General features: G+C 45.5%; 16 protein-coding genes, 1 long non-coding RNA gene and 9 pseudogenes across 116 annotated transcripts; 17 read left to right on the forward strand and 9 right to left on the reverse strand.

Annotated features, from left to right (window-relative positions):
* Positions 1-42,101: 42,101 nt before the first annotated feature.
* LOC129525601 (uncharacterized) lies at positions 42,102-107,604 on the reverse strand. Of its 7 annotated transcripts, none has more exons than XR_010129158.1 (8): positions 107,055-107,600; positions 105,595-105,657; positions 101,193-101,366; positions 77,157-77,218; positions 76,844-76,911; positions 50,687-51,776; positions 44,909-45,055; positions 42,102-44,420 (listed from the first exon to the last, which is right to left on the reverse strand). It is a non-coding gene; the product is annotated as an uncharacterized lncRNA (long non-coding RNA). The 7 variants fall into 7 exon arrangements; XR_010129159.1 differs by having other exon boundaries at positions 76,844-76,927; XR_010129157.1 differs by lacking the exon at positions 105,595-105,657 and having other exon boundaries at positions 76,844-76,982; positions 107,055-107,604.
* On the forward strand, positions 84,496-86,259 carry LOC101130037 (ubiquitin carboxyl-terminal hydrolase 17-like; annotated as a pseudogene).
* Positions 89,343-90,935, forward strand: LOC129525597 (ubiquitin carboxyl-terminal hydrolase 17-like protein 22; annotated as a pseudogene).
* Positions 93,922-95,263, forward strand: LOC101127524 (ubiquitin carboxyl-terminal hydrolase 17-like protein 6). The gene is given in 2 exon segments (XM_004046667.4): positions 93,922-95,082; positions 95,085-95,263. Coding segments are annotated over 2 exon segments (1,197 nt in total). The 5' UTR covers positions 93,922-94,064.
* A 2,613-nt stretch (positions 107,605-110,217) lies between the features above and the next one.
* ZNF705EP (Putative zinc finger protein 705EP) lies at positions 110,218-118,903 on the reverse strand. Its single transcript, XM_031016389.3, is given in 7 exon segments — positions 110,218-110,757; positions 110,759-110,803; positions 111,862-111,944; positions 112,480-112,575; positions 113,347-113,473; positions 115,167-115,249; positions 118,876-118,903. Coding segments are annotated over 6 exon segments (903 nt in total). The 5' UTR covers positions 115,179-115,249; positions 118,876-118,903.
* Positions 118,904-120,198: 1,295 nt separating this feature from the next.
* XNDC1N (XRCC1 N-terminal domain containing 1, N-terminal like) lies at positions 120,199-224,322 on the reverse strand. 29 transcript variants are annotated; one of them, XM_063693332.1, is made up of 9 exons: positions 224,026-224,120; positions 223,040-223,155; positions 222,061-222,153; positions 221,574-221,745; positions 218,943-219,109; positions 214,475-214,616; positions 213,211-213,366; positions 211,673-211,851; positions 168,936-174,916 (listed from the first exon to the last, which is right to left on the reverse strand). In XM_063693332.1, the coding sequence occupies exons 5-9, from the start codon at positions 218,985-218,987 to the stop codon at positions 174,911-174,913; spliced, it is 528 nt and encodes a 175-aa protein (XP_063549402.1). In that variant the 5' UTR covers positions 218,988-219,109; positions 221,574-221,745; positions 222,061-222,153; positions 223,040-223,155; positions 224,026-224,120; the 3' UTR covers positions 168,936-174,910. The 29 variants fall into 29 exon arrangements, with proteins under 29 accessions (XP_063549392.1, XP_063549402.1, XP_063549386.1 ...); XM_063693316.1 differs by having other exon boundaries at positions 168,936-177,910; XM_055356704.2 differs by having other exon boundaries at positions 222,916-223,155; positions 224,026-224,109.
* Positions 126,880-131,268, forward strand: DEFB108B (defensin beta 108B). The gene is given in 2 exon segments (XM_031016493.2): positions 126,880-126,937; positions 131,105-131,268. Coding segments are annotated over 2 exon segments (222 nt in total).
* LOC115936302 (putative gustatory receptor clone PTE01) lies at positions 184,757-187,520 on the forward strand (annotated as a pseudogene).
* Positions 224,323-224,361: 39 nt separating the features above from the next.
* Positions 224,362-295,426, forward strand: RNF121 (ring finger protein 121). Of its 2 annotated transcripts, XM_004051721.5 has the most exons (9): positions 224,362-224,785; positions 255,383-255,420; positions 258,905-259,046; positions 280,594-280,748; positions 284,825-284,932; positions 288,407-288,527; positions 292,537-292,670; positions 293,268-293,369; positions 294,013-295,426. In XM_004051721.5, exons 1-9 carry the CDS (start codon positions 224,723-224,725, stop codon positions 294,131-294,133), a joined length of 984 nt encoding a protein of 327 aa, XP_004051769.4. In that variant the 5' UTR covers positions 224,362-224,722; the 3' UTR covers positions 294,134-295,426. The 2 variants fall into 2 exon arrangements, with proteins under 2 accessions (XP_004051769.4, XP_004051770.1); XM_004051722.5 differs by lacking the exon at positions 255,383-255,420 and having other exon boundaries at positions 224,723-224,785.
* A 142-nt stretch (positions 295,427-295,568) lies between these two features.
* On the forward strand, positions 295,569-300,338 carry IL18BP (interleukin 18 binding protein). Of its 7 annotated transcripts, XM_055356712.2 has the most exons (7): positions 295,569-296,849; positions 297,056-297,492; positions 297,739-297,824; positions 298,163-298,354; positions 299,001-299,124; positions 299,205-299,352; positions 299,584-300,338. In XM_055356712.2, exons 3-7 carry the CDS (start codon positions 297,797-297,799, stop codon positions 299,659-299,661), a joined length of 570 nt encoding a protein of 189 aa, XP_055212687.1. In that variant the 5' UTR covers positions 295,569-296,849; positions 297,056-297,492; positions 297,739-297,796; the 3' UTR covers positions 299,662-300,338. The 7 variants fall into 7 exon arrangements, with proteins under 7 accessions (XP_055212687.1, XP_063549407.1, XP_004051781.1 ...); XM_063693337.1 differs by having other exon boundaries at positions 295,569-297,198; XM_004051733.4 differs by lacking the exon at positions 297,056-297,492.
* A 335-nt stretch (positions 300,339-300,673) lies between these two features.
* Positions 300,674-378,365, reverse strand: NUMA1 (nuclear mitotic apparatus protein 1). 27 transcript variants are annotated; one of them, XM_019036335.3, is made up of 28 exons: positions 378,198-378,285; positions 367,550-367,619; positions 333,703-333,776; positions 327,021-327,106; positions 322,091-322,170; positions 320,877-320,959; positions 320,154-320,234; positions 319,021-319,108; positions 317,311-317,434; positions 316,637-316,794; positions 316,211-316,328; positions 315,998-316,115; positions 315,502-315,642; positions 314,228-314,350; positions 310,715-314,080; positions 310,220-310,261; positions 308,601-308,669; positions 307,084-307,203; positions 306,779-306,997; positions 306,502-306,659; positions 305,905-305,958; positions 305,002-305,248; positions 303,845-304,073; positions 303,043-303,179; positions 302,450-302,626; positions 302,035-302,151; positions 301,697-301,909; positions 300,674-301,348 (listed from the first exon to the last, which is right to left on the reverse strand). In XM_019036335.3, exons 3-28 carry the CDS (start codon positions 333,742-333,744, stop codon positions 301,337-301,339), a joined length of 6,402 nt encoding a protein of 2,133 aa, XP_018891880.1. In that variant the 5' UTR covers positions 333,745-333,776; positions 367,550-367,619; positions 378,198-378,285; the 3' UTR covers positions 300,674-301,336. The 27 variants fall into 27 exon arrangements, with proteins under 27 accessions (XP_018891880.1, XP_063549380.1, XP_055212640.1 ...); XM_063693310.1 differs by lacking the exon at positions 378,198-378,285 and adding an exon at positions 378,060-378,165; XM_055356665.2 differs by lacking the exon at positions 310,220-310,261.
* Positions 345,636-345,732, reverse strand: LOC115936324 (uncharacterized; annotated as a pseudogene).
* LRRC51 (leucine rich repeat containing 51) lies at positions 378,356-394,752 on the forward strand. 10 transcript variants are annotated; one of them, XM_063693338.1, is made up of 7 exons: positions 378,494-378,625; positions 383,164-383,326; positions 386,048-386,131; positions 386,780-386,916; positions 391,345-391,550; positions 392,813-392,961; positions 393,244-394,752. In XM_063693338.1, exons 4-7 carry the CDS (start codon positions 386,835-386,837, stop codon positions 393,383-393,385), a joined length of 579 nt encoding a protein of 192 aa, XP_063549408.1. In that variant the 5' UTR covers positions 378,494-378,625; positions 383,164-383,326; positions 386,048-386,131; positions 386,780-386,834; the 3' UTR covers positions 393,386-394,752. The 10 variants fall into 10 exon arrangements, with proteins under 10 accessions (XP_063549412.1, XP_063549413.1, XP_063549411.1 ...); XM_063693342.1 differs by lacking the exon at positions 386,780-386,916 and having other exon boundaries at positions 378,356-378,502; XM_063693341.1 differs by lacking the exon at positions 383,164-383,326 and having other exon boundaries at positions 378,368-378,502; positions 386,091-386,131.
* LAMTOR1 (late endosomal/lysosomal adaptor, MAPK and MTOR activator 1) lies at positions 383,450-401,269 on the reverse strand. 2 transcript variants are annotated; one of them, XM_019036361.4, is made up of 5 exons: positions 401,043-401,221; positions 396,967-397,112; positions 396,637-396,714; positions 396,145-396,271; positions 383,450-384,197 (listed from the first exon to the last, which is right to left on the reverse strand). In XM_019036361.4, the coding sequence occupies exons 1-5, from the start codon at positions 401,082-401,084 to the stop codon at positions 384,162-384,164; spliced, it is 429 nt and encodes a 142-aa protein (XP_018891906.2). In that variant the 5' UTR covers positions 401,085-401,221; the 3' UTR covers positions 383,450-384,161. The 2 variants fall into 2 exon arrangements, with proteins under 2 accessions (XP_018891906.2, XP_004051778.1); XM_004051730.5 differs by lacking the exon at positions 383,450-384,197 and adding an exon at positions 395,148-395,770 and having other exon boundaries at positions 401,043-401,269.
* A 109-nt stretch (positions 401,270-401,378) lies between these two features.
* On the forward strand, positions 401,379-407,368 carry TOMT (transmembrane O-methyltransferase). Its single transcript, XM_055356706.2, has 3 exons — positions 401,379-404,070; positions 405,781-405,977; positions 406,464-407,368. The coding sequence occupies exons 1-3, from the start codon at positions 403,812-403,814 to the stop codon at positions 406,782-406,784; spliced, it is 777 nt and encodes a 258-aa protein (XP_055212681.1). The 5' UTR covers positions 401,379-403,811; the 3' UTR covers positions 406,785-407,368.
* Positions 401,935-402,031, forward strand: LOC115936408 (uncharacterized; annotated as a pseudogene).
* An 83-nt stretch (positions 407,369-407,451) lies between the features above and the next one.
* On the reverse strand, positions 407,452-410,684 carry ANAPC15 (anaphase promoting complex subunit 15). 11 transcript variants are annotated; one of them, XM_055356719.2, is made up of 6 exons: positions 410,543-410,684; positions 409,335-409,389; positions 409,050-409,179; positions 408,417-408,476; positions 407,959-408,096; positions 407,452-407,811 (listed from the first exon to the last, which is right to left on the reverse strand). In XM_055356719.2, the coding sequence occupies exons 2-6, from the start codon at positions 409,358-409,360 to the stop codon at positions 407,752-407,754; spliced, it is 414 nt and encodes a 137-aa protein (XP_055212694.1). In that variant the 5' UTR covers positions 409,361-409,389; positions 410,543-410,684; the 3' UTR covers positions 407,452-407,751. The 11 variants fall into 11 exon arrangements, with proteins under 11 accessions (XP_055212694.1, XP_018891904.1, XP_063549414.1 ...); XM_019036359.3 differs by having other exon boundaries at positions 409,050-409,174; positions 409,305-409,389; XM_063693344.1 differs by having other exon boundaries at positions 409,305-409,389.
* A 1,949-nt stretch (positions 410,685-412,633) lies between these two features.
* On the forward strand, positions 412,634-437,687 carry LOC101152334 (folate receptor gamma). Of its 3 annotated transcripts, none has more exons than XM_055356728.2 (6): positions 412,634-412,811; positions 412,920-413,073; positions 433,750-433,923; positions 436,628-436,855; positions 437,142-437,277; positions 437,382-437,687. In XM_055356728.2, exons 3-6 carry the CDS (start codon positions 433,756-433,758, stop codon positions 437,624-437,626), a joined length of 777 nt encoding a protein of 258 aa, XP_055212703.1. In that variant the 5' UTR covers positions 412,634-412,811; positions 412,920-413,073; positions 433,750-433,755; the 3' UTR covers positions 437,627-437,687. The 3 variants fall into 3 exon arrangements, with proteins under 3 accessions (XP_055212703.1, XP_055212704.1, XP_055212705.1); XM_055356729.2 differs by having other exon boundaries at positions 412,640-412,811; positions 436,756-436,944; XM_055356730.2 differs by having other exon boundaries at positions 412,640-412,811; positions 412,923-413,073; positions 436,756-436,944.
* A 2,102-nt stretch (positions 437,688-439,789) lies between these two features.
* LOC129525545 (uncharacterized) lies at positions 439,790-447,496 on the forward strand (annotated as a pseudogene).
* Positions 447,497-453,594: 6,098 nt separating this feature from the next.
* On the forward strand, positions 453,595-457,411 carry LOC101154263 (folate receptor alpha-like; annotated as a pseudogene).
* An 11,676-nt stretch (positions 457,412-469,087) lies between these two features.
* Positions 469,088-474,561, forward strand: LOC101127193 (folate receptor gamma-like; annotated as a pseudogene).
* An 11,747-nt stretch (positions 474,562-486,308) lies between these two features.
* Positions 486,309-492,924, forward strand: LOC101152944 (folate receptor alpha). Of its 2 annotated transcripts, XM_004051746.4 has the most exons (6): positions 486,309-486,382; positions 487,198-487,263; positions 488,791-488,966; positions 491,899-492,087; positions 492,240-492,375; positions 492,525-492,924. In XM_004051746.4, exons 3-6 carry the CDS (start codon positions 488,799-488,801, stop codon positions 492,803-492,805), a joined length of 774 nt encoding a protein of 257 aa, XP_004051794.1. In that variant the 5' UTR covers positions 486,309-486,382; positions 487,198-487,263; positions 488,791-488,798; the 3' UTR covers positions 492,806-492,924. The 2 variants fall into 2 exon arrangements, with proteins under 2 accessions (XP_004051794.1, XP_004051795.1); XM_004051747.5 differs by lacking the exon at positions 487,198-487,263 and having other exon boundaries at positions 486,315-486,382.
* A 23,100-nt stretch (positions 492,925-516,024) lies between these two features.
* On the forward strand, positions 516,025-521,200 carry FOLR2 (folate receptor beta). Its single transcript, XM_019037541.3, has 5 exons — positions 516,025-516,175; positions 517,807-517,980; positions 520,124-520,312; positions 520,437-520,572; positions 520,731-521,200. The coding sequence occupies exons 1-5, from the start codon at positions 516,149-516,151 to the stop codon at positions 521,021-521,023; spliced, it is 819 nt and encodes a 272-aa protein (XP_018893086.2). The 5' UTR covers positions 516,025-516,148; the 3' UTR covers positions 521,024-521,200.
* A 1,495-nt stretch (positions 521,201-522,695) lies between these two features.
* INPPL1 (inositol polyphosphate phosphatase like 1) lies at positions 522,696-538,390 on the forward strand. Of its 9 annotated transcripts, none has more exons than XM_055356736.2 (29): positions 522,696-523,056; positions 524,033-524,419; positions 527,470-527,533; positions 527,628-527,778; positions 528,005-528,125; positions 528,302-528,508; positions 528,743-528,836; positions 528,942-529,031; positions 529,203-529,298; positions 529,400-529,550; positions 529,641-529,747; positions 530,075-530,177; positions 530,272-530,468; positions 530,777-530,894; positions 531,519-531,615; positions 531,905-532,043; positions 532,154-532,253; positions 532,354-532,442; positions 532,720-532,801; positions 532,934-533,023; positions 533,560-533,673; positions 533,806-533,894; positions 534,400-534,487; positions 534,580-534,735; positions 534,959-535,037; positions 535,130-535,270; positions 536,408-537,080; positions 537,326-537,459; positions 537,547-538,390. In XM_055356736.2, exons 2-29 carry the CDS (start codon positions 524,238-524,240, stop codon positions 537,635-537,637), a joined length of 3,843 nt encoding a protein of 1,280 aa, XP_055212711.1. In that variant the 5' UTR covers positions 522,696-523,056; positions 524,033-524,237; the 3' UTR covers positions 537,638-538,390. The 9 variants fall into 9 exon arrangements, with proteins under 9 accessions (XP_055212711.1, XP_055212708.1, XP_055212714.1 ...); XM_055356733.2 differs by lacking the exon at positions 522,696-523,056 and adding an exon at positions 523,109-523,213; XM_055356739.2 differs by lacking the exon at positions 522,696-523,056 and adding an exon at positions 523,109-523,213 and having other exon boundaries at positions 535,181-535,270.
* A 29-nt stretch (positions 538,391-538,419) lies between these two features.
* On the reverse strand, positions 538,420-543,442 carry PHOX2A (paired like homeobox 2A). 2 transcript variants are annotated; one of them, XM_063693350.1, is made up of 3 exons: positions 543,054-543,442; positions 540,393-540,580; positions 538,420-539,566 (listed from the first exon to the last, which is right to left on the reverse strand). In XM_063693350.1, exons 1-3 carry the CDS (start codon positions 543,268-543,270, stop codon positions 539,033-539,035), a joined length of 939 nt encoding a protein of 312 aa, XP_063549420.1. In that variant the 5' UTR covers positions 543,271-543,442; the 3' UTR covers positions 538,420-539,032. The 2 variants fall into 2 exon arrangements, with proteins under 2 accessions (XP_063549420.1, XP_063549421.1); XM_063693351.1 differs by lacking the exon at positions 538,420-539,566 and adding an exon at positions 539,722-539,913.
* Positions 543,443-549,098: 5,656 nt separating this feature from the next.
* Positions 549,099-550,568, reverse strand: LOC101124283 (docking protein 1-like; annotated as a pseudogene).
* Positions 550,569-574,292: the final 23,724 nt, after the last annotated feature.

Genomic DNA, 574,292 nt, shown 5'->3' on the forward strand with positions numbered 1-574,292 from the left:
TTGAGTAATAAAATAGTTGTTTGTCCACAACATCAATCAACGATGCTGTCACTTGTTCCAAACGCATATCATTTAAGAGGTTTGGATAAACAACAACCTAAAATAAATAAGCACAAAGTAAACTCAGCGCTACATAATCCCTGTGGTGAGGTAACTGACAATGGGTACAACTGGGACACTTTACTGTTAAATCACCTCTATCTACATGTGCCCAAGCAGTGAGATACTTGGTTTTAATCCTAAAAAATCATGGTGCACATTTACTCCTGCCTTCCAACTGGGCTCCAACGTCACCTCCTCAGAGAAGCCCGCTTTTCAGTGCTTCCACTCTGCATTTTTTCAGCATTTAATAGAGCATCAGTCACCATCCATATCTGGGAACAATGATTGTAAGAAACAGAAACCCATTTGTATGAGCTGGAGGGAAAGGAGCACACCTTATCTCTAACAGGCAAACTCATGGGCACCAGAAAAAAATGAGATGCCATGAGAGAATGGAAACTGCAGTTATAGAAACCAAAATGCATCTTTCTGGCTCTCAGAAGCCCATGGTCACTTTTTTTTTTTTTTTTTTTTTTTGCGATGCAGTCTTGCTCTGTCGCCTAGGCTGGAGTGCAGTTGTGCGATCTCAGCTCACTGCAAGCTCCACCTCCCGGTGTTCATGCCATTCTCCCACCTCAGCCTCCCAATTAGCTGGGACTACAGGCACCCACCACCACACCTGGCTAATTTTTTGTATTTTTAGTAGAGATGGGGTTTCACCGTGTGAGCCAGGATGGTCTCGATCTCCTGACCTTGTGATCCGCCCGTCTTGGCCTCCAAAAGTGCTGGGATTACAGGTGTCAGCCACCACACCCGGCAGCCCATGGTCTTTCTTATCAGCCCTGTGGACTTTCTTATCTCGGCTTCTCTCACTGACAACCAATTTTCCCTTTTTTGCTGGTGGCCCATCATGGCAGCCAGCAGAGCCCACCACCAGCTGATCAGTCAGTTACTGGATATCTTGGAGAGGGTGGGAGAGAGGGAGAGGGGGAGGGAGAGAGAGAGAGAGAGAGAGAGAGAATGACAATTGGGCTTCTGGCCAACCAATTGAGTATAGGGAGGGGAAGTACCATGGTACAAATATAGCACCAAGACCTGCTTTCCAGCATGGCCAGTGAGTAGGGAAATTGAGGGAAGGTACCTGCAAACACAGCAGACATCTCAGAACATGCTCTCTGTTCTTAGTTCTCTCTCCTGCCTTCTCCTATATTGTAAATATCACAAGACAATCTAGAATAGTACCTGGCTCAAAATATTTGAGAAAGAGAAAAAGGAAGGGATTGGATCAAACTCTGGACTTCATGGTTTCCTAAATTCACTCTACAAGTTTTTGGGTTTTTTGTTTTTTGAGAGAGAGTCTCACTCTGCTGCCCAGGCTGGAGTGCAATGGCATAATCTTGGCTCACTGCAACCTCCACCTCCTAGGTTCAAGCAAATCCCCTGCCTCAGCCTCCTGAGTAGCTGGGATTACAGGCATGCACTGCTACACCAGTTAATTTTTGTATTTTTAGTAGAGATGGGGGTTTCACCATGTTGGCCAGGCTGGTCTCGAACTCTTGACTTCGTGATCCACCCACCTCGGCCTCCCAAAGTGCTGGGATTACAGGTATGAGCCACCACGCCTGGCTGACTCTGCAAGTATTTAAGTGAATGAATGTCAGTCCCTGAGAATCAGAAGAAAGGCATTAAATCTCTGTTAGGTTTAATCATGGTCAGCAGCTGTGGGGTGTCCTGGGTTTGGGATCAGTGGGATGAGGAACAAGCAGGTTCTCCAAACCACCACACAGGGAGGGGAGGTGTTAACTAGGCCAAAGATGATGGGCAGGGTACGTGCCTGGGTTTCAAACAGCTTATGCCAGGCCTAAAAACAGACGCTGAAGCAGAAACTGTATTAAGCAGATTGATGACACAATGGAGGGGGTCCAAAAGTTTAATATTGCTAAGAAGAATACAAATATTGATCATGCAATATGATATTGTTATCACACCATCTCCTGCTACACGCCAGGTTTCCTTTACCATGAGATAGAGGAGAATTGTGGATCTGACCTAACCCTCCAAATTGTAAGTTCCCTGAGAGTGGGCTCATGACATTCATGTTTTATAAATGTGGCATAAAGGCTCATGCTGGCTGCCATGTGGCCCAATCCCAGTTCGATGGGGCATTCAAAGAACCATCATTCCAGCATGCAAGCATACTTAAAGGCAATTGAAATGTTTACCACCGTCTCTCAAGACAAACACCAAAGAAAAATTATTTTCAAAATGCATAGCAACACTTCTTAAAATCTTATTTTCCCATCTCTTTCTCTCTCTCTACCACATTCCCAGGAGTTTCCCAGGAGCAAAACTGTCATAAAAACCCAGGAGCAAAATGATTAATGACTTCACTATATCTGATTCTGATTTAGTTGGTTTAGAGTGGTGTCCGGGCATACTTATTTTTTAATAACTTGCCGGGCAAAGTGGCAACACCTGTAGTCTCAGCTACTCGGGAGACTGAGGCAGAAGAATCACTTGAGCCCAGGAGTTTGAGTCCAGCCTGGGCAACATAGCAAGACCCTGTCTCTGAAAAAAAAAAAAAAAAGCAAAAACAAATCTCTCTCAGCTGCAGTCACGGTTGATAACTAGTTGATCAAATAATTGTGGTAGCCAACCTTTGCAATGGACCTTAATATTCCCACCTCCTGGTGTTATTCATTGTGGAATCTGTCTTAGCTAGTCCTCAATTGGGTCTGGTATCCAGGCCCCACCTTGAGAGGCTAGTCCCACCTCCTACCTCACACATGGTTTTACACTTACTTTCAAGACTGGCCTAAAAATGTAAAATGTACTTGTTTTGACCTTGTTTCCAATGAAACAACTATTCTAAACACTCATTTAGAATGGTTGGGGAAATTTGAACACCGGCTAAATATTGAAGATATTTGCTTCCAAATAACCCAGCTTGGTAATGAGATGATGGCGGCTGAGGCTGGTGATAGGCACAGGGGGCTTCATTATCAAATAGAAACAAGTGGAAAAAACAGAATCTTTTCCATAATAAAAATGTAAGGTAAACACAAAAATGTATTGAGTGCATAAAAAGAATCTATGGTCTCACAGACATTAGCTTATAATTTGAACATCAAAAATAAAAGTGACAGGCAGGTGCAGTAGCTGGTGCCTGTAATCCCAGCACTTTGGGAGAGCGAGGTAGGTGGATCACTTGAGCCCAGGAATTTGAGACCAGCCTGAGCAACATAGTGAGACCCCCATCTCTAAAATAAATAAATACAAATAAAAGTGACTAGAATTGATTATAGAACATCAACTCTATTTGAGTCTATAAAGATTACTGATGGAGGGGTCAATGGGGAGAAGGAGAAAGAGAATATATTTGTGACCTAGATTATTTTCCTCCATTTTTAGAGAATCTTCGGGTCTCCTGGGTCTTCCAGCCCAGTATTTCTTTTTATTTATTTATTTATTTATTTATTTTTTTAGATGGAGTCTCACTCTGTCACCAGACTGGAGTGCAGCGGTGCGATCTCGGGCCACTGCAACTTCCGCCTCCCAGGTTCAATCGATTCTCCTGTCTCAGCTCCCCATGTAGCTGGGACTACAGGTACCTGCCACTGCACCTGGCTAATTTTTATATCTTTTGTAGAGATGGTGTTTCACCATGTTGGTCCAGGCTGGTCTCGAACTCCTGACCTCAAGTGATCCACCCACCTTGGCCTCCCAAAATACAAGGATTACAGGCATGAGCCACCACACCCTGCCTATTTTCCTTAGTTTTCAAGGAATCTTTAGGTCCCCTGGGTGTTCTAGCCCAGTATATCTCAAACTTTGCTGCACTGAGGACTTTGTCAAAATGCAGGTTCTCAGCTGGGAGGCTCAGTGGGCCAGCAAATCTGCATTGGTTTAGGAAGCTCACCCTGAGTAGCAAGTTTCAGTGAGGACCAGGCAGACCCCTATCTGCCAACCCCCTCTCAGCTGGGCTTAACTCTGGCTCTCTCCCGCCAGGGTTCCTCCCCTCAAAATAGGAGCTATTTTCAAAAAGTCTCTTGGAAAAAAAGCCCTGTTTTAAAATCGGGGTGTTTACCACGGTGTTTTAAGGCCTTTGCCCAGACCCCCGCAACCAACTTAGAACTGACGTTTTTACTTTTGAAGGCCCCACTCCACACCATATTAAATTCATTAAAATCAACCCCCATGACAGGCATCTCTCAGGCATCATGCCCTCAGAACGGAGTTGCAGCTGACCACTTGACAATGTTGCAAAGCATTAAACATGCATTCATTTCAGCCTTGCAGTTTTCACATTTAGGAGCCAATTGTCTTAGGTCTAAAGCATTCATGTCCAAGCATTGTTATGGGCCCCAGACACTATGCTTCCCAGCCTTCATGGCCTCTGCAATGCTGGTTCCTACCGCCCCACCCCTGGGTTCTGGCCGGCTAGCCCACACCACCTCACTGCTCCCCCATTCAAGTGTGCCTTAAGTGTGTGGTTTCCAAACTCATCTACACTTTAGGATCACCTGGGATTTTTTAAGTGTTCCAAAACCCAGGCCACACCCCACCCCAGAATAATTAAACCTCAACCTCTGGAATGGGACATAGCATCTGTTTTTTGTTTTTTGTTTTCTTTGGTTTTTGAGACAGAGCCTCACTCTCTTACCCAGGCTGGAGTGCAGTGGCACAATCATAGCTCACTACAGCCTCCAACTCCTGGGCTCAAGCAACCCTCCCACTTCAACCTCCAGCGTAGCTGGGATCACAGGCGGGCACCACTATGCCTGGCTAATTTTTTAACTTTTTATAGAGACAGTATCTCCCTATGTTCTCCAGGCTGGTCTCAAACTCCTGGGCTCTAGTGATCCTCCCGCCTCAGCCTCCCAAATTGCTGGGATCACAGGCGTGAGCCACCATGCCTGGCCATCAGCGTCTGTATCTTTTGAAGCACAGACGAGTTTGGGAACTACTGCCCTAGACTGAGCTCTGTTTCCTAGCCCTGTCTGACGTTAGGATTCTGCTGGGCTGCTTCTGAAAACAGAGCTCCCCAGGCTCCTTCCCAGGTAATTCTGATTCATTAGGTCTGGGGTGGGCCCTGGAATGTGTATTTTTTACCAGGTCCCTCTGGGTGAATCAGGCTAAAGCCAGTTTGGGATCTGAGACCTTGGCGCTCATTCCCCAGCTTTCCTCCTAACCCAGTTCCCAGCTTGGCCCACCTCACCCAGGCTGCATCACATCTGACTTCGCAGATTACACCTGAGAGGGAAGCCCCAGCCATCATGATGTGAGAACATTTTACAATGACGAGGAAATTCCAAATACATTTTAAAACTCATTCAGGATTAGCGTTCACCTTAAACTTGACAGACTCTGAGAACGGGCTGGCCACGTGCTGTGCACAACCCTTAGTGCTCTTCTGTGACTAATATTTGGATAATTGATTGTTGGAAGCTCAGGAAGCCTCTCTCTCTCTCCGAGGGGTTGAAGTTAACTTCCATATTTCTGAAGTAGAGAAGAAAATGAGGATGCCCTTCCTTTTGCTAGACTGAATACTGTCCTCCAAAAATTCACATTCACCAGGAATCCCAAAATGTGACCTTATTAGAAAATAGGGGCGGGGCATGGTGGCTCATGCCTGTAATCTTAGCACTTTGGGAGGCTGAGGCAGAAGGATCACTTGAGGTCAGGAATTCGAGACCAGCCTGGCTAGCATGGCAAAACCCTGTCTCTACTAAAAACACAAAAATTAGCTAGGAATGGTGGCATGCACCTGTAATCCTAGCTACTTCGGAGGCTGAGGCTGAAGAATCACTTGAACCAGGAGGCAGAGTTGCAGCAAGCTGAGATTGTGCAACTGAACTCCAGCCTGGGCAACAGAGCAAGACTCCATCTCGAAAAAACAAAAGAAAATAGGGTCACTGCAGATCTAATTACAAAGAGGTCATATTGGAATAGCATGGACCTTAAATGGAGTAATAACGGCATCCTCATGGGAAGAGAAGAAGAGACAGAGACACACAGGGGAGAAGGCTACATGAGAATGAAGGAAGAGAATGGAATGATGTGGCCACAAGCCAAGGATTGCCAGCACCCACCAGAAGCCAGAAGAGGCAAGGAAGGATTCATCCCTAGAGCCTTCAGAGGGAGCATGGCCCTGCCCGTTTCAGACATCAAGCTTCCAGAACTGGAGAGAATGACTTTCTGTTGTCCTGAGCCACCCATTTGGGGAACTTAGAACAGCCACAGCCAGCTCATGTACTCCTGAATGCATTTCAGGCATTAATAAGCACTGTCTTGGCCAGGCAGGGTGGCTCACCCCTGTAATCCCAGCACTTTGGGAGGCTGAGGTGGGTAGATCACCTGAGGTCAGGAGCTCGAGATCAGCCTGACCAACATGGAGAGACCCCATCTCTACTAAAAATACAAAAATTAGCTGGGCGTGGTGTTGCGCACCTGTAATCCCAGCTACTTGGGAGGCTGAGGCAAGAGAATCACTTGAACCCTGGAGGCAGAGGTTGCAGTGAGCTGAGACTGCGCCATTGCACTCCAGCCTGGGCAACAAGAGCGAAACTCCATCTCAAAAAAAAATAATAAGTACTGTCTTGACTGTGGTCATCAAAAATATTTGATTAAGGGTTAGCCAGAAAGCCTGACCCTTTCACAGATGGACAAAAGGGCCAAAAGAAAATAGATTGTTTGCACTGGGGCAAGAAGGATAAGAATCCTATGGAAAAAAAAAAAAAAGAGGGATTGGTTTAGTGAGTGCTGGGGAGAGGTATTTGTTTTCTTGCTTAAAAAAGAAACACATGTTGGGTGCAGTGGCTCAAGCCTTAATCCCAGCACTCTGGGAGGCCAAGGTGGGTGGATCACCTAAAGTCAGGAGTTCGAGACCAGCCTGGCCAACACTGTGAAGCCCCATCTCTACTAAAAAGACAAAAAAGAAAAGAAAGAAAGCAATTAACCAGGCATGGTGGTGGGTGCCTATAATCCCAGCTACTCGGGAGGCTGAGGCAGAGAATTACTTGAACCTGGGAGGCAGAGGTTGCAGTGAGCCAAGATGGCATCATTGCACTCCAGCCTAGGCAACAAGAGTGAAACTCTGTCTCAACCAAAAAAAAGAAAGTAAAAAAACATAGTTTTAAGTCCACTCAGTGGAGTTTAAAAATACATTCCTATTGTGCAGTGCTTTTGGAATCTTTTCTAAACTTCTGTTGCACATGATCTAATTTGATCTTCATAGCAACTCCCTGAGGTGGATGGGGCAGGCCTTTCTGAACACCTATTTTCTAGTTTGCGTTAAAAGAACGGAATTGGCTGGGACCAGTGGCTCATGCCTATAATCCCAGCTCTTTGTGATACAGAAGGGAAGTGCTCGGAAGGGAAGAATGTGGTCCCTTTAAATGATATGGAAGTAAGGAAGGGAAGTACAGGGTAGAGGAGGGTGTGGTCGCTGGCTAGTGCTCCACCCCAGGGCCTGTGATCACGGACGTAGATGAGGACAGGGATTTTTGTTTTCCTGCCCAAATGTTGCATTTCCCAAGACCACCCTGGCTGCCACACCCCCATTCTGTGCCTATAAAAACCCTGAGACCCTAGCAGGCAGACACACAGGCAGCTGGACTTCGAGAGAAGCACATCAGTGGAGGAACACATGGGCGCTGCAGGTCAAGAGGAACGCACCAATGGACACTGGCACACCGCAGGCCACTGACTGGCACAACAAGCAGAGTTTGGCTGGGACAGTCAGAGAAGAGTCGGGCCACTCGCCTGACTCCAGGGGAAAACCATCTTCCTTCTGGCTCCCCCATCTGCTGAGAGCTACTTCCACTCAATAAAACCTTGCACTCTCACGCCTGTAACCCCAGCACTTTGGGAGGCCAAGGCAGGCAGATCACGAGGTCAGGAGATTGAGACAATCCTGGCTAACACGGTGAAACCCCATCTCTACTAAAAATACAAACAAATTAGCTGGGCGTGGTGGTGGGCACCTGTAGTCCCAGCCACTCGGGAGGCTGAGGCAGGAGAATGGCGTGAACCCTGGAGGTGGAGCTTGCTGTGAGCTGAGATCGCACCACTTCCGGTACACCAAGGCAAGAACCCCGGGACAAACAGAGCCCTCTGTCTTTGCAATAGGGCGGGGGTCTAATTGAGCCGACTAACACAAGCTACTTACGGACGGCTAAACTAAAAGAGCACCCTGTAACACACGCCCACTGGGGCTTCAACTATAAACATTCACCCCTAGACACTGCCACGGGGCTCCCTGCCTGTCTGTATGCTCCCCTAGAGGTTTGAGCAGTGGGGCACTGATGAAATGAACCACACCCCCATCGCATGCCCTTCGAGGGGGACAAGGGAACTTTTCCCATTTTATCTGAGGGGCCAAGGCAGGAGGTTCACTTGAGCCCACGAGTTTGAGACCAGCCTGCTCAACATAGCAAGACCGCATCTCTACAAAAACAAATAAGTAAACCAAAAAAAAAAATAAACATTAAAAATTAGCCAGATGTGGTGGCACACACCTGTAGTCCCAGCTACTCAGGAGGCTGATGTGGAAGGACTGCTTGAGCCCAGGAGTTTGAGGCTGCAGTGAGCCAAGATTGAAGCACTGCACTCCAGCCTGGGCGACAGAATGACACCCTGTTTCTACAACAACAAAAAGAATGGAACAAAATAACTTCTCAAATAGCTAGTAGAGGCAGATCTGGTACTCATATGCAGGTTTTCCAGGTTTCAATTCTTGTTTCTAGCAGTATTATGGAGAAACATGATCACTAATATATGAAGGAGAAGAGATTTCAAGTTCTGATGAAAAGATGGTAGAGAGGAGTTAGTTGACTAGGAGTGACTAGGAATGGGAAGAAAACGCATGACACTACTTACAGGAAAGAAGAAAAATAAGCATAGAGGTGACTGAGCGGACAGAAAGGACTTGGAAGAAGCATGTTTGGCCCTGTCTCTGCATTTCTTCCCTTGCATTAGTAACTTCCCTGATGACTTGGATGAATCTTCTCTTCCAGGGCATCCAGTGTTCCCTTTCTGTCCACTTCTCCTTTCCCAGGGCCCATACAGTCTGGGAAAGCATGCTCTGCAGGCTTCTCATCTCTTTCCTTCCTTAATCAGTCCCTAGCATCTCTATGTAACCCATACACACCTGGAGTTCCACATGTCCCAGTCTTTGCACTGCAGTGAATTCAAAGAAAGGTAGACTCTAGCCAGGCACAGGGACTCACATCTGTAATCCCAGCACTTTGGGAGGCCGAAGCAGGTGGATCACTTGAGCCCAGCAGTTCAAGACCAGGCCTGGCCAACATGGTGAAACCACATCTCCACTAAAAACACAAAAATTAGCTGGGCTTGGTGGTACATGCCCAGTAGTCCCAGCTACTGGGGAGGCTGATGCAGAAGAATTGCTGGAACCCAGGAGGCAGAGGTTGCAGTGAGCTGAGATCGCGCCACCGCACTCCAGCAGCCTAGGCAACAGAACAAGGCCCAGTCTCAAAAAAACACAAAGACAAAACTAAACCAAAAAAAAACAAACAAACAAACAAAAAAAAAACACACACACACACAAACAAAGGTAGACTCCAATAAGAAAAATTCAGTCAAAAGCAATTCATATAATTACTGAGTCAACCCAGTTCTATCTCAGTTCTTTATTATATATATAAACTTATTCTGTCTAGAGTCCCTAGTTTACTTTCTCTTATCCTTTTTGTTTTCTTTTGAGACAGGGCCTCACTCTGCCACCCAGCTGGAGTATAGTGGCACGATCATGGCTCACTGCAGCCTCAACCTCCTGGGATGAAGTAGTTCTTCCACCTCAGCCTCCCAAGTAACTGGGACTACAGGTGCATGCCACCATGCTCAGCAACTTTTTGTATTTTTTGTAGAAACGGGGTCTCACTATGTTGGCCAGGCTGGTTTGAACTCCTGGACTCAAGAAGTCCACCTGCCTCAGCTTCCCAAAGTGCCAAGATTACAAGCATGAGCCACTGCACCTGACTGATTCCTTAGTTTTCTTTTTCTCTTTGCCCATTGCCTGGATTCCATAAGCAGAAGGAAAACCCGTGGGCTGACTTTGTAGGCAAGACTCTTTCCTCTTCAAAACGTAAATTGCTTCAACTGGTACCAAAACGGAAACGCGTTTATAACTTAGCATCTTTTCTTCCTACCCCTTCAATCTCTTGAGCAATGAGAAAAGGCACTGGGCTCTTTCTTTGGTGACACATAGTCTGTGCCCTCAAAGAACACTGACACCCCAGCAACATCCATTCGAAGAGCTTATCCGTACCTCCCCTCCTTTATCCCCAAGGTCACTGGGTCAGAGCTCACGGAGTCATTCACAACATGATGTTTAACACCGAGAGGCTCTGGAAGTGCCCCTTCAAGACGCAGAAGAAAGACCCATTGCTGAGACAATCGTGTTCTCTCTCTCTCTGGGTCACCGCCCAGAGACAAGGACTTCTGGAGACCCTGGCTTCCCCGGCTGCTGCCTCTCATTCCTGCGCCTGTGGGATGAGAGTTCGAAGCTGTGCGACCTTGACCAAGTTACTTACGCTCTCTAAGCATATGTTTCCCTAAATGTGAAATAGGGATGATGGTGATGTGTTTATTTCACAGATTTGATAGAAGGATTAAATGAGAGATGCATCAAAAGCAGTGGGCACAGGGTCAATGCTCAGTGAGCTTTCTCTTTTCTTATCAATAGACAGGTCTCCATGAGGACAGAGACTGGCTTCATCTCAGGGCTGGCCACAGTGTCTGCACCCAGCAGGACTTCAGTAAATATCTGTTTATACACTAACCACAGACTTAGGCATAAAAGCCCTTTGGAAGAAAGTTGACCATTTCATGCACCTTCAGACTATGAAGAGCAGTGATGACAACTTTAGCTTGAGAGGGTCTCAGTGCCCATCCATCACCACTGTGAAAAGGCAGAAACCAGAACTGTGTGCTTAACTCTCAGCCCCAAAACCTGTCGGCTTTGCTTTATCACTATGAGCTTCCAATGGCATCCCTTTAGAATGGGGCCTCTCTCTTCCTCCCCAAGGGACCAGCCTTCACCCCAGACCTATCCTTATTACCTGGTTCCTCCTCTCTGTACTCTGAGCCCATGCTGTGCTTATCAGATAGCAACATGGGAGAATACAACAGCCCAGAATGCAGGCTGCAGAGTTAGATCCCCAGAACACGATCTCAGCCGATCTCAGCAGGCTCCATCCTTCCTCAGCTGGGCGACCATGGCCAATGACTTGCTCTCTGTGCCTGAGTTGCTCCATCTGGGAAATGAAGATTGTCATAGTCCCTGCTTCAAAGAGTCACTGGGAGGATTAACTGAGAAAGTGCAGGGAAGGCGCTTGGAACTAAATGCTCAAAAAAAGTCCATCTGGCCAGGTGCGGTGTCTCACGCCTGTAATCCCAGCACTTCGGGAGACCAAGGCAGGCGATCACTTGAGGTCAGGAATTCAAGACCAGCCTGTTTAACATGGCAAAACCCCGACTCTACTAAAAATACAAAAATTAGCCAGGCATGGTAGCAGGCACCTGTAATTCCAGCTACTTGGGAGGCTGAGGCAGGAGAATCACTTGAACCTGGGAGGCAGAGGTTGCAGTGAGCCGAGATGGTGCCACTGCACTCCAGCCTGGGCAACAAGAGTGAAACTCTGTCTCAAAAAAAAAAAAACAAAAAAAGTCCATCATTCTTACTAATGGAGGCCAAATAATCTCAGTGCTTCTTTGGCTGATCAGTATGCTCCAAGCCAGTGTTATCCAATAGACCAGAGGTCCCCAGCCCCCAGACCACGGACCAGTAGTGATCTGTGGCCTGTTAGGAACTGGGTTGCACAGAAGGAGGTGAGCAGCAGACTAGCGAGTGAAGCTTCATCTGTATTTACAGCTGATCCCCCTGGCTGAGCTCTGTCTCCTGTCAGATCAGCAGTGGCATTAGATTCTCATAGGAGCACCAACCCTATTGTGAACTGCATGTGGAAGGGATCTAGGCTGTGTGCTGCTTATGAGAATCTAATGCCTGATGATCTGTCACTGTCTCCCACCACCCTGAGATGGGATTATCTAGTTGCAGGAAGACAAGCTCAGGGCTCCCACTGATTCTACATTATGGTGAGTTGTATAATGATTTCATTATATATTATAATGTTCATAACAATAGAAATAAAGTACACAGTAAATGTAATGCACTTGAATCATCCCGAAACTTCCCCCCACAAATCCATGGAAACTGGTCCTTGGTGCTAAAAAAAAATTGGGGACCACTGCAATAGACTATTCAGTCATGGTCCAATCAAACATTCTGCAATGGTGGACTTGCTCTACTCTGCACTGTCCAACATGGGAGCTGCTAGCCACCCACATGGGCTGTTGAGCCCTTGAAATGTGGCTGGTGAGAATGAAGAGCTGAATTTTCAATTTTCTCTTATTTTAACTATTTTTTTTTTCTGAGACAGTCTCACTCTATTCCCCAGGCTGGAGTGCAGTGGCACAATCTCGTCTCACTGCAACCTCCATCTCCCAGATTCAAGCAATTCTCTTTCCTCAGCCTCCTGAGTACCTGGGATTACAGGAAAGTGCCTTCATGCCCGGCTAATTTTTGTATTTTTGTAGAGACAGGATTTCACCATGTTGGCCAGGCTGATCTTGAACTCCCGACCTCAGGTGATCTGCCCACCTTGGCCTCCCAAAGTGCTGGGATTACAGGCGTGAGCCACCACGCCCGGCCTTAATTCATTTCTAAATCACGAAATCTAAACAACAAGTGGCTAGGAGCTACCATAGTGTACAAGGCAGCTGTAGAATCACAGGAAATTGTCAATGACCCTGTCCTGCTTCAAGTTGACTTTTCCCCCTCATGGTGACACTCTAGATTCTTTCCTCTTCTCTCACATTTTTTAGATTTTCAGGCTTAGACCATGAAAATAAGTTCTGTCCTTCCAAGGAAATAACGTTCATAACACTTACTGTATACCAGGCTGATTTCAGTGCTTTACATGTATTAATTTACAACAACTCTGAGGCAGGAGCTGTGGTTATGCCCGTTTAACAGATGAGAAAACTGAGGCACAAAGTGGTGCTGGAACTTCTCAAAGTCACACAGGTTTCAGGAGGCAGAACTCGGATTTGAACTCACTTTGGGTTCAGCAACTCACAGCTCTCACCTATGACATAATATTACTTCTGTGGTCAGAACACTTAGACCTGGATTTCACAGGAATCTTGTGCTTGCCTGGCTGCTAGGGAGGTTTTCAGCATCTTCTTTATCTCACAGTTCAAAACCCAGGGCCTCTCCATGCTCTCGCTCTGGTGGCCGTTCACTGGCAGGAGGCTTCTGGGAAGGTTCTCCTTTTCTGCCATTTTTCTTATTCGTGGTTTTTTGTCTCATTGGTGTTTATCTGCAGAACTTTGTTTCCTTCTGCTCAATTCTTAATCAGAGTGCTTTTCCTCTGGGCTGAATTCATAAGTGTTTATGCAAAAAGAGGTTGGGCACAGAGCCAGGCGACTGACGACACCAGGCTCGTCTGGCAAGTGGATATCAAATTGTTGTATCTCGTTCTGCCATTCGCGGCTCCTGCTGTGGGGCTGGGTCATCTGCCAGCTCTCCAAGGAGCTGGCGGGAAACCGCTGCAATCAGAGCGAACCCACGGCCCGGGTAAGCCCGCCTCGGCACAGCACTCCAGCTGGCCCCCAGTGCCTTATGGGGACACATCTGCATTGCCAGGCAGGGCTGTGGGAGGGCCGCCTGCCTCCTGTCCATCACAAGGAAAACCTACCCTTGTCCTGCGTCCCTTCCAGGCAGCCTGTGTGGAGATTGCTGCATTCACCTTTAATATGGCTAAAATGTTTTCCTTCAATGACAGTAATGCTGCTAGAACCCATCCAGATACCCAGGAACTAATGTGCCTTGGCAGATGATGCTGGAAAGATGGGATTTCCGGCAGCCTTTGCATCCCTTGCTCACAGCCTACGAGCATCTCCGCCGTCCATCAGGGCTTCTTTCACGGTCAGGGCAGAAAGAGAGTCTATCTGGAACAGGCTCGGATTTTAAATGAGTGTACCCGATAATTCAACATGATCGATGGCTGAGGTATTTCACCAAGTTCAGGAGTCCCAGTTCTCAGACAGAGGCAGCGAGCCATGACTGTAAGACCTGGGCAAAGCATACAAACCAGACGGCAGGTCTCACCCCTCCCCAGAGAGGTCCAGAGAATATCAAAGAGTGAAACAGCAGAGGGATGGTCTGAGTGGGGTCATCGTGGCCGGCAAGGGTCTGTGACAGCACCTTGTTAGGCTACCCCCAAGAGGAAATTTGGAGAGAGGGTGGGAGAGCAGCTCTCAGTGCAAGCCAAGTCTTCTGGAAAATCACTTTCAAACTTTGGAGGATTGTGAGCAAGATGGGACCAGCAACTTCTACCTAAAAGAATGTTAATAGCAAGATAACTCATCCTAATATTGGTCCAAGCTGGGTCTTTATTATGCATCATAAAGGCTCTGAGAATAACAATGTAACCTCCAAAAGGGCTGCGGGCTTTGAGGAATCTCAGGCAACTCGCTTCCTTCTGCTCAGTGACTCCCCTGGAGCACAGCAAAGCAAGGAAACACTTAGAGCCAAGCTTGAGTTCTGAATTTCAAACACAGGGAGTCCATCTCTTTCTACCCAGTTGTTCCCTAGAATCAGTAACTAACTCCTTCCCCTTATCGGCACGTACTTCCTACCAAAGCACAAGCGCGATGGGCTGTCCATGAGCCTCCCCCAAACATGTGCACCTTGTGACATAAATTCTGTCAGCCAAAGAGACCAGACAAAATGTAAAACCAAAGTGAAGCCTTTCCTCGAATTATAGGTTCTAAAGAGTTTTGGACCCTCTACAAAACCCAAGAGTTAGGAATTGCCTGTAAGAAGTACCAGCTCTTGTTTTGAAGAGGCAATTTAAGAATAATAGCCATGCTGATGTCACACTACGCTAAGGGAGAATAATGAACCTAATAAAACTAGCAATTTTCCAATTGCTTTTGCTGCTGGAAACACTGATTATGCTAACTAAAGGGTAGAATAGTAAATAGCCACTCTTTTGCATCCAATTAAGTGTTCAGATTATTTCTCAGAAGTTTTTGTTGAAAATAGCACTTCTGATAATCATGGGTCCCAAATAAACAGAGTCAAGTGTGGTGTGGTACATGTGTGAGTGTGTGTGTGCGCGCACGTGTCTTTCTGGAGCTCATTTTATGGAGATCCCTCATAGCTCCCCAAATTCCTATGAGACCAAATAAGAAAAATCACAATTTCCTAAGACTACAGCTTGGGATATCTTTGGAAAAGTTGTGTATTGAGAACACAGCATATGGAAACTATTTCACGTTGGCAATATCTGTGATTTAACATTGCAAACATTAGAAATACAACTGGTTCTTCAGAGCCACCTAAGTCTCTCATAATGGCAATATTAGTTTCTTCTAAATAATAAATTAGCCAGTCAAACTATGTTCTACAGCATGTTAGAAGTTTCATCTTTCTAGTCAATGTCACATTTCAAGGCAAAGTCGATTTACATGTAAGTTAAACGAAGTGCTGTCACTAAAAATTGAGAATTATGTCTAATGCCAATCAGAAATGGAATAAATAAGTATTAGAGGATTTGCAAGTGAAAGCAACCATAGAAATGCTATCATCAGGAAGGAAAATGTATTACCTGCAGAGGTTACAGATAAGACACTAGAACCCAGAAGAGAAAGAATCTCTGTAAATATTTCCATTAAGTTAATCAAGAGTGGCTGAGTAAGGTGGCTCATGCCTGTAATCCCAGGACTCTGGGAGGCCAAAGCGGGTAGATCACGAGGTCAGGAGTTCGAGACCAGCCTGGCCAACATGATGAAGCCCTGTCTCTATTAAAAATACAAAAAATTAGTCAGGCGTGGTGGTATACACCTATAATACCAGCTACATAAGAGGCTGAGGCAGGAGAATTACTTTAATCCAGAAGGCAGAGGTTGCAGCTAGCTGAGATCACACCATTGCACTCCAGCCTGGGTAACAGATCACGACTCCAATTTGAAAAGAAAGAAAGAAAGTTAATCAGGATGAGAATAGGATGAGTTTTTCACCCACAAAAGGAGATGAGATTCATGCATTCTTTGAACATGCATTCCATCAATAGTGAGCACGTGCTCTGAGCTAGGCCCGTTCTAGGTCCCAGGAAATGGGTAACCAGCCAGACATGGCCCCTGATTTGGAGCTCACATTTTAGAGCAGCTAAATGGACAATAAACAAGTAAGCAAATTAAGATCATCTTAAATTTGGGGAAGTTCTTTAGAGAAGCACTTCCATAAAGCTGATTCACATCATAGACTATGACTGCCAGGTGGTAGGGAAGGTAATATCTCACTTGCTTGTGGATAGCAGAGCTTCTGAGGCCTTGCAAAGTATTTAGTACTAAGATTTCTGTCTTAGGTCAAGTTCCCTAAAAGCAGAGCCTGAGGCAGGGATTGAGTGCATGTAATTCATTCAGGAAGAACTCTCAGGAGATAGGAGTAAGGAAAACAGGATATGGCAGGGAAGGAGCTGAGTGAGATGTGGTCTCAGCTGGACACCAGCTCCAGTCTGATGTCACAGGGAGCTCCAGAGGATGAACTGCACTACCATATTATCCCAGCCTAAGGTCTTTTGTTCTCCTGTGTCAGCCGGTCCCTGGCCAAGGGCTGCAGACTCTCTTGGGGCCCCAGCAGACTGGAGGAGAAGGAGCATGGTCTGTGGTCTACCCTTTTGTGCACACCCACCCACCTCTTCCCCAGCTGACACTGCTGGAGGAGGAGAGGGAGAGATGTCATCTCCTCCTATGGCAACCTGTGGGATGGCAATGGCGCTTTTCCTGTTGGGTGTAATCTGCTGCCATCTCTTGCTGTCTGCAGCCTGACACAGAAGGGTGAAGGTCACCAGGTTCCACTGACAAGGGTCTTTGTCTCAAGCAGCAACCCTAGGACCGAGGGTCCCTTGCAAGATTCAGCCACATTTCATGACTGTCTGCAACACGCCCCATGCCTCTGATGAAAGGAACGCAATGCCCCATACTGCACTCATTTCTGCCAGACTAGGGTCCCTGATCTCAATTTCCCTCTGCAGTCCCCAACTCTGGGGCCTGCAGACACATTTCAGATCCCTCCTTAGTACCTCCCAGGAGACAGAAGTCAGAGGAAATAATCCTTGTCCCAATGCCCCTGACCATGCCACCTCACTGCAAGTTCTTTCTCCCTCTCCAGGAAAAATCAAGCTTGTTGAATACTTACCAATATGTCCACATGCATTTAGTCCCCATAACCACTTCTTGGGGCAGCATTACCATCCCCAAGTTACAGACGAGGAAACTGAGGAGAGCATTTATATAACATGCATCTAAGTGGTGGACAAAGGGTCTAATCAGGCAGTGCGGCACCAGAGCACACATTTTTGTTATTCAGAGAGATGGGGTCTCTCTCTGTCCCTCAAACTGGAGTGCAGTGGCCTGATCATAGCTCACAGCAGCCTTGAACTCCCAAGCTCCAGCAATCTTCCTGCCTCAGCCTCCAGAGTAGCTGGGACTAGAGGCATTCACCACCAACACAGCTAATTTTTAAAAAACATTTTTCTAGATATGGGGTCTGATCCCAAACTCCTGACTTCAAGCGATCCTCCTGCCTCAGCCTCCCAAAGTGCTGGGATTACAGTCATAAGCCTCCGCACCCAGCCCAGAGCACACTTTTTTTTTTTTTTTGAGATGGAGTCTCACTCTGTCACCCAGGCTGGAGTACAGTGGCAAAATCTCGGCCCAGAGCACACTTTTAACCACCATATCATTCTGCCTCTGGGTAGGTTATTCAAGCTCTGTAGCTGATCAGATGTCTGTAGAGAGAAAGAGACATCAGTCTCCCCTTCTTCCGAATACCCCCAAATTTTACAAGTGATTTTCTCAGATCCCTCAGCATCAGGAATGGGGATGAGCAGGGCAGCCTGTCCCCTTCCCAACAGCCCAGCAGATATCCCAAGATTACATCTCATTGGCTCTGACTAGGACATGAGCCCAAAGCTGAACCAGTTGCTGTAGTCATGGCATGCAGCATCCTCGGTCCTCTGGCCAGGCCAGAGCTACATCCCACCTCTGGATCCTCAGGTTGAGTCAATGCATCTTGAACCAGGCGCGGACTGAAGCTCAAGGGGGAGTCAGAGTAATGTGACCCAGCCCACCAGGAAGTGGGTGCTGAGCAGGCAAGCATTCATCACCCACTACACACACCAGGGAAGGCTTGTGGTGGCTTAGTCCCACCTGGAGGCAAAGAAAAGAGTGCCTGCTCCGTGCCAAAATGTGATGCCCAACACTGTATCTTAAAGCTAGCTGGCTTTGTAATCCCAGCTACTTGGGAGGCTGAGGCAGGAGAACCACTTGAATCCAGGAGGTGGAGGTTGCAGTGAGCCAAGATCACGACATTGCATGCCAGCCTGGGTGACAAGAGAGAAATTCTGTCTCAAAAATAAAAATAAAAATAAAAAAATTAAAAGCTAGCCTGCTTAATCCTCACAAAGATGCCATCTACTTTTTGGCATTCTACAGGTAGAAACACTGAGACACTGAGACACTGGGACACTGGGAGATTTTAAAACTCACCACCAGCCGGGCACGGTGTCTCATGCCTGTAATCCCAGCACTTTGAGAGGCTGACGCAGGAGAATTACTTGAACCCAGGAGTTCAGGACCAGACTAGGCAAATTAGTGAGACCTCATGTCCACAAGTATTAAAAAAAAAAAATTAGGGCTAGGCGCGGTGGCTCACACATGTAATCCCAGCAGTTTGGGAGGCCAAGGCAAGTGGATCACTTCAGCCCAGGGATTCAAAACCAGCCTGGCCAACACGACAAAACTCTATCTCAACTAAAAATACAAAACTTAGCTGGGCATAGTGGCACATGTCTATAATCCCAGCTACTTGGGAGGCTGAGGCACGAGAATTGCTTGAACCCAGGAGTCAGAGGTTGCAGTGAGCTGAGATTGTGCCATGGCACTCCAACCTAGGTGACAGAGTGAGACCGTGTCTCAAAAAAAAAAAAAAAAGGTATGGTGGCACATGCCTGTGGCCCCAGCTACTCAAGAGGCTGAGGTGGCAGGATCACTTAAGCCCAGGAGTTCAAGGGTGCAATGAGCTATGATTGTACCACTGCACCACTATATATACAGACATATATATATATATATGTCTGTATATATATACACATACATATACATGTATATGTGTATATGTGTGTGTATATATATATATGTGTGTATATATATAAAAAACACACATGCACAAATTCACCACCACCAACTCAGAAATTACTGTCTCCCTCTATCCTAAGGAATTATTTTTCATTTTGCCATCTCTGAAGTTGGAATACACCTTACAATCACTGGAATATCACAGTCTCACTGGCAGCATTTTTCTGCTTAGTAGCCCATAAAATAATAACACATCTTGTAACTAACAGTGTTGTAGATGCTATGAGATCCTGAGGAAGCCCAGAATCTAACTCCACCCTGGCTGACTTCAAAGACCACATATTTTCTATGCCTTTGGACTGGGGCACAGATGTAGACAACTCGAGCTTTGCTGATTGTGAGAAAGGTATGAGAAATGGCCCTGATGGAATTTTCTTTTGTACTTGCAGGGGAACAAAGCGGCATCATTCCACTATTCCAGGGGAGGTTCTAAATACGAGGGTGAGGCTGTCAAGCGGTCCCTGGTGGAGTCCTACACTCACCCAAACAGCAGCAAGACAGAGCGGAGGGAGAACATCGATACCGTCATGAACTGGTTCACCAAGGAAGACTTTGACTTTGTGACTCTCTGCTACAGAGAGCCAGATACCGTGGGACATCCATTCGGGCCAGAGGCAGAGAACAGGAAGTTGATGATTCAGCAACTCGACAGGACCATTGGGTATCTGGTGGGAGCCACTGAGAAGCACAGCCTGCAGAGCACCTCAGCGTCATCATCACATGAGACCATGGGGTGACCACCGTGAAGAAGAGACCCAATGTCAACAAGATCCCTTGTCCAACTACATCAAGTTCAGGAACTTGGTCAAGTTTGATATTGTGGGCTACGGTGGCTTTGGGATGCCCCTGCCCAAATTGGGGCAAGAGGAAACCCTTTACCAGGCACTGAAAAATGCGTACCCTCACCTCCACGTCTACAGGAAGGAGGAGTTTCCAGAACACTTCCATCTCGCTAAACATGACCGGGTTCTGCCAATCGTGATGTATGCCAACTCTGGTTACAGTATCAATGGGGTAAGTTCATTCTAAAATGAACAAAGTCACCTTGGATCTAGGAGACAACCATTAGGGAAGGGTGGTTCTGCAAAAATCAAACATAAGTGCGCAGCCAGGTACAGTGGCTCACGCCTAAAATCCCAGCACTTTGGGAGGCTGAGGCAGGTGTATCACCTGAGGTCAGGAGTTTGAGACCAGCCTGGACAACATGGTGAAACCCGAGCTCTACTAAAAATACAAAAATTAGCCGGGCGTGGTGGTGCACATCTGTAGTTCCAGCTACTCTGGAGGCTGAGGCAGGAGAATCGCTTGAAGCTGGGAGGCAGAGGTTGCAGTGAGCCAAGATCATGCTACTGCACTCCAGTCTGGGCAACAGAGTGAGACCCTGTCTCAAAAAAATAATATAATATAATATAATATAATATAATATAATATAATATAATATAATAAAACAAAACAAAACAAAACAAAATAAAATAAAAAAAGTGCACACACTACGAGTTGTAGCCCACAGGGTCCTAAATGTTCCCCAACCCCGCCCAACCAATGCTGCCCCAAATTACCATTATACAAGATTAATGACCAATTCAACTTGACAAGGCTGATTTAAAAACAAAAATAAGGCTGGCCACGATGGTTCACACCTGTAATCTCAGTGTTTTGGGAGGCCAAGACAGGAGCATTGCTTAAGGCCAGGAGTTCAAGACCAGCCCGGGCAACATAGGGAGACGCCATCTCTACAAAAAACAAACAAGTAAATAAATAGCCAGACATGGCGATGCATGCCTGTAGTCCCAGCTACTCAAGAGGCTGAGGTGGCAGGATTTCTTGAGCCCAGGAGGTCAAAGCTGCACTAAGCTGTGATTGCACTACTGCACTCCAGCTTGAGCAACAGAGCAAGACCCCGTCTCTAAAAAATAAATGAACAAATAATAAAAAGTAAACACCAACTTCATTATTCAAAATTGTGCAGAGCGCTTCACTAAACATTGAATAGCAGTTCTTTCATTTTTGTCTTCCCAACAACCCTATAAAATAGACGCTCTTAGTTCCGCCATTTTAAAGAAGAAATCAAAACCTAGAGAGAAGTGACTTGAGATTAAAAATGTAAGGTTGGGCTGGGTGCAGCGGCTCACACCTGTAATCCCAGCACTTTAGAAGGCTAACGTAGGTATATTGCTTGAGCTCAGGAGTTTGAGACCAGCCTAGGCAACACAGTGAAACACCATCTCTACAAAAAATGCAAAAAATATAGCTGGGCGTAGTGACATGTGCCTGTGGTCCCAGCAACTCAGGAGGCTGAGGTGGGAGAACTGCTTGAGCCCGGGGGTGTTGAGTCTGCAGTGAGCCATGATCACGCCACTGTGAGATAGGAGGCAGGACTTGACTCCACAGGCAGGGCTTGGACGCCAGACCTAATTGAGGACTAGCTAAAACAGGGCTGGGGCAGAAGCAGCTTTCCATCAGACATGCCCACCAGTGTGCCATGTGAGTTTACTATTGCCAAGGTAACACCCGGGAGTTACTGCCCCTTTCCATGGCAATGACCCAATGACTCAAAAGTTACTACCCATTTTCTAGAAATTCCTGCATAAACTGCCCTTTAATCTGCATGCAATTAAAAGTGAGTATAAATGTGATTGCAGACTCTCTGCCGCTACTCTCTGCCTCCAGGGTAACCCTGCCCTACAGGAGCAGTCACAGGGCTGTAACCCTGCCTCTTCAATAAAGCTGTTTTCTTCTAAACCTCCAGCTTGCCCTTGAATTCTTTCCTGGGTAAAGACAAGAACCCTCACATGCTATTGAGAGGTGACAGCATGCTAGCAGCCCTCGAGTTCACTCTCGGTGCCTCCTCTGCCTGGGCTCTCACTTTGGTGGCACTTGAGGAGCCCTTCAGCCCACCGCTGCACTGTGGGAGCCCCTTCCTGGGCTGGCCAAGGTTGGAGCCGGCTCCCTCAGCTTGCAGGGAGGTGTAGAGGGAGAGGAACAGGCAGGAACAGGGGCTGCGCACGGCGCTTGCGGGCCAGTGCGAGTTCCGGGTGGGCATGGGCTCACTGAACCCCGCACTCGGAGTGGCCCGCTGGCCCCGCTGGGCCCGGGCAGTGAGGGGCTTAGCACCTGGGCCAGCAGCTGCTTTGCTCAATTTCTCACTGGGCCTTAGCTGCTTCTCTGCAGGGCAGGGCTCGGGACATGCAGCCCGCCATGTCTGAGCCTTCCTCCAACCCGCCGTGGGCTCCTGCGTGACCTGAGCCTCCCCGATGAGTACCGAGCCTCCCCGATGAGCACCGCCCCCTGCTCCAGGGCACCCAGACCCATCGACCACCCAAGGGCTGAGGAGTGCCAGCACAGGGCACAGGACTGGCAGGCAGCTCCACCTGCGGCCCCCGTGTGGGATCCACTTGGCAAAGCCAGCTGGGCTCCTGAGTCTGGTGGGGACTTTGAGAACCTTTATGTCTAGCTAAGGGATTGTAAATACACCAATCGGCACTCTATATCTAGCTCAAGGTTTGTAAACACACCAATCAGCACCCTGTGTCTAGCTCAGGGTTTGTGAATGCACCAATCGACACACTGTATCTAGCTAATCTAGTAGGGGCTTGGAGAACTTTTGTGTCTAGCTCAGGGATTGTAAACGCACCAATCAGCACTCTGTCAAAACAGACCAATCAGCTCTCTGTAAAACAGACCAATCGGCTCTCTGTAAAATGGACAAATCAGCAGGATGTGGGTGGGGCCAGATAAGGGAGTAAAAGCAGCCTGCCCCAGCCAGCAGTGGCAACCCACTGGGGTCCATTTCCACACTGCGGAAGCTTTGTTCTTTTGCTCTTTGCAATAAATCTTGCTGCTGCTCACTCTTTGGGCCCACACTGCCTTTATGAGCTGCAATACTCACCTCGAAGGTCTGCAGCTTCACTCCTGAAGCCAGGGAGACTATGAACCCACTGGGAGGAGAAAACAACTCCAGACGCGCCACCTTAAGAGCTGTAACACTCACCTTGAAGGTCTGCAGCTTCACTCCTGAAGCCAGCGAGACCACAAACCCACCAGAAGGAAGAAACTCTGAACACATCCGAGCATCAGAAGGAAAAAACTCTGGACACGCCGCCTTTAAGAACTGTGACGCTCACCGCAGGGTCCGCGGCTTCATTCTTGAAGTCAGTGAGACCAAGAACCCACCAGTTCCGGACACGCTATGCTCCACTTCGGGGCTCCCCTGCCCTGCATCAACTGCACTCTGGCCTGGGTGGCAGAGAGAGAAACACTATCTTAAAAAAAAGAAAGAAATGTAAGGTTAAATGCTGCCCCCAAGCCTGAGTGGCTGATCATTATACAGAGTACACGAAGATCACCAAAAACGTCACCACAGAGGCCCCCCGCAGCTGGTTCTCATTTGCCCATATCAAAAAATATGCAAGCCTGTTCATACAAAGACACACACAGATGTTCGTAGCAAAATTATTCGTAATTGTCAAAAGGTGTCAACAACGCAAATGCCTATCAATAACAGAAGGATGGACAAACAAGTACAGTCCACCCGTGCGATGGAACATTAATCAGCCAAAATATGGAATGAAGGGCTGATTCATGCTACAACCTGGATACACCTTGAAACCATTAGGCTAAGTGAGAGAAGCCAGACAAATATTAGATGATTCTGAATATATATATATATATGCCCAGAATATGAAAAGCCAAAGAAACAGAAAGTAGATTAATGGTTGCCAGGAGCCAGGGGTGGGGACAGTCAGGGGGAAATAAGGGGTGACTGCTAATGGATACAGGGTTTCTTCTGGGGTAAAATTTCTAAAATTGATGGTGATGATGGCTGCACAACTCTGTGAATATATTAAAAGCCACTGAATTATGCACTTTATTTAGAGACAGGGTCTGGCTCTGTTGCCCAGGCTGGAGTGCAGTGGTGCAATCTCCACTCACTGCACTCTCCACCTCCCAGGCTCAAACCATCCTCCCACTTCAGCCTCCTGAGTAGCTGGGACTACAGACACACACCACCATGCCCAGCTACATTTTTTGTATTTTTGGTCGAGACAGGGTTTTGCCATGTTGCTCGGGCTCGTCTCAAACTCTTGGGTTCAAGCGATCCTCCCACCTCAGCCTCCCAAAGTGCTGGGATTACAAGTGTGAGCCACCATGCCTGGCCAAATGATACACTTTAAATGGGCAAATTGTATGGTATGTGAATTATCTTTCAATAAAGCTGTTATTAAAAAGCAGCTTTAAGGGCCAGACATAAGGGCCATGTCTGTAATCCCAGAATTTTGAGACGCCAAGGCAGGAGGATCACTTGAGCCCAGGAGTTCAAGACCAGCCTAGACAACATGGGAAAACCTGGTCTCTAAAAAAATTTAAAAATTAGGCTTGGCGTGGTGGCTCACGCCTGTAATCCCAGCACTTTGGAAGGCTGAGGTAGGTGGATCACTTGAGGTCAGGAGTTCAAGACCAGACTGGCCAACATGGTGAAACCCTGTCGCTACTAAAAGTATTTTTTAAAAATTAGCCAGGCATGGTGGTGGGTGCCGAGGCTGAGGCAGAAGAATGGTTTGAACCCGAGAGGTGGAGGTTGCAGTAAGCTGAGATTACCCCACTGCACTCCAACCTGCTGGGCGACAGAGCAAAACTCCATTTCAAAAAAAAAAAAAAATTAAGAATTAAAAATTAGCCAGCGGTGGTGGCTCCTGTTTGCAGTCCCAGCTACTCAGGAGGCTAAAGTGGGAGGATTGCTTGAGCCCAGGAGGTTGAGGCTGCAGTGAGCCAAAATTGTGTCACTGCACTCTGGCCTCAGCAACAGAACAAGACCCTGTTGCACAATTTTAAGAACAATTAAAAAACAAGCCTAAAGAAAACACAAAAACCAATGCTAACTGTGAGACATAAATTAAGTGGTCTATTTTTTGTTAACTACCAACTAACAATTCATGGCAGAAACAAAGTTTAAATGATGCTATAGCCGGGCGCTGTGGCTCACACCAGTAATCCCAACACTTTGGGAGGCTGAGGCGGGTGGATCACCTGAAGTCAGGAGTTTGAGACCAGCCCAGTCAACATGGTGAAACTCCGTCTCTACTAAAAATACAAAAATTAGCTGGGCGTGGTGGCGGATGCCTATAAGCCCAGCTACTCGGGAGGCTGAGGCAGGAGAATCTCTTGAACCCCGGGGGGGCAGAGGTTGCAGTGAGCCAAGATCGCACCATTGCACTCCAGCCTGGGCGACAGAGCGAAACTCCATCTCAAAAAATAAATAAATAATTAAATAAATGATGCTATAAACCTCATGTGAGGGAAGACTGCCCCAGGTACAGCTTGAAGAACCCTTGCTGTGAATAGGAGCCAAATGCGATAATTATGTTTGCAACTTGCTTCATGTCAGCTTGTTGCAACTCCAGAGTGTAACAGGTATGAGAAAACTCATGGGGTTACTGTTTAATGTTGGTGGAAATATTCACATTAAAATACAACAGTTTATCACCTAAGGTATATTTTATCCCTCAAGTGGCCCAGAACACTGTGATTATTGCACACCAATCGCACGCCCGTAGCTAAGGCCTTGCCAAGGAGAAATTCCACAGTCACCTGGCCTATTTGTAAACCTGGTTTATGACGTTATGTAACAGGACATCTTGACAGTAGCATGAGGACATTTAACGAGACAAGAACATTCCCCACTGACCAACCAGATAGTTTGAGGGAACAGGATGCTGTGCTCAGTTTAATCTTCTGCTGAACTGACCATTAGGCAGAAAATCCTTTGGGTCAATGCCTCTCACTGAATCCACTTCTCATCCTGTCCACCTGCCTGCTTTGCAGTGCAGAGTAAAGTGGGCCTTCATTGACTCTCTTCAGGGACCAATGTGCTTGAGGCCATCATGAGGACATTCATTCTTTTTTTTTTTTTCTTGAGAGAGTCTCGCTCTGTCGCCCAGGCTGGAATGCAGTGGTGTGATCTCAGCTCCCCACTGCAACCTCTGCCTCCCAAGTTCAAGTGATTCTCCTGCCTCAGCCTCCTGAGTAGCTGGGATTACAGGCACACTACACCAGGCCCAGCTAATTTTTCTATTTTTTGTAGAAACAGGGTTTCACCATGTTGGCCATGCTGGTGTCGAACTCCTGACTTCAAGTGATCCACCTGCCTCAGCCTCCCAAAGTCCTGGTATTACAGGTGTGAGCCAACGTGCCTGGCCGAGGGCTTTCATTCTTGATGGACTGCTCCATAGCCTCAGAGACAGTCGGACTGGTTTCTTCAACCAGAGCGGAGCAGACAGGCAATTTCTGTATCCACCAGGACAAATATTAGACCAACTCTTCAATGTACAGAAAGCATCACATTTCTTATATGCTAGAACATCTGTTGGTCTAAAATATAAATAAATAGTATTGTAGCCAGCCACAGTGGCTCACACCTATAATTCCAGAGCTTTGTGGGGCTGAGGCAGGAGGTTCACTTGAGGTCAAAAGTTCGAGACCAGCCTGGGCAACATAGCAAGACACCCCGCCACCACCACCTGCCACCTCTGCAAAAATTAAAATAATTAGCTGGGCACAGTAGTGTGGGCCTGTAATCCCAACTACTTGGGAAGCTGATGTGGGTGGATCGCTTGAGCCCAGGAATTTGAGGCTGCAGTGGGCTATGACTGCATCACTGTACTCCAGCTAGACCTTGTCTCAAAAAAAAAAAAAAAAGTGTTGCAATTGACATTACTTTATCATTTGAAAAGAGGGACAGACAAGAAAGGTATCTGGCATTTACCAAGCAATTATCCAGAATCCTCATCCCATCCTACCCCCACCCTTCCCCTAAAAATATATGTATATGTTTTTATATCATAAAAAATACATCTATTTGGCTCTGGAACCAGATTGCTTGGGTTCAGTTACCTGATCTAGCATTTGCTCCTGATGACTCAGTGCAGAAAATCTCTGTAACTCAGTTTTCCCAGCTGTAAAATGGGGAATGGCGCCTTTACTGGGCTGCCATGAGGGTAAAGGAGGTAACATATATTTATAAAGCATTCAGAACAATTCATGATACATAGTAAGCTCTATATATTTGAGCTTATTACTGTCAGTACGATTATCATCATCTTGCTGTTTCCAATGGGTACGCTTTCTACATTCTCTTTCTTAAAGACCTTTAAATCCTTGGTATTCTCTCCACCACCACAGAGAGCAGTGTCCTTGTAGTTTAAATTTTCAAAGACTTCATGGATCCAATAAGCATGACATTAACTAAGGGACAGTTTTCTTTCAGTGGATTGGAATCTAAAATGGCTTTTTTATTGTTATTATTTTTCAGAGAATTATAATGTGTTTCAACAAAGGCAGCCATGGCTTTGATAATGTCCTCATGGATATGAAGACCATATTCAGAGATTTCGGGCCAGATTTCAAGAGGAATCGCCTGGCCGAGCCTTTTAACAGCATCCACATCTACCCATTCCTGTGTAAGCTCCTGGGAGTCACCCCCAAACCCACAACGGCTCCCTGGCAGTCACCCAGGAAATGCTCGTGAACTCTTACGACTAGCAGCCAGGTGAGGCACAAAAGCAGCTGCCAGAAAACTGTCAGCAGAGTCTGCTCTGTCCTGAGATAGAAAAGAAACAAAAAGTGGTCTAATGGTGGGGAGGAGGGAATTCAAGCAGAACAATCCTGTTTCCCAGCAGCTTTGGAGCCCTGGGAACAAAAAGCTCTTCATAGGGGAGGAGCAAAACCCTGCTGTTCCCTCGATGCTGAAAAAAGGAGAGGGGAGAGTCTGAAACGAGACTGCAGATTCTCAAGACTTCAAACCCCTTCAATCTGGGTAATACAAAGGAAGAATAAAATCATCTCAGAATTTGCTGTTGCCTTCTTTTGTGAGTTGTTTACAAACACTGGCTATCTTTCCTTTTGCCAGGAGAGACTTGGATACTGTCCAGTGATCTAACGAGCACTTAAAACAATTACATGCAAAAAGGAGTAATGGGCTGGGCACAGTGGCTCATACTTCGGACTTTGGGAGGACGAGGTAGGAGGATCACTTGGGGCCAGGAGCTTGAGACCAGCCTGGGCAACATAGTGAGACTGTCTCTACAATAAATTAGCTGGATGTAGTGTCACATGCCTGTAGTCCCAGCTACTGGGGAGGCTGAGGCGGGAGGATTGCTGGAACCCAGGAGTTTGAGGCTGCAGTGAGCTGTGATTGTACTACGGCACTCTGATTCCTGCCTTAAAAAAAAAAAAAAAGGAAAAGAGGGGAGGGCAGGGGTGATACACATCCTTTCTCTTCTTGTAAGCCACTACCCATGATCTCCTTGTGAACATACAGAAAGCAGTCCCTTTTGTAGAAAACTAATTAAATGAATGACCAATTCACCAAATTATGGAGGATTTTTCTTCTTTTTATGTTTTGGAGTTTTGCTACAACTATTTTGTAGCCCCTCCCCTGTCCCACATCCCACTGGGAGCCTGGGATAAGCTGCGTCTGACTGTCAGTTACTGATAAGCAGGACATCCCACAAACAGATTTTCAGCGAATTGGCTTTCAGCAAATTGATCATTTGGCAAAGTGGTCATTAGGCAAATGGGTCATTTGGCGAAGAGGTCATTTAGTAAATCGGCTTTCAGCGACTTGCCCTATGAGATTTCTCTAGAGTGAGCATTTTCTTGGGTTAAATGTACACTTCATTTCCATAATGAATACTCACTAGCGGCTAGATGGGAAACTTTTTAGGGAACCAGGAGCAGCCAGAACAGCCTCTTAATAATCAGGCAATTACAAACCCTCTGGTTTCTTAACAGGAGCGGAGGTACACAGGGCATCTGCTCTGCAAGGCACAGTGATCGGGCTCAGCATTGTCGCTGGAGCTCTTGCGGTTCTGTTTGTTGCTAGTGTGACATACATAGCCATTCGTTGGAAAAAGGACTGAGTGGTCTTTGGGTCTCCCGTAGTTGATCATCATAAGTCGTGATAACCCATGACAACTCCTTGCCCCATGCCACAGGAGGTCCAGCGCTCCAAGAACCCAGCAGCCAGGGCCGGCTTCATGGGCTTGCAACCTGGACAGTCCCACAGGGACACAGAAGAGTCCCCACTGTGGTTTAATAATCTGCCATCACCATCTTGAAATTATTTTTTAGCAAGGGTGGCCAGGGATAGTGGCTCATGCCTGTAATCCTAGCACTTTGGGAGGCCAAGGCAGGCAGATGGCTTGAGCCCAAGGAGTTTGAGACCAGCCTGGGCCACATAGCAAGACCCCATCTCTACAGGAAATACAAAAATTAGCCAAGCGTGTAGTCCCAGCTACTTGGAGGCTGAGATGGGAAAATTACCTGACCCCAGGGAGGTCGAGGCTGCAGGAGCTGAGATTGTACCACTGCACTCCAGCCAGGATGACACAGCGGGATCTTGTCTTAAAAAATAACCACAAGACCAGGCACGGTGGCTCATGCCTGTAATCCCAGCACTTTGGGGGGTTTAGGCAGGTGGATCACTTGAGGTCAGGATTTTGAGACCAGCACAGCCAACATGGTGAAACCCCATCTCTACTAAAAATATAAAAATTAGCGGGACAAGGTGGTGCATGCCTGTAATCCCAGCTACTCAGGAGGCTGAGGCAGGAGAATAGCTTGAACCTGGGAGGAGGAGGTTGCAGAGAGCCGAGGTCGCGCCATTGTACTCTGGCCTGGGGCACAAGAGTGAAACTCCATCTCCAAAAAAAAAAAAAAAAAAAAAAACACAACAACAACGAGGGCCCCAAATGTGGCTGAAAACAACAGAAATGTATTGTCTCGCAGGCCTGGATGCTAGAAGCCCAAAATCAAGGTGTCGGCCGGGCTTCGCTTCCTCTGAAACATGTAAGAGAGAAACTTCCTTGCCTCTTCTGGCTTCCGGTGGCCGCTGGCAATGCTTGGTGTTCCTTGTAGATGCATCGCACCAATCTCTCCTCCCTCATCACATGGCTGCCTTCTCCCTGTGTCTCTGTCTTCACCTGACATTCTCCTCTATTATTTTTTTGAGATGGAGTTTCCCTCTGTCACCCAGGCTGAAGTGCAGTGGCACAATCTTGGCTCACTGCAACCTCCACCTCCTAGGTTCCGGTGATTCTTCCACCTCAGACTCCTGGGTAGCTGGGATTACAGGCGCCTGCCACCACGCAGTGCTAATTTTGTGTTGTTAGTAGAGATGGAGTTTCACCATGTTGGCCAGGCTGGTCGCGAACTCCTGACCTCAAGTGATCCGCCCACCTCACCCTCCCAAAGTGTGCTGAGATTACAGGCATGAGCCACCACGCCTGGCCCTCATTCTCTCCTTTTATAAGGACACCAGTCGTTGCATCTGCCTCCTCACCAGCAGCCCCCAATCCAGTATGACTCATCATTACTTGATTACATCTACAAATACCCTATTTCCAAATAGGGTCACATTCCTGGGTACGGAGGATTAAGATTTCCAATTTTTTCCCTGACTCAATTTTTTTTGAGTCAGGGCCTCATCCTATCACCCAGGCTGGAGTACAGTTATGTGATTGTAACTCACTGCAGCCTCAAACTCCTGGGCTCAAGGGATCCCCTGACCTCAGCCTTCCAAGTGGCTGAGACTACAGGGGCACACCACCATGCCCAACTAATTTTTTTTTTTTTGTACAGATTAGGTCTCACTCTGTTGACCAGGCTGGTCTCCTGACCTCAAGTGGTCTCCTGACCTCTTGCCTTGGCCTCCCAAAGCACTGAGATTACAGGCGTTATCCCATGCCTGGCCCTCTTTCTACAGCTCAATCATTGTATCATTAGCCTGAGCTGCCCATTTTCCTTATTCTGCCCATCCGTGACCAATCTCCTCCTTTAACATAACTTCCATCTCAATATCATGGGGCCTGCTGGGCACTGCAAATAGCCTAAGGAAAGTGGAAATTTTACTTAACCTTAAATTCTATTACAAAGTCCACATTGAACGTAATTTATATTTGAACTATAAAATTTTCTGTAAGTTGAAACATGACCCATAAATGTCTCTACACCCTGAAGCAACGTTTTAGAAAGAAATCAATTGGTCCTTTTCTGCAGAAACCATTAACCATAGGAGAGATAAAGGAAAAACTTCAATGTACTGATTGAACTTCCATGCCCATAGCTTAATTTCTAAAAGGTAACCATTCCATACTGTTAAACTGCCTTAGGTTGTTATTACTGTTGTTAAAGAGACCCTCAAAGCCAGAAGTTGAACCTTGACTGCAGTTCTTGCACGTACACGCACACTCTTGCAACTGAAACCACTCAGATTGTCCTAAGGCTGTTCCCCATAGCAACACCACCTGGAATTTTACGTTTGGTTTTAAGCATCAGTCCTAATCTTCACTTGCACTCGAACACACCTCACCTGTGAGGGCCACGTGACATTAAAAAAAATCCCTTCAGTGAGGCCGGGCATGGTGGCTCACGCCTGTAATCCCAGCCCTTTGGGAGGCCAAGGCAGGTGGATCATGAGGTCAAGAGATCGAGACCATCCTGGCCAACATGGTGAAACCCTGTCTCTACTAAAAATACAAAAATTATCTGGGCGTGGTGACGCGTGCCTGTAGTCCCAGCTACTCGGGAGTTTGAGGCAGGAGAATCGCTTGAGCCCGGGAGGCACAAGTTGCAGGAGCCGAGATCATGCCACTGCACTCCAGCCTGGCAACAGAGAGAGACTCTCTGAAACAAAAAAATCCCTTCAGTGCCTTGATCCTTCCAGATTCAGATCCAAGATAGAAGACATTTGTCCCTCATTGGAGCCCGCACACCAAGATAAAGATTTCTTCTGGCCGGGTGCGGTGGTTCACGCCTGTAATCCCAGCACTTTGGGAGGCAAAGGCGGGCGGATCACCTGAGGTCAGGAATTTGAGACCAGCCTGGCCAACGTGTTCAAACCTTGTCTCCACTAAAAATACAAAAATGGCCCGGCATGGTGGCTCACGCCTGTAATCCCAGCTACTCGGGAGGCTGAGGCAGGAGAATCGCTTGAACCCGGGAGGTGGAGGTTGCAGTGAGCCGAGATCGCGCCATTGCACTCCAGCCTGGGCAAAAAGAGAACGAAACTCCGTCTCAAAAAAATACAAAAGAAGAAAAGATTTCTTCTGTGTGCATGGCTCAGCTCTGTGGTCCGGTAGGGTCCTTCCTCAATCCGCTTCCAATCTATAGAATCAGGAAACACTCAACCAACCTAGATTTATTAATATTTTAGTATAACATAATACAGTGTTACTTTTTATAGCATTGACCGTATATGTCCTTTTGCTCCTTGGAGGAAAGGCAATTAATAGCTATTATGTGAGTTAATGAAATAAGCCCAGGATTTATGAGCGTAACTAACCTGTTCCCATTGGTTTTCCTTGTCTCCTGCAGGCAGAGAGCTGATCAAAACAGCAAAAGCAAAGCAGTGCCTCTGGCCCAGTTCTGAAGCCAACCTTCCTTAACCACCCAGACCCATCCCCGGTTAGGACTTGCTGTGGATTCTCAGGTGACTCCATCTCAGGATACAGGGACTGAGAGGGTGTATGCAATATCTCAGACCCAGAAACTGTTGATTCTGTCTAAAAACACAGCAATAACCACATCCCACCCCCTTGATTTAAATGAAAGTGTTTGGGGGAATAAAAGATGAACCTTTTTTTTTTCTTTGTCAGATCTTGCGCTCATTTGGTTCTGGTGGGGAGCAACAGCTGTGAGAGAACAAGTGTTTTCAATTAGAATTAATTCCCCTCTCTTATTCTCACAGCTGAGCAGGGCTCAAGTGCTTCTCATCTGAAAGAGGTAATAAGATTTAATCTGTCTCCTCATCTACTTTCTGCAAGTATACTTAACAAATTAGCTCTCGGACTCTTCCAAATGGAGTTTTATGAGGGATTTGCTAAGGTAAACGTTTTAGACTTTGAACACAGTTCAGATTTCAGGGGCAGTACTGAAATCTGAACTGTGTTGCTAACTGCCCTGCCTTTCAACTCAAGACACAATAACTTTGAACTAAAATAATTATATTTTTGTTGTTTTCCACTCTGACCCCACGTCTATATCACCACCACCCCCAATCCCGCCCCCCAGGAGCTAACTCCTCCTTCCTGTCCCTGCAAGATCAAAACTCCTCCTGGAAGCCCCGCTAGCTCTGTCTGCTCGCCTTCGTGGCAGATATCACTATTGTACTTTTATACTCATTTGTGTGATAAGTACTTCAATGTCCACTTCTTCCACGAGCCCCTGAGCCCCTGGAGGGCCTGGACCACACCTAGTTTTTCTCACTGTTACATATCCCTTGCCAGACACATGGTCGGCGCTTAATAGGTATTTGGTGAACGAATGGCTTGTTTGGTGACAGTCCAAAGGCTGGGGGACAGAGGGAAAGCTCCGTCCTATCAGGCCCCAGACGGGTGGCGCTGATGGAGAGGAGGTGAGGATAACGTCTCCAGGACCGAAGCGCGCACTCGTAAGGCCCCTGCCAAAAAGACCTTCCTGAAGGCGGAGGAACTGTGAGAGTGCCTACGTTGGCCCAAGGCCTGACCCGACGATCCCGGGGACCCTAGCCCTAACGGCCCCGCCTCCTGGGCCCCAAACCCGGACTCGGCCCCGCCCGAAGCTCCGGATCCTGGGGCCCGACCATGGCCCCGAGTCGGCAGACCGTGGGCTCGCTCCTGGGCCTGCCTCAAACCCTCCGCAGGTAACGCCTCCCGAACTTGAGCCACACTCCAATCCCCTCCTCAAACCCCTCCCCGTTTCTCACACCTTGAACCCCTCGCTCGGTCTCGGCCCAGCCCCAAGCCCAGCTCCCTCTCGGCCCCTGAGCCCAGCCCCCACCCGCCTCCCAGTCTCTTGGTCCCTCCCGACACCGGCCCCTCCCTAAGCTCCGCCTCCCAGGGCCCGCCTCCTGAGCGCAGCCCGCAGCCCGGACTCGGCCCCGCCTCCCGGACCCTGGGCCCCTCCCCACGTCGGCCCGTCCTAAGCTCCGCCTCCCAGTGTCCGAGCAGCGCCTGGCCACGTGCTACGACATAGTCAACGCCCCGCCCTGGCCTCGCCTCCTGAGCACTTCTCCGGGTCTGGTCTTAGCCCCGCCCCAAGACCTGTCTCCTGGACTCTGCTCCAAGTCTCGCCTCCTGAACCCAATCATCGTTTACCCCCACCCTAACGCCAGCCTCCGGGACTCTTATCCTGCCCCCACGCAAGGCCCCGCCTCCAGGACGCCTCCAACCTGGACGCTTCCGAAGCCCCACTTCCAGGATCGCCCTATCCTGGCCCCGTCCCAGGACCCACCAACCTGAACTCTCCCGAGGACCTGCCCCAACGACGCTTATCCTGGCCCTACCCCAGGCCTCGTACTCATGATGCTCATCCTGGCCCCACCCCAGGCCCCGGCCTCATAACTCTCATCCTGGCCCCGCCCTAGAGCCACCCCCACGACTCTCCTCCTGACCCTACCCCCAGGCCCCGCCCCCCTCTGCCCCGGCACACTGCCCTGGGCCTGCCCCCTCTTCAGTCCAGGCCCGGCTTCCGCCCGGTCTCCCGGCAATGCTGCGGCACCGCCCCCGTCATGGCGCCCGAGGAGAACGCGGGGAGCGAACTCTTGCTGTAGAGTTTCAAGCGCCGCTTCCTGGCGGCGCGCGCCCTGCGCTCCTTCCCCTGGCAGGTGGGCGGCGGGGCTAGCGGAGAGGTCCGCGGGGCTCCCGGAGAGGTCCGCGGGGCTCGCGGGAGTCCAGGGGCAGACGGGATGGTTCTCCGTGCTGAAGCCCCTGGTGCTCCCGCCACGTGAGTGCCTGGGCTCTCGCCGGTCAGGTCCGCGCGACCCGGTCCCCGTCCCTGGGGCCTGGCCAGAGTCACTCGCACCCTTCTTGCCCCGCGGGCTGGCCGCGTAAGCTGGGGGCCTCTCCACCGTCTTGGGAGGCAGATGCGCACTCGTTGTGGGGTACAGTTCACGATCATTTTCACCACTTTTTAAAGGCAGTAATCCTTCTGGTCACTGGGACACAGCTGCCCTCGCCCATTCTAAAAAGTCAGCGCCCTCAGGACCGCGGGTAACCACGTCCTACTGAGCACGGTGACCAGGTCACAGGCTGTCCCTCGTGCCTCAGTGTTCTCATCTGTATGTCGAGCACTGCACAGAATTAGCTCATGCGCTGAGGCTTTCACACCTGTGCTGGAAGAGACAGAGAAGGGGGTGGCCTCTCCTCTCCCTGGGGACCTGCCATTCTCAGCACAGGCGCATGGCAGGCAGCAGCCTCCCTTCTGCCAGTAGAGGGGCTTAATGCACCCGGCCCCATTTGTAATTCATGTGCGGTGAGCTCACTGGGATGAGTCAGTTTTGATATATATTCCTCCCTGGGTCTGCCCCATTTTATGGGGTGTTGCTTAATCATTTGCGTTATTCCATTGACATAAGATGTTTAGCGCTCAGAGATCATTTCTGGTCAGGAGAAATTTGTGCATTTTTAACCCAAAATAGAAACCTTCATAAAAGCATCATAGGTCTCCATTCAATATTGATGATAATTGTTCACATGCCCATGCTGCATGCTAACTTGGGCTCACCCTCAACACCCACGAGGTGGGTACTATTATTGAAAGGAGCCGGGCACATTCCTCAGCCCCGGGCTCAAAACAAACAAGCCCAGTACAAACACATCCCATCCTCCCATCCCACCACATATCACCATATATCTCTCAAACTTCCTGAGCCCAGTACAAACACCACCAGGAAAGTCTCCGATAAGGAGACAGCCGTTCAAAGTTTTACTGATAGAGCAGGAACCAAAAGAATTCCTTTGTTACCCTGTAACTTTCAGGCTATAAAAAGCAAACACTTGCATTGTTCAGGGCCCTCTTGTATGCTGTGGAATGGAGGGACCAGGTTCGAACTTGTAGTAAAGATCCTTGCCGCTTGGCTTTGACTCTGGACTCTGCTGGTCTTCTTTGGGGAACTAATGGTCTGGGCATAACATTATTATCACTCACATTTAACCAGAGGGATTGTTTGATTACGGTGCAGTAGTTGAGAGTTCAGACCCAGGAGACAGCCTACCTGCTTCGAATCCTGGCCCAAGCCCTGGCCCTGTGTGACCTTGGGCAAGTGACTGCATCTCTCTGTGCTGTTGTTTTCTTATTAATAAAATGGGGGATATAATGATACCTACCTCTTAGGGTTGTCGTCAGGGTTGAGTACAAAAGCCTGTGGATCAGTGCCTGGCTCATGGTAAATGCATGTCGGTGTTAGCTAGTGTTTTTATTCAGTCTCAAAATGTTTAATAAATGCCTTCCATGAGCCAGCCACCATGGATCAGCAGTACCCATGACAGATGAGGCTCTGCTTGCATGGGAGAGCCAGAGAATTAACAAATAAATGAATAAACAAGAAAAGACCAGATGAGAGTGGCTTTAAAGCCAATAAAACAGGGAAATGGTGAATGGAGCAACTGGGGAGAAGAGTCACCAAAGTCGGGGAATCAGGGAAGCCTTCCCCAAAGAGGTGGCATTTGAACTGGGGCCTGAGTGGTGAAGCAGCCAGCCATGGGAAGGGCTTGGGGAACAGGATATGCAAAGGCCTTCTGGTAGAAACAAGCCAGCTGTGGTTGAGGAACAACAGCAAGGCAGCCAGTGTGGCTGGAGTGGAGTGAGCAGGGTGGGCCAGGGGCGAGGGAGAACAGGCCAGAGAGAGGGATTAGGACCAGGTCTTGTAGGGCCTTTTATGGCATGGAAGGAGCTCTGAAGCAATGAATTGCCTTGCCCTGTGTCACATACCAGCCGAGACAGTCTGGCTAACTCTGGAGCCAAAGTTCACTGCTGGGCTTGAGGCCCCTGTAAGAGGACAATGTAACCCAGGCTGGTATGGGCACATTCTGCATTTCCACTTAAACTCAGATGGCAAGCCCATCAAACTTTGGTGCCATGGCTGCCCTGGTAATTCCTGGCTGACCAGTGCAACCAGGGAGCTGGCCCATGACCCGGGTGGCCGCTAAGTAGCCAGGACTAATGCGGCCAAGAGTCAGTCTTCTAGCCTTCTTCCTGTGACTCATCCAGGTGCACCCTGCGACATCTGAAGGTCAGGCTTTCAGCTGCTGTGGCTTCCACTTCCAACTGGCTCCACATTCCCAGGGAGAGATCACACAGCCCTTTGCCAACACATTCTATTGCGTGTTTTAATGTTCCTGTGAATGCGCCCTTGAGATTTCTCTCTCTCCCGTCCACACAGAGCTTAGAAGCAAAGAGACTCATCAGATTCTGAGCTTCTGCGGGATATTTTGCAGAAGGTAAGAATCCCAGAGTCCCTGGGACTCATGACCCTGCCTCCTGAATCTCTCCGGAACACCTGAGAGAAGAACCACAGGTGTGCTTGTACCCTTTAAAAACACCCCTGTTCAAGGAACAAAACCATTGAGTCAGCACTGCAGGTGGGTGTCGGCACCTCCGACAGCTCCAGCTCTTTCATTTTCTATCTAAGACTTAGACAAAGATATCAGAATATACAAAAATCTGCATGAGAGGGGGGAATCTAGGGAAAGTTTTTTAACCCCCCCACAGCAAAAACAGAGATGACAGGTGCAAAACAGCTTCTAGCATTTGGTAGATGCTCAGAGACTTTCTTTTTTGCATTCGTGAGGCCTGTCCTGCCCACTCCTGTCTCTTCTAGACCTAAATGGGCCCTTACTTTGCCCAGGTTGGGGTTTGGACTCAAGAGCATCTGCATGCAGGTGAGAGGCAGGATCACCACCTGGCCCAGCCACAGCCTGACCTTGGCCTTGAGGGCCAAGTGCAGATCACCCTGCATCCTGGGTCTTCACCTTCGAAGGGCCATGAGCCCTTCTGAAAAGACAAAGCAATAGACTCCCTCCCAGAAAGAAGTGCACCAGAAGAACACATTTTCCATACAAACTCTGGAGGCAGACATCGTCCACCCCCACTCACCCAGCCCATCCTAGGAGCCCCAGTGAAGAATTCCTGTGCTAGAGGTGAACCAAGATTATCCACGTGGAAAAGATGCAGCCACAGCAGGGAAGACTTTCGGGGCAATACAGTAGGTCAGGGCTTCGAGCATGGAGATACCTGAAGTTATCTCGCACCCTGCTCTGAGTTTCACCCTGAGCCTCACTCTCATAGGTGGTGAAGCATGAAATGTAGGAATAGCTGCTTTAAAACCCAGCACAAGGCTGGGTGCACTGGCTCACACCTGTAATCCCAGGACTTTGGGAAGCTGAGGTGGACCGATCACCTAAGGTCAGGAGTTCAAGACCGGCCTGGCCAACATGGCAAAAACCCATCTCTACTAAAAAAACAAAAATTAGCTGGGCGTGATGGTGCACGCCTATAGTCCCAGCTACTAGGCGGCTGAGGCAGGAGAATCGCTTGAACCCAGGAGGCAGAGGCTGCGGTGAGCCAAGATTGGGCCACTGCACTCCAGCCTGGGCAACAGAGTGAGACTCTGTGTCAGAAAAAGTGAAAAACCAGCACCAGCCTGAAGAGCCTGTGTATTGCGTGGGGTACTTTGCTGCCCTTGGGCAGAATCTGCATCACTCCCAGCCAGCAGGCACTGCAGACTATCTCCTCCCTCTCCCTCCAGGCTCCTGTTTTCCCACCGTCCCCTGTCCTGCTGCACCAGTCCCTCTGCCCTCCTTTCCAAGTGCCAGGCTGTGGCAACCTCAGAGCTTGCACCAGCTGTTGCCACTGCCTGGAACTTGCTCGTCCTGCACTTGACTTCTCTCGGCTTTAGCTGGAGTGTCACCCTGGGCCTCCCCTCCCCTCCATCCTGTCCCCAGGGACACACGCTCCAAGAGAGCAGTTGCTGAGTGGGCCTTCCCTCCTCTTCCATAGAGCCAGACAGTTGGCGACTGTCTTTACTGCAAACCCTGGTTCACACTGGCTCCCCTGGGAGGGAGGTGGTTTGGGCCCACGTGCCCTGTGTTCCTGCTCAGAATGGGCATTACAAATGCTGCCATAGCCTGTGCCACTGCAGTGGAAGCATTTTTAGGAAACGGCTTATAGCTTAAGACAACCTTCAGATGCATGGGGCCAGAACGCTGTGTCCATCTGCATCTTTGCTGAGGGATCCGGTAGCCTGGAGTTTGCCCTCTGCCATGTTGGCTTGAAGCTCATAGGGGACTTAAGACGGGCTCTCGAGCAACCAACGTTCTGTCCCTTGCAGTAGACTGTGAAGCATCCTGTGTGTGTGAAGCACCCGCCGTCAGTCAAGTATGCCCGGTGCTTTCTCTCAGAACTCATCAAAAAGTTCAGTTATGGGCAGTGTCCGCCCAGTAGCCGGACAGCGTAGCCACCTGCGTGCTGCAGACCTCGTCCTTCCCAGGCCCTGGGCCTGCTTTGCAAACCCCAGCATGGCAGGGGCCTCCCCAGGCAACTGGCTGCAGCCGCGTGTGACCCATGGGAGACAGTGCAGGGCGGGAAGAATGGGAGGCCAGCGTCTCTCCCTCACTCTGCCTCCTGGGGTTTCTGCGGCAGCTGCTTCTCTGGGGCCCCAACTCCTAGCATATGGATTCTCATTCCTACCAGGCTGGCCCAGCCCACAGCACTGGAACCCTCACCCACACCCTCTGTCCTGCCCGCCGAAGGGTTTGGAGTTTCCTGCTCTTGTCTGTCTCTGGGTTGCCCCACGGGCCCCTGTTGGAAGGTTTAGCTCTTGCCATACCTTTGGAACTAGTTCCTCTGTGAATTCTCTGCATTGATCCTGCTGGAATGAGCTCTTTCCTCACTGATACAGGATGGATTTTATTTTTTACTTTTTTTTTTTTTTTTGAGACAGAGTCTCACTGTGTTGCCCAGGCTGGATTACCGTGGCACAGTCTCGGCTCCCTGAAACCTCTACCTCCTGGGTCCCAGCAAGTCTCGTGCCTAGCCTCCTAAGAAGCTGGGACTACAGGCACATGCCACCAGGCCTGGCTAATTTTTGTATTTTTAGTAGAGACAGAGTTTCACCATGTTGGCCAGGCTGGTCTCGAACTCCTGACCTCAGGTGATCCGCCTGCCTCGGCCTCCCAATATGCTGGGATTACAGGCATGAGCCACCGCGCCTGGCCTAGGATGGATATTAAAGATGGGCCCGAACATACAGGGTTTGACATAAGGATGTCGAGAGGCCGTTCCTCAGTAGGCAGTAGCAGATCTTCTGTGTGAAAAGGCCACACTTTTAGCAAATAAACAATCCCCTGCTTCTCCAATACCTTCTTTCTCCCTAGTCCTCCCCAAAAGGGTGCATCTGTGGTCACCAGTAGGTCTGCCCTGTGCCACCAGGAGAGGGCAGCAGTCACCCAGTGTACCCTGCTGCTGCCCTGTGAATCTTAGGATGGGGCCAGCCATGGAGAAGCAGCCTGCTGACAGCCACAGCCTGCAGCATGGGCAGCCCTCACAGTTCTGCCTGGGCTCACTTAAAAGCACCTTTTTGTTTTCCTCCTCTCTGTCATGGTCATGTGGCAGCTCTCACGGAATCCTTGTCTCCTGCCCTAGACTACACCTAACCCTACACTTTCAACACCTCTCTTTGAAGGCCCTCCCATCCAGGTTTCCCTACCAAGTGAATTTTTTTTTAGAGACAAGGTCTCTTGCCCAGGCTGTCCTCGAACTCCTGGGCTCAAGCAGTCCTCCCATGTCAGCCTCTAGAGTAGCTGGGACTATTCGGCACACACCACCACGCCCAACGAAGTGAATATTTTATATGGCAGCTGGCCGGTATTACACCATTCTATCCCATATCTCACCTCCAAACTTGGTGAAAATCATCTGGCCATTTTTACAGATTAGAACGAAAGCAAACAAGCTCTCACTCTTTCTGCCCCCAGCACGAGGCTGTCCACACAGAGCCTTTGGACGAGCTGTACGAGGCGCTGGCGGAGACCCTGATGGCCAAGGAGTCCACCCAGGGCCACCGGAGCTATTTGCTGGTATGAGAAGGACACCCTCCTCTCCCTCACAGCCCAGATACCCTTCCTGCACAGACAAAGTGAAAACGTGGGTGTGGGTTCAAATCCTGACTCACCCATTCTGCAGTCTTAGACATGAGGTTCGTCAACCTTCTTTAGCCTCAGTTTCCCTGTCTGTAAATCAAGCACTTCAACAACAACAGCATGTCTCATGGGGTTGTGAGGCATTTGTCCAATAGGTGACACACTCTACCTGCTTCACAAGGACCTGGTGCCCAGTCCTCAAAGAATAGTTGACAGGTCCGGGTGTGGTGGCTCACACCTGTAATCCCAGCACTTTGGGAGGCTGAGGCGGGTGGATCCGAGGTCAGGAGTTCAAGACCAGCCTGGCCAATATGGTGAAACCATGTCTCTACTAAAAATACAAAAATTAGGCCGGGCGTGGTGGCTCATGCCTGTAATCCCAGCATTTTGGGAGGCTGAGGCAGGTGGATCACCTGAGGTCAGGAGTTTGAGACCAGCCCGGCCAACATGGTGAAACTCTGCCTTTACTAAAAATACAAAAATTAGTGGTGTGTGGTAGTGGGCGCCTGTAATCCCAGCTACTCGGGAGGATGAGGCAGGAGAATCTCTTGAACCTGGGAGGTGGAGGTTGTAGTGAGCCAAGATCACTCTATTGCACTCCCGCCTGGGCAATGAGAGTGAAACTCTGTCTCAAAAAAAAGTAGAAAAATTAGCCAGACATGGTGACACATGCCTGTAGTCGCACCTACTTGGGCAGCTGAGGCAGGAGAATTGCTTGAACCCAGGAGGCAGAGGTGGTTGCAGTGAGCCAAGATTGTGCCACTGACTCCAGCCTGGGGAACAGAGCTCAAAAAAAATAAGATAAAACATAGATACAGAAAACCACAAAGGAAAAACATAGCATATTGAATCATCACAAGGCAGCCACCCCTTCATAGCCACACCCGGCCCCTGGCCACAATTGACCTGTGCTCTATCGCCAGAATTCCATTGTCTCAGGAATGTTCAATGAATGGAATCCTGTGTGGCCTGAGATGAGTGTCTTTCATGCCACGTGACACCCTTGAGGCCTGTGCAAGCTGTTGGCATGTCAACAGTTAGCTGCTTCTCATTGCTGAGTGGCGATTGGTCCTGTCATGGTTTATTCAGCCATGTGGTGGATGGCTGCTTGTCTTCTAAGCCACTTGCCTTCTGATCGCTGGAATGACTCTCTCGCCTTCTCTTGGTGCTGCCCTCGGGAGGCTCAGTCACACTCTCCAAGAGCACAGCCATCATCTTCCACGACATCACAGTCCTGGTCACATGGGATGCCACCCTCTACCTTGCAGAATGGGCCATCGAGAACCCAGCAGCCTTCACTGATAGGTGACCTCGGGGCACAGGGCAGGGCACCGAGGCAGGCTTACCCTGGTGCAGTCACAGACATGATCCCCTTTCCTCCCACCAGGACTGTCCTAGAGCTTGGCAGTGGTGCCAGCCTCACAGGCCTGGCCATCTGCAAGATGTGCCACCCCCGGGCATACATCTTCAGTAACTGTCACAGCCGGGTCCTCGAGCAGCTCTGAGGGAATGTCCTTCTCAATGGCCTCTCATTAGGGGCAGATATCACTGCCAACTTATACAGCCCCAGGGTGACAGTGGCCCAGCTGGACTGGGACGCCGCGACGGTCCATCAGCTCTCTGCCATCCAGCCAGATGTTGTCATTGCAGCAGGTAATACCCAGCCCCGGGCATCCTGTGCAGGCGGTGTCCTTGCAGCTCTAACCAGCTCTTGGCTCTGGGAAAAGGGAACAATGGACGCTGTCGGGCATGGACATGATGGGACTTCCAGAAGAGTTACTCTGGGCCTCCAGGGTGACATCAAAGGACAGGGGTGCCTCTTAAGCTGACCTTCAAGCCACAGCCCTCTTGTTGGAGACAGGCATACTCCCGTTACAGTCGTCACCACATGGCTCTGTCCCAGAGCCATGCCTGTGTCTTTCAGAGACCACAGGAGGAAAACAACCACTTCTGGGATGAGGACAGGGCCCTTGAGAGAAGGTGGTGTTTGGCAGGGCCACCGAAAACCCCTCGCCCCTGCCAGCACACTCAGTCTCCTCTCTGGTGGAACAGAGCTCTGCCTGTGGTCCTGGGTCCCAGCCCTGAAAACCACAGGTCCAGCAGTGGCCAGGGACACAGGCCCACCACTGCAAGCCAGCAGACAAATCCGCAGACGCCTGAAACACGAAGTTCATCGCAGGGTCAGGCTTTGTGTCATTCACAACCCTCTAGATAGGCCGAGAACCAGAGCTCGTTTTTTAAGGAACACCAGTGAGTCTGGAGATTTTTTTCTTTTGCTTCCGTCTTTTGCAGCTTTCTCTACTAAGGGTTCTCTTTTTTCACCCAAGTAATTGCCTTTCCACCTAATGGCCCAAATGATCAAATGGCATCTACTAGTCTCATATGACCGCTGCCTCTCTGGCCTCGCCCTTCTGCTGAGGTCAGCATGACCTGGAACTGTCCGCTGGTCCCTTTCAGTAACCTGAAGCTTTCACCGTAGACGTGCTGTATTGCCCAGAAGCCATCGTGTCGCTGGTCAGGGTCCTGCGGAGGCTGGCTGCCTGCCGTGAGCACCAGCGGGCTCCTCAAGTCTACATGGCCCTTACCATCCGCAACCCAGAGACGTGCCAGCTGTTCACCACCGAGCTTTGTGAGCCCCCACGCCCACCCGGGCTTGCATGTTCCCCGAGCTGTCCCTGCGGGACTCCAGTGGAAGTGAAAGAACTGGGGGCCGGGGAAAAGCTAGGATGCCCCACACTCCCACACCATGCGGGGAACTAGGGCAGAGGCCAGTGAGCAGGGTGGGCTCGGGGCGTGGGGGGCTTGCGGCAGGAGGAGGGCAGCTCAGCACAGGGAGGGAGGATCTGAGCCCAGCAGCCCTACTGTGAGCTTCAGAGCAGGGTTCCCTAAGCCCTTGGGCCTCGGTTTCCTCATCTATAAAATGGAGGTGGCGGGAGGGGCAGTCGGGGTCAGGGCTGGACACAGCTGTGGCCTGCAGGACGCTGGAGCACAGGCTGTACAGGCGGATCCACCACGCCACTGTCCTGAGCACCCAGTCAATGGAAGACGAGCAGGGTGACTATAGAGAAGGGGAACTGGCCCCATAGTGGGTCAGCCACTGTCCTCAGACCTGACATTTGTCAGCCCCCGCACCTGTGAGAGTGTGATATCATTGTCCCATCTCACCGACAAAGACACTAGGACACACAGAGGCCAAGCAACCCCCGAGCTCCCACAGACTGCAGCCCGGCCACCTGGCTCTCGTGCCTCCACTCTACACCCAAGCTCCCCATTGCCACCAGCCTTTGCCCCAGCTCCCCCTGAGCACAGCCCCTCCTGGCAGCCATGTGCACAGATGCACCCGCAGCAGCCTCTGCCTGCACACAGAGACACGGACAACCCAGTGCCTGTCCACGTGGGGCAGCCCGTTAACTACAGAGCCAACAAACAAGCCAGCACACGAAGACATACTGGGTTCCACGACAGAGTCCCGCACAACCTGGCACAGGAGGCTGGCCGGGTGTGGGGCTCAGGCCTGTCATCCCAGCACTTTAGGAGGCTAAGGCAGGAGGACTACTTGACCCCAAGTGTTCAAGACCAACCTGGGCCACATAGTGGGACCCCATCTTCACAAAACTTACAGAAACTAGCCAGATGTGGTTGCACACGCCTGTAGTCCCAGCTACTCGGGAAGCTGAGGTGGGAGGATGGCTTGAGCCCACGAGGTGGAGGCTGCAGTGAGCCCTGATCTCACCACTGCACTCCAGCGTGGGCAACAGAGTAAGACCCTGTCTCAAAAAAGCAAAAAAGAAAAAAAAAAAAAAAAGGAAGTCTTTCTTCAGATACTTACGTGAAAAAAAACCTGCAATATCTTTTAAGTGAAAAAAACAGTGCCAAGCAGCACACATAGTATAAGCCCCCACCAACATTTTTTTTTTTTTTTTGAGACAGAGTCTGGCTTTGTATTGCCCAGGCTGGAGTGCAGTGGTGCCATCTCAGCCCACTGCAACCTCCCACCTCCCAGGTTCAAGCTATCCTCTCATCTCAGCCTCCTGAGTAGCTGGGACTACAGGTGCGTGCTACCACGCCTGGCTAATTTTTGTATTGTTTGTAGAGTTGAGGTTTCGCCATATTGGCCAGGCTGATCTTGAACTCCTGACCTCAAGTGATCTGCTGCCTCAGCCTCCCAAAGTGTTAGGAATATGGGCGTGAGCTACTGCGCCCAGCCCCATTTTTGTTTAAAAACTAATAATAATCACCCACACGTGGTTATGAGTACCTATATTCCCACTACTGTGGAGGCTGAGGCGGGAGGATGGCTTAAGCCCAGGAGTTTGTGGCCACCTTGAGCAACATAGCAAGACTTCATCTCAAAAAAAAATTATCACAATAATCATTTTCACGTAAGTATACCTATAGGGGAAAACCTAGAATATATATATAGCAGGCTTGTCCAACCTGTGGCCCAACACAAATCTGTAAACTTTCTTAAAACAATATGAGATTTTTTTGTGAAATTTTTTCTTTTAGCTCATCAGCTATTGCTAGCATTAGTGTATTTCATGTGTGGCCCAAGGCGATTCTTCTTCTTCCAATGTGGCGCATGTAGGCCAAAAGATTGGACATCGTTGATATACACGTTAACAGGTGCCATCCTTGGATGGCAGGATTATAGAGATTGCTACACGTTCATGTCTATACTACTTCATTTTTATAAATATGCATTTTCCACTCGTAACAAAAATCCGTGATTGAAAATCATCCCGGGTCACAGTGTCTCATGCCTGTAATCCCAACACTGTAAGAGGCTGAGGCTTTGGGAAGCTGAGGTGAGCAGATCACCTGAGGTCGAGAGTTCAAGACCAGCCTGGCCAACACGGTGAAACCCCATCTCTACTAAAAACCCAAAAATTAGCCAGGCGTGGTGGTGCACGCCTATAATCCCAGCTACTCGGGAGGCTGAGGCAGGAGAATCACTTGAACCTGGGAGGCGTTGCAGTGAGCTGAGATTGCGCCACCACACTCCAGCTGGGGAACAGAGTAAAACTCCATCTAAAAAATAATAATAAAAGAGGCTAAGGCAGGAGCATCACTTGAGGCCATGCGTTCAGGACCCCATCTCTACAAAATAAAAAAATTACTGGCATGGTGGCATGCACCTGTCATCCCAGCTACTCAGGAAGTGGGAGGATTGCTAGAGCCCAGGAGTCGAGGCTGTGATGAGCAATGACTGTGCCACTGCACTCCAGCCTGGGTGAAAGAACAAGATGGTATCTCAAAAAAAAAAAAAAAAAGAATCATTCTGGATAATGGCTCTTCAGACAACTGTGCTTATGAGAACACCAGCCCCTTCTAAGCTGTGTGTGTGTGTGTGTGTGTGTGTGTGTGTGTCTTTTGAGATAGAGTCTCACTCTGTCACTCAGGCTGGAGTGCAGTGGCACAATCTCGGCTCACTGCAACCTCCGCCTCCTGGGTTCAAGCAATTATCCCGCCTCAGCCTCCCAAGTAGCTGGGATTACAGGCACCCGCCATCGTGCCTGGCTAATTTTTATATTTTTGTAGAGATGGAGTTCCACCACGTTGGCCAGGCTGGTCTCGAACACCTGACCTCAAGTGATCCGCCGGCGTTGGCCTCCCAAAGTGTTGGGATTACAAGCATGAGCCACTGTGCCAGGCCACTTTCTAAGCTTTGTGAAGAGTGGATTGACTAAGCAGCCAGGTAGATGGGGGTTCAGATCTTTGCTTCTGTCCTGCTGTGCCAAGTGCTGGGGCAGACGCAGGCAGAGAGTGGACAGCAGCATGGTGCCTGCTGCTAGCCATTTCTATGCAAAACCAGATTTCTGGTCCCATCCTGGAGGCCAATTCTAGGTACCTGGGTGGGCCTGGGAACCTGTGAACAAAGTATACTGACTTAGACACCCCCCACCCCGCCAGGCCTGTCCTAGCAGCCCCACACAATACGCTCATGTCCTGTCCCCAAACACCGCCATCCTCAAACACGTGCTCTGTTTCCAGGCTGGACTGGGATCAGATGGGAAGCGGAAGCTCATCATGACCAGAAACTGTTTCCCTACAGAGAGCACTTGGAGATAGCAATGCTGAACCTCACACTGTAGGACTCACACACGACTCCAAAGGGATTCTGAGAATTAAGTCACTCTCGTGGGAAGAATTTTTATATGGGAAAGCGGATAAACTTTCATTGGACTGGACTGTTTGGAGAATGTTAAATTCCAAATCAGGAACCACAAACTGCCCTCTAATAAGACATCGGCTATCTAAGCATGTGGGTGCCCCCTTTCTGCCAGCAGGTCTGGTTCTTAAGAAAATCACCATAAATCAGACATGAAAATTCTGTCTCCAAAAATAGCATTTTCTTTGTGCAAATAAAAACATGTGTATCAAGTATGACATTCCCCCAACGTGGACACACTTGGTTCCTCACAAAGCCAAGCCCGCTGCAGCTGCCACATCCCTGGACACACTCGTTTCCTCACAAAGCCAAGCCCGCTGCAGCTGCCACATCCCTGGACACACTCAGTTCCTCACAAAGCCAAGCCCGCTGCAGCTGCCACATCCCTGGACACACTCGTTTCATCATAAAGCCAAGCCCGCTGCAGCTGCCACATCCCAGGACACACTCGTTTCCTCACAAAGCCAAGCCCGCTGGAGCTGCCACATCCATGGACACACTCGGTTCCTCACAAAGCCAAGCCCGCTGCAGCTGCCACATCCCTGGACACACTCAGTTCCTCACAAAGCCAAGCCCGCTGCAGCTGCCACATCCCTGGACACACTTGGTTCCTCACAAAGCCAAGCCCGCTGCAGCTGCCACATCCCTGGGCTTATGGTGCAGCAGGTGTTTTTTTCAAGACAGGAATCAAAGTGTTAGGAACATGGCAGAAAGGTGACACCTGGAGACCAAATGCAGGATGAGGAGTACTGCAGAGGTCACAGGGAAGTCACAGAACAGTAATACGCTAGCAGGGGCATGGGGCGTGAAGAACAGAAGAAGACAGGAAGCGTTTCAGAGACTCCAAAGAAGAAATCAGGGCCAACCACAGCTTCCCAGGTCATTCACCAGGTGGCACCACTGCCTTCATTTCAGCTTCCGGCCACTGGGAGGCGCTGCTCAAAAGGGTTTGCCCTGAGACACCAAGAAGAAGCTGCGGGAAGGACAGCAGGGGCCCTGGGGTTTTAGCCTCTGGCCCAGGAGTTATGTGTCCATAACCCAAGGGAGCACAGTCTGCACCCAGCTCTCATCCCATCAGAGCTGCTGCGACTCCCGCAGGTTCTTCCGGAACTGGTTTAGCTTGCCTGCAGGATCAGGAAAGTTTGAGAAAAGCATCTGCAAAATACTAAAGAGCAAAGCTTACTTCATTGCCTGTCCCCACCCCATCTCAGGTCACCACCTGGCTGACCCCAGGTCCCCGACCCAACAACAACCCCTCCCAAGTCCCTAACTCCCTCACTTGGACTTGAGACCCTTCACACCCCAGCAGTGCTCCGCCTCCAACTTGACATCATGCTTTCTGGAAACTTCCCCGTGTGTCTCACTTTCCCACACTTGGTGCGCTGGAGCACCTTCCGGCCTCTACATGCTGTACGTTCCCCTGTGAGCACCCTCCTCTCAGCCTCTGGCCAACACAGTCCCACCCATCTGTGGGTAACAAGGGGGTGTGGGTGTTCTTTTCAGCCTTGCTAAACTGTCTGAATCAAGGATCACAAACTACAGCCTGCAGGCCAAATCCAGCCTACAGCCTGTGTTTTTAAATAAATCTTTATTGGAACAAAGCCACACCCCTTAATCTACAGATGATCTGTGGCTACTTTCACACCACAACAGAGTACCATGGTTCTGACAGAGACTGGGGGACCCAGTCTAAATGACTTCTGACCTGGACCTTTACTGAAAATCCTCCCAATCATTCTGTTGACAAGAATGATGTATTACTTTTTGCAATAAGAAACAAATAACCTTTGCAGAATTCCACCCATCTTTCAAGGCTGGTCCCAGAAGTTCCCTTTGCCCACGCACCTACCTGATCCTGATCACTTCCTAAACTGCAGCCCTGCCCACCCGGCTCCAGCATCATTTGTGGAGTGTCAGCTCCATAAATCCAGAGGGCAGGTGGGGTTGTGTCCTAACTTTCCCAAGCCTACTATACCGAAACGGGACAGCAGAGTAGGCCAGCCTCTGTGACTTCTGCTCCCTCATTAGCTTTTCCACCAGACCCCCATGGTACCACCCTGGCTGTGGGAAGCAGGGATCAGGGAGTGTGGCTCGGTGCCAGTCTCCAGAACCCAGCCCACACTGGCGTGGTGGCAGACATGGCTATCTGCAGCTTAGCTGCCAGTTCCTCTGAGTCCTCAAAGACCAGGCCGTTTTCTTCATGTTTCACCACCTCATGTAAACTGCAGAGAGAACCAAGGGAGCCTGAGAGCTGCCTGGAGAAGACACCAGACCCCTGGGGTGTCCAGCTTGGCTCCCACCCACCCCACGCTCGAGCCAGTCTGGGGGTTGGAACAGGATGTGTGGTTTCTGGGAGCTGGTTCTTAGATTTGGCATCTGAAGGGTATAAAGACCTGGGGGTGCACATCAAAATGGCCAAACCGATTTGAGGAGGGAGCCTTAAGGAAGGTTTGTACCTTCTGTGCTGGATGCTCTTCAAGTACTGAAGAATTATTTTTGCATGTTTTTCTTAATTCCATGGCCATGGAACAAGTAAACGCAACCCCCTGGGGACTGGTTCAGCACATGAAAGATGACTTTTCTAGGACACCAGATTTGATCCCGACATTCCCTGAGCTCAGCTCACACGAGGGGCTCGCACCCCTGAATCCCATCCAGGAGCCGGCTCCTGAGCAGGGGCCAAGGGCTCAACTTGTGCTGGGGCTACTGCTTCTAGAATCTCCTCTAACGCCACCCTTCCAAACACCCGTCTATGCTGGGTGGAGTGAGGCCACAGCATGACACTCATTTAACTGATTCAAACCCACCACGTGAGCTTGGCCAATAGCGACATGGTGGGAGAGAAAAACAAAGAAAACCATGTAAGCCTGCAGGCAATTCCCCCCAATTCTACTCTAGGAGCAAAAGCCCCAAGTGGAGTTCTAGTATTTAAGGTGCTTTCTTTTTTCATATTAGGTTGGTGCAAAAGTTATTGCCATTTTTAATGGCAAAAACCGTGATTACTTTTGTACCAACCTATATATAACATGAGCTCTAAATGGAAGCAACTACTTCAGTGAGGCTCAGCCCAGCCACAGTAAACACAGGGCTCCTCCTCATGGCCTCCAGTGTGTGCTGGACTGACCGAGGGGCAGGGCCTCACTGTGGGCAGCTCACTCTACACTGCTTCCCCCTCAGCGGTGGATCTGTGAAGCTATCCCCAGAAAGATTCAGGTTCTGCTCCTACCACTTGAAGTTCACGGCACACGCAGGCAAACAGCTCCTGAACATGTCCACCACCTTCATGGGCAGGTCCAGGTCACTGGAGGATGTGTCCAGACAGACACCCAGGTCCACCGACCCTATTAGGCAAGAGGGGTGGGTTAGAGCGCTGGTCTCTGCCCTGGGAACAAAAATCCTCCCAGCAGAGTAAGACAACATCCCCCAAGGGGAGTGAAAATTGGATAAGGCCCCCGACATCCCCAAGCACAAGTGGCTTAAGCTGGCCAAGCAGCCACACGGCCTGGCTGGGACATCTGAAAATGTAAGTTGACACTTTTTCTACGTAACCACAATTTGTTTTTTGTTGTTGTTGTTTTGTTTTGTTTTGTTTTGTTTTGTTTTGAGACAGAGTCTCACTCTGTCACCCAGGCTGGAGTGCAGTGGCACAATCTCAGCTCCCTGCAACCTCCACCTCCCAGGTTTACCTCCCGCCTGTAATCCCAGCATTTTGGGAGGCCAAGGCGGGTGGATCACCTGAGGTCAGGAGTTCAAGACCAGCCTGGCCAACATGGTGAAACCCTGTTTCTACTAAAAATACAAAAATAAGCTGGGTGTGGTGGGCACCTGTAGTCCCAGCTACTCGGGAGGCTGAGGCATGAGAATTGCTTGAATGTGAGACGCAGAGGTTGCAGTGAGCTGAGATCGCACCACTGCACCGCAGCCTCGGCGACAGAGACTTTGTCTCAAAAAAAAAAAAAAAGACACCAATGACGAAACAAGAAAAAAAAAGATGCTTGGAAACTACTGAAAAAGTAGAAAGCTTGGTATCTACAGATTCACATCTGGGCTCCCTGCCCTGCTGTGAAACTCTCTGAGCCTCAGTTACCCACATGTAAAGCAGTATAAGACCCTATGGCAGAGAGCTGCAGTGAGGATTAAGGAGACAAGATCGTGGGAAGCACACGGTACATGCGGCTTGCCCCTCCCTGGACTCCAATGCCTGGAGTCGCAAGACAAGCTGAAAAAGGAGCCAGGCACTGAAGGACAAAGCGGTGTTGACTTTCTTCATCTGTGTTTCCAGTGCAGTCCAATTCACGGTGGTTTCCAAGCGCCTCCTGGAGGAAAAAACACATGAGGGTGTGGTTAGGGATCTCTGCTGACAGACTTACCATGGGGAAGAAAGAGAAGCTCTGAAGATGGATCATGGCCGTGACTCCATGTCAAGGAGAATCTCCTTGATGACGCTGAGGCCCACGTCGAGATAGAGTAAATATGGTCCAATTAAAAGGTGTCTATTTTACCACATTTTTTAAAACAAAACAAAACACAAAAACAAAAAAGATGGAAAAGAAGACGGGTACAGGCACCAGTGTTACATGTCTGAAGGGGAACATCTATTCTTCAAAGCTTACAGCTGTCCATGTAGGTTTTAGAATGTCTGTCAGCAGTGGACATGATCTTAGAGTGGGCTGTGCAGATAGACCTTTCCAGGTCATTTAATTGGATTAAGTTAATTGTAATAAAAGTACATGTAACTGATTAGGTTGGGGTACTTTCCACGTCAGGTGACCAGAGGCAGTATAAAAGGCAGCCTGGAAAACAGAGGTCCCTCTCCGCCCCTTCCTCCGTCTTCCTGGATGCTGTATCGCTTCCAGCAGGGCTGCTCCAGCACCTGCCCATCTCAGCGCCAGCCGGGGAAAGAAAGTAGACGTATAATTTCAGGTTAGTTTCACTGAACAGTCGTTTGTTTCACGCAATCCCTGAGGGTTGGGGGGGAAAAGAGACAAAGGAGGCCGAAAGAAACCGATCATACTGGGGCTTGCTGATGGGGTAGGATGTGTTCTCGTTACTAGTAATTCCTGGAACAGAAAATGAGAAAGCATTTCCGTCTCCATGTGTGGGATAAGACCAAGATGGGAATGCGAAAAGAAATGTACTGCAGCATGCTGAATTGGTGGGTAAATGGAAAAAGGACTTTGGAAAAAAGGGTGGTTTGCCCTTCAGCTGTTTAAGACATCGATACGACATGGCACTTGTTCACCGTTTGTTTAGATGAATTCGTGTGGCAAGTGTAAAATACCAGAAAAATAAACAAAGAGGGGCTGGAGCTAAAGCCAAAAAGATAGAACAGGAAAGACCATCACCTGCTAGTGTGGTAGAGAGGAAGATAACTTCTCTCTATGAATTTGTGTTTGGAAGTTGCCTAATGAAATGGCAAGAGTAGCGATTCAAGTTGTCACGGGAAGCATCCCATATCCCTGATTTCGAACAGACCTGCCAAAGGGTGACACACGCCATGCCCTGTGGCTTCGATCATTCTGTCCATCAAGGGAGATAGAATCATCATCTCTTCTACCGGAGTGAATCGTGATAGACCTAAGTCCGGTCTCCAGAATCAGTTGTTTGTTTGGGGTTGAAAACTCAACTCCCCATACCTAGGCCACGGGCCCTGTGGCAGGCGAAGTTTACTCTCGGACTAGGTAATCATGGCAGAGGAACACACAATATCTGAGGATGCACACAGCACATTGTGTTCCACAGATTTGACCGACTGGTGGTGAGGTCTCCTCATGACCACACCGGCAAGGAGTTAGCGGGGGGCTTCCTGTGGGTGTGTGAATATCCAATGTGCTTAACCATCGACATGTGTGTGTTTGTGTGTGTTTCAGGTGACCCAACAATCAACCCCTGAAAAAGGCGGTCATAAAACCCCCAGGAGACGAAGATGATGGCATGTTGTGACCCCAAACCTGGGGCAAAGAGACTGGTGAGAGCCCAGACCCTCCAGAAGCAGCAGAGGGCCCCAGTTGGGCCAAGGGCTCCCCCGCACGATGAGGAAGATCCCAGGGTAAGTCTAGCCCTGGATTTCTTGGGTATCGGGGTGGGGGTGGGGCCAGGGAGAGGGGGTGTCACACGGTCCTCAGAGACTGGGTTGGATTCCAACGAGTTCTGTCACCACCACCCAGTTTGCTTTTCCCATCCAAGGTGGGCGTGGCTTGGGACCTCCTCCCCGGCCCGATAGGTCCCTTGAGAGACTCTTGGGGGCAACCTCCCTTTCTACTTAGAGTCCTGCGTAGCCATGTTTGGCTGTGTTGTTGACATTGGGTTCACCATCGTGCCCCTTAGAACCTTGAGTCCTTCCTTTTAGAATTCCTCCGTCACATGGGCTTTGGGAGGGAACATCATATCCGAACTCTCCCAGCACTTAATGGCCCCCATGCCGGTGTCCCCTCTTTGGAATCCTTATTCAGCTCTGAATTCACAATCCGTCTCAATGTTGACGTGGGATCGCTGCCTGTGGCTTCAGCTAACTCACTGACATCACTTCCTTTCCACCCACAGCTCAAGTGCAAAAACTGTGGGGCCTTTGGCCACACGGCCAGAAGTACCAGGTTCCCCAGGAAGTGCTCGAAGGCAGCCCTGGTTCCACACACCTTGGGGAAAAAGGAAGGTAAGGAAAACCTGAAACCATGGAAGCCCCAGGTTGAAGGGAACCCGGGGCCCTTGAACAAGGATAAGGGAGAGAAGGAAGAGAGACCAAGGTGAGCAGTGGGAGGGGTTTTCACCACTCTTAGGGTACTGCCTCCTAAGGACATGGTGTCTCTGCACCTGCACACCGTGTGCCTTTCCGTCTCCGGGCCAGGGAAGGAACGCTGCAGAGAAATAGACCGGAGCTCCGTGTCCTCCGGTGTTCCACACCCAGGAGCTCCTTTGGCTCTGGGAGATTCAGGGACGGGGAGAGGCGGGGGCGCTTCGTGCAGGTTCCCCACGACAGGGGTAAAAGCGATGGAATCCAAATCACAGTCCTTAGTTGGGAAGCCTAGAGGGCCACCTGGAGGATGGGAAGGTTGGCACGTGAGGGAAAGTGCAGAGACAGAAAGGGCACCAGATGTCCATTTCTGTATCACAAAACACGGAATGGGTCTGGGCCCCAGACAGGGTTCTCCCTGTCTCCTGGGGAAAACCAGGAGGCACGGCCTGACCTTTTTCTGTTCTGCAGGCAACAAGACCCGCAGAGGAAGGCTCTCCTCCACATATTTTCCGGGAAACCTCCAGAGAAGCCGCTGCCAAATCGAAAAGGATCCACGGAATCTTCTGATTATCTGAGAGTGAGTGTCACCCTGGGCCCCTGGTCTTTTTCTCCTCTAGGTCACCCTGGTTGATTTCCTTTCATCTTCCCGTCTGCTGGAGGGAATCGGGGAACCCCTCTTTCTTGCCTTCTTGGGGTCAGGGACTCCACGATCCTTCCAGGTCAATTTGATTCCAGGTGAAGGCATCTGAAGATGCCGTATTTCCTGTGGCTTTCTTTCTGTCCAATTATGGCAAGCCTGCCAACAACACGTTCCTAGCGGTATGAGGAAATTAGTCCCTCAGAGGCCCCAAACATGGAGAAGGCTAAACCTAGGAACATGCATGTGTTCAGAGAAGACGTCCTGAGTACCCTTGAGCCACCAACCTGCCTTCGGAAGGGCATTAGTCCGTTCCACTTCATGGAAGGCTGAATGGAGGCACTTTGATCCAGTTAATGCCCAAGACGCAATCTTTTGAACAATGGTGTGCTTAGATCAGCTACACATAGCTCGAGAGTGCATCTTTCATGTGTCTTGTCCTGATCAGCACTCAGGTGGAGGGTCTGTCCCTACTTCCAAGCACCGTCTGTCGATACTGTACTAAGAATTTCATGGCGTGTGCACCTTGTCTTTGGATGTGGTTGATTTTCATGTTGGCTCCATGCTGAGGAACTTCTAACCTGTGTTGTTTCCTCTCTTTCAGGTTGCAAGCGGGACAATGCCGGTCCACACAACCAGTAAGAGGCCGCGCGTGGACCCTGTCCTCTCTGATCGCTCAGCTACCGGAATGTCTGACAGGGGCTCCGTCTTGGCTTCACTGTCTCCCCTCAGAAAAGCCAGTCTGAGCTCCTCCTCAAGTCTTGGACCAAAGGAAAGACAGACAGGGGCTGCGGCCAACATCCCTCAGCCTGCAGTCAGGCACCAGGGCCGCGAGCCTCTCCTCGTAGTGAAGCCGACACACAGCAGCCCTGAGGGTGGCTGCCGAGAAGTTCCCCAGGCTGCCTCCAAAACCCACGGCCTGCTCCAGGCCATCAGCCCCCAGGCACAAGACAAACATCCTGCGGTGACCTCACAGCCCTGCCCACCAGCCGCCACACACAGCTTGGGCCTAGGCTCCAATCTCAGCTTCGGGCCAGGAGCCAAGAGACCTGCCCAGGCTCCGATTCAGGCTTTCCTGAACTTCCCCAAGAAACCGAGACTGGGTCCCTTCCAGATCCCCGAAAGCGCCATCCAGGGAGGTGAGCTGTGGGCCCCGGAGAATCTCCAACCTCCGCCAGCCGCAACCGAACTTGGACCAAGTACGTCGCCCCAGATGGGCAGGAGGACACCCGCCCAGGTGCCCAGCGTTGATCGGCAGCCTCCACACAGCAGACCTTGCCTGCCTACTGCCCAGGCCTGCACCATGTCCCGTCACCCAGCGGCCAGTCATGATGGGGCCCAGCCTCTCAGAGTGCTCTTCCGGAGACTGGAAAACGGACGCTGGAGCTCCAGCCTCCTGGCGGCCCCCTCATTTCACTCTCCTGAGAAGCCGGAAGCCTTCCTCGCTCAGAGCCCTCATGTGTCAGAGAAGTCTGAGGGTCCCTGTGTTCGTGTCCCACCGAGCGTCTTCTCTGAGGACCTTCAGGTTTCCTCCTCCTCAGAGGACAGCGATTCTGACGTGGAGTGAGACTGCAGGTGACGGGCTCCTTGGCCTCCAGCTCCCGTGACTTGGAGGGGACTGTGGGACTGAGGAGCGCAGAGCAGAGAGCACTCTGTGCGGTGACTCCGAAGCTCCCTGGCTGTGGTGCTTCTGTGGATGTGGGAGCCCAAGCCAGGCAGGGAGCAGATGCAGGGACTCTGCCTCATTGAATTCTGGTGAGGGACATTGTAGCTCGCATGGTTCTCCGGAAACGCGCCAGGAAAAGTTTCCATGCCAGAGATTCTTTGCCTCAGAAACTGCGTGACACACAGGAGTCAGACTTCCGCTGGGACGTCAATAGGAAATGGGGGAATTACTGTGTATTTTCTCTCTAGATGACTGAATAAGGGAAAACTTAGGGAACCCTGAGAGGTGCAGCCCTTCCGCTGTGCCCCGCCCTGAGAGCAGTGTTTCGGACGCTGGGAATCGTGCTGTGCAAAGCGCTCTCGGGGTCTTTCCTCAGCCTCGAAAACTGGGCTCTGGAATGCCTTTGTAAATAGGTGTGTTGAATTTGTTTTGAAGTGAATAAAATTCTCAAAAAGATGACGTATTGTCTTTTGACTCACATTCCGTGTGTGTGTTTAACTGATTTTCCAAGTGAAGGGGTGGCCTGCCCCTCCACACCCGTGGGTGTTTCTAGTCAGGTGGGATGAGAGACGGAGAAAAGAAATAAGACACAGAGACAAAGTATAGGGAAACAACAGTGGGTCCAGGGGACCGGCACTCAGCACACCAAGGACCTACACCAGCACCTGCCTCTGAGTTCCCTCAGTTTTAATTGATTATGATTTTCATTATTTCAGCAATAAGGAATGTAGTAGGAGAGCAGGGTGATAATAAGGAGAAGGTCAACAAAAAAAACATGTGAGCAAAAGAATCTATATCATAATTAAGTTCAAGGGAAGGTACTATGTCTGGACGTGCACGTAGGCCAGATTTATGTTTCTCTCCACCCAAACATCTCAGCGGAGTAAAGAATAACAAGGCAGCATTACTGCCAACATGTCTCGCCTCCCGCCACAGGGCAGCTTTTCTCCTAGCTCAGAGTGGAACAAATGTACGATCGGGTTTTACACCGAGACATTCAGTTCCCAGGGGCGAGCAGGAGACAGTGGCCTTCCTCCATCTCAACTGCAAGAGGCTTTCCTCTTTTACTAATCCACCTCAGCACAGACGCTTTATGGGTGTCAGACTAGGGGACAGTCAGGTCTTTTTCATCCCACGAGGCCATATTTCAGACTATCGCACGGGGAGAAACCTTGGACAATACCCTGCTTTCAAGGGCAGAGTTCCCTGTGGCTTTCCATGGTGCATTGTGCCCCTGGTTTATTGAGACTAGAGAATGGCAATGACTTTTGCCAAGTATACTGCTTGTAAACATTTGGTTAGCAAGGCACGTCCTGCACAGCCCTAGGTCCCTTAAATCTTGATTTTATACAACACAGGTTTTTGTGAGCTCCAAGTTGGGTCAAAGCGGCTGGGGCAAAGTGGCTGGGGCAAAGCTACAAATGAACAACATCTCAGCAAAGCAATTGTTTAAAGTACAGGTCTTTTTCAAAATGGAGTCTCTTATGGCTTCCCTTTCTACATAGACACAGTGACAGTCTGATCTCTCTTTCTTTACCCTACATCCAAGGGCTTGAATATTTCTTGACTTGTTAGCAATCCAAATCGTTATGTCTCCGAAACAGACTTGACTGAGGGGACCGCTGGGCTGGGCAAGACCTTTGACTTCGTATACATCCACAGGAGCAAGAAAACCTCAGCTCCGCTCTACCAACACGCACCTAGTAAAATTCCGCCAACTGAATCTCACGCATGCTAACACGTAGGGAGCGTTGCTTGCACCACGAGTCCCCATTTGGCTCAACCGCCGATGCCAAGTGTGTGGTTCCGGTTGCGACGGCCGCCCGTGAAGTGGCTTCCGGATGTGCTAATGAACCAGGCAGAGTTTCACTGGCCAGATAGACCCCAGCAAAGCTGAAGTTAACTCCCAGATTTGGGATGTACTTCAGAGGTAAAACATTCATCCCGTCTTCTTTCCAGATGTCTGACACCGGGCCTTTCCATGGATCTCCCCCTGATCCTAAGAGTAGCTGAGGTAGAGACTCACTGAAAGATCTAGGCAGGGATATCCCATCATGCACAGGCTCTCTCCATTCTCTGACCTGGGAACAACTCTGAGCAGGATTCCACCTCTAGGAGGCCTCGGAATTGAGCGGGATTTTCTGAGACACACCAAATGGCTGCTCCCTTTCCGCCGCTGTTGAGGGTCGTTATCTTGATTATCCAGATCACCTAGAAAGTATCCTTATCCAGAATCAATAAGATCAACTCTCTGCTCCTCTGACAGCAGAAGGAGCAGGACCACAATGAACCAAAGAGAGTGGAAGGAAACGATGTAACCGGAATGCTCAGAGAATGGCCACAGGGGGTCGTCAGCAGGCCTTCCAACCTGAATCATGAATAATTAATGAAGCGCAAATCAAAGGGAAATCGAGTTTCAGCAGGTGCAATTCATCCAATGGGAGATCGCCGGAGGGCCAACAAGATTGAGAAACTGGGAGTCGGGTGCAGTGTCAAGGGGAACGCGACTGGTTCCAAAGCTCAAGAAGACCATGGGGTCACTTGGGCTACATGAGAAAACGCCCCAGTGTGCTGGTTCATCATTCCTACTCCTGCCTGTCTCTTCCCGTCCAAGGAACACGGACCCTAACTCGTGCAGGTACAGATGACCATGGGCAGAGTTAGGGGACATGGCCCAAAAGTTCACCGACATGAGGGTTCCACAGAAGGTCCGGTGGATCTTCGCAAATCCAAAAAAATGGCAATGGGACCCAGGGAATTAGAGCCTCACAGGCCTCCGGGAGACTTTTCAGGCATAATGCCTGGAGTCGCAAGACGAGCTGAAAAGGGAGCCAGGCACTGAAGGACAAAGCGGTGTTGACTTTCTTCATCTGTGTTTCCCAGTGCGGTCCAATTCACTGTGGTAGAATTCATGTATTTATTTTCCATTGGCTTGTAGTTGCAAACTTTTGATGTTATTGATTTTTGGTTGGAGAGTTTCGGTTTGAAAAAGTAGATATTCTGAAGATGGAGGTTGTCCAAGATTGTATCTCAAGGTGAGTCTACTTGATGCCAGCGAAGCATACTTTGACATATAATACATATGTTTGAATTATATTTTGTCTTTTTTTACCACATTTTAAAAAATCACTTCGTGAAAAATGTCAGAGTTAGATACACCAATGTTAAATTTCTCATCACATGTCCAGAGGTACTGTAAAATGCAGTCTAGAATGCAAAATTCCCAGGCACTTCTATGTGGAACTTTCTGCAGAGTGGGATTGTATCCAGCGTTTTCAGGGGGCGCAGGTGTGGTACAAGCTGGTCCTTGGCTTCCTGCTGAAGTTGGAATCCTGCAGATTGCTTAGGGGTGGTTTCAGCCTGTCCCTTCTTTCCAGGTCATCACTAACCTTTCCTGAGCCCCCATGGGGACTCAGAACTTATCTAGAGTCACAGGCCGGCCTGGGATGCTGCCCTTGAGCCTCTGTGCTGTCCATGATGGTTCCTTGCCACTCATCTGCTGGGACACAATCTGCAGAGGGATGGGCTGGCAGGAGCTGTCCCTGCCTTTCTGAAAATCACAGAGATTTCTGGTGTCTGAAGCCACATAGAAATATCTGTGGAGTCTCAGGAAGGCCAGGGATGCCATTCACAGGTGCCTGTTCTTCCTCTTAATGGCAGCAAGAGTGATTTCTGAGTTTCCCAATTGACTTCAAAATAATTTTGTTGATTTTTTTATGTCAAAGACCACTCCTCTTTCTGTGGCATCCAGTTCACCTGTAGGGTTTTTTGGGATTATGTGGAAACTCTTGCATTTTTCCAGAGCCTCACTTCATCCTGGATGTTCTCAGGAATGCATGAGCTGATCCCTGCCTTGGTGGATCTTGAAACATTGAGGGAGGCCCCTTAGGTCCAGGAGGCACTAGGAGGTCCATCAGGAATTGAGAGGGCATGCGTCTGCCCATCTGTAGCTGGAACTTCTATTTGCCTTCAGAATGCAGATTCTTCCTGAACTAATAAATTATCTTCATCTTGGTGTAAGTAGCCACAATATAATAATTCATAGTAACTCTATTAATAAAAATAACTGAACATCAACAATGAAGATAATAATGACAATGTTAATTATTATCCAAACTTCCTCTGTGAAACTGACTCAATGCTTTATCTCAATATAGAAGTTCCAGGATTAACGAACTGGAATTTCTGATGGTCCAAACAGAGACATTCCACTGGTGCTAGAGAGCCACAGACGGAAGTTTTCTCTGCCTACTGGAAATAAAGCCAAGCTTTCTTCTTTCCTCAGCCGTGAGGATTGCTGTCCTCCACTTTATCATTCTCTCTCTCTTTTTTTTTAAATGAGCCAAGCTCCACCAAATAACAAGATAAACTTTGTGTAAGACTTGGTAAGAGTAGAGTGTCTGACACCTTATGGTGCTATAATACTCAAAGCAAAAGCAAAATCGCCTAGGACCAGGAAAGGGAGTCACATAGGAAATCTAGAAGACCTATTGGCTGAGAGACCTGCAGCCTCATAGTTCATTAGCTCTCCATAGCAACTCTCACATGAAATGAAGTCAGTGGTGTTTCAAGTGCTTGAAACCCTCTTTACTCTACTTCTAAATGTGAATTAATTATGCAAGTTTACTAGCAGTTGCTAGACCTCAAAAGCAAAATAATCAGGCATTATTCTACTAAATATTGGTCTCCATAACTCCTCTATTTTCTTTAGGAAAAGTTAGTTAGTCTAAGACATTTGGCATAAAGGCTATGCCAAAGCTTTGGTGGGGTCAGCCAGGAAGGATTCGTGGGGGTCTCCTTGAAAATATTGCAATAATCTAAGAAATCTTCAACCTATTGCCCCTCAGTACTGTTGGTCCCCTGTACTTGACTTTTCCCCTTAAGTTTGATTCCATTTCCTAATATTATCCTTCCCTCTTCCTCCTCAGCAACTAGTCTTCTAAATTAGAACTTAAACACAATGAGCAGATATGACCCTGCAACAGAGCATGCCCTTCTGCATTGAGCATGCAACCATGAATCACAGGTATAAGACCCCTTGAACAGACATGGTTTTGATGATTCTGTGTAGGACTTATTGCTTTTACCCAAGAAGATGATCAGGCATCCTAAGTAGATCAGAAAATTTTCTGGAGCTCTTGAATGTGTATAGGCAAGAATGATTAAGCAACCTGTTGCCTTATATGAGGCTAACTATCTTCTCATATTTTCTTTTGAATTCAGGATTTCAAGGTTGGGGAAGGAGTGGGAAAGTAGCCATGGACATGTGAGAATGTGGATGGTCCTTTTACATTGTCAGGGATGGTCAAATTCTATGCTTTATGTTGTTTGCTAAAAGACACTTTCCAAAGTTTTCAACAGAAAATATGACGGCACACATGCCTATTCTTGGTGAACCCAGACTTTTCTACCTAGTCTGTGATAGCAAATTTAAAAGGACTGCTTAGGGTAAATGAATCCTTCAAGTTATAAAGATGAAGGGCAGTTTTTGGACAATTCCCATTTTGCTGTAGGAAAACTAATCTGGAAGAAGTAAAAGGGAAAGATCGAAGTGGAGAGAACGGAGATGGAAAATGAGTTCAGTTGATCAAATTTTTGTTAAGCGCCCACTGTATGTGGGGCCCTTACAAGGAAACAAGCAGACAAAGAACAAAAGCATGTGATGACCTTGCTCCTAAGGAGCCAGAGGCCAGTCACCTGGATTGCTACATACCAGGAAGACGTCAACAAGCCCCTACAATACAGCACTGGCATAGGATGAAGAAGAGGTTTCTTTCTATGAGATAAATAGCACACAACCAAAAAAGAAAGCCAAAAGATACACAAGGCTCAAAAACCTAAGCCACCAACCCTGAAGAGATCTGATTGTTGGTGGTGACTTTGGAAGGAAAATTATTATTAGGATTATTTTAGTACTAAGAGTTTTGAGCTGTCTATCCAAGATTGTCATCTGCACCTCTGCCTTAGGTAATACTGTGTGTGTGTGTGTTTGTGTGTGTGTGTGTGTGCCTTTGCATGTGTTTGAAATATATTCTGTATCCCACACTCCACATAGGTTTGGGGCTGATCTGAAATTATACTCTTAGGGATGGGGTTAAGCTACTCTATCACATTGTGAAGAGTTGACATGTAAGAGACTCTTAACATTTTATAAATTACCTTTAAAATGTTTCCTTTTCTGTGAAGGGAAGAATAAGAATTTGTAAACAAATGCAAAAATATATTTAACTAAACAAAAGAACAGTTCATTAGCCTTGTTATGATTAGCAGAGAGGATAGCTGCAGACACTGTAAAATCACTCAGCAACAAGATTTGACAAAACCTTAAATATGGCTCTATTTTTCCCGTTTTATAGAGGAAAATATTAAGGCTCTGGGAACTGAAGTGCTTTTCCCAACAGTGGAGTAAATGTCAGAGTCAAGGCTGGGTTTCACATCCCAGCTTTCCCTATATATTCCACCCTATGGTTCTGTTGTGCTGTTCCTTTGTGTGACTCCATAAAGCCTGGTTAAAGGTGATACCATATCAAATTGTATTAACTCAGTAGCACATAACACCAGGGAATTGATTTACAAGATTTTTATCCTTGTGGCATTGCTGAAGACCCATCTGATTAGTAGTTATCAAGTAGTCATCCTGGCTAAATATATGGGTTTGATTTTTAATTTTGAAAACGAAAAATATTTTAAAATATATGTCTTACATCCATATCCCAGGAAATTCTAATCAAGTTTTAAAACTTCCAAATTTAGATAAACTAGTGGTTTTTTTGTTTTAATTTTCTCTCAATGAAAATAGAAGAAACTAACTGGATAGAACAGCACAGCAGAAGCATTACTTATAGCCAAAAATGGGATACAACAAGACTGAAGAAGAAAATGCAAGACAGTGCTTAAAAAAGCAGTCTAATGAAAAGTGAGGTCTCCTCTGGATGTCCTTAGGTAGACATTGCAGCAGAACTGTAAAGTTTTTCTGGAAGGCTGGGGAAGAGAGGAGGAAACAGAGAAGGGGCAAGAGGAGAAAATAGAATGAGGCTCAGAATACCAAGCCTTAGTGCTGTCCCTATCGCCTTCCTCGCTAGATCACTGGGTGATCCTGGGCAAGTTTCTTCCTTTCCCTCAGCTCATTTCCTCATCTGTAATGTGAGTGACTAGACAAGATAGCCTACGATGTTCATTGTAACTCTAACTTTTCTTCCCAAAGCAAATAGCTGGAAAAGACACTGTGCTTACAATATGCAATAAATAAAAACAAAAGATTTTTAGAAACCCCTAGTATAACTTGAATTCTTACAAATAAGCAATGGTACATCATAATTTTACAAAGCCCTTTTGTGATTTCATTTTTAAAATCACGTAAAGTTTTATTTTACTTCATAATAAGATAATGGGAGATAAGTGTTAAATGGGTTCATGAAGGAATGTTTGTAAAAGACACAATAATCCAAAATAGGTAATTGTTATATTAGTAGTTCCCTTTACTGGGGGGGAACAGATAAAAGAGTGTTAGGAAAAGCTTCATAAAGTGGATTATATAGAATGTGCTTTAAAAGAGTTGGGTGTTTTTTTGAGTGGGGAAAGAGCAATATGGGGAGTTATTGTTCAAGGGTTAAAGCTATACAAAATGAGTCAATTACAGAGATAGGCTCCAAAACATAGTACCTATAGTTAACAATGAGGTATTTTGTATTTAACAATTTGTTAAGAAGGTCGATCTTAGGGGTTCTGACAACAACAACAACAACAAAGGGATGTAGGAAACATTTGGAGGTGATGGATATATTATTACCTGGATATTGGTGTGGTAACAAGATAATATATATGTGCAAACTTGCCAAAATATATCCATTATTATGTACTGTTTGTGTATAACAATTTTACTTCAGTTCCTACTATATTGCCTGGCAAACAATAGATGTATAAAGTGAGATCAATGATTATTGCATGTGCATGTCAAAAATAATAAAGAAAGCAGGTGACAATAAAGACATCCTGAATCTTTGGGAAATAAATAGCATTCACCTGCTTTCTCATCCATTGAGATATCACCACATTTATGTACTTGTGTGTCCCTGGAAGTTTCCTGTGGGAGATTTAGTTATTCTCTTTTCGTTAGGCTCTACTGACCAAGAACAAATCACAGACTCAGAGAGCATCATAAAAAGGCCTAGACCCACGATGCCGAGACTCCAGGCTCAACCCACATTGATGCTGGCCCTTCAGCCATGAGACTCCATTTGCTTCTCCTTATTCTCCTTCTTTTTTCAATTCTCTTATACCCAGGTAAGTTGGTAGCTGATGACTATAAGGTTCTGCAGATGAGAAGGCTATATCCCTGGCCAGAGAAGATCCTAGAATCAGTCCTGTGGGTTCAAGAACCTAATATTTACAGCTTCACTAGGATTATAATAGGGAAAAATAGAAAAGAGACTCATTTAGCAGTAGCTCCTGTTGATAAGATTCCATCCATGTCTTTTGACCTAGTGAGTGGATATAATAATGGATGCTGCTGAAATCCAATCCTGTCAGATGAAACTGCCTACATGTAAATTTCCATGCCCCACCAAGCACCTCAAGATTCAAAGTAAGGATACAACAGAAAGTGACCTCAATGAGAAGCCTTTGCAGGACATGGAAATTTATATGCAGGCAGTTAGATCTGACAGGGTTGAATTTCTGTGTCATCTATTATTATATTCACTTACTAGGTCAAAAGAGATGGATGGAATCCTATCAATAGGAGCTACAGCTAAATGAGTGTTGACAAATCTGAAGGTTTTATTCAAAGAGACAAACAGAAAAATTATAATCCTAGAATAAGTGAAAATTATATGAGAGACTTTTCAAAATAAATTATGTTTTATGTGGTTATGAATAAAAAATGATTTGCAAAGTGAAACTGAAGAGTAGAAAGGAGAGTTAAAGGAGCTTCAGACAAGTGAATTAATAAGGAGCAAAGACACCAAGAAGTGCTGCTCATGGTATATTACAGGTAACCACACAGAAATGGGTAACATAACTTTCGATACAAAAATGGCTGAAATTTAATGGGCTAAGCATGCATTTTTGGGGCTTTTGGGAAAAAAACAGCATAATACCCTAAAGAAGATAAAGAGAAAATTATAAATACAAAATATAAATTAATGAAACAAATGAGAAAAAAACTAGTATTTTAAAAAATGTTTTTCAAAAAGTCTAATACACTTTATAATAACCTGGCAACACTGAAAAAGAGAAAATGAGAACATGCTTAAAGTAACTATTGCAGGAATGAAAGGTTAATATCAAAACAGATGTTTCAGAGATCCAAATAATTTTTAAATTTGTGTATTATATTCCCTCTTCGCTGTGTACTTGGGGATTTTCCTGTTGCAGTTCACTATATCATGACTGTGTCATCAATTTTGATGCTAGTAAATTATTACCATTAGCATACAAATATGCTGTTTTTTTCTGATCTAAGATAAAGAATGTCCTTGCATTTCTTCTGATGCCAGCTGTCATCCCATTTTTTGCTCTACTTTTCAGCAAAACATCTTAAAATAGTTGTCCATACTCTGTGTCTTCAATTCCTCTCCTCTCATTGTTTCTTAAATATATCCCAATCAGGCTCTCTCCCCCTTTTTCGATCATGCTATTGACACCACTTTTGTCAAAGTTACGAATAATCCCCATATTGCTAGATCCAATGATCATTTCCCACTACAACTTTAATTGGTCTATTAGCAGCATTTGACACAAATAATCACTTCCTTCTTCACAGTATACTTTCTTCACTTGGCTTCCAGGACAGCACATTCACTTGATTCTCAGCCTGTCTCACTGGAGTTACCACTTCGGCTTCCTTTGTTTCTTCCTCATCTTTTTGCATCACACCTCCTATAGGAGAGCTCCAGAGCTCAGTTCCTGGTCCTCTTCTCTTCTCCCTCACCACACACTCTTTGGAGGGGCTCAGCAAGTCTTATCCCTTTAAATTCTCCTTTTGGACCTCCTTTTGAACTCCAGGCTTATAATAAATTATCCAACTGCATAATGGTGTATCTACTTGGACACTTGATTTCAAAAGTAATATATATCCAAAACTGAACTCACGATTTTCCCTCATAAACCTCTACATACAGATTTTTCTCTTCTTGCAGAGTGCCATGGTCAGCACTGGAGCCTCTCTTAGCTTTCCTGTCCACTTTCATCCTCAGCAAGCCTCTATCTCTGCACCTCAAGAATCTCTCAGGGCTTCCATCCCTTGCCCAACCTCGGGCAGTAGCTGCCTCACACTCAGTGAAAGACCAGAGAATCTACTTCTCTCAGCTACCTGCCCTCGCCTGCCTTCAGACCTCATCAGGCCTCTCTTCTTATGCACCTGTGAGAACAGAGAGTGAAGGGGGTTTCTCTCAGCTCCCCAACCTACTCCCCAGTAACAGAGGGTTTACCCCGATTCTCACAGTGAGACCTTTACCTTGCTCTGACCTCAAATTGCAGCAGTTCCTACATGCTTGTCCCTCAAAATTGTCTCAGGTAGTTCTCCTGCTCTCCATCTGATCTTACCTAGGAGCACTCAAGATAGGTCATGAAAAAACCATTAGTGGGGCCGGGCGCGGTGGCTCACGCGGGTAATCCCAGCACTTTGGGAGAACGAAGCACTGTAATCCCAGCACTTTGGGATCACGAGGTCAGTGGCTAACACGGTGAAACCCTGTCTCTACTAATACAAAAAAATTAGCAGGGTGTGGTGGCACTTGCCTGTAGTTCCAGCTACTCGGGAGGCTGAGGCAGGACAATCGCTTGAATCCTGGAGGCGGAGGTTGCAGTGAGCAGAGATCACGCCATTGCACTCTAGCCTGGGTGACAGAGTGAGACTCCGTCAAAAAAAAAAAAAGGAAGAAAGAAAAGAGAGAAAGAAAGAAAGAAAGAGAGAAAGAAAGAAAGAAAGAGAGAAAGAAAGAAAGAGAGAGAGTGAGAAAGAAAGAAGAAAGAAAGAAAGAAAGAAAGAAAGAAAGAAAGAAAGAAAGAAAGAAAGAAAGAAAGAAAGAAAGAAAAAGAAAGAGAAAGAGAAAGAAAGAAAGAAAAGAAAAGCATTAAAGCATTAATGAGTGAGTGAGCGTGTTTGGGCCCCTACTGCTGCTAAACTATCACAAGCCCACATTCAGCCTTTCAACATTTGCTTGAGGTTCACTTGTTTCCTTCTTATTTCCATCAAGGGCAGCTTCCTCCTGCTTCTGCTGCTGCAACTCAGGTACACACAAATCATCTGCGGATCCGTTCTTTTTTCAGTAGGGCTTCATTACTCTGAATTTAAGTTAATTAGCTTTTTTAGAGACCTCAGCTCTGTCTTTTAAAATGAAATCTATGATCTATAGATTATCCAGCTTATTCTCTTTGTCAGGGCAAGAGAATTTTTCTGTAACTTTCTAAATTCTAAACAAAAGTAAAAGTTCACTTCTTTTCAGGATCCCCCCCATGTCAGAAAGTATTACTATTATCATCAGTTTAGTGATATTTATGGAATTCCAAGTTGACTCTGAGATCAGCTTTTGGGATAAATTCTTTCTTCCTGATATATAGCCTTTGAAATTTTATTTGCTGCAGATCTCTTGGTAGTGAACAATTTTAGTTTTTATCTGTCAATTTCATATTGTTATTTTTGTTCCTGAAAGACAGCATTACTGAGTACCCAATTCTATACTAAGTTATTTTCTCTCAACATTTGTTGATACTAGTTTACTCATTTTTAGTTTTTGCTTTACTATAATAATCAGATAAATATTATTTCATTATAAATTGTCCTTTTTTCAATGTTTGTATGGTCTGGTGTTTGGTTTTAATGTTTTATAATTTATAATTTAACTAATGTGAATTTATTTTTATATCATCTGTTAGAAATACGTTCTTTGAATCAATGGATTTATACTTTTTCCTAATTTCTTTTTGAGAATCTCTTGAAACGGTGAATCCTCTTACACTTCTCTCCCCCCATATTTGAATTAAATAAATGTTAGACCTTGTGTTTCCATGCTACATTCTGGGTATATCATTTAAGCATTTTTTTCTTTACTTATTATCCTGTTACCTATATCTAATATATCATTAATAACTTGCATTTATTTTTAAATTTTTTATATTCAGACCTGCCTTTTTGTTTTGTTTTGTTTTTTTGGAGACAGAGTCTCACTCTGTTGCCCAGGCTGGAATGCAGTGGTACAATCTTGGCTCACTGCAACCTCCACCTCCCGGGTTCAAGTGATTCTCCTGCCTCAGCCTCCTGAGTAGCTGGGACTACAGGTGCCCACCACCATGTTCAGCTAATTTATGAATATATATACTTTTTTTTTTAGTAGAGACAAGTTTTCACCATCTTGGGCATGCTGCTCTTGAACTCCTGACCTCGTGATCCACCCGCCTCGGCCTCCCAAAGTGCTGCAATTACAGGCATGAGCCACCACGCCCAGCCAGACCTGCCCATTTTTTCTATCATCTATATTGTTTTACTATTGTTTTTACATCTTTGTAATAGTAGATCGTTTCTTTAAACAATCGATACACAGGTGCTTAATTATTTCTCCACATTGACAATTTCAATACATTTAGTTTTCAAGGATTTAAATGTGCTATTCATTTCATTAACTTTTATTCATGGTGTCTTGCTTACCTGATCATTTTTAATACTGAACTCATTGCTCATCCTTAATCTGCCATCATCCTACGGTCTGAAATGAGAATGCTATTATCCAAACTTCCTCTGTGAAACTGACTCAATGCTTTATCTCAATATAGAAGTTCCAGGATTAACGAACTGGAATTTCTGATGGCCCAAGAGTCAGTAGTACCACCATTAGCATTGCTGATAATGGCAGATCTTCCCAGAAGATCTGGGAAACCCTCACCCCCCTCCATCAGCTAGCCAATTCAAAGTGCCCAGGGCTCAAGCTCCAGTTCACAGACTATTTTTGTGTTTGAAAGAGGAGGTATTTTAAGAACATCCCTAATCATTTTCAAGGATAGAAATGTTTCAAAGAGATCCTCTAAAATGTATTTTTTCTATAGCAGCAGTCATTTGAGAGCAGCTAACTTGCAGTCATGGCCAAAAGCCTAAATCTTTCTTTCATTCTAATCACACCTATTTTGTATCTTTTGGAGATATCTCAGATTCAGATGTATTCATACTATTCTATGATTTGGGACACTGCTATAGATTCTTCAAAATGTTACAACATTCCAATGGTATTTTGGGAGGTATAGAAGGAGAGGAAAAACAATGGGCTCAAGTCTCCCCTGACTTCTCTTCTTACAACATATTTCATTGTCCAAAACTTTTAGAACTATATTAATACAACATTGACAGTGGGTATTCTTCTTTTCCTTCTGATTTTAATAGGATTGAAGGAAGTGTTTTGCTATGAAATTGCTATATGGGTTGTATTCAGAAAAATTTTGACTTTGTAAAGGCAATATTCTTCTCATTATTTTAAAATGTTTACCAGGATTCACAGTATTATTTTCAATTCTCCCCGTTCAAAGGCATATTTAAATAACTTGATGAAAGGGGAATATTATATATGTTACTCTGCTATGGAAACAGAAAAAACCACCACCAAATTGTATTCTAGATACTTTGTAGACCAATTGCACCATCTTTTTTCATCTAAGACATTCAATTCTTCCACAGGTGGGAGCACATGAATTAGCATCATTTACAACTTGTAGTTTTCACTACAGACTTTCAGACTTATGGTGCCTAAAGGAAATAGAATGCTTCTAGCTGGGTTTAAAAGCTACAAATAAACAGAGGAAATATACACCATTTTGAAAGTAACACTTGAGTGTTATGTATGTATTTCAATATTATGTTGCTAATTTTAATTGTTCAAGGTTAAAGAGCTTAAACCTCCTCCTCATGCATTCCTGAATCATCCATTACTCCCACACATACATTGTTTGATACAGCATAAACCTAAGTAAGTAAAGATGTGGCAAAATGAAAAAAAATAAAATAATGTTATACCATTCTCATCTAGGAATGGCATCAGTAGACAGATGTGAATAAAAGTAATGTGATTATAATTTTAAAAATCATATTTAATAGGATCCATTTATTATTAAATGAACATTAAATTACTTAATGTATAATCAATCCTTAACACAATGAAAACTCTTAATGCAGAGTGAGAACAAAATGAAGCTATTAACTGTTTTCTTCCTAATCCTTGCTTTAGTTGTTCTTTCCACCAGACCATCACTTTATTTGAAGGATATTGTAATAGCACAAAGCCATCAGCTTTACCATTAGAGAGATCTTCATTAAATTATCTTTGTTGTAATAAAGGTCATCTGGAGGAAATACTGGTCTGAATACAATAATAAATGTTAAGCTTTCTAGTATTTTCCACTTTTAGACACAAATTGAAAGAATCATTTATAATGTCAAAAACACTTTTTTCTAACTAATCTATTCTATGACTAAGACACTATTAGCAATTAAAGTAGATAGATCAAATCTAAATGTGGAGAGAAAAAGTAATTTCCACTTATGTTTAAACAGATGAAAGCATGAATAAATTGAAAGCGTGAAATATTGGCTTGAGGGAATAACGTCACTTTTGGGGAGCAGGAGAAGGATATACCAGCCTTCAGCAGGAGAAGGATATACCAGCCTTTAGTGCTACACCCTCCCCCCAAGAAAAAAATATATAGATAGTTATGTACAAACCAAAATAGCCCTGGGAGGGTTCAAGGGACCATTTAAGAAACTATGGCAACACAGTGAAGCCAAAAAAAAAAAGAGAGAGCGAGAAAGAGAGAGTGAAAGAAAAAAAATAGCCATATAGAAAAAACAGCTGCTGAAATCAGCATACCTGAGATGCCAGAAACATCTTTTTTGGCTAGAAACAAAAGCAGAAAGGGACTATCTGTATCAGCCACAAGGTGGAACCACCATGGCCCTCAGTAACCCATCCTGGCAGAAGACACTGGCATTTTTTGCCACTGGAGTAAGCAACATCCCTTTCTGACAGAAAACCCAGAGAAAAAGATAAAGATGCACCATCTCCTCCCACATCCCTTTTCCCCACCAAAAATGCAGTGACTGTTGGGCCAAACCAGGATTGGAACTGCTACCTTTCTTAAACTGCATGTGTCTTTGACATATGAGCAGCAACCATTTCAAGAGCTCCCACATAAAAATGTTCATACTAAATTTATTCTGTTACTTAAGAGTGTTTATGTATTTACATTCCATTTGTGGACTAACTATCTCACTGGATCTTCTTTCCTGCAGTAAGAGGTGGTTTGGGTCCTGCGGAAGGTCATTGTCTCAATTTGTCTGGTGTTTGCAGAAGAGATGTCTGCAAAGTAGTAGAAGATCAAATTGGTGCCTGCCGAAGAAGGATGAAGTGCTGTAGGGCATGGTGGATTTTAATGCCAATTCCAACACCACTTATCGTGTCAGATTATCAAGAACCCCTTAAACCTAAGTTGAAATGAAACTGAGGCAAAATAAAAATACATCAAAAGTGAAGTTATTTGCATCTAAGAATATTAAAATATACATATTAAGTACTTCCATCTTGATAACCATCTTGCATTTTCACTTATCAACATAAATAAATAAATCCTAATTTCAAATATACCCAAGTACTATTTCTTTATGAGTCATTAACAGATCTTAACAAAACTTTTAAAAATGAGAAAACTGTTACTTTTGTTTTCCAAGATGGTGGATTGAAGGCATTGTTAGTCTGCCTCTTGTAATTGAAAAGACAAAATGGTGTGTAGAGACTCACACTGTGAACTTTCTTTCAAGAAGCAACACAGGAATTTAACAGGAAAATTGAAATAAGCCACAGACCATTTGAAAGAAACCGCAGGATGCAGCTTACACCATAAGCTAGGCAGAAAATTGTAAGTTTCCAGGGTGTGACAGGAGGGTAAACTGACTCTAAGTTATACACTTCCACTGGGAAACCTATCAATCCAGGCCGTGAGGGAAGGGAAGGCCTTAACCCTACTCAGCGCTGGAGCTGATTTAGGGAAGAGTGGTGAGTATACGAGGAGTGGCATTGAGATATGCTTTGAATCTCCAGCACATTCCCAGTTTCTCGTAGAATGGAGGGAAGCCATTTCTGATTCTACCTCAAACAGGACCTCCTAGAAGTCTGCCAGCTAACTCAGATGGTGGTCACAGGTTGAGACAACCTCCCAACTGAAATGTGTGATATAATCTTGACTGGGGACAAACTCCCCAGGCCAGAACTGAGAGGTGAGTGGGAAGTGTGCTGCAGCAGCAAGCACAGGAGCTGGGGGCCCCTGCTCTGCAGGTGGATCAGGAAGGGTATGGCCTGAAGGTTGCAGTTGCTGTCTCCATAGGAGAGGCTTATGGTATGGGTCAGTTTTGAGTTCTGAGCTCAGACTTCTTGAAACTTAGCTAGCTACTCCCAGTGGAACACTGTGGGTGTGAGACCTGCCTTGCCAAGTGTGTGGGAGCTGGATGGGGCTTACTACCAAGCTGCTACTCCCCATTCTTCATATGGACTCTCCTTGTACAGAGGCAGAGACAGCTTCACTTCTCTCTGGAAAATTACTCCAGTGGCCCAAGAACTGCCTTCCAATTCCCACTGGAGCCACTGCTTGTCCCACACATAGAGAGCCAGAGCATCACCTTACATGACCTAGTCCCCACCTGGCTTTGCTCAACCACCTACCCTGGTAGATTAACACAAATAACAGAAGAAACTTTTAGAAGCTCTATGGCTCCACCTATTTCCTGAGACACCAGAGTGCCTCCCATGGGTAACATAAGGCAAGTCCAAATCTCACCACTACCACCACAGCTGGCAGTTTTTGGAAGCACCACCTCCTGGTTGAAGGCCTACTGACAGTCCTTTACAGCATCTGCAGGTAGAATAACATAGCACCCAGGAAGGAGAAAAGTTGTGAGTGACCACAACTGTTACCATTGCCTGCATCACTCTGGCTAAGCAGGAGGCCCTGAGTCTGTCCATGTGATGAGTTCATTACTACTACAACTGGCATTTGAGAAATCCAATACACAACACACTAGGACTATTTATAACGAAGGAATCTTTCAGAGTCTAAATCACTCCCCTGCCATCCCCATCTGATCAGCTGCTGATACACACTGCTGTGAGACTTGAAGACAGATTATATCACTGGATCCATTGCAGACATTCTTGAGCACCAGCCTGGTGTGTGGCAGCCCCACTGGGTAGCTAGACCCAGAGAAGCAGCAACAGCATATGCAGTAATCTGAATTTCAGGGACTCCTACTCTGAGGAAAGAGGAAGCACACCACATCAAGGGAGCACCCTGGGGACAAAATAATCTAGATGGCCTTGAGTCCCAGAATATTCCACTTGTGGGAAGTTGTTTGGTGGTTTGTTTGTTTTTGTTTTCTTTTCCAGCAGAGGAACATGTGCATGCTAGGCTCAGCGAGGAAAGTATGTAGCTATATCTCAACAATCAGGCAGACTTGATGCTCAAAAAAGTCTTCGAGAATAGAGACTTATTTTCCATCTCATACACTACTGCAGACACAATAGTACTGTACTCAGAGCCAGTGTACTGAGGTGAGTAGCCATAAAACCTACTGAGACACCAGCCAGGACAGCTAAAGGAGTACTTGCATTACCACTCCCCCAACCCCAGGCAGCACAGCTTGCAGCTCCAAAAAAGACCGCTTCCTTCTGCTAGAGGAGATTAGAGGAAAGAGTAAAAAGGACTTTGTCTTGCATCTTGGATATCAGTTGAGCCACAGTAGGATAGGGCATTGGTCAGTGTCATGAGGTCCCCATTGTGGATGTAACTAACTTTTTTTTTTTTTTAATTTCATAGGCTGATAGGCAGAAGGGACTTGTCTCAAATAAGACTTTGGACTTGGAGTTGTGAGTGATGCTGGAATCAGTTAAGACTTTGGGGGACTGTTGGAAAAGCATGATTGGTTTTGAAATATATATAAAAGACATGAGATTTAGGAGGTGCCAGGAGCAGAATAATATGGTTTGGCTCTGTGTCTGCACCCAAACCTCATCTCAAATTATTATCCCCACACATCGACAGAGGGACCTGTAATCGCCATATGTCGAAGAAGTTTACTTCATGCTATCCTCATGATAGTGAGTGAATTCTTAGGAGATCTGATGGTTTTAAAAGTAGGAGGTTTTTTTTTCTGTGCACTTACTTCTCTCTCCTGCCACCTTGTGAAAAAATGTGCCTGCTTCTGTCTTGCCTTCCACCATGACTGTAAGTTTCCTGAGGCCTCTCCAGCGATGCAGAACTGTGAATTAATTAAACATCTTCCCTCTGTAAATTACCCAGTGTGGGGTAGTGTCTTTACAACAGTGTAAAAATGGACTAATACAGGTTCCCTGAAGTATTCTGAGTCCCTTTGGAGGCAAGAATCTCTTCACACCAGCATGGTATACTGATGAAGTACATCCTGATCTCATGGGCTGAGAAAGAATTTATACATACCCTTTATGTGCCAGCAACTCTATGTGCAGGCTTTTGAGCCCCAGAATGGGCTTTCTTGCCCCATCTAGTCTATCTAACATTTTTCTAAGCCAACTCAATATCTCTCATCCACACTGGGATAGGTCCTAAATTGCTGTCTGTTGCCCACCTGAGATGAGATGTTGTTAAATCAGGTGTGTGTGACCCAGATACGTCTATCTGGAGTGGCAGGAGAGTGTCTATCTGTTCAAAAGAGTCTCTGCAACATTTTCTAAGTCAGTTCAGAAGCTTATTGATTCACCTTTGCAGGCAACATAGCCATGAGAAAGGACTCCAAAAATTCCTGACCTTCTGGAAATTTTCAAAGTCTCCGCAGGTGTCCAGAGGTGACTGTAGCTGTACTGAATGTCACTGCCTGAATAACTGGCCTGTTAAAGCAAATGCAAAATACGCTAAGCCCACTAAGGATACCCAGAAGCCATGGTATTCAGTTAATTTTTGTCTTTCTTGCAGGTGGGAGAATACTGAGGATTATGCCTTCCTATAGCCAGTGAAGGTTATTCCAGTTCCTAGATGTACCTGTCAAGAGAGGCCATGGGAGAGCAGATGGCAGAAGGGTAGCCAGGTCCTTTTGCTGGGGTTTACTGCTTGTCATGAGCTCTGCTGCTGGGCAGCATGTGTGATTTCTGACTCCCGCCATGTCCTCAAGAAGCCTTGCCCCATCAGCCAGCTGTCCTACCTCCTGAAAGCTGGTGCGTGTTTGTTAGCATGGAGACCCAGAACAACAGCCACTTTAGTATTTATCCATAGAGTCCCCATGTGTGCACATGCCTGCCTGCAGGTTGTTTTTCCTATTTTTCTGAATGTTAATCTTTGTCTTCTGGAACTCAATATTACCCCATGTGGCCAAATATGGGATAATTGTCAGGGGAAACTGCTCTTTAGGTCCCAAGTCCGCAGGGTTAGTATTATTATCAATATTAAAATTATTAATTATGGATATTAGCATAATAATCATCATCATTCCTGTTAATACTCATCAATATGTTTATTATTACTATCATTAAGATGGTTTATTAATGTTATTATTCAGAAATAAATGTTTAGTTTCTCCATTCACTCAGTCAAACTGGATTCTGACTCCCGATATGACTATGGATATGACTGTATATGACTATGAGGGTTACCCTGCAGATATAGACATGAACAGCTGTCCCAGAGACAGCTCTTGCAGCCACCAATTGCTCTTTCATAGGATGAGTTCCTTACAGGAGAGAAGGGCTGATCTCCATGATGTGGTTTCCTAAGGGTCTCATTAAGGGCTGGTGATACAGGAGCACTGCCTACCCCTCTTCCTCACGTGAGAGTGGTACATTCTCTGTTGTCATGGCTGAGATGGCTCCATCTTGAACATGTAAATTCCAGGTTGTAGAAGCAAAAAAGCAAAAGATGCATTGGATCTGCATAGGGAACTGGAAGCCATCCAGCAACCTCAGGACACACTCAGAAACAACCACGTGGACTACATCAGCCAAGCTCAGCTTCATGGCTCTCCATTGGGCTAGGATGAGGACCTCTTCCGGCAGGCTCAGCTGGAGTCCTATCCCTGGTCCCAGGACCACAAGGAGCATCTCTTTTTTTGGAATCACACTGCTCCATTCGAAGGACAGCCCTCAGTTCTCTGTCTTCAAAAGAGGCTGCAAATGGTGCTGATTGGGAGGGAGCCACCAGCAGCATCACCCTCTACAACTTTAAAATAAAAATGTCTCCCAGGGTGGGATATTATGCTGACCTTACCTAAAAGCACATTCCCTAGATGTTGCTTGTTGTCTGGAGTTTGAACAGCATTGTCCAAACTTTGCCATTGAAGAACAAGGAAGCTTACCTGAGGTAGTTGCAGGAGTAGGCCTAAATCCAGGTGTGAAGATCCTTGAACTGGGAGTGTTTCTGTACCTGTAGAGATTGCAGACTGGGAAAGGTAAGGCTCTGGTCCTGCCAGACTCTCTAGAGGTTAAGAATGTGATCTGCAGAAAGACATGAACTAGCACAGGCAACTGTAGAACATCTGCCCCCAAGAATCATAAATGCCTTTTCACTCATCCTGCAGAATGCACTCTACTTTAATGATTGTGTGGGATGTGACTTTAATTTCTAGGCATGGGGATTGATCTTAAGAAAAAGCAGGGAAAGTGCCTTACCTGTCCTGGGACTCTGCTCCACTTGCCAACATTTGAGTGGATTCATCTGTGTGGTAGTCAAGCTACAGGAAATAAAGGGACCAGTCAGTCTTCCACACAATGACACAGAGGCCAATTATCACAAGTCCAAATCTCCATTTGTCATCCAGCTCACATTCCCGCTGTGGCACAAGGTCACATGCACTCGAGTCCAACTCCAAATAGTAGCTTCACATAGTATGTCAGCACTTTCCCACCCATCACCTCTTCTAGAAGGTCTTCCTCTGGATTGAAAATGGCCTGTGATAAAAGATAATGACCACAGGAAGCAGTTGTTTTTTTAAGATCTGATCCACATGAGAAAGTAGGACATATAATTTGTTCTGAGGACTTTACCTATGCTAATATTTCAGGTAACTGACCCCTGTGTCTATAGATTTACAATGGGAATGGAGTGAGAGATGACAAAAACTGTTTTCTTTCCTAGTGAGTATGAGGTAGAACCCTTACATCATGCTCTCAGTTGCCTGTTCTCCATACAGAGCCATCTCCCATTTAGAGAGAAGACATGGATTGTCAGTGGGAGCAAACCTGAGACATGCCCACTGGCAGCTCCCAGAAACCCCTGAAACCTGGCCACATCATGAAGTTTCAACTGTGGGTCTCATGCCTCTCTTGGTATCTTGAATTCAGAACATTTAATGTCATGGCAGGCCAGGGAACCTCCTCTGCTCTAGTTTGGCTCTCTATCGCACATTCACACACACACACACACACACACACACACACAGACACAAAGTCACACACACTTACACATCAACCTGCTGGCAAACCAAGGTAGAAACACACACACACACACACACATACCTGCTCAATCCAGGCCAATATCCCTGACAACATCAATGCAAAAATTCTTAATAAAATACTAGCAAACAGAATCCAGCAGCACATCAAAAAGCTTATCCACCACAATCAAGTAGGCTGCATCTTTGGGATGAAAGGCTGGTTCAACATACACAAATGAATAAATGTAATTGATCACATAAACAGAACCAAAGACAAAAACCGGACAATTATTTCAATGGATGCAAAAATGCCTTTGATAAAATTCAGCAACCCTTCATGTTAAAAACTCTCAGTAAACTAGGTACTGATGGAACATATTGCAAAATAATAAGAGCTATTTATAACAAACCCACAGCCAACATCATATTGAATAGACAAAAGCTGGAAGCATTCCCTTTGAAAACTGGTACAAGACAAGGATGTCCTCTGTAACCACTTCTATTCAACATAGTATTGGAAGTTCTCACCAGGGCTATCAGGCAAGAGAAAGAAATAAAGGGTATTCAAACAGGAAGAGAGAAAGTGAAGTTGTCTCTGTTTGCAGATGACATGACTTTATATTTAGAAAACCCCATCATCTCAATTCAAAAACTTCTTGAACTGATAAGCAACTTCACCAAGGTCTCAAGATATTAAATCATTGTGCAAAAATCACAAGAATTCCTTTACATCAACAATAGTCAACCAGAGAGCCAAATCAAGAATGAACTCCCATTCACAATTGCTACAAAGAGAATAAAATACCTAGGGATACAGCTAGGAGTACAAGGGATGTGAAGGACTTCTTCAAGGACAACTGCAAACCACTGCTCAAGGAAATAAGAGAGGACACAAACGAATGGAAAAACATTTCATCCTCATGAATAGGAAGAATCAATATTGTGAAAATGGCCATACTGCCCAAACTAATTTATAGATTCAATGCTATACCCGTCAAGCTACCATTGACATTTTTCACAGAATTAGAAATAACTATTTTAAATTTCATATGAAATCAAAGAATACCCCGTATAGCCAAGACAATTGTAAGCAAAAATAACAAAGCTGGAGGCATTACGCTACCTAACTTCAAACCATACTAGAAGGCTACAGTAACCAAAACAGCATGCTACTGCTGCCAAAACAGGCATATAGACCAATGGAGCAGAACAAAGACCTCAGAAATAACACCACACATCTACGACCATCTGATCTTTGACAAATCTGACAAAAAACAAGCAAGGGAGAAAGGATCTCCTATTCACTAAATGCTGCTGGGAAAACTGGCTTGCCATAGGCAGAAAACCAAAACTGGACCCCTTCCTTACACCCTATACAAAAATTAACTCAAGATGGATTAAAGACTTAAATGTAAAATCCAAAACCATAAAAACCCTAGAAGAAAACTTAAGCAATACCATTCAGGACATAGGCATGGGCAAAGACTTCATGACAGAAATGCCAAAAGCAATTGCAACAAAAGCCAAAATTGACAAATTGGATCTAATTAAACTAAAGACCTTCTGCACAGCAAAGAAACTATCATCAGTATGAAAAAGCAACCTACAGAATGGGAGAAAATTGTTGCAATCTGCCCATCTGACAAAGGTCTAATAACCAAAGTTGACAAGGAACTTAAACATATTTACAAGCAAAAAAACAACCCCATCAAAAGTGAGCAAAAGATATGAACAGAAACTTATCAAAAGAAGACATTTATGCAACCAACAGATATATTTTTAAAAAGCTCATCAACACTGATGATCAGAGAAATGAAAATCAAAATTACAGTGAGATACCATCTCACACCCGTCAGAATGGTGATTATTAAAAAATTAAGAAACAATAGATGCTGGTGAGGCTGAGAAGAAAGAGGAACGCTTTTACACTGTTGGTGAAACTGTAAATTAGTTCAACCATTGTGGAAGACAGTATGTCGATTCCTCAAGGATCTAGAACCAGAAATACCATATGACCCAGCAATCCCATTACTGCTATGTACCCAAAGGAATATAAATCATTCCACTATAAAGACACACGTACACGTATGTTTATTGCAGCACTATATACAATAGGAAAGACATGAAACCAACCCAAATGCCCTTCAGTGCTAGACTGGATAAAGAAAATGTGGTACATATACACCAAAAAATACTATGCAGTCATAAAAAGGAATGAGATCATGTCTTTTGCAGGCACATGGATGAAGCTGAAAGCCATCATACTGAGCAAACTAACACAGGAACAACAACAACAAAAAAACAAATATCGCATGTTCTCACTAATAAGTGAAAGTTGAACATTGAGGAAACAAGGACACAGTGAGAGGAACAACACACAACACAGCCCGTGGGGGGCTGGGGGTGAGGGAAGGAAACTTACAGGGTAAGTCAATAGGTGCAACGAACCACCATAGCAAAGGATACCTATAGAACAAACCTGCTCATTCTGCACATGTATCCTGTATTTTTTAAATTTAAAAAGAGGAAATACATACATACATACATACATGCATACATACATACGTATGTACATACTTTTGAAAAACATCAATACAGCTTGGATCTTCATTCCTGGTAAGCCAAGGAAGCTGGAGAAACACCAGAATTCTGTCCCTCTGAGAATGCAGGACAGGTTTACCTTCATCAGCATAAAATTTTGGAACAAATGTGGTAACTGCAGGTTCTCCCCACAATGAGTAACTGAAAATTGAGGCAGTATTTCAGATCCTAAAAAACTGATGAAGTAATTCGCCACACATTTGGGTTGTTTTTGCCTTTTCCTGCTATGAAGAGTGCTAGTAGGAAGAATGGTGTACAAGTATCTGTTTGATTCCCTGCTTTTAGAATCCTTTGTTTGTTTGTGTGTTTGTGTGTTCCTTCTTGAGACAGGATGTCACTCCAGTCAGCCAGGCTTTTCCAGTGTGTAATTTTTGTTGTTTCCTTTTGTCAAGTTTTAGAAGTTGTTATTTTATTTCTATTGAATTTTAAGGCATTTTTAGATATGTATTAAAACATTATCTTACATGCCGTGTGTTACACTGCAATTATTTTCATCATTCCTTTAAGAATCAAAAGGTTTTAGCTTAGATATCTTCCAATTTGTGAAGCTTTTCTGATTTTGACTTTTTTAAAAATGCTGTCATATACAAGAAACCCTTGGGTTAAAAATGCCATGAATATTTCTCTTTTCTTGCAGTCATAACTTCGGCATATGTCATCAATTAGTCTCTGGGTTATAGCATGTTTTCTTGAAAGTGTTTCACAATCTATTTTGGGCATTGAGAATTTCATCAAACTTAAGTGAATATTTCTACATTCACTATTGAAGAGAATAGTCCAATTTGATGCTTTAGTATTTGCATATCTTGCTTCCACAAGACCATTTTATGCAAAGACTTGTCTTCTCCCCAATGTCAGATCATTACAACATGATATGGAATCAACTGGCCAAAAGTGGGAAGGTTATCTCTGGAATGTCTATTTGACTCTATTGATCTCTCCATCTTAATTAAGACAAAGAATATGCTGTGTTAATTACATAACATTGCCGCAAATTCTCAAGTCAGAAAGTGTAGTTATAACTTCTTGTCATTTAGGCACTGAAAGAATGATCTTATCTCACAGATGCACATGCTTGGAAGTACTTCTCAATGCATACACACACATCCAGAAACAAACACACAAATACACACATACACACAAACTGTTTAATATGTACACAATTGTTGACTAGCATTGTTTTACATGAAATAAGGCAAATGTTTAGCCACTATCCTAACCCGGTTCCATTCCTATCATATTTGCCCATAATACTGACAAGTAAATCTGCTTCAACTCTTCCATAATCACAATGTAAGCTGTGTCCATTAAATTCTCTGAGGAATGCAGGAGGATACAACCTAAGACAGAAAACTTAATTGAATCCTGATATTTCATTAGTAAATAGGGTAATTGATGGATAAATGTAATGGTCTCGGTGGGTGGACAGTAGTTATATAAGGGCTGATGCAGCAAGATACTTAATTATTTAAAGGTGTTTGAAAGAAATTGAAACACAAGAGTGGGTGTATTCAACTAAAATAAAATCAGAAAGCCCAGAAATAAATCTCATTTTGGGTGTAAAAAAATGGCATTAGAGGAGATTCTGGGTCAGTCATCCAGCTGTGAAAGCTGCATCTTGGAAGCAGGATCCCTGTAATGCAATGATACTTGCTTATCAGTGGTGGTCTTTCAGTGGAAAAGATTTTGAAGAATGGCCCCTTCTTTTGTGTATTTGATGATTAGATTTCATGCCAAATCTCGGGTTTTAAACTCTATTTAAACGTTAACAGAATTAATTAAAATGGCAAAAAACCAAGAGATTCTTTGATTTGGAATCATCACATATTCATTTCTTGTTAGGTACAGTTATCAAAGATGACCTACTGGAGAGACACAATTGTGGAGAATGGCCCCTTACTTTTGAATATTTGCTGATTATATTTCATAGTCCATTTCTCATTAGGTACAGAGATCAAAGTTGACCTACCCAAGAGTAGAGATGTTCAGGACAAAACTCAGGGCTCCGTAGAACAGAATCTTGGGTGCAACATTGCTCAAGAACAAAAATGTGCTTATTCAGAGTGTTTCTGAGTGACATGTGTGTGAACTACAGTGCAATGAGCATGACACGCAGGCAGGCTATCAATTCGGCTCACCTCAAAAGCAGTTATGAGTATTAAAGGACACCAATGCCTAGGTCCAGGTTAAAGAGATAAGACCCTCCAACACCCTGTATAAAGACACGGCATCTGGATTGCTCATGCTTCTGGGGATCATTCTGCTGAAAATGGTGGCTCCTTTCTCCCTGTGGAGCATCTTTCTAAGCAGTGCTCCTTTATTCCCCCAGGACACTTTACATCAGGCACAGGAAGCTTTCTGATGGAGCACACCTGGCCCATGAAAAGACAAGGGAAAGAAACGGGACCAAAGGTCACTGTCCTCTCATTCCATCATCTTCCTTAAAATCTTCCTAATTTCATGGGCCCTGAAGCCAGGGCTGTTTCTTTACACCTAGCGGCCTTGGCGCCGGGTCTCAATTCTGCCCTGTTCCTTACTGTCTAAGACATTTTGGGAAAATCTCTAGAGCCAGGATCTTCATTCCTGGTAAGCCAGAGAGCCTGAAGACACACCCAAATTCTGTCCCTCTTAGTTCAGGGAACATGTCCACTTTCGTCAGCATTAAAATTTTGGCACCAAAAGTGCTAACTGCAATTCCAACATACAATGAATAACTGGAAATGGAGGGAACATCTCAGATCATGAACAATCGATGCAAGAATCCAGGAGATACACGGCTTATTTTTGCCTTTTCCCACTGAAACAAGTGCCAGTATTAACAATGTTATGCTATCCTCTGTTTCACTCCCTGCTTTTAAACGTCTCCGATGTTTTCTTCTTGAGACAGGGCCTCACTCGTGTCACCCAGGCTTTTCTACGGTGTAATTTTCATTGTTTGCTTTTGTCAAACTTAGAACTTTTTATTTCATCTCTATGAAATGTTGATCCATCATCACATACGTATGGAAATATTATCACCCATGCTGTCAGATACGTTGTTTTCATTTTCATCAATTCTTTAATAAACCAAAGGTTATAGTTGGGATGCCTTCTGATTTCTCAAGTTTTTTGTTTCGTGTTTCCTTAAACTGCCGTCGCACGTCCGAAACCACTCACTATACAAGGTCATGACCATCTCTCTTTTCTGGCAAACATAAATTTGGGGAATGTCATCAATTAGTCTCTCGGTGATTGCATGATTTCCCCAAAGTCTTTCACGGTCTACTTTGTGCACTGAGTATCCCTTCAAACTTCAGTGCACGTTTCTACCATTTGATGCTTTATTATTTGGCAATCTAACTTCCACAAGAGCATTTCATGCAAAGACTTGTCTTGTTCTCCACTGGCAGGTAATTTCACTCGGATAGAGAATCAATAGTCTGAACGTGGAAAGGTTATCGCTGGAAGGTGTGTTTGATTCCACGGATCTCTCCTTTCTTATTAAGGAAAAAAATACGCTGTGCTAAATACTATACTTCATTGACTATTCTCAGGTCAGAAAACTCACTTCCGACTTCTTGTCCTTCCGTCACTGAGAGGATGATGGTAGCTGCCAAAAGTACATACTTGGAAGTTCACCCCAGCACAAACACACAGACACACAAACACACAAACACACACACACACACACACACACACACACACACACATACGGTTTCATAGGTAAAGAGTTCTTCCCTGACATTGTTTTACCTGAAATAAGGCAACTGTGTGGCCATTGTCCCAACCCCGTTACACTCATAGTATATGTGCCTATCATTCTGAGGAGTAATTTGATTCAGGTGTTCTAGAAGTCATGATGTGGGCTGTGTCTGTTGAATTCCCAACGATGCAAGGGGACACACCCTGTGACTCATTCCTTAATTGAGTGCTGATATTTGATTGGTTTATCGCGCACCTGATGGGTGAGTGGGGTGTTCGCGGTTGGTGGGGTGAGTTATATAAGGGCTGATGCGGCCAGAGAGCTCGTCATTTGAAGACTCTCTCGGAAGGGATAGCGTCTTTCTGCAACCTGCGGTCCCAGCAGAAAAACCTTGTGATCCTTCTTCCAGTCGCCATGGAGGACGACTCACTCTACTTGGGAGGTGAGTGGCAGTTCAACCACTTTTCAAAACTCACATCTTCTCGGCCAGATGCAGCTTTTGCTGAAATCCAGCGGACTTCTCTCCCTGAGAAGTCACCACTCTCATCTGAGACCCGTGTCGACCTCTGTGATGATTTGGCTCTTGTGGCAAGACAGCTTGCTCCCAGGGAGAAGCTTCCTCTGAGTAGCAGAAGACCTGCTGTGGTGGGGGCTGGGCTCCAGAATATGGAAAATACCTGCTACGTGAATGCTTCCCTGCAGTGTCTGACATACACACCACCCCTTGACAACTGCATGCTGTCCCGGGAGCACTCTCAAACATGTCAACGTCACAAGTGCTGCATGATCTGTACTATGCAAGCTCACATCACATGGGCCCTCCACAGTCTTGGCCATGTCATCCAGCCCTCACAGGCATTGGCTGCTGGCTTCCGTAGAGGCAACCAGGAAAATGCCCGTGAATTTCTCATGTTCACTGTGGATGCCATGAAAAAGGCATTCCTTCCCGGGCACAAGCAGGTAGATCATCACTCTAAGGACACCACCCTCATCCACCAAATATTTGGAGGCTACTGGAGATCTCAAATCAAGTGTCTCCACTGCCACGGGATTTCAGAAACTTTTGATCCTTACCTGGACATCGCCCTGGATATCCAGGCAGCTCAGAGTGTCAAGCAAGCTTTGGGACAGTTGGTGAAGCCCGAAGAACTCAATGGAGAGAATGACTATCATTGTGGTCTTTGTCTCCAGAGGGCGCCGGCCTCCAAGATGTTAACTTTACACACTTCTGCCAAGGTCCTCATCCTTGTATTGAAGAGATTCTCCGATGTCACAGGCAACAAACTTGCCAAGAATGTGCAATATCCTGAGTGCGTTGACATGCAGCCATACGTGTATCAGCAGAACACAGGACCTCTTGTCTATGTCCTCTATGCTGTGCTGGTCCACGCTGGGTGGAGTTGTCACTACGGACATTACTTCTCTTATGTCAAAGCTCAAGAAGGCCAGTGGTATAAAATGGATGATGCCGAGGTCACTGCCTCTAGCATCACTTCTGTCCTGAGTCAACAGGCCTGTCCTCTTTTACATCCAGAAGAGTGAATGGGAAAGACACAGTGAGAGTGTGTCAAGAGGCAGGGAACCAAGAGCCCTTGGTGCTGAAGACACAGACAGGCGAGCAACGCAAGGAGAGCTCAAGAGAGACCACCGCTGCCTCCAGGCACCCGAGTTGGACGAGCACTTGGTGGAAAGAGCCACTCAGGAAAGCATCTTAGACCACTGGAAATTCCTTCAAGAGCAAAACAAAACGAAGCCTGAGTTCAACTTCAGAAAAGTCGAAGGTACCCTGCCTCCCAACGTACTTGTGATTCATCAATCAAAATAAAAGTGTGGGATGAAAAGCCATCATTCTGAACTGCAAAGCTCCCTGCTAAACCTCTCTTCAACGACCCAGACAGATCAGGAGTCCATGAACACTGGCACGCTCGCTTCCCTGCAAGGGAGGAACAGAAGATCCAAAGGGAAGAACAAACACAGCAAGAGGGCTCTGCTTGTGTGCCAGTGATCTCAGTGGAAATACCGACCCACACGTACGGGTGCACACACACACACACACACACACACACAAATACACCCACAAGCGTGCACGCAAACACACACACACACACAAACACGAACGCCGTCAATCCTACATAAATTAATGAAGAGCACAAGTTTCTGTCTCTACAACAGGGACAACTGGATAGTGATGGCAGCATCTCAGGATGAGCCCATACACGGGAAACATCAAGTTTTGGGGTCGGGAGTCTTCCGAACCTCTGGAGGGACTGTCTGTGTGTTTGTGTTCATGATAGATGACATTCAGTGTGCATTTCTGAATATGACCTACTGACGTGTAGGTTTGCGTGTGAGGTTATTGCAGGGGACTCAGTTTACAATTTTCTCTTGGGGTGTGTTTCATTCGTCAGTTGTTGATCGGCATGAGAAGATGAAATTTTGCTCATGTGGGACATCCGTGGATCATTCTCACCACCTTGAATAGTGGAAACTGGAATGCATTTGGAAGATAGGAACAGTGCTCTTCTTTATTACCCTGGCTCACCGTTTTTACATTGTTTCTGAATGGACCTCAGGCGCCCTGGGACTTGTGCTCTTGATGGAACCCACATAACGCCGGAAAGAGACAGACTGGCTTGCCTGTTTCACGGTGTCCACTTCCAATGAGTCGAAACGGAAAATTTTCCCACTGGCATGGAAGTCATTTGGAACTAAGTCGTATTGATAATAAAGGAAATCAAACACAGGAGTGTGTGTATTCAACTAAAATACATTCAGAAAGCCCTGAAATAAATCTCATTTGGTGTGTTTACAAATGACATTTGGGGAGATTCCGGGTCATTCGTCCAGCTGCGAAAGCTGCATCTCTGAAGCACAGTCCCTGTCCTGCAATCAGACTTATTTATCCAATGTGGTGTTTCCGTGGAAATGATTGTGGGAAATGGCCCCTTCCTTTTCTGTATTTGCTGATTAGATTTCATGGTCCCCTTCTCCTTAGGTGCAGTGATCAAAGTTGACCAACCCCAGAGGAAAGCTGTCCAGGGCACAACTCAGGGCTCCGTAGAACCACAGAATCTTGGGCGCAACCCTGCTCAAGCACCTAAATGTGCATACGAACAGGGTCTCTGTGTGACGTGTGTGAAAACTACAGTGTGATAAGCATGACTCCCAGAGAGGTTATCGATTGGGATCCCCTCAAAATCAGTTATGACCATTAAAGGACACTGATGCCCAGGTCCCGGCTGCAGGAATAAGACCCTCCAGCATCTTGTGTGAAGCCACGGCATCTGGATTGCTCATGCTTCTGGGGATCATTCTGCTGAAAATGGTGGCTCCTTTCTCCCTGTGGAGCATCTTTCTAAGCAGTGCTCCTTTCTTCCCCCAGGACACTTTACATCAGGCATAGGAAGCCTTCTGATGAAGCACACCTGGCCCATGAAACGAAAAGGGAAAGAAACGGGGCCAAAGGTCACAGTCCTCTCATTCCATCATCCTCCTTAAAATCTTCCTAATTGCATGGGCCCTGAATTCAGGGTTGTTTCTTTAAACCTAGCGACCTTGGCGCCAGGCCTCAATTCTGCCCTGTTCCTTACTGTCTAAGACATTTTGGGAAAATCTCTAGAGCCAGGATCTTCATTCCTGGTAAGCCAGAGAGCCTGAAGACACACCCAAATTCTGTCCCTCTTAGTTCAGGGAACATGTCCACTTTCGTCAGCATTAAAATTTTGGCACCAAATGTGCTAACTGCAATTCCACCATACAATGAATAACTGGAAATGGAGAGAACATCTCAGATCATGAACAATCGATGCGAGAATCCAGGAGATACACGGCTTATTTTTGCCATTTCCCACTGGAACAAGTGCCAGTATTAACAATGTTATGCTATCCTCTGTTTCACTCCCTGCTTTTAAACGTCTCCGATGTTTTCTTCTTGAGACAGGGCCTCACTCCCGTCACCCGGGCTTTTCTATGGTATAATTTTCCTTGTTTGCTTTTGTCAAACCTAGGACTTTTTATTTCATCTCTATGAAATGTTGATCCATCATCACATATGTATGGAAATATTATCACCCATGCTGTCAGATACGTTGTTTTCATTTTCATCAATTCTTTAATAAACCAAAGGTTATAGTTGGGATACCTTCTGATTTCTCAAGTTTTTTGTTTCATGTTTTCTTAAACTGCTGTCGCACGTCTGAAACCACTCACTATACAATGTCATGACCATCTCTCTTTTCTGGCAAACATAAATTTGGGGAATGTCATCAATTAGTCTCTCGGTGATTGCATGATTTCCCCAAAGTCTTTCACGGTCTACTTTGTGCACTGAGTATCTCTTCAAACTTCAGTGCAAGTTTCTACCATTTGATGCTTTATTGTTTTGCAATCTAGCTTCCACAAGAGCATTTCATGCAAAGACTTGTCCTGTTCTACTCTGGCAGGTGATTTCACTCGGATAGAGAATCAATTGTCTGAACGTGGAAAGGTTATCGCTGGAAGGTGTGTTTGATTCCACGGATCTCTCCTTTCTTATTAAGGAAAAAAATACGCTGTTCTTAATACTATACTTCATTGACTATTCTCAGGTCAGAAAGCGCACTTCCGACTTCTTGTCCTTCCATCGCTGAGAGGATGATGGTAGCTGCCAAAAGCACATACTTGGAAGTTCATCCCAGCACCAACACACACACACACACACACACACAAACACACACACACACACGCACACACACACGGTTTCATAGGTAAAGATTTCTTCCCTGACATTGTTTTACCTAAAATAAGGCAACTGTGTGGCCACTGTCCCAACCTGGTTACCCTCATATTATATGTGCCTATCATCCTGAGGAGTAATTTGATTCAAGTGTTCTAGAAGTCATGATGTGGGCTGTGTCTGTTGAATCCCCAGCGATGCAAGGGGACACACCCTGTGACTCATTCCTTAATTGAGTGCTGATATTTGATTTGTTTATTGTGCACCTGATGAGTGGTAGGAGTGTTCGCGGTTGGTGGGGTGAGTTATATAAGGGCTGATGCGGCCAGAGAGCTCGTCATTTGAAGACTCTCTCGGAAGAGATAGCATCTTTCTGCAACCTGTGGTCCCAGCTGAAAAACCTTGTGATCTTTGTTCCAGTCGACATGGAGGACCACTCACTCTACTTGGGAGGTGAGTGGCAGTTCAACTACTTTTCAAAACTCACATCTTCTTGGCCAGATGCAGCTTTTGCTGAAATCCAGCGGACTTCTCTCCCTGAGAAGTCACCACTCTCATCTGAGACCCGTGTCGACCTCTGTGATGATTTGGCTCCTGTGGCAAGACAGCTTGCTCCCAGGTAGAAGCTTCCTCTGTGTAGCAGGAGACCTGATGCGGTGGGGGCTGGGCTCCAGAATATGGGAAATACATGCTACGTGAACGCTTCCCTACAGTGAATGTCATACCCACCACCCCTTGCCAACTACATACTGTCCCGGGAGCATTCTCAAACATGTCAACGTCACAAGTGCTGCATGATCTGTACTATGCAAGCTCACATCACATGGGCCCTCCACAGTCCTGGCCATGTCATCCAGCCTTCACAGGCATTGGCTGCTGGCTTCCATAGAGGCAAGCAGGAAGATGCCCATGAATTTCTCATGTTCACTGTGGATGCCATGAAAAAGGCATGCCTTCCTGGGCACAAGCAGGTAGATCATCACTCTAAAGACACCACCCTCATCCACCAAATATTTGGAGGCTACTGGAGATCTCAAATCAAGTGTCTCCACTGCCACGGGATTTCAGACACCTTTGACCCTTACCTGGACATTGCCCTGGATATCCAGGCAGCTCAGAGTGTCAAGCAAGCTTTGGAACAGTTGGTGAAGCCCGAAGAACTCAATGGAGAGAATGACTATCATTGTGGTCTTTGTCTCCAGAGGGCGCCGGCCTCCAAGACGTTAACTTTACACACTTCTGCCAAGGTCCTCATCCTTGTATTGAAGAGATTCTCCGATGTCACAGGCAACAAACTTGCCAAGAATGTGCAATATCCTGAGTGCGTTGACATGCAGCCATACGTGTCTCAGCAGAACACAGGACCTCTTGTCTATGTCCTCTATGCTGTGCCGGTCCACGCTGGGTGGAGTTGTCACAACGGACATTACTTCTCTTATGTCAAAGCTCAAGGAGGCCAGTGGTATAAAATGGATGATGCCGAGGTCACTGCCTCTAGCATCACTTCTGTCCTGAGTCAACAGGTCTATGTCCTCTTTTACATCCAGAAGAGTGAATGGGAAAGACACAGTGAGAGTGTGTCAAGAGGCAGGGAACCAAGAGCCCTTGGCGCTGAAGACACAGACAGGCGAGCAACGCAAGGAGGGCTCGAGAGAAACCACCCCTGCCTCCAGGCACCCGAGTTGGACGAGCACTTGGTGGAAAGAGCCACTCAGGAAATTACCTTAGACCACTGGAAATTCCTCCAAGAGCAAAACAAAACGAAGCCTGAGTTCAACTTCAGAAAAGTCGAAGGTACCCTGCCTCCCAACGTACTTGTGATTCATCAATCAAAATAAAAGTGTGGGATGAAAAGCCATCATTCTGAACAGCAAAGCTCCCTGCTAAACCTCTCTTCGACAACCCCAACAGTTTAGGAGTCCATGAACACTGGCACACTCGCTTCTCTGCAAGGGAGGACGAGGAGATCCAAAGGGAAGAAAAAACACAACAAGAGGGCTCTGCTTGTGTGCCAGTGATCTCAGTGGAAGTGCTGACCCACACGTAGAGGTACACAAACACACACACACAAATACACCCACAAGCAGGTACGCAAACACACACACACCCACACAAACAAGAACACCGTCAATCCTACATAAAGTAATGAGGACCCCAAATTTCTGTCTCTGCAACAGGGACAACTGGATAGTCATGGCTGCATCTCAGGATGAGCCCACACATGGGAAACATCAAGTTTTGGGGTCGTGAGTCTTCCAAACTTCTGGAGGGACTGTCTGTGTGTTTGTGTTCATAGTAGATGACATTCAGTGTGTATTTCCGAGTATGACCTATTGACGTGTAGGTTTGCGCGTGAACTTATTGCAGGGGACAGGGTTTACTATCTTCTCTTGGAGTGTGTTTCGTTCGTCAGTTGTTGGTCGGCATGAGAAGGTGAAATTTTGCTCATGTGGGACATCCATGGATCATTCTCGCCACCTTGAATAGTGGAAACTGGAATGCATTTGGAAGATAGGAACAGTGCTCTTCTATATTACCCCGGCTCGCCGATTTTACTTTGGTTTCTGAATGGACCTCAGGTGCCCTGGGACTTGTGCTCTTGCTAGAACCCACACAATGCCGGAAAGAGACAGACTGGCTTGCCTGTTTCATGGTGTCCACTTCCAATGAGTTCAAATGCAAAATTTTCCCACTAGCATGTAAGTCATTTAGAACTAAGTAGTATTGATAATAAAGGAAATCAAACACAGGAGTGTGTGTATTCAACTAAAATACATTCAGAAAGCCCTGAAATAAATCTCATTTGGTGTGTTTACAAATGACATTTGGGGAGATTCCGGGTCATTCGTCCAGCTGTGAAAGCTGCATCTCTGAAGCATAGTCCCTGTCTTGCAATCAGACTTATTTATCCGACGTGGTGTTTCCGTGGAAATGGTTGTGGGAAATGGCCCCTTCCTTTTCTGTATTTGCTGATTAGATTTCATGGTCCCCTTCTCCTTAGGTGCAGTGATCAAAGTTGACCAACCCCAGAGGAAAGCTGTCCAGGGCACAACTCAGGGCTCTGTAGAACCACAGAATCTTGGGCGCAACCCTGCTCAAGCACCTAAATGTGCATACGAACAGGGTCTCTGTGTGACGTGTGTGAAAACTACAGTGTGATGAGCATGACTCCCAGAGAGGTTATCGATTGGGATCCCCTCAAAATCAGTTATGACCATTAAAGGACACTGATGCCCAGGTCCCAGCTGCAGGAATAAGACCCCCCAGCATCTTGTGTGAAGCCACGGCATCTGGATTGCTCATGTTTCTGGGGATCATTCTGCTGAAAGTGGTGGCTCCTTTCTCCCTGTGGAGCATCTTTCTAAGCAGTGCTCCTTTCTTCCCCCAGGACACTTTACATCAGGCACAGGAAGCCCTCTGATGGAGCACACCTGGCCCATGAAAAGACAAGGGAAAGAAACAGGGCCAAAGGTCACAGTCTTCTCATTCCATCATCCTCCTTAAAATCATCCTAACTTCATGGGCCCTGAGGCCATGGCTGTTTCTTTACACCTCGAGGCCATTTCTTTACACCTCGAGGCCCTGGCGCCAGGCCTCAATTCTGCCTCCTTGCTTACTGTCTAAGACATTTTGGGAAAATCCCTAGAGGCAGGATCTTCATTCCTGGTAAGCCAGAGAACCTGAAGACACACCCAAATTCTGTCCCTCTTAGTTCAGTGAACATGTCCACTTTGGTCAGCATTAAAATTTTGGCACCAAATGTGCTAACTGCAATTCCACCACACAATGCGTAACTGGAAATAGAGGCAACATCTCAGATCCTGAACAACTGATGCGAGAATCCAGGAGACACACGGCTTATTTCTGCCTTTCCCCACTGAAACAAGGGCCAGTATTAACAATGTTATGCTATCCTGTGTTTCACTCCCTGCTTTTAAATCTCTCCGATGTTCTCTTCTTGAGACAGGGCCTCACTCCTGTCACCCGGGCTTTTCTACGGTGTAGTTTTCGGTGTTTGCTTTTGACAAATTTAGAACTTCTCATTTCATCTCTATCAAATGTTGATCCATCATCACTTGCGTGTGGAAATATTATCACCCATGCTGTGAGATACGTTGTTTTTATTTTCATCAATTCTTTAATACACAAAAGGTTATAGCTGGGATACCTTCTGATTTCTCAAGTTTTTTGTTTCATGTTTTCTTAAACTGCTGTCGCACGTCCGAAACCACTCACTGTACAATGTCATGACCAACTCTCTTTTCTGGCAAACATGAATTTGCGGAATGTCTTCAATTACTCTCTCGGTGATTGCATGATTTCCCCAAAGTCTTTCACAGTCTACTTTGTGCACTGAGTGTCTCTTCAAACTTCAGTGCATGTTTCTACCACTTGATGCTTTATTATTTGGCAGTCTAGCTTCCACAAGGGCATTTCATGCAAAGACTTGTCTTGTTCTCCACTGGCAGGTAATTTCACTCGGATAGACAATCAATAGGCTGAACGTGGAAAGGTTATCCCTGGAAACTCTGTTTGATTCCACGGATCTCTCCTTTCTTATTAAGGAAAAAAATACACTGTGCTAATTACTATATTTCATTGACTATTCTCAGGTCAGAAAGCACACTTCTGACTTCTTGTCCTTCCATCACTGAGAGGATGATGTTATCTGCCGAAAGCACATACTTGGAAGTACATCCCAGCACAAACACACACACACGCACACACACACACACACACGCGGTTTCATAGGTAAAGACTTCTTCCCTGACATTGTTTTACCTAAAATAAGGCAACTGTGTGGCCACTGTCCCAACCCCATTACACTCATAGTATATGTGCCTACCAGCCTGAGGAATAATTTGATTCAGGTGTTCTAGAAGTCATGATGTGGGCTGTGTCTGTTGAATTCCCAGCGATGCAAGGGGACACACCCTGTGACTCATTCCTTAATTGAGTGCTGATATTCGATTGCTTTAACACTCACCTGAAGGGTGGGTGGGGTGTTCGTGGTTGGTGGGGGTGAGTTATATAAGGGCTGATGCGGCCAGAGAGCTCGTCATTTGAAGACTCTCTCGGAAGAGACAGCGTCTTTCTGCAACCTGCGGTCCCAGCAGAAAAACCTTGTGATCCTTCTTCCAGGCGACATGGAGGATGACTGACTCTACTTGGGAGGTGAGTGGCAGTTCAACCACTTTTCAAAACTCACATCTTCTCGGCCAGATGCAGCTTTTGCTGAAATCCAGCAGGCTTCTCTCCCTGAGAAGTCACCACTCTCATCTGAGACCCGTGTCGATCTCTGTGATGATTTGGCTGCTGTGGCAAGACAGCTTGCTCCCAGGGAGAAGCTTCCTCTGTGTAGCAGGAGACCTGCTGCGGTGGGGGCTGGGCTCCAGAATATGGGAAATACCTGCTACGTGAAAGCTTCCCTCCAGTGCCTGACATACACACCGTCCCTTGCCAACTACATGCTGTCCCTGGAGCACCCTCAAACGTGTCAACGTCACAAGTGCTGCATGATCTGTACTATGCAAGCTCACATCACATGGGCCCTCCACAGTCCTGGCCATGTCATCCAGCCTTCACAGGCATTGGCTGCTGGCTTCCATAAAGGCAAGCAGGAAGATGCCCATGAATTTCTCATGTTCACTGTGGATGCTACGAAAAAGTCAGGCCTTCTCGGGCACAAGCAGGTAGATCATCACTCTAAGGACACCACCCTCATCCACCAAATATTTGGAGGCTACTGGAGATCTCAAATCAAGTGTCTCCACTGCCACGGGATTTCAGACACCTTTGACCCTTACCTGGACATCGCCCTGGATATCCAGGCAGCTCAGAGTGTCAAGCAAGCTTTGGGACAGTTGGTGAAGCCCGAAGAACTCAATGGAGAGAATGACTATCATTGTGGTCTTTGTCTCCAGAAGGCGCCTGCCTCCAAGACGTTAACTTTACACACTTCTGCCAAGGTCCTCATCCTTGTATTGAAGAGATTCTCCGATGTCACAGGCAACAAACTTGCCAAGAATGTGCAATATCCTGAGTGCCTTGACATGTAGCCACACATGTCTCAGCAGAACACAGGACCTCTTGTCTATGTCCTCTATGCTGTGCCGGTCCACGCTGGGTGGAGTTGTCACAACGGACATTACTTCTCTTTTGTCAAACTCAAGAAGGCCGGTGGTATACAATGGATTATGCCAAGGTCACTGCCTCTGGTATCACTCCTCCCCTGAGTCAACAGGCCTATGTCCTCTTTTATATCCAGAAGAATGAATTTGGAAGACCCAGTTACAGTGTGTCCATAGGCAGAAAACCAAGAGCTCTTTGCGCTGAAGACAAGTGAATTGTGTGTGAAATAAAATGTCATGAATAAATCTTGCAGTGGAGTATTTATTTGTCTCACTTTGTAATCAGTGAATGAGCTTTAACCAATATCAATGCCTAGTGCCTACCCCCCAGAGATAAGAACTTCCAGTCTCTTATGTGTAACCATGGCATCTGGATTGCTCATGATTCTGAAAGTAATTCTCCTGTCCCCCAACATTTCAGAATCACTTCCGGTGGTGGAAACAGATAACACATCAGTCCCTTTCTCTCTCTTTTCTCTTCTCTCAGGAAAACTCTCACTGAGACAACGGAAATTCCTATGGTTTACTGGGGAGGAGGAATTTTCTCAGGAGTGAAAATGGTGGCTCCTTCCTCCCTGTCAAGTCTCTTCCTCAGGATTGCCCCTTTGTCTCTTAAGAACTCTGCTCATGAGGCCCAAGATGCCCCCTGGTTGCGCATACCTGGCCTGTGAAGAAATAAGGGGAAGGAATGGTTCCAAAGGCCATACTATGCTCACTCCGCCATGGCCTCTGACACTACGCTGACTTCATGAGCCCTGGGTCAGAAGCTGTTTCTTTACACCTCTAGGCCTTGCCTCATGGCCTAAAGACATCCCCATTTCTTACATCTTATAAGTTTTGACTAAACCCTCAGAGCCTAAATCTTCATTCCTCATAGGCCAAAGGGAGATACACCAGAATTCTGTCCCTCTGAGACTGCAGGACATCTCAGCTTCCATCAACATGAAATTTTGCACCAAATATAGTTACTGCAGTTCCACCTCACAATGAGTAACTGGAAGTTCAGACAACATCTCAGACTCTATACAGTTTCTGGCCAAGCTCATTTGGTTTGACAATGCTTTTACTCTATAAATCAGCTGTGTGAACACTTAGGATTCATATTATTTAGTTCTTTAATCAGTCTGTTATTATTTTCAGTGTATTTACTAGACTTTAGTTTAATATTTCTGATAAACTTTGATGCAAAAATTCTCGATATAATAGTGGCAAACAAAATCCAGCCACATATCAAAAAGATTATCCACCATGATCAAGTCAGCTTTATCCCTTTGGTGCAAGGCTGGTTCAATATACACAAATCAATAAATGTAATTCACCATGTAAACAGAACTAAAGACAAAAACCCCACGATTATTTCAGTAGACTCAGAAAAGATCTTTGATAAAATTCAACATTCCTTTATGTTAAAAACCTCATGAAACTAGGTGCTGATGGAACATATCTCAAAATAATAAGAGCCATTTATGACAAACCCACAGCCAATATCATATTGAATAGGCAAAAGCTGGAAACATTCCATTTGAAATTAGGCACAAGGCAAGGATGCCCTCTCTCTCCACTCCTACTCAATATAGTACTGGAAGTTCTGGCCAAGGCAATCAGGCAAGAGAAAGAAATAAAGCATATTCAAATAGTAAAAGAGGAAATTGAACTGTCTTTGTTTGCAGATGACATGATCCTATGTGTATAAAATCCCATCATCTCAGCCCAAAAGATTCTTAAGCTTATAAGCAACTTCAGTAAAATCTCAAGATACAAAATCAGTGTGCAAAAATCACAAGCATTCTTATACACCAACAACAGTCAAGAAGAGAGCCAAATCACAAATGAGTTCTCATTTACAATTGCTGCAAAGAGTATAAAATACCTAGGAATACAGCTAACAAGGCAAGTGAAGGAACTCTTCAAGGAGAATTGCAAACCACTACTCAAGGAAATAAGAGAGGACACAAACAAATGGAAAAACATTCCATGCTCATGGGTAAGAAGAATCAATATCATGAAAGTGCCATACTTCCCAAAGTAATTCATAGATTCAATGCTATTCCTATAAACTACCATGGACATTCTTTACAAAATTAGAAAAAAACTACTTCAAAATTCATATGGAATGAAAAACAAGCCCATATACCCAGGACAATCCTAAGCTAAAATAACAAAGAGGCATCATGCTACCTGACTTCAAACTATATTACAAGGCTACAGTAACCCAACAGTATGGTAGTGGTACAAAACACACACATAGACCAATGGAATGGAATAGGTATATCAGAAATAAGACTGCACATCTACAACCATTTTATTTTTGATGAAAACAAGCAATGGGGAAAGGATTCCCTATTTAATAATAAATGGTGCTTGAAAAACTGGCTAGACATATGCAGAAAACTGAAACTGTACCCGTTCCTTATACCTTATACAAAAATGAACTGAAAATGGATTAAAGACTTAAATGTAAAACCCAAAACTGTAAAAAATCCAACCCCATATAAAAGTGGGCAAAAGCTGGGTACAGTGGCTCATGCCTGTAATCCCAGCAGTTTGGGAGGGTGAAGTGGGCAGATAACTTGAGGCCAGGAGTTCAAGATCAGCCTGGTCAAGCTGGTGAAACCACATCTCTACTGAAAATACAATAAATTAGCCAGATGTAGTGGTGCGGGCCTGTAATCCCAACTACTCAGAAGCCTGAGAGAGAAGAATCGCCTGAATCTGGGAGGCAGAGGTTGCAGTGACCCGAGATTGTGCCACTGAACTCCACCCTGAGTGACAGAGCAAGACTCTGTCTTAAAAAATAAAAATTTAAAAATTTCAAAAGTGGGCAAAGGACATGAACAGACACTTCTCAAAAGAAGACATTTATGCAGCCAACAAACATGAAAAAGAAGCCCAACATTACTGATCATTAGAGAAATACAAATCAAAACCACAGTGAGATACCATCTCATGCTAGTCAGAATGGTGATTATTAAAAAGTCAAAAAACAACAGATGCTGGTGAGACTGTGGGGAAATAGGAACACTTTTACCATGTTGGTGCGAATGTACGTTAGTTCAACCACTGTGGAAGACTGTGGTGATTTTTCAAAGACCTAGAATCAGAAATACCATTTGACCCAGCAATCCCATTATTGGGTATATACCCAAAGGAATATAAATTCTTGTATTATAAAGATACATGCATGCGTATGTTCATTGCAGCACTATTCACAATAGCAAAGACATAGAATCAACCCAAACATCCATCAATGATAGACTGGATACAGAAACTGTGATACATATACACCATGGAATACTATGCAGCCATAAAAAGGAAAGAGATCATGTCCTTTGCAGGGACATGGATGAAGCTGGAAGTCATTATTCTCAGAAAACTAATGCAGGAACAGAAAACCAAATACACATGTTCTCACTTATAAGTGGGAGATGAACAATGAGAGAACATAGACACAGGGAGGGGAACAACACACACTGGAGCCTGTCTGGGGGTGAATGGGGAGGGAGTGCATCAGGATAAGTAGCTAATGCATGTGGGCTGAATACCTAGGTGATGGGTTGATAGGTACAGCAAACCACCATGGCACACATTTACCTATGTAACAAACCTGCACATCCTGCACATGTATCCCAGAACTTAAAATGAATTAAAATAAAGTTTTAAAAAAATTTATTTGTTCTAACCTTCTAAAATGCAGGGATTACAGGCATGAGCCACCGTGCCTGGCCCTGTTTTAACATATCTGAACAAGATTTAAGACATCAGTTTGAAAAGAGCCCCTCTATGGCAGCAACATGAATTCTGTCAAACCTCAAGGAAGAACAAACATCAAATTTACGGTGAAGCTGGGGTACAAAAAATGGTGAAATAAATTATTCTTTATGAAAAGTCTATGGGAAAAATGACCTGAAGAATCAGTCATTTACAAATGGATACCTTACTCTAAGAAGAGATAATACAATGTTGAAGATGAAGTCAACAGAGGAGAGACATCTATACCAATTTTTGAGAAAAAAAATCGTTTCTATGCCCTAATTGAGGAGGATTGACAATTAACAAGAGATATTATAGCCAACACCACAGGCATCTCAATTGGTTCAGCTTACACAATACTGACTATAACGTGAAAGTTGAGAAACTTTACATTTGATGGGTCCCAAATACCCCTGTGCCTAGATCAGCAGTGGACAAAAGCAGAGCTATTAGTGACTATTTTGAGCAAGTGGAATCAAGATCCTGAAGCATTATTTTGAAGAATTATAACAGGGAGTGAAACTGGCTTTATCAATAAGATCCCGAAGACAAAGCACAATTCAAGCAATGGCTACCAAGAGGTAGAAGTGGTCCAGTCAAAGCAAAAGCAAACTTCTCAAAAGCAAAAGCCATGGAGGTTTTGGGGATGCTCAAGGCATTTTGCTGGTTGACTTTCTGTAAGATCAAAGTACCATAACATCTGCTTACTAGGAGAGTTCTTAGAGAAAATTAGCAAATACTTTTGCAGAAAAGCGCCCTGTAAAGCTTCACTAGAGAGTCCCTCTGCACCACAACAACACTTCTGTTCCTTCCTCTCATCAAACATGGGTAATTTTGCAAGAGTTTTCATGGGAAAATATTAGGCATCAACATTACAGTCCTGATTTGGTTTCTTCTGACCCTTTTTTCCCTAATCTTAAAATAACTGTAAAGGGCACCCATTTTTCTTTACTTAATAATAGAAGACTGCATTGACACGGTTAAATTCCCGTTACCATCAGTTCTTTAGCAATGGACTGAATGGCTGGGATCATCGCTTAATGGAGTGTCTGGACCCCAGTAGAGCTTATATTGAGAAATAAAGTTTATATTTATATTTTTATTGTTAATTCCATTTTTCACTGACATTTTTAAATCCCTTCACAATTCACGTTTGTCTCAAAGGTATTTAAATTTAGAAATCATATCAAGTGTGAAATAAAGAAAATTATATAGAGGGAGAACAGAATCTATAAATATGCATGTTTGTGTACATACATCCATATACATACATGTGTGCATGCAGTAATTTTATTCTCCTAAAGCAATGCCTCTGCCTTCCACCCTCACTGCACATGTCCTAGTCCTGTGATGTCCCCGGAAATGAGCACCGGATTTCCTTCTCTGCCTCCCACATGAACAGGGAATAGAAATGGAAACCACGCTCTGTGGTTGCTGTTGTGAAAATCCATGTTCCCCACAGGCTGAGTTTGGCATCTTACATTCTAGTTCCCATTGTAAAAAAGCAAGCAACAAACAAAAACTACAAAAGAAAAAATGAAATAGTTGAAAGTCTAGAGCCACAGAGGTTCCGGATCCACCCACCGCCCACGGTGACCTCCACAGCCCTCCAGGCCTGAGGGCAGTTATGCCTGAACAGCCTGCCTCTTCACCATCCATGCAGGGAAGTGACTTTAAACTTCAATAGCTATTACTCTATTCCACAAGGAACCATGTCAACATTCAAAGTCAGTGGTCTGACAACTCTAAGCTTTGGCCGGAAAGTATTGGAAACATTTAACGTGCAGTGGATGAAGCAGCCCGGCCCCACTGCACACAACACACTCACAGGGACTCAAAGGAAGAGACTCAGGATCCCCTGGGTGGAAGTGAGGACAGACCCAGAAACACAGGGGGTGGGATGGGGTCAAACCAGGAAGGCTCAGGACCTGACCTCCTCCTAGGCCCTGCCCCTCTGGAACTCGCAGTTTTTTCTGACCCAGAAGCGGATTTCACTGATGGAAAAGAAGTTCAGTATTTCTGGTCCAGCCCAGTAAGCTGCTCCCGTTGCCCAGCCTTCCACACCCCTGCAGACGTCACAATCCCCGTACCCACTAACCTGACAAGGGAGCTATGCATCACCTGGAGACAGTCCTAGGCCTGCACTCCTGTGATGGGGTCCAGGGTCTGTGTCCATTTCTGGTTAAAATTGCTGTAAGGCTGGTCGCTGTCTTGGCCTTCCCTGCTTCCTCTCTGTTCACTTCTCCCCTCCTCACCCCATGTGAAGTTTGTACTCAGGAGATGGATTCTCACCCCTCTTGGAACATCAAGGACAGTGCCAGGACACCACACCATCCCCTTGACCCTGGGATTCTGTAGACCTCAGTCTTCTCCTGAGGTCCCCTCCCTCCCTACCTCATTTTTTCCATACTTCTGGGTCCTGGGCCTGCTACACCTCAGGCTTCCTCTTCACAGTCACAGAGTGAGGGAGCCCCCTTCATCCTTGGGCTCTGGCCACAGCTCACTTGCTGCAAGACACTCAGCAGCTTTCAGTAGTTCATCCAGACATCCAGCTGGAAGTGGGATTTCCTGGATGGAAAGAAGGAACCCAGAATTACACTGAATTCTAACACCAGGGCCCAGATTCCCCTTCTGCATGGGACACTAAGCTGCCAACACTACATAGGCACTTAATGCTCAGCCGTCCTTCTAACATCTGGTCCAATTGTGTCCCTCCTCCTTGAAATATCTCAGAAAATGTATCTCCACCTAGAGTTGTTTGAAAGCATCAGCCTATGTGATTCCAGACCATCAGGGGGTGCAATGAGTCCTCACCAGTATTTCCACTCTGCTTGGAAGACTTAGAAAATCCTGAGGCTACTCAGAGGGTCAGATTCCCATCTGTGTGTTTCAGTAAAACTTCAGTCTTCCCCAGACAAGTGAGGACACAGAAAATATCTAGTCTCTGGCACACCTTTTGCAAGCAATGGCGGCTCCCAGGAATCAAAACTATCAACGAATATATTTTTGAGACTCTGGTCAAAAGAAGAGTCATCCTGCAATTTCAGGTAGGATGGAGTGGTTCTGTGGCTCCTGAGGTGATTTTGAAAAGATCTTGACTCTCAGAAGGACCAAGGAGGACATTTCTGGCATTTCCAGACCAGGAAGAGTGACTGATGGACCTTCAGTGTTACTTGGAAAACTTTTTGTTGGACAGCTTTGTAATAAGAGGATCTTGCTTTGGCTTTCAGGCCTTCACATAGGTTGTTTAGATCATGGACGTGTTTCTGCATTTCTGCATAGGCTCAGGATGCCTTCTCAAGTTGTCCCTGCAATTATGAGACAGTTGCTTTCTCCAGAGGTCACTTAGAATAATACAAGAGGCTTCACCCTCAAAGGGACACCAGACAATATAGCCACAGTCCAGCCAAGATTATCTGTATTTACATACCTGTAAAGTAACACTCCTAGTTATCTCCATTAACTTGGACATCTTTCATGAATAGGGAAACTCTAGTGATTGTTATATAACAGCTGCCACAAAAATTAACCAATAAAAAGAAATGATAAATGAAAAATAATTAATAATCATGATAATGAACGCAATGAGCAAAATAGTATGAATTTTGATACTGGTGAAAATATGAACATAAGGATACAAAAATTAATGTGGAGCTTCCCCTAAATATATGAAAACTTCACAAATTGGGTCCTCCTTGTGTAATTTGGAGTCAGAGTCAAAGAATTTCTCTATGAAATGTGTTCCATGATGGCAAACATCAAAAACAGGAGGTGAAAGAAAAGCAAGCCACAGGAGACCATGGGCTAATATGAACATTTGTGGGCAAAACTCTCTCATCAAGAACTACCAGCCAGAGGTGAAGGGACTGTGATTTGTGTCCTGCCCACCACTGGGCACACAAAAGCTTTCAGTAGTGCAACCAGATGGCTGGTTTGGCCTGGCTCCCTGCAAGGAAGATACGTGTCTGATCCCCACCAGCCCATCAGTCCTGGAACTCAGAATCCTACATGCAGTAAACATGAAGCTCCAACTCCATAGCTGACTTTACCTCCTTACTGTCCTTCTGCCATCTGGTGTTGCAGGTGCTCTACAGATCTGGACTTCTTGGCTCCCCTACCTTTACCAAGTGAACTCAGGATGTATCATTCTCAGTCTTCTCCTGCCAGTCCAAAGTGAAACTCACCAATACAGGCATACCCTGGATGGGCTTCCTTGGAATATTTAGAAAACAATGAGCTTGCTCGGGGGTGGTGTGAGCTCTAGAAGTAGAGTTACAGTCTCCCATGGAAACCTGAGAGGACTTAGGATATTCCCAAAGGCCTAAGCAGTCCAATCTGTCCTGGAAACATCAGGAATGATATACTCGGTCTTCCTGAGGCTCCAAAATTTTTCTAAATAAACTCAGAGGTTACAGAACCATTTTTCTCTTGGTAACTGAAGTGGAGTTATTTGTCTTCTGCCAGCATCTCACTTTTTTTTCTCTAAGTTAGCTTTTAAGCCCCGAAGTAGATATTCCTTGTATATGATTTACACAGGGAGCTTCCTAGGATGCTCGTGCCTCTGGATATTTTCTGCATTCACTCAGGTATTGACAAAATGCTGGAGTCCTACTGAAAATCTCTGAGATGACCATTTGATCACCTGAGTAACTTTAGAATGTGTCTTCTATGGAAGCCCTGGAGCCTCCCTTCTGGTATTTCATACATTGCTGGTACCAAGTACCCAGGGTGAAATCCTCCATCAGACATTGTTGGCAATTCCAGTATGGAGATGACACTAACGTGATGGGGCTCAAGAATCAGATGGTAGAAGACCAGCTGGGAGGTGAAGTCTCAGTAGGCTAGGGGCTTAATGTTCGATGCACACCAGACTTCTGAGACTCAGGAGGCGGGTGTGGATCTGTCTGCCCAGTGCCTCTCATCTACAGCCTGGACCAGCTATTTCTTGGGGTGAACTACTGAAGGCTTTTGTACGACCTGTGTCAGGCAAGACTCTGGCCAGACCCTTTGCCATAGTCCATTTGTAATGTATTTCCACATGGCACAGCTATCTCCACTTTTGCCCATGCTCTCATGTGGCTCAGAATTATTCTCCCTACTGCCACTCTTCTTTGCCATCACAGAATATATTTCAAGATGTAGCCCTAAGCTTCCCCATCTAATGAATAACATGAGGGCTCGTATGGGAACATTGTCACAGGCTTACAGGAATATGTTCTTAAATATCTGCTTTTTTATTACTCTCCATTAAATTGACATTTATATCATCACCATTATGATTGCTATTAATGTTATTATTATATTGGTACAGTTCTTTATCATGGATATATTTGTGGTCATTTTTATGCAATGTGGAATAATGTTTTTATGTTCCTGAAGACTGTTGAATTTGCTGAAGATGATTAAAAGACAACCTTAAAACATAAATACCACAGCAACCCCAGGACTCCTATTGAACTGCCTGGTGTCCTGTAGAAGAATGGGCTGCCTGAATTATTCTTTTATTTTTCAGGCAAGTACCTATTCATACCAGCATAGAAGACTGATGAAGTGCACCCTCATCTTGCCATGGGCTCAGAAAGAGTTCATACATATGCTTTATGTGATAGCAACTCTATGTGTAGGCCTGTGAGCCCTAGAATGCACTTGCTTTCACCAACTAGTCCACCTAACAGTTTTCTAAGTCAAATCCCCTCTCCATGCTTGGATAGGTCATGAATGGCTTTCTGTCACCCACCTAAGATGAAAGGATATTGCTAAATCAGGTTTGTGGCCAAGAAACTTTTACATGGAGTGGCAGGAGAGGGCCTACCTGTTCACCAGAATGTCTGTAACATTTTCTTTTTTCTTCCTTTTTATTTTATTTATTTATTTATTTATTTATTTATTTATTTATTTATTTTTTGAGATAGAGTCTCGCTCCATCACTCAGGTTGGAGTCCAGTGTCGCGATCTTGGCTCGCTGCAACCTCTGACTCCCAGGTTCAAGCGATTCTCCTGCCTCAGCCTCCTGAGTAGCTGGGATTACAGGTGCGTGTCACAATGCCCGGCTAATTTTTGTATTTTTAGTAGACAGGGGGTTTCACCATGTTAGTCAGACTGGTCTCAAACTCCTGACCTCATGATCTGCCTGCCTTGGCCTCCCAAAGTGCTGGGATTACAGGCATAAGCCACCGCACCTGGCCTCTGCAACATTTTCTAAGTCAGTATAGAAGCTCTTTGAACTACCTTTTCAGTCAAAGAACTCATGAAAAAGTCCTCCAAGAACTTGTGACCTTCTGGAAATTGTCAAAATCTCTACAGGTGTCCAGAGTCATCTAGATCTGTATTGCAAGTCACTGACTGGGTTCCACCATTATTAAAGCAAATGCAAAATATGCCATGCCCACCAAAAAAAAATCCAGAAGCCATGGTATTTAGCTGTTTCCATCTTTCTTGCCTCCTGCAGGTGGGAGAGTACTGAGTATCATGCCCTCCTGCAGCCTCTGGAGGACATGCCAGTGCCTAGAGGTACCAGTAGAGAGGGGCCATGAAAGAGCAGATGACAGCCAGGTGGCTGGGAATGACATTGTCCTGGGACTTCTTGCTTGTCATGAACTCTGCCACTGGGCAACATGTGCAGTTGTGGACCCGTGCCTTCTCTGGATCCCTGCCCCATCAGCCAGCTGTCTTATCTCCTGAAAGCTGGTAGGTGTTGGTCAGCATGGTGTTCCAGGACCAGGGTTATATTAACATTCCCTCTTAGGCTGAAACACCAGAAGTTAACACAGGAGTCCCCAGGTGTGCACATACTAACCTCCAGACTGTTTTTCTTCTCGTTCTAGATGTTCATCCTTGCTTTTTGGGACTTGAAATAACCCTACACAGACAAATATTTATGCCTATTATCCACTTATGGAAAACCTATATGTCCCAAGCCCATAGGGTTAGTATTATTATCAGTATTAAAACCATTAGTACTAGTATCATGATAATCATTATTCCTGTTAATATCCATCAATATTTTTATTACTGCCATTGTTAATATGGATTTTTCATTATTGTACAGCAATGAATATAGTTTATCCATTCACAAACGGTGTTCAGTTACCAAAGATGACTAAAAGGCATGTTCTACAGACATATACACACACAGCTGTCCTGGAGACCCAGCTTTGCCACCAATTGCTCTTTCGTAAGATGAGATCCCCCAATACCCACTAGTTTTTCAGGACTCGACCTGAGCTGGCTCAGCTAGACCTGGAAAAGTTTCCTATGCTCAAATGTACTTGGAAAAATTTAAAAGTCTCTTCAGAGGCCCAGTAATAACTTTTGGCAGCTTCTAAGACCAGGGAGGGTTTCTTGGCCATTCAGAGCCATTCAAATATGCTAAGTAAACTCAAGGATCCAGAAACCCCACTTGCAGTCATGAAATACCAGTGAATGGCCTCTTTGAGTCTCTTCAAGGTTTTCAAAGATGACTGCCTGGGAAGGCTGACCAGGAAGTCACCCAAGCCCAACCTTCTGCAGGATGTTCTATGTCAGGAAGGGACCCAGTGAATTGCCATTGAACAGAAGGGAGGAACAGAGACAGCATGCCTGAGCTTCTGGAAACATTCTAAATGTCCTTGTTGGCCCAGCAAAGACTGGTGCTACCATATGAGGCACAGACTTGGCAACCTACCCACTCCAGAAACCACAGAAGCTTTAAAGGTTCCCAGGAAGTCCCAGGAAGGGCAGCCACGGCCCTTTAGAGCCATCAGATTTTATTCTAAGTCTACGTGGGAGACAGTGCGCTTAGCTTCATAAAAACACCAGTGGAGGTGCTAACACTTGCCCCAGTATCCAGTCTTTTCTACCTCATCTCAGAGCCAGGCAGCCACTATTTCCCAAAGCTGCTGTGCAATGAAAGGGGAATATTCTAAGTGCTCTCCTGTGCCCACGAGATTCTGTGGCTGTGCTGAAAGGCAGGAGTTGTCCTCCGGAATGATCTTCAGAAATCTGACAACACTGCTCAAGATTAAAGAAGCTCAATTCAACATCATACAAAACCAATCCCCCCCCCAAAAAAAAATGCATAGTAAGACAAAATGAACACACCTGCTAATAATCATAAATGACAATAATAACAACAATGATGATCTTAGTGATAATGTCACCAACACTGTTAATGGCAATAACAATAAACCTGAGGTAATGAGTGTTAGGGTCCCGATTCACCGATGTTAAGGATGGCGACAATTTCTGGCCTCACAGAAATAAAGGAAAAGTAAACACCTGGAGGAGGAGGAGGTGAACCTGGAGCTCCCGCCGGCCTCTGGGCGCTCCTTGGTGGAAGGAGAGGGACTTGGTCCTGAGCCTGCCCCGGATCCACCTACACCAGAACCCCGGAGTCCCAGTCCCTGGATGGGCTCAGTCCCACCCAGGCCAGAGGCCCCAGAGCCCCGTAGCCCGGGTCCTCCAGCCCTCGCTGCCGCCGCTTCTCACGGAGCCGGGCCCGCCCCCCGCGCCACCTCAGCCTCTGCGGGGCTCTGCGAGGGCAGCGCCGAGGATGCTCCGGGCCCAGCGACGGCATCCGGGCCCAGCGGGGGTATCCGGCCTCAGGCGGATACTGACGGCCTGAGGGCGCGGAATAGGGCGGCCTGCGCAGGGCCCGCCGTCTCGGGCCTTGCAAAAAGAGCGGCCTCTCCAACGCCCCTACCGGAACCTCCCCGGAGGCCCCAGCCCCAAAGCCAGGGCGATTGCGCCTCCCTGACCATGGGTGAAGAAAAATCAGGTCCTCTCTGGAGACCCGGCCCGCCGCGGGAGGCAGACCGCGCATGCGCCCTGCATGGCCGGAAAGATGGGTTTCATTGCCATCTGCCAGCCATGAGGTGGCAGCACAGGACGTTTGGCCTTAGCGGTGGACCTGAGTCTGAATCACTGAAATTCAGGTGTGGATTATTCAGTACTTTCCTTTTGGAAGATCAAATGGAAATTGAGTACGATATCTTGTGCTTTAATTAAAGAAGATGGAAATAAAGAAGCAAATTCAAAAATCAGTATACAAAAGTCGATTGATTCCCTCTATGTGGAGGGAAGACGAGCTTGAATAAGAGAAGCATTCTGTGTTACACTTTAATAATGGCTGGAGATCTGCCACAATGCATTTGTCAAATCCCATAGAATTTCACAGCACAAATAGTACATCTTAATGTGGCTCAGGAGTACATATAATGTCAGCCACAGTTTGTGGGTAAATTACATATTTAATTAAATAGATTAAACAATAAATAATGATATGAGCTCTGCCTGGACACAGTCCTTGCCTCTCCAACCAGTTTGCCAAGGGCTTGAATTTCTTGCTCATTATCCTCACAGTTGACATAAACCCTGGCTGCAGAGTAAAATCAATCACTTGTGGAGATTTTAAAATATAATGATGTGTCAATTTCAACCATGGATAAGGCCATTTAGCCTTAGTAAGGCCGATCATATTAAGATTGTGCCTGTTTGGCAAAATTTCAAGTCATCCCACTTGATATTCAGGAAACATTTTCTCTTGAGTTTTAGGTTCAGTACTGAGGCTCCTTCACGGACATTTTCCGGTTCTGAGGACAAGGCAGAGGAGGGCCCCTCTGTGAGAACTTTCATTTTGCTTCGGGAAAAGTACATTGAATCAAATATAGGAAAGGCTTGCAAGGTGGCTGACAGGTTCGGCTGTTTTATCATGCTGGTGTTTTATCTTCTGGACTGCAGTAAAAGGAGCACAGCTGTGTCTGTCTCTGTGTAATAACTCAGGACTTACCTGAATAAAATGTGGGGTGTTATGAGATGAACTGCTACTTCCAGTTAGAGAGGCTCCAGGGACAAAATTTCAAGAGCCTTCTGAGGGATAGAAGAGAAGAGCTCCCTTATTCTCTGATCCCAGGTAACTGCTCAGAGACAGAGGAAAGGGCTGTGGACACCCAAATGCATATACTAGGTGTCTTTGATACAGCCTCCATTTCCCTGCTAAATCTATGCAATGACACACTGAGAAATCTAGCAAGTGGGGCTGAAGATCCCTGGTGTGTCAACTCGAGGGTTGGATGGAAACAAGTGATTTTAGTGGATGTTGAAGTAAAGAGAGGTGAGCTGTGAGGAAAGAGCTGTTGAAGACTGGGGAGACTCAGAAGTTGGGGTAGAATCTCGACCAAGAATCTCACCCAAGGGGTGCAGATGCAAATCGATTTGTTAGGGCTGCATAAATGAAACAAGGGCTTTGCCAACATACTAAGTTTTTTCAACAACAGATTGTATTCTTTCAATATTTGTAAGTATTGATCTTTTGGAAAAGTTTAATGAGATTTCTTATATAATTCTGCATTCAATTTTTTCCCTGGTCACTTTGCTATTACGCATTTACATGCCACATTTTTATGAATAGATATTTTCTCAAATTTCTGAATTATTTTGCTAAAGTATGTGTTAAGGGTTTTTTCTAGAGGTCCACCTTCTTGACTCACTTTTCTGATGAGAAATCTATCAGGTTTCTTCACAGTGATTTTCAAGTTTGATAGCTCCTCAATGTGAGAAACTTAATGTCAACTAAGAAATGAATTACCACTAAAGAATTTTCTCCTTTCAAGATGCTAACCATGTTTTGTCCAGTGAGAAATCTCACATGTGCCACAAGTGTTGCTCTATGAAGAAAGGATTTCTCATGATTTTTCATTGCATAACTTCTCCAGTAAGAAGTATTTGGTATTCCAAGAGAATTCATTGCCCTTGGAAAGACTTTCCCTTCTTGTTTAGCTTTTGAAGGCTTTCCTCTCTTATTTTCCATTTTAGCAGCATTTTATCACTCTTTTCTTGTGAACATCAAGCCTGGTGCTTGGCTGAATGTTTATTCACAGAAAATACAAATAAAGGGTTCATCCAAGTAAAGTTTTCTCATGTTATTTGACAATAAATTGCCAAAAAAACCCATTTTCACACTGAATGCAGAGTTAGAGATTCTCTACCTGAAAGACCCACATGTTTTAAGTTAAAGCTGTTGCTGAAGACTTTTAGTTGATTATGTTGACAGTTTCAGCTCTCTCATGTCATTTATGCTCAGATCACTAACAAGTCTTTGGTACATACATGTCATACAATTTCTCTTCCATATGAATTCATTGATGTGGACTGAAGAATAAAGGTAACTGAAGTATCTTCCATGTTGATTACAGTATTTCTTCAAAATGTGAGTCCTTTGGCATGTTTAGATGCTACAACTACAGCTGAAGTCTCTTCCACATTCCTTACCTTCATCATTCCTAACACCATGTCATCTAAGGTCAGAATATGTTCTGAAGAAGTTTATAATTTTCTCTCCAGGGTGAATTTTCTGATGTTGTTTAAGATTAGTACATTGACTGAAGGCTTTCCCACATAAATGGCATTCATATGGCTTTTCTCCAGTGCGTGTTCTCTCATGTCATCTAAGGTTGGAAGACAGACTGAAGGCCTTCCCACATAGAAGGCAAGCATGTGGTTTCTCTCCAGTGTGAATTATTTTGTTTCCTCTAAAGCCAGAGCTTTGACTAAAGGCTTTCCCACTGTTATCACATTGATAACACTTTTTTCCAAGGTGAGTTCTCTCATGTCCTTGAAGGTTAAAGGATTGAATAAAGGCTTTCCCACATGGATGACACTTATATGGTCTCTGTCCTGTGTGAGTTTTCTCATGTCTTCTAAGGTGAGAACACTGAGTGAAGGCTTTTCTACATAGATGACATGCATATGGCCTCTCTCCAGTGTGAGTCATCTTGTGCCGTCTAAGGTGAAAGCAATTAGTATAGGCCTTTTCACATAGATTACACTGATATGATTTACCTTTAGTATGAATTTGTTTATGTGGTTTAGGGGAGAAAGGATTACGAAAGGATTTTCCACACCGTTTGCTGACATAGGGTTTCTTTCCACTATGAGTTAACAAACACTGAGTTATTGTGGAACTGTGAGTGCAATCTTCCCCCCGAATCATTACATTCAAAAGGATCCTCCAGAATGAGAGAGTTCTCCTTTGGGACAAAGATTAAAAGCTCTTAATGGTTTACCCACATATATCTATACATTCATTTCACTACCTTTGAATCCTAGACCAACCAATCAGTGGTAGACCCCAGTTGAAATCTTTCCAATGTTTCTTGTGTGAAAGGAAATTAAATTTTGGGACCCCAAACTCATTTAACCAAAGGGAAAAATCAAGCTGGGAACTGGGTCACAGAAACATGCCTCCCCCTTCTGGTTCCTAAATAATATGGCTACAAGATGAAAAGCTACACGCCTCCCCCATATTTTGCCCATGACGAAATTCCTCACGAGCTGTTAAAATTACACCATGGCAATGCAAACTGATAACTTGTCTTTACAGGTGCAGTCATCCCCAGTTCACCAGACACAAATGCATATCTGATTGTTTCCCTGCCCCATTTTGCCTATCTTGTCTTATGTAAAAATGCAGCTTTCCTGCATTATTCCTCTGCCTCATTTGTTTATGTCATCTTATGTAAAAAAATCCAGATTCACTGAGCCAGAAAAATGCATGAATGACTATTTATTCTACCCACCTTTTACATGAAAATTGTGTACTTCTCAATATCCCACCCTTTCCCCTTTAAATTTGGAGCCTTCAAAATCATCTTTGGAGAAAGGCATACACCTGTCCCCTGGATGCATGTCCTTAACTTTGGCAAATAAATCTCCTAAAATGATTGAGACTTGTCTTGTCATTTTTCTCGATTGACATTTGCATATACATTATCTCCTGCAGACACAGATATGTTCTCTTCTGTAACATCTCAACTGCAGGGTTATTGCATAATTGTGATGATATCAATATCTTTCAATGTCTGGGCAAGAGCAATGTATATGCACTTGTTTTATTTTAGAGATCTCATGTTATGGTTTAGAACACAGGTCAATGTATTCACTAAATTCAAAGTCTCCAATTTTTTTTTTGCTTAGAAAGCACTTAATGCCAGCCTAATTACACTCAGGTGATTGTGCTTCATTACTAACTTAACCCATTACCATGTCTTTAACTTAGATGACTGGCGTACACAGCTATAAAACTTACCATTGTCATACAGGTGGATACATCTTTTCTGGTGATAGGATGCATGGATATCATGTGTGTTTTCTTAAGGGCACTTTCCCTGTCTGAAATAATTGAAAAATAAATTGTTACATTGGTATTATGGTAATAAAATTGTTTGAAAAGCCCCAAGGCCCACTTACTTTTTTCAAAAATTGACACTTAGATGTAGCAAGTGTGTCAAATGAAGAAACTACTTGAATAGAAGAAACAGATTGTACAGTGTCAGCAATTAGAAAAGATTTTTAAAATTAAAATGTGAAAAGAGTTAAAATGGAGATGAGATATCAGGCAGGTAAATAGAGGGATAGTCTTCACAGGGGTATCAGGAAAAGAGTCAGCATATGAAAGTTTAACCCCAGCCAAGTACATGAATTATCCTTTTCCCAAAAGTAAAAGAAAAGAAAAAAAAGAGGACACAAGAGTAGCATCTGACACATGAACAAAATGATAATAACATGTAAGGAATTCTGCTCCAGTAGCCTAACCTACATTTTAGAAATTATCACTCATTTAATAAAACCACTAATTAATATTCAACTGATATTATTCATTGACAAAGCACCTCCTCCTATTAGAGCACAGGACCCTGTTGCTTACCTGGTTTCTGGTCTTGAAGAAATTCTCTTCCTTCCTGCCACAGCTCTTTTCCTTGCTCCAGCTGCAAAATTATATAGGATTTGCTTATCTGGTATCCTGTTAGTGGAAAGAATACATGTGTTTTGAGTTCACTGTCAATAAATGTGCATTATCACCAAGTGTAAGGCAGGCTATCAAGGAAGAATAAAAACAGTGAAGGTCAGCTCAGGCCACAAGACCTAGAACACAGAAAACTCCCCAGGATTTTTCTGACCCAATGTGAGACTAGAAAATAAATCCAAACCAAAGGTCCATCAGGAAAAGGAAATTCAAAACAGTCAGGACCTGTGAATGCTGAGTCCATGCCTAAGTTCCAAGATGCAATGCATAATACACAATCTTTTCAGAAAGAGAGTAATTAAATCTCTGCACAGTGTGTTTATTATTATTCTCACGCACAACAAAAAAACATTCGATTTACAAAAATAATTGGTGTTCTACATGGAAAAGATATTGCTATTGTTTTCACTAATTGGTCTCAGCCTAAGCATAGACTAAAGCACAAGACTTATTTAAAAAACATTTAATTTAATACATTGAAAATAGTCATTAAGTTCCCAGGTCTGTTATGAGTATTAGAGACTGAGTAGCAAAGAAACCATGAAATCCTTGTCAAGATTACCTTCTAATTGAGTGACAAACTAAGTAAAATAAAATAAAAAGAAAGATGTTTATTTCAGATAGATTTAGAGAGTTCAAACATTTTTCAGATGAGATCTGTGAATCAGAGAAGAGATTAGAGTGAGATATGGGGAAGCTGTTCTAACACTTATTGAATGAATGAGCAAATGTGTGTCTACATATGTAAGTGAATGTTGAGGGGCTCACCGAGGGACACCAGGTGACTGATATTTTCCAGCATCACATCTCTGTACAGCTTTCTCTTGGATGTGTCCATCATGGCCCACTCTTCCTGGGTGAAGTCAATAGCTACATCTTCAAAAGTCACTTTCTTCTAAAACATCACAGACATTTTAGTTTAGACAGAGAAATCCCGTTCAATGTCCGGAAGAGGAAGGCTGAGATGACATAGCTAGGAGCTGGGTATGCAGAATACACAGTGTTTTGGGTTCCAGCCAGTTCATTCTCAGTACTAAGCTGGTATCTGCCTTTCAGATTCACTCTCAGAGATATACCCACTCTGAATCCATTAAACTTTACTATAAAGAAATATCGCATGAAGTGTGACAAAATATAACCCAGATATTTTTCAGTAATGTGTTAATCACCTCTACATAAATGATTATAAAATTTTCACTTGAACATTCATAAATAAAATGAAATTTACCATGATTTCAAGTAAATTACAGATTTGTCACAAGGAAAATAACCATGATTTACTACTTTTTAAACATGACTGTGATGAAATAAATTATTTCTCTAGATGAACCACGGGTTTCTCACCAATCAAATGGTTAAAAGACCTATGATGTGTTTTGAATACTCTAATGAACTCATAGAAAACGTGTTTCCTATCTAGCAAATATTTATTAAATATAAGTCATTGGTCCCTTATTCATTAAAAAGTTAGAAAGTAATGACCCAGACTCCAGCATTCTTCAGAACTGAACAAGCTTTATGCAGAATATAGGATTCAATTCACACATATAGTCTCTCTAATGTTATATAATTCAGGTGTTCACGACAAGGCTTAAAGACAGTCTAGCAGCACAAGACAAGACCGCTGAGGCTGCTATACTGAGGAAATCTTAGTCTGATGATTCCTGTGATATGAAGCCTCCTGTTCTCAACTTTCTCTCTGCAATCCAAACATCAGTTGTCATTGTTTCTCTTTTAAATTTACCTTGTCACTTCACTTGTTCAAGGATTAAAAAAGCCTCTTTATTTTTTTTTCTAACCAGCCCTTATAAAGCATTTCCACAGAACCCTAAATTGTACTCTATCTACTATATTCCTTCTTCTGAGTGTGCAACCATAATTAAATAATTATATTTCTTATATGTTACTTTCAGTTACCAGAAGGCAAAAAGGTAAATTACCAAAAGGTAAAATGAATGGGGATAAGAATAATAATGACTTCTTTAGTTGTCCTTTCACAAAGTTTTTAAAAGCTCAAATATATTTTATCAAACTCTTCTTTTCCCTCAACACTGCACAGCTCTTGCCCAAGTCCTATCACACTGGATTTATTGAACTCAGCTGCTAGAACATCAGACTCATTGTTGGGCTGTGATGTTCTGCTCTTTGCTCATCTTTATCACCTGCATTCATCACAATCCTAAGTCTATTTCAGCCAACAGCACAGTTAATGGGTCAATTATTTCCCTATGAGATTATAGGATGGATACAAGAAAAAGAAATATATAAATGAAACCTCTCATATCTTTTTTTGTAAATAGCCTTAATAGGGGTTGGAATAAAGTAGTGTAATATTAGAAATTATATTGATAATTTAGGAGTCTTTGACACACGATACCCAACCTAGAGTCCTGAGAAAACTTAATTGGAGGCCAGATACCTGAAAGCCTCCTGATTGCATTTGGAACACCCAGGCTGGGTGGATTTTACATCGTAAAAACAAACAAAAAAAAAGAATAAAAATGAAACATCCATGCAAATTGGAGGAAACTGCCCATTTGCCAGCAATATGGGTATAATTTCAGTAGAAAAAGGCATCCCCTACTCACTAGTGAATGCATTGTCAGGAACTCAGTTTCTCTCTGTCTTCCTCTGGATTTCCACTTGCAGACACTTTAGGCACTAAGAAAAGCTGAGGTTGGAGAAAGAACATGTGAGACACCAGTCTTGAGCACAATTTTCAGATCAACCTGTGATGAAAAGCCAGACTTTCACTGAAGTGTGACACCACCTGCACCACAGCCTAACCAACAGACACAAACACGCAGAGGCCTCTCCTCTTTTACTGTGGTCAAAATTACGAAGCCTATGACTATGGTTGCTAACCAAGAAGGAACACAGATATCTTGTGAATGAGAACATCAAAAGCACGGAGTTTTGTATGTTAATTGGCACAAGTCCAGATATTCAATTACCTCGCTGATTTTAAAACACAGGGATCCCTGACTCCATCTAGATGTGGAATATGATTTCTACCTACAGATAAACACTGGGGTTTCTCAGATTTTACTATCCTAGCTTTATGCCCTAGCAATATTTCTCCAACACTCACCACAGCCTTCTGAAGCCTTACTCCACTTTTACTTTCACTCAACTCTGACTTTTGTATTTCCCCTTGGAACTTGGAAATAATCAAGTAAGAATCTGTTTTAGGGTCGAGTGCGGTGGCTCATGCCTGTAATCCCAGCACTTTGGGAGGCCAAGGCAGGTGGATCACCTGAGGTCAAGGGTTTGAGACTAGCCTGGCCAACGTGGTGAAACCCCATCCCTACTAAAAATACAAAAATTAGCTGGGTGTGGTGGTGCTTGCCTGTAATCCCAGCTACTCAGGAGGCTGAAGCAGGAGAATCTCTTGAACCCGGGAGGCAGAGATTACAGTGAGCCGAGATCCCACCACCGCACTCCAGCAAGGGCGACAGAGCGAGACTCTGTCTCAAAAAAAAAAAAATCTGTTTTAGGATGGGGATAATCAATTCAGGGATTTATTTCCCTTAGAGGGTCAACACTCCCATCCTGCTAATCTAGCCCTTAAAATCTCCTGCATCAGAAATTAGCAGGAGTACGCTGAGTCATGGTGTTTCTTTCCTGTGTATACAGTCACAATCCTCTAGGATGCTCAGAAAATACAAAATGACTTAGGGGTGGGAGAAATTTAGCAGCTCAATCTGATATTTTACTAACGTGGTATCTAAAATTCTTGCAATCATGGTTTATATTAGTCTTTGTTAGTTGCAGTATCTCTGATTATCATGATACATATTTGCTGAGAAATACTGATGTCCATGTATATATTCATACATAGATATGTAGGTATATAGGTGCATATGTTTATATGAATGTATGTGTTTGAGACAGGGGGAAACATGCATGTATTATTTCCCTGCTAAAAATATAAAAATAATTAAATATATTTTATGTACAAATGATAATTATGTGTCATAAACAAAAAATTTACTGACCCATTTGTACATGAAGTCCAGGAAAAATAAAAAGGGTAACTTTGTACTAATTGTGACATTGTGCTTACAGATGTACATATATTTCCTTATTTAACCCTCATAATAACCCTGCTGATTACAGTTTATTTACCAATTTAATAAAAGATCAACAGTTTGAAAAATATGACAAAATTACAAAATTAGAAAATGACCCAGCGATACTTTTAATTATATTCTCCCTGTCGCTGCCTTTTCTTGCTTTTTGACAAAATTACTCCCCTAACCAAGGTTCTCTATGATTCTGGGGACTCCAGTATTTAGACCCCAGTTCCCAAACCTCATTTTGTCTATTTTTACTGCCACACTTAATGCACATTTACAGACTTCAACAAGCGCTTTTCATTATCAACTTTTTTCTTATTCCTTGGACTATTTTCTACATCTGTTCATCAAGATTCCAGTAACATATGACTCCATCTGCCTGTCCCTTCCATGAATGTACCTGACAGTACATGTATTATGTAGTCTATAATTCAAGCAGAACAGATATTCCTTCAAAAAAATAAGATATTAGAGAAGGCCTACAAAGCTTCAGTGAAACCAGCTGTAACCCTTAATATTATTACCATGTAAACTCTTCCTCGAATATCAAAATAAGATTTGGGCTTTAGAGAATATTCGTGTGTAATTATAACCCAAACATGAATGAAAAGTCATTTAACTGGTCATATACAGATTGTGCCAGGGACAAAAAAGGACAAATATTACAAGAAAGTTAAAGCATACTTATTTCATAAAGGACTCTTGTGTGGAATCTATAAAAACTATTTCAAGATGTAGACATTAAATATATTTTAAAACATGTACATACACAAGCAATCTTTAGGAGAAACTTTTAAAAACTTATGTTATGTGTCTAAAATTTTCATTAATTCATGGAAAAAAATGTATTGACAAACTTTTCACCAGAGCAGGAAAAACAACTTCTGTATTTGGTGACTTCAAGATGAGAGCCTGCACAGCTTAGTATCTCCCTCCAGATGTCTCTCTCTCTTTTTTTTTTTTTTTTTTTTTGGCGGAGTTTCACTCTTGTTGCCCAGGCTGGAGTGCAGTGGCGCGATCTCGGCTCACCGCAACCTCCACCTCCCGGGTTCAAGCAATTCTCCAGCCTCAGCCTCCTGAGTAGCTGGGATGACAGTCATGGGCCATCGTGCTCGGCTAATTTTGTATTTTTAGTCGAGACGAGGTTTCTCCATTTTGGTCGGGCTGGTCTAAAACTCCTGACCTCAGGTGATCCTCCAGCCTCCGCCTCTCAAAGTGTTGGGATTACAGGTGTGAGCCACCGTGCCCGGCCCAGATCTCTTAAAAAGTCATGAGGAAGGAGCCATTCTGCATCCTCAATATTACCTTAATATTTTAAGGGCTCCCGTAAAAATTAAGAGGCCGACTTGTGACTTCCTAGCCCTTTCACGGCTATTTAGACACACCTTAGCGAAGTATTAGGAATGCATTATTAGGTCTCAAGTTCCTGGACAACAAAACCATGTTCTCCAACAGATCTTCAGTAAAAATAGCTGATGTCTATATTCTTTTGCTTGTCCTTTCCCTTCCTTTAATTCAGAACTGCAGTCTCGAAAAGTGCTATTATTTAGTAGATTCTCTCAATTCTCAACACCAGTGCTATACAATGTTGAATGACATCTCAGGTGCTAGGGAAAGCAGCTGACATTCTAGCAATGAACAAATAGAAATGCAAAGATCACCAAAGAGTAAAAGAGAATAGATTTTTTTAAAGTATGAAACCAAAATGAATATATATCAGATTACACTATAAATGGAAAGTCCTATTATCTTGACAGGATTGCAAGCCTCTCATGGCTTCCAACATCCAATATATTCAAAGCAGTTCAGGAATGGTGAAAGTGGAATGGAATTTAAAATTATTCTAAGGTTTTATGTGTGAAAGCACCATGCCCTGAAACAAAATATTTATTTTTAAAGTGCATAATGAACACTGCATACAAAGTTTGTGTAACAGGAGAGAGGAAAAATCTCACATTTTAAAAAAAGGAATATGCAACACATTTACTACAATAAAATAAAATAAAATTAAAAAACAGCAATAGAAGACAGAATCTAACATCTGAAAATCAAAGGAGAAATCTATTTTAAATAAACTTGGCACAATTTTTAAAGTAAGTTATGAAAAATAATAATACCTGAATATAGTACATAAAAGTACCAATACAATAAAGGTAAAACAATATCCATGGAAAAATTATTTGCTGTACATTATTTTTAAAAAAATCTAAGTACTTACCTTAATAAGGTAAATGAATGAAATTTAAAAATTGCTTGAGAAAATCTGTGAAAGGAAATGAATATAGAGAAGCAGAATATAATTTAACTATAAACCACACAAATAGAATTTAAAAATAAGTGGTAGCCAACATGCCCAACACGATTTTCTGTGATGAAAGAAATTCTCTATATCTGCATTGTCCAATGCAGTAACTACCACACATATGTAGTTACAGAATTTCTAGTTTGGCCACGACTTTAGCTATTACTACTAAGGATATGTCATTTAGTTATTTAATTATAATTAATTTACAGTTTATAGTCACATGTGACTAGTAGTTACTATATTGGCCAATGCAGATCTAGAATCTTGGAGGAGGCAGTTAAAATAATGAGATATGGTCAAAACAGAAATGGAAAAGGCACACAAATAGCGAACACAGAATATGAGAATGTGAAGTAACAATTCACACAATAAAATTTAATAATGAGATGCTGCCTTGATGGGACAAATATCTAATGATATACAAGGCTTGTCTTGTTACAGGTAGAAGAGCATGAGCAGGGCAGGAGAGGGCTCTTCCCCTACCCACTAGAAATGTCAGGTGATGGCCTGTCAGTTATCACATTGCCTCTCTAAAAATGATAATTAGGCAGCACCAGAGAGAGGCCATTTCCTGATGGTCTACACCTGTTAACATCAAAAATGTGAATTAAATGCAGACCCCAGGAAGAAGCAACTTCTTGGGCATGCATGTTAAGGGATAAAAATGGCAAAGCATAATCTGGGGGCACACTCCACCGGAAAAGGAAAGAAAGCTTCAGATGGACATGCATATAACTCCCTAAACACACCGTGCATGCTCAATTTCAAAGGGTAAGGAAAGCACTGTGCATGCTGGAAACTCTCCCTAATGGAAGAATCATGGGAAAGAGGCAAACCCATTGCAGGATCAAGGTTACAGTCTCTTCTCTTTTCTTTCTTGGACCTTCAGGCATCTGCTCGGGTCTCTTCCAAGAGAATTTTCCTCTCCTTCCTGTTCTAAAGCCTTTTTAAATAAACTTCCACTCCTGCTCTGAAACTTACTGCTCACTCTCTTTTTCCGCTATATGCCCTTCAGTCGAATTCTTTCTTCTGAGGAGGCAAGGACTGAAGTTGCTTATGGACCCATGCAGATATGCTGCCAGTAACTGGAATCTCTTCTACTGGTAACAGTATCATTGTAAGGGAATGAGGCCAGTTCACATCTCAGTGCTTGGAGAACTCACCAGAAATAAAAAGCTGGAGGATGCAGTGAACTTATCTACCTTCCAAGGCAAGTCTCACAAGCAAGCAGCGAGACTCTCTTTCACCCAGGTCTTAAACTCTTCAGATGCTCCTTCTCTGGGAAAATGCATCCTCTGATTGGCTTCCCCTTATATATGAAAAAAATTAATAAACCTAATCACCACTACATTCCAAGAGACATGCCCTGATTGCACAGACACTGAATCTAATCAAAAACTTCATTCTGGAGACACTCCCTGTTCAATTTGATTGGATTTTTGAGACTACTACTAAAAACCCTCATATAAATTTGGAAACCAAAGAGTTAAGGCTATTTTGAAGGAAAAATGTGAAGATTAATTCCTTTTTTTATTCATAAGTACTTTTGAATGTATTATATGTACTAGAAAGCATGCGCAGTCAAGGGATACAGCAAGAAACCAGACAAACTAGAGTCTTATGGAGACTCTATATTCTAAAATTCTTTGGAGATAAACTGGACTTGAAAACAAATGGAAGGTGAATAGATATAAAAAGTTTCAATGTTCATGATGATGTAAAAAATAAAATATATTGCAGAAATGAAGTCAGGAAGTGTTATAGGGGTCATGTAGTGCTTGTAAGACCACTGGTATTGTCTGAAATTCAAGCAGGCTGCAGAAATTTGGGTAACTAAAAGGAAAGCAGATGCTAATAGAAGACAATGAAGAAAGGGCCTCAAAGACATTTCAGAAACCTTGGCTGGTGGCAGCCCCTCCCCTCAAAGGCCTGGAGGCCTAGGAGGGAAGAATGGTTTTGTGGGCTGGGCCCAGTGCAGGCGCAGGACAGTGCTCACAGCATTCTAGGTCTCAGCCACTCCAGCTCCAGCCATGGCTAAAAGGGCCCCAGACATAGTTTGGGCCACTGCTTTAAAGGGTGCAAGCCACAAGCCTTGGCAATTTCCATGGGGTATTAAACCTGCAGGTGCACAAAGTACAGGAGTACACTGCTGATAAAGATATACCTGAGACTGGGCAATTTACAAAAGAAAGAGGTTTAATTGGACTTACAGTTCCACATGGCTGGGGGGAGGCAGAAGGCAAAAGGCATGTCTTACATCACAGCAGGCAAGTGAGAGAATGACAGCCAAGCAAAATTGGTTTCCCCTTTTCAAACCATCAGAACGCATGAGACTTATTCACTACCACGAGAACAGCATGGGAGAAACTGCCCCCATGATTCAGTTATCGCCACTGGGTCCCCCCACAACATGTGGAAATTATGGTAGTACAATTTGAGGTGAGATTTGGGCGGGGACACAGAGCCAAACCATATCAGAAGCCTTTGCCTGGATTTCTAAAGATGTGTGGAAAAGCCTGTATGTCCAGTAGAAGTCTGCTGGGGTGGAGACTTCATGGCGAATGTCTACTACAGCAGTGCAGATGGAAAATGTGGGGTTGGAGCCCCCACGGAGTCCACACTGGGGCACTGCCTAGTGCAGCTCTGAGAAGACAGCCACCATCCTCCAGACCCTAGAATGGTAGATCCACTGACAGCTTGCACCCTGAGCCTGGAAAAGCTGCAAGCACTCAACACTGGCCCTTGACAGCAGCCATGGGGACTGACCCTTGTATCCAAAAGAAAATAAATTGTTCTACCATAAAGACGTGTGCACTCATATATTTATTATAGCATTATTTGCAATAGCAAAGACATGGAATCAACTTAGAAGCCCATCAATGTTACAGTGGATAGAGAAAATACAGTATATGTACACCATGGAATACTGCACAACCATAAAAAAATTATGTCCTTTGCACCAACATGGATGCAGCTGGAGGCCATTATTCTAAAATAATGCAGGAAGAGAAAACCAAATACCATATGTTCTTAGTTATAAGTGAGAACAAAGCATTGGTTACACATGGAAGTAAAGATCGGAGCAACAGATACTGGGGACTACTAGAGGGGGAAGGGAAGGTGGGGACAAAGGCCTGAAAAACTATCTATTGGGTATTATGTTTTCTATCTGGGTTACAAGATCATTCATACTCCTCAGCATCACACAATGTGCCAATGTAAAAACCTGCACATGCATCTCCTGAATCTAAAATAAAAGTTGAATTTTTTTTTAAATGGGCAAAGATCTGGCTAACACGGTGAAACCCTGTCTCCACTAAAAAAAAAAAAAAAAAATACAAAAAATTAGCTGGGCATGGTGGCGGGTGCCTGTAGTCCCAGCTACTTGGGAGGCTGAGTCAGGAGGATGGCATGAACCTGGGAGGCGGAGCTTGCAGTGAGCCGAGATCACGCCACTGCCCTCCAGCCCGGGTGACAAAGCGAGACTCCATCTCAAAAAAAAAAAAGGGCAAAGATCTGAGTAGACATTTCCCAGAAGAACAGATACAAATGGCCAACAAATATATGAAAAAATTCTTACCATCTCTAATCATCAGGGGGATGTAAGTAAAAACCACCATGAAATATCACCTGATACCTCTTAGAATAGCTATTATCAAAAAGATGTATAACAAGTATTAGTGAGGATGTGGAGAAAAGATAACCCTTGTATACTTGTGGTGGAAATACAAATTACTATGTCCATTTCAGATAATAGTATGAAGGTTTCTCAAAAATTTTTTAAATAAAACTACCTGCTGATGAGGCTGTTGAGATATAAGAACACTTTTACACTGTTGGTGGGAATGTAAATTAGTTCAACTATTGTGGAAGACAGTATGGTGATTCCTCAAAGACCTACAACCAGAAATACCATTTGACCCAGCAATCCCATTACTGGGTATATACCCAAAGGAATATAAATCATTCTATTATAAAGATACATGCATACATATGTTCATTGCAGCACTATTCACAATAGCAAAGACATGGAATCAACCCAAATGTCCATCAGTGACAGACTGGATAAAGAAAATGTGGTACCATGGAATACTATGCAGCCATAAAAAGGAATGAGATCATGTTCTTTGCAGGAATATGAATGGAGCTGGAAGCCATTATCCTCAGCAAACTAACCCATGAACAGAAAACCAAACACTGCACATTCTAACTTATAAGTGGGAGCAGAACGGTGAGAACACATGGATATTAGGAGGGGAACAACACACACTGGGGACTGTTGGGAGGCAGGTGGAGGAAGAGTATCAGGATAAATGGCTGATACATATATGCAATGGAATATTATTCAGTGTTACATAATAATGAAACCCTGTCATTTGTGACAACATGGATGGACTTGGAGGGCATTACGTTATATGAAATAGGCCAACCACAGAATGACAATTACTATATGATTTCACTTGTATTTGAAATCTAAAATAGACAAACTCACAAAAGCAGAGAGTAGAATGGTGGTTGCCAGGGGCCGTGGTGCTGGGGAAATGGGTAGATGTGGTTACAGCACAAAGTTTCAGATATACCACATAAGTAAGTTCTGGAGGTCTCGTTTACAGCATAGTGCTTACAGCTAAGAATACTGTATTACATACTTAAAATTTGCTAAAAGGGTAGATTTTGTATTCTTACCAATATTTGTTACCAAAAAATAATAATAATAAAGGGGGGGACTTAGGGAGGTGAAGGATATGTTTATAATCTTGATGGTAGTGATGTGTTCATGGTGTATACTTATCCCCAAGCTCACTGAGATGTACACCTTAAATATGTACAGCTTTTTAAGTGTAATCATAGCTCAACAAAGTCGGTTAAAAAAAACAAGAGGGGATTGGTTAAAATACTTAAAAGGAGGGGTAGATGTTCCCTTGTTTTTCTCTCTTGGCTTTTTTCCTTCCTGCTGCCTGGAATTCAAAAATGATAGGTGGGGATTGAGCAGCCAAACTAGAGCCTCTTCTAAAGTATAGCAGAACAGAGAGCTGGAAGGGGCCTGCGTCCCTAATGAATTTGGCAGGTATCTGTATTAGCCATGGTAGGTAGAACCATAGATTTAAGTGAGGGAGAAACCAACTTCTGCCTTGTTTAAGCCAGTTTGTTCAGACATTAATTTTATATATAGAGAGAGAACATATGCTCCTTTATGAGTAGGAAAAATGTTTATGCCATATGGTCCGTGATGGGTGTTCAACAATGTAGGATGAGGCTGATTATGATGACAATGGTGACAAATAGCATGAAATAATAAGCAATGAAAAAAAGGTGGCCTAATAGTTGTGTATGGTTACTTTATTTAAAGATTCTGCTGCTAATATCATTCAATGTATTTGTATGCTGGTGGGAGTTTTATTAGATGTAGACTAACAAAGTTTACATTATTTAATGAAAAATACTTGACCACCTCTCCCTCTCCCTCCCCCTCCCCCCTCCCTCTCCCTCTTTCCACAGTCTCCCTCTGATGCCGAGCCAAAGCTGGACTGTACTGCTCCATCTCCGCTCACAGCAACCTCCCTGCCTGATTCTCCTGCCTCAGCCTGCCGAGTGCCTGCAATTGCAGGCAGGCGCTGCCATGCCTGACTGGTTTTCGTATTTTTTTGGTGGAGACTGGGTTTCGCTGTGTTGGCCAGGCTGGTCTCCAGCTCCTAACCACGAGTGATCTGCCAGCCTCGGCCTCCCGAGGTGCCGGGATTGCAGACGGAGTCTCGTTCACTCAGTGCTCAATGTTGCCCAGGCTGGAGTGCAGTGGCATGATCTCAGCTCGCTACAACCTCCACCTCCAAGCCGCCTGCCTGCCTTGGCCTCCCAAAGTGCCGAGATTGCAGCCTCTGCCCAGCCACCACCCCATCTGGGAAGTGAGGAGCGTCTCTGCCTGGCCACCCATCGTCTGGGATGTGAGGAGCCCCTCTGCCCGGCTGCCCAGTCTGGGAAGTGAGGAGTGCCTCTTCCCGGCCGCCATCCCCTCTAGGAAGTGAGGAGTGTCTCTGCCTGGCCACCCATCGTCTGAGATGTGGGGAGCACCTCTGCCCCACCACCCCTTCTGGGATGTGAGGAGCACCTCTGCCCGGCTGTGACCCCGCCTGGGAGGTAAGGAGCGTCTCTGCCCAGCCGCCCCGTCTGAGAAGTGAGGAGCCCCTCCACCCGGCAGCCGCCCCGTCCGGGAAGTGAGGAGCGTCTCCGCCCGGCAGCCGGCCCGTCCGGGAGGTGGGGGGCAGCCCCCGCCCGGCCAGCCGCCCCATCCGGGAGGGAGGCGGGGGGCAGCCCCCGCCCGGCCAGCCGCCCCGTCCGGGAGGGAGGCGGGGGGCCGCCTCCACCCGGCCGCCACCCCGTCTGGGAAGTGGGGGGCGCCTCTGCCTCGCCGCCCCTTCTGGGAAGTGAGGAGCCCCTCTGCCCGGCCGCCACCCCATCTGGGAGGTGTACCCAACAGCTCATTGAGAACGGGCCATGATGACGATGGCGGTTTTGTCGAATAGAAAACGGGGAAATGTGGGGAAAAGATAGAGAAATCAGATTGTTGCTGTGTCTGTGTAGAAAGAAGTAGACTTAGGAGACTCCATTTTGTTCTGTACTAAGAAAAATTCTTCTGCATTGGGATGCTGTTGATCTATGACCTTACCCCCAACCCGGTGCTCTCTGAAACATGTGCTGTGTCCACTCAAGGTTAAATGGATTAAGGGCGGTGCAAGATGTGTTTTGTTAAACAGATGCTTGAAGGCAGCATGCTCGTTAAGAGTCATCACCACTCCCTAATCTCAAGTACCCAGGGACACAAACACTGTGGAAGGCCGCAGGGTCCTCTGCCTAGGAATACCAGAAACCTTTGTTCACTTCTTTATCTGCTGACCTTCCCTCCACTATTGTCCTATGACCCTGCCAAATCCCCCTCTGTGAGAAACACCCAAGAATGATCAATAAAAACAACAACAACAACAGCAACAAACAACAAAAAATACTTGACCAATTTAAAAAAAATAAAAATATCATGAGATGGAACTAAGCATCTGTATTGCAAAGTAACTCTCCCAGTTGACTTTCTGCATAGTAATGATTGAGAATCCCCTGATCTAGATCCAACAGATCTCGACCTTTATAGATGCTATCAAGGAAGCACCTAAGGAAGACAATTTTCCTGACTATATCCATACCTCCAGTTAGTAATAGATCTAGAGATCTAGAATCCAAATCCAGACCTCCTGCCTCCATGTGCAGTGGTCTTTCACTGTTGTTTTGTTCCACTTGGTGAAGAGGATTTGAGAATAAATAGCCACATGATTCAACTCCCTCCTCAGTTCTGAGTAATATAGCCTTGTCCTAGCAAGCAAGAAGCTCATACAGTAGTGGATGAGGCAAATATACATTCACTAATCTAACATACAAGGCAGTAAGTACTGTAACATAAACAAAGCACTTTGGACTTTCAGACCAGGAGCAAGTGGGGTGATTAATTCTTAGCAGGGCTAGTAAAGTCTGGGAAGTGTTCACTAACAAAATGTCTGGTCATTAATGAAACCAACTGGTTTCTCAACACAGTCTAATTTATTGTAACAATATAAATGGTTGTTTGTTCATAAACTTTCATCTTTTGCCAAAATGTTTGTAGCTTATGTCCCCATTTAACAAGGTTTTCTGGCCAAAACTGTGCACCCACATCATTCTAATGAACTGGCTGTCCAATAAAAAAAGGACTCTCAGTCTTCCCATAAAAGCAATTTTGCATGCATAGAACACCTCTATCTATGAATATGCCTAATGAGGTACAGAAAGACTCTTATTGTCCAAACAGAGACATTCCACTGGTGCTAGACAGCCACAGATGGAAGTTTTCTCTGCCTCCTGGAAATGAAGACAAACTTTTTTCTTTCTTCAGCCATGAGGATTGCTGTCCTCCTCTTCGCCATTTTCTTCTTTATGAGCCAAGTTCTACCAGGTAACAAAATAAACTTGGTAAGAGTAGAGTGCCTAACACCTTACAGGGATTCAATACTCAAAGAGAAATCACCATCACCTATAACCAGAAAAGGGGGTCTCATAGGAAATCTGGAAGACTCATTGGCTGAGAGGTCTGCAGCCATCTAATTCGTTAATTCTCCATAGCAACTCAGTTAAATGAAGTCAATGGTGTTTCAAGTCTTTGAAACCCTCTTATTCCATCTCCAAATTAGGCAAGTTTACTAGCAGTTACTATACATCAAAAATTAAAAATCAGGCATTATTCTACTAAATCTTGGTCTCCAAAACTCCTCTAGTTTCTTTCAGCAACAGTTAGTTATCCTAAGAACTGGCATAAGAGCTATGCCAAAGCTGTGGTAGGCTCAGACAGAAGGGATTGGTGGAATAAGTCTCTTTGAAAATATTATTATAATCTAAGAAATCTTTAACCTATTGCTCCCCAATACTGTTGGTCACTGGGGCTTGACTTTTCCCCTTAAGGCTCCATCTCCATCCCTGGCTTTCCCTCTTCCTTCTCAGCATCTAGTCTTGTAATGTAGAATTTAAACACAGGAACCAGGGATGACCCCACACCAGGGCATAGCCTACTGTATTCAGCATGCAAACATTAATCACAGGTATAAGGCCCCTTGCACAGACATGCTTTGGAGAAGTGTGTCTAGGACTTCTTGGATTTGCCCATGGTGGTTACCAGACACCCAAAGTAGATCCAAACATTTTCTGGAACTCCTGAACATGTGTATTCAAGGATGAATAAGCAACTTATTGCCTCTATTTTTGCTGTTTTGTAGAGAAAAAAATTAAGGCCCTGGAAACTGAAGTGCTTTTCTCAACAGTGGGGTAAATGTCAGAGTCAACGCTTTGTTTTAATATCCTGGCTTTCCCTAATACATCCCACCCTGGAGTTCTGTTGTGCCGTTCCTTTGTGTGACTTCCTAAAGCCTGAAAAAAGGTGATACCATATCCAATTATATTAACTCGGTAGCACGCAACATCGGGGACTGACTTATAAGATTATTATCCTTGTGGCATTACTGAATTCCTAGTACTTGTTAAATAGTCACCCTGGCTAAATACATGGGTTTGATTTTTTTTAATCAGTTAAAAATATTTTAAAATATGTGTCTTACATATATAGCCCCAGAAAATCAATGCTTTTAATCAAGGTTTAAAAATTCCAAATTTGGATAAACAAATTTTTTTTTTATTTTCACTGTCACTCAATCAAAATAAAAGCAACTAATTGGATAGAACAGCACAGGCAGAAGCATTACTCACAGTAAAAAATGGGATTCAACAAGACTGGAGAAGAAAACACAGGATGGTGCTAAAGAATGCAGCCTAATGAAAGGTGGCACCTCCTCTGGATATCCTTAGGTAGACATTGAAGCAGAACTGCAAACTTTTTGTAGAAGGCTAGAGAAGAGAGGAGGACACAGAGAGAGGGCAAGAGTGGAAAATAGAATGAGGCTCAGAATACCAAGCCTTAGTGCTGTCCCTATCATCTGCCTCACTCCATCACTGGGTGATCTTGAGCAAGTTTCTTCCTTTCCGTCAGCTTATTTCCTCATCTTTAAGGTAAGTGACTAGACAAGACAGCCTATGATGTTCATTGTAACTCTAGCTTTTGTTCCTAAAGCAAATAGCTGGAAAAGACATAGTGTCCACAATATGCAATACACAAGGTTTACAAGCAAAGAACAAATGAAAACAAAAGATTTTTTAAATCCCTAATGTTACTTGAATTCTTGCAAATGAACAATGGTACATCATAATTTTAAAAAGCTCTTTGTAATTTCAATTTTTTAAAATAATTTCATCCTTTATTTTAGATTCAGGGAGTGCATGTGCAGATTTGTTACATGGGTATATTGTGTGATGTTGAGGTTTGGGGTATGAATAACTCTGTCACGCAGGTAGGGTGTACAGAAAGTGTAGCCTTTCAGACTTTACTCCCTCTCCCTCCCCTCCTGGTAAGACCCAATCTCTCTTGTTCCCATTTTTATGTCCATGTGCACTCATTGCTCGGCCCCCCCTTATAACTGAGAATATGTGGTATTTGGCTTCCTGTTCCTGAGCTAATTTGCTTAGAATAAAGTCCTCCAGCTGCATCCATGTTACTGAAAAGGACACAGTTTTGTTCTTTTTATGGCTGCACACTATTCCATGACATATATGTACTACATATGCTTTATTCAATCCACTGTTGATTAACACCTAGTTTGATTCCATACCTTTGCTATGGTGTATACCACTGTGATGAACATACAAATTAGGTCTTTTTACAAGACTGATTTATTTTCCTTTGGATATACACCCAGTAGTGAGATTACTAGGTCAAATTGTAGTTCTGTATTAAGTTTCTTGAAAAGTGGTTTGAAAATATAATGCTCAATAGAATCAGGTATAGTAAAATAGTACACATGATTCAAAGACCTGTGAACAGAGAGTAACAACAAATTTCGGCACAAACATATTGCAAGTTAGAAAATAGCTGTATTTTAATCAATTATTCCACAATCGTTTACTGAATAGCTATTATAAGCCAAGACTTTAGTCAGATTCTGGAATATACATACAGAGGAGAATAAGATATGATTCCTGCCCTCAAGAAATTCATTATCAAGAATTGAGGTCAGATGAGAAAACACCACCCGTAGTAGAATGCAAGAAGTACTACCACAGAGGGATGTTCAAGAGTGATTTATCACATATCACAAGACAGGTCAGTGGTTCATCCTCTACACTATACTAATCTCTTATAACTCTTCAAGCTGCAAAGGGCCAATTTTAGCACAAGGCCAGTGGGCTTGGGTACTACTATACGTAGTAGCTGACTACTTACAGATAAAAGGAAGAGATGGAAAGCTCAGGGATCAAAAAACTCAGATTTCAGCTTGTTTCTACTAAGTGGTCAACATTTAGAATTATCATTGTCTTCAGAAAAGCATGACCTTTATTTCCCAATTTGCATTATAGATATAAATATGATATTGCATATATTTGGTCTTCACATCAAGCCACTAACTGCTTTGTGACCATTGAAAAGTTAAATGGAACCTAATGCATTTGGATTTCAGTTCAGTTAAATAGGCATTTATTGAATGTTTATTAAAATTGCTGTACTGATTGAAAGCTATTCTAGAATTGGCTTTTGTGTTCCAGAATAGAAAAAAAAAGTGCTGGTTTTTATACCTCTCTTACTGCCAAGAAGTTGTCATGGAAAAGGTGCTTTGTGTTACATACAAAGACTGCTCAGAATTAAAACACTTTTCAAACTAAATACCTCAGTGTGTGTGGCCTATCCCCAGAGCAGTGATATCTTAGGACATAAATGAAATACTATACAATGTTTTCAACAAGTATAGTTTTAGAGCCTTTAAGAAGACCTTGAATGTTTCACTCTTAATATACGCAATGGTTTCTAGAGAAAAATTGCAACCTCAAATACCCGTGCCAGAGATATAAGTAGTGAGTGAAGTCTCAGGGTGTAACAAGTACTGACACAGATATATGTGTGTATTAAACACATAGGAATATTGTTCCCTTCCACAGGAAAAATATCCTCTCTAACAATTAAAGTATATTGTCTTTTAGGTCTATATTTCAGTTCTACTTTTGAAAGATACATCTATTATAATCTATCATATAGAGTGTGTGTGTGTGTGTGTGTGTGTGTGTGTGTGTGTGTGTGTGTGTGTGTGTGTGTGTGTGTGTGTGTGTAGAAATAAAAAGAGATGAACCAAAAGAGATTTTCTTCTCTTTCGCTCCAGGAAAATCCATAGCATAAGACATTAAATTTTTTTAAAAGGCTGAAATCTCCCATCAGTGTTAGAAGATAATAAGGAAGAAATAAACTGAAACTTGCATGCTCTAGAACTTGTAAAGGGGAATGGGCTACTCACCTCCAGCCTTTTGTCATGTAGGTGCACCCAATATTCTCAGATTTTTCAAGAACACCAAAAAATCCAAATTTTTGTGTGACAGCAGATTTTTAAGTGTTTAAGAAATCAAATCACACACACACACACACACACAAATCCACACAAGATTATTTTCAGGCACTGCCCCCTACGTCCATGTAATTCAATACAAAGTAAAGAAAGACTGGTGAATGGTTACAATAACCCTCTTCTGCATGTAGCCAGGGGCAAATTCAAGGAGATCTGTGAACGTCCAAATGGCTCCTGTCGGGACTTTTGCCTTGAAACAGAAATCCATGTTGGGAGATGTTTAAATAGCTGACCCTGCTGCCTGCCTCTGGGGCATCAACCAAGAATTGAGAGCACTACACCCAAAAAGGACTGAGGCCTGTTGTTTTCTGGAGGTTTTATATTCTCTTTTTTCTCCCTCCCTCTCTCTGTCTCCCTGTCTCCCTTTCCCTCTCTCCATTTTTCTCACAGGGATTTTTATTGAATCCTCAAAAAAGAATAAACCAAAACCAAACAGCACAAAACCTCTTTTAAAAGTTTATATTACTGGCTGGGTGTGGTGACTCATGCCTGTAATCCTAGCACTTTGGGAGGCCAAGGTGGGTGGATCATGAGGTCAGGAGATCAAGACCATTCTGGCCAACATGGTGAAACCCTGTCTCTTTTAAAAATACAAAAATTTAGCCAGGCATGGTGGCAGGCACCTGTAATCCCAGCTACTCAGGAGGTTGAAGCAGAATCGCTTGAACCCATGAGGTGGAGACTGCAGTGAGCCGAGATCCTGACACTGCACTCCAGCCTGGGCGACAGAGCAAGACACTGTCTCAAAAAAAAAGAAAGAAAGAAAGAAAGAAGTTTACATTACATGTTATGACTTGATTACTGTTTGGTTTCCAGTATCCTTCTATCCCATCTAGATGAGCTCTTAGTTGAAAATGACCTACAGCAGGGTGGGGGAACTTTCACCATACCTATTGCTTTTGTCTTGCACTGTAACCCTTCACCCTGAGTGTGGGAAGACCACTCCCCTTTTTTACTGGGAAAATGCACCATTCTATTCCATGCAGCCTTGCAGAGGTCTGTCTCTCCCTGATAAAGGTGCAGCACATGGGAAAATTGCACAATCACATCAACCAGACTTCACCAGAAATCTAAATTATAAAAAGAGGTGCGCTCAGATTAAAGGCAATTTCTTTAGCACCCTTTTCAAAGGCAATTCCCTGGGTCTGTACATGTATGCCTGGCCAAGATTCAGGGAATTCCTTTAGTCCCCAGCTTTTTCTGGGCATAATCATTCAGCATTTTCTTCCATCTTTTAAAACACTGCATTGGCTTCCTATGGCTGCTATCACAAATTACAACAAACTTAGTGGCTTAAAGCAACACAAATGCATTATCTGACAGTTCTATAGGCTGCAGGTTTCAGATGGATCTCAGTGGGCCAACATCAAGGTGTCAGCAGGGCTGAGCATTCTTCTGGAAGCTCTGCAGTTTTCTTCCTGCACCTTTATCCCAGCAATGGCAGGTTACTCCTGTGCACCATAGCTTCCTTCATCCATTTTCAAAGCCAGCAAAGGAGCGTTGAGTCCTCACATTCCATCATTCTGAATTCATCTTCTCCCCACTATTCCATTTTTTAGGACTCAATGATTACATCGGGCCCACCTGGATGATCTAAGATAATCTCCCTATTTTAAGGTCAGCTGATTAACAGCCTTAATTTCACATGAAACCTCAATTCCCCTTTGCCTTACAAGGTGGCATATTCACAGGACCCAGGAGTTAGAATGTGGATAGCTTTGGCGGGAGACAGAGGGGACATTATTGTACCTACAACAGCCACTGAGTGCTTTTACCACCTGTCACCATTTTGCTCCATTTAGACACAACTTTATTTGCTTTGTGTGAAGAGATTCTCATTCATAGAGTTTTCTTTTTTGTGTAAAGTAGTGGGGGGCTTCCCCTTGGTTATTGAAAGAGTATAGAATCAAGATATTTAAAAGTATATTAGCTGGATTTTATTTTTCACCATGCCTGATTTGGCCAAGAAAGAATGTTAAGTTATGTCACATGGGCTACTTGAAATCTCAAAAAGTTCAAAACACTGGGTTCAAAATCTCAGAGACTGAGATATATTCCAACCAACTCAACCCTGTGGAAGTGCCAAGTTTTCCTCAGTGCCACTCTTGAAACTACATCACCAACTGACCCTTTAATATATTTTTGCACTATATAACATTTATTCCTTAGAGTAAGTGCTTCCCTAGAAAAGAAGCCGTTTGGACAAGTATATTAAAGCCGTCACATAGAATATTATCTTCTCATTGCTAGGAGGTGGCCTTCAAGATGGCTGACTAGAGGTACCAGGCACTGTGTCCTCCCAAAAGAAAGACCAAAACAGCAAGTAGATAATCATACCTTGAAGAGGGCATGAAAGAGGGCACTAGAATTCAGCAGCAAAGTGACAAAGAATCTCTGAGGTATGGAAGGAAAGGAAAATGAAGCAGCAGCCCAGCCAGAATCAGCTTAAAGCCAGGACAGGCTCTCCAGTGTGGTGAAAAGGTAAAAAAGAGAGCCCCAGTGGTCCATATTCCCACTGTGGACACTGCAATCCTAGCCAAGGGACAGTCTCTCAGCCCTCGCAGGCCCTGAGACTACTATAGGGAACTGCCTGGAGTCTATGTGATGGTCATTGTCCCAGAGAAGGAGTTGGCACTGGATCGTTTGCACCCACCCCCAGACACAGGCAGCTGTGGCACAGTGCCATTTTGAGAGCCCAGCCGCCACCAGACTACATCCTGCCCTGGGGCCCAACAGCCCCTGCATCTCCACATCTCTGGACCCTCAGTGACATTCCCTCATGTCCATCCAGAGGCCTGCAGAGTCACAATACCAGCTGAACTCACCAGTGTAGGCTGGTCCCCATCACTCTAGCCTACAAAGTGTCCTACACTCCAGGGAACTGGCAGTGCCATTCACTAGGGAGGCTGCCCCCAGAACAAAGGGAGCTGAAGCAGGCACTCTTCACAAGTGGAGTGTCACCTTCCCAGGGCCACTGACACTGACAGCAATCCTGACCCCCAGGAGCAGGGCCACTGCACACCTGCAGGCCTCCTCAGGGGACCTGGGGACTCACCTGCCTGGGCACTATTCCAGGGCCAGAACACATGCCCATCCCACCCATTGCTGTCACTACCACTACCCAAGCTCGTTGTCCAGGAGGCTGGGGATCAACCCACACTGATCTCTGTCATTGGCACCTGTGCATGCCTTCTTGTGACCTGAGTATGAGCCCACCCAGCCTGGTGGTGCCTGTGCACATTGTCTGGAAGCCTGGGGATTAATCCACCATGCCTATCACCATCAAGTACCTGTGTGTCTCCTGAGAGCCTAAGGATAGGACTTCCCAGCCTGCCATCACCGCTGCCACCAGTGCCCACATATTTGCACCAGGTGAAAGCCTGAGGACTACTCTGTCCATCATGTTGCCATGACTCTTGGTGTCTGCACATGCCATCTGGGGTCCCAAGAGTTCACCTGCTATGACTACTGCAATTGCTGATGCTACACAGGCCTCCCAGGGTCTTGAGGGCCTGCCCATCTACCTAGCTCACCACTGTCACTGCTGGCACTTGAGAAAGCCACCGGACTCATGCCTGTAATTCTAGCACTTTGGAAAGCTGAGGGGGGGCAGATCACCCGAGGTCGGGAGTTCGAGACCAGCCTGACCAACATGGAGAAACTCCATCTCTACTAAAAAAAAAAAAAAAAAAAAAAAAAAAACTACAAAATTAGCTGGGCATGGAGGCACATGCCTGTAATCCCAGCTACTCAGGAGGCTGAGGCAGGAGAATTGCTTGAACCCGGGAGGCAGAGGTTGCAGTGAGCTGAGATCACGCCACTGCACTCCAGCCTGGGCAACAAGAGCAAAACTCCTCCTCAAAAAAAAAAAAAAAAAAGCCACCTGAAGGCCCAAGGATGGCCTGTCTGAAACTTCAACCACTAGTGCCCACATAAATCACCCACAAGTTCAAAGACCAATGCAACTGGTGCCCAAGGACCAAACTGCCTGGCCTGTCTTTCCCCAGCAAAATCTCACCACAGCCTCCATCAACAATGAAGGCTAAGACACTGAGGAGCTCACAGACATCAGTGATGCTGATTATAGCTGAAGAAATCATAGAAGTCTAAACTACTGAACCAATCCAGAACTAAAGGCAAAGTGTCTTACTGATTCAACAGTATAGATACAGCTACAGAAGTCAGTCTTTTACCACCAAAGCCAATCTACAAAATTAGAAGAAGCAACTGTTTTACCAGATATTCAAATATCAATGTAAGGACATAAGAAACATTAAAGAGCAAGGCAATATAGCATCTCTGAAGGAAAAACAATAATTCTCCAGCAACAGATTTCAATCAAACAAATCCATAAAATGAGTGAAAAGGAATTTAACAGCAGAAATTGAATAATTCAATAAATAAAATAAATAATACAATTTGAGAACCTCAACAATAGACTAGATTAAGAAGATGAAAGAATTTCTAAACATAAAGATCGGTCTTCATATACAGGATTAAATGGATTAAAGACTTAAATGTGAAACACAAAACTATAAAAACCCTGGAAGACAACCTAGGCAATACCATTCAGGACATAGGCATGGGCGAAGATTTTATAACAATGACACCAAAAGCAATTGTGAATAAAGCAAAAATTGATGAATGGGATGCAATTAAACTAAAGAGCTTCTGGGCAGCAAAAGAAACTATTAACAGAGTAAAAAGACAACCTGCAGAATGGGAGAAAATTTTTGCAAGCTATGCATTCGACAAAGATCCAATCTACAGCATCCACAAGGAACTTAAACAAATTTACAAAAAAAAAAAAAAAAAAACCTTTAAAAAGTAGGCAAAGACATGAACAGACACTTCTCAAAAGAAGATATACATGCTGCCAACAATCATATGAAAAAAAAGCTCAAGGGTCATGAGGGATTATGACAGACAGGAGGCAGAACTAGATGGCAGCTCTGGACAGAGCAGCATGTGGAGGCTTGCATTGTGAGTTTTAGCTCCAGATGGACGGCAAGAACAGACTAGCAATCCTCACAGGACCCACAGACCCCCCGGAGGAAGCAGACTGCTCTTGCAGGACCTGGGAGACACCCCAAATACTTTAAGTCCCCTAACCACGGAAATGGGAAAGGGAGACCCTCGTCTCCTGAACACACACTCCCACTGGAGAAGCTGAAAGTCTGTTTGTGGGAGAAGTTCCTGACTTTACCTGGAGCTGAGTCAAGTTAGACAGCCGAGCTGAGAGACATACAGGAGTAGAGGAAGTAGCAGAAAGGCACTGGAAGGCCGCTGGATCCCCAAGTAACCCATTCCTGCCTGGCACCACAGGCATCCATCAGGAGGGTGGCCAGAGGAGCAGGGGGTAAAACTTCACAGGGGCAAGGACTTCTCTAGCTGAACTTTATAAAAAATGGAATGCGGCGAGAAGCCTCCTGGCCAGAACTCAGGGGAGGGTGTGAATCCTGCTTGCAGCCTTCACAGGCAGGGTAAGAACTGAAGCCCATTTCTTTGTCAGTCGGGAGGCAGAAAGCCTCAGGTAAGTTTTCAAGCCAGATTCACCTTCGGCCTGGGAACAGACCCCGGGCTATCGCAAGGGGCATTGTGGGAGTGAGATCAGCCTTTCAGTGTGCGTGGAAGCTAGCTTTCCCCCACTTCCCTGACAACCTGCATGACTCAGCAGAGGCAGCCATAATCCTTCTAGGTACACAACTCCAGTGACCTGGGAATCTCACCTCCATCCCCCACAGCAGCCAAAGCAAGACCCCCCCCAAAGAGAGTCTGAGCTCAGGCACACCTAGCCCTGCCCCCACCTGATGGTCCTTCCATATCCACCCTGGTAGCAGAAGACAAAGAACTTATGATCTTTGGAGTTCTGGAGCCCTGCCCACCACTGGTCTCTCTCCACAGTGTCCGGAATTGGTGGGTTCTTGGTCTCACTGAGTTTAAGAATGAAGCCGCAGACCCTCCTGGTGAGTGTTAACAGTTCTTAAAGATGGTGTGTCCAGAGTTGCTCATTCCTCCCAGTGGGTTCACGGTCTGGCTGGCCTCAGAAGTGAAGTTGCAGACCTTCACAGTGAGTGTTACAGCTCTTAAAGGCGGCATGGACCCAAAGAGTGAGCAGCAGCAAGCTATACTGCAAAAAGCGAAAGAACAAAGTTCCCACATCATGGAAGGGGACCCAACCCTGTTGAGCTGTGGGCTCCAGTGGCCTGCTTTTATTCCCTTGTCTGGCCCCACCCACATCCTGCTGATTGGTCCATTTTACAGAGAGCTGATTGGTCCGTTTTGACAGAGTGCTGACTGGTGCATTTACAAACCTTTAGCTAGACACAGAGTGCTGATTGGTGCATTTACAATCCTTTAGCTGGACACAAAAGTTCTTCAAGTCCCCCACCAGATTAGCTAGACACAGAGCACTGATTGGTGCGTTTACAAACTTTTAGCTAGACACAGAGTGCTGATTGGTGCATTTACAGTCCTTTAGCTAGACAGAAAAGTTCTTCAAGTCCCCAGCCGGCCCAGAAGCCCAGCCGGCTTCACCTCTTGATGGCACTCGCCAGACAGGACTTTGCAGCACCCAGCCCTGGCACTCCAGCAGCCTAGAGAGAGCTCATCCCCCGGTCAAGCCCAGCAGGCACCGGCCAGCCACCCCAAGTGTGGGGCACACTGAGCCCACGCCCACCCTGAACCTGCACCAGCCCACATGGGCCACACACTGCCCCAGCTCCCACCAGGGCCTCTCCCTCCACACCCTGCGAGCAGAGGGAGCCGGCTCGGGCCTTGACCAGCCCAAGAGAGGGGCCCCCACAGTGCAGCGGCGAGCTGAATGGCTCCTTGAGTGCAACCAGAGTGGACGCCGAGGCCAAGGAGGTGCTGAGAGCCAGCGAGGGCTGCTAGCATGTTGTCATCTCTCAACACTACTACAGCGGATGCTTTCTGGAAAGCGCCACCTCCCAGCAGGAGGCCCATCAGCACAAAAAATAGAGCCTTAAATCACCAAAATGGTGGAGGCAGTTTGAAAAACAGGTTGGCAGTTCTTAAATAATTAAAAATAGAGTTACCATATAACCCAGCAATTCCACTCTTAGGTATATACTTAAGAAAATAGTTTGTACGTAAGAGTTGAAAAATTCTCAGTGAATTCTCATAGCAGCATTATTCATAATAGCAAAAAAGCTGAAATAACCCAAATGCCCATCAGCTGATAAATATATAAACACAATGTGGTATATTTATATAATACAGTATTATTTATTGATAGAAGGAATGAAATAGCTATATATCCTATAACTTGGATGACCTTGAAAAATTATGCTAAGTTATGGAAGGCAGACACAAATGGGTATATATTTTATAATTCCAATTATGTAATGTCCAGAATAGTCAAATCTATAGGGATAGAAAACAAATTAGTAGTTTCTGGGGATTAGAGAAGGAGTTTCTTTTTGGGGTGATGGAAAGGTTTTGGAATTAAATAGTGGTGATGGCTGCACAACATTGTAAATATACTAACATCCATTAAATTAAACAAATCAAAATGGTTGAAATAGTGAATATTTTGTTATGTGAACATTATCTTAATAAAAATTGTTTTGATAAATGTGATGTTTTGGAGTGTCCCTTTTTATTTGTTTTCTTAGAAGAGGTTGGATATAATTACAATTTTTTAAATTTCTGAAATGTTGTTGAAAATATAAGTTAAGTGCCCTCTTTTTTGGGAGGTTATTGATTACAGAATTAGTTGCTTTATTGATTACAGAATTATTTGCTTTATTAATTCAGGAAAACATTCTTATTTTCTGTTTCATCTTGAGTTAATTTTGTCAAGTTTCTTTAATGGTTTTGCATATTTAAAGGTGCTTCCTTTTTTCCTGTTATTTTTATTTGTGCATTTTATTTTCTTTGTAATTCATACTGCAAAGACTGAGATGTTTCGGTTTTCTATTATTATTTTCTTCTGAGATCAGATGAGATCAGGAGTGTTCATGATGGTATTGCCAAAGACTCACCATTATTATTTTCTAATATCAGCATTTATGACTCTGAATTTCCTCTTTAATATTGTACCAATGGAATCCAAAACGTTTTAATAAGTAATATTTTAATTTCAATATATTTTATTCACTAAGATTTTTTTCTTTAATCAACTGGGTTTTAGAACCGTTTCTTATAATTTCATATCAATGTGATAAATGAACACTTTCTGTAGAGTGTCAGTTATTTGACTTGTTAAGATTTGGCATGTAGAACAAATCGTTATGTGGTCAATATTTGTGCATATTCAATATGTCCTATTAAAATTGTATTCTGTAGTTGTTGAAATTCTTTGTAATTATTCACTTCATAAAAATAGTAAATTTTTATTAACATCCAATGTATTATTGATGTTTAAAGTCTTCTTTTTCTTTGAATGACTAAGAAAAATAAGTTATAATCTCCCTCTATAGTTCGGAATTTTTTCATTTTTCCTTGTAGGTTGCTCAATTTTTGTTTTATAAATTTGATGCTATGTTATTTAAGTGCACATATTTTGATGTATATATTTTCCTGGTACCACACTGTTTTGGTGACTATGATCTTATAGTACAGTTTGAAATCAGGTAGTGTGATGCCTCCAGATTTGTTCTTTTTGCTTAGTCTTGCTTTGGATATGTGGGCTCTTTTTTGGTTCCATATGAATTTTAGAATTGTTTTTTCTAACTGTGAAGAATGAAGGTGGTGTTTTGATGACCACCATCAAGTAGTACAAGTAGTTTCTTGTACTACTTTTTTTTTATTTTTTCATTTTGCTTTAAGTTCTGGGATACAAGTGCAAAACGTGTAGGTTCGTTGCAAGGTTTACCTGTGCCCTGGTGGTTTGCTGCTGCTACCAAACCCTCATTTAGGTTTTAAGCTCCACATGCATGAGCTATTTATCCTAATGCTCTCCCTCCCCTCCTCCCCATCCCCTGACTGGCCCTGGTGTGTGTTATTCCCCTTCCTGTGTCCATGTGTTCTCATTGTTCAACTCCCACTTATGAGTGAGAACATGTGGTGTTAGTTTTTCTGTTCCTGTGTTAGTTTGCTGAGGATGATGACTTCCAGCTTCATCCATGTCCCTGCAAAGGACATGATGTCATTCCTTTTTATGGTTGCATAGTATTCCATGGTGTATATTTACCACATTTTCCTTACCAGTCTATCACTGATAGGCATTTGTGTTGGTTACATGTCTTTGCTATTGTAAATAGTGCTGTAATAAACATACATGTGCTTGTGTCTTTACAGTAGAATGACTTATGATTCCTTTGGGTATATACCCAGTAATGGAATTGCTGGGACAAATGGTATTTCTGGTTCTAGATCCTTGAAGAATTGCCACACTGTCTTCTACAATGGTTCATCTGATTTACATTCCCACCAACAGTGTAAAAGCATTCCTATTTCTCCAGAGCATCACCAGCATCTATAGCTTCTTGACTTTTTAATAATCACCATTCTGACTGGCATGAGATAGTATCTCATTGTAGTTTTGATTTGCATTTCTTTAATAATCAGTGATGTTGAGCTTTTTTTTAAATATGTTTTTTGGCCGCATAAATGTCTTCTTTTGAGACGTGTCTGTTCGTATTCTTTGCCCACTTTTTAATGGGGTTGTTTTTTCTTGTAAATTTGTTTAAGCTTCTTGTAGATTCTGGATATTAGACCTTTGTCAGATGGGTGGATTGCAAAAATTTTCTCCCATTCTGTAGGTTTCCTGTTCACTCTGATGATAGTTTCTTTTGCTGTGCAGAAGCTCTTTGGCTTAATTAGATCCCATTTGTCAATTTTGACTTTTGTTGCAAATGCTTTTGGCATTTTCGTCATGAAGTCTTTGCCCATGCCTATGTCCTGAATGGTATTGCCTAGGTTTTCTCCTAGAATTTTTATGGTTTTGGGTTTTACATTTAAGTCTTTAATCCATCTCTTGAGTTAAATTTTGTATGAGGTGTAAGGAAGGGGTCCAGTTTTAATTTTCTGAATATGGCTAGCCAGTTTTCCCATCACCATTTATTAAATAGGGAATCACATCGTCTGCAAACAGAGACAATATGACTTCCTCTCTTCCTATTTGAATACTTTTATTTCTTTCTCTTGCCTGATTGCCCTGGCCAGAAATTCCAATACTATGTTGAATAGGAGCAGTGAGAGAGGGCATCCTTGTCTTTTGCTGGTTTTCCATCTCTGGTAGAATTCAGCTCTGAATCAGTCTGGTCCTGGACTTTTATTGGGTGGTAGACTATTAATTACTGTCTCAATTTCACAGCTTCTTATTGGCCTATTCAGGGATTCACCTTCTTCCTGGTTTAGTCTTGAGAGGGTGTACATGTCCAGGAATTTATCCATTTCTTCTAGGTTTTCTAGTTTATTTGCATAGAGATATTTATAGTATTCTCTAGTGATAGTTTGTATTTCTATAGGGTCAGTGGTGATATCCCCTTTATCATTTTACTGTGTTTATTTGATTCTCCTCTCCTTTCTTCTTTATTAGTCTAGCTAGTGCTCTATTTTGTTAATTTCTTCAAGAAATCAACTTGTGGATTAATTGATTTCTTGAAGTGTTTTTTATATCTCGATCTCCTTCAGTTCTGCTCTGATCTTAGGTGTTTCTTGCCTTCTGCTAGCTTTTGGATTTGTTTGCTGTTGCTTCTCTAGCTCTTCTAATTGTGATGTTAGGGTGTCATTTTTTGAAATCTTTCTAGCTTTCTGATGTGGGCATTTAGTGCTATAAATTTCCCTCTTAACACTGCTTTAGCTGTGTCCTAGAGATTCTGGTACGTTGTCTTTGTTCTCATTGGTTTCAAATAACTTCTGGATTTCTGCCTTAATTTCATTATTTACGCAGGAGTCATTCAGGAGCAGGTTGTTCAATTTCCATGTAGTAGTGTGGTTTTGAGTGAGTTTCTTCATCCTGAGTTCTAATTTGATTGCACTGTGGTCTGAGAGACCGTTTGTTATATTTTCAGTTCTTTTGCATTTTCTGACGAGTGTTTTACTTTCAACTATGCAGTCGATTTTAGAATATGTGTCATGTGGCACTGATTAGAATATATATTATGTTGCTTTGGGGTGGAGAGTTCTGTAGTTGTCTATTAAGTCCACTTGATCCAGAGCTGAGTTCAAGTCCTGAATATCTTTGCTAATTTTCTGTCTTGTTGATCTAATATTGACAGTGGGATGTTAAAGTATCCCATTATTATTTTGCGGGAGTCTAAGCCTCTTTGTAGGTGTCTAAGAATTTGTTTTATGAATCTAGGTGCTCCTGTATTGGGTGCATATATATTTAGGATAGTTAGCTCTTCTTGTTGAATTGATCCCTTTATCATTATGTAATGCTCTTCTTTATCTTTTTTTATCTTTGTTGGTTTAAACTCTGTTTTGTCAGGGACTAGGATTGCAACCACTGCTTTTTTTTTGCTGGGATTACAGGCATCTGCCACCATGCCCAGCTATTTTTCTATTTTTGGTACACACGGGATTTCTCCATGTTGGTCAGGCTGCTCTCGAACTCCTGACTTCAGGTGATCTGCCCACCTCGGCCTCCCAAAGTGCTGGGATTACAGGCCTCCCAAAGAGCTGGGATTACAGGTGAGCAACTGGGCCCAACCTAAATCACATCTCATCTTTATACACTGTATGATCACCAACATAGGTTTATATTTATTGCTTTATGCATTGACTTTCTTTTTATTGTATTTAAAACATACAATATTATGTTTGTGTATATATACATATACGTATATACTTAGGGCAATGATTGCCATAATCAAGCAAATTAACATATCCATCATCTCACATAGTTACTTTTTTGTGGTAAAAGTATCTAAAATCTACTCTGGGCAAATTTCTGGAGTATGATACATTATTAACTACAGCTCTTGTGTTGTACATGAGATCTGTAGGCGTATTTATTTTATATAGCTGAAACTTGTACCCTTTGGCTTTCATCTTCCATCTTCCACACACCTCCCACCTCTTTCTAACGTTTCTATTTCTTAGGGCTTTTGTGGGGCTTTTTTGTTTAGGGTCTACCCATAAATGAGATAATGCAGTATTTTTCTTTCTGTGCCTGATTTATTATTAGCATAATGTCTTCTAGGTTCATCCATGTTGATGCAAATGAAAGAAACTTCTTTACAAAACTGAGTGATATTTTATTATGTATATAATTCCTTTATCCATCTGTTCATAAACACTTAGGTTTTTCAATAGCTTTGGTATTGTGAGTAATGCTGCAATGTGATGTGCAGTTGTTTTTAAATCAGAAGAAAAGAGGATATTGCTTATATATACTAAAGTTACCTTTATTAAAGATACACACACACACACACCAGCATTTTTACTCCTTTATGTGTTTGAAATTACTATATAATGTTCTTTCATTTCAGCCCAAATAACTCCTCGTAGAATTTTTTATCATCCCACTGCGTTCTTAAAAGAGGTCAGCTGTAAATTTACTGTGAATCACTAATAACTGATCTTCCCTTATCTGCAATTTTACTTTCCATGGCTTCAGTTACCTATGGTCAACTTTCACCTGAAAATATTAAATGGAAAATTTCAGAAATAAACAATTTTCAGTTGCATGCCACTCGAGTAGCATGATGAAATCTCATGCTATCTGGCTTCATCCCACTTGGGATGTGAACCATTCCTTTGTCCAGAATATTCATCCTGTATATGCTACTGACCCATTAGTCAATTAGCACCTGTCCTGGTTATCAGATTGACTGTCACACTATCACAGTCCTTTATTCAAGTAACCCTAATTTTACTTAATAATGGCCCCAAAATGCAAGAGTAGTCCCCCTAATTTATATATTAAAATTATCAAATTTTAAACTTTGATTAAATGTTATTGTAAGTATGTATTAAAAAACATAATATGTGTATGATTCAATACTATCCATGGTTTCAGGCATTCACTAGGAGTTTTGAAATGTATCCCTAATGGATAAGAAGGAACTACTATAAATGATAAGTCTCTTCTCTCCTACTGTTTTCAAGATTTACTCTTTGGCTTTGGATTTGAGCCATTTGGTTATGATATGTCTTCGGGTGGTCTCTTTGAGTTTATCCATCTAGAGTACATTGAGCTTATTGTACATGTAGATTAAATTTTTCATAAAATTTGGTAAGTATTAGACAGTTATATCTTCAAATATACTTTCTGTACATTTCTTTCTCTCTTTTCTTTTTGGAACTTCCATTATGCATATGTTGTTATCTTGAGGGTGTTCCACAGGTCTATTAGGCTCCATTTATTATTCTTCATTCTTTTCTCTAACTGAGATTTTCTCTAACTGGATAATCTCAATTGACCTATTTTCATGTTCACTAATTTTTTGTACCTCCTCAAATCTGCTGTTTAGCCCTCTAGAGCATTTTTCATTTCCATTATTTTATCTTTCAACTCCAGAATTTCTATTTGATTTCTTTTTAAAAGAACATTATAAAATAATGTATTTTTTAAAAAAAATTATTGATAGTCTGCATTTTGTGAGATATCATTCTCATGTTTTTTTAAAAAAAATTTCTCTTATTGATATTCTCTGTTTTTGTGAGATATCATTCTCATGTTTCTCTTTAGTTCCTTAGATGTCGTTTCCTTTAGCTCCTTGAACATATCTAAAATAGTTGATTTAAAGTCTGTTTCTATTAAGGCCAATGTCTGGATCTCCTCAGGGGTAGTTTTTATTAACTGCATTTTTTCTTTTCCATGTGCCATACTTTCTTCAGTTTTTTCTTTTTGTATGTCTCATACTTTTTTTGAATACCAGACATTTTAAATATGATAATGTGGCCACTCTAGAAATAAGATTCTCCCTCCTCCCCACGTTGTACTCCTCATTGTAGTTATTTGTTTAGTATCTTTTCTGAATAAACTTTGTGGTCTCTACTTTTTGTCACCTATGTCGATTAAAATATTTTTTCCATTAGCTTAGAGGTCAGCTAATAATTTGACAAAGATTTCCATATGTGTTTGGAACTTGCAGAGGGGCTTTGTGTATGTGTTGGGCCCTGCTTTCAACACTCAGCCAGACAGTTTACAACTCTGCCTTGGCCTACACTTTCTGCTTGTGCGGGGAAGGTAGAAATTTCCCAGGTTTTTACTGAACATGCACACAGCCTTGACATACACAGTTTGCAAGTTCTCAGAAATATGTTGAAGCTTTTCAAAGCCCATATTCCCCAAAGCATCTCATTCCCAGTACTTTCTCTCAAGATTTTTGTTGAGTCTATTGTTTTCCCCAGTGTTCAGGCAGCAGTATTTATGATGTTTCTCTGTAAATGTTTTCTAACACCCCCCCACACCAAGTAGCAGCTTTCCCACTGCATGAGGTCCAGATTAGGTGAAAAAACAAGGCTTTTGAGAATATATTTGAGGGAGTCAACAGGCAGATCAATTTTTCATGAATGAGGTCCATTCTGTTTTTCTGGCATTCGTATTAAGAATCTGGGCATTATTTTCAAGACTGCTGCTTCTCTGAGAAGAATGGAAACAGGGTAAGTTAAAAACCACAAATCGATGTTCTTACTGAGATGAGATATTTTGCTAGAATTAGCAGTCCCTAGATTGCTAAAAACCTTAGGTTAGTTTTCAGAGTTCTAAAAAGCTTTATTTTGACAGTTGTTGCCAGTTTTTTAGTATATTCTATAAAGAGATAAAATTTTGAACATTTTTATTCCATTTTTGCTGATGTCACTACACCACAACCTTTTTATTATACTATTTGTACCATATAATTTATTCATTATACTATTATTATTACTTATTAGTCACAACAATCCCCAATATTAAAAATGAAGGACATTAAAATTCTGGCAATTTTAGTCAAGAGCATAATGGATTGAACCACGTAAAATTGACATTTTTGAAACTGAAAAGAAATTATAGCTACAGTGGCACATTGTATTTTTCAAAAATGCGTTTCCAAAAGTTGTAGTTTTCTAAAAATATGTATTCCATCCCACAAGAACTTTTTATAATGTAACATTGATAATCCTCCACTGAGAGGTGAAGTCTATGTTCCCTCTGCTTGATCTGAGGCAAACCTTTGTAACTGCCTTAACTAATAAATACAGTGCAGACGATGCTTTCTGACTTCTCAGGCTACATAATAAAAGGTTATATGACTTCCGTTTGTATCTCCCTCTCCAGAACCACTAGTTGAAAGACTGGAAATCTTAGCCAGAGCACTCAGGTAAGAGAAAGAAATAAAAGGCATCCAACTAGAAAGAGAGGAAGTCAAACTATCTCTCTTCACAGATGATATGACTCTATAATGAGAAAATTCCATAGTCTCTGCCCAAAGGCCATAGACCTGATAATCAGTAAAGTTTCAGGATGCAAAATCAATGTATAAAAAATCAATATCATTTCTATACACCAAGCTGTGAGCCACACCAAGAACAAAATCCCATTCATAACAGCTGGAAGAAAAAATAAAAATACCTAGGAATACAGCTAACCAGGATGATGAAAGATCTCTAAGTGAGAATTATAAAGCAATGCTGGAAGAAATCATGGATGACACAAACAAATGAAAAAACATTCTATGCTCATGGATAGGAAGAATCAATATTCTTAAAATGGCCATACTGCTCAAAGCAATTTACAGATTCAGTGCTATTCCTATCAAACTATCAATGACATGTTTACAGAGTTAGAAAAACTATTTTAAAATTCATATGAGACCAAAAAAAAAAGAGTCTGATGAGTGAAAGTAATCCTAAGCAAAAAAGAACAACACTGGAGGCATCACACTACCTGACTTCAAACTATATGACAAAGCTGCAGAAACCAAAACAACATGGGACTGGTACAAAAGCAGACACATGGACCATCGGAACAGAATCTCTATTCCAGAGATAAAGATTGCTGTAACACAGAAATAAAGCTGTGCACCTATAACCATGTGCTCTTTGACAAAGTTGACAAAAATAAACAATGGGGAAAAGACTCCCTGTTCAATAAATGGTGCTGAGATAGCTGGCTAGCCATATGCAGAAGGATGAAACTGAATGCCTACCTTTCACCATATACGAAAAACTAACTCAAGATGGATTAAAGATTTCAATGTAAGACCTCAAACTATAAGAATTCTAGAAGAAAATCCAGGAAACATCATGTTCGACATTGGCCTTGGGAAATAATGCATGACTAAGTCCTCAAAAGCAACTGCAACTAAAACAAAAATTGACAAGTGCAGCCGAATTAAACTAAAGAGCTTCTGCAGAGAAAAAAAAAAAACTATTAACAGAGTAAACAGCAAACTACAGAATGGGAGAAAATATTTGCAAACCATGCATCTGACAAAAGTCTAATATCCAGAATCTCTAAGGAATTTAAGTCAACAAGCAAAAATTAAAACCTTTATTTAAAAATTTGGAAAACACGGACACTTCTCAAAAGCAGACATACAGAGAGACACCCAACATATTTTTTAAAATGCCCAATATCACTAATAACTAGAGAAATGCAAATCAAAACCACAATAAGATCCCCTCTCACACCAGTCAGAATAGATATTATTAAGTCAAAAAATAACAGACCCTGGTGAGGCTTTGGAGAAAAGGGAATGCTTATACACTGCTAGTGGAAATAGAAATTAGTTCAGCTATAGTGGAAAGTAGTCTGAAGATTTCTCAAAACACTTAAAATAGAAGCACTATTTGACACAGCAATCCCATTACTTAGTATATATCTAAAGGAATATCAATTATTCCACCATAAAGATACATGCATGTGTATGTTCATTGCAGCATTATTCACAATAGTAAAGACATGGAATCAACCTAGATGCCCATCAACAGTGGACTAGATAAAGAAAATGTGGCATATATGTGCCATGGAATACTATGCAGCCATGAAAAAGAAAAAATCACGTCCTTTGCAGCAGCATGGATGCAGCTGGAGGCCATTATTCTAACCAAATTAACACAGAAACAAAAAGCCAAATACCATATATTCTTACTTAAAAGTGGAAGCTATTGGGAGGCTGAGGCAGGCAGATCACGAGGTCAGGAGATTGAGACCATCCTAGCTAACATGGTGAAACCCTGTCTCTACTGAAAATACAAAAAATTAGCTGTGCATGGTGGCACACAGCTGTAGTCCCAGCTACTCAGGAGGCTGAGGCAGGAGAATCAATTGGACCTAGGAGGCGGAAGTTGCAGTGAGCCGAGATCATGCCGCTGCCCTCCAGCCTGGGCAACAGAGCAAGATTCTGTCTCAAAAAAAAAAAAAAGTGGAAGCTAAACACTGAATACACATGGACACAAAGAAGGGAACAACAGACACTAAGGCCTACCTGGGGGTGGAGGGTGGGAGGAGGGTGAGGATTGAAAATCTACCTATTGAGTAATATGCTGAATACCTGGGAAAATTGTCTGTATACTAAACCCCCAGGACACACAATTTATCCATGTAAAAAAGCTGTGCATGAACTACTTGAATTAGTTACATAAACAAGAATGAGGGCATAAAAAAAAAAAAGACTTTACTTAGCACCTTTGTCAAAATCACTGAGCATGGATAAATATATATGGTCTTACCCATATACAGACCATTCATATGATGGTCTTATCCTTGCCTCTCTATTATGTTCTGTTGAACTATGTCTCTCCTTATTCCAGTATCACAGTGTCTTCATTATTGTAGCTTTGTCTTGAAACAAGGTAGTCTAAATTCTCTGGCTTTGTTCTACTTTTCAAAAAATATTTTGAATATCAGTCTTTTGGAACATTTATGCAAACCTAAAATTATTAAGGCATAAATTATTAATGAAGAAATAAATTAGCAAATGCTCATAAATACATCAGCTAACATGAAAATGATCAAAAGTAGTCAAATAAAAGCTATATAAACGTTATATTATATATGTATATAGAATTTTTCAAAAAAGACTGACACGATATATAAAAGTTTACAAATTTAAAAAAATATCAATTCAGGAAAATATGCCAATAAGAAATTGAACAGAAGGTAGATTTGTTTTGGGTAAGTTGGATTTTGGTCAATTGATTCTTGATTAAAGGCATGCTCTTAAGCTTTCAATATCTTGTTGCTATGTGGTGGGTTAGGGTGAAAGGTTAGGGGAATCTCTTTAAGGTATAGGCTCAGAGTCTTTTGACATGAGCTGCGCACTTTACTCTGTCTTTTATCTTTCAACTCTCCTGATCTTACTTGTCTTGTTGTATGAAATAATTATACAAAGGATCCATAACGATGAAAAAATATTTGTTTTCAATATGAATTAAATGTATCCACCTTTCAGATGTGATTAAGAACACCTCAGGGCTGGCCGCAGTGGCTCACGCCTTGTAATCCCAGCACTTTGGGAGGCCGAGGCGGGCAGATCACGAGGTCAGGAGATGGAGACCATCCTGGCTAACACGGTGAAACCCCGTCTCTACTAAAAATACAAAAAATTAGCCGGGCGTGGTGGCGGGCGCCTGTAGTCCCAGCTACTGGGGAGGCTGAGGTAGGAGAATGGTGTGAACCTGGGAGGCGGAGCTTGCAGTGAGCCGAGATCGCGCCACCGCACTCCAGCCTGCAGCCTGGGCGACAGAGCGAGACTCCGTCTCAAAAAAAAAAAAAAAAAATAGCTTTTCATAAATGGACCTTAGACAACACTCTTGTCCCTCTTGCAAAAAAAAACAAAAAAAAAAAAAACAAAAAACAGTGTATTATGGAAATGTTTCCTTACAAGCCCTAGGACTTTTGCAACAAGGATGTTCTGTACCCACATGGCTTTACTTCTTGGCCCCATTCAAAAAATAAAATTAACTAAAGGTATTAATTAACCTCTGGTGAAATTGAGAGCCATAGAAAAAGGAAAGGGTTAGCCATCTGGTTTCCTACAATTAGGTTAATTTGTCACCAAATTTAGAGACCTTCGAGTTTGGAAATATTCCAACGGAAGCTGTTTTATTTCCTTTCTGTTAAGCTTCACTGAGCAAGAGGAACCTCAGGCCCCCAGAATTAAATAAAAGCCCCCGTGTTCCACCAGCCCTGATCACTCGCCTCTCTATTGGGCACTCAACCATAAAACTCCATTCCCTTATTTCTGTTCTCCTCCTCTTTGTGAGTTTAATACCAAAAGGTAAGATGGTGAATGATTGTAGAAGTCTATTGGGACGCCTAGACCGGAGGAGGTCTACTGAGATAATTATACTGTGGCCATCCTAACTCAGACCCCAATTCACAGCCTTAGGAATTCAGAAATCCAACATGTTTATCTTCTTTGGTACTAATGAGGCCACAATTGAGAAGCAGGACAAGGAGTTCTTTCAACAGAAAATGGGGGTTCAAGAGCTCGATAATTAGAAAATGGGGCCGAAATAGAGTTAGGGGTATAGAAGTTTTGATATGTGATTTAAAGGTTAGTAAATAAAGCAAACAGCTATCATCAAGGCTTCACTCTCCAAAAAGGAGTGTGAAGATGATAGTTCTTGGTTCAAACTCGGTAGTGAATGGAAGTGATGTAGAGTCTATTGGTGAGGAATATTTGTGAAGGGTAGCAGTTAGGCAAATAAGACAGAGTTCAACAAGAAAATTTTACATCTAATTATAAAAGACCAATAGAAATTTGGGAGCAAGGGAATTTGGAAAAGAATAAACAGTGGCATGAAGCTTTAATGGCAAAATTTTAAGCATAAGACAAACAGTACAGAAAACACTTCAAGACTCGTAGTTGCATCCTTAGGGTCCATGATTCAGAAGTTTAAATATCAAAATGTAGAATCAAACTGAAAAGGGAATAAAGAATCAAACATCTTCAGGGTGTTTCATCCAGATCCTGATAAGATATGATAAAATTATTATCTCCACTGTTAATAGTGGGATGTTCATATCCCCCAAAATAAAGTGTGTGGTCAATGAGCAAAGATCTCTTCCTCCCTTTATCTCTGAGATTATTTTTTAAATAATTTCAACTTATATTGTAGATTCAGGGGGTACATGTGCAGGTTTGTTATGTTGGTATATTTTTGTGATGTGAGGTTTGGGGCATGATGGTAATCCCATCACTCAGGTAGTGAGCATAGTACTAAATAGTTTTTCAATCCTTGTTTTCCTCCCTCCCCACTCTAGTAGTCTCCAATGTCCCATCTTTATGTCCAGGAGTATCCAATGTTTAGCTCCCACTTATAAGTGAGAACATGCAGTATTTGGTTTTCTATTTCTGCATTAATTTGCAGTCCTCCAGATCATCCATGTTGCTACAAAGGATATGATTTTGTTCTTTTTTATGGCTTCATAGTATTCCATGGTCTATATGTACCACATTTTCTTTATACAGTCCACCATTGATGAGCACCTGGGTTGATTCTTTGTCTTTACTATTGTGAGTAGTTCTGTGATGAACATAGGAGTGCAGGTATGTTTTGGGTAGAATTATTTGTTTTCTTTTGGACGATATACCCAGTAATGGAATTGCTGGGTGGAATGGTAGCTCTGTTTTAAGTTCTTTGAGAAATCTTCAGACTGCTTTCCACAGTGGCTGAACTAATTTACATTCCCACCAACAACGTATAAGCACTCCTTTTCTCCACAGCCTCATCTTCATTTATGTTATTTTTTGACTTTTTGATAATAGCCATTCTCACTGGTGTAAGATAGTTCTCATTGTGGTTTTGATTTGTATTTCTCTAGTGATTAGTGATGTTGAGCTATTTTTCATGTTTGCTGGCTGCTTCTATGTCTTCTTTTGAGAAGAGTCTGTTCATGTTTTTCATGTCTTTTCCCCACTTTGTTTTTTGCTTGTTGATTTAAATTCCCTGTAGATTCCAGATATTAAATTTTTGTCAGATGCATAGTTAGCAAATATTTTCTCCCATTCTGTTGTTTTCTGTTTACCCTGTTAATAGTTTCTTTTTCTCTGCAGAAGTTCTTTAGTTTAATTCAGCTCTACTTGTCAACTTTTGTTTTTGTTGCAATTGCTTTTGAGTACTTAGTCATAAATTATTCCCCAAGGCCAATATCTAGAATGGTGTTTCTTAGGTTTTCTTCTAGGAGTCTTATAGTTTGAGGTCTTACATTTAAATATTTAATCCATCATGAGTTAATTTTTTGTATATGGTGAAAGATAGGCATCCAGTTTTATTCTTCTGCTTATGGCTGGCCAGCTATCCCAGCACCATTTATTGAACAGGGAGTCCTTTTCTTGTTGCTTATTTTTGTCAACAGTGTCAAAGAGCAGATGGTTATAAATGTGCAGCTTTATTTCTGGGTTCTCTATTCTGTTCCAGTGGTTCATGTGTCTGCTTTTGTACCAGTCCCATGCCGCTTTAGTTACTGTAGCCTTATAGTATAATTTGAAGTCAAGTAGGATGATGCCTCCAGTGTTGTTCTTTTTGCTTAGGATTATTTTGGTTGTCTGAGTTCTTTTACAGTTTCATATGAATTTTAGAATAGTTTTTTCTATTCTGTGAAAAATGTCATCGGTAGTTTGATAGGAATAGCACTGAATCTATAAATTGCTTTGTGCAGTATGGCCATTTTCACAATATTGATTCTTCCAATCCACAGCAGGGAATATTTTTCTATTTGTGTCATCTGTGATTTCTTTCAGTAGTGATTTGTAGTGTCATTTGTAGAGATCTTTCACCTCCTTGGTTAAATGTATTCATGGGTATTTAATTTTTTGTGTGGCTATTGTAAATGGGATTGCATTCTTGACTTGGCTCTCGGGTTGAACGTTGTTGGTATATAGAAAGGCTACTGATCTTGTACAATGATTTTGCATCCTGAATCTTTACTAAAGTTGTCTATCAGGCCCAGGAGGCTTTGAAATAATCTTTAGGGTTTCTTAAGTGTAGAATAATATCATCTATAAAAAGAGGTAACTTGATTTCTTCTTTTCCTATTTGGATGCCTTTTATTTCAAAAGGCTGATTGCTCTGGCTCATATTTCCAGTACTATGTTGATTAGGATGGTGAGAGAGGGCACTCTTGTTTTGTTCCAGTTCTGAGATTCTTTTAAGTGCAATCAAAGCTACTCAATTGTTTGATCTTTACCTAATCTGTGGACATGTTGAGATCCACCTCACATATGATTGCCTCCCTCTGAAGGAGCTTATGCAATTCTCATTTGGTTCTCAGCTTTGGTCAGAAGATACAATTGAGGTCAGATACACTTGTAGTGACATCTGATGTGAAATTATATGATGGTAATAATTTCAAATTAAAATAAAATTTAGTGGCAGTAGTTTTTATTTTAGACAATAAAACCCATGTACAGATAAAGAATGTGATTTTACTCAGATCACATAGGTAGTAGCAACATTGCAGCTGAAAGCAAATCTCTTTAATCTGGGTCAATGTTGTTTTTAATCAATCCATAGGTGTAGCTATGCATACAAAAATGATAACTCTGATTTCTGTCAGACTTTTTTCTCAAATCTTCTAATTATATATTGAGGAAACTAAGGAGGTTTTCTGCTATATGTGACAACATGGATGAACCTGGAGGACATTATGCTAAATGAAATAAGTCAGTCACAGAAGACAAATACTGCATGATTGCATTTATATGAGGTACCTAAAATAGTCAAACTCATGGAAATAAGTAGCAGAATAGTGGTTTCCAGGGACTGGGGAGGGAGGAGGAAATAGGGAGTTGCTATTTAATGAGTAAAAGTTTTCAGTTTTATTAGATGAATAAGCTCTAAATATCGACTGTACAATACTATATCTATAGCACTTAACAATTTCTTAAGAAGGTAGATCTCACTTTAAGTGTTATTACCATAATAAAATAAAAGATGAAGAACAAGAGGCTATTTGAGGTTGAAAGCTGAGTTAATCTCCCCACAAATATGAGAAGAATCCTTCAGAGGCCTGCCTTTCAAGCCGTGACGTCTTCCTGGAGGTATAGAAATATCAGCCCTTTTCTGTTCCTTCCAAATCAGTTATAATAGAAAGAAGCATTAAATGAAGGTCCTATAATTCTGCACAGGAGGGAATCACTTTTGAATAGCCAGGTTTCTTGTGATCAGAGGATATTAAAACCATACATAAAGGTCAAAATGCCTTGCTTGTGCATATTGAGATGTTCTTGGACACATTATGAAGTGGGACTCAGGACACTCAGGTCGAAAAATAGGAATTTCATTATCAGTTTTGTATGGTCTCTTAGTACTAAATAATTAATTGCTGAGCTGTCTATACAATTTAATAATACTGCACTCCAAAAATTCTGATCTTAATCTATGCTGTGACTGTTGGGCATTTAGAATTTATCAGGTGTCTAGAAGCATTCTGATAATCTTAGAAATTTTATAACTCCTATGTAACTTTTATCTCATAAAATTTCTTTTAAGAAAAATTGAGTTGCTAGATCATGAAGAGTTTTGTTAAAGACATTTTTACCCCCAAAAAATCCAATTAAGTAAAAAAAATTATTGTTTTCATGAAAAAATTTCTCCAAAGTAATTACATAATCTGAAATATTAGTTTATCAGCTTAATGTCTGATGAATATTAAGTTGTAGCTACTTGAATATATGTTTTTATATATCCTTATATTTATTCAAAAAAGAATCTGTGGTATCCTATAAAAAATTGGAATAGTTCACATAGATTTATATGTACACACAAACATACATATAAATGCCGTGAATATGAGTCTAAAGAGGTTAGAATGGCATAAATCTTGGATTGCTGCATTAGCTCTCTGAGAATTGAGAAAATTATAGCATTCTTCTTACACTGACTGTGGAGAATAACATAATATCTAAATACACGACATTGGACAGGAGCAGAAGACAGCTTGAACTCACATTATGTAGAGAAAAGGAAACTGCGCTTCTATTTTTTGACTGATAAAGTTCCAGGAAGAGCCTGTTCCATTTAAATCCTCTACATCACCCAAAAAAAAACTTTAAAGTTACTGACTCAATGAGTTCTAATGCTAAGAAGGTTATATCCTTTTAGAAAGTAGATGAATGCACTATTAAGGGTCGTTTCCAGTGTGATTCTAAGTCCTTCTCACTGCATCCACAGAAATTAATGTTGTGATATAATATGAAGTGAACATCTAAATTGTTTCTTTTACCAAAGGCACTTATTAAATATGCATTCTTTCCTCAACTGCCATGTGATATAACCATTATAACATATTAATGTCAAATAAATTCTAAAGTGTATTAGAGAGTGCCTCTCTTCTTTTGCTCTATATGTATATACTTCTGTCAATAAGTCTGAAAATAAATGTGAATATCTGGGAAGAAATTTTCTTCCTCAAGAATGAGGAATATGAATCTGAATATGAATTAAGTAATTTAATCTTATCTTTTTGACTTAAACTAGTGCCCTTGGCATGATGATACGTCACAGTCATCGGTAAAAAGGGTGATTATAACTCTTTGGCTTCATGCTCAAAGCATACCTCTTTAAATTAAGCTTCCCATGTAGCAAGAGGCACATCACTGGTAGGATGAATTGTTCCACTCCTTTTGAGTGAAGCAAGGGACATCTCCCAAATAGAGGAATTGGCACTATCTCAGGCTACATGCTGTGTCAGTAGGCTGAACTCTACAGTATAGTGGGTTACGCATCCTACTGAGAGGAAGTTCACTCTTTTGGCTTCAGCTGAAGATTCACATTCTACCTCATTTTGCGTGGGATGCCTCTAAGTTCACATGCATAGGCCTCCTTCATGCCATACTCTGCCTCTTACTATATCTTTCCCAGTACTAATAACCCCCAATTTTAGCTTCATTTAAAAAGTCTGACAATGTTGCCAGGTGTTAAATGTATGGATGAAGTTATCAGGGAAAGACCAACAGCTAGCAACATGTCTGCTATGCTTCTCAGCATGAAGCCTGTGTTCTGTGTAGACAATGCAGTTGAACCAGCGCCTTCCACAACTGGCTGGGCAGACTTCAGGCCTCTCTCTGAAAGGCAGCCACTTTCTCTTCCACAATAGTCTTGGAAAAAAGAGAGAATATTACAAGATATTACCCAACTCCCCCATCATGATATTCTCTTGCTGCACAGAAACCCTGAGTTTATGAACTGCTAGTATGATAGTAGAGTATAATACCGGACTGCACTAGGTTGAAGCTTCTAACAAGAGTGGAAGACAATCTTGCATAGGTTATGAGCACTCAGTTCCAAAAGGCTGCATTGGTTTTTCTGGCTATGGATTTATTTCTACAGAGTAGAGAAACAATAATGATAGCCTAGTTTAAATACAAAAAAAAAAACAAACAACAAAAAGACTGAGAGCTGAAAAGGCCACCAAACTGTTACTCATCTACAGAAGCAAAGAAGCCAGAGGTAGTATATTAGAGGACAGTAAAAACAAAATAAGATCCAGGTGTGTTAACAGGATGGTTCAGGAACTAATGTCTGTTAATGAACATCAGCAAAAGTGTTTTTCTTATATAACATCTGCAGTGATATACAGTAGGAAAAATAAACTATGGTTGTGCTGAGAAGGCAAGAGAAAGGATAGTAAGCATAGAGAAAACTACTGAATTAGAGCACACCCTTAGCTATATGCTTCTCAACAACCAGACGAATGAAGAGAACATGTGGATGCACTTAAGGGAAAATACCTTTTAGCTATGTGAGTAATTCTCTCCAGGTGTCTATCTACCTATCTATCTATCTATCTATCTATCTATCTATCTATCTATCTATCCATTCCTCCATCTATCTATGAGGTATTGAGCAACATAGGAAAGGTATTTCTTACATAGTCCTGAAATGAGGAAATTAGTTTAGATAAGATCTAAAGTATTGATAGGCTTTCTATGAAAGGAGATGAAGATATGAACATGAACCATTTGATAGGGATGATGTATGCACAGATGGGAATTTGGAAGGACACATACTTCCTTTGAAACTGTTTCTTAAATACCATTTGACCCAGCCATCCCTTTACTGGGTATATACCCAAAGGAGTATAAATCATGCTGCTATAAAGACACATGCACACGTATGTTTATTGCGGCATTATTCACAATAGCAAAGACTTGGAACCAACCCAAATGTCCAACAATGATAGACTGGATTAAGAAAATGTGGCACATATACACCATGGAATACTATGCAGCCATAAAAAATGATGAGTTCATGTCCTTTGTAGGGACATGGATGAAATTGGAAATCATCATTCTCAGTAAACTATCGCAAGAACAAAAAACCAAACACCGCATATTCTCACTCATAGGTGGGAATTGAACAATGAGATCACATGGACACAGGAAGGGGAATATCACACTCTGGGGACTGTGGTGGGGTGGGGGGAGGGGGGAGGGATAGCATTGGGAGATATACCTAATGCTAGATGACGAGTTAGTGGGTGCAGCGCACCAGCATGGCACATGTATACATACGTAACTAACCTGCACAATGTGCACATGTACCCTAAAACTTAAAGTATAATTAAAAAAAAACACACACACACACACAAAAAAAAACAAAAAAAAAAAAAAGAAACTGTTTCTTAGTGGTGGCATTGTTGGTGTTTGGTGCAAGACAATTCCTTAGGTGAAAAATTTAGCAATGCTGTGCTATCTGCTAAATACAAAAGACACCTTCCCCAGGCATGGTGGCAAGAACAAATGGTCCCACACATTTCAAAATGTACTGCGCTAGGGGAGGACAATCCCTTTAAAGGATTTTAGAAATTGGCCTATTTCCTCCAGGGTGTATATAATCTACAATCTTAGCTCCCTTCCCATAAAAAGACACTATTTCTGTCTACGGGTCTGATCCTTTCATATAGACAATGTTTTCTTTCCTATCCCAAAGCCATTCTTCTGGGGGTTTATTGTTTTATGTATATTTTCAATAGTGAGTTAATGATGTTCTTAAATCTCTTCCTGTGTAGGAAAGACTGGCGTTATTCCAGGACAAAAACAGTGAATTGCTTTGAAAGGGGTGTGGAGAGACAAACTATGCAGCACACTAGATGATACCATTGGTATATGTAATGAGGGAAAAAAATGTTGTAAAAAGTGGTGGATACTTAAGCCCTATCCAACTCCGGTTCCCAAAGGAAAATCTCCTTAGGTGGGAGCAAACGTTAAGTCCTTTGAACTCCAGAATGGATGGATAAATTTTGCAGACTCCTGTTTAACCCAATTTCTTATTCTTCCTTGACTGGAAATAAATGTTGTCCTAATCCCACGTGTACTGACTGCCTCCTGGAGCATTTCTTCTTGATGCACATGCAAGCCTCTTAAGAACTATAAGAATAAAATAAATAACAGAAGAATCTCATACCCTATAGGTACTTATAAAAAATATGATTCTAAGAAAAAAAGATAAAAATGTTAAATATGTAGAACAATAAGAATATGAAGTATCAGTAGGCAGTATTTGATTATTTGAAGTGCAATGTCAGTCTGCTTCCTCATCCAGTTCTGAACAAATATCGTTTTCATTACTAATAGAGACCTTCTTAGATAATATGGGTTAAAGCCTGCTAATCATGTGACCTTGCTAACATTGCACCTGAGAATTAGGCGCATAAACATTCCAGTCATTCCAGCACTTAAAGCAGGTCTCCCCTCTACTGCCCCCTGCCCCTAGAGAAGTAGAAAAGAAGACCTACTTTCTACAAGTAGGCTCACTAGGAGGAGCTGTAGAGCTGAAGAGTTGCTAACTCAGCATGCCTGGTTAGTTCTTTCCAAACTCTCCATCAGATAACTCCATTTCCTGGGGCCAAGAAAATTAAAGGGCAGGGAGGATACCAGGAGTATGACATGGCATGAGTGTCACAAAGATGGAAAACATCTAGAATGAGGCCAAATTACCCCACAAACAAAATTCAAGAGTTTGTATTTTTTTAACCACAAAGCTTATGGTCAATGAATCAGGGGAGGATGGGTTATCTCCCTATGCAGAGGAGATGTCAGGAGTCTATTAAAATAACTCTAATCTCATCTTCATGGATCTGTTTCTTCAATACTAGTCATTACTTTTTCTATATCTTCTCAGAATCACTCATGAACGGCATATTACTCTGAGATCAGATTCTAAGCTAATCTCAGAATAATACATTAATACAATTTTTACCATATACATTTTACACATAGCTGAAAATTTACATCTTCTCTTCTTTGTCATCTTAAGTTATGTGCCACTACATTATCCAGTGTAGCGCATTAGAGATTCTTTGATAATTAAATGACATTAAGAGACTTTAAAAGTCATAAATACCCTCCTATATTAAAATGCTAAAAAAGAAAAATTTCCCACATTTGAATATAAACAAGTGTTCTTATAAAATTTCTAGGCATAAATTGAAGTTCAAAGATTGAGTCTCTTCAATCTCTATGTTAAAGCACAAAGACATTAGAATCCAAATGAATTACTGCCTGAAATGAAATTATCTTCCCCTTGTTAAGTACAAATTTTTCTATTAAATGTAAGCAAAAAAAAAAAAAAAATCACTCATTTCTTATTCTCCGTCTTAGTGAATTAGTGAAAGTTTCTTCAGAGACTTGACATTGAATTAATATAACATCTCAACCCACTGAAGCAAAAAGAACTTTTTTTTTTTTTTTTGAGACGGAGTCTCACTCTGTCACCCAGGCTGGAGTGCAGTGGCGCGATCTCAGCTCACTGCAAGCTCCGCCTCCCGGGTTCCCGCCATTCTCCTGCCTCAGCCTCCCAAGTAGCTGGGACTACAAGCGCCCGCCACCACGCCTGGCTAATTTTTTGTATTTTTAGTAGAGACAGGGTTTCACCGTGTTAGCCAGGATTGTCTCGATCTCCTGACCTCGTGATCCGCCCGCCTCGCCCTCCCAAAGTGCTGGGATTACAGGCGTGAGCCACCGCGCCTGAACAGAACGTTTTTTTTCTCTGAGCAAGAAGAAAAAACAGCTAAGGGAAATAAAAAAGATAAGGAACAAAAAGAATCAGTCCAGAATATCTAATTTCTTTTTTTTTTAAGTGAGAGAAAGTTTATTAAGAAAGCAAAGGAATAAAAGAATGGTTATTCCATAGGCAGAGGAGCCTCTAATTTCTAATTCTGATTGTTTTTCTTAATTTTCTTTCTGATGATACTCTCGATTTTACCATACAATATTGGCCATTTAATAAAGAAGTTCAGGGACAGACAATAAAATATAAAGTAGAGCAATATGTCTGATCTCCAGCACTGTCAACATTTTGAGAAGAACAATTTTTTTTTGCTGTGGGGAGCTTTCCTTTATATTGTAGAATGTTTAGAAGCCTCTCTTGCCTCTAAAACATTTCTCCCACCTGTGACCAAAAAATAAATAAATAAACAAACAAACAAATAAAAATCTCTACACATTACTAAAAGTCCTCTGAGGGCAACATTGTCCCTAGCTGAAAACCACTATAGTAAAGAAATTATCAGTTAAAGTTGAAAGTAAATAGGAGTTAGAAAATTCACTCAAGTAGAGACCTTTGCCTGTAAACTTTCAAAAAGAAAGACAGCTTCACATACAAAATAATAGATCAGAAAACTCTTCTGACAATCCAAAGATGAATTGTGTCTCTTTATCTGAAAGATATAGATCTAGAGATAACCCCTTTGGTTTTTTTACTGCTGTGCTAGTTGTTATAAATACCTGACCATATCTTAACCATTGAGATTTTAGGGCAATATTGCTCTGATATCTCATCCAGAGGTGCAGAAATCCACGTTTTAGGGACATTTAAAAGATTTCTGGGAAAAGGCTGTCTGTGCCATTTGATAATAAGACTGGGTGAATTACATGCTATCTGTTGGAGTGCTTGACTATATCTTCTGGAGAAGGCCATGTTTACCGTATACACTGATATGATTCTGTGCATGGAACATATTATATTGATACTAATTTATGAAGGCATAGTTGATAAACCCCAAAGGAGTTAATTTTATTGTTATATAAAGGCAAAGGCAGGTCGGACACAGTGGCTCACACCTGTAATCCCAACACTTTGGGAGGCGGAGGTCAGGAGTTCAAGACCAGCCTGGCCAACATGGCAAAACCCCGTCTCTACTAAAAATACAAAAATTAGCCAGGCATGGTGGTGGGTGCCTGTAATCCCAGCTACTCAGGAAGCTGAGGCAGGAGAATCGCTTGAACCCAGGAGGCAGAGGTTGCAGTGAGCCGAGACTGCACCACTGTACTCGAGCCTGGGTGACAGAGAGAGAACCCATCTCAAAAAAAAAAAAAGACAAAGGCAATACTATATATCATGAAAGCTTGAGATACTCTCAGACCTTTGCCAGTTGTACATTTAGAAGTTCGTTTTGTTCTTTCTATCTTTCTGGAAAATTTGATATGATCGAGACAATAGAGTTTCCGAATAAATGGCAAGTCACAAAAATACTTGAAAATAGTCCAAGTAAAATGGATTTTACTATCACTAGAAAAAGATTGCAATTTCCATATTCAAAATACAAAATAAAATATTTTTGCTGCTGTAAGAACCATAACTCATATAACCTTGAAAGGTTTTTATATTAGATGTAAAGTAGTATGACACCCAATGATAGACTGTGATGGGTTAAAGAGCAATAATATGAACACTAAAGCAACTCTTAAATAACACAACAGTTTAATAACAAAAAAAAAATTGAATAATCACAACGACCCAACTACTTGAAAAAATAAGAAAAAGAAATCAAAGAACAAATGAAACAGAACATCTGTAAGATGGCTAAGTAGAAGATCCCCAGCCTTCATCCACCCACAGAACACTGATTTGGCAACCATCCATGGATAAAATGTCTTTGTGGGAACATCAGGACCCAGTCAGGATCTCATGACAACCCACTAGAGCCCAAGACCAAGGAAAACTGCTTTGAGAAGGCAGGCCCATGCCCCTGGGAGTAGGCTTACCAATCATAGACCTGACCATGAACACAGAAACACCGCCATCTGCCTGTGGAACCTGCTGCAGCCCTGCTTACATGTGGTTCCAGATGCAGCCTCAAAAGTCATTCCCAAAAGTCATTCAGGAGCAGGTTGTTTAATTTCCATGTAATTATATGGTTTTTAGTGATTTTCCTAATATTTATTTCTATTTTTATTGGGATGTGGTCAGAGAGTGTGGTTGGTATAATTTCGAGTTTTTTGAATTTGCTGAATGTTGTTTTATGACCAATCACATGGTTGATTTTAGAGTGTGTACCATGTGCAGATGAGAAGAATGTGTATTCTGTTGTTGGGTGGACTGTTTTGTAGATGTCTTTTAGGTCCATTTGGTCAAGTGTTGAGTTAGGGCCTAAATATCTTTGTTAGTTTTCTCTCTCAATGATCTGTTGAATGCTGTCAGTGAGGTGTTGAAGTCTCCCACTACTGCTGTGTGGTTATCTAAGTCTTTTTGTAGGTCCCTAATAACTTGTTTTATGAATTTGCACACACTTATCTTAGGTGCATATATATTTAAGATAGCTAAGTCTTCTTGTTGAATTGAACCCTTTACCATTATGTAATGCCCTTCTTTGTCTATTTCTATCTTTGTTGGCTTAAAGTCTGTTTTGTCTGAAATTAGAATGGCAACCCCTGCTTTTTTGTTTCCCATTTGCTTGGCAGATCTTTCTTTGAGCCTTTACTTTGAGCCTATGAGTGATGGGCTCACATGCAATGACACTGAAGACAGCATACAGTTGGGGCTTGCTTCTTTATCCAACTTGCCACTTTGTGCCTTTTAAGTAGGGCATTTAGTCCATTTATGTTCAAGGTTAATATTGCTATGTGTGGAGTTGATCCTGTTACTGTGTTGTTAGCTGGTTATTATGCAGACTTCATTGTGTGTTGCTCTATAGTGTCAATATCTATGTAATTAATTGTGTTTTGTGGTGGCTGGTACTCTTTCATTTCCATATTTAGCACTCCCTTAAGGACCTCTGCCCTTAAGGCATGTCTGATGGTAACAAAATTCCTTAGCATTTGCTTGTCTGAAAAGGATTTTATTTCTCCTTTGCTTATAAAGTTTAGTTTAGATGGATATAAAATTATTGGTTGGGATTTCTTGTCTTTAAGAATGCTGAATGTAGGCCCACAGTCTCTTCTGGCTTATAGAGTTTCAGCTTAACAGTCCAGTGTTAGCCTAATGGGATTCCCTTTGTGGGTTACCTGCTCCTTTTCTCTAGCTGCCTTTAATACTTTTTCTTTCATGTCGACCTTGAAGAATCTGATGACATATATCTAGGGGATGGTTGTCTTGTGTAGTATCTTGCAGGGGTTCTCTGCATTTCCTAAATTTGAATCAACATCTCTAGTGAGGTTGGGGAAATTTTTATGGAAGTTATCCTCAAATATGTTTCTGAAGTTGTTTGCTTTCTCTCCTGCTTTTTCAGGGATGCCAGTGAGTCATATATCTGGTCGCTTTACATAATTCCATATTTCTCAGAGGTTTGTTCATTTTTTTAATTCTTTTTCCTTTATTTTTGTCTAACTGAACAAGTCTTCAATCTCTGAGATTCTTCCCTCAGCATGGACTATTTTTTTATTATTATTATACTTTAAGTTCTAGGGTACATGTGCACAACGTGCAGGTTTGTTACATATGTATACATGTGCCATGCTGGTGTGCTGCACCCATTAACTCATAATTTACACTAGGTATATCTCCTAATGCTATCCCTCCCCCCTCCCACTACCCCATGACAGGCATCAGTGTGTGATGTTCCCCTTCCTGTGTCCAAGTGTTCTCATTGTTCAATTCCCACCTATGAGTGAGAACATGCGGTGTTTGGTTTTCTGTCCTTGGGATAGTTTGCTGAGAATGATGGTTTCCAGCTTCATCCATGTCCCTACAAAGGACATGGAATCATCCTTTTCTTATGGCTGCATAATATTCCATGGTGTATGTGTGCCACATTTTCTTGATCCAATATATCACTGATGGGCATTTGGGTTGGTTCCAAGTCTTGCTATTGTGAATAGTGCTGCAATAAACATATGTGTGCATCAGAATGGCCTATTTTGCTGTTAATACCTGTGATTGTATGATTAAATTCTCATAGAGAGTTTTTCATATCTATCAGATCAGTTTTGTTCTTTCTTAGAAGGGCTATTTAGTCTTTCAACTCATATCATTTTATTAGATTCCTTAGATTCCTTGAATTTGGTTTCAACTGTCTCCTGAATCTCGATGATCTTCATTCCTATCCTGATTCTAAATTATATGTCTGTCATTTCAGCCCAGTTAAGAACCATTGCTGAGGAACTACTGCAGTCCCTTGAAGGTAAGAAGACACTCTGGCTTTTTGAGTTGCCAGAGTTCTTGTGCTGCTTCTTTTTAATCTGTGTAGACTGATGTTTCTTTAATCTTTGGTGTCGCTGTCTGTATTAATCTATTCTCAAGCTGGTAATAAAGACATACCAGAGACTGGGTAATTTATAAGGAAAGAGGTTTAATTTGCTCACAATTCCACATTGTTAGGCTGGGGAGGCCTAACAATCATGGCAAATGAGGAGCAAAATTATGTCTTACGTGGTGTCAGGCAAGAGAGCTTGTGCAGGGGAATTCCCATTTATAAAATCATCAGATCTCATGAGAGCTCACTCATGGGGGAACCACCCCATGATTAAGTTATCTCCATCTGGTCCTGCCCTTGACACATGGGGATTTATTCAAGGTGACATTTGGGTGGGGACACAGAGCCAAACCATATCACTGTCCTTTGGATGGGGTTTTTGCTCTTATATTCTTTGACACCTTTGACGGTTTGATTGTGGAATAAGGTGGGTTCCGTTGACTGGCTTCATTTCAGGGAAACTTCTGGGGGCCAAGGCTCAGCTCATTACTCCGGGGCTGTGTGCCCTAATCCTGGGAAGCTGGTACCAGGTTCCTGGCTTTGTTCTCTTGTCCCTTGAGGTGAGAAACCTGCTGCACTTGACATTGGACATTTTAAGTTCTAACTTAAAGTTCTAACTTAAGTTCTAACCGCAAAAGCACAGACAATGCAAGCAAAAATAGACAAATTTGATTATAATCAAAATAAAAAGCTTATGCACACCAAAGAAAACAATTAAAGAGACAATCTACAGATTGGGAGAAAATATTTGCAAGCCATACATCTGATAAGGGGTTAATAGACAAAATTTATAAGGAAACCAAACAACTCTACAGAAAGAAAACAAATAGTCCAATTAAAAAATGGGCACGGGAGGTGAATAGACATTTCTCAAAGAAGACATACAAATGACCAATAAACATATGAAAAAGTGTTCAACCTCACTAATCATTAGGAAAATGGAAATTAAAACCACAATGAGATATCACCTCACACCTGCTAGAATGGCTACTACAGAAAAGAGGAAATGTAACAGGTGTTGGAGAGGATGTGTAGAAAAGGGAACACTTGCACACTGTTGTAGGAATGTAAATTAGTGTAGCCATTATGGAAAACTTGTAAGTTTCTCAACAAAAATAAAAATAAAATTACATATGACCTAGCAATCTCACGTCTGGGTATTTACTGAAAAGACTTGAAATTTGTATATTGAAGAGATGTCTGCATTTCCATGTTCATTGCAGCACTTTTTGCAATAGTCAAGTTTTGGAATCAACCTAAGTGTCTATCAACAGATAAATGGATAAAGAAAATATAGTATATATACACAGTAGAATACTATTCTACCTTAAAGAAAAGAAACTTTTTATTTGCAGCAACAAAGATGGAATTGGAGAACATTATGCTAAGTGAAATAAGCCTGGCACAGAAAGACAAATATTACATGTTTCACTTATTTGTGGAATCTAAAACAATCAAACTCAAATAAGCAGAGAGTAGAACAGTGGTTACCAGAGGCTGGGGATGGTAAAGGGATGAGGATATCATGGTCAAACAGTACAAAGCCTCAACTGGACAGGAGAATAAGGTTTCTTTAAGATATACTGCACAGCATGGTAAATATAGTAAAAAATGCATTATACATTTCAAAATTGCCAAAAGAATACATTTCAACCATTCTCAAGACAAAAAAATAATGATTTTAGGTGATTGGTGTGTTAATTACAGTGAGTCGAGATCGCACCACTGCACTCCATCCTGGGTGACAGGGCAAGACTGCGTCTCCAAAAAACAAAAAAAGAAATAGGAATTATCTATTCCTTCAGGGTTGTACATAAAATCTTGCTTGTTCTAGCTCCTTTTGGATGTAAAAGGATAGAACATTGACCACTTTTAAGTTTGTTTTGGTCAATATTATTCATTTGTATTTCCCTAAAAGTGTCCATTTCATTCACATATTCAGGATAGAGGGTTTAAAGGATTCTATCATGATATCAAAGCTCTTCTCTATCTGTAGTTTATGTTCCTTTTCTTCCCTGTATTATTTTTTTCTCTTTTTCTCATGATGTTTTCCTAAGACTCATCTAATATATGAATCTTCCCATAAACTACCTAGTGGTCTTACTAAATAACTCTACAACGTTTCTTGCTTTGTTTTGTTTCTTATTTATGTGTGATATTAGTTTTGTTTATTGCTTCCTATTTTGTTTCAGGTTTTTCTTCTTTTTATTTTGTTATTTATTTTGATTCTTCAGTTGAGCAGTATGCTGCTTTCATACTTTCATGAATTCTAGTAAATGTCTTGAAAACCATAAATGTCCCTTTTTATACCACTTTGGCTGCATTTCACAGGATTTCATTTATAGTGCTTTCCGTTTTTTCAGATCTAATTATTTTGTATTCATTTTTATGAATGCCTTAGCCCAAGTGTTATGTAGGAATGTGTTGTTTTAATATCTCCGTGTATGAATTTGGGAATATATCTTATTGTTATTGATTTCTGATATTAGCAACTTGCTGCAGGGAGCATGACCTTTTTGATATCAATTTTATTTTAGAATTTATTCAATAATCATGGAAAGCCTCTCTGAGATGGTGACACAGGAACAAAGACTGAATGAAATAGGGGGACAGAGTTTCCATAGAAATATCTTAGAAAAGAATAATCCTTGCAATGGTAATAGTGAAAACAGAGGCTATGAGGTAGAAATGAGTTTGAAATGTTTATGGAAGAGCAAGAAAACTAATACATGTGGAACAGAATGAAAAGAGGGAACAGTAGCAGGAAAAAAAAGATCGGAGAAATATTCAGCAACCAAATCAGGTAGGACATTGTGTGCCATGTAAACAGACTGGATATATTCTATGTAGTTTTTTTAAAAAATGTGATTAGATTTTCAATAAGGAAATAATTTGATTTAATTTGCATTTTAGAAACACATCTCTGGTGTCTGAACATAAATTAGAGTATGCAAAGCTCTCATAGAAACATAGAGACAAGTTAGAGGACTCTCTCCGGAGACACTAGTGACTTGGACAATGGTGCAATGACAGAGGAAGTGAACAAAGGTTGAATTTAAGACACATTTTAGGCCGGGCCCAGTGGCTCACACCCATAATCCCAGCACTTTGGGAGGCCAAGGCAGGTGGATCATCTGAGGACAGGAGTTTGGGAACAGCCTAACCAACATGGCTAAACCCCATCTCTACAAAAAAAATACAAAAATTAGCTGAGAATTGGTAGCTAGCACTTGTAATCCCAGTTACTCAGGTGGCTGAGACACAAGAACCGCTTGAAACTGGGAAGCAGAGGTTGCAGTGAGCAGAGATCGCACCATTGCACTCCAGCCTAGGTACAGAGTGAAACTCTGTCTCAAAAATTTTTAAAAATAAAAAATAAAAGAGATATTTTAAAGATAGAACTGGGCTTGCTAATGGGTTGTAATTATGAAATGAGAGAATCAAAGGTATGCTCAGAGTTTTTGTTCATTTTTGTTTTTTAAACTAAACAACTAGGTACATGAGCCCATCATTGAGAGTGCAAGACTAAGGGGAGTGTGAGTATTAACAGAGAAAGTGGTATGAATCAAAAATTCATTTTGGAACTCTTGAGTTGCTTATTAGACATCCAAAAGTAGATGTCAAGTAAATAGTTGAATTTTTTTATTCTGAAGCTTATAGGGAACATCCAGACTAGAGCTAATACTTTATTTACACAGAGAGAGACAGCAACCTTGTGTCAATATGCTTCTCATAGCTATGAAGAGAATCTATCTATAGACTTGGTCGACTCAAGTGCAGAAAGAGAAAAAAAAATTGCCTCCTAACAACTGATGGAGTGATTTTACTCATTTCATTTGACCTTATGTCTATCATTTATTTTTACCTTATTTTCTATCTTTTTCTTTTATTTTGCTAGTTGAACAAAGTTATTATCCATTTTTTACCTATACTGGAAAATAGTCTATACTAAGATTCTCCTTTCAATTAAGAACGTATTGAACTAAAGGTTTCACTCACTCCATATAAGTTAAGCACACCTGCAACTCCAGCAGCCACTTAGGTCAGGAGACCTAGCCAGAAATTGATTTGGAAATAGTAGAGAAGCCCCTTGGGACAATCTCATAACATTTACATAGTGAAAGTATAAACACAAAACAATGCCCAACAAAGAAAGGATGATTACATAAATACATTATGAAATATTCATAAGATGGAATGTTATGCAGAAAGTAAAAATTACTGTTTTGGAGTATTTGAAAATAGTATAGGAAAATATTTACAATAAAGTAATACTTATTAAATAAATAAAGCTATAGGTGAATCACAAGAATAAGAGAGAGAAATTTAATGGAAATTAAATAAACTAAAATAGTAATGATCTTTTAAGTGATCAAGTAATGTGCTATATCTATTATCATGATAATCTTATTTTTTCCAATTTTACATGAAATAATATTTAGGAATCAATAAAAATAAAATATACATATAGGATATAGGCATATATGTGTTTGTCTACTCTTATACAGAGAAAAACTTGTGAGTGATTTAGCAAAAGTGTATTCAATGGAAAGCTGAGGGAAAATGTCAGCCACGTGTGGGGTAAGAAGTGAATGAAAGATAAAATGGAAATGAAGCATAGAGACTATGATTTTCCTGAGGGGGAAAGGGAAAAGCTAGAGCATTCATTAAAAAAACAAACTAAATACAGGAAAGACAATTTTGTGTTTTGTTTTTAATATGGCAGGAACTTGAGGATATTGACAGACTTAAAGTAAGGAAAACAATGGATTTAGAAAGCTGGCAGCAGCCAGGCACGTAGCTCACTGCTGTAATCTCAGCACTTTGGGAGGCAGAGGCAGGCAGATCACTTGAGGCCAAGAGTTCAAGACCAGCCTGGCCGACATGGTGAAACTTCATCTCTACCAAAAATACAAAAATTAGCTGGGCGTGGTGGCACACACCTGTAATCCCAGCTATGCGGGAGGCTGAGGCAGGAGATTCACTTGAACCTGGAGGTGGAGGTTGCAGTGAGCTGAGATCACTCCTCTGCCCTCCAGCCTGGGCGACAGAGTGAGACTCTGTCTCAAATAAATAAATAAATAAGAAAAAGAAAACCGGCAGCAACAAGAAGAAAAATAGATAAGTAATGCATCAAAGTCCCCAAAGCTGTCAGTACTGCTGAAGGCAGGGAAGGAAGGTAAACAATGAATACTTGATTATAAATTGTTTATTGAAAATCTGGTGCCTTCCTGGAGAGTTATGTGCAATAAAACGCTATAATTTCTAGGTCAAATTTAATTATCTAATGGTAAATTACCTTCTTTCTTCTTCTACTGTGACAGCTTATATTTGATAGCTTGATAGCTATCTGATTTTCTTCTTGGTGTTCTTTTAAGGAAAGTCATTGGTCAAAGCACTTTATCTTTCTTTGCTGAAGCCCTCTGCAATCTAAGCCATCTTTCAATGCTCATCTCGTACCTACTGGTCCACCCCCAGAATGCAATGAACCTTCCTCTGACCCTTCTTTGATATCCGTGATTGGTAGCCCATGGATTACACAATGTTCTTGGGCTTCCTGGGCAGAATTCCAAGCCTGCCTCCTGGCTCCAAATCTCTTAGGTTGGTGCAAACGTAATTGCAATTTTTGCCATTGAAAGTAATGGCAAAAACCACAATTACGTTTGCATCAACCTACATCAGGCTGGCAAACAAATGTTCATAGAAAATATCAAGCAGTGAAAATTATGCCTTTAGTGTTCCATAAAGGATTTCAATTATTTGTTCTCATAAATTGTATTGCTTTGCAGTGTAAACTGTACTTCCAAAGCTTTTCCTTGTGATCAAGAAAGAAATAATTCTCAGAGAGGTGAGAAAAATCAGTAAATTCTGGATTCTTTATCAGAGATGCTAATGATCCTAGGCCATTCTGACTTCAGTAAATGGAGCAGTCAGCAATAACCAGCACAATGACCCTAAGATCCCCCTTTGAGTTTCTAGGGTGCTGGCAGAGGCTTGTGCCCAGGCACCGCTGCCCCAGCAACTCAGGAGGAAGGACCTGAATGGAGATTTAGGAAAAAACATCTCCAGAGCTTTCATGCCCCTCACTGGCCCTCCTTAGGCTAAGACTTGGGAAGTTTGCCTCTTCCAAGACCTCCCCATCCCTGACTCAAGATTTCATTTTCAAAGTCTCTAAAGGCAGGGAGGACCTGCACAAATAATGTAACCACGTGTTCCATTCACTAACACTCTGAAGTATTATAGAAGCAGTACCAAGAAGAAGCCATGGCAGAAAGAGAACTTCCTTCTTGGTACTGAGAAAATTTACTTCACCTGTAGTGAGACCACCTAGAAAGGAATGAAGGTCAAGTAAGACCAGGAATGTGCATGTACTTTGCAGTTTCTGAAGTTGATATTCTGGCCAGACGTGGTGGCTCACCCCTGTAATCCCAGCACTTCGGGAGGCCTAGGCGTGTGGATCACTCGAGGCCAGGAGTTCGAGACCAGCCTGGCCAACATGGCAAGACACTATTGCTACTAAAGATACAAAACTTAGCCAGGCATGGAGACGTGTGCCTGTAATCCCAGCTACTCATGAGGCTGAGGAAGGAGGATCACTTGAACCTGGGAGGCAGAGGTTGCAGTGAGCCAAGATCGCACCACTGCATTCCAGCCTGGGCAACAGTGTGAGACCCTGTCTCTAAATAAAAAATAAATAAATAAATAAAGTTTACTCATGCCCTCTTTAAGCATTCCCTATGGCACCCAAAGTATTCTGGTGTTTATGTTCATTTCCTTAGTGTCTAAGAAGTAATTTGTGCCTCTCTGTCAGAAATATGCTCGTGTTGCATTGCCGTTTCTTTGTATATATTATTTGCTTTCCGAAGTGTATTATAGGTTCCCTAAGGCCCACTCTTCTTTCTTTAATTCCTCTCATATTACATATAACTGATGTGAAAACAATTTGTGTTAACTTAGATTTCAATATAAAAATTAGTTTATCTCATTCGATCGATTGGACAGAAAGATAATCAAAGTTTTTCTGTATCTCACTAGTCTGTTTATAATTTCAAATTTAATTCCATTGCTTAAGCATGCTAATACACGGTGCCAAAATAGTAATAAATAGGCATGCTGTTGTATTACGTGGTTCTTCCCATTATCAGAAAAATAAAATGAATGCTTTTCCTCTATAACTGCTTCCTTAACTTTTACAGTTCCTCCAGAATGCATAAGACAATGCTGATATTTCAAGTCTCTCTCCTGCCTTTGCCATGGCTGTGCTTTCTACTACCTTTGCACACACCCTGTTGACCTTTGATAAATGTACTTTAAATGACTGATAGTCGTGATGATTGCATGCTTTCTCCTGATATAAAATCTCATTGAAACACAGAAATGTTCTTGCTCCTGAAAGGTTCAATAATCACTCAGCAACTCCCTCTTCAGAGGACTGAATGTACACAGAAGTCCTCTTCATCTCAGCTACTGATTCTGTCTAACCTGCTTTACCTATTCAACCATGAGGGTCTTGTTTTTTGTCTTTGGAGTCCTTTCCTTGATGTCCACAGTTCCTCCAAGTAAGACAAAAACTTTTTTATTCCAAAGTTCTAAAAATATAAGTAAAAGAAAATGCAAGGTCTTTCAAGAGTCTGAAAATAAATTAGGCATGGGCAGATTTTACTGTACCATGAAGGCTGCTCAGAGGATTGAACAGTTGATACTAAAGAAATAAATAAGGTGGTCCACTGCAGTGATTTAACCTATGATAAACTCACTAGAGGCTGGGCACAGTGGCTCATGTCTATAACCCCAGCATTTGGGGAGTTTGAGGTGGGTGAGCTCAGGAGTTCTAGACCAGCCCGGTGGGGGCAACAGGGTGAAACCCCGTCTCTACAAAAAAAAAAATTACAAAAAATTAGTCAGGTATAGTGGTGCGTGCCTGTGGTTCTGGCTACTCAGGAAGCTTATGCAGGAGGATCGCTTGAGCCTGAGATGCCAAGGCTGCATTCAGCTTAGTTCATGCCACTGCACACCAGCCTGGGCAACAGAGTGAGACCCTGTCTCAAAAAATAATAATAATAAAAAATAAACTTACTTGAGAGGTGTGTTTGATCAAAAGGTGGTGAGAGGATGCACACAGAACACAGGAAATTTAAAGAATTGGAAAAATGAAAAGAGAATGATGACTAGAAGAAGGGCTAGAGGTGAAGAGGTGGATACTCCACCATAATCCTTGGTTCACAGGATAAATTCACCACTGATCCAGGCAAGGACCTAGCCTCTGTGTTCCTTTAAAGTTGAATAAAACTCATATGATATCATTTAATGTATATGGAAATTACTTTTTGTATGGTGAGAGTTAAGATTCCACCTTAATTTTTAACCACATAACTAGCCAATTATATATAAGCATATTAATTGAATAATCAATATGACTTTCCCAAATTAATTTTAAAATTCATCAACACCCCATAATAAAAACGTATTAAACTGTGGTTCATACCTGAGATTTAGATTACTGGTTGACTTATTGATCATTTCTGAAGCACATTTTAATACTTCACAATTCAAGATTCCCTCATTTATATAATACTTCATGATTCAAGATTCCCTTATTTATATAATTATAAATAATTACGCCTTTCCTCCATGAATGTTAGTGGGTTTTTTATATTTTTATTGAGATACAATTTACCATAAAATTCATTGCCTTAAAGTGTTCTATTCAGTGGTTATCAGTGTATTCTTAAAATTGTGCACCCCTCACCATTATCTAATTCCAGAATATGTTTATAAGTGCAAGAAGAAATCTCTCCTCCTCCCAGTCCCTAGCAACCACTGATCTAATTTTTGTCTCTATGTATATTCCTATTCTGGACATTTACTATGAACAGAATAATAAATATGTGATCCTTCATGTCTGCCTTCTTTCATTTAGCATAATGTTTTCAAGATTCATCCATGTTGTGGCATAGATTCGTACTTCATTCCTTCATTCAGTGGTCATCAGTATATCCAACTTTAAGAATCCACTGATACTCACTAAATGGAACACTCTAAAGGAATGAATTTTATAGTAAATTCTATCTCAATAAAAATATAAAACACCAACATTCACGGAGGAAAAATATAATTCTGTATAATTATATAAATGATGGAATCTTGAAATAAATTTTAAAATGTGCTCTGAGGTAATATGTGCCTCAGAAAAGATAAATAAGTCAATTGATAATCTAAATCTCAGGTATAAACCACAGTTTAATATGTATTTATTATAAAGTATTGGTGGATTTTAAAATTAATTTGGGAAAGTTAGATTGATTATTGGTGTTGGTAAAAAAACTTCATCATATGGATTATTTAGCATATGGTTGTTTATAACAGACTATAATGATCCATTGTGTTTCTTTTATATCAGTTGTAATGTCTCCTGTTTTATTTCTGATTTTACTTATTTGGCATTCTCTGTTTTGTTCTTGGTTAGTCTAGCTAGCAGTTTATAAAGTCTGTTTATCTCTTCCAAAAGTCAACTTTTTGTTTCATTAATTCTTTGCATTTTTTAAATCTCGAATTCACTTAGTTCTGCTCTGATTTTTATTATTTCTTTCCTTCTCCTAAGTTTGGATTTCATTTTTTCTTGTTTTTCTTGTTCCTTGAGGTGCGTAGTAGCTTGTTTATAATCTTACTGTGTTCTTGCAGTAGGCATTTATTGCTGTAAAATTCTCTCTTAGCACTGTCTTTGTTGTATTCCATAGGTTTTGGTATGTTGTGTTTCCATTTGCATTTATTTCAAGAACATTTGTTATTTTCTTCTTAGTTTTTTCATTGACTCAATGGCTGTTCAGAAGCATGTTGTTTAATTTCCATGTTATCTGTAGAGTTTCCAAAGTTCTTCCTAGTATTCATTTCTAGTTCTACTCTATTTTTGTCTAGAATATACTTGATATAATGTTGATTTTTCAAAATTTGTTGAAACTTGTTTTGTGTCTTAACATATGGTCTAGCCTGGAGAATGTTCTATGTGATGAGGAGAAGAATGTGTACTCCACAGCTATTGGATGAAATGTTCTGTAAATGTCTATTAAGTCTATTTGGTCTGTGGTACAGATTGAATTTGGTGATTATTTGTTAGCTTTCTACCTAGATGATCTGTTCAATGCTGAAAGTGGGGTATTGAAGCCCTCAGTTATCATGATGTTGAGGTGTATCTCTCTCTTTAGCTCTAATGACATTTTTAATATATCTATTCCACTACTGGGTACATATATATACATATTTGGAATTTTTATATCCTCTTGCTGAATTGGCCCTTTTATCATTATATGATGGCCTTCTTTGTCTCTTTTTATGTTTTTTCACTTAAAGTCAATTTTGTCCAATATAAATATAGATGTATTAGGCCATTCTTGCATTGCTATAGGGTTATCATAATAAAGTACCACAGAATGGGTGCCTTAAATAACAAAAGTTCGTTTTCTCACAGTTCTGGAAGTTATAAGTCTAAGATCAAGATGTCAGCACATTTGGTTTCTCCTGAGGCCTGTCTTGGCTTGCAGCTGGTTGCCTTCTTTCCATGTCCTCTTACGGCATTTTTTTGTGCACATGCATTCCTGGTGTCTCTTCCTTTTCTAATAAGGACATCAGCCATATTGCATGAGGGCCATACCCTGGGAATCTCATTTTAGCTTTATCAGTCCTTAAAAAAAAAAAAAAAACACCTTATCTTCAAATATGATTACATTCTGAGATACTAAAGATTGGGACTTCAACACACAAATTTTGGAGGAAAACTGGTTAGCCCATAACGATGAATTCATCAATAGACTGATATGATCAAAGAAAGAATCAGTGAGCTTAAAGAAGTTTAAATAGCAACTTCCAAAACTTAAAAGCAAAGAAAAAAGAATTAAAAAGAACAGAATATTTAATAAATGTAGGCCAATTACAAAAGGAACAATATATGTGTAATGAAGTATCAGGAGGAGGAGAAAGAAAGGAACAGAGGAAATATTTGAAGAAATTCTGACTGAGATTTTCCCAAAATTGAAAATAAACAAAATCTACATATCTAGGAAGCTGAGAGAATACCAAGGAAGATAAATACAAAAAATTTAAACTAGGCATATTATATTGAAACTGCCAAAATTCAAAGATGAAAAGAAAATCTTAAAAGAAGCCAGGAGGGGAAAAAAATCTTTATCTATGGACAACCAAGGATAAGAATTACATCAGACTTCTCTTAAACCACATAAGCAAAAAGAGACGAAAGTGAAATATTTAAAATGTTTTTTAAAAAAAGAACACTATCTTAAAACTCTCTACTTAGCAAAATTATCTTTTTTTTTTAGACAGAGTCTCACTTTGTCACCCAGGCTGGAGTGCAGTGGCAGTGACCTTGGCTCACTGCAGCCTCCACCTCCTGGGTCCAAGCAATCTCGTGCCTCAGCCAGCCACCACCACGCCTGGCTAATTTTGTATTTTTAGTAGAGACTGGGTTTCACTAGTTTGGCCAGGCTTGTCTTGAACCCCTGACCTCAGGTGATCCACCCCCTTGGCCTCCCAAAGTGCCAGGATTAAAGGTGCAGGTCACCACGCCCAGCCTACCCTTTAAATTAAAGTAAAAATACATAATTTTCTTAGGTAAACAAAAATAGAGTTTGTCACCAGTAGTCCTACCTTACAATAAAAGTAAAAAGAAATTCTTCACTCATACTCAATGGTGAAAAACTAAAAGCTTTTCTTCTAAGATCAGGAACAAGGCAAAAGTGCCCCTTCTTGCCACATTTATTTAACATGATACTAAAAGTTCTAGCAAGAACAATTAGGCAAGAAAAGGAAATAAATGGCATCCAAACTGTTGGGGGGTGGGAATGAGTAAAATTATCTATTTCCAAATGACATAATTTTTTGTAAAAAACCCTAAACTTCACTCCCCCAAAATTATTAAAACTAATAACAAATTCAGTAAAGTTGCAGGATAGAAAATCAACCTACAAATATCAGTTGTGTTTCTATAGCACTAACAGCAAGCAACTGGAAAGCAAGTAAAGAAAATCCCATTCATAACAGCAAGAAAAAGATAAGATATTTAAGAATAAACTTAACCAAAAGATTAAAGACTGGTACATTAAAAATTGCAGACATTCATGAAAGAAATTAAAGAAGACACAAATCAGTGGAAAGATATGCTATGTTCATGAATTGGAAGACATAATAATATTAAAATATCCGTACTATTCAAAGCAATTTATAGATTATATACAATCCCTATCAAAATCCTAATGGCACTCTTGACAGAAATAAAAAAAAATCTTAAAATTCATATAAAACCACAAAGGACCCAGAATAGTCAAAACAATGAGCAAGAAAAACAAAGCTAGGTGCATCACATTTTTTAATTTCAAAATGTTTTATAAAGATAGAGTAATCAAAACTGTGTGCTACTGGGATAAAGACAGACATATACGCCACTGGAAGAGAATAGAGGACCAAGAAATCAACCGACACTTATACAGTCAACTCGCCTTCAACAAACATGCGAAGAATATATAATGGGGAAAAGATGGTTTCTTCAATACATGGTACGGAGAACACTGAATATTCATATGCAAAAGAATAAAATTGGGCTTGTATCTTATACTACACACAAAAGGCAATTCAAAATGAACTACACATTTAAACATAATTACCTGAGACTATAAAACTTATAGAAGAAAACATAAGGAGAAACTTTTGTGATGTTGGTCATGGCAAATATTTTAACTTATAAATTGTAACAAAAGGATTTGGGAAGTATTGGTATGTTTAAAGGGAATATTTATGGGAGATTATGGGTTATAGGCTCCTGTCCATATCTCAGTAACTTCCTCAGTAAAGGAGACATGGCCTTGAGCCCGAATACACTGTGAAGCTGGAACTAAGACTCAACTCCTTCTGACCCCTTCTCTCAATTAAGGATTCTTTTTTCTCATTTCACCAAGAACAAAGAAGCAACCAAAGATAGCTTTTCCACTTTTCCACCACCATATCTCTTCACATAGTTTTATCTTTATCCATAATCTGCCTTCTCTTCAGTCTCTGATTCAAGGCCAACCCCTCCATTTACACTAGATTCCATCCCCAATGACTTTTTTAAGAATTTAACTCCAGAAGTTAAACATTATTTCCTGCATTATGAATCTCTACACCATCCCCAAGCTGGATAATTCATTTTAGGTAGAAGTATGTGGTAACAGTTCTCATTTAAAATTCTGTACATTTCCAACTACTGCCTCATTTATCTACTCTCTTTATAGAAGAAATCATCGTTTGTCTTTATTTACCATCTCCACTTTTTCTCTTGCATTCTTTTGCTGTTGTTTTTGTTTTTCTGGGAAAGTTCTGTAAAGTTTTTAATTTATTATAAAACATTTCAGACATTTAAACATAAAAAGTAAGTAATATTGTGTCATATAATTTGTCTTCTCTTTTTAAAGCCAGAAGCTTCATTTCTAATGATGAATGTCCTTCAGAATATTATCATTGCAGACTGAAGTGCAATGCTGATGAACATGCAATTAGATACTGTGCTGACTTCAGCATCTGCTGCAAACTGAAGATCATTCAAATTGACGGATAAAAGAAGTGGTGAAAATTCTAACTCCATCTTCTTCAGACTCCAGGAGAAAAAACATGTCTTAAACTCTCTTATCTATGAATAATAAACATGATAGGTGAAATTATAATTGCATGTTTACATGGTCAGGTGAAAATGAATATAAATTTTATAAATGCTTACACTCTATTTTCATTTGTGCATTTTAACATTTACTCCCATAATTTACATCCACAGCCACATTGTTGTTTCACCCATAGTACTATATCCGATGCGGGGAAAAGAGCCAGCCCCTTTTGCCCCCCTGGCTCTTAGGACCCCTATGGCAGGGGGGTGAGGCACCACCAGCGATGCTGGGAGTAAGAGCCAGCCCTTCTTGCCCCCCCTGGCTCTTAGGACCCCCATCACAGGGGGATGAGGCGCCCCCCGCGATGCGGGGAGTAAGAGCCAGCCCCTCTTGCCCCCGTGGTTTTTAGGATCCGCGGTGGGCACACAGCCTGTTTATCATATTGTGAGTAATACCATCTCCCGCTCTGGAGATTATGAACTGTTTCACAAACCGGTGTACACCCTGGGTATACAGAGATTGTACACCCGTCTATATTGGGTGCCATATCATCCTCTTCCTCCCTGAATATTAAGAACAGTATCACAGGGGTGTTTCTACTCCATGGGATATCGCGTGTCATATCCTCCTCTCCCACGTTGCAATTAGAAACAATATCAGTGGGTGTGTGTCCACCTTCTGTGATATTGAAAGTAATATCATATTCTTCCCTCCAGGATCATGGGAACAATATCCTTGGTGGTGTCCACTTTCTGCCATGTATATAGTCCTATCAGCCCCTCCGCCTTGGAATGTTATTAAGGACCATCTCACACGGGGGTGTACACATCCTGCGATGTTGGGAGTAATAGCATTGTCTTCTTCCGTGAATATTAGGAGCAAAATCACCGGGTGGATGCACACCCAGTGCTATAGTGGGAGTAACATCATACTCCACCCCCTGGAGATTATATTCGGATCAATATCACTGGCTGGGTGTACACCTACTGCGACATTGAACGTAATATCATGTTCTCTCCCACCCTGGACATTAGGAGCAATATCACAGGTAGGTGTACACCCACTGAGGTATTAGGTAGTAATATTAGTGTGAATTATACCTCATTTATTATTAACATGAATATGAATGACCGATATTAATATTAATATTAAGAAATAATTGCTAATAAAGTTTTCAGATTATTAATATTAATATGAATTGTTAGGAGCTAATATTACTGTTTTCTAATGAATAAGATCAATATCAGTTATTAATATCAGGCGTCATTAATCATTAATATTAATCATGTATTGTTAACATTAGTATAACTATTTAATATTAATTATCATTATTATCTGTATTGATTTTAAAAAATTATATTAAGGTTTATTAATATTGATAATTATTAGTGTCAATTAATAATTGAGATTATTAATTGCGGTAAGTCGCATTGCGCCATTCCACCCCTCCCCCAGCAGCTCGTTTATGACCCAAAATGGGGACACAAATGCCCCTGAGAGAGCAGCAGTAGACTGGGATAGATGAGGATGGTCACGTGGCGGAGAGGTGTGTTTTTGGGTACCAGCCCTTCACCTGCGTCGACCTTCTCAACTGAAAAAACAATACACCGTCCTATACCAAAAAGCCACAAGCCCTAATTGATTTGCTCCAAACTGTTATCCAGACCCACAACCCCACCTGGGCTGATTGGCACCAGTTGCTCATGTTCCTCTTTAACAGCGAAGAAAGGCGGAGAGTCCTCCAAGCAGCAACTAAGTGGCTAGAGGAACATGCACCAGCTGATTATCAAAACGCCCAAGAGTATGGAAGGACCCAGTTGCCAGGAACAGACCCCCAGTTGGACCCACATGAAAGATAGGAGATGCAAAGGCTAAACCGAGACAGGGAAGCTCTCTTGGAAGGATTAATGAGGGGAGCTCAGAAGGCCACAAACGTTAACAAGCTCTCTGAGGTCATTCAGGGAAAAGAAGAAAGTCCAGCACAATTCTACAAGAGACTGTGGGAGGCCTATCATATGTATACTCCCTTTGATCCTGATAGTCCTGAAAATCAGTGCATGATTCACACGGCTTTAGTCCATCAAAGCGCAGAAGACATGAGAAGAAAACTGCAGAAACAGGCTGGGCTTGCAGGGATGAATCCATCCCAATTACTAGAAATAGCTAGCCAGGTGTTTGTAAACAGGGATGCAGTAAGCCCTAAGGAAAATGGCAAAGAAAATGGAGGTCAGACCTGGCGACATGCCGAACTGTTTGTCAGCTGCAGCAATCAGAGGGGCCCCCCCAAAGAGGCAAGGGAAGGGGGGCCCTGGGAAAGAAACTCAGCTTGGCTGTCAGAGTTTGCAGCATAACCAGTGTGCTGATTGTAAAGAAATAGGACAGTAGAAAAACAAATGCCCTCAGCTCAAAAGAAAACAAGGTGACTCAGAGCAGGAGGCCCCGGACAAGGAGGAAGGGGCCCTGCTCAACCTGGCAGAAGGGTTCTTGGACTGAGGGAGACTGAGCTCAAGCGTCCCCGAAGAGACTGTGGTCAGAATTACAGTCGGGGGTGGAGACATTGACTTTCTTGTAGATAGCGGTGCTGAACATTCGCTAGTAACCGCCCCGGTCGCCCCCTTATCCAAAAAGATTACTGACATCATCGGAGCCACGGGGGTTTCAGCAAAGCAAGCTTTCTGTTTGCCTCGGACTTGTACTGAAGGAGGACATAAACTCATTCATCAGTTTTGGTACATGCCTGACTGTAAATTGAACTTTTCCGGAAGGGACTTGCTCAGTAAGCTGAAAGCCACTATCTCTTTGACAGAGCATGGCCCTTCGCTGCTAAAGTTACCCGGAACCGGAGTCATTATAACCCTTATGGTCCCCCAAGAGGAGGAATGGAGACTTTTCTTAACTGAGCCGGGCCAAGAGAGAAGACCAGCTCTGGCTAAGCAGTGGCCAAGAGTACGGGCAGAAGACAACCCTCCAGGATTGGCCAGTTAAGACTGGGGCCCTGCCAGTGAGGCAAAAACAGGGGCCGGTCCCCAGAGAAGCCCTTCAAGGTATCCAGGTCTGTCTCAAGCACCTAAAAACTTTTGGAATTATTGTTCCTTGTCAGTCTCCATGGAACACTCCCCTCCTGCCTGTTCCCAAGCCATGGACCAAGGACTACCGGCTGGTACAGGATTTGCGCTTGCTTCATCAAGCTACACTGACTTTACATCCAACAGTACCTAACCCGTCCACATTGTTGGGGTTTCCGCCAGCTGAGGACAGCTGGTTCACCTGCTTGGACCTGAAAGACGCTTTCTTTCCTATCAGATTAGCCCCTGAGAGGCAGAAGCTGTTTGCCTTTCAGTGGGAAGATCCGGAGTCAGGTGTCACTACTCAGTACACTTGGACCGGGCTTCCCCAAGGGGTCAAGAACTCCCAAACCATCTTCGGGGAGGTGTGGGCTCGAGACCTCCAGAAGTTTCCCAGGAGAGACCTAGGCTGCGTTTTGCTCCAGTAGGTTGAGGACCTTCTGCTGGGACACTCCACGGCACTCGGGTGTGCCAAGGGAACAGATGCCCTACACCAGCACCTGGAGGACTGTGGGTAGAAGGTGTCCAAGAAGAAAGCTCAGATCTGCCGACAGCAGGTACGTTACTTGGGATTGACTATCCGACAGGGGTCAGAATGCAGCCTGGGATCAGAAAGAAAGCAGGTCATTTGCCATCTAGCGGAGCCTAAGAGCTCCAGGCAGGTGAGAGAATTCTTAGGAGCTGTGGGGTTTTGTAGACTGTGGATCCCAAACTTTGCAGTATTAGCCAAGCCTTTCTATGAGGTCACCAAGGAGGCGGGGACCGGGAAACTTTGGAATGCGGATCCCAACAACAGCAAGGCTTTCATGAGTTAAAGGAAAACCTTCTGGCATCCCCAGCCCTGGGGCTAGATGTGACAAAGCCTTTTCCATTATATGCATCAGAGAGAGAAAAGATGGCAGCTGGACTTTGAACCCAAACTGTGGGGCCCAGGCCGAGGCCGGGGGCCTACCTCTCTCAACAACTAGACGAGGTTTCTAAAGGATGGCCCCCCTGTTGGAGGGCATTGGCAGCAACTGCCCTGCTGGTACAAGAAGCAAAGAAGCTGACTCTTGGGCAAAACCTGAACATAAAGGCCTCCCATGCTGTGGTGACTTTAATGAATACTAAAGGACATAATTGGCTAACGAATGCCACACTCACCAAGTACCAGACTTTGCTCTGTGAAAATCCCCATATAACCATTGAAGTTTGTAACACCCTACACCCCGCCACCTTGCTCCTGGTATCAGAGAGCCCTGTCGAGCCTGGTTGTGTAGAAATGTTGGACTCAATTGACTCTAGCAGACCTGACCTCCGGGACCAGCCTTGAGCATCAGGAGACTGGGAACTATACGTGGATGGGAGTAGCTTCTTCAACTCCCAAGGAGAGAGAGGTGCAGGGTATGCAGTGATAACACGGGACACTGTTGTTGAAGCCAGATCATTGCCCCAGGCCACTTCAGCCCAGAAAGCTGAACTCATTGCTTTCATTCGGGCCTTAGAACTCAGTGAGGGTGAGAATGTAAGCATTTACACTGATTCTCCGTATGTCTTTTTAACCCTTCAAGTGCATGGAGCGTGATAGAAAGAAAAGGGCCTATTGAACTCTGGGGGAAAAGACAGAAAATATCAACAAGAAATCTTGCAATGATTAGAAGCAGTATGGAAACCCCACAAGGCGGCAGTTAGGCATTGCAGAGGACACCAGCGAGCTTCCATCTTGCTGGGTTTGGGGAATTCGCGCGCTGACTCAGAGGCTGGAAAAGCAGCATCTGTCCCCTTCTGGGTATCAGTGCTCCCTCAAGCACCTGATCTTGGACCTTCTTCTTCTAAAGAAGAAAAGGACTTTCTCCAGGTAGAGGGAAGGACAAGTGATGGAGGAAGGATGGATTCGGTTACCAGATGGGAGAGTAAAACTGTGCCACAGCTGCTAGGAGCTGCAGTTGTACTGGCTGTGCAAGAAACCACCCATCGAGGTCAGGAGTCACTGGAAAAGTTGTTAGGCCGGTATTTCTACATCTCACCTTTGTCTGCCCTTGCCAAAACGGTGAGGCAGCGGTGTGTTACCTGCCGACAGCATGATGCGAGGCAAGGTCTAGCTGTTTCGCCCGGCATATGAGCTTATGGAGCAGCCCCCTTTGAAGGTCTCCAAGTAGACTTCACAGAGATGTCAAAATGTGGAGGTAAAAAGTATGTACTAGTTCTTGGGCATACCTACTCTGGGTGGGTGGAGGCCTATCAAACACGAACAGAGAAATCTCGTGAAGTAACCCCTGTGCTTCTTCGTGATCTTATTCCTAGATTTCGACGGCCTTTAGGGATCGGCTCAGACAACGGCCCTGCGTTTTTGGTTGCCTTGGTACAGAAGACGGCAAAGGTATTGGGGATCACACGGAAACTGCATGCCGCCTCACGGTCTCAGAGTTCCGGAAAGGTGGAATGGATGAATCGGACTATCAAAAATAGTACTATTGTCTTCCTCTCTGGATATTTAAAACAACACCACAAGGGGCGTCAAACCACCTGCTAAATTTGAGGGAATGTTATCCTCTCCCCTCCTCCCCCGGCCCCGGATATTAGAGACAATAACACAGGGGTGATGTACACCCACTGCTTTATTGGGAGTAATATCATCCTCTCCCTTCTTGGATATTAGGAACAATATCACACTGTGCGTGTACGCCTGTCGCGAAATTCAATGGAATGTCATCCTGCGCCTCCCTGGATATGACGAACAATATCACGGGTGATGTACAACTTCTGAGATATTGGGAGTGATATCATCCTCTCCCTTCTGGAAGTTAGGGACAATATCACAGGGATAGTGTACACCTTCTGGGATATTGGGATATCATCCTCCCGCCCACTGGATACTAAAAACCATATCACAAGGGGCGTGTACACACACTTTGATATTGGTATGAATACCATCCTCTCCCTCTTTGGATATTCGGTGCCATATTTCAGGTGGGGTATACACCACCTGCAATATTGGCAGTAATATGATTTTCTCTCCCCCTGGATATCAGAAACAATATCACAGGGGGTTGTGAACAACCCCTGCGATATTTGGAGGAATATCATCGTCTCCCTTCACGATTATTAAGAACAATATCATAGGGGTGGGGGATGTACACCCCCTTTCATATTTGATATCATCCTCTTCCCCCCTGGATATTAGGAACAACATCAGGAAGGGATGTACAGACCCTGCGACCTTTGCTGTCATATAATTGTCTCTCCCCTAGATATTAGGAAAAAATGTCACTGGGGATGTGAACAGCCCTGCGGTATTGAGAGTAGTATCATCCTCTCCCCCCTTGCATATTGGGAACAACATCACAGGAGGGGTGTACTGCCTCTGTGATATGGGAGTGAAATTTTCCTCTCTTCCCCTGGACATTAGGAAGGGTATCAGAGGGGGAAGGTGTACATTCCCTGCGATATTCAACGTAACCTTATCCTCTCCCTCCCAGGGTATTCAGAACAATATTACAGGAGGGTGTACACCCTCTGCGATATGGAGAGTGATATCATACTCTTTCGCTCTGGATGTTAGGAACAATATCACAGGGTGGTGTACACCCCCTGCGATATTGGGAGTCATATCATCCTCTCTCCCTGTGGATATTAGGAAGAGTATCACAGGGCTGTGGAAACCCCCTGCGGTACTGGGAGTAATATCATCCTCTCTCCCTCTGAATATAGGAAGATTTTCACAGGGGTGTGTACACGCCCTGCGATATTGGGAGTAAGATCATCCTCTCCACCCAGGAAATGACTAACAAGGTCACGGGGATGTGTACTCCGCCTGCGATTTTGGGAGTAATGTCGTCCTCCCCAAACCTGGATGTTAGCAACGAGATCACAAAGGGGGTGTACACACCCTGCGACATTGGATGTAATATGATCCTCTCCCGACCTGGATACTGAGAAAGATACCACGGCGCAGGTATACGTTTCCTACACTGTTGAGAGTAATATCATTCTTTTCCTTTCTGGATATTAGGAAGAATATCACAGGGGTGCTGTACAATTACTTCGATATTGGGAGTAAAATCATCCTCTATTTTCCTGGACATTGGGCACAAAAACACAAAAGGGTGTACCACCCCTGCGATATTGGGAGTAATAGCATACTCTCCATCCTTGGATGTTCGAAAACAATATCATCAGGGCTGAACACCCCCCACGATGACGGGAGTCATGGTTACTCTTTCACAGGCCATTTGGAACAATATCACAGGGGGTGTTTACAAACAGGGGTTGTGTACACCCCCTGTGATATTGGGAGTAACATCATTCTCTCCACCTCCGGATATTAAGAACAATATCCCAGCGGGAGGTGGTACACCCCCAGTGATATTGCGAATAATGTCATCCTCTCCTTCCCTGGATATTAGGAACAATATCACAGGGGGGTATACACCTTCTGTGATATTGGAAGCAATATCATCCTCTCCCCCACTGGATATTAGAAAAAAATATTACTCACGGTGTACACCCACTGTGATATGAGGAGTAATATCTTCCTAGGGTATTACGAATAATTTCACAGTCTGTACACACATGGTGTACACTCACTGTGATATTAGGAGTAATATCTACCTAGTAGATAACAAATAACATCGCAGGGTGTACACCCACTTTGATATTAGCTGTAATATTTTTCTAAGTTGTTACAAATAAGATCACAGGTTGTACCAACATGGTGTACACTCACTGTGATATCAGGAGTCGTATCTCTGTAATATATTATGAATAATATCACAGGGTGTACACCCACTGTATTATTAGGAGTAATATCTCTGTAGGATATTACAATTAAGATCACAGGGTGTACAGCCACCGTGATATTAGGAGCAATATCTTTCTAGGATATTACAAATAATATCACAGGGTGTACGCCCACTCTACATTCAGGAGCAGTATCTCCCTAGGATATCCAAAATCCTGTCACAGGGTGTCCAATCTCTGCCTTCCAGGTTCTAACGGATTCTCCTGCTTCAGCCTCCTGAGTAGCTATGGTTACCAGCCACCACGCCCGGCTAATTTTTTTTTTAAATTTTCATTGGAGACGGGGTTTCACCACGTTGGCCAGGCTGGTCTGGAACTCCTGACCTCAGGTGATCCATCAGCCTCGGCCGCCCAAAGTGCTGGGATTACAGGTGTGAGCCATGGTACTGGGACAAGAGTTATATATTCAATTCATTTGGAAACACAGCTCCCATTTTTGAGTGTGCATGTACTTTTATGAAGAAATGATGTCAGAAAACCGAAGGATGATGATAAATATGAAAAGTAACAGGCATGGGGAAAACTCTTCCGATTGAGAACTATAAGGTTCGATTTCATTTTCAGATAATGCGGTCCTAGCTCTTGTGTCGTCCTTTTACATATTCTACACCAATGGAAGTTGTAGCACCGTGTCAGAATAAAGTAGAGTGTATTTCATGGCTTCTTAATTTCTTTCAATTAGACTGAGATATTTTTCTTCAAGAGAGAAGGACATTGTCATTCCATTGTATTTTTCCTGAAAAGAGTAGGCCATATTTTACTGAGATCACGGATTTGTTATATATGACGTTTCGGTCTTCTAATATTCTTCAGTGGATTTTCTCTAAAGTAGTATGAACAGAAAGCCTTGTATAGCAAAAAGTAAATCACGTAATAATTCTGAGATTTTTGGAATTGTCACAACTGAGAAACATTGCTGGTGGTGTATGGTCCGCAAGTGTGAAGATGTTCCTTGTGAATTGCTTGCATCCAGCATTAAGAGCTGATTTTTATCTTTTATTTTTCCAATCCTCTTTCCTTCTCAAGGTGTCCAAGACACACAGAGCCACGGAATCTCACAGGTGTCTGAGAATTCCTCCTCCTGGGACTCTCAGAGGATCCAGAACTGCAGCTGCTCCTCGCTTTGCTGTCCCTGTCCCTGTCCATGTATCTGGTCATGGTGCTGAGGAACCTGCTCAGCATCCTGGCTGTCAGCTCTGACTCCCCCCTCCACACCCCCACATACTTCTTCCTCTCCAACCTGTGCTGCGCTGACATCGGTTTCACCTCGGCCACGGTTCCCAAGATGATTGTGGACATGCAGTCGCATAGCAGAGTCATCTCTCACGTGGTCTGCCTGACACAGATTTCCTTCTTGCTCCTTTTTGCATGTATAGAAGGCATGCTACTGACTGTGATGGCCTATGACTGCTTTGTAGCCATCTGTCGCCCTCTGCACTACCCAGTCATCGTGAATCCTCACCTCTGTGTCTTCTTCGTTTTGGTGTCCTTTTTCCTTAGCCTGTTGGCTTCCCAGCTGCACAGTTGGATTGTGTTACAATTCACCATTATCAAGAATGTGGAAATCTCTAATTCTGTCTGTGACCCCTCTCATCTTCTCCAACTTGCTTGTTCTGACAGCGTCATCAATAGCATATTCATACATTTCCATCATACTATGTTTGGTTTTCTTCCCATTTCAGGGATTCTTGTGTCTTACTATAAAATCGTCCCCTCCATTCTAAGGATTTCATCGTCAGATGGGAAGTATAAAGCCTTCTCCACCTGTGGCTCTCACCTACCAGTTGTTTGCTGATTTTTATTTATTTATTTATTTATTTTTTTATTTTTTTATTGATCATTCTTAGGTGTTTCTTGCAGAGGGGGATTTGGCAGGGTCACAGGACAATAGTGGAGGTAACGTCAGCAGATAAACAAGTGAACAAAGGTCTCTGGTTTTCCTAGGCAGAGGACCTTGCGGCCTTCCGCAGTGTTTGTGTCCCTGGGTACTTGAGATTAGGGAGTGGTGATGACTCTTAACGACCATGCTGCCTTCAAGCATCTGGTTAACAAAGCACATCTTGCACCGCCCTTAATCCATTCAACCCTGAGTGGATACAGCACATGTTTCAGAGAGCACAGGGTTGGGGGTAAGGTCATAGATCAACAGGATCCCAAGGCAGAAGAATTTTTCTTAGTACAGAACAAAATGAAGTCTCCCATGTCTACCTCTTTCTACACAGACACGGCAACCATCCGATTTACCAATCTTTTCCCCACCTTTCTCCCCTTTCTATTCCACAAAACTGCCATTGTCTTCATGGCCCGTTCTCAATGAGCTGTTGGGTACACCTCCCAGACGGGGTGGTGGCCGGGCAGAGGCGCCCCTCACCTCCCAGTAGGGGCGGCCGGGCAGAGGCGCCCCTCATCTCCCGGACGGGGTGGCTGGCCGGGCGGGGGGCTGACCCCCCCCACCTCCCTCCTGGACGGGTTGGCTGGCCGGGCGGGGGGCTGACCCCCCCACCTCCCTCCCGGACAGGGCGGCTGGCCGGGCGGGGGGCTGACCCCCCACCTCCCTCCCGGACGGGGCGGCTGGCCGGGCAGAGGGGCTCCTCACTTCCCAGTAGGGGCGGCCGGGCAGAGGCGCCCCTCACCTCCCAGATGGGGCGGCTGGCCGGGCAGGGGGCTGACCCCCCCACCTCCCTCCCAGACGGGGCGGCTGGCCGGGCAGAGGGGCTCCTCACTTCCCAGTAGGGGCGGCCGGGCAGAGGCGCCCCTCACCTCCAGGACGGGGCGGCTGGCCAGGCGGGGGGCTAACCCCCCCACCCCCCTCCCAGATGGGGCAGCTGGCCGGGCGGGGGGCTGACACCCCCACCTCCCTCCCAGACGGGGCGGCTGGCCGGGTGGGGGGCTGACCCCCCCACCTCCCTCCCGGACGGGGCGGCTGGCCGGGTGGGGGGCTGACCCCCCCACCTCCCTCCCGGACGGGGCGGCTGGCCGGGCAGAGTGGCTCCTCACTTCCCAGTAGGGCCGGCCAGGCAGAGGTGCCCCTCACCTCCCGAACGGGGGTGGCTGGCCAGGCGGGGGGTAACCCCCCCACCTCCCTCCCGGACGGGGCGGCTGGCCGGGCAGGGGGCTGACCCCCCCACCTCCCTCCCGGACGGGGCGGCTGGCCGGGCGGGGGGCTGACCCCCCCACCTCCCTCCCGGACGGAGCAGCTGGCCGGGCAGAGGGACTCCTCACTTCCCAGTAGGGGTGGCCGGGTAGAGGCGCCCCTCACCTCCCGGACAGGGTGGCTGGCCAGGCGGGGGGCTGATCCCCCCACCTCCCTCCCGGACAGGGTGGCTGGCCGGGTGGGGGGCTGACCCCCCCACCTCCCTCCCGGACGAGGTGGCTGCCGGGCGGAGATGCTCCTCACTTCCCAGACGGGGTGGCTGCTGGGCGGAGGGGCTCCTCACTTCTCAGACAGGGCGGCTGCCGGGCGGAGGGGCTGCTCAATTATCAGACGGGGCGGTTGCCAGGCAGAGGGTCTCCTCACTTCTCAGACGGGGCGGCCGGGCAGAGACGCTCCTCACATCCCGGACGGGGCGGCAGGGCAGAGGTGCTCCCCACATCTCAGACGATGGGCGGCCGGGCAGAGACGTTCCTCACTTCCTAGATGGGATGGCAGCCGGGCAGAGACGCTCCTCTTTCCAGACTGGGCAGCCAGGCAGAGGGGCTCCTCACATCCCAGACAATGGGCGGCCAGGCGGAGACGCTCCTCGCTTCCCAGAAGTGGGGGCGGCCGGGCAGAGGCTGCAATCTCGGCTCTTTGGGAGGCCAAGGCAGACGGCTGGGAGGTGGTTGTAGTGAGCCGAGATCACGCCACTGCACTCCAGCATGGGCGCCATTGAGCACCGAGTTAACGAGACTCCGTCTGCAATCCCAGCACCTCGGGAGGCCGAGGCTGGCAGATCACTCGCGGTTAGGAGCTGGAGACCAGCCCGGCCGACACAGCGAAACCCCGTCTCCACCAAAAAAATATGAAAACCAGTCAGGCGTGGCGGCGCACGCCTGCAATCGCAGGCACTGGGCAGGCTGAGGCAGGAGAATCAGGCAGGGAGGTTGCAGTGAGCTGAGATGGCAGCAGTATCGTCCAGCTTCGGCTCGGCATCAGAGGGAGACCGTGGAAAGAGAGGGAGAGGGAGACCGTGGGGAGAGGGAGAGGGAGAGGGAGAGGGGTGTTTGCTGATTTTATGGAACAGGCATTGTCATGTACCTGACTTCAGCTGTGTCACCAGCCCCCAGGAATGGTGTGGTGGCGTCAGTGATGTACGCTGTGCTCACCCCCATGCTGAACCTTTTCATCTACAGCCTGAGAAACAGGGACATACAAAGTGCCCTGTGGAGGCTGCTCAGCAGAACAGTCGAACCTCATGATCTGTTCCATCCTTTTTCTTGTGTGGGAGAGAAAGGGCAACCACATTAAATCTCTACATCTGCAAATCCTGCCCCTTAGTCACATTCTTTTTGTGGCTTGATGGCTTTTATTCCTTTCCGCATTTCCTTTGTGAATATTGCTTTCTTCGTTATGCCTTTCACTGGAATGGGTGAGGATTCTGGGATCCTTTGTTTAGCAGAAACCTCATGACTGAATCCTCTATACCTTGGTGGCCTCTTTTAGTTACTGAGCAATAACCCTGTCATCCAGGTGGAATCACAACCATCTTTTTATATACACGAAGTCCTCACTTCGTTTTGGAATTCCCTGAAAACTGACTTTATGGAAACAATGTACAGGAGGTCCTCCAACACCATTGGTTGTTCAAAGTTGTGTAGTGATACTGTTGATGAAAAATAAGTGGTTTCACTATACACAATTTTGATTCAAGGTGAAGTTTCCAAGACACTTTCAAAGATGTTAAGTGAGGACATACTGTACATCAAATTCATATCCTCTTCCACAGTTCATGTGGAATTTCCTTATAAACTGCTTCTATAGAATCTATTTAGGCAGGTTATGTAGAGAGATCCATGTCGCCGTTCCTCAATCCTGGCTTTGAGTCAAATCACCTGGGGAGGTTACAAATGATGAGGCCTGGGTCTCAATACTGGAGATTCTGATTTCCTTGCACCTGTGTGAGTGTGTGGATTTTTTTTTTTTCTTTTAAAGCACCAGAGGTTGTTCCAATAACGAAGTTTTTAGAGGCATCAAGCTCCAAAGAGTAAGAGCAGAAATTAATTGTAATATGATTTCTTCAAATATTATCTTCAAATGCATTGTCCAGCAACACCATACAAATATTTATTATGTTGTTTTTTCTTACCATTTCGCATTTTCTATTTCTTTCCCTTTTTTTTTGAGTCAGAGTTTCACTCTTGTTGCCCAGGCTGGAGTTCAATGGCACGGTCTCGGCTCACTGCAACCTCTGCCTCCCATATTCAAGCAATTCTCCTGTCTCAGCCTTCCAAGTAGCTGGGATTACAGGCAGGCGCTACCATACCTGGCCAATTTTTTTTTTTTTTGTATTGTTAATAGAGACAGTATTTCTCCATTTTGGTCAGGCTGGTCTTGAACTCCCGACCTCAGGTGATCCGCCCGTTTCCGCCTCCCAAAGTGCTGGGATTACAGGCATGAGCGACCGCGCCCAGCCACCACTTAGCATTTACATTTTACATTTGTTGAAGTTATAGATTTACACACACATTGATTGCTGCTTTGTTATACACTTGCATATACATAAGATGGGAAACAGAAAAGAATAAAATGGGCACAGTATCCCTGAAGTTTCACATTCTGAGACATTTTAAAAATATTTGCTCTTCAGAAATTTGTTTCAATGAAGAAACTGTGGTATACACACCCAATGAAGTATTATTCAACCTAAAAAGGAAGAAACTCCTCTCCACTGCAGACAAAATGGATGAGATTGCAGGTCTGTACATTAAATGAAAGAAGCCAGGCACAGAATGGCAAATATTTCATGTCCTCACTTCTATGTAGGAAGAAAAAAGGACACCTTGGCCAGGTGTGGTGGGTCAGGCCTGTAATCCCAGCACTCTAAGAGGCCGAGTCGCACAGATCACTTGAGTCCAGGAGTTCGAGACCCGCCTGGCCAACACGGTGAAACCCCGTCTCTATGGAAAACACAAACAATGAGCCGGGCGTGGTGACGCGTGCCTGTAGTCTCAGCTACTCAGAGGGCTGAAGCCCAAGAAGCGCTTGAACTCGGGAGGCGGATCTTGCAGTGAGCCCGGATTGTGCCTGCGTACTCCAACCTGGGCAACAGAAAGAGACTCCATCACACACCTACACACAAAAGGAATCTCAGGAAGGTGGAAAGTATAAATGTGGTTAGCAGACGCTAGGAAGAAAAGGTGTGGGATAGGGAATGAAGACAAGTGGATAATTGGGTCCCAAACTACAGAAAGATGGAACAAGTGAGTCCTAGTGTTTGATAGTACAGTATGAAAATTTTAGTTCACAAGAATTGCTTGCATATTTCCAGACGCTTTGGTAAGAAGCTTCCTAACTTTCTCATTATGCTGGTTTTTAAGCTCTTCTGTTTCTGCTCTTGAAATCATGCTGGTTTTTTGTTTTTTGTTTTGAGATGGAGTTTCGCTCTTGTTGCCCAGGCTGGGGTGTCATGATGCAATCTTGGCTCACCGCAACCTCTGCCTCCTGGGTTCAAGCGATTCTCCTGCCTCCACCTCCCGAGTAGCTGGGATTACAGGCATGCGCCAGCACGCCCAGCTAATGTTGTATTTCTAATAGAGATGGGGGTTTCTCCCTGTCGGTCAGGCTGGTCTTCAACTCCTGATCTCAGGTGACCCGCCCAACTCGGCATCCCAAAGGGCTGGGATTACAGGCGTGAGCGACCGCGCCCGGCCCATGCTGTATCCTTATCTGTTGTCCGTAGTTGTTTGTTTGTTTTGGAGCCCAGAAATAACTTCTCACCTATGTGTTCAAATGATTTTGCACATGAGTGCTAAGAAAGCTCATTGGTGGAAAAGCAGCCTTTTCAAGAAATGGTGTTGGAGAAACTTGATTTCCACATGCAGAAGAATGAAGGTGGACCCTATGTCACACCAGGTGCAAAAATTAACAAAAACTGGATCAGAGACCTCACCCCAAGTGCTAAAAGTATCATACGCCTAAAAGAAAACATTGGCCACACTTTCATGACATCAGATTGGGCAATGTTCTCTGGGATATGACACCAAAAGCATAGGCAACAAAAGAAAATTAGATTCCTTGGATTACATATAAATGACAGACACTTTTGTGCAGCAAAAGACACTGCGAACTGAGTGAAAAGATAACCCATGGATTAGGAAAAATATTTGCAAAGCATATATCTGAAAAGAGGCTGATAGCCATCATATAGAAAGAACAGCTAGAACTAAACAACAAGAAACCCAAAGCATCCCATCAACAATGGTCAGAAGACTCGAGTAGACGTGTCCCTAAAGAAGATATAGCAATGGCCAGTAAGCATCTAAAATGATGTTCAAAATCACTCATCATAGGGAAGCGCAAATCAAACCAAGAATGTGATACCACACATTAGGATGGGTGTGATAAACAAACAGGCATTGGTGAGACTAGACAGAAGTAGGAATGCTCGAATCTGATCGGACGGAATGTAAAACTGTGAAGGAACGGGGAAAACAGTATGGCGTGTACTGGAAAAATTAGAAACAGAATGATCGGATGTTCCCGCAGTTGCATTTGTGGGTACCTACCAAAAAGAATTAGAAGCCGGGAGTGGAAGACAGATTTGTGTACACCCATATTCATAGCAGCATTATTCACAACAGCCAAAATGTGGAAGCAACCCAAGGGTTCATGGACAGATGAATGAAAAAGCACACTGCAGTTCCTTCATACAATGGAAGACTATTCAGCCTTCAAAAGGCAGGCACTTCTGGCTGGTGCGGTGGCTCACGCCTGTAATCGCAGCGTCTTGGAAGACCGAGGTGGGCAGATCACCTGAGGTCAGGAATTCAAGACCAGCCTGGCCATCTTGGTGAAACCCTGTCTCTACTGAAAATGAAAAAAATTAGACGAGGGTGGTGGCGTGTACCTATACTCCCAACTACTTGGGAGGCTGAGGCACAAGAATAGCTGGAACCCAGAAGGTGGAGGTTGCAGTGAGCCCAGATTGTGCCACTGCACTCCAGCCTGTGCGACAGAGTGAGACTCCATGGAAACACAAAACAAAACAAAGTCAAACGAACAAACAAAAAAACAAAAAAAAACAGAGAGGCACTTCTGACGCAGGCCGCAACATGGATGAACCTTGAAAACATTATCGTCAGTGAAATGAATAAATCCAAAAAAGGATAAACACGCCCAGGCTCAGTGGCTCTCCCCTGTAACCCCAGCACTTTGGGAGGCTGAGCCAGGAGGATCACTTCAGGTCAGGAGTTCGAGACCAGCCTGGCCAATATGGTGAAAGCCCGTCTTTATTAAAAATACAAAAATTAGCTGGACATGGTGGCGCACGCCAGCTACTCGGGAGACTGAGACACAAGAATCGCTTGAACCCACGATATGGAGGTTGCAGTGAGGCGACATCACGCCACTGCACTCCAGCCGGGGTGACAGAGAAAGACTCTGTTTCCAAAACAAAAAAATTAAACACAGTATGATTCCACTTATCTATCAAGTGTCTAGAGTAGTTAAACTCATAGAGTTGCAAACTAGAAAGGTGGCCCCCAGAGGCGGGCGAGAGAGAGGAGTGGAGAGCTTGGTGAATGGGTGCAATTTCCATTTTGAAAGATAAAACAGTTCCGGAGACAATGACGGTGATGGTTGCTAAACAATGTGAACGTACTTAATGTCATGAAACTGTAAACTGAAGAAGAGTGGAAACTGTAAATGTTTATACTGGCCAATCTATATGAACTAATATATATTTATAATTTTTAATATTTATACGTGGTATATTTTCCCATAATAAAAGATGAAAATTAAAGCAGTTGGATGTTTAAAAAGAAAAGAAAGAAGCGAAGAATACACACCAGCTTTCTCCTGATTAGAGGAAGAGCCCCAAGTCTTCTATGGACACTCACTTTTCTCTTCTTCTTCTTGCATTATTATGAGGAAATCCTTAGAGGTTGGGGAACTTGGGTGACTTTGGCAAATAAGGAGCTCTGTGCCTTGAGCCACCCAGGCCACAGAATAGTAAATAGTCAGTCTGTGCCTCCAGCCCTGCAATGTGAGATTCCAGTCCTGTGGGCGCCACTCCCGTCACCTGTATCAGGAGGCTCACGTCTCACCCTGTCTTCTTGCCAGCCTTGAGGATGGAGTCTGAGCCTCCATGGTGCAACACACAGGGAGGACAGTGGACCTGTTCTCTGTGGTCATGGCCCAGCAGAGGGGAAGTGCAGTTCAGTGAGTGTAGGCAAAAGAAGGAGAGATCAGACTGTTACTGTGTCTATGTAGAAAGGAAAGACATAAGAGACTCCATCTGGAGAAAGACCTGTACTTTCAACAATTGCTTTGCTGAGATGTTGTTAATGTGTAGCTTTGCCCCAGCCACTTTGACCCAACCTGAAGCTCACAAAAACATGTGTTGTATGAAATCAAGGTTTAAGGGATCTAGGGCTGTGCAGGACGTGCCTTGTTAACAAGATGTTTCCAAGCAGTATACTTGGTAAAAGTCATCGCCATTCTCTAGTCTCAATAAACCAGGGGCACGATACACTGTGGAAAGCCGCAGGGGGCCCTGCCCTTGAAAGCGGCGTATTGTCCAAGGTTTCTCCCCATGTGATAGTCTGAAAAGTTGCCTCGTGGGATGAGAAAGACCTGACCGTCCCCGAGCCCGACACCCGTAAAAGGTCGGTGCTGAGGTAGATTAGTCAAAGGGGAAAGCCTCTTACAGTTGAGAGAAAGGAAGGCCCCTATCTCCTGCCTGCCCCTGGGAACTGAATGTCTCGGTATAAAACCCGATTGTACATTTGTTCAATTCTGAGATGGGGGAAAAACCGCCCTATGGTGGGAGGCGAGACATGTTTGCAGCAATGCTGCCTTGTTATTCTTTACTCCGCAGAGATGTTTGGGTGGAGAGAAACATAAATCTGGCTTACGCACACGTCCAGTCATAGTACCTTCCCTTGAACTCCATTATGACATAGATTCTATTGCTCACATCTTCATTGCTGACCTTCTCCTTATTATCACCCTGCCCTCCTACTACATTCCTTTTTGGTAAAATAATAAAAATAATAATCAATAAAAACTGAGGGAACTCAGAGGCCGGTGCCAGTGCAGATCCTTGGTATGCTGAGCGCCTGTCCCCTGGGCTCACTGTCGTTTCTCTATACTTTGTCTCTGTGTCTTATTTCTTTCCTCAGTCTCTCACCCCACCCGACTAGAAATACCCACAGGTGTGGAGGGGCAGGCCACCCCTTCAAGTGAGTGCTGAGGGACGGTCGGGAGCCTTGTTTGGTTTCCTCCTCCTCAGGACAAACAGGAGAGTGTGGTGGGCAGATGGGAGGAGACCAATGTGCAAACTGTCCGCTCAGCAGACTGTGCAGTTTCTGTTCTTGGTTGTGCTGGGGGTCTCAGAAATCTTATTCAAAATTTTGCTCTCCTCCCCCACTGGTTGTCCTTTTCATAGACATCTCACCCATGATAGCAGGGAATCAGTCCCTCTAAACTATTCCCTAAGAACAAAAAGATTATGAAGGTGATGATGAGGATAAAGAGGATGATGACAGACACCATGGCATCATGAACCCTTACTGAGGGCTTCCTAAAGGCCAGGCTCTGAGCTCTGTGCTCTATGCTGCTTGTTTCATTTCATCTGCATAGTCTCCACGTTATTAGTGCACATTTCAGGATGATTTTACAGACTAGAAAAGGAGCAACGCCTTTTCATATAACTCGTACTAGATCACGAAGTCAAAAAGGGTGAAGTCCATTTTGAACCATGCAGTCTAAGTCCAGACACATGGCATTTGGCCAGTCCTCTCCCTGCAACCAACCTGCCCTCTCAAATCCTCGTCACTCAGGCGGATACCCCTGCTCACTGTGCCCTTCCCTTTGGGGGTTCCTTGTAGACCACAGCTAGACCAGTGGGTGCCACAATCACTGTGTCAAGTATGGAAAGGACAGCTGAGATCACATCGAGGATTCCAGAAAGAATTGGCACAGGATCATTCGGGACGCATCTCTCCCTTGCCCCTGTTCCTGGCTTTCCTTACAGCTCTCAACTTCCTCAAAGGAGTCATCAATTCGGAGTTTGGCTTCCATTCCTATTGAGGAAGCTGGAAAGCATTTCAAAAATGCTCCTCCGATGTGCCTGTGGTTAAGACCTCTGAGCTCTGCTTAAAACTTTTGGAAGCTGGGAGCGGTGGCTCACGCCTGTAATCCCAGCCCTTTGGGGGGCTGAGGCAGGCGAATCACAAGGTCAGGAATTCGGGACCAGCCTGGCCAACATGGTGAAACCACATCTCTACTCAAAATAGAAAAAATGAGCCAGGCATAGTGGCGGGCGCCTGTATCTCAGCTACTTGGCAGGCTGAGGCAGGAGAATAGCTTGAACCTGGGATGCACAGGTTGTGGTGAGCCGAGATCACTCCACTGCACTCCAGCCTGGGCAACGGAATGAGACTCTGTCTCAAAACAACAAAAACAAAAAAAACCCACAACTTTTTGAGAGTTGGAAGACCAGGAAGTATAGTACCCGGGACTTCGAGTCTGGCCATGAATTTTGAATACCACACTTCCTACTTCTCTGTATGGCAAGGGGTGAGATGTCCATCCTCTGAGACTCAGCACTCTCATCTGACTTGTTTTCCAGTTGATCCGATGGAAGTGAGTGATGATTAAGCCGATCATGGGCGCCCGCTGTGTGAGCTCTAGGTGACGGATGCATAAAGTAAAGGCAAAGGGAATTTTAGATACATTCATTAAGATTTTCAGCTTCAACTCCACACAATTCAACGGAAATATCCCCTGACCTGAAATTCTGCTTTCCCTGCATTCCAGACAGGACATTATGTTTCGTCCTTCTCTCAGTAAGTACTGAGTACTGTGAGAGGAACAAGGGAGTCTCTTTTGTTTCTGATTCCCCAGAGCCTACCTCTTTCTTGGCACATAGGAGACAGCAAAAGTCAAAATCTATGTGAATGATTGAATTGACACTTCCTTGCTTCACCAAAATTGGCTGTCATCAGTGTGACTTTGACTTACTTTTTTCTTTTTTGTGTGTGTGTTTTGAGACGGAGTTTTGCTCTCGTTGCCCAGGCTGGCGTGCAGTCGTGTGATTTCGGCTGACTGTAGTCTCTGCCTCCCAGATTCAAGCTAGTCTCCTGCCTCAGCCTCCCGAGTAGCTGGGACTACAGGCGCACGCCGCCATACCGGGTGAAGTTTTTATATTTTTAGTAGAAGCGGGGTTTCACCATGTTGGCCAGGATGGTCTTGATCTCCTGACCCAGTGATCCGCCCTCCTCGGACTCCCAAAATGCTGGGATTACAGGCGTGAGCCACTGCGTCTGGCCAAACTTTCTGATGAAAACTCTAAGTCCACCTAAGCTAAGGACAGGAGTTAGAGCTTCCATGAATTTTAAAACAAGCCCCACCGATTTGAGTAAGCAATTACTCTCTCGAAGTAGAAAAGTCCGAAAACACAATGATGAAATCACTAGGACCTAACTGGCATGTGGAACTATTTTCTGCTTATGAACTATCAACTTTCATTTCATTTCCAGATGGCATGGTCTCAGCTGTTATACAGTGTTTACAAATGTTCTAAATCAAGGGAATTTGTATCAATCTAGTAGAATAAATAAAATATTTGAGTTCTTAATTTCCTTTAATTAGGATAACCTTTTTCTTAAAGTGAAGACAATGCTTTTATTACATCTTGTTCTTCGGAAAAGATAGGCTGTATTTTCTAGCAATTACGAATTTGTTATATGTGATGATCTGGTTCTTGGAACGTTCTTGAAGCTAGTGTCTCCAAGGCAGGTGTGTACAGCAAGACGTGAATAACACAGCAATCGATGTTGAAAACATTATAAGACAATTGAGTTTGTCAGAACTACAAAATATTGCTGAGTGTGGATTGCTCTGAAATCTGAAAACATTACTTGTGAATTGCTTATATCCAAAACGCAGACACAATGCTGGGTATTGGTTTACTTGTTTCCGATTTTTCAACCCTCTTTTCCAGGCAAAAGGTGTCCAAACTATACAGACCCACAGAGTCTACCAGATGTCTCTATATTCCTCCTCCTCGAACTCTCAGAGGATCCAGAACTGCAGTCGGTCGTCGCTGGGCTGTTCCTGTCCATGTGCCTGGTCACGGTGCTGGGGAACCTGTTCATCATCCTGGCCGTCAGCCCTGACTCCCATCTCCACGTCCCCATGTACTTCTTCCTCTCCAACCTGTCCTTGCCTGACATCAGTTTCACCTCCTCCACGGTCCCCAAGATGATTGTGGACATCCAGTCTCACAGCAGAGTCCTCTCCTATGCAGGCTGCCTGACTCAGATGTCTCTCTTTGCCATTTTTGGAGGCATGGAAGAGAGACATGCTCCTGAATGTGACGGCCTATGACCGGTTTGTAGCCATCTGTCACCCTCTATATCGTTCAGCCATCTTGAACCCGTGTTTCTGTGGCTTCCTAGGTTTTTTGTCTTTGATTTTTTTTTCTCAGTCTTTTAGACTCCCAGCTGCACAACTTGATTGCCTTACAAATGACCTGCTTCAAGGATGTGGAAATTCCTAATTTCTTCCGGGAACCTTCTCAACTCCCCCATCTTGCATGTTGTGACACCTTCACCAGGAACATCAACATGTATTTTCTTGCTGCCGTATTTGGTTTTCTTCCCATCTCGGGGACCCTTTTCTCTCACTGTAAAATTGTTTCCTCCATTCTGAGGGTTTCATCATCAGGTGGGAAGTATAAACCTTCGCCACCTGTGGGTCTCACCTGTCAGTTGTTTGCTGATTTTATGGAACAGGCATTGGAGGGTACCTCGGTTCAGATGTGTCATCTTTCCCGAGAAAGGGTGCAGTGGCCTCAGTGATGTACACGGTGGTCACCCCCATGCTGAACCCCTTCATCTACAGCCTGAGAAACAGGGATATGAAAAGTGTCCTGCGGCGGCCGCACGGCAGCGCAGTCTAATCTCAATATCTTCTTATCTGTTCCATTCCTTTTGTAGGGTGGGTTAAAAAAGGCAGCAAGGTCAAATAAGAATGATATCACAGGGTGAACACCCACTGTGTCATTACGAGTAATACCTTCCTAGGATATAGAATATACTGTCACAGAGTACACACACATGGGGTACACCCACTGTGATATTAGAAGCAATATCTCCCTAAAGTATGATGAAAAATATCACAGGGTGTGCACACTGTGTGATATGAGGAGTCATATTTACCCTGGATATCACGACTCATATCAAGGGTGTACACACACCGGGTACACGCACTGTGATATCAGGGGTTGCATCTCCCTAGGATATTATGAATAATATCACAGGGTATACACTATGTGTGAACATCCACTGTGACATTTGAAGTCATATCTCTCTATGAGATTACAAATAATATCAAAGTGTGTACACCCCTGTGACATATTAGGAGTAACATCCTTCTAGGGTATTGCAGATAACATCACAAGGTGCACACCTTCTGTGACCTTTTGCGCACACTTTGTGCCATTCAAGGAAACATCTCCCTAGGATATTATGAATAATGACACAGGCGGTTGACACACATGGTGTACATCTCCTGTGCCATCAGGAGTAATATTCCCCTAGGATATTACAAATAATATCACAGCAGGTGTACATATATGGTGTTCACCCCATGTGACATTAGGAGGAACATGCCCCTAGGATGTTAGGAATACTATCACAGGTGTTGAATACGCATGATATACACTCCGGTGACACTGAAAGTAACATACCCCTAGGAAATTACGAATAATATCACAGGGAGTACACCCCGTGTGACATTAGGAGTAACATCCTCCGAGGATATAACGAATAATATCAGGGGGCGGACATACATTGTGACCTTAGTGGTAACATCTCTTTAGGATATTACCAATAATATCACAGGGTATCCACTGACCGTGATATTAGGAGTCCCATTTTCCTAGGATATTATGGATAATATCACAGGAGGTGTTCACACACAATGTGTACACCATGTGTGTACACTCAACGTGATATTTGAAGTCATATGTCCCTAGGATCTTACGAATATTATCAAAGGGTGTACACCCCATGTGACATTAAAAGTAACATCCCTTTTGGATATTCCGAATGCTATCACAGGGTGTGATATTAGGAGTGTGATATTAGGAGTAACCTCTTCCTAGGATAACCCATGTGATATTAGGAGTAACCCCTTCCTAGGATATTACGAATAACATCACAGGGTGTACACCCCAGTGACTTTAAAAGTAACACACCCCTAGAATATTACAATAATATAACAGGGTGTACAACCCCTGTGACATTACGGGTAACGTCTCCCTAGGATATTTCGAATGATGTCACTGGGGGCACACCCTCTGTGATATTAGCAGCAACATCTTTCTAGGAGATTATGAATGATATCACAAGGTTTACACTCACTCTGATATTGGAAGGAATATCTCCCTAGGATATAAGCTATCACATCACAGAGTGTACACACATGGTGTACACCCACTGTGTTATTAGAAGCAATATCTCCCTATGATATTATGAAAAATATCACAGGGTGTACCCTCTGTGGGATATTAGAAGTAATGTTTACCATGGATATTACAAATAATATCACAGGATGTACACACATGGGGTACACCCACTGTGATATTAGGAGTTATATCTCCCTAAAATATTACAAATATTATCCCAGTGGGTGTAGCCCATGTGTGTACACCCACTGTGATCATTAAAGTAATATCTATCAGATTGCAAATAATATCGAAGGCTGTACACCCCCTGTGACATTAGAAGTAGCATCCCCCTACAACATTGGGAGCAATATCACACGGTGTACACCCCTGTAACGTTAGGGGTAACATCCCCCCACAATATTACTAATAATATCACAAGGTGTACACGCATTGTGACATTAGTCGTAGTATCCAGCTAGCATATTTTCAATAATATCAAAGAAGGAACACACCTGTGACATTAAGAGTGACATCCCCCTGGAAGAGTAAGAATATTATCACAGGGCGTACACCCCCTGTGATATTAGGAGAATCATCTCATCAGAATATTACGAATAATGTCACAGGATGTTATCTTCTGTGACATTAGGAGTATAGACCCCTGGGAAATTATGAATACTATCACAGGGTGTACACCCCTGTGACATTAGGAGTAGCATCCTTCTAGAATATCATGAATAATATCACAATGCCTACACCCCCTGTGTCATTAAGAGTACAATTGCACTAGGATATTATGAAATAGAAAACAGGGAGTACACGCCGTGTGACATTAGAAGTCACATCCCCCGAGGATATAAGGAATAATATCAGAGAATGTACATGCATTGGAACATTGGTAGTCACATCTCTTTAGGATAATAAGAACAATATTAAAGGGTGTAAACGCATTGTGAAATTAGTAGTGAACTCTCGCTGGGATATTACCAATTTTATGACAGGGTCTACATGCCCTGTGACCTTAGTAGTCACGTTTTTCTAGAATATGACGAAGAATATTAAAGGGTGTACAGGACCTGTGATTTACGAGTAACATTTCTATAGAAGATTACACGTAATATCACTGTGTGTACACCCCATGTGACGTTAGGAGTCACATCCCAAAAAACTATAACGAAAAATTTCACAAGGTGTGCAACATCTGTGGCATTAAAAGAAACATTTCCCTAGAATATGACGATAATATCACAGAGTGTACACCCTCGGTGATATGAGGAGTGATATAAGGGTAATAAGAGTAATTTGACAAGGTGTACAAACCCTGTGACATAAGGAGTGACATCCCTCCAGGATATTCCGAATCATACCAAAGGGAAACTACTCCGTGTGACAAAAAAATCAACCTCCCCTTAGGAGATTAAGAATAGTGGCACAAGCTGTACACACCTTGTGACATTATTATTAACGTCCCGCTAGGGTATTGCGAATAATATCAGAGTGTGTACACTTGTGACATCAGGATTCACATTTTGCCACATTATCACGAATAATATCACAGGGTGTATACCCCCTGGGACTCAAACAGTGACACATTCCTAGAATATGGAAAATAATGTCCCAGGGTGTTAACCAAGTGTAGCAGTAGAGAAAACATAATACGAGAAACGGAGTAATATCACCCCTCTCCCCCACTGGATATTACTAGCCCCATCGCAGGGGGGCGAGGCGCCCCCCGCGATGCGGGGAGTAAGAGCCAGCCCCTCTTGCCCCCCCTGGCTCTTAGGATCCGCGGTGGACTCACAGCCTGTTTATCATATTGTGAGTAATATCATCTCCCCCTCTGGAGATTTTGAACTGTTTCACAGACCGCTGTACACCCTGGGTGTACAGAGGTTGTACACCCGTCTGTATTGGGAGTAATATCATCCTCTTCTTCTCTGAATATTAGGAACAGTATCACAGGGGTATTTCTACTCCCTGGGATACCAGGTGTCAGGTCCTCCTCTCCCACATTGCAACTAGAAACTATATCAGTTGGGGACGTGTCCACCTTCTGTGATATTGCAAGTAATATTATCCTCTTCCCTCCAGGATCATGGGAACGATATCCTTGGGGGTGTCCACTTTCTGCCATATATGTAGTCATATCACCCCCTCCGCCTTGGAATATTTTTAAGGATCATCTCACACGGGGGTGTATACTTCCTGTGATGTTGGGAGTAATAGCATTCTCTTCTTCCGTGAATATTAGGAGCAAAATCACCGGGGGGATGCACACTCAGTGCTATATTGTGAGTAACGTCATACTCCAACCACTGGAGATTTTATTCGGATCAATATCACTGGCTGGTTGTACACCTACTGCGACATAGAACGTAATATCATGCTCTCTCCCTCCCTGGACATTACGAGCAATATAACAGGTGGGTGTACATCCACTGAGGTATTACGGCATAATATTAGTATGAATTATTCCTCATTTATTATTAACATGAATATGAATGACCGATATTAATATTAATATTAAGAAATAATTGCTAATAAAAAGTTTTCAGATTAATACTAATATTATTTATTAGGAGCTAATATGACTGTTTTCTAATGAATAAGATCAATATCAGTTATTAATATCAGGCATCAATATTAATCATGTATTGTTATCATTAGTATAACTATTTAATATTAATTATCATTATCGGTATTGATTTTTAAAATTATATTATGGGTTATTAAAATTGATAATTATTAGCGCCAATTAATAATTGAGATTATTAATTGCGGTAAGTCGCATTGCGCCATTCCACTCCTCCCTCAACAGCTCGTTTACAAACCAAAACAGGGACACAAATGTCCCTGAGAGAGCAGCGATATACTGGGTTAGATGAGGATGGTCACGTGGTGGAGAGGCGTGTTTTTGGGTACCAGCCCTTCACCTGCGTCGACCTTCTCAACTGGAAAAACAACACAATGCCCTATACCGAAAAGCCACAAGCCCTAATTGATTTGCTCCAAGCTGTTATCCAGACCCACAACCCCACCTGGGCTGATTGGCACCAGTTGCTCATGTTCCTCTTTAACAGCGAAGAAAGGCGGAGAGTCCTCAAGCAGCATCTAAGTGGCTAGAGGAACATGCACCAGCTGATTATCAAAACGCCCAAGAGTATGGAAGGGCCCAGTTGCCAGGAACCAACCCTCAGTTGGACCCACATGAAAGAAAGGATATGCAAAGGCTAAAGCGAGACAGGGAAGCTCTCCTGGAAGGATTAATGAGGGGAGCTCAGAAGGCCACAAACGTTAACAAGCTCTCTGAGGTCATTCAGGGAAAAGAAGAAAGTCCAGCACAATTCTACAAGAGACTGTGGGAGGCCTATTGTATGTATACTTCCTGTGATCCCGATAGCCCTGAAAATCAGCGCATGATTCACACGGCTTTAGTCCGTCAAAGCCCAGAAGACATGAGAAGAAAACTGCAGAAACAGGCTGGGCTTGCAGGGATGAATCCATCCCAATTACTAAAAATAGCTAGCCAGGTGTTTGTAAACAGGGATGCAGTAAGCTGTAAGGAAAACGGCAAAGAGAATGGAAGTCAGGCCCGGCGACACGCTGACCTGTTTGTCAGCTGCAGCAATCACAAAGGTCCCCCCAAAGAGGCAAGGGAAGGGGGGCCCAGGGAAAGAAACTCAGCTTGGCTGTCAGAGTTTGCAGCGTAACCAGTGTGCTTATTGTAAAGAAATAGGACAGTGGAAGAACAAATGCCCTCAGCTCAAAAGAAAACAAGGTGACTCAGAGCAGGAGGCCCCGGACAAGGAGGAAGGGGCCCTGCTCAACCGGGCAGAAGGGTTCTTGGACTGAGGGAGAGCCGGCTCAAGCATTCCCAAAGAGCCTCTGGTCAGAATGATAGTCGGGGGTGGAGACATTTACTTTCTGGTAGATAGCAGTGCTGAACATTCACTAGTAACCGCCCTTGTCGCCCCCTTATCCAAAAAGACTATTGACGTCATCGGAGCCACGGGGGTTTCAGCAAAGCAAGTTTCTGCTTGCCTCGGACTTGTACTGTAGGAGGACACAAAGTCATTCATCAGTTTTGGTACATGCCTGACTGTCCCTTGATCTTTTTAGGAAGGGACTTGCTCAGCAAGCTGAGAGCCACTATCTCTTTGACAGAGCATGGCTCTTTGCTGGTAAAGTTACCCGGAATGGGAGTCATTATGACCCTTATGGTTCTCCAAGAGGAGGAATGGAGACTTTTCTTAACTGAGCCGGGCCAAGAGAGAAGACCAGCTCTGGCTAAGCAGTGGCCAAGAGTACGGGCAGAAGACAACCCTCCAGGATTGGCCAGTTAAGACGGGCCCAGCCAGTGAGGCAAAAACAGGACCCGGTCCCCAGAGAAGCCCTTCAAGTTATCCAGGTCCGTCTCAAGCACCTAAGAACTTTTGGAATTATTGTTCCTTGTCAGTCTCCATGGAACACTCCCCTCCTGCCTGTTCCCAAGCCACGGACCAAGGACTACCGGCCGGTTCAGGATTTGCGCTTGCTTCATCAAGCTACACTGACGTTACATCCAACAGTAAATAACCCGTCCACATTGTTGGGGTTGCTGCCAGCTGAGGACAGCTGGTTCACCTGCTTGGACCTGAAAGACGCTTTCTTTCCTATCAGATTAGCCCCTGAGAGGCAGAAGCTGTTTGCCTTTCAGTGGGAAGATCCGGAGTCAGGTGTCACTACTCAGTACACTTGGACCGGGTTTCCCCAAGGGTTCAAGAACTCCCCCACCATCTTCGGGGAGATGTGGGCTCGAGACCTCCAGAAGTTTCCCAGGAGAGACCTAGGCTGCGTGTTGCTCCAGTAGGTTGAGGACCTTCTGCTGGGACACCCCACGGCATTCGGGTGTGCCAAGGGAACAGATACCCTACACCGGCACCTGGAGGACTGTGGGTAGAAGGTGTCCAAGAAGAAAGCTCAGATCTGCCGACAGCAGGTACGTTACCTGGGATTTACTATCTGACAGGGGTCGGAACACAGCCCGGGATCAGAATGAAAGCAGGTCATTTGCCATCTAGCAGAGCCTAAGAGCAGAAGGCAGGGGAGAATTCTTAGGAGCTGCGGGGTTTTGTAGACTGTGGATCCCAAACTTTGCAGTATTAGCCAAGCCTTTCTATGAGGTCACCAAGGGGACGGGGACTGGGAACCTTTGGAATGCGGATCCCAACAACAGCAAGGCTTTCATGAGTTAAAGGAAAAACTTCTGGCATCCCCAGCCCTGGGGCTACCTGATCTGACAAAGCCTTTTCCATTCTATGCATCAGAGAGAGAAAAGATGGCAGCTGGACTTTGAACCCAAACTGTGGGGCCCAGGCCAAGGCTGGGGGCCTACCTCTCTCAACAACTAGACGAGGTTTCTAAAGGATGGCCCCCCTGTTGGAGGGCCTTGGCAGCAACTGCCCTGCGAGTACAAGAAGCAAAGAAGCTGACTCTTGGGCAAAACCTGAACATAAAGGCCTCCCATGCTGTGGTGACTTTAATGAATACTAAAGGACATCATTGGCTAACGAATGCCAGACTCACAAAGTACCAGACTTTGCTCTGTGAAAATCCCCGTATAACCATTGAAGTTTGTAACAGCCTACACCCCGCCACCTTGCTCCCAGTATCAGAGAGCCCTGTTGAGCCTGATTGTGTAGAAGTGTTGGACTCAATTGACTCTAGCAGACCTGACCTCCGGGACCAGCCTTGGCCATCAGGAGACTGGGAACTATATGTGGATGGGAGCAGCTTCTTCAACCCCCAAGGAGAGAGAGGTGCAGGGTATGCAGTGATAACCCTGGACACTGTTGTTGAAGCCAGATCATTGCCCCAGGCCACTTCAGCCCAGAAAGCTGAACTCATTGCTTTCATTGGGGCCTTAGAACTCAGTGAGGGTGAGACTGTCAACATTTACACTGATTCTCGGTATGTCTTTTCAACCCTTCAAGTGCATGGAGCGTGATAGAAAGAAAAGGGCCTATTGAACTCTGGGGGAAAAGGCACGAAATATCAACAGGAAATCTGGCAATGATTAGAAGCAGTATGGAAACCCCACAAGGTGGCAGTTATGCATTGCAGGGGACACCAGCAAGCTTCCATCTTGCTGGGTTTGGGGAATTCCCGTGCTGACTCAGAGGCTCGAAAAGCAGCATCTGCCCCCTTCTGGGCGTCAGTGCTCCCTCAAGCACCTGATCTTGCACCTACTTCTAAAGAAGAAAAGGACTTTCTCCAGGTAGAGGGAAGGACAAGTGATGGAGGAAGGATGGATTCGGATACCAGATGGGAGAGTAAAACTGTGCCACAGCTGCTAGGAGCTGCAGTTGTACTGGCTGTGCAAGAAACCACCCATCGAGGTCAGGAATCACTGGAAAAGTTGTTAGGCTGGTATTTCTACATCTCGCCTTTGTCAGCCCTTGCCAAAACGGTGAGGCAGCGGTGTGTTACCTGCCGCCAGCATGATGCGAGGCAAGGTCCAGCCGTTCCGCCCGGCATACGAGCTTATGGAGCAGCCCCCTTTGAAGGTCTCCAAGTGGACTTCACAGAGATGCCAAAGTGTGGAGGTAAAAAGTATGTACTAGTTCTTGGGTGTACCTACTCTGGGTGGGTGGAGATCTGGGTCTTCCTCCCCAAACGTGGATGTTAGCAACGAGATCACAGAAGGGGTGTACACACCCTGCGACATTGGAAGTAATATGATCCTCTCCCCACCTGGATAATGGGAAAGATACCACAGCGCGGGTATACATTTCCTACATTGTTGCGAGTAATATTATTCTTTTCCTTTCTGGATATTAGGGAGAATATCACAGGGGTGCTGTACAATTACTTTGACATTGGGAGTAACATCATCCTCTATTTTCCTGGATATTGGGCACAAAAACACAAAAGGGTGAACAACCCCTGCGATATTTGGAGTAATATTATCCTCTCCCCTCACGATCATTAAGAACAATATTGTAGGGGTGGGGGATGTATACCCCCTTTCATGTTTGATATCATCCTCTTTCCCCCTGGATATTAGGAACAATATCAGGAAGGGATGTACAGACCCTGCGACCTTTGCTGTCATATAATTGTCTCTCCCCTAGATATTAGGAAAAAATGTCACTGGGGATGTGAACAGCCCTGCGATATTGAGAGTAGTGTCATCCTCTCCCACTTGCATATTGGGAACAACATCACAAGTGGGGTGTACTGCCTCTGTGATATTGGGAGTGAAATTTTCCTCTCTTCCCCTGCACATTAGGAAGGGTATCAGAGGGGTTGGTGTACATTCCCTGTGATATTCAATGTAACCTTATCCTCTCCCTCCCAGGGTATTCAGAACAATATTACAGGAGGGGTGTACACCCTCTGCGATACTGAGAGTCATATCATCCTCTTTCGCTCTGGATATTAGGAACAATATCACAGGGTTTTGTACCCCCCCCCCCCCCCCCCCGCGATATTGGGAGTCATATCATCCTCTCTCCCTGTGGATATTAGGAAGAGTATCACAGGGCTGTGGAAACCCCCTGCGGTCCTGGGAGTAATATCAGCCTCTCTCCCTCTGAAAATAGGAAGATTTTCACAGGGGTGTGTTAACCCCCTGCGATATTGGGAGTAAGATCATCCTCTCCACCCAGGAAAAGACTAACAAGGTCACGGGGGGGTGACCTTGTAAATCCCAGCACTTTGGAAGGCCGAGGCTAGCGGATCACAAGGTCACAAGATCGAGACCAGCCTGGCCAATATGTTGAAACCCCATCTCTACTACTAATACAAAAATTAGCCGGGTGTGGTGGTGTGCGCCTATAGTCCCAGCTACTCGGGAGGCTGAGGCAGGAGAATTGCTTGAACCTGGGAGGCGGAGGTTGTGGTCAGCCAAGATCGTGCCACTGCACTCCAGCCTGGGTGACAGAGCAAGACTCCATCTCAAAAGATAAAAAAAAAAAAAAAAGAAAAAAGAAAGAAGATGCCATCTAGGACTTTCATAGCTGGAGAAGAGAAGTCAACGCCTGGCTTCAAAGGACAAGCTAACTCTCTTGTTAGGGCTAATGCAGCTGGTGACTTTAAGTTGAAGCCAATGCTCATTTACTATTTAAAAAATCCTAGGGCCCTTGAGAATTATGCTGAATCTACTCTGCCTGTGCTCTATAAATGGAACAGCAAAGCCTAGATGACAGCACATCAGTTTACAGCATCGTTTCCTGAATATTTTAAACCCACAGTTGAAACCTAATACTCAGAAAGAAAGATTCCTTTTCAAAACATTTATGCTCACTGGTAATGCACCTAAGCCAAGAGCTTTGATGGAGATGTACAAGGAGCTTAATGTTGTTTTCATGCCTACGAACGTAACATCCATTTTGCAGCCCACGGATCAAGGAGTAATTCAACTTTCAAGCATTGCTATTTAAGAAATAAATTCTGTAAGGCTATATCTGCCTATAGATAGCGATTCCTCTGATGGATCTAGGAAAGTAAATTAAAACCTTCTGGAAATAATTTACCATCTTGGATGCCATTAAGAATACTGGTGATTCATGGGAGGAGGTCACAGCATCAACATTAACGTGAATTTGGAAGAAGTTGATTCCAACCCTCCTAGTGGGCTTTCAAGACTTCAGTGGAGGAAATTAACTGCAGATGTCACAGAAATAGTATGAGAACTAGGCCAGGCGTGGTGGCTCATGGCTGTAATCCCAGAACTTTGGATGGCTGAGGCGGGTGGATCACTTGAGGCCAGGAGTTTGAGACCAGCCTGGTCAACATGGTGAAACCCCATCTCTACTAAAATACAAAAAATTAGCCAGGTGTGGTGCTGTGTGTCTGTAATCGCAGCTACTCGGGAGGCTGAGGTGAGAGAATTGCTTGAACCCGGGAGGCAGAGGTTGCAGTGAGCCGAGATCATGCCATTGCACTCCAGTCCTAGGTGACAGAGAGAGACTTTGTCTCAGGAAAAAAAAAAAAAAGAAATAGTAAGAGAACTAGAAATAGAAATGGAACATGAGGATGTGACAGAATTACTGCAATCTCAAGATAAAACCTGAACAGATGAGGAGTTGCTTCTTATAGATGAGCAAAGTGGTTTCTTGAGATGAAATCTACTCCTGGTGAAGATGCTGCAAACATTATTGAAATGATAAAGATTTAGACTATGACATAAACTTAGTTGATAAAGCAGTGGCTGGGTTTGGGAGAATTGACTCAAATTTTGAAAGAAGTTGTACTGTGGTTAAAATGCTATCAAACAGCATCACATGCTACAGAGAACTCTTTCATGAAAGGAAGAGTAGATTGATGTGGCAAACTTAATTGTCTTATTCTACAAAATTGCCACAGCCAGCCCAACCTTCAGCAATAACCACCCTGATCTGTCAGCAGCTATCAACACTGAGGCAAGATTCTCCACCAGCAAAAAGATTACGACTCGCTGGCCAGGCACGGTGGCTCACGCCTGTAATCCCAGCACTTTGGGAGGCTGAGACGGGAAGATCACGAGGTCAGGAGATTGAGACCATCGTGGCTAACACGGTGAAACCCTGTCTCTACTAAAAATACAAAAAATTAGCCGGGCGTGGTGGCAGGCACCTGTAGTCCCAGCTATTCGGGAGGCTGAGGCAGGAGAATGGCGAGAACCTGGGAGGTGGAGCTTGCAGTGAGCCAAGATCGCCCCACTGCACTCCAGCCTGGGCAACAGTGCGAGACTCTGTCCCAAAAAAAAAAAAAGAAAAAGAAAAGATTACGACTCGCTGAAGGTTCAGATAATTGTTGGCTTATATACACTGAAAAAACAAAAAATGTGTGTGACTTGCTTTATTGTCATGATCTGGAACCAAACCTGGAACATCTCCACGGTATGCTTGTATACATGTGTTGTACAGGGAGAAAAGCAGGGGAACAAATGAAACTGTACAGCACACATGTAAAGATATAACTTTGTAAGGGAATAATGACAGAGAAACTACATGGGAGCTTTGGGACTTACAGTGAGTGCTCAAAGGAAAAGTCTGATAAAAGCTACAGTCACCCAATAACTTAGAAATAAAGTATGAATTTAAGTTTGGATCCAAGAATAATTTATGGCTAAAGAGCAAATAGTCCAAAAGCTTTGTGTATACTGTATCCAAGGCTCACTCACTTGCATATTCCACGTGTGAGAGAGGGAAGGAGAGGAGTTCACGCCTATCTGTAAGAAAGGGTATCAAGCCCATTGATAGTTGTATTTGTGTGTGTGTGTGTACGTGTGTGTGTGTGTCTATGTCTCAAACAAGCATCAGTTTCTTAAACAGAAACCTGAAAAGGAAGGGAAAACATTAAATCCTCACTCCATCATCATACATACCTTGTTCAGCACAGAGCTCACAAGGGCTGAGGGACCCACCACAGAGTCATCTAAGGAGTCCAGAGAAGAACGCACCCGTAGAAAGGCCAGGCCAAAGGACTGATGATGCGTGAAGGGTTGGGAGCAGGTCAGGCGAAGTCGATCCCATAACTCTCCTGAGGCTGGAGCCAGGAAATCAACTCAAGGAAAAAAGAGAAACAAAATCAGGGGGGAATGGAAATGCATAAATGGGAGAGACAGAGGAAGAAAAGGTCAATACTAAGGAAAAGAGCTATAGAGAGTAACCTCCAACAAAAGAAGGAGGTCTTCAGTAAATGTCCCCTTAGGCTTGGGTGTTCAGGGTATGGTAATGCCAAGCAGGCCAGTCAGGGCCTTCTCATATTCAGTCTCTTGCCTTCTCATCACTCCTCTGTCACAGTTCCACACTATTCTCAGCATGAATTCTATACCCCTCCAGGGACCTCATCAATATCTCATTTTAAGAAGAAGTTACCTGCAGAGTAAGGACCCAGTGGATTACCTGAGATATATATTGGCCCTTCCTGGATCATAAGACCTCAACCTCCCTCACACCACCACGTGCTCTACATGCTCACGGTATCACATTCCGATATCACCAACCCTCCACATCTTTAGTTCCTAACACTGTCCAGTCAGTACCTCACTTTCTCCAAATCGTATGCCCCTCCAATGTCACTCTTCCTTTACAACATTACAAATACTTCCAACTTAAAACAGACAAATCCTTATGAGACTGTACATCCCTAGAGGCTAGGAATCAGATCTTATGTTTTTCTGTAGTGCCTAGTGAACAGATATTTGTATAAATTCAGTAAACATTATATGCTACACAACTATAACCACTATGTAGCCTTCCATCACTTACATAAACATCTATCCTACATCCACACTTATACCCACAAAAACATATTATTATTATTATTATTTGAGACAGAGTTTCACTCTTGTCACCCAGGCTGGAGTGCAATGGCCCAATCTTGGCTCACTGTAACCTCTGCCCCCCAGGTTCAAGCAATTCTGCTGCCTCAGCCTCCCCAGTAGCTGGGATTAAAGGCGCTCACCACCGTGCCTGGCTAATTTTTGTATTTTTAGTAGAGATGGGATTTCACCATGTTGGCCAGGCTGGTCTCGAACTCCTGACCTCAGATGATCCATTTGTCCCAGTCTCCCAAAGTGCTGGGATTACAGGCATGAGCCACCACGCCTGGCCACAAAAATATATTAATCAATAAGTGTGTGTGTTCTATATATTGGGCCCTACCGAACCACAAGTTATGTATAAATATAAATAGTTCATAAATCTCCATCTCCCCAGCTAGCATGCATCCTCACCACACAAATCTCGCACACAAGTACACCATTCCTTAACCACCCTTTGCCCCCAACAGATATAATTAAACCCCTGCACAGGCTCCCTCCCACAGTCTACACCTAATAGCACTCACAGTCCTCTTTAGCACTGCATCTCTGTTTCTCATAAAGACCACCCCCATCTTTTCTGCTTTTGCCCTCTTTACCATCTTTAAACATGCAGACCCCGGAGCGGTTCTTCCCCTGCCTTGAATCAGTTAGAGACATTAGCGTGGTTGCAGGGAGCAGGGTTATGAAAGGTCTGTCCAGGGGCCAGGAAGAACGGCCCACATCAATTTGCAGGAACGCACAGCCACAGTTACCTGGGGACAAAAGGTTGAGAGAAGGATAAGAGGAATGAGATGACTGAAGACAAAGGAATACGGTGGAAGGAGGACACTCCTCTACTTTACAGCTAGCTGAAAGCCACAAAGGTTCAGCGATATGTGGAGTCCCACAGGGAGCCAGTAACTGGAGTGGAAAGAGACTCCAGTCCACCAAATACCAATGTCACACGTTCACCATGTTCCTCCCAGCCAGAAACCTTCCCCTGATTAAAGAGACTTGTTGCTTCTCTGTCCTCTGGCCCCGGTGGAGAGCGCTAAATTCTGTCTCTCTTAATTCCTTGCTAGGGAGCCTGACATCTCTCTGTCCCGACAAAACTGAGACCAGTGGACTGGACAGTTCTAGATTCCAGAGAATTCTAAGGTCAATCTTCTCAATCCATAAACTCCTATTCAGCCTTCTTGGATTATCCCCGCACAGTTCATCTCTCCAGCATCCTCCTGACACAGATATTTACAGGTGTATGCAGGTTCTATTTGTTGGAATTTATTTTTATTTTTTGTGAGACACGGTCTTACTGTTGCCCAGGCTGGAGTGCAGTGGCATTATCACAGCTCACTGCAGCCTTGACCTCCTGGGCTCAGGTGATCCTCCCACCTCAGCCTCTCATGTAACTGGGACTACAGGTGTGCACCACCACACCTGGCTAATTTTTGTATTTTTGGTAGAAACAGGATTTTGCCATGTTGCCCAGGCTGATCTCACACTCCTGGGCTCAAGGGATCCTCCCGCCTTGGCCTCCCAAAGTGTTGGGATTACAGGCATGAGCCATTGTGCCTGGCCGGGATTTATAATTAAGTCAGTGTCCTAAGGTTTTACCCAGGCCACTAAGATCAAAGCATGGTAGTTATGTTGCATAATTTGAGGAGCACCATTCACATTGTATTCTATGTGAATAAAGCCCTTGGAATTCTCCACACAGATCTGCTCCAAGGGCAAGGGCCACATTTCCCTTTGACACCCAGGTAAAACTTATTCCATAAAGACTGCTCAGCCGGAATGAACTGAGACATGTTAGTGGAGTAGTTAGAGGGGACTGTCATTCCTGTGTTCTTCCTCAAGGTTCCTAGGCCACAGAGAACTCACCCACATCAATGTAGCCAATGGGCACTGCCCTCTCCAGCTGTAGTTCTACTTTCAATTGCCCACTCTTGTCCTGAGGGCAGCTGAGCCAAGGTCTCCTTGGACTATCTGGGTTTAGCAAGTTCTCTACAGGATACTTGGGATCCTAAGTAAGAGAGGAGGAGAAAATTAGGAATCTCACCGAGCCCAAGGGAAAAAGGATGCCCACGAATGAGGGATCGCTAAAACCCCAAACCTTCCCAGTCATCCTAACATGATAGAAAAGGCACCAGATGGGAGGCCATAGGAATACTGTTATCATGTGCCAAGTGGTTTACAGATACCATTTTTCTCTACCCCATTTACCAGATGACCTCCTTTAATTTTCGTAACAATTCTTAGGTGGTTACTATTATTACTTCCAAGTTAACAGATCAATACTGAAGCTGAGAGGTTCAGAAACTTACTGAAGGCCATAGGCTAAATAACCAAGCAAAGCAGAATTTCCAGGTTTCGGAAAGCAGAGCTCTTTTTTTTTTTTGAGACAGTCTTGCTCTGTCGCCCAGGCTGGAGTGCAGTGGCACAATCTCGGCTCACTGCAACCTCCGCCTCCCGAATTTAAGCAATTCTCTGCCTCAGCCTCCTGAGTAGCTGGGATTACAGGTGCCCACCACCATGCCCAGCTAATTTTTTTGTATTTTTATTAGAGATGGGGCTTCCCCATTTTGGCCAGGTTGGTTTTTTTTTTTTTTTTTTTTTTGAGACAGAGTCTCACTCCGTAGCCCAGGCTAGAATGCAGTGATGCTAGCTCGGCACACTGCAAGCTCCGCCTCCTGGGTTCACACCATTCTCCTGCCTCAGCCTCCCGAGTAGCTAGGACTACAGACGCCCACCACCATGTCCGGCTAATTTTTTGTATTTTTAGTAGAGACGGGGTTTCACCGTGTTAGCCAGGATGGTCTCGATCTCCTGACCTCATGATCCGCCCGCCTCGGCCTCCCAAAGTGCTGGGATTACAGGCGTGAGCTACCGCGCCCGGCGGCCAGGCTGTTCTTGAACTCCTGACCTCGTGATCCACCCACTGCAGCCTCCCAAAGTGCTGGGATTACAGGCGTGAGCCACCGCGCCCAGCCAAAAGCAGGGCTCTTTTTTTTTTTTGAGACAGAGTCTCGCTCTGTCTCTGTAGCCCAGGCTGGAGTGCAGTGGTGCAATCTCGGCTCACCGAAAGCTCCACCTCCCGGGTTCATGCCATTCTCCTGCCTCAGCCTCCCAAATAGCTGGGACTACAGGCGGCCGCTACCATGCCCAGGTAATTTTTTTTGTATTTTTAGTAGAGACGGGGTTTCACGTGTTAGCAAGGATGGTCTGGATCTCCTGACCTCATGATCCGCCCGCCTCAGCCTCCCAAAGAGCTGGGATTACAGGCGTGAGCCACCGTGCCCGGCCCAAAAGCAGAGCTCTTAACCACCATGATATGCTATTTCATTTATAAGATTTTTTTCTTATTTTTTTTTTGAGATGGAGTTTGCTCTTGTTGCCTAGGCTGGAGTGCAATGGTGCGATCTATGCTCACTGCAACCTCCGCCTCCCGGGTTCAAGCAATTCTCCTGCTTCAGCTTCCTGAGTAGCTAGAATTACAGGCATGCACCACCACGCCTGGCTAATTTTGTATTTTTAGTAGAAACGGTTTCTCCATGTTGGTCAGGCTGGTCTTGAACTCCTGACCTCAGGTGATCTGCCCACCTCGGCCTCCCAAAGTGCTGGGATTACAGGCGTGAGCCACCGTGCCCGGCCAAGATGTTTTCAAGGACATTTATTTATCTTTATAGTTATTCTGTGGGATAAGAAAGTCAAAGATTTTTATTCTAAGTTTATAACTGATGCTTAGATATAAAGTGATATTTATACTCAATATCAACAATAGTGATATTGAGTACAAATTCTGAGTTCTAACCTAAAGTCAGATATTTTTTGGTTGAGCGATCTTTGGTAAACTACTTTCTCTCTCTGGGTCAAAATTTCTTTCCTTCTGTAATCTCAGCTACTCGGGGGGCCAAGGCAAGAGAATCGCTTGAACCTGGGAGGCGGAGGTTGCGGTCAGTCGAGACTGCACCACTGTACTCCAGCCTGGGAGACAGAGTGAGACCCTATCTCAATAAGTAAATAAATAAGTAAATAAATTTCTTCTTCTTTTTTTTTTAGAGACAGGGTCTTGCCCAGGGTGGAGTGCAGGGATACAATCATGGCTCGCTGCAGCCTCAAATCCCTGGGAGGATCACTTGAGTGATCCCCCTGCCTCTGCCTCCTGAGTAGCTGGGACTACAGGTGTGTGCCACTGCACCTAGTTAATTTGTATTTTTAATGGAGACAGGGTCTTGCTCATTACCTAGGGTACAGTGCGGTCGCATAATCGCAGCTCACTGTAGCCTTAACTTCCCAGGCTCAGGATCCTCCCACCTCAGTCTCCTGAGGAGCTGGGACTACAGGTGCGTGCCACCCCACCCAACTAACTTTTGTAGAGATGGGGCTTCACCATGTTTCCCAGGCTGGTCTTCAACTCCTGGGCTCAAGCAATCTGCCCGCCTCAGCCTCCCAAAGTGTTGGGATTACAGGTGTAAGCCACCGCACCTGGCTAATTTTAAAATTTTCTGTAGAGATGGGATCTTGCTATATTGCTCAGGTTGGTCTCCAACCCTAGCCTCAAGCTATCCTCCCACCTCAACCTCCCAAAGTGTTGGGATTACAGGTATGAGCCCTGTAATCTAAATGTCTTCATCCATAAGTAAAAGAGAGAGACCAGACTCATGGTTTTCAACCTTTTTTGTTTTAGCAATAAAACCCTTTTAACTGAAATCTTACACTGAGGGGGGTGTGTGTGTGTGCACGCGTGCATGTTTTTTGATAAATAAAAGGAGAGCTCTGGTTAAAGCACAAGTAGGGAGGACATACTTGTCCCCCTCTCCCTTTCAACTTATAGAAGTGGGTCTCTAAAGAGTACAGTGGAAAACACGAAGTTTGAAACTAGCTAATGTTCTCTAGCATTTTATAAGGCTAAGAGTCTATGAAGCAGTTGGGCATGGTGGCTCACACCTGTAAATCTCAGCACTCTGGGAGACCAAGGCAGGTGGATCATGAGGTCAGGACTTTGAGACCAGCCTGGCCAACATAATGAAACCCCATCTCTACTAAAAATACAAAAATTAGCTGGGCATGGTGGTATGTGCCTGTAATCCCAGCTACTCAGGAGGCTGAGGCAGGAGAATCACTTGAACTCAGGAGGCAGAGGCTGTGGTGAGCCGAGATCACACCACTGCACTCCAGCCTGGGCAACAGAGCGAGACTCCGTCTAAAAAAAGTAAAAAGTCTATGAAGCAAATTGTTTAGCCTGACCATGCAGGTAAGGAGGGTAAGTGTAATATTAATTTTATTTTTCTTAGAATAGGGGTTAATATATTAGTTCCTAAAGATCCTCTAAGGGTTTTTGTTTGTTTGTTTGTTTGTTTTGATACAAGGTCTTGCTCTGTTGCCCAGGCTGGAGTGCAGTGGCACAATCATGGCTCACTGTTAGCCTCAACCTCTTGGGCTCAAGCAATTCTCCCATCATGGCTTCCTGAGTAGCTGGGACCACAGGCACATGCTATCACACAGGGCTGATTTTTTATTTTTTGTAGAAATGGGATCTCCCTGTGTTGCTCAGGCTGCTCTTGAACTCCTGGGCTCAAAAGATCCTCCTGCCTTGGGCTCCCAAAGTGCTGGAATTACAGGCATGAGTCCCATGCCTGGTCTAAGGATCTCCTTGAAATGTGTGGGGATGTTTTTGACTGTCACAATGACTAAGAAGCCTGGGGGCCAGGGATGCTAAGTATCTCATCATGCAAATAATATTGCTACAAAATACAGACTTATGGCCCCAAATGCCAATGGCACCCCTTGAGAAAGACCAGGATAACAGAAGGGAAAGAGGTGGAGTAGGAATAAATAGAGCAGTGACAGGAGAGGAAAGGGTGGGAAGTCCCTAAGAATCACCACATCAGATCAGGCCTGGTCTCAGGGCCTAGGATCTAGCTCTAATTGGTATATTGTAGAACTTTTAGGAAGGAGGCTGAGATCACACTTGATGGTGGTGGTAACCTCACAGGTCTGGGATTACCTCAAGTGTCCTACCCTGTTCTAAATGATAGAATGATCAAATTCCCCTTCTGAGGATCCTGGTGCAGTTTCTGGGCTTACAGCTTTGCCAGTGCCCTTCAAACTGGGCAGAATCCTGAGGGTGCTGCTTTCTGTACTTTCAACTTCTGAGAAGACTTCTTTTGCGCTTCCTGCACTCCTGTGGGAACAACCTGAGGGCAAGAACTGTTTCTTCTCTTAGACTCTGAACTCACAATGTCTCTTCTATTAGATTGGGAGTTTCCTGAAAGTGGAGCCAAGACTCCTATTTTTTTCATTCCTTTCAGTTATTAAGAAAACAAATCATGCCTGCTGATTAATATACCTGAGAAGAGAATGATACCACATGGCTGATCTTCACAGGAGCCATGGTGGGCCCAGCAGCTGTTTCAAGTACAAGACAAAAATGCTTCCTCCCAAGATTTCTTCTGTCACTACTTTGGCACTGACTATGTGTTAGCTTCCAGAAAAGCAAGAATCCTCACATTACTCCTGAAAAAGAGAACAGAAGAAAACAAACTAGCCATAGCTGTGGTAACAGGAGTTACTTGCAGCAGTCAGTTCATTTGTTTTTTTTTTTTGAGACAGAGTCTTGCTCTGTCACCCAGACTGGAGTGCAGTGGCGCGATCTTGGCTCACTGCAAGCTCCTCCTCCTGGGTTCACGCCATTCTCCTGCTTCAGCCTCCCGAGTAGCAGGGACTACAGGTGCCCGCCACCACGCCGGCTAATTTTTTGTATTTTAAGTAGAGATGGAGTTTCACCGTGTTAGCCAGGATGGTCTCGATCTCCTGACCTCATGATCCGCCCGCCTCGGCCTCCCAAAGTGTTGGGATTACAGGCGTGAGCCACTGTGCCTGGCCGAGTCAGTCCATTTCTGATGACCAACATGGGCCTGGTGGGAGTGGTGGCAGGGAGTAGGTTTGGATCAGCTGATGAGGCTCCAACAAACACAAAATTACTCGAATGCAACCAGAAGGCAGCACAGCAGCAAGTACAAAATAATATATTAAGATGTTAATGTTAGATTTATATATAGGTGAGTTCTCAAGGGCATGAATTGTGCCTTAAATTGTACACCTTTATATCACTAGAGCCTAGTACATAGTAAGGATAGGCAACAAATGTTTGACTAAATGTATGACACAACTTTTTTTCTTCTTCTCTTAAAATTAATCTTCCTACATTTAGCTTTTCTTGAAGTTATTCCTCTACTAGACATCATCAATGACTTGCTGATTTATGCAAAACCCTTGCTAAGCTGGGTGTGGTGGCGTGTGCCTGTGGTCCTAGCTACTCAGGAGACTAAGGCAGGAAGATCACTTGAGCCCAGGAGTTGGAGGCTGCAGTGAGCCATGACGGTGCCACTGCATTCCAGCCTGGGTGACAGAGTGAGACCCTAACTCTAAAAAAAAAAAGTTCTGGACCAGGCACGGTGGCTTATGCCTGTAATCCCAGCACTTTGGGAGGCCAAGGTGGGCAGATCACGAGGTTAGGAGATTGAGACCATCCTGGCTAACATGGTGAAACCCCATCTCTATTAAAAATACAAAATATAAGCCTGGCGTGGTGGTGGGCGCCTGTAGTCCCAGCTACTTGGGAGGCTGAGGCAGGAGAATGGCGTGAACCCGGGAGGTGGAGCTTGCAGTGAGCAGAGATCGTGCCACTGCCACTGCACTCTAGCCTGGGCTACAGAGCGAGACTCCGTCTCAGAAAAAAAAAAAAAAAGTTCACATGGGTATTTGTACTTCGTGTTTTGCCAAACATTTTATGTAAAATTTTAAATATATGCAAAAACACACATATTAGTATAATGAACTTATGCATCCATCACCTTACTTCAACAATTCCTTGCTGAGAGGAGTTTTTAAAGTTGTCTGAGTGTCTTTAGGTGGAATCTCTTCAAATATTTATCCCTGTCCATTTTATTCATGTTTACTACCCATCTGGCTCCTGAAAATACGAGTCCGTGACTCTTGATATACTCCTGGCCATAATGGTCTTTTTCTTACCCTCCCCACCAAAACTTTTTTTCCCTTTTCTCCACGATTTTGCTCATGCCATTGCCTCTGCTTGGAATGTTCTTTCTCTTTCCCATTTACCAAATCTAATGCATCTTTGGTGCTCAAATGTCACCTCTCCTCTGCTTAAACAGCTCAAGGTGACAGCTCCAACCTGTCAATTCTCACTTAGCCTTTAACAGAGTGCCTCATATTACAATTATATGGGTATATGTCTTCTTTGTCCCTTGACCAATTGTAAGCTCTCGGGGGACAGGTTTCACGTCTGAATCATTTCTGTGTACCCAATGTAAAAGGGAGAATTTAGTTCCTGATTTGCAAATGTCTGTTGAACAAATGACCATAAAAATTGTGCTCCAAAGGGCTCACAGTCATAAAGCATTCAAAATGGGGTAGATTGCAGCAATAGCAGTAACAAACTCTTAGTGAATGCCATCTAAACATCAAGCAGTCCTCACAGGCCACAGCCAGTATGGGGCTAAGGCTTCAAAGACAGAAGAATGAAGGATGAGTCCTGAGTCTCCTCTCTAGGGCTCAGATTAATTAAAGCTCACTATTCCCACTACGGGAACTCACTGGGCACACAAAAATCTTTCCTCTTCTGCTAGATTTTGGAGATACAAAAATAATAAAAATAAGCAAGACATAGTCTCTGAGCCAGGCGCAGTGGCTCACGCCTGTAATCCCAGCACTTTGGGAGGCTGAGGTGGGCGGATCACGAGGTCAGGAGTACAAAAAATTAGCCGGACGTGGTGGCGGGGGCCTGTAGTCCCAACTACTCGGGAGGCTGAGGCAGGAGAATGGTGTGAACCTGGGAGGCAGAGCTTGCAATGAGCCGAGATCGCGCCACTGCACTCTAGCCTGGGCAACAGAGCGAGACTCCGTCTCAAAAAAAAAAAAAAAAAAAAGACATAGTCTCTGTTTTGAAGAAACTCACAGCATATTTTTGTGATTTGATGCGAAAAGCCCATCTCTCATCATCAATGAACACTCGGGCCAGGCATGGTGGCTCAGGCCTGTAATCCCAGCACATTGGGAGGCCGAGGAGGGTAGATATCTTCAGCCCAGGAGTTCAAGATCAGCCTGGGCAACATGGCGAAATCCCATCTCTGAAAAAAAAAAAAAAATTAGCCAAATGTGGTGGTGTGTGCCTGGAGTCCAAGCTACTCAGGAGGTTGAGGCAGGAGGATTGTTTGAGCTTGGGAGGCAGAGGTTGCAGTGAGCTGAGATTGCACCATCACACTCCAGCCTGGGAGACAGTGAAACCCTGTCTCAAAAATAAATAAATACATAAATAAATAAACACTCTTGGTTTGGCAATCCTGACAATCAAACTGCTTGTAGTTCTCACAAGATTAAGTTCTTTGAGAACTCCTTCCCTTACAAAAACTGTTGCTGCAATTTTTTGGTAATTACTTGTTTACCCTGTATGCCTTCTCACTAAGCACCAAGCTCTTTGAGGATGTGGATTTCTGTCATGTTCATGATCTCCCACACTTCAGAGCAGCATCATGATTCTGTCAGAAACAATAAAGTAATAAATGATGTTCAGGAAATTGGTTGACAATGTGAAGAAAAATAAAAGTAGATCCCTACCTCACAACGTATCTAAAAAATTATACCTAGGCTGGGCGTGGTGGCTCACACCTGTAATCCCAGCATTTTGGGAGGTTGAGGTGGGTGGATCACTTGAGGTCAGGAGTTTGAGACCAGCTTGGCCAACATGGTGAAACCCTGTCTCTACTCAAAATACAAAAATTAGCTGGGTGTGGTGGCACATGCCTGTAATCCCAGCTACTGAGGAGGCTGAGGCAGGAGAATCACTTGAACCCGCGAGGCAAAGGTTGCAGTGAGCCAAGATCACCCCTCTGCACTCCAGCCTGGGTGACAAAGTGAGATTCTGTCTCAAAAAATGAAATAAAATAAAATAAAATAAAATAAAATAAAATAAAGACAAATAATTATACCTAAAAGGCTGGGTACAGTGGCTCACACCTGTAATCTCAACACTTTGGGAGGCGGAGGCTCAGGAGGATTGCTTGAACCCAGGAGTTCAAGACCAGCAACATAGTGGGACCCCATCTCCACAAAATATTTTTAAAAATTAGCCAGGTGTGGTGGCACATGCCTATAGTCCCAGGTACTCACAAGGCTGAGGTGGGAGAATTGCTTGAGCCTGGGAGATGAGACTACAGTGAGCAGTTATCATGCCACTGCACTCCAGCCTGGGCAAAAGAGCCGGACCCTGTATCACTCAGGCTGGGCACAGTGATTCACACCTGTAATCCCAGCACTTTGGGAGGCCGAGGTGGGTGGATCACTTGAGGTCAGGAGTTCGAGACCATGGCCATGACCCCATCTCTACTAAAAATATGAAATTTCCCCAGGCGTGGTGGCGCTTACGTAGTCCCAGCTATTTGGGAGGCTGAGACATGAGAATCGTTTGAACCCAGTAGGCGGAGGCTGCAGTGAGCCCAGATTGAACCAGTGCATTCCAGCCTTGGTAACACAGCGAGACACTGTTTCAAAGAAAAAAAAAAAAGCACTCAGATTAAAAAACAAAATGAAACACAATACAATACTATATAGTCATGGCTACATATAATTATTAAAAATGGACTGGGAGAACACAAGCTAATTCTAATTCATAATAGTTGCTTCTGGAGAGGATGAGAGGGTAATAGGCTTGAGAGTAGAAAAAACAGGTAAGTTTAACTTTTATTGTATTATCTAGCTTTTAAAAAATAAGCAAATAAATCATAATGCCAGTAGTCAATTTAGGGTGATGGGTGTACAGTATTTACAATACTGTACAATTTACAATATTCTCCGTATTAAGTGTCACAAAATAAAAATGATTATTTTTAAGTAAATGGGATGCCTGTGGATGATGTAGATAATTCCCTGTAATTTTCTGTTGGTCCCAATGTAAAGCTGACTTTTCTAGACGTTCTGTGGGCTCACAGGCCATCCTAGTTCCATTCACCAGACAGATCCAGGCGGACGCCCAGAGGCGTGTGAGCTGGGGCTACAGGCTTGCAAGGTATCGAGTTCACCGGCTGCTGAAAAATCAGTTATGAAGGTATACGTAGGGGTGGGACAGTGAATGGTGTATAAAAAGGAGGGTAAGGCAGAAGCTGGGGCCGCAGGATGTGGGTTAGAAAAGTGTGCCGAGGTGTGTGAACTGGCATGACAGCCTAAGTAAGACGCGGAATGTGGGTGCCCTGGAGGTCCCGCAAGGCTCTTCAGCTCTCAGTTTCGGGAGCTCAAGCCGCACCGCTGCTTTCACAGCTCATCGGGAACAGGCTGCTCAGTTCATTTCCTTGATGGCCACCCCTCCTCCCTCTCGGCCACTCCCCTCCCCATCAACAAATCCCAATGCCCCTCACCCGGGACCGTGGACCTCGAGGAGCCACCGTTGCCTCGGATCTCGGACCACCAAACCTATTCTCCCGCCAATTCGGCCTTCTGACCTTCGCCTTCTGACCCCGAGAGCTACTCTTCCGTCTTCCGTAGCACAGGAATGCGTTCTGGGGCTTCAAGAAGCTGCTGTTTTTGAATATGAGTCCTACCGAGGCAAGATGGCAGGTGCTGCAGCCAGGAAAATACATTTGCGTGTGTTTTAATGTTTATTTTCACTCACTACAACTCTTTCGTGGAGGGAGCGGAATTTAAACTTCCGGGTCAGCCTCAGTGCAGCTTGGGAAACGTAGTTCCTAGTCCCCACGTCTCGCTTCTTGGAGCCCAGACTGAGGGAGCGTCGCGAAAGTTGCCCGTTTTGGAACGCTCCCATTTGGCTCTCCAAAGGGAAGAATTGGTTAAATAGTTGCACTGAAAATAATGCGATTCAAATTTCTCATTTTCCAAGGACGCTCCCTTGCTGAAGCTTGCAAGGGCACGGTACTCCTCTCTCCTTGACCCTGAAACGTGCAGCAGGTAGATAACCTCCTGATCCCTGACAGTCTCCGCCTGTGTTGATGCCCCGCCCCCTCTGCTGGAGTCCGAGCCGCCGATTGGCTAGGAGCACTTGAGCGGCGGAAGCAGCTGGCTCGCGCGGGGACTGCGGTGAGGGGGCGAGCCGTGAAGATGGCGGCAGTGGTGGAGGTGGAGGTTGGAGGTGGTGCTGCTGGGGAACGGGAGCTGGAAGAGGTAAGCGGAGTTGAGAGACGAGGAGAGACTCAACCTGAGACTGAGGGGAGGGGCAGTGAGGTATCGGGAGGTGGGGGTCTTAGGAGAGAAGGGAAAGATCCTGAGAGGGAAGGAGCTGACTAGGGGGCGGCTGCGTGGAGAGCGAAGTCAGAGGCACTCCTGACTTGGGGACTCCGAGGCACTCCTGACTTGGGGACTCCGAGGCGGCCTTGGGAGTAGAAGACTTGCATTAGCCTCAAGGGTGAAGATGGAGGACAGAGAGAGAGGTCGGAGGGGTGGGGGTGTTAAGATTTCGTGATTACTAGCTGGGTGTCTTAGGGTAGGACCGAAGGGCTAAGAGGTAGTTTGAGTTGGAGGGACGTGAATTTCTTCAGGGGAAGGCTGGGCTTCCACTGTGGGAGAGGACTCTGTCTAAGCCTAGGGTGGGGGTTGGGGACACAGACCGGGAAAGAGTGCTAATCCACTAGTAGTATAGCTTTGAGTTATCTTAAAGTTGGAACTGTTTTATTTATCGTTACATTCTAAGACTTTGTATCTAATGCATGCTCAGTAAAGTTTTGGCCAACGAATGAAGGAACAGGTGGATGAATAAATGATTGTATGCCGGAATTCATGCATTTATTCACTTAATAAACATTATGACTTTTGCTCCGGGTTCTGGGCCAGGTGCTAGGGAGACAAGGGGCCCCTCCGTTGAAGAGCCCACAGTCTAGTGGTGGGAGACAGACAAGAAGACTAGTCATTGCATTAGAGATATAATGGTGGCACTGAGAAGTGTGCAACATTTCAGCTTGGGATAGGGAAGGCTTCCCGGAGTTGCTGAGTTTTAAACGATAAATAAGTGTCTCTCTCTTCTTCTGGACTTATGAGTTCCTTGAAGGTGAGCTCCTTGAGATTGTGTGTTCCCTTTACCTATCTAATAGGCATTTAAAGACTGGGGTATTAAATTACCAGTGGTCCTTGAAGGAATCACTAGGAGGAAGGAGATGTTGAGTGTGAAAGGAATGAAGGGACAGGGCAGAGAAGCAGAGACAGGTGAAAAGATTCTGAAGCCATGGAGACATTGATAGCTAGTGGTGTTTGTGATCTTGCACATGCCAGCATATGGACAAAGACATCACAGGAATAGGAGGAAGGGGATTGGTTGTCAGAGATAGAACCAGTGAGATCTCTGAGGGGTCAGAATCTTAGAGGCCCCTTGCTGTGTGTTGGGTGTGGGAAGAGTGGGGAGGATTGGGGATGATTGAAGATGAGGTTCAGAGAAAGGGAGAAGTGGACTTGGGAAGCAATAAGACTGTTGCCTGGTAGTGGGATGAGTTGGAGGAGTTGGATTACCTGATTGGGATCATTAAGGTGGGAGGAAGGGACTGCGAAATTGACAGGTGATCACAGCAGGGGGATTTTTAAAGAAGTGTTGTAGTCTTCTACCTCCCAATCACTAGAGACTACAGGTGTTTGGATGTGGAGTGGTTTTGGAAATGACCTCCAAGACCCCTTCTAGCTTTTACATTTCTGTGATTACAGTTGGCTGTGGTTCAATGAGATATATTTGAAGACACTTTGGAAAGGGTAAATACTGTATTGAAGTTCTTATTTAAGGTTTGTTAGTCATGGGCTCTCCCTTGAGACAATTACGTATATCTCAAAGCTGTAGTTACATATGTCAGGGTTCATTGAGATAAACAGCAGAAGTTTTGGCAGAGGAGAAAATAACATTTTCTTTTTTTATTTGAGATGGAGTTTCGCTCTTATTGCCCAGGCTGGAGTGCAGTATTGCAATCTCAGCTCACCACAACCTCTGCCTTCTGAGTTCAAACAATTCTCCTGCCTCAGCCTCCTGAGTAGCTGGGATTACAGGCATGCACCACCACGCCCGGCTGATTTTTTGTATTTTTAGTAGAGACAGGGTTTTTTCATATTGGTCAGGCTGGCCTGGAACTCCTGACCTCACGTGAGCCGCCGGTCTTGGCCTCCCAAATGTGCTGGGATTACAGGTGTGAGTCACCGCACCCGGCTAAGAAAATAACATTTTCATTAAGACATGTTTGATTTTTGTTTCTTAGCTTTTCTTTATTGCTTGAAGGACTTAAGAGCGTTTAGTAGTATAATAGAATTTACAGAGTATCATGCATAGGAGTTAACTTTATATGAAACCACTAGCATTCATTCCAGGAACCTTGTTACTTGTTTCATTTCCTGAGAAAAGGTATAATCTGTTGTCTGGAAATTCCGTGTGGACTGGTTCTTTTTTGTTGTTGTATGTTTGAGAAAGTAAGCTCTGAGAAGCAGGAACAGTCATCCCTTCAAGCTCCAAAAATAACAGAGGTCTGGTCTGGCAGACCTTAGTTTGTATTCAAGTTTCTACTAATGTCTCCCCAGCTGTTTCTTTGCAGCCTTAGCTTGTGAAAGACCAGGTGAAATCCGTCTTTAATATGTAATTATGGGGTCTACTGTGTGTTATGCACTGATAATTCAAAGATGAGTAAGACAGGATCTTTACCAATTTACAGTCGAGTGAAGAGACATGCAAATAGCGTATTATAATACTAGATAATTGCTGTAATGGAGGCATGTAACAAATGCAGTGGGGCACAAGAGATCAAGCACTTGAGTCAGCTAGGGGAAGTAAAGTCTTTATGATAGAGATCGGTTTGAGCTGAAAAAGGTTGGGTTTACAAAAGAGCAGTGGTTTACATGTGGCATTAATATTGCCCCCTGTGTAGCACTTTCTGTTTTACTGATAGACTCTAATGTGGAGCCGAGATTATAATTGGGTAATGGGTAGCCTGGCTAAGATGGAGTTGGTGTACTTTTCTACTTCTTTGGAAAGAAGGTACACGCTGTGTATATTCAGGATATTATACCTATGTTTTCCAATATTAGATGCCATTAGCATGATACGTAGTCTGGAATGGCATTCATTCATATTCCTTTTCTCTTTTTTTGTCTGGTTTCATTAATACTTTCTCTAGAAGTTGAGACGTAATTTAGGCTTTCCTAATGGCTTCTTCCTTTAGAGTGATAAATAGAAAAGAGGGTTTAGGAAAAGAGCTACCAGTAGAAAAGGCTACTATTTATTCAGCTCTTACCATACACCAGCCTCTGTTTAAAACTCTTTACCTGCATCATCTCATTCATTATTAACAGTAGGCATGTGAATTAGATGGAGTTAACCCCATTTTATAAATGAAACTGAGGCTAGAGAGGCTAAGGAACTTTCCTAGGATTCCACAGTTTGTGAATGGGGAAGTACAGCTTCTGATCCAGGCCTGCCTATGCTGTACGGAGCTTAGCCCATGCTATACTGAGCACCTGGGTTCCATTTCTTACTCCACTATTTGTGCTCTAGGGGGTGGGTACTTTAAAATTGTATAGTCTTAATCATCTCATGTAAAAATTGATACCATATATTTGATAAGTGGCTGTGATTCAAAAGAGCATTTTGAATCTCACATTTGTGAGGAAGGTTTTATTAGTATTCCCTATTTGTGATTGAGGAAGCTGAGGTTCAGAGGATTTGAGATAGGCCAAGAGTCTTGAGGCTACCAAGTGGTGTCACAAAGATTTAAACCCATGTTTCCAGATTCCAGAGTGTTTGTTTCCCTTCATTTTAAAGACCCAAACTCTTTTCTTTGTGTATAAAATTTCCATTTTCAAAACATAAAGCAGCATGTCATCCCTGAGGGGATCAAAATGAGGGTTAACCAAAAGAATATTGGTTTTTCCATACAGGTCCTTTAACTTACTGATAACTGGTGGATTCTGCTGAACCCCTTTTCAGGAGGAATGATTAGCCTGTTGGTAGTTAGGGAGAGGAGAGATGGGCCTAGCCAGCTCAGCTCAGGTATTAAACTGGCCATGATGACTGCCTAAGCTCAGTTCTGTCTCTCAGCCTGCCAAAGTACAGCATGCTTGAGATGCTAGTAGGATAAGATGTGGGTACCAGTTAGGTGGCCCAAAAGCCAATCTACTCCTGGAGCTAGTGACTTCCTCCTCAAAGGGGAGGCTAACCAACCTCTGAGAGGAATTAGATGCACCCTTTTGGCACAGAAAGCTAGCTTGGGAATTAAGGTAGAAAAGCACTTCAATACCCAATAGGGCCAGCCAGGGCATTGCCTGGCTAGTGCCTGTGAATCTGGATGTGTCCACTCCCAAGTCCTGTTTATCTGCCAAAATGATGTGAAATCATGCATATCAGTGAGGAGTTTCTAACTCAAGCCAGAGTTCAAAGCAGGTATCCCAGCCTGCAGCTAACTTGAGGTATTAATATTATTGCCTCAAGTGAATAATTTACCTCTCTTTGGCCCTGTTTTGCTCTTGTTAAAAGAGAAGACTGGACTAGATTGGTGGTTTTTAAACCTTTATTTAGTCATGAAACCTTTTATTCAAACAAAATTTCACTCTGAAGCCTTGTGGTCCTTGAATGGATTCAACAGAACCCCTAAGGTGCTTGAAGCCACCCTTTGAAAACCAAGGATTTTTCTGTTATAGTCCACTGATTGGGTGACCCCACTTTATGTTCCCTCAGCTCGCTTGTACTTTGTCTAGGCCAGCCTCACCAAGCATTATACAATTGTCTGCCTTCCTCACTAGACTGTAAGCTTTGTGAGAGAGCAGAGTCCAAGTGTATCTTGCTCACCATTGTATTCTCTTCACTCTGCATGTTCCTGGCATACAGTAGGCACCCAATTAGTATTTGATAATTGTTGTTTTTGATTAATAGTATGATAGCTACCATTTACTGGATGTTTGTGATATGCCAGCTCCTCTGCCTAATGGTATATGCTTTTTTATTAAATGTTTACGACATCCCCGTGAGAATTGAGTTATTGGATGAAATCGTCTCTAGCTCTTTCTGGCTCTAGCACTCTATGTACTGTTTCTAATTACTGCCGGGCTTTGTTGGTGCTGTCCAGTCTGCCTAGAATACCTTTCTTTTCCCTTATTGCCTTTTGAAATTCCACCTGCCCTTTAAAGTTCTAGCTTGCTTGGCTTCTTGGACTATTCCGATCCACACTGCTACCTTTTCCCCCTGCCTTTTATGGTTTTCTCTGTTTAAGTTTGTTCCCTCATTTCTCAACTTAGTCCTCAAACTTCTGAAACGTCTGTGTGCCAGGCACTTTGGTGTGCCTGATAATACCAAGATGGATAAAGTGTGATAATTGTCCTCAGAGAGTTCACAGACTGGTATGAGTAGAGAAAGAGTGGTAAGTACATGCAAAATATGTCACAGGTGCTGTGATAGTGGGGTGGGTGCAGTGGGTACATCAAGGAGGAAGTGGCAGTCAGTGTTACGTCTCCTCTTCCCAGCTAGGTTGGTAAACCCCCAGTGGGCAGACTGTGGAAGTTCCCATCCCTTGCTTCTTCAAGCAGTAATCACTGGTTTTTTGTTTGTTTGTTTGTTCTTTCTCCTGTGGTTCTCTCCCTATAGACATTTAGTAAATGTTCCTTGTTGCCAGAGATTTTCTTCTCTAGAGATTTTTGGTCCAAGCCAATATCTTACTGAGGGATCAAGGCATATGTGACTAAAGTTTAGTCTTGGATATCTGACTACCTCTGGATTTTTTTTAGGCATGTAAAATGAGTGGTGGCAAGTGTAGTGGGGAAAAAGCCATAGGGTAGTAAACAGTGGGCTCATATTCTAGACTAGGAATAGCAGATTTGTTTTATCTCAGAGACAGCCATCTGATCATAGATGCTTAGAAGCCTGTGTCGAGAAGGATTCTGAGGCCAGGGCTTAGCAGAAAAGAGTGCTGAGGGTGAAATAATACAGATTACTTATTCTGTGCCTAGTCCTGTGCCAAGTGTTTTAAATGCATTCTCTTTTTTTTTTTTTTTTTTTTTTTTTAGACAGTCTTGCTCTGCCACTCAGGCTGGAGTACAGTAGAGTGATCTTTGCTCACTGCAACCTCAGCCTTCCAGGCTCAGGTGATTCTCCCACCTCAGCCTGCCAAGTAGCTGGGACCACAGGTGTGCACCACCATGCCTGGCTAATTTTTTGTAGAGACAGAGTTTCACCATGTTGCTCAGACTGGTCTCAAACTCCTGGACTCAAGCAATCCGCCCGCCTTGGCCTCCCAAAGTGTTGGGATTACAGGCATGAGCCACTGCGCCCAGCCCTTAGATTCACTATTTAATTTAATACCATAACCTTATAAGATATGTACTATTATTATTATCTCATTCTGTAGATGTGGAAGCTGAGCCATAGAGAATTTAAGTAACTTGCCAAATGTTATATAGCCAGGTAAGTGACAGAACTGGGGTTCAAATCCAAGACTACTTCAGTGCTTGTGCTGTTAACCACAACGGGCAATATGAGTACTCTATACTGTCCATCCTGTTCTATGCGAGACATTTCCATTATGTACATTTGGGTCTTCCTTTCCGGAGGTGATTTAACTGGAGTCATGGTATTTGTCTTTTCCACCAGACTGTGTTCTCCTCGAAAGGAAGGCCTATTCATTACTATATCCTTTGTGCCTGGCATAGAGTATGACTCAGTAAATGCTTAAATATGTGAACTCAGGAAAGATTCCAGTCCCTCTGTACCTCAGTTTTTAATCTGTGAAATGATAGCTTTGGACTAGGTGACCTTTGAGATCTCTTGCAGCTTTGAAAGACTTGGATCACAGAGTTTTATTTTGGCCATGTTTCTTATAACTCTCATCAGGTACTCAGTAAATACTAGTGAATGACTGAATGAATGAATGAAGACATAATATTCTTTTTTTTTTTTTTTTATTTTGAGACGGAGTGTCTCTGTTGTCCAGGCTGGAGTGCAGTGGCGTGACCTTGGCTCACTGCAGCCTCCGCCTCCTGGGTTCAAGCGTTTCTCCTGCCTCAGCCTCCTGAGTAGCTGGGACTACAGGTGTGTGCCACCACGCCCAGCTACTTTTTTGTATTTTTATTAGAGACAGGGTTTCACCGTGTTAGCCAGGACGGTCTCCATCTCCTGATTTTGTGATCCGCCCACCTTGGCCTCCCAAAGTGCTGGGATTATAGGCGTGAGATTATAGGCGTAAACTGCTGCGCCTGGCCTATAATTATTCTTAATAATCTGTGCTAATAATTAACATTGGAATGATAGAATTAAAAATGGTGATGGGGAAGGAAAAGACAAAAAGGCTTACATATAACCTCTTATTCCATCACCTTTGACTTTGGAATTCAGTCAAAACCTCATGCTCTGGCAGATACCCTGGCAGATTCCCATTTGAATTCCCATTCCAATACCTGCCACCCCCAGCTCACCCTTGCTTTTTTTTCAGGTCACTTTTTTATTTTTTAAGAGACGGAGTCTCGCTCTGTCACCCAGGCTGGAGCGCAGTGGCACCATCTCGGCTCACTGCAAGTTCCGCCTCCTGGGTTCACACCATTCTCCTGCCTCAGCCTCCCGAGTAGCTGGGACTACAGGTGCCTGCCACCACGCCTGGCTACTTTTTTTTTTTGTATTTTTAGTAGAGACTGGGTTTCACCGTCTTAACCAGGATGGTCTCGATCTCCTGACCTTGTGATCCACCCGCCTCGGCCTCCCAAAATGCTGAGATTACAGGCGTGAGCCACTGCGCCCGGCCTTTTTCAGGTCACTTTTTTATTATGACTTAATAACACATCTACTTCCAGAAGGAATTTAAGATGTCATTCGGTCAGTAAAGGGGTTAGGAGAGAGAGGAAGGAAAGATGAAGATGAAGAGGAATATTTTAATGCTTTGAATGCAGGGACTATTTTTCTCATCTTTGTACATTCCTCGGTGCCTTGCTCAGTGCTTGGCACATAGCCCATATCAATATATTTATTGAGTAAATGAGAATGCTTGTAGATGTGGATTCTGTTAAGGATAAAGGGAATGTTGACTAAATTGCAAAGGTTGACTGGCATGCCTACTATCTGTTCTGGAAATAATACAATAGCCCCTATCAGTGTTTGTTTATAAACTTCCTATGAAATATTTTCATTGGATTCATTTAAATTAATGCCAAATTGTTCCTTATCAGTGAGTCATCGGCACTGCTTTCTGCTCCCGTAGCGCCCTGTACAGATTTCCGTCAGCACTTACCATGTCGTATTGTCTTTTCCATTAGGCAGGGAACTCCTTGAGGGGACTGCACCTTATCATTTTTTCATCTCTGTATTTTCAGCACCTAATCTTGCACAGTGGCTGGCATGGAGTAGTTATTTAAATATTTATTGAACTTGAATTTTTATTTTTTATTTTTTTGAGACAGAATCTTGCTCTGTTTGCCCAGGCTGGAGTGCGACCTTGGCTCACTGCAACCTCCGCCTCCTGGGTTCAAGTGATTCTCCTGCCTCAGCTTCTGGAGTAGCTGGGATTACAGATGCTGCCACCATGCCCAGCTAATTTTTGTATTTGAAAATGAATCTTAAATCTAGTCCATCTGCCCATGTTGAACATCCCCAGAAAATGGACACTAGTGTGTACGTGAACTCCTCTAATGATAGCGAACTAATCGTTCCATGGTCAGCCTATTCCTTCTTTGAATGCCTCTATTGGAGTGTCCTTCAGATTGGATTAGATTCTTATTTCTGTATTGCTTCAACTTTTTAGTCCTCATCGTACCTTTTCCCAGATTCTGCTTCTTTGCATCTCTGACTTGCCATGGCACAAACACTGCCAGAGAATGCCTCTGGGGGATGTAGGCCCAGTACTCCTGGCTTTATTTGGTCTGAAATCTTACTCCATGGAAGGCAACCCAATATAATCCATCTTGTGTCATTCCTCATCTCCATGTTACTTCTTTGTGTTTTCCCTTGAAGTCATTTGTTACCTCTACTCCTCAGAGAAAAATCTGTAGGTAAAATAAACTCATAAGTTCCCTCTAAAGTGCAGCTTTCCCAAGAGGATGCTGGATCATGGCCATGGGGCTTTTGGCCCTGGGCAGCTAGGGAGAGACTGGGGAAAGAGGAAGCAGAGAGCACAATCCCTGCCAAGGTTTCTGTTCATTTTGTCCTCCTTTCGCAGAGTGTTATCAATAACTCAATGCATTCTGTTACTTAGAAGCCTCAACATTTTACTCCCTGTTGCCCATAGGATTGAGCCTAACTACCTCTGAGCTTGTCATTTAGTGCCCTGCGAAAAGTCTTTTCTCCTATTTTAGTAACAGGAATAGCTAACTTTTTTAGTGCGTACTATGTGCCAGGCAGTAAAGTAAGCATTTTACGTGTGTAATCTCTTAATTTTTTTTTTTGAGACAGAGTTTCGCTCTTGTTGCCCAGGCTGGAGTGCAGTGGTAGATCTCTGCTCACCATAACCTCCGCCTCCTGGGTTCAAGCGATTCTTCTGCCTCAGCCTCCTGAGTAGCTGGGATTATAGGCATGCGCCTCCACGCCTGGCTAATTTTGCATTTTTAGTAGAGACGTGGTTTCTCCATGTTGGTCAGGCTGGTCTCGAACGCCCGATCTCAGGTGATCCGCCTGCTTCGGCCTCCCAAAGTGCTGGGATTACAGGCGTAAGTGACTGCTCCCGGCCTTAATTCTTCTAAGAAACCTTTTATTTGAATTTATTTTATCCTAAATTTATTCTCCTACCATAAGTTTTTGTTTCATCCATTTCTTCTGGGATCATTTTCTTCTGTGCAACCACCTCTTCTGGTTAAGGAACAATTTTTTCCTTTTTGGTAGGATCATCTCAGTGTGGCAGGGGAGCTCATGTATAGGTTAATTTGGTTTTGAGCTCTGTAAATATGGCAGTGCATCTTGGGTGCTTCATGCACCTGGATATGTTTGATGACCAGATAAGCTATTAATACATCTAAACTCTTTTTTTTTTTCTTTGAGACGGAGTCTCGCTCTGTCGCCCAGGCTGGAGTGCAATGGTGTGATCTCGGCTCACTGCAACCTTTGCCTCCCGAGTTCAAGCGATTCTCCCACCTCAGCCTCCCCAGTAGCTGGGATTACAGGCACCCGCCATCATGCCTGGCTAATTTTTGTATTTTTGTAGAGATGGAGTTTCACCATATTAGCCAGGCTGATCTCGAACTCCTGATCTCAGGTGATCTGCTGACCTTGGACTCCCAAAGTGCTGGGATTACAGGTGTGAGCCACTGCCCCTGGCTCATCTAAACTGTTAAGTTCAGCATTACTCTGCATTTTTAAGCATGTGCAGCAAAAATTCAGTCTTTTTGGTCCACCAACCCTGTGCCCAGCCTCACTGTTTGGCGTAGGCACACTTACTGACTCCACAGTTGGAACAATGGAATGGCTTACATGGCTTCTATAAAGTGACATCTTTCAGATACTTTGTGGCTTTTTGGATTTGCATCGCCCCCGCAACTTCCCTCCACCCCTATGGCCTGGGCAGTTTCTTGACTCTTAAAGTGAATATGAAGATTTTAATATCTTGATTTGCATGATTTTGTGGGGTGTTCTGGGTCAAGTTAATAGCCAACCATTTTCACAGATCATCTTAGGCTGCTTACTGGAAGAGGAAAAGCTAATTCTGTTTTAATACTGTTATCTTAATTTTCCAGATGAGAAAAATTGAGACACAGAAAAGTAATTTATTCAGGGTCACACAGCTTGTAAGTGGAGGTGGGATTTGAACATGGTGATACAACCTCATGTCTTCATGTTATAGTGTACACTATTGCTGGTATACACTATGACATGGATTCATGATTTTCAAAAGTCACTATGTATTTATTGTGCACTTAATTATGCCAGGTACTCTTTTTAGTCTTGGGAATTAATAAATGGACAAAGAGACTATCTCTGCTCTAAAGAAGTTATGGTCTAGTTGGGAGAGGAACCCATCAAGTGATAATGACAATATAGTGTGAGGAGTGGAGTTATAAATTACGTACAAGATACCACAAGTGTACAGAAGAAGGAGTGCTTAAGTCTATTTGGGAGCATTAAAGAAGACTTCCGATAGGGTATGGCATTTAGGCTGATTCTTAAAAGTTTATCATGTGGACAGGAGGCCACTTTAGGCCAAGGTAAAAGCATATGTATAAAGGAATAAAGACATGAAATCTGTAATCCTTGAGCATATGATTCCTCACTAATGATATATTTACTGATAACTGCATGCTTTGTGCAGGTCACTATGTTAGGGATTTGGGTCGAGAGAAAACCATGTTTCTTGCATTCAGGGAATTTACAGTCTAGTTAGAAAAATAAGACATGTAGTCCAGTTGGAAAGATAGTGGCCATAATTCTAAAATAAGAAGTACTAAATGTTTTTTTTCCGGTAGAAAAAAACAAAGTACTGTAGGGGAAGTACCCTCTCATGGATATGGCTAGGGAAGACTTCTTGGAGAGGGAGCCATTTGAGTTCGGCCTTCATGGATGAATTGAATTTCATTAGAGCATTAGGAATGAACGCCCAAGGTCAATGTTGAGAAATGAGGATGTATTTGTGATTAGCAAGTAAGAGAAGAGTAAGAGCTAAATTAAAAAAGGTAGGTTGGGGCCAACATGAGGTTGACTTTTGAATGCCAGGCTGAGGAGTTTGGATACATTTATTCATTCCTTCAGTCACCAATTATTGAGTTCTGATATATGCTAGATACTGTGCTGGGGACACAAAGATGAAAATGTGGCTCCTGCTCTCGCAAGATTAATAGTCCTGTGAGGTAAACCAGACATGGGAACAGATGGTTGTAGTATAGTGTCAGCATGTGTTAAGTACTGTGATGACACAAAAGAGGGAGTGATTAACTCTGCTTCGGGAATCCTTAAAGACTTAATGGAGAAGATGTTTTGAGTTTGTTCTTGAGGATTAAGTTTGAGTTCAATAGATAGTCAAAATCAGTGAGGTAAGGAAGAGTGAGTGGTCCAGAAAAGATATGCAAGGCTTGGAGACATTAAACAGCGTGGAATATTCTGGGAACTGTACGAAGTTCTGTATGACTGGAATTTAGGTTAAACGTAAGGGGATAGCAGTGAGTGACTGTGCTAAAAAGCCTGGGCTGTAGAGAGCCACTGAAGAGTCTTGAGCAGAGGAGTAATGTGTTTAGATCTCTGTCTCAGAATGACCAAGCCTAATTGAAGTTTGGAAGTTACTTTTGGAAGGATCAGGTTGGAAAAAGGAGAATAAATCAGTTAGGAGATATTGCAGTAGTTTAGGAGCGAGATGATGGGGACCTGAGCTTGAGCAAAGACAATAGGGTAGAGAGAAGTGAGCAGCTATAAAAATGTTAAATAGTAGTGCTTTCACTTATTTATGTTTTGCCCTTTATTTCTCTCCCTAATTCGTTCACTCATGTATTCAGTAAACATTTATTAAGTTTGTGGTCTGTATTAATTATTCATTATTTCCTTCTTCAAATACTTGTGACTTCAGTGTCAAACATTTTTCTAGGTCCCAGTAATTCAGCAGTGAACAAGACAACTGAGGTCCTTGCTCATATTAGGTTTAGTTTCTAATGTGGTAAAGTAGATAACAAATAAACAGGATAACTCCAGATGGTGACAAATGCTTTGAGAAAAGTAATGTAATGTGATAAAGATGACTAGAAGAGAAAGGCTACTTTAAATAGGGTGATTATGAAAAGCCTCTGAGGAAATGCTATTTGAACCAAGACCTGAATGGTGAAGACCTAGCAATTTCGAGATTTGGAAGCAGATATGTTTCAAGTGGAGGGAGAAGCAAGTACAAATTAATGGGAATGAGCAAGGCATGTCCTGGGACCAAAAAGAAAGCCAGTGCGACAGATCGTAATTAGCAAAGGAAAAATGGTTCTGTGTGAGGTCAGGGAGTCTGGCAAGGTCAGATTTATAAGGCCTTGTAGCTGCTGTGATACATGTTGAATTTTATTGAGCGTGTAATGAGAATTTTTTTTTTTTTTTTGAGACGGAGTCTTGCTCTGTTGCCCAGGCTGGAGTGCAGTAGCGCGATCTTGGCTCGCTGCAAGCTCCGCCTCCTGGGTTCGTGCCATTCTCCTGCCTCAGCCTCCCGAGTAGCTGGGGCTACAGGCGCCTGCCACCACGCCCGGCTATTTTTTTGTATTTTTTATTAGAGACGGGGTTTCACCATGTTAGCCAGGATGGTCTCAATCTCCTGACCTAATAATCCATCTGCCTCGACCTCCCAAAGTGCTGGGATTACAGGCGTGAACCACCGTGCCCGGCAATGAAAAGATTTTGATTGGGTTTCAAAATGGGAGTGATGTGAGCTGATTTTCGTTTTTTAAAAGATCTTTCTGGCTGCTTTGAGAAGAATGGATTGTAGGAGGTGACTCAGTGAGAGGGTTAGGAGGTTATGGTAATAGTCCAGATGGGAGATGATAGTGTTTTGGATTCAGTGGGGAGGTGTTTTAGTCCTTTTGGGCTGCTATAGTAAAATACCTTAGACTGGGTAATTTATAAGCAACAGAAATTTAGCCGGGCACAGTGGCTCAAGCCTGTAATCCCAGGACTTTGGGAGGCTGAGGCGGGCGAATTACTTGAGACTAGGAGTTTGAGACTAGCCAGGCCAACATGGTGAAACCCCGTTTCTACTAAAAATATAAAAAATTAGCTGGGCATGGTGGCAGGTGCTGGTAATCCTGGCTAGTCTGGAGGCTGAGGCAGGAGAATCGCTTGAACCTGGGAGGCAGAGGTTGCAGTGAGCCAAGATCGTGCCACTGCACTCCAGCGAGACTCTGTCTCCAAAAAAAAAAAATCTATATATCTGTGTATATAGATAGATAGATAGATAGATATGTACACACACACACACACACACATATATATATATATATTTCTCACAGTTCTGGAGGCTGGGAAGTCTAAAGTCAAAGTTCTAGCAGATATGATGTCTGGCAAAGGCTCTGTGCTTCAAAGGGGGCTCCTTGTTGCTGTGTCCTCACATGGCAGAAGGGACACACAGCCTCCCTAAAGCCACTTTTGTAAGGGCACTAATCCCATTCATGAGGTCTCCACCTTCACGACCTAATCACCTCCTAAAGGTTCCCTCCACCTCTTCTTAATACTATTGCATTGGAGATTAGGTTTCAACATATGAATTTTGGGGAACACAAACATTCAGACCATAGCAGGGATAGCAGAGACGATGGAGAAAAGTGGATAAATTTAGAATATGTTTTGAAATAGAGCCTACAGGACTTGCTGGTGGATTGGATATGTGATGTAAGGGAAAGAAAATAATCAAGCTTGCTTTTATATTTTTTTGAATTTTTTGCTTTGACTTGAGTAAATGGCATCACCATGGTACCATTAGGTGCCATGTTAATTAGGCAGTTGGAAATACGAGCTTATAGCTCAGGGAGAGGTTTGGACGTTGTTCTGGGACTCTGAAGATCTGGCTTTTTATCCTAGCTCTGCCATGCAGCTGTTATCTGTGACAAGTCAATAAGGTAATGCTGTCAGCTTTAAAATAATAAAGGCATTTGTTACGCCAGCCTCGTGTATGTTGGGAGAATCCTGTTCACTTGTTTATTGATTGGTCACATACTGTGAATTTACCAAGGTACTGCATTAGATGTGAAAGATAACAAAGACATAGGCCTTGCTTTCAGGTTGCTCATGGTGTAGTGGAAAAGTTAGTAAACAGATGTAATAATTGCTATAATATGAAGAAGCAGAGATTTCAGGGAGCACCAAAAATGGCAGGCAAGGGATCAGAAAAGACTCCCTAGAAGTGATACCATAGCTGAGTGCGAAAGTGACTAGAAATTAACCAGCTAAAGAAAGAATAGAAGAGCCCTCTAGGCAGGAGGAGCAGCATGTGCAAGGTGGGAGGTGAGAAAGAGAATGCCACCTTCAGGGAACTGTATGCAGTTTAGTATTACTGGAACCTCAGAGTAGAAGGTGGGGGAGTAATGATAAAATAGGGAGACTGGAAAGGGAGGCAGATGTGATGACACATAAGGCCTTATATGCTGTGCTGAGGAGTTTGGATTTTTATCTGTAGCTGATGATTAGCTGTAGAAGAGCTTTAAGAACTTAGGTTGGCTGGGCACGGTAACTCATGTCTGTAATCCCAGCACTTTGGGAGGCTGAGGTGGGAGGATCACTTGAGGTCAGGAGTTCGAGACCAGCTTGGGCAACATGATGAAACCCTGTCTCTACTAAAAATACAAAAAATTAGCCAGGCGTGGTGGCATGCACCTGTAATCCCAGCCACTCGGGAGACTGAGGCAGGAGAATCACTTAAAGCTAGGAGGTGGAGGTTGCAGTGAGCCGAGATTGTGCCACTGCACTCCTGCCTGGGCAACAGAGCGAGAGTCCGTCTCAAAAAAAAAGAGGAACTTAGGTGAATGACATGGATCAGATGTGCATTATAGAAAGATCATTCTTGGGGCAGAAATGGAGGAGGGACTAAGGGGCAGGAAAAATTTGCCTTAATCCAGGCAAGTAGGGCTTCCAAATTTATCTAATTCTAAAATGCACATAATTTCTGGTGTATTATATATACTGCAGGAGAGCATATGTTAAGTCCCAAAGGAGCTGGGAGCAGAGGAAGGTAAAACTGGAAAGACAGCTAGGGGTCAGGTCATGGCCTTGTGTGGTCCCAAGAGCTCACTGTCCGTGCTCCTGTGGAGGGCATTGTGTAGTCTACTAAGGAGTTCTTACTTTCACAGGCAGCATTAGGACACCAGAAGATTTGAACTTGGGTGACACAGTGACTCGAGAAGTACATGAGGTTGAAGGACCTGGATTAAGTTTGTAGACTGAGTAATAGGAAGGAAGGAAAAGATAGTAGATATATTTCTTACCCCACTGATCTAGGCCTTCTGGTACTACCAGCCATGAACTTTGGTTTTCCCTTCTCCCTAAATCTTCCTTCAGTCCTAGCTGTATACTGTGTTAAGTTTGGAAAGTATTTACTGCTGGCTATTAAAGATCAAGTAGGATTATGTTAGTATTTCTCTTACAAGGAAGAGTCACTTTTTTGTTGTTTTTTTTTTTTTGAGACACGGTCTCTTTCTGTCACCCAGGCTGGAGTGCAGTGGTGTGATCATGGCTCACTGCAGTCTGAACCTCCTGGGCTCAAGTGATCCTCCTGCCTCAGCTTCCTGAGTAGCTGGGACTACAGGTGTGTGCCACCACACTTGGCTAATTTTTTAATTTTTTGTAGAGATGGAGTCTTGCTATGTTACCCAGGTGGGTCTCCCAACTCCTGGCCTCAAGTGATCCTCCTGCCTTGGGCTCCCAAAGTGTTGAGATTACAGGCATGAGCCAACATGTCTGGCCAAGATTCACTTTTATTTATTTATTTTTAAGATTTTTAATTTTTTTCACATGGCCACTGTGTCAAAAGGAGTCACTTTTAAACTTAGTAGCCATTGGCTGTTTCAGATGGCTTTCCCAGTTCCTCTGGATTCTTCTGCAATATCATCCCCACTGTTTGTTCAAGAGAGAATTAAGAGAGAATTACTCAGTGTCTGAGTATTTCCCAAGCATTTGCTTTGTGTCTAGTACTAAGTGTGAAGTGTGAAGGGGATGCTGAACAAGTAAGTCATTTATCCTTGTTTCCAAAGCAGTTAATATTATTTAACATCTGTCTGTCATTTATTGAACACATACAGTATACCAGATTACGAGCTAGTTCTCTGAAATACAAAGAAGAATAAGACTCAAATGATCCTTTAACCATTTCAGATCCACTAGGATGGCTAAATGGGAAAAACTGTTTGCAAATCATATATTAATAAGGTATTTGTCTATAGAAGATATAAAGAGCTTTTACAACTCATCAATAATAAAAAAAAAATAACCTAGTAAAAAATGGGCAAAAGGCCAGGCCCAGTAGCTTACACCTGTAATCCCAGCACTTTGGGAGGCTGAGGAGGGTGGATCGCTTGAACCCGGGAGTTCAAGACCAGCTTGGGCAACATAGAGAAACCCCATCTTCCCTGAAAATAAAAAATAGCCAGACGTGGTGGCTCGTTTCTGTAGTCCCTGCTACTCGGGAGGCTGAGGTGGGAGTATCACTTGAGCCCAGGAGGTCGAGGCTGCAGTGAGCTATGTTTGTGCCACTGCACTCCAGCCTGGGTAACAGAGTAAGACTCTGCCTTAAAAAAAAAAAAAAAAAGAAAAGAAAAGAAAAATCCACACAGAAACTTATACACAAATATTGATAGGAACATTACTCATAATAGCCCCAAGTAGAAATAACCTAAATGTCTGTCATCTGATGAAAGGATAAATAAAATGTGTCTGCCTATGCAATGGAATATTATTTAGTAAGAAAAGGAGTGAACTCCTGATAAGTGCTATAACATGGGTGATGGGTGATCCTTGAAAACATTTTGATGAGTGAAAGAAGACAGTCACAAAAGATCACATACTCAATGAATGAATTTATTTATTTATTTTTGAGATAAGGTCTTGCCGTGTTGCCCAGGCTGGTCTGTAACTCCTGACTCACGGGATTTTCCCCTGTCACCCTCCACAGAGTAGCTGGGTTTACAGGCATATGCTGTCACATTCAGCTGCTGAATGAATTCATTTGTATGAAAGGTCCAGAAAAGGCAAATATATAGCAGTATAAAAGAAATTAATGGTTACCAGGGCTTGGGGATGGGAATGAGGAGTTAGTAAATGAGCATGAGGTTTTTTTTTTTTTTTTTTAGAGTGATGGAAATGATTTAAAATAAGATGGTTGCATCTTATTTTATTTTATTTATTATTATTATGTTTTTGGAGACAGAGTCTCCCTCTGTTACCCAGGCTGGAGTGCAGTGGTGCGGTCTCAGCTCACTGCAGCCTCTGCCTCCCGGGTTCAAGTGGTTCTCCTGCTTCAGCCTCCTAAGTAGCTGGGATTACAGGTGCTCTGGCTCTTTTTTTTTTTTTTTTTTTTTTGAGACAGTATCGCTCTGTCACCCAGGCTGGAGTGCAATTGCATGATCTCGGCTTGCTGCAACCTCCGCTTCCTGGGTTCCAGCAATTCTCCTGCCTCAGCCTCCCTAGTAGCTGGGATTACAGGCATGCGCCACCACACCTGGCTAACTTGTATGTTTAGTAGAGACGGGGTTTCACCATGTTGCCCATGTGGTCTCAACCTCCTGACCTCAGATGACCCGCCTGCCTGGCCTCCCAAAGTGTTAAGATTACAGGCTTGAGCCACCATGCCTGGCTGGTTGCATCTTATTTTAAATATACTAACAATAATTGAATTTCTTACTTAAAATGGATGATATGGCTAGGCATGGTGGCTCACACCTGTAATCCGAGCACTTTGGGAGGCCAGCGCCGGAGGATCACTTGAGCCCAGAAGTTTGTAGAGACCTCATCTCTACAGAAAATAACAAAAATTACCCAGGCATGGTGGCATGTGCCTATAGTCCTAGCTACTCAGGAGGCTGAGGCAGGAGGATCCCTTGAGCCCAGAAGGTTGAGACTGCAGTGAGCTATGATCAAGCCACTGTGCTACAACCTGAGTGACAAAGTAAGACCTATCTCAAAAAATAAAAAAAGGAATTGGGCAGTGAAGGAGTGAAGGTGAGTAGAGAATTCTAGAGAGAAAAGACAGCAGCAGCCAAAGAAAGCACTGAGGGATGAAAGAGATAGATAGTTCAGTGTGGCTGGAATGTAAGCCATTTGGTGGAGAGTTGTGAAATAAGGTCGCTGGTTGGGCCATCTTATGAAGTCCCTTGTGTGTCCTACTAAGGAGTTTGAACTTTAACCCCAAGGCAATAGAAAGTCATCAAAGTTTGTCAAAGTAGTAGGATGATGCAATCAGGTGTGTGTCTAATAAAGATCACTGTGGCTGCTGCTGTGTCATGAATCTGTGCTGGCAAAGTTAGAGTCAGGGAGATCATTTTGGAGGCCACTCCAATTGTTAGAGAAAGAGCAAGGGATTAAGTCTGAACTAAGGCACTATGGCAATGAAAAACTCAAGGGAGTTTTTTTTTTTTTTTTTTTTACTTTAAGTTTTAGGGTACATGTGCACATTGTGCAGGTTAGTTACATATGTATACATGTGCCATGCTGGTGCACTGCACCCACTAACTCGTCATCTAGCATTAGGTATATCTCCCAGTGCTATCCCTCCCCCCTCCCCCCACCCCACCACAGTCCCCAGAGTGTGATATTCCCCTTCCTGTGTCCATGTGATCTCATTGTTCTCATTCAAAGCCGCACAACTACATGGAAACTGAACAACCTGCTCCTGAATGACTACTGGGTACATAACAAAATGAAGGCAGAAATAAAGATGTTCTTTGAAACCAACGAGAACAAAGACACAACATACCAGAATCTCTGGGACGCATTCAAAGCAGTGTGTAGAGGGAAATTTATAGCACTAAATGCCCACAAGAGAAAGCAGGAAAGATCCAAAATTGATACCCTAACATCACAATTAAAAGAACTAGAAAAGCAAGAGCAAACACATTCAAAAGCTAGCAGAAGGCAAGAAATAACTAAAATCAGAGCAGAACTGAAGGAAATAGACACAAAAAACCCTTCAAAAAATCAATGAATCCAGGAGCTGGTTTTTTGAAAGGATCAACAAAATTGATAGACCGCTAGCAAGACTAATAAAGAAAAAAAGAGAGAAGAATCAAATAGACACAATAAAAAATGATAAAGGGGATATCACCACCGATCCCACAGAAATACAAACTACCATCAGAGAATACTACAAACACCTCTACGCAAATAAACTAGAAAATCTAGAAGAAATGGATACATTCCTCGACACATACACTCTCCCAGGACTAAACCAGGAAGAAGTTGAATCTCTGAATAGACCAATAACAGGAGCTGAAATTGTGGCAATAATCAATAGTTTACCAACCAAAAAGAGTCCAGGACCAGATGGATTCACAGCCGAATTCTACCAGAGGTACAAGGAGGAACTGGTACCATTCCTTCTGAAACTATTCCAATCAATAGAAAAAGAGGGAATCCTCCCTAACTCATTTTATGAGGCCAGCATCATTCTGATACCAAAGCCGGGCAGAGACACAACCAAAAAAGAGAATTTTAGACCAATATCCTTGATGAACATTGATGCAAAAATCCTCAATAAAATACTGGCAAACCGAATCCAGCAGCACATCAAAAAGCTTATCCACCATGATCAAGTGGGCTTCATCCCTGGGATGCAAGGCTGGTTCAATATATGCAAATCAATAAATATAATCCAGCATATAAACAGAGCCAAAGACAAAAACCACATGATTATCTCAATAGATGCAGAAAAAGCCTTTGACAAAATTCAACAACCCTTCATGCTAAAAACTCTCAATAAATTAGGTATTGATGGGACGTATTTCAAAATAATAAGAGCTATCTATGACAAACCCACAGCCAATATCATACTGAATGGGCAAAAACTGGAAGCATTCCCTTTGAAAACTGGCACAAGACAGGGATGCCCTCTCTCACTGCTCCTATTCAACATAGTGTTGGAAGTTCTGGCCAGGGCAATCAGGCAGGAGAAGGAAATAAAGGGTATTCAATTAGGAAAAGAGGAAGTCAAATTGTCCCTGTTTGCAGACGACATGATTGTTTATCCAGAAAACCCCATTGTCTCAGCCCAAAATCTCCTTAAGCTGATAAGCAACTTCAGCAAAGTCTCAGGATACAAAATCAATGTACAAAAATCACAAGCATTCTTATACACCAACAACAGACAAACAGAGAGCCAAATCATGAGTGAACTCCCATTCACAATTGCTTCAAAGAGAATAAAATACCTAGGAATCCAACTTACAAGGGATGTGAAGGACCTCTTCAAGGAGAACTACAAACCACTGCTCAAGGAAATAAAAGAGGATACAAACAAATGGAAGAATATTCCATGCTCATGGGTAGGAAGAATCAATATCGTGAAAATGGCCATACTGCCCAAGGTAATTTACAGATTCAATGCCATCCCCATCAAGCTACCAATGACTTTCTTCACAGAATTGGAAAAAACTACTTTAAAGTTCATATGGAACCAAAAAAGAGCCCGCATCGCCAAGTCAATCCTAAGCCAAAAGAACAAAGCTGGAGGCATCACACTACCTGACTTCAAACTATACTACAAGGCTACAGTAACCAAAACAGCATGGTACTGGTACCAAAACAGAGATATAGATCAATGGAACAGAACAGAGCCCTCAGAAATAACGCCGCATACCTACAACTATCTGATCTTTGACAAACCTGAGAAAAACAAGCAATGGGGAAAGGATTCCCTATTTAATAAATGGTGCTGGGAAAACTGGCTAGCCATATGTAGAAAGCTGAAACTGGATCCCTTCCTTACACCTTATACAAAAATCAATTCAAGATGGATTAAAGATTTAAACGTTAGACCTAAAACCATAAAAACCCTAGAAGAAAACCTAGGCATTACCATTCAGGACATAGGCGTGGTCAAGGGAGATTTTATAGATGTTTAGATATGATCAGCACATGAACCGTATGGGCTGTAAAGGCCTTAGGAGTTCATAGAGGATAGTTCTGTTCTGAAAGATTCTGGAGGAGGTGACACCTAGATTGGATCTTTAAAGATGGGTAAAAAGTTTGAGTATATGGAAAGCTGCAGTGCATATAGGAAAGAGTGAGAGAGGAGGGCCAGATAGGGAGGAAGCCAGACTGAAAAATAGGAATTTGATGGGATAGCAATTGAAGAACCAAAGAAACAAACTTAGTTGCTCCCAAATTTGAAAAGTTTAATTTAAAAAGGTTTTTGGCCAGGTGCAGTGGCTCACGCCTGTAATCCCAGCACTTTGAGAGGCCGAGGCAGTTGGATAACTTGAGGTCAGAAGTTTGAGACCAGCCTTGTCAACATGGTGAAACCCCATCTTTACTAAACGTACAAAAATTAGCCGGGCGTGGTGGCTGCACTTGTAGCCCCACCTACTTGGGAGGCTGAGGCATGAGAATTGCTTGAACCTGGAAGGTAGAGGTTGCAGTGACCCGAGATGGCGCCACTGCACTCCAGCCTGGGCAACAGAGTGAAACTGTCTCCAAAAAAAAAAAAAAAAAAAAAAAGCTTATCAACTCAGCTGGCCAGGAGGTTGTGCTTTCTGATGAGGGGTGGGGGCAAAGGGCAGGCAGCAGCTGCAGCAGCTGTTACAGCCAACATCTACTTTCACTTCACTGCCCAAAGTGTGCCACCCTTGTCAGGCTAACCATATCCAGTGTCTGCATGATCTCCAGCTGATTTATGACTTTGGTGGCCTGAAAAGTGAGGTTTCCACTTCAACTTATTAGCCTTGAATTCTTGGCAAAGCTGAGGAGTTGGGGAAGAATGTGAATGAGAGGAGAATGGGGAGCTACAAATGTGGTAGCCTGTGAACCTTTGGACTTCACTTGTTATCTTAATCACGCAGAATACCACAGTATCTGAACCCCACCAGATAGAGACAGTTAGCCTGGTTGTGCTGAACCTACCAGGTTCATGAGCTAGCTAATCTGTCTTTTTCTCTGGGGCTTACACAGCATTTTGTGTATATGTCAAAGGTTATCCTTATCATATTATTTTAAATTTAATAGTCTGTCTCTCCCTACTTCTTGGACTGTGAATACATCAAGGGCAAAGGTTGGGCTTATTCCTCTTTATGTTTTGTGAAAGAATGAAGTCTTGGCTGGGCATGGTGGTTCACGCCTGTAATCCTAGCACTTTGGCAGGCTGGGGTGAGCAGGTCACTTGAGCCCAGAAGTTCAAGAGCAGCCAGGACAACATGTGGAGACCCCTTATCTACAAAAAAATTTAAGAATTAGCTGGGTGTGGTGGCACGTGCCTATAGTCCCAGCTACTCAGGAAACTGAGGTGGGAGGATTGCTTGGGCCTGGAAAGTCGACACTGCAGTGATCTGTGATCGCGCTACGGCACTCCAGCTTGGGCGACAGAGTGAGACCCTGTCTCAAAAAAACAAAAACAGGCCAGGCATGGTGGCTAATGCCTGTAATCCCAACACTTTGGGAGGCCCAGGCAGGCAGATCACTTGAGGTCAGGAGTTCAAGACCAGCCTGGCCAACATGGTGAAAACCCCATCTGTACTAAAACTACAAAAATTAGCTGGGTGTGGTGGTGCGTGTCTATAATCCCAGCTACTTGGGAGGCTAAGGCAGAAGAATCGCTTGAACCCAGTAGGCCAAGGTTGTGCCACTGCACTCCAACCTAGGTGACAGAGTAAGACTCCATCTCAAAACACATGCACACGGCTGGGCGCGGTGGCTCACACCTGTAATCCCAGCACTTTGGGAGGCTGAGGTGGGTGGATCACGAGGTCAGGAGTTCAAGACCAGCCTGGCTAAGATGGTGAAACCCTGTCTCTACTGAAAAAAAAATACAAAAAATTAGCCGGGCATGGTGGCACGTACCTGTAATCCCAACTACTCTGGAGGCTGAGGCAGAGAATTGCTTAAACCTGGGAGGCAGACGTTGCAGTGAGCCAAGATTGCGCCAGTGCACTCCAGTCTGGGCGACAGAGCAAGACTCCATCTCAAAAACAAAACAGAACACACACACACACACAAAACTCACACAAAAAACCCAAAAACAAACAAAAAATATAAAAAAAGAATTCTCTAGCTGTATAGTTGATCAGTCGTTAGTATGAAAGGATCAGCTGAATTGTCTGAAATGCTAGGTTGCTCAGCCAAAGAGGTGAAGGATTGGGTTTCAGAGTTTAGGGCCCTTTACAGTTAGCAGATACTTGAAGCCAGCGTGGGAGGCCATCCTCTGAGTGATAGATATTTTTGATGTATGCATATGGTAGTCCCTTGGTAGATTTTTATTGATATAGCCAGGCACGGTGGCTCACGCCTGTAATCCCAGCACTTTGGAAGGCCGAGGTTAGTGGATCACTTACGTCAGGAGTTTGAGACTGGCCTGGCCAACATGATGAAACCCTGTCTCTACTAAAAATACAAAAATTAGCCAGGCGTGATGGCTTGCACCTGTAATCCCAGCTACTGGGGAGGCTGAGGCAGGAGAATCGCTTGAACCCAGGAGGTGGAGGTTGCAGTGAACCGAGATCATGCCATCGCACTCCAGTCTGGGCGACACGACAGAGCAAGACTCTGTCTTAAAAAAAAAAAAAAATTGTTGATATGATTTGGTAGCATCCAGTTATATCTCACCACACTAAAGGCATCTTACTTTTTTTGTTGTTTGAGGCGGAGTCTTGCTCTGTCTCCCAGGCTGGAGTGCAGTGGCGCAGTCTTGGCTCACTGCAAGCTCCGCCCCCTGGGTTCATGCCATTCCACTGCCTCAGCCTCCCCAGTAGCTGGGACTACAGGCGGCATCTTAACTTTTAATTCTGTGGTAACTAGGGAAACTATAGCAGTTTTGAAGGCCAGAGTATTATAGCTCACTCCAGAACTTTGGAGTTAGACAGATTTTATTTGAATTATTATGGCATTTTAGCTGAAGAATGCAATAATGAGGCTGGGTATGGTGGCCTACACCTGTAATCCCAGCACTTTGGGAGGCTGAAGTGGACGGATCACCTGAGGTCGGCAGTTTGAGACCAGCCTGACCAACATGGAGAAACCCTGTCTCTACTAAAAATACAAAATTAGTTGGGCGTGGTGCTGCATGCCTGTAATCTCAACTACTCGGGACGCTGAGGTGGGAGAATCGCTTGAACCTGGGAGGCAGAGGTTGCGGTGAGCCGAGATTGTGCCATTGCACAAGAGCAAAACTCCGTCTCAAAAAAAAAAAATGCAATAATGAAAGTCGTCTAAGCCAACTCTCATTTTATAAATGAGGAAACTGAGGCATAGAGAGAGGTACCCTATTCATTGACATATAGCAAGTAAAGACCTGTGCCAGATTAGGATGTACATTATTTTTTTCTTCACTGAGAAGGGTATTTTGTTGCCCTGAACCAATTTTTTGGGGTGAAAAGTGGGAGCGAGATATAACCCTAGCCCCTGCAGAAGGTAGTCCTCTGTAGTCCTAGCTACTTGGGAGGCTGAGGTAGTCTCAGCTACTTGGGAGGTAGTCCCAGCTACTTGGGTGGCTGGGGTGGGAGGATTGCTTGAGCCCAGGGATTTGAGGCTCTAATGTACAATGATCATGCCTGTGAATAGCCACTGTACTCCAGCCTGGGCACTATAGCAAGACCCTGTCTCTTAAAAAAAAAAAAAAAAAAAAAAACATGGACAAAGGCTACGAATAGACTTTTCTCCAAAGAAGATACGCAAATGGCCAAAGAACACATGAAAAGAAGTTCAACATCATTTAGCTGTCAGGGAAATGGAAAATCAAAACCACATTGAGATACCATTTCATAGTCACTGGATGCTTTAATCAGAGATTATAAGTACTGGGAAGGATATGGAGAAATTGGAACCCTCACACACTGCTGGTGGGACTGTAAAATGGTACAGCTGCCGTGGAAAACAGTTTGCTAGTTCCTCAAAAGGTTAAGCAGAGACTTACCATATGATCCAGCAATTCTGCTTCTAGGTATACACTCAAGAGAAATCAAAACATATATTCACACAAAAATTTAAAGATGGATGTTCATAGTAGCATTATTTATAATAGCCAAAAAGTAGAAACAATGCCAACGTTCATCAGCTGATGAATGGATAAATAACGTGGTATTTATACGGTGGAATATTCTTTGGCAATACAAACGAATGAACTACAGTACATGCTACAAAGTGGATGAACCTTGAAAGAATTATGCAAAGTGAAAAGAAGCCAGTCACAAAAGACCATATATTTACGATCCCATTTATATGAACTGTCTAGAATAGGCAAATCTATAGATAGAGACAGAATGTAAATTAGTGGTTGCCTTGGGCTGCAGGGAACATGGAGAGTGACTGCTAACTGGCACATGATTTTATTTTGAGGTGACAAAAATGTTCTCAACTTAGTGGTGATAGTGGCACAACTTTGTGAATATACTAAAAATCTCTGAGTAGTATACTTAATTTTTTAAAATTTTAAATTGACAATTTATATATTTGTGTAAGTTTGTGGGATACAGAGTGATGTTATAATTTATAAATACATGGCCAGGCTCGGTGGCTCATGCCTGTAATCCTAGCACTTTGGGAGGCTGAGGCGGGCAGGTCACTTGAGGTCAGAAGTTCGAGACCACCCTGGCCAACATGGTGAAACCCTGTCTTTACTAAAAATACAAAAATTAGCCAGGCGTGGTGGCGCATGCCTGTAATCCTAGCTATTCAGGAGGCTGAGGCCAGGGAATCACTTGAGCCTGGAAGGCGGAGGTTGAGTGAGCTGACATCGCGCCACTGCACTCTAGCTGGGGCGATAGAGCGAGACTCTGTCTCAAAAAAAAAAAATTCATAAATACAATGTGGAATAATTAAATCAAGCTAGTAACATATCGATCACCTCAAATACTTAACATTTTTTGTGGTGACTACATTTGAAAATTCACTCTCAGCAATTTTGAAATGTACAATATTCTGTTATGAACAGTATTAACCATGCTGTGCAATAGAACTCAAAGAAAAAACATATTCCTCTTGTCTGAGATTTTGTACAGAACAGTACATTTTATTTATTTTTTTAGAGACAGGGTCTTGCACTGTCACCCAGACTGGAGTGCATTGCTATGATCAGGGCTCACTGCAGCCTGAAACTCCTGGGCTTAAGCAGTCCTCTTGCCTTAGCCTCCCAAGTAGCTGGGACTACAGGCACATGCCACCACGCCTGGCTAATTTATTTATTTTTTGTAGAGATGGGTTCTCGCTGTGTTACCCAGGCTGGTCTCAAATTCCTGGCCTCAAGAGATCCTCTGCCTCAGACTCCCAAAGTGCTGGGATTACAGGCATGAGCCACCGTGCCCAACCTCAGAATAGCACACTTTAAATGGGTGAATTTTATGGTATGTGAGTTAGATCTCTGTAAAGTTGTTAAATAAAGAGTCAAGTGTACAGATGCGTATGGCTGTAGATGCAATTTGTGAATGTGAGTGCTGGGATGTAGTAGCAGTGCTTCTCAAACTTTAATGTACATATGAATTATTTCAGTATCTTATTAAAATTCAGATTCTGACTCAGGAGGTCTGGGATGGAGTCTGCGATTTTCTGTTTCTTAACAAGCTCTCAGGGTACTCTTGGTGCTAGGCTGTAGACCACACTTAGCAAGGCAGTAGAGGATGTTTGTTCTTCAATAAATGGGGTCTGTCTAAAGAGCCTACTAGAGACCAGAAGGATTTGGCCAGAGTTTTGCAGTAAGGCAGAATGTGGTTTGGTGAAAGAAAGGGCCTTAAGGGACAAAATGAGCAGCCTGCCTACAGATGCAGAGATCATAGAGTTTATGATATTTTGGGGGGACAGGAGACCTGTTTGTGGGGATACGTTAGTGAGTCCCTCAGTCTTTTGCACCTAAAAAAAATGTAGCAGTCAACTTCTCATCATTTTTCATCTTTGCAAAATGTTCTCTTTCCCTCTGCCTAGCATTTATTTTTGGTTTAATGTCTTTCAAATCTGGGCATGACTGGGGGCCTTGTGAGATCCTAGTTGGAGAGCAATTGGCTAGCATTAAGTCACTGTAGGTCTTAGGAGTTGGATAAGGGCTCATGAATCAGTAAGTATCCTTATCTTGAGAGCCTTACCTAATTAGCTACCTGAGCTTTGGACAAGGTGCCTTCAGACTGGGTTAGTGCTTGGCCCCAAATGAATAAACTCCTTAATGAGGGAGCAAATGAAGATGTCTTTCCAGATGGTACAGGTTAATTATAGCCATAGTTTACTCCTTCCCTTATTTTTTTTTACTTGAGCAGGAAGACTGGTTTGGATGTAACTTAAATAACCTTTTTGGTCAGGAGGCAAATATTAAAGCCAGATCATGTCTTACTCTTAACATTTGCAGTACTCCATGAAGTGCTAATGATCCTCTAAGCCTCAAGTCTAGTCTCAGCCTTAGCGCTTGCCCTTCCGAGCTGCCTTCCCTGAGGCTCTGACAGCATTACTGTCCTCTGCTTCACCAACATTCAATTATCTGGCCTCTTCTAGTAGTTTTAAAATATGTCCACTTTGCCAGGAGGAAAGGCAGTGAAATCACTTGATCACCTTGAATATACTTTCTTCACAGCTCTATAATGAAGTCAGAAGTCTTATTTCTCTATTTTCTAGATGGAGAAACTAAGCCATAGACAGTAGCATGCTTGGTCCATTATGTCAAAGAGAGGCATCTTCATGCCTGGCCCAGTATTTATTCCAGATTTTCCTAGTTTCCCCCTCATTGGATTTGGTTTCTTGAACAGGTAGTTGCTTTGTTTTGTTACATAGTTTTTAACATGATTTCCCTGTTGTCAAATGAATACTCCTTTCCCTGATGCTTATTAGTTATTTTTCAAGTGTTTGTTTACTCTGTACAATTTAAGCATCTCCAGGTGAGGTGCTGGTTTGTCAGCATACTTGCTTCCCTTAATAAAGAGAATTTTCTTCAATTCCACAAGTACTCATTGAGTGCTTAATATATGCTCAGCTCTGTGCTGTTCTCCTCGAAAGACATAAATCACTATAAAGTGTGTCTTGGCTCTGAGGGAACTAATATGTTCATGGGATGGAAACAAATAAACATAAACAGGGCCAGGACTAGGGTGAGGGAAGCAAGGTGCTAGGGTATAAACTTTAGAGAGCCATTCACTCTTAAGGTCATGCAAGTGCAGGGTAGGTACCTGAGAGTGAGTGCTTCCTTAAATTTTGAGCCCCAGGTCTCTTTCTTGCCCTATCCTGGTGCTAGAGACAAGCTGTTAGACCACTTAGAAAGGATGTCTAAGATAACATGAGACTGAATGACTAACATAGAACAGTGCTTCTCAAATTTAATGTACATATTGATCACCTGGAGGTCTTATTAAAAGGCAGATTGTGATTCAGTGGGTCTGGAGTGGTACCTGAGATGTTACATTTCTATCAAGCACCCAAATGATGCTGATACTGCCAGTCCATGGGCTACACTTTGAGTGAAGAAGAGAAATATCCAAGCTGGAGAAAGGCAGAGGACCAAATTCCCTAGGCTAGGGAATCAGGAAAGTTGCAGTTGGAGCTGGGTTCTTAAAGGATAACTAGGATGTAGATAAGAAACAAACAACAACAACAACGAAAAATAGGGAAGGGCATTGTAAGTAGAAGGAAGGGTATGCAAAGGCCCAGAGACAGAAATGAGTCCCACATGTCTTGGGACAATTAATAGACAGGCTTGGTAAGATGCAGGTCCAAGTTGGAGAAGAAGAAGAAAAGAGTTTTGACATGTAGCTTGAAACCTGTGCGTGGATTGTTATTTAGAAATGTGATTCATAATTGCCTGCTCAGGTACCTCCCATGTGTCCCCTCAGAGTATCTGACCTCTATCCTTCTGGGAGATGAAGGCCTGAGTCAGGGCACCTGAATAAATTCTGTGAGGCAGTGTGGGTAGGAAAAGGAAGGAGGGATGTTGACTTCATTACCTAGATTGGTTAGGCAAAGTCCTGGTAAATTTATTTTTTGACTTAGCTGGGAGATGTAGCAGCTGGAAAGGCCACCTTCAATAGTGATGGGCATTTCCAGTACACATACATAAAGGATGCCTGGTAAATATGTGCTGATTTGACTCAGTAGTAGAATGGAGTTCTACCTGTGTTACTATTTCAAATGTTCAACTTATGGGACTTTCCTGACGTTATCAGAACAGTGGGTAACAGGACCTTGAACTTCTTAAGTACTAAAGGAATGGTTGTTGATTGATTTGAGTATTTCTAAGGCCTTGTCTCTCTTCTGTAGATCAGATCAAAGAACATTTTCAGCTCAATTTAGTATAAGAATGCATTGAGTGACTTATGTACTGAGACTTGGGTATGCTTCTGTATGACTGCAAGGAGGTAGAAGACTTGAGCCCTAAACTCAAAGAATATAGTATTATTCTAGAGCAGTGGTTTTCAACTAGGGGGATGCTATGGCAATATACAGGACACCTTCCTCAACAGGGAATGAACCACCCTAAAATATCAGTAGTGCCAAGGTTGAAAACAAGCTCTGAAAAGATAAGACTACCAAATGGAACGAGAACTTTGAAGTTGGATGGCTAGTGATATCGCTAGTTAATAGCAGCAGGGCAAGAACTAAGTTCAGTTTGCCCAGGTCCAGTGTAGCCTAGCGGCTACCATAGGGCCATTTAGAGTCACATGGTGTTATATCTAACTCTCTCTCCCACTAATCCTGATTCATACTTTTTGCTCTAGCCATACTCAATTGCTTGTGTACTATGCAATTTTATTCCTTCCTGTCCATTTTAGTCCCTTTGCCTGGAATGTATTTCTCTTATTTCTTCTTCTGGATAATTCACATCTCCTCCATAAAGCCTTCCCTAGTCTAAAACACCCCAGATTGGGTTAAAAGGTTAAAAGGCAAGGCACCTCTTTGTTCTATAGCTAGTCTTTATTATATAATAGATAAATTTTCTGTTTACGTCTGTCTTTCTCACTAGTCTGTGAGCGTCTTTGGAGTTAAGGATTCTTGTCCTCCTCTGCCCTTATTGCCTAGCACAGACGTGCAACACATTCAGTCATAGACATGAGTCAAACTAAGCGGTTAAAGAAGGGAGAGATCAGTGTGAAATAGAATGGTTGGTAAGGCTTCATAGAGATACTAAGACTTGAAGCTTCTCTAATTCCTTGAAGATACTGATAAATGTGTGAGCACCTTATACTGGCAGGGACAGTTTTAAGACAGTAACGGATTTTTCTGGTGGTGTCTTTCTACAGGTTGATATGTCAGATCTCTCTCCAGAAGAGCAATGGAGGTAAGTGTGGCAGTTCGGGCCCTGCAGTCTAGGAACTGCAGGTTAACCCAGCTAATTGAGTGATATGTCTACCCATTTTGCTTTCTTGTCAGTAGGAGGCAGTGGCTCATGACGCGTAGGACTGGTCTTTTGGGATCTCTCTAAGTATCTGGGTTGCTCTCTTAGTCTTGAATGTGTAAGCAGATGATTGCACCAAATCATCTATCTGGGTTTCAATACCATTTCTACCATTTACTAGCTGTGTGATTTTTGAGCAAGTTACTTAACTTCTCACAACCTTACTTTGCCCCATTTGTAAAATGAGGATCATAACAATATCTATACCTCATAGAGTTGTGAGGATTAATATATGTGAAATTCTTAGAAGAGTGCCTGGCATGTGGTAAGCTTACAGTAAGTGTTAACTGCTTTGAAGATGATTATCATTAACATCATCATTATTATCCATGATACAGGATGGGGAGCTCTGGTTAAGAAAATGGGAGATGTATCTTCTGTTCTCAACTCTGCAACTAACTTGTTTTGTAAATAGAATGAGCCATCATATATCTTATAATGATTGCTCATCAGTAAAAGGGTTTCAGAGTGCCTGCCCCACGAACTTCACAAGGTGACTGACCAATGAGGTGATATCAACCTTAGAATTTAATAGTGAGAAAAAACCTGTTGATTTTATTTAGATTAAAACTATTGACTATAAAAACATAGAATGGCAAAAATACCTGTTCACATGACAAACCCAGTGTGATTTTAGGTGATTTTAAGCTTAGTATGAACCAGTTGTGTACCTCAGCTACCAAAATATTCTGAATAATTTAAAAGATGTTCGTAGAAATATGCTGTCTGCTGTAAGAGAGGTGATAGTGCCACTGTGGTCTGCTCTGCTGAGGTCACAAATATTTTGTTCTAAGCATGGCATATTAAAAAGATCTTTAACTGGATCATGTGTAGAAGAAGGCAACCTGGATTAATAGTCTTCATATCACGTTATATGAACAGTGGTTAAAAGATCTAGAACTGTTAGCCTCAAAGGGCACAGGAAAATAGTGGTAGGAACAGGATGGTTTTGTTTTGTTTGAATAGCATCATGATAAATCTTTGAAGGGGTGGCATTGGGAAAGAAGAGTCGATATGTCCTTTGTTGTTATGGAGTATCGGATTAGGTCTAATGGACTGAAGCTATAAGAAGATAGATTTTTTTTTGTCTCATTGTCAGAACTGTCTTTAATAGTCAAGGTATATTGAGAGGTAATGAGCTTTCTGTCCCTAAAGCATTGGGATTTTATTCATTTATAAGCAAATATTAGTACCTGCCCAGGTGTGGTAGCTCCCACCTGTAATCCCAGCACTTTGGGAGGCCAAGGTAGGAGGATCCCTTGAGCCCAGCAGTTCGAGGCTGCAGTTCATCTAGCCTGGATGACAGAGCGAGACTCTCTCCAAAAAAATAATATATGTATATGTACCTACAATGTGCCAGACACTGCTGGTTCTAAAATAGATTACCTTAAAAGGCATGTGTTCTCAGCCAGTGGAAGTATTCAAGCAAAGATTGCAAAAATGATTTTTGCATTGGGTGGGAACTTGAACTGGATGACTTCTCTGGTCTTTTCTAGATCATTCTTTGACTTCATTTTGTGCACATCCTTTCACTGATATGTTGTCTGAGAGCAAGAAACTTATCTCTTGCTGTCTTTATAACTCCTCATAGCCCTTAGGTGTTTTTAAGTGTGCTCTACCCTCTTAGCCTATTCTCACAACAACTCTTGAGTCAGGCAGAAAAAATATGGACTCCTTTTGACAGATGAAGAAATTGTGATATACAGATGTGAGGTTAATTGGCCATGGCCATATAGGTGGGTCTGAATCTAAGTTTCGAACTCCCAATCCTATTCTCTTTCTGTCAGATTCTCCCACCCAGGGTTAAGTTTTATGTCAGATGAACCCTTAGGTGCTGAGGCTTACTGACTGGCATTTGGCTTCCCACTCTGCCCACCAAGTTTTCCCCCCTTACATTTTGTTATGAAAAACTTTAAACACATAGAAAAGTTGAAAGAATTGTACAGTGAACACCTTTATACTTACCACCTGGGTTCTACACTTTTTGTTATATTTGCTTTATTGTTTATAATTCATCCTTCTGGGTTGTTTTTGCTGTTAATGTTTAATTGCCCATGGAAATTCCATGAAGACACTATTTATGTTGTCCTTTTCCTCCCTCCTAAATACCCTGGTGTAATGGGAATTGTATAAAAGCTTATGACTCAAGTTACATTTGTATTTGATTTTATTTATTTAAATTTGCCCTTTCCCACATGTTCTGATGTATTTGATTTTCTCTCTAATTCCTTCTCTTCTCTCTCTCTTTTTCTTTTTTTTTTTTTTTTTGAGATGGAATCTCATTCTGTCGCCCAGGATGGAGTGCAGTGTTGCAATCTTGGCTGACTGCAACCTCCACCTCCCAGGTTCAAGCGATTCTCCTGCCTCAGCCTCCTGAGTAGCTGGGATCACAGGCATGCACCACCACACCCAGCTAATTTTTGTATTTTTAGTAGAGACGGGGTTTCGCCATGTTGGCCAGGCTCATCGTTAACTCCTGACCTCAAGTGATCCTCCGGCCTCAGCCTCTCAAAGTGCTGGGATTACAGGTGTGAGCCACCGCGCCCGGCCTCTAATTCCTTTCTCATTCCTTTCTCATTCCTCTCCTTTGGATGACTGTGACCCAGAGTGGTAGGAGTGACTGTTCTTAGAGCAAGTTTTTAGCCAGTATTAGCCAAGGGAATCACTTGCTGCCAGTCTTTAAGACCAGCGAATGCCAGCGTTAGATTAATAAAAAGTTTCCAGCTGTACTCTCTAGTTACTAAACTTCCTTGAGCCTTTGAGGAGGCTGTTTACCTGTGGATACTGAGGGTAAAGTCACTGTTGGATTAGTATAAAGTTGAAGCAGTCCAGACTTTTTAGGCTTTAACTAGTCTTAAGGATTTCTGACCCTGGCAGAGAGGGTGGAATGAATAAAGCAAGACTTTAATCCTGGAATCAGCACACATTTGCAGCGTTACTCCTTTACTGCTGTCATAAATATTGGTGACTAAGCATATGAGACTTTATGGCTATAACCTCTTTGGGTTACTTTCTCGTTCCAGCATCAGGTTGAAATAGGCTTGAAATGGGCAATGATGCAGGTTTCTCCTGGGACCTCCTTCATGCTACAGGAAAGGTGTCAGCTGTTTCTTCCATGGGGGCAGGCAGCAGGCCACTTAGCTCTAATTCCAATATCTAGGCTTGGTTGCTGGGGGGTCCGTGGAGCCTGTGTTCTATGCCTGTCTGTTAGGGTGTGTGTCCTAGCCCCTAGTTTGTGTGGTACCCTGCAGCTATGAAGCAGGGAATGTGTTCTGAGCTATGTACTGGTGGGATATCCCTGGAAAGCACTGTCCCTTTATCACTACAGCATCCCTGACTTGATTCACCCCATGTGTTTGGCTTTCAGGGTCGAGCACGCACGCATGCATGCCAAGCACCGTGGCCATGAAGCTATGCATGCTGAAATGGTCCTCATCCTCATCGCTACCTTGGTGGTGGCCCAGCTGCTCCTGGTGCAGTGGAAGCAGAGGCACCCACGCTCCTACAATGTAAGCCACTTTGCCTCTTACTTCTTTGTCTGTCAGTCATCAAGAGACCCTTCCTAAGCATTCTAGGTCCCAGCCTAACCCAGGCCACATGGAGGTGGAGAAAGACAATAACAATGAACTTTATGTATGAATGATGAATAGTGTATTGGCGAGTGTGTGTCTAAGGGTCAGGTGATTCAGAGGGTGAAAAGGATAGAACATAAGACTACATTCATAGGCAGAAAAGATAGGTTTTCCCTTCGAAACATTGTGGGACAGATTCATGAAGGAGACAATCATCAGGAACTATTCAATTGGAGAGAGCAAAGATGAATTGACTGGGAAAACTAAGCATCTCATGAATCTTACAGGATCTAGATTACACTAATCTAAATTTTTTTTAGAAGGATCGGGTGTGGTGGCTCACGTTTGTAATCCTAGTACTTTGGGAGATTGAGGTGGGCAGATGGCTTCAGCTCAGGAGTTCAAGACTAGCCTGGGCAACATGGCAAAACCCTATATCTACAAAAAATACAGAAATTAGCCAGGCGTGGTGGCATGCGCCTATAGTCTCAGCTACTGGGGAGGCTGGGAGGTGGGAAGATTCCTTGAGCCTGGGAGGTCAAGGCTGCAGTGAGTCGTGATCGTGCCATTGCACTCCAGCCTGGAGACAGAGCAAGACTCTGTCTCAAAAAAAAGACAAAGAAAAAACAGTAATGGTTGAAATTAGGTGGGGAAAATGACATACAGAAAACAAATAGCAAAATGGCAGAAGTTAATTCTTCCTTATCAGTAATCACTTTAAATATAAATGGATTAAATTCTTCCATTAGAAGACAGAAATTGGCAGATTGGTTTTAAAAATCCCCTCATTTATCGATATGCTGTCTATAGTAAATTCACTTTAGGTGGAAAGACACAAGCCAGGAGTAGTGGCACACACCTGTAATCCCACCTATTGAGGAGGCTGAGGTGGGAGAATTGCTTGAGCCAAGGGATTCAGTAAACTCATAAATGAGTGAAATCCCCCTTGGCATTTCTGTGCTTATATGTAGAAATATTTTTAATTATATAATTTTGGCTAATCTGCAAAGATTTTTTTTTTTTTTTTTTGAGACGGAGTCTCGCTGTGTCGCCCAGGCGGGAGTGCAGTGGCGCAATCTCTGCTCACTGCAAGCTCCGCCTCCTGGGTTCACGCCATTCTCCTGCCTCGGCTTCCCGCATAGCTGGGACTACAGGCGCCCGCCATCACGCCTGACTAATTTTTTTGTATTTTTAGTAGAGACGGGGTTTCACTGTGTTAGCCAGGATGGTCTCGATCTCCTGACCTCGTGATCCGCCCGCCTCGGCCTCCCAAAGTGCTGGGATTACAGGTGTGAGCCACCGCGCCCGGCCGATTTTTACAACCTGTTCTGAAGAAAGTGAGTATGCATATATGCACTGCAGTAATTTTCAATAAGAACCTTTTCCTTAAGTGTGGAATCCTTTCTTTAAACATTAAATTAAGGAAAAACTCAATCTGGGAAACAGTTAAGAGGCTGCTCTGCTTGATATGAAGGTTGGGTAACCCTAACACCTCTGCTTCCCCCTCCGAAATCTCTAGGACTCGTCATAGCACTGTTAGAAAACCACTGATGTGTTATTCATTAGTTAATTCTTAACAGGAAATGTGTCTGTGACTTAATGAGGCCAGTTGTACTAGGAATGTGCAGTTTACTTGTTACTACCACATCCTGTAAACATAATGCTGAATTTTATTGGTGAGAGGATATGCTAACATGATAGCACATCTTACACTGAGAAACTTAAACTCATATCTTTAGAAAATAAGAAAAGAAATCTACCTAGGAGTGGAATTGCTGAGTCATGTGGTAACTCTGTGTTTAATGTTTTGAGGAACTGAGAAATTGTTTTCCACAGAAGCTGCACAGTTTTCCATTCTATCCTAACTTGGGTTGGGTTTTCATTCCTCCACATTCTCATCAAGACTTCTTACTTCTTTCACTCCGTTTTTTAAAAAATTTTATTTATTATAGCTACTTTAGTGGATGTAGATGTCATTGTGGTGTTGGTTTGTATTTCCCTAATGACTAATGATGTTGGGCATCTTTTCCTGTGCTTATGGGTCATTTGTATATTTTCCTTAGAGAAATGTTTGTTTAAGTCTTTGCCCAATTTTTGGTTGAATTTTTTGTCTTTTTGTTGAGTTGTTAGAGTACTTTATATAATCTGGATAATAGACCATTATCAGATATATGATTTTAAAATATTTCCTCACATTTTATCGGTTGTCTTGTCACTTTATTGATAGTGTCCTTTGACGCATAAACAGTTTTTAATTTTGATGAAGTTCAGTATATCTATTTTTTAATTTTATTGGTTGTGCTTTTAGTGTCATATCTAAGAATCCATTGCCAAGTCCAAGGTCATAGAGATTACCCTTATGTTTTCTTTGAAGAGTTTTATAGTCTTGGCCGGGTGGGGTGGCTCAAGCCTGTAATTCCAGCACTTTGGAAGGCTGAGGTGGGCGGATCACAAGGTCAGGAGTTTGAGACCAGCCTGGCCAACATGGTGAAACCCCATCTCTAATAAAAATACAAAAATAGCTGGGCATGGTGGCACATGCCTGTAATCCCAGCTACTCGGAAGGCTGAGGCAGGAGAATCGCTTGAATCAGGGAGTTGGAGGTTGCAGTGAGCCAAGATCGCACCACTGCACTCCAGCCTGATAACAGAGCAAGACTCCTTCCAAAAAAAAAAAGAGTTTTATAGTCTTAGCTCTTACATTTGGAGTTTTGGTCCATTTTGAGTTTTTGTAAATGGTGTGAGATAAGAATCTAAGTTCATTCTTTTGCATGTGGATAGCCAGTTGTCCCAGCATCATTTATTGAAGAGACTTCTTTCTCCATTGGATGGTCGTGGCATGTCATGACCTTGTCAGAAATCAATTGATCAAAGATATGTTGGCTTATTTTTGTACTCTCAGTTTTATTCCGTTGATCTATATGTCTGTTCTTTTGCAGGTACCACATTGTTATGATTACTGTAGCACTGTAGTAAGTTCTGAAATTGGAAAGTATGTTCCTCAACTTTGTTATTCTTTTTCAAGATTGTTTCAGCTATTCTGAGTCCTTTGCAATTCCTTATTAATTTTAATATCAACGTTTCCATTTTACAAACAAAAGCAGTTGGAATTTTGATAAAGATTGGTTTGATTCTCTAGATTGTTTGGAGAAATGTTTCCATCTTAACAATATTAATCTTCCAGTACCTGAACACAGGATATCTTTTCATTTATTTGGGTCTTTAATCTCTTTCATCAATGTTTTGTAGTTTTCAATGTACAAGTCTTGCACCTCCTTTGTTAAACTTATTCCTAAGTATTTTATTCTTTTTGATGCCATTGTTAATGTAATTTTAAAAAATTTCCTTTTTGAATTATTCATTGCTAATATATAGAATTTCAACTGATCGTTTTGTGTTAGTCTTCCAACTTTGCTGAATTTATTAGCTCTAAGAGTTTTTAACGTATTTTTTTAGGATTTTTTATATATAAGATTGGTCATCTGAGAGTAGAGAGAGTTTCACTTCTTCTTTTCCGATTGGATACCTTTTTTTTTCCTGAGACAAGGTCTTATTCTGATTGCCCGTACTGGAATGCAGTGGTGCAGTATGGCGATTTCGGCTCACTGCAGCCTTGACTTCTGCAGGCTCAGGTGATCCTCCCACCTCAGACTTCCAAGTAGCTGGGACTACAGGCGCACACCACAGCACCAGGCTAATTTTTTGTATTTTTGGTGGAGAGAGGGTTTTGCCAGGTTGCCCAGGCTGGTCTCGCCCTGCTGAACTCAAGCAATCCGCCTGCCTCAGCCTCCCAAAGTGTTGGGATTACAGGCATGAGCCACCATGCCTGGTATTATAAGCTGTGTTTTAGTACGAGTTAGCAACCTGTCAGGAATGTTGTGGAGGGGATGTTTGTGATTTTTTATGGGATGGTTGACTGGCCTTCTTGAAGTCCTCCCAGTTAGCTCTGAAATCCGTATCAAATTGAATTACCCACAAGAGGTAAAGGCCTGTCTTGTTCTTAGAGGATGAAGCAGACCTGCCTAGAGACAGGATGAGGTTTTCATTCTGCAAAAGTTATATTTATTTGTTATAAAAAATTTGAACAATGTAACAGTATGTGACATAGAAATCAAAAGTGTCCCAGAGGGAACCACTGTTAATCAATTTGTTATAGATAGGAAAAATCTGCAAGTGTATGTTTATAAATTTTTAGATGTTTATGACATCCATTAGGTTCTGCGGCATTTTCCACCTAATACTATCTCTCAAATATCTATCCATATTGGTGTGTATATCATCCTCTTAAACTAATGACTGCATAGTAATTTTTTTTTTTTTTTTTTTTTTTAAAGGCAGGGTCTCTGTTGCCCAGGTTGGAGTGCAGTGGTGTGATCTTGGCTCACTGCAACCTCTGCCTCCTGGGCTCAAGGGATCCTCCCCACTTCAGCCTTTTGAGTAGTTGGAACTATAGGTGCGAGCCACCATGCCCAGCTCATTTTTGTATTTTTTATAGAGATGGTTTTATGTTGTCCAGGCTGGTCAGGAACTCCTGGGCTGAAGTGATCCATCCACCTCGGCCTCCCAAAGTGCTGGGATTACAGGAGTGAGCCACCACGCCTGGCCTGCATAGTATTTTGGAAAATAGATCTCAAATAAAATTTAATTTACCTTTATCGATTGACTTGTTAATTAACAGTTTATCACAGTTGCAAGCAACAATTTAGTAAGCTTCTCATACATAAATTACCTGCATACCTGTGCAAGCAGTTTTATAGAATGCACTCCCAGAAATGAAATTGCCTGGTCAAAAAATATATGTGTTTTAATTATTAATGGAACTTGCCAAATTGCCCTCCAAGAAAGTTATAGCTATTGTAGTTTACAATCCATCAACACAGATTTAACAGAGCTGTTACCCAGTGTTAAAGAAGGTGTAGGGTATAGTCAGTATTTTTAATCTTTGTCAGTGTGATAAGGTGAAAATACCTGATTTTATTAAGTATTTCTCTGATTATTAGTGAAGTTGAGCGTGTTTTCATGCTTAGTGGTCATTTGGTTTCTTTCAATTATTTGTTCATATCATTGACTAGATTTATATTTGATACATCTTTTTTGAGACAGAGTTTCCCTCTTGTTGCCCAGGCTGGAGTGCAATGGCACAATCTCAGCTCACCACAACCTCCGCCTCCCAGGTTCAAGTGATTCTCCTGCCTCAGCATCCCGAGTAGCTGGGATTACAGGCGTGCGCCACCATGCCCAGCTAATTTTGTATTTTTAGTAGAGACAGGGTTTCTCCACGTTGGTCAGGCTGGTCTCGAACGCCTGACCTCAGGTGATCCGCCCACCTTGGCCTCCCAAAATGCTGGGATTACAAGTGTGAGCCACCGTGCCCGGCCTGATATTTCCATTTTTATCGAAGTAATACATACCATAGTTTTAAAAGTCAGATCGTTCTACAAGACTTCAGAAGCAAAACACATTGGTCCCCTGCCCAACTCTGTCAGTCGCTGATTCTTCTGTGGCAACTACTTTTATTAATAACTTTTTTAGTTCATTTCTGATACTTTTTTTTTTTTAAGATACAGGATCTCAGTCTGTCACCCAGGCTGGAGGGCAGCGGCTCCATCATAGCTCACTGCAGCCTCAAACACCTGGGCTCAGGCAATCCTCCTGCCTCAGCCTCCCAAGTAGCTAGGACTACAGGTACACACCACCACACTTGGCTAATATATATATATTTTAATTTTTTGTAGAGTTGGCTCTCGCTAAATTGCCCAGGCTGGTCTTGAATTCCTGGCCTTAAGTGATCCTCTTGCCTTAGCTTCCCAAAGTGTTGGGATTATAGCGTGAGCCACCACAATTGGCCTTGCGTTTTTTAAATAACATGTTTATACTGATGTATAAATTTCTACTTTATTATATTTAAATATAATATTTGTGTTTTTTAAATAGCATGTTTATACTGATATAAATTTCTACTTTATTATATTTAAATATAATATTTATGTTTTTTAAATAACATGTTGATACTGATGTAGAAATTTCTACTTTTAAATATTATATATTGACTTCCTACTTTGGAAGGTAATAATTATGTGGTTTTTTTTTTTTTTTTTTTTTTTTGAGACGGAGTCTCACTCTGTCACCCAGGCTGGAGTGCAATGGCATGGTCTCAGCTCACTGCAATCTCTGCCTTCTGAGTTCAAGCGATTCTTCTGCCTCCGCCTCCCAAGTAGCTGGGACTACAGGTTCATGCCACCACACCCAGCTAATTTTGGTATTTTTAGTACAAATGTATTTTAATACAAAATACAATAGTATTTAGTATTTTGTATTTAGTACAAATGTATTTTTGTATTTTTAGTACGTGGTTTCACCATGTTGGCCAGGATAGTCTCGATCTCCTGACCTCGTGATCTGCCCACCTTGGCCTCCCAAAGTGTTGGGATTACAGGCATGAGCCACTGTGCCTGGCGGTAATAATTATCTTTTACTGCTATACCTATACCCGTCACATACTACAAACATTTCCTCCTCCCAATTTTTAAATAAATATTCATTGTTTACATTATTAAGTATTATATGTAAGTATTATTCACAAGATGTATTATTCACAGCTTAAGCCATATGATATATTTGGTACATTTTCTTTCCTTTGCTCAGGTTTCTTTTGGAATGTTTCTTACTGATTTGTAAGAGCTCTTTGTAGGTCAGGAATAAGCCTTCTGACATAATTTGCTACGGATATCTTTCCCCAGTTTGTCATTTGATTTTATTTGTAGAATTGGTAGAAAAATTTTTATAGATTAGATTTATAAACGATCTTTTTTTTTTTAAGAAGAAGTCCTGCTCTGTCGCCCAGGTTGGAGTGCAGTGGCATGCTCTCGGCTCACTGCAACCTCCGCCTCTCCGGTTCAAGCGATTCTCCTGCCTCAGCCTCCCAAGTAGCTGGGATTACAGGCTCCTGCCACCATGCCTAGCTAACTCTTTGTATTTTAGTAGAGAAGGGGTTTCACCATGTTGGCCAGGCTGATCTCGAACTCTGGACTTCAAGTGATCAAACTGCCTCGGCCTCACAAAGTGCTGGGATGACAGGTGTGAGCCACTGCCCCCAGCCCAATTTATGAACGGTCTTGTTGGCTAAGTACTCTATTGTTTGCTATTCTGTTTGGATGGCCCATCTTGCTGTTCCTGATTTTCTATCCTGGTTCTTATAAAGTTCTTCTGCCTGCCTAGGCATATTTTAGGTAATAGCCATAGCTACCAATTTTACAATTCTTGTGGACCTCTCATTCTCAAATCTGCTGTAGGTTAAAGGTCAGTTCTAGAGAGGAGAAGCAGAGCATAAATATAGTTGGGACATTACCACCTATGTAATTACATAGACATAATTAATAACACTAGCTAGCATTTATTGAGTACTGTCTATTTATTTGTTCAGTCAGTAGATATTCGTTGATCCTTTCTAGTCCCACGCTGGGGCTTTGCTCAGTTATATTGTTTCCTTTGTGGAGAAACAACTTTGAAAAACAGTTTCAAACTGTTTTTAAATTAAACTCCCTATGATCTGGGAGTTTAATTCCTAGATATATGCCAAGAGAAGATTTTGGTACATCCTCCTAGGATTTTTCTTTTTGCTTTCTTTTTTTTTTTTTTTGAGTCAGGCTCTTGCTGTGTTGCCCAGGCTGGAATGCAATGGCGTGATCTCGGCTCACTGCAACCTCCGCCTCTTGGGTTCAAGTGATTCTCCTGCCTCAGCCTCCCAAGTAGCTGGGATTACGGGTGTCTGCCACCATGCCCGGCTAATTTTTGTATTTTTTAGTAGAGACAGAGTTTCACCATGTTGGTCAGGCTGGTCTCGAACTCCTGACCTCAGGTGATCCACCTGCCTCGGCCTCCCAAAGTGCTGGGATTACAGACGTGAGCCACCGTGCCTGGCCCCTCTTAGGATTTTTCATAGCAACACTATTTGTAGTAGCAAAAACTTGGAAATGACAATACTCACGTAAAGGTGAACGGGTAAGTTAGTTGTGATATATTCACATAATGGAATATAACATATAAAATAATGCATATGACATACTTATAAAAAGACAAAATATAAAATAACTATAGCTACAAATAATGGTAAGGATGAAGCTTAGCAGTATAATATTGAGTGCAAAAGAAGAGTCCTAGAAGACCACTTATAAGTTGACACTTTTTATAGAAAGGTAAAAATAATGGAAACTTAAGTGGTATGTTTTCTTTTTTTTGGCTAAGTTTGTGTTAGGCATAAACGGTATATTTTAAAATTATGTATATGTGTGATAAAACCATATTTTACTTTATTTTGAGACAGGGTCTTTCTCTGTCACCCAGTCTGGAGTGTGGTGGCATGATCACAGCTCACTGCAGCCTCAACCTCCTGGGCTCTGTTGATCCTCCCACCTCAGCCTCCCAAGTAAATGGGACCACAGGTGTGCACCACCCTTGCCTGGCTAATTAAAAAATTTTTTTTCTAGAGATGAGGGTCTTCCTGTGTTGATGAGACTGGTCTCAAACTACTGGGCTCAAGCAGTCCTCCCACCTTGGCCTCTCAAAGTATTGGGATTACAGGCATGAGCCACCGTGCCAAGCCAAAACCATATTTTAAAAAGCAAGGGAATAGAATCAAGATTCCAGATAATGGCAACCTTGTATGGAAGAGAGACTGCAGGATAGGATAGAGATGAGCACATAGCTAGATATAAGTAATTTTAGATGTTTCACATCTTAGGTTCATTTGTGGGTTCAGTATTTATCATGTTATTAAATAATTAATGTAAAAAGTAAAGAAATTATGTCATGTGGTACAGAATGGATGAACCTTGAAGACATGCTAAGTGAAATAAGCCAGTCACAAAGAGACCAATATGATTCCACTTACATGAGATATCTAAAGTAGTTAAATTCATAGAAACAGAAAGTAGAATGATGGCTAGGGAGTGGGGGGGAATTAGGGCCTATAGAGTTTCCATTTTACAAGACAAAAAAGTTCTGGAGATCTGTTACAAAATAGTAACAGATAGTAATACATAACACTATTGAACTGTATACTCAAAGATGAATAAAATGGACAATTTTTTGGGTTTTGAAACCACAAAAGTAGTTTTGGTTGACACAGTGGCTTACACCTCTAATCCCAGCACTTTGGAAGACTAAGGTGGAAGGATCACTTGATTCCAGGAGTTCCAGACAAGCTTGGGCAATGCAGGGAGACCCCGTTTCTACTAAAAATTTTAAAAATTAGCTGACTGTGGTGGTGTGCACTTGTAATGTCAGCTACTTGGGAGGCTGAGGCGGGAAGATTGCTTGGGCCCAGGAATTTAACGCTTCAGTAAACTATGATCACATCACTGCACTCCAGCCTGGGTGACAGAGTGAGACTGTCATTTAAAAAAAGACAAAATAATAATAACTTTAAAAAATTAAAGGTGGTCCATGCATGGACTAATGATGAGACTGTTCATTAACCAAAGAATTTGAATAATTTATTTTTTTCTCTACCTAAAGTTCAAAAATAAAGCAAGAAAGAAAGCAACTACCAAGACAGGGACTTACCTTGCCTTAAGACACACTATAAGAATAGACAAACAGATCAGTGGGACAAAATGCAGATCTCAGAGATGGATGGGAATTTAATATATAATGAAGGTGTAACCACCAATCAGTAAGAAGGTATTCATTGTTAAGTAGATTAGTTGAGAAAACTGACTCACCACAAGGAGAAAAATTAAAACTAGATTTGTACATAATACTGAATACAAAGGGGACTCAAGATAAAGACCTAATTATGAAAGGTAAAGTTATGAAACTAATTTTTAAAATATAAGCAGGCTGGGTGTGGTGACTCATGCCTGTAATCCCGGCACTTTGGGAGGCTGAGGCGGGCAGATCACTTGAGCCTAGAGGTTCAAGGCCAGCTTGGGCAACATGGCCAAACCCTATCTCTACAAAAAATACAAAAATTAGCCAGGTGTGATGGTGCACGCCTGTAGTCCCAGCTACTCAGGAGGCTGAGGTGGAAGGATCACTTGAGCCCAAGAGTTTGAGGTTGCAGTGAGCTGAGATCATGGCACTTGACTACAGTGTGGGTAACAGATGAAACCCTGTCTCAAAATAAATAAGTAAATGAACTTTTTTAAAAATACAAATATAAGCAAGTAAGAAAGATTCGATAAATTTGATTTTATAAATTAAGGATTTCTGTTCTGTTAAAGATATGATAGGCAGAGTTAACTGAAACTGAATGGAGAAGAGATGAGTAATGATTAAAACTGACAGTAGATTAATATTTATCCAGAGAAACTCCTACAAATCAACAAAAGACAGCAACTCCAATAGAAAAACAGGCCAGGGATATGAACAAATTTACAGGAAAGGAAACCCAAAAGGCCATTAAGCATGAAGAGATGCTCAGAGTCATTAGTAATTAGAGAAATGCACATAAAAATATGAGATATCACTTCACATCTATTAGGTTGGCAAAAGCTAGAAAGCTGAATAGTGCCAAGTGTCGGCAAGGATCAAAGGCTGTAGGAGCTTTTTTGTACTTTTTTGTGGGTATGGTACAGGCATTGTGGATAGCAGCATGGCATTGCTGAGTCAGCGAATATACACATACTCTGTGACACATCCTAAGGGGATATGTAAGAGGGTGTTCACTGAAGTGTTAATTATGGCTGAACATTGAGGAGTTGGAGGCAATCTGGATATCTATCTCTGAGGGAGTAAATAGGTAAAATGTGACGGATGCATATCATGAAATTGTTTTACAGTTAAAAGCAGTACATTAAGTACCTGTAGGAACTTGGGAGGACCTTAAAAGCATAGTACTGAGTGGAAAAAGTAAGAAACAGAAAGATGTGTAACACAATGCCAATTAATAAAAATACAAGCAGAGAAAGCAATAAACAGTTTGTAAGAACAGGTACAAACAAAAATATACATGTGAAGCACGTTAGAATGTCTGTGGGGTGAGGAATAGTAATAAAAGAGAATCAGGAAGACTCCCCGGAGAATGTTGTGTAAAGGAAAGGCACTGGGATTGTTGTTGAGTAGTAGAAACATGAACTGTTTGAGATTAGCCATTAGAGCTTTTAAAAAAATGCCTCTTATGACATTCCAAGAAATGATGGAATTATTTGATAAGGCTCTGTTTCTTTCAAACTGAATGAAACTTTTTGTTCTTCACTAGTGCAGGTTGGTGGCGCAGCCTTTTAGTGGGCATCCAATGACCACTGAGTGGAAAAACACTAGCTCTGTTCTCCTAGACCAAGGTTTCTCAACAGAGGAACTGTTGGCATTTTGGGCCAGATAATTCTTTTTTTCTCGGGGGCTGTCCTGTATATTATAGGATGTTTAATAGCATCCCTACCCTCTATCCACTAGATGATACTGGCACCCTTCTGCACTTGTAACAACCAGATGTCTCCAGACTGCCAAATGTCCCCTGGGAAACAAAATCATCCCTGATGAGAAACACTGTCCTAGGCTCTAGGACCTAGAGCAACATGGATATTGCAAGCTATGAGACTGATGATGAGCAGTACGCCAGCCCACTGAGAAGTATCACATTACTGTCCATAACTTAGGAGCTCAAGCCCAACCTTCACATTAAGAGAAACATAGGCTGGGTGGCTGGGTGCGGTGGCTCATGCCTATAATCCCAGCACTTTGGGAGGCCGAGGCAGGCGGATCACGTGAGGTCAGGAGTTGGAGACCATCCTGACCAACATGGAGAAACCTTGTCTCTACTAAAAATACACTGTTAGCCGGACATGGTGGTGCATGCCTGTAATCCCAGCTACTCGGAAGGCTGAGGCAGGAGAATCGCTTGAACCCAAGAGGCGGAGGTTGTGGTGAGCCGAGACTGTGCCTTTGCACTCCAGCCTAGGCAACAAGAGTGAAACTCCATCTCAAAAAAAAAAGAGAGGGAAATGTAGGCTGGGCATAGTGGCTCATGCCTGTAATTCCAGCATTTTGGGAGACTGGAGTGGAAGGATAGCTTGAGCCCAGGAGTTTGAGACCAGCCTGGGCAACATAGTAAGACCCAATCTCTTGAAAAAGAAAAAATTAGCTGGTTGTAGTAGCATAGGCCTGTAGTCCCAGCTACTTAGGAGGTTGAGATGGGAGGATCACTTGAGCCTGGGAGGTTGAGGCTGCAGTGGGCTGTGATTGTGCCACTGCACTCCAGCCTGGGCAACAGAGTGAGACCCTGTCTCAAAAACAAAAAACAGGCTGGGCGCGGTGGCTCATGCCTGTAATCCCAGCACTTTGGGAGGCCGAGGCAGGCAGATCACCTGAGGTTGGGAGTTCAAGACCAGCCTGACCAACATGGTAAAACCCCGTCTCTACTAATAATACAAAAATTAGCCGGATGTGGTGGCAGGTGCCTGTAATCCCAGCTACTGTGGAGGCTGAGGCAGGAGTATTGCCTGAACCCGGGCAGTGGAGGTTGCAGTGAGTCAAGACCCTGCCACTGCACTCTAGCCTGGGTGACAAGAGTGAAACTCTGTCTCAAAAAACAAAAAAACAAGCCAAAAAAACCCCAAAAAACAAAAGCCCTACTGACAAGGAAGAGGCCAAAGAAATAAATTTAAAAGAAGAAATATAAACTTTAAAACAGGAGATTTTGAAAAATACAAAAATCAAAAGCCCTGTATTTTTTTGTTTGTTTGTTTGTTTGTTTTTGAGACGGAGTCTCGCTCTTTCACCCAGGCCAGACTGCAGTGGCGCTATCTCGGCTCACTGCAAGCTCCACCTCCCGGGTTCACGCCATTCTTCTGCCTCAGCCTCCTGAGTAGCTGGGACTACAGGCGCCTGCCACCGTGTCTGGCTAATTTTTTGTATTTTTAGTAGAGACGGGGTTTCACCGTGTTAGCCAAGATGGTCTCAATCTCCTGACCTCATGATCCACCCTCCTCGGCCTCCCAAAGTGCTGGGATTACAGGCGTGAGCCACCGCGCCCGGCAAAGCCCTGTTGTTTTGAGTAAGGTCATACTGTATCTAAATTTTAGATACTGTTCTTTGCAATTCTAGCGATAATAATACTTTAGATTGCTTATAGTTTAGATTTGTTGATGATTTAAAAAATACTCCACCTACTCTGTTATAGCACTTATAATGAATTGTGGTTGGTTCTTTCTCCTCAGTAGACTTGAGTTCTTCTCATTTACTCTCTCTTGGAACCTCCTAACAGCTCTGTAAGGTAGTCAGGGTAGGTATTTATCTTCAGTTTTCAGATTAGTAAACCAAGGTACAGAATCCTGAAGTGATTTGCTGGGAACACATGACCATTAAATTGGAGAGTTGGACCTAAAACGAAAATCTGATTCTTGGTTAAGTGTTCATTCTGTAGGTTCCTCTCAAAGGCTTCAGGAAATTTTTGTCAATTTCTGCCATAGTCAGAAGTTTTTAATCTTCTTGAGTTTCCTTATTTAACGACTTTTGCCCAAGTCCTTTCCTTGGATCTCAGGTACTTTCTCAACCTCCTCTTAAGTCTCTTCATCATCTTGCCTCCCCAGCCTCTCCAGATTTCCCCACATACTCAGTGAATGATGATTGGTAGGCAGCTTAAGAGACAGAAAATCTGGATTGGAAACCTAGCCCAAACCAGACTTGCCTTTTGGCTTCTGCGTAGCTCAGTTTTCATCATCTATTCAGAGTCTAACATTACTCTTTAGCTCCCTCAGGGATGTTAGGGGAAGGGATAAGTTTATGCCTGGAAAAGTATCCAGCCTATTTTTGAAGTTCTCCAGGGAGAAGCTTTCATCATCTGTGTCTACTACCAAATATAGTATCTCTTCACATCTCTACCTCCTGAACTGCTTTCCCTCCTGGAACCGGTGAGTGGCAAAATCTCCTACCTGGAAATCTTTAAAGTACTGTAGATTTTTCTTAGACCAAGATGTTAGGATTACTAGAATGTGGAATTAGAGAATTCTGACTAAGGTGGTAAGGGGTTATAATTCACTTTCTATGAGAAAGAAAAACTTCTATCTTCAGAATATAACAAAAACTTGTAGCTGTGGTATCTTTATCAGCCTCCTTTGAGTCTCATCTACCTCTTTAGGCTCACTTCTCACACCTTCCTCAAATACTAGTTGTCTTTTCTCAAGTATACCATGTCCCCTCATCCTGGAACACCCATCATGATGCCTTTTTCTATCTGGACCTATTGGCCATCAAGACAGAGATCAAAGGATGCTTCCTTCAGGCAGCCTTCCTTGGAGGGGGGTGGTTTCTCCACTTTGAGTGGAGTGCCTCTCCTCTGTATTTTCTTGGTCACCAGCCCTTACTCCATTAAAGCACTTAATTGTGGTTATTTGTTTCTCCTCAGTAGACTTGTGTTCTTCAGGAGATTTTGGTTTTCATCTCTGAATTCCCCAGTCATTAGCATGGCATCCAGTAAGTGCTCAGTAAATGTTTATTGAATGACTGCTTGACTGACTCGTTTGCTTGAAGTGGAAAAGATGGGAAAGAAGACATAGTTCTAGGTATTAGAAGAGTAGTCATAAGAAACATGGAGTAAGTTTACTTTGTGCTCCTCTGAAAGATAAGAGTTGGACCCAGAGACAGAAGTGACACAAAGGCAGATTTTTCAGGTCAGCATCAGGAAAGAGCTGTCTAGCAGATATATTCGTATTGGAGTGGCCTGACTTATGTGGTAAGGATTACTATGTGTAGGTGCGATAGGAGGGAAACAACTCCAACCGTGTTTCTGCCTTGTAGAGTGTCCAGTAATGCATAGTGTCTCACTAGGTCACAGAAACTACACTGAATATGTCTGTTTATTGGGCCTCTGGATGACTCTTCAGATATCATTTATCTGAAGCCTTCTTGTAGTCTTCTCCAGGCTTAATATCCTGGTGTCTTCAGCTGTTCCTTATGTGATTTGGTTTCCAGGCCTTTTATTATAATCTAGCTGCTCTCTTATGGCCTGCTGTCTTATGGCCATACTTATTTGTTAGTGTTCTTTGTATAGTGTGGCCCCAAGCCCTGATCCTAGGGTCCCAGAGATACTTTAACAGAGCAGAGAACAGTAGACCTGCTGCCCCCTCCATTCTGGGTATATTCTTTTTTTTTTTTTTTTTTTTTTTTTTTTTTTTTTTTTTTTTGAGATGGAGTCTCGCTCTGTCACCCGGGCTGGAGTGCAGTGGCACAATCTCGGCTCATGGCAACCTCCGCCTCCCGGGTTCAAGCGATTCTCCTGCCTCAGCTTCCCGAGTAGCTGGGACTACAGGTGTGCGCCACTATGCCCAGCTAATTTTTGTATTTTTAGTAGAGACGGGGTTTTACCATGTTGGTTGGCCAGTATGGTCTCGATCTCTTGACCTCGTGACCCGCCCGCCTCGGCCTCCCAAAGTGCTGGGGTTACAGGCGTGAGCTACGGCACCTGGCCCATTCTGGGTATATTCTTAGTTAAGCAGGGTTGTCTTGGCTGTGTTGGCAGCAGCCCTGTTGGCATATATTCCCTGGCAATTTGTGGTCAACTGAAACCCCTAAGCCTGTTTCATGTGAGCTACTATTAAGCCATTCCTTCCCCATTCTATACTTTGGTACTTAGGTTTCATCTTGTGGTTTTGATTCTTCATTTCAGCTTATTAGCTCATGGAATGTTAGGGCTAAAAGAATCCTAGAAATAAACTTTTTTCATTTTGATCTTATTTCTTCTATTTTCCATGTTCACTGCCTCCCTTTCCCTCCCCACAAGCTTTGTGCTGTCCACAGTTGGGAGGTTCTTTGTGTTTTCTTCCAAATCATTTATGAAAATATTGAGCAGAGCCATGGAGCATGTCCCAGAAACCTACCTCCAGTTGACTGCAGTCTATTTCTCAGCCTATTTTCAAGCTGATTGTTCTATTAGCTGTGGATCTCTACCTTTATTCTACTACTTGGGCTTATAGTTTCATTTCATCCACTATATTGCTTTTCAGCCAGGTATGGTGGGAGGGTGATCCCTAGCTTACAACATGAGGGGATGCAGAGGTGGTAAGATGAGAATCCTGAAAGTCAAAAGTGCCAAGCACCTGCAGACTGGAAAGGCACCTGATGCACAGGGAAAGATATGATCTATTTTCATGAATTCTAGTTTCTCTGAGATGAAAGGGATCTGGAGGTTGTCTTATTAGAAATAATTGTCAGGTAGTGTTGATTCCATCTCTACCAACACACCTTCTACTGATGGTTCCAGCTCTCAGTTAAGAGGCAATCCGTTTAAATGTGGACTAGCTCTTACTGTTAGCATCTAACATCGTCATCTCAACTGTTTTAGCCTTATGTAGGGATAAGCGGGATATTGCTATTCTTGTCCCTCAGTAAATGTTTGCTGAACGAATCCATGAGTTAGTTTCAGGCTAGTCTTCAGCTTTGTATTTGCACATTCAGGGAAAGAAGGATGAATGGCTTTTGTGTTTCTCCTTCTACCTGGCCAAACCCATTCCTCCTTTAGAATCATCCAGAGCTCTGCCTCTTCCAGGAAGTTTTCCTGACAGCTCCTGCCTCATCTTTCCACTGAATTCCCATGTCCGTACTTGATGCTTTGTACTGGCCACCTAATTCATGTGTTTATATCGCATTAGCCAAGTCCTGGAGGGCCAAGGCTTTCATGCTTTCCACAGCATCAGGCACAAGTGTGCAAATTAGTGAACCAAATGTGTCTCCATAAGTGTTGCCACGAGATGGCACTAGAGGCCCTGCAATTGTTCTGCATAACTTTTAGCCATTTATATGCCTTCCTTAATGAAGTTTAAACGTATTTACCAAGCAAAATGCCAATAAATTCTAAAGTAGAAACTGAAAAAAATTTTTTGTATTTTTTTTTTTTTAAGAGGTGGGGTTTCACCATGTTGCCCAGGCTGGTCTCGAGCTCCTGGGCTCAAGCGATCCATCTGCCTCAGCCCCCCAGTGTGCTCGAATTACAGGAGTGAGCCACCATGCCCAGCCTACAGTAGAAATTTTAAACCAAATAAAGAAACCAGGTAACTTCCCCTTTTATCACATGGTAGACTGTTCTGTTCACTCAGCTCCTCTGCCTTGCCCCTCCCCAGGAACTGGGTCCTTCCACCAGCAGCTGCTTTCTAGGCCCCAAGCAGAAGCTGGCTTTCACTCCCTAATGGAGATGGCCTGGGGACCTGAAAATGGCCTCAAATCCTTGGTTTGTGTCTTCTGATAATTTATTTTTCCTAGAAAGGACAATTAAACATTAATAAGAAATTGCTTATAACCTTATCACTTTTCATATGTCAGTTATTTTGGTTGCCTCATTCTGGTCTTTGCTCCTTTGTATGTGTGACTTTATGCATTTTTAATCATGCAAAAGCCATAATAAGAGCTCTCATTTACTGAGCGCTTATTATGAATTATGCATCACACTTGTTTTATACATATTACTTCCATTTAAATGCTTGTATTTACTATACTGCTTATAACGAGTGCTAACATTATTAGGCACTGTTGTAAGTGCTTTCCATGCCTTAACTCATTTAACCCATACAACCTTATGAGAATAGATACTGTTAACCCCATTTTACCATAGTTTAGAGAACTGAAGCTTATCAGAGTTAAACGATCTGCCTAAGTTAACACAGTAATTAGCTGTATTGGGATTCATATTTAGATAACTTTAATTCTAAAATTTCTGATCATTTCAGTGTATCATTTCATTTTGTTCATTCTTTAATGATTCCTATTTGGACTTCTAGAAATGGTCTGAAGGCTAACAGAATCATTGAAATTAGGGTTTGATTTAGATCTTTTTCCTGCAGCTAGCCTGGTAACTCCTAGAGGACTAGAGGTCGTGTTTATTTCTGTACTCCTTTTCCCATTAAATGCAAAATTAATACTTAATGGTTGAATGAGTGAGTGGGTGAACACTGCCTCTACTCTCCTAGGAAGTCTGGGATACAGAGCTAGTTGATAGAAACTTAGCCTGTTAGAACTTGAAGTGGTTTGAAAAATCAAGCCAATCCCTTCCTCCAAGAAAGGACGGAGGACCTCCTTAGGGTGAACTAGTGAGTTGGAGGCAGAATGGAACTAGAACTCCGGTTTACTGGGCTTCTACTCCACCATCTGGTTTCAGAAAGCCTAATCCTGTCTCTAAATTCCCTTCTGTCTCCCCTTTTCTCCCTTTCTCTCTCTCCTCTTGTTCTCTGTCTCTTTTTTCTCACACACAGTCTCTCTTTTCTTTCTCTCGATGTGACTTGATGTAGCTTTACGTACTTGATGTATATCTCTAGATGTAGTTTTTTCATCCTAAAATTTCAAGCCCGAAAACTACAAAACAAAGCAAGATTTTTCATTCCTCATGCCCCGACTTACTCCTAATTGTGTCTTTGTCCAACTCAGAATAGAATCCAGGATCTCTGCTTCTCTCCTCACCCAGAATGTACAGAGCTGCAGCTCATGTAGAGAAAATTACCTTGATTCACATTCCTCCTCAGAACATGCTATTGATGATTGGTGGAAAGTGGGAAAGAGGATCATAGCGCAGGCTGGTTGTTTTAATGCAACAGCCAAGTTTTTGAAAAACTGGCAGGAGAACAGGAGTTTCTGTTTTTTTCTCAGAGAGAACAAATGTGACCAGACTGTGTGATTTAATTATTCTCTGGGCCTACTGTTTTGTAAACAGCCCCATGAGCCTGTTAAAGCAAATAGCATGAAGGCCAAAACCTTCCAGCCCTTCTTTCCATATGCCACCCTTTTAGTTTCATGAGTTGGGTTGCGTTTTCCCCAAATTTAAATAATCTGCAGTTGTTTGTTGTGATGTCTTTTCCTGGTGCTCCTAGTGTCTCCTAGAAAATGACACCTGGGGCATTATTTGGGTAGCCATTTGTTAGTACATCCTGGTGCTTCCACACTTTTTATGTAAGGTCAGACTGTTTTAGAATGCTTCATTGAGAGAGTCAGTTGTGGGTTCCTATGTAGTGAATTGTTACTGAGTCTTCACGGCTCATGGACCAGCAGCCAGTACCCTCGGGTACACAGAATGGGAACCTCTAATGCAAGGTGGTTCTGCTTACCCTTTTCTCTGTTCTGTTCTCTTCTCACTGTTTCTTTTTTCCTGTAAAATGACACTTTTTTATTTTTAAGATGGAGTCTAACACTCTGTCACCTAGGCTGGAGTGTGATGGCGCGATCTCAGCTCGCCGCAACCTCCACCTCCCGGATTCAAGCAATTCTCCTGCCTCAGCCTCCCAAGTAGCTGGGATTATGGGTGCCCGCCACCATGCCTGGCTAATTTTTGTATTTTTGGTAGAGACGGGGTTTCACCATGTTGGCCAGGCTGGTCTTAAACTCCTGACCTAAGGTGATCTACCTGCCTTGGCCTCCCAAAGTGCTGGGATTACAGGTGTGAGTCACCACGCCCGGCCATCTAAGGCTTTTTCTTGCCACAGAGAAATCTATAAGAGAATGGTAGCTACAGACAACTAAACACTAAAACGAAGCTCTAAGCTGCGCTACCTATTATGGTAGCCATCAGTCCCATGTGGCTGCTGACTACTTGAAATGTAGCTAGTCTGTTGTAAATGTAAAATAGATATTTGATTTCAAAGCCTTAGTACCAAAAAAAGTAAGCCATTTCATAAATAATTTTAATCTTGAATACATATTGAGATATTTTGTATATATTGGAATAAATAAAATATATCATTGAAATGAAAACCTGTTTCTTCTTACCTTTTTAAAAATGTAACTAGAAGATTTTAAACTATGTTTGTGACTTGCATGATACTTCATTTGGATAGCACTGGTCTAGAAATCCCTAAGAGTAAATACTTTCTTTTTTTTTTTTGAGATGGAGTCTTGCTCTGTCACCCAAGCTGGAGTGCAGTGGTGTGATCTCGGCTCACTGCAGGCTCCACCTCTTGGGTTCACACCATTCTCCTGCCTCAGCCTCCTGAGTAGCTGGGACTACAGGTGCCCGCCACCACACCCGGCTAATTTTTTTTGTATTTTTAGTAGAGACAGGGTTTCACTGTGTTAGCCAGGATGGTCTCAATCTCCTGACCTTGTGATCCACCCACCTCAGCCTCCCAAAGTGCTGGGATTACAAGTGTGAGCCACCACGGCCAGCCGAGTAAATACTTTCTTAGTTTGCTATAGAATGCCAGGAAACTAGCCACTCTTTCCTCTCTATATCTCTCTTTTTGTTGTTGTTTTTTTAAAAAATATTCTTTGATTTTGTTGATGGCATCAGGAAGAAAACCTCCATTATGTATTATTTGCTATCTTTTTTTATACCTGCTACTCACTGGAGAAGGATGACATCTAGTGACAGAAGGGTGGTTGAGGAGGGAGTTAGGAGGCATTGGAGAGAAGACTGGCGATGACTTCAAATTTCTGTCTTAGAGTTAGAATTGTTTTATGCCTTTAAAAAACTTCAGCTAACAAGTCTGAGGGAAGGCTCTGAAGGAGGGAGAGTAAAACAGGCACTCTTTAAAACAGAAATGTGCCTCTCTCTGAGGGAGTCCTACTCTAGTTTTACTTTCCTCTTATTTATCGGAATTTATTGAGGACATATCATATGCCAACAGTTTTCTAGTTTAGAGGAAATGGGAATATGGCCTAGTCACTACCCACAAGGAGCTTACATACAGGTAGAGAATGAATTCAAGCCCAGCCGCATACTCTAGATAAGCACTATAATAATGTTAGAAAAGAAAATGCGTTTGGAGCACTAGAAAGCACTTTCTGCTTGGAAAGGAGACTGAAGGCTTCGTGTGTCTTGGATGTGATATTGTCAGGCAGAAAGGCAGGCAGGTGGGAAGGACAACCTGATGGGGACAACCTGACTTAAAGGCCTGGGGAGTGGTAGATGGCCCTCGAAATAGTAGGTAGGGGCCATACCATGGGGGATTTGACAGCCTAGCTAAGAATGTTGGATCCTCTCTACTAAAAACACAAAAATTAGCCACGCATGGTGGCACGTGCCTGTAATCCCAGCTACTTGGGAGGCTGAGGCAGGAGAATCACTTAAACCTGGGAGGCAGAGGCTACAGTGAGCCAGGATCACACCATTACACTTCAACCTGGGCAACAGAGCAAGACTCCATCTCAAAAAAAAAAAAAAAAAGGAATGTTGGATCCTATCCTTTGACTGTTTAAGGGTTTTAAGCAGAGAAATGACATGGTCAAGATTTCGTGTTCGAGATACCATTCTGGCACTCCTCAAAAGGATAGACACTGAATGCAGGGAGACTAAGAAAGAGCTCATTGCAGTCAGCCAGCCAAGTGGTAGCAAGAGCTCAAATGGAAAGGAAAGAATATTTCCAAGAGATGGTTGAGTGAGGGATGAAAGGGAGGAGGAGTCAAATATGGTCCTAAGTCTCTGACTTGGATCACTAGTGGAGTTACCTTTATCCAAAGTTGTAAATACAGGAGAGGATCAAGCTAAAATAGAAAACAAGCTGCGTTTGGGACTGTGGACAGAGCTGCAGAGGGAGCTGGCCAGAGCTGAAGTGCTTGTGTTTGTGTTTCAGATGGTGACCCTCTTTCAGATGTGGGTTGTTCCCCTCTATTTCACAGTGAAGCTGCACTGGTGGAGGTTCCTAGTGATCTGGATCTTGTTCTCTGCTGTCACAGCCTTTGTTACCTTCCGAGCCACCCGAAAACCTCTAGTACAGACAACCCCAAGGTGAGAGTTTAAGTAGTGGGAAGAGCCCAGGTTTTCCGAAGCTAATGGGTTGGAATGCATGGGAGGAGCATAGGTTTAGACTGAAAAAATTCCTGGTTTTGTCTGCCAAAACTATTTGGCATGGGGCCTCTCTAAAACAAGCTGATTGGTAGAACCCCTCCCCTATTCATCGATTAAAAACCTCAAATATTTCTGTATAGCTTACTTTATGGTTTCAAGGTATTTTTATATTAAAGGCAAACAAAAATAAGCAAATTGTGGTGATCATTGTGGTCTCATTTTAAATGTTTTCTTCTATGAACCCTTCTCTGATCTCTAAATTAGATTTTCCATTATATTCTCTCATTGCACAGTAGTTTTCCTTCATATAACTTACCACAATTTATAACTAAATACCGTTTTGAGTATCTATCTCCCTCACTAAACTCTAACTCTGGGATCAGGAACCACATCCATTTTGTTTGTCACTGTATATTCAGGCCCTGCCATGGGGCCTGGCACATAGTAGCCTGCTCTGTGAATTTTTGTTGAATGAATGAATCTCAGCAAATTTATAATTTTCCCATAAACAATACTTCCTTCTTGAGTCACAAAGCAGCCACTGCCTGTATAATTCTTTTTATTTTATTCAAATTCGTTTCTCATTTGATCCTCCCAACCAGCTTGTGAGGTAATTTAATATCTGTACTCAACAGAAAAAGAGATTTTCTCATTCATTCAAATAAGCACCTACTATGTGCCAGGCCCTGTGCTGAGTGCTGGGGATACAGAGCTGGATAAGACATGGTCCCTGCCCTCAAGGAGTACTCTGTTTAATGGAGGAGATGGACAAGAAAGCTCCTGTTGCAGTGCAGTTGGTAAGTGCTATGACAGAAGTTTGTGTAGGTCCAAGAGAGCTTGACTGGCCAGCCTCAAAGTTGTGACCACCTGATCCAAAGTCTTTCAAATTGTAGATTGCTCTTCTTCCTATTCTTCTTATGTTCTACTTTCCTGCAAGCCTTTCTGTGGCCTTCTGGAGTTTCATTGTATAAGGTGAAATAGGTGATCCATAAGTTCCTCTCTGGCTTTGGTGGTTTACTTTAAAGGCCACTGTGGAAGATACAGGATGTGGAGCCAGATGAATGTGGATTGGGACCCTGAGCCCTGCCACTTGTTCACTGTATGGCCTTACCTTTCTGAGCCTTGAAGTCTTCATCCCTAAAAATGGGACAATAATTGCTACCTCACATAGGGAGATAAGATGATATGAAGAAAAAGTGCAATAGAACAATGTAAGAGTCACCAAGGACACCACAAACAGTGCCAACTTCTGGCTAAAATAATTGAAAATATGTCTGTAATACAGAGGATTTTTATAATAGTAACTACTAGCTTTTTTTTTGAGATGGAGTCTCGCTCTGTCGCCCAGGCTGGAGTGCAGTGGCACGATCTCGGCTCACTCGTGCAAGCTCCGCCTCCTGGGTTCACACCATTTTCCTGCCTCAGCCTCCCAAGTAGCTGGGACTACAGGCATCCGCCACCACACCTGGCTAATTTTTTGTACTTTTTTAGTAGAGACAGGGTTTCACCGTGTTAGCCAGGATGTCTCGATCTCCTGACCTCATGATCTGCCTGCCTCAACCTCCCAAAGTGCTGGGATTACAGGCATGAGCCACCGTGCCTGGCCAGTAACTACTAGCTATTTATTTATTTATTTATTTAGAGACAGGGTCTCACTCTGTCGCCCAGGCTGGAGTGCAGTTCACTGCAACCTCTGCCTCCCAGGCTTAGGCGATTCTCCTGGCTTAGCCTCCCAAGTAGCTGGGACTACAGGTGTGTGCCGCCACACCCGGCTAATTTTTTTTTTTTTTTTAGTAGAGACAGGGTTTCACCACGTTGGCCAGGCTGACCTCAAGTGATCTGCCTGCCTCGGGCTCCCAAAGTGCTGGAATTACAAGTGTGAGCCACCACGCCCAGCCCTGTAACTAACATTTGATAGTGCTTTACAATTTCAAAGCACTTTTTAAAAATAGAGATGAGGTCGCACTCTGTTGCCCAGGCTAGAGTGCAGTGCCATGATCACAACTTACTGCAGCCTCATCCTCCTAGGCTCAACCAATTGTCCCATCTCAGTCTCTGGAGTAGCTGGGACTACAGGCATGCTCCACCTTGTCTGGCTATTTTTTAATTTTTATTTTTAGTAGAGACAAGGTCTTACTGAGTTTCCTAGGCTGGTCTCGAACTCCTGAGCTCAAACAATCCTCCCACTTCAGCCTCCCAGTGTTGGGATTCCAGGTGTGAGCCATTGTGCCTGCCCTCAAAGCACTTTTGTAAACATCCTTATTTATACATGCAGCATTTCATGAACATGTATTATATACCAGGAAATGGGCTCTGTACAACCCAGTAAAAAAGATAGCAGGGTTTTCCCGTTTTACAAAGAAAATCACCTCTCTTGTCTCAAAGAGGTGATTTGACTTATCTGAAGTTATCCAGCTACTAAAACATCACTTAATCCATACTGAGTTTTTTGACCTAAAATTTCACATCCTTTTCACCGTGTCTCTCTCTTTTGTGATCAGTGCAAACCCTGGAGAATAGAGCTGTGTGTGTTCTTTAAGACAACACTAGAAGAAAGATATTTGGGACCTTTCCCTAGCCTGAGAAACCATCACTGCTTGCCTGGCCACAGCAAGGAGGCATGGGCAGGGAAGGACCTTGACTTTCCTCCCTAGGGTTCAGCAGGGTTGGTAGTAACCTAGTCAGCTCTCAGGAACCACACAGGCTTGTGCTGGTTATTCAGGCAGATTACTAAATTGTTCATTAGCTCCCATCACAGATAGAATAGTGGCTCCTGATGACAGGGACCTACTCTTGTAGCATTTAAAAGGCTCTGGTTTGGCCAAGCACCAGTGGCTTATGCCTGTAATCCCAGCACTTTGCGAGGCTGAGGTGGGAGGATCCCTTGAGCCTAGGAGTTCTAGACCAGTCTGGGCAACATTGCAAGACCCCATCTCTAGCCAAAAAAAAAAAAAAAAAAAAAGGCCCTGGTTCCTTCAGGGAACCATCTTTCTTGCTGAGTCTAGTAGCTGGGATCCACCAATTAGGTTGTACACTGTCTTCATTGGCTCCTGGGGCACACTACTCCTCCTTCAGGAGCATGAACAACCCCATTCTACTTCACCACCACCACACACTTTCATCCAACTCAAAGGTACTTCTTAAGTGCCTCTCTCCCTTCTCCCTCAGAAGAAAATTCATTTCAGAAGCAAATTCATTACACATCATTTCTTTCATTTTTGGCCTGTGGATAGGAGCAAAGCTGTATTCAGACTAACCGGGCCAAGGTACAAACAACCTGTAGCTCATTCTACCTCTGATTCATCTCTTGAATTCTGTTTCTGAACAACTAGCCTTCCCTGCCTGTTAATCTTCTGAGCATAGTTGTGTTTAATACTTTTTACTTCCTCATTTGAGGTGACATAGCTGTCTAAGATCAGCTGTGCTCCTTCTTTGAGGCAGAAACTGCCTTTTTAGGAATCTTTTCCTTGGTCTGAAACCATGAAAATACAAAGCATAGCTGGGTGTGGTGGCTCACGCCTATAATCCAAACACTTTGGGAGGCTGAGGCGAGTGGATCATGTGGTCAGGAATTCGAGACCAGCCTGGCCAATATGGTGAAACCCCGTCTCTACTAAAAAAAAATATATAAATTAGCCGGGTGTGGTGGTGGGCACCTGTGGTCCCAGCTACTCAGGAGGCTGAGGCAGAAGAATCGCTTGAACTCAGGAGGTGGAGGTTGCAGTGAGCTGAGATTGTGCCACTGCACTCCAGCTTGGGTGACAGAGCGAGACTGTCATCTCAAAAAAAAAAAAAGAAAAAGAAAAAAATACAAAACACTAGTTCTTGAGTATATGGAGGCATTTCTGCAGTTAAGGGAGTGAGCAGCTTTGGATAGTAACTGAAGTTGCTCAGAAAGTCCTGAGCAAAGACCCTGGTGTCCCCATTGATGTGAGAATAAAGGATTCTGGTGATCCAGTGACCATTAAGGCCAGAATCTCTGTGTCAGCTGCACTAACCTTCTCTCCTTTCCCCAGGTTGGTTTATAAGTGGTTCCTGCTAATCTATAAAATCAGCTATGCCACTGGCATTGTTGGCTACATGGCTGTCATGTTTACCCTCTTTGGTCTTAACTTATTATTCAAGTGAGTACCCTTTGTTTTTGTTTTTGCTGGAGTTTGGGGAGGAGTGACTGTTGAGATGTACCTCTTGTTGCATGTCGTGGTTATTAACAGGAGGGACATAATATCCAGGATAGGAGACTTGGGTGCTGTGGGGGGATGGGAGAAGACAGGCTCTCCATGATTTGTTCTGGCAGAAAGCAAGGAATGTCTGAATATATACAAAGTCAGAGTCCTAAATCATATTTTCCAAGGCTTTATATTTTAGTGGAAAAGTCTAGTAACCAAAGTAAGCATAATAATTATCATAACCTGCTATCCATAATTCTATTACCTTAACAGAGCTGTTTTTCTCATCAGTGTGTACTGTTCATTTGCAGCATCCACTCTGCATGAATGGCCTTATGTTCAACTAGGCCAGGGGTTGGCAAACTGTGCCCTCTGTGCCAAATCAGCCCACAACCTGTTATTATAAAATGAAGTTTTACTGGAACATAGTCATGCTCATTCATTTATATATTGCCTGTGGCTGTTTTTCCACTAAAACAGCAGAGTTGAATAGTTGTGATAAAGACCATATGGGCTACAAAACCTAAAATATTTACCATCTGGCCCTTTATAGGAAAAGTTTGTTGACTCTTGGGCTAGACCGTCTACCTACGTGACCATGGTTGGCTACAGCTAGCAACAGATTGACTTAGAAGGATACAAAACAAATAATAGAGCAGAGCGGTGTCTGCAGGTCTTCACAGTAGACTCAGAGCTTAGGTGTGAAGGAATGAGACGACACAGATGGGTGTGGAAGCCACCTGGCCTAGGAGCCGCATTCCCCCAGGAACACATCCAGTTTCAAGAATGTCGCAGTCCAGATGCGTTGTACTAATCACAGGTCATAAGCTGTGTTGCCTGTAATATAGCTGACATTCGACAAGATTTCTAAGGAAACAGTTCTGGAAAGTTAACCTGTGGATGTTAAGTCCTGCTTCATTGTTGGGCACTTAAGTTGTTTTCAATTTAGTATTATCCCAGATAACGCTGCTCTGTTGCTTCCTAAGGGTGCATTCCTAGGGATGGAATTTTGGCTATTGCTTCAGTTGTCATAAGCCTTCCAAAAGATCTTTATTAGCTTACAGGTCCTCCCACCCCGAATTGAGTCAGATGCCAAGAAATCCTGAGCTCAGAGACTGGAGCATGCAGTGAATCAATGAGGCAGATGAGGGTGGAAATATGCTTTCCTGGATGAAATACTGGTGGCTGTGGGCTGTGGATCAAGAGGAGCCCTAAGCCTACGACAGTGCACTGAAGCTAGAGATTTAGGATTCAAATTTAAGATAATGAATGGGATGATCACTGGCCTCTTCCCTGAGCCTAGTTATATTGTAGGCAGGAGTCTCTGAAAGGAGTTTATTTTAGGACAAGTAAAAATAAATCCTGGCCAGGTGTGGTGGCTCTCACCTGTAATCCCAGCTATTTGGAAGGCTGAGGCAGGAGGACCGCTTGAGGCCAGGAGTTCAAGACCAAGCTGGGCAACATAGTGAGACTCTCAACTCTAAAAAAAAAAAAAAAAAGAAAGAAAGAAAGAAAGAAAATTAGCTGGGTGTAGCGGTGTGCACCTGTATCCCCAGCTACTCAGGAGGCTGAGGTGGGAGAATTGCTTGAGCCCAGAAGTTCAAGGCTGCAGTGAGCTATGATTGTGCCACTGCATTCCAGCTCAGGTGACAAAGGGAGACCCCCATCTCGAAAAAAATAAAAATAAATAAATCCTATTTTATATAGTGAGAGTGCACTCATGAAATTCTTTCTTCTAGGGGTAGTACAGGCTGAAGGAATAAACAGGCTCCTGAAGGGTTTAGAGGAATTCATCACTGTAGAGTCAAACACATCTTGTCAAAGAAAACAGATATCTCCTGGTAACTTTCTAACCTGTATGGTTAAAAAATAAAATAAAAATCAAGATTCTGCATTATGGGATTCTGCATTATGGTTTTTTGTTTGTTTGTTTGTTTTGAGATGGAGTCTTGCTTTGTCGCCTAGGCTAGAGTGCAGTGGCTCACTGCAACCTCCACCTCCCAAGTAGTGGGGTCAAATGATTCTCCTGCTTCAGCCTCCTGAATAGCTGGGACTACAGGCATGAGCCACCACACCCGGCTAATTTTTATATTTTTAGTAAGGATGGGGTTTCACCATGTTGGCGAGGCTGGTTTCGAACTCCTGACCTCAGGTGATCCACCTGCCTTGGCCCCCCGTAAGTGTTAGGATTACAGGCGTGAGCCACCACGCCTGGCCTCTGCATTAAGTTTTAAAGATAATTCTTCTATAATTACAGTTTCTTTTTACTCGCCTGAACTCTACAATGAGGAAAACAGAATTGAGAATCTTGATCATTTTTGTGCTACTGATCAAATTAAGTGGTGTAAGATCAATGATTTCTAGTGAGTTAAATATTCAAGGTTCATAAGCAAATGCAGCTTTGTATATAAATATAATTTATAACTAAGCAAATACATACGGTTCTTTATATAAATATTTTAACAGATAATTTTCTATAACAAAGATTTATAGACTCAAGGTTGCAAATTATCGGTCCTTGGAATTATTAAAACAAACCTTCTGATGTTATAGGCAAGATCTTTATCCTTCTTGTTAAATAGACTTGGACCAAAATTTAACTTTGATGATATGATACAGATTATTTATATTTGTAGTTTATAATTTTATAGTAACTGCTATATATTAATAAATATTTACTAATTTTATCTTTTTTTTCCTAAACCTGTGTTTGACAAGCTATTTCTGTAAAGGTCCAAATAGTAAATATTTTAGGTCTTATGGGACAATAGGCCAAATCTAGGATATCATGTAGGTACTTATATAACAAGAGAAAAAACTCCTACCCTGTCCCACCCTCTTTGCCTGGGGAAGGGGCCAGGTCTCAGGTAGTGGGCATGCTTTGTGCTCAGTTGTCATAAGCTGAGACAATCTCAGAAAGAGGGGCATGTGGCCACCGGAGTAATTTTCACTCTCTGCACCAGTGACACCCAGATTCTGGCATGCCCTTTCCTCCTTATGGATGGCTCAGCTGTTTCAACTTGGGTGGCTGGCTGGAAGAGAGACAGCTCAGCGAGGCAGCTCACTTAGTGTCCAGAAGTTACCAACAGTGGAGTCCCCACCATGTAGGTCCCTATGAGCACAGGTCCTGGGTAGCTGCAAGTCATTGTCACCAGTTAGGGGAGGCAAGGACTAAGAGCAGAGTGAGGAAAAGGGGTAGGAGGGGATACTGTAGCTTGGTCTTCACAGCCTACAGTGCTAGCCTCCTCAAGAGGTGTTCATGGGCCATATAAAAATAGACAGCAGACTGGATTTGGTCATAGTTTGCCCACACTTACTCTAGCCTTTGGGCCTTCTCGCTTTGGGCCCTGCCTTGTGTGTCCCAGAGTAGTAATCCATAGAAGATATGTCTCAGGGTGGGTCTTTCTAGCTCTAATGCTTCCCTTGCAGGATCAAACCAGAAGATGCCATGGACTTTGGCATCTCCCTTCTCTTCTATGGCCTCTACTATGGAGTTCTGGAACGGGACTTTGCAGAAATGTGTGCAGACTACATGGCATCTACCATAGGGGTAAGTTCATCCGGGTTCTTAAATACTGCTTCTTGACACCTCCAAATTGCTCAAGTTGATGTCACTTGTTTAATGGAAGAGAAAGGCACTAGGGTGAGATAAGCCACATAAAATCCTTCAAGATGTGCGTATGCATGGACATTCCTTCCTTAAAGTTTGGAAAGCAACACAGCCATAAAAAAGGATAAAACCATGTGCGTTGCAGCAACATGCCAGCTGGAGGCCTTTATCATAAGCCAGTTAATGCAGGAACAGAAAACCAAATACTGCATGTTCTTACTTATAAGTGGGAACTAAACATTGGATATTCACGGACATAAAGATGGCAACAGTAGGCACTGGGGACTACAAGAGGAGGAGGGAGTGGGGACAACGGTTGAAAAACTATCTGTTGGGTACTGTGCTCACTACATGGGCAACAGGATCATTCGCACCCCAGACCTCAGTATCACGCAGTATGCCCATGTAACAAACCTGCACATGTACCCTCTGAATCTAAAATAAAAGTTGAAATTATTAAAAAAAAAATTAGCCAGATCTCAGATGTACCCTATACTTTTTCTCTTTAGGGCCATTATAGGAAAGAGCCACTTTATCCAGCAGGAAGTTAACATTCATTCAGTAGATACTTTTTAATGCCTGCTATGTGTCTAGACACATAGCTATGTGCCAGAATTACAAAAGTGTACAAAAATAAACATGGTTTTTGCCCAGATAAACTTTACTCTTGGGTGGGAGAGATGGCTATTATAGTAACAAACACAGATAAAAATAAAATTACAACTTTAATAAGCATTATGTAGGAAAGGTTCATGATGCTGTAAACACATGTAGTAGTGTCATTTGACCTAGTCTTGGGGCTCAAAGATGGCTTCCTTGAAAAAGTGACTATGGAGCTGACTTGAACGATGAATAGGAGTTAAGTGGATGAAGTGAGAACCAGGCAGAGGAAAGAGCATTCGTAAGAGTCCTGTCACGGGAGAAAGTGTGGGTGTTTTTGAGGAACTAAGACCAGTGCGGTTGTATGGCCAAGAAGTGTCTGGAGAAGTAGTGACTAGACTTAGAAAAAAGCCTGTGGGCCAAATTAAAGATTTTGATTTTTATGCTAAAAATCCTGGGAGGGGCCGGGCACAGTGGCTCACTTTGGGAGGCTGAAGCAGGCAGATTGCTTGAGCCCGGGAGTTCAAGACCAGCCTGAGCACCATAGTGAGACCCCATCTCTACAAAAAAAATGAGGAAAAAAAAAAACCTAGCCGGGCGTGGTGGCACACGCCTATAGTCCCAGCTACTTTGGAGACCAAGGTGGGAAGTCACCTGAGCCTTGCAGTGAGCTTGTTCATGCCACCAAACTCCAGCCTGGGCAACAGAGCAAGATGTTGTCTCTAAATAAGTAAAAATTCACAAAATGTGTAATAATCATGCAAAGGCACAACAATAAATGATGGGGCACAAAAGTGCTTAGTCCATATTGGTAATTGTTTTTGAACTGCACAGTGGTAGGAGTTGCTCCTTACAATTTTTACTTTGTGAACTCTTATTCCTTGATTTAACCCACAGCCGCTACAACAACAGCCACTGTCACTCACTGCTTTACCAAAAATTGGGGAAGCTTTCATACTTGCTTTGTTCATCTTTAACTGTATGTGTAAAGCTACACATTTCATTTCAACATTTAATATTAAAAGTGTTTTGAGTCTTTACTTAAGAGACAATTTGGTGTCTCTTAAATAGAGGTTTAGTGATGTCTTTGTGACAGAAATATGACACAGGAAGTGAACTCTTGTTTCTATCAATTAGCCTGTGGTAAAATTGGTTTTGTTATATGTCGTTTCATTTAAAGTCACAGTTTCCAAGAAACTGCCAGTGAAGTGAGGACATACTGTATTTGAGAAGTATTTTGGACTTAGATATAGTTTGGTTCTGAAGACTGAAGGGAAAAATACAAAGGAAATGTAGGTTTCAAAGCTGAGATTTCTGATTCGGCAACTGCTTGGATGGTAGTACCTTTCACTGAGACAGGAAATGCTGCAAGAGCAGCAGGTGGACATCACGGAGAGATGCTTAAATATGGGTAAATTAACAACCAATCTGAGAAACGCAAGTAAATATTTCTGGTTTTTTCTCAGAATGGAAATATATCTTTATTGTTTTGCTGTTTATAAAAGTAATATGTTCTCTTTGTAATTATTTAAACAACACAGAAGTGCTCCCTGTCTCAGTGTCATCCCCCAAGATCCCACCCCAAGAAGGAATATTTCCATCACCTTGGGTAACTTTAATCTAGTACCGTTTAAGGCCAGGGACTTTGTCCCTCAGTATCATGGGAATATTCTAATTTTTTCTCTACTGGATCAAATTGAAAACAGTACATTGGATCACTTTATTGACAGTTTATTAGGTTCCTTTTTGAACAACTGTCTTGTGTTTTACCTTCATTTCCCTCTTACCTATTTGTGTAGACATTGGATCTTCCTTTAACCAGTTTACTCCCCAGAAGAGATTTCTAGACCACGTCACCATTTTGACCATTTTGAAGTATACAATTCATGCATTAATTACATTTGCAGGGTTCTGCAACATTTTCACTGTCTAATTCCAAAATTTTTCTTCATCCCAAACAGAAACTCTGCCCATTAAGCAGTAACTCATTACCCCTTCCCACAGCCCTGGTTTACCTCTAATATACTTTCCATCTCTGTGAACATGCCTATTGTAGATATTTCATGTAAATGGAATCATACAATATTTGTCCCTTTGTCTCTGGCTTTTTTCACTTAGCGTAGTGTTTTCAGAGTTCATCCATGTATAGAATGTATCATTCCTTTATATGGCTGAATAGTATTCCATTGTGTGTGACACCGCATTTGGTTTATTCATTCATCTGTGGATAGGCACTTGAGTTGTTTCCACTTTTTGGCTACTGTGAGTAACGCTGTGAGCACTGGCGTTTAAGTGTGTTTAGTCCCTAGTTTCATATCTTTTGGGTTTATACCGAGAATGGAATTGCTTGGTCATTTGGTAATTTTATGTTTAACTTTTTGAGGACATGCCAAACTCTTTGCTTTCTTAATTATGATAATGCTTAAGTGAATATCTGTATTCATGAAGCTTCTTTGACACTTCCTCTTTTTTTTTTTTTTTTTTTTTTTGAGATGGAGTCTCGCTCTGTTGCCCAGGCTGGAGTGCAGTGGTGCGATCTCGGCTCACTGCAAGCTCTGCCTCCCGGGTTCACGCCATTCTCCTGCCTCAGCCTCCTGAGTAGCTGGGACTACAGGCGCCCCCCACCATGCCTGGCTAATTTTTTGTATTTTTAGTAGAGACGGGGTTTCACTGTGTTAGTTAGGATGCTCTCGATCTCCTGACCTCGTGATCCGCCCTCTTTGGCCTCCCAAAGTGCTGGGGTTACAGGCGTCAGCCACCGCGCCCAGCCTCCTCTTATTTCTTTAAATTCCTTGAAGTGGAATTAATGGGTCAAAAGGTGCAACAATTTGAGATACCATGCTAAATCCTATCCGAAAGGCTTGAACCCCTTTTGCTGCTGCCACAAATGTCTGAGAATGCCCTTGTCACCAAACCAACATGGCACTTAATATTTCACTGTTTTAAATGTTGGAGAATATTGTTGTCCATTTCTGGTGGAACCATAGTCTGGCGACAGAATGGCTTGCCTGACACAGCTTCTGATCATCAGCCCCAAGTCCTTCTCCCTCCCCTTCCCCTTATCCTTTGGTGCTGATCCAGCCCAGTTTATAGGTTCTGTTACATCTAACTTCCCAACTGTCTCTAGTCTGGTCACTTCTCCCCATCTGCCCAGCAAAGATGAGGTCGATTTGACTTGTAAAAGATTACCTTTTCTAAACAGTTTAAAAAGAAAAAGATGTCCTCTAACTCTGGGCCTCCCGCTGCCACTGTGCCTCTTCTCTAGAAGGCCTGAGGTCTCTGTGGAGCTTCCTACTTTGGCTGCTTCTCACATCTTTTCCTATCTTTCCTTCCTGCTATTCTCCTTCAGTTCTACAGCGAGTCGGGCATGCCTACCAAACATCTTTCAGACAGCGTGTGTGCTGTGTGTGGGCAGCAGATCTTTGTGGACGTCAGTGAAGAGGGGATCATTGAGAACACGTATAGGCTGTCCTGCAATCATGTGTATCCTGCCTCGAGCTCCTGGGCCACATCTCTTCTGCAATCTGCACACTGTAGTGAGGGAGAGAAAGAGGGTGGTCATGACCCTAGGCGTGCTGTCCAGACCCTTGAGTGTAGGAGAGCCACAAGAGGGCCACCTTCCCTGGCCTTTCCCACAGATCAGAGCCACTCTTAGGTAAACAGTGGTTACAACCTGGCTGGGTCTGAGAGGAACCTGAGGCTGCAGCTAGTGAGGCTGTGCTAGCAGACCTGAGATCTGACCAGTCACAGGGGAAGAGGACCCTCTAATGGGATCCCTCAGTTTAGCATCATCCCCTGTTCTGAATAACACTTGTAATATTTATCATGTATTTACCCAGCTCCCATTCTCTGCCTATGTTGGGAAAGCCATGTATTGTCTCCATTTTGCCCCATAACAGTCTTGTGAGATAGAGATCATTATCCTTACTTCACATGTGAGGAAACAGGTTCAGACACAGGGACTTGCCCAACATTACAGAGCTGATAAAGAGCGAAGGCAGGATTTGAACCTTTCAAAGACTGGCTGGGGCTGGAGTGCCGCCCTGGCTCTCACCATTTCCCTTGACCAGCGGTGCTCAGCTTCCACGAGTTCTGCATCCGTGGCTGGTGCATCGTGGGAAAGAAGCAGACGTGTCCCTACTGCAAAGAGAAGGTAGACCTCAAGAGGATGTTCAGCAATCCGTATCCTTTATTGGGGTCCTTGTTGGGAGTGGGCTGTGGGAAGAAAGTACTGGCCAGTGTGACCTGCATTTGGATCCTCCTGGGGCCCTCACTTCTGCCCCCAACCAGAACATGTCAAACCATGATGGGAAGCTGAGCTGCTAGTCCTGCCCCCATGATACACCCCCAGTTTCCCTATTCTAGTATTATTGCCTATTCTCAGCCTCCTTGCAGCCATTGTCACGGATAGATAGACTTGTGTCAGCCTCAGGCTGTGTTATCTTACACTGGCAGTTCCTTCTTAGAGAAGGTGTTACAGGAGGCCCTCCCTGCATGTTAGACATGGGGAACTAGGATTTATCTCTATACCTCTCTCAGGGCTGCCCTGCCTCCAGTACCAGTCCCCTCTATCTGCCTCCCACCTTCTCTGCATTCAGCTCTTTACCCCAACAGACAGGCTGTGAGGAGGAAGAGGAGGGGGAGGGAAAAGTTGGGAGGGCTGCCTGAGTAGGAAGTGAGGCTGGGCCCTTCCAGAAAGCAGCCTCCATTCCTCTAGGCTGTGGAGCAGCTGGAAAGTGGGGCAGACCCAGGGAGCCCCAACACCCATGCTAGATCACTCCTGGCAGCTCTTGCACAGAGCCTCTTTTCTTTAACACACTGACAGCTGGGAGAGGCCTCACGTCATGTATGGGCAACTGCTGGACTGGCTTCGATACTTGGTAGCCTGGCAGCCTGTCATCATTGGTGTAGTCCAAGGCATCAACTACATCCTGGGCCTGGAATAGTGATGAAGAGCATCAGTGGAAAACCCACCCCACACGCCGTGGACCTCAGGGCACTCTCCTCCCTGCCCACAAAGACCTCCTGGGTGGGAAAGACTCAAAGGGGCGCTTGGGCCACTCAGGACCCCTCCGGCTGTGTCGGACTGGGGAGGGATATGATGGAGAGCCAGCCAGTGAGGCTGTCAGCAGTGGGGGGCTTTTTAAAAGAAAACTATTTTGATGAATATATTTAAAAAACCTTTTTTTATTGTGGAGCATAGGAATTGCCCCCCTCCAGGCTTCACCCTCCCTGCCTAAGCAGGGTGGGGGCAGAGCCATGACATTTTTGGTTTAAAGGAGCCTTCTCATCTCTGGCCGAGAACACTGCTGGGCTCCCAGGTAGCTGAAGGCCTCAGCCCACCCACTCCCTTCTTCCCTGTGTGGGGCTCAAGCCTGGGGCACTTAGTATAGAAGAGCTAACATACTCAGGCTTGTGCCACGGGTGAGCACTGAGGCCCCAGGTGTCCTCCCTCCCCCACTGTCTGGGACACAGGACAGGTGTTGCGTCTGACTCTGTCTCCCCCTGTCCAGGAGCTATAGGCTGGTTGAGGCAAGTGGAACCTTATCAGTGACTTGGCCAACAAGGGAAGCCTTGGGGCCTCAGAATTCATTGAAGATTTGTTTTGGGACAACTGGAAGAATCAGCATCATGGATACTTGCCCGTGGGCAGGGCTGTGGTCAGCCAAGAATAGAGGTCATATAGTTGGGCCATGGGGCAATTGTTGGCAGCCATGACTGACAGCCCCTTGTGCAAGCTCATTCTTCAGTGGATCCTTCAGTGGAGTGGTGACACGTGCCAGCGGTCACTCTGCCACATCACTTCCTTCTTGAAAGCCTAAGAGTGCGTATGTGTGTGTGTGTGTGTGTGTGTGTGTGTGTGTGTGTGTACGTGAGGCAGAAGAATATGACAGATGTCAGCTTCTCCCTGTGTCAGATGATATGTCCTTGAAGCTGGCAGGGGATTCCCAGTCCAGGGAATATCCCTACATGATTTTTGTCATTCATGGGTCCTCCCTGGGCCTGACAACGGGAGTGGTGGGTGGGTGAGAACAGGTTCTGAGAGGGGCTTCTAGGAAGGCCCCAGCCCTAGTCCTGGGCGACTTGAATAAAGTGGGAGGTCAAACATGGGCCTTCGGCATTGGGTTTCTAGGGAATATGGCCCAGTAGGGCCTGCCCCTTCAAGGGCAGCAAGAACGAAGCAGGATGTTGTCACTCCCGTCTGAATAAAGCTCCATGAGCTGGGTTGGAAAGCTGAACATTTATCTTGCTTTCTTCTTCCCACCTCTTTCCCTGGGGTCCCCAGGGGTGTCTTGCCTTTGTTAACCCCCATCGGAGACCTGAGGGTCTGGGGGTGGTTGGGCCTGCCTTTCTGCTGTTCCCAGCTGTTCCCCTGCTGACATCCCTGGGAGTGGTGGAATGCCAGGCTCCTGTCCTGTGGCCTAGGGGCCTGGGGCATCATTGGGCCTGCCTTCAGACTGAGGTTGCTCTATGTTCTCACTGCCTGAGGACAGTGTCCCGCCACCACCTGCCTTCCTTAGGGCCACACTCAGGCTCGGCTTCTCTTCCCCAGCTGTGGCTTCCCCATGGTACTCTGCTGCTTATGCCACCTGTGGGGCTGTTCCCCTCCTCAGAGAGGGGAATGGGGCTGGTCAGAGGACCCAGGGATCACCCTTCCTTTTACTTTTTCCCCCCACCCCCCTGTCAGGCTCAGGTGAGAAGCCGAGGCCAGGCTGTCCAAAGCTCTTCTCATGTGTAACAGTTCTGAGTCCCTTGACCTCCCCCCTTGGCCTGACTCTGGTCTCAGTTCCATTAAGACAGAGTCCTGTCATCTTTCCCTACCATCCCCCACTGGACTGTCTCTCTCAGAAACCCCAGGCAGCCTTGCCTCCTGACCTAACTCCTGGAGATGCTGGTGTTCTTGGGAGGAATTTCTCCTGCATCTCACATGCTAGAAGCCCCTGGGGCAGGAGGTAGGGGGAGGAATTGAGAGGAGGAAGAACATGAACTAGACACCTAGAGAAGAAGGATGTGACTTGTAGTATCCTATGTCTAAATTAGGAATATGAATCTGGTTTTTCTACAAGAAGCTTGAGATCACAGCTGACTGTGTTCCTGATGCATCCACCAAACCCAGTTCCATCTGTGGGCCTCCCTGGCTCTGTCACCAGCCGTTGCACCCTCCCAATCACAGGAGTCACAAACCTCAGACATGCAGCTCCTGTCCACACTTAATATATGCATGCATTGGATCACCCAGCCCTGGTCTTTCTGCCTCCATGGATAACTGCATGACCCTGAGAGAAAACCTCCTTAGATTTAGCATCCTAGGTTCCTCACACGCCTCACCCTGAATCCTGGCCCTCCCGCAGCCCTAGCGCCATTTGTCCCATCAGTGACCAGATTCATATTCTGGTGTAGACTCTGTTGCCGGAGCCAGTGTTGAGCCAGTCCGCCTCTTCCCCGGGAAGTGCCTGCCCTTCCCTCCTGTTAGGGTTGGCTCTCGAGCTTGTGTGCCAGTTCCTGGGTTGGCCGTGAGAGTTCTACAGACAAGGGGGAAGTGCTCTCGGTGTATTTCCTGTGGTGGGTTCACACGCAGCTAGACACAGCTAACTTGAGTCTTGGAGCTCCTAGAGGGGAGTTTCTGGAAAGGAAGGCTCTTCAGGACCTCTTAGGAGCCAGGTAGGAGTCTGGGACTACTAGTGAACCTAGACCTGTGGCTCTGGCCAGAGGGGCTAGGATGAGAGACAGGGTGTGATGGTGGGTGCTGGGAGATGTAGCCGACCTTGGGGCTGGTGGCTGGGGGAGTGGGTAGCCTGGGAAAGGCCAGGATGTGGACGGGCTGGTATGGCATTGAGCCTGAACTGGTCCAACTTGGGGTTCCCCAGTGCCTAGGAAAGTTGTCCCCTTGAATGTCAGTGTGAAGGTGAAGGAGGAAGCAGATGCCTGTTCATATGGAAACAAAGACCTGGCTGTGAAGAGGGGAGGCGGACACCAAAGTCCTGACACTTGGGCGGGACAGAATTGATCTGTGAGAGACTCTCATCTAGTTCACACCCTAGGTGACCCTGGGGGTGGCATGGGGGTAGATTAGAGATCCCAGTCTGGTATCCTCTGGAGAGTAGGAGTCCCAGGAGCTGAAGGTTTCTGGCCACTGAACTTTGGCTAAAGCAGAGGTGTCACAGCTGCTCAAGATTCCCTGGTTAAAAAGTGAAAGTGAAATAGAGGGTCGGGGCAGTGCTTTCCCAGAAGGATTGCTCGGCATCCTGCCCTTCCCAGAAGCAGCTCTGGTGCTGGAGAGAGCACTGCCTCCCTGTGTGACTGGGTGAGTCCGTATTCTCTCTTTGGGTCTCAATTTTGCCTTCCCTAATGAAGGGGTAAGATTGGACTAGGTAAGCATCTTACAACCATTTGTGGTCGTGAGAGCTGGGGTGGGGAAGGATTGTCACTTGACACCCCCAGCTCTGTTTCTAAGTGCTGAAAGAGCTCCAGGCTATGCTACGGGAGGAGAAGCCAGCTACTGAGGAAAAGCGGGAGTGGTTTACCATTCTCCTCCCCCACCTTTCACCAGAGAAGAGGACGTTGTCACAGATAAAGAGCCAGGCTCACCAGCTCCTGACGCATGCATCATGACCATGAGACACAACTGGACACCAGGTAGGCCTTGGGGCTACGCATGGGCAGGCGGGGTAGGGTGAGGTCTATGAACAGAATGGAGCAATGGGCTAACCCGGAGCCTTCACTCCAAGGCAAACCACCCAGCACACCTGGTGCTATTGCTTTAAGAACCTGGGCAGGTGTTGTAGCTCTGGCTCCAGTCTAAAGCTTCTCTGTACTCTGTTCAATAAAGGGCTAAGGGGTGGGTGCTGAGGGGTCCCTCTTCCCGCTCTGATTCCCTGGCTAGAACCCAGACATCTCTGGGCTGGAGTTACATCCTTACCCGGGCAGCCCACTCTGTCTCCAGAGCCGCTGACCTGTAACTGTCCTTTCCTCAGACCTCAGCCCTTTGTGGGTCCTGCTCCTGTGTGCCCATGTCGTCACTCTCCTGGTCAGAGCCACACCTGTCTCGCAGACCACCACAGCTGCCACTGCCTCTGTTAGAAGCCCCTCCCAGCCCCCAGTGTTCCCAGCAGCTAAGCAGTGTCCAGCATTGGAAGTGACCTGGCCAGAGGTGGAAGTGCCACTGAGTAAGAAGCACAGTGGTGGAGGGTGGGCTATGGGCACAGAGGTTCCCAGGGTCGGGTTGACTCCTGAGCACCAGCCCCCTTCTGCCCATGTACCACCAGCTGAGCCAGCTGGGCTGAGGACGCACCATTCTCCCTCCCCAACCCAGTGTCATGGGTGCAGGCTTGGCGCAGCTCCCAAGATGCTCCGTATCAAATAGGACAGAGAACTCAAGACATAAGTAATGGTCACAGGACCTCCCAGAGCCTTGGTTGCAGTGGACTCCAAGGCCAGCCCCTCCACCCAGAGCCTGCTGGCCTCTGGCCATCTCAGAGGAGCTGCAGCCATCCAGCACTGCCTCTGTCGCCTGGGCTCCCAAGTCACCGAGGCTGGGCACTAGAAAAGGTCATCCTGAGGAGACAGGTTCAGAAGAGGATTCATCACGTGAACCAAGGACCATTCCTCACATTCCCCATGTTTAGGGCTAGGGCCTCTCGGAGACAACTGCACTTCCCCTTTAACGGACGTTCCCACCAAGGTGGTGTGCAGGGCAGTTCTCTAGGTTCCAGATGCATGGGGACTGGGGGGAGCTGGCAGGGAGGGCACAGCAGAGCAGGGCAGGGGAAGGGCCTGCTCTTCCGAAGAGCTAACTGCTGCCTGTGTCCCTAGATGGAACGCTGAGCTTATCCTGTGTGGCCTGCAGCCGCTTCCCCAACTTCAGCATCCTCTACTGGCTGGGCAATGGTTCCTTCATTGAGCACCTCCCAGGCCGACTGTGGGAGGGGAGCACCAGGTGAGGGTCGCAGCAGCCAGGTGGGTAGGAAGGAGGCCTTCTGCGGCCTTCTCGTGACCTTTCCTTCCCTTCCGCTCCAGCCGGGAACGTGGGAGCACAGGTACGCAGCTGTGCAAGGCCTTGGTGCTGGAGCAGCTGACCCCTGCCCTGCACAGCACCAACTTCTCCTGTGTGCTCATGGACCCTGAACAGGTTGTCCAGCGTCACGTCGTCCTGGCCCAGCTCTGGGTGAGGAGCCCAAGGAGAGGCCTCCAGGAACAGGAGGAGCTCTGCTTCCATATGTGGGGAGGAAAGGGTGGGCTCTGCCAGAGCAGCCTGTGAACTAATGCCCAGCATTCCTCAAGGTCAGCCAGACAAAAAGGAACTTAGGTCTTGGGCAGAGGAGGTGTAGCCTGGGGCAAAGTGATGAGATGTCCCTCCTTTCCTTGGCCTGATCCTTGTCTGCCTTCACTTCCCTAGGCTGGGCTGAGGGCAACCTTGCCCCCCACCCAAGAAGCCCTGCCCTCCAGCCACAGCAGCCCACAGCAGCAGGGTTAAGACTCAGCACAGGGCCAGCAGCAGCACAACCTTGACCAGAGCTTGGGTCCTACCTGTCTACCTGGAATGAACAGTCCCTGACTGCCTGCAGGCTGCATGGATGAGCAACACACCCCCTCCTTCTCTGCTTTGGGTCCCTTCTCTCACCAAATTCAAACTCCATTCCCACCTACCTAGAAAGTCACAGCCTCCTTATAATGCCTCCTCCTCCTGCCATTCTCTCTCCACCTATCCATTAGCCTTCCTAACGTCCTACTCCTCACACTGCTCTACTGCTCAGAAACCACCAAGACTGTTGATGCCCTAGCCTTGCACTCCAGGGCCCTACCTGCATTTCCCACAAGACTTTCTGGACACCTCCCAACTATTCTTGCTTTTCCCAGACAGCTCCCACTCCCATGTCTCTGCTCATTTAGTCCCGTCTTCCTCACCGCCCCAGCAGGGGAACACTCAAGCCTGGTTGAAATGCCGCCTCGTCAATGAAGTCATCCTCTTTCAGCTCTGGCCACATTCTGCGGACTTCCTATCTTTGTGCTGTATGTTTTTTTGTTTTTTTTTTTCCCCCCTTCACTCTAATGGACTGTTCCAGGGAAGGGATGGGGGCAGCAGCTGCTTCGGATCCACACTGTATCTGTGTCATCCCCACGTGGGTCCTCATAAAGGATTATTCACTGGAGGCATCCTGACATCTGTTCATTTAGGCTTCAGTTCCACTCCCAGGAACTTTGCCTGTCCCACGAGGGAGTATGGGAGAGAGGGACTGCCACACAGAAGCTGAAGACAACACCTGCTTCAGGGGAACATAGGCCCTTGAAAAAGAAAAGAGAGAACAGCCCATAATGCTCCCCGGGAGCAGAGGCCACTAATGGAGAGTGGGAAGAGCCTGGAAAGATGTGGCCTCAGGAAAAGGGATGAGAGAAAGGAGGTGGTATGGAAGACTCAGCAGGAACAAGGTAGGCTCCAAAGAGCCTATATTCCTCTTTTTCCCACACAGATCAAGCCAACTCAGTACTCACGGGAGAAAAATAGACTTTATTTACAAGTAATAACATTTAGAAAAGATCCATCCCCGGCCCTTAAAAACCTTCCCATCACTCCAAATCCCACCCCAGTGCAAGTCTGGGGAAGGTAGGGTGTGAGCTGCCGCTGAAGGCTGTCCCCCAACCCCACTCCTGAGACACAGGGCCCATCCGTCCTGGGAAAGAGCATCCTCTGGCAGGTGCTCCCACCAGGTCAGACCCAGTCCTGGACTTCAAGAGTGAGGGCCCCTGCTGGGCCCAGCCACCAGGACAGCAGGAACCAGGGCCTACTCCTCTTATGGTCCCTTCTAGATCCAGAGGCTAAGAGGAAGACTGGCCAGGCCCAAGGACCCAGCCATCAAAACCAGCCTCAAATCTGGTTGTGATGGAGAAGTGACTTTGCTTTAAGAAAAAAGGAGGCAAGGTAGGGAGAGCGCCCACACTGTCCATGCTCCAGGCCCCCTGGGCCAGCTCCGAGAAGGCGCCAGTGAAGGTCCAGGGACCAGGCCAGGGTGCGGGCAGGCATCACTGTCTCTAGGGGTTTGGCTACTGTTGGCCTGGGAGCTGAGAGAAGGCACTGAGAGGGACAGTAGGCGGAGGACCAGGTGAGGTCAGCATCGGGGACACAGGTGGGGCCACTCACTGGTACTGGCCCTTTAGTGCTTTGCCTGAAAGAGACACAGTCACATGGCCAGATGAGAACTTGCGATACTAGCCTGCACCCACTGGCTGGGAAGATCTCTTCCTGCTCCCATGCCCCTGTCTGGATCCCCTCCCTTGTGAGCCCCAGGGTTATCAGTTGCTGGCTGTGCCTGAGCAGCTCTGGGTGCTCTCCATGAGAATGGGGCCATCTGTCTTCTCTCCTTGGAGAGGAGCTACCAGGACAGGGACACCTCTTACCCCACACCCTCCAGCAGCCTGGCGTGGCCCCGTCTTGGATCCTACTTGGTGGGGCGGTCTGGGGGGTGCCCACGCTCTCATCGTGTTTCCCTCCCCCATCCTGCCAGTGCCTCTACCTTGCCCTTGGCTCGAGGGGTGGCAGCAATGGCGGCAGCAGTGGCGGCGCTGGCTGTGGTGGTGGCAATGCGTGGAGAACGGCGGGTTCCACTGCGAGTGTTGGGGGAAGCCTTGGACAGGGCCTTCTTTGAGGCTCCCCGCCGCAGAAGGCTGTTCCCTAGCTTCTTGGGTGTGTTGAGGATGCTGAAGGCCATCGACTGGCGCCGGTCAGCCTGCAAGGAAGGGCTGTCAGACCAGGAGACCCAGTGCTGCCTTCCCAGGCCAGCGTGCTGTGCCACGCTCTACCAGCAAGGTCCCGCCAGGGCGTCGCTTCATCCCCCTTCAGCCCCAGCCTCACCTGTTTAGTAGAAGCTGGAGCTGCTTTCTTCTGGGCCTCAGTAGTGCTCTGTTTGCGCCCTTCATGTCGGTCTCGGGGAGTCATGGGGCGTGGGAAACAGCTGGTGGCCTTCTTAGACTATGGAGAAGAGGACAGTTAGGCAGACAGTAGCAAGAGGAGTCACATCTGAAGCCAGGTGTCTTGTTCTCTCAGAGCTGAGTGGACCTTATAAGTCAACGTGCAACCTGCTCCCCTTCCCAACTCTGGGCCAGAGCCTTCCCTTCCCAACAGTTCCCATCCATGGGTCAGGCCCTTGGAGAGAGGGAAAGAGAGGGGGAAGTGAGGGAAGGAGAGAGAAGGCTCCCTTTAGTCCTTGGTGAGCTGGGCCTGACCTGGGCACAGTGCTGGAGTAACACCCAGGAGCCACCACGCCTACCTCAGGAGTTCCAGGGCCCTGGTGGGGCTCTAGGGAGACCCGTTTGCGCTGCTGCCGGGTGGTGATGCCAGTGCCCTCGGCTATCTGGATTGGCTGCATGCTGGCTCGGCGCAGGGTCTCTTGGGGGTCTCCGGTTTTCATCTCCTCATCTGTGATGGTGCCCAGGCTCACGGAAGGCTGCATGGGTGGAAGAGGTGGTCAGTGGACCATAGCTATATGGAGATGGAGGAGGACCTGGGGCTGTCCCAGAACTCTGCACTCGCCCGACACTTATGGTCGGGACCCTTCCTGCCTCACGAGGTAGAAAGTCACGAGGCCTCCTTTCCTGTTCTGCTTTCTACCTAAGCCCTGGGCAAATGGCCACAAGCAGTGCAGTCCTGACCAGATTCCTCTCTGAGCTCCTGCCCACCCCCAGGGACTTCACCCCTGAGTACCCTCCCAGCTGTCTGTTCCACCTGGAAACATGAGAAGGTCACCCTCCCCCTCCTCGGCCAGTCAGCAATCCAGGGCCCTAGTGCTCAGGCTAGATCAGCAGGTGGGATTCCAAGGGAGGACAGGGATGGGAGGCCCTGCACAGTGACCCCAGGGCTCACCCTGGACTCCAGGGGATAGCAGGTCTTCAGATGTGGGGGGCACACTCGATTGCGCTGCTGCAGCTCTGCAATGCGGTTCCAGTCATCCAGCTGCTCAGGCTCATCCTGGCAAGTGCCCATGTAGAAGCTGTTCCTTCCTGTGGAGGGCAGGGAAGTGGGAACAAATGAGCCTGGAGTCGGCAGGTCACCTGCTGGCCCTGGCATCTTGCCAGCCTTTGCTGCCACCTACCCCGTAAACTTGAAGCCCAGCACACCAGTCTGATTCAGTGCCGCAGGTGCAGGAGTACGGCACACAGACTATTTCTATCCTAGGGGCTTGCTCACCACCTTCTCCCTGGAGAGGGCAGAAGAGGTCACACGCAGAGACTGCTACTACATCTTATTCACCTGCCAAGGCTTGGTGGCCAACACCCAGAGGAACAAATTAAGGACTGGGAATTAATTCCTAGGGGCTCCCTGGTGCCCAAAGGACAAGAGCTTCCAAGAAGAGTCTGGCCAGCCTGGCCTTTCCAGCAGCCCATCACCGCCTGAGAAGGGCATGGAGGACTCCCCACAGCTAAGTGTCACAGTTGTGCTGGGAATCCCGGGCCCTTAACTCTGGCTAAGAGTGCCCCCAACACAGCCAGCCCCTAGATGGGCAGGTAAGGAAGGCCCTGAGGCTGCAGGAAGGAGGGGCAGGTGGAGCTGGATGGTAGCAAGGAGGCCAGCCTTGGATTTTTAAAAAGCTTTCCTCTTTTCCCTGTGCCACGATCCACCTTCCAGTCTAATTTTGGGGTATAGTAAGTCCCTGTAGTCCCCTCACCTGGAGGGGCCCCACTGGACACCCCGGCCTGGGAACGACGAGCAGAACTGCGAGTGGTGGGGCGGTAGCCAGGCAAGCTGAGCAGGGCTGAGTTGCCATAATCGGGAGAACCCAGGCGAGCTAGAGACTGAGTAGAGGAGGTGGCTCGCAGGCTAGCCTGGGAAGCAGGAGCAGACCGTGTGCTATAGAAGGATGAGTTGGCGCTGTCTGGCTCTTCCACATCTAGCTTCTGGAAGACAGAGTGAATCTGTTGCAGTGTACAGTCCCTGGCACTGTACAGAAGCCTCCCATTCCCTTCCGAAGCCCTCAGATCCCACGGCACATCCATGTATTCCCAACTGCTTTGCAAAGGTCCTTAAAGTGTGTGTCTGCAAGAAATGGGCCTTGTCGACAGAAGCCCTCACAAGGTGGTGCTGATGTTGTCAAGACTCTTTTCTACGCATTTTTTTTCATGGAGTCTCTTCATAATGCTTTGAGGTAGGGAATGCAGAGTGTTTATCAGCCCATTTTGGAGATGAAGTGCAAAGAAATAGTGACTAGCCCCAAATCACACTGCTACGAAGTTATCAGAGCTGGGGCTAGGCCCCATGTCTCCTGACTAGTCAGGCTCATCCCACAGCCTCTGCTGTCCCTCAGTCCAAACTTCCAGGGCCCTTACCATCTTCCAGAACTTCCCCAACTTCTTGGTAGCAGGGGGCACCCTAAACACACAGGTTCCCCCCTGCTGTACCAGGGGCCCCTCTCCCCTCCTCCCAAACCTCCCCTTCAAGATGTGGAAACAAAGGCAAGGGCCTGCAGCCTGGCAGGCAGTCCACTGGGCAGCAACAATGCCTCTCAGCTGCATGGGGCATGCTGGGAGGCACAGGATGGGCTGCAGCTTCGCCATGTTCTCTCCCTTCACCCTGTACAGGCTCAGTGCTACGCATGGAGAGAATGCTAGCCTTAGTCAGGAGGCAGGGATCTAATCCCAGCCCGGCCTTTTTCTTCAGAAGTGCCCCTAACCAAGTCACTGCCCTTTTTAAGACCTCTCAGTTTTCCCACTGTAACATGGACTGGCTGCTCATCCCTCCCTGCTCCTGACTGAGTGCCCAGTGCAAAGATGCCCTTGAGAGGAAGTGGGAATTGCTGCCCTGCAGCCCCTATCCCAGCAGCCTGACCTTGGTCATGGTGATGTTGATGATCTGCGTGGTGCGCCGACGAGCGGAGCGGGTCTTACGACCCGAGTCCAGGAAGACGTCTCCCAGGGAGTCCAGGCTGCTCTCCAGGGGGGCCTGACTCCGAGCAGGGATGGGAGTGAAGTAGAGACTCTCCAGGGATTCTACCTTGGGGGGCAGGCGCTGGGAGATAGGTGAGGCTGGTTCTCCAGGGACGCTGGTGCCGTCTGGCTGGGTACGAGGCAGCTTGCTATGGAAAGGAAACCTGCTGAGGTATAGTCCTTCACGCTAGAAGGCATTTTGTCCAGCCCTTTTTGAAAGTGACCATTTCCCATCCTTACTACAAGCAGATGAGGTCAAGCAGCCCAGCTCTCTGATTTTTCAGAGGTACCAAGGAAAGCCCTTGACCTGGGCCTTCCTTTCAGTCCACTCCCCTGGCTTCTCCTAATAGCTCCTCATAGTGGCAATGCCCAGACCCAGATGTCCCATCCCCACCAGATGCCCATGGCTGCTTCACAGCAAACACGTCCCAATCTAAGACCACTTCTCTGTTCTTCCTCCTGCATCTCCCATTTCAGTGAATAGGAGTGCCCCCCACTCAGGCCCCCAAGCCATGAACATGGGCATAATCCAATGTCGTCCTGCTTGGCAAGCCCAATCACCAAGCTTCCTGAACAGCTCCTAACCACACCCCACTCCATGCTCATGTCCTTTCCCTGGTCTGCTTCATCTCCTCTCACCTAGACTCATCATGGCACTGACAGAGGAAGATGAGTGGTGACAAGCCAAGAACTCAGGCCAGGCTGCCCAGGGTCAAACCCCAGCTCTACCACTGGGGGACCTTGGGCAAGTGACTGCCCCTCTATGCCCCAGATTCATCTGTTAAAGGAGACAGAATAAACCTACCTCAGAGGGTTGTTGGGGGACAAATCAGGTATAATTGTCATGAGTGCTTTATGTCTAGCACAAAATAAGTAAATGTAAGTGTTTAATAAAAACATTTTTCCAGTCTTAACTTCTATACTGGCTATTAGAGTAATCTTTTTAAGATGCAAATTAACCATGTACTCTTCAGTTTCAAATTCTTCCAAGGTTCCTTTTTCCCCCCCCTAAACCTTTCAATTACAGCCACCAAGGTTTCCTCAATGCCTTTAGGGTCGAGTCTTAATAGCCGGTCTCCAATGGGCCTTCCTGGCCTCGCATCTCAGCTTAGTCAGGCTCTTTCACAGCCTCTGTTCACACTGCTCTTCTCTGTCAACCTGGCACACACACCTATGGATGCTTTCAAGACTCAGCAGGAGCGATAGCTTCCACGAAGCCTTTCTTGACCACTTGCTTTTTATTCCAACTGTGCCCTAAATAGACATCTGGTATAATACCTGTTTTTCTTTATTCTTCTCTAAGAATAAATTTAGATCACATCTTATTTATCTCACTAGGATACAGCCTGATAAACAGCGGGCACGCCATAAACAGACATAGGGAGGAAGGCTGCCTCCTGACCTGGTGATACTGAGTGGGGTCCCCTCCTCGCAGCTCAGATCCAGGCTGTCAATACTCAAGTCCAGCTGGGGCTTAGCCTGGGGCTCACGGCTCTTTAAAGCATCAGTTGCCACCTGGAATTTGCCCAGGTCTCGAAGCTGCTGGTCTGCATGGGCAACCTGAGAAGGAGAGGGCCAGGGGGAGAGTGAAGAAAAGCCTAAGGCAGCAGTGGCCTAGGAGGAGAGGGCACGGGTCCAGTGGAATAGGAGTGAGGTGAGTCTGCCAGCCAAATTCTTACCTGTGCCTCCAGGCTGCGCACCTGGGCAGTAAGGTGGCGGCAGGTCTGTTCAGCCTCCTTGGTCTTCAGCCCAGCCTGCTGTAGCTCATGGCCCAGCCGTTCAGCTTCAGCTCGCAGCTCTTTGTTTTCCTTCTGCAGCTGCTCCAGGCTCCGCAGCTGCTCCTGCAGCTCTTGGTTCTGCTGCTTCTTGGCATCATAATGTGTTTTGGCTTTCTCCATCTGTGGGCAGAGAGGGTGGGTGGGTGGGTGGGGTAGAGGTTTAAGGGCAGGAGGAAGGTGGCAAGGGCTGGGGCTGGGCTCCTTACCTGCAGCTTATAGTGCTCAGCTGCCTGCTCCTTCTGGCTCAACTGGGCTTGCAGTTCATTCAGCCGGGCCTGGAGGCGCTGGGCCTCCTGCTGGCTCTCGCCTCCCTGAGCCTGGACAGCCTGAGAAGAAAGGCCACTCGGGCAAGCTGGTCTGGCCGCTCTACCCAAGTCCGCTTATCTGCACCAGCCACTGGGGCTCCACAGGTGCTTCAGACTCCTGCACTTTCTTAGGAAGCGGAAGAAAACCACACCACCCCAAATACACTCTGCCCGACTACAGTCTACTAAACCTGAAGCCCACACGCCCTTCAGTCCACATCCATAGTGGCCTTTCCCTGACCAGCTCCTGCCCTATCCTTGCCTTCTTTGAGACTAGACACAAAGTGTCACACCCTCTTTGCATGCACAATCTCCCCTAGGAGGAAGGGAACCAATCCTCAGGGAACACCCAGGTGCAGAGCCTAGAGTAAGGCACTTGGCATGTGAGCTCTCTTAGGACAGGGGAACTTGTTTCTCCTCAAAGCCACTCTGAGAAGTCACTTCACCCTCTTTTCAGAGGAGGAAACTGAGTTCAGAGATTTAAGCAAATTGACCAGAGTAACAGTGACTAAATGGCAGAGTAAGATTTGGTCCACCTAACTCCAAAAGCCCATGGGGGCTTATTTATGATGCCCACACTGCCTCCTGTCCAGACCATAACTCTTTAAGAGCAGGGCCTGATTCTCTGTCCATCTGCAAGGCCAGCAAGTGCTTTGCTGTAGATGGAAGCATCCCCCCTTTGCCTCTCCTAACATAGGACAGGCCCCACAAGGAGCAGAATAAACATTTGTTTATTGCAATCAAGACATGCTGTGGCACCATGGTATGAAGGTGAGCAGGAGAAATGAAGCTCTGAGCTCCCAACAACTCCTAGGACCCACCAGGGCTTTAGTGAGTCCCAATGCCACTGGTGCCCAATTCCTTTGCCCCTGACTGAAGGCTGTGAAGCCTAGAACTGCAAAAAGCAAGTATTAAACCAAAGAAGGTAACATAGTTGAAAGCATTAAGAATGTTATTAAACTGCACTGTAATATTCAACACTGGTGACACTCTCGTTCTTTCCCTGCCCAGACCATCTAGACTTACATTGTCCAAAAGAACTTTATGCAATGGTGGAATGTTCTGTACCTGCGCTGTCCAATACAGCAGCCACTAACCACATGTAGCTACTGAACAGGGACACAGTGTAGCTAGTGTGATTGAAGAACTGGATTTACTTTAATAAATTTCAATAACCACACGTGACTAGTAGCTGCTGAAGTGGACAGTGACAGTTGAGAGATGGGAACCACCCTGGTTGTCTCTCGAGAGCTCCCAGAAGACACATGCAGGGGCTTCTAAGCCACAGGCTTCCTAGGAGGGCTACCTGGAATGCAGGATGCCCCTCCTCTGCCCCGACACCCCCCACGGCCCCAGAGCTTAGAGAATAGCTTCCCTTCCCTGTCCAGAGGCCAGACCCATTCCCCCAGCTGCCCCACCTTCAGCTTCTGCTGCTGCACCTTGCTGGCTTGGTCAGAGTCAGCCAGTTTCTTACTCAGTTCTTCCACCTGGGGAGGGAAGAGGAGGACAGAAGACTCAGGAGGACTTCCCCTGGATGTTCATCCTGGATGTCCACCCATCATGGGGTTTCCCAGACCAGGATCCCCAGTGTTCCTAGAATAAACTCAGGCCCTTTCTCTGGCCTCCAATTACAGAACAGCCTGCTGCCCAGGCTGCTTGGCAGGGCCTGAATGAGGCAACCTAACACATAGATGTTGCCAGGGCCACCTGTTCTTGCCTCTACCCTGAGCCTGCAGAGACAGAGGCCTGCCCAACCCCCGTCACCTCCAAAATCAGAATTGACTCTGGGGAGCCGACACCTCACCACCACCTTGCTGCTGCCACACTCTGCAGCCGCAACCTTCCCAGGACCTAGTCTATAATTCTAGTAGACATACTCAATGAATTCCCATGCCTCCCTCCCAGAAACTGCCAAAGCCCAAGCCCACAGATGCTCAGACTTCTTCCCAACATCCACAGGCCGTTAGGGCTGGTGCTAGCAGCATGGCTGCTGTGGTTAGCATTGGGAAACAGATTGCTGGAAGACAAGGGCAGGGGCAGCACATGTACTCCAAAGCCCACCCCACTCCTACAAAGAGGAAGAGCACAGGGAGTAGGGGAAAAGAGAGAACATAACAGCCCCATGCACCCTTGGCTGCTCCAAGCATTCTGGGAGTTCAAGCATGACCAGGCAGCACAGGGGAGAGGCAAGGGCTCCATTGCTAACTGTTTGCTATTCACTTTGATTGTCCCCCACTATCACAGGCTCCTTAGAGAAAGAGGAGGGCCCAATTTTTCAGCAGTCCTGGGGTGGCTGGGTAGGAGAGTGATGGAGAAAGGGTGCTCTATAGCCTCGATGTCTCAGAAACACCAGCTCTATAGCCTCGATGTCTCAGGCAACACAGAGATGATTCCCATGAGAAAGAGGCAGCCAGACCATGTGACCCCCACTCCCCCACCCCCATCTGGTATAGACCCCTCCTGCTCCTTCACCCTCGGTCTTCCTGCTACAGACATCTCTATGCTGTGCTCGGGGTTAGAGCCCCAGAAAGTGATGGGCAAGTGTCCTAAGCCCACAATCCTCCCTAACCTGTGGGGGCTGCCTCGCATTATCACCTTCAAGGCTTCCATAAAGCCGTACTCTGGGAAAAAGGGACACCATGTTAAACAAGGCCAACACGGTAATTCTGCTGTTCCTCTTAGTTGGGTATCCTTAACTAGACACAGTACTTGGGAAGTTTTAGAATCCCAAGGATTTTGTCTGTCATTGGTTCAGGTTGGGAAAGATGAAGCCAGTGCTACCCCTTGTCCCTGACAGGCAAATGAGAGAAGGTGCAGAAGGGTGGAGAGGCCGACCTGGGACGGGTGGGATGAGGCCTGAGAGAGCCCAGCACACCGCACTCCTGGGCAGCCTGGGCCTGGATTCCATGGCTTGACCCTGCCCCCTTCACAAACAGTTCACAACAGGAGCTGGCGGAGGCAAGCTGCAGCCGGGCTCATGCACCGAGACTGGTCACCGTTTAAGCAGCCAGCATTTAGCGAGGACCTCAGGCATTACCTGCTTAGTTTGCTCTCTCTGAAATACCTCTAGCTGCTCCACCTGTACATGGGGTAGGAGCAACAGAGACAGAGTGAGATGAGGCCAAAGAAGCACCAGCCCTGCTGCCAGGCTGACCTCACTGAGGCTCTGATACTTTCCCCTAAGGAGCTAGATTGACAGTAAGTTTAAAAATGCCAGTTAGGCTGATTCTAATCCCCAGTGGCTCCTGAGGCCTCCAGTGCAGGTGTGCCTCTGAACAGGCTGGTGGTCATCACAACTTGACTCTCTAGTGACAGAGCCTTCAGGGAAGGGGAGGCCACTGACATTTTCTTTAGGACGACAGGGGCAACAGACTTGAACTCCACCAGCCACCTCTCCTTTTCTGCCACCCAGTGAATGAGGAAAGGCAAGACACTCCAGTGTAGGAGCTAGAGGCCCTGGAACACAGAGGATCGATGTCCCCGCACTCTCAGCTCCTGATCTTTGGGAGGGTCGTTGGGCTGAGTACCTTACCTGGACAGTGAGTTTCTGCCTCTCTTCCTGGAACCGCTGCCTCTCCTCCAGGACCTTGACCTTGGCACCCTCATACTTGGCAGTCATCACCTCCAGCTCCCGGGCAGTGCTCTGTGCTTCTCGCTGCACCTCAGCCAGACGGGTCTCAGCATCAGCACGTACGGCTGCCAACTCTTGGACATACTTCTCCCGGGCCTGGTCCAACTCCACTTCCAGAAACTGCCGGCCAAGGTTGGCCCGCTCACCCAGCCCTCGGTTCTCCTCTGCCAGCAGGCCATGCGCCTTCTTCAGCATGCTCAGCTGCTCTGCATAGCTGGCCTTCTCTGCCCGCAGCTGCTGAGCTGTTCGCTCCTGCTCTGCCACCTTCTGCCGCAGAGGAATCAGCTCCCCAAGCTCCCGCTGGGCCCGCAGCAGCTCTGCCCGCAGTCCCCCAGCGGCCTGCTTGCTCTGCTCCAGCTCCTCACGGTGGCGTTTCTCAGCAGCGGCCTGCTCGGCCTGCAGCTGCTGGTAGAGGTGCTTAGCTGGCAGCAGCTCACTCACCAGGGCCTGTGTGCTGGTGTGCTCGAGCTGCAGGGTGGAGAGGGCCTGCTCTTTCTGGAAGAACTTCTCCTGCCACGCCTTCAATTCTTGGCCCAGCTCCTCTGCACGCTCAGCCTGTGAGGTCAGCTCCTGCCGCAGGTTCTCTGAAGCCACCCGCTGTTTCTCAGCCTCCTCCCGGAGGCTCTGCACCTCCTCCCGCAGAGCAGAGCTGCGTTCTGCAGCTCTGGCACTGTTGCTGGCTGTCTCTGCCTGCAGCAGGCGCAGCCTCTCCTCCAGCTTCTGGCTCTTCTCTGACTCAGCCATCACCAGCCGCTTCAACTCCTTGCTTTCCCCCTCCTTCTCCAGGACCTGGCGATTCAGGATGGACACCTCCTCCTCCAAGCTGCTGATGAGGCTATTTTTCCTCTCAGCCTCTTGCCGGCCCCGGGCCACCTGGGCCTTCCACTCATCTTCAGCCTTGCTGTGGTCTTGTACCTTGGTGCGGAGGGCAGCCAACTCCCGTTGGGCCGAGGCTAAGGCACTCTGACTGTGCCCTAGCTCCTGGGCCTTCTCCTCTAACTGGCCCTGCAGAGTCTCCAGAGCACTGTCCCGCTCAGCCCGGGAGGCCCGCTCAGCCTCGAGGCTGCGTTCCAGGCTGTCAGCCTGCTCCTGCTGCTGCTGGCATTGCTGCTCCAGCTTGCTCACCTCTGCCCGCAGTGCCTCCAGCTTGGGGCCTGTTGGCTCTGTCCTGCCAGCAGCCTCAGATTGGGCTCCTGAGCCAGATGCGTGCTCCTTTTCTTTCTTAGCCAGCTGTTCCTTCAGTTGCTTCACGGTTTGCCGAAGTTCCTCCAGCTCTTTTATCTGGGCTGCCTCCAGACCACGAAGCTTGGCCAACTCCTGGTCCTTGCCTTCCTTTTCCGTCAGGGCATGAGCCAGTGCCTCTTGCAGGGTAGCGAACTCCACACGCTGCTCGTTGAGGGCATTCTGCAGCCGCATCTCAAGCTCTGCTCTGGCCGCCTTCTCCAGGGCAAGGTCAGCCTGGGCACGGCCCCGCTCCTGGGTCAGCCGCGCCACCTCCCTTTCCTGCTGCCCACGCTCCTCCTGCTGCTGCCCCTGGCTCTCCATCAGCGCGGCCCGCAGCCGTTCCAGCTCATTGCCCATCTGCTCTGCCTCCCGCTCCATAGCCTGCAGCGCTGCCTGTGTGCTGCAGAACTGGCGTCCCTGTGGCTCTTCCAGCCACTCGGGCTGTCTGTCTCCTGCCCTCGCAGGCTCCTTGACTAACTCCCGGGAGGCTGTTTCCTGCTGCTCACCTGCCTTGCGCACCAAGGTCTCCAAGCGGGCCACCTCTTTGCTGGTGGCAGCCATCTTTTCCTGCAGAGTGGAGAGGTCGTCTGCAAGCTTCTGGGCCCTGACTTCCTTCTCTTGGACCTGCTGGAGTGCTCTGGCCAGGTTGGCATGGAGCTCAGCTAGTTCGTTCTGCTGCCGGCTTATCTGGAGCTCGCTGTGGGATTCTATGCCTGCCACCTTCTCCTTTGCCTCCTGCAGCTCCTGGCGGGCCTTCTCACATTCCTCCTTCAAAGTCATCAGCTGTTCCTGGAACATGGCGCCATACTGTGCCTCCTCTTGCTGGCTATCCTCATACCGCTCACGCCAGGCAGCTACTTCTTTGACGAGCTGCTCACACTCACTCTCAGCTGTGCGCTGGGCAGCCATGGCCTCTGCCAGCTCCTGCCGCAGGACTTCAGTCTCAGCCTGATGGGCCTCCCCAAGCTGCTGTAATCGAGCCTCCAGCCCCTTGCGCCCAGCCCTCTCTTCTTCCAGCTCCTTTTGTTCCCGCTTATGCTGCTCCACCAGGCTTCGGGTCTCTGCCTTCAGCTCAGAGATACAACGCTGCTGCTCTTCCAGGGCATCTGCAGCCCTGCGCTTCTCCTCTTCAAGACTGCCCTTGGTGACCTTCAAGGACTCTTTGAGGGCCTGGAGCTGCTCCTGGAGCTGGTCCTTCTCCTGGGCCACCCTTTCTTTCTCAGTTGCTTTTTGCTGCTCAGACCGCAGCTGCAACTCTAGCTCTGCAACCTGGGCCTGGGCCTCATGCTGTTCCTGGAGGGCTGTCTCAACACAGGCCCGGAGTTCCTCCACCTTCCGGCTCAGCTCTGCCTTCTCCCGCTGGGCCTGTGTCACTGAGGTCTGGGCAGTGTCCCGGGCTTCATTAGCCACCTGAAGTTGCTGCTGCAGAATCTCCAGCTTGGCAGCCTTCTCCTTCTCCAGCGCCTCCAGCTGCTTGAGAGCCGCATCCCGCTCCCTTAAGGAGGCCTCTCGCTCCTCTGCAGCAGTGGCCAGTTGCTGGGCATGGTCCTGCCTAGTTGCCTCCTGCTTCTCAGCTACCTCCTTCAACTGCTGCTCCTTCTGCTTCAGGCTACTGCTTAGCTGCTCCACCTGGTGGCGGAGGCCCTGGGAGGCCTGTTCTTGCTGTTGGAGGGTCTGTGCTAGCTGGGCCTGCTTCTCTTTGGCCTGCTGCTTCAGGCCAGCCAGTTCTTGATCCTGTTGCTGGATGGTGGCATTGAGTGTGGTGAGCTCAGAGGTCAGAGAGGCCACCTGGGCAGTCAACCGGGCCCCATGAGCCTGGGAGGCCTGCTCCAGCTCTTCCTTGGCCTGGCTGAGGTTGGAGATGGAGCTCTGCAGGTCGGTGATCAGGCTAGACAGCTGCTGCTTTTCTTCTTCGAAGTGGTCCCGCTCAGCAAGCAGCTTGGCTTCCTGCTGGCCTCGCTCAGTCTCCAGCATCTCTACCCTGGCTTGGAGCTGTGTGTTGTTTGCAGCAAGAGTGGCTGCCTCTTGCTTCAAGGTTTCCAGCTGATGGTATAAAGAGACAAACTGGGATCAGCATGACTCCTCAGTCACCAAGCCTCCTCTGGAAATGGAGGAACACCAGGAACCCAAATGTACTGAATGTGAGTCCACACCAACCCGCAGCACACAGGTCTTCCTGTGCATTCCTACCTGCAAGACATCACCCAGCACCTCGCCCTTCTCCTGGGGTGGGTTATCCTGCAGCTGGGACAAGTGTTCTTCCAGCTGTGAAAGTTTTCCCTGAAGGATTTCGTTCTTCTCTTCAAGGCATTTCTGGGAGTAAATGAGACCCATGTGAACAGAGAAGGGGAACAGGCACCAGATTACCACACAGGCCCTCATAAACATCAACAAACATGGGGCCCATCATCTTGTTACCAAGATCTCCTTTTGCCCTGGCCTAGAAAAAAGCAGAAACCATGGAACTGGGAGCATGAGGGACCTGATTCTCTAGACCTAGTTCTAAGGCACAATAAAGTCATAATGTAACCTGCTTACTACTTCCCCAAGGCTGCTGAGTTTACTTCAAATTTCCTTACCGTATACCCTTCCTCAGATAAGTCTTGAGTCCTAGATTATCCAAATCACCACCAGCTGCCCACCATCCTCTGGGCAGCAATACCACTGGCAGCAGCTGCAGCACCCCCCAGTCCCAAACCCACTTCTTCACCACTGTTCACTAAGCACCTACAATAGGCTATGCTGGGTTCATTCCTAAAATTTTTTTTTTTTTTTTTGAGACAGTGTCTCGCTCTATCACCTAGGCTGGAGTGCAGTGGCGAGATCTTGGCTTACTGCAACCTCCACCTCCCAGATTCAAGAGCTTCTTCTGTCTCAGCCTCCCGAGTAGCTGGGACTACAGGCATGCATCACCACACCCAGCTTGTGTGGGAGGCAGCTATTACCATTCCTCTTACAGAGCAAGAACCTGAAGCAGATGCTAAGTGCCTTCATCAAGGGCTACATGGTTATTAGTAAGTGGCCAAATTGGGTTCTTACCAATAGTAACAATCACAACTGGTTCACTGAGAGCTTACTTTACACTACACGATGTGTGAAGTGCTTTACATACATTTTCTCATAATAGGTGATGAGGCAGCTACTCGTTACTACTCCCATTTTAGGGAAAGGATGCTTAGAAAAACAGACTGATTAACTTGTCCAAGATCCACATCTTGTGAACAGCAGAGATAGGATTGAAAGGTGTACTATAAAGTGAGGGCATTGACTGGGGAAAAAAAAAATAAGTTTAAAAAAAAAAGGCGTACTAGACTGAAGCCCACAATCTTTCAATTACAGCACACTATTGAACCTTGAAGAGAAAGCAACTTAATACCCAAAGGCCCAGAAGAGCACAGTGGTAAACTGGACTCAGCTTTGCACATGTGGTCAAGACTGTAGCTGTGACCCCAGCAGAGGGTTACCTTGTCCTGCAGGGCTGCGCTGAGCTCCTTCTCCAGCTGGGCCTGCTTCTCTAGCCACTCCTGAGTGGCCTTGCTGTGCTCCTCCGTCAGCTCATTGAGGGCATCCTGTAGCTGCTGCAGATGACTGGCAAACTCCCGCAGCTGAGACGGGCAAGTGAGAATCCCCATCACCCAGAGTCAACGCTGACCCCACCACTGCTGTCTGCTCCCAGAACCCCAGGGGCTGGATGCCTCCAATTATCCTGCCAACCCTCTACAAACCAATCACAGCCATCACACCTCTAATTCAGAACTACAAATCAACATTTAGGGTCCCAACCCAGTACCCGGGAAGCCGCCAATTATGGGACAAGGAAAGGGGCAAGATATGCAGGTCTCTGGAGAGACTGAAGCATAAGACAGGTGCTGGGACATTCTTCTCAACCCTCTCTTGGGGAGCCTTCCAGACCACCTCAGCCCTGAGGGGCCTCCATGCACACACCACCTTAACACCCACCTTAAAGGAAAGGTCTCCATTCTCCTCCGAAAGCTGGTTGATTTTGCGATCCATCTGGCTCTTCTCTGTCTTCAGGTCCTGGCACTGCTTCAGGGTTTCATGCAGCCGCATGGTAAGGCTGCGAGGGAGGGAAGCAGTGAGAAGAGAGTATGGGTTCCTGGCTGGGTGAGGGGAGGGGCTGGGGCCTGGGAAGGAATGCAGGGAGAGCTGTACCTCTCATTCTTGTCACGCAGCTCCTCAAGCTCCTTGGGCTCCAGTGGGCTGGCCGCCTGCTTCTCATTCAGCAGGGCTAGGCGGTCAATGCGCTGCTGCATCATGGCTATCTGTGCATCTGCCCAGAGTGGAGGGAGGAGGAGAGGAGAATCAGAACTATGTGCACGAGGGGAACTATGTGCACAGAACTATGTGCACGAGGGGAAGGGAGGAGGCGGCATAGGAAGAGGAGGAATATGGTATCCAATCTAAGGGAAAGAGAAGATGGGGACAAAGACAGAATCTAGCTTCCAGGAGGTCAGCCTGACCACAGGCCCAGGGCTGAGCTCTCAGCTCCAGGGGCCAGCAGAGGGGACAACATGGGAGGCCAGGGGACATCCTTCCGGCAAGTCTATTCACACATCTGCCAGTGTGCCAGCCACCTACCCTTCTCGGTGAGGAGCTTGCGGTTCTCAGCTAGCTCCAGCTCCAGCTCATCCCTATTACTTCTCTCATCAGCAAGCTGCTTCTTCAGCCGTCTCATCTGGAACTGTGGGGTCTGCAGGATATCACCCATGGGAGAAGCTGGAGAACCTGAGAGAAAGCTGAGGAGGGAGAAGGCCCATATGCATTGGTAAGCGCCTAAGATCTGAAGCAATCAGCAACAGGCAGCAGTAAGGGAGCGGGGTCTATGGAAGTGCGCACTAGCAGCTGGGAGGCCTGTGCACCTGGGTTGTTTGCAGTGCTACCTCAAGCCTCATGACATGATCTTGGGAAAACTTTTCTTCTCACTGCCTTAATTTCTTTGTCAGAAAAAAAAAAAAAAGTGATATATTCTCCTTGGCTCTGCAGAGATGTGCTAAGAGAAGGGACTTCATTGTAGTCTCCGAGGAAGAAGGGTATTCCATAAACAGGGAACAGCTTTTGAGGGAGGCCTTCTGCAAATGACAAATCCCAACCAATTCCCCCAATTACTACTGGGTGAGGTGAGGAGATCCCAGATCTACAGGATACTCTAAGCACTCCCAGAGGCTGGTTAACATCTTAACTCTAGAAGTTAGGAATGTGAGGAATGGATGGATGCTGAGGCCCTATCCCAGGAGGAGAGGCCCAGAACATACTTGTTCCCACTGGAAGAGGAGGCAACCTTCTGTAGCTCTAGGAAGCGAATCTCCCTCTTGGCCTGGTGGCTAGGTGGGGAGAGCTCTTCAGGGAATGTGCTAGAACAGGTAGAAGGCACAGGAGCTGGGGGTAAGAAATAGACAAAATAAATCAACAAAGGTTAGTAAGAAGGTGAAAAGATTTGCACCTTTATGCAATTTGAGAACTCGCCTTAGTGGGAGTATATCCATGGATACTTATATGTAAACTACCAAGGAAGGCACTGGGCAGAACCTGAAACCTGGTGTCTGGGTTATCCAGAGTTCCGTGTCTCTAACCAAAATGAAGTGCAGGGCTTCCATTTCTACAGAGCATCATTACTCAGAGCACAGTGGAGTGAGGGTGTCCTCTGGCTCAGAAACTGCACCAAGTGCTCAAGCTTTTTCCTCGAGTCCATACTGCAGAGACAGCTTGGGGTGCCCTGAGCAGGATCTCCTCGCAGCCCCCAACAACCTTTCCTATCAGAGCCACTGGCCACCATTTGGAATTCATCCCCCCTGAAGCCTTGCACCTCCAAAATGCCCTCCTCCTCAAAACCCTTCTCTTTCCGTGGTTTCCGTGACCACTTTTGTAGGACTCTCCTACCTCTAATAACCCATTCTTAAGTCTCCTCATCTGCTCCTCCCTCCTCTACCCACCCTCTAAGCTCCCAGAGATCTGATGGGGCCTCTTGGCTCTGCCCATAGTGCCCACGGCTTCAGTGGCCATCCAATGCTGACTTGCAAACCTATCTTCTGGTCCAGAGCCTGCTCCTGAATTCTGGACTCACATTTCCAACATCTCCACCTGAAGGTCTCATGAGGAACCTGAATACAAGGAACATCAAACTCAACGGCTAGAACTCGCCTAGACCTCCTTCTTACATTCCTATCATCCACCAGCTGACCTCTTCATCAGAAGACCAGCAGAACGATCACTCTTTCTACTGTAGTACCAGCCGAGGCCATTGATATATTCCGTACTTAGATTCCTTATCATTATTTCCTGGTTTATGTATCTGCCTTTCCACCTAGAACATGCACTACATGACGGGAAAAACATTTTTTAAAAGACTGTGGGCCGGGCGCAGTGGCTCATGCCTGTATTCCTAACACTTTGGGAGGCCGAGGCAGGTGGATCACCTGATGTCAGGAGTTCGAGACCAGCCTAATCAACATGGTGAAACCCCGTCTCTACAAAAAATACAAAAATTAGCCGGGTGTGGTGGCGTGCGCCTGTAATCCCAGCTACTCGGGAGGCTGAGCAGGAGAATTGCTTGAACACAGGAAGTGGAGATTGCAGTGAGCTGAGATCGCACCACTACACTCCAGCCTGGGCGACAGAGAGAGACTCTGTCTCAAAAAAAAATAAAAATAAACATAAAAAGACTGTATTCTCAGCTTCTAAGCCTAGAGTAATGATTGTTTAAAAAATAAAAAATAAAAGTAGGTATGATCACTTGTAAATATCCTACATAACTGCTGCCAGGCAGCAAGGAGGAGCTCCATAGGAACTGAGATGATACAACATGGCCCAGAAATCGACCTACTCCATTACACACACTTTTCCTGAGCATCAACTCTGCCTTGTGTTGGGGACAGAAACAAACCCCCACCATACTTGACAACTCAGGATCCTAGTATTCCCCATTTCAGAGATGAGGGGATTCTCAGGAGTGTGTACCTACTTACCTTTCTGTAGGAAGTTCTCTAGGTCCTCATTAAGGTTTAGCCCGTCCTCATGGTCCAGCACAAATTTAAGAATGACAGCCAACTCAGCCTGGGCCACAGGGAGAAAAAGAGCATCACTTAGGTGTTAGGCCTCTGAAGGGATGGCTGCCAGGAACTCCACCCTGGCAGTGCCAGTCCCCGGCTCCCTCATGCCCTAGGAGCCTGCTGGATCCCATTCTCCCTCTCAGAGCTGAGGTCCTATGACCCAGCCAACAACATTCAACTAGAGATATGTTCACCCCACTTGTCCCCTTCCCTCCCACCTCCCCTCAAGATGTACCAAAGTCAGAGTTCCTGACTGACTTAACTCCTGACCACAAGTGAAGTGACTGTTAAGGAAAGTAACACAATCAGAAAGTTGATTTTATTGTTATTGTTGTTAAGAAACAAGATCTTGCTCTGTCACCCAGGCTGGAGTACAGTGGCACAATCATAGCTCACTATAACCTCCAACTCCTGGAGTCAACTCCTCCTCCTCAGCTCCCCAAGTAGCTAGAACTACAGACACACACTGCCACACCCAGCTCATTTTTTTAAAAAAATATTTTTTGTTGAGACAGGGTCTCGCTATGTTACCCAGGCTGATCTTGAACTCCTGGCCTCAAGCAATCCTCCTGTCTCGGCCTCCCAAAGTGCTGGGACTATAGGCGTGAGCCACCACGCCCGGCCAGGAAGCTTTTATATATAACTATGTTGGCCTCTTCCAGATGACCCTACCAGAGGAAAGGATGAGATAAATGAAGTGAAAGTTCTGTGGGGAAAAAAAAAAACACACACACACAGAAACACATATAGGAACAGAGAATAATTTCTACGTATTATCCTAAAACACATTACAGTTAAACATATGCACATAAAAAAGGACTTGAAAGTACATCCTTTAAAAAGTTAGCAAACTCTGGGAATGAGTTTATCGGCAACTGTTATTTCCTCCTGCACGCTTTTCAACGTTTCCCAGACTTTCTATGATGAATGGCAATAATTGCTATAACTGTGTTTTTAAAGTCCAATATCTGCTGTTCAAAGAAAAACAAGTCAGGTGAGGTGAAGCATGGGCTAGGCCTGCTAGGTGGCATGGAGGCACAAGGGCTTACCTGAATTTTATATTCAAACTGTTCCCAGTCCCTGGGACTTTTGGAGCTCATGGTAGAGTGGTATAAGAGCAGCATGGTCATCTAGAAGTCAGACAGGAGGCAGTCACTGAGTGGGGCTGTCTCTCTTCTCAGTGCCCCCATTCTGGGCTGTTCTGGGGACTCTGAGCTATTCCGGTGACTCTTCTAAAAGTCCTGGAATTCAGCAATCCCAGGCCACCATCCTTAACAGCTCCAGGAAACACTTTTTTTTTTTTTTTTAATTAAGGATAGTGTACACTGTACAAAAAGCTGAGCGCCAAGATTCCTGCATGGCTCAATTCCTGGACTCATGGAACCCTGGGTGTGAAGCTTTAGGTACCCTCTATAGGCCAGCACCCAGAAAGAGCAGAGGCAATGACTTAAGACTGAGCTATAATAAAAATATGGTGATGGCCGAGTGAGACCTGATTTCAGCCAGGTCTCCATCGAGGCCCACAGTAATGGTCTAGTAAACCATTGTTTGTTTCATAATCTGTCATAAGATCATGGGCTCCTAGAATCCTTGGGCTAAATTAGCCTCTGTCTCAAGACAGGTGGCTTCCTGGTTCTACCTCCAACGTACTAGAGCCCCAGAAATAAAGCACCCATCATCTCCCCTTGGGTTAAGAGAAGGCCCTGCAGGGTCCCTCAGGTACCATCACCCCAACCCTGCCCTGCCTCCCCAGTCTGGTATTCCATAGGTACCTTCGCCAGTTCCAGCTCTGATCCCTCTAGCACCTTCTGTGCAGACACCAGGCATTCTGGGGAAGAGGGATGTTTTCGATTTTCTGCAATGACAACAACGTAGAAAACAGGGTGAACTTCCTGGAAACCATACCTGAGATCCCAGAACACTTAAATCTGGGGAGCAGAATGGCTATCTCTGGTGGGGCTATGAGATGTAGGGCTCCTTACTCCTATGGCCTCTTTCCCCTGCCTTACAATTTTCCATCTGAAGTCAGTTCTATCCTGGGTCAATCCAAGGGCTACAGGGATAATGGAAGAAGAAAGCAGCCTCGGAATTCACAGCAACTCTGGGTCATGATGTTGCACTCTCCCACCCACTCACCAACTCTCAGCACCACAGAGGAAAAGCCCAGAGATGCCAGGTCACTTTAGAATCCTGTTCCAACTGAGGTCACAGAGGAAACCTATAGCTGAGTCAGAAGAGGACAACTAGGGATACCTGACTCTTAACACTGCCCGAGGGTCTGGGCTCAATTACTAACACCTTGCTTTATCTAAATATAGCCTCACCTTTCCTATAATTCTCTAGGGGTGGAGATGGCAGCTAGCTCCCCATGTCAAAGACGAGGACTCTGTGGTCTAAGGCTGGACGAGGGGAGGGGAACTGAAAAGCACTGTACCAGAAGCTTTGCATGTGTTCTTATTTAATCCACCCATCCACTTGAAGAGCAGTTATCATCTCCATATTATAGATAGGGAACCTATGTCCAGAAAGGTCATACAAGCAGTGAGGGGGGTCAAGATCAACCTTAATGTGCCTCTGCCCCTACACCTATTGCCTAAGCAATTAATTCAAAGTTATCTGAGAAAAACAGTTTTTCTTGCAAGGGAAAGAGAGTCATTCTCTCTCTTCTGTCTCCTTGAAGGTGGGGGAAACAGAAACTTAAGGTGCTCAAAGAGTTCAAAGTGACAGGTCCCAAAAAGTAACCTTCTGGCTCCACCTAGATCTCCGAGAAGGGCTCTGGGACTGAAGGGACACTCTTCTTACACCAACTGATGAAGGCATCACAAGACCCAGGGGATCTGAACCAGCTGTTTTCATCTTTGTGTTAAAGAGTGGGGAGCCTTGAAATTTTTCTCCTCCAGACACCCATGAACTAGTTCCTCTGGACTCTCCAATCCCATGAGCTGAGGAAGCAGCTTCTTCATAGCTGGATAAGAAAGGTGCTTACTCTGCAGAAAACTGCACACAAAGTCCAGTCTCTCTGACACCGGCTGCTTCAAGATTTGCTGTCCCTCTTCAGCGCCATGGCTAGAAAAAGAGCAAGTATTAGGACCGGAGTATTCGGCAATCTTTGCCTCCTTGCTGCTGCATTTCATACTACCTCCCCATTCCTTCCAGTCTTGATCTCTGCTGGATCTGGAAGAGATCCAGATCAGATCCTGGAGGCAGGTGACAGATACCAGGACACCATTTATCCAGATGGAACTGTGTGGTGGGTGGGAAGAGGGGACTTGAGGCATGGGGTTCTTCTGGAAAAGATGGCACTCTGCCATCCTATTTGCAAACATAAAAAAGCTCTGTGGAAAGGGGCCGAGAGGAGATGGAGGCAGCACAGATGAACGGGAAGCTATATTACACCATCTGGAATGGCTCAACTCTAAACTGTCAGGAAGCCTGGAGAACACACCTAGGTTAAGAGTGAGAGAAGACCATGGGGAGGGAAAAACATCCAAGAACTGAAAGAACAGGAGGAAACAAGGCTCTGAAGTGACAGGGTGAAGTTCCCCCACTAGGCTGAAGGCTGAGATGGCAAAAGCCTCCCAGAGGAGGATCCCAGGGACTAGAGTGTTGTTTGTTTGTTTGTTTGAGACAGAATCTCGCTCTGTTGCCCAGGCTGGAGTGCAGTGGCACGATCTCGGCTCACTATAACCTCTGTCTCCTGGGTTCAAGCAATCCTCCTGCCTCAGCCTCCCAAGTAGCTGGGATTACAGGCATGGACCACCACGCCCGGCTAATTTTTTTATTTTTAGTAGAGATAGGGTTTCGCCATGTTGGCCAGGCTGGTCTCAAACTCCTGACCTCCACCCACCTCAGCCTCTCAAAGTGCTGGGATTACAGGCTGGAGCCACTGCGCCCAGCTAGGACTAGTATTCTTGATTAGTGGTTCTTGTCTGTACTTGCTTAACTGGAAGAGCGGGCAGTGTGAAGAGAGCCATGAGGAGAGGGAGACAGCAGGGGGAGCTCTCACACAGCCCAGGAGGCTGAGGCAGGAGAACTGCTTCAACCCAAGCGACAGAGATTACACTGAGCTGAGATCATGCCACTGCACTCCAGCCTGGGCGACAGAGCGAGATTCTGTCTCCAAAAAAAAAAAAAAAAAGAATACTAGTCCCTGGGATCCTGCTCTGGGAGGCTTTTGCCATCTCAGCCTTCAACCTAGTGGGGGAACTTCGCTGGATCCCCTAGCTAACTGCAGTTCCATTTTCAGAAGCAGCAGGTGAAATACCACTTCAAGTTAGAAAGCTGAATTCTCTAGGCTACAGTGGGAGATCCTGATTAGTGGGCCCCTTGCTTCTCAGAATCTAAACTCCTAGTTCTTAGCCAACTTTCTGGAGGGCAGGGCAGGCCCAGAACCTTCCAATGCCAGAGACATCCTGCAAGCATAAGCATCATCCAAGCCAAGACTATGAGTGTACCTCCCCCCATACCCCATGTGATTACAAAGGCTTCTTCCAAGTGAATCCCCCCAGAGGCACTCTGTCTGGATAGCTGGTCTGAGATCAGAGACTCCTACAAAGTCTTGAGGAGATGCTTATCTCTTACAGACTCCCAAATGAGCCATTTTCCCTACCCACCCACAATCTGGAATGTTGTGACTCCTTGGCTCAGTGTAGAGCAATATTTACCTCAGAGTATTCCATTAAATAAAATAAAAAGAGGTTCTCAGGTGAAATGTTTAAGAAATGCTGGGTTAAACTGAACATTTTTTTATAGAAGAAGATACAACATGCATTATTTCTTAAACCTATTTGACCACAAAACCCTTTTCCCCCACCCCCCACAAAGCCTGGTGTAAGTAAAGCTGCATGGAGCATACTTTGGACAACAGTAGTCCTAGAGAAATCCAGCCCGTCCTTTAAGACTGTGTTGAAGTCTCATCTCTGTCAGGAAGCCATCCACAACTCCTGCCAGTCATGCCTCGGCTGTCCTCCAGGTCTTCCTGCAGCACTCATGAATGCAACTGCACCATTTACAACTGCCCACTCCAACTGCACTAGCTGAAAGCCAGGAATAAAGTAGGTGCTCAATACATATGGGCTGACTGACAACTGAGGGATGCTTTTTACTGAGAAGAGCAGAAATAAAAGTCAGCAAGACAAAAATGTCAGAACTGTAAGTTTTCTGGCAAAATGCCTCCACTATACTCTGTTATTCAAGCTTCACAGCTATCAAACAGACGGGACAGCCTTTTTTGCTTTAGACTATTCACGCACAGAAGAACCAAAAGGGAAACTTGTCTGAGGGGTTGATCCCAGTTAATTTTCCCAGAGAGAAGGCCAAGTGGCCAAGCAATTAAACCCTCAACTCCCACAGCTTATTTTTTTTTTTAATTTTTTAAAGAATTATTTTTCTCAGGGTGCCCCTTGTCCAGTGTGCAGACAGCAGCCACCCAACTCCCACAGCTTCTATCTACCCTCCAACCTTGCCATCCTCTGCTGCCTTCTGCTGAGAACTAGGCTGCTGATTTAGGTTGGCACCAGTAGCGGTATCAGAAATGTAAGAGCCAGAACATATTAACTAAGAACCTCCATTTCCCAAAAGGAAGCTGGTCTGCATTGTCCTGGATCTGAGATGGAGATTAGCATTAACCTGGGATTTCAATATCGCCTACCTCCAAGCCCCGCTTCTACTGCAGCCTAGGTTCAGGCAACACCCTAGAAGACAACTTGAAAATGAGCATCTTGAATTTTTGGCCCTTCCTATGAAAATTTCCTACCAGGTTATAAACCTACAGTGGCTAACCCAAGGACACATCCTTACTCTTGGGCACATCTACTGCTCTTGTCACCAGGCCAAGGAAATTTCTCTCTTCAAAAGCAAAAGTTCCTTGATCTATTTTGAAGTCAAAAAAGCATGCTGCCCCATATTGTGTGTTACAATACAAGGCATATTATACCTGGCTGCTTCACTTTTAGTGAGGTTAAAATTAAACAGAGAGTTAGGTATTGCCAGACTAATGGTTTTACCAGCCATTAATGTCAGGTGCCTGGATCTATCACTTCCTTAGGGTTTGCAAAATAATGATTTTCAACAGAAGTTGCAAAATGCTGACTTACAGGTGGTACACAACCCCAACTATGAAGTACCCTTGACAAAAAAAAAAGTGAATCAAGCTTAGATCTAATTATCAGTATATAGGCAACAAGGGGAATAGTGGAACAAGTTAAGTCGTACCATAATAATGCAATTAACAAAATCCAGGATTTAAGGATTTCTATAAGATTAAAAAAAAAAAATGAGGTGGTGTCGAGTGGGGAGAGAAAAAAGCAGGAAACAAAACTGGTGAGAGGAAATGACCCCCTGATGAAAGATCTTAAACACCAGGCTGAAGATTTTAGATTTCTACCTATTAGAAATGAATATTCACTGAGGTTTGATGAAGAGTCACTGAAGTGTCACAAAGAAAACAAGATTTGAGAAAGACTCTTGAGAACTCGTGCATAGGAATGAACTGCAATAAGGGCAGATTAGAGAAGAACTAGGCCATGAGGGCCTAGTATTCAGAATGAGGCAGAGGGAGGGACGCTGGATGTGAGCAGACAGGATGATGACCAATTAGAGATCAGCACCAAGGAGACAGAGAAGTCAAGATGATGTTGAAATGTCCTGCCTGGGTAACTGGGAGAGAAAATGGTAGTGTCTGGACCAAAATAAGAATAGTGACTTCTTTTAGAGGTACTAAGGCAGGTCCTGGTTAGAGCCATATGGAGTATTAAAAAATCCTATAAGATAACCCACGATCAACACACACTTCAAATAAAAAACCACTTTAGCAGCAGACCCATCTGTCCTGGGCTACTTGGCCCCACTAGACCTTGCTGATAGAGAATACCAACTCATCTCTTCACTCAACAAACATTAACTAAAACCTAATCAATGTAGCATCCTAAGCTAGGTAGGGAGGACCCCAAGATGAATCAGACACAGTTCTGGCCTTTGATAAGCTTAATTCTACCTTCTTTCCCTATCAATGAGCTGTTACCTATGAATAGGTAGCTAAAGTGCTTGCTTCAGAGATGTGAGTCCCTGATACCAGTTCCTAACTGCCACGTATGGCACATAAACACCTTCAACACTTCAGTCTATCCTTGGCCTAGGGCAAACAATCTAATGTGTTTTTTCTTAAAAAAAAAAAAAAAAAAAAAAAAAAAGATGACAACTGACCTATGCTTGGTCCCAGAAAGGTAGGATACTGACAGGAAGCCCCACTCTATTCATTTCCCAGATAACTGTGACGTTCAAAGGAAACGTGCTAAAGACACAGACCAAAAGGCCAAACTACAATCCTTGCTGCATGGTAACAACAAGCTTATTAAATGCTCATGGACCTCAGAAAGCAAGTTAATTGAGGCAGTAAAAACCCCAGAAGTGTATTTATTTTATAATGGCTTAGAAAGAGACATATCTGTACTGTGCTAACAAGTTAGAGATGAGATTTCTAGGTGTTTCTTCTTTCCTTCAGATGTGAGAGCTTCCCCTTTCTTCCCTCAGAAGGTTGCAAAGAGGGCTTGTGGCATAGTGGAGGGATGAGTCAAGAAAGGAGGGTTGTAGAAGGCTTCTGGTGAGACAAGAGATGGGGAACCCAAGAGTGAGCACTTGGAAGAATGTGAGGGCATGGAGCCTTGGAGGTTCTCCTGTGCAAGAATGCAGAAGCCTCAGGATGGGACAAGCGTAAAACCTCTCCCATGGAGTGGTACAGCGACTGAAAGATGAGGTCAATGTATTCTTGCCTTTAGGCCCCACCCTGGCTTATGATGTCCCAATCCTGCCCCTGATTTCTGGTCATAGCCATCATCAAGTAAAGAGAACAAGTACAGCCCCCACCCCAGCAATCAGCTTTGCCTTAGAGGCTAGAAAGGGGTATGGTGCGTACTCACATTCTGCCAATGATCTTGATGAAGATGCTGCAGTCCTGGAGCTGCAGCACAGCCTCCACAGGGTCAGCCACATGCAGACTGTTCACCTGTAAATCAAAGGGAACAGCCTAGTGAGACTGTTAGAAGCAACGTGGTTTGCTCCTTTTCCCAGAGGCTTAATGTGAGTGCTTACAGTTGTAGGCTATAGGAATACAAGAACTGATGATTCTCAGGTTTTTAATTTCAGGAAGGAGTGCTGTTGCACTCACTCATCCAGTTACAGCCACCTGAAATGCAACCATCAGAGAGCCCTTCCTTTGGCTTCAACTAAATAAAAGCTTAAACTTTCCTAAGATGTTCCAGCACTGGGAGTATTTTGGAAGGATACACCAATAAATTGGTACTACCACTGCTTCTAAAGAGAGGAACTTGACAGCAGGGAGTCTGAGGTGGGAAAAGAAAGGCTCTTACATTATAACTCTCTGTAGCTCTTGAATGTATTATAGCTCTTTGTATTTCTTGAACGTTTACATTGTAAGTTTCTGTATCCCTTGGATTTTTATATTATAGCCCTTTGTGGCTCTTGAGTTTTGAAATATCTATTCAAAACTTAAATATTACATATATGCTATACACTCCCACAAAGATATAAAATCTTATTAATACATTTTATATTATAGCCCTTTGTGGCTCTTGAGTTTTGAAATATCTATTCAAAACTTAAATATTACATATATGCTATACACTCCCACAAAGATATAAAATCTTATTAATACATTTTTATTCTTTCCACACATAAAGCTTTGGCTGAGGGGAGAAGGGAAAAACAATAGGGGAACAAGATGATTTTTTAAAAAGGGGGTGGTGGAGGGAGCCAGGCGCGGTGGCTCACACCTGTAATCCTAGCACTTTGGGAGGCTGAGGCGGGAAGATCACTTGAGCTCAGGAGTTCAAGACCAACCTGGGCAACATGGTGAAACCCTGTCCTACAAAAAATACAAAAAATTAGCCAGGAGTGGTGGCACATACCTGTAGTCCCAGCTACTTAGAAGGCTGAGGTGGGAGGATCACCTTAGCCCAGGGAGGTCGAGGCTGCAGTGAGCTGGGATTGCATCACTGTACTCTAGCCTGGGTGACAGAGCAAGACCCTGTCTCCAAAGGAAAAAAAAAAAGAAAGAAAAGAAAAGAAAAAAAAAGGGGGCGGGGGGGGGATGAAAGAAGAGGAGCTGGGAATTTCAAAGAAAAACTTCTTAATTCTAATTTAGTTGCCTGTTCCCATTCTTTGGCTTCAGATAGGCATATATTTAAATCAGTTTTTACCACTAGAATATTCACCAGGGGTCACACACATCAGGTACACAGGTTATTCAACAAGTATACATGGTCGACCTCTACAGGAAAATCTCATGAATTCCACAGGCACTACAGTTCAGAAGTAGCCTGGGCTGAAGTTTACTTTTTTATTACTATAGGAAGAAAGGGTTTGCTAAGTTAATTATTCACATATTCAACACTAAGAGGGGAGAGAGACTGAGCCTGCTTTAAGAAACAAGGTATTTTAAAGAACTTCAGCATAGTGGTTATGCGCAGACAACTAGATTCTATTGCTTACAAATGTGTTCTCTATATTTGGGCCGGGAGCCAGTACATATACATTTTGGGCCCAGCTCCTCCACAAACTTGCCAGCAACCTTTGTTACAAACTTTATTTCTCTCTGCACTAGTTTTCTCCCTTGCCAAATGGATGGAATCCCTACTTTATCTACTTCAAAGGACCAGTGTGAGCTCAAATGGGATTATGGATGCAAGAACACATTAAAAAATATAAAGTAGGCCAGGTGCAGTGGCTCACACCTGTAATCCCAGCACTTTGGGAGGCTGAGGTAGGGGGACTGCTTGAGGCTGGGAGTTTAGGACCACCTTGGGCAACATAACAATACCTTGTCTCTACTAAATAAATAAATAAGCAAGCAAGCAAGCTGGACATGGTGACATGTGCCTGTAAGTCCTACCTACATAAGAGGCTGAGGTAGGTGGATCATTTGAGCCTAGGAGCTGGAGAAGTTACAATGAGCTATGATAGTGTCCCTGCACTGTGGCCTGGGCAACAGAGTGAGACATCTCAAAAAAAAAAGAAAAAAGAAAAAGTAATAAACATAAAGCACATGGTTAATAAAATTAAAATAATGAAGTAGACATAACATTTGTATTTCTTAATAGTTAAGTTAGCTGCATGCACTATAGAATTAAGAGGATTTTTAAAAATCAATGATTTCTCTACAGACATGATAGTATTTATTTGAGTTAAATACTTTCACATTTAAAAACAACTTTTAGGCCAGGCGCAGTGGCCCATGCCTGTAATCCCAGCACTTGGGGAGGCTGAGGTGGAAGGACTGCTTGAGGCCAGGAGTTCAAGACCAGCCTGGGCAACATAAAGGAGACCCTGGCTCTGCAAAATAATAATTTAAAAAATTTTTTAGCTGGGTGAGGTGGCTTGCGCCTGTATGCTCGCGTAGTCCCTGCTACTCGGGAGGCTGACGTGGGAAGATCGCTTAAGCCTGGGAGGTCAAGGCTACAGTGAGCTATGATCACACCACTGCACTCTAGCCTGGGCAACTGATTGAGACCCTGTCTCAAAAAAATAAAAAAATAAATAAATACAACATTTAGGCTAGGTGTGGTGGCTCATGCCTGTAATCCCAGTGCTTTGGGAGGACGAGGAGGGAGAATCGCTTGAGGCCAGGAGTTTGAGATCAGCCTAGGCAACATAGCAAGACCCTTTCCCCAAAAAATTAAAAAAAAAAAGAAAAAAAAAGAAAGGAAAAATAGCCCAGCATGGTGGTGCATGCCTGTGGTCCTAGCTGCTCAGGAGGCTAAGGTGGGAGGCAGAGGATTGCTTGAGTGCAGGAGTTCCAGGCTGCTGTGAGCTATGAAGCTGCAACTGCATTCCAGCCTGGGTCACAGAGCAAGACCTTATCTCAAAAAGAGGAATCTTTTAGATGAATCCCAGTTAAAATAGATTAAAATTTTTTTTAACGTGAAATAAAATATGACTTATTGACGTCTTAAAGAGTTTACTAATATATTTATAATATATTTTTACTGTCTTTTGAAAAAAGCTCAATCTAATTGGTCAGGATAGGTCATTGTAAGTTTTCTAGGAAGATTCTGAAAACTTCAGGCCAAGATTCCATTTTACCTGCAGAAAATGAAGAGACTGCCAAGGCTAAACCATCTCCTATCAATACCTGCAATCTAGGTAAAACATTCAAGGACTATGGATGCTTGTTCACTAACAAGACTAAAAAATCATACCAATTAGCTGATGTAAAGTCTCCTAAGGAATCTGGATTCATCACATATACCAATTAAGTAATAATCCAGCCACAGTTCCTTTCATGGATATAAAAAGATTTTTTCTTCCTCTGAATTATTTTTGCTCTCAAGTGAGAAATCATTTAAAAGTTGAGGAAGTAGAGAAGTTCCTTCATCTCTAGTCAGGGCATAAAACATGAGAGTGAGGACCAGGCTCACCACATAACTCAAGAGTTGCCTTTAAGCATTGCAGGGTTGCTTAAGGTTGTCAAATCTTAAAATACCCTGCAACAGTTTATTCATTATTAACTGCTGTTTACAGAATAGTTTCAAGCTATAATTTAAGTATTAATAAAATAAACCACTAATTTATTTTTATGTTATAAATTACTGAAAATTCAGAAGACAAAAAACAGAGCTCCCAATAATTCTAGTATTTTAATACAGGTACTTTTAGCATTTTGATGTGTTTCTTTCGTTTTTTCTAGGTAATTTTTTTTAAACTGTAGTTGGAATTATCATGTGTGTGTACGTGTATGTTCTATGCCACTCTTCTCACTAACATAACAGATGCATTATTTCATGCTACTACAGTTTCATAAAATTTGCTTTAGCTCCACAACTTTTGTTTAAATTGAAAACATTCTCTATACTATATTTATATATATTTTTAAGAGACAGGCTCTTGCTATGTTATAGGTTGGAGTGCAGCAGCTATTTACAGATGCAATCATGGCTAACTGCAACCTCAAACTCCCGGGCTCAAGCAATTCTCACATCTCAGCTTCCCAAGTAGCAGGAACTACAGGTGTGCACTACTGATCCCGGCACATATAACTATACTTTAACATTTTCATGCATGTTCTTTGTTGTTGTTTTTTTTTTTTTTGACACAGGCTTTCACTCTATTGTCCAGGCCAGAGTGTAGTGGCACGATCACAGCTCACTGCAGCTTCAACCTCCACAGCCTCAGGTGATCCTCCCACCTCAGCCTCCTAAGTAGCTGGAACCACAGGAGCACATCACCACACCCAGCTAATTTTTGTATTTTTTGAAGAGACAGGGTTTCGCCACGTTGCCCAGGGTGGTTGCAAACTTCTGAGCTCAAGTGATCCTCCACCTCAGCCTCCCAAAGTGCTGGGATTACAGGTGTGAGCCACTGCACCTGGCCTCATGCATATTTATTGTGACTTTTCAGAAAAGGATATAAGTAGCTGCTATAAATAAAACTAGTCTTAAGCCAGGCGCAGTGGCTCATGCCTATAATCCTAACACTTTGGGGGGTCAAGGCGGGTGGATCACTGGAGCTCAGGAATTCAAGACCAGCCTGGGAAACATGGCAAAACCCAGTCTCTACCAAAAATACAAAACACTGTATTTTTTTTGAGGTCACATTAAAATTAAGGTCAGAAGTTTGAGACCAGCCTGGGCAACTTAGCAAGACCCCATCTCTACAAAAAGTTTTTAAAAATTAGCATGGCATGTACCCCTGTGGTCCTAAGCTACTGGGGGGGCTGAGGTAGAAGGATGGCTTGAGCCCCAAAGTTTGAGGTTACAATGAACTATGATTACATCACTGTACTCCAGTCTAGGCAACAGAATGAGACTCTATGTCTATTTTTTAAAAAAAGAAAAATGGTTGGCTCTCCAATTGGCCCTGATTAATCAGTACTCAGGGTGAATACTAAAATATCCTGTGTCAACTAGCATGCCCAGGAAGTATTTTAAATATCAAGAACTATGATTTATTGAGATAACATGCTAAATGACTGCATGTATGTGGGTACTTGTGCACACTAAGTGTATCTCATTATCCTTGTAATAACCCCATGAGGTATTTTATTTTATTTTTTCATGGTGCCAAGAGAAATTAGAACTTTATGAGGTATTTTAACTTAAAATCATCCCCATTAAAAAAAATGATACTAGCCAGGCGTGGTGGCTCACACCTGTAATCCCAGCACTTTGGGAGGTCAAGGAGGGCGGACCACGAGGTCAGGAGATCGAGACCATCCTGGCCAACATGGTGAAACCCGTCTCTACTAAAAATACAAAAAATTTAGCTGGGCATGGTGGCGTGCACCTGTAATCCCAGCTACTTGGGAGGCTGAAGCAGGAGAATTGCTTGAACCCGGGAGGCAGAGGTTGCAGTGAGCCGAGATCACGCCACTGCACTCCAGCCTGGCGACAGAGCAAGACTCCATCTCAAAAAAAAAAAAGATACTGAAGATACTGAGAGGCCAACTTGCCCTGGGTCAGAGAGACCAGTGCTGTGATTCTATGCTGGGCATGTGACTCTGAGACCCATATTTATCACCACACTCCATGGTCTCCTCTGTTTCTTTAGCTTCATTTATTATTTTTATATATATTTTTGAAACATGGTCTCACTCTGTCGCCCACGCTGGAATGCAGTGGCGCAATCATGGCTCACTGCAGCCTCAACCTTCAGGGCTCAAGGGATCCTCCCACCTTAGCCTGCCAAGTAGGTGAGACTACAGGTGCACGACACCATGCCCAGCTGATTTTTTAATTTTTTGTACAGACAGGTTTTTGCCATGTTGCCCAGGCTGGTCTTGAACTCTTGGGCTCAAGCGATCCTCCTGCCTCAGCCTCCCAAAGTGCTGGGATTACAGGTGTGAGCCACCACATCCAGCCTCTCTAGCTTTAAATATCCAATGCACTGTATTAATTTTTTCATTTGCCATTGTCTCTACCAGCAAAAGAATTTTGATGAAGTAATCGGCAAGGCAACATTTGCTGATAGACAATGGCAACAGACAGAAAGGTGGTAAGAGAGTGATGAGAACCTTGTCCTAGATTAAAGGCCTTTGAAGACCAAAGTCCCTGCATATGTTGATCATTAAGGTCAGCATTTATCCCCTTTTTTTTTCTTTTTAATTTTTCAGACCGAGTCTCGCTCTGTTGCCCAGGCTGGAGTGCAATGGTGTGATCTCGGCTCACAGCAACCTCCGCCTCCCGGGTTCAAGTGATTCTCCGGCCTCAGCCTCCCGAGTAACTGGGATTACAGGTGCCCGCCACCATACCCAGCTAATTTTTGTATTTTTAGTAGAGACGGGGGGGGGGTCTCACCAGCTTGGCCAGGCTGGTCTCGAACTCCTGACCTCAGGTGATCCACCTGCCTCGGCCTCCCAAAGTGCTGGGATTACAGGCATAAGCTCCGCATCCGGCCCACATTTACCCTTTTATTCAGAAAAATACACACAGAGCAGATGAAAATGCATTCCCATGCTGTCTAAAGGAAAACTATTTAGTCTAGAAATGAGAAGACTTTACATAGCCCTGGCTCCTACAAAACTCCTCTCCTAACTCTCTCAAGCTTCCTGGAGAAGTATAGCCAACAAAAGAGAGGAAGACTACTTACCCAAGAGAGGAGTGCAGCCCCCCGGGTGGCGTGGAGTGTCATCTTGGTGATGCCAGACAGTCACTCCAATGCGCCTGGAACCCAAGAGAGGAAGAAAAGCAGTTAATCATATCAGATATCCATGATCAAGAAATAAAGGCGAAATGGTTCCATTTGCCAATTCTCAACACTTAAATCACTCTTCACTGAATCCACCAAGACACACCATGGGAATTTTTAGGAAGCTGAGTACACATGAAAATTACTATAGAGCTTATATCAGAGACGACAGGAAAGAATTGTGCATTTAACTCAACGTCTACCCCCATGTAATTTTTCAGTTCCACAGAAAATACAACATCCAAAGCTGGCCTTCAACCCTACTCTTTGGGACATGATGCCCTTAAATATGGAACAAACATGGTTTTCAGACAGAACTGGGTCTGGATGCTGATTTAATGTGACCGGGGTCATAGGACCTTAGACAAGCAACATAACCTCTTTTAGTCTTTTTCTTTATCTGCAAAATGGGATCCTATACATACACCTCTCTGGGCTATTGTGATGCTTAAAGATAAAGCAAATAGTACAGTGCCTGGCACATGGTAGGTTGTCAATAAATAATTACTGTTCTTAAGCAGAAATGTTGATTTCTAGCTCTTTCTACAGGTACCCAAATTGTACCTAACAATACCTAAGTCCTTGGGGAAACTGTTCTAGTTTCTGGATTTTTATATCCTCCACAGAAATGTCTCACAAACACAGTTCAAATGGGGGATTGAGAATATCCAAACTTAAGTCTCTGGATGAGGTCGAGCCCAATTCCGGAGGAGATCCCATGGGACATTTAATGAAAATTAGGCACCTGTCCTGGTGTTCTCATCCCCAATTTCCTTTCCCATTGAGATTCTGCCACCTGCCTGCCAACCTACCCAAGAGACCACAGACCAGATTAACTAAATATTCACCAACACCCCCTAGCAACCCTTGCAATTTTCACTAATCTCCAGGGGCACAATGAGCCCTGCCCCCCATCTCCTGCCACACGTGCTTAGTCTGTAACTACTCTAGAAGGAGGAACAAGAGTGGTAAGAGCCACATCACCTGTAAGTCTCCCCATATATTTATTAGCATCTCCAGAGTGCGGGCTCTGTGGAACCAGTCTCATGTATGCAAGTTGGGGATAAAGAAAGACACCATTCTTGCCCACAAGGTGCTCACTGTCTAGTACGGGAAAGAGATACGAAAATCTGAAAATTCATTCCCCATTATCTCTTGGTCCTTCCTATCCAAGTATACTCTGTTTATCAGCCAACTGAAAGGTATTTTCTTAGTTCCTAAATATGATCATCCTCGCTGGGAGCAGTGGCTCACGCCTGTAATCCCAGCACTTTGAGAGACCAAGGCGGGTGGATCGCAAGGTCAGGAGATCGAGACCATCCTGGCTAACATGGTGAAACCCCGTCTCTACTAAAAATACAAAAAAATTAGCTGGGCATGGTGGCGGGCGCCTGTAGTCCCAGCTACTCGGGAGGCTGAGGCAGGAGAATGGCGTGAACCCGGGAGGCGGAGCTTGCAGTGAGCCGAGATTGCACCACTGCACTCCAGTTTGGGTGACAGAGCGAGACTCCGTCTCAAAAAAAATAAAAAAAAAAAAAAAGATCATCCTGTGCTAGAAGCTACATGGAAAATGGGAGACAATGACATGGTCCTTGCCTTTGAGGGGCTTATAGCAGGGTAGGGAGTAAAATTAAACATATGTGAAGCACTAACAGAAGAAAATAATTAAATGCTAAATATAACTAAATGCTAATTACAATTAAGTGCTTCCTGACCCTGCAACATCCAACATGATTCCACATGTCATACCAGCATCAGTCTTGGAATTGAGCCAATTCACCTGGGCTTTGGCAAGGGCAAATGAAATGGTTAAGAGAGCTCTCAGGAGGGCAGAAAAGCTAAGGGGCTTACGTTCCTCAGTCTTGGATAATTATCATCAAGTATACCCTATCCATGGGCAAGATTGTATAGCCCTTGAGGCCAGGCATGGATGGATGCAGATAGCCCCAACTACTGCACTGCAATAAGGCTTTTCTGTGGCTGACAAGACTAAAGCTCAAGGGACCACACTTGGCTCTGTGGTGGGGCGGCAACAGCCAGACACTCAACTGGGGCTTCTTTAAAAAAAGGCCTCTGAGCTATTAAATCACAAGGAATGAGGCTGAGATCACCTCTCCCCCATCCTCACTGCTGCCTATAGACTTGCAGTCCTTTTGATGAGGCCCAACACTTCGAAATTTTATGTGCAACTGTAGGCAGATCTTGCCCCCTTTGAAAGACTCACAGCTGTGCTACTAAAAATGTCCTGAGGTTTAACCAACCTCTTCATCTCAGAGGCAAAACATACAACCCTGAGGTCCTCCCAGGAGAGCCTGTCTAAAACTAGTTCCACTGTTCAAGAAAATGAGTGTCAAGGCTAAATATTCTTTTCTGTGTTCCCCAGGCACAGAAATACGAGGAACCCAATATTCACCACTAGGAACTCCTGAAGGACCTTGTCTGCTCTTCAGTTCTAAGCCTGTAAAGAGGTACTTTCCTAGAGACAGAACATCAGGGTGAGAGAGGCTTCAGGAGAGCCCCAGCCATTCCCTCTTCTCTGGGTAAGGAATGACTGAAGCCAGGAGCACAGCTAAGTCTTCTATATTGGGACTATAGCTTTAAGCAGACTTTGGCTGGGAACCCAAGGGCTCCCAGCCAGAGTACCATCCTCCCCACCCTCCCCCTGAAATCTGAGGCAGGCCCCACCCAGTACACTGGGTGATGCTGATGGAAAAACAGATCCTTGCGATTGTAGCCTGGAACCATTTCACAGAAGGATCTGCTGAGATCCACCCCAGCTGGATCAGGCACCCCCCGCCCCCCCACAACCCTCACTCAATAAACAAAGAAACAAAAGGCCAGGCCCTCTGAGGGCATCTTTGGAGTTCCCATCTACCTGATTCTCTGAGAAAGAAATTCCCCCAGAATCTAAAACAGAGGCCTCACCGAGCTGGTAAGGCACCCTCTCTTTTCCCTGGTCTCAAGAAGTAACCAAGGACACAGAAGCAGTTGCGTTATAAACTTAAGGCGCTGCATCCTTTTTACATTTCCCAAACTGACACAATGCAGCTCCCCCACATCAGGACAAATTCCCACATTTACAGTAACCCCTCTGTTTCCAGAAAATATATATCAAGATAAGGAAAGTGACACTAAAGAGACACGCAGCCACTCTGCCTGTACCCTCTCTGGACCTTAAAGAGTTAAAGCCTAGCCATGATTTCCTACCAGGGCTGAGGCTAATGTAAACCACCTGCTCAGACGCAAGAAGCAGGACCAGAGGGTCAGGTTGCTGAGCTCTGGAGTCTGTTCTGAAAAAGCTTCAGTTTTAAGTACAGAACAAGTGATAGGCCAAAGGCCAGAGGGTCTGAGCTGCAGCAGCACTGCTCTCCTTACGCCGCCCTTGGCCTGGGTGCCAGCTCCTTTGAGACTGCCTCTTAGCCACTTACTGCCCATCAAGGGAACACCAGACCTACCTCAAGATAACACCAAAGTGACCTTTGGTCCCAGAGAGTTGTTAAACTATACTGATCTCTCAGCTCATGGGCCCTTGCTTCTGCTGAACCCTTATTCTCTTAGTGCTAACTCCCACTCCCAGAATTTCAGGGCCCAAAGCCCACACAAGCTCCCACCTCAAAGGGTCCTTCCCAGAACCCCACCCCCTTCTCCACCTGATAGTTCCAAAGGCCTACAGCCTCACAGCTCACAAAGGAAATGGCTGCCCCATCTGTGCGCCAGTGCTCACTTGCAAAATTTACCACCACTTACCCTGAGACTCTGCCTGCCTGTAGCCTAAGAATTCCATGCTCTGTACCCCTTTCTTAGAAAGATACTCCCCATCTGAGAGGCACTCACATCCAAAGAGTGAAAACCCTGATCTTGGGGCTCCTCCTCCTCCAACTCTGGGACGGATAGGCCAGGAGGCACATGCAAGCAAACACCGAGATCTCACCTGGCAGGTTACCCAGAGGGGCCAAGCCACCTTGCCCTAAGCTAATAAGCTATAAAAACAGCATAGGAAATACTTTGCTGGTACATCCCCTGCCTCTGAGAAGATAAAAGGCAAAAGGACCAGTGGCTCCAAGAGACGCCATACAGAGAAAAACAATCTTTCTCAATTCCTGGGGAGTCCTGGGTAGACCGTCTGGTCCAAGTCCAAAGAGTTTCCTGAGGTCGGGGCAAACCAGTTTGTTCCATCTAAAGGGACTAGCTTGGGCTGAAGCCTCCTCCTCTTCACACAGACCACTCCATCTTTGTAGCCTAGAGTTTGGCACAGAACCCCAAAGCCCTGGAGAGGAACAAGGGAGGGATTACAGAGGAAACCAAGATTCTCTGGTTTCTTCAAAAGTGGCTTACAGATGTCTGCCCCTTCTCCCCGTTCTCTGGAGGGTCCAGATCAGGATGATGGCAAAAGAGCTGCAATCAGGAACCAGACCTGCAACCAGGCCTGCAGCCATGTATTGTACTGGGGCGCGTACATACACACACACACACACACACTGACCTGGGCCCCCCACCACTATATTCACACACCCTGGTCCCTATCAGCTGACAAAATGAACCTTTTTTCACTGCCCACCACCGCGCACACACCCACGGCCTCACGCAGAAATGGTGAAGCCCTCTCCTGAGCTGTCTCTACAGCTCAACGTGCAGGCACACACGCTTTCCTTCTCTGAACAAAAACATGCTGACATCTACGCAAGGGGGAAAGAAAGCAACCCTTTGCTCTGAAAGGCGCCAACTCCCGGATGTTGGCAAGCTCTGCTCCACAGCGCCTGTTTCTGAGTATGTTTACTTGCTCTCCCTCTTCTCTCCCTCCCCTTTAAGGATGGCGCAGGAAAGGGAGGTGAGGGGGGAGAATCCACCCCACCCCCTCGTCCATGTTTGAACAAAAACCCAGAGAAAGAGTGAGGGAGAAAAAGTCTCGGTGCGGGGGGGCCTTACCAGACTCCTAAAGCCAAACGTATCTACAGGTTTTAATCCGCCATTAGCATTTAAATCTTGAAAGGAGAGGAGGAAGGGGGGGCCAGTGGAAAGTAACCCCACACACAAAAGAAAAGTTGTTGGTTTTCTTCTCAGTCTGCCTGGCAGGAGCGATCTTCCTGGCTGACAGCCAGAAGTGCGTCACAGCCAGGAGTCTGCTTTCTTTAAAGGCACAGCAAGCTTCCCCGATCTGGGAGCGACAGCAAGCAGGGGACTCTCAGTGGGGGTGGGGCCCAGAGGGAGGGGGTGCACTGGAGAGGAGGGGCTGCAAAGGGGAAGGCTGGAGGCTTGGTCCACGAACAAGAAAAGCAGGACGAATGGGGGCGGCGGGTTGAGGTGAAGGCACAAGCAGGCAGGCAAAATTACTGAACTCCAACAGCAGCAAGAGCCAAGGCAAACTGTGGCATAAACACACAAAACACATCTTACAGTGGCCTGCCTGACAAACCTGGGATCAACCGGACACTCCCCCTTCGCTCTGTTTTCCACCCAGAGTTTAAGGCAGCAGTAATAATCTGTCCATCTCTCTGGACAGCAATGGAAGGGTAGGACAAGGGCTGTCCTGATAATTAGATCAGCCCCTGCCTGGCGGACCACAGGGCAAGGAGGAAGACCCGGGAACAGAGGCTTTGAAGAACAAGCAACATGCAGGCCCTCTGATCGGGGGCACCTTCCTGCCGGCCCCAGAGCAGGCTATGTCTTTAAGTACAACCATGCCACTCACACACAAAGCGCCTTGCCACCTTCCATGGGCACCGCCTGCCCTGCTCTGGGACACGGCCACCCACTAAGTCCATTCCCCGAGGGAATCTCTCCAGCCCATACCTTCTGCGTGGCAAGGCCAGGATGCCGTGCTGTGCCCGCTCCTCCCCCTCCGCCACCCAAACAAGAAGCCCAGGCAGATTCTGGCCCTGGAGTACAGGCCTGCGCTGTCCTGTGCTGCGTGCTATTGTCGGCTGTGGAATGGCCGCCAAAATCCCAGCTGTGCTGCCAGAACCTAATCCCCTGTTCCGCTGAGCATTTATGGGGAGGGGCTGAGGGGCCAAGGCACGAGACCGAGCACGCCAGGCACTGGCTGCAGCCCTTAACAGACGCAGGCACCGGGACTTGTAGGCTCTGCTTCTCCTACGTGGCTGAAAACAAAAGATGTCTGACTCTTAGAAGACAAAATCACAGCATTTCCCCCCACTGAATAGCGAACTTCACCCAGGCTGAAAGGGAAGCCCACCAGATGGTCAACAGGCACCCCCTAATCTTATGCCACAAACATTTACTGAGCACCTACTATGTGTAAGGCACTCCTATAGGAAACTGTAGGAAGTATACAAAGATGAATTAAGCCCAGCATCCGCACTGAGGTAGGTTGTAATTCACAGGAGATAAGAAATGTGACTTGAAGATTAATTTCAAACTGGTGTGCTAACTTCCATAAAAGCTGTAAAGAAAAATTCTAACCAGTTTAGAGTAGGGAAGGATTACGAAAATGAAGTGCCATTTTAATTTGGACCTTGAAACACACAGGTAGCATTTCCCCAGATGGAAACAGAGAGGTGTGGGGAGGAAGAGAAAGCAGAGAGGAGGCATGGAAGCAGTGGGAGAAAGGGCTTGAAGAGTGAGGTGGGGTCAGAGAGCTAGGAGAATCTTGAACCTCAAACCAAGGAATCAAAGATTTGTAAGTTTGTTTGTTATTAACACAGAGCTGTGGTATGACAAAAACTGTGCCCCAAGTTTATTCTGATATATACCTGAATGAGACTAGCAGCAATGAGGTGAGTCAGAAGGCTGCACAGTCAGGAGACAGGTAATGAGGGCACACAAGAGGGTAAGGTAAGAAAGAATGGAAAGGGGGCTTGGCACGATGGCTCACACCTGTAATCCCAGCACTTTGGGTGGACCACTGGAGTCCAAGAGTTTGAGACCAGCTGGGGCAACATAGGGAGATCCCATCTCTACAAAAAATTTCATGAATAAAAAATTAGCCGGGTGTGGTGGCCCACACCTACAGTTCCAGCTACTCGGGAGGCTGAGGTGGGAGGATCACTTGAACCCAGGTGGAAGCTGCAGTGAGAGACATTGTGGAGACAGGGTAAAGAACTGATAGGAGGCAGAGAGAGGAACTGTACAGGGGAGGAAAGTATGAGGGATGATATGCAGAATTAAACTGAGGAGATGACAGGATGTCAGAACAAGAGAGAAAACAGAGTATAATAAATAGTAGCTGGTGGGGCACGGTGGCTCACACCTGTAATCCCAGCACTTTGAGAGGCCAGCCTGGGCAACATGGCGAAACCCTGTTTCTACCAAAAAATACAAAAAAACCACACAAAAAAACAAAAACAAAAAATTAGCCAGGTGGAGTTCTTTTTTTTTTTTTAAAGCAGGGTCTCACTCTGTCACCCAGGCTGGAGGGCAATGGCGAGATCATAGCTCACTGTAACCTCAAACTTCTGGGATCAAGTGATCCATCTGCCTCAGCCTCCCAAGCAGTGGGAGTACAGGTGTGTGCCACCATGCCTGGCTAATTTTTTTTTTTTTTTTTTCTGTAGAGACAGGCTCTCACTATGTTGCCTAGGCACCACATTATTTTAAATTCTTCTCTAAAAATTCTATGCTTCTCCCAAAGCCCTGGGATACAGGCATGAACCACCACACCTGGCCCACAGTTGTCTTTGTCTTTTTCTACTAGGGGCTATACTACAGAGGTCACAATCATTGGCTACAGTTTATAATATATAGGCTAAAATGTTTTACATATAAGATAACCAGTAAAACTTCATGATTTAGAAACAAATTAGTGTCTTTTTTAGTGTCAGAGTCCCAGCTACTCAGGAGGCTAAGGTGGGAGAATTGCTTGAACTCGGAATGAGCAGAGATCATGCCACTGCACTCCAGCCTGGGTGCCAGAGCAAGACTCTGTCTCAATAAATACATAAATAAATGGACAGATAGATAAACAGAGAGACAGAAAGACATATAGTAGCTAATGCTTACTGAGTGCATACTACGTACGCGACACTATTCTACTGACCTAATATGTATGAACTCATTAATCTTAAAAACTCCCTTAATGAAGTAGGTACGATTATCACCCAACTTTAGAGAGGAGGATATTGAGCCACAAGATTAAATAATTTGCCAAGATCACATAGCAAGTAAATGGCAGAAGTCTCTACCACATGCTGCTAACTATTTGACATTGGCAAGAAACTTCTGAACTTTAGTATCCCTATTTGTAAAACAAGAATAAAGACACCTGTTATAAAGCGATGAAAATTAATTCAATAACACCTATAAGGTGTCCAACACACTGGCTAGCATGTAAGGCATAGGATGGGTGTTTCCTGCAGACTAATTCCTACTTGGCATTTTGGTCCCTTGTCACCAAGGTGTCCAAGCAGAAGTTGGCTCACCAATTGTTTGGGAAGCCAGAGAGGGTATTCTGCCTGGAGCAGGAGACTGGATCCTCTGTCTGTCTGCCTTCTTCCCATCAGTCTGCCTCTCTAGATTTTACTTTAGGGTCCAGCTCAAATATTTAATATATTTGATTTAATATTCCCAACTCCTCAAATATTTAACAGTTAACAGGGGTTACTTTGGGGGAGGAGTTAGATTGTAGGGAACATTCACTTGGGGACTTTCTATGCTGTATGTTTGCTTTTTTTTTTTTTTTTTTTTTTGAGATGGAGTCTTGCCCTGTCACCCAGGCTGGAGTACAATGGCACGATCTCAGCTCAATGCAACCTCTGTCTCCTGGGTTCAAATGATTCTCCTGCCACAGCCTACCAAGTAGCTGAGATTACAGGCACCTGCCACCATGCCCAGCTGATTTTTTTATTTTTAGTAGAGACAGGGTTTGACCATGTTGGCCAGGCTTGTCTTGAACTCCTGACCTCGTGATCCGCCTGCCTCGGGCTCCCAAGTGCTGGATTACAGGTGTGAGCCACTGTGCCTGGCCTTGCATTTATTTTTAATAATCTTGTATTACACTGGTGATAAGAAAAATGTAACTACCTCCTACTCTTGGCACTTATGTGTATATGCATGAAAATCTTGTCTTCACATCTAGAATGGAAATTCCTCAAGGGCATAACCAGTTCCACCTCTCTCTCTCTGTGATCCCCCATAACACCTAGCACACTAGGGCTCCTTAAATCTGCTTCTCCAAACCACATCTGGATGTCAGGTTTACAAATTCAACTTTCTGGCCACCAGAGAATGACTGTGGTGGGTGGTTGGGATGAGGTGGGGGTGGGGGTCAGACCAAGGCTCATTGCTGTAGGCTCCCCATCACCTGCTGCTTCTTCCAGGCCCTGTAGGCTATTCCCAACTGTATCATTTGTAGTCTGTAGTTAGCAATCGCTATTAGTAGAAATGGAAGTTCTTATCCAAAGGAGCACCATGAAAGCAAAGGCAAAGCAGATACCAAAACTTTTACAGAAAAGCAAAGTGGCAAACATAATTGTTTGGGTTTCTGTTTTGTTTTTGTTTTCTTGGGACAGAGTCTCACTCTGTCACCCACACTTGAGTGCAAGTGGCACAATCATGGCTCACTGCAGCCTCAGCCTCCTGGGCTCAAACAATCCTCCCACCTCAGCCTCCGGAGTAGTTGGGACCACAGGTGCATGCCACCACACCTGACTAATTTTTGTATTTTTTTGTAGAGACAGAGTTTCACCATGTTGCCCAGGCTGGTCTCGAACTCCTGGGCTCAAGCGATCTGCCTGCTTCAGCCTCCCAAAGTGCTAGGATTACAGGCATGAGCCATCACAGGTCTGGCCAAACTTAATTTAAAGACTGGCATTATCAATGCTCCAGAAAATGTATAAGGTGAAAATAGGAGGGAGGCCTGCTAAAACTGCCCTGGCCACATATGGCAATGCGTCAGCCCTGAAGCTTCCTAGCCCAGATAGAATTGATATTGTCTCAAAAGCGTACAAGAGGTCTCCCCAGCCTGGCCCCTTCCTCTAAACTCAAGGCAACAGCTTCCAGCTGTGCAGCTTCCAAGAGGCTGAACCTTCCCCTAGAACCCCTCTGCAAAGCTGCCAAGTTTCTGGGCCAGCTCTTCAGGACAGCCCAAGGAGCCTGGCCAGTTTCGCCAGGCTTTCCCTCCTCTTCCTCCCTCCTGTGGCAGCAGCATAATTTCCACAGCCCCTCTCACAGCCTAGACAGGCAGCAGGCGGCCACATGGCTCCTGCCTGATTCTTACTGTCCTCAGAAGAACGGGAAAGGAGTGGTAAAACCTTTCTAGAAAAAGAGAAGGGCCGGGCACGGTGGCTCACGCCTGTAATCCCAGCACTTTGGGAGGCCAAGGCAGGCGGATCACCTGAGGTCAGGAGTTCGAGACCAGCCTGACCAACATGGAAAAACCCCATCTCTACTAAAAATACAAAATTAGCTGGGTGTGGTGGCGCATGCCTGTAATCCCAGCTATTCAGGAGGCTGAGGCAGGAGAATTGCTTGAACCCAGGAGGAGGAGGTTGTGGTGAGCCGAGATCGTGCCATTGCACTCCACCCTGGGTAACAAGGGTGAAACTCCATCTCAAAAAAAGAAGAAAAAGAGAAGAAAAGAAAGGGGTGGAGAGCGGGGAGACGGAGAGAGAGAAAGAGAGAGAAAGGAACAAAGGAAGGAAAAGAGAGAAGAAAGGAAGGAAAGAAATTACTTTAAATTCAGTAGGGAGGGCTGGGCACAGTGGCTCATGCCTTAATCCCAGAACTTTGGGAGGTCGAGGTGGGCAGATTGTTTGAGCTCAAGAGTTCAAGACCAACCTATCCAACGTGACAAAATCCCATGTCTACTAAAAATACAAAAATTAGCTGAGTGTGGTGGCAGGAGCCTGTAATCTCAGCTACTTGGGAGGCTGAGGCAAGAGAATCACTTGAATCCGGGAGGCGGAGGTTGCAGTGAGCTGAGATTGTGCCATTGCACTCCAGTCTGGATGACAGAGTGGGACTCCGTCGCAAAAAAAGAGAAAAAAAACAAGAATTTTAAATTAAAATAAATAAATACATTTCAGTAGAGTTCAGATAGAGGTTGAAGCGGGGTGGTGACTGGTTAGGAGCACAAAGGTTATTTCAAAGGGTCAGGTGATCCTCCTGCCTCAGCCTCCTGAGTAGCTGGGACTACATGCACATGCCATCGCATCAGGATTTACATTATCATTTTTGAAAGTTTAAACAAAAAAAGACTGGAGCTGGGTGTGGTGGCTCATGCCTATAATCCCAGAACTTTGGGAGGCCAAGGTGGGAGGATAATTTGAGCTCAGGAGTTCAAATTCCTCAGGAGTTCAAGACCAGCCTGGGTAACATAGCGAGATCCCCATCTCTACAAAAAATAAAAGAATTAGCCAGACATGGTGGTGTGTGCCTGTAGTCCTAGCTACTCAGAAGGCTGAGGTGGGAGGATTGCTTGAGTCCAGGAGTTTGAGGTTATAGTGAGCTATGATCATGCCACTGCACTCTAGTCTGGGCAACAGAGCAAGACACGTCTCAAAAAAACAAAAACAAAAACAAATAAATACTAGGAGAGTTCAAGTCCCCAGTCATCCCCATGGGATGATTCTCACACAAATAATAAGCCCGGCACTCAAGGCCCTCCATGACCTGCAGCTTCTAGAGTTCTAGCTTCTAGAGTCGTTATTCCCTTACCCAAACCCTCCACTCTGCCAGGCAGGTCTATAAAGTTACAGTTTGTCCTGAGAATTAGACAAGATGACCGCAGGGGACAGGCTCTGGATTAGCTACGAATTACAACAGTAACAGCAACGATAATGATAGTCTTTACTATGCCAGGATGTAAGTGACAAAGAAAAGACTAGAAGGCATTGTATTGGGCAGTTTTGTTTATTTTACTTTTTTTTAATAAAATTTAAAAAAATATGGAACCCTTCACAAATTTGCATGTCATCCTCGCACAGGGGCCATGCTAATCTCTGTATCGTTCCTATTTTATTTTGTTCCAATTTTAGTATACATGCTGCCGAACCAAGCAGTGGGCAGTTTTAAAAATGAGGAAATCTGAGGCTCAGGAATTAGGTGACTTACGTGATCTAGTCATGTAAGTAGTAAGTTGTCTACCTTGTCCCTATATTATTCTTTTTTGTTTTTTTCTTTCAAGATGGAGTCTCGCTCTGTCGCCCAGGTTGGGGTGCAGTGCTGCGATCTCAGCTCACTGCAACCTCTGCCTCCCGGGTTCATGTGATTCTTGTACCTCAGCCTCCCGAGTAGCTGGGATAATAGGCATGAGCCAGTGCACCCAGCCAGCCTATATTATTCTCTACAGCTGTTAAATAGGCAATCATTGAGTGAATGAATAAAAGCTAGCACATTCTCAGCAAATCAAAGAAGCCGTGTGCTTTTCCTCATGAAAATCAACTTTTTTTATTTTTTGAGACAGAGTTTGCTTTGTCGCCCAGGCTGGAGTGCAATGGCACGACCTCAGCTCACTGCACCCTCCACCTGCCAGGTTCAAGCGATTCTCCTGCCTCAGCCTCCCGAGTAGCTGGGATTACAGGCGCTCGCCAACACGCCGGTCTAATTTTTTTTATTTTTAGTAGAGATGGCGTTTCACCATGTTGGCCAGGCTGGGCTTGAACTCCTTACCTCAGGTGATCCACCTGCCTGGGCCTCCCAAAGTGCTGGGATTACAGGAGTGAGCCACCGTGCCAGGCCGAAAATCAACTTCTTAATCAAAATAATCAAACAGCTCCAATTTCAAAATTAATCACTAAAGAATTTTTTTCTGAGGATCCGAGAGCTTTACAAACACTAAAGGGCCAAAACTCCTCTAAAAACAGCAAGCACCAAGAAAAGTCTTCTACTAGGAGGGATGTTGGCAGTGTCTCAAGGGTTAGAGGGGGAGGCTGGAAGGAAATGCTGGTGCTAAAGGGAAGGACTGCTGTTTCAGGAGCCTGACCTTGAGCTTATTTACCATGGCCTCATTCTCCCTCTCCAGAGGATAGTGGCTGATTAATGAGGCAGTGTTGGTAAGTCTGAGGCTTCCTGGGGAGAAAAGCAGAGGGCAAATCAAAACCCAGAGAGGATTCATTATAACATCCAACAGGCCCACTCAGTTCTCTCTCAAGAAGGCCTTTCTACAAAACAGCTAAGAACCTCTCCACCCTGTTTCACTGTCACAGAGGAGTAAAATGGCTCTGTCCCTACAGGCAACATATCAACATATCTAGCACAATGTTTGCTCACAAACACAGAACTAATTATAAGAAATGTGAAAGAACCTGAAACGCAGGGGGAATACTCTTACTGGAGACAGCCTCCATAGTGGTAGCAAACATAGTAGATCTGGTGTTGAAAGCCCCTGGAGGGGTGATGGGTCACTTACTAGCTATGTGGCTTAATGCAAGTCACAGAGGCAAATTACTGAGAACCAAGCTAGGGTCGGATCAGCTCTAAAGTACCTTTTCAGGGCCACGCACAGTTGCTCATGCTTGTAATCCCGGCACTTTTGGTGGCCAAGATGGGAGGATCACTTGAGCCAAGGAATTTGAGACCAGCGTGGGCAACATAGTGAGACCCTGTCTCAAAAAAAAAAAAAAAAAAAAATATATATATATATATATTTTGTGTGTGTGTGTGTGTATATATATATATATATATTTGCCTATTCATCTATCTATAGATAGATAAATAAATAGATATATATCAAAAAAAGAAAATTGGCTGGGCATGGTGGTATGTGTCTGTAGTCCTGGCAACTTGGGAGGCTGAGGTGGGAGGATCACTTGAGCCCAGGAGTTTGGGGTTACAGCGAGCTATGATCATGCCACTGCACTCTAGCCTGGGCAACAGAGTGAGACCCTGTCTCTAAAAAAATAAAATAAAGTACCTTTCCACTTCCAAAAATTCCCATGATTCTTTCCACAGGATACCATTCTCAACAACAAATCTTGTAGTAGAACTTGTCTCCTCAGAATCTGGTCAAAACATCACTAGTTAGGGTGTTCTTTCCAAAAAAAATAGCAAATCTCCTAGAAACAGGCACATTGTGTGTTACCCTATTAGGACCCATCCCCAAAGCGAGGCACATGTGGGTGCTTCATTAATACTCTGTTGAAAGGAGGAGGTCCTTGGAAACTGGTAGTACCAACTTAGCATGGCATACAATGAAAGGTGATTGGAGCCACATTCGAGGAACTACAAGGCAGCTTTTCATAAATAAAAGCCACAAAATGCAATTTATAACTACATCTGTCTAAACAGACTAAAGAAAAGTAGCTTTCTATACCTAGGTCTTCACCCCTTCTCCTCCCCACCTCTACTTTATCATCCCTGTCCTACACAGCACTGAGACCCCTGTCTTTCTGGTTCCAGGTCCACTTTTCCTTTTTCCACACCAGAATGCCTTTAATCACTGATAGAAATGAACAAACATGAATATGAGTTCTAAACAGGAAGACAGATTGCCTCAAGAACCAACTTGTCAATATGTTACTAATAAGTGAAATAAGTGGGAATGGTGTCTAACATGGGCATGATAAAATAAAACCCTAAAATATATACTGTGCTAGGGATTTGAACGAACTTCAGGATTTTTAAGGAAGGCTGTGTCTCACATCTCAATTAATCTTCCCAAAAGAACCCTAAGAGGCAAGTTTATTCCAATTTTATAAATTAGGAACCTAAGGCTCAGTAAGAAGAAAATACCTGCCTCAAGGTCAACTGGTAAGGCTGCAGAGCCAGAACTCAAAGAGATGTCTTCTAAATCCAGTGCTCTCTCCAGCACATCTCAGCTACATCCTCTATCTTTCTCATCAGTATAGGTCTTCATGTATACAAAGCATTTCTGCATTCATTGTTCACACTGCTTCTGCCACAGCTCATGAAAAGGACAATGCAGATGTCTAAATGGCACCAGATCTATACCCACCTTTTTTTTTTTTTTTTTTTTTGAGACAGGGTCTTGCTCTGTCACCCAGGCTGGAGTGCAGTGGCACAATCATAGCTCGCTGCAACCTCAAACTTCTGGGCTCAAGTGATCCTCCCGCCTCAGCCTTACAAGTAGCTGCTGCTACAACAGGCACGCACCACCACGCCTGGCTATTTTTAATTTTTAGTAGAGATGAAGTCTCGCTATGTTGCCTAGGCTGGTCTCGAACACCTGGGCTCAAGCGATCTGCCTGCATTGACCTCCCAAAGTGTTGGAATTAAACAGTGTGAGCCACCGTGCTGTCCTATCCACACTGTTAAAGATGCTAATAAATAACGTGATCACCATCAGAGAAAATAAATCCTATGTATCTGGCATCACTGAGAAGTACAAAATTTCACAAAAGCAATTTTCCTACTAACTGAAATTTATCCCTTTTAAGGCAAAGCTCTTTCTTTATATCAAAACATATTCTCCAAAATACATAAGATATGTTACTCTTTACTTAGAATTAATGAAATTTAATCAGGGATATTCGACTATAAACATGATATAAACCATCCTACATACTGTGCTAGGAATTCAAAGATTTTTTTTTTTTTTTTTTTTTGAGACAAGGTCTCACTCTGCTGCCCAGGCTGGAGTGCAGTGGTGCAATCTCAGCTCACTGCAACCTCCACCTCCCAGGCTCAAGTGATCCTCCCTACCTCAGCCTCCCAAGCAGCTGGGGCTACGAGTGTGCAGGACCATGCCCAGCTAGTTTTGTACTTTTTGTAGAGATGGGGTTTTGCCATTTGCCCAAGCTGGTCTCAAACTCTTGAGCTCAAGCGATCAGCCCACCTTGGCCTCCCAAAGTGCTGGGATTACAGGTGTGAGCCACTGTGCCTGGCCCAAGGGTAAATCTTTAAACTTGAGTTTATAATCTTGTAGAGGAAGAGACACATCTGTAACCATAATATGAAGCCAAAGAACATGGGCTTGGGGTGTGCTGAAAGGAAGGTAAGATAACACAAGCAAGGCTAGTGGGGACCAACAACCCAGGGTGACTTACTGAAGAGAAGTGGGAGGCACTGAAAAGTCCTGGGCAGGAGAATGGTATACTACTTGTGCTTTTTGAAAAGATGACTCTAGCACAACAGTGAGGCCAGAGGCAGAAAATGGACTTAGGTGGCAGCTATAGAGGTAGAGAGAAAACTGCACTGCCAGGGCAGGGGCAGTAGGAACTAAAACAGGTGGCTCTGAAAGGCATTACAGACGTAGAGACAATGCTCTTAGCATATAGGGGCGTGGGAAAGGTGGGGAGCTAAAGAGAACACTAAGATTCTTGCTTTCATGGAAAGATTTCAGAACGAGAAAATAAGAGTAGGTACTGGTTTAAAGGAGCCTGAGGGACTAACTCAGGATGGGATGATGGGGAATGCTTTATAGAGGAAGTGACATTTAAGCTAGATATTAAAATATGAGCAGGATAAGTAGAGTTTCACCAAAAAGTAAAAAAGCATTCTAGGCAGAGAAAACAGCACATGCAAAGACAGACCATATTACAGTTGAACAATGGCATGCAGTTTTAGGGAGGTGCATCAGATGATAAGAAGGGTAATAAGTAAGGCCAGGGGCGGTGGCTCACGCCTGTAATCCCAGCACTTTGGGAGGCCAAGGCAGGTAGATCATGAGGTCAGGAGATTGAGACCATCCTAGCCAACATGGTGAAACCCCGTCTCTACTAAAAATACAAAAATTAGCTGGGTGTGGTCACGTGCCTGTAATCCCAGCTACTCAGGAGGCTGAGGCAGGAGAATCATTTGAACCCAGGAGGTGGAGGTTGCAGTGAGCCGAGATCATGCCACTGCACTCCAGTCTGGTGTGTTCCAGTCAGAGCAAGACTCCATCTCAAAAAAAAAAAAAAAACAAGGGTGAGTAATATTAAATTGTGAGGCACTTGCCTCATACTAAGAAATTGTAGGTGATGAGAAGACAATCAAGGTTTCTAAAGGAAGAGGGTAAAGGGGAGCAGCATGATCAGGGCTATGTTTCAGAAGGGAAACTGTATAAAGTACAGACTGGAATGGTAAGACACAGGAGGAAGGCAATAGAGCATAATGGCTAAGATTACGAGGTCTGAACTTAAGACAACCTAATGCAAATTCTGGGCTTATAGCTTAATAGCTCTGCAACCTTGGGCAAGTTATTTACTCTCTCTGTGCCCTCATTTTCCCCAGCTGTAAAATGGGAATAATAACAGTACTTTATCAGGCACATGCCACCACACCCGGCTATTTTTTTTTTTAATTTTTGTAGAGACAGGATCTTGCTATGTTGTCCAAGCTGGTCTCGAACTGCTCAACTAAAGTGAAGCTCCCACCTTGGCCTCCCAGAGCACTGGGATAACAGGTATGAGGCACTGTGCCCAGCCCATAGTTCCTAATTATGCCTTTTTGTATTTTATTAATTTATCTTTCTCTTACTGCCTTAAGTTCCATGAAATCACAAACTGTGTGCTCACCACTGAATTCTTAGAAATCAGCACAATGGCTGGCACAGCATGAGTGCTTGATAAATACTTCTTGAATGAATGAAAGGTTCCAAACTATGTATTTTAAATGAACTCTATTTAAATATAACCTTTATATAGAACCCCAGGACACACAGAAGAAAACAGTTTGAAGTAAGGGATATTTGGAGACTTGTTCCCTCTGCTTCCCCCTGGTTCTTAAGTCAGTTCTATAGTTCTGTAAAGCTTTACAGAATGCAGTGCAAAAACCATTGTCTGTTACAAGCAAGAAGTAATGTATGTCTGAAGTAAGGCAATGACAATAAAGATGCAACAATAGCTTTGAGAACTATTTATGATAGGCCCTGACAACCAATTACAGTAGGCCCTCTGTATCCATGGGTTCCACATGTGTGGATTCAACCAACCTGAGATGAAAAACATTTTGGGGAAAAAAAAGCATCTGTACTGAAGATGTATAAACTTTTTTTCTTGTCATTATTCTAAACAATACAATGTAACAACTATTTACATAGTATTTACATTGCATTATATAAGTAATCCAAGGATGATTTAAACTATACGAAGGACGTGTGAAGATTATATGCTAATATTATACCATTTTATATAGAGACTTGAGCATCCAAGGATTTTGGTATCTGTGTGAAGTCCTGGAACCAATCCCCACAGATGCTGAGGGACAACTGTATAAATGAAGAATGAGAAAAGGAAAATTCTTGAAGCACCTCTAAATTTCCTAGCTTGAGTGAACAAATAAATGAACATGTGTGCCAAAAAGCAAGATAAGAATGTAAGAGTGGCTGGGCACGGTGGCTCACGATTGTAATCCCAGCACTTTGGCAGGTCAAGGCAGGTGGATCGCTTGAGGCCAGGAGTTCGAGACCAGCCTGGCCAACATGGTGAAACCCTGTCTCCACTAAAAATACAAAAAAATTAGCCGGGCACGGTGGCAGGCACCTGTAATCCCAGCTACGCGGGAGGCTGAGGCAGGAGAATTGCTCAAACCCAGGAGGTGGAGGTTGCAGTTAGCCAAGATCACACAATTGCAATCCACCCTGGGAAACGAGCAAAACTCCATCTCAAAAAAAAAAAAAAAATGTAAGAGTAACAGTAACAATTTCCATTCATTTGAACATAGTATCACCCCATCAAGCAAATACTATTAATACCCTCAAGTTATAGAATAAATCTTTCACGATGTTAAGCAACTGTCATGATCTTTATTAGCAAAGATCATGAGGCTAATAAGTAGCAGAACTAAGTTTCAAACCCAAGACTGTCCCACTCCAAGCCCAAAATCTAAACCGTCTTGCTATATTGGCAAGCAGTTTGAGAGTTAGGTCTTAGACGTGAGATATCTACTGGATATACAGTTAGAAATAATCAGTAACTAATGAAAAATATGATTTGGGGTTAGAGATAAGGATCTGGGCTCCATTTGGAAGACTGAATAAATTCAGAAGAGTGTCTACGAGAAGATCATGCTTGCTTGTAAGGCCTGTAAATGGGTGATGTACGCATTTGCGATTGAAGTTTGTTGATTTACCAAGGTCTCTGCCTTGCATAGATCTAGTGGGCATCAGCATTAAGAGAGGAAGTAAAAAACTTTAGGAGAAATTCCAGATCTCTGGGGATTCCTGTTAGGACCTTTATATTATTTTTATTTTGGGAGAATTTAACAGAAAGACAGTGACACCAATGTCAACAAAAAAAATGAGACAGCAAAGGTGATAAAGAGAATAGATTTGGGGATCATCATTTTCTCTTCTGCTTGAGATTCCACAGCTCTCAACAAAAATGACTATTATTTGTGTATGGCTCTTTACAACTAACAAAGTGTTTCCCATTTACAAGGTATTTCCTGTTTACCAATAATGTCAGATGAACCTCACAACAGCTGTTTAAGGTGAGGGCATTATTATTTTCACTTTACCAAAGAGGAATGAAGTCCAGAAAAGTTAAGTTTGCCTTGTCTAAGGTCATACAGCTAAAAAGCAACCGGGCCACGATGTAACCACGGTTTTCTGGCTCCTAATCTGGGGCTCTTTCCAGAAGACTCACCTGAGATAACATGAGCCACTCACTTATGAACCAAGAGTCATCATCCCTATGTACAGTTTCACTGCATTTAAAAATAAAACAATAGGGGGATAGTGACTGGGAAGGGGCTAATGGTATGCTGGTAATGTTCTGTTTCTTGATGTAGGTGCTAGTAACACAGGTGTGTTCACCTTGTGGAAAGTCCTTGAGCTGTAAACTTTGTGTACTTTTCTGTATATATGTCATACTGTAATTATTAAATACCAGGCAAGCCAGGTCAGGAGGCTTGCACTTGTAATCCCAATGGCTCAGGAGGCTGAGATGGGAGGATCACTTGAGCCCAGGAATTCAAGACCAGCCTGAGTGACAAAGCAAGACCCCCATCTCTCAAAAAAAAAAAAAAATTCAGCTGGGCGCGGAGGCTTACACCTGTAATCTTAGCACTTTGAGAGGCCGAGGCAGACAGATTACCTGAGGCCAGGAGTTCGAGACCAGCCTGACCAACATGGTAAAACCACATCTCTACTAAAAATACACATACACACACACACACACACAATTAGCCAGGTGTGGTGGTGCACGCCTATAATCCCAGCTACTCAGAAGGCTGAGGCACAAGAATTGCTTGAAGCTGGAAGGTGGAGGCTGCAGTGAGCTGAGATCATACCACTTCACTCCAGCCTGGGTGACAGAGTGAGACTCTGTCTCAAGAGAAACAACAACAAATAAAAAAAAATTAGCCAGGTATGGTGGCATGCCTGAAGTCTCAGCTACTCAGGAGGCTGAGGCAGGAGGATCACTTGAGCTCAGGAGTTTGAGGCTTCAGTGAGCTACGACTGTGCCACTGTACCCCAGCCTGAGTGATGCAGCAAGATCCCATCTCTTTTTTTTTTTTTTTCTGAGTTGGAGTTTTACTCTTGTTGCCCAGGCTAGAGTGCAGTGGTGTGATCTTGGCTCACTGCAACCTCCACCTTCCCGTTTCAAGCGATTCTCCTGCCTCAACCTGCCAAGTAGCTGGGATTCCAGGTGTCTACCACCACCCCCAGCTAATTTTTGTATTTTTAGTAGAGACGGGGTTTCACTATGTTGGCCAGGCTGGTCTTGAACTCCTGACCTTGTGATCCGCCTGCCTCAGCCTCCCAAAGTGCTGGGATTACTGGCATGAGCTGTCGCGCCTGGCCAAGATCCCATCTCTTTAAAAAAAAAAAGCAAGCCAAACTGATAATCAAAACTCAGGAACACTAAGTTGGATGCGTCACATTTTTTACTCAGTTTCTCAAACAGTAGCTACATATAGGACATCTACCAGTTATACAAGGATGTACAAAATTCTTGCACACTCAAATAACATATCCACCCAATTGTCCCAATCCAGACTGTCTTAGTGATGTGAAAGAATCTGACAGGATTGGAAGTAACAGAAGCCCAGGAAAGGGCAGAGATTTTTGTTAATGAAAACAAAAATGGCATTGAAAATGGAACTATCCTACATCATCATCAATGATGAGATATCTCAATTTCAGAGAGAACAAAAATGTGAAAAAAAATGGCCAGTGACAATTGAAAGATACTATCAATTGTAAAATACACCCCAATTTCAGTGTTAAAATATTAAAAAAGCAAAAAAAAAAAGAAAGAAAGCATTTTAAAACAAAGGAAATATATTCTAATCTCAAAAGGTAGCTCAACTATGGGATAACAGATTTGTGAAGCACATCTCCTTGTACAAGCTCTTTGTTTTAGAGATAAGGACACTAAAGCCTTCATTTAAGTTATTAAATAACCTTACTAAATTAAAGCTCACACATCAGAAAGTTGATAACTACAATTACAAAGCTGGTTCCTTCAATGCTCGTTCTCCTGCCACTACCCAGATGCCTCCTTTAAATCCAAAAGAAGATTTACATATTAATTCCATATTAAAACTCTATTTTGACTTTCATATTTCTTTACTTCATTAACTCACTAAAAAATAATAAAAGTTAACCTTTAAAAATCAATTAAAGCTGGGTGAGGTGGCTCATGCCTATAATCCCAGCACTTTGGAAGGCTGAGGCAGGTGGATCACTTGAGATCAGGAGTTCCAGACCAGCCTGGCCAACATGGTGAAACCCCATCTCTACTAAAAATACAAAAATCAGTTGGGCATGGTGGCAGGTGCCTGTATTCCCAGCTACTTGGGAGGCTGAGGCATGAGAATTGCTTGAACCCGGGAGGTGGAGGTTGCAGTGAGCCAAGATTGCACCACTGTACTCCAGCCTGAGAAACAGAGCAAGACACCATCTCAAAAAAAACAAAAAAACAAAAAAACAAAAAACTAAGCTGGGTGCGGTGGCTCACGCCTGTAACCCCAGCACTTTGGGAGGCTGAGGCAGGTGGATCGCCTGAGGTCAGGAGTTCGAGAACAGCCTGGCCAACATAGTGAAACCCTGTCTCTATTAAAAAAAAAAAAATAGCTGGGCGTGGTAGCAGGCGCCTGTAATCCCAGCTACTAGGGAGGCTGAGGCAGAAGAATCACTTGAACCCAGGAGGTGGAGGTTGCAGTGAGCCAAGATTGTGCCACTGCATTCCAGCCTGGGCAACAACAGCAAAACTACATCTCAAAAAAAAAATAACAACAATTAATTAAGATGAAACGATGTTTAGGAAACTTCATTTCTTGCTTATACAAGTTTGTTTTCCTTGTTCTTCAAAACCAGTGAAGCAATACAAAGTTAGATAAAAGACAAAATTAGTAATCTCCCAGCCCCTTTCCATTCCTCTCCAAGGCCTCCTACAAGATGAGAAATGGTAACATATTTTTGTGTCCCCCAAAAACATAAATACAAATATATTGGAAAGGGTTTTGTTATTCTCTGTTTTTAGAAAACTAGGTTTAAACTTTACACATTGCTCTGCAACTTATCTCATCTAATAATTTATCAACATCTCCCCAAGCATCAATAACTAAAATTCTAACTCATACTTTTAAAAAGCTACATAAAAGTCCATTTAAGGGATACCCATAACGTGTTCACATATTTTTCTATTGAGGGAATGGCTATTTTCAGTATTACCATTTCAAACAATGCTGTAATGAGTATACTTGACGTATTTCAAGTGAAAGAAAAAAAACTATTTCTACACACATACTTTCCTTGTTGTCCATGTTTTGATTACTCCCGGTCTCATCATCATCCCTACCTCCCTTGCTCAGAGAATCATCCTCAGGGTCCAGTGTGATGACAGAGAGCAAAGTAACTTGGAGAATGTCAAGACAAGACATGTGATAGTTACTGTTGGTAAATTGGAAATGGCCTGTCTTGGCTGCCTCTCTCAGTCACTTGCACATGCTATCCCCCTCCTCCCCTTACATGTGCTCCCTGTTCTGGTCTCAGCAGTTGCTTCCAACTCAACTGATGTGAGCACAGCTAGCTACTTTGTCACACTCCCAACCCTGGCAAGTGCAGACAGGCCCAGGAGCTCTCCAAACAATTGGAAAGGAGAAGGAATACATTATCACTGTGAAATAATATAATACGGAGGTATCTAGAGTAAAATGTAAAACTCCCTCTTCATTAAGCCTCAACGCACATTTGCCAGTGACACTCCCCAGCTCAGAAGTGACCACTGTTAGAAGTCTGTTGTACAACCTTTCGGATTTTTCCTAAGCATGTACACATACAGATATATATTCACATACAGGTATGTGTGTTTGGTCTACATATCTGTAATCATACCATACAATATGTTCTGCAACTTGCCCTTTTCACGTAAAAATTTATTTGACATGTTTCCATACCAGCAAAAAACAGATTCCTCACATTTTTAATTAATTTTTTTTGAGACAAAGTCTCACGTTGTCACCCAGGCTGGAGTGCAGTGGCACTATCATGGCTCACTGCAACCTCAACCACCTGGGCTCAGGTGATCCTCCCACCTCAGCCTCCTGGTAGCTGGGACTAAAGGTGCGCACCACCATACCCAGCTAATTTATTTGTAGAGATGGGATTTCACCATGTTGCCCAAACTGTTCTCAAACTCCTAGGCTCAAACAATCCGCCCACCTTGTCCTCCCAAAGTGCTGGGATTACAGGTGTGAGCTATCATGGCTGGCAATTCCTTAAACTTTTAAAAGCTTAAAAAAATCCTATGTAAGAATGTGCCACAACTTTATTTTCCCATTTTGCTACATCTGGACATTTAGGTTGTTCACAGTGTTTTGCATGTCAAAGAATGCTGTATTGATAACACTGGCAGCACATCTCTAATTTTACACGCAAGCTAATATTTCTCTAGGATATATACCAATAATTAGAATTAATGGGTTGAAAAGCTTGTGTATTTTAAATGTCAACAGATATTCCCAAATTACCATCTAAAACTGTGTACTAGTTTATAGTCTCACCAACAGAGGATAAAAATTCCCATCTACACCCTTCTACCAATATATTTTATCAATATATAAGATAGAATATATTACTGTTTTAATTTATATCTTATTTCCAGAAAAGTTAAACATCTCCTCACATATGCAACTGTTCATTCTTATTTCTTATGAAAGGTATTACCATTTTGATTTTAAACATGAGGGTTCAGAGATGCTAGAGTGACACAACCAGTAAGTAGCAGACATCAAAGCTGTTTTTTTTTAACAATTTCCCATTAAAACTAGGCCTCTTTCTGTCAAGTGTAATTCCCCCTACCAGCAGCCAGCAAACTATGGCCTATAAGTTAGCAGCCCATATTTTGTAAATCAGGTTTTACTAAAACGTAGCCACGCCCATTCATTTAAGTACTGTCTATGGCTGCTTTTGTTCTCCAATGGCAGAGGTGAGTAGTTACAACCACATGGTCTGCAAAGCCTAAAATATTTACTACTGGGGTCTAAACAGAAACAATAACTTGCCTAAGCACAGTGACTCACACCTGTAATCCCAGTGCTTTGGGAGGCTGAAGAAGGTGGACTGCTTGCTGTTTGAGCCCAGGAGTTCGAGACCAACCTGGGCAACATGGCGAGATTCCATCTCTACAAAAATTAGAAAAATAGCCAGTTGTGATGGCATGCACCTGTAATCCCAGATACTCAGGAGGCTGAGGTGGGAGGACTGCTTGAGCCTGGGAGGCCAAGGCCGTGGTGAACTGCCATTGTGCCACCACATTCCAGCCTGGAAGACAGAGTGAGACTCCATGTCGAAAAAACAAAACGCACACACACAAAAAAAAACAAGAGTTAAAAACTAAAGAAAAGCTCAGGTCTGGGCACAGTGGCTCATGCCTGCAATCCCAGTACTTAGGGAGGCTGAGCGAGACCCCATCTCTACAAAAAATAAAAAAAATTAGGCTAGGCACGGTAGCCCACACCTGTAATCCCAGCATTTTGGGAGGCCGAGGCAGGCGGATCACGAGGTCAGGAGAATCGAGACCGTTCTGGCCAACATGGTGAAACCCCATCTCTACTAAAAATACAAAAATTAGCTGGCCGTGGTGGCGTGTGCCTGTAATCCCAGCTACTCAGGAGGCTGAGGCAGGAGATCACTTGAACCAAGGAGTTGGAGGCTGCAGTGAGCCGAGATTGTGCCACTGCACTCCAGCCTGGCGACAGAGCAAGACTGTCTAAAAAAATTTTAAAAATTAAAAATTAGCCAGGCACAGTGCTGTGTGCCTGTAGTTCCAGCTACTTGGGAGGCTGAGGCAGGAGGACCCCTTGAACCAAGGAGTTCGAGGTTGCAGTGAGCTATGATCACACCACTGCACTCCAAAATCTGGGTGATAGAGCAAGACCCTGTCTCAAAACAAAAAAAGAAAAGCTTCTCAGTGGGGATTAGTTATGGTCTAATTGGCCACAGCCAGAGCATGGCTATGTTACAGTGTGTGGCTCATTTTCAAATAACTTTATATGCAGTATAGGTCTGGTATATAATCCCAAAGGAAAGAGCCCAAAACACTCAAATGAAGTCAAAAGACTTATCTTTACTTATGGGTTGCAACACTAAAAGATTTTCTATGCACTACTCTTCGTCTTCCTTGTTTCTTTTCTTTTCTTTTTTTTTTTTTTTTTTGAGACAGAGCCTCATTCTGTTGCCCAGGCTGGAGTGCAGCGGTACAATCACAGCTTACCACAGCCTCAACCTCCCAGGCTCAAGCGATCCTCCTTCCCCAGACTCCTGAGTAGCTGGGACCACAGGCAGGTACCACCACACCTGGCTAATTTTTGTATTTTTTGTAGAGAAAGGGCCTTGTCATGTTGCCTAAGCTCATCTCAAACTCCTGGGCTCAAGTAATCCTGCCTCTGCCTCCCAAAGTGCTGGGATTATAGGCATGAGCCACCATGCCTGGCCCCTTATTTAATTTCATCTGGTTCCTATTGTCCTTCAATGATTTTGACAATGTAGTTCCTACCCACACACCACAATAATACAAAACCAAAGCAAACTCCACTATGTCTGCTGCTAAACACCCCCAACAAACACACATACACATCACACCACACCACACAACACAACACAGGTGTCTCCAACAGCTGAACATTTCCAGCAAGTCGAACAAACTGCTGAGAGCTAGGGCTCCTGACCATTGTGGGAAAGGAAGGCCAATTCTCCCCTCTAGATTGTACCCTTCTGAAGATCCTGGCCATGAAAGAAGTCATTTCTCCAGAGAATTTTAAGCCATTCAGTTCCTGTACGGCAGGCAGGAAAGGTGTCATCCTCCCCATTTCATCAGTGGAGGAACTCAGTGTAACTTGTTTCATTTCCTCTTACTTCAAAAGGTCATTTTAAGTAATAGGGTCATTTAGGTAATATCAGTGATCTTTTTAATTTCTCCTCGCATTCTCTCCCAAATTTTGGTTTTACAAAATAATGGTTTTAAAAAAAAGCTATCATACTCTCCACGAAATTTAACTTAATCTAGAATTTTGAATGAGAAATTAATAATCAAAGAACAGTGCATTTTAGGCCAGGCACGGTGGCTCACTCCTGTAATCCCAGCACTTTGGGAGGCCAAGGCGAGCAGATCACCTGAGGTCAGGAGTTTGAGACCAGCCTGGCCAACATGGTGAAACCCCATCTCTACTTAAAATACAAAAAATTAGCTGGGTGTGGTGGTATGCACCTGTAATCCCAGCTACTTGGGAGGCTGAGGCAGGAGAATCGCTTGAACCTGGGAGGTGGAGGTTGCAGTGAGCCGAGATCGTGCCATTGCACTCCAGACTGGGGGACAAGAGTGAGACTTCGTCTCAAAAAACAAACAAAGAACAGTGTATTTTCTTACACAAATAAACAGGTATTAAGTGGTTCTCTGGATAGGAATTTGGCAATACAAATCAAAATTAATGCCTATAATCCTAGCACTTTGGGAGGCCAAGGTGGGCGGATCACCTGAGGTCAAGAGTTTGAAACCAGCCTGACCAACATGGAGAAACCCATCTTAAAAAAATACAAAATTAGCTGGGCGTGGTGGCACATGCCTGTCATCCTAGCTACTCGGGAGGCTGAGGCAGGAGAATCGCTTGAACCTGGAACAGGTGGAGGTTGCAGTGAGCTGAGATTGTGCCATTGCACTCCAGCCTGGGCAACAAGAGCGAAACTCCATCTCAAAAACAAAACAAAACCTTGATATTTGGGCCAGGTGTGGTGGTGGCACATGCCCAAAATCCCAGCACTTTGGGAGGCTGAAGTGAAAGGACTGCTTGAGCCCAGGAGTTCAAGACCAGCCTGGGCAACATAGTGAGACCTCATCTCTACAAAAAATAAAAAATTAGCCAGGCATGGTGGTGCACACCTGTGGTCCCAGTTACTCGGGAGGCTGATGTGAGAGGATCACTTGAACCCTGAAAGGTTGAGGCTGTGGTGAGCTGTGATCACACCACTGCACTCCAGCCTGGGTGACAGAGTGAGACCCTGTCTCAAAACAAAGAAACAAAGAAACAAAAATGTTCATATTTGGCTGGGTATGGTGGCTCACACCTGCACTTTGAGAGGCCAAGGCAGGATGATCTCTTGAGGTCAGGAGTTCAAGACCAGCAATCTTCTCGCCTCAGCCTCCCAAAATGCTGGTGCTAGGATGATGGGTGTGAGCCACTGCACCCAGCCTAAGATAGTAAATTTTGTTACATACATCTTACCAAAACTCAAAAAAAAAAAAAAAAAAAAAAAAGCTGGCTGGGTACAGTGGTTGAAGCCTGTCATCCCAGCACTTTGGGAGGCCAAGGTAGAAGGATTGCTTGAGCCCAGGAGTTCAAGACCAGCCTGGGCAACACAGTGAGACCATGTCTCTACAAAAAATTTAAAAATTAGCCAGGTGTGGTGGCATACACCTATAGTCCCAGCTACTCAGGAGGCTAAGGTGGGAGGATCACTTGAGTCGGAGCCTGGGAGGCTGAAGCCATAATAAGCTGTGATCATACCACTGCACTCTAGCCTGGGCAACAGAGTGAGATCTTGTGTCAAAAAAAAAAAAAAGGAAACAAAAAGAATTAAAAAAAAAAAAAATCTCATGTTCTTTCATCAAATAATTCCAATCACAGAAATAAAAGTTTAGGAAATAATCTGAAATACAAAGATATATGGACATTAATAGAATTATTTATCATTCTGAAAAACTGAAGGAAAACTAAATATCTAACAATAACTTAAATTATGGCAAGAATATACATATGATGAAATCTTATGCAGTCACTTAAAATGTTTTAAATAAGTTTGGCTGGGTACAGTGGCTCACGCCTATAATTCCAGCACTTTGGAAGGCTGAGGTGGGATGATTGCTTAAGCCCAGGAGTTCAAGACCAGCCTGGGCAACATAGTGGACTCCACTTCTACAAAAAATAAAAATAAAAAAAATAGCTGGGCATGATGGCATGCGCCTGTAGTCCAGCTACTTGGGAAGCTAAAGCAGGAAGATCACTTGAGCCCAGGAGGTCAAGGCTGCAGTGAGCTAGGATTGCAACTGTACCACTGCACTCCAGCCTGAGTGACAGAGCAAGGCCTCGTCTCTGGGGGGAAAAAAAAAGTTTTAAATAATTTTAATGACATGCGGAAATACACAAGAAATGTTGAATTTTAAAAGCAGGATATAGGCTGGGTGCAGTGGCATATGCCTGTAATCCCAGCCCTTTGGGAGGCCAAGGCAGGTGAATCGCTTGGGCTCAGGAGTTCAAGACCAGCCTGGGCAACATGGTGAAACCCTGCCTCTACAAAAAATACAAAAATTAGCCGGGCATGGTGGCATGCACCTGTAGTCCTAGCTGTTTGGGAGGCTGAGGTAGGAGGATTGCTTGAGCCCAGGAGGTTGAGGCTGCAGTGAGCTGTGATCGTACCACTGCACTGAAGCCTGGGTGAGAGAGTGAGACCCTGTCTCAAAACAAACAAACAAACAAAAAGGCAGGATAAAACCATTATGGTATGGCCCCATTTTTAAAACTATATATACAAATATTTATAGACAGATAGATATATCATATACATATTTATCCCTCTCCCCATATACTTGTGAGTTTGTATATGTGTATGTATACGTGTAAGGAAGTATACCAAATAATGTTCATTTCTGAGTTGTGGAATTATGGGTGCCTTTTACTTTCTCCCTTAACACATTATTTTTCATGTTTTCTAAATAGTACCATCATATACAATTAGGAAAAAATTACTATCATATTGTTTAATCTAGTAATCTATTTGTAGATATGTATCATAACAAAATAACCAAAAACGTAGACAAAAACTTATGCATAATAATGTTCATATAAAGATACACAAAAAACTATTAATAAACAATGGTTACTTCTGCAGGGCAGAATTAGGGTAAAGACTTATTTGGGGACTTATTTGTTATATCTATTACAAAAATGATTTGAAAAAAATTCCATTATTATTTGAAAAAACCTGAAAGCATATAAAAATCCTATATGATAGACTATTATGCAGCCACTGCAAATATTTATGAAGAGTATATATAAATTTATATAATGAAAAAATGGTAAATGGGGAAAAAAGCAGAATATAAAATTTTAGGTAATATATGATCTGGAAATTGCAAAACCAGAAATATACAAGCACAAAATACTGAAAGAAAATAGGCTAAAATAAGAACAGTAGTTTTCTCCAGATAGTGGGATTATGGGTGATGTCAGTTTTCTTCCTTATACTTCTCTGCGTTTTTCACATATCCTAGAATGAATATATACTATTTTTCAATCAGGCTTAAAAAATGTTTTTGGTTTCTGCCCTATAATGAAAAGCCTGCTCCTTGTGTGAAATTTTATCCACAAAGGATTATCAGTAGTAAGCAACCCACTAGCAAGAAGACTGTTCATAATGTATATGCCTAAGAAAATCATCTTTGGTGGGTCAGTGAGATCAGTTTAAAGGGACACAGCTCTGACCACTTCCTGCCTTCTTGCTTTTGGAGTTGTTTTAGTAAATATAACTGAGGAATCAAGTTCTCAAACATGAGATGCCTGACAAACTTTATACTGTACTGTAAGAACCAGGACCACCACCTTCTCTCAACCTAACCTCTAAGACTTTACACTTAAGAATAGACAAGACCGGGCCAGGCGTGGTGGCTCATGCCTGTAATCCCAGCACTTTGGGAGGCCGAGGTGGGCGGATCACCTGAGGTCGGGAGTTTGAGACCAGCCTGACCAACATGGAGAAACCCCATCTCTACTAAAAATACAAAAATTAGCCGGGCGTGGTGGCACATGCCTGTATTCCCAGCTACTCGGGAGGCTGAGGCAGGAGAATCGCTTGAACCCAGGAGGCGGGGGTTGCGGTGAGCCGAGATCACGCCTATAGCCTGGGCAACAAGAGCGAAACTCTGCTCAAGAAAAAAAAAAAAAAAGAATAGACAAGACCTAAATAACATAGATTGGGTCATGTTAGTCTGTAAATCAAAAACACTTAATAGCTAATTACATGAAGAATAAAATCCAAATTTCTTAGCATAACGCTTAAGGTTCTCTAAGATCCAACCCTCAAATTTCCTTCCCAGCCTCATCTTCAGTTCATTCCCTAAAATATCCTCTACCTCAGGCACATTTTCCCCATACATGCCAGGCATTTTCCAAGCTGTGTGCCTTTGCCCATGGTGTGACCTCCATTAAATGCCCTGTCTCCTAAACCTACTGAACTCCTATTCTTCCTTTACAACCTGGCTCAAATGCCTTCTCCCAAACTCTCCTTATCGCCCCCACAATCAGGAACAATTGTTCTTTCCTCTATGTGCTCCCATATTGCTTGTTCCTCTACAAACTTAATTACAATCCTCCCTGGGTGGATGCTAGCTGTAATACTTGTTTCATTTTACTAAACTCCTGGAGGGCAGAAACCATTTTAAAATCATTTCCACTCCAGCACACTGCTTGCACACAGTAGGTACTAAATATGCTGCCTGAGTAAATGACAGCCAATTGGCCCTTATCTGAATTCTTTCAGTGGTACAGCCAGGGATGGCAAATTGTCAAAGAAGCTAGTCCCTCTAATTGCAAGTTATACATATAGCATGAGTGACCAGCAGAAAATGTCAAGGGCCTGCCACTTTAAGAGGACTGGCAAGATGACTATGTTTACACAATCCTAATTAAAACTAAAGGGCAATGAGGGAAAGAAGAGAAATAGGGAGATTAAGAGGTGTGGATTCTACAGGTCACCTCCTCTTCTTAGTGAGCTTGCTAGGCACTAGGCTGGAAGATCTGAGCTACAAAGTAGCCTATTTTATCTTTGGGGTAGCCTGTAGGATCTAAGTATTGAAAAGCAACTGATTAGGCCACTTTGTCCTCCAGCAACTGGCCCTGCTCTTGGGCATTAACTTCCAACTGGTACACAAGGCTTTTTCTCTAAATGAATCCCACTGTACCAATCATTAGGAGAATCCCTTTAAAAAAGGCTTGAAATTAATAACAGCAGGAAACAAAGTCTCTCAATCCTCTGAATCACAATATCCACACTGTCCATTTTGATGAAATTCACCCCCACCTCCTTCAAACAATAGGTCCTACCAAGGAATGACTTCTCTCAGGACCAACATGTCCTGTGATTGTTTTTCAGGAGCAAGCTTCCAGTGCCTGCTTCTCATTAAATAGCTACTTAATGTCTGGTCACCCAGCTGTGACTATAAGTAGAGAGTAAAGTAACTATAATTTAGGAGGTAAAAAGGAAATTCCACTCCTACCCCAAGTCCAGTAGTCAAACAGCTTAGAATAGACATTTCCCTACCTCAAACCTTCTTAGGCTTATCCAATTTTCAGATCTAGAATTTTTAGCATCTCTTAACTCTTTCCAATATAAAAATGAGGAAAACAATGTTTAGAGTAAGAAAGAGAATTGCAAATGATTATACAGTAACTTAGTGACAGAATCTTTTGACCAGGCTGTCTAACACCTCATTTAACTGATGAGTTTTCAAGACCACTGTTTCCAGGAACCAGTTACAGGGCACTACAATATAATCAGCTTAATTTGCATATATTCAAGATAACAGCCCCTAGGCTTGACCCCTTCACCATCTTCCTGCCTACCTTTTTTCAAACCTACAACTGCTAACAACAAAAAAAAAATCAATGTAGTGATTTAATACATCATTTCTCCCTAAAAAAAGACTGGAGCTACCAAACCATCTGCTTCAGCCTCACCACCTGGGATTCATCTTGATTGATTTGGGTGTGTTGGTGGGCAGTGGCTGCCACAGCCTGAAGAACTCTTCCAACTCTTTCTGGGGGTCTTCTGGAGATGGGACTGCAATGGCTCCTCAGCTGCAGTTTCCTATAGAGCAACATGTTGAAACACACTTGTTCCCTCAACACACTTGTGTTTCAGCCCTCAACACACTTGTGATTTGGGAGGAGTACCAGGAGAAAGACCAGTTTTTGGCAGGGCGCGGTGGCTCACGCCTGTAATCCTAGCACTTTGGGTGGCCAAGGCGGGTGGATTGCTTGAGGTCAGGAGTTCAAGACCAGCCTGACCAACGTGGTGAAACCCTGTCTCTACTAAAAATACAAAAAATTAGCTGGGCATGGTGGCACATGCCTGTAATCATAGCTACTAGGGAGGCTGAGGCAGGAGAATCGCTTGAACCCGAGAAGTGGAGGTTGCAGTGAGCTGAGATCCCGCCATTGCACTCCAGTCTGGGTGACAGAGAGAGACCCTGTCTGGAAAAAAAAAAAAAAGAAAAGAAAGGCCCGTTTTCTCCATTATCTAGTCACCCCAACCTATAAGCAAGCATATGCACAGTCACTATAAAGGAAAGTGACTTGTTTTCCAGCAGACATTTCTAATCTTATTAAATCAAATGAAAACTGCAATCAAAATACTCTCCTTAGGAAGTTATTTACTTATTCTAACAAAACACTTCTTTGGGGGCTGCCTTTAAAGTCTACTCCATGTGAGACAAACAGAAAAATTCGGTGTTACTGTTTTATAGTCACACCTCATCCTTCACCAAAAAAGGTATTGCCTTGCATGAATCTTTGGCTCACGGCATCTTCTGGCTGTTTCTAAAAATTGAATCCACCAAGCTAAGAGTAAAGATTTGCTACCTCTGAGGATATTCAAAAGATTGGCTCAGAGGCAGTCTGAGGCAATGACACCATCACCAAAGGAAATCTAAAGGCTGAGAACACAATTACTTTGAAGGGGTCAAACTTAAAAACATTCTAATTGCCCCATAATTACAATCAAGGGGGCAAGACATGTACAATATCTGTCACATTTGTTCAACTATTATATCACTTTATAATTACACATTATATAATGATAAATTTTGGCCCTGGAAGAAATCTTCAAGATCATACAATCCTAACTGTCCCTTTTTACATATGAGAAAAGTTCAGTCCATTGAGGTTAGGCAATTTGTCCCTGGTCACACATCTGGTTAGCAACAGTCAGGATGAGAAACCCAGACACCCAAACTCCCAGCATAATGCACCCACACATACTTATGTATACAGCTCCTCCTCCCCTGCTTCTCGCTTCCTTCACTCCCCTGATCAAAAAGGACAGAAACAACTTGGGACACTAAAGCACACCAAGAATGGTTCTGAAACCCAGTAGCAGAGAAATGATGGCTTAAAAACCAGGACTTCTCTGCAGTGGCATCAATGGCCAATGTTTAGTGTCTGGCTCACAAGAGTTCTGGGCAATCTACCTCAGAGCAAGGGCCAATGAAAACCTCTGGACACCACCCTCCCACAGTTAGAAAAATATCTTTATTAAACCTCTCTGCTCTCCTCCTACAGTAACCTGTTTGCCTCAAATAATTGAAAGACGATCACTTTGAAGAATCTGGGTCAGGGAAAAAGTAAATGGTAGAGATCCTGCTCAGGACAAAGCTGACCTATGAAAAACTAGAGGGCAGAAACCATTTTGACTTACCTCCTGGTGGAAGCCTCCACACACTAGAACAGGGTGATCTCCAGCAGTCTGGCTTAGAATTAGTTTCCACCTAGGGAAGGGGCAAAGGGACAGGAATGAGTATTCATTCCCCTAACCCACCCACTCTTAGTCAGCTCAGCCTCACATTATCCTGGGCAATCCCAGCGTTCTGTGGATCAGACAGCAAGCAGAAGGGAAGCCATGCAGGCCAGGTCAATGGGGTGAGTCAGTGGCAGAGCAGGAAGAGTCACTGGGGCAGAAATTCTGGCCTTCTGTGGCAAGACTGCCAAGCCACACCCACACTTGGTCAGCACTGTGAAGGCCCTGCCCTGTTAGGATTTCAGTCTTTAAGCCAGAAAGCTTCTTCTTCAGGAGGCCCCACACCACTCTCATTTTCAAGTGTCTCTCCTCCTGCTCAAAAATCTTCCACAGTTTTCTTCTCCCTAAAGCATCATATCTAAATTCTTTGGCTTAACTTTCCAAATCCTCCATTATATGGCCTCAAGTCATTTATTCAACCTTATTTCCCACTATTCTACAGAGTATACTCTGAATTGATCAAGCCAGTCTTCCCACTTCTCTCTGCGTGAGCCAAGCCTTTTCTCATTTCCCTGCTTTCAATTATCCAAGAGTGGTAAATTCAAACATCTTCAGGGGTCAGGCAGGTAACAGAAACAAATTATCCAGGCAAGGCCCAGTGGCTCACAGCGGTAATCCCAGCACTTTGGGAAGCCAAGGTGGGCAGATCGCTTGAGCTCAGGAGTTCGAGACCAACCTGGGCAACATAGTAAAACTCCGTCTCTACAAAAATACAAAAAATTAGCCAGGTGTGGTGGAGTGTGCCTGGGTCCCACCCACTTGGGAGGTTGCAGTGAGCTGAGACCGTGCCACTGGACTCCAGCCTGGGCAACAGAGCGAAACCATGTATCCAAACAAAACAAAACAAAACAAAATGAATGATCCAGTGGGGCACATGGCAGATCTAGGAAATGCTGCACCCTCCTAAAGGCATTCAAATATTTTAATTCAAATATTTATGTAGTGTCTCACTGTGAGCATCATGATAACCTTTTAAATAGTTATTAATACTCTATCTTGCAAATGAGAAAACTTCCCCAAGGTTAGGTAACTGGCAAAATGCTGGGCACAGTCTCTAGACCGGTCTGATGCCAAAGCAAGAGCTCTACACCATTAGGCTTCTAGCAGTGCAAACACCATGGAAGATACAGAACCCTCAAAGTCACTTTTCATGATACACAACCTTAATAGTAGGATGGGAAGCCCAAATCACAGCTTATCTAACCATATCCCAACTGCCTCCAATTCTGTTCATTTTCCAAACCCCATCTTTCTGCCAAAGTATCTCATTCCTAGTTATCCAAGTCCTACTGAATTCCTTCTTCTGTAAATTCCTATAGGGTTTATAGATTAGACAACACAAATAAGTGCTAAATTATATACTGTCTTGCAAAATCAGATACTGCTTCTATGTATTTTAGTGTCAGCCTCATCAATCAAACTATTGTATTAATCTATATAGTTCTTCTACCAAAAATGCCTAACCTGAATCTAATCAAGAAGAATCAGACAAATGCTATGAAAGACAAAAAGGCATTCAGATTAAAAAAGAACTGTTCAAAGTTAAAGCAGACTAAAGACATGATAGTCATGACAACTAAGTGCATAAATACATGCATGATCCTTCAATGAATCCTGAATTTTAAAAAACTCAATAAAAGACATCATTGGGAAAAGATGAGAAATCTGAACAAGTATTATATACTGGATGTATTGAATCAATGTTAAGTTTCCTGAGTGTTAATAGTACTGTAGTTATATAGGAAGATACCTTTTTCTTAGGAAATACTTGCTGAAATAGGGATTAAATAACATGATATTTACATCTAACAGTCAAAAAGATTCAGAAAATGAAGGATAAATAGAGAGCAAATTTGGCAAAATGTTAATAGTGACTCTAAATGAGAAGTATATAAGTATTTGTTACATTATTTTGCAAAATATCTATATGTTTGAAAATTTTCAAAATAAAATAATTTAGTAAAGAGGGAAATCCTGTATTATATACTTTTTTATATACTCAGCTCTGTGACAGATATAATAGGCACTCATTACATTAGTTATCTGCTCACTACCTAAGGAAACTGGGCATTTGGAGGTCAGCAATCAGACAGAGTCCACTTTGCTGCAGCTCATGAGGGGTAGAGTAGGAAATTCTTAGGGAATAAGAGGTTTCTCCAAAACTCACATTGTCACACCACAGGAAATCTAGAAAAGCAGGCAATTACCTCACTCCTCATTGAGGCCATCACAGAAGTACAGGCACTGAACAAATGCCCACTCGCTAGGCAGAATGCAGCTGCTGCCCACACGTTAGTACCCAGTGGTAAGGTGGATACAATGTGACCTCAGAGGACCAAGAGTTGAGGTCACATTGCATCCACCTTGCCACCAGGTACCAAAAATTTGACAACCTGCAAAACAAGTGTCTCTGGCCAGTCACAGGAAGGCACTCAAGTATCAAATAAACATGCCTGAAATATATGCAGTCTTTCCTCCTCACCAGATAAACCAGTCCTCAGCTGCAATAAGGCAGAAGAAATCTGCCAGGCTGAATCACTGGTATTTCCTGTGCAGACTTCAAAGAAACTGGCCCTTCAATAGGACAGAAAGGGCAGGCGACACAGCTGCCAACAGAGGCCTCAACCCAGGAGCATGCTATGCAATAATGCCTTCTCTCCCTTCTACAGCCATCAGATACCTCATTTTTACTTCTGCCAAATGGCCCCTTATTACCGCGACTGATTACCTAATAGCCAACCCTTTACCTTGGTTCTCTCCTCCCATCAATGAGACCCAAGATACTGGCCTTTCCAGACAGCTCCTCCTCCAATTTGCCAGAGGAATTGTCAAAACTATTCCCCTGGCCAGGCGCGGTGTCTCACGCCTGTAATCCCAGCACTTTGGGAGGCCAAGGCGGGCGGATCACACTGTCAGGAGATAGAGACCACAGTGAAACCCCGTCTCTACTAAAGATACAAAAAATTAGCCGGGCGCGGTGGCGGGTGCCTGTAGTCCCAGCTACTCGGGAGGGGAGGCTGAGGCAGGAGAATGGCATGAACCTGGGAGGCGGAGCTTGCAGTGAGCCGAGATCGCGCCACTGCACTCAAGCCTGGGTGACACAGAGCGAGACTCCGTCTCAAAAAAAAAAAAAAAAGCTGCCTAGGCCAGGCACAATGGCTTACACCTATAAACCTAGCACTTTGGGAGGCCGAGGCAGGAGGATTGCTTGAGCTCAGGTGTTCAAGACTAGCCTGAGCAACACAGCAAGACCTTGTCTCTACTAAAAATCAAAAAAATTAGCCGGGTGTAGTCCCAGCTACACTACTTAGGAGGCTGAGGTGGGAAGACAGCCACTGCACTCCAGCCTGGGTGACAGAGCGAGACCCTGTCTCAAAAAAAAAAAAAAAAAAAAAAAGTTGCCCACAGTAGGAGGTAGAGGAGAGGCCATTATTAAGCACACTCTCAGTAAACCATGAATCTGACAGAGCTACCCAAAACATCAATGCAGTCTTAAGCTGCATTAGTAGAAGATGACTCTATGCCCCACCTTTGAAGAGCAAAGTTAGAGGACTTGCAGAGGAAGAACACCAATGACCATGGCGAAGGGTCTAGAAGTATATCATTTCAAATATGGAGGAAGAACTACACACTTTTAGCCAGGGGAGAACAAGAAAACTTTTTTCAGATATACACATAGCTTTCACATAGATGAGGAGAAAGACTTATGAGTCCACTATAAGAATACAAAACCAGAACTAATCAGTGGAAGTTACGGGAAGACTGATTTTGGTTTGCCACAGGGAAGAAATTTCAGCATGTTGTAGAAGTTCAGAATGTGGGATGTAGAACCCAGAATGCTTGGATTAGGATGTCAACTCCACCACTTATAAACTGTGTGGCTTTGGGGAGATTAATCTACCTGTGCCTCAGTTGCCTTCCCTGTAAAAGAGAATAGTAATAATAGAACTTAGCTCACAGAGCTTTAAGAAGTAGCTTCCAGGGCTGGCTGCGGTGGCTCAGGCCTGTAATCCCAGCACTTTGGGAGGCTGAGGCAGGTGGATCACCTGAGGTCAGGAGTTCAAGACCAGACTGGCCAAAATGGGGAAACCTGTCTCTACTAAAAATATAAAAAAAATTAGCTAGGCGTGGTGGCGCATGCCTGTAATCCCAGCTACTCAGGAGGATAAGGCAGGAGAATCGCTTGAACCCGGGAGGCAGAGGTTGCAGTGAGCCAAGATCACGCCATTGCACTCCAGCCTGGGCACCAGGAGCGAAACTCCATCTCAAAACAAAAACAAAGACAAAAAAAAAAAAATTAACCAGACGGTAGTGGTGTGCGCCTATAATCCCAGTTACTCAGGAGGCTGAGGCAGGAGAATCATTTGAACCTGGGAGGTGGAAGTTGCAGTGAGCAGAAATCACGCCACTGTACTCCAGTCTGGGTGATAGAGAGAGCCTCCATCTCAAAAACAATAAAAAGAAGTAGTTTCTGTAAAGTACTTAGAACAGTGCCTAGTTCACAATATATGCTGGAAAAAAAATGTTACCTATTGCTATTACTAAATGTTGATACAACAGACCAGGCTGGGTGTGGTGGTTTGTGCTTGTAATGCCAGCACTTTCAGAGAACTGCTTGAGCTCAAGAGTTTGAGACCAGCCTGGGCAACATAGTGAGACCTCGGCTCTACTAAAAATAAAAAGAGTTGCCAGGCACAGTGGCGTGCACTTGTAGTTCCAGCTACTCAGCAGGCTGAGGTAGGAGGATAGCTTGAGTCCAGGAGATCGAGGCTGCAGTGAGCTATGATGACGCCACTGCACTCCAGCCAGAGTGACAGAGCAAGACTCTGTCTCAAAATAACAAACAGGCTGGGTGCAATGGCTCACGCCTGTAATCCCAGCACTTTGGGAGGCTGAGGCGGGTGGATCACCTGAGGTCAGGAGTTCGAGACCAGCCTGGGCAACATGGTCAAACCCTGTCTCTACTAAAAATACAAAAATTAGCTGGTTGCAGTGGCACGTGCCTGTAATCCCAGCTACTTGGGAGGCTGAGACAGGAGAATCACTTGAGCCCGGGAGGCGGAGGTTGCAGTGAGCCAAGACTGCGCAATTGCACTCCAGCCTGGGCGACAGAGTGAGACTCCATCTCAAAATAAATAAATAAATAAATAAATAAAATAAAATAAAATAACAATAATATACAATACAAAAAACAGACCAGATAACCTGAAGCCCTTCCTACTAAATATGCCTAGAAGTGCTCAGAAAAATATAATAAACATCCTTTTAGACTGTGCCAGCTATTAAGGTATTGTCTCTCAGCTCCAAATCTACCCTGTTATGCTCCGCTTTGTGATGCTGGGGCCTGGACTCCACTAAACCCCATTTCACATTTGCCAGCTGGCTCCCTGTCAACAGGGGGTGCTAAGGGGAAAACAGAAGACAAGAGAAGGCTACAAGGGACTTCCTCCTTCTTGTAGCCTGGTGTTTCTTGACAACAGAAGTTGGTTCTTCCCAGTTGCTTTCTAAACTCCCAAAACCAGCCTCCTGCCCCTCAAAGGCACCAGCATCAGCTAAGTAAGGCTCAACAGAAGCCAGCTCCTCCAGGTTCCTCCTATAAGGGCCTGAGAAACCAGCAGCACCAGGTAACACCCTCTCCAGAGAATCTGGGTACAGCTATTCCAGATCCCTCTAGACTTCTAGGTTCTGGTAGCCCCAACCTTCCTCCCTTTGTTTTTCAGTCCTGGATGAGAAAAATTCTTTATGCAGTTATTATATTGAAGTTACTTTAATATTCCCTTTCTGCTTTTTCAGCCCTCCACCAAGGGTTTAAATCAATCTCCTTTATGGAGTTCACTCTATTGTGTGGTTTCTGTTTTGCTGATTGGATCTGAACTGACATATAGATAAACTGAGCTCTCAAGAAAGTAAGAAAAATCCCCAGGAACCAGAAACAAAGAATTAGTGAGGAGGATTAGCGAGCTGATGACATAGCTGTCCTAGCCGTGTATGGAATTTGTAACACCCTCATAGGTTCAGAAGACAGATCTTGAGTCCACAAAAGGCACTGAGATCCCTGTGCAGAGGCTGAGATTCTTAAGTTTATACTCAGTAAGATAATAGACTAGGAAAAAAAATCTGTCCAGAGAGAAATAAAAAACTTGCCTTGCTCACCTAGTGAGAAAGGAGGGAAAAACCTTCTAGGAATTCAAAACAGGCTGGATGAAGTGGCTCATGCCAGTAATCCCAGCACATTGGGAGGCTGAGGTGGGTGGACTGCTTGAGCCCAGGAGTTCGAGACCAGCCCGGTCAACATGGCAAAACCCTGTCTCTACAGAAAATATAAAAATTTGCCGGGTATGGTGGTGTGCACCTGTAGTCCCAGCTACTTGGGAGGCTGAGGTGGGCGGACTGCTTGAGCCCAGGAGGCAGAGGTTGCAGTGAGCCAAGATCCTGCAACTGCACTCCAACCTGGGCAACAAAGCCAGACAGATCCTATCTCAAAAAATAAAATAAAATAAAATAAAATTCTAGAAAGCAGACATTAATATGTAGTGAAAAACAAACAAACGATCAGTGGTTCCTGGTATCAGGGTGAAAGGAAAAACGGACTGTAAAGAAGTATGAGAGCCGGGCGCGGTGGCTCACGCCTGTAATCCCAGCACTTTGGGAGGCCGAGGAGGGCAGATTACCTGAGATCGGGAGTTCAAGATCAGCCTGACCAACATGGTGAAACCCCATTTCTACTAAAAATACAAAATTAGCTGGGCATGGTGGTGCATGCCTGTAATCCCAGCTACTCAGGAGGCTGAGGCAGGAAAATCGCTTGAACCCAGGAGGCAGAGGTTGCAGGGAGCCGAGATTGCACCACTGGACTCCAGCCTGGAGAATAAGAGTAAAATCCATCTTAAAAAAAAAAAAAAAGCATGAGAAATCTTTTGGGGGTGAGAGAAATCCTCTGTATCTTGATTATGGCTGCTGTTTACAGGTGTAGACACCTGCCAAAACTCAACTTTCTTGAAAATTATTACAGACACAAAATTGAAAACATGAGACAAAAACAAGATCACGAAAAACAAGCAGATTTGAAAATGAACCAAAGAGCACTTCTAATGAAAAAGTTAGCTAACAAAAATAAGAATTCAAAAAACAAATTAGACCTAGCTGAAGAGTAAACTAGTATACTAGAAGATAGATATAAGGAAATTATCCAGAAGTTAACACAGAAAGATAGAAATGGAAATTATGAAAGAAAGAATAAGATGTAGATGACAGAATGAGGAAGTTCAACATAAGTTAAGCATGAGATCTGAGAGAGGTAAAGAGGTAATGATTGGGAATTTTTACACAATTAGTGAAAAGATATGAAATTTCAGATTAAGGAATTACTATATGCCCCCAGTATATAGTGATTTAAGAAAATTAAATTCACACCATGTAATGGAAGTACAGAACACAAATGACAGCAAAGAAGATCTTTAAAACAACCAGAAAGAAAGACAGGTTACTCACAATAAAATAAGTTAATTTGCAAGCATAGTTCTCAAGAGTAACAACAAAAAGCCAGAATTTCAATGAAAAAACACTTTCAAAGTGCTAAGAGACAATAATTGGAAGCCTAGTACCCAGCTAAACTACCAATCAAGACTGAAAGTGAGCCGGGCACAGTGGCTCATGCCTACAATCCCAGCACTCTGAGAGGCCGAGGCGGGAGGATCACAAGGTCAGGAGATCAAGACCATCATGGCTAACAAAATGAAACCCTGTCTCTACTAAAAATACAAAAAATTAGCCAGGCATGGTGGCGGGCGCCTGTAATCCCAGCTACTCGGGAGGCTGAGGCAGGAGAATGGTGTGAACCTGGGAGGCGGAGCTTGCAGTGAGCCGAGACTGCGCCACTGCACTCCAGCCTGGCCAACAGAGTGAGACTCCATCTCAAAAAAAAAAAAAAAAAAAAAAGACTGAAAGTGAAATAAAGATTTTTTAAATGAAGACAGTGTTTACCACTAACGGATTCCCACTGAACAAACATCTGAAGGATGTATGTATCTATGCAATAAAAAAGGAAGGAATAAAATGCAAGGAAAAATAGTGAAAAAGCAAACAGTAGACATACATGGGTATAACGAAATAATCACTAACAATACAAAACAATAAACATATTTTGATTGTGTTGGGGTCTCACTCTGTTGCCCAGGCTAGCTAAGAACTCCTGGGCTCAAGCCATTCTCCCGCCTGCTCCTCCTGCCTCAGCCTCCAGAGTAGCTGGGATGACAGGGCAAGCCACCATGCCCAGCTACAAAATAATAATTATTAATTAGAATTGTTCAACTTCGAGATGGATTGACTTTGGGAATGATCTCATTCTAGAAAGTACTCATTTTGAGTCTGGACAACACCTTTTGGTATGTTTAGTGTACACTGGGTAAGAGGCTAAATTAAATGACCACACCATATATTAGGTTAATGCAAAAGTAACTGCGGTTTTTGCCATTACTTTCAACGGCAATAACCGCAATTACTTTTGCACAAACCTAATATCTTCTGACCATAGTTTTATCAATTAGACACAGCTGTCCAAACAGCCCCTGATCAGCTCTGTTCAGCCACCTGAGCAGGGCTTTGCCCTCATCCTAAAAGTTCTAGAATTCAAGTCTTATTTCAAGGCATTCTTCCCACTTCCATGTTCCACATGTAAAAAAGAATTCTACGTTTCTTAACGAGCCTTCAGGTAAGATCTTTAAGCTTTTGGAATGTACCGCTTTTCGCTGTGAACTAAGAGCTTAGACATTACAATTAGTCATCCCTTGCTAGAACTTAGGCTACGAAAAGAATACTTTGGAAGCTTTCACAAAGAAGTATGTGGTTCTTCCTCTAAAGAAGAAAATACCACACAGAAAGAGGGAGTGAGGAAACATACACCCATCTGTGCTGACAGAAAGCTACCTTACATGATCCTCATGTTCGCCCCAGGTTCCCATATATTCACAGCAGTAAAGATCTCCACAAGGTAGAGAGGCCCAACTCCCTTACCATTAAAGCTTTAACGACCAGACAACCCAGAAGTTTGGAAACATAGAACCAGGCAACAGATACTAGAGAGAGGGAATTATGTATTAAAGCAAGAAAATATCATCACGTTTTCAAGAGGGAGTGCCATTCCAGTAAAGAGGACAGCTTAATACTGAGATTCAAATGCCACTAAATGAAAACGGGAAAGCGAAATTCCTGTGCCCTTTCAGCCCAAGAAATTATTCCAAAGCATACATTTATTCCCATTACATGTCGCAAATCCTGCCTAGCCATTAGGATACAGTGACGAAAAAGTTTCTCGTTATCTAGAAGGGCAGACAAACACGCAGACTTTTAAAATACCAGATGGCAGGCCGGGCGTGATGGCTCACGCCTGTAATCCAAGCACTTTGGGAGGCCGAGGCGGGCGGATCACGAGGTCAGGAGTTCAAGACCGGCCTGGCCAAGATGGTGAAATCCTGTGTCTACTAAAAATACAAAAGTTAGCCGGGTGTGGTAGCGGGCGCCTGTAATCCCAGCTACTCGGGAGGCTGAGGCAGGGAACTGTTTGAACCCGGGTGGCAGAGGTTGCAGTGAGCCGAGATCGCGCCACTGCACTCCGGCCTGGGCGACAGGGCGAGACTCCGTCTCAAAAAAAAAAACAAAAAAATGACTAACTCAGAGGTAAGCAAAAGAGAGTACCCAGAGGCGGCAGCATCAACCCAGTGGGCTCCCGCCCACCCACAATCTTCACACAGTCACACCACTTATAGTCATAAATTTGTACTCTCCGAGGTGCGTGTATGAAACATGTTATCTGTGAGAGTCCATGGATGAAAAACAAAAACAAACAAAAATTTAAAAAAAAAAAAAGACTTAACCTGTTTTGACCAGGACAACCACCCCAGGAAGTAGGTAAGGCAGGTAAGGTCATTGTTTACATATATGAAAAGTGAGGCTCAAAATACACTGACCAGTCCAAGACAACGCGCGCCCCCACACAGCACCTTCCCCGTCCCCATTTATGCCCAACCCATAAACCCAAAGTAGAGCCAACCTCGCACTGGCTACGTAACCCGGGCCAAGCTAAACATTATAAACCTCAGGCTCCCCATCTTTAAAGTATAACAGGTGGTTAGAAGATTAAAAAGATAAACATTTGGCAGGTCATTGTGGACGGTGTAGCTCAGAAAATGCTGACTACTGCACTACCATAACTACTGCTATTGTTAACGATAAAAGGCAAAGGCTTTCCAGGACCCGACCCCTCGCTTACAAGCCTTTCGGGAACTTGCCCTATACCCCCGACCCCCGTCACCTTCAGATTTAATTCCACAGACACGCCCCCAAACAGACCCTCCCCTTTAAGGCACCCCCCCCCGGCTCCTCCCCCTCAGGCGCCTCTCCTCACAAACCTTACCCCCATAGATTCTGCCCTTTCGGACTCGGTTATGGAGGAGGCCTTCCGCTCGCAGCGGCCTCTCCAGCACCCCTTTTAGGCCTGAGCACCCGCAGGGGTGCCCAGGCCGCACGCCAAAAGCGGGCCCGCACCGGTTACCTGGCTGCGCGCTCCCGCTCTGCCTCGCGATTCTCCGGAATCGTACCTCTTCGTGGGCTCGCGCCAGCGCTGTGAGCGCACAATTAGTTTAAACTATGGCCCCGCCCCCTTGCGCTGCCCTCTGATTGGCCTCTGTCGGCGGGGCCCGCTTAAGGACCCGGGAAAAGGAAGTTTGAGGGCCACTGGGAAAGAGAAGGGGTATCGCCGCTTCCGGACCCCGGCCTGGACTTGAAGGCAAAGAGAACTACAAATCCCAGTGTCACCCGCGGCCTTGAAGCCCCGCCCCTGACAAACTGCAGGTTCCGGTAAGCATCGCGTCAGTACTTATGGCGCCGCCAGGGTTGTGGTGACGAAAGCAGTTGCCATGGAGTTGCCCTGAGTAACCCTGAGGCAGTGGGACGCCAAGACTGGAGAGGAAGCGACTGCGGGTGAGTCGGGCGGGAAAACAGGAAACCCGTTCTAGGGGACAAGAGATCTATGGAGAAGGGAGGGGCACTCACAGAACGACTAAGAACCTTCCTGCTCGGGAATCTGAGATTTCTCCCACCGACCCTCATCACCTTTCACAGCGAACAAGACACAACACTCACATGGGACAGACTGGGCGAGGGGGAGCAGAGGGAGGGATAGGCGTTGAGATATATATCCATACAGATTTGGGGATGCTTAAGAACCACCCCCAGGGCCGGGAGCGGTGGCTCACGCCTGTAATCCCAACACTGGGAGACCAAGGCGGGCGGACCACTTAAGGCCAGGAGTTCGAGACCAGCCTGAGAAACATGGCGAACCCTGTCTCTACCAAAAACACAAAAAAATTAGCCGGGCTTGGTGGCGCGCTCCAGTGGCCCCAGCTACTAGGGAGTCTGAGGTGGAAGGATCGCTTGAGCCTGGAGATTGAAGCTGCAGTGAGCCGTGATCACGCAACTACACTCCAGCCTGGGCTACAGAGCGATACCTCCATCTCAAAACAAAACAAAACGAAACAAAACAAAAACAAAACAAAACAACGAACCCCGCCCCCAACGCAAACATAAAGCTCCCAAAATCGGATGCTTCAAGTTCCAGGCATAACCTGGGAGATCAGAAACGCCCTCAGAAATGGGGTTGGTTTTCCTCTGAGGAACTGAGACCCTCTTCCAAGACATGCGGTTAGCATTAGATTGAGTAAATCGCAGTCGCTACCCTAATTCTAGAGATGTAGGAAACTTCCTGGGGCGTGAAGTGCCTCATTCCTTCTTCTTCCAAGGAGTAAAACCCCTTCTCAGTCTGTCCCCAGATTCCCTTTTCTCCCCACACCTTCTCCGTGGTCCGCTACTCAAAGCTCTACAGTTAGAGCTTCATTTTTTTTAGTACTCACGACAGATCTATTACATTTAGTAACCTACCCAGTGCTTTCACAGTCTCTCTTTTGATACTCTTAACAGCTCTGTGAGTCAAGGATATTTATCTTCATTTCACAGATTGGAAAACTGAAACCCAGAGAAAAGGGACTTGCCCAAGGCCACACACCAAATTAGTGACAGAGCTAGAACTAGACTCCAGTTCTCCGACTTCCAGCTAAGTCTCTTTAGCTTCAGCCTACTGCCTCTATAGCGGAAGGACTTGTTCCAAGGAACAAGTTAAACTGCCCCAGGGAAAAGGAACCTGTGTGGCCTACTTTGTATTATTTACACTTCAGCTGGAATGAATTTCAGATCCTCCACTGAAAGTTTTAATGGGGAAAAGGAACTAGAGAGACTAAGACAATGAGACTTGAACATTTTTAACTAAGCAGGAAACAGAAGGGCTAACACAGCACCCATGTCTGAAGTGACCATGATTAGCTGGTTTCTAGCTGGTGACTAGCTGGCCCTGACTGGTCCACTTACTACCTTAAAGTTCTCCCAGGTTTGGTCCTACGCCCTCTTGCCACTGCACTCTATATTCTCTTCTTGTGTACCCCTCCACACCCACAACTTCATTTTCCACCTGTATGCAAATGTACACAAGTGTGTATCTCAAGCCCAGCCCTCATCTCTAAGCTCCAGATCTATATAGCCAATTGCCTCAACATCTCCTTTAGGATACCTCAAAGGCAAACCAAACTCTACATTTCTGAAATTGAAACCAATCTCTGTGTATCCCAACCTTTTCCTCCAAGCCTGGCTCTCTTCCAGTGCTCCTACCTTTATCCACAATATACACAAGCCCAAAACCCAAGAGTTAGTACCTCTTCCATTTACTTAATACCTCTTCCATTTCCCATCTATCACTAAGTCTTATCAGCTTTACTTCCTGAATATCTTTTATATAGGTCCTAGCTACCATCACATCCTTCCTGCCTTCCCTCCCAGCCATATTTGCGCACTGCAACCAGAGTGATCCTTCAAAATGCAAAGCTGATACTGTTCACTCTCTACCGCACCCCCAATTTTTTTTTTCTTTTTGAGACAGAGTTTCGCTCTTGTTGCCCAGGCTGGAGTGCAATGGCGCAATCTCGGCTCACAGCAACCTCCACCTCCCGGTTTCAAGCAATTCTCCTGTCTCAGCCTCCCAGGTAACTGGGATTACAGGCATGCGCCACCACACCCGGCTAATTTTGTATTTTTAGTAGAGACGGGGTTTCTCCATGTTGGTCAGGCTGGTCTCGAACTCCCGACCTCAGGTGATCTGCCCACCTTGGCCTCCCAAAGTGCTGAGATTACAGGCGTGAGCCGCCACGCCCAGCCAGCCCCCATTTAATATTAATACTGTGTGGTTTCCTATTGCTCCCATCTCTCCAGCCTCCAGTCTAACCATACATATTCATCCTTCTCTCCCCTTCAGTTATATAACCTTTAAGGTGTTCAAAATTTCCAAGTACCCTTCCACCATAGAACCTTTGCATATAGCAGTCACATCTGCCTGGAATGCTCATTCCACACCACCCCCTACCCCATAAGTTAATTTGTACTTATCCTTTAGATTTCTCTCAGTCACTTCTTCAGGAATGTCTTCCTGTAGACTGTTCAGACCAGGTCAGATCCCTCAATTACAGCAACCTCATGGCCCTCTCCTTTGTAGTGTTATTTAGTTGCAATTTTTAATGTGTTTGTTAAGCACCTACTACTTGCCGGCACTATGAGATACAACTGTAAGAAAAAATATGGTTTCTGCCCTGGTGGTGTTTATGGACATACAGATAGTAAGCAGATAATTATAGTGTTATGAGTGCTACCATGGCAATCATAGCACTACAATTACAGATTTGAGGATAAAGGTAGACTTCTCAGAAAAGTTGAAACCTGATCTGAGCCCTGAAATAAGAATTAGCAAAGCAAAAGGAGGAGAGAAAAACTATATTCCAAGCAGACAGAGCTGGAAGGAGACACTGTTCCACTTAGAGGCCCAGTGGCAGGTGCAGGGAACTTATGGTGAGTAGTTGCATTTGGCTAGACTGCAGAATTGGAGTTGAGGATGAGATGGTAGTAGAGGGGGGTGGACAGGAGCCAGGTTGAATCTTGGGCCTCCTTTTGGCGCCTGGGAATATAACCTCCCCGAATATATTAGATTATGTGGCAGATTTTTCTTCTTTCTTTTTTCTTTTGACAGGGTCTCGCTCTGTTGCCCAGACTGGAGTGCAGTGGCACAGTCATAGCTCACTGCAGCCTCGAACTCCTGGGCTTGAGCCATACTCCTACCTCAGCCTCCCAAGTAGCTGGGACTATAGGCGTGAGCTGCCATGCCTAGCTAAATATGTGGCAGATTTTTCATAGCAGTCTTTGATTTTTTTTCCACCATCAGTCCATCATCAGAAACTCTCGGGCCAGGCTGTTGAATCTCCTATCAGATTTATGTAATTATTCCTCAAAGCTTCCTGTGTTATCATGTTGCAACTTGCCTGAGAGAGGGCAGGAATAGGCTAGCAACAAATCAAATTCCAAATGTTAGTAATTTCCCAAAACTGAAAACAGTTTTCTGTCAACTTGGGATTGGTTAAATAAAGTGAATAACATTAAAGTACGATACATAGTATAAAATACTTTGCAACTATTAAAAAGGGTAATAGTCTACAACAATTTGAAAATTAAAAAATAGGTTTACAAAGGAATATTGTTTATTTAAAAATATACATAATCTAGGCTGGGCACAGTGGCTTACACCTGTAATCCCAGCACTTTGGGAGGCCAAGGTGAGTGAATAGCTTGAGCCCAGGAGTTTGAGACCAGCCTAAGCAACATGGCAAAACCGCGTCTCTACAAAAAATACAAAAATTAGCAGGGTGTGGTGACGTGTGCCTGTAGTCCCAGCTACTCAGGAGGCTAAGGTGGTGGGATTGCCTCAGCCCAGGAGGCAGAGGTTGCAGTGAGCTGAGGTAGCACCATTGCACTCCAGCCTGCACAACAGAGCGAGACCTTGTCTCAAAAAAAAAAAAGAAAAAAGAAAACCATGTGTGTGTGTGTGTGTGTGTGTGTGTGTGTGTGTGTGTGTAAAACCTTATTAGCTATACATTCTAGGAGGTTATATTCCCAAACTGTTAATGGAGATTCAAACTTTGAGTTTCTATTTGATGTACTTCTTCATGTCATTTCACTTTATTCATCTATCATATTAGTTTTTACAGTTAAAAAACAAAACAGTTAAAGATACTGTCAATTTGGAAATGAGAAATTCCAGTTCCGAAACAAGGCAGGTATGCCCCTAACCCTGTCATTCATCAAGTTAGTCAGTCTGGACAGATGAAGGTGCTGGCATCTGATTACCTCCTGGTCATAAGCCAGAATAGCAGATGGGAAAGACTGACTCCAAAAACACAGCCACAGGAGTAAGCATGGCAGCATCAACACTTAGTCAGTTCTCTCCAGCAGTCAAGCTCTCTATGTGACACCTTGAAGACTCCATTAATTCCTTCATTTCTTCATTTTTCCATTGTCCATCCATTTTCATTTGTCCATCAAACCTTTAGTGAATATGGATTTTTTTTTTTTTTTTTTTTTTTTTTTGCCAGGCTCAATGCAGGGTAATGATGAGAAGGGAGAAAGAAGTCTGAGTCTTGTCCCTGTCCTCAAGCTTATAGGGAGTAAACAAAGTTGGTTATAATGAAATTAACAGAGAATACAACTGCTTCCATTTATTGAGCACCTGATGCCAGATGTACAATAGTTCTCAAGGTAGGGTTTGTCTCCATTTCACAGATGAGTAAACAAGCTGTAATAAAATTTTGTTCGAAGTACGGTGAGAGCATGCAGAAGTTAGCTATTGCCGTGTAATAAACCATCCCAAAACACAGTGGCTTAAGATAATAAACATTTATTATTGCTTCTAAGTCTTAGAGTCAGCTGGAGGGTTCTTCTGCTTTGGCTGGGCTTACTCATGTGTCGGCAGTCATCTGTGGGTTGGGTGACTCTCCTGATCTTGACTGGGGGTAGGCTGACTGTGGGCTAGTCTAGGATGGCTTCAGCTGGTATCTCTGGCTCTTTCGCATGTCTCTCACCTACACATCTCATAACCCTCCAGCTGATCAGCCATGTTCTCATCGCACTGGCAAAGAGCAAGAGGGCAGGCCTCCTTTAAAGCTTCTGTTTGCTTCATGTTTATCGACATCTCATTGGCTAAAACAAGTCACATGTCTGGTCCCAGCATCAGAGTGAGATGGGACTACAATGTTATAGGCAAAAAGGGATGGATACAGGGGAGACCATGAATAGGGATCATCAAAACAATCAGCCTAACACAGGACACATTAACCAATTTTATCTGGAAAAGAAAGGCTTTATAGAAGAGGCTACACTAGAACTGAGTGTTGAAACATGAGAGAGTATTCACTAAGTGGGCAGCTGTTACTTGGAACTGGATGCAGGCTGGTTTGCCACAATCAATAGAAACTCAGCAGGTCTTTCTGTGCTCATGACAGGGTTCTATTATTTGTATCTTGGCTTCATTTCTTCTGGTCAGGCACAGAGCAGCAAGCACTCAACAAATGTTTGCTGAATCGAATTGAATATCTTACTGTGAACAAGGTGTGGACTGAAACAGCTGAACCTGGGAACCAATTGTTAGAAAGAACAGCTTAGCATCAACTCTTCTGAAACAGAAATCCTCAGAATTGGCAGTTTCTCATTCATTCATCCCACAAACATTTTGAGTGCCTGTTGTAAACCTGGTTCTATGTTGGATAATGAATAAGATGCGATACTAGCTCACAGCCTGGGCTACAGCTTAAATGCAGAAGGCTAAAAATTTAACCAGCTTCTTGGGGCTCCATTTTTAATACTAATTCATTCAGAAAATGCAACAGGAGCTGGTGCTACACAAAATCAGAAGTCTTTAGGAACTGCACTGGGGTTCTCTGTTAGTCAAGAAAACTAACAGTAAAAATCTGCCCTTAAGTATTTTAAGTTAAAATCCATGTTCAGTGGTGCATAACTCTGGGGTACCAACCCAGTATTTACTTTGAGAAAAGTATCCAATCTTGCTCAAAGGTATCAAATCTGTTGTAGGTGCTGAAGTGAGATGAGCTTCTTTCTAAGCTAGGTTCCTCTAGTTCTGTAGTAGACAGCCAGGTTCCTCTATTTTTACAAAAGAATAATGTGTTCTTTGTTGTCTGCCTGTAGATTTAATATCTAAAAGATTGAAGTCTCCCTAATTGACAATCCATGCCCATGGGACCAGTTCATAACCGAATTAAGCTGTGAAGTGACTCAATCTGGCACCTCCCCAAAGCTCAGCTGGTACTGCTATTTTTTCAGAACAAGACATTCATTTTCCTCTAAACCTACTAAACTTGATCCATGTATATGTTAAATTGCCAAAAAAGGAATTTACGTGAACTGTATTAGGCTTAAACTGAATTATAAGATATCAGGTCCTTGGTTTTTAACAGAAATTCTTTTTTTTTTTTTTTTTTTTTTTCCTGAGACAGGGTCTACAGGGTCTTGCTCTGTCGCCCAGGCTGGAGTGCAGTGGCACAATTATAGCTCACTGCAACCTCCAACTTCTAGGCTCAAGCAATCCAACTGCCTCAGCCTCCCGAGTAATAAATTCCATTTTAAAGTTGTTTGCCAATTTCATTGTCTCTGCAAACTAATTTATCCTTTGAATCCAATGATGAGAACTGCAATCCCAAGGTTTCTCTTTTCGCTTTGGCTGCCAGGAATTTCAGAGCTAAATGTAGGCTTAGATTCTTAAAGTGCCTGGCACATCTCTCTCTTCCTGTAATCTAGTTTCTGATCTTTCTCTTCCATTTTTAACTTTCTAATCTGCACTGTCCAGTATGGTAGCCACTAGTCACGTACATTTGACAGGTAGGCTAGTCCAAATTGGGATGTGCTGTAAGTATAAAATATCTCAGTAAGTTTTAATATTGATTACATATTGAATGATTTTTTGATATATTGGGTAAAATAGTTATTAAAATTAATTTCACCACTTCATTTTACTTATTTTGGCTACTAGAAAATTTTAAATTATATATATGGCTTGCATTTGTGACATTATATTTCTAGTGGATGGCACTATTCTGCAAATCATCTGTTTTATGACTGTGTTATTATTGTAAACCTGAAATCCTTTTGGAAAGCAGGTGAAGTTAATACAAATAATAATACAAAGGTGGCAGCAGTGGATGGAATGAGAAAGGGGAGGTCGACTGGGACAAGTTCTTGTCCTTATCCTTGTCAATTTGTCTTTTGCTTGTGTGATTCACATACAAACCCCTTGGTAAAGTGTGTTGTCAGCTCTCTTCATCCCAGGTGAGTAGTATTCTCATGGCTCTCCCTTGTCTCCAGAAAAACCTCAGCTTTACTTTAGCTAACAAATTGGAAACGATCTGATAAGACAATTCACACCACATTGCAAGTGACTGATAACAACATTGTGTTCATCCCTGTCAGGGAGTATTTCCATTTTAACCGGAAACAATCCCTGAACCCATAGGAATGAATCCCTAATGGTGGAGTTTCAGCCATCAGTGACAGGTGAGTGAGAGGTAGACTCTGGTTTTGTGTGTGTGTATGTTTATATGTGTATGGCTACATTCAGGATAGGGCTGAAAGTAGGGTCTTTGGATGGAAAGGTAATGGGGCTGGCAGAGAAGCCAAGCGGAGAAGGTGGCAAATCCCCAGCTGGGCCAGACTGAGAGGGGTGGTGAGACACCAACCAGATGCAGTGCAGGCCCTCAAGGATTTGTTAAGCAACAGAATAGCCCAGTTGATGTGACCAGAGGGTGGGTATCAAGACAGTCTCCACAGTAACTACTGTAGAGTAACAGAAAAGGTCTCAGAGTAGGATTCAGGAGATTATGACTGCAGTCTACAACTGACTCATTGGCTTAACTCTGGGCAAGTCCTTTTACCCCTTGGGTTTCAGTTTCTTCATCTGGCATTTTCCAGACAAAGAAATGGGTGTTCAACTCTCAAATGAGTTCTAAGAGATGTGAAGGTGCTCTGAGAAGTAGAAAGTGCTCTATACATGCAAGGATGCAAGGAAGAGTGATTTCATATCTTAAAATGGAAATACAGCCAGGCAGGCCTAGAGTAGTAGAGGACAGAAAGCAGGGATGGAGGACTATTGGGAAACCTGAAAGCCGGTGTACTTGAAACACCGGTCTTTCTCTGTCCTCCCAGGCTGAACCCAGACTCCCAGGGCACCTGCTTGCACCTTTGAATGATGGCCTGAACTATGAACAAACGGGACTATATGAACACTTCGGTACAGGAGCCCCCTCTTGACTACTCCTTCAGAAGCATCCACGTCATTCAAGGTCAGCCCCCAGAGCACAGTACTCCACTCACTAAGGCAGCAGGCCCAGTGTGGTCCCTAGGGAGAAACCATAATCTACTTAAAAGCCTAAAGAGATTCTTCCCATATGCTTGCAGATGTGTTGTTACTGTCTTTTGGAGGGTAGGGGAGAGTGAGAGGTTTTTTTCTGTCTTTTTGTTTGTTTTGTTTTTGCCCCGACACAGCCCCAGGAGATCCTAAGAACATGTGCCCCTGTTTGTTTTTTTTAAGCAGCAAATCTGAAAGGAAACGGGGCTATCACAGTAGTTGATCATCTTTAAAAGAAGCCAGGCTACAGCAGGAAAGTCAAGTGGAAGAAAACTGGGAAGCCAGTCTATCAGCCAATAGTTTTATTCTCCTGTTTTTACCTGAAGAGAGGAGGAAAACACAGGCTCCTGTGGAGTCCCAGCAAGTAGGCAAAACCTTTCTCCTCTGTCTGCAGACACAAGCCTATTCTGACTGGCCAAACATGAGGGGTCTTATCAACAAACTGGCATATTTCCAGTTTAAATACTTACTGACAAATTTCTTACACTCATTCCAGCCAAATCCAAGTTTATTCCATCATCACCTACACTTATTGCAGGTTCCAACACTGTCCACACTCGCTCCCATTTTGCCATTCGATGTCTTTGTAAATGGGTAGCTAGTCCCTTCAGGAGGGAACATAGGGAGGCTGTCAGCCATGTCATATTCCCAATGAGTCATCCGTTCTTCCTAGGGAAGTTCTGCCATCCCTGGCTTTTGTTATCTGGTCTTTCATTAAAGCATCAGTCCATCTGTCCTCACAGAATACACGTTAACATCCACTATCTCAGAACTATTATTTGGCTTTAGTCTTCTCTCAGGCAACTGGTAGCCACTGCCTTTAAGCTCGGGAAGCTGGCAAATAGCACCAGTCTTAGATTGGGTTTAGGGTCTACTTGGGTTATCATCAGCCACAGTGGTAACTCACGTTTGTTCTCTTATGAGCACACAGCCACCTGCTGTGATCTTTATTGTGCACTGCATCACTTCTGATGTAATCCATGTTTCACAAGGGGTTTTAGCTGCGATAGTAACTATCTCTAAGACGGGTGCAATGACAGAGGTGGGAAGGAAGTATACCTCCTACCTATCATGGGAATTTCTAACTCTGATGGAGGAGGTGTAGCTCTGCCCTCTATGGAGTCCTCAGAATTGGGAGAGAGACAAGCAGTACCAAGGGTAACTCTACATCACAAAACGTAATTGGTACAGATGGCCCATCCTTCATTCAACCGTTCAATATTTACTGAGCACTTACTAAAAGCATTTATATATGTGTGTGTGTGTGTGTGTGTGTCATATGTATATGCCAGGTATTGTGCTCCTTGCTAGGTATGTGAGGCACATCAAAGGCCCAAAAGGTCAGAGTCCCTTCAGATTCCCCAGAGCTTCTGAAACACTTATTTACAGCTGGGGTTAAGGGATACAATAGAGTTTGGGGATACAATAGAGTTTGGGGGTACTTGGCACACTATTTGGTGAATGAATAAATATTACAGAATCTGAAACGGCAGTGCCTTTGGAAGGCATCTAATCTGTGCTACCACCAACCCAGTTCCTCTAACTTTTCACAAACCTAGAGTGTTAAGGAAGTCCCCCACCACATACACCTACCAACCCCTTCCAGTTGGTGGTTGAGGGATGACACAGGGAAGTTCGATCAAACTAACTTGTATTCTGACACATGGCAAGAGCTACATGGCAGCCTTTCAGAGAAAGGAAAACAGGAACATAGTTTCCCAGATCTTCCTGGAGCTAAATGCTCCCAAGTTCTCAAAGCATTGATATTTGTGGTCCAGCTTCCAGACCTGCTTTGGCCTACTCTGAACAAGGAACTTTACAGATTCTTAGGCAGTGTAGTGCATTGGTGGAATCTGAGAGGAGCAGCAACCTGTGGCAGCCTGGATATACCACTCCATCCTTGATAAGAGCAGCTCCAGCCAGCATCAAGTTTTAGGCAACTCCATCCCACCAGTGATTCCCTCTGAGCTTGGCCTCCACCCCATGCTTGGTGGCATTCCCCAAGCTGCTACCTTATCACATGGGGCACTAGTTCATGTGGGGTTATTTTGACCTTAATTTTGATTCATCTGTGTCATTCTGTTTCAGGGTTCTCAGGAGGTGTGGGGAGGGAAGCAGGATTAGGAATTCATGAGCTGGGGTACGCCGTTCCAGTACCCTCCTGCAACCCCAGGCCCCAACTGTGGGTCCTGCTCACTCTAGGACTAAGGCAGAGAGCCATCTGGTGGATGTTGCCTGACCTGCATCTGAGGAGGAGGAGAGGTGGGGGTGGAAGGGCAAAATGTCCTTCCAGTAGAGAGCAGAAGAGAGTGAAGAAAGCTGGCTAGCTTCCGCAAATACTAAATACTTCCTTCCCCAGGGGTGAACACTAGGGAACCAAAGGCTTAGCAGCAATGGGAAAAATACAGTCACCTCAGCCAGACCTGGCATCTGGTTCTGACTCTACGACTTTGAACTTGGGCAAGGCCCATCCTCTTTCTGGACCTCATTTTGAAAAAGTGGGAGTGAGGCTTTGGGGTGTTCCATATACCTGGGTTCTAACATAATCCTATTCCCTATTCTCTCTCCTCCTCAGCCAAACTTTCTGAGGATGTTGTTTATGCTAACTGCTTATATCCATTCACTCTTTTTTTGGTAGAGAAGGGGTTTCATGATGTTGCCCAGGCTGGTCTCAAACGCCTAGGCTCAAGCAATCCTCCTGTCTTGGCCTCCCAAAGTGCTGGGATTACAGGCATGAAACCAGCCTCCATTCACTCTTGAACTCACTCACTTCAATCTGGCTTCTGCCCCCAGGCCCTTGCCATTCCACTGAAGCAGCCCTTACCAAGGTTACCAGGGACTTCTAAGTTGCCAAAATTACTTTTCAGTCCTTACCTCCCTGGAACTTACTACTATAAACTATTTACTCCCTGAACATCTTTAAACTGTCCTCTCCTGATTTTCCCTGATCATTTAACTTCTCTAATGGATTCTTCTTCCTCCCTGACCTTCCTCCCTACCCTCACTCTCCCTGAGGAATCTCATCTCTTTCCCTAACTTGTATGCCTTCTATGCTAATGATTCTCAAGTCTGTGTCTCCTGAGCTTCCGACCTTCATCTCCAACTGCCTACTTGGCTTCTCCACCTTTTTGTACAGGAACCTCAAATACACCAAAGCTAAGCCTGAACTCATCACATTCCCAATGCTGTTTCTTCTTCTGTAATTCCTTACCAGTTAATACAACTGGCAACCACCCTTTAATATTCTTCTACCTTTACATCCAGTCAACCAAATTATGTTGATTGTAGGGCCCTCACATGTCTTGCTTGGATGACTCAAACAGCCAAATTGGTCATTTGGTCCAACTCACTCCCTAAAATCCATATTCCACACTGACACTTCAGAGTGATCTTTCTGAAATAAAAGATTTGAATCATTTGCTTTAAACACTCCAGTGCCTTCCCATTACACACAGGGTAAAGCCCAAGATCCTTAGCCTGACATTTGAGACTTTTGACTGGATTCCTGCCTCCTTTTCCTCTCTGTCCCCCTTGTGCAGTGCGTGCAAGCACTTGTGCAGGCACACAAACCCGCCCCAGACTCCCTGGCTGTTCTGTACCTCTATACCTTTCTTCATGCTGTTCCCTGCCTTTTTACCCTTCTTTGCCTGATAAACATCCCCTAATCCATGGAGATTCAGCTCAGGCTTCACCTTCCCTGGGAAACTTCCCTGAGCTCCCATACTGGGTCAATAGCCTCTCTTCTGTGCTGCTACAACTATTATATAGCACTTATCACACCATATTGCCAGCTTGCTCCCATCTTGCCCATATAAGCTCCTCCAAGGCACAAATGTCTGCTCTCTGCCCTATTATTCATACAAAGTCTGGAACAGACTGTCTCTCATTTTGTTTATCACTGTATATCCAGTACCTGGCATACTGTAGGTACTCAACATTAATGGAAAGAGAGACAGGATATCAAAGTGTATTCCATTGAAGTGAATTCTATAGGCTTTACCAGTAGTTAATTCAGGATTTTGTGCTATCATCTACTCAGCTCAAGCCCAACAATTCTGGTTCTTAGTTTTCCTCAACCCCACACTGGTTTGGTATAAAAAAGACCCAGTGGTACAGTGGACATGAGAAGTCCATGTGACCTGGAAAGCCAAGAGCTTGAGATAGAAGTCTCTGGCCCTTAGTCTAAACTTACTGATTGCTGGAAGCTGTGGGACAGGGTTGCACTAGACTCAGGCACAGGGCTGTGGCCCTTCCAGACCCTCCAGCTACAGCCTGGGTGGCTAATCTTTCCAGCTCTGTCCCTTCCCACCCCCTAAAGCCAAAAAAGCAAAGATGATATCCAAGTCTCACTTTGTCCCCACAGATCTGGTAAATGAGGAGCCAAGGACAGGACTACGACCACTGAAGCGTTCAAAGTCGGGGAAATCACTGACCCAGTCCCTGTGGCTGAATAACAATGTTCTCAATGATCTGAGAGACTTCAACCAGGTGGCTTCACAGCTGTTGGAGCACCCAGAGAACCTGGCCTGGATCGACCTGTCCTTTAATGACCTGACTTCCATTGACCCTGTGAGTTCCTAACAGTAGGAATCCAGTCAGGGGAGCCTGAAGCCACTTTGTTCAGCCCCCAACCTCTCCACTCCTACATGTTATCAAGGAAGTAGTGAGGCAGCATGGTACAGTCCAAAGCACAAGGCTAGGGGGCCAGACAGATAGATGTAGGTTCAAATCCTGGGTTTGCCTCTTACTGACTGTGACTTTGAGCAAGCTACCTAACCTCTCAAAACTGCAGCCTCCCTGTCGGAAAAATGGGGATAATATGCCAGTATCATAAAGGTTTTGTGAGGATTGAATGAAAATACATGAAAACCACTGGGCACAGCGGCTCACGCCTGTAATCCCAGCACTTTGGGAGGCCGAGGTGGGTGGATCACAAGGTCAAGAGAGATCAAGACCATCCTGGCCAACATGGTGAAACCCCGTCTCTACTAAAAATACAAAAAAATTAGCTGGGCGTGGTGGCGGGCGCCTGTAGTCCCAGCTACTCGGGAGGCTGAGGCAGGAGAATCACTTGAACCCAGGAGGCGGAGGTTGCAGTGAGCCGAGATTGCGCCACTGTACTCCAGCCTGGCAACAGAGTGAGACTCCGTCTCAAACAAAAAAAAAAAGAAAAGAAAATACATGAAAACCAACAAACAACTGGTACATCAGAGGCTGAAGTAAAATTGTAACTGTCACTGCGCACCCACTGTGACCTGTGCTGGGTTCTCCTGTGGAAGAGGTAGTCAATAAAGTACAGCACTTACTTTCTGTGAACTCAGATTCAAGTTTTAAGAAATAAACAAAGTTTGGCCTTTTCTATTCCAAGATCCCTAAGAGGGGAAAGGAGCTGGAGCATGACTTGGAAACTATTCCCCTGGTGTGGTGATCTCAATTTAACCAGTATTTTAAAAGCTTCTTATGTGCCTAGCATGATGCTCTGTCTTCCTGTTGCTTGCTGTGATAGAATCGTAGATCACCAAAGCTGGAAAGGTCTTCAGTGAAGGGGCAACTAAGGCTGAGAGAGAGGCAGGAGAGGCAAGTCAGTGGCAGTGCTGGTACCCAGGCCCATACTCCTGACCCTCAGATTACAGCTCCTTTTCAGTGTGATGCCCTGTATGTCTTAAAAGGTAAATAAAAGTAGGTTAGAGTCATACAGTATGGCTGTGGAGGGTTGGAGTGGAGGGCAGGTTGTTCCCCACATTCTTCCTTCTCTGCCCACGAGTCAGCCCTGAGCAGAGATTCAGGGTCCTGTCCTGTCTAGCCTGGCTTTTGGTTTCCCTCCCCAACAGGTCCTAACAACTTTCTTCAACCTGAGTGTCCTGTATCTTCACGGCAACAGCATCCAGCGCCTGGGGGAGGTGAATAAGCTGGCTGTCCTTCCTCGGCTCCGTAGCCTGACACTCCATGGGAACCCCATGGAGGAAGAGAAAGGGTATAGGTAAGTGCCCTGCCGCTGGAGGTAGGGTCTAGCTGGGCTCCCCTAAAGGAAAGGAGGAGGAGAAACAAGAAATCTACGACCATTCTTCTGCCATGCTTGGACCTGGGAAGGGAGTAACAGACCTCTAAGCATTCCTTGCTCTCAGTCAGGATAAACCTAATCTTTCCCAAACTATGCTCAAGTCCCTCCATTCCTTGCAGTCAGGGAAGACAACAGCAACTAGTGGAGGGGGAAGGGGATTCTGGTGGGGGTGCTGGCCCCCAGCCTAAGTCTTCCCCACAGGCAATATGTGCTGTGCACCCTGTCCCGTATCACCACGTTCGACTTCAGTGGGGTCACCAAAGCAGACCGCACCACAGCTGAAGTCTGGAAACGCATGAACATCAAGCCCAAGAAGGCCTGGATCAAGCAGAATACACTTTGAGGCTCCCACGACCCTAGTAGTCCTAAAGGCCTAAGCATAGACAGCATGGTTTGACAATAAATAATTTGAGCTGTTGAGCAGATGAGAAGTCACTTACACCTTGTAGAGATGTTCTCTAACTCAGGCAACTGCAAGTAGCTCTAGCCTTTTCTTTTCTTTTTTTTTTTGAGACGGAGTCTCACTCTGTCACACAGGCTGGAGTGCAGTGGCATGATCTTGGCTCACTGCAACCTCAGCCTCCTCAGCCTCCCAGGTTCAAGAGATTCTCCTGCCTCAGCCTCCCCAGTAGCTGTGATTAAAGGCGCCTGCCACCATGACTGGCTAATTTTGTTGTTGTTGTTTTGAGACAGTTTCACTCGTCACCCCAGCTGGAGTGCAGTGGTGCGATCTCAGCTCACTGCAACCTCCGCCTGCCGGGTTCAAGCGATTCTCCTGCCTCAGCCTCCTGAGTAGCTGGGATTACAGGCGCCTGCTACCACATCCAGCTAATTTTTTTTTTAAGACGGAGTCTCGCTCTGTCGCCCAGGCTGGAGTGCAGTGGCACGATCTCGGCTCACTGCAAACTCCGCCTCCCAGGTTCACGCCATTCTCCTGCCTCAGCCTCCCAAGTAGCTGGGACTATAGGCACCTACTACCACGCCTGGCTAATTTTTTGTATTTTTAGTAGAGACGGGGTTTCACCATGTTAGCCAGGATGGTCTCCATCTCCTGACCTTGTGATCCACCCACCTCCGCTTCCCCCAGCTAATTTTTTATATTTTAGTAGAGACAAGGTTTCGCCATGTTGGCCAGGCTGGTCTTGAACTCCTGACCTCAGGTGATCCGTCCGCTTTGGCCTCCCAAAGTGCTGGGATTAGAAGCGTGAGCCACCACGCCCAGGCTTTTTTTGTATTTTTAGTAGAGATGGGGTTTCGCCATGTTGGCCAGGCTGGTCTCAAACTCCTGACCTCAGGTGATCTGCCCACCTCAGCCTCCCAAAGTGCTAGGATTACAGGCATAAGCCACTGCACCTGGCCAGCTCTAGTCTTATTTTGCTGAGGCAATTGAGGGAAAGGCCTGCTGGCCTGGGACACTGGAGACGTGGGTTTACCACACAGCCTTGGGAAATTTATCTAACTCTCTGGGCCCCTTTGTACTTTTCAGCTTAGAGATTTGGGGGTTAAAGTAGATCAGTAATTTCCAAACTCTTCACAGAGTACCAGGGTCTGTAGAGATGCCTCACAGGCCTCCATGACAGGCCAAGAAGATGGCCTATGATCTCTGAAACCAGCCCCCACTTCAATCAGATCAAAGTAATTCCATTCTGTTTTATATGCTGGGATTCTGCTTAAGATTTCATTTGATAAAAAGAATCTTCTGCTTAAAAACATTTGCTTGCTGACTCCATATTAGGTATTCCCAGAAGAGCCTGGTCTGCTTTCTCTCTCCACCCCCCAACCCGCCATGTCTCCCTTCACCCCAGGGGCTGTTGGTAATTCCATTGAGTCTGAGGCAGGGCCCCCAAGAATCAAAGCTGCCTCAGATTCAGGTCTGTTCAGCTTTGACAGTGTTCCCATCATCACTGGACAAGGGACAAGAACAGTCTCATCCAGTCTGAGGTTAGCCCAAGCCAGGTCTCAGCTAAGAGCTGACACCCTAAACCCTTGTCTCTTGGGTTCATCTTCAATATCCCTGGAAGATGTCCCCTTCCCCCCATCTTACTCTCATAGACCTAAGTAATCAAAAGTAGAATGGGTAGGACAGAGGGGCCAGAACCAGTACATGGATGAATATACTTCCTTTATCGAGGGTGACAAACCAAAACAAAAAAAGACCAAACATGTAAAAACCCAGGGTTCTAGAAATACAAACTCAATTCATTCAAATTCAAGCTCATCCAGACCCTGGTCACAAACCCTAGTGAGGTGCATGTGAGCACCAAGTCAGGGAGAGGGGGCAGGAGTGACTCTGAGGCCAATAGAGAGGGTGGGAAGGGGATCTCCCTAGGTCCCCTGGTGATCACCCCCCACCCAAACTGGTATCTCCACATTCTCAATGACTATGAAGACATACCAGGCTCTGTCCTTTTGGCCCCCACCCCATCCCTGGCCAGAGCTTCAAAGGCCAGTCCCAAAAGGTTCTACCCTCACTTGCTCAAGCTTCTAGCCTTCCTCTTCTCCTCCTTCTTCACATTTTTCTCTGTGATTAGTAGCAGGTTAGGGTACTGTATAAGCCGCAGTGAGGCTGGGGGCCAAGGGGGTGGGGTAGAGATGGGATGAAGAGAGGAGAAGAGCTGTCCAAGGACCCCTCTCTTCATGGGATCCCAAACTGTACAACCAGCTCCTCTTTTGCGTCCACACGGATCTGAGAAAGTGCACTGTAGGCATAAGCAGCTATCCTGGAGACCTGAGACAGAGAGGGGCCAGGGAGGAGAGGAACAGAGACAGGTGAGGAGGGCGATCAGGAAAAATGGGGAGGGGAGATTAGATGGTGATGGAGAAGGAGGGAATGATGGGGAACAGGAAGGCAAAGAGAAAGACAGGGATGGGAGAGACAGAAGGAAAAGAACAAAGGGGAGTGAAACAATAAAGTTTTCAGGAAGGAGATAGGAAAGACATAAAAAGTTAAGAGAACGAGGTGGGAGGGAGCTGGGGCCTACAAGGCTACCAGGCTCCCTAACTCCACCTTCCCTACCTCCTCTGAGGCAGAGTGGGTGAACCCTCTGCCATACCCTGGGCAGTGTGGGAAGGGTGGGCAGGGGCAGGTGAGGGGTGTCTCACCTGCTGCAAATCAGAGAACGGGATGGGCTCACTGGCCAGCACTTGGTGGGGCTGGCTGGTAAGAGACGGCAGCGGTGGCAGCTTCTTCCAATGGGTCAGGCTGCTGCTCAGCACAGCCAAGCGGGTGCTGACCAAGAGAGAGGGGGTGGGGGTAGGCAGTTAAGCCACAGTCTGCCCTGCCCAGCCCAGGTAAGCCTCATCCCCTCAGGCCAGAGAAGCAGGGTGTCGAGGAGGGGTATCTGGGAGGGAAGGTCTCAGCTCATCACAGACTCAATCTAGGCCCATCTCCCTTGGCCTCAGCGCCCTCAAGAGTGTCACAGGGTAAACAGGGCTGACATGAATATCTACTGAAGCACCCAAGTGATCTGTGGTCAGTCTCCAGGGCTGCACCAAATGAGAAGCTTGGACTAGGGGCCAGGCTCCAAAGCTGGAACAGTGATGGAGGGTGGGAGCCCAAGTAGCCTGAGGGACCCACGCTGGCCAGGTGCTCACCTGTACTGCCTGGCACGGTCCATGTACTCATGCTGCTCCATGCCCTGTGAGTCTGCAGCAGACACATCAATGATGTTGCTTTGGGGAGAGGAGACAGAGATGACATGACAGATGCTTCCGAGAAGGACAAACAGGACTCAGTGCCAGGTACCAACTCCAGGGCTATCTGACACCAGTTTCCCTCCTGCCTACTGGAGCAGGGCTGGACATGGAGGCACCTCTCCCCAGTGACCTTGTCCCATCCCCCATGTCCTGAGCCTGGCTCCTTCTATCCTAGCCTTTAATATGGATAGAGGAGCTCTGACCCAGGCCTGGTCCTCTGACACTTACCTGGCTGTCTTGGCAAGGATGGAAGAGAGCAGGGCCTGCTCATCAGTGCGAGCGGAAGGCAGGCTGTGGTAGTTGGGCTCGGCTCCATTGAGAGCTTTGGTAGGGGGGCTGCTAGGGTCCAGCAGCAGCTTCCGCTCCTCTCGGTCCTAGAAGTGGTCATGGGAGAGAAGTCAGCCCCAGGACCCGTAGATCCTGCCTTTCACGGGTGCTACCCTCAGCCCAGCTCTGACCTTAAACACCAAAAATGTTTCTATAAGGAATATCCAAAGTGCCCGGCTTTATGGAATGCCAGATAAGACTCAGTTCCTGCCTATCCTTGGGAGCTCAGCTGAGTTGGTGTTCTAGGATAAATGAGAGTGGAACCAGGCAGTCCTAGAGGCCCTGAAAAAATGGACAGAGGCACAAAGCAAGTAGTCAGCAACAGCCCTGGAGCTTGAAAAATATTCTGGGACCTGGCAGAGAAAGGATACTAGAGGCTGGAAGACAGAGGAGCTGAGACATAGCAAGCACTGGGATCTAAAGGGGAAATCAGTGCAAGTCAAGAGCCCAAGAACAGCCTTCCTCATCCCCTAGGACCAGGCTCTCCCCAGCAAAGCTGTTTGCTTCCAAGATGGAAGCCCTGGTGAGTCCAGACAAAGCCCTAGGCCCCAAGAGAAAGCAAGCCCAACCTCTCCATGGCCATTTCTCAAATTATGTCAGGGCAGGAATCCCAGCCCAGCTCTGGGTCACACAGTACAAGTGTGTTCCCTTCTTGAAGGCAGGTCCCTTCAAAGGTGTTCACCCTCCTGTGCTCTGGTGCTCTTTTTGTACGTGACTCCCAGAACCAAACTGAGTGTACATGGTGTATCCTGATCTGAGCAGTACAGCTGTAGCCATGTATGGTGATTCACACCGGTAATCCCAACACTTTGGGAGCCCAAGGCAGAAGGATTGCTTGAGTCCAGGAGTTTGAGACCAGCCTGGGCAACAAAGCAAGACGTTGTCTTTGCAAAAAAAAAAAAATTAGCTGGACTTGGTAGTGTGAGCCCTGCAGTCCCACCTACTTGGGAGGCTGAAGTGCAACGACTGTATGAACCCAGGGTTTGAGGCTGCAGTGAGCTAGGACTGTGCCACTGTACTCCAGTCTGGGCAAGAGAGCAAGACCCCATCTCAAAACAAACAACAATGGAGCTGTTCCCTCCCTTGCTAAACCACCTGAGTAGCCCATGTAAATTTTCAGCAGCCCTGTTACTGCTGGCCTGTGCTGATAATCACAACCCCTGAACTAATGTAAGACCAAACCAAGCTTCCTCATTGGTTTGGTCTTCCTCCTTGTCCTGTTTCAGTCCCCTGTTCTATCTACTGTAATATTTCTGGATTTGACCCTGCCTTGAGACCATCAGCTGCAAATCCTTGCTTGCTGTATCAGCAGTAAATCAGAAAAACAGACCTGCTGGGTATCTATCCAACCCATAAAGAGCAAGAGTGCCCTGAACAAAGCCAAGGATGGGCCCAGGGGGACATCCTGGCTAATGCTGACTCACCAACCTTCAGTTCAGTGCCAGACTCCTCAATGCTCCCCTCCAGGCCTATCTCAGTTCCTCAGTCTTTCCTGCTGCAGGCTGCAGCTCCCCTGCCCACAACTCCACAACTCTCCTTGTAGAGGGCTACTTCCTCCTGCCCTGCTTAGGGAGGCCCAGCCTTTTCACCTTACTCTTCTTTCTCAAGGCTAGGTTGCCCAAGTGTCCTCAGGCAATTTGATCCAGTTCCCAACAGCAAGAGACAGAAGCTGTGGGCTTTGCCCCATCACCTCTATAAACTCCCAGACACCCTTCCTCCCTAAATACATAGGCTCAGTATTAAAGAGCTAAAAATACAAAATGTTTGCCAAAGATAAAACTATGTATTTCTAAGGAAAGCTGGCTCCATAATGAGGCCCAGGTTAGCTTCCTATGTGTCTGTCCTCCCAGCTCCACTTCAGACAGATCTTCCTGCAGGACAGGGTAGTCTCTTCCCTATCAGGGGTTCTTCAAGAAGAAGGTTGGCTGATCACTTCTCAGCCTTCAGCTAAGATCAAGTGAACAACAAGGTTATTTTCTTGAAACCCAGACTTAAAGAAGAGGCCATGCTACCTACTTCAGAGCAGACAAACATCACCCCACTCCCAAAGTGCGAGTGGAGCATGGGTTAGGTTTGTCACATCAAGGTTTGTCTCTGCATTAGTGTAACCCAAGAGGCAGGGTTTCACTGTCTACCTTAGCACAGACATAGCAGCCTGCCCGTGACTGGCCACCTGGTCTAGGGGCATGGCTGAGACAGCTTGGCCCCATGGATAAAGTACATGGCCTAGCGTCAGAACACCTGGGCATTAGCACTTCTCAGCTTGGCCAAATCACTTAGCTTCTCTGAACTTCTTCCTCACCTTTAAATAGACATAACCCACACTAATATGACGGATGTCTGGCAAGAGTCAAATTAGATAACTGTGAAGGCCCTTTGTAAACTGTAACGTGTTGTACATTTTTTATTATGATAAAGAGACAGAGATGAGAGTCGGAGAGGGGCCTGCCCAAGAACTCAAAGAGGGACTGTGGGATGGTGGATGGTTATGGCCCTTGCTACATGAGGCCTCAAATCACCCAGCAGTGATTAAGCACCTTCTCTGGGTGTTAGGAACAGAAATGAGAGCCCCCCAAGGAGAAGGCAGAGATTCAGGAAAGCAGCAGGCCCAGCTCTCCCTTCCAAGTAGAAGCTTGTATCCTTTCTCATACAGCATTAATCCTTCTTGACTCATTCCCTGCAAGAGTCCATATTATGCTTTAAGGGACAATTTCCCACTAGGCCACAGCTCTCCCAGTAGGCAGGGTTATTGTTGTCTCTTTCTCAAAAAGGTGGAAGTGAAGTGAGGTATTAGGCACGACACATGCCTAACACAGGGCAAAGGAAATATGTGTTCATTGGGTGTATGGAGAATTGAGAACCAGAAGCCACCCTTGCTTCCCATACAAACGACATTTTCCTAGGCTTGAGTCCTTAATCCAAAATACGTTCACTGAAGAACGAACTACTTCCCAAGTACCAGTGATATAATCTATTTTTGTGACCATCTTCCCCATTAGACCGTGAGCTACCTGAAACCTTTCTACTCTCTCAGGTCTACTATAGGTTCAAATGTAGAATCCGGGCTTAGAGACGATCAAAAAAGGAGAGTGGACAGCAACTTGAGACTTCATCCTTGAATGTCAGGCCAGGCAGGGCAGGGATTAGAGTGTGGGGAGAAGTGAGAATGCACTAAGAGGAAGAGGGAGAATTTAAAACTGTACAGGTCTCCCCAGCCTAACCCTTTCTCCAAAGGGATCAGATCTACAGCCAAATTCTCAGAATAGGCATGTCTCCAGCTAAAGGAACCCTCAGGCCCCAGGCAGACTGCACTGAGGCAAGCCAAACTCAGAACCAAATGAACTTCCCGCTCCATTTCTCTTTTCCCACAATCTAGCCAAAGCTAAATCCTCTTTGTTGCTTCCCAGACAATTTCCCACATGTCCCGATGTCCTCACTGTATCGATTAAATCCTTCATTGGCCAATTCAAAGGCCACCAACTTCCAGAGTCGTCCTCTGGCCCTAGACTAGCAGCGACCTTCCTTCTGCAACCCCAGGGACTAAGACGATACACGAATTCCTGATTCATCCCAGGACAGACTAACTCAGGGCCTCAGCTTACCCACCCCTAAAATGGATTCGCAAAGCCCACTAATACACAGAAGACACAGGAAGCTGGGGAAGGGAGTGTTTCCCGGGGACCTAGACTGAGGATCCTTGAATCTGAAAAGTTTTGAAGGTAGGAGCAAACGGAAGTGGTGGGAGCGAGCCGGACAGGCGGCTGCCTGCACACCCCGAGGCGGGGACTGTGTAGAAATCTGGGGCTTTAACAGGGGTAGGAGCCCGGCTTGGCGTCTCCTCTGTAATCTGTCCCCTCCAGGCCTCCGTATTCAGTGAGCCCTGCAGTCCGGCTGCCCGTGCTCCGCAGGTTTCTTTCTGGGCCCCATGCCCCAGTGTCTTAGCCCTCATTCCCGAGCCCCGCCTGCCGCGGCCGCACCTGGTCCGAGTCCTCGTTCTCGCTGCTGTAGCAGCACCCCATGGCCGGGGTCGGGCCGGGCGCTCAGGCCGCGCCGAGGAGGGACGGCGTCCGTGAGGAGCCCTTCCGGTCACATGACCCGCGGCGGCCTCCCGCAGGCAACCACCCGCCCCCACCCCCCGTATCCCCTGTCCCGGAGCCGCTTGGCCGCCTCAGTCAATACCCCGGCTTCCGGTCCCGCCCGCTAGCGCGTGATCGTTGTCAACCAATGGGAAGGCGTAACCGGAGACGCAAGCACGTGATGCGGGGAAAGGGCGGGGCGGATCACATGACTTCATCTTTCCAGTCTCTAAACTGGCAGTAGTGGCCGTCGTGAGTTGTGTTATGCGTTCTCGTGGCCACTAGGCCACTTTTCTGGGCCATTGAGCGAACTCGTACCAAATGCCCTCGTATGCCCTCGTGATATACTCTTCTAAATGCCATGCGAGGGGCGACTGGGATCCAGGCCTGATGCTCCAGCTCGTACGGTCTGGGTGCACACACAGAGGATCCAGATGACCAGTACCTAGTCGGGGAACCCAGAGGGTGTATCGCCCAGCTGGGCTGGGGGTGAATACACAGAGGGTGTATTCGCCACCTGGGCTGGGGATCTGCGACTTACAGGAAGAAGGGACCTTATACTACCTTCACATGCTGACGCGCAGCGGAGATAAATCCTGGTAGAGAGATAGAAGCCACCTCACTGACCTCTCTGCTTTCAGGCTTTTATCTTTAATTCTGCCTTTTTTAACAGCACCCACTGTAATCGAACGCACAAAGCTGACCATCAGTTCTGTTTTCCTAACCCCCCCTCCATGTCTTCCCTTGGGCCGTGAACACAGACAGGTCCAAGTCCGTCCAAGATTGTATAGTGATCAATTTGTTGTTCATGAGCGTGTGATTGGGTGTTCACCAGCATGTGTCAAATGTGCCACCCTCAAATCTTGTTTTGGCACATTACCCGTCTGACATAACAAAGTCATGCAGAGCCTGACACCTCTCCCACTGCATGTTCTGGGGTGAGGGGTGGAGGGGTAAGCAATGTGTTTCACTGGACATAGAGAAATAATGTAGTTTCCTGATTGATCTACTGGACTTTGCATATGCAGCCTGGTCTGCCTACTGTCTTCGAGACTCAGTACAATGTCCTCCTGATACCTTCTCTGACTCCATTCTCTGGACATGCCCAGCTCCCTATGCTTAATCCTCATCCAGTGTTAATTCATGCATTTATTGAATCAACAAATATTTGCTGAGCGTCTACTATGTGCCACACATTGTTATATCTGGATATGCAGCAGTTCACAAAACAGCCAAAGTCCCTGTAGTCATGGAACATCCAATAGTGATCACACTATATTGTATTCTCTGTTCCTGGGTCAGTCTCACCTACCAAACTTGGGAGTTCCTGGAGCACAGTGACAGGTTCTGACTCTTACCTGTAGCCCAAGGCATGGCCTTGCTTACAGAAAACTTGCATATCAATGAGTATGTTACAGTCGCCCCATCACCTTGGCTCACCCCATGCCCCATCTTCTGATCCAAGGTATTGGAGAAGTCACCAGATCTCATACCTCTTATAACCCCTCAAATCAAGACCCTGAGGTTCTGTAAATCTTTTGAGGTTCCTGAAGGGTAGGAGGCAGCTCAAGCTCATCCCTGGGGCTGGTAACTTGAACTGCAGGTCTCAGGTGACAGCAGCAGCCTCAGCATGAATAATTGAAAGCCATTCCAGCCTCCTGCCTCAGGGTTATCCCCCGCAGCAGGCCCTGGACTCCGCCACCTGTCCTGTGCTCTGGTCCTCCAGCCCAGGTAAGCAGGGCCCTGGATTGTGGGTTCCCAAGCACACCAGTTCAAGCCCACCACATCACTCACCTATTCACACCCATCCATACACTCTTTCATTTTTACTCCCCGCCATCACCAGGGGCCTTGCAAGAAGGCCGGCAAGGAGGTCAGATCTGGATGAGGAAGAGAATGGTCCAGGACATGGGAGGAGAGGCCCATTCCCCATAGGTCCCTGGAGAGAAGAGCTGAGTAGAGGGAAAATGTGTGCTGTGTGTTATGTGTATGTACACATTTGTGAAGGGAATTCTGAGACAGCACAGGAGAAGAGGGGAATACGGCGGAGAGGAGATGGGGCTGGAGAATTATTAAAGAATCAAAGACTCCTCCCATCCTCAGGGAAGAGCAGGCAGAGGGAGAGTCCTGGGGTGGGAAAGAGGACATCTCACTCTAACACCCTATGGGGTATTTTGATTGCATTTTACTGAGGCAGGGCACAGTGATAGTGAAGGTGTTTTTGACTGCAAATCTATGCTCTTTTGCTACACAGCAGTGGTCAGAGGAGACCAGGCAGGCAGAGGGTAGGGTTGGGGGAAGATATCCCAGAGGTGAATTAGTGAAAGGGGTCCTGAAGAAGGGGTGACTTCAAAGATAAAGAGAAACAAGTCAGGGGAACAATGTGAAGATGGGACCAGGGGTTGGGACCGGGAAGAGGTGGTTTGGGGCTGGGTGCTGAAAGTAGACAGTATAGAGTCCTTGAAAGTACACAGGCTTGGAATCACACTAACCTGGATTCAAATCCCAGTTCTGCTCTGTGACTCTGGACAAAAGACTTAGCCTTTCTGAGCTGTGGTTTGTGAAATATAAGGATAATAATTGCTACTGGCAAAAGCTACACAAATAGGCAAATTGTGGGTATGGGATTCCCTCCCTACCTCCCTCCACCCCAGGGCCCAGGTAGGGACCATGTCCCCTGCCATTGCACTGGCCTTCCTGCCACTGGTGGTAACATTGCTGGTGCGGTACCGGCACTACTTCCGATTGCTGGTGCGCACGGTCTTGCTGCGAAGCCTCCGAGACTGCCTGTCAGGGCTGCGGATCGAGGAGCGGGCCTTCAGCTACGTGCTCACCCATGCCCTGCCCGGTGACCCTGGTCACATCCTTACCACCCTGGACCACTGGAGCAGCCGCTGCGAGTACTTGAGCCACATGGGGCCTGTCAAAGGTCAGTGTTCCCTAGCCTTCTGCTCCAAGAAGTACCCCCAAGACAGTGAAGGAATATTTGGGATCTGTTGCTGCTTTACTGGATGAATTGGGCAGGTTCTTGATCCTCTTTTAGGGCCTCTTTTTTTTCTCATCTGGAAATGAGGAGCTTGGACTAAGTCATTTATTCAGCAAACATTTATTGCCACCTCTTTTGTATTAGGAATGTGCTAGGTGCCAGGGAGAGGGGTAGAGGCCACAGAGATGAATGAGCCACAAATGCTGGCCTCAAAGGAACCATAATACACAGTGGAATAACCATCTCAGCAGATAACCCATAGCTTTGTAATTATCTGTCTCCACATCTTTCCTCTCCACCATGGAGGCTTCCACATACCATTTAGGGTAGCTGTCTGCCTGGATTTATCTCAATCCCAGCATAAGTGCTTTTAGGGTCTTATTTAAGAAATTCGGCTGTGTGGTGGCTGGTGCCTGTAATCCCAGCACTTTGAGAGGCCGAGGTGGGCAGATTGCTTGAGCTCAGGAGTTTGAGACCGGCTTGGGCAACATAGCAAAAACCCATCTCTACAAAAAATACAAAAATTACCCGGGCATGGTGGCACATGCCTGTGGTCCCAGCTACTTGGGAGGCTGAGGTGGGAGGATTGCTTGAGCCCAGGAGGCTGAGGCTGCAGTGAGCTGTGATTGTGCCACTGCACTCCAGCATGGGTGACAGAGCAAGAACCTGTCTCAAAAAAAAAAAAAAAAAAAAGAAAAGAAAAGAAATTCACTGGCTGGGCATGGTGGCTCATGCCTGTAATCCCAGCACTTTGGGAGGCCAAAGCAGGAGGATCACTTGAGCCCAGGAGTTCGAGACTAGCCTGGGTAACAAAGCAAGACCCCCGTTTCTACAAAAAATTTAAAAATTAGCTGGGTGTGGTGGTAAGTAACCGTGGTTCCAGCTACTGGAAATGCTGAGGTGGGAGGATTGCCTGAGCCTGGGTGGTCAAGGCTGCAGTGAGCCGTGATCATGCTACTGCACTCCAGCCTGGGCAACACAGCAAGACTTGGTCTCAAAAATAAATAAATAAAAGTTCATCCAATTCCAAGATCAGAAATACATTTGATGAGCAATAAAAGGGGAATGAAACTACAAATTCTAACAGAGACCTTTCATAAATCTGAAAGATAGGGTGGTTGTTTCTGCCTGGGACTTCATGGAGAAAGAGCAACATTTGAACTGAATCTGGAAGTTCTGAGTTGGCCAGGCAGATGGCGATGGGGGTGGGAAGGGCAAAGCCAGCCACATATACACATGTGGCATGAAGGAATGAGACAGCATGATGGATTCTGGGCACAGTTGTTTGGGATGGCTGTGATACAGGCCACAGGTGGGAAGTACTGAGAGATGAACCTGGAAAGGTAGGATAGGATCAGGCCCAAGGTCCTGAATGCCAGGCTGAGAATCCCAAGTTCAATCCCAAAGGCCTTCAGCTCACAGGAGCCAAGGAGTAATAAGGTCAGATTTGTTGGAAAGATTCCAGGGCTGGTGTGAAGACTACACTGTAGGAGACGGGGACCAGGAGGGCAGCTGGGGCTATGGTACAAGAGACAGATGAGACCCTGGCTGGTTGGGAGCTGCAGTGAGGCAGGTAGGCATTTGAGATATCTTTCTATCAGGGGCCCTGCATCCATCTCCCATGTCTTCTGCAACAGCCATCTCCCCTCATAGGTCAGATCCTGATGCGGCTGGTGGAGGAGAAGGCCCCTGCTTGTGTGCTGGAATTGGGAACCTACTGTGGATACTCTACCCTGCTTATTGCCCGAGCCCTGCCCCCTGGGGGTCGCCTTCTCACTGTGGAGCGGGACCCACGCACGGCAGCAGTGGCTGAAAAACTCATCCGCCTGGCCGGCTTTGATGAGCACATGGTCAGCCTCCCATCTCCCCAACCCAGATTTCTGTCACCCCAGGCCTTGTCCCCAGACATCCCTTGTGAAGGACTCCCATCTAAGGAGAAGGAAGCACCTCCACTCTGGGGACTGTGATGCTGGATGGTGTGTGAGCTCCTGCCCTCCTGTCCCAAGTCATCTGCACATTATTTTCTGCCGGATGACAAAAGAAACAGCTAAGAGGAAGGTCTCTGGAACCCAGCAAATTTGGGTCCAGCTCTTACTCTGCCTCTTGTTAGCTACGTGACCTTGAGCAAAGCATGCATCCTCTGAACCTCAGCTTCTTCAGAATGGAAATCACAATACTGATCCTGACTTCTTAGGTTCTGAGGTCAGAGGAAATGTGAGAACACTCATGGGGAGCTAAGCCAGGACCTGGCATGAAGTAAGCCAGATCCTGGTGGGGTCTTGACTGGGAGAACAATTCCCCCCCACCCTCACCTCCAGCTCCCCCTATCCCCACAGGTGGAGCTCATCGTGGGCAGCTCAGAGGAGGTGATCCCGTGCCTACGCACCCAGTATCAGCTGAGTCGGGCAGACCTGGTGCTCCTGGCACACCGGCCACGATGTTACCTGAGGGACCTGCAGCTGCTGGAGGCCCATGCCCTACTGCCAGCAGGTGCCACCGTGCTGGCTGACCATGTGCTCTTCCCTGGTGCACCCCGCTTCTTGCAGTATGCTAAGAGCTGTGGCCGCTACCGCTGCCGCCTCCACCACACTGGCCTTCCAGACTTCCCTGCCATCAAGGATGGAATAGCTCAGCTCACCTATGCTGGGCCAGGCTGAGGTCCAGGCCCAGGGGTACTTACTGATGCCCACCCCCACCCCCACCCCCACCCAAGCAGGGACCTCAAAATCCCCTCCCTTTCCTGTTTGGGGCCTTGACACATGCCGGGCTCAGGGCTAGGGAGTCTCTCTTCCCACCTCTGACCTCTTTCAGCCTCTACACTGACCTCAAGTGTCAAGTTCTATCAGGCTGCTTGGTCTCACTAGGCCCCCTCTTTCCAGAGAGAACCATGGACTGACAGCAAGAAGCCTGAGCTCCCGACCCAGCTCTGTCACTGATTTGCTGAGTGACTCCAAGGGAATCCCCACTTTGCTCTGAGATTTAATCTTCTCTCTTAACACGAAGGAAGCTGGATGGGAGAGCTCCAGGGGCCTCCCAGTTCTCGGCCTCAGAAAGCCTCCCATCCTCAGCCCATGCCATTCTGGGTGGGATCAGAGGAAGTGGCAATGAGTTAGACGCCCTGCAGGAATAGCTGGATGCAAGCTGGGCCACAGAAAATGGCACAGAACCCTGGACCCAGGGCCAGGGATGTCCTGGCCTTCCCTAACTCTGGTCCACCTAGCCAATTAGGTGTGGCTGATGTCCCTTGAGTGCCCTCTTCCTAAAGCCCAAAAGAAGATGCTGGACTCCTCTGGGCCCCACCAACAAATAGGGAATAGACATGGGTGGAAAATCACTCCTTTGTCTTTATTAAAGGAACTTAGAAAGAGACCAGACCTGGCAATCAAGGGGTGAGGTACTGGCCAGGAAGGTGGAGTGGGGCTCTGGCCCTGGGGATTTCAAGTGCAGACTGATGGCCTGGGAGGGGCCAAAGAGACCAGATCCTGGCAGCAGCTGAGGAGGTGCCCAAGGGCACTTTCAGGCACTGGGACCATCAGCTGGTTCTGTGGGCAGGGGTTGGGGGTTGGGATGCAGGGTAGTTTGGGCTGGCCTGGAATCTCCCTGAGGCCACCCTGCCTTGTCTACCTAGATCATCCACTGGTCCTGATCCTGTTCGTTGCCTTCCATGTCCACCTGGAGAGGAGGCTGGGTGTGGGTGGGGAGGGGCCTCAGCCAGCCTCAGCCCCAGATCCTGCCCCTGGCTGGATCTAGGGTTTCTGTACCCCTTGGCCATCAATTGGGTCAGGAGCAGGGGCCCAGGAACAGAGGCCCTCCCCCATACCCCTTGCCTACCTCATTGACCTCTCCATCATCCGGTGACTCATTGTAGTCATTCATCTCGTCCATGTCCTGCATATCCTCATCATCCTCTGAGTCCTCTTCACTATCCTCATCGTCTTCATCATCCTCTTCTTCCTCGTCATCATAGTGCTGGTGGGCAGGACAGAGCCTGTAAGCCCTACAGGCCTGCGTGGACCAGTTCAAGAACTGACCCACTTGAGCCTCTCTCTAGGGCCAATGAATGACCCCCTACCCCCTGACCCTCCCTCCTTGAGTCTAGCAGGCTGGTGCATGTTCTGCAGGACCTTAATGCTAGGCCCAATGCCCACCCCTTCTATCTCCCCTTTTTGGCCTTTACGCAGATCTGAGAACCACAACTGCTCTGGGTCAGAGACAGGACATTCAGAATTAGAGCAGAGCCTCGGTCCACTGCGGCCCCCACACAGGCCCCACCTGCTAGAGCCACTCACCTCTGAGGCTGGCTTGCCAATAGGAACCAGGTTGTTGTCTTTCTCCGCGATGCTTTGGAGCTGTGGGCAAAGGCACAGAGGAACAAGGCCAGAGCCCAAGTAGGGCAGGTCAGGGGCATGGGACTGGCCCATTCTGCCCAGAAGACAACCCACACGTGTTGGGGAGAAGCTTCCTCCCAGTTCTCAGGGAGATACAATCCCTTTCTTGTCATCTGCCATTTATGAACTTGATCCAAATACTTAAACTCTCTGAGCCTTGTTTTTTTTTGTATAATTATGGTGAGGATGAAGTGAGAGACTTATCAGCCTAGAAAGCATCATCTGCTAGATCCTCAATTAATAGTCAAAATTATTTCCTGTGCTTTAGGGAAAAGAGCTTGGGCTGAGTGTCAGCAGCCTGGGCTCTAATCTGGCCCAGAAGTCACATGGTACCCCTGTAAAATAGGGTACCACAAGATGAGAACCTTGGCTCCCTGGCTCCCAGCCCGATTATTCCCAGCTCAGGGCAAAAAGCTCTTCCTGGGTAGATTTCTGGAGTAAGGCTGGGTCATGGCCCACTGAAGGGGGTCTCTTGTCTGTGCTGGGGTCTCTGTCTATGCTGAGGTCTCTGTGCTGTGCTAGCTGCTCACTCACCCAGGCCTGATGCTGCTGTTCCTGCTGCTGCAGCTCTGTCTCTTCCACACAGGGTCGATCCAGATTAAACCACAGAGTCTCAGTCACACGAGGGAAGAGTGAGGGGAACAAAGTGGACATGGCTCCTAGACTGAGGGAAAGGGTCAAGTGAATGTGTTTTGCTTTGTTTTTGTTTTTAATTTGGTTGTAATTTGATTTAGGGATAGGGTGGAAGACAGCAGGAAAGCAGCCCTTCCCCCTAGGAATCAGACAGACCTGGCTTTGAGTCCTGGCTCCACCACTTACTAGCTGTTTGACCTTGGCTGAGTCATTTAACCTCTCTGAGCCTCAGTGTCTTCATCTGTAAAATGGGGATAATAACAATTATACCACTGTCAAAGTTATTCTGATAATTAAGTAAATAATGGATAAACAAAGCTGTTTGCAGGCTGTTCAAGGAGGGACGAGAATGGGAGTCAAGTGTAGGGACAGGAATCCAGAATGCAGACTGGCATTATGAAATTATACAAAATTAGAGGTAGCAGGGTTCTACTGAAACTATCCCTACCTCCTCCACACACTAAAACCTGCTTTTTGACTCTTTATGATGGCCCATACCACACCCACCCAGTGTCAGAAATTTAGGACACTAACGACCTCTCATGAATCACAGCCAAATGTCGGGGTGGAGGGATTGTAGCATATGCAAGCAGGATTCAGTAAGACATTCTAGGAGGCATGAATAAGTGGATAAATAAGTAGATGGAAGATTGAATGGATGAACTAACATTATAAGGGTACAACCAGCTTTGAGCGGCTGAGGGAGCTGACCAGGAGTGCCCGATAATCTGAATTAAACTTAGGACAGGCGAACTGAGGCCCAGCGACAGGCAGAGACTGGCTTTAGGTCATACAGTGAGTCGGGGCTTAGAACTCCTCCGTGAAAGGGATGAGCAGGAGAAAATAATCGATGCCTGGTCCTGCTTTTGTCTTAATTTATCTGACCGACCCAGGGCCAGCCGCTGCCCTTCCCTGTATCTCAGATTCCCAACCCGCGTAATTAGGCACGACGGTAAACACCCTCATGTCCAAGAAGTACTAACAGACCAGAGATCTCGGCTCCGAAAGCCCAACCCACTGTCGCAAAGCCACCGCCCTTTCTTTGCTCATTACGATAATGACCATGCAGTTGACCAACAGAAAGAAAGCAGGGCGGGTCTCAGACAGAAATTTGGCCTTATAGGGTTGCTGAACGCGAAAAAAGCAGGGCCTGAGTAGGACCAATTAACTGAAAGAAATGCTGGGTGACAGGAAGTGACACCAATGAATGACGGACCTTGTGTGACGGGGTGGGGCTTAGTCTCGAGGAAGCGGCCAATGAGCTGGAGCTCTTTAAGGGTTAAGAACTCTCAATATGGAGCTCCTGGGGAGTCGGGTCAAAGGAAATGGGTTTCTCTGGGGGAAAAAGGAATGAAGGGGCAAGGAGACGGTTGCAGCCTTGCGTCTGTACTTACCGCGCCGGGAGGCTGCTGCCGGCGGCGACCCGGAAGCGCTTCACCCAGCCTGAGCGGAAGAACCCACCAGAATCCGGGACTCACCAAACGCATGCGTCCTTCGTCTCCTTTTGTTTTTCCCCGCTCCCGCCCACTAAACCGGATGTGACGTTGACCTACCTTAGTCACATTGTTACGGAAGGAAGTGTGCCGCGCCTACCTATCTGCCCCGCCTTGAGTCTCAGCCAGTCGGCCTCTCCATCCTGGCCCCACCACTACGGCCTCGTTTAACCCCTGCCCCGTTTAACCCTTGCCCCTTTGTTGTCAGTCACCATTTGCTTGTTAACCCCTTCTGAAGAAGAGCTGACAGCAACCTTTTAGTGCGAGGGCCATTCGTCCTGCTGCATCCCAGAAAACTAATCTGTTACTACTTCAGAATTGCTGGTTGATGTTACGCCGCTCCTATCTGTGCTCTCTCAGCTTCAGTTTCCCGTTTGAGCATATTCATTCTTTTTTATTTTTGCTCTGAACAAAAATATTTGAGTTATAATATTACTATATTCCAGGCCTTGCTAGAAACTGGGGATAAATCTATGAATATGGTCGCTTCCCTGGAAGACCTCACAGTCCAGGGATGCCAAACCCTGCAGACATGCAGTAGACTTAGTGGTCTCTCTTAAGGTTGCCTGTTGAGTTCTGACATTGGAGATTATGTACAGACTTGAATGACTAGTCAGCCTCAGGCACAGCATTCTGTGGCTGGGGGAATCAGCTGCCCTCAGGCCTGGGCCAAGTACCCTTAGAGATCCCCCTCGTCACCTCTCCCATTCCTTTGCTGATGCCTCTGTTCTAGTAACCTCTGACTCAGCTTCCCCTTTAGAGATACTCATGCTTTCTGGCAACAGAGGTCCTTCAAACCCAATTCCTATTAAACTCCATCACTTACCAGCCTCTTTCAGGGACAGCAGTTATCCGCATTTCCAGTACTGTCCTGGCCAGATGTGTGAGTTTTGGCAATTCCTTTTCCTCTCTCTGGACTCAGCTTCTTTGTCAACCAGCATCATAATCTCTGCCCAGCCTTCCTTCTATCCTGGGCTGGTGTGAAGATTGGATAAGAATTGTTCAAGAGGTCGTGTACTGTGCATATTGAATGTGATTATATTGCCAAATAGCACTGTTTGTTATAGTTTTTCATTAAAGAGTAAACTTTGCCTCTTGGAAATGACTACCTTTTTCATTCATTCAACAAATACCTACTGAGTGCCTTAGTATATGTCCATCACTATTCTTAGTAGTGGGTATACAATAGTAAACAAAACAGACCAAAAAAGTCCCTCTTTTCATGCAGCCTCCATTCTGAGAGAGGTAAACAATAAAGAAGATAGATAAATAAAATATGTAGTTGTAAGATTGCAGTAAATAAGAGAAAAAATAAATCTGAGAAGTGGGAATAAAATATTTGCAGGGGAGGTATTTTATTTCAGATTGGGGGGCCAAAGTCACTGGGAAGGTGACTTTTGAGTAAAGGTCTGAAGGAGGAGAGAGCCTTCTGATATTTGTGGAAGAGAATTTCAGAGAGAGAGAATACAAGTGCAGAGGGCCTAGAATGGCTTGGGCATAGTGTCCTCTAGGGAGAGTAATAGGCAGGAGATGAGGAGTTGGGGAGCCAGTGGAGGGTTGTGAGCACAGGGTCCACACAATCTGATTTACAGTTTAACTGAGTTACTCTGGCTGTTCTACAAATAGACTGGGGTAGGGGAGACAACGGCAGAAGCAGGGAGACCATTTGGGAGCCTATTATGATAATCTAGAGGTAGTGGATGAGAAGTGGTTGAATTCTGAATTTATTTAGATGGTAGAGACTACAAGGTTTGCTAACAGATGTACAATGCCAGAATAAGAAAGGAGCCACGATTTTTGGGCTGAGCAACTAGAAGATTGGTGTTGCCACTTTTTTGAGTTGGGAAAGAATGGGGAGGGGTTTGTTTTTTTTTTTTGACAGGGAGCTCAGGTTTGAGTGTGTTGAGTCTGAGATGCCCATTAGAGTAGAGATGTTTGGGCGGCAGGAAGGCATATGAGTCTGCAGGTCAGGGCAGAGATCTGGGCTGGATAGATCATTTGGGAGTCATTGGCACGTAGACGGTGTTTAAAGTCATGAGACTGGATGAGATCACCAAGGGAGTGAATGTAGTTGGAAAATAGTTTCCTCCAATATTCAGAATTTGAGGAAACTAGGAAAAGCAGCAAACCAGATGGAGAAGGAAGGCCAAAAAGATAAGTAGAAAGCTGGGTGAGTTGATGGTATTTGGAAGCCATGTAAAGAAAGGGTGGTAGGAGGAGAAAATGGTTTACTGCAGCCTCATTCTGTACAAAATTGTGCTTTTGTTTATTTCCCCAGCAGACCATGAGCTCCTTGAGGGCAGGGACTGAATGGTTACTATGTCCCCAGGGCCCAGCATGACCTTCTCCTGGATTCCTCATCTTCCTTCTGTGACCTGTGTCTCCATCAGTTTCTCCTCTGGCATCTTTTTCTTACAGGATTCTTACCTCAGGTACCGTTTGCCCCGTCCTTCCTGATAATTCCGCCTGCTGGAAATTCCCTAGTAACAGAGTTTCTTTTCAGGGTCATCAGCCAGGCTCAGTAAATAATGATGACTGGTTAGCTGGTGACATTTATTGAGTACCAACTGAGTGTCAGACACCTTTCTAGGCCCTGGGGACAGAGGGGAAGCAGAAATAATTCCTGCCCTAGAGAAAAATAGAGTATAGTGAGTACTAAGACAATTATAGACAATTATAGAGGAGGGTAATAAATGTTAAAATCAATGTATGTAGAGAATACATGAGAACACAGAGGAGGGATTGATGAATGGGTTCTGGACAAACTAAGTTTAGACTTTTGTTCCAGAAAAGGAAACATTTGAGTGGGCCTTGAGGGATGAGTAGGAGTTAAGCCCACTGGTAGATAAGTAGGAAAAGAGGGTGCACAAAGAGGCATATTTCATTCAAGGGCATGTTTGGAGAACATTGAGAATCTGGGCAGAACTAGATATGTGGAGTGGAGAAAGATGAGAAAGAATGATAGGGGATCCAGATAGGGAAGGTCTTTGGTGGCCCTATATGGAGTGGATGGGATGGGATCTGGGCATCTTGGGTCTCACCTTTGTCTTATTGCCGACTTGCTGGGGACCCCAGGTAGATGTCTCCCCATTCACAAGCTTCCGTGTTTTCTAACATAATATCTAACCATGTCGCCAGCTCTGATGTGAGTCCCTGGAAGGGATTCCCCTAGCTTGACCCTTTCCATTCTTAGATTTTTACATTTGCCTTATTTGTGATTTATACAAACCAGGGCCTAGGAATGGAAAGCAGGGTCAGGATGGAGATTTCTCAACAGAAATCAATAAATCCAGAGCCCAGAGGCTGAAGATGGAAACCATGATTCTATGCAGAGAATTCTCTAGGATCCAGGAAGGGCCAGAGTTGAGTGGTGTGAATTCAGTGCTAGTGAAAGCTGCTTACTCATTCCTTCCATAAACCTTGAGGAGCATGGCTGACCCTGGTAGGGGACAGAGGAGAATGTAACAGTCACAGTCACTACCTTTCATACATATGGAGGGATAGTTGGTCTCCAGAGAGTTTTCCCACTCATAGTCTCCATTTATCCTTAGCCCAGCCCTGGGGATTCTGCCTTCATTTAGCAGATGAGGAACCTGAGGCTCAGGAAAGTAAAGCGGCTTGTCTGAGTTGAAGCTACAACTCAAGAATGTCAAAATCTTGCATTGTTCCACAAATCTTCCTTATGGGCTGATATGTGCTTGCCGATGGGGACTCACAGAGGAATTCGATTTGAGTCCTAGTCCTCTGCAACTACCCAGTATGGTGTGGATACCAGACTAACGCAAGTCATTAGGCCCTTGAGGCCAGATCTCTGTGTGATTCATCTGTATTTCCCCGGCACCTTGCACAGTGTCTAGCACAGAGTAGCCACTCAACAAATGTTTATATAAGATGGGTTTTTTTCCTTGGGTCTAATGGAATTATAGTTCACGTGATGAATGGTATAACAGGGATAGGTTCTAAAAAGAGAAAAGTGGGAATGTTAAAAAGTGAAGAGCAGTGTGGGAGGGGAGGTGGAGAAGGCTCCTCAGAGAAGATGAGACCTTGCAAGAGGAGTTAGGAAAGAATATTCTAGTCAAGAGCAGACAGCATGTGCAGAAGTGCAGAGGCCTGAAAGGGTGTGGTGTGCCCAGGACATGGCATTGACCAAGGGCCTGTTGTGTGGCCATCGTGGTGATGTGCACTGTGAAAGAAACAGGACCAGGAGACAGTACCCTATGCTCAAAGGACAAGGCACACCCTTGGAGGAGGACAGGGACATGCTGAGAAAGGCTTCCTTGAGCAGGGGAGACTTCTGCTGGGTCTTGAAGGATGCTTCATAGTTCGAGTCAGAGAGGAGGAAAGAGGAAACCTCCCATGTGTGAGGGGCCTCCTTAGGCAGGGGCTGTGGTTGGAAGGAATAAGGAGAATGCCCAGGCAGGAGAGCATGGTGTGTGGAGGGCAGGCTGGTCGGGTGGGAGGGGCTGCAGAGCTCCACTGGGTGGGCTAGCTGAGGGAGTGCACCTTAGTGTGGAGTATAAGGCTTGTTCTGCCTCATGGTCGCTCAACACCTCATTTATTTCCCATCATTGTGGCCTCCCTGGACCTGACTCTGAGTTTGGGACAGATAGATGCGTTGGAAGGGATCTCTGTGAATTATCTTCCAGTTCCCTAGAAAGCCAGCCCCAGGAGAGGTGCTCCAGCCAGGTCCCTATCTGCATGGTGGTTTTGCATATATTTGCTTACCACAAATATATGGTAAGGTTTCCTCACTAAGGTTTAATGGGCTAAGGTTTCCTCACTCTGACTGCAGCAAAATAGATGCAAAGTTTGAAGAGAGGCCCTCTGCATTGGAGGCAAAGGCTGAGGAGACACAGACCTACACACACACACACACACCCTCACTTTCATGCAGAGGTGGTAGGCAGAATGAAGGCTCCCTGGAGATACCCATGTCCTAATCCTATGGTGTGTATCCTACCTGGCAAAAGGGACTTTGCAGATGTGATTAAGTTTAAGGACTTTCACATGGGGTGATTATCCAGGTGGGCCCAATCTATTTACACGAATCCTTAAAATCAGATAAAACTTTCCCAGCTGTGGTCAGAAAACAAGACGTGACAAGGAAGAAGCGTCAGAGAGATTCTACATTGCTGACTTTGAAGATGGAGGAAGGGGCCATGAGCCAAGGAACACAGGTGGCCTCTAGAAGCTGGAAAAGGCAAGGAAACAGATTCTCCCCTAGGGCCTCCAGAAAGACCTACTGACACCCTAATTTTTTTTTTAATTTTTTTATTTTTTTGAGACACAGTCTTGCTCTGTCCCCCAGGCTGGAGTGCAATAGTGGGATCTCGGCTCACTGCAACCTCTGCCTCCCAGGTTCAAGCGATTCTCCTGCCTCAGCCTCCCGAGTAGTTGAGATTACAGGCGCCCACCACCATGCCCGGCTAATTTTTGTATTTTTAGTAGAGACGGGGTTTTGCCATGTTGGTCAGGCTGGTCTCGAACCTCTGACCTCAGGTGATCCGCCTGCCTCAGCCTCCCAAAGTGCTGGCGTGAGCCACCGCACCCAGCCCCTGACACCCTAAATTGAGACCCATGTTACACTTGTAACCTGCAGAACTGTAAGTTAATAAGCTCGTGTTGTTTGCTGGGCACAGTGGCACATTCCTGTAGTCCCAGCTACTCGGGAGGCTGTGGTAGGTGTGTTACTGGATAGTGCTCTGTAATTTCAGGCTCTTGGTGTCCTGAACAAAGAACTGGACCAGACACACACAGATATTAAGCACAGTATTACACTCTCAGAGGGGGAGAGTGGACTGACCTCTGGCAGATGAGATCAACATTAGTTTTGTGTACTCTGGGTCTTTGTGTGTGTGTGTGTGTGTGTGTGTGTGTGTGTGTGTGTGTTCTCTTCCCAAGGCTGCCTAATCTCTAGCCAGTGTCTGCCTTTTTGATTGATAGATGTGTTGCTTAGTTACTTTGGCCCTTGTGTGTCACCTCCATCCCATAACTTTAAGTACATGAGTGATTTGCAGTCCATATGCATGAGCTTCAATGAGCTAATTACCATACGGGGTCATTTTAAGGATACTTTTTCTCTTTAATGTGCATGCGCATCTCTGAGGAGCTGCCCGCAACAGGTTTGGTCCGGATTTAGCCCACATGGGGGCTTCTTTCTCACTTTTGTTTTGGCTGTTCTGGTTTTTATCTCGCTTCTTGCTCACCTGCCCCTTCACCTAGCTTCTGCTCCCTGCTTTTACTCATTCTGCCCTTGATCCAAATTTTAATTCCCTTTGCTATTCTCCTGCTGTATTTTCCCTCTTCCCCTGCTTCAGGAGGATCACTTGAACCCTGAAGTTTGGGACCAGCCTGGGCAACAGAGTGAGACCTTGTCTCAAAAATCAATTAATTAATTAATTTGTGTTGTTTTAAGCCACTTAGCTTGTGGTAGTTTGTTATGGCACCAACAGAAAACAAATGCACAGGTACACAAGTATATCCTCCCACCCTGATAGACAACCACAGTCATACACGCTCAGGCAGATACAGGCAGGGAGACCCAGGAACATCAGCTGGCCCTAAGTGGGGGATGGGGAGAAATGAATCTTCAGGTGTGTGCTGCGGGGTGGGTGGTAAGGCCTGCTCCTTGGCTGGTGTGGAGAAACTTTGACCACATTTCTCAGTCTTAACTTTGCTCTGCTTCCTCTCAGTCCTTACGTCATACTTTTAGCAACCTTTACAACAACATTTTGTCCTAAACCCTGTTGCGAATACATGTATGAACCTCAAAGACTATATATTAAATGAAATAAGCCAGTCGCGAAAGGACAAATACTGTAGGATTCCACTTTTCCGAGGTTCCTGGAGAAGTCAAATTCAGAGACAGAAAATAGGATGGTGGTTGCCAGGGGCTGGGGAGTAGGGAGTTATTACTGTTTTGGTATTTTTTTGTTTTTACAGATATCCTGTTTCTACTTAAAGAGTTATTACCGTTGACCAGCTGGGCACGGTGGCTCACGCCTGTAATCCCAGCACTTTGGGAGGCCGAAGTGGGCAGATCACGAGGTCAGGAGATCGAGACCACGCTGAAACCCCGTCTGTACTAAAAATACAAAAAATTAGCCGGGCGTGGTGGCGGGTGCCTGTAGTTCCATCTACTCAGGAGGCTGAGGCAGGAGAATGTCTTGAACCCGGGAGGCAGAGCTTGCAGTGAGCCGAGATCGCCCACTGCACTCCAGCCTGGGCGACAGAGCCAGACTCCATCTCAAAAAACAAACAAAAAAAAGAGTTATTACCATTGACCATGAACAACACAGGTTTGAACTGCGTGGGTCCACTAATACGTGGATTTTTTTCAATCACAGATAAAAAATACAGTATTCAGAGGTTGCAAAACCCACATATACGAAGGATGGGACATCAGTATGTGTGGATTTGGGTATGGGGGGCTCCTGGAACCAATCCCCTACATCTGTTGAGGGAGGATTGCATTTAATGGATACAGTTTCAGCTGGGGAAGACAAAAAGCGTTCTGGATGAGCCTGGTCGTGGTGGCTTATGCCTGTAATCCCACCATTTTGGGAGGCCGAGGTGGGAGGATTACTCGAGCACAGGAGCTCAAGACCAGCTTGGGCAACATGGCGAAACTTCATCTCTACCAAAAATACAAAAATTAGCCAGGTATAGTGGTGTGTGTCTGTGGTCCCAGCTACTTGGGAGGCTGAGGTGGGAGGACTGTTTGAGCCCAGGAGGTAGAGGTTGCAGTGAGACAAGATGGTGCCATTGCACTCCAGCCTGGGTGATAGAGCAAGACCCTGTCTAAAAAAAAAAAAAAAAAAAAGAGTTCTGGATGGATTCACAACAATGTGAATGTACTTAATGTGAGTGTACTGAACTGGACATGTAAAAATTGTTAAAATGATAATTTTTATTATATGTATGTTGTCACAATTAAAAAAAAAACAACTTGTAGATTAGGCACCATTTTGGAGAATGGGTTCAGGGGAGCCTCCAGTCGAACTTCCCACACTGCAGTGCAGCTGGAAACTCAGTAACTGGTTCTCTGACACCTCCCCGCCCCTCCCACCCCAGTGCCACATATCCCCATCTCCATGCCCCACTCCAGTCCAGAGCCATCTATCGCCTGGGCTACTGCAATAACTGGCTAGCTTCCCGCCACACCACTTCAAACCATACGTGCCTGCCTAAAACCTTTCCCTGGCTTCCCATTGCTTTTAGCCTGTGAGTTGAAGTCCTTGCCAGGCAAGATCTGGCCCTGCCTTCCTGTCCACCCTCATCTAGAGCCAACCTCGTCCTTGCTTTCTGCACCCCAACCATACCCCAACAGTTTTGCAGATCCTCAGACCCACTAAAACATGTTCTGCCTCAGGGCCTTTGCACAATGCTCCCATTGCCTGGGACTCTGTCCTTCTTCTTTACTGGGTCAGCTCCCTCCATTTTGGTCTCAAGAGAGGTCCCCCCTGCAGATTAGCTCTGGTGCAAGGAGCACTCTTCCATAGCATCTTCTCTTTTCCTCATGGCATCTCACCTAATACATACACTCACACACACATTTATGTGTGTGTGTGTATATGTGTGTGTATATATATAAAATGTATGGTAAAATATATATAACAAAAAATTTACAATTTTCACCTTTTTTTTTTTTTTTTTGGACACTGAGTTTCACTCTTGTTGCCCAGGCTGGAGTGCAATGGCACGATCTTGGCTCACCACAACCTCCACCTCCTGGGTTCAAGTGATTCTCCCACCTCAGCTTCCCAAGTAGCTGGGATTACTACAGGCACGTGCCACCATGGCCTGGCTAATTTTGTATTTTTAGTAGAGACGGGGTTTCTCCATGTTGGTTGGGCTGGTCTCAAACTCCCGACCTCAGGTGATCTGCCCACCTCAGCCTCCCAAAGTGCTGGGATTACAGGCATGAGCCACTGTGCCCGGCCAATTTTAGCCATTTTTAAATGTACAGTTCGGTGGCATTAAGTACATTCACATTGTGTGTAACCATCACTACATCCATTCCCCAGAACTCTCATCTTTCCCAGCTGAAACTCTGTAATTAAACAGTAGCTCCCCACCCAGCCTCCCCAAGCCCCTGGCACCCACCATTCTACTTAGTCTCTATGAATTTTGACTACTCCAGGTACCTTAAATGGAATCATACAGTATTTTTCTTTTTGTAATTGGCTTATTTCACTTAGCATAATGTCTTCAAGGTTCATCTATGAAGCTGTTGTTGCATGTGTCAGAATTTTCTTCCTTTTTAAGGCTGGGTAATAGTCATTTGTACATATCACATGTTGCATATCCATTCATCTTTTGATAAACATTTGGATTGTTTCCACTTTTGGGCTATTGCAAATAGTACTGCTATAAAAATGATTGAACAAATACCACCTATTTTAACTATACATCTAATTGTGTGCTTATTTGTTTAAATTGTGCCTCTCTTCCTCATCTCTGGGCATCACAAGTGTTCACCAGCATATCCTCAGCACCCAGCACAGTACCTGGGCATCAGTATTCAACAAGTATCTGTTGAATAAATGAATGAGACACCAAAATGTACCTACTGGACATATACAGTGTCTGTAGTGTGTAGGGAAGAGCAGAGGACTTGAATCTGGGGCCCAGCTCATTGATTCCTCATTGCATGCTCTGACCTTGACCAAGGCCCTTCACCTTTGTAAACCAAAGAGTATCTGAGACAAATCTCAACCAATTTAGGAAGTTTGTTTTGCCAAGGCTAAGCATGCACCCATGACACAGCCTCAGGGCGTCCTGACAACATGTGCCCAAGGTGGTTGGGGCACAGCATGGTTTTATATATTTTAAGGAGACATGAGGCATCAATCAATATATGTAAGATGTACATTGGTTCAGTCTGGAAAAGTGGAACAACTTGAAGTGGGGGTGGGGGTCTTCCTGGTCATAGGTAGTTAAGAGACAACCATTTGCATTCTTTTGAGTTTCTGGTTAGCCTTTCCAAAGGAAGCAATCAGATATGATATGCTTTTATCTCAGTGAGCAGAGAGATGACTTTGAGTTCTGTCTATTCTTTGTCCACAAATTATGAGGAAGGTGTGTTGTTTTTTTTCTTTTTAATCTTAGTAGCTATTTTTCTTGGAATAGAATGTGAGGCAGGTTTGCCCTAAGCAGTTCTCCGCTTGACTATTCCGTTAGTAATTGACTTGGTCTTAGTAATTGACTTTTCCCATAGTAATTGACTTGCCCTTAGTAATTTTGGGGCCCTAAGATTTATTTTCCTTTCACACCTTCAAACCTCAGTTTCCCCATGTGTAATGTAGGGGCACTATCAGCCCCACAGGGTTCTTGTCAGGGTCAAACAAAACAATACATGTGATAAGGTTCAGCTTCTCACCCAAGGAACTGCTCAGTGACCTGATCTAGAGGCCTTGATTTAAGTACTGAGGGAGAGAGGAGGCTCCAACTGGGGGAGCTGACTGACTGGATTTGAATCCAGCCCAAGGTCTATTACCCATCCTCTGGGGACCTTGGCTCTGTATTCATTTCCTATAGCTGCTATAACAAATTACTACAAACTTCTTGGCTTAAACCACACAGATTTGTTATCTTTCAATTCTGAAGGTCAGAAGCCATAAATCAATGTGTCAGCAGGACTACATTCCTTGTGGAAGCTTCCAAGAACAATCAATTTCCTTGCCTTTTCCAGCTTCCAGAAGCCACCTGCATGCCTGGGCTGGTGGCTCCCCTTCCTTGTGTCCCTCTAACCTTGTTTCCACCTTTATGTGTCCTACTACTCTCTCTGAGCTTCTGCCTCCCTCGCATCAGGATTACATCAAGTCCATTCAGAAAATCCAGGATCAACTCCCCATCTCAAGACCCATTTCTTAATCACATTTGCAAAGTCCCTTTTGCCATATAAAGTAGCATTCGGACGTTCCAGAGATTAGGACGTGGACACAGGTACCATCTCTCTCCCATGTGGGCCTCAGTTTGCATTTTAGGAAAATAAGAGCATTGGTCATGCCCTGTCCTCCCTGTCACCCTTGCTCTGTGGAGTTCTACCTGAGGCAGGAATATTGGGTGGAGGCCAGAGGGTTGGGTCCTGCCTGCCTGACTACCCTAGCACCCAAATTCTCACAATCTTGTCACCAGCAGTTATAGCCCCAGGGCCTGGCTGTCCCCCAACCCATGTTCCAGTGCCCCACTGTTCCCTTCCATTTCCTGGGTGCTTCTGATGCAGGACTTTTTCCTGGACCCTTCACTGGACTCACAAGAGGGGTGCCCTGTTTATTCAGTCCACCACGCTCAATCTCTTGCAGGAGGGAGCACATGAGTGAGTGAGTGCAGGATCTGGTTGGCTGATCCAGGTGCTGGCAGCAGCAAGCTCCATGCAGGGCCCTCGGCCAGTCTAGATGTGAGCGAGCAAGGGCAGGATCCAGCCAGCTGCTCTGGGCACTGGCAGGAGAAATCTCCATGTGGGGCCTGCGGCAGTGCCCAGGTGGGGGTGCCCACGACCCTGAAGCCCCAGAGGGAGTATTACAGTGCTCTCCTAGTTCTGCTGTCCATGGACGGTGGTGTGTTAGCAGCTCAGTTGGCCCCTTGCATCGTCTCATGGGGTGGTTGCCCTCTGCCAGCAAGGGCAAAGAGCCAGTGTGGCAGCCTTTCTGGGTACCCACACTTGGTGGGTCCTGAGCCCTTGGCCAGTGTCCAAGAAGAATGAGGTTGTGCAGACAATTGAAGAATGATGAAGGTGGAGAATTTTATTAAGCAATGAAAACAGCTCTCAGCAGAAAGGGGAGCTGGAGAGGAAACAGGAAGGGCCAGTCATCTTCCCCCGAAGTCAGGCCATCTCTTCTGTAGTCCAGCCATCTCTTCCTCAAAGTCCGGTTGTCTCCTCGAAGTCCGGCCATCTTCACATCTACTGACTGAGTCTGGGGCCTTTATATGCACAGGACGGGGAGTGCATGCTGATTGGTTTGTGAGTATGCAAAACAGGTTAAAGTGAAGACATCACTCAAAGATGGGCATGACAGTGTAGAAAACCAATTAGGAAAGGGTAAATATATGTAAAATAGGTGAAGGGTGGGGATCAATCAGAGGAAAGCACAACAAATGGGAAGACGAGTCTTCAATCTGGTCTGAGGATTTAGCTTGTAGCTTGGCTTTCAGGCTTTAAACTGGCTTTGGCTTGGAAGTGGGGTTTCACCAGGGACCAGCCCCTGTTTGCCTAGGCATTTGGCTGCCTCCTGTCCCTCTCATTTCCCCCTCTGCAGAGGTACAACTACCTGTTGTTAGAATAGGGACAAAGACAATCTTAACTACTTCCTGCTGACAGGGGACGCTGTTTTGGGCAAACAGCAATCAGAGCTCCCTCAGAGGCCTATCTAAGGGTCCCAGGTTATAGGGAGCCATCATTCAAGGCTCTGTTCGGAGTTTGATGGCCTCTAAGTGAGAAGAAACAGTTTGGGTTATTAGATGACATGTATCAAAATGGAACAACAAGGAGGTAAAGACAGCTCAAAAATCCCAAGTCTGCTGACATGCCCAGATAACTGGTGGCTATAGTTATACCTGCTAAGATTTGGATGCATGGTGCTTGGCTTTGGTTTGCTCCCTTGTTTTCATTTTCCCAAAAAAACCTCCAGATTATGAGCACCACATCCTATTTACTCCTATCAGCTGCAGGATAATTGCCCAGAACTAGAATATTGATTCATATTTTTACATTACCCATCCCCTCTATTTCTTCTGAGCTACAACCAGAGATCACTAGTTGGTTCACAGGAATAAGCAGGATTAATCTAAAATGTAGGCAAAAGCTTAAAAACAACTGACACTAGAATTTAATGACAAGTGTATGATAAATTTTGAAACATAAATTTTCTCTCTCCAGTCCTCATTTCTATTAAAAATAAACCATGATAGGACTGAGTTGTTTGCAAAATAAACTTTAGTCTTATACTTGGCCTGGTCATTTGCATAAAGTGCAGCAAGAATAATCATTTTCACATAGGCTTTTAAAATTGGCTTTGATGGAACTCTGTTTCACAAGGAATCTCAGGTAGGACCTTTTAAAGCTGAGCTCAGCCATGGGTTTGTACCCTCAAATACCTATGAGTTGGGTAAATTCTTCTTTTCTTGAGGTCCCAGATAACATAGGGCTCTTGGGCCTGTTAGAAAATGACATTCTTTACTCACCACAGGTTAGGAACCCTGTCCAGGGACTGTGTAGCCAAGGTATGAGGCCAGTTTTCCCAAGGGGATTTTATTGGCTCTGCAAGTCAAGCTTGATTCCCTAAAGGAAAGCATACCATTCCAGTCAAAGCCTTGGTAAAATAACCGGTTTCTCCAGTTATATCCTGCTGCAAAAGAAAATAGATTCTTATTGCACTGATGCAAATAACTATATTGCCATAGGTTAAGAATATTTGCAAATAGTTTCCAAATTCTAGAGAGACCAGGCAGAGAGAAATATGCTCCAAATTTTCTTCACAGGAGTATAACTTACTCAATTGTTAAAAGCTGTAGATAGCTCAAAAGAAGTTTCCTTGACTCTGGAAAAAACAAAACAAGGATCAGCAATGTTTTAAGCAAAAAGTTAAAAAGGATTACTTCAGTTTTCTATTAGTTCAGTTTATTCAGTTAACTCTTGTTCTGCTTGATATTCAGGAGAATTTCAGCTCTTTATGACTCCTGTATGTTTTTCCTCTGTTCCAATGTCACAATCTCCAAAGTCATCAGAAACCTGCATTTGAGGGCACCTTTCAAAGTCCAATAGCTGACCACAAATCATCTTTTGAAAAGGGTCAAAACAAGACAACAAATGTCTGTGAATGACAAAATATCCTTGGGTAGTCACAGTCAAAAACACGACTGACAAAGAAATTTGGTTTTTCTCTGTGGTTTACAATAACTTAACACAATAACCTTAATTATGACTAATAGCATATACTCAGACATTTGAGTTTTAGAAGGCCCATACAATTAGGCCGGGCACCATGGCTCATGCCTGTAATCCCAGCACTTTGGGAGGCCGAGGTGGGTGGATCATGAGGTCAAGAGATCTAGACCATCCTGGCCAACATAGTGAAACCCTGTCTCTACTAAAGTACAAAAATTAGCTGGGCATGGTGACACATGCCTGTAGTCCCAGCTACTCGGGAGGCTGAGGGAGGAGAATCGCTTGAACCCTGGAGGCAGAGGTTGCAGTGAGCCAAGATTGTGCCACTGCACTCTAGCCTGGTGACAGCGCAAGACTCTTTCTCAAATAAATCCCATACAATTTTGGAACATATATTAATATTATTCACTAAAATATACACTGAAGAAAGTCATACATTATTTTTATTTTAGCAATCCCATGTAACTAAATGTGTTAAATAATCCTGTTTAGCTCTCTTTTGGATGCTCCAGGGGCCTTCAGTAGCATCCAAAAGTTAGGGGTTAGAAAAGACAACCTTGAACCTGAAGTTTGAATTTGGGAAGTCTATCAAACACATTAAAGATTTAAAACACTTATTATTTTGAAATAGAACTCCAGATTACCATAAGTTATTTATTTTAGCCAAAATGATGACTCAAAAATTTTAAAACAAGGCAAAAACCTTTCATTATCCTTTACTATTACATGAAAATCTTCTTCGAGAGAAAGTCAAATTTCACCCTTGCATGTAAATCTATTTTCAGTAGTCTCAATTACATGTTGTAATGGTAACTCTTAGCAATTTTTAATTTAATGTAAAACCTGGTAAGTTATTTTAATTATGTACTAGGCACAGATAAAGTCTGACTCTTTACAACATAGTTAAGGGTGTGGTTAATCCATATGACCCCAGACCTTACCAAATTGTAAAGCTGGCAAGTCAAACAGTTCTCAAAAGCCAAAGAAGCAGTTTATAACCTTACAACATTTAGGAAACCTAGTATCTGACCTGCATACATTAGACCACATATTTTCATTTTGATAACATTTGTATTTTACCAATTATCTTCAAAATTGTTTTTCTTTCTCAAAGATTAAAGTCACATGAACTAAAAGGCAATACAGCTTTTGTTTTTCCTTCAAAAAATATTTGATCTCAGCACTTCTTTAAGCGAATTAGAGCTCTTTTTTTGTATAAACATCACACACAAATAACACATATGTGATTACACAGACAGAAGATTCAGTAGTTGTAAGATTTTTCATTTGCCAATCTCCTAATTGGATTATTGGCCTCAGGGTGGAGCATTTCAAGAAGCAGGGCTAGGAAAGCATGCAGTTTCCAGGGCCTAAGAAACAGGCATAGCTGGAAGACAAAAACAGATTTTGAAAGGGGTCTATCTGCTTTTAATTCCTGGGGTTCTATAAGAAAAACAGAGTTGTTGTTTTTTTTTTCCAAAATGGGATCCGTGGTGACTTCTCTGTTTTTCCCAAGGTGTCTTATGCTCTCAGAAGTTATCTTAGGGCCTCTCATGCGTGCGTTAAGAGTGACAAGACAAATTGGAGAAAAATAATTCAGTTGACTGAGAAAAAATTGTTTTGCAGAGAAACAAGATCCATGAAGAAAAAAACACAAAGGCCTTTTAAATATACCTATAGCTTGGATATCCACTTTTAATTAAGCTGAGCACTCTTTAAGATAACCCTTTTAAATCCCTTAGTACCCAAATTTAGCCATGCCAAGCCACGAATATTTCTGGCTTTTGAACTTTACCATTTCTTTCAACATTTTGCACAGGGAGAGAGAGGCCAGAGGCCCGACTGGCAGAAAACTTTTACCCTTCTGTCCACATGTTCACAATTCTTTCCCCTTCTCACTCCATCCTTATTCCACTCTCAGCCTTCCTCATCTCAGTAAATAGCCAAGCACTCCTCTCTAATTGTTCAGACCAACACACTCTGGAGTCATCCTAATTCCTCCCTTTCTCTCATGTCTTCCATCTCAGCAAATCCTATCAAAACATCCTTCAAAAGACATGACATTACTCCTCCCTTTTCACCATGTCCACTGCCACCACATAGCCCTGGTTCAAGTCATGGTTGCCTTAAGGCTGGGCCATTCACATAGACATCTGTGTCAATTGTCTGCTTTCCCTTGTCCCTAGAGTCAGATCAGATGCTGAACTGGAAAAAGCAAATAAAGTTTCCATTTCATTCAGAGTAAAATCCCCCATCTTTGCTGAGTCTGAACCATGGGGCCCTGCAGATCTGGCCTGGACCCCACACCTGCCGCTCCCAGCTCACTGCTGGCCACACTGGCCTCCTCCTCGCTGTTTGTTCCTGAAATGCACTGAGTACATTTTTGCTTCAGGGCCTTTGGACCTACGGGTCCCTCTGTCTGGAGCACTCCTTCCTCCATGTTCACACGACTCCCTTCTTACCTCATTATGGTATCAGCCCAAGCATCACCTCCTAGATCTTTCCTGTAGAAGATAGTAGCCTCTCCTTCATCACTCTCTGTCCCCTTAGCCTGCTTCAGTTTTCTTCAGAGCACAATCATCATCTTTATTTGTTTTCTGTCGTCTCTCTCTAACAACCTCCCACCCCCAAACTAGAATGTCAGCTCTATGACAGTAGGGAATTTTTCTTGGTCACTTCTGTAGCTCTAGAACCCAGAACAGCCTAGCACATGGTAGATGCCCAATAACTAATTCTGAGCTTAGTTTTTGAATGAATCCCCACTTCTACCCTCCTGGTCGAAGGCACCATCATCCCAGGCCTGGACTTGTGAAACAGCTTTCTAACTGGTCTACCTTGCCCAATTCCAGCCTACACATAATCCCATCTGAACACCAAGACTACCAATTGAACTGTGACATTCCCCTGCTTAAAACTTTCACTGTGACCAGTTGTAGAAACAACATTTTGTTTATCCATTTATCCATCCGTGGACACTTGGGTTGCTTTCAACTTTTAGCTATCGTGAATTAATGCTGCTGTGAATATGACTGCACAGATAGCTGTTTGCGTCCCTGCTTTCAATTCTTTTGGGTGTGTGCCCACAAGAGGAATTGCTGGATCATATGGTAATTCTATGTTTAATTTTTTTTCACAGCATCTGGACCATTTTACATTCCCCCTCCACTAGATATGTTCTTATATACAAAGGTGGACGGCTATACAAGGACATTCCCTACAGCATTGACTATAACAGTGAAATATGAGAAGCCACTTAAATTCAATAGAATAATGAAATAGAATCATAGAGATCTATGTACACAGATAAGGGACCATCTATAGTGCATTCTGTTAAGTAAAGCAAGCAAAGTGAGCTGGGCACAGTGGCTCATGCCTGTAATTCTAGCACTTTGGGAGGCTGAGGTGGGAGGATCACTTGAGCCCAAGACGTCAAGGCTGCTATGACCTATGATTATGCCACTGCACTCCAGCCTGGGTGACAGAGAGAGACCCTGTCAAAAAGAAAAAGAAAAAAGAAAAGAAATCAAAGTGCAAGGGAGTTAGGGGGTATTCTTCTTCCTGAGGACTGGTGCCGTGGCATCCAGAGAAAGAACATTGGTGGGGATACTGATGAAAAAGAATAAAGTTTTTAGATTAGTTAAAAGTATTCTCTTAATGTTAATTTCCTGATTTTTTTAAGTAATTGGGCTTTGGTTTTGTCAGATGCCAACATCTGGGGAAACTGGATGAAAGCATATGGGAAACCTCTTTACTACTTTTGCAATTTTTCTGTTAAGTCTAAAATTATCTCAAAACACTAAGTTAAGAAAATCAGATAAACTTGGTGTCTTAAAACAATACCAATTAGGCTGGGCGCAGTGGCTCATGCCTGTAATCCTAGCAATTTGGGACGCTGAAGTGGGCCGATAACCTGAGGTCGGGAGTTCGAGACCAGCCTGGCCAACATGGTGAATCCCTGTCTCTACTGAAACTACAGAAATTAGCCAGGCATAGTGGCATGTGCCTATAATCCCAGCTACCCGGGAGGATGAGGCAGGAGAATCACTGGAACCCGGAAGGCAGAGGCTGCAGTGAGCTGAGATCGCACCACTGCACTCCAGCCTGGGGGACAGAGCAAGACTCTGTCTCAAAACAAAACAAAACAAAAACACAATACTTATTTACTTATACTTCAAGATTTTGTGAGATTTTGCCCAAGAATTTGGGCAAGACTCAAGATTGGCCCATCTTGGCCGGGCATGGTGGCTCACTCCTGTAGTCCCAGTATTTTGGGAGGCCTAGGTTGGAGGATTGTTTGAGCCCAAGAGTTGAAGACCAGCCTGGGCAACATGGCGAAACCTCCTCTCTACAAAAATACAAAAATTAGCTCGGCATGGTGGTGCGTGCCTGTAGTCCCAGATACTCAGGGAGGTTGAGGCTGCAGTGAGCCATGATGGTGCCACTGCACTCCAGCTGGGGTGACAGAGTGAGACCCTGTCTCCAAAAAATAAAAAATAAGGTAAAATAAAGATTGGCCCATCTACCCTTAACAGTTGCCTGGACTCCCTGGGGCTCAGTGCACCTAGATGCTGGACTTGGATAACCATCTGATCTTTGATGTAGTGGACAGACACTTTGTTCTTGCCATCATCTTTGGTACCTGAGATAGAAAGCCTTAAAGAGAGGCCACGCCCGTGATTAAGTTTCAGGTCAAAACAACGAGCAAAAAGGCAACGGCTATAGTTGTAGGTGTAGCAAATCAGTGTGCCTTTTATCTAGAGGCTACTGAAAACCAGACATTCCTTAAAGATATTCTGGTCACTTGGATGAAGGCTGGCCTTGGCATTCACCTGAATCTTTAGTAGAGTCTTTAGCACCATTGGCAACTCAGCCAGACCTGGCCTTGGCCACGATAGTGGAGCCTGGGATTGGAGGGCATGAATTTTATGAAGTCTGTAATATCAGAAATTCGTTGGTTGAGGACATACCTCTTTCTTTTTGGACCCTGTGGGCGTAATGCTATTGATACATGTGCGGAGGAGGAATTAATATGACTGTGATTGACAGAATAATTATGAAGTGCAAAGACCTCAGATCTGTGATCAGCTTCCATAGAAGTATTTGCTCAGAAGCTTCTCAGAAACATTCTCATGATTGAAGAAGCCTTGAAGAGCCAGTATTTCTGTCTATGAAATCTCCTGTTTACTGTACTATGAGGACCCATCAGAAAGTAACTGAGGTAGTGCTGATTTCCTGAGCAATTACTCAGTCCACTGTCTCAAATGCATCATGCAGAATGTTCACAGAGGGTAAAGTAAGTTTGACTATTATAACTACTCACTTTTATAATTGATTTAATTTAAAGATTAATGTGATAAGTACTCTGTTTTTCCTGGGAATTTTGTTGTAGAAAGAGTAACTGCTGTGTGGCTAAACTAAGGTTATAAGCCAAATTGTTTCCTCAGAGTTTAAGAAACACAATACTAACTCTCATGGGTTTACTAGTTGTCTGTTGCTGCATAACAAATCATTCCATAATTTTGTGGTGTATTGCTGCAGACAATGTTAAACTAAGTGGATGAAAACATGAAAAGGATATTCACATAGTCTCAGAGTGTCTCCCTACAAGGTAGGATTACAAACAAAGGGAAACTAATAATTATATAGTAAGGAAATCTCCTTAACCCAATAATAACCAGCAATAAGATGCAGCAACCCTCATCATGTACCCCTTGATATGATGCACTGACAAAAGCACCTCTCTTCTCTAATTTTCTTGCCAAAATGCATAAGCTCAAGCTAATTACAAGAAAATATAGACAAACCCAAATTAGGGACATTCTGCAAAATAACTGAACAGTAATTCTCCAAAAGTGTCAAGGTCATAAAAGACAAAGACATTGAGGAACTGTCACAGATTGGAGGGAGACTAAGGGGACATGACAACTACATGCAACCTGGAATCATGGACTGAATCCTGGGCCAGAGAAAGGACATTGGGGGGGAAACTGGTGTAAAGGGCATAAAACTTGTAGATTAGTTAACAGTGTTGCCTCAATATTAATTTCCTGATTTTTTTAAGAACTGGGCTTTGGTTACATAAGATGCCAACATTTGGGGAAGTTGCATAAAAACATACGGGAAATCTTTTGACGATGTTTTGCAGTTTTTCTGCAAATCTAAAATTATTTCAAAACAACAAGTTTAAAAATCAAATACACATAGTTGCTTGAAATAGTAACTATTTTATTATATTCCAAGATGTTGTGAGTCAGGAATTTGGGCAAAACTCAGCTGGGCGATTCTTCTGCAAAGATCCCCACAACACATTCAAAGTCACAGGCAGAGGTTGTTGGGGGAGGGCATTGAAAAGAAGAGAAGAGTCATAGGTGGGTGCAATGGAGGGAGGGCAGAGGGCTGCTGACTATGGTGCAGGACTCATCCATAATGGAGCCCTGGGGAGGCAAGGGCTTCATAACTAGACACTGGTCTTGTCACCTCAGACTCACCTGTAGCAGGACCAGATACTGAGGTCAGACTGAAAACACAGGCTCTGCCTCAGGAGAGGCTCTCTACTAGCTGAGTAAATGATGACAGTATTGGAGATGTTCCCAACATCATAATGGGAAAACATCACTTCATACTACATAAGCAATACACAGGAGCAGTGCCGGTCATCTTCCCAGGTTAGTAGCAATTCTACTGCCTGCAAGAGTGTTGGAGAAATACAAACCAAGGATTAGGCACTTTTAACTTGAAAACATGAAGTTCTCTTTCCTAACTTTCTTTGTTTCCTTATTTCTTTTTCTTCTTCTTCTTCTTCTTCTTCTTCTTCTTCTTCTTCTTCTTCTTCTTCTTCTTCTTCTTCTTCTTCTTCTTCTTCTTCTTCTTCTCCTCCTCCTCCTCCTCCTTCTGCTTCTCCTCCTTCCCCTTCTCCTTCTCCTTCTCCTTCTCCTTCTTCTTCTTTTTTTGCTGAGACAGGGTCTCACTCTGACAGTACAGTGGTGCCATCACAGCTCACTGCAGCCTCGACCTCCAGGGCTCAAGCAATCCTCCCAGCTCACCCTCCCAAATGGCTGAAACTACAAGCTCGCACCACCATACGTGGCTAATTTTTGTATTTTTGTGTGCAGATGAGGTTTTCCTATGTTGCCCAAGTGGTCTCAAACTCCTGGGATCAAGTGATCCATCCACCTCAACCTCCCAAAACGCTGGGATTACAGGTGTAAGCCACCACACCTAGCCCACTAACTTTTTTATATCGGCTAATGAAATAGTTTTAAGTTTAGACCCTATGAGGCATAAAGAAATAACTTTAGTTATGTTATCAGATGTACAGTAATACTCAAGTGTGCAACTGTGGATAACTTGAATTCATGAGGTTTTTGTTTTTTTTGTCAAAAGAATAAATTTATAGTGAAACTACCCCAAAAAGCAAAGTACAGAACAGTATGCTACCGTTTGTGCACAGAAATGGGATATATATGGTGTAACTGCATCGAATTTACTGGATGTATGTCCAGGGACCAGAACTCTTGGTGGCTTCATGTTCATACTTTTGCAAGCACATGTATAGTATCCTTAACTTAAATGTACTGTTGTATACATTCTAGTGTTATTAAAATTTACATACATATTATCAAGTCAGAGAAGTCATTCTGTGTCTTAGTATTTTCACTTCATATTTGGTATATTTAAGTATGTATACACACATACCTATATGTATTTAAATAAGATTTATAGTCACATGGTCCAAAAATCAAAACAATGTGGAAAGGTTTACAGAGAAAAGTCTCAAGCCTAATCCTGTTCTCTACTGCCAGGTGACCATGTTATTAATTTCTTTTCATACCTTGCCACAGAATTTTCACCTGCAAACACAGATATTCTTTTCTTTTTTAATGACAGAGTCACGTTCTGTTATCCAGGCTGGAGTGTAGTGGCGTGATCTTGGCTCACTGCAAACTCCTCCCGGGTTCAAGTGATTCTCCTGTCTCAGCCTCCTGAGTAGCTGGGATTACAGGCGTGTGCCACCACACCCAGCTAATTTTTGTATTTTTAGTAGAGATGGGGTTTTATCATATTGACCAGGCTGATGTCGAACTCCTGACCTCAAGTGATCCGCCTGCCTCGGCCTCCCACAGTGCTGGGATTACAGGCGTGAGCCACCACGCCTAGTCAACACAGACATTCTTACTCCTTTTTTACAGAGAATTTATTATTATTTTTTTTTACATAGCATTTTTCTGCACCTTTCTTTTTCCACTTAACAATGCACTTGAAGATTTTTCCATATTTGTACATCAGGAGCTTCCTCTTTCTTTGTTACCACATTAAATTCCACTGGGTAGATGTACCATAATTTAACTGGGTCCTTATTGAAAGACAATTGAGCTGTCTCCTAGACAAAGCCTTGTGCACCTTCCCTAACAGAGGGTCTAACCAAGCAGGCAGGATGGGGTTATAAAGTAGGTGGGGAGGTGGGAGAGACTCCACCTTCCCAGGTGGGCTGAGGATGGAGGTAAGGCCCTGCAACAGGACAGAGGGAAAAGTGGGGATGAGACATGGGAGGCGAGATAGCGCCCACTGTTCTCGCTCAGCCCCCTCCTCCATTTGCCGCTGACCTGTTGGCCTCCCCCAACCTCTGAGCCTGCCTCTGTCTAGGTAATTTCCCAAGACCCAGAAGGGGTGAAGGGTGAGGTGCAATTGCCCCGACCTCCTTGCCTCCCGCAGCATCTGCTCCAGGACCATGAACAATAGCTGACAGCTCCATGGCCTTTGCTGTCCCCATCTCAGCTTCCCTGGGCATCTAAACCTCAGCTGCCGTGGGGTAGGAGGACAGGCTGAGGAAGCAGAAGCCTGAGGCTGTCTAGAGTCTCACTCCTGCATCAGCAGGCCACCACCTGTGGTTCCTCCTTGTGCAAATTTGAAAAGAATTGCATAAAACACTGGAGAAATCCAAGAGGGGAAGTCCACAAGGGTGGTGGCTCCCTACAAGGTCACAGAGCAAGGTGGTGTCAGAGCCTGGACCTACAGCGCTGTTGGTGGAGGTACTGCCTCCAGGTAGGGGAAGGGCTCCCTCTCACCTCTACATGCAGCGCATTTCTTGGCTCAGCTGCCCTGTAGGGGATGCAGGGTGGGGACAGCAGAGATCTGGGCCTGGGAGGGAGACAGTACACAATCACATGGCTGTTGCCCCTCCCTCAGGCCTTGTCTACCTCTGACTGTGGCTCTCTGGCAGGAATAGATGGACATGGCCTGGCAGATGATGCAGCTGCTGCTTCTGGCTTTGGTGACTGCTGCGGGGAGTGCCCAGCCCAGGAGTGCGCGGGCCGGGACGGACCTGCTCAATGTCTGCATGAACGCCAAGCACCACAAGACACAGCCCAGCCCCGAGGACGAGCTGTATGGCCAGGTGAGGGCAGCCTGGTGTAGGACAGCATGCACACAGGTCAGAGGGTGATGGCACGAGCAATGGCAGGTCCAGTGTGGTCAGAACCAAGGGTGCCGCTGCTGACAAGGAAGAGGAGGGGCAGCCAGGGCCACCATGCCACAGGTAAGGCCACTGAGGCAGCTCGGGGAATATGAGCTCCAATTTGAACTCCAGGCTCAGGAGTGTGCTTGTATTTCATTCCTCTGGTCTCCTGGCCTGCTCCCTACAAGGGTTCACATTCCCAGAGGGCTGGGGATGTGCCTAGGGAGAGACTGTGGCGTGGACACAATCTGTGGGTTAAAGCAAAGACAGGACAGCCTGGAAGCCCCATGACATCTGAGTCATTCCCAACATTCCATTTGCTTATTTTTAAATCGGGGTTAAAAAAAAATACATAACATACATTTTCCATTTTAGCCATTTTTAACTGTACAGTTCAGTGGCATTAAGTATGCTCATGTGGTTGTGCAACCATCACCACCATCCATCTCCTGACCTCTTTCATTCTCCAAAACTGAAATGGAAACTTTGTGCCCACCACTTCATTTGCTTTTCAGAACCTTCTAGAGCACATCCTCCTTGCCAGGAAATGGTGTGGATGTAGACCTTTGAGAGAGACAGATGACTATCATTCTCAGGGCCATGAGCTATATAAGAGTGATGATATTTGTTGAGCCCTTAGTATAGCAAGGGAGTTCTTCTCATTGTACTCAGTAACTCTTTTGGAGGCAACAACCCTTGACCCTGACAGGCAGGACCCATGTCTGCCAAACCCCTAAGACCCATGATGTGCAAGGGATCTTGCAGGAAGACCAAGAGTTGGGACATCCAAGGAAAAGCAGTTGTGAAGTCGGGCTGGCGGGGAAGCATGTTCTGTCTCAGCCGGCACTGGGCGTGGGCCAGGGTGTGGGAGGTGGGTAGGTCTGGCTCCACTCCCATGGATTTCCCTATTGTTTCTCCTGGGTGCTCAGACCTGTCACGCCTCTGCCATCACTTGACCCTAGGTGCAAGGGTTCAGCCCAGAAATTTTATGCAATTGACTCATGATTTCTCAGGTTTTCTGAGTCCTGGCCTAGAGTGACTTCCCAAGAGAAACCTCCACCATTTCTGCTTGTCTTACCTGCCTAGTATTTACCTTTCTAGGATTGCCTTTTCCACATTTAGTCAAGTCTAGGTTCAGACCCACGTGCAGGCTATAGCTCCTTCGTTCTCCACCACTCTCAGGATCTATCTAGAGTCTCCCCACCTGGACCTCCAGACCCTGGGAGAGCCAGACCAGCCCCTTGACCTCCACCCTCCCCCACAACCTGGGCCAGGTTCCTCTCCTCCCTGTCCTCAGTTATAATTTTTTTTTTTTAATTTGAGGCAGAGTTTCGCTCTTGTTGCCCAGGCTGGAATGCAATGGCATGATCTTGGCTCACTGCAACCTCTGCCTCCTGGGTTCAAGTGATTCTCCTGCCTCTGCCTCCTGAGTAGCTGGGATTACAGGCGCCTACCACTGTGCCTGGCTAATTTTTTGGTATTTTTAGTAGAGACAGGGTTTCTCTATATTGGTCAGGCTGGTCTCGAACTTCTAACCTCAGGTGATCCGCCCGCCTCCTTAAATCTTAACCTCACTGTTTACCATGGGTGTAGCTTACTTAAACTCTGTAAAAATGGGGGTAAGGATTCGTACTGGGTTGTTGAGAGGATAAAGCGCAAAAGCCTCAAGGACTTTGGACCTATGGTTTTCTACTCCTAGAGTGTTCTTTGTCTCCCTTCTACACACAGCCCACCCACTCACTAAAACCATACCCTCCCTGAGGGTAGAGGTGTTATTTGTTTTCTTCACTGTGGTGTTCCTAGGACCTAGCACAGTGCCTGATGTATAATCAGCACTCAGTTAATATTGGCTGGATGCAAAATGAATAATATAAATAAGCTGAATAACATGAAATAGGCCAAACGCGGTGACTCACGCCTGTAATCCCAACATTTTGGGAGGCCAAGGAGGGTGGATCACCTGAGGTCAGGAGTTCGAGACCCGCCTGGCAAACATGGTGAACCCCCATCTCTACTAAAAATACAAAATTAGCTGGGCATGGTGTCACATGCCTGTAATCCCAGCTACTTGGGAGGCTGAGGCAGGAGAATTGCTTGAACCCGGGAGGTGGAGGTTGCAGTGAGCCAAGATCACACCACTGCACTCCAATCTGGGCAACAGGAGCGAAACTCTGTCTCAAAAAAAAGTTAGTTTAATAACATGAGATAACTTTTTAAACCGTTAAGAGCTGTACTACTAATAATTACTCTCTCAGACAGTGGCTCTCCCTCATCTCCTCTATCCCCTGGATTACCCTCTGTTAAAAGCCAAAATTAAGTAGGCATGGTGGCTCACGCCTCTAATCTTAGTATTTTGGGAAGCTGACATGAGCCAAGGAGTTTGAGACCAGCCTAGGCAACATAGTGAGACCCCATCTCTACAAAAATACTTTATATTAGCCAGGCATGGTGGCATGTGCCTGAATTCCTGCTCCTCGGGAGGCTGAGGTGGGAGGATTATTTGAGCCCAGGATGTTGAGGCTGCAGTGAGCTATGATCACACCACTGCGCTCCAGCCTGGTCAACAGAGCAAGACCCTGTCTCAAATAAATAAATGAATAAATAGGGCGGAAAGCACCAATATTGTAATTGCCTCCGTCCCCAGGTGGGAGCTCCTCAAGGGCCCTCCCCAGGAAGTGTTCCTCTGGATGACCTACCTGGGGCAGAGGAGCCAGAATATGGAGGAGATGGCTGTGGTGGGCAGAGACTTGGTCCTGTGTCTTCCCCACCCAGTGCAGTCCCTGGAAGAAGAATGCCTGCTGCACGGCCAGCACCAGCCAGGAGCTGCACAAGGACACCTCCCGCCTGTACAACTTTAACTGGGATCACTGTGGTAAGATGGAGCCCACCTGCAAGCGCCACTTTATCCAGGACAGCTGTCTCTATGAGTGCTCACCCAACCTGGGGCCCTGGATCCGGCAGGTATGAGTGCTGTTCCCACAAACATTAACCTCAGCAGAGGGTGGAGCCTGCCAGTTGCTGGCAGGGAGGGCTTGGTCCAGGAATTTGGGTCTGAGGGTGGTGGACGCCCTGCCCCCTCCCACAGCTCTGGTCCCCTTCAAGGGTAAAGCTGCTGAGATACGTGGCTGACAGGAGTGTTCCGTCTCCTCCCCACTCAGGTCAACCAGAGCTGGCGCAAAGAGCGCATTCTGAACGTGCCCCTATGCAAAGAGGACTGTGAGCGCTGGTGGGAGGACTGTCGCACCTCCTACACCTGCAAAAGCAACTGGCACAAAGGCTGGAATTGGACCTCAGGTGAGGACCGGAGGAGAGAAGATGAGGAGTGGGAGTGGGGCTTTGGGGTTGGGAGGGGTGCGGTCTGGCCCAGAAGCTAAGGGTCTTACGTTCTCCTCCCTCAGGGATTAATGAGTGTCCAGCCGGGGCCCTCTGCAGCACCTTTGAGTCCTACTTCCCCACTCCAGCTGCCCTTTGTGAAGGCCTCTGGAGCCACTCCTTCAAGGTCAGCAACTATAGTCGAGGGAGTGGCCGCTGCATCCAGATGTGGTTTGACTCAGCCCAGGGCAACCCCAATGAGGAGGTGGCCAAGTTCTATGCTGAGGCCATGAATGCTGGGGCCCCGTCTCATGGGATTATTGGTTCCTGATCCAAGAAGGGTCCTCTGGGGTTCTTCCGACAACCTATTCTAATAGACAAATCCACATGTGTCTTGTGTCTTGTAATTTCGGGACGAGTGGGTTGGAGGGACACATTGCTTCATCTTTTCCATTGACAGGCCCCAAATTGGGCTGGAACTAGCCTAATGTTCACTGGGAAGGAGGGTGTGGGGGTTGAGCTAGAATCCAGGTATCTGATCCGTTAGTCTGGGTCTCTTACCCCTGCACTGGCTTCCCCCTCATGCCAAGCTCATCCCACCGGCACTACACATGGAGAAAGACACAGATGGAGTGAAGAACGGAAGAGATAGCCGATGAGTTATTGGGCTTCAAGATGGGAAGAGAGTGTCTTTAGTGATGCAGGCTGGGTGGAGATATTGGTGGGGAGGAGGGTCTTGATGAACACTTGCCTTGTTTCCATTTATTTATTTATTTATTTATTTATTTATTTATTTATTTATTTGAGACAGGAATCTTGATATATTGCCCAGGCTGGTCTTGAACTCCTGCGCCCAGACAATATTCCCTCCTTGGCCTCCCAGAGTGCTGGGATTATAGGCATGAGTCACTGTACCTGACCTGCTTTTTTAAAAAAAATGACAACTAATGTTGCAATTAACAATCTTTTACTTAGTGGAATGTTATACTTAAATTCCAGAAAGGATTATTGGGTCAAAAGTACATATAATTTTGAGAGTTACAACTTTATGGGGGTTGTATCAGTGTGGCTCCCCCACCAGCAAAGTATGAGAGTGCCTCTTTCTCCACTGGGTGTGATGGCTCACGTCTGTGATCCCAGCAGTTTGGGAGGCTGAGGCAGGAGAATCTCTTGAGCCCAGGAGTTCAATATCAGCCTGGGCAACATGGTGAAACCCCAACTCTACAAAAAACTAAAAAAATCAGCTGGGCATGCTGGTGTGTGCCTGTAGTTCCAACTACTAGGGAGGCTGAGGTGAGAGAATCGCTTGACTCCCAGCAGGCTGTGGTTACAGTAAGCTATGATCATGCCACTGCACTCCAGCCTGGGCAACAGGGCAAGACATTGTCTCAAAAAAAAAAAAAAAAAAAAAAAAGAGACAGAGAGAGTGCCTGTTTCTCCACAACCTTGTCAACCCACTATGCCATTAAACTTTGGTTTTCTGCTCATCTTACAGGTGGGGAAAGGGCAGCTCAGTGCAGTTTTCATCTGCCATTGTTCTGAGATCTTTCCATATTGACCTATTGATATGTTAAATTACCAGGTAATAATCCATTCTATGTGTACATTACATTGAATTCAGTCTCCTACTGATGGGCATTGGAAGGAATGGGGTTCTTTTATGATCTTGACATTGCTGAAAGCCACAGGCCAGTTATTTAGTAGAATACTCCTCCATTTGGGTTTGTCTGTTTCCTCATGATTCATTGAGGTTATGCATTTTGGGCACAAATACCCTACATGGTTATCCCATGCATCATAACGGGAGGCACGTGGTGTGGGGTTTGCTCATTCCTGGTGACGTTAACTTTGATCTTTTTCTTGAGATTGTGTCTGCCAGGTTTCTCCACTACACCTTCCCCTTTGTAACTAGAAAATATGTTGTAGGGAGAGACTGGAGAACTAGCGATACTCTATTCATCAGCACACTTCCACCTATATGTTCTAGTAGCTGATGGACCTTAAACATGTCTTACTATGTTACAGCTCTTTCATCAACCCTTCAATACTTTTCAGTGGCATCAACTGTAAAAACCAAACTTCTTCACAATAGCACAGAAGACTATGCCCCTCCTTTGAGCCCTCAAGCCAAATCTCTCCCACACCACCCCATAAATGAGCTCCAGTCACATTTCTCATGTTGGGGGTCTTTGCTCCAGCAACTCTTTCTCTGCATGCCTGAAATGTTCTTCATTAATCCTCTGCAGCCTAGCACTTTGTGGCCACTTAGATCACAACCTACAATCCCCCCCTAAAATGACTTCTGACCACTCAACCTGACAAACCCACCCAGCTGATTTCTCATCACACTACTCTATGTCCTTGTGCAGATTTTTATCTACTGTGTTTGTTGTCAGCCTTTTCCCTAACAAAACATACTCTCCCGAAAGCAGGGTTTTGCCTGTGTCATTTTATGCTACATCCCCAGGGTCTGGGTCAGTGCCTGGCACCGAGAATGTGCTCAGTAAGTTAAGGAATCGCTGCATCCATTCTGTCAGTCAGCAATTCCTTCTGAGCATCCAGTCCACTGGCCCATGCTGGTCTCAGCCAACAGGAAGGGAATTGAGTTCCTTGCAAGGTCTGGTAGGGACAGACAGTTCTGAGAACCAGTGACTCTTAGAACAAGGAGATGAGTCTTTCACAGAGGGAAGCACAGAGTGTGGTGTTATTCTGCTGAAGCCCAAAGAGGTCAGGGAAGGCTTCCAAAGGAGTAATGTTTGCCAAGCACAAAACAGCACAGGGAATGGCATTCCGTGGACAGGTCTCAGCAAGTACAAAGGCTTAGAGGTAATAGAAGTGCAAGCAGAATTCCAGGGTGGCTGAGAGAGGTTATGTGGGGAATGGGCAGCAGTTAAGGGCAAAGAAGAAACACTGGATCTGCATTCCTTAGGACGGTGCCCTGTGGGCCCCTCACAGAGCTTCTCTCCTGCAACTGCTAGGTGAAAGAAGGCAGGCTTAGAATCGGACTGAGATCAGTAGTTTCTGCAGCTGGGAAGATGAGTGATGTGAGATTGCATGTGTGATAGGCTGGCACTCAGGGAAGACCTCAGGGTTCTCTCCTCCACACTCTGAGGCCCCTCTCCTGCTTCCTGAAGCCCAGAGTCTCCACCTCTGTGAGCCAAACACCTTCCTGTTATCTGCCTAGTCCTAGGGCAGCCTTCGGGTTGGGGTTAGAAGGAATGCCAATGGTTAACCTTGTGGTATTAAGCTTCCAGCTCAGGCAGATACTCTCTGGATTGGTTCAAGCTGACTGCCTGACTGTCCCTCCCTGCTGGCCCTAGCACCCAGACTCCAGATAGGTGCACCACCTCATCCTTCAGAGCAGGGCTCTGAGACTCCGCAAGTGGTGAGGACTTACCAGAGGAACTGAACTTGACCTCCAACCCAACCCTCCATTTGCTGGTATTATTCTGAAGCCCTCATGGCCCAGGGGCCTGCCTCAGGTAGCAGGTCTCACTCCTGCCGTGGAGGGGCCATAAAGTTCAGTTCATGATCAGCCCCCAAGCCATGGGCAGTGGATGAGAGGGCAGGAGTTCCATCTAGAGGATCTCCCATGTTCAGGCTTTCCTAGACACCTGCCTGCCCTTCTCCCATCAGCACTGGGGTATAAAGAAGGAAAGAGGCCTGAGGGTTCCAGAGACCTCTACCTGCTGAGGTCTTCAGAGAACTCAACCCTCTGGGAAATACAAATAAAATCCTCAACCCTCCAAACAACTGAATGGACACCTCTTGGCCAAAGAGACCCCAGAAAAACTTTAAAATCCAAGTTTCCTGGCCGTGATGATAGGTCACTCACACCTCAGTACACCTGCTTCCTCACGAACCGTTACCAGGCTTCTTTCCCAAGAGCTAAACAGAAACCAGCCCTGGAAAACCAAGAACAGGAGACTCCTTCACTGATTTCAATTTCAGCCAACTGCGAGACTCCCTTCCCTTTCCTGATTTTGACATGACAGCTGATCAGCTTACAAAACATTCCTGGCTGATCAATGACTCTCAACCATGGACCAGTTCTGGCTGGTTTACAGAGGCAGCACACAAAGTGCTTGGGTCCTGTGTTTCACATTTTGACATACAGAGCCTAATTCAACTGCATTTTAATGTCTCCACCCCGAAGTGAATATGGGACATATTTAACATGTTTTATTGGTACACATGTGTGCAACTCTCATGAATATTCATAAATCCTCTTAAAACTTATTAAATATATATGTTTAGCCAACTGATTTAGTGTAAAACCCCTGTCCCACCCTCACTTCAATTCCTAGCTTGTAGGTTGCAACCCATCAAAAGAAATAAAGCTCTCTTTTCCAAATGTAAAGATCTTGTGATTTTAAGCCAATATAATTGAAGACAAGAGTAGGATCCATGGAGCAGCCCAGGTTCCCCCAGCGTAAGTGAATGCACAGGTGCCAGGTGGAGCCATTGACAGCTCATTTGTCTCCCTGACAGCTTTGGGAGGAAGGTGAGTAAGCTCTCCCCGATCTAAGATCTCTCACTTTTGAATTGAGATCTCGAGGACTTCATTTTTTTACCCTGATCCCCTCCATTCGGACCCTGCAAGTGCCATCTTTGTTGGCCCCAGGTTTCTAGATGGGGAGGTTGGGGGCAGTTCAGCCTGACTCATCCGGCCCATCAGCCCATCAGGTTTGGTGAGGATGCTTGCCCTCTAGTGGCACACGAAGGGATGTCTTATGCTTTTCTGGGGAATCTAGATTCTAAGGAGACAGTCCCAGACCAGCTGCCATCAGGAACACGCATGTTTCAGAATTATGAGAAAAAGTCTTGTGAATATTTTGGATCCTGGAAAAAAGCTAACCTGGAACAATATAAAGGCCAAAATATAGGCCAAAATGGAGAACTTTTGGCAGAATGTCTGACATGCCTAAATTAGTTTATTTGCATGCACAATAGGGTTCAGGACCTCTCAGAAGCAATGGGAGGTCTTTATTTTTTTTTGAGACAGAGTCTCACTCTGTCATGGGGAGTGGAGTGGAGTGGCACGAACATGGCTCACTGCAGCCTCGACCTCCCAGGCTCAATCATCCTCCCACCTCTGCCTCTCAAGTAGCTGGGATTATAGGCATGCACCACCACACCCCACTAATTTCTTTATTTTCAATTTTTAATTTTTTATAGACCATGCTGGTCTCAAATTCCTGGACTCAAGGAATCCTCCCATGGGAGACCATTTTTCAGTGGTATTATGAGAGCTCTAAACACAGTTGGGAGTCTCAGATAACCTCCTTAAATGAGACTAATTCAAAACTGAAGGAGTCTAATTCAAAACCTGACCAGCATATTCAAACCTATCTGCTACTACTGGACAAGTAGCTGAAGACACTGCAAAAAGCCTTGTAGCCCAACAAATTGAATTCCCTGGCTCAAGTAGTAATAGATAATTTAATAGCTTCAGATTTTCTTTTACCCAAACAAGGAAGAGTCTGTGCAGTGGCCCATAACACGTGTTGCACTTACATCAACACTTCAGGTGAAGTAGAAACTCATATAGGGTTGGGCACAGTGGCTCACACCTATAATCCCAGCACTTTGGGAGGCTGGGGAGGGAGGATCGCTTGAGCTCAGGAGTTTGAGACCAGCCTGAGCAACATGGTGAAACCCTATCTCTACAAAAACTGCAAAAATTAACCAGGCATGGTGGCACATGCCTGTAATCCCAGCTATTTGGGAGGCTGAGGCAAGAGGATCACTTGGGCCTGGGAGGCATAGGTTGCAGTTAGCCTAGATCACGCAATTGCATTCCAAACTGATAGAGCAAGACTCTGTCTCAAAAAAAAAAGAAGAAGAAAAACTCATACAGAAAGAATTTCCAAACAAGCTAAATGATTACAAGAAATAAAACTACTGATCCTATCAATGATCTGTTCAGTTGGCTTTCTACCAAACAGAAATTCCTTTCAAGATGCTATTGAAGGCTGGGCGTGGCGGCTCATGCCTGTAATCCCAACACTCTGGGAGGCTGAGGCGGGTGGATCATCTGAGGTCAGGAGTTTGTGACCAGCTTGGCCAACATGGTGAAACCCCATCTCTACTGAAAAATACAAAAAATTAGCTGGGTGTGGTGGCGGCACCTGTAATCCCAGCTACTTGGGAGGCTGAGGCAGGAGAATCGCTTGAACCTGCTAGGTGGAGATTGCAGTGAACCGAGATCACACCACTGCACTCCAGCCTGGGTGAGAGTGAGACTCCATCTCAAAAAAAAAAAAAAAAAGGTGCTATTGAAGTTTTTGTTATAATTATAGTCTCCATCAAACTTTTCTTCATAACATTTAAATTACTTATAATATGGGACAGGCATGGGGGCTCAAGCCTGTAATCCCAGCACTTTGGGAGGTGGGCAGATCATTTGAGGTCAGGAGTTCAAGACCAGCTTGGCCAACATGGCGAAACACTGTCTTTACTAAAAATACAAAAATTAGCCGGGCATGGTGGCATGTGCCTGTAATCCTAGCTACTCGGGAGGCTGAGGCAGGAGAATTGCTTGAACCTGGGAGGCGGAGGTTGCAGTGAGCCGAGATCACGCCACTGCACTCCAGCCTTGGCAACAGAGGGATACTCTATCTAAAAAGTAAATATAAATAAATAAATAACTTATATATGTATAACCAACTGCTGTAAGTCTGCTGCTAAAACCAGAATTATGCTGGCTCAATGCATAGAACTTATAGACAAGTTAAATTGGTAGCCCTACCTTTTGGCCTTTATGTTGCTTGATAGACCTTAGGGGTTGATGAGTACCTGCCCACCTCTATTTCTGTCTGGCCAAGATGTTCAATTGGCTGTAAGTCTCTTGGCCACAAGGGTCCCACCAAGGGACTGGATGGATCTGGAGCAGGTAGCCTCACCATCCTGGCAACGACATGGTACAAACAATTTGGCCATTGATGCTGACTGTGGCAGATCTTGGCTAAAAGGAAGAAATGTGGAGTAAAAAGAAAATCCAAAGACCCCTCAACTGACTGAACAAACCCCTCTTGGCCAAGGAGACCCCAGAAAAACTTTAAAATCTGGGTTTCCTGGCTATGATAAGACAGGAGGCTGGTCACACCTCAGTATACCCTCTTCCTTACTGTTACCAGGCTTTTTTCCTAAGAGTTAAGCAGAATCCTGTCCTGGAAAACAGAGAATGGAAGACTCCTCCGCTGACTTCAGCTTCAACTGCCTGATGCCATGGCCAGACTTCACTCTCTTTTTGTGATTTGACACAACAGCTGACCAGCTCACAAAGCTATCCTTCCTGATCAGTTCCTGTTAACCACGGTCTGGTTCTGGCTGGTTTACAGAGGCTGCACAAAAAGTGCCTTTGTGTCCTGTATTTCACCTTTTGATGTGTACGGCCTAAGTCTGCATTTTAATGTTAAGTCTCAGCTGGGTATGGTGGCTCAATGCCTGCAATCCTAGCACTTTGGGAGGCCAAGGCAAGAGGATTGCTTGAGCCTAGGAGTTCAAGACCAGCCTAGGCAACATAGTGAGACCTTGTCTCTATTTTTTTAATTAAAAACAAAATACAAATATAAAAATAATTAATGTTAACTCTCCACCCCAAAGTGAACACAGGATATATGTAACATGTATGTTTGCTTAATATACATGCATGTGACTCCCTTTCATGAATATTCATAGCTCCTCCTATAACCTATTAATAAGTATACTAGCTAACCCATTTAGCATAAAACTCCTGTCCCACCTCTCCTCCCTCACAGTGCCTGCTTTCCATCTCAGCCAGAGGCTCCACTTCCCAGCCTGCAGGTTACAACACAATATTAGTAAAAGTGTTCTTTCCAAGTGTATACATCTGGTGATTTTAAGTTGATACTTCCCAGGTTGTCCAAGATTCAGGTACAGCTCACTATTGCAGGATACAAGCTGGGATCTCCTGGGAGTTGGTCTCTTTGCAAATCATATTATCTCTGTATCACCTTTTATGAAATCCTAAAAGAATTTAAATCTGAAACATGTGACTCCAAAGATTTTGAATAAGGGATTGTGAACCCGTGGTAAACTCCTGGCTTAAGGGTGTCCAATTTTTTGGCTTCCCTGGGTCACATTGGAAGAATAAGAAAGTTTAAGAAAGTCTGTGAATTTGTTTTGGGGCACATTCAAAGCTGTCCTGGCCACATGAGGCCTGAGGGCTATAGGTTGGACAAGCTTCTAGCTGGCTATTTCTGCATTTTGTCCAAATCCATCTTTTAATTATTATCATTATTATTATTATTATTTGAGACGGAGTCTCGCTCTGTCACCCAGGCTGGAGTGCAGTGGCGCGATCTCGGCTCACTGCAAGCTCTCCCTCCCGGGTTCATGCCATTCTCCTGCCTCAGCCTACCGAGTAGCTGGGACTACAGGCTCCTGCCACCACGCTCGGCTAATTTTTTTGTATTTTTAGTAGAGATGGGGTTTCACCGTGTTAGCCAGGATGGTCTTGGTCTCCTGACCTTGTGATCTGCCCACCTCGGCCTCGCAAAGTGCTGGGATTACAGGTGTCAGCCACCGCGTCCAGCTGAAACATAATTTTTCTCTTTTTGGTTTCACATTTTTACTAAAGACAAATCATGGTAAGACTGATTTATTGCTTTATTATACTTGGCCTGATTATTTGTATAACGTGCAGCAAGAATACTTACTTTTCACATAGGCTTTTTAAGTTGGCTTTGATGGAACTTTGTTTTGTAGAAGAATCTCAGATAAGACTTTTTCTTTTAAGGCCGGGCTCAGGGGCTCACTCCTGTAATCCCAGCACTTTGGGTGGCTGAGGAGGGAAGATCACATCAGGAGTTCAAGACCAGCCTGGCCAACATGGTAAAACCCCGTCTCTACTAAAAAACACAAAAAACTAGCCAGGCATGGTGGCAGGCGCCTGTAATCCCAGCTACTCGGGAGGCTGAGGCAGGAGAATCACTTGAACCTGGGAGGCAGAGGTTGCAGTGAGCCAAGATCACACCATTGCACTCCAGCCTGGGCGACAGAGTGAGACTCTGTCTCAAAAAAACAAAACAAAACAAAACAAAACTTTTTTTTTAAAGCCGAGTTTGGCCATGCGGTTGTACCATCAAATACCTATGAGTTGGGTAAATTCCTCTTGAGAACCCAAGACGATTTAGGGCTCCTGGGTCTGTCAGAAAGTGACATTCTTTACTTGCCACAGGTCACAAACCCTGCTCAGGATCTGTGTAGAAAAGGTATGAAGTTAGTTTTCCCAAGGGGCTCTTATCAGCTCTGTAAGTCAAGTTTGATTCCTTAAAGGAAAGCACACCATTCCAGTCAAAGCCTTGGTAAAATAACTGGTTTCTCCAATTGTGTCCTGTTACAAAAGAAAACAGATTCTGGCTGGGCACAGTGGTCATGCCTGTAATCTCAGTACTTTGGGAGGCTGAGTTGGGCAGATCACCTGAGGTCAGGAGTTCGAGACCAACCTGGCCAACACGCTGAAACCCCATCTCTACTAAAAATACAAAAATTAGCTGCATGTGTTGTGTAATTGGGTAATAAGAGATTTTAAAGAATTTTTTTTGTAGAGCCCCATGGTTTAAAGTCAGCTTAATTAAAATTAGATATTCAAGCTCTAACAGCCTGGGACTCCTTGGGGAAAACAGGAGGCGCCAGAGACACCATTTTGAAAAAAAACCCTGTTTTCCTCTTGGAACCCCAGGAATTGAGAGCTGATAAATTCCTCTCAAAATTTAAGGCTTTGTTCTGTTTTGGATTGCAGTATCTGAAGTTTTTGACTTTTGGTCTACCAGAAATTATATCGCATTATGAGAGAGTTTTGGTGTGTAATAACTAGGTAGGAAATATACTTTAAGGAATGGCTAATGGAAATTATAGATGATCACGTAGCTCTTTGCATGTTTGGATTAGAGAAGCATGCTCTTGGCCACCTGGAAGGTATGGAAATACCTTTTTTTTTTTTTTTTTTTTTGAGACAGAGTCTCGCTCTGTCACCCAGGCTGGAGTGCAGTGGCAAAATCTCAGCTCACTGCAATCTCCGCCTCCTGGGTTCAAAGGATTCTCCTGCCTCAGCCTCCCAAGTAGCTGGGATTACAGGCACCTGGCACCATGCCCAGCTAATTTTTGTATTTTTAGTAGAGACGGGGTTTCACCATGTTGGCCAGGCTGGTTTTGAACTCCTGACCTCAGGTGATCTGCCTGCCTCGGCCTCCCAAAGTGCTGGGATTATAGGTGTGAGCCACTGTGACTGGCTGGAAATATCTTCTTATCTCCCCCTGAGAGATAAGACTTCCACAGAAGATGGGCTGATTCCCCCTTTTTTGGGGAGGGATCCAGGGTCTGGTATAAAATGCGATCTTCATTTTGGGGGATCTGTTTTGCCTTCCAGCTGTGCCTGCTTATTAGGCCAAAGGTACTTGGGAGTCCCAGCTATTTGGGAGACTGAGGCAGGAGAATCACTTGAATCCAGGAGATAGAGGTTACAGTGAGCTGAGATCACACCACTGCACTCCAGCCTGGGTGACAGAGTTAGACTCTGCCTCAAAAAAAAAAAAAAAAAGAAAGAAAGAAAGAAAAAATAGACAGATTATTTAGATTATTTATTTACTTACTTTTTTTTTGAGATGCAGTTTTGCTCTTGTCACCCAGGCTGGAGTGCAATGGCACGATCTCGGCTCACTGCAACCTCTGCCTCCTGGGTTCAAGTGATTCTCCTGCCTCAGCCTCCTGAGTAGCTGAGATTACAGGCACACACCACCACACCCAGCTAATTTTTATTTATTTATTTTTAGTAGAGACAGGGTTTTGCCATGTTGGCCAGGCTGGTCTTGAACTCCTGGCCTCAGGTGATCCACCCACCTCAGCCTCCCAAAGTGTTGGGATTACAGGCATGAGCCACTGCGCCCGGCCAAGAAACAGATTCTTATTGCACTTATGCAAATAACTATATTGCTATAAGTTAAGAATACTCACACCTAGTTTCCTAATTCTGGAAAAATCAGGTAGAAAAAAACAAATATGCTCCAAATATGTTGCCAGAAGTATACTTTACTGAATTGTTAAAAGGTGTAAATAGCTCAAAATTTTTCCTGACTCTGAAAACAAAACAAAGTTTCAGCAGCATTTTAAGCAAAGTCAAAAAGATTTCTTCAGTCTTCTATTTGTTCATTCCATGCAGTTAACTCCTGTCCTGTTTAATCGTCATGAACATTTCAGCTGTCCATGAGTCCTGAAAGTTTTTCCTCTATTCTGATGTCACAATCTCCAAACTTATCAGAAACCTGCATTCAAGAGAACCTGTCAAAATTCTATAGTTGATTATAAACCACCTTTTGAAGAGGATCAAAATAAGAAAACAATTGTCTGTGGTTGACAGAAGTCTTAGGACAGCCACTATTTAAGCCACAATTGAAAAGGAAATGTGGGGGTGGGCATGGTGGCTCATGCCTGTAATCCCAGCACTTTGGGAGGCCAAGGCAGGCAGATCACCTGAGGTCAGGGATTTGATACCAGCCTGGCCAACATGGTGAAAATCTGTCTCTACTAAAAATACAAAAATTAGCTGGGGATGGTGGTGGGTGCCTGCAATCCCAGCTACTGAGGAGTCTGAGGCAGGAGAATTGCTTGAACCTGGGAGGTGGAGTTTTCAGTGAGCTGAAATTGTGCCACTGTACTACAGCCTGGGTGACAGAGTGAGACTCTGTCTCAAAAAAAAAAAAAAAAAGAAAAGAAAAGGAAATTTTGGTTAGTTCTGTGACAAAGAACAATTTTACATAACAATTATGACTATTAATAACATACACTAAGTTACCAAGGAATTATAGGTGTTTTCCATAATTTTGGAACATGTCCAATAACATATTTATGCAAATATAGGCCAAAGAAAGCCAAATACTATTTCACATTTGACAATGCTTCCTTTATGGATTTTATACTAAATAAGCCAAATTTCACCTTTACATTAGTGTACTATTAATGTTAAACCCAATTCTTTAATAAAACCTTTTAGACAAATTTATTTAATCTTAATCAGTTTGACCATAAAGTAAGATTCTTATAAACTTTTGTTTCCTCACCTCCCCAGAAAAGTGGATCCTAAACCTTTTATAACCCTTTACAATTTTTGTGAACGAGCAGATTAATGCTGTTTTGCTTTTATTCCAATGTTTGATTTATAGAAAAACTGAATACCCCTTTAACTTTAGCCAACATTGTTCACACAGAATTTCTTTTATGACATTAATTTTTCACAAACCTTCCACAATTTGTTCAAACCTTCAGCTTTATCTCATCTAAAACAATCCTTTAACCCTTTAATCTAGGCAGAAAAATCCACATTCCCATGACTTCTTATAATCTTTTACCAAAAACACATTTCACTTTCCTTACACACCTTGCATGTAAAACTGATGTTATTTCCCAAAGATTACTAAAGGCATATAAACTAAAAGGCATCACAGTTTTTATTTTTCTAATAAAATATTTGATTTAAGTTCTTATTATTTTTTAACCTATTAATCAAAGCTCTTTTATATCTCACACACACAACATATATAAATACACAGACAGAAGATCCAGTAGTTGTAAGAATTTTTATTTGCCAGTTTCTTTTTCTTTCTTTCTTTTTTTTTTTTTTGAATCGGAGTCTTGCTCTGTCGCCCAGGCTGGAGTGAGGTGGCTTGATCTCGGCTCACTGCAAGCTCCGCCTCCCAGGTTCACGCCATTCTCCTGGCTCAGCCTCCCGAGTAGCTGGGACTACAGGCTTCTGCCACCACGCCTGGCTAAGTTTTTGTACTTTTAGTGGAGATGGGGTTTCACTGTGTTAGCCAGGATGGTCTCGATCTCCTGACTTCGTTATCCACCTGCCTCGGCCTCCCATAATGCTGGGATTACAGGTGTGAGCCACCGCGCCCGGCCATCATTTGCCAGTTTCTTAATTGGATTACTGACTTTAGGGTGGAGCCCTTGGGGGAACAAGGTCAGGAAAGCATGCAGTTTCTACAGCCTAATAAGCAGGCAAGCTGGAAGGCAAGACAGAGCCCCCAAAATAAGGGTCCCATTTTATACCAGATCCTGGATCCCCCCCCCCCCACAAGAAAAGGGGAAATCAGCCCATCTTCCGTGGAAGTCTTATCTCTCAGTGGGAGATAAGCGGGTATTTCCATACCTTCGAAGTGGCCAAGAGCATGCTTCTCTAATCTAAATATGCAAAGAGTTAAGTATTCACCCATAACTTCCACTGGCCATTCCTTGAAGTATATTTCCTACCTAGTTACTACACACCAAAGCTCTGTCATAATACGATGTAATTTCTGATACCACCAAAAGTCAAAAACATCAGATACTGCAATGCAAAACAGAACAGAGCCTTAAATTTTGAGAGGAATTTATCAACTTTCAATTCCTGGGGTTTCAAGAGGAAAACAGAGTGTTTTTTGTTTTTTTTTTTTTTTTCCAAAATGGTGTCTCTGGCACCTCCTGTTTTTCCCAGGGAGTCATAGGCTGTTAGAGTTTGAATATCCTGCTTTAATGAAGCTGACTTTTAACCATAGCACTCTTAAAAATAAAAATCCTTTAATGTCTCTTATTACCCAACTTCAGCCATGCCAAACTACCAATATTTCTGGCTTCTGAACTTTACCAAAGGCAAACTCCCAGGTACTCAGAGAAAAAAAATTCAAGACAGTTTGTGGAGGGAAAGAGAATCTACAAATGTTCAGACAGATCTCAAACTAGAAAGGACTCATTCCCTAAGCTGGGAATTGAACCCTGAACCTGGGCTGCCATTGTGAAAAGACAAAGTCTTAGCTGCTGAGCTACAGCATTGGGCAGTCTCCATTGCCCTACCCAGAAGGAGGCTAGAGTCACCAATTTTGAGCTTGCAAAGGCTTTTATCTGATCAAGATAATTTTTAGGAGTAATTATGTCATGAACCCCAAAACTCCTGTCTGCTGGATGGTAGAAACCAAGAGAAAGTATCGCCATGTGGTTACAAGGTGAAGCTCCCAAGGACATAAAACAAGATGAAAGAGAAATTTCATCCAGCTTTTCAGGGACCTTCAGCAAAGTTTATAACTGATCAGTTTGCTTGGCCATTTTGAACAGCGGGCTTACAGGCGTCATAGTGAGAGACAGGACTAGCTGGATATCCTAGGCCTACTAAGAATCCCTAAGCCTAGCTGGGAAGGTGACTGCATCCACCTTTAAACACGGGGCTTGCAACTTAGCTCACACCCGACCAATCAGGTAGTAAAGAGAGCTCACTAAAACGCTAATTAGGCAAAAACAGGAGGTAAAGAAATAGCCAATCATCTATCGCCTGAGAGCACACTGGGAGGGACAATGATCGGATATAAACCCAGGCATTCAAGCCAGCAACGGCTACCCTCTTTGAGTCCCCTCCCTTTGTATGGGAGCTCTGTTTTCACTCTATTAAATCTTGCAACTGCACACTCTTCTGGTCAGTGTTTGTTACGACTCGAGCTGAGCTTTCACTTGCCGTCCACCACTGCTGTTTGCCGCCATCGCAGACCCGCCGCTGACTTCCACCCCTCCAGATCTGGCAGGGTGTCTGCTGTGTTCCTGATCCAGTGAGGCACCCATTGCCGCTCTGGATTGGGCTAAAGTCTTGTCATTGTTCCTGCACGGCTAAGTGCCCAGGTTCATTCTAATCGAGCTGAACATTAGTCGCTGGGTTCCACAGTTCTCTTCTGTGACCCACGGCTTCTAATAGAGCTATAACAGTCACTGCATGGCCCAAGATTCCATTCCTTGGAATCTGTGAGGCCAAGAACCCCAGGTCAGAGAACAAGAGGCTTGCCGCCATCTTGGAAGCGGCCTGCCACTATCTTGGGAACTCTGGGAGCAAGGACCCCCTGGTAACAGTAGGCTTGCATTCTATCCTAAGGTACCCTTCTTTATGGCAGAACAATATAGACACACAAAGCACACCAGATTCGTTACAGCTTAAGGCTAGCCTCACAAGTCTTTTTTCTCATTAACCAAAACTTGCCTGTGGTAAGGTAGGGAAAGTGAAGAGCTCAGGAAGACCAGAGAAAGACTCACCTATCCCAGTGACACTGAATCAAAAGTTCAGGCAGCCGCTCATTGGTTAAGAAGGGATCTTTTCTAGGAGTTGCATCAGCTCTTAAGTGTCCCCGTTTGGGGAGCAAAAAGCTCTCATGTCCCAGGATCCTGTACATGCACAATTCTGTCACCCACAGCCATCAGCAAAGATTGCAAGGTAGATTAATCCAAAGAGAATAGCAATTAATATCCCATGGTGCTAAATCCGTTCTTAGCCAAGAGGAACTTTACACTGAGAGGGGCTTCTAACTCCCTAAATCTTAGAAGGGACTCTAACACTCCTGAGGTGGGCCTCAAACCCAAGTTCAGTCAAGTGTCCTTGCCTTTTATTAAGAGGGGCCTTTAACCCACTCTGTCTTAGGAGAGACTTTAACTCCCCTAAGTTGAGCCTCTAACCCAATTCCATCCTTTACCTGGGTACCCCACCACTTACCCTAGATAGCCAATTGGTGCTGCAGTCTATTTCCTTTGGGTTGGGTGTCTCCTCAGGGTTCTACAGGAAGATGTTACCAGAAAGGGATCCAGATCCAGACCCCAAGAGAAGGTTCTTGGATCTTGTATAAGAAAGAATTTGGGGTGAGTCCATAGAGTAAAGTGAAAGCAAGCTTATTAAGAAGGTAGAGGAATACAGAATGGCTACTCCATAGGCAGGGCAGTGGCTTGAGCTGCTCCACTAAGGGTACTTATTGTTACTTCTTGATTATATGCTAAAGAAGGGGTGGATTATTAATGAGTTTTCCAAGGAAGGGGTGGCCAATTCCCGTAACTGAGGGTTCCTCTCCTTTTTAGACCATTTAGGGTAACTTCCTGATGTTGCCATGGCATCTGTAATCACGGCACTGGTGGGAGTGTCTTTTAGCATGCTAATACATTATAATTAGCATATAATGAGTGATGAGGACGACCAGAGGTCACTTTGGTTGCCATCTTGGTTTTGGTGGGTTTGGGCTGGCTTCTTTACCACATGCTGTTTTATCAGCAAGGTGTTTGTGACCTGTTATCTTGTGCTCACCTCCTAGCTCATCCTGTCACTTGGAATGCCACACCTCCTGGGAATGCAGCCCAGTAGGTTTCAGCTTCATTTTACCCAGCCCCTATTCAAGATGGGGTTGCTTTGGTTGAAACGCCTCTGACAGACCCACCAGAGGAGCCCTTCAGTTTGTATTAATATGTGTGACTACTTATTTCACAGACACTGTGTGTCAAATGTCGGTACAATGCCAACAGCTCACCTTCTTGGTTGTTGAGTTTCCGCATTACACAAATAAGGAAGCAGGCCCAGAGGAGAGCCTGGGAAATGAAGTTGGAGAGACCCATCCTGGGGTTGCTTGATTTAGGGATTTAGACTGGGAATGACTCCTCCATAGATCTGAAAGAAGAAACTGCACACTGTTCATAGTGGCTTCTTTTCTGCCAGCCCTAAACAGCTCAAGAAAGGAGAGTCTCTCAGTTATGAGGCTGGGTGTGAAGCATTTTTTTTTTCTTTGAGAGAGGTCTTGCTATGTTGCCCAGGCTGGTCTCCAAATCCTGGGCTCAAGCGATCCTCCCACCTTGGCCTCCCAAAGTGCTGGGATTACAAATGTGAGCCACCACATCCGGCCTGAAGCATCTTGGTTCATGCATCTAGCAAACCTTCAGTCTGTGTCTCTCAATCCCACTGGACATGAGGTCTCCCTATAACAATTATTTGGCTACAACCCCTTTAATATCCTGAACTTAGCTAAACAGTTATTTTAAAAATCCATATTCAAATATAACTAAAGAAGAAACAGAGGAAAAGTAATTTGTAATATGGATTTCTATTTATATTCGTTTTGACTCCATTAGCAGATAGCAGTCACTGCCCTGTTTGCACTTGTTTTGAATCAGTGAGCCTGCAGCTGCCAAGTGCAGACTAACAAGAGGTAAATAACCTGTATACCTTGAGCAGCTCTGACTTTAACTTATTCTTTTATTTTTTATATTTTTATTTTTTTTTATTTTTATCTCTTTTTAGACATGAGGTCTCACTATGTTGTCCCAGTTGACCTCAAACTCCTGCACTCAAGTGATCCTCCTGCCTTGGCCTCCAAAGTACTGGGATTATAGGTGTAAACCACTGTGCCTGGGCTTTTATATATTTTTTAAGTGCACATTTTAATGTTTAGCTTGTCAGCCTTAAGTAACGAGATCCAGAAAGCTTGAGGATAGCTACACAGAAGCATAGATTCAAGTTGTCCTGAATATACACTTCGATTCACAGCAGTTACAAGTGAGTTTTTAAGGAAACAGAATAGTTCCTAAGTTGTTTATCAAGAATTTAAAATAAAATAACACAAGCAATTCATTGGCTATACATTGTTTTTTGTATCACAAATTCCAGGAACAGATAACGGGTGAGGCAGCTAGTCAGGGACAAAATGCCTTGGAACAATTGTCTCTGGGCATGGGTGGGGAGGGTGTGACTGAAGTTCCATACTCATGCCTTTCTGGGTCTGATAAATTGGGCATGTCTCACATCACGAGACTGCTCTGAGCTATTTTTCTTTTCTCAAGCTTTATACCAAATTCTAGGCCGTGGGCTTTCATTCATTCAATAAGTATGTACTGAGTGTTTATGTAATTGGAACTCTTCTGGGGTTACAATTTAACTTACTTTCTCACCTCCGAATAGTTATCACCTCAACGAGGACTAAATCCAATGATTTTTTTTTTTATCTTGCCAAAATTCCTGTCTAAGGGGTCTGGGGAGTCATGTCCTACAAATCATAAATTCTCACCAGATGGGTTTTATTTAACCCTATATATCATGACTTACTTTCCAACCTGACTCTGGCATAACATGATGAGACAAGGAAGAAAAGCAAAATATTTTAATATTTTTACCTCAAAACATGTTTCTTTGCCATATCTTGAAATGGCCCTGCTACTGTCCTTTGTGGGGGAAAATTTTCATCTGTAAAGAATCTCTATTAACATAGCTGGATCTTTTTCTACCAGGCCCTTCCAATCATAAAGAGATTAACTAAGTGTAGCACCTTTTATAGATCTGAATAGGAAACACTTGTCATCTATTGTCTCTAAGGGCAGCCACTATAAGACTTCAAAAGAACCTTGGTCTCCACAGTCTTAACATTTCTTTTCTATCAACCCCAGGTCTTTAGACAAACTCAACCAATTGTCAACCATAAAATGTTTAAATTTACCTATAGCCTGAAAGCCCTGCCACCCCACTTTGAATTGTCCCACCTTCCTGGACCAAACCAATGATTTTTTTTTTTTTTTTAGATGGACTCTCCCTCTGCTGCCCATGCTGGAGTGCAGTGGTGTGATCTCGGCTCGCTGCAACCTCCGCCTCCTGGGTTGAAGCAATTCTCCTACCTCAGCCTCCTGAGTAGCTAGGATTACAGGTGCCCGTCACCACGTCCAGCTAATTTTTTGTATTTTTAGTAGAGACAGGGTTTCACTATGTTGGCCAGGCTGGTCTCAAACTCCTGACCTCAAGATCAGCCTGCCTTGGCCTCCCAAAGTGCTGGGATTACAGGCGTGAGCCACCGTGCCTGGCCAATGTATCCCTTAAGTGTATTTGATTGATGTCTCATGCTTCCCTAAAATGTATGAAACCAAGCTGTACCCCAGACCACCTTGGGCACATGTTCCCAAGACCTCCTGAAGGCTGTGTCATGGCCATGGTCACTCATATTTGGCTCAGAATAAATCTCTTCAAATATTTTACAGAGCTTGACTCTTTTCGTTGACATCAGTGAGGACTAATCTGATCACGCTATAACACTGCAAGTCCCCATCCTTCTCCCCTGATTGTTTTCAAAAGCAGTGATCCGTTGAGGTGCTCATTTTTGTAACCCCAGTTACTAGAAAAGTGCCTGGGTGAGAGTATGTAGAATCTCCATAAAAGCTGAATTAACGAATTTTGTAATGACTGCACCTCCAGACAGGAGCTGTCTTCCGGGCTTCCACAGTCTCTGACAGCCCTCTACCACAAAGAGTTTACCAACAGCAAGGACTTTCCTGGATGACTTCCACTGGGTTGGGGATTAAGGATTGAAAGGGGAGAGGCTGCGTGTGGAATATTCTGGCTGTGCTCGCTGTGGACTTAGTCCTGTGTCTTCCCGCATCCAGTGTAGTCTCTGGAGAAAGAATGCCTGAGCTTCACCAGCACCACCCAGGAAGCCCATAAGAATATTCCCATCTATATGGATTCAACTGGAACCACTGTGGAGAGATGGTACCTGCCTGCAAACGGCACTTTATCCAGGACACCTGCCTTTACGAGTGCCCCCCCAACTTGGGGCCCTGGATCCAGCAGGTACGCATGGCTTCCTGGCACCCAAGAGCTAGCAGAGGAGCTGAATTTTCCAGGCGTCTCTGCAGGCGGCAACCCCAGCTCCAGTTCTATTCAGGGCTGGGTTGCTGGGATTCTTGAGCCTGAGCCCTTCTTTTCTACCAAAATCTCCCAGGTGGATCAGAGCTGGCGCAAAGAGTGGGTGCTGAATGTGCCCCTGTGCAAAGAGGACTGTGAGCAATGGTGGGAAGATTGTCGCACCTCCTACACCTGCAAGAGCAACGGGCACAAGGGCTGGAAGTGGACCTCAGGTGAGGGCCGGGGTGGGCAGGAAAGGAGGGATTTGGAAGTGAAGGTGTGTGGGTGTGGAACAGGTGTGTGACATTTTGGGGTTGTAGGGCTGGCAGAATCAGAGACCCTTTGGGGCCCAGTGGCTAAAGGTCTTCCCTCTTCCCTACAGGGTCTAACAGGTGCCAGGTGGCAGCTGCCTGACTACCTTTCCATTTCTACTTCCTCACACCCACTGCTCTGTGCAGTGAAATCTGGACTCGCTCCTGCAGGGTCAGCAACTACAGCTGAGGGAGCAGCCGCTGCATCCAGATGTGGTTCGACCCGGCCCAGGGCAACCCCAATGAGGAGGTGGCAAGGTTCTATGCTGCAGCTATGAGTGGGGCTGGGCCCTGGGCAGCCTGGCCTCTCCTGCTCAGCCTGACCCTAATGCTGCTGTGGCTGCTCAGCTGACCTCCTTTTACCTTCTGATACTTGGACATCCCTGCCCTGTCTAGCCCCACAGCTCCCAACTATTTGGTTCATGTTCTATGGTCTTGTCTCTGACAGCCGCTTTGAATAAACCAGTCACCACACACGTATCTTGAGAATTATTTGGGTATGAATGGGAATGTGGCTGTTTTGTTTCCCATTTCTCACTGATTGAAGCCAGTTAGACTGGCTAGTCCCCAGCTCTGACAGTTGCTATGAACTAGCCTGATACTTAAGTATTCTTCTAAGGTAGGAGACATTTGTAGCTCTCAATTTTATTTTTCACTATAGCTCCAATTTAGAGCCAAGCCCAGGAATTTTTCTTTTTTTGAGACAGGGTCTCACTCTCTCACCCAGGTTGGAATGGAGTGGCACGATCTCAGCTCACTGCAACATCTGCGTCGTGGGCTCAAGTGATCCTCCCACCTCAGCATCCCAAATACTTGGGACTACAAGCATGTGCCACCACACCTGGCTAATTTTTCAATTTTTTGTAGAGAGGAAGTCTTGCAATGTTGTCCAGGCTGGTCTCAAACTACTGGGCTCAAGCAATCCTCCTACCTCAGCCTCCTGAGTAGCTGGGTCTACAGGTGTGAGCCTCCACATTCAGCTAATAAATATAATATAAAACATGTATTATATATGTAATAGTAGAGACAGGGTCTCACTATTTTACCCAGGTTGTTCTCAAACTCCTGTGCTGGAGTGATCCTCCCAAAATGCTGGGATTACAGGCATGAGTCACTGCATCTGGCCACAAGTCGTGTTTATTTCTTGCTCAAGCTACAATGTTGAATGTGGGTTATCAGGGGGATTCTGTTTATTTCTCATTCCTGGACTACATTAGCAGCCAGGGGGTTCTGCTTCTCACTCAAGAACCCACGCTGATGGAGGCTCCATCTTCCATGAGACAGGAAGAGGGAACTTGGCAAATTCCATAAGGCTCTTCAAATTTCCACCCATCACTTATTTCATTGGCCAAATCAAGTCATGAGCATGCCTAAATTCAAGAAAGCCAGGAAAACATAATCCTATCACATACTTGCAAGGAGAAGGGAATCACAAGGTTTGCAACAGACCTAATCATGACTAAAAAGACTTTGTTATTTTCTCGTAGGTTTCTGTTTCTGGCATGGTCATAGTTACAAATTTAATTTTTTGGTTAGATCCTAGTAAGAAAGAGGGCCAACTCTCTATACATATGCAAATAACTACATCAACCTGAAAAGTGGAGCAATCCACTGATGACCACCCTGGCTAGTCTTGTAAACAAGGCCAATTGATGCCCTTTTCGCCCTTCATTTATTTCCATTTATTATTTTTATTTTTTGAGACAGGGTCTCTTTCTGTTGCTCAGGCTGGAGTGCAGTGGCACAATCATGGCTCACTGCAGTCTTGACCTCCTGAGCTCAAGTGATCCCTCAACTTTAGCCTCCCAAGTAGCTGGGACTACAGGCACATGCCACCATGCTGGGCAAATTTTTTGTATTTTTTTTGTAGAGATGGGGTTTTGCCATGTTGCCCAGGCTGGTCTTGAACTGCTGCGCCCAAGTGATTCATTCACCCACCTTGACCTCCTAAAGTGCTGGGATTAGAGGCGTGAGACACCTCTGCCAGCCCACTGATTTCTTTTTTGAACCGAAAGCATAGTTGATCAATGCAAAAGCTAATAATTGGACATTAACAAAATTCAGAACTCTTGCACTTTAAAAGACACCCTTAAGAAAATTAAAAGACAAGCAACAGACTGGAAGGAAATATTTGCAAAACACATCTGATAAAGGATCTGTATCCATAAAATACAAAGAACCATTACAACTCAGTAACAAGAAGGCAGACAACCCAATCAAATAATGGGCAAAATAAATGAACAAATATGTCATTAAAGAAGGTACACAAATTATGAATAGTTACACGAAAAGATGCTCAACATTATTAATCATTAGAAAAATGGAAACTAAAACCACAGTGATAGACCGTTTTATACCTACTAGAATGGCAATAATAATAAGATAGGCAATAACAAGCATTGGCAAGGATGTGGAGAAATGGGAACCCTCACACAGTGCTGGTGGGGATGTAAAATGATACAGCCCTTCGGAAAACAGTGTGGCAGTTTCTCAAAAAGTTAAATGTAAAACTGCCATACAACCCAAAATTCCACTCCCAGGTGTCTACTCAGGAGAAATGAAAACAAACATAACAAAACTTAAATATGAATATTAATAATAATCATATTTATGTATGTAAATATGATATATCATATTATGTATTATTATACATAATAGCCCCAAGCTGGCAATAACCTAAATTTTTAGCAGCTGGTGAGTAGATAGACAAAATGTGGTGAATCCGTGCAATAGAAGACTGTGCAGCAATGAAACGCGATGACACATGCTATGTCGTGGATGAGCGTCAAAAACATTATGCTAAGTGAAAGAAGCCAGACCTAAGAGGCTTCATGTGGCATGATTTCACTTACATGAAATGTGCAGGGAAGGCAAATTTATAGAGGCAGAAAGTAGATTAGTAGTTGCCTGGGGCTGGAAGTGACAACAGGGATTAATTGTAAATGGGCATGAGGGGGGATGAAAATTGAGGGGATGATTCTGAGTTTCTGTGGGGTGTGTCCATGAGGGAAGGTATTCTAAGGAATTTGGCATGTGGCTCCATAGAAATCTATCATCTGAGACAAACTCCATTCCTATCATGAACTTTAAAATATTTGTTGGAAGCCAAGCATGGTGGCTCATACCTGTAATTCCAGCACTTTGGGAGGCCAAAGCAGGTGGATCACTTGAGCCAGGGATTCTAGAACAGCTTGGGCAACATGGTGAAACCCCGTCTCTACATAAAAATACAAAAAAATTAGCCAGGTGTGGTGGTCCATGCCTGTAGTCCTAGCTATGCAGGAAGCTGAGATGGGAGGATCTCTTTAGCTCAGGAGGTAGAGGCTGCAGTGGGCTATGACTGTGCCACTGCAGTCCAGCCTGGGTTGACAAAGTGAGACCCTGTCTCAAAAAAAAAAAAGAGGAATTGCTGGATGGTAATGTTGTAGGAGTTTCTCCTCAATTCAGGCAAAGACAGGGTCCTTGTCACCTGGCCATGAAATATTAGGCTCGCAGACACTTTGGAGGGTGAGAAAAATGGAATTTATTGGGCAAAAAAAAAAGGGGGGGAAACAGGGACCCTCGGCAGAGTGAGAGTCCTGCTAGTACATGCTTCCCACCTCGCAGGTTGAATCCCAGGTTCCACCCTGGAAGAGGAGGGGCCAGGCTCCTCTGCACGAACTTCTAGAGGCTCCACCCCAGTGCACATTCCTCCCAGTGTGCTGGTTTGTCAGAGGTTCTCTGGGGACCCCTTTATACTTGGCTGTCTCATTCCCCCCTCTCAAGAAGTACATCAAACTACTGTTAGAACAAGGATAGGGGTGAGGACGAAGACCTATCTAAACTGCTTCCTGCTAACAGGGAGCGGTGTTTTGGGAAACGGCAGTCAGAGCTCCCTCAGAAGCCTATCTAAGGGTTCCCGGCAGAAGGGGCCATCTTCCGAGCCTCCGGTTGCACGACCATTTGGAGTCTGATGGCCTGAAGGCAAGAAGAGAAAAACCAGGTTATTAGAAAACATGTATTAAAACGAAACAAGGGAGGGTAAGGACAGCTTAAAATCCCTAGGCCTTTTACCAGTTTGCACAAGGAGAGGGAAGCCAAAAGCCCGACTGGTAAAAAAAACTTTACCCTTTTGCCAGCATGTCGGGCTTCTGGGTTCCCTTCCCCTGAGCCCAGTCCTAAGCCAACCAGCTGAAGGTTTGGGAAATTAACTCTTTCCAGTTTGGAGGATGCATCTGAGGGGAGTGTCCTATAGTACAAAGACACAATTACCTATTAGTGAAGAGAGGACAGTGGAGAAGAAAGGAAAAAAAGGTGCTTTTTAAAGGAGTCCCAGGGGTTCAGCATGCATTCAAAAGGGGTACAGAGTGAAGATGAATGGCTACCCATCTAGAAAGAGGGGAGCAGGCATCCCTGTCTCCTGTCTCTTTCTAGCAGATACCAGGGGTACATGAGGGAGAGAAGGAAGAGCATCCTCTTTCCCTCTTCTGTCCTTGCATACCCAAGTCCTGGTGACCTTGGCAGGTGCTGCCATGGGTGCCACAGCAGCTTGCACCCATGAAGCAGGGAGTACCTAGAGAATAGGAATTATCAGCCAGACTCAGTGGCTCACACCTGTACATCCCAGCACCTTGGGAGGCCGAGGTGGGCAGATCACGATTTCAGGAGTTTGAGACCAGCCTGGCCAACATGGTGAAACCCTGTCTCTACTAAAAATACAAAACTTAGCTGGGTGTGGTGGTGCATGCCTGTAGTCCCAGCTACTCGGGAGGCTGAGGCAGGAGAATCACTTGGTCCCAGGAGGCAAAGGTTGCAGTGAGCCAAGATCACACCACTGCACTCCAGCCTGGGCAACAGAGTAAGACCCCATCTCGGGGAAAAAAGAAAAAGAGAGAATAGGAATTATCCACTCTTACCTATGTCTCTATACCCCCTACAGTCAGTAGTCTTGGAGTTTCCTAGACCTCATTTATGCCATGGATACTAGCATGACCTTTATCCATGAAGTGGGAGGCTTGGCTTGATTGGCAGGAATTAGCCATGCTCACTTGCACGCACTGTGCCTTTTTTTTTTTTTTTTTTTTTTGAGACAGAGTCTCGCTCTGTTGCCAGGCTGGAGTGCAGTGGAGTGATCTCGGCTCACTGCAACCTCCGACTCCCTGGTTCAAGTGATTCTCCTGCCTCAGCCTCCTGAGTAGCTGGGATTACAGGCACGCACCACCATGCCCAGCTAATTTTTGTATTTTTTTTTTCGAGATGGAGTCTTGCTCTGTCGCCCAGGCTGGAGTGCAGTGGCATGATCTCAGCTCACTGCAACCTCTACCTCCCAGTTCAAGCGATTCTCCTGCCTCTACCTCCCAAGTAGCTGGGACTACAGGCGCCCGCCACCATGCCTGGCTAATTTTTGTATTTTTAGTAGAGACGGGGTTTCACTGTGTTTGCCAGGATGGTCCCGATCTCCTGACCTCATGATCTGCCCGCCTCGGCCTCCCAAAGTGCTGGGATTACAGGCGTGAGCCACTGTGCCCGGCCTTGCACTGTGCCTTTTAACCTCTGTTATCATCTGCCTCTGAATCCCTTAGATCCAGTTTTCTTTCCTGGGGCTTTGACTCAAAGCTTGGAATTGAATTTGAAACAAAAATGTGTGTCTAGGGAGGGCTGCATGGACTCCTTATCATAAGCCAAATGCTAAGGAAGGTGAAGCTGCAGAATTGAGTCCTCCTCCAACAAGGGAGAGAAAAAGATGTCTTGTGACATGCCCAGATAATTGGTGGCTATAGTTATGTAAGCTAGGATTTGGGTGCATGGTGCTTGGCTTTGGTTAGCTCTTACTTTCCAAAAAAGGAAACCTCTGATTAATGGGCATCCTATTTATTCCCATCACCTGGCAGGATTTGCAGGATAATTGCTCAGAACTAAAATATTGATCCAGATTTTTACATTACCCATCCTCTTCTTCTTTCTGAGCTGCAGCTGGAGATTGCTGGTTGGTTCACAGGAACAAGCAGTGTTAGCCTAAAAATGTAGGCAAAAACTTAAATACTAATGACTTTAGAATTTATTGACAAATGTATGGCGTTTTGAAACATAATTTCTCTCTCTCCAGTCCTCATTTTTGTTAAAAAAGCAAATTATGGTAGGATTGAGTTGTTTGCAAAATAGAGTTTAGTTATATACTTGGCCTGATTATTTGCATAAAGTGCAGCAAGAATAACTATTTCTACATAAGTCTTTTAGATTGGCTTTGATGGAACTCTGTTCTTCAAGGAATTTCAGACAAGACGTTTTAAAACTGAGCCCAGCCATGGATTTGTATCCTCAAATACCTGTAAGTTGGATGATCTTCTCGTGTTAAGGTCCCATGATAAATTTGGAGCTCCTAGACCTGTTAGAAAGTGACATTCTTGGCCAGGCGTGGTGGCTCACACCTGTAATCCTAGCACCTTGGGAGGCCGAGGTGGGTGGATCACCGGAGGTCAGGAGTTCGAGACCAGCCTGGCCAACATGGTGAAACCCCGTCTCTACTTAAAATACAAAAAATTAGCTGGGTGTGGTGGCAAGTGCCTGTAGTCCCAGCTATTTGGGAAACTGAGGCAGGAGAATCACTTGAACCTGGGAGGCGGAGGTTGCAGTGAGCCGAGATCATGCCACTGCACTCCAGCTTGGCAACAGAGCAAGAGTCTGTCTCAAAAAAAAAAAAAAAAAAAGAATACTCGCAGATAGTTTCCAAATTCTGGAGAAGCCAGGCAGAGAGAGAGAAAAATATGCTTCAAATTTTGTTCACAGGATTATAGCTTACTCTAGTATTAAAGGCCTTAAAGAGTTCAAAATAATTTTCCTTGACTCTGAGAAACAAAACAAGGATCAGCAATATTCCAAGCAAAAGTCAAAAAGGTTGCTTCAGCTTTCTGAGTTTAATCCATTCAGTTCTTGTTATGCTTGATATACGTGAACATTTTAGCTCTTCATGAGTTCTGTACATTTTCCTTTATTCCAATATCACAATCTCCAAAGTTATGAGAAACCTGTATTTGAGAGCACCTGTCAGAGTCCTATAGCTTATTACAAACCAACTTTTTTTTTTTTTTGAGACAGGATCTTGCTCTGTTGCCCAAGCTGGAATGCAGTGGTGAGATCTTGGCTCACTGCAACCTCCACCTCCTGGATTCAAGCGATTCTCCTGCCCAGCATCCTGAGTAGCTGGGATTACAGGTATGTGCCACCATGCCCGGCTAATTTTTGTATTTTTTTTTTAGTAGAGACGGGGTTTTACCATGTTGACCAGGTTGGTTTTGAACTCCTGACCTCAGGTGATACCCCTGACTTGGCCTCCCAAAGTGCCGGGATTAAAGATGTGAGCCACTGCACCCAGCCAGATCAGGCACTTTTAACTTGAAAACATGAAGTTCTCTTTCCTAACTTTTTTCTTTCTTTCTTTCTTTTTTTTTTTCCGAGACAGGCTCTCACTCTGTCACCCAGGCTGGAGTGCAGGGATGCCATCACGGCTTACTGCAGCTTCGACCTCCTGGGCTCAAGCAATCCTCCCAGCTCATCCTCCCAAATGGCTGGGACTATAGGCTTAGACCACCATACCCAAATAATTTTTGTATTTTTGTGTGAAGATGGGGTCTCCCTATGTTTCCCAGGCTGGTCTTGATCTCCTGGGCTCAAGCAATCCATCAGCCTTGGCCTCCCAAAGCACTGGGATTATAGGCGTGAGCCACCATGGACGGCCCCCTAACGTTTTTTATATTGGCTAAGGAGTTTTAAGTTTATACATACAAGGCATAAAAAAATAACTTTAAAGTTATGTTATTAGATGTACAGTGATATGATTTAGCTCTGTGTCCCCACCCAAGTCTCATCTTGTAGCTCCCATAACTCCCACATGTTGTGAAACGGACCTGGTGGGAGATGATTGAATCGTGGAGGTGGGTCTTTCCCATGCTGTTCTCATGATAATGAATGGGTCTCACAAGATCTGATGGTTTTAAAAACGGGAGTTTCTCTGCACAAGCTCTCTCTTTGCCTGCTGCCATCCACATAAGATGTGACTTGCTTCTCCTTGCCTTCCACCATGATTGTAAGGTCTCCCCAGCCATGTGGAACTGTAAATCCAATAAACCTCTTTCGTAAATTGCCCAGTCTTGCATATGTCTTTATCAGCAGTGTGAAAACAGATGAATACAGTAAATTTGTACTGGGAGTGGGGCATTGCTGAAAAGATACCCAAAAATGTGGAAGTGACTTTGGAACTGGGGAACAGGCAGAGATTGGAACAGTTTGGAGGGCTCAGATGAAGACAGGAAAATGTTGGAAAGTCTGGAGCTTCCTAGAGACTTGTTGAATGGCCTTGACCAAAAGCCTGATAGCGATATGGACAATAAGGTCCAGGCTGAGGTGGTCTCAGATGAAGATGAGGAACTTGTTGGGAACTGGAGCAAGGGTAACTCTTGTTATGTTTTAGCAAAGAGACTGGCAGCATTTTGTCCCTGCCCTAGAGATTTGCAGAACTTTGAACTCGAGAGAGATGGTTTAGGCTATCTGGTGGAAGAAATTTGTTTATTATTATTATTATTTTGAGATAGAGTCTCACTCTGTCACCCAGGCCGGAGGACAGTAGCGTGACCTTGGCTCACTGCAACCTTCGCCTCCTGAGTTCAAGCGTTTCTCATGTCTCAGCCTCCCAAGCAGCTGAGATTACAAGCATGTGCCTCCATGCCTGGCTAATTTTTGTATTTTAGAAGAGACAGGGATTCACCACGTTGGCCAGGCTGGTCTCAAACTCCTGACCTCAGATGATCCACCCAACTCAGCCTCCTGAAGTGTTGGAATTACAGGCATGAGCCACCACACCTGGCTGCGGAAGAAATTTCTAAGCTGTAAAGCATTCAAGAGGTGACTTGGGTGTGGTTAAAGGAATTCAGTTTTATAAGGGAAGCAGAGAATAAAGGTTCAGAAAATTTGCAGCCTGACAATGTGATAGAAAAGAAAAGCCAATTTTCTGAGGAGAAATTCAAGCCAGCTGCAGAAATGTGCATAAGTAACAAGAGGAACATTAACCCCCAATACAATGGGGAAAATGTCTCCAGGGCATGTCAGAGGTCTTCTTGGCAGCCCCTCCCATCACAGGCCCAGAGGCCTAGGAGAAATGGTTCCGTGGGCCAGGTCCAGGGTCCCCGTGCTGTGTGTAGCCTAGAGACTTGGTGCCTTGTGTCCCAGCTGCTCCAGCCATGGCTGAAAGGGGCCAACATAGAGCTTAGGCCATGGCTGCAGAGGGTGAAAGCCCCAATCCTTGGCAGCTTCCACGTGGTATTGAGCTTGCAAGTGCACAGAAGTCAAGAATTGGGGTTTGGGAACCTCCACCTAGATTTCAGAAGATGTACGGAAATGCCTGGATGCCCAGGCAGAAGTTTGCTGCAAGGGTGGGGTGCTCATGGAGAACCTCTGCTAGGGCAGGGCAGAAGGAAAATGTGGGGTTGGAGCTCCCACACAGAGTCACTACTGGGGCACTGCCTAGGGGAGCTGTGAGAAGAGGGCCATTGTCCTCTAGCCCCAAGAATGGTAGATCCACTGACAGCTTGCACTGTTTGCCTGGAAAAGCTGCAGACACTCAATGCCAGCCTGTGAAAGCAGCCGGGAGGGAGGCTGTACCCTGAAAAGCCACAGGGGCGGAGCTGCCCGAGACCATGGGAACCCACCTCTTACATTAGTGTGACCTGAATACGAGAGATGGAGTCAAAGGAGATCATTTTGGAGCTTTAAGATTTGACTGCCCTGCTGGATTTCGGACTTGCAGGGGCCTGTAGCCCCTCTGTTTTGGCTAATTTCTCCCATTTGGAGTGGCTGTATTTACCCAATACCTGTACTCCCATTGTATCCAGGAAGTAACTAACTTGCTTTTGATTTTACAGGCTGATAGGCAGAAGTGTTTTGCTTTTTCTTTGCTGAGACTTTGGACTGTGGACTTTTGAGTTAATTCTGAAATGAGTTGAGACTTTGGGGGACTGTTGGGAAGGCATGATTGGTTTTGAAATGTGAAGATATGAGATTTGGGAGGGGACAGGGATGGAATGATATGGTTTGGCTGTGTCCCCACCCAAATCTCATCTTGTAGCTCCCATAATTCACTCATGTTGTGGGAGGGACCTGGTGGGAGATGATTGAATCATGGGGGTGGGTCTTTCCCATGTTCTTGTGAGAGTGAATGGGTCTCACGATATCTGATGGTTTTTAAAACAGGAGTTTCTCTGCACAAGCTCTCTCTTTGCCTGCTGCCATCCACATAAGATGTGACTTGCTCCTCCTTGCCTTCTGCCATTATTGTGAGGTCTCCCCAGCCATGTGGAACTGTAAGTCCAATGAACCTCTTTCTTTTGTAAATTGCTCAATCTCAGGTATGTCTTTATCAGTCCTGAAAATGGACTAATACATACGGCAATACTCAAGAGAGCAAGTGTGGATAGCTTGGGTTCATGAGGTTTTTGGTTTTTGTCAAAAGCATAAATGTATACTGAAACTACCCAGAAAAAGCAAAGTATAGAACAGTATGCTACCATTTGTGCCCATAAATGGGATATGTGTGGTGTAAATGCATAGAATTTGACCAGATGTATACCCGGAGACCAGAACACTCAGTGGCCTCATGTTCATACTTTGGCAAACACATGTATAGTATCCTTAACTTAAATGTACCATTGTTGTGTGCATTCTAGTGTTATTGACATTTACATAACTATTATCAAGTCAGATAAATCATCCTGTGTCTTTGTATTTTCACTTCCTATTTTGTATATTTATGTATACATACACACATACCAATATATATTTAAATAAGGTATAACTTCACCTGGTCCAAAAATCAAAACAACGTAGAAAGGTTTACAGTGAAAGGTCACATCCCTGATGCTGTCCTCTTCCCCCAGGTGATCACCTTATTGGTTTCTTTTCATACCTTTCAGCATTTTCTCCTGCAAGCACAGATATTCTAACTCCTCCTTTTTTATACAGAATTTTTTTTTACATAGCATTCTTCTGCACCTTCCTTCTCCCACTTCACAATGCACGTGGAGATTTTTCCGTATTTGTACATCAGGAGCTTCCTCTTTCTTTGTTACCACATTAAATTCCACTGGGTAGATGTACCATAATTTAACTGGGTCCTTATTGAAAGACAATTGAGCTGTCTCCTAGACAAAGCCTTGTGCACCTTCCCTAACAGAGGGTCTAACCAAGCAGGCAGGATGGGGTTATAAAGTAGGTGGGGAGGTGGGAGAGACTCCACCTTCCCAGGTGGGCTGAGGATGGAGGTAAGGTCCTGCAACAGGACAGAGGGAAAAGTGGGGATGAAACATGGGAGGCGAGATAGCGCCCACTGTTCTCGCTCGGCCCCCTCCTCCATTTGCCGCTGACCTGTTGGCCTCCCCCAACCTCTGAGCCTGCCTCTGCCTAGGTAATTTCCCAAGACCCAGAAGGGGTGAAGGGTGAGGTGCGATTGCCCCCACCCCCTTGCCTCCCGCAGCATCTGCTCCAGGACCATGAACAATAGCTGACAGCTCCATGGCCTTTGCTGTCCCCATCTCAGCTTCCCTGGGCATCTAAACCTCAGCTGCTGTGGGGTAGGAGGACAGGCTGAGGAAGCAGAAGCCTGAGGCTGTCTAGAGTCTCACTCCTGCATCAGCAGGCCACCACCTGTGGTTCCTCCTTGTGCAAATTTGAGAGGAATTGCATAAAACACTGGAGAAATCCAAGAGGGGAAGTCCACAAGGGCGGTGGCTCCCTCCATGATCTCAGAGCAAGCTGGTGTCAGAGCCTGGACCTAGAGCACTGTTGGGTGGGAAGTAGGAGGAGGGTCCTGCCTCCAGGCCAGCCTGGGAAGGGCTCCCTCTCACCTCTACACGCAGCGCATTTCTTGGCTCAGCTGCCCTGTAGGGGATACAGGGTGGGGACAGCAGAGATCTGGGCCTGGGAGGGAGACAGTACACAATCACATGTCTGTTGCCCCTCCCTCAGGCCTTGTCTACCTCTGACTGTGGCTCTCTGGCAGGAATAGATGGACATGGCCTGGCAGATGATGCAGCTGCTGCTTCTGGCTTTGGTGACTGCTGCGGGGAGTGCCCAGCCCAGGAATGCGCGGGCCAGGACGGACTTGCTCAATGTCTGCATGAACACCAAGCACCACAAGACACAGCCCAGCCCCGAGGACGAGCTGTGTGGCCAGGTGAGGATAAAGTGGGGTCTGGGGCAGGGGAGAGAGCTGCCTTTGACAGAGAAAAGTTAGCAGGGTGAAGTCAGCTGTGGAAGGTGATGAAGGCAGAGGATGACTGCTGTGATCCTGGAGGGCCTCCCCTGGGAGGACACCAAATCTACAATAATAAAGGAACCACATACCTAACACCCACTATGAGCCTATGAGCCTTGTGCTTTCACTCATGCCATGTTAGTGAATATGCCCAAAGGGCAGGGTGGGTGCGTGGTAGTCTCTACTTATGCAAATGAGGAAATAGGCCCAGAGAGGGCGCAGGTGCAAGTGGGAACTGAGGAGAGGGATTGTCCATACCTTTCCCAGCCTTAATTGTGTGCCAGCCCACAGAGCTCAATGGCACAGTAGAAGAGGAGCTGGGCCCATCATGGTCATGGTGCAGCCTACATGTACAAACAGGCCAGGTTTCCACCCCCATTAGGTACTGAAGAGACAATGACCAATCCGATATGCTGGGGAGACTTCCCAGTCAAGAGACCATTGGCCTTGACCTGGGAAGATGAGTAAGAGTTTTCTAGGAGGAAAAAGCAGGAAAGGGCAGCCTGGTAGAGGACAGCATGCACACAGGTCAGAGGGTGATGGCACGAGCAATGGCGGGTCCAGTGTGGCCACAGCCAGCGGTGCCACTGCCCACAAGGAAGGGGAGGGGAGGCCAGGGCCCTCATGCCACAGGTAAGGCCACTGAGGCAGCTCAGGGAGTATGAGCTCCAATTTGAATTCCAAGCTCAGGAGAGTGCCTGTATTTCATTTCTCTGGTCTCCTGGCCTGCTCCCTAGAAGGGTTCACATTCCCAGAGGGTGAGGATGTGCCCAGGGAGAGACTGTGGCATGGACAGGCTCCGAGGGCTAAGGCAAAGAGAGGACAGCCTGGAAGCCCTGTGACATCTGAGTCATTCCCAACATTCCATTCGGGATAAAATTTAAAATAAATAAATAAAATAAGTTCTCCATTTTAGCCATTTTTAACTGTACGGGTCAGTGGCATTAAGTATGCTCATGTATGCCGGGTGCAGTGGCTCATGCCTGTAATCCCAGCACTTTGGGAGGCCGAGGTGGGAGGATCACCTGAGGTCAGGAGTTTGAGACCAGCCTGACCAACATGGAGAAACCCTGTCTCTACTAAAAGTACAAAAAAAAAAAAAATTAGCCGGGCGTGGTGGCACATGCCTGTAATCCCAACTACTCGGGAGGCTGAGACGGGAGAATTGCTTGAAAAACTCTGTCAAAAAAAAAAAAGTATGCTCATGTGGTTGTGCAACCATCACCACCATCCATCTCCTGACCTCTTTCATTCTCCAAAACTGAAATGGAAACTTTGTGCCCACCACTTCATTTGCTTTTCAGAACCTTCTAAAGCACCTACTCTTTGCCAAGAAATGGTGCAGATGTAGACTTTGAGAGATACAGATTATTATCATTCTCAGGGCCATGAGCTATATGAGAGTGATGATATTTGTTGAGCCACTTCTATAGCCAGGGAGTACTTTTCATTATACTCAGTAACTCTTTCAGAGGCAGAAACCCCTGACCCTGATTGGCAAAACCCATGTCTGCCAAACCCCTAAGACCCATGATGTGCAAGGGATCTTGCAGGAAGACCAAAAGTTGGGACATCCAAGGAAAAGCAGTTGTGAAGTCAGGCTGGCGGGGAAGCATGTTCTGTCTCAGCCGGCACTGGGCATGGGCCAGGGTGTGGGAGGTGGGTAGGTCTGGCTCCACTCCCATGGATTTCCCTATTGTTTCTCCTGGGTGCTCAGACCTGTCACGCCTCTGCCATCACTTGACCCTAGGTGCAAGGGTTCAGCCCAGAAATTTTATGCAATTGACTCATGATTTCTCAGGTTTTCTGAGTCCTGGCCTAGAGTGATTTCCAAAGAAAAACCTCCACCATTTCTGCTTGTCTTGCCTGCATTGAATTTACCTTTCTAGGATGGCCTTTCCCACATTTAGTCAAGCCCGGGTTCAGGCCCACGTGCAGGCTACAGCTCCTCTGTTCCCCCACCACTCTCAGGATCTATTTGGAGTCTCCTTGCCTGGACTTCCAGACCCTGGAAGAGCCACACCAGCCCCTTGACCTCCACCCTCCCCCACAACCTGGGCCAGGTTCCTCTCCTCCCTGTCCTCAGTTAAATCTTAACCCTACTATATACCACAGGTGTAGCTTCCTGAAACACTGTGAAAATGGGTTTAAGGATTCATACTGGGTTGTTAAGAGGATAAAGTGCAAAAGCCTCAGGGACTTTGCACCTATGGTTTTCTATGCCTGAGTGTTCTTTATCTTCCCTGTACACACAGCCCATCCACCCACTAAAACTATACCCTCCATGAGGCTAGAGATGTTACTTGCTTTGTTCACTGGGGTGTTCCTAGGACCTAGCACAGTGCCTGATGTCTAATAAGAACTCAGTTAATATTGGCTGGATGCAAAATGAATAATATAAATAAGCTGAATAACATGAAATAACTTTTTCAACCATTAAGAGCTGTACAAACAATAATTACTCTCCCAGACAGTGGCTCCCCTCTATTATGCTCCGTTAAAAGCCAATATTGGCCAGGCATGATGGCTCACATCTGTAATCTTAGCACTTTGGGAAGCTGAGATGAGAGGATTGCTTGAGCCCAGGAGTTTGAGACTAGCCTGGGAACCACAGTGAGACCCCATCTTTTTTTTTTTTAATACTTTAAGTTCTAGGGTACATTTGCACAATGTGCAGGTTTGTTACATATGTATACATGTGCCATATTGGTGTGCTGCACCCATTAACTCGTCATTTACATTAGGTATTTCTCCTAATGTTATCCCCCCCTCCCCCCACCCCACGACAGGTCCCGGTGTGTGATGTTCCCCACCCTGTGTCCAAGTGTCCTCATTGTTCAATCCCCACCTATGAGTGAGAACATGTGGTGTCTGGTTTTCTGTCCTTGTGATAGTTTGCTCAGAATGATGGTTTCCAGCTTCATCCATGTCCCTACAAAGGACATGAACTCATCCTTTTTTATGGCTGCATATATTCCATAGTGTATATGTGCCACATTTTCTTCATCCAGTCTATCACTGATGGACATTTGGGTTGGTTCCAAGTCTTTGCTATTGTGAATAGTGCCGCAATAAACATACGTGTGCATATGCCTTTATAGCAGCATGATTTATAATCCTTTGAGTGTATACCCAGTAATGAGATGGCTGGGTCAAAAGGTGTTTCTAGTTCTGGATCCTTGAGGAATCGCCACACTGTCTTCCACAATGGTTGAACTAGTTTACAGTCCCACCAACAGTGTAAAAGGGTTCCTATTTCTCCACATCCTCTCCAGCACCTGTTTTTTGCTGACTTTTTAATGATTGCCATTCTGACTGGTGTGAGATGGTATCTCATTGAGGTTTTGATTTGTATTTCTCTGATGGCCAGTGATGATGAGCATTTTTTCATGTGTCTGTTGGCTGCACAAATGTCTTCTTTTGAGAAGTGTCTGTTCATTTCCTTTGCCCACTTTTTGATGGGGTTGTTTGATTTTTTTCTTGTAAATTTGTTTAAGTTCTTTGTAGATTCTGGATATTAGCCCTTTGTCAGATGGGTAGATTGCAAAAATTTTCTCCCATTCTGTAGGTTGCCTGTTCACTCTGATGGTAGTTTCTTTTGCTGTGCAGACGCTCTTTAGTTTAATTAGACCCCATTTGTCTCTACAAAAAGATTTTAAAAATAGCCAGGTGTGGTGGCATGGGCCTGAATCCCAGCTACTCAGAAGGCTGAGGTGGGAGGATTGCTTGAGCACAGGATGTAGAGGCTACAGTGAGCTATAATTGCACCACAGCACTCCAGCATGGGCAACAGAGAGAGACCTGTCTCAAATAAATAAATAAATAAATAAATAAGGGAAAAATGCACCAATATTGTAATTGCCTGTGTTCCCAGGTGGGGACTCCTCAAGGGCCCTCCCTAGGAAGTGTTCCTCTGGATGACCTACCTGGGGCAGAGGAGCCAGAATATGGGGGAGATGGCTGCGGTGGTGAGGGACTTAGTCCTGTGTCTTCCCCACCCAGTGCAGTCCCTAGAAGAAGAATGCCTGCTGCATGACCAACACCAGCCAGGAGCTGCACAAGGACACCTCCCGCCTGTACAACTTTAACTGGGATCACTGTGGTAAGACGGAGCCTGCCTGCAAGTGCCACTTTATCCAGGACACCTGTCTCTATGAGTGCTCACCCAACCTCAGGCCCTGGATCTGGCAGGTATGAGTGCCATTCCCACAAACATGAACCTCATAGCTGGGTGCATTGGCTTATGCCTGTAATCCCAGCACTTTGGGAGGCTGAGGCAGGTGGATTACCTGAGGTCAGGAGTTCGACACCAGCCTGGCCAACATGATGAAACCCTGTCTCTACTAGAATACAAAAATTAGCCGGGCATGGCGGTGGGAGCCTGTAATCCCAGCTACTCAGGAGGCTGAGGCAGGAGAATCGCTTGAACCTGGGAGGTGGAGGTTGTAGCGAACCGAAATTGTGCCACTGCACTCCAGCCTGGGCAACAGCGCGAGACTTTGTCTCAAAAATAAAACAACAACAACAACAAAAACAACACAAAACATTAATCTCAGCAGAGGGCACAACCTGCCAGCCACTTGCAGAGAGGGCTTGGTCCAGGAATTCGGGTCTGAGGGTGGTGGACGCCCTGCCCCCTCCCACAGCTCTGGTCCCCTTCAAGGGTAAAGCTGCTGAGATACGTGGCTGACAGGAGTGTTCCGTCTCCTCCCCACTCAGATCAACCAGAGCTGGCGCAAAGAGCGCATTCTGAACGTGCCCCTGTGCAAAGAGGACTGTGAGCGCTGGTGGGAGGACTGTCGCACCTCCTACACCTGCAAAAGCAACTGGCACAAAGGCTGGAATTGGACCTCAGGTGAGGGACGGAGGAGATGAGGTAAGGAGTGGGAGTGGGGCTTTGGGGTTGGGAGGGGTGCGGTCTGGCCCAGAAGCTAAGGGTCTTACGTTCTCCTCCCTCAGGGATTAATGAGTGTCCGGCCGGGGCCCTCTGCCACACCTTTGAGCCCTACTTCCCCACTCCAGCTGCCCTTTGTGAAGTCCTCTGGAGCCACTCCTTCAAGGTCAGCAACTACAACTACAGCTGAGGGAGTGGCCGCTGCATCTAGATGTGGTTTGACTCAGCCCAGGGCAACCCCAATGAGGAGGTGGCCAAGTTCTATGCTGTGGCCATGAATGCTGGGGCCCCATCCCATGGGACTGGGGCCGTGGACATTGGTTCCTGATCCAAGAAGGGTCCCCTGGGGTTCTTCTGACAACCTATCCTAATAGACAAATCCACATGTGTCTTGTGTCTTGTAATCTGGGGACGAGTGGGTTGGAGTGACACATTGCTTCATCTTTCCTATTGATAGTCCCCGAATCAGGCTGGAACTGGCTTGACATTCACTGGGAAGTAGGCTGTGGAGGTTGAGCCAGAATCTAGGTATCTATCTATCCCTCAGTCTGGTTCTCCTGAGACCCTCCCGCTCACACAAAGCTCATTACCCCCACACTATACACGGACAAAAGCGCAGGTGGAAGGAAGATGGGCAGAAACAGGAGATGAGTTATTGGGCTTCAGGTGGGGAAGACAGTTTATTTCCTCTTCCCTCACTAGATGTGGGCTGGGAGGAGATACTGGTTGGAGAGGAGGGTCTCAATGATAAACACCTGCCTCGTTTTTATTTGTTTGAGACTGGGGTCTTGCTATGTTGCCCAGGCTAGTCTTGAACTCCTGGGCCCTGGCGATCTTCATTCCTTGGCCTCCCAATGTGCTGGGATTATTGCGGTAGGTCATTGTGCCTGACCTACCTTTTTTTTTTTTTTTTTTTTTTGAGGCGGAGTCTTGCTCTGTCACCCAGGCTGGAGTGCAGTGGTGCAATCTCGGCCCACTGCAGCCTCTGCCTCCCATGTTCCAGTGATTCTTCTGCCTCAGCCACCTGGGTAGCTGGGATTACAGGCACACACCACCACGCCCGGCTAAATTTTGTATTTTTAGTAGAGATGGGGTTTCACCATGTTGGCCAGGCTGGTCTCGAACTCCTGACCTCAGGTGATCCGCCCACCTTGGCCTCCAAAAGTGCTGGGATTACAGGCATGAGCACTGAGCCTGGCCTGACCTACTTTTTAATAAATGACAAGTAATGCTGCAATTAACAGTCTTGTACCAGCTGTTACAAGATTGTAACACTGAGCACCTTGAGCTCAGTGGCTCACGACTGCAATCCCAGCACTTTGGGAGGCCAAGGTGGGTGGATCACCTGAGGTCAGGAATGCGAGACCAGCCTAGCCAACATGGTGAAACCCCATCTCTACTGAAATATACAGAAATTAGCCAGGTCTGATGGCACATGCCTGTAATCCCAGCTACTCAGGAGGCTGAGGCAGGAGAATCGCTTGAACACAGGAGGCAGAGGTTGCAGTGAGCTGGGATCATACCACTGCACTCCGGCCTGGGCTACAAGAGTGAAACTCCGTCTCAAAACAAACAAACAAAAAATCTTGTACCTAGTGGAATGTTATACCTGAATTCCAGAAAGGGTTATTGGGTCAAGAGTATGTATAATTTTGATAGTTACAACTTTATGGAGATTTTATCAATGTGGCTCCTCCACCAGCAAAGCATGAGAGTGCCTGTTTCTCCGCTGGGTGTGTGAGAGCTCACACCTGTGATCCAGCACTTTGAGATTCGGAGGCAGGAGAATCTCTTGACCCCGGGAGTTCAAGATCAGCCTGGGCAACATGGTGAAACCCCATCTCTACAAAAAACTAAAAAAATCAGCTGGGCATGCTGGTGTGTGCCTGTAGTCCCAACTACCAGGGAAGCTGAGGTGAGAGAATCACTTGAGCCCTGAGAGGTTGAGGCTACAATGAGCTGTGATTGTGCCACTGCACTCCAGCCTGTGCGACAGAGCGAGACCTTGTCTCGAAAAAAAAAAAAAAAACAGAGAGAGAGAGAGAGAGAGTGCCTGTTTCTCCACAACCTTGTCAACACAGTATGCCATCAAACTTTCGTTTTCTGCTCATCTTACAGGTGGGGAAAAGGGCAGTTCAGTGCAGTTTTCATCTGCCATTGTTCTGAGATCTTTCCATGTTGACCTATTGAGATGTTAAATTACTAGGTAATAATCCATTCTATGTGTACATCACACTGAATTCAGTCACCTACTGATGGGCATTGGAAGGAATGGGGTTCTTTTATGATCTTGACATTGCTGAAAGCCACAGGCCAGTTATTTGGTAGAATACTGCTCCATTTGGGTTTGTTTTCTCATGATTCACTGAGGTTACACATTTTGGGCACGAATACCCTACACAGTTATTCCATGCATCGTTAACAGGAGGCACGTGGTGAGGGGTTTGCCCATTCCTGGTGAGGTTAACTTTGATCTTTTGGTTGAGATCGTGTCTCCCAGGTTTCTCCACTACACTTTTCCCTTTGTAAGTAATAAATATGTTGTAGGGAGAGACTGGGGACTATAGATACTCTATTCATCAGCACACTTCCACCTACATGTTCCACTGTCTGATGGACCTTTTTTAAAAAAGTAGAAACAAAACCGAAATGTGTCTTATTATGTTACAGCTCTTTCACCAATCTTTCAATGCTTTCCAGTGGTATCAACTGTAAAAACTAAACTTCTTCAAATTAGCACAGAAGACCATGCCCCTCCTTTGAGCCCTCAAGCCAAATCTTCCCCACACCACCCCATAAATGAGCTCCAGTCACACTTCTCATGTTGGGGGTCTTTGCTTCAGCAACTCCTCTGCGTGCCTGAAATGTTTTTCATTAATCCTCTGCAGACTGACCTGTTGTGGCCACTTAGATGATAACCTACAATTCCCCCCTAAAATGACTTCTGACCACTCAGCCTAAAGAAGTCACCCAGCCAGCTGATTTCTCATCACATCATTCTGTGCCCTCGCGTGGATTTTTGTCTGCTGTGTTTGTTGTCTGCCTTTCTCCTAACAAAACATACTCTCCCCAAAGCAGGGCTGTCTCTGTGTCATTTTATGCTATATCCCCAGAGTCTGGGTCAGTGCCTGGCACCGAGAATGTGCTCAGTAAGTTAAGGAATCGCTGCATCCATTCTGTCAGTCAACAAGTCCTTCTGAGCATCCAGTTTACTGGCCCATGCTGGTCTCAGCCAACAGGAAGGGAATTGAGTTCCTTGCAAGGTCTGGTGGGGACAGACAGTTCTGAGAACCAGTGACTCTTAGAACAAGGAGATGAGTCTTTCACAGAGGGAAGCACAGAGTGTGGTGTTATTCTGCTGAAGCCCAAAGAGGTCAGGGAAGGCTTCCAAAGGAGTGTTTGCCAAGCACAAAACAGCACGGGGAATGGCATTCCGTGGACAGGTCTCAGCAAGTGCAAATGCTTAGAGGTAATAGAAGTGCGAGCAGAATTCCAGGGTGGCTGAGAGAGAAGTTATGTGGGGAGTGGGCAGCAGTTAAGGCCAAAGAAGAAACACTGGATCTGCATTCCTTAGGACGGTGCCCTGTGGGCCCCTCACAGAGCTTCTCTCCTGCAACTGCTAGGTGAAAGAAGGCAGGCTTAGAATCAGACCGAGATCAGTAGTTTCTGCAGCTGGGAAGATGAGTGATGTGAGATTGCATGTGTGATAGGCTGGCACTCAGGGAAGACCTCAGGGTTCTCTCCTCCCCACTCTGAGGCCCCTCTCCTGCTTCCTGAAGCCCAGAGTCTCCACCTCTGTGAGTCAAACACCTTCCTGTTATCTGCCTGGTCCTAGGGCAGCCTTCGGGTTGGGGTTAGAAGGAATGCCAGTGGTTAACCTTGTGGTATTAAGCTTCCAGCTCAGGCAGATACTCTCTGGATTGGTTCAAGCTGACTGCCTGACTGTCCCTCCCTGCTGGCCCTAGCACCCAGACTCCAGATAGGCGCACCACCTCATCCTTCAGAGCAGGGCTCTGAGACTCCACAAGTGGTGAGGACTTACCAGAGGAACTGAACTTGACCTCCAACCCAACCCTCCATTTGCTGGTATTATTCTGAAGCCCTCATGGCCCAGGGGCCTGCCTCAGGTAGCAGGTCTCACTCCTGCCGTGGAGGGACCATAAAGTTCAGTTCATGATCAGCCCCCAAGCCATGGGCAGTGGATGAGAGGGCAGGAGCTCCATCTAGAGGAGCTCCCATGTTCAGGCTTTCCTAGACACCTGCCTGCCCTTCTCCCATCAGCACTGGGGTATAAAGAAAGAAAGAGGCCTGAGGGTTCCAGAGGCCTCTACCTGCTGAGGTCTTCAGAGGACTCAACCCTCTGGGAAATACAAATAAAATCCTCAGTCCTCCAAACAACTGAATGGACACCTCTTGGCCAAAGAGACCCCAGAAAAACTTTAAAATCCAAGTTTCCTGGCCGTGATGATAGGTCACTCACACCTCAGTACACCTGCTTCCTCACGAACCGTTACCAGGCTTCTTTCCCAAGAGCTAAACAGAAACCAGCCCTGGAAAACCAAGAACAGGAGACTCCTTCACTGATTTCAATTTCAACCAACTGCGAGACTCCCTTCCCTTTCCTGATTTTGACATGACAGCTGATCAGCTTACAAAACATTCCTGGCTGATCAATGACTCTCAACCATGGACCAGTTCTGGCTGGTTTACAGAGGCAGCACACAAAGTGCTTGGTTCCTGTGTTTCCCCTTTTGACATACAGAGGCAAATTTGACTGCATTTTTTTTTTTGAGATGGAGTCTCACTCTGTTTCCCAGGCTGGAGTACAGCGGTGCGATCTCTGCTCAGTGCAACCTCCGCCTCTTGGGTTCAAGGGATTCTCCTGCCTCAGCCTCCTGAGTAGCTGGGACTACAAGTGCCTGCCACCATGCCCGGCTAATTTTTGTATTTTTAGTAGAGATGGGGTTTCACCATGTTGGCCAGGCTGGTCTTGAACTCCTGACCTCAGGTGATCCACCCGCCTCAGCCTCCTGAAGTGCTGGGATTACAGGCATGAGCCACTGCACCCGGTATCAACTGCATTTTAATGTCTCCACTCCAAAGGGAATATGGGACATATGTAATATGTATGTTTGCTTAGTACACGTGTGCAACTGTCATGAATATTCATAGCTTCTCCTAAAACCTATTAAATATGTATGTTTAGCCAACTCTTTTAGCATAAAACCCTTGTTCTACCCTCACTCCACTTCCCAGCCTGTACATCATAAGAAATAAAGCTCTCCTAGGCTGGGCGAGGTGGCTCACACCTGTAATCACAGCACTTTGGGAGGCCAAGGCGGGCGGATTGCTTGAGGTCTGGAATTTGAAACCAGCCTGGCCAACATGGTGAAACTCTGTCTCTACTAAATATACAAAAATTAGCAAGGCGTGGTGGTGGGCACCTGTAATTCCAGCTACTCGGGAGGCTGAGGCATGAGAATCACTTGAACCCAGGAGGCGGAGGTTGCAGTGAGATCGTGCCACTGCACTCCAGCCTGGGCGATAGAGTGAAACTGTGTCTGGAAAAAAAAAAAAAAAGGAAAAGAAAAAAGAAAAGAAAGAAAGAAAGCTCTCCTTTCTAAATGTAAAGATCTTGTGATTTTAAGCCAATATAATTGAAGACAAGAGTAGGATCCACGGAGCAGCCCAGGCTCCCCGCAGCATGAGTGAATGCACTGGTGGCTGGTGGAGCCATTGACAGCTCAGTTGTCTCCCTGACAGCTTTGGGAGGAAGGTGGGTAAGCTCTCCCTGATCTAAGATCTCCTGGTTTTAGGTTGACATTTCAGAGACTTCATTTTTTTTCTCTGATCCTCTCCATCCAGACCCTGCAAGGGCTATCTTTGCTGTGTCCAGTTTCTAGTGGGGGAGGTTGGGGGCAGTTCAGCCTGACTCATCCGGCCCATCAGGTTTGGTGAGGATGCTTGCCCTCTAGTGGCACTCGCAGGGACGTCTTTAAGCAAATGCTGTTATGGGGAACCTAGGTTCTAAGGGGACAGACAGTCCCTGACCAGCTGCCATCAGGAAGTTACATGTTTCGGAATTATGAGAAAAAGTCTTGTGAATATTTGGGATCCTAGAAAAAGCTAACCTGGAACAATTAAAAGCTTTATATGCCAAAATGGAGATCTTTTGACAGAACATTTGACATGCCTAAATTCATTTATTAGTATGCACAATGAGAACAGAGAGAGTTCTAGACCTCTGAGAAGCAATGGGAGGCCCTTTTGTGTGTGTGTGTGTGTGTGTGTGTGTGACAGGGTCTCACTCTGTCACAGGGACTAGAGCATTGTGTATAATCACGGCTCACTGCAGCCTCGACCTCCTGGGCTCAAGCCATCCTCCCACCTTTGCCACCCAAGTAGCTGGGACTATAGTCATGCACCGGCACACCCTGCTAATTTATTTTCAATTTTTAATTTTTTTGTAGAAACAGGGTTTTACCATGTTGCCCAGGCTTGTCTCAAATTCCTGGACTCAAGGAATCCTCCCATGGGAGACCATTTTTAAGTGGTATTATGAGAGCTCTAAACACAGGAATCTCAGATAACCTCCTTAAATGAGATTAATTCAAAACTGAAGGAGTCTAATTCAAAACTTGACCAGCACATTCAAACCTATCTGCCACTATTGAACAGGTAGCTGGAGATACTGCACAAAGCCTTCCAGCCCAACAAAGTCTCTGAATTCCCTGGCTCAAGTAGTAATAGATAATTTAATTGCCTTAGATTTTCTCTTAGCCAAACAGGGAAGAGTCTGTGTGGTGGTCCCTAAGATCTGTGGCACTTACATCAACATTTCAAGTGAAGTAGAAACTATACAGGGCTGGGCCCAGTGGCTCATGCCTGTAGTCCCAGCACTTTGGGAGGCTGGGGCCGGAGGATCGCTTGAAGTCAGGAGTTTGAGACCAGCCTGAGCAACATGGGGAAACCCTGTCTCTACAAAAAGTACAAAAATTAACAGGACATGGTAGCACATACCTGTAGTCTCAGCTACTTGGGAGGCTGGGGCAGGAGGATTGCTTGAGCCTGGGAGGCGGAGGTTGCAGTGATCAGAGATCATGCCATTGCACTTCAGCCTGGGAGACAGAGAAAGACTCTGTCTCAAAAAATAAAAAGAAAAGGAAAAAAGAAAGCTGGGCATGGTGGCACACACCTGTAATCCCAGCTATTCAGGAGGCTGAGGTACGATAATTGCTTGAGCCTGGGAGGGGGAGGTTGCAGAGAGTGGAGAGTCAAGATTACGCCACTGTATTCCAGCCTGGGTGCCAAGTGAGATTGTCTCGAAAAAGGAAAAGAAATTCATACAGAAATAATTTTCAGCCAGGCATGGTGGCTCACACCTGTAACCCCAGCACTTTGGGAGGCCAAGGGGGGCAGATCACCTGAGGTCAGGCTTTCGAGACCAGCCTGGCCAACATGGTGAAACTTTGTCTCCACTAAAAATACAAAAATTAGCCAGGTGTGGTGGTGCATGCCTGTAATCAGGAGGCTGTATTCAGGAGGCTGAGGCAGGAGAATTGCTTGAACCCGGAGGCGGAGGTTGCAGTGAGCTGAGATTGTGCCACTGCACTCCAGCCTGGGCGACAGAGCGAGACTCCATCTCAAAAAGAAAAAAGAAAAAAAAAAAAAGAATTTCCAAACAAGTTAAATGGCTACAAGATGTATGAACTACTGATCCCATCAATTACCTGTTTAGTTGGCTTTCTACCACACTGGGAAGTTCCTTTCAAGATGCCATTCAAGTCCTTGTTATAGTAATAGTCTCCATTAACCTTTTCTTCTTAACATTTAATTACCTATAATATGTATAACCAACTGCTGTAAGTCTGCTGCTAAAACCAGAATTATGCTGGCTCAATGCATAGAACTTATAGACAAGTTAAATTGGTAGCCCTACCTTTTGGCCCTTATATTGCTTGATAGACCTTAGGGGTTGATGAGTACCTGCCCACCTCTATTCCTGTCTGGCCAGAGTTCAATTGGCTACAAGTCTCTTGGCCACAAGGGTCCCATCAAGGGACTGGATGGACCTGGAGCAGGCAACCTCACCATCCTGGCAACGACATGATACAGATTTTGCCATTGATGCTGCCTGTGGCAGATCTCAGCTAAAAAGAGGAAATGTGAAATAAAAAGAAAACCCGCCGGGTGCGGTGGCTCACACCTGTAATCCCAACACTTTGGGAGGCCGAGGCAGGTGGATCACCTGAGGTCAGGAGTTCAAGACCAGGTTTGCCAACATGGTGAAACCCTGTGCCTTCTAAATATACAAAAATTAGCCAGGCATGGTGGTGGGTGCCTGTAATCCCAGCTACTCAGGAGGCTGAGCCAGGAGAATCGCTTGAACCTGGGAGGCAGAGGTTGCAGTGAGCCGAGATCACGCCACTGCACTCCAGCCTGGGTGAGAGAGCGAGACTCTGTCTCAGAAAAAAAAAAAAAAGAAAAGAAAAGAAAAGCAAAGAAAAGAAAATCAAAGCCCCCTCAACTGACTGAACAAACCCGTCTTGGCCAAGGAGACCCCACAAAAACTTCAAAATCTAAGTTTCTTGGCTATGATAAGATAGGAGGCTGGTCACACCCCAGTACACCCTCTTCCTTACTGTTACCGACTTTTTTCCTAAGAGTTAAGAAGAAACCAGTCCTGGAAAACAGATGGAAGAATCCTGCTGATTTCAACTTCAACCACCTGATGCTGTGGCCAGACGTCCCTCTTTTTTGTGCGTTTTTGTTTTGTTTTGTTCTTGTTTTTGTTTTTTTTTTTTTGGAGACAGGTTCTCTTTTTTTTTTTTTTTGAGACAGGCTCTGTCACCCAGGCTGGAGTGCAATGGCATGATCTCGGCTCATTACAGCCTCTGCCTCCTGGGTTCAAGTGATCTTCCCGCCTCAGTCTCCCAAGTTGCTGGGACTACAGGCACACACCACCATGCCTAGCTAACTTTTGTATTTTTTTGTGGATATGGAGTTCTGCCGTGTTGCCCAGGCTGGTCTCAAACTCCTGGGCTCAAAGGATCCACCTGCCTTAGCCTCCCAAAGTGCTGGGATTACAGGCATGAGCCACTGGGCCCGGCCTCTTTTTGTGATTTTGATATGACAGCTGACCAGCTCACAAAGCATTCCTTCCTGATCAATTCCTATTAACCATGGGCTGGTTCTGGCCAATTTAGAGAGGCGGCACACAAAGTGCTTTTGTGTCCTATGTTTCGCCTTTTGATGTGTACAGCCTAAGTCTGCATTTTTTTTTTTTTTTTTCGAGACGTAGTCTCGCTCTGTCACCCAGGCTGGAGTGCAGTGGCACCATCTTGGCTCACTGCAAGCTCCACCCCCCGGGTTCATGCCATTCTCCTGCCTCAGCCTCCTGAGTAGCTAGGACTACAGGCGCCCGCCACCACGCCCGGCTAAATTTTTGTATTTTTAGTAGAGACAGGGTTTCACCATAACACATGTTAGCCAGGATGGTCTCGATCTCCTGACCTCGTGATCCGCCCGCCTCGGCCTCCCAAAGTGCTGGGATTACAGGCACGAGCCACCGTGCCAGGCCTAAGTCTGCATTTTAAGGTTAAGTCTTGGCTGGGCATGGTGGCTCACACCTGCAATCCTAGCACTTTGGGAGGCCAAGGTGGGAGGATTGCTTGAGCCTAGGAGTTCAAGACCAGCCTGGGCAATACAGTGAGACCCTGTCTCTCTCTTTTTTTGGGGGGGCGGGGGACGGAGTCTTGCTGTGTTGCCCAGGCTGGAGTGCAGTGGTGTGATCTTGGCTCACTGCAACCTCTGCCTCCCGGGTTCAAGCAATTCTCCTGCCTCAGCCCCCAATAGTAGCTAGGATTACAGGCGTGCGCCACCATGCCCGGCTAATTTTTTTATTTTCAGTAGAGACGGGTTTTCACCATGTTGGCCAGGCTGGTTTCGAACTCCTAACCTCAGGTGATCCGCCCATCTCGGCCTCCCAAAGTGCTGGGATTACAGGCATGAGCCACTGCACCTGGCCTTCTGTCACTATTTTTAAATAAAAATATAAATAGGCCGGGTGCTGTGGCTCGCACCTATAATCCCAGCACTTTGGGAGGCCAAGGTGGGCAGATCACTTGAGGCCAGGAATTTGAGACAAGCCTGGCCAACACAGTGAAACCCCATCTCTACTAAGAAATAATATCAAAAAATAGCTGGGTGTGGTGGTGCACACCTATAATCCCAGCTACTCTAGAGGCTGAGGCAGGAGAATCACTTGAACCCATGAGGCGGAGGTTGCGGTGAGCCGAGATTGTGACACGGCACTCCAGCCTGGGTGATAGAGTGAGACTCTGCCCCCCCCCAAAAACAACAACAACAACAACAAAAAAAAAACAGGCCAGGTGCCGTGGCTCACACTTGTAATCCCAGCACTTTGGGAGGCTGAGGCAGGCGGATCACTTGAGGTCAGGAGTTTGAGACCAGCCTAGCCAACATGGTAAAACCCCATCTCTACTAAAAATACAAAAATTAGCCAGGCATGGTGTCAGGCGCCTATAATTCCAGCTACTCGGGAGGCTGAGGCAGGAGAATCTCTTGAATCTGGGAGGCGGAGGTTGCAGTGAGCCAAGATCATGTCACTGCACTCCAGCTTGGGCTACAGAGCAAGTCTCCGACTCAAAAATAAATAAATAAATGAAAATAAAAATGAAAAAATAAAAAAATTAATGTTAAGTCTCAACCCCAAAGTGAACACAAGATGTATGTAACATGTATGTTTGCTTAGTATACATGCATGTGGCTCCCTTTCATGAACATTCATAGCTTTTCCTATAACCCATTAATATGTATGCTAGCCAACCCATTTTACATAAAACTCCTGTCCCACCCTTCCTCCCTCAAATTGCCTGCTTTTGGTCTTAGCCAAAGGCTCCACTTACCAGCCTGCAGGTTACAACCTGACATAAGAAATAATATTGTTTCCAAATATATAGATCTGGTGATTTTAAGTTGACACTTCTCAGGTTGTCACAAGATTCAGGTATGGCTCACTGTTGCAGGACATAAGGTGGGATCTCCTGGGAACTGGTCTCTTTGCAGGCCCTAGAGAGCCTTCCTTCTTGGTTGATTTTCCTCTAGAGATCCAACTGTCTTCTCAGGCTCCCCTGCCTGCCTCCTCCTTGGGTCCTGTCCTGTGGCATTGCCCAGGTTACTGGGCCCCCATTTTCCCTACACTTACTGCCACTCACAGTCTGATGGTTCCCACATCTGCATCCAACCTGGACTCTTCCCCTGAGCTTTCCCCTCTACAACCACCTCCCCCGGGCCAAGGGCACACAGGCACCTCGACAAAACAGTGTTCTATGTTTCTTCCCGCCCAAACCTGCCCCTCCCTCTCCCTTTTCCCATCTGTGGTACCACCATGGGCTCAGAGAATAAAAAAAATGAAGGCTTCTGTCATTGACTGGGGTGGAGATAGAGGGAAGAGTTAGCCCAGAATCACAGGTGCTGTAGAAAGGATACCTGAGTTACCGGGAGAGGGGGTCCATGAGTTGGGGATGGAAGGAGAGCTTGGCCCTTCAAACAATAGAAGAGCTGATCAAAAGATTCAGAACATCTGTGATTTTGTGGCTGGCGATGGGTGGCACCTGGGCTAATGGGGGTTGGGGGAGTTGGTGGCTCTACAATTTATGGCCTTGGGAGATCCTTGCTCTCTATAGCTGACTGGGAGGTTGGAAGCCTGGGCTCTAGCCCTTGCCTTGATCCTCCGGATCTCATTTTCCTCATCTGTCTAACAGGACAGAGGGGTTGGAAACTGATGAGATTAGCTCAAAGGATCCTGGCAGCTCAGGCTGCAAGATTTTTTTCAGACCTGAGTGTTTGGGAAAAAATTGGGTAGGTGGAGCTTAGGGACTGGCCTTAGGCCTGCACTGTTAATTCACCCCCTCCCACTACCCCATGGAGGCCTGGCTGGTGCTCACATACAATAATTAACTGCTGAGTGGCCTTCGCCCAATCCCAGGCTCCACTCCTGGGCTCCATTCCCACTCCCTGCCTGTCTCCTAGGCCACTAAACCACAGCTGTCCCCTGGAATAAGGCAAGGGGGAGTGTAGAGCAGAGCAGAAGCCTGAGCCAGACGGAGAGCCACCTCCTCTCCCAGGTATGTGACACTCCCCATCCCCCTTCAGAGGCCACACACCCTATGGTATTCCCACCATGTGTTAAGGATTTTCTGAACTGGAAGGGCCCTCTGTTTGCCTGAAGGCCAGAGAATCTTGAAGTGGAGACTGAGGCCCAGACCAGAGTGTGGCCTGCTCAAGGTTAAACGACAAGTTAGTGTTCATCCCCCTGAACTAGTACCTGGGCTCTAGCCCTTCAGTCCAGCGCTGAGTTCTCAGCTCTTCTAGTCTGGGGCCCCAAGGTTGGGTGTGGGGGTCATGATTGTTGGTGGGGAGGGGTCACAGCTGGACTAAGACCTGAAGGTGAGACTAGGCAGGTGGGAAAGGAGCTTGCAGAGTGATGCTGCTCAAAAGGACAGGAAGAGAGCCTGGCTTCAGAAGCAGCCACAGCAAGAGAGACTACTGACTGAACAGGTGGGCTCCACTGGGGGCTGGGGAAAGGATTTTCTCAGCCCCCATCCCCAGCACTGTGTGTTGGCCACACCCATGAGAGCCTCAGCACTCTGAAGGTGCAGGGGGCAAAGGCCAAAAGAGCTCTGGCCTGAACTTGGGTGGTCCCTACTGTGTGACTTGGGGCATGGCCCTCATCTGTGCTGAAATGATTCCACAAAGATTAAACTGGCTATCATTTGTTGATTTCCCCTTCTCACATTTAATCCTTGCAGGAGAAAACTAAGCCTCAAGATAGTTTGCTTCTCTTTCCCCCAAGGCCAAGGAGAAGGTGGAGTGAGGGCTGGGGTCGGGACAGGTTGAATGGGAACCCTGTGCTCTAAACAGTTAGGGTTTGTTCCCGCAGGAACTGAACCCAAAGGATCACCTGGTATTCCCTGGGAGTACAGATTTCTCTGGCGTGGCCCTCAAGGTTAGTGAGTGAGCGGGTCCACAGGGGCATGACTGGATCCTGGAATGAATGAATCAACCATGAGAGAGTGAATGAACACTGGAATCAATAGAGTAGCAGAAATAATGGATTGTGGAGCAGGAAAGAGAGCTGCTGGGTGGGAATTCAATTCCAGGCTTATCTGAGCCCTGCTGTGCAGTCGGCCTGGAGACAGCCCAGCTCAGGCCCTGCCTAGGCCCCTGTCAAGGAGGCCCTGTCAAGAGGAGAGGAGGGGCAGCACGGGGGCAAGGCAAGCTTGTGAGCGGGAAAGGCATGTCCACTTTAGCGACTGGTATGTGGAAGATGAGTTAGAGGAGACAGATGGAGAGAAGTCATAGGAAATAAATTCTGAGCAATTTAGGAGGGCCCAGACACCTGGTGTCCAGTGGAGTGAAGGAAACAGTCGCCTCCCAAAATTCAGTGTCTGAGGTCAAAGGATTGAAGTTCTGTGATGAGCAAGGAGAAGCCAGCTCTGTGTTAGGGGGCACAGGAGCTCCCCAAGGCCCCAGGGCTGTCCAGCTGGCCGTCCCCTGCCAGCACCCGTGCCCTGTGACCCCACCCCACCAAGATCCCATGGTTTCCGGGAAGGGCCTACTAAACTAGCTTGAGTGATGAGGCTAGAAAGGGGCTGGGACCAAGGTTTAAAAAGCAAAACAAACTAACAAAAACCACACTGCAGCCCCCCCAACTAAAACATTTTTATAAACTTTTTTTTTTTTTTTTTGAGACGGAGTCTCGCTCTGTCACCCAGGCTAGAGTGCAATGGCGCAATCTTGGCTCACTGTAACCTCCACCTCCTGGATTCAAGTGATTCTCCTGCCTCAGCCTCCCAAGTAGCTGGGACTACAGGCACACGACACCACACCCAGCTCATTTTGTATTTTTAGTAGAGACAGGGTTTCACTATGTTGGCCAGGCTGGTCTCAAACTTCTGACCTCAGGTGATCCACCCACCTCAGCCTTCCAAAGTGCTGGGATCACAGGCGTGAGCCACCGCGCCCAGCCCATTTTTGTAAACTTTTACAATGAAGTAATTTGGTGTCAAAATCTGACCTGAAAATTAATGTGAGTTTATGTATAGTTTTAATTTATCCCACTAGTGTAACTGTTTCACCCCAGAATATACACTTGATTATTGGGTATATGAAAATTATATTTTCTTTGAATCACCTTTGATGAAATCCTAAAAAATTTTAACCCTGAAACATTTGAATAAGGCATTGTGGACCTATGGCAAACTCCTGGCTATTTCTGCATTTTGCCCAAATCCATCCTTGAATTATATCACCTGAACCTCGTGACCACCTGGAGAAGGCAATGAGGCTCAAGCCAGGGAGGGGTGGTGTCTAATCCTACCTTTCATTGGATCTGGGAAAACTGAGGGAGATGGGGGCAGGGCTCTATCTGCCCCAGGCTTCCGTCCAGGCCCCACCCTCCTGGAGCCCTGCACACAACTTAAGGCCCCACCTCCGCATTCCTTGGTGCCACTGACCACAGCTCTTCCTTCAGGGACAGACATGGCTCAGCGGATGACAACACAGCTGCTGCTCCTTCTAGTGTGGGTGGCTGTAGTAGGGGAGGCTCAGACAAGGATTGCACGGGCCAGGACTGAGCTTCTCAATGTCTGCATGAACGCCAAGCACCACAAGGAAAAGCCAGGCCCCGAGGACAAGTTGCATGAGCAGGTGGGCCAGGGGGTGATCTGGGGTGGTGAGGGACTGGCTCAGGAAGAGGAAACGAGGACATGGAAATGCCAAACCCCATTCACTGGTGAACTGAAGTGGAGGAGCCCTTCAGTTTGCATTAATATGGGTGACTATTTCACAGACACTGTGTGCCAAATGTCGGTACAATGCCAACAGTTCACCTTCTTGGTTGTTGAGTTTCCGCATTACAGAAATAAGGAAGCAGGCCCAAAGGAGAGCCTGGGAAATGAAGTTGGAGTGACCCATCCTGGGGTTGCTTGATTTAGGGATTTAGACTGGGAATGACTCCTCCAAAGATCTGAGGGAAGAAACTGCACACTGTGCATAGTGGCCTCTTTTCTACCAGCCCTAAACAGCTCAAGAAGGGAGAGTCTCTCACATTATGAGGCTGGGTGCAAAGCATTCTGTTTTTTTTTCCTGAGACAAAGTCTCCATATGTTGCCCAGGCTGGTCTCAAATTCCTGGACTCAAGTCATCCTCCCACCTCAGCCTCCCAAAGTGTGGGATTACAGAAATGAGCCATACGCCCTCCTGAAGCATCTTGGTTCATGCATCTCGCAAAACTTTGGGCTGTGTCTCTCGACATTGGACCTGAGGTCTCCCTATAACATTTATTTTGCTACCACCCCTTTAATATCCTGAACATGATGATATAACTAAAGAAAAAGCAGAGGAAAAGTAATTTGTAGGCCAGGTGTTACGGCTCACGCCTGTAATCCCAACACTGTGGGATGTCGAGATGGGCAGATCACTTGAGCTCAGGAGTTCGAGACCAGCCTGGGCAAGATGGCAAAACCCCATCTCTACTAAAAAATAAAAAAAATTAGTCAGGTGTGGTGGCACACGCCTGCAGTCCCAGCTACTCAGGAGGCTGAGGTGGGCGGGTCAGTTGAGCCCAGGAGTCAGAGATTGTAGATCGTGCCACTGCACTCCAGCCTGGGCAACAGAGTGAGACCTTGTCAAAAGAAAGAAAGAACGAAAAAAAGAAAGAAAGGAAGGAAGGAAGGAAGGGGAGGGAGGAAAGGGAGGGAGACAAGGGAGAGAAACTTGTAATATGCATTTCTTTTTTTTTTTTCTTGAGATAGAGTTTTGCTCTTGTTGCCCAGGGTGGAGTGCAGTGGCACAATCTCAGCTCACTGCAACCTCCACCTCCCAGGTTCAAGTGATTCTCCTGCCTCAGCCTCCTGAGTAGGCACACGCCACCACGCCCAGCTAATTTTTTGTTTGTTTGTTTGTTTTGTTTGTTGGTATTTTTAGTAGAGATGGGGGTTTCACCATGTTGGCCAGGCTGGTCTCGAACTCCTCACCTCATGATCCGCCCCTCTTGGCCTCCCAAAGTGCTGAGATTACAGGTGTGAGCCACTGCGCCCAGCCTTAAGTGCACATTTTATTTATTTATTTATTTATTTATTTATTTATTTATTTATTTATTTATTTATTGAGATGGAGTCTTGCTCTGTTGCCCAGGCTGGAGTGCAGTGGCACAATCTCAGCTCATTGCAACCTCCACCTCCCAGGTTCAAGCAATTCTCCTGCCTCGGCCTCCAGAGTAGCTGGGACTATAGGCTCCTGCCACCATGCCTAGCTAATTTTTGTATTTTTAGTAGAAATGGGGTTTTGCCCATGTTGGCCAGGCTGGTCTCCATTCTTGACCTCAAGTGATCTGTCCACCTCCACCTCCCAAAGTGCTGGGATTACAGGCACTATGTGAGCCACTGTGCCCGGCCCACATTTTAATATTTAGCTTGTCAGCCTTAAGTAATGAGATTCAGGAAGCTTGAGGATAGGCACAAAGGAGCATAGTTTCAAGTTGTCCTGAATTTTGCAGCCATCACAAGTTAGTTTTTAAGGAAAAAGATTAGTTCCTAAGTTGTTTCTCAATAATTTATAATAAAATAACATCCACAATTGATTGGCTATACATTGTTTTTTTGTATCACAAATTCCACGAACAGATAATGGGTGAGGCAACTAGTCAGGGACAAAACACTTCCCAAGTAGCTGGGATTACAGGTGTCCACCACCACACTTGGCTAGTTTTTTGTTTGTTTATTTTTTGAGATGGAGTCTTGCTCTGTCGCCCAGGCTGGAGTGCAGTGGCATGATCTCGGCTCACTGCAAGCTCCACCTGCCGGGTTCACGCCATTCTCCTGCCTCAGCCTCCCAAGTAGCTGGGACTACAGGCGCCAGCCACCACGCCTGGCTAATTTTTTGTATTTTTAGTAGAGATGGGGTTTCACCATGTCGGCCAGGATGGTCTTGATCTCTTGACCTCGTGATCCACCCGCCTCGGCCTCCCAAAGTGCTGGGATTACAGGCGTGAGCCACCGCACCCAGCCTAATTTTTATATTTTTAGTAGAGACGGAGTTTCACCATGTTGGCCAGGCTGGTCTCAAACTCCTGATCTCAGGTGATCCACCTGCCTTGGCCTCCCAAAGTGCTGGGATTACACAAGTGAGCCACTGCGCCCAGCCTGGGGTTACAATTTAAATTGCTTTTTTACCTTCAAATCTTTATCACCTCAGTGAGGCTTAATCTGACCGCACTATTACACTGCAAGTCCCCATCCTTCTCTGCTTAATTTTTGTCCAAAGCAAAAATCAGGTGATGTGTTCATTGTTGTAACCCCAGTTTCTACAAAAGTACCTGGGTGAGAGTAAGTAGGATCTCAATAAAGGTTGAATTAACAAATTTTGTAATGACTGCAACTCCAGCAGGAGCTCCCTTTTGGGCTCCCACTGTCTCTGACGGCCCTCTCCCCTAAAGAGGTCCCAACAGCAAATATTTTCCTGGGTGACTTCCAGTGGTCTGGGGAATCAAGGACTAAGAGGGGAGACACTGCATGTGGAATATTCTGGCTGTGCTGGCTGTGCTGGCTGTGGACTGAGTCCTCTGTCTTCCCCCATCCAGTGTCGTCCCTGGAGGAAGAATGCCTGCTGTTCTACCAACACCAGCCAGGAAGCCCATAAGGATGTTTCCTACCTATATAGATTCAACTGGAACCACTGTGGAGAGATGGCACCTGCCTGCAAACGGCATTTCATCCAGGACACCTGCCTCTACGAGTGCTCCCCCAACTTAGGGCCCTGGATCCAGCAGGTATGCATGGCTTCCTGCAGGTACAAGACCTAGCGGAGCAGCTGAGCTTTCCAGGCGTCTCTGCAGGCTGCAACCCCAGCTCCAGTTCTATTCAGGGCTGAGTTGCTGGGATTCTTGAACCTGAGCCCTTCTTTTGTACCAAAATCACCCAGGTGGATCAGAGCTGGCGCAAAGAGCGGGTACTGAACGTGCCCCTGTGCAAAGAGGACTGTGAGCAATGGTGGGAAGATTGTCGCACCTCCTACACCTGCAAGAGCAACTGGCACAAGGGCTGGAACTGGACCTCAGGTGAGGGCTGGGGTGGGCAGGAATGGAGGGATTTGGAAGTGGAGGTGTGTGGGTGTGGAACAGGTATGTGACAATTTGGGGTTGTAGGGCTGGCAGACCTCAAGATAGTTCCGGGCCCAGTGGCTAAAGGTCTTCCCTCCTCTCTACAGGGTTTAACAAGTGCCCAGTGGGAGCTGCCTGCCAACCTTTCCATTTCTACTTCCCCACACCCACTGTTCTGTGCAATGAAATCTGGACTCACTCCTACAAGGTCAGCAACTACAGCCGAGGGAGTGGCCGCTGCATCCAGATGTGGTTCGACCCAGCCCAGGGCAACCCCAATGAGGAGGTGGCGAGGTTCTATGCTGCAGCCATGAGTGGGGCTGGGCCCTGGGCAGCCTGGCCTTTCCTGCTTAGCCTGGCCCTAATGCTGCTGTGGCTGCTCAGCTGACCTTTTACCTTCTGATACCTGGAAATCCCTGCCCTGTTCAGCCCCACAGCTCCCAACTATTTGGTTCCTGCTCCATGGTCGGGCCTCTGACAGCCACTTTGAATAAACCAGACACCGCACATGTGTCTTGAGAATTATCTGGATATGGTCTACGGCCATACCACCCTGAACGCGCCCAATCTCGTCTGATCTCGGAAGCTAAGCAGGGTCGGGCCTGGTTAGTACTTGGATGGGAGAATTATTTGGATATGAATGGAAACATGACTGTTTTGTTTTCCAATTCCCATTGATTGAAACCAGTGAGACTGGGCCAATTCCTAGCTCTGACAGTTGCTATGAACTAGCCTGATACTTAACTATTCTTCTAACTTAGGAGACATTCGTAGCTCTCAATTTCATTTTTTACTATTGCTCCAATCTAGAGCCAAGCCCAGGAATTTTTCATTTGTTTGTTCTGAGACAGGGTCTCACCCAGGAATTTTTTGTTTGTTTTGAGACAGGATCTCACTCTGTCACCAGGCTGGAGTGCAGTGGCATGATCTTGATTCACTGCAACATCTGCCTCCTGGGCTCAAGTGATCCTCCCACCTCAGCCTCTCAACTTGAGACTGCAACCATGTGCCACCACACCTGGCTGATTTTTTTTTTTTTTTTTTTTTTGAGATGGAGTTTCGCTCTTGTTGCCCAGGCTGGAGTGCAATGGCATGATCTTGGCCCACTGCAACCTCCTCCTCCCAAGTTCAAGTGATTCTCTTGCCTCAGCCTCCAGAGTAGCTGGGATTATAGGCATGCACCACCATGCCTGGCTAATTTTGTATTTTTAGTGGAGATAGGGTTTCTCCATGTTGGTCAGGCTGGTCTTGAACTCCCGACCTCAAGTGATCCGCCTGCCTTGGCCTCCCAAAGTGCTGGGATTACAGGCGTGAGCCACTGCGCCCAGACCCACCTGGCTAATTTTTACATTTTTTTAATAAAGAGGAGATCTTGGTATGTCGTCCAGGCTGATCTCAAACTCCTGGCCTGAAGCAAACCTTTCATCTCAGACTTCAAAAGTACTGGGATTACAACCGCGAGCCACCACGCCCAGCGCAGTCTCAGCTCACTGCAACCTCTGCCTCCCACATTCAAGCAATTCTGCCTCAGCCTCCCGAGTACCTGGGACTATAGGTGTGGGCCACCATGCCTGGCTAATTTTTGTATTTTTATTAGAGATGGGGTTTCGCCATGTTGGCCAAGCTGGTCTGGAACTCCTAACCTCAGGTGAGCCGCCCACCTCAGCCTCCCAAAGTGCTGGGATTACAAGTGTGAGACACCATGCCCAGCCTAGCTCAGGATTTTATCATTTAAACTGAACATAAGCTTCCCAGCGTTGATTTCTGTGCTGTGCTCAGCTCTCCAAAAGATGAGGTGGGAATGGCTGTACCCAGCATGTTTTGGATGGGTTGCTGGGAAGAGGGTAAGGGTGGCAGCAAGAGCCATACGGCACTAACAGCTAATACCCACAAAGCATTATCTGCTAGGCACTATCCTAAACTGTTTATACCGATGACATGTAGATACTACTGTCTGCATTTTCCATATGTAGAAACAGACACATAAATTAAAGAACATTGCCTGGCCAGGCACAGTGGCTCACACCTATAATCCCAGCTCTTTGGGAGGCCGAGTCGGGTGGATCACCTGAGGTCAGGAGTTCGAGATTAGCCTAGCCAACATGGCAAAACCCTGTCTCTACTAAAAATACAAAACTTAGCCGGAAGTGGTGGTGTGCACCTGTAATCCCAGCTACTCGGGAGGCTGAGGCAGGAGAATCTCTCGAACCCAGGAGGCAGAAGTTGCAGTGACCCGAGATCATACCATTGCACTCCTGCCTGGGCAACAGAGCGAAACTCCGCCTCAAAAAAAAAAAAAAAAAAAAGAAAGTACATGCTCTTTCCCATCATGGAGTGAATAAATATGTGTGTCTTGAAGGGATAATGGGTCCGTGGCTGACCAGAGGAGCTGGGCCTAAGCTGCTCTGCCAGAGCTAGGACAGGAACCCAAACTTTGACTCCTAAGCAGGTTCCAAACCAATAACCTGAAGGGTTTTAAGGCAGCGTTCCCCATTAAATATAGTTTGTAACCTTTGTATTAAGCCAGGTTATGTTACAGTAACATTCGTAATATTTTTGTGGCTTCATACAACTCACCTTTTTGGGGTTTTTTTGTTTGTTTTCTTTTGTTTAGAGACAGAGTCTCTCTCTGTCACCCAGGCTGGAGTACTGGCATGATTATAGCTCACGGCAGCTTCAAATTCCTGGGCTCAAGTGATCTTCCTGCCTCAGCCTCCTGAGTAGTTGGGACTACAGCTGTGAGCTACAACATCCAGCTAATATATACACATATAAAATATGTATTATATATATATAATAGTAAAGACAGGGAGGTTCTCACTATCTTACCCAGGTTGGTCTTGAACTTGCACTGAAGTGATCCTCTCAAATTGCTGGGATTACAGATGTGAGCCACTGTGCCTGGCCACAAATCATGTTTATTTCTTGCTTAAGCTGCAATGTTTAATGTGGGTTATCAGAGGGATTCTGTTCATTTCTCTTTCCTGGACTACATTAGCAGCCAGGGGGTTCTGCTTCTCATTCCAGGCCCAGGCTGATGGAGGCTCCATCTTCTATGAAACAGGAAGAGGGAACTTAGCGAATTCCATAAGGCTCTTCAAATTTCCACCTGTCACTTATATCATTGGCCAAATCAAGTCATGAGCATGCCTAAATTCAAGAAGGCCAGGAAAACATGATCTTATCATGTACTTGAAAGGAGAGGAGAATCACAAGGTTTGCAACAGACCTCGTTGTTTTCTGGTCAGTTTCTATTTCATGCACGGTCATAGTTACAAATTTAATTTTTTGGTTAGATCCTAGTAAGAAGGAGGATCAACTCTTTAAACCTATGCAAATAACTACATCAACCCAGGCCGGGCATGGTGGCTTATGCCTGTAACTCCAGCACTTTGGGAGGTCGAGGCAGGTGGATCACTTGAGGGCAAGAGTTCAAGACCAGCCTGGCCAACATGGTGAAACTCCGTCTCTACTAAAAATACAAAAAAATCAGCCAGACGTGATGGCACATGCCTGTAAACCCCAGCTTGTTGGGAAGGTGAGGCATGAGAATTGCTTGAACCCGGGAGGTGGATGTAGCAGTGAGCCGAGATCCTGCTATTGCACTCCAGCCTGGGTGACGGGCAATGGAGTGAGACTCCGTCTCAAGAAAAAAAAAAGAAAAAAAAAAGAAAAACTACACACACACACAAAAAACCAGAAAAACTACATCAACCCGAAAAGTGGAGCAATCCACTGCTGACCGCCCTGGGTAGTCTTGTAAACAAGGTCAATTGTTGCATCATGTTCTCTACAGGATCAGTGACACCATTTACAAATATGATTAGTTTACAGATATATTTGGATTAGTGGAATTAAAGATAAGTACCATCTAAAACCAACTTTTTTTTCTTTTTTTGAGATGGAGTCTCACTCTGTCACCAAGGCTGGAGTGCGGCGGCACAATCTCGTGTCACTGAAACCTCTGCTTCCTGGGTTCAAGCAATTCTCATGCCTCAGCCTCCAAGAAGCTGGGATTATAGGCATGTGCCACCATGCCCAGCTAATTTTCATATTTTTTAGTAGATACGGGGTTTCACCATTTGGTCAGGCTGGTCTCAAACCCCTGGCCTCAAGCAATCCACCTGACTTGGCCTCCCAAGGTGCTGGGATGACAGGCATGAGCCACTATGCCCGACCTATTTCTTTTACTTATTTATTGTGTGTGTGTGTGTGTGTGTGTGTGTGTGTGTGTGTGTGTGTGTGTGTGTGTTGGTTTTTGTTTTGAGACGGAGTCTCTCTCTTGTCCAGGCTGGAATGCAGTGGTGTGATCTTGGCTCACTGCAATGTCTGCCTCCCGGCTTCTCCTGCCTCAGCCTCCTGAGTAGCTGGGACTACAAGCATGCGCCACCACACCCAGCTAATTTTTGTATTTTTAGTAGAGACAGGGTTTCTCCATGTTGGCCAGGCTGGTCTGGAACTCCTGGGCTCAAGTGATTCACCCACTTCGGTCTCCCAAAGTGCTGGGGTTGCAGCCGTGAACCACCAAACCTGGCCCACTTCTATTTTGGACCAAAAGCATAGGTGATGAATGCAAAAATTGATAAATTGGACTTAAAATTCAAAACTCTTGCCCTTTAAAAGACAGCCTTAAGAAAATTAAAAGACAAGCAACAGACTGGAGGAAATATTTACAAAACACATCTGATAAAGCATCTGTATTCATAATATACAAAGAACACTTACAACTCAGTAATTATAAGGCAGTTGACCCAATCAAATAATGGGCAAAAGAAATGAACAAACTTCATTAAAGAAGATACATAGGTCGAGTGCGGTAGTTTATGTCTGTAATCCCAGCACGTTGGGAGGCTGAGGCGGCCGGATCACTTAAGGCCAGGAGTAAAGACCAGCCTGGCTAACATGGCAAAACCCTGTCTCTACTAAAAATACAAAAATTAGCCAGGTGCGGTGACACATGCCTGTAATCTCAGCAACTCGGGAGGCTGAGACAGGAGAATTGCTTGAAACTGGGAGGTGGAGATTGCAGTGAGCTGAGATCATGCCACTGCACTCCAGCCTGGGTGACAGAGCGAGACTGTGTCTCAGAAAAAAAAAAAAGAAGATACACAAATTATGAGTAGTTACGTGAAAAGATACTCAACATTATTAATCATTAGAAAAGTGCAAATTAAAACCCCAGTGATATACCATTTTATAACTATTAGAATGGCAATAATAATAAGATAGACAATAACAAATGTTGGCAAGGATGTGAACACTCACACAGTGCTGGTGGGGATGTAAAATGGTACAGCCCTTTGGAAAACAGTGTGGCAGTTTCTCAAAAAGTTAAATGTAAAACTACCATACAACTCAAAATTCCACTTCCAAGTATCTACTCAGGAGAAATGAAAATCAACATAACAAAACTTAATTATGAATATTCATAATATTAGGTATCATTATACATAATAGCCCCAAGCTGGCAACCTATATACAATGTGTATATATGTATACATATATACGTGTATATATGTATATATATATTTTTTGAGACGGAATTTTGGTCTTGTTGCCCAGGCTGGAGTGCAATGGCGTGATCTTGGCTCACTGTAACCTCTGCTTCCTGGATTCAAGCGATTCTCCTGCCTCAGCCTCCCAAGTATCTGGGATTACAGGCACACACCACCACGCCTGGCTAATTTTTGTATTTTTTAGTAGACACAGGGTTTCGCCATGTTGGTCAGGCTGGTCTTGAACTCCTGACCTCAGGTGATACACCTGTCTTGGCCTCCCAAAGTGCTGGGATTACAGACGTGCGCCAGCGCACCTGGCAATAACCTAAATTTTTAGCAGCTGGTGAGTGGATAGACAAAATGTGGTGAATCCATACAGTAGAAGACTGTGCAGCAATGAAACGTGATGACACATGCTATGTTGTGGATAAACCTCAAAAACATTATGCTAAGTGAAAGGAGCCAGACCTAAGAGGCTTCATGTGGCATGATTTCACTTACGTGAAATGTGCAGGAAAGGCAAATTTATAGAGGCAGTAAGTAGAGTAGTAGCTGCTCCAAGAAAAAAAAAAAAAAAAAGATAGGATTTGGCAGTCAAGGAGTGAGTCTATTCTTGGTGTAGATGTAGATAACACCATTAAGAGATGTTTATGAGGTAGCCCATTGACCAAGGACTTTTTTTTCCAGCTGGCACAGGTAAGGTTTGCTAAATTGAGTGTTACAGACCAGAGCCAGGGGAAAGAAAAAGGCTATATCATATGCCTAGCCCCCTAAAAAATTAAAGAAAAGGGAACATGAAGTACATTACCAAAAATACCAAGACAATAACCACAATCATATCTCTTTCATTAACTTTCCTCTTTCCTTTTCTAGTTACATGTTCTTGGGCTAGCATCTTCCCCCAGAGAAGTCTTCTGCCTGAGGGCTGAAATTTTGCTAGAAATCCCTAGTCTGAGGACTCTGGTAGGTTGACTCAACCAAGTGTTAGTTTACGGTGATGATATCAGATACATGGGTTTATTTCCTGTCAGAAAAGTATAGCAGGTATGTTTAGACAAACAAGAGTGGAGAATAGAAACCAGCTGTTGAGCTGGGTGTGGTGGCATGTTCCTGTAGTCTCAGGTACTTGGGAGTCTGAGGTGGGAGGATCGCTTGAGCCCAGGGAGGTTGAGGCTGCAGTGAGTGGTGATCATACCACTGCACTCCAGCCAAGGACGTCAGAGTGAGACCCTGTCTTAAAAAAAAAAAAAAAAAAAAAAAAAAGGAAACCAGTTGTTGAGAGTATCAAACAGCCTGGCCAATCTATTCATTTTCAATATCAGAATGAAAGAAGAATATTCACTGGGGTGTACTACATAACGGCACAAACCTACTGGCGACTGCTAGATTTCATGAGGTCTCAGATGATGGCTACATAGAACCTATTATTATTAGAACCTGGGGAGGGAGCAAGGGACAGGGAGGGTTAGTCTTCTCAACCGATTTAACTTTTTTCTTAATTTTTAGACAGAGTCTTGCTCTGACACCCAGGCTGGAGTGCAGTGGCGTGATCTCAGCTCACTGTAATCTCCGCCTCCCAGATTCAAGCGATTCTCATGCCTCAGCCTCCTGAGTAGCTGGGACCACAGGCATACGCTACCACATCTGGCTAATTTTTTTGTGTTTTTGGTAGAGATGGGATTTCACCATGTTGGCCAGGCTGGTCTCAAACTCCTGGCCTCAAGTGATTCACCCGCCTCGGGCTCTCAAAGTGTTAGGATTACAGGTGTGAGCCACCGTGCCCAGCCTAACTTATGTTTGATAATTCTATGTGTCTTCACTAGTTGGCTGAGCTCTGCAGGTGATATAGATAATGAATGTATTTACAAATCTTGAGGGCCTTATAGTCTATTTTGTAACACGTGTACTACAATTGCTACCAACAGTACAAGGTTAAACTATGGAATAAAATCAACATGGGCATAAATTTGACAGTCATCACGTGAGGCCTTGCACATGAATATGAGTATACTTTTATCCTTCCACGAAGGTCCACAATCATAGTCACAACACTTTACCTTGCATAAAAATCATCTTAGCTGGGTGCGGTGGTTCACATCTGTACAGCCTGGACAACATAGTGAGACCTCGTCTCTACAAAAAATAAATAATTAGCTGGGCATGGTGGTGCACACCTGTAGTCCCATCTACTTGGGGAGGCTAAGGCAGGAGGATCGCTTGAGCCCAAGAGGTCAAGGCTGCAGTGAGCAGTGTTTGTGCCACTATACTCTAGCCTGGGTGACAGTGAGACCCTATCTCAAAAAAATATCTAGAAGGAATGAGCCCCTCTTTTTGGTCTGACATCTTTCTCTACTTTGTGGACATGATGGACAAGGCAGCTCTTATAATACTGATAAACTAATTTTAAAAATATGGAGCATGCCAATTATACCTAATTATTTTTAGCATCCCTCCTTGTATCCTTCTTTCCTTATGAGTGTTATGCTGTGTGGGAGTGAATTTTTGGTGTAATCCAGTAGCTGTCTGGGAAGTGTAAGATGATTTTGCTGTTAAAAAAGAAATGCCTTGATAGTTATATTATTCTGAATTAGGACCTGATCTTGGAGGACAACAGAAAAAAGTGTTCTCTGGGAAAGGCCTTCATCTTGGCTGTGTAAGAAAACTATATTTCACAACAACCTTGTCATTAGGAATTCTAACTTCTTTATAGGTGAAGAATCCTATTGTTTTATTTTATATCATGACCCAAGACTGTGACATGAGTCAGCACAACAGGAAAATTAAAAAAAAAAAAAAAAGAAAGAAAAATAACATGCTTTTTGAGAAGTGAAATTCACATTCAGTTTGGGTAAGGACCTAAACTCTGCTGTCAGGGAAAAACACACAGGAAATAAAAAATAACTTTTGTTTCTTCATGTTAAAAGTAGACTTATACTCAAATGTTATACTCAAAGATGATTTTTTATGAGCAGCCAATATTGTTTAAAGCTTTCTATTTCTTAAAATAGAAGTCATCTGAAGAAGCACTTTTAGAAGGGCAGAATAAGGACGTTTGAAAATGCATTCCTCCATAAAAGCAAGAAAAACACTGGCAAAAATGGTCAAAATCAACTTTTTTAGCTGAGTGTGGTGGCTCATGCCTGTAATCCCAGCACTTTAGGAGGCCAAGGCGGGAAGATCACCTGAGATCAGGAGTTTGAGACCACCTTGGCCAACATGGTGAAACCCCGTCTCTACTAGAAATACAAAAATTAGCCAGGCATGGTGGCAGATGCCTGTAATGTCATCTACTTGGGAGGCTGAGGCAGGAGAATTGCTTGAACCCGGGAGGTGCAGGTTGCGGTGAGCCGGGATCACGTCACTGCACTTCACCTGGGTGACAAAGTGAGACTCCGTCTCAAAAAAAAACAAAAACAAAAAAAAACCACAACTTTTCTAGAACTCTTAAAACTAACCAAAAATTTCAAAAATCTAAGGAATATTTGTGAGTGATGTCAACAACATGGTGGACTAGGAAGCTCCTGACCCTCTACCCATGAACATACCAAATAAATATCCCTTTGCCTCTGACAGAAAGCCAGAGGGAATTCCTCTGAGAGCCAGCTGAGAGACTCCTACCCATCAAGCAATTAAGGAAACATCCACACCGAATAGATAGGAAAAGCTGAGGCACACTCAGGCACAGACCTCACCCCAAGCACTGCACCATAAAAGTGGGAAAGGAATCCCAACACCCAGCTTCTCCCTGTGGAGAGATGGCATTAAACCTCACATGTACTGCCCTAACTCTAAATGTCCCACAGTTTGGCTCTTAATTCACCAGCTTGGGGAGTGGAGGGAATTAGACCTGAACAAGTCTCTCCAGACCACAGGAAAAAAGCAACTTTTTTTTTTTTTTTTTTTTGAGATGGAGTCTCGCTCTGTTTCCCAGGCTGGAGTGCAGTGGCACGATCTCAGCTCACTGCAACCTCCGCCTCCCGGGTTCAAGCGATTCTCCCGCTTCAGCCTTCTGAGTAGCTGGGATTACAGGCGTGGTGGATTACAGGTGCGCACCACCACGCCCAGCTAATTTTTGTATTTTTAGTAGAGACAGGGTTTCACCATGTTGGTCAGGCTGGTCTCGAACTCCTGACCTTGTGATCCGCCACCTTGGCCTCCCAAAGTGCTGGGATTATGGGTGTGAGCCACTGGGCCTGGCCAAAAAGTGATGGTTTTATACTAGCACTTAAGTATTTCCAAGGACTTAATTCCCCGCGATCAATGCAGAGAGGGGACTTTAAAATGCAGCTCCTGTTTCTCCCTGGAAGGGGCACACTTTTCCAGTAGCTACTTGATGGTGTGGCTTCTAACTAATTTGCACGGGGGAGTTAAAGGGTCAGACAAATATTAACCTGCAGCCAGCCTGAAAAGCAGACTGGCACTTCCCAACCCTTCTCCCCTAGCTCACTCCAGCAATACCCCCACGTACATGAATACCCCCTGGAAGGAGTTTGTCCACACATCAATTGCCCCAACTTTCATAGCTTCAACCCAAGGGACTGCATTCTAAACTTCCTAGCTCTGGGAGGAGCTAGACCACAGGAAAAAAGTGGCAGCTTTATATGGGCATGTAAGTACTTCCAGGGGCTTCATCCCCCAGGGGTGGTGCACAGAAAGGGCTTTAAAAAATGCAGGTCCCAGCAGGGCATAGTGGCGCATGCCTGTAATCCCAGCACTTTGAGAGGCCAAGGCAGGCGGATCTCTTGGGCTCAGGAGTTCAAGACCAGCCTGGGCAACATGGTGAAACTCTATCTCTATAAAAAAATACAAAAATTAGCCCAGTGTGGTGGCGCATGCCTGTAGTTCCAACTACTCAGGAGGCTGAGGTGGGAGGATTGCTTGAGCCTGGGAAGCGAAGATTGCAGTGGGCCACTGTACTCCAGCTTGGTGACACAGTGAGTCCCAAAAAAAAAGAAGAAAGAAAGAGAGGGAGAGAGAAAGAGAGAGAGAGAGAAAGAGAGAGAGAGAAAGGAAGGAAGGAAGGAAGGAAGGAAGGAAGGAAGGAAGGAAGGAAGGAAGGAAGGAAGGAAGGAAGGGAAGGGAAGGAAGAAAGAGAAATGCATCGCCCATTAAAAAAAAAAAAAATCCACGTGTGGCGGCTCATGCCTGTAATCCCAGCACTTTGGGAGGCTGAGGTGGGTGGATCACCTGAGGTCAGGAGTTTGAGACCAGCCTGGCCAACATGGTGAAACCTCGTCTCTACCAAAAATACAAAAATTAGCTGGCATAGTGGCAGGTGCCTATACTTCCAGCTACTTGGGAGGCTGAGGCAAGAGAATTGCTTAAACCTGGGAGGCAGAGGTTGCAGTGAGCCAGAATCATACCACTGCACTCCAGCCTGGGCAATAGAGGGAGACTCCGTCTCAAAAAAAAAAAAAAAAAAAAAAAAAAAGCCAGACACAGTGGCTCATACCTGTAATTCCACCACTTTGGGAGGCTGAGGCAGGAGATTCACTTGAGGCCTGGAATTCAAGACCAGCCTGGGCAACATAGCAAGACCTCATCTCTCTCTCTATATATAAAGCAGCTTCCTGTTTCTCTTTGGAAGGGGTTTTTGGCATGCATCGAGTGCCCCAACTTTTCAGTTACCTCCCAAAGGTCTCCATCCTAAACCTTTTAAGTCTGGGAGCAGAAGGGACTAGGCATATGTGAGTCTTTTTTTTTTTTTTTTTTTTGAGACAGAATCTTGCTCTGTCACCCAGGATGGAGTACAGTGGAGTACAGTGGTGCAATCTCAGCTCACTGCAACCTCTGCCTCCCAGGTTCAAGTAATTTTCCTGCCTTAGCCCCCACCCCAGTAGCTGGGATTACAGGCATTCACCACCATGTCCAGCTATTATTTTTGCATTTTTAGTAGAGACAGGGTTTCACCATGTTGGTCAGGCTGATCTCGAACTCCTGACTTCAAATGATCCACCTGCCTTGACCTCCCAAAGTGTTGGGATTACAGGCGTGAGCCACTGCACCCGGCCATATGTGAGTCTTTCTAGATCACAGAACAAAGAGGTAGTTTTAAATCGGTGCACAAACAGTTCCAGGGCTATGCTCCTTTGGAACAATTGAGAAAAGGGGAGGGAACATCTAGTTCCCATTTTCTCTCCAGAAGGGGCTTATAGTACACTTCCAGTGGCTACTTGATGACCTAACAGCTAACAAACTTGCACCACGGAGATCGTGGAGCAAACAAACAATAGCCCTATTACAGCTTTAGCAAGGGAACTTCATGAAACTTTCCTCTGGCTCACCCCATAAATAAATCCAGGTCTACTCATTCTTACAGGAAGGAGCTTGGCCATGTACTGAGTGCCACAACTTCTATGGCTCCAACCCTGGGATCTGTCTCCTTAATGACGTAGCTCTTGAAGTTGATGGAGCTTTGCATTCCTGGGTGGGCTGAGACCACAGAAAATGAAGAGGTGAACATATAATAGGCACGCTTCCAACAGCTATTTCCCCAGGATCAGAAGGCACAACCTGAATGTTAGTAAAGGCATTTGCCACAGATTTTCTCCTCAGCTTAGTGCAGAGAGAATGGGAGATAAACACCTGTATTCAGGTTTACCATAAAGATAGAAGTAGCTGAAACACACACCCAACACTCCAATGTTTCCAGCTACACCTACAGAGTCTGGCTCCTGCTTTACTGGTCTCAGAATACTGAAATGATATGACATAAACTCCAGGGGGGCACCAAAAACAGAATAGAGGTCTGGACAAACACAAAGACTTGAGAGGTACCTTAAAATCTCTGGTCCCACAGATAGGTGAGAGCCTTCTCCTACACGAGGCCAGTCGGACAAGACTGAGAGCGATAGTGATATGCTCAGGCTTTGTGTCCCCAGCCAAATCTCATCTTGAAGTATAATCCTTGTAATTCCCACAAGTCAAGGGAGAGGCGAGGTGGAGGTAACTGAATCATGGGGGCAGTTTCCCCCATGCTGTTCTTGTGATAGTGAGTGAGTTCTCAGGAGATCTGATGGTTTTGTAAGGGGCTCCTCCCCCTTTGCTCGGCACTTCTCCTTCCAGCTGCCTTGTGAAGAATGTGCCTTGCTTCCCCTTCGCCTTCAGCCATGATTCTAAGTTTCCTGAGGCCTACCCAGCCATGCTGAACTTTGAGTCAATTAAACCTCTTTCCTTTGTAAGTCACCCAGTCTTGGGAAGTTCTTTATAGCAGTGTGAAAATGGACTAATACAGATAGTTATTTTATCTAATGTGCAGAAACCAACACAGAGAGTCAACGAAAATGAAGAAATAGAGGAATATGTTCTAAATAGAAGAACAAGATGAATATCCAGGAACTGACCTGAGTGAAGTGGAGATATGTGATTTACCTGACAGAGAATTCAAAATAATGATCATGGAGATGCTTACTGAGGTCAGGGGAGCAATGTAAGAACAAACTGACAATTTCAATAAAGAGATAAGAAGTATTTAAAAAGTACCGAATAGAGATAATAGAGCTGAAGAATACTGTAACTGAAATTAAAAATGCAATAGAGGGGTTCAATAGTAAACTAGATCAAGTAGGAAAAAAAATAGTGAATTTGAAGACAGGTTACTGGAAATTACAAAATCTGAGGACTAAAAAGGAAAAAATAATAAAAAAAGAGTGAGGATAATTTAAGAGACTTATGGAACACCATGAAGCATAATGACATAGACATTATCAGTATATCAAAAGGAGAAAACAAAGAGAAAGGGCTAGAAAACATATTCAAAGAAATAATGGCAGAAAACTCCCCAAACCTGGGGAAAAAAATAGAAATCCAGATCCACGAAGCCCAAAGGACATCAAATAAGATTAATCCGAAGAGACCCACACTGAGACACATCATAATCAAACTGTCAAAAGTTAAAGACAAAGAGAGAGTTTTGAAAGCAGCAAGGGAAAAGTGAAACATTACATGCAAGGAAACCCATAAGATTATCAGTGGGTTTTCAGCAGAAACCTTGCAAACCAGAAAGAAGTAGAATAATATATTCAAAATCCTTATAGGAAAAATAAATTTTAACCAAGTACAATACCAAGTAACCCTGTCTTCCAAAAAGGGAGAATGATAAAGACTTCCTCAGACTAACAAAAGCTGAGAGAATGTATCACCACTAGATCTGCCTTATGAGAAATGCTAAAGGGACTTATTTAAGCCAAAAGAAGAGGATGTTAATTAGTAACATGAAAATATATGAAAGTATGAAACTCACTGGTAAAAGCAAGCATGTTGTCAGGCCCGATGTGGTGGCTCACACCTGTAATCCCAGCACTTTAGAAGGCCGAGGCAGGTGGATCACCTGAGGTCAGGAGTTTGAGACCAGCCTGGCAAACATGGTGAAACCCTGCTTCTACTAAAAATACAAAAATTAGCTGGGCACATGCCTGTAATCCCAGCTATTTGGAGGGCTGAGGCAGGAAAATCACTTGAACCCTGGAGGCAGAGGTTGCAGTGAGCTGAGATCATGCCACTGCACTCCAGCCTGGGCAACACAGCAAGACTCTGTCTCACACACAAAAAAAAGTATGTTGTCAAATTCAAAATATTTAAATGCTATAATGGCAGTAGGTACATCAATTTTATATCTCTAGTAAAAAAGGTTGAAAGATCCCAGCTACTTGGGAGGCTGAGGCAGGAGAATTGCTTGAACCCAGGAGGTGGAGGTTGCAGTGAGCCGAGATCGCACCACTGCACACAAGCTTGGGCCACAAGAGGGAAACTCTGTCTCAAAAAAAAAAAAAAAAAAAAAAAAAGTTGAAAGAAAAACTAGGTCCCGTCCCCGTCCCCGTCCCCGTCTGCCTCTCCACCTGGCCGCCCATCATCTGGGATGTGAGGAGCCCCTCTGCCTGGCTGCCCAGTCTGGAAAGTGAGGAGCGTCTCTGCCCGGCCGCCATCCCATCTAGGAAGTGAGGAGCGTCTCTGCCCGGCCGCCATCCCATCTAGGACGTGGGGAGCGCCTCTGCCCCGCCACCCCGTCTGGGAGGTGAGAAACGTCTCTGCCCGGCCGCCCCGTCTGAGAAGTGAGGAGACCCTCCGTCCGGCAGCCACCCCGTTTGGGAAGTGAGGAGCGTCTCCGCCTGGCAGCCACCCCGTCCGGGAGGGAGGTGGGGGTCAGCCCCCGCCAGGCCAGCCGCCCCGTCCGGGAGGGAGGTGGGGGGGTCAGCCCCCCCCCACCGGCCAGCCGCCCCGTCCGGGAGGGAGGTGGGGGGGGTCAGCCCCCTGCCCAGCCAGCCGCCCCTTCCGGGAGGTGAGGGGCGCCTCTGCCCGGCCGCCCCTACTGGGAAGTGAGGAGCCCCTCTGCCCTGCCAGCCGCCCCGTCCGGGAGGGAGGCGGGGGGGTCGGCCAGACGCCCCGTCCGGGAGGGAGGTGGGGGGGTCAGCCCCCCGCCCGGCCAGCCACCCCGTCCGGGAGGTGAGGGGCGCCTCTGCCCGGCCGCCCCTACTGGGAAGTGAGGACCCCCTCTGCCCGGCCAGCCGCCCCGTCTGGGAGGGAGGTGGGGGGGTCAGCCCCCCGCCCGGCCAGCCGCCCCGTCCGGGAGGGAGGTGGGGGGGTCAGCCCCCCGCCCGGCCAGCCGCCCCGTCCGGGAGGTGAGGGGCGCCTCTGCCCGGCCACCCCTACTGGGAAGTGAGGAGCCCCTCTGCCCGGCCAGCCGCCCCATCCGGGAGGGAGGCGGGGGGGTCGGCCAGCCACCCCGTGCGGGAGGGAGGCGGGGGGGTCCTATGTCCTATGACCCTGCCAAATCCCCCTCTGCGAGAAACACCCAAGAATGATCAATAAATAAATAAATAAATAAATAAAAAGAATAAAAAAAAGAACAGCAGAAGGGAAACTGCCAAGGAGACCTGATGTTAGAGCAAAGCCAGAGAGGAGCCTATGGAATGTGGATCAAATGCCAGTTGTGACGAAATGAAGAATGTATATGTTCGCTGTTTTTCCCTAACATCTCAATAAAACTTTGAAAGCAAAAAAAAAAAAAAAAAAAAAAAGAAAAAAACTAGTAAAAACGAGTAAAGCTACAGTACTTTGTTAAGAATACAAATTATTTTACTTTAGAGAGCTGAGGCAGGAGGATCACTTGAGCTCAGGAGTTTGAGACCAGCCTGGGCAACATAGTGAGACCTTGTCTCTACTACACAGGTGTAATTTGTACCTGTATAGGTAACGTAATGATATTGACAAGGGAATTTAAGACAAAAATTGTTAAGAGACAAAGGAAGTCATTTAAAAATGATAAAAGGGTCAATCCATCAAGAAGACATAGCAAATATAAATATAAATGCAACTACCAACAGAGTCCCAAAACACATGAAGCAAAAAATAACAGAATTGAGGAGAGAAATACTTTATTCAACAATAATAGTTGGAGATTTCCATGTCCCGCTACCAGTAGTATTTAGAAAAACTAGGCAGTAGAGAACTTGAACAACACTATCAACCAACTAGACCTATCAGATATCTACAGAACACTCCAACCAAACAACAGCAGAATATATACTCTTCTCAAGTACACATGGAACACCATATTTTGGGCCATTAAAAAAGGTACCAATAAATTAAAAATAATTGAAATAGAAGAAAATATCTTCCCTGATCACAATGGAATGACATTAAAAAATAAGATAAAAACATTCAGAAAATTTACAAATATGTATAAATTAAATATACTCGTAAATCACAAGGGAAATTAGAAAATGCTTTAAGATGAATGAAATGAAAACACAAAATACCAAAACCTAAGGGAGGTAGCTAAAGCAGTGCTTGGAGAGAAATTTAGATTTGTAAATGTCAATATGAAAAAGAAGAATAACTTAAATCAATAAGCTAACCTACTACCTTAAAAAAAAACAGAGAAAGGGCCAGGTGCGGTGGCTCATGCCTATAATCTCAGCACTTTGGGAGACTGAGGCGGGCAGATCACTTGTGCTCAGGAGTTCAAGACCGGCCTGGGCAGCATGGAGAAACACCGTCTCTACAAAAAATACAAAAATTAGCCAGGCGTGGTGGCATGTGCCTGTAGTCCCAGCTACTCGAGAGCCTGAGGTAGGAGAATCTCTTGAGCCTGGGAGGCAGAGGTTGCAGTGAGCCGAGATGGCACCACTGCACTCCAGCCGGGTGACAGAGTGAGACCCTGTCTCAAAACAAAACAAAACAGAAAAAGATGAGCAAAATAAACTAGGAAAAAGAAGGAAATAGTAAAGATTAGAGCAAAAATAAATGGAATAGAGGATAGAAAAACACCAAAAATCAACAAAATCAAGTTAGTTCTTTAAAAAATCAACAAAACTGATGAGCTTTATCTAGATTGATCAAGAAAAAAGGAGAGAAGAATCAAATCAATAAAATCAGGAATGACAAAGGGAAGATCAGTACTGACCTCACAGAAATATAAAGGATTATAAGGGAATAGTATAAACAATTGTATGCAACATATTAGGTAACACCGATAAAACGAACAAATTCCTATAAAGTCACAAACTACCAAAGATAACACAAGAAGTAAAGAATACAAATAGACCTGTGACAAGTAAAGAGGTTGAGTTAGTAATTTTAAAATTTCCCACAAAGAAAATTTCAGGCCCAGATGGCCTCAGTGGTGGTTTCTACAAAATGTTATTTATTTATTTATTTATTTATTTATTTATTTATTTATTTATTTATTTATTTTACAGACAAGGTCTCGCTCTGTCACCCAGGCTGGAGTGCAGTGGCATGATCACAGCTTCCTGCAGCCTCAACCTCTTGGGCTCAAGCAATCCTCTCACCTCAGCCTCCCAAGTAACTGGGATTACAGGTGCATGCCACCATGCCTGGCTAATTTTTTTTATTCTTAGTAGAGACAAGATTTCACTATGTTTCCCAGGCTCGTATCGAACTCCTGAGTTCAAGTGATCCTCCCACCTCTGCCTCTCAAAGTGCTGGGAGGACGGCCATGAACTACCGCGCCTGGCTCAAATGTTTAAAGAACAATTCATACCAATCCTTTACAAACTCTTTCAAAAAATAAAAGGAGGAAATATTTCTCAACTCATTCTGTAAGTTGTATTATATGAGCCAGTATTACCTTGTTATAAAATCGGACAAAGATATCACAAGAAAAGAAAACACAGATCAATATTCCTTACGAATTAAGACATAAATCTGCTTAACCAAATACTAGCAAACTGAATCCAGCAACAGGTCAAAAGTATATACTATTACTAAGCAGGATTTATTCCAGGAATGGAAGTTGGTTTAGCATCCAAAAATCAATTGATGTTCACCGTATTATTAGAATAAAGGACAAAAACCACATGATCATCTCAATTAGTGAAGAAAACCTTGTTTGACAAAATTCAATATCCTTTCATGATTAAACAAACGCTGAACAAACTAGAAATAGAAGGGAACTCAACCCAAAACCCAATGAAGAGCATCTCTGAAAAAACACGTAACATCATATTCAATGGTGAAAGGCTTTCAACCTAAGATCAGGAATAAGAAAAGGATATGTACTCTCACCATGTCTATTTAAATTGTACTGAAGGTTGTAGTTAGTGCTATTATTCAAGAAAAAAGAAATAAAAGGTATCCAAATTGGAAAGCAAGACGTGAAACTATTTTTATTCATAGATGATATGATATTGTATACAGAAAATTCTAAGGAATCCATAAAAACAATATCATTACCACTAAATGAGTTCAACAAGTTTCAGGATACCAGATCAAAATACAAAAATCAATTGTATTTCTATACACTAGCAGTGAACAAATATGAAAATGAATTTAAGAATATGATTCCTAATCCCAGCACTTTGGGAGGCCAAGGCAGGCAGATCACGAGGTCAGGAGATTGAGACCATCCTGGCTAACACGGTGAAATGCCGTCTCTACTAAAAATACAAAAAATTAGCTGGGTGTGGTGGCGCGTGCCTGTAGTCCCAGCTACTCGGGAGGCTGAGGCAGGAGAATGGCGTGAACCTGGGAGGTGGAGGTTGCAATGAGCCAAGATCATGCCACTGCACTCCAGCCTGGGGGACAGAGCATGAGACTCTGTCTCAAAAAAAAAAAAAAAAAGAATATGATTCCATTCATAATAGCATCAAAAAGAATAAAATATGTAGGAATAAGTTTAACAAAAGTAAAAGTTACAAGTAAAAGACTTGTAACTATAAAACATTGTTGAAAGACATTAAAAACCTAAATACATAGAAACAAATCTCGTGTTCATCAGTCAGAATACTTAATATTGTTAACATTGCAATACTCTCCCAAACTGATCTACAGATTCAACTCAAGACCTGTCAAAATCCCAGCTGTCTTTTTTGTAGAAATTGACAGCCTGATTCTAAAATTCATATGGACATGAAAGAGATCCAGAATAGCCAAAGCAATCTTGAAAAAGAAAAAAATTGGAGAAATAACACTTTTCACTTTCACAACTTACTGAAAATCTACAATAACCAAGACAGCATGATAGTGGCACAAGGAGAGACATATACATCAGTGGAATCGAACTGAGAGTCCAGGTTTTTGACAAGGGTATTAAAACATGGGGAAAAGAATAGTCTTCAACAAATGGTGGTGGGACACAACTGGATATTCATATGCGAAAAAAAAGTTGGACCTTTATCTTACAGCTTTACACAGGTGTAATACACTTGTATAAATACATCTTTATACAATATTAAAAACAACTCAAAATAGATCCATGACCTAAATAAACATAAAAGCAAAAATGATGAAAGTCTTTGAAGAAAACCTAGGCAAAGAGTTTCATGACATTGAATTAGGCAATGAGTTATTGAATATGAGACCAATAGCACAGGAAACAAAAGTAAAAATAGATAACTGGACTACATCAAAATTAAAAACTTCTGTCCATCAAAGGACAATCAACAGGCAACATACAGAATGGGAGAAAATATTTGCAAATCATATACCTGATAAAGGGTGAATCCAGAATACATAAAAGAATACTACAACTCAACAAAAAGAAAACTCAATTTTAAAAATAGGCAAATGACTTGAATAGACATTTCTCCAAAGAAGATATACAAATGGCTAACAAGCATGGAAAAAGATGCTCATTATCACTCATTATTAGAGAACTGTAAATCAAAGTCACAATGAGATATCGCCTCACACTGAACATGATGGCTACTATAAACCCAAAACTCCCAAAACAGGAAATAAGTGTTGATGAGGATGTGGAGAAATTGGAACCTTTGTGCACTGCTGATGGAAATGTAAAATGGTGTGGCCACTACAGAAAACAGTGTGGCAGTTCTTCAAAAATTAAATATAGACTTACCATATAATCCTGCAATTTCACTTCTGGATATATACCAAAAAGAATTGAAAGAAAGGTCTTAAAGACATATTTATATGCCCATTTTCATAGCAGTATTCTTCATGATGCCAAAAGTGGAAGCAACCCAAAGGTCCATTGATAGATGAATAAATAAAGAAAATGTGGTACATACATACAATGAAATATTACCCAGCCTTAAAAAGGAATGAAATTCTGATACACCTTACAACATGGACAAATCTTGGGGACATTACACTTAGAGAAATAAGCCAGTCACGAAAAGACAAATATTGCATGATTCCACTTAGACAAGGAACTTACAGTACAGTAGCCCAAATCACAGAGACAGAAAATAGAATGGTGGTTGGCAGGGGCTGGGGAAAGTGAAAATGGGGAATTGTTTAATGGATATGGAGTCTCAGTTTTGCAGGATGAAAAAGTTTCCAAGATTGATTGCAAACAGTATGACTATATTTGACACTGCTGAACTGTACCGTTAGAAATGGTTAAGATGGCACATTGTATGTCACGTGTGTTTTTACCACAATTTTAAAAAGGCCATCAAAAATTGCTTAATTATGTTTTCAGAAATGCCAGGTGGTAATATATTGCTGTTTAACAGATTTGAGACAATTTTAATTTTTCTGTGACCCTTGACTTCTATACCTCAACTTTTTTTTTTTTTTTTTTTTTTGCGAAGATATAAGCCTTATTTTTGTAAATTTCTGGATAAACCATTTGAAAGTTGCAGGTATTGGAACTCTTTACCCCTTCATACTTCTGCATGTATCTCAAGTATTGGGATGGTTTTTACGTAACAACAATACTATTATCACACCTAAGAAAGTTGATAATACTTCTTAATACTATCTTTTTTTTTTTTTTGAGACAGAGTCTTGCTCTTGTTGCCCAGGCTGGAGTGCAGTGACTTGATCTCAGCTCACTGCAACCTCTGCCTCCTGGGTTCAAGCCATTCTCTTGCCTCAGCTTCCCAAGTAGCTGGGATTACAGGTGCCTGCCACCAGGCCCGGCTAATTTTTTGTATTTTTAGTAGAGACGGGGTTTCGCCACGTTGGCCAGGGTGGTCTTGAACTCCTGACCTCAGGTGATCCACTTCAGCCTCCCAAAGTGCTGGGATTACAGGCGTGAGCCACCGCACCCGGCCCCTTTTTTTATTTTATTTATTTTATTTATTTTATTTTATTTTATTTTATTTTGTTTTATTTTATTTTATTTTATTTTTTATTGATCATTCTTGGGTGTTTCTCGCAGAGGGGGATTTGGCAGGGTCATAGGACAATAGTGGAAGGAAGGTCAGCAGATAAACAAGTGAACAAAGGTCTCTGGTTTTCCTAGGCAGAGTGTTTGTGTCCCTGGGTACTTGAGATTAGGGAGTGGTGATGACTCTTAACGAGCATGCTGCCTTCAAGCATCTGTTTAACAAAGCACATCTTGCACCGCCCTTAATCCATTTAACCCTGAGTGGACACAACACATGTTTCAGAGAGCACAGGGTTGGGGGTAAGGTCATAGATCAACAGGATCCCAAGGCAGAAGAATTTTTCTTAGTACAGAACAAAATGAAAAGTCTCCCATGTCTACCTCCCTCTACATAGACACAGCAACCATCCGATTTCTCAATCTTTTCCCCACCTTTCCCCCCTTTCTATTCCACAAAACCGCCATTGTCATCATGGCCCGTTCTCAATGAGCTGTTGGGTACACCTCCCAGAAGGGGTGGTGGCCGGGCAGAGGGGCTCCTCACTTACCAGTAGGGGCGGCCGGGCAGAGGCGCCCCTCACCTCCCGGACGGGGCGGCTGGCCGGGCAGGGGGCTGACCCCCACCTCCCTCCCGGACGGGGTGGCTGCTGGGCGGAGACGCTCCTCACTTCCCAGACGGGGTGGCAGCTGGGCGGAGGGGCTCCTCACTTCTCAGATGGGGCAGCTGCCAGGCGGAGGGTCTCCTCACTTCTCAGACGGGGTGGCAGCCGGGTGGAGGGGCTCCTCACTTCTCAGATGGGGCAGCTGCCAGGCGGAGGGTCTCCTCACTTCTCAGACGGGGTGGCCGGGCAGAGACGCTCCTCACCTCCCAGACGGGGTCGCGGCCGGGCGGAAGCGCTCCTCACATCCCAGACGGGGCAGCGGGGCAGAGGCGCTCCCCACATCTCAGACGATGGGCGGTCGGGCAGAGACGCTCCTCACTTCCTAGGTGGGATGTCAGCCGGGCAGAGACGCTCCTCACTTCCCAGACTGGGCAGCCAGGCAGAGGGGCTCCTCACATCCCAGACGATGGGCGGCCAGGCAGAGACGCTCCTCACTTCCCAGACGGGGTGGCGTCCGGGCAGAAGCTGCAATCTCGGCACTTTGGGGGGCCAAGGCAGGCGGCTGGGAGGTGGAGGTTGTAGTGAGCCGAGATCACGCCACTGCACTCCAGCCTGGGCACCATTGAGCACTGAGTGAACGAGACTCCATCTGCAATCCCGGCACCTCGGGAGGCCCAGGCTGGCGGATCACTCGCGGTTAGGAGCTGGAGACCAGCCCGGCCAACACAGCGAAACCCCGTCTCCACCAAAAAAATACGAAAACCAGTCAGGCGTGGCGGCGCGCGCCTGCAATTGCAGGCACTCGACAGGCTGAGTCAGGAGAATCAGGCAGGGAGGTTGCAGTGAGCCGAGATGGCAGCAGCACAGTCCAGCTTCCCTTCGGCATGAGAGGGAGACCATGGAAAGAGAGGGAGAGGGTTCGGCATGAGAGGAAGACCGTGGAAAGGAGGGAGAGGGAGAGGGAGAGGGTTCGGCATGAGAGGGAGACTGTGGAAAGGAGGGAGAGGGAGAGGGGAGAGGGTTCGGCATGAGAGGGAGACTGTGGAAAGGGGAGAGGGGGAGGGGGAGGGGAGGGGGAGGGGAGGGGAGGGGGAGGGGAGAGGAGGGGAGGGGGAGGGGAGGGGAGGGGGAGGGGAGGGGGAGGGGGAGAGGGAGAGGGAGAGGGAGATGGAGAGGGAGAGCTTTTTTTTTTTTTTTTGAGATGAAGTCTCGCTCTGTTGCCCAGGCTGGAGTGTAGTGGTGCGATCTCAGCTCACTGCAACCTCCGCCTCTCGGGTTCAAACAATTCTTGTGCCTCAGTTCCCCAAGTAGCTGGGATTACAGTGCACGCACAGCACCACACCCCACTAATTTTTGTATTTTTAGTAGAGACAGGGTTTTACCATGTTGTCCAGGGTAGTCTTGAACTTCTGACCTCAGTGATCTGTCTGCCTCAGCCTCCCAAAGTGCTGGGATTACTGACGTGAGCCACCATGCCCAGCCTATACCTCAACTTCTACCTATGTCCACCTGGCTGCCCATAAATTAACCCAATAGCTGTCACTTAAGCTTACTCAGTATGTGCCAGGCTTTTCCCTATACAATTGTGAACAATTTTCTAGTGAGCAAACTGAAGCTCAGTAAGGTCCAGTGACTTTTCCCAAGGTTGTGCAAGAGATGGAGCTCTCATTGGGTCCCATTGGCCTGACCCTAAAGCCTGGGTTCTTTCCCACCAGACCTAATCTCCATCGAGCTGGCCTTATCATAAGAACCACTTGGGGTATCTATAAAATCCAGATGCCCCCTGGTGATGAGCAATTCTCTAGATTTTGATGAAAGTTGAATGTGTGGATGCTGGAATGAGTAAATTAACAAGTAAGGAGATGAATGCAAACAGGAATGACTAAATGGACAGACTCAGGGAGCCTTGAAGAGGGTGGGGTCTGGAAGGGAAGGAAGAGAGGAAGGAGTATAGCTAAGTAGGGACATTTCACTCAGTGCTTACCAGAGCGCGTTGTCTACCCTGTACTGAAGACAGAGGCTGTGGGGACAGCCTAGGGGCCTGGATCTATTGCCTACTTAGAGAGAGGCCAACTCAGACACAGCCGTGTATGCTCCCAGCAGCAACGGAGGTTCAGGCAAGATGCCCGAAGGAGGGAAGGGTGACAAGGGCAGTGGGGAGACTTGGAGAGTTTGTGCAGAGGGGAGGAACACACCTTTCTTTCTGTATTGTATTGTATTGTATTGTATTTTTTGAGACGGAGTCTCGCTCTGTCACCCAGGCTGGAGTGCAGTGGCACGATCTTGGCTCACTGCAACCTCTGCCTTCTGGGTTCAAGTGATTTTCCTGCCTCAGCCTCCTGAGTAGGTGGGATTACAGGTGCCCACCACCTCGCCTGGCTAATTTTTGTATTTTTAGTAGAGACGGGGTTTCATCACGTTGGTCAGGCTGGTCTCGAACTCTTGACCTCAGGATCCACCCACCTCGGCCTCCCAAAGTGCTGGGATTACAGGCGTGAGCCACTGTGCCCGGCCACATCTTTCTTTAGAAAGATCATGCTGGCTCCTGTGGGGAAGGCAACTTGAAGGGGAAGAAATTGGAAGAGGGAAGACTTGACACTAAACATAGAGCCATGGTCAGTAAGTTTTTGGAGGGACCTTTACCAGAGAGGGAGAGGAAGCAGTGTCCATTATCCACTCTTCAGTGACAGAGCCCAAAGGAACAGCTCTGTAATGGCTGGGGGTGGGGGCAAGGGCAGCAATGAACAGAGGAGGCGAGGGCTGCTCCTGTTGTTGAGTGCCTTCCAGGACACTAAGTGCTGGTCTGGCTGCTCCAACATAGGAAACTTTCATGTTGTCTCTCAGATCTAAGGGTCTCTCTGCATTTTTTAAAAAATTATTTTGAATTTTTTAAACTTCTATCGTTTTTCAGGTGGTTTTGGTTACATAGATAAGTTCTTTCGTGGTGATTTCTGAATTTTAGTGCACCAGTCACCGGAGCAGTGTACACTGTACTCAGTATATAGTCTTTTATTCCTCACCCCTCCTCACCTTGCCCCACCCCCTGTCTATATCATTCTCATCTGCATTTGTTTTTTGAGAGGTAGGGTGAGGTCTGCTGCATTAGCCCAGAGACAGCTGAGGAGGCTGGAAAGGAAAATGGCTTTCAGAGAATAGGGAAGGAAAAAGTCTGAGGAAGCAAAACTACTTAAAAAACACTGCTCTTTCCATTTCCGTATCATTTAACCAAACACCATCCTGTGGGTTCTGTCACTTGATCCTCATGCTGATCTGAGAACTCGGCAGAGCTGGGTCACTGCCTTCCCCAAGGCTAACCTGGTTTCTAAGCTGGCACAAGACCCCAGGTGATCCAGCATCTAACCACAGAGCCCTTGCTGGACAGAGGGTGAAGACATTATGTGTCCCCGGCTCTGTTCAGGGAAGCAGGGCATAGACCTGAAGAATTTAATTACTTGTCATAGATAAAGCCTAGAGAAAAGGTGAGGGCGCAAAGTATCTCCTCCAAATTGGGAAGACTCCCCCAGGGCTCACTCACTAACGCCAGTTCTCCTGAGCCTTTAAAGCCTGGGGGTGAGGCTCTCCTGGTCAACCCTCTCTACCCTAGCCTCAGGGAGCTTCAGGGCCCCAGCATTGAAGGAACAGGGTCTGACCTCATTTGCCACTGTAGGGATGGGGAGATTGAGGCAGGAGGTGAATGGGCTCCCAGCCTGGAGCCCTTTCCCCTCAGGACTTGGTTTCCCTACCCTAGCTCCGCCTGCAGGGACAGAAAGACATGGCCTGGAAATGGATGCCACTTCTGCTGCTTCTGCTCTGGGTAGCCACCATGTGCAGTGCCCAGGACAGGACTGATCTCCTCAATGTCTGTATGGATGCCAAGCACCACAAGACAAAGCCAGGTCCTGAGGACAAGCTGCATGACCAAGTATGGCTGGAGTGTGCCTCTGCTAAGGAGGGGGCTTGTTCTAACAGGGAGGAGAAACTCAGGATGGTGGGAGAGGGATTGAGGGGTCAGATACCTCCACATCCTGAATTTTTCCTGTGGGAGAAGATGAAGGTGGAGTAGGAAGAGTGGCTGAGGTGATTTTAGGGGGGCGCTCCCCAGAGGTGGATACCATGTTGACAATGATATTGAGTCGTCATTCGATGGGCACCTGTCAGTTGTCATGTGTTTTTTGTACAAAATTTCATATTCCCAGGGGTTCTTGGATATAGGTAGATGATATTCTCCACATTACACAAGTAAGTGAAAATGAGGCTCACAGAAGCACATGGGCCCACACAGGAGCTGGACATGAATGGCCCCTGTGGAGGGGTAGGAATAGGAGTGGGTTAGGCTCCTCCTTTGGTGGGCGACAGACTAGGGAGGCGCTGGCTTTTCCCACCCTCACTAAGTGCCATTTCCATGGAGTGCCAAGGGAGAAGAGGAGGAGGCCCTTCTGGCTGTAATTTGAGGCACAGGGGCTGGACATTTACACAGTCTATATACATGTGTGCCAGGGGATTGCAGCCTTATTAGACTCAATGTCTCCCTTTTACGACAGATTTTTTTTAGATTCTCTTTTCTATCCTGCAATGAAATTCAAAGAACCTATTTGTATGCATAATTTTTGCAAATATCAACATAATGCTCTGTAATATAAAGGAGAAACACACAGAAAGTAACTTGTAATAAAATAATATATATTTCAATATGTCAGTTCTCTGGTATGACTACATTAGAAGGCATTAGGAAATAGCACATGCTTGCTTTTGTCATAAAATCATAAGTGGGGAGCTACAAATGAAGATTGATACAGGTATATTCTATTGGTGACTTAAACACTGTAGGATACTATAAGAAAAGCAATGTTGCTGTTGATGTCATACTTTTCTAAAATAGTGAATAATTCTAGTAGAACAAAACATATAGTACAGCCTTCTATTTCATGGTATTTGCAGTCCTGGAAAACCCAGTCTAGATTAAAATCTTGTGAAAACATGATGTGCCTATATGTAAGATAGAGATAGATTTAAAAAGTAGGGCTTTTGCTTACTTTTTTTTTTTTTTTTTTTTTTTTTTGAGAAGGAGCCTCACTCTGTTGCCCAGGCTGGAGTGCAATGGTGTGATCTCAGCTCACGGCAACCTCCGCCTCCGGGGTTCTGGTGATTCTCCTGCCTCAGCCTCCCAAGTAGCTGGGGCACCTGCCACCATGCCTGGCTAATTTTTTTGTATTTTTACCAGAGACGAGGTTTCACCATGTTGGCCAGGGTGGTCTCAAACTCCTGACCTCAGGTGATAGACCTGCCTCGGCCTCCCAAAGTGCTGGGATTAGAGCTACGAGCCACCACGCCCAGCCTGGCTTTTGCTTACTTTTTCCAGCAAATATTTTCATGGGCCTACTACGTGTCTGGCACTGGCCTAGCCACTGGGGACACAGATCTTACTACATGCCAAAAAGAATAAATATATTCAAACTCCATTACTCCATGGCTCGCTCCCTCTCTTCCTTTGCTCAAAATGTCACCAATGTGGCATTTCCTAACCTATTTAAAATTTCAGCAATTCCACATTACCATTTCCTGCTCATATCATTTAACTTTTCCCATATCATTTATCATATCCTGACATACCATATATATATATTTTTTAAGTTTCTTACTGTCTGTCTCCTCTGACCAGAATGAAAGTTCCATGAATACATATTTCTGTCTGTTTTGTTCTCTTCTGTATTCCCAGCATCTATAACCGTGACTGGCATAAAGTAGGTGCTCAATAATTTTTAAATGAGTAAGTGAAAGGACTTTTTATGAAGTGTTACATACCTCATAATTGATAACTATTATTCCCAAGACAGGGTTTCCCCTGGGCTCCCACAGTCCCCTGATCACACGGTTGTAATTGTGTTTCCTCCAAGCTTTCTTGGTTCCTGGAGGCCTAGGACAGAGGGACCATCATCTGGGAACCTGAGTGTTCTCAGGACAACCTGCCTAGGGCAGAGGAGAAAGAACCAAATGGGGGAGAGACACGAGGTGGCAGGAGGAGGAGGGTATGGGGAGGCACTTAGTCCTGTGTCTTCCCCACCCAGTGCAGTCCCTGGAAGAAGAATGCCTGCTGCACGGCCAGCACCAGCCAGGAGCTGCACAAGGACACCTCCCGCCTGTACAACTTTAACTGGGACCACTGCGGCAAGATGGAGCCCGCCTGCAAGCGCCACTTCATCCAGGACACCTGTCTCTATGAGTGCTCACCCAACCTGGGGCCCTGGATCCAGCAGGTAGGGTGTCTCCCCCCCCCCCCCCGCCCACCCCAGCAGACTGCCATCCCCCTCAGTCACTTCAAGGCGATGGCTGCCAGCATCCCTGGCTGAGAGGAGCCCTGCCTCCCCACCTCCCACCCAGGTGAATCAGAGCTGGCGCAAAGAACGCTTCCTGGATGTGCCCTTATGCAAAGAGGACTGTCAGCGCTGGTGGGAGGACTGTCACACCTCCCACACGTGCAAGAGCAACTGGCACAGAGGATGGGACTGGACCTCAGGTGAGGGTGATTGAGGTGGGGTTAGGAAAAAGGAGATTGAGGTAGGGTTTGGAAAATCCTCAAGGATTTGGGGTGGGGTGAAGATTTCCGGGGGTGACCAGAAATGAGCTTTGGGCCCAGGGGCTGAAAGTCTGTGTCCACCATGCCTCTCCCTGCAGGAGTTAACAAGTGCCCAGCTGGGGCTCTCTGCCGCACCTTTGAGTCCTACTTCCCCACTCCAGCTGCCCTTTGTGAAGGCCTCTGGAGTCACTCATACAAGGTCAGCAACTACAGCCGAGGGAGCGGCCGCTGCATCCAGATGTGGTTTGACTCAGCCCAGGGCAACCCCAACGAGGAAGTGGCGAGGTTCTATGCTGCAGCCATGCATGTGAATGCTGGTGAGATGCTTCATGGGATCGGGGGTCTCCTGCTCAGTCTGGCCCTGATGCTGCAACTCTGGCTCCTTGGCTGAGTTCAGTCCTCCCAGACTACCTGCCCTCAGCTTGGATAACCAGGCTGGGCTCAGCTCAGCTCCCACAAATGACAGCCCCTTAAGCAAGCTTCTATTAGTCACCTAACCCTCTGTCACCCAGTCTGTTGCTGCTCCATGGGGCCAAGAGTCACTTCTAATAAACAGACTGATACATCCATGTCTGTGGAATTATTTTGGTTGTGAATTTGTGGGTGGGTGGGAGACAGATTCTATGGCTTCTGGATTCCTTCAAATTAGAGCAACTAGACCTGTGTTTGAATCCCAGCTCTGCTACTTTGTGAAAATGAAACAGTTGCTTCACTGATCTAAACCTTTGTTTCCTTCTGGATAAAAAGAGGATAATAGTCCTGCCCTCAGGCTTGTGAAATATACAGGAGCTGTTGCCCAGAAAGCCCGTGAGCCCAGTGTCTGCACATTGATAGTCTTCAGGGATCCTGTTGCTCCTGTTGCCCCAAGTGGGAGCCAGGTCCTGAGCTTATTTGTCTTGGTCTCCAAACAGCCTCCTGGTCCTCCAGCCCTTGTCTGCCTGGCTCTGTGCTCGGCTCTGTAACAGGAAAGCTGGGAATGGGAGTCCAGGAAAGGATTCAGATTGCCAGTGGGATGAAAAAAATTCACAGTGGGATGAAAAAAACGTGATGCACATTGAAGGAGCAGAGTTGGGGCCTGGGACTCTCAGAGGAAAAACAGAGCCAATTGGAGAGGGCAGTGTAGGGGGTTTCTGGAGTGGAATACTCAAGAGCCTGGAACTGGTTCAGCGCTTTGGTGTCCTGGAGGTGTGGCTGGAAGAGTTAGAAACCCTTAAGGGCTTCCCGGGGTCAGGAGCCTCTGGCACCTTTGTCTCCTCCTGGGATTGGTAGATATGCCTATCTTGAGGGGGTTGCTCTGTCTTTGCAAAGCCCTCGGGAGCTGGGCCTAAGTTATCTCTGGGTCTCCCAACACCCCTTTCCCTTTGGATAAGTCTTTGTTTGCACACTCCTACTACAACTGTCCCCAGAGAAGCCCAGGTAAGTATCTGAGAACACCCTGCAGGTAGGTGGCCCAGCTAGGACTAGAACCCAGGTGTGCAGACTCCCAGTCCAGATCTCTCCCCCACTACCAAGGATTCCCCTCACATCAGGCTCATCTTTTCTTATACTAAAAGGTGGCTGATGAGGAAGGTGGCACAGATTGTAGGATGAGTTATTGGGTTCTGGAGGCACTGTTGGGTGGGTGGGTGGATCTCTTAGTTATTATATTTATCTAGTGTGGAAGGCCCCACAGAGCCCCTTCCACGTCCCAGGCTCTGCTCCAGCTGGGTTAAGTCAATGCATATTTGAAATAGAGGAAGGAGCTCGAGGGACTGACCCGGGCTCCGTCAACAGGTTCAACGTAGCAAAGTGAAAGTTCTCTCCCAGGTTAAAGGGATTCTCCCACGGCGGCCCAGGAGATGGTGGCGGCGGGCGCCCGGCTGGAGGCCTGCGCCTTTAAGGAGCCAGGGGGCGGAGGGGCGGGGCAGGAAGACGACTCCCCGGAGACGCCGCCACCGGCTAGGTCTTTTTTTGGGAGGGGGCGGGCCAGACCCTTTTATGGGCTCCGCCCCCTTTGCGGCGGCCGCGTCCCCTTTCCGCCCTCGGCTGGAGGGGAGGGAGCTAGGGGGGCGTTGAAGCGGACCCCGTCTGGGAGCTCCCCGCTGGGCGTCCGGCCCGCGGAGGCGCGAGTTTGCTGACTCGGAGGGAGCCGCTGGGGCGGGGGCGAGTGCTAATAATACCCGTTCGTTCCGCAGCCGCGCTTTACAGTTTACACAGCTGTCACCTTCGTTTCTCCTTAATTAATAATAAAAATAGCCGCCGTTCGGGAGCGCGGGCTGGGCGCCAGGCCCGGTGCCGAGAGCGGTACGAGCCCGGCCCCCAGAGCCGGCCCTCGCCACAGGATCCCCATTTTCCAGAGCGGGAAGCCGAGGCTCAACCCCGCGCCGCGACTTGCCCGAGGTCACCCAGTGGGCCAGCGGCTCCGGGACCGAGGCGCGGGGCGGGGTGAGGCGAGGCGCGGTGCTGCCCCCGGCTCCCCGGGGCGGCGCGGGGCGGGGCGGGCGGCGCGGAGGGCGGGGGCGCGCGCGGATGGCCATCTTAAGTGGCCGCCTGGAGCCCAGGGCCGTTGTCCGGGGAAGGGGGCACCGGAGCAGCCCGGGAGGTGGGGGTCTGCGTGCGGCGGCCGGGATCCCGGGAGGGAACTTTCTACTAGACGGGCCAGGGATCCTCCTGGCTTCGGACTGCTGAACCCCCTCAAGGCCCGGCCTGCGGGTGTGGGGGGTGGTGCTGGGGAACTTGGCCGAGAGGGGGAAGGGCTCTGCGGGGCTGGGAGGGGCTGCGTGAGAGGCTCGAGAACGTCGCACCTCGTCTGGGCCCCCCGCCAGAGTAAGAATCTTCAGAAGCCTGGTTAGCCAGGGGATCTCCCCGCAGGCTTTGCCGGGGGACGGTCCCCGTGGAGTTGGGGGTTCAGATCTAAGAGGGGGCTGCATTTCGCGGGAGTTGGGGGCCCTGCCCGCCTGGGTGGAGGGAAGAGGATGGGTAGGGGGTGGTCCTGGATCCTTCGCAGGTTTGGGGAACTCGATGCAGCCAAGCTGTACGGGGGACGAGAGGAAGAGCCATGGAGTGGAATCAGACCTTTATGGGGCTTAGGGGTCATATCATTCGGAGAACTGAGAAGCGCTGAATTCTCCAGGGGGTGCCTGGATCCCGAAGTGTCGGGGCCAGGATGGGGGGACTCGGATTTCGATGGGGGTTTGGGGACTGGATCTCCTCGGGTGAATGATGGGGGCAGGATCATTGTGGGGTCTGGGAGGTCCCAGGCCCTTCGGGAAGGTGGGGGTACCGTCCCCGCAGGAGGAGCTGGGGGCAGGGGCGGCCCGGGCTGCGGGCCGAGCGGAGGGGGAGGGGGCGGCAGCCGGCCCTGCGCTCCGCTCCTGCCCCTCCCCCGCCGCCTCTGAACAAACTTTTCTTTCTCTTCAAGTTGAGGCCGGCGCTGCAGGCAGCGGCGGCTGCGCGGTGAACGAGGCGGCCTGCGCGGCGGAGTGCTGAGTCCCGATCCCCGGTTCTGTCCGGCCCACGGATCCTCAAGCCCGGGCCCCGGGCCCGGCCCCAGCCTCAGCCCTGAGCGTCTCGGGGCGGATGGCGCGGGGCGGCGGGGGCGGGCGGTGCTGAGCCCTGCGCGGGCCATGGCCTCGGCCTGCGGGGCGCCGGGCCCGGGGGGCGCCCTGGGCAGCCAGGCCCCCTCCTGGTACCACCGCGACCTGAGCCGGGCGGCCGCGGAGGAGCTGCTGGCCCGGGCGGGCCGCGATGGCAGCTTCCTGGTCCGAGACAGCGAGAGCGTGGCGGGGGCCTTCGCGCTCTGCGTCCTGTGAGTGGGGCGGGGGCTCCTTGCGGGCTGGCGTGGACCGGGAGCGCGGGCACGGCCGGGTGTGGAAAGGGCCCGGGTCAGGGTGCCTGGGGCGGTGGGACGCCAGACCCGCCTCCACCCCCCAGAGTGGGAGCCTTGGCTTTCTCCTGGGTCTGAGGAGGGACGCAGGGGCACTTCCTGCTGTGTGTCTGGGGGCACTTTCAGGAGCCTTGAGGGCAGAGAATATGGGGTTCTGTGGCCCAGTGTGACTGTGATGGACGAAAAATTCGGGCATTCCCCGGCAGACCCCTTCAGGCATCCTCCAGGTAGAAGGGAGCAGGGGAGAGGATGTGCATTCCACGTTGTGTGCAGTCCGTTTGGATAGGGACTGAGTGGTGAGCAGGAGAGGGAGTCGGGGCAGAGGGACTTACGGGGTGTGTGGGGATGCCTGGCAGCTTCCTTAGGGCCCCTTTCGGTGCTTTGGGGTTCTGCCTGGCCGTGTATGGCTGGTGGGGGCGGTGATGGGTGGTGTAGAGAGGAAGGCTTGGGGAAGCAGAGGCTGAGGCTGTATGGGACCTTGCCATTATTTCTGAACCAATGAGTGAGTGTTTGAGCCCTGGCTCTGGGCTTGAGCCCTGGTTACCTGGCTGCCCTAGCCCTGAGCTATGAGTGCTGAGAGCAGAGCCAGACTTGGTGCTTCTCTGAGTGGGCCAGGTCCTGTGGCTCTGCCTTTCAGCCCAGCGTGGTTGGTAGTGGTGCTGGGGTGAGTTAGCACTCTTGGTTTTGCAGACTTCTACCGGCTTTGTACCTCCTGCCCTGCAGTCTGACATTCAGTTGGCCTCTGTGGGCCCAGTGAGTGGGAATCTGTGGGGGCTGCTTTATTTAGATCAGTTATTTAGATCTTTATTTAGATCTTTCTTAGCTCTGTGAACCCCCTCCCAAACTCCTGTCCCGCTGTACCTTCCTTACCCCTTTGTTCTCCTGACATCTTTGGTCGGGGGGCACATTAGCCTAGACCAGGGGAGACCTTTTTTTTTGAGAAAGAGTCTCGCTCTGTTGCCCAGGCTGGAGTGCAGTAGTGCAATCTCGGCTCACTGCAACCTCCACCTCCTGGATTCAAGTGATTCTTCTGCCTCTGCCTCGCCAGTAGCTGGGATTACAGGCGCTCACCACCAAGCCCAGCTAATTTTTGTATTTTTAGTAGAGATGGGGTTTCACCATATTGGCCAGGCTGGTCTTGAACTCCTGACCTCAAGTGATCCACCTGCCCCACCCTCTCAAAGTGCTAGGATTACAGGTGGAGCCACCTCGCCTAGCTGGGGAGACATTTTTAATTGTCACAACTGGGATGGTGCTATTGACATCTAGTGGGTAGAAGCCAGGGATACTGCTAAACATTCTACAGTGCACAAGAGAGTCCCCCACAACAAAGAACTGTGCAATCCAAAATGTCAGTGGTATGGAGGTTGAAAAACTCTAGCCTAGGCAATTGACCCAACAAGGAAGGGGCCCTATAAGTCTTAGCTTAGGCCTCAAGTCTGAGGCCCAGTAGGGGGAGACTAAGGAGGGACAGACTAGGCAGATGAATATCCCCAAGTCCTGCTTCCCAGCCCCCTCTGAGGCATACCCCCTAATTAAGCTGGGGAGGGAGGCAGGTGCTGGGTCAGCTGTTGAGTGGGAGGGGGACAGCTGGGGCCTGTGTCTGGGTGAGGAACATTATTGTCCCAGGAGGGGGAGAATCCTGGCCTCATTGCCAAGGGAGGCTGTGAATGGGGTGAGGGGTCTGTCTGTGAGTGGGGGCTTCAGGTTTGCCAGCTGACTCTGGCTCTTCCCCGCATCTCAAGAGCCTGGGGGTAAGGATCAGACGTGGGCGATCAGACGTGGGCAATATCTTAGATTTGCCAAATACACACATACTTGCTTACCTGTATACATTCCGGGTGTTCATGGATAACATGCAAGACACGCCCCTGCCCCAGCAGGCACAGGCAATCTGACCAGCAGGCTAGGATACTGGCCCTGGCTTCTGCCATGGTTTAAAATCCCAACTCCACCTTTTACTTACTCTGTGGCCTTAGGAAAATCACTTTTATTCTTTGAGCCTGTTTCCTCAGCTGGAGAATGGGGATGATAATATCTGTTTAGAAGTGTGAGAAGTAAGATTTATAGGACACTGGGTACCCAGCGTGTCACAGATAGGATTCAGTTAATGGTATGCTATTGTAATAAACACAGATAGTGTTTATAATAGTCTACAAAGGAACACCTGATGACAGACACTCACCCAGCATAAGCAGCCAGGAGAGCCCCTGAGGGGGCCACAATATGGGGGTCCTCACCTCCCGCCTGCCCAACACCTAGGGTGACTCCTGGGTGACTCCTTGGGGAAGCATGCCCTGAGGTGCGGAGGCAGAGGATCTTCCATCCCCCGCTGATTGTGCACCTGGCTCAGCTGCCACCTGCTCAACTGCGGCTCCTGTCTGTCAGCACCCCTCTTGCCCCTCCTTGGCTTGGGGCTCCTAGAGGCCCAGGTCTCCCATGGGGGCCCTCTTTGGTGGGAAGGCCTAGGGTGATGCCCCCACACTCCTCGGCAAAAGTGCCCTAGACATACCCGACTCCAGCAGAGCCAGAGAGCAGCATAAACACAGGAGGCATACACACGTGTTAGCATGTTGCCCGTGTGTGCAAACGGGCTAACCAGGCTTCTGAAGATTCTTACTCTGGCGGGGGGCCCAGACTGGTACCACAGCCCAGAGGGGCTGTTTAGACAGCTGTGGAGGCCACAAAAGAGCTCCCTGTTGCTTCCCAGGCCCTGCCCTGTGGTGGGTGTGGAGTCTGTGTAGGTCTGGTGGGGAGACGGGGGTGTTCTGGTCATTCCTGCCCAATAGGCAACACCAGGAGGGTGGAAGTGGACTGGCCACATCATTAACCCTGTGCAGCCTGGGCAGGTGGTTTTAGGGAAACCAAGCTGAGGGGGTTGGGGTGCTGAGCTTGCTGGCAGGAGGAAGGGGTGCTTTGGGTCTTAGACCCCAGCCTGGGGGTGACAGATTCTGGCCCTGCCTTGGCATCAGGTATCAGAAGCATGTGCACACGTATCGCATTCTGCCTGATGGAGAAGATTTCTTGGCTGTGCAGGTAGGAGCTTGGGCCCCTGACCCCTGACCTTGATCCAGCCTAGGGCTTGGGGACCTGCTGGCTGACCCTTCCTCCCACCCTTGCTGGCCCACAGACCTCTCAGGGTGTGCCTGTGCGCCGCTTCCAGACCCTGGGTGAGCTCATCGGCCTGTATGCCCAGCCCAACCAGGGCCTTGTGTGCGCCCTGCTTCTTCCTGTAGAGGGTGAGCGAGAGCCGGACCCACCGGATGACCGGGATGCCTCAGGTACTTCCCAGTGTGCAGGTCCCCTCCCTGCCCCTGTCCCTTGGCTCTACCTGCCTCTTCCCATCCCCCCTTCTCAACCCCACCTCTCCTGTAACCCCCTTTCCCTTGGCCATGATGCCGGGGCCCTCTATCCCTCTTTCCATGGAAGTCACTGCAGCTGCGTCGTGCCTCCTACTCCACTGAGTGTGGGAGGCCCAAACGGCTGCCCACTGACCCCTGCCCACAGATGGGGAGGATGAGAAGCCCCCGCTGCCCCCGCGCTCTGGCTCCACCAGCATTTCTGCCCCCACTGGGCCCAGCAGTCCCCTGCCAGCTCCTGAGACTCCCACAGCTCCAGCTGCTGAGAGGTGAGACCCCCATCCCATCCACTGAACAGGAGACCCTTTCTCCTCTGAGAACTATTTCCCTACCAAAGGTGGGGAGGCCTTCTAAGCCCCCACCAGGGACCCCCACCCCACCTCAGCCCAGAGGCAGATAACCTGATCCATCCCGCCCTGGTTGCCACAGGTACTATCTCCTCTAGGGATGGGGCAGAGGTGCTGGGACAGGTCAGCAGGACCTCCACTGACTTCTTAACCCCTCCCCAAAGTGCTCCCAATGGGCTGAGCACCGTCTCGCACGAGTACCTGAAAGGCAGCTATGGGCTGGACCTGGAAGCTGTGCGGGCTGGAGCCAGCCACCTGCCCCACCTCACCCGTACCCTCGCTACCTCATGCCGGAGGCTGCACAGGTATCTGGGACATCCAACCCCATGTATTACACCCTTACCTCTGACCTGTCCTCACCTGCTTCCTGGCTGCACAGGTGCCCTGATCTCTGATCCTGAACAGTGAACTAGCCATTGCCTCTTGACTTTCCTCACTGGTAGCCTTTATCCTTGTGGTGAGGTTGAGGCTACACCCAGCGCCCCCTTCCCTATACTTAGGTCGGGGTGGGAGTTCTTTTGATCTGATGTCTTCCCTAGTGAGGTGGACAAGGTCCTGTCAGGCCTGGAGATCCTGTCCAAGGTGTTTGACCAGCAGAGCTCGCCCATGGTGACCCGCCTTTTGCAGCAGCAGGTAGGATTGTAGGGAGACCTCTGGGAGGTGCGTTCGTGTTCTGGAGCTGGGCGGGAGGCTCTGCGTAGGTGACTCATGTACAAGCCTGGTTCTTCCTCCCCCCAGAACCTGCCACAGACAGGGGAGCAGGAACTAGAGAGCCTGGTGCTGAAGCTGTCAGTGCTAAAGGACTTCCTGTCAGGCATCCAGAAGAAGGTGGCATGATCTCTGACCCTTGACCCCCGATTCACTGGCCACTGTCATTGGCCTAGCACTGATCTCAACCCTGAGTCTACAACTTAACATTGGCCCCAAGGTCAATTGTGTCCCTCCCTGCCCCAGCCTTCAGTGTGTCCCCTCACCCCACCCTGCCCTTGTTCCCTCCAGGCCCTGAAGGCCCTACAGGACATGAGCTCCACAGCACCCCCAGCTCCGCAGCCATCCACACGTAAGGCCAAGACCATCCCCGTGCAGGCCTTTGAGGTACATGGCAGTGGGGCCTCACAGGGCCAAGGGTGGTTGGAGGTGACCAGGGTGCTGCCTACTCCAAGGTCTTGTCAGCAGCCTCCCCACCTGGCCTACAGGTGAAGCTAGATGTGACCCTGGGTGACCTGACCAAGATTGGGAAGTCGCAGAAGTTCACGCTGAGCGTGGATGTGGAGGGTGGGCGGCTGGTGCTGCTGCGGAGACAGCGGGACTCCCAGGAGGACTGGACCACCTTCACGCACGACCGCAGTGAGCCAGGGCCAGACCTGGGAGGGGTGGGCAGGGCGGAGCCCCTGGCCTAGGGGCACAGGCCCGTGTGACCGGTCCTCCATGCCCTAGTCCGCCAGCTCATTAAGTCCCAGCGTGTCCAGAACAAGCTGGGTGTTGTGTTTGAGAAGGAGAAGGACCGGACTCAGCGCAAGGACTTCATCTTTGTCAGTGCCCGGGTGAGCAGCAGGCTGGGCCAGACCACTGGGGACTGCGGGGGTCCCCCACATGGGTGCTTCCCATTGGAGGGTAAGAAAGGGAACACATGATGTAGGCATGCCATCCCTCCTGGCAGGGGTAGGTCTGACAGGGTAGAGGGTGTTGAGAACGGGTGGCCTGAGGGTGGATAACATTTGCCAGCACTGTTACATGCTTGAGCAGTGGGTATGCAGTGGAGAACCAGACAGACCCTCTCCTCATGGACATGAGCCAACTGGCAGGGTATCCCTGTGGAAGGGGGGCTTCCTGGATGCCTACCTGCCCCTGAGTGGCTGCTGTTCCCCCAGAAGCGGGAGGCCTTCTGCCAGCTGCTGCAGCTCATGAAGAACAAGCACTCCAAGCAGGACGAGCCCGACATGATCTCGGTCTTCATAGGCACCTGGAACATGGGTCAGGCCCGGGCTGGGGCTGGGGCGGGAGAGAGGGATGGCCCCAGAGCAGCTGCCTAACCCCTCCAGACCCACCTCACCCCCTTCACCTCCAGGAAGTGTACCACCTCCAAAAAATGTGACATCCTGGTTCACATCGAAGGGTCTGGGGAAGACCCTGGACGAGGTCACAGTGACCATACCCCATGACATCTATGTCTTTGGGACCCAGGAGAACTCAGTGGGCGACCGCGAGTGGCTGGACCTACTGCGCGGGGGCCTCAAGGAGCTTACGGATCTGGATTACCGCCCGGTGAGGGGGGGTCATCTTGTCCAGGACCCTGTCCTCACACACCACCTCCAAACTAGCCTACTTGACTTCATGGGCAACCCTGGAAGCACAGCTTCACTGGCTTTTTCTCTGGTCCCTGAGCATATCCTTTGGGAGATCTGACCTGAGTCCTTCATGCCACGAGAGGAACCATTTCTCTCCAGTCCGTCAGGAAGAGGGGTGGCAAGCCTTCCTACCCTGTGATGGACACAAAAGTCTATTTATAGTGCAGGGGGAAATGCAGGCAGTGGGTGCAGCAGGGCAGTGGTGACCATGCACTCTCTACCCAGATTGCCATGCAATCACTGTGGAATATCAAGGTGGCAGTGCTGGTCAAGCCAGAGCACGAGAACCGTATCAGCCACGTCAGTACGTCCAGTGTGAAGACTGGCATCGCCAACACCCTGGGTAAGTGGGGCTGGCAGGTGCCCAAGAGTGGCAGCGTCTCTCTGTCCATGGCTTCTGCTTCCTCTCAAGCCTAGGATTGCCCCATTTTTGGTGATCTTAGTTTCCCCATATATAGGGTACTTTGAACTTTGAAAAACATATTCATATTCTAAATCTCTCCCAGCACCACTGGGAAGGCAAGGCCAGGATAATTACCCCCTTTTCACAGATGATAAAACTCAAACCCAGAGTGGTTGAGTGACCTGCCCAAGGTCACACAGCAAGTAAGTGGTGGAGCCAGGCATTGTGCCCAGGTCTCCTGATTTTCGGTCTCGTGCTCTCCCAGGTAGATTCTGCGCAGAATCTGCAGGGCCTTTCAGCTTCACCCTTGGGGTCCCCTGTGATCTCCAGGGGCTCTGCTCACACATACAGATAGACTCAGGCCATCCACACAGACCATGTGTGCCCAGTGAGGACCCCCCCCTCCCCCAGGGAAGGTGTGGGTGTGTGCAGGGGCCTGCCCATGTCACAGGGTCTGGTGGGCTCAGCGGGAGGATCCTCTCACTGCAGCTTTGAGAGGCAGAAGGGAGAGTTGGGAGCCTTCTGAGGGTGACCCAGGCCTTCCTCTCTTGCTTGCCCTAACAGGGAACAAGGGGGCTGTGGGCGTCTCCTTCATGTTTAATGGCACCTCATTTGGCTTTGTGAATTGTCACCTCACCTCGGGAAATGAGAAGACGGCTCGGTGAGGGGGCGCCTTTCCCATGGTCTCTTTACACCCATCCCATTCACCTGAGGCCTGTTCCCGCTCCCATACCCTAGCCCATGACCCTCCCGCAGGCCTGTCTCCAGAGACTCCCTGCTCTCTTATCCCAATTCAAGACCCTTCTGTTCCTGACCCTAACCTTGTCCCCAGGGGCCCGGATCTTTACCCCATCCCTGACTCCTGAGACTTCTTCCCTTTATGCCTATCCCTGACTTCTGGCTCTGACCCTGGGGATCTACCCCTCCCCACCACGTGCCCCTCACCCTAGGAGGAACCAGAACTACTTGGACATCCTGCGGCTGCTCTCGCTGGGCGACCGGCAGCTCAATGCCTTTGACATCTCTCTGCGTTTCACACACCTCTTCTGGTTTGGGGACCTCAACTACCGCCTGGACATGGATATCCAGGTGCGAGCAGGGCCCTGCCATGGCTGTAGGGAGGCTAAGGGCCACATGGGCTATCACCCCTGGCTTTGGCTCAGGAGGAATGTTTCCAGCCTTTGCTTCCTCCACCCCAGGAGATCCTGAACTACATCAGCAGGAAGGAGTTTGAGCCCCTCCTCAGGGTGGACCAGCTCAACCTGGAGCGGGAGAAGCACAAGGTCTTCCTTCGATTCAGTGAGTGTGGGCCTGGTAGGTGGTGATCTGAGGGCTAGGAGACTTGCAGTATCCCTGGGTGTCAGGGCTCTGAACCCCACCTGTCTCCTGCTTTCCTTAGGTGAGGAGGAGATCTCCTTCCCACCCACCTACCGCTATGAGCGGGGTTCCCGGGACACATATGCCTGGCACAAGCAGAAGCCAACTGGGGTGAGCCAAGAAAACAGCATGGGCCTTGGGGGACCCCAGGCCTGCGATGAATCAAGAATTTGGGTCAAGGGTATGGACCTCTGCAGCTTCCACTCCAGCCTCCATGGCCCCTCTGAGGCCTTTGGGTGATCCTGGGTATTTTGAGGATCCAAGAAGGGAGGTGGGTGCTAGGGCCTCTAGTAATAGAAGTGTGGGGACTCATCAGCTCTGGAGTGGGGTCCATGCCAAGCAGCCCCCTAGCTGTCAGCTCTAACCATGCTGCCATCCCCTGCCCCAGGTCCGGACCAATGTGCCCTCATGGTGTGACCGGATTCTGTGGAAATCCTACCCTGAAACTCACATCATCTGCAATTCTTATGGTCAGAGCCTCCCGGACAGAGTGATGGGAGATCTGGGGTGGTCACCATCTGGACTCTGCCCTAACCTTGGGAGGTGGGAGCCGAGGGTGGGAATATTCCCCCTGAGTCCCCATTCCTATCCCCTCTCCCCAGGTTGCACTGATGACATCGTCACCAGTGACCATTCCCCCGTGTTTGGGACATTTGAGGTTGGAGTTACCTCCCAGTTCATCTCCAAGAAAGGTGACTGTTCCAGATATGCTTGTGGGTGTGGCATAATCTAGGTGGACACAGGTGGTGGCCTCGGGATGTACATAGGTTTGACTATGTAAGTGTGTGTGGGTGTGTGTACCAGTGAGTGCAGGAGTGTTTCTCAAGGTGTGATGTGTCAGGGTGTCTGTGCGCCTGGGCCATCACAAGAGTTGTGTGCCCATGAGTGTGTGTGTGCATATGTGAGTGTACACCTATCTATGTGTCTGTGTCTGTCTAGGGCCACATGTGTGTCCCTGAGTATGCCTGTAGGTGTGGGAATTCTGCAGGCATTCTGGTCCCCAGCACCCTCTTCAATGGGTTTTTTATCCTTGGGTTGTCTCTTTGCTCTGGTCCAGGGTCTGGCCTCTGGAGTTTCCCTGTTGGTGGCTTGGGACTGGGGAGGCCCCTCCTGGCCCTGCCTCCTTGCTCTGGACCCCTGATTTCATGTCCCAGGGCCCTGTTTCTCTGTCCCATTCCTCCTGTGATCCTCTCAGTCCTCCTGTTTGTTCTCCTCCCTTTCTCCTCAGGGCTCTCGAAGACTTCAGACCAGGCCTACATTGAGTTTGAGAGCATCGAGGCCATTGTGAAGACAGCCAGCCGCACCAAATTCTTCATCGAGTTCTACTCTACCTGCCTGGAGGGTCAGAGGCGTGGCAGGGGCTGGGTGTGGGCCAAGGAGGATGGGAGGCCAGAGGGTGCAGTCAGCCCCCTAGTTAGGGGGAAAGGAAGCTGAGAGGTGGTGCTCAGTTGGGTGTCTCCCACCCCCACCCTAGAATACAAGAAGAGCTTTGAGAATGATGCCCAGAGCAGTGACAACATCAACTTCCTCAAAGTGCAGTGGTCTTCACGCCAGCTGCCCACGGTGAGGCTGTGGGCAGGGCCCCTGCTTATGGGTGAGGGCACAGAGAGGGGTACATAAGAGTTTATTGGAGAGCCTGCCTGGGAGGGAGTGTGGGGCCAGCAGAGAGAGAGAGTGTGTGTGTTTATGTGTGTGTGTGTGTGTGTGTGTGTGTGTGTATGGGCATGGGCATGAGTGAGGATAAAGGCGTTTGCTTTATTTTGGGAGTGTGGAACCTTGTTGCAGTTTGTTCATTCATTCAGGAGATGCTTCTTGAGCTTTTGCTAGATGTCAGGTCCTGTGTTAGCTATTGAGAAAATTAATTAGTTACAGTGATGCTAGGTGCTGTAAAAGGCCCGTATAGGGCTGTGTCTTCTGCATTAAGGATTTGGCTCTTTTCTGAAGAGTTGAGTGTGAGTGAGCACAGATGACCTGAGGGTGGGGATTGAGTGGTGTCAGGGGCAGCGCGTAGGAGGGGCAGGAGGAAGTGGCGGGGCTTTGTTCCTCACTGGGCCTCCCTGCTTCCCAGCTCAAACCAATTCTGGCTGATATCGAGTACCTGCAGGACCAGCACCTCCTGCTCACAGTCAAGTCCATGGATGGCTATGAATCCTATGGTGAGGGGTGAGGGGTGCTGAGGGGAACAGGAAGCCAGACAGGGCCCTAGATTAGCTTGGTAATTTGCTGGTTTGTCCCATCTGCCCCTCAGGGGAGTGTGTGGTTGCACTCAAATCCATGATCGGCAGCACGGCCCAACAGTTCCTGACCTTCCTATCCCACCGTGGCGAGGAGACAGGCAATATCAGAGGCTCCATGAAGGTGCGGGTGCCCACGGAGCGCCTGGGCACCCGTGAGCGGCTCTACGGTGGGGACTCCACTGGGACATGAGATAGGGTGGTGTGAACAGATCGAGGAGGGCAGGGTGCGGGGGGCATGTTGGAATCTCTGGGATACCTGGAGGTTCTGCAGCCACAGCTGGGAATAGTCCTGCCCCAAGGCATAGCTGGGAAAGGGCTGGCAGGCCCACTGGGTGTCTGTGGGATCCAGGAGCCCAGGTCTCCTCTGAGTCTCCCTTCCTGCCCCCTCAGAGTGGATCAGCATTGATAAGGATGAGGCAGGAGCAAAGAGCAAAGCCCCCTCTGTGTCCCGAGGGAGCCAGGAGCCCAGGTGAGCTAGGGCTGTGTTGAATGTCATATGAAAGGGTACCTGGGGGCATCTGGTCAACTCCACTTCATCTCTCTCCTGTGCATCCCTGGCAGGTCAGGGAGCCGCAAGCCAGCCTTCACAGAGGCCTCCTGCCCACTCTCCAGGTTATTTGAAGAACCAGAGAAACCGCCACCAACGGGGAGGCCCCCAGCCCCACCCCGAGCAGCTCCCCGGGAGGAGCCCTTGACCCCCAGGTGAGAGGAGGAACCTGTCACCGCCCCCACTTCCCCCACCCACCTCTATCCATCACTATCCCCTGCAGGGTCTCAGGGTTGGCCTGGAGATCATCAGCTGCTTAGGTGCCCTGCCACTCTGTGGTTGGAGCTGCCATGGCCTTATGCCTGTGGCCAGCCAGGCCACCCTTAGCTGTGGCTCTCAGTCAAAGGGAGCAGTCAGCCTTTCCTCTCAATTCCGCCTTTAAAAATGGAATGCGAAATTGTTTCTAAGACAGCTCCCTCCATGTAAACAGACCTAGCTTGAGCCTTCTATTTGGAGGAGGCACACAGCTCGGCCTGGGATTTCCCGGGGTACCTTCTTTGTAACTCTGTCCTGCAAGAGGCCCCAGTTGAAATGGGTTTGTGGTCAAATGAGTTTGGGAAATGCTTTTTCTAGATTCTTTTCTTAGACATTCCCAGTGCATGTTAGTATTAGCAAAAGCTCTGAGCATGTGGACAGGAAGGAAACCTCTTTTCAGCTCTGTTTAATATAGTTTCCCAAACTTAATGGGCCAGGAAACTTATTTTCCATGTAGTAACTATTAACGTTCTGGGGAATTAGTGCTCTGTGTCACACTTTGGGAAAGTGAGGCTTGCTTTCTAATTATATCCGATTGTTGCTTAAACTTACATAAACTCCTAGGTACAGTTTGGTGCTTTTTCACTCATCTTCAGCTGTTGTCAGTCACCCCGGTTTTATCCCTAGGCTTGAATAAGACCCACCTGAATCTCTGAGAAAGATTCTGCAGCGGATTGACTGTGGGTGCCTCGAGAGGCTTTCCAAACCTGGCCTCTCATTGGAGGCTTCTTGCCCTGTCTTCTGGCACCTCTATTCTGACCCATTTAGCTTGGGTTTCACAGCTACAGATAAAGTCATGAAAGATCTAAGTATCTTAGCAAGTGAGGCAAGGGATTGTAGGGTTATCCATTCAAAGGGTTATCCTCCCTCTGACCTGTAGAGATGAAGAAACTAAGGGCAGGTGATGTGCTCAAGGTCATGAGAAAGTCTAGGACCAGGGGACTTTCTGACTCCCGTCTAGTTCTCCCTCCACTGCTTCCACTGCCTTAGACCTGGGTTCCTGGATCCTGGCTTAGTCATTCTGCTTCCACACCCAGGTTGAAGCCAGAGGGAGCTCCTGAACCAGAAGGGGTGGTGGCCCCCCCACCCAAGAACAGCTTCAATAACCCTGCCTACTACGTCCTTGAAGGGGTCCCGCACCAGCTGCTGCCCCTGGAGCCACCCTCGCCTGCCAGGGCCCCTGTCCCATCTGCCACCAAGAACAAAGTGGCCATTACAGTGCCTGCTCCACAGCTTGGGCGACACCGGCCCCCTCGTGTGGGAGAGGGGAGTTCTTCAGATGAGGAGTCTGGAGGCACACTGCCCCCTCCAGACTTTCCACCTCCACCACTGCCGGACTCAGCCATCTTCCTGCCCCCCAGCCTGGATCCTTTACCAGGGCCAGTGGTCCGGGGCCGTGGTGGGGGTGAGGCCCGTGGCCCACCACCTCCCAAGGCCCATCCAAGGCCCCCACTGCCCCCAGGCCCCTCACCAGCCAGCACTTTCCTGGGGGAAGTGGCCAGTGGGGATGACCGGTCCTGCTCGGTGCTGCAGATGGCCAAGACGCTGAGCGAGGTGGACTACGCCCCTGCTGGGCCTGCACGCTCAGTGCTCCTCCCAGGCCCCCTGGAGCTGCAGCCCCCCCGGGGACTGCCCTCGGACTATGGCCGGCCCCTCAGCTTCCCTCCACCCCGCATCCGGGAGAGCATCCAGGAAGACCTGGCAGAGGAGGTGTGTGGAGCAGGGTGGCTGTCTGTGTGTGCCTGAGTGTGCTTGCCCACAGACTGGTACCCTTTCACTCCACCATTCAGCACTCATGGTGTCCCCGCTACCCTGAACTGATCACTGGGAAGTTGGGAGACACATGTATCAGCCCAGCCCTTCCCTTCCTTTTCCCCAGAGCATGCAGCAGAATGTGACTGCAGGTGTTTCTATGGGGGGCACTGAGCTCCCCCTGACGTGCCCTGTTTTCTTAGGCTCCGTGCCTGCAGGGCGGGCGGGCCAGCGGGCTGGGCGAGGCAGGCATGAGCGCCTGGCTGCGGGCCATCGGCTTGGAGCGCTATGAGGAGGGCCTGGTGCATAATGGCTGGGACGACCTGGAGTTTCTCAGGTGGGGGAGGGGCTGGCCCCGGGGGCGGAGCTGGGGCCCTCAGGACCCCCTTGCCCATCTCACTTCCCAGCCTGTTTTACTCCACAGTGACATCACCGAGGAGGACTTGGAGGAGGCTGGGGTGCAGGACCCGGCTCACAAGCGCCTCCTTCTGGACACCCTGCAGCTCAGCAAGTGATAGCGGAGGCACCACAAAGCTGTGAACTCAAGAGCCCCTCCCTGCTACCAAGGCCCAGCTATGGCCCCAGGGTTGAAAAGTTATGAGGGTCAGGGCAGTATCTCTCTGCCTATTTATTGGGGTGCCTATTTATTGGGGATCTGCATTCCCCGCTGCCCAATCATTTGCAATGCCCTAATTAGGGCATCCTGCCCCTCGCCTTTTAGGCTCAGGACGGAAGGTCAGTTGCCATGGTTACCGAGGACCCTGGTTACTCTGGTGCTGTCCTCTTTTACTGGACCCCGCCTCCCAGCCCCAGGGGTGCCTGTGGGGGTCCATTTGGGTACGTCTGGGCCCCCACTTTCACCAGTTTCTGCGGCCTTCCACCGGGCCTGAACCACAGCGGAGGCGCTCCGCTAAGACCTCCCCACCCCCGCTGGGGGTGGGGGCGGGTGTCCGTCCGGAAATGAAGGAATAGCCCGAGGACCGGGCTGGGGTTTATTTAAGCTGTTCTGTGTGGGTTTGGGGAGGGAGGGCACCTTAATATTATTGGGGTTGGTTGGGGTGGGGCAGGATCTCAGCCATAAAGTGCCGGTTTGCTTAGTTCTCACTGTCTCGTGGTCTGTGCTGCCCTGCGCTGGGGATGCACGGCGGCAGGGTGGGGGAGGGAGGTTCCTCGCAGGTCTCAGCCCGGGACAGGGTCTTGCAAGCAGCCTCCTGGGCAGTCCTAAGGGTTGCGGCGTGATGTCTTCAATAAATTAAGTTTTATTTGGATTGAGTAAAACTTCAATAAATTACAAGTTTTTCAAAGAAAAAGGACAACCAAAAAAATTAGGAAAGAGAATCCCTCTGTCCCATTCCCCAGGCAGCCCCTCCACTCCTCTAACAGGTCCACCCTCTGTGCCAGACGGGCTAGGGAAGAGAGGAGACACGTGAGGGATGAATTGGCGGTGGTCATTGATTATCCCGGCGACCAACAGCCTCTGTACGGGTGGGCCCGAGGGGTGGGGCAGCGGGCTTTCCTGATCACCAGCGTAAGGGGTGACCCAGCCGCTGCAGAGCCAGGGAAGGGGGCTGTGCCGCTCCTCCTTGAGGACCTTCACTTTGAGGGCACTGTTAGGGACAGGCCTCATGTGATACCGCATCCAAAGAAGGCCAAGCTAGAAGGGGCTCCGGGGTTCTCCTGGAGGAGGTCCCGGTATAAAGAACTCCGCTCTGCTGGTAGAGGGTGGGTGAGGACGAGAGTGGCCCTGACTTGGTCTCCAGAGTTGGGGAGGACACACCCAGGGGTGAGACAGTAGGGAGTGGAGACGGATGGGGACTTCCAGGCGGGTGGCCAAGATGGGAGGGGCTGTCAGGTCCTGGAGGGGCAGGGACGTCTCTGGGGGCAGGCTCGGAGCCTCCAGAGGCCGGCAGCTAGAAGAGATTGGTCTTCAGGGCGGGGCCGGGCTTCCGGTGAAAGGAGGACAGAACCCCAGAGAAGGGCCCGGGGCCGGACTCCGCCGGCTGCCAAGCCTTAAGTAGTTCGGCCGCGCCCGCGCCAGGCCCGCCGCCCCCACCGCCCGCCACACCGGCCCACAGTGCGCCCTTGAGCGGCTGTGGCCCCGGCCCAGGTCCCGGCCCGGAGCCCAGTGCGACGGGCAGCGGGCTGGGGCTCAGGCGCGGGCTGGCCAGGCCGGGCGCAGGCGGCGGCGGCAGCGAGGCGGTGCTATCGGGCGTGGGGCTGCACGTGGACTCCTTGGAATCGTCGTCCTCGGAGGAGCAGCGCGCCTCACCCTTTTTGGCGCCCGCCGCGCCCGCCGCGCCCTTGGCGCTGGCCGCGCGCTCCTGTTTGCGGAACTTGGCCCGGCGGTTCTGGAACCAGACCTGCGGGCACAGGGGCCAGTCAGCCTGGACGAGGGTCGGAGAACGCACGGGGTCAGCCCGCGGCCGCAAGGCTCGAGTGAGATCCTGGTTCGGAAAGAACCGGGCCCGGGTTCTTACTAGTTGGAGGGGCCTTCGCCCCTCCCGCACGCAGCCCGCTGCACTCTGCGCGCTCCACTGGCCCCTGCCTCCAGATCCCTGGGTTCTTGCCCTTGGGATCCACTCACCCGCTGACTCCGCTGCCTCCCAGCACTCTTGGTCTCCCGGAGGGGACCCTGCCTTCGTTCTCCTCACTCTAAGTTCTTCCCCCAATTCCTTCTTTTAGGAAGCTCTGGGACTTCCCTCCTGGAGTGTTCCAGGGCCGTGGAGAGCAGTTTAGGGCGCCAGTAAACCTTTTGTCTAGGGCATCCAGTCAAGGCGGGCCAACTGAACATCTGTACACGGAGTTGTACAAATAGACAACAGTCTGCTCTAGCCCGGCTCTCTTCGGCCCTGTGCCTGCCACAAACTCAGCCTCCCGGGCTCCGGGTTTTCAAAGCTGCAGCGCCGGGGTAGGGAACCCCAGGGGTGCTGACTGGCCTGCCCCCTCTCCTCCTCAGCTCGGCCCTGAGGTCGCCTGGGTCTCCCCCTCTACCCCCTCGGCCTCCCTCCTGGCTTCTCAAGCATCACTCGGAACTTTCTGCCCTAAGAGGGAGACAGAGCGGAGGTAGCCTGGAGCTAAACAGATCGGGTCTGCCAAGGGCCTCCAAGTCCGGGCCCTGCTGCCTCCCGTAGCTGCCCAAGCACCCTGGGACCGCGCCCTGCCTTCGGGCTGCATCTGCCTGTATTCCCCTACCCCCAGGTGTTAGACATTAAGCTCCCACACCTCCTTCCATGCGCACACACTCTCGTACACACACGTGCATACACGCACCTGCACGCGAGCCTCAGTGAGGTCGATCTTGAGCGCCAGCTCCTCACGCGTGTAAATGTCGGGGTAGTGGGTCTCAGCGAAAACGCGCTCCAGCTCCTTGAGCTGCGCGCTGGTGAACGTGGTGCGGATGCGCCGCTGCTTGCGCTTCTCGTGCAGGCCGGATGGCTCTGGGAAGAACTTGTAGGGCACTGCGGGTGTGTGCAGGGGGGCCGGAAGGGGGGGCAAAAAGGATGGGGGAGTGAGAAGCAGAGTTCAACCCGTTGTGTCCAGCTCCGGGGGAATCACACGCCTCCCCCGTCCCTGGCCTGGTCCCTCGTCTTGGTCCCGGCAGCCTGGGGCCGAGCGTCCTCCCTATTACTCAATGGAGCCGGCGGGATAAAGGCGGAGGGAAATCAGGGAGACCTGAGCCCCAAGAGCGGCCAAGGGGAAAGCATAATCCAATACTCCAGCCAAGACACTCCCTCCCCCACCCCACCCCCGTCGTCGCCCTCCTCCCAAGCCCTGTTCCCTCCATCTCCCCCTGCACCCCCATTCGACCGTGCCTCCGACCCTTCCCTCCTGTCTGTCTCTCAGCCCGTCTGTCCACTCTGTCTACCCTGGCCCTGGATGTCCGTCAGGTCTCATCAGCATTGCCAGTCTTCCCACTAACCAGTTCCGGGCCAAGGCTCTGCAACAGAGACCCTCCCACCGGCCCTCCTTTCAGCCCTACCACCAGCCTTCCCACCGGCTCTCAGCTGTATACAGATTTGGCTCCCTCCACCCATCCACCTCTCCCCTTCCCAAGCCTCATTTCTTCAATCCTGCCCCACTCCCCTGACCCCCATTCTCCTCTAGATGTCCCCCTCTCCTCTTCCTCATCTTCCTCCATTTGAATCTCTCTTCAACTTTCCATTTCTCAGCCACTCTTCTCTTTGTGCCCATTGAGAAGACTTCCTCCATCTTCTCTTTGCCCTCCTTCTTCCTCCCCAGGCACCTTCTCCATGTCCCATCTCCTCCAAAGCCAACACTGCCCCCCAACTCTCTTCCTATACCCATCCCAGTCTCCACTGCCCCATAGGTAGCGTTTCTGACAGTACTTCCCTTCCCTGTCTGTAACCCTGGTTTAAGTCTTCATATTCACCAGGGGTCTCCAATCTCATCTTTGTCCCATCCAGGCCTCCATCTCCCCTGATTCTTGTCTCCAGCACCCCATTTGTATTCTTATCTTCGTCATCTCTATTTCTAATCTTCTTTGGTCCCCATCGCCTGATACTTATCTCTATCTCCCCAACCCTGAGTCCCCATTTCTCCTAGGATTTCCAGTGCTTCCATCTCTGCTCCCATCTCTCTGTACCTTATCCCCATCTCTCTGGTCTCAAAACCCTGTATCTCTGGAGGCTGTCTCCCCTCTTCCCAATCCCTACCCTCATCTGGCTCAGGGTACCCAATCTCCCCACCCTGGTCCTCATTTCTCCAAATCCGGGTTCTCATTTCTCGTATCTCTTCCCCAAACCCCAGCCTAGGGCCCAGTCTTCTTCTTCTTCTTCTTCTTTTTTTTTTTTTTTTTGAGACCGAGTCTCATTCTGTCACCCAGGCTGGAATGCAATGGCACAGTCTCAGCTCACTGCAACCTCTGCCTCCCAGGTTCAAGCGATTCTCCTGCCTCAGACTCCCAAGTAGCTGGGATTACAGGCGTGGGCCACCATGCCCAGCTAATTTTTTTTTTTTTTTGTATTTTTAATGGAGATGGGGTTTCACCATGTTGGTTAGGCTGGTCTTGAACTCCTGACCTCAAGTGATCCACCCGCCTTGGCCTCCCAAAGTGCTGGGATTACAGGCATGAGCCACCGCGCCTGGCCCTTAGGCCCCAGTCTTCTACTTGGGTCCCCGGCAGTCTTCCCAGGAGGGAAGGCGATAAGATTCCCTAGGGCAGGCTGGGACTCTAATCAGAGGGATGAGATGACTGAGAAGCTCAGTGAGGTTGAGGGTTTGGACAGGGACTTGGATCTAAAGTCTTGGGGATGCAGGAGCTGCTTCCGGGTTCTACAGAACTCTAGCTGGGAGAGTCTGTGGGGGAATGGGGAAATACAAGTGGCTTAAAAACCCGGGCCCCTTTATTGCGGGCTACGGGATCTGGTTTTGGTGGCTACAGAAGGGTTCGGGCCCAGGCAGCATGGGTCCAAGACAGGGCAGGAGGGGCCTGATGGCCACGCGAGCTCTAGGAAGCTTCCCGTCTGGGCAGCTCAGCTGCCTGGAGAGGTCCTTGCTGGGGGTCATGCACCTTGTGGGGCAGCAGTGATGGGGTGGGTTGATAAGTGGTGATAGGGCTGGGCTGGGAGCCTTTTTCAAAGATCCAGGGCTTGTAGAGGTTTAGTGGTCAGTCTTTGCAGGTGGTGAGGGGAAGGCCTGGTAAGGGGCCCAGAGCTGGATGGGGATATATTTCCTTGACCTGAAGGGCACGAGACAGAGATTTGGCAACGAGAAAAAGGAACAGGAGAGATGAGAGGGTGAGGCTCATTCCTGCGGAGGAGAACCTCGTATTCTGGGGGTCTCTCGGGGCATTGGAGGGTCTGGCCAAGGCAGGAATGGGGGCGGCTGAGGGGGACAGTCGCATTCACTTGGCGAGCGGGCCCAGGGATTCTGCAGGAATTGGAGGGAGGGTTGGGCCGGGGCTGCGCTCACCTGCCGAGTAGGGCGCGGGCTGGTGGTCGCGTAGGGCGCCAAGTGCGCAGTTGGAGGAGCCGAGCGCGGGGCAGGGCGGCCCTGCCGCGGGGAAGGCGGGCCGCAGGGGGCTGTATTGGAAGCCGCCGGGCTGGCTGCAGGCGCCAAAGTCGCCGTAGGCGGACGCCTCCATGGCCGCCACGCACGAGTCGTACGAATTGAGGTAGGAGTAGTCCATCGGCCCGGGGGGCGGGGGCGGGGGCCGGGCCAGGCCGGGTCGGGGTCGGGGTCCGGGTGGAGGTCGGAAGGGAGGTTCGAGCGCCAGGCTCCGAGGACCCGAGGCCAGCTCTGAGCGCCCGAGAGTCCGCCCGCCCCGTCGCGGCCGCACTCAGCCCGGGTGCAACGCAAGTGCAGCCAGCCCGGCCCGCGCGCCTTTTAACGCGCAGGACCCCGCGGAGGGGGGGCGGGGCGGGGCGAGCTCCGAAGGGGCGGGGCCTAGGAGGCCCAGACACCGCCCCCAGCCGCCCCGACCCCCACCCCGAAGGGTCCCCGCCGTCCAATTAGGGCTCTAGAGGTGTGGAGCTGGGATGCGCGGGACCCTATCCCCGGAGTCCCTATCCTGCCCCAATCCGGACCAGACCTTCGGTCTCTACACAGCGTCCGAGGCCAGAGGGTCCCGACCCTTTTCCCGGGCCTCCCCACCTGCGGCCCCGCGGAAGGGAGGGGAGGCAGGCCTGGCGGCGCTCGTGTGAAGAAGTTAATTCAATTCTCTCTGATAACCGAGTTATTCCGATCTGGCCCCTCAGCCCCGCCCCCAGCGAGGTCCCATCCCGGCGGAGACTGCGGAGGCGGCCCAGGAAGGGGGATGGAGACCGGGAAGAGACGGAGCCTGGGATGGGGACAGGGAGGGGACGTGGATAGACAGAGGAAACAGAGACCGGGAGAGAAAGGGGCAGAAACAGTGATGGAGACAGGGACAAGAGATACAGGTACACAGAGGGAGACAAGGACGGAACATACACAGCGAAAGACAGGATGGAGCGGGGACAGGGCAGAGACAGGAGATGAGGGTAAGAGAGAGACAGGATGGAGCGGGGACAGGGCAGAGACAGGAGATGAGGGTAAGAGAGAGACAGGAGGAGACAGGGAGACAGGGGGACGAGAAAGAGAGTGAGGGAGGCATGGAGACAGAAGGGGTCGGGATGAGACATGGACGGCAACCAGGACTGCGGTGGAGAGCAGGGGAGGGATGAGACAAAACAGAGGCAGGAATCGTGAGACAGACACATATGCCCAGGGACAGTCTGAGAGAGACAGGGCCAGGGACAGCCACAAGCGCGGGAGCAGAGGCTGAGAGCGGAGAGAAAACGCCTCCGGGGAGCTTAGACACGAGGGCTGGAGCGCAGAGGGGGCCCAGGGATGATGCTGGAGGCTCTGGGGTGCGGCCTCCACGGGGCTGCGGAGAGGGAGGGTCGTGGGAGCCAAGTCCCTCAACCCTGACTTGTCCCGAGGCCCACACGACCTTGCACCTTCAGGGCCCGCCTGCCTCTCCCCCCCCCCCCCCCCCCCCCCCGTTCCCTCAGCTCCATCTGCAGTATGCGACCCTCTCCTGTGACCTTGGGCTCAGGATGCGATGGATGTCAGAAAGGGAGCGTACCCCGTGACCTCTTTATTGTTCTTCAGTCTCTTACCCCTGTTCTCCAGGGCCCCCCGCTTTTTTTCTCCAGGGAAACCACCTAGACTCAGTCTGCACCTGGCCCAGACATCCCTGCACAGATTCAGTCACCAGCTCTCTCGTGCTGTGGGACAGCGGGACACATTCAGAATCCTTACCAAGAGAAGGGAACAGATAACTTTTCCGTCGCTCCTGAGCTGGGTTGGGCAGCTCGTCCACTCAACCCCCAGCCTCTTCCACCGATCTTGGCAGGTCCTGTAGATGGGGAGTCCTAGACCCATGGAGAAGCCGCGGGAAGGGCGTTTCTTTGTTTCCAGCTGAAGTCCTTGGGGGTTGATAGAAGGACTCCTGGAATTCTCCCCAAGTTTGTCAGGACAGAGGGGAGTGCGCCTCTCCTCAGGTAATCCTTCCCCTGTCATCCGTTCTGGGCTTCGCAGGAGGACTCTCTATCCCCAATCTCCGGAACCACTCCATGCCAGGGGATTTCTTCGAGGTTTCTCAAATTACCTCTTGTCAAATGTTTTTATTGTGGCAAAATACACATGACATAAAATTTACCATCTTAGCCACTTTAAGCTATAGTTCTGTGGTAGTAAATACATTCATATTTATGTATTAATACATCCATCTCCGTAACTCTTTGAATCCTGTAAAATCAAAACTCTACCCGTTAAACAATACCTTCCATTTCCCCATCCTACCTGCAAACCGCCATTCCTCTTTCTGTCTCTACGATTTTGTGTTTTTTTTTTTTCAGACAGTCTTTCACTCTGTCACTCAGGCTGGAGTACAGCAACGAGATCATGGTGCAGTCTTGCATTCCTTGGCTCAGGCGATCCTCCCGCCTCAGCTTCCTGAGTAGCTGGGACTACACGTGCACACCACCATGCCTAGCTAATTTTGAAATCTTCTGTAGAGATGGGGGTCTCACTATGTTGCCCAGGCTGGTCTCTGTTATTTTGACCAGGGACCTCGTATAAGTGGAATCATACAGTATTTGTCTGTTTACTTATTTTTGAGATACTCTTACTCTGTCACCCAGGCTGCAGTGCAGAGGTGGGATCATAGCTCACTGCTGCCTCAACCTTCTGGGCTCAAGTGATCCTCCCACCTCAGCCTCCCAGAGTATTGGAATTACAGGTGTGAGCCTCCACACTCAGCCCAGTATTTGTCTTTTTGCCTTATACTCCTTTTACATATCCCATTTCCTTATCCATCCATCCATCCGTGGACATTCGGGTTGCTTCCACATTTTAGCTGTTGTGAATAATGCTGCTGTGAACATGGGTGTACACCTATCTGCCTAAGATATTTGTATCTGCTTTCAATTCTTTTCAATATATACCCAGAAGTGGAATTCCTGGATCATACAGTAATTCTCTTTTTGTTTTTCAAGGAACTGCCACAATGTTTTCCACAGAGGCTTTTCCATTTTACATTCTCACCAGCAATGCATCCGTATTCCAATTTTGACACATCCTTGCCAACACTTGTTATTTTCTGTTTTTCTCAAATGACTTTTTAGGTCTAAACTTGTAGAGATTGAGACCTGACAGCTCAACTGCTTCAAAAAGTTCTCCCTCCTGGTGTGTGAGGTGCACCTCTCCCCCTCAATATATACTCTACAGGGAGTCCAAGGGATCTCAGAATTGGGAAATCAGATGGGGTCACTGCTCTCAGACCCTCCCATGGCTCTCCATTGCCCTCATGATCAAGTCCAAGCTCTTGCAGGCCCGCCATGTCCTCAGTGTTAGCGCTCCAGCCTGCGTCCCCCTCTTCTTGGCTTTCTTTGCAGCCATCACACACTAATCTTTTGGTTCAGAGCTGTTCTCTCTGGCTGGAATGCCCATTTCATTCCCTGCCCTCCCACGCAAAACAAACAAAAACGAACAAACCCAAGCCTGGTTGACTCCTGTTTATCCATTGGGTCTCAATTTGGATATCATTGCTTCCTGGAAGCCTTCCCTGATGCTGCTAGACTAGGTTGGGCATTCCTGCCATGTCCCATAATAGTACTTCCTCTCTTTTGGTCACTCAAATGACCTTGTTGAAGTGTTTGCAATACAGTGCAAGGTCTTAGGGCAGAACTATGTCATCTTGTTTCTCACTCACTCCCCAGCCCTACCATGGTGCCTAGCCCATCACTCTGCATGTCATAGGTCCTCTCTTATCTGTTTGTCAAATGAATGGATTAGGCTAATCTGAAATCTTCGTGTTGGAGAATCCTGCCCTTGCTTCCAGGGAAGAAATTCTCATCCCCTGACTCCACTCTGCACTCTCTGAAGAGGGATCATCCTGCCCTCTTCATTTCCCCTCTCTCCAGGGACAGGAAACTTCTTCCCTCATGGGTCAACCTCTGCCTGGAAGAAAGTCCTTCCTCATCTGAGGAATTTGCAGGTGGCCATACCCCTTCCCCAGTGAAGCTGACCAGCACTAGGAGCAACTGAAGCTTGCATGCAGGGACAAGCAGAGATATAAGGGGAGGCAGAGTCCCAGTGCTGCCTAAGGCCCTGGCTGCAGCTGTCTCAGAGACCATGATCTAGCCCTGTCATTTTTTTTTCTTTTTTCTTTTTAAGACAGAGTCTTCCACTGTTGCCTAGGCTGGAGAGCAGTGGCGCAATCTCGGCTCACTGCAACCCCCGCCTCCTGGGTTCAAGTGATTCTCCTGCCTCAGTCTCCCGAGTAGCTGGGATTACAGGCGCCCACCACCATGCCCAACTAATTTTTGTGTTTTTAGTACAGACAGGGTTTCACCATGTTGGCCAGGCTGGTCTCAAACTCCTGGCCTTAAGTGGTCCACCCACATCAGCCTCCCAAAGTGCTGGGATTACAGGCATGAGCCACCATGCCTGGCTTAAGCCCTGCCATTTCTACAGTTTGGTCCTTGAATCAATAAATTCCCTTCTGTCTAAACTACTTTTGGTTGGGCTTCTGACACTTGCAACCAAGAGTTCTGGTCAATACAATCTTTAAAGACTTAACACATTTATAGGTAATCAAACAAATGGTAGTGGTGATTAGAAGCTTTATTGTAAGATGCTACAGGGTTAGCTGGGCAGGAACTGGCCTTTCCAGGCCGCAGGATGTGGAGTTGGGGTTTCTGCTCTGCAGGCATCCATTTGCATCTGCTGATCAGCATAGGAGCTGAGAAGCATTCCAAGGAAGTGTTTTAAACCATGTCCACTACTGGGTTCAGACCTATATAGACAGGTCTCTCAGATGGCAGAGGTGAGGGAACTTTGGAAGCCAGCCTGCACATGTGTGCACGTGTGTGTGTGCGTGTGTGTGTATGTGTGATAGGGGTAGGCAAAGAGGCTTCCTGAGAACTCACCATCAAAGAAGAAGGAGACAGTCAGAGTGGGAAGGACTCTGCAAGGGCTTCATACCAGAACGGCTGGTGGTTGAGAGTCTGATATGGGGAGCTCATCCTGACTAAGGCCTCCACCCCCAAAATGTGTGTACTCCTGGGGGAGCTAAAAATGCTCTAGCATGAAACACTGTCACCGCAATCTTGCTGTGAAGCCTCCTTGCAGAGCAGGACAGCTTCACTTCCAAGAATGATGACAAATTCTGGAGCCTGGTTGCTGGGTTTCAACTCTGGTTCCACCATTGATGAGCTGTGTGACTTAGGGTAAGTTATTCAACCTCTCTGTGCCTCAGTTTTCTCATCTGCAAACTAGTTTTTGTTTGTTTTTTAGAGACAGGATGTCTCTCTGTTGCCCAGGCTGGAGTGCAGTGGCACGATCACTGCATCCTCGAACTCCTGGGCTCAAGTGATCCTCCTGCCTCAGCCTCTCCAGTAGCTAGGACTTCAGGCACAGGCCACCATGCCCAGCTTAAATTAGTTCATTTTATGATTAGATGAATTAAAATATATAAAGTGTTGGAACAGTGCCTGGCACATTAAATAAATCAGCTATTTAACCACCACCACCACGACAACCCCTTCTCCCTCTTTTTAAAAATTTTTTATTTATTTTTAAACCCAAGCTGACTTTCATGACAATTAAAAAATTTTAAAATATATCTCTGGCAAAGAATAATGCAGGGGTAAGGATCCAGGCACAGTCCAACATCTCTCTGAGGCCTCCACACAGGCCCCTCAAACCGCACCCACTCTGACCATGCACCACTTTCCACAGACCTGGTCCCACAGCTGTCCCTTCCTTTGGGGAAGTTGGGAAGGGATGGCTTTAGGGGGATGCAGAGCCCGTCCTCAGCCCTGCCATCTGCCCCACTTCTTAGGACTTCCTGGGATTGACTGTCCTTCCCTTGACTCCCCCATCCCTCTGGTCCCCTGGTTTCACACGGCATGGCCCCTCCCACCCTCTGGCTTCTGCTGGTTCTAACCATTTTCTCTGATCCCTAGTGCCACCTCCCCATGGTCCTCCTCAGCCACTTCAGCCTAGTCCTCCTTCTCAGGTAGAGACCTCTGACTTGACCCCAGTCCTGTCAGTCCCTACTGTAGAAAGCACACAGTCCCAGCTCCCTGAGGCCCCACTCTTCTGGACCTGGCTGTACAGGGCTGAGTTGTGGCTTTTGCTGCTCCTGCCAGTTGCAGTACTAGGTTCAGGGAAGGCTGGGCCCTGGGACTTGGAAGCAGGGAGGGTCTTTGTTCTCTGGCTGGGTGGCATAGCATAGGCATCAGTGGCAGGGTTGTAGGGGAGCTTGTAGCCCTCCTACTTCACCTGAGCTTGACATCCCACACATCTTTGGGCTCCTAAGGCAGATCATAAAGGCCCTGGGGAAGGGCTGGGGCCAGACCCTCGGGTTCATCATAGATGGGATCCTCTTTGGGGTCCGTCAGCTTGGCCTTCAGCAACTGCTGCTGCTCATGCTCATACAAGTCCCAAGAGAGAGGTTTCTTCCATTGTACTCCCTCTCCTGCCCGAGCAAGGGTGCCGTCCAAGAGGTCTGAGTATAGGGAGCCCTGGGATGGGCCTGAAGCAATGTGCAGGGAGTCTAAGGGCTCAGCATACAGGGCTGGGGGCTTTCAAGGAGCTCTCGGGGGCCAGGTGGGGAAGAGAACTTCCCCTCTACCACCTTCCTTTCATGGGAATCAGCTCTGAGAGCATTGTGCCCCTGTCTGGCCTTTCCCTGGGCCTTCTGCCGGTGGATGGCAGTCTCATCTGCCTGGAAGATGTCATTTCCCTGTGCCGTCTGGAAAGTGAAGGTTCCAGGGCCCAAGAGGCAGCGGCGCTGGCCTCAAAAGAGAACATGACCTTGTTCCGGCCACAGCGATGCAACAGAGTGTAGGGCCAGGACAGGAGCAGCTCCGGTACCTGACTCTGGGCTCCCATGGTCAGGAGAGTCAGCCTTTCAGCCTCCACCCTCAGCACGTAGGAGGCATGCAGGCCACAGTGCTCGACCGCCTCAGTCCTCTGCACCGTTACCCAGAACTGGGATCCTTCCCAGGTGGGGCTGCACAAGGAGTTCTCCAGCATCTCCAGGGCAGAAAGCTCAGGTGGGTTATTGGTAGGTTCCAGAGTCCAGCTGCCTTTCCGAAGGGGGTTTTGGCATAGCGTCTGCAACCAGGCTGCACTGGGCGGCACATCAACAGCCAGCAGGTGCTAGTGCTGTGCAGTGTCCAGGTGGAAGGCAGTGGCGCTGGGCTCAGGGAGGCTCTCCACGGCCACGGGGACCAAACTCACACACTTCGCCAGATGGATCACCTTGCAGTCCAGGCAGCACGAGCTCCCTCGGCCACTCCCAGAGCTCGACCCCTTATGGTCAAAGAACTTGAGCCATGCTACGCCATGGGGACTGGCCGGGTAGAGCACGGCCCAGGTCTTCCTCCACCTCTTGGTCCCAAAGTGCTGACTCTGCGAAAAGAGTGGCCCTTCTGTCATAGCTCCATCCATGGCCCCCAGCGGTTGCTTCCCCCCTTCTCCCTCTTATCAAGTGACTGAGTACTGTGGCACTGATAGATCCACACCAGACTCTGGCCAGGCTCCCTCTGATCTGTTACTCCTGAAACTTGCATATATAACCCAGACACGATGCACCACAGCATCACCTTTACCTGAAAGATTCAGAAGGCATCAGGGCCCTGCAGAGTTACCCAGCGTGATGGCTTCATTTTTGCAGATGAAGAGACCAAGGCCCAGCGAGGGATCCTATAGAAAGAGTAAAAGTAAAGCCAATGAGCATGTGTCAGAGGAGGAGTCCCCCACAGAAGGAGTGGCAGGTAAAAGGATCCTTGGGGACAGATACAGTGGGGACTGCTCTGGATCTTCTGCTTCGTTCCCTGCTCTGACATTAACTTAGTCTGTGGGCTCAGGCAGTGGAAGCGGTTGAGGAAGGACCCGTGCCCTGGAGAACTCTTTTTGCCAGTGATCATTTGGAGAGTGGTATCCTGGGGATTCCCAGGTGTCACCACTTTATTCTCACTTCTGCCAGAAACACTGATCTTAGCCTCCCCTCAGAAATCTGAGCAAGAATGTCCTGGGCTCAGAGTGTGGCCACTATGCTGGCTTCTTACTCCAGTGCACTCCTGCCAGCCCTCCTCTCCTCTGGGGGAGCACACGGAGCCACGGCTCCTCCCTAGCATTGAAATGCATCTTTGTACCCTCCAAAGTGATGTCTTCAGTGTCATCGTTATTCAATTATGATCAGAAGCTGAGCTTGATCAGACATCCAATATAACTTCCATCAAGTCATGAAACTTCTTTTTTTTTTTTTGAGACGGAGTCTCGCTCTGTCACCCAGGCTGGAGTGCAATGGCACAACCTCGGCTCATTGCAACCTCCGCCTGCTGGGCTCGAGTGATTCTCCTGCCTCAGCCTCCCGAGTAGCTGGAATTACAGGCACGTGCCATCGTGCCTAGCTAATTTTTGTATTTTTAGTAGAGACGGGGGTTTCACCATGTTGCCCAGGCTGGTCTTGAACTCCTGACCTCAGGTGATCCACCCGCCTCGGCCTCCCAAAGTGCTGTGATTACAGGCGTGAGCCACCGTGCTGGCGGGATGCTTTCTTTAAGGATTTCCCAGTCTGGTGGGCACATGGAAACTTACTTGGGGAGAGGGGGGATTTCTCTTTAGAATGTCTTAGTTGTTTTTGTAAGACAATGGTACAGAGAAGTCTTGTTGCTTCCTTTAAAAAGGGGGAAAGAAAAAACAAAGTTTGACCCTACCAACCTTGCTATGCTCTGACAAGCTTATCCAGGTGATATGGTTTGGCTGTGTCCCCACCCAAATCTCATCTTGAATTATAGCTCCCATAATTCCCACGTGTTGTGGGAGAGACCCGATGGGAAGTAATTGAATCATGGGGACGAGTATTTCCTGTGCTGTTCTTGTGGTAGTGAATAAGTCTCACGAGATCTAATGGTTTTATAAATAGGAGTTCCCCGGCGCAAGCGCTCCTGTCTGCCGCAATGTAAGACGTGGTTTTGCTCCTCATTTGCCTTCCGCCATGACTGTGAGGACTCCCCAGCTATGTGGAACTGTGAGTACATTAAACCTCTTTCCTGGCCGAGTGCGGTGGCTCATGCCTGTAATCCCAGCACTTTGGGAGACCGAAGTGGGTGGATCACCTAAGGTCAGGAGTTCCAGACCAGCCTGGCCAACATGGTGAAACCCCGTCTCTACTAAATATAAAAAAAATTAGCCGGGCATGGAGGTGCCACGCCTGTAGTCCCGGCTACTCGGGAGCCTGAGGCAGGAGAATCGCTGGAACCTAGGAGGCGGAGGTTGCAGTGAGCCGAGATCAGGCCACTGCACCCCAGCCTGGGCGACAGAGTAAGACCCCATCTCAGAAGAAAAAAAAAAAAAAGGTTCTTTCCTTTATAAATTATCCAGTCTCGGATATGTCTTTATCAGTAGTGTGAGAACAGACTAATACACCAAGTTATTGTGCATGGGAAGGAACCTGCCAATGGGCTGCCATAATGAACAATTATGGAGTGGTCATCCAGCACCATTCTTCCCTCTTGGGAACTGTCACATCCATCTAGATGGCTACCCAGGGACCATTGCTTTTACATAATCCTTCCCTCAGTCATAATTGGTCCAGGTGTGGACCCTTTTCAAAGATGGGTCAGTAAAACCTTTCCTTACCCTTTTTTCTTATTTGAACTTAGAAACAAGTCATTCTTTTGTTTTTTGTTTGTTTCTTTGTTTTTGCTTTTTAGGAAATAGAGTCTCATGTGTCACACAGGCTGAAGTTCAGTGGTGCAATCATAGCTCATTGCAGCCTTGACTTCCTGTGTTCAAGGGATCCTCCCACCTCAGCCTCCCAAGTAGCTGAGACTATAGGTATGTGTCACCACAGCCAGCTAATTAAAAAAGATTTTTTTTCTGTAGAGTTCTACTATATTGTCCAGGCTGGTCTCAAACTTCTGGGCTCAAGTGATCCTCCCGCCTTGGTCTCCCAGTTCTCTGGGATTATAGGTGTGGACCACCATGCCTGGCCCGAGTCATTCTTTTTTGAATGGTGAAAGGCTATAAATATGAAGTTCAGGAACTGTCTGCAAGCATATTCTCCATCATGTAGAGAAGAAAGGTGCTCTGCAGTGAGGAAAGCAGAAATAAAAAGTTGAAGCAAAAGATAAGGATAATTCTATTAGGATTTAAGTTCCTAGTTCCAGTTATTCCTGAGACATCCTTGCTCTTTTTGCAAATTAGTTGTTCAGCCCCTTATTGGATTTTATTACCCAACACATTCTTCTTTATGTTTAATCTGGTTCAAGTTGGATTTCTGTCACTTCCAAGCAAAAGAATCCCAATTTAAAAATCGGTACAAGGTGTAGAGTGATGCACATGGCAGAACCTAAAACATGGAACTGGCCCTGTTGATGTTGAGGGCGGGATATAGTAAGACTCCCTCCATCCTGAGTCTGGAAGTGAGCTGTTCGTTAGGTGACGACTGAAGCAGCCAGGGAAATGACTGTATGGTGTCTTTTAGAACAACCTCCCCTATCTCTGCCCCATGGTTGCAGCTTCAGAGGATTCAGTAGGAACATGACAAAATATTGGAGCACATTGTCTACACTTGGCAACCCCAGGAAGATACTTCCGGGGAGGGACAAGCACATGACGAGCAGTATGACAATTTGTAACTCTGGTGAGGCCTCCTCTGCCTGGGGCCGGCGATCCAAGGTGGCTGCAGGAAAATAATCATGTGCTTTGCAGACTGGCTGCAGGCAGATTCCGTGCACACCCTAAAGTGAATGCATTGATTAGGAAAGGGGGACTGTCTGAAATGGGGATATCTGGGATGAGCTGGAGGAATCAGGGACCTGTGACTCTCCCAATCCCCCCTTGGCACCCTGGCCCGACAGTAAGGGTCAACACTTGTTTTTCTTTTTTTAGCATCTGGCATCTGAAACCACTTCTAAGTTAGGGAAATTCCCCATCTAATAGATGCCAGATACTTGTTTTCTGAACTTCCCTCACAACCAGGTGTAGACATTTGACCTTGTCTCAGCCAGTCCCGTACATGGATCACAGACTAAGCTAAGAAATCTGTAGATAAGGAAGTGAGGATTCAGAGACCCTCAGAACTCCCTCCAGGGACAATGGGCTTGTAGTAAGACCTAGTTCTAGAGGCAGCAGGGACCCTACAGAGCTTGCTCTTGGCAGCAGGAAGGGGCAGTGGTGGCAGCATTGTCCTCCTGGAGAAAACCCTGCAGCTTAATTTAGGGCATTGTTCTGGTTTCCTGTGTGGCGCTCTATCTGGTTCTCTAGTTGTTCCTGTAATTCTCTGAGATACCTAATATCTTTTATACAGTTAATGAATTATTTTTTTGCTTAAATAAGATGGAGTTGGTTTTGTTGCTTGTAACTAATGACTCTGACTGATATATAAATTGGTACTAGATTGACTGAAGGCATCAGACTTTCAGAGAAATAGCTGGAATCTAGGAATGGTTGTGTGGCCTGTTGGGAGACTAAAGGTAATGAAAATCCAGAGATGGGGTGGCACTTGGTGGCAAAATAGCTCATCAGCTTATTACTAGTGGTTACCTGGAATGAAGTGTCCATTGAGAACAAAGACTTGGGGGACTGTCTGACATGAGTCTGAAGGGAATGAGGAACAAATGGATTGTGAGGTGGTGTGGACAACTTAAAGCGAGAATGAAAACATCAGACTCAAAGTTTGCTCTCACTCTATCCTGTGTGAGAACTAGAGCATTGTTTGGAAGAGGAACATACTGGGGTGGTTATGTATGGGAGAATTTGGATGGCTGAGAGCTCTGAGCTTCTATGAACTAGGGCTAGGTTGGATACCACCTAAGGGAAAATCCAAAATGACAATGGTATAAACAAAATAATAGATTCTTTCTTCTTCACTAAAAATAAATCTGTGGGTAGGGAGTCCAGTGCTGGTGTGGCTACTCCGTGGGCCTCCTACTCCTTCCTTCTTTTTGTTTTCTCTTCCTAGAGTGTGGTTTCTATCCTCAAGCTCACCTAATGTTCTAAGATAGCTGTTGGAGTTCTAACCATCACATCCACATTCTAGGAAGCCAGAATGAAGAAGAAAGCAAGCAAAAAGTACATCTCTCAGTGAGACATCTCCCTGTAAGGAACCTTCTTAGAGGCTCTGTGCAGCACTTCTGTTTACTTCGTATTTGCCTGAATTTAGTTGTATGAGCACATCAAACTGAAAGGGAGACTAGAAAAAGGAGTGATTTTTAACTGGGCACATTAGTATCCCAAATGAAATAGGGTCTTCATTGCTGAGGAATAAGGAGAGAATCGATATCAGGCAGGGATGTTACCCATTGCTGCATAACAATTACCCCACAACTTAGTAGTGGAAAACAATACACATTTATTGTGTAATAGTTGCTGTGCATCAGGAATTTAGGAACAGCTTACCTGAGTCCCCTGCTTCAGGGTCTCTTCCAAGGCTACAATCAAGGTGTCAGATCTGCAGTCTCAAATGAGGGCTTGGCTAAGGCGAGGTCTGCTTCTAAGCTTACGCACATGGCTCTTTTTAGGGCTCAGTGCCTCAAGAGCAATTGGATTGAAGGGCTCTGTTTCTTATCAGATGTTGGCCAGAGGTCACCCTCACTTTCTTGCACTGTGGACATCCCCATCAGGACAAGCATGTTAGAAGGGTCAGAGGGAATGTCAGCAAGACAGAAGGCAGCCTTTTGTAACCTAATCTTGGAAATCACATCCCGTCATTTTTGCCATATTCTGCTCCTTAGAAGTAAATTACTAGCCAGGTGCAGCGGCTCACATCTATAATTCCAGCACTTTGGGAAGCTGAGGCAGGAGGATCACTTTAGCTCAGGAGTTTGAGGTCCTGAGCAACATAGCAAGACACCATCTCAACAGGAAGTATAAAAAGTAGCCAGGCATGGTGGCATGCACCTGTAGTCCTAGCTACGCAGGAGGCTGGGGCAGGAGGATCGCTTGAGCCCAGTAGTTCCAGGCTGCTAGTGAGCTATGATCACAGTATTGCAACCCAGCCTGGGTGTACTTACCAAAGAGTCTGGATTCCATGTGTCCGTTCTAATAGCTGGGGGTAGTCCTAATAACTTTTATTTATTTATTTATTTAGAGACAGAGTCTCAGTCTGTCACTCAGGCTGGAGTGCAGTGGCACGATCTAGGCTCACTGCAACCTCTGCTTCCCAGGTTCAAGTGATTTTCTTGCCTCAGCCTCCCAGGTAGTAGCTGGGATTACAGGCATGCACCACCACGCCCGGCTAATTTTTTTTTGTATTTTTAGTAGAGGTGGGGTTTCACCATGTTGACCGGGTTTGTCTCGAATTCCTGGCATCAAGAGATCCACTCGCCTTGGTCTCCCAAAGTGCTGGGATTACAGGCGTGAACCGCCACACCCGGCCTTATGACTTTTTAAAAAAGGATGAGTTAATTGTTTTCTAGAGCCTATAATAACATTATTTACTTTATCACATATCCATCCACCTATTCTTCTGCCAATCCACTGTATTTTTTGAATGCATTTCAGAGTAAGTTTCAGACATCCATATGCTTGGCCTCTAAATACTTCAGTGTGTATATTATTATGTTGAAAAATTGTTGGCTTTAAGAAAGTGTTAGACCTTTTCCCAAAGGGTTGTGCCATTTTACACTTCCACCAATAATGTATGTGACTTCTTGTCTCATATCCTCTTGAACATTAAATAGTGTCAGTATTTTTAATTTTATTCATTCTGATGGATATATAGTGGATTTAATTGCTTTTTCAGTTGGTTGACTGAAACCTGGATTCCATGATGAAGTTAAATGAAATTGAGATGCCAAGAATCCTTTGGTAAAATGTGGAAAAGAGAATCCAAAGAATTAGGGAGACGGGAATTTGGTGTGGGTTTATAAGTGTGACTCATTCACTCCTAGCTCTGTCCCCTAGGAGGGCCCGGGGACATTCTCTTCACCAAGGCATTGAGAAATATATTTGTGAGAGTGATGGTATCTTCAGAAAGTACTGTAATAACCAGTTTCTGTAGGTTGGAGATATTGGGGGAAGACACTACAGATGAAACAGCCTCCCTGATTTCTTTTATTTCTTTTCTTTTTTTTTTTTTGAGATGGAGTCTTGCTCTGTCACCCAGGCTAGAGTGCAGCAGCGTGATCTCGGCTCACTGCCAGCTCCTCCTCCCGAATTCACACCATTCTTCTGCCTCAGCCTCCCGAGCAGCTGGGACTACAGGCGCCTGCCACCATGCCTGGCTAATTTTTTGTATTTTTAGTAGAGATGGGGTTTTGCCATGTTAGCCAGGATGGTCTCGATCTCCTGACCTCGTGATCCACCCGCCTCGGCCTCCCAAAGTGCTGGGATTACAGGCGTGAGCCACCGCGCCTGGCCTTTTTTTTTGTTTTTTTGAGACAGGATCTTGCTCTGTTGTTCCGGCTGGAGTGCAGTGGCATGATCATGGCTCATTGCAACCTCCACCTCCCGGGCTCAAGTGATTCTCCCACCTCAGCCTCCCAAGTAGCTGGGACTTCAGGTGCATGCCACCATGCCCAGCTAATTAAAAAAATATATATTTTTTAGAGACAGGGTCTTGCTATGTTGCCCAGGCTTGCCTTGAGCTTCTGGGTTTAAGCCACCTTCCCACCTTGGCCTCCCAAAGTGCCAAGATTGCAGGCATGAGCCACCGCTTACCATGTAGGCACCCTCATTTCCACCAGCATGATGGAACCCTAGGGTTGTGAGGGTGGGGTGGGGTACTTCACTGCCAGGGGCAAGCTGGGTGTGGTTACTCTGATTGCCAGCTGCTCTGAGTGGTCTGACCTGCAGAGATCTTTGCTGGTTGATCATTTTGAGATCACTTAGTCCCTAGGATTAAAGAACGTAAGCAGTTCACTAAGATTCTAACTGATCTGTAAAACCCAAAACCCTCTGGAACTGGTGAAAAGGGGACCCACTTAAGACAATAGGATGGGGAATAATGGAGTTATGATCTCTCACTGAATTTCCTGTCCTGGGTTAGTTCACAGACTTACAGCCCCATGAATGGGGTGAAGGCAAGTTTACTTAAGCAAGATTTATAAATACCTCCTTATATATTTCTTTCTTTCTTTCTTTCTTTTCTTTCTTTTTTCTTTCTTTTTTTTTTTTTTTTTTTTACAGAGTCTCACTCTGTCACCCAGGCTGGAGTGCAGTGGCATGATTCTGGCTCACTGCAGCCTCCACCTCCCGGGTTCAAGCAATTCTCTTGCCTCGGCCTCCTGAGTAGCTGGGATTACAAGTGGCCACCACCACGCCCGGCTAATTTTTGTGTTTTTAGTAGAGACAGGGCTTCACCATGTTGGCCAGGCTGGTCTAGAAATCCTGACCTCAAGCGATCTGCCCGCCTCGGCCTCCCAAAGTGCTGGGATTGCAGGTATGAGCCACAGTGCCCTGCCTCCCTTTATATTCCTTATAGGCTCCCCTAGAAAGGCCTGTGGTCATTTTCCAGGATAGCTATTGTAGGTTTAATTGTGTCTCCTCCAAAAGATATGTTGAAGTTCTGGTCCCCAGTACCTGTGAAATAGGTGACCTTATTTCGAAATAGTTTATTTGCAATCAGGTTAAGGTGAGGTCATACTGGTTTAGCCCTAATCCAATGACGGTCTCCTTAGAAGAAGCTTTTTTTTCTTTTCTTTCTTTTTTTAACCTTATAAAAAAGGAGAAATTTGGACACAGAGGGAACACCATGTGAAGATGGAGAATAAATTTCCGTGGTTTCAGGCTACCTTGTGTATAGTATTTTGTTATGGCAGCCCTAGGAAACGGATCCAGTAACTGTGACCTTGGGAGTGTTGGACATTGGCTCTAATGCTAATCTTTGGAGTTGTAGTTGGCACAGTGATTAATGAATCACTCAGAGTGAATGAAGGCTTATGGAGTCAAGTGATAAATTGACTTTTGATTTTTTTTCTGAGACGGGGTCTTGCTATGTTGCCCAGGGTGGAGTGCAGTGGCATGATCATAACCCACTACAGCCTCGAACTCCTGTACTGAAGCCATCCTCTTGCCTCAGCCTCCTGATTAGCTGGAACTACAGGCGTGTGCCACCATGGCTAGCTACCTTTTTTTTTTTTCTTTTTAAATTTTTGTAAAGACAGGGATCTCACCATGTTGCCTAGGCTGGTCTCGAACTCTTGGGCTTAAGTGATCCTCCTGCCTTGGCCTCCCAAAGTGCTAGGATTACAGGTGTGAGCCACTGTGCCTGGCTGCAACTTTTGATTTCAGTCTACCTTACTATCACCCCAGTTCTTAAACCCATTTTCCCATCATTTCTTTAGTTCCCGAGTGTATAGTTAGACTAGATACATTCACCAAATGGCAGAATCCCTGTGTTTCTCCAGTCCATGGAATATGTGATTGAAAGGGTCGAGCAAAAGCACTAAACCTTCCTCCCTATTTAAATTATAAACAAAGAGCAATAATGCCTTGCTAGGGGAAATGCGAGATTAGTGCAACCATCAAAGATCTGAAAATTTAGAGGTGAAAATTCTTGTTACTTATCCATTTAATTTACCTGTTTGGCTCAGGAAAAAGTCAGAAGGGCCTTTGAGAATGACAGTGGATGATTGAAAGGTTAAGACAGGTGATGACTCCAGTTGCATTGCTCTTGCAGATGTGGTTTCTCCACTAGAGCAAATCAACAGCGCCTCTCCCACCTGCGATAAAGTTATTAACTTGCAAATGTTTTTTCCCTATTTCAATAAGCAAAGAAGACCAGAGGTAATTTTGTTTATCCTGGCAGGGGCAGAAGTACATTTTCACTATTTTGCTTCAAGAACTATGTCAGCTCTCTGCCTCTGTGCCACAATTTAGTACACAGGGACTTTGATAATCTTAAAGTCCCATAACACGTTACACTGGTGAACTATGATTATGATAAAGTGCTGATAAATCCTAAATAGCAGAAAGTACTGGGTACCCTGAATGCCTTAGTGAGTTGTTGTCGTCAGCGTTTTGGATTTAAGCCATTCTAGTAGGTGCATAGTGATATCTCATTTATTGTTTTAATTTGCAATTCCCTGATGACATAATGTTGAGCATCTTTCATGTATTTATTTGCTGTCTGCACATATCCTTTGGTGAGGTGTCTGTTCCTATCTTTTGCTAATTTTTAAATCGGGTGATTGTTTCTTTATTGTCAAGTTTGAAAAGTTCTTGTATATTTTGGACACCAGTCCTTTATATGTGTTTTACAAAGATTTTATCCCAGTTCGTGGTTTGTCTTCATTCTCTCAAAAGCATCTTTTGCAGAATAGAAGCTTTTAATTTTAGTAAAGTCTAACATATGTTTCTTCTTTCATGAATTCTGCTTTTGGTGTTGTATTAAAAAAATCACCGTCTTCATTTATATAGTAGTAAGTAAACTTTAAGAATAGTAAAATAAATAAATAAGTACATAGAAAATCGTCACCAAACCCAAGGTCATCTAGATTTTGTCTTATGTTATCTTCTAGGAGTTTTATAGTTTTGCATTCAATTTTTTTTTTTTTTTTTTTTTTGAGACGGAGTCTTGCCTTGTCTCCAGGCTGGGGTGCAGTGGCATGATCTCAGCTCACTGCAACCTTTGCCTACCAGGTTCAAGCAATTCTGCCTCAGCCATCTGAGTAGCTGGGACTACAGCTGCACACCGCCACACCCAGCTAATTTTTGTATTTTGAGTAGAGATGGGGTTTCACCATATTGGCCAGGGTGGTCTTGATTTCCTGACTTCGTGATCCTCCCGCCTTGGCCTCCCAAAGTGCTGGGATTACAGGCATGAGCCACTACGCCCAGCTAATTTTGTGTTTTTAGTAGAGACGGGGTTTCTCCATGTTGGTCAGGCTGGTCTCGAACTCCCAACCTCAGGTGATCCGCCCGCCTCGGCCTCCCAAAGTGCTGGGATTACAGGCGTGAGCTACCACGCCCAGTGTCCCATTTTTTAAAATTGTTATTAAAAAATTTTTTTAATTGTTATTTAAAAAAATTTTTAATAAAATAGAGATGGGGGTCTCACTATGTTGCCCAGGCTGGTATTAAACTCCTGGGCTCAAGTGATCCTACTGCCTCAGCCTCCCCAATTGTTAGGATTACAGGCGTGTGCCACCATGCCCGGCCCAGAGTCCCATTCTCTTGAATCACTTTTTAATCTCTAGGATGTTGTTGCTCATGCTTTTTTTTTTCTTTTTTTTTTTTCTTTTGAGACAAGGTCTCACTCTATCACCCAGGCTGGAGTGCAGTGGCGCGATCTCTGCTCACTACAACCTCCGCCTCCTGGGCTCAAGCAATTCTCCTGCCTCAGCCTCCTGACTAGCTGGGATTACAGGCACACACCACAATGCTCAGCTAATTTTTTTATATTTTTAGTAGAGACGGGGTTTCACCATGTTGGCCAGGCTGGTCTTGAACTCTTGACCTCAGGTGATCCACCTGCCTCACCTTCCCAAACTGCTGGGATTACAGGCGTGAGCCACTGTACCTAGCCGTACTTATTAAAACACAATATCCTACTTCATACTTTCAAGACTATTGGTGATACTCTTGAAAAAGAGAGATCCACTATTAACAGTGAGATTTTCTTCCAAACAACTAATATTCATTCTACAAGTTCTGATAGTGGCACTTTCTTGAATTTATCAGAAGGTATGTGTGAAAACTTTCTAGACAATAACCAACACTCATATTCTTTCCTCGAATGGTCCTTAAGTGGACTAAAATGCTCAGGAGTGGCAGTTATCCAGCCATGCCACCAGGAATAACAATCCCATGTAGGTGTGGCAGTGGCATCTCTACCACGGCCACTTCCTGGTTGACGGTGATTCTGATGGTTCTCAATTTCAGATGTTCAGATTTCAGTTTTGATAACACATGTATCTTGACATCCATGAAACAAACAGTAGTGGTATACCAATTTTATCAAAATTTAGTTGCACTTTATGTCTTAATCAGGTATGTATCATATATTGACCATGATTATTTTAACTTCTTTATACCAATTTTTGCTTTTCCTGGAATTCATAGTTGTCTTTTTAAAAATTTGCTTTGTTTTCTAAGTTGCTATCATTATCACTCTTCTAGGGAATTGTAAATCCTTAGAGATACTCTTTTCCACACAGTCAGACATATTAGGTCTTCTATCAATCCCATTATTTTTTTCCTGGAGACTTCTCTTCTGGAGCTTTCTGAGGTCGGCTGGATTATTATTCCCAGTTCTTCACTTCCTCTCTGTTACAGAATAGAATGATACGCCCATGCTTTTTGCCATGAACTTTGCAGTATCTCCCACTAGAGTAGGGGGAGTATATTTCCCTGCCCAACTGATGGTGAGCATGGCCCTATGACTTGCTTTGGCCCAAGAATGGTAATAGACATGAGAGGAGCAGAGGATTAAAATGTGGCTGTGTAACCTGGCTTGCTTCTTGAGCTTCTGCAGTTCACCCTAACAAGTACAAGGCCTGGGTAGATGTTGGTTCAAGCAGAATGAGAAAACATGGGGAAAAGACCTTAACAGGAACCTCATTCTAGAGCCAAGCCCAGCTAGGTCCAGCTGTATTGACTGAACCCTTGTCAGAATGCATATTCATGAACATGAATCATCTTTGTTGTTGTAAGCCACCGAGATCTTGAGGTTTCCTTTTACTACATAGAAAACACTGACCAACTGATATGGTTTGGCTCTGTGTCCCTACCCAAATCTCATCTGTAATCCCCAGGTGTCAAGGGAGGGAAGCAACTGGATTATGGGGGCGGTTTTCCCCCAGGCTGTTCTCATGATAGTGAGTCTCATAAGATCCAATGGTTTTATAAGTAGAATTTTCCTGTGCCCGCCCTCACTCCCTCCTGCTGCCTTATGAAGAAGGTGCCTTGCTTCCCCTTCACCTTCTGCCATGATTGTAAGTTTCCTGAGGCCTTCCAGCCCTGTGGAACTGTAAGTCAATTGAACCTCTTTCCTTTATAAATTACCAAGTCTTGGGTACTTCTTTATAGCAGTGTGAAAATGGACTAATAACACAGGTATACCTTCTGCCTTCCTGCACCAATCTGGACTAGCAGTTGCTCTGCAGAGCTGTTGTTCTGGGATATCTCTTTGCTTATCTCTTGGGTTGGGTCCCCCATTTACTGAATTCTGTGACTTTCTTCTTCTCAGTTTATTTCCTTGTTTTGATGAAGCCCATCTTCAAACAGCTTCCTGAGAATGCGAGCAATGGTAGGAATATTTTTTGAGATCCCAAATATCTAAACATGTTCACTTTATTATCACATTTGATTCATAATTTGGCTAGATGTGGATTTCTAGGTTGAAAGTAATTTTCTCTCAGAATTTTGAAGGCATTCCTATGTTGCCTTTCAACTTGCTTGTTGTTTTTAAGGAATGCATTATGATTTCCTATTTGCATGTGATTTCTTGATATGGTTTGGCTCTGTTTCCCCACCCAAATCTCATCTCAAATTGTAATCCCCACATGTCAATGGAGGGTCCAGGTGAAGGTAATTGGATCATGGGGGTGGTTTCCCCCTTGCTGGTCTTGTGATAATGAGTGAGTTCTCAGGAGACCTGGTGGTTTTGTAAGTGGTTGGTGATTTCTCCTGTGTTCCTTCTCTTTCCTGCTGCCTTGTGAAGAAGGTGCATGTTTCCTCTTCCCCTTCTGCCACGATTGTAAGTTTCTTGAGGCCCCCCAGCCATGTGGAACTGTGAGTCAATTCAACCTCTTTCCTTTATAAATTACTCAGTCTTGGGTAATTCTTTATAGCAGTGTGAAAACCAACTAATACACTTCTTTTTCCTTTGGAAGTTTTTAGAGTCTTCTTTGTGTCCTGAGTATTCTGATATTTACTGATGATATGGCTGGCTCAGAATCTATTTTCAACCACTGGGCATTCAGTGGATCTGAAAACTGATGTCTGTTAGTGATGAAAACATTTCTTGTGCTATTTATTTGATAATATTCCCTCACTCAATCTCTTCTTTTTGAAGCGCCTATCATGTGGATGTTGGACATCCTTAATTATTTTTCTAATTGTATCTGTTCTCTTACAATTTTCTGTTTATTTTGGTTCTACGTCTTGGGAGATTTTCTTAAGTTTATCTTCCAATTGTTGTTTTTTTTTTTTTTTGAGATGGAGTCTCACCCTGTCACCAGGCTGAAGTGCGGTGGCGAGATCTCGGCTCACTGCAACCTCCGCCTCCCGGGTTCAAGTGATTTTCCTGCCTCAGCCTCCCCAGTAGCTGGGACTACAGGCGTGCTCCACCATACCCAGCTAATTTTTGTATTTTTAGTAGAGACGGGGTTTCACCATGTTGGCCAGGATGGTCTCCATCTCTTGACCTTGTGATCTGCCCACCTCGGCCTCCCAAAGTGCTGGGATTACAGGCATGAGTCACTGCATCCAGCCCTACTTGTTTTATGGATTAAAAAAATTTAGCTAACATGTCTTAAAATTCTAAAAGTTATTCGATTCTGTTAGTGTTCCTTTTTTTTTTTTTTTTTTTTTTTTAAAGGCATATTGGCCAGGTGCAGTGGCTCACGCCTGTAATTCCAGCACTTTGGGAGGCCAAGGTGGGCAGATTGCTTGAGGTCAGGAGTTCGAGACTAGCCCAGCCAACATGGCGAAACCCCATCTCTACTAAAAATACAAAAATTAGCCGGGCGTGGTGGCACATGCCTGTAATCCCAGCTACTCGGGAAACTGAGGCAGGAGAATTGCTTGTATCCAGGAGGTGGATACAAGCAGTGAGCCGAGATCATGCCACTGCATTCCAGCCTGGGCGACAGAGCTAGACTCTGTCAAAAAAAAAAAAAAAAGGCATATTGTTTTTTTTTGACGGTCGTATTATTTTTTCTTTTCTCTCTCGATAGTATAGATTTCAGGGGAAGGTTTCCTGTGTTGTTTCTGCTTCCTGTTAGTTTCCTTTTTCCTGGTTATATTTTTGGTCTTTCATGTTCAACCTTTCCTTACATGTCTGGTGACTTTCTTTTCCTTTCTTATTTAAGAGTGTGGTACCACAAAGTTTCTTGGAAGCTCTGTGTGTGTGTGCCAAGTTTGTGAAATGTAGTGTTACTGTATGGTGATGGGATAGGGACTCAGCCATTTTGCTGGAGGATGTAAAATGTCCTATCTATAGTCTTTTTCTCTAGGATCATTCAGTGTCTTCAGTGACAAATTTTCAGTATTCTGCCCAGGAAGGAAATATGCCTGGCTGCCACTGTGCTTGGAGCTTGTGCCAGAAGGGCTAGGGTGTTACAGTAGGCTTGTTTTCAATTGTGTTTTTTGGCACAGCTCTTGCCTTTTGCTGTTCCTGGGTCCTGATCCTGGAGGCTTTCAGGGTAGATTCATCCACAGGCTAAAGCTTCAGACTCCCGTCCCTGTGGGGAAGGCGTAATCAGCTGACCAGAATGGAGGAAGAGACATGGAAATCTTACTGCATTTTAAAAATAAATGTTCTAGTCAGGCGTGCTGGCTCACGCCTGTAATCCCAGAACTTTGGGAGGCCGAGGCAGGTGACTTACTTGGGGCCAGAAGCTTGAGACCAGCCTGGCCAACATGGTGAAACCCCATCTCTACCAAAAATACAAAAATTAGCCGGGCGTGGTGGCATGTGCCTACTCCAGAGAGTGAGGCAGGAGAATCTCTTGAACCCAGGAGGCGGAGATTGCAGTGAGCTGAGATTGCACCACTGCACTCCAGGCTGGGCAAAAGAGTGAGACCTTGTCTCAAAAAATAAAAATAAAAAAAAAAACGTTCAATCCTTGCCCCTATTTTCAGCCCCATGTTGCATCCCACATTCTCAGAGCACCTGGTGCTTTGCATTCCTGAACTCTTCTGGGGTTCTGTGTTATGAACTTGATTCTTTCTTTCTGACATCCCCTCTGTAATTATTGGGTATGCAGCTTTCTTAGTTCTGCTGACTTCTCTATTCATTTTTCATATTTTCCATTTTTAAGAGTATGGAAGAGTATTAGAAAAGACAGCTTATAATTTCACTGACTAGATAATCTCCAATTAAATTACATGCACTGGCCAGATGATTAAAAAGAAATAAAGTAATAAAAAGTTTAAATGAAAAGTGAGAAGTATTCCTTCCCCGTTTCTTCCCCTAGTCCCTCTCTCAAAAGGAAATATTTGTGAACATTTCCTTGTTCAACATTTCCTTGTTCACAATTTCCTTGTTTAATTTCTTTTTTGTGTTTTTGAGACAGGATGTTTGCTCTGTCACCCAGGCTGGAGTGCAGTGGTGCTATCACAGCTCACCGTGGCCTTGACCTCCTGGGCTTAAGCAATCCTCTCACCTCAGCCTCCTGAGTATCTGGGACAACAGGCGCCAGCCACCACGCCCAGCTAATTTTTGTATTTTTAGTAGAGACGGGTTTTCACCATGTTGCTTTGCCCTGGCTGATCTCAAACTCCTGGGCACAAGGGACCTGCCTGCCTGGTTCTACCAAACTGCTGGGAATACAGGCATGAGCCACTACACCTGACCCTTGTTTAATTTCTTCTAGAAATTAAAAAAAAAAAACCACCCTGTATCTATGTGTTTGTGCAGGTGCACATACACAAAAAGGATAAAGCTATATAGCTATATAGATAAGATTTTTTTAAAAATCAGGGTCTCACTTTGTCACCCAGGCTGGAGTACAGTGGCACAGTTTCAGCTCACTACAGCCTCGACCTCCCAGGTTCAAGTGATCCTCCCGCCTTCGCCCCCCAAGTAGCTGACACTACAGGTGCACTACCACGCCCAGCTAATTTTTGTGTTTTTGTAGAGATGGGGCTTCCCTATGTTGCCCAGGCTGGTCTTGAACTCCTGAGCTCAAGTGATCCGCCCACTTTGGCCTCCCAAAATGCTAGGATTACAGGCATTAGCCAGCACCTGGCCTTAGATAAGACTTTTAATAATATTCCTGGGGCTATTTCACTATTGGCACATGCAGATTTATCTTGTTCTCTTTTATTGGCTACATCATACCATATTGTAATGGACGTGCTGGTTTTGAAACAATATCTTGAGAGCGCTGGGAAAACTGCAGTTTAAAAGATTCCCTTTAGTAAATTCTTTTTGTAGAACAAATAATTATTTGGGGGTAATGAATACTTACTCATTAGTTTTTCAGGTTTGGACACTTGTATTTTAATACATCAAGCTTTCTTAAAGTGATCCCATCTATAAATGACAGATGACTACATATATAATTACATGGATGTTAGGTGAGATTCTCAGTGAGGAAGTGAGAAGAACTTGAGAATCTTTTAGTTTCAAGAAACAGAAGCTGTACCTGAAGGGATATTCCAGCTAAAGGAAAAAGAAAAGTTAATTTTAGGGATACTCTGTTGTTTTGCAGGCCCTAACAGCAGATAGGTTTTAGGGAAAACCGGGACCAGGGACCCAGACACCATTGGTATTCTCTGATGTTGCTATAAACATTCATGTGCAGGTTTTTGTGTGGACATAAGTTTTCAACATATTTGGGTAAAACACCAAGGAGCAGAACTGAAGGATCATACAGTAAAAAGTATGTTTAGTTTTGTAAACAACCACCAACTGTCTTCCAAAGCTGCTGCATTATTTTACTTTATTATATTATATTTATAATATAATAATACTTATGTAAGTATTATATATAAGTATATAATATAATATAAGTATAATATTTATATTATAAATATTATAATACTTTAGTTCTGCTCCTGCCTGCACTTTGCTCCACTGGACTCTGCTCTTTTTCCCCCAGCAGGTAAGTTTCCTCCACTATTCTGACCCTTGGAGTAGACAACTTGGTTATGGACAGCTCCAGACCTGTACATCCTAGTTAGGCACTCTAAACAGAGATTTGTGGCGTATTCTCTGTTCTAGTTTTAAAATTTCTGGAGGAGAGGGAAGTCTGATTTGCTCTGGTGGGTCAGGTTGTCACATCAGAACCAGTGAAATGTATCTAGATGTATCCAGGGAGCAGTGTCATAGCTACTAACATGACAGAAGCTCTGATAGGTCTTTGGGTGGTGGGAATGGGTTGGGAGAGAGTGTTGCAATAAGAAGGGGAGTGTTAAGCACACTGTCACTTAGGAGTCTGCGGTTACAGAATCTTCTAATTCTTTGGTGGAAGCTTCCTGGAAGGGGAAGTTTCAGTGGTGCTATCATTCAAAGAAAATTCAAGGCTGGGCGCGGTGGCTCACGCCTGTAATCCCAGCACTTTGAGAGGCCAAGGTGGGCGGATTACCTGAGGTCAGGAGTTCAAGACCAGCCTGACTCACTTCGTGGTGAAACCCCATCTCTACTAAAAATACAAAAATTAGCCAAGCATGGTGGCACACACCTGTAATCCCAGCTACTCGGGAGGGTGAGACAGGAGAATTGCTTGAGCCTGGGAGACAGAGGTTGCAGTGAGCCGAGATAGTGCCACTGCACTCCTGCCTGGCTGACAGAGAGAGACTGTCTCAAAAAAAAAAAAAAAAAGAAAAAAGAAAATTCAAGCCCTTTGTGAAGGTTTTATAATGACCGTGACAAGGGTTCCTTGGGTCACGGAGAAGAGACCCTACCCAAATGAAGATGCATTTACAAGTTTGGAGCGCTCACCCCTCTCTCTAGGCTTCCAAAGCTAAGTGATCCTTCCAAGCAAAATTGGAAAGCAGTTGGCTTGCAGGCAGGTGGTGGTGGCTTAGAGCTTCCTTTTAACCATTTATGGAGTAGGTCTTCATTTCTTGATGTAAATCCAAGCATCCCTCTGGTATCACATTCCATCTTCCTGAAGAACTTCTTTAACATTTCTTGTAATGCAGGTCTGATGAATTCTGTCACCTTCAGTTTGTCTGAAAAAGTATTTCACTTTCATTTTTGAAATATTTTCATTGGGTATGGTATTCTGAACTGATGAGTTTTTTCTTTTTTAGCACTTAAAGTACGACCTTCTATTCTCTTCTAGCTTGCATAATTTCTGGTGAGAAGTGTGCTTTGTTCTTCTCAATGTAATATGTCTTTTCTCTGTTTTCAAGACATTCTCTTAATCTTTGAGTTTTGGAAGTTTGAGTCTGATGTGTCTAGGCATGTGTGGTGGTTTTAAAATATGTATGCATATTTTTAATGTATACTGCTATCTCTATATCCTTTAAAAGGTGAAGCTTAAAGGCTGGGCACGGTGGCTCACGCCTGTAATCCCAGCACTTTGGGAGGCTGAGGTGGGTGGAACACCTAGGTCAGGAGTTTGAAACCAGCCTGACTAACATGGAGAAACCCTATCTCTACTAAAAATACGAAATTAGCTGGACATGGAGGTGCATGCCTGTAATCCCAGCTACTTGGGAGGCTGAGGCAGGAGAATCGCTTGAACCCAGGAGACGGAGATTGCAGTGAGCCAAGATCGCGCCACTGCACTCCAGCCTGGGCACAAGAGCAAAACTCCGTCTAGAAAAAAACAAAAACAAAAACAAAAAAGTGAAGCTTAATTCTCCTTCCCTTGCATTTTTGGGACTTCTATTGTAATGAATGCAATATGGTGGGAATGGTGGTGTTCTGCTTCTGACGCTTAGGGCACGTAAGACATTGTGGCTTCTGCCTGCCTCTCCCTTAGATTGCTCTGGGGTACAAATTGTCATGTTGTAAGGACTTTAAGCTGATATGTTTTAGTCATCAGGAAATTATACTTATTTTATATAATTAATTGCCTGAGAAATGCTAAATGGATGAAGCGATACTGCAATGGGAAGAAGCAAAGATAAAAACCCAAATCATGAGATTATGCCATGGAGTCTTACTGATTTGTTCTTCCTGCAAACACTCGGTAAGCATCTATTGCGTGTATGAGTATGTCCAGGTAAGCTACAGAAATCAGGTAGAGGAAGGAAGACCCTAAAACAGTTTTCAACTTTAACCTGTTAAAATATGAGCCATAACTTTTTGGATACAGCCCTATTCCCCTCCCCCCCCCATTTTAAAAAGAAACTCTATTAGAATGTGGTTCATTTAACTTTTAAAAATTAATCGACAATTTTTTTAGAGCAGCTTTAGGTTCACAGCAAAATGGAGTGGAAAGTATACAGCATTCCCATACCCCCCTCTCCTCCCCTAGTACCAACCCCCCCCAACAAAGCCTTCATTATCGATATTAGCATCAGATTGGAATATTTGGTACAATCAATGCACCAATATTGACACATACATCATAATTGACCAAAGTCCATAGTTAAAGTTCACTGTATTTACATTCTGTAGATTTTGACAAATGTATGATAACGTATGCCCACACTTATAATATCATACAGAATAATTTCACTGCCCTAAAATTCCCCTGTGCTCCACCTATTGATCTCTCTCCACTTAAGTCCCTAGAAATCACTTCTGTTTTTACTGTCTCTATAGTTCTGTCTTTTCCAGGATGCCATATAGTTGGAATTGTACAGTATATAGGCTTTTCAGAATGACTTCTTTCACTTAGTGATAAGAATGTAAAGTTTCTCTATGTGTTTTTATGGCTTAATAGCTCATTTCTTTTTAGCATTAAATAATATTCCACTGTCTGGATGTACCAGAGTTTCTTTATCCACTTACCTATTGAAGGACATTTTAATTTCTTTCAAATTTTGACAATTATGAATAAAGCTGCTACAAACATTCATGTGTAGGTTTTTGGGTGTACGTAAGTTGTCAACATAGTTGAGTAAACACAAAGGAGCTCAGTTGTAGGATCATATGGTAAAAGTATGTTTGGTTTTGTAAGCAACTGCTGTCTTCCAAAGTGACTGTATCCTTTTGCATTCCCTCCAGCAATGAATGAGAGTTCCTATTGCTCCACCTCCTTGCCAGTATTTGGTATGGTCAGAGTTTTGAATTTTAGCCATTCTAAAGTATAGTGGTATCTCATTGTTTTAATTTGCAATTCCCTAATGACATAGGATGTGGAGGATCTTTTCATATGCTTATTTGTCATCTGTATATCTTCTTTGATGATGTGTCTTTTCAGATAGTTTGCCCGTTGTTTAATCTGGTTTTCTTATTGTTCAGTTGTAAGCATATATTTTGAATATTCCTGTAGCACATATGTCTTTTGTAAATATTTTCTCCCAGTCTGTGACTTCTTTTCTCATTCTCTTGACATTTAACTTTGATATATTAAAACATTTTTTTGAAAGCATGTATTTCCTTATTTTTAAAACTGAGGTATAATTTTTGAGATATAAAACTTTGAGATATAATTCACATCATAAAATTCACTCTTTAGGCGGGGCACAGTGGCTCATGTCTGTAATCCCAGCACTTTGGGAGGCCGAGGCGGGTGGATCACTTGAAGTCAGGAGTTCCAGACCAGCCTGGCCAACATGGTGAAACCCTGTCTCTACTAAAAATACAAAAATTAGTCAGCTGTGGTGGTGCCTGCCTGTAATCCCAGCTACTCGGGAGGTTGAGGCAGGAGAATCGCTTGAACCCAGAAGGCAGAGGTTACAGTGAGCCAAGATCGCACCACTGCACTCCAGCCTGGGCAACACAGCGAGACTCCGTCTCAAAAAAAATAAAAATAAAAAAGGCCAGGCGCTGTGGCTCACACCTATAATCCCAGCACTTTGGGAGGCCCAGGCGGGCGGATCACGAGGTCAGGAGATCCACGTGAATCCCCGTCTAACACGGTGAAACCCCATCTCTACTAAAAATACAAAAAATTAGCCGGGCGTGGTGGCGGGCGCCTGTAGTCCCAGCTACTCGGGAGGCGGAGGCAGAAGAATGGCGTGAACCTGGAAGGCAGAGCTTGCAGTGAGCTGAGATCACGCCACTGCACTCCAGCCTGGGCGACAGAGCAAGACTCTGTCTCAAGAAAAAAAAAAAAAAATTCACCCTTTGAAGTGTACAATACAAGGATTGCACAAAGTTGTGCAACCACCACCACTATGTAATTCTAGAACATTTCATCACTCCAAAAAGAAACCCCCAAGTTCATTATCAGTCATTTCTATTCCCCCTTCCCACTACCTGGCAACCATTAATCTACTTTCGGTCTCTCTGAATTTGCCTATCTGGACATTTTCATATAAATAGAATCATCTACTATGTGGTATTTTGTAACTGGATTCTTTCATTTTGCATATTTCAAGGTTCATGTTGTAGTGTAAATCAATACTTCATTCTTTTCATGTCTGAATAATATTCTGTGTATATGTATAGATACACCATATTTTATCCATCCATTCATCAGTTTGATGAACATTTGGGTTGTTTCCACTTTTTAATTATTATGAAAAATGTTGCTATGTACATTGTGTATAAGTTTTGGTGTGGCTGTATGTTTTCCTGTCTCTTAGGTATAAGCTAGGAGTAGAATTGCTGGGTTAGATGGAAACTCTGTTTAACTTTTTGAGTGACTGTTAGGCTCTTTTCCAAAGTGGCTGCCTCACTTTACATTCCTACCAGTAGTGTATGAGAGTTCAATTTCTCCAAATCCTCACCAACACTTGTTATTGCCTATCTTTTTTATTATAGTCATTTTGGCGGGTATGTATAGTGGATTTGATTTGCATTTCCCTGATAGCTAATGACACCGAACATCTTTCATGTGCTTTTTAACCTTTTATGTATCTTCTTTGGATAGATGTCTATTCAGATTCTTTGCCTGTTTTAAAATTGGGTTAATTTGCTTTTTATGGTTGTGTTTTAAGAGTTCTTTATATACTCTGGATACTAGACTCTTATCAAATCTGAGTTTCAAAGATTTTCTCCCATTCTATAGGTTGTCTTTTCACTTTCTTTTTCTTTTTCTTTTTTTTTGAGATGGAGTTTCGCTCTTGCCCAGGCTGGAGTGCAATGGCACAATCTTGGCTCACTGCAATCTCTGTCTCCTGGGTACAAGCGATTCTCCTGTCTCAGCCTCCCAAGTAGCTGGGATTACAGGTACACGCCACCACTCCCAGCTTTTTTTTTTTTTTTTTTTTTTGTATTTAGTAGAGACAGGGTTTCACCATGTTGGCCAGGCTGGTCTCAAACTCCTGGCCTAAGGTGATCTGCCCACCTCAGCCTCCCAAAGTGCTGGGATTACAGGCGTGAGCCAGCAGGCCCAGCCAAAACTTTTCAATTTGGATGAAGTTGCATTTATTTTTTCTTGTTGTTTGGTTTTAGTGTCATATCTAAGAAACCATTGCCTAATCCTAAAAAAAAAACTGTGGTAAAACATACAAAATATAAAACGTCACAATTTTGACCATTTTAAAGTTTATAATTCAAAGGCATTTAGTATACTGACCATGTTATGCAACTATCACCACTATCGGGTTCCAGAACATTTCATCACCCGAAAGAAAATCCTACACCAGTTAAGCAATTACTCCATTCCTCCCTTTCCCCATCCTGGCAACCACTCATCTACTTTTTGTCGCTCTATATATGCATATTCTGGACATTTCATATATAGGAAATAATACAATATGTGGCCTTTTATGTCTGGCTTATTTTACTTAGTATAATGTTTTCAAGGTTCATCCATGTGGTAGCATGTATCAGTACTTCACCCTTTCTATGGCTGAATAATATTAATGATATGGATACACCACATTTTGTTTATCCATTCATCAGTTGATGCATATATTAGGGTTGTTTCTATCTTTGGGCTATTGTGAATAGCAAAAGAAAAAAGAAAAAACATGCAGAACTTTTTGTTTGAACATCTGCATGTCTCTTAGGTATAACCTAGGAGTAGAATTGTTGGGTCATATAGAAACTCTGTTTAAGCTTTTCAGTGACCGGTAGACTCTTTTCCAAAGTGGTGGCATCATTTTACATTCCTACCAGCAATAAATGAGGGTTCACATTTTTCTACATCCTTGCCAACAGTTATTTCATTACTTTGTTTTTGTTTTACCTTATAGTCATCCTAGTGGGTGAGAGTAGTATTGCGTCATTTTGATTTGTATTTCTCTAATGACTAATGATATTGATGATATTGAGTATCTTTTCATGTACTCATTGGCCTTTTGTACATCTTTTTTTGAAGAGATTACAACTATATCTTCTTCTAAGTTTTATCATTGTTTTAACTCTTGTGCTTAGGTCTTTGATCCAGTGTAAGTTAATTTTTGTGTATGGTGTGGGGTAGGGGTCCAGTTTATTTTTTTGTGTGTGGATATTCAGTTGTCCCAACATCATTTACTATTCTTTCCACATTATGTTTCATAATTTTTTCATTGAATGTTGGACATCATGTGTAGAAC

Source organism: Gorilla gorilla, chromosome 9 (assembly GCF_029281585.2).
Source record: "Gorilla gorilla gorilla isolate KB3781 chromosome 9, NHGRI_mGorGor1-v2.1_pri, whole genome shotgun sequence".
Classification (NCBI taxonomy): Eukaryota; Metazoa; Chordata; class Mammalia; order Primates; family Hominidae; genus Gorilla; species Gorilla gorilla.

Coding starts and splice junctions, on each gene's coding strand:
- XNDC1N (XM_055356686.1), bottom strand. CDS start 224,247: ATGTATTTTCCTGGCTGCAGCACCTGCCATCTTGCCTCGGTAGGACTC. Junction 213,367..214,474: donor CATTGGCTACATTGATGTGG/GTGAGTTCTCTG, acceptor TTTTGTCCCCAG/GTAACTGTGGCTGTGCGTTC. Junction 177,911..211,672: donor TGAGCTCTGTGCTGAACAAG/GTATGTATGATG, acceptor TATTATTCATAG/ATAAGAGAGTTTAAGACATG.
- RNF121 (XM_004051721.5), top strand. CDS start 224,723: ATGGCGGCAGTGGTGGAGGTGGAGGTTGGAGGTGGTGCTGCTGGGGAA. Junction 255,421..258,904: donor TCTCCAGAAGAGCAATGGAG/GTAAGTGTGGCA, acceptor TTTGGCTTTCAG/GGTCGAGCACGCACGCATGC. Junction 284,933..288,406: donor GGTCTTAACTTATTATTCAA/GTGAGTACCCTT, acceptor CTTCCCTTGCAG/GATCAAACCAGAAGATGCCA.
- IL18BP (XM_019036345.3), top strand. CDS start 297,797: ATGACCATGAGACACAACTGGACACCAG. Junction 298,355..299,000: donor AGAGGTGGAAGTGCCACTGA/GTAAGAAGCACA, acceptor CTGTGTCCCTAG/ATGGAACGCTGAGCTTATCC. Junction 299,125..299,204: donor CTGTGGGAGGGGAGCACCAG/GTGAGGGTCGCA, acceptor CTTCCGCTCCAG/CCGGGAACGTGGGAGCACAG.
- NUMA1 (XM_019036335.3), bottom strand. CDS start 333,744: ATGACACTCCACGCCACCCGGGGGGCTGCACTCCTCTCTTGG. Junction 306,660..306,778: donor TGCGCAGCCTGGAGGCACAG/GTAAGAATTTGG, acceptor TCTCCTTCTCAG/GTTGCCCATGCAGACCAGCA. Junction 302,627..303,042: donor GCTATCCCCTGGAGTCCAGG/GTGAGCCCTGGG, acceptor CCACCCATGCAG/CCTTCCGTGAGCCTGGGCAC.
- LRRC51 (XM_063693341.1), top strand. CDS start 386,835: ATGAACAAACGGGACTATATGAACACTTCGGTACAGGAGCCCCCTCTT. Junction 391,551..392,812: donor ACCTGACTTCCATTGACCCT/GTGAGTTCCTAA, acceptor CCTCCCCAACAG/GTCCTAACAACTTTCTTCAA. Junction 392,962..393,243: donor GAGGAAGAGAAAGGGTATAG/GTAAGTGCCCTG, acceptor TCTTCCCCACAG/GCAATATGTGCTGTGCACCC.
- LAMTOR1 (XM_004051730.5), bottom strand. CDS start 401,084: ATGGGGTGCTGCTACAGCAGCGAGAACGAGGACTCGGACCAG. Junction 397,113..401,042: donor AGAACGAGGACTCGGACCAG/GTGCGGCCGCGG, acceptor GACCACTTCTAG/GACCGAGAGGAGCGGAAGCT. Junction 396,715..396,966: donor ATCCTTGCCAAGACAGCCAG/GTAAGTGTCAGA, acceptor CTCTCCCCAAAG/CAACATCATTGATGTGTCTG.
- TOMT (XM_055356706.2), top strand. CDS start 403,812: ATGTCCCCTGCCATTGCACTGGCCTTCCTGCCACTGGTGGTAACATTG. Junction 404,071..405,780: donor CCACATGGGGCCTGTCAAAG/GTCAGTGTTCCC, acceptor CTCCCCTCATAG/GTCAGATCCTGATGCGGCTG. Junction 405,978..406,463: donor CCGGCTTTGATGAGCACATG/GTCAGCCTCCCA, acceptor CTATCCCCACAG/GTGGAGCTCATCGTGGGCAG.
- ANAPC15 (XM_055356719.2), bottom strand. CDS start 409,360: ATGACTCAGCCAAGGTCAAACAGCTA. Junction 408,477..409,049: donor AACAGCAGCATCAGGCCTGG/GTGAGTGAGCAG, acceptor CTTTGCCCACAG/CTCCAAAGCATCGCGGAGAA. Junction 408,097..408,416: donor TTGGCAAGCCAGCCTCAGAG/GTGAGTGGCTCT, acceptor CCTGCCCACCAG/CACTATGATGACGAGGAAGA.
- LOC101152334 (XM_055356728.2), top strand. CDS start 433,756: ATGGACATGGCCTGGCAGATGATGCAGCTGCTGCTTCTGGCTTTGGTG. Junction 436,856..437,141: donor CTTTAACTGGGATCACTGTG/GTAAGATGGAGC, acceptor CTCCCCACTCAG/GTCAACCAGAGCTGGCGCAA. Junction 437,278..437,381: donor AGGCTGGAATTGGACCTCAG/GTGAGGACCGGA, acceptor CTCCTCCCTCAG/GGATTAATGAGTGTCCAGCC.
- LOC101152944 (XM_004051746.4), top strand. CDS start 488,799: ATGGCTCAGCGGATGACAACACAGCTGCTGCTCCTTCTAGTGTGGGTG. Junction 492,088..492,239: donor TAGGGCCCTGGATCCAGCAG/GTATGCATGGCT, acceptor AAAATCACCCAG/GTGGATCAGAGCTGGCGCAA. Junction 492,376..492,524: donor GGGCTGGAACTGGACCTCAG/GTGAGGGCTGGG, acceptor TCCTCTCTACAG/GGTTTAACAAGTGCCCAGTG.
- FOLR2 (XM_019037541.3), top strand. CDS start 516,149: ATGCTCCCAGCAGCAACGGAGGTTCAG. Junction 517,981..520,123: donor AGGACAAGCTGCATGACCAA/GTATGGCTGGAG, acceptor TTCCCCACCCAG/TGCAGTCCCTGGAAGAAGAA. Junction 520,573..520,730: donor AGGATGGGACTGGACCTCAG/GTGAGGGTGATT, acceptor CTCTCCCTGCAG/GAGTTAACAAGTGCCCAGCT.
- INPPL1 (XM_055356736.2), top strand. CDS start 524,238: ATGGCCTCGGCCTGCGGGGCGCCGGGCCCGGGGGGCGCCCTGGGCAGC. Junction 530,895..531,518: donor TGGCATCGCCAACACCCTGG/GTAAGTGGGGCT, acceptor TTGCCCTAACAG/GGAACAAGGGGGCTGTGGGC. Junction 534,736..534,958: donor CACCCGTGAGCGGCTCTACG/GTGGGGACTCCA, acceptor CTGCCCCCTCAG/AGTGGATCAGCATTGATAAG.
- PHOX2A (XM_063693350.1), bottom strand. CDS start 543,270: ATGGACTACTCCTACCTCAATTCGTACGACTCGTGCGTGGCGGCCATG. Junction 540,581..543,053: donor GCCCGCGCCCTACTCGGCAG/GTGAGCGCAGCC, acceptor ACACACCCGCAG/TGCCCTACAAGTTCTTCCCA. Junction 539,567..540,392: donor TCACTGAGGCTCGCGTGCAG/GTGCGTGTATGC, acceptor TTTCCGAACCAG/GATCTCACTCGAGCCTTGCG.